A 576,716-nucleotide genomic window follows, 5' to 3' on the forward strand; every position below is an offset into this window, starting at 1 on the left:
GCAATTGCGTTCCTACTCACGCGGGTTTGCTGCAATGCACCGGCACGCATCCGGACCTAATCCGGACACGCCCGTGAGAAGAGGCCTAACACTTCTGGTCCAGCGGAAGAGAAGGAACACTGTGTCACGAGGGTGTCGAGGACCACGCTGACTCCGTTATACCGGGGTCAGGAAGTCGCAGCGGTTGGCTGCACGCTCTATTTAAGATAGGGCTGTTTTCCTTATGGTAGCTTTCTGGGTTTGCTTAGCAAACCCTTTTGGCTCACTCAGGGATCCGTAGCTCCTTCTCCTCAGCTGTTCCTTGTCCAGCACTTCCTGACCTCCTTATATTTCTCTCTCACACTTCTCTGGTTGCCAGAGATAGAGCTTCCTGCCTGGACATCTATTCTGACCTTCTGGAGCTGTGTTGCTGCGTTCGCTGGTAGTTGGTCCAGTACGCTACCCTCCAGATCCCTGTTGGACCTTTTTGGTTTATTGTGGTCGCCCACCTGGGTGTATGTGTTTGTATGTTTTGTCTGTCCTCTCCCTGGTGTTTTCCCTCTTAGTGATAGTGGTGTGGACTAGCGATCCCACCGGCCTGTTCACTATCCAGGGCTCATATTAGGGAAAGCCAGGGTTTAGGCACGCGATCGCCGCACGGGTGAGGAACCCGTCTAGGGACGTCAGGGCAGTCAGGTGCCAGCCGCAAGGTGAGTTAGGGGTCACCACCTTTCCCTCTCCCTTGGGCAGGGCTTTCCCTGTTTTCCCTCCCTGTGCGTGTCGTCGGTCATTACATTATCTCTGCCGTTATTTTGTGTAGGTAAAAAAAAAAAAAAAAAAAATTTTTACCTACTTAGAATCCAGTATGGATCAAATTGCTGCTCTGTCCAAACAATTTCATGGCCTGTCTTTGGAGGTGGTAGGATTGAAGCGTCGATCTCCAGCAACAGCAGCAATTACAACTGACTGCAAGCCCAGCGGTTGCTACTGGTAACCAGGTTGTTGCGGAACCCAAGGTCCCTCTCCCTGACAGATTTTCTGGGGGAATGGACAAGTTTTTGACATTCCGTGAGGCCTGTAAGTTAATTTTAAACTGCGCCCTTACTCCTCTGGTAATGAAGATCAGCGGGGTGGGGGTTGTTATTTCCCTGCTGCAGGGAGACCCGCAGTCCTGGCTTTCTCTTTACCTACTGATTCCCAGGCTCTTCGGTCAGTGGATGAGTTTTTTGGGGCCTTGGGTCTCATATATGATGACCCTGACCCGAGTCGCCCTGGCTGAATCAAGTTACGGAGACTCTTACAAGGAGAGCGGCGGGTAGAGGAGTATTGCTCTGAATTCCGTAGGTGGGCTACGTTACCCAATGGAACGACCCGGCTCTCAGGAGTCAGTTCTGCTCTGGGTTATCCGAAAGGGTTAAGGATGCGCTTGCATTATATGAGACCCCCTTTCCCTTGATGCGGTTATGTCCTTTCTATCCGAATAGATAGACGCCTTAGGGTCAGGTTGAAAAAAACCGGAGCAATTGGTAACCCCTCCCAAGCAGCAGTTAGTCTGTACGGACTTAGACGAGCCTATGCAGCTAGGAGGAACTACTCGTCAGGTCCGTCCTCCTGAGGCTCGCCGTAGGCGTGGGGTTTTTTGTTTTTTTTGTGGGGAGAGGGGTCATTTCATTAATGTCTGTCCTTCTATCCTCAGAAACAAAAGACCGTCGGAAAAACTACTAACCCCAGGCTGTGTGGAGGATGTCAGCCGGGGGTATACGTTTCCTCCATACGTACATCGCAATTTGTGTTGCCAGCGGTTATTATTTTGGTGATAAGACGGAGGACTATTTCTTTCTTTCTAGACAGTGGAGCAGGGGTAAATTTGATAGATGCCCATTTTGCCCGCACTTTGGGTTTGTCTCTCTGTACTTTACAGAGACCCATTCCCATATTCGCTATTGATTCTGCTCCCCTGTCTCAGAGAAACCTCACGCACATGGTTCATAATTTACACCTTCGGGTAGGGGACCACCATAACGAGATGCTTTCAGGTTATGTTCTGGAGGGGCTTCCCACTCCGGTAGTGCTGGGTCTTCCCTGGTTGGTAGCGCACAATCCAGTGGTGGATTGGCAGGCCAGGGAGATATTGGAGTGGAGTGAGCAGTGCAGAGAAAATTGCTTAAATAGCAATTGCTTAGTCGCCTCCATAACTACCCTACCTACATTTATTTCGGACTTTGAGGATGTTTTTTCTGAAAAGGGTTGTCAGAAGATACCACCTCATCGTCCTTATGATGCCCGGTTAACCTTATTCCCGGCGCAAAATTACCCAAGACCAGGTTATATAATCTTTCGGGTCCAGAGAGACAAGCTATGAAAGATTATATCTCCGAGAGCTTGGCTAAGGGACACATCAGACCCTCTTCTTCACCCGTGGCTGCAGGGTTTTTCTTCGTTAAAAAGAAAGATGGGGGCCTGCGTCCTTGCTTAGATTTTCGCGAATATAATCAGATAACCATCCGAGACCCATACCCTCTTCGCTCATTCCTGACCTGTTAATCAGATTGCGGGTGCTAGGTGGTTCTCCAAACTTGATCTTAGGGGTGCCTACAATCTGATTCGTATTAAGGAGGGGGATGAGTGGAAGACAGCGTTTAACACCCCTGAGGGGCATTATGAAAATCTAGTTATGCCTTTCGTCTGACCAATGCTCCTGCAGTCTTTCAACATTTCGTTAATGACATTTTTAGTCATCTAATCGGCAGGTTTGTGGTAATAACCTAGATGATATTTTAATTTATTCGTCCGATCTGAAAATACATGAGGTGCATGTCAGACAAGTACTGCAGGTCCTACGGACGAATGAATTATATGCTAAAATTGAAAAATGTGTCTTCGCCGTTCAGGAGATACAATTCCTGGGTTATTTTTTATCTGCGTCAGGTTTCCGTATGGATCCTAGGAAGGTCCAGGCAATTTTAGATTGGGATCTTCCTGAGACCTCAAAGCACTACAACGGTTCATGGGCTTCGCGAATTTCTATAGGAAATTCATTAAAAATTATTCACTATTGTAAAACCCCTTACTGACATGACTAGGAGGGGACTGATTTTTCTAAATGGTCTGACGCCGCTAAAGTTGCTTTTTCCTCTCTAAAAGAGAGGTTTACCTCAGCACCTGTACTGGTCCAACCTGATGTCTCTCAGCCTTTATTGTTGAAGTCGATGCGTCAGAGGTGGGAGTGGGGGCGGTGCTGTCTCAGGGTCCGTCTCCTGCAAATGGCGTCCTTGTGCTTTCTTTTCTAAAAAACTATCTGCAGCAGAAAAGAACTACGATATTGGCAATAGGGAACTATTAGCTATTAAACTTGCGTTTTGAGGAGTGGCGTCATTTCTTAGAGGGGGCAGTCCACCCGTCACTGTAATTACGGACCACAAAAATCTTCTGCTACCTCGAATCAGCTAAGCGTCTCACCCCTAGACAGGCTAGGTGGTCGCTATTTTACACCAGGTTTAACTTTGTGATTACCTATCGTCCTGGGGCAAAGAACACCAAGGCTGATGCACTATCTCGTTGTTTCCCTGGAGGGGGTAATGTGAGTGATCCGGTACCCATTCTTCAAAGAGGAGTGGTTGTTTCTGCGGTACACTCTGTTTTGGAGGGGAAGGTGTTAGAGGCCCAGGGGGACGCCCCGGTCTCTTGCCCCTCAGAGAAATTGTTTGTACCGTTGAACTTACGTTTCAAATTATTAAAGGAACATCACTCGGCACTTGCTGGGCACCCGGGTAGTAAAGCAACCTTGGAACTATTGTCTCGTCGTTTTTGGTGGCCAAGGTTGCGTCAGGATGTATTGGATTTTGTGTCTTCTTGTTCTACCTGTGCGCGCGCAAAAGTTTCACATACACGTCCTGCAGGGTCTCTATTACCACTCGTCATTCCCAATAGACCGTGGACACATCTGTCAATGGATTTTATCACTGACTTACCTTTGTCTGCGGGTAAAACAGTTATTTTGGTAGTAGTGGACAGGTTTAGCAAAATGGTACACTTCATTGCGTTACCCGCACTACCTAATGCTAAGACTCTTGCTAAGGTATTCGTCAGTGAAATCGTGAAGCTTCACGGGGTCCCCTCCGATGTTGTTTCGGATCGGGGTACCCAGTTTATTTCTAAATTTTGGAAAGCTTTTTGTTCTCGTTTGGGGGTACACTTGTCTTTTCCTCTGCTTTCCATCCTCAGTCGAATGGACAGACTGAGCGTACCAACCAAAACCTTGAGACATATCTAAGATGTTTTGGTGTCTGAAAACCAAGAGTTGTGTCATCATATTTACCGTTAGCTGAGTTTGCCATAAATAATCGTCGTCAGGAATCCACTGGCAAGTCACCATTTCTTGGTGCATATGGTTTTCATCCCCAATTCTGTACTTTCAAAGAGGGGGGGTCTTCTGGGGTTCCCGAAGAGGAACGGTTTTCGTCATCTCTTTCATCGGTATGGCAGAAGTTGCAAGCTAACTTGAAAAATATGGGAGGTAAATACAATGTAATGGCTGATAAGAGACGGTCGGCCAGGTCCGGACCTAGGAGTGAATGGACTAAGTGTGGTTGTCTACTAGGAATATTAAATTGAAGGTTCCCTCTTGGAAACTGGGTCCTAGGTTTATTGGCCCTTACAAAATTGTAGCCATCATCAACCCCGTGGCTTTTCGCCTGGAGTTACTCAGACTTTTAAAATTCATAATGTTTTTTCAGAAGTCGTTACTCAAAAAAATATGTTCCACCTCTAGAACCATCACCGCTGCCACCCCTCCTGTTGTCGTGGATGGTAACCTAGAATTTCAGATATCCAAAATTGTTAATTCTCGTCGGGTCCGCCACTCTCTTCAATATCTGGTGCATTGGAGAGGTTACGGTCCCGAGGAAAGAATGTGGGTTCCTGCGTCTGAGGTAAACGCGACAGGTTAGTTCGGGTTTTTCATGCCTCTCATCCTGGGAGACCTGGTCCTGAGTGTCCGGAGGCCCCTCGTAGAGAGGGGGGTACTGTCACGAGGGTGTCGAGGACCACGCCTGACTCCGTTATACCCGGGGTCAGGAAGTCGCAGCGGTTGGCTGCACGCTCTATTTAAGATAGGGCTGTTTTCCTTATGGTAGCTTTCTGGGTTTGCTTAGCAAACCCTTTTGGCTCACTCAGGGATCCGTAGCTCCTTCTCCTCAGCTGTTCCTTGTCCAGCACTTCCAGACCTCCTTATATTTCTCTCTCACACTTCTCTGTTGCCAGAGATAGAGCTTCCTGCCTGGACATCTATTCTGACCTCTGGAGTTGTGTTGCTGCGTTCGCTGGTAGTTGGTCCAGTACGCTACCCTCCAGATCCCTGTTGGACCTTTTTGGTTTATTGTGGTCGCCCACCTGGGTGTATGTGTTTGTATGTTTTGTCTGTCCTCTCCCTGGTGTTTCCCTCTTAGTGATAGTGGTGTGGACTAGCGATCCCACCGGCCTGTTCACTATCCAGGGCTCATATTAGGGAAAGCCAGGGTTTAGGCACGCGATCGCCGCACGGGTGAGGAACCCGTCTAGGGGACGTCAGGGCAGTCAGGTGCCAGCCGCAAGGTGAGTTAGGGGTCACCACCTTTCCCTCTCCCTTGGGCAGGGCTTTCCCTGTTTTCCTCCCTGTGCGTGTCTCGGTCATTACACACTGGAACTGGAGCACGAGAGATGAGTCTATTTGTTTAACTCCTTGACCCTGTCTGGCAATATCAAAAGGGGGTTCCTGGTCCTCTGAGTACCCCTTTAAGAAACCTTAAAAACTTATTCTGCCATTGCTTTTTGGATTTGTTTTTCACTGTTTCAGTAAAAGTGATGTTACCTTTATGCTTTGGGTTGGAGATATAAAATTTAGGTCATTATTATGTACTATAAAGTTTAAAAAATTAAGGAGCTTTCTTTAAATAATAGCTGTATTTTAACTCTCATAGGGGGTAAAACTGGTGTAAAGGAAACTGCCTTAGTTGCTCATAGCAACCAATCAGATTCCAGCTTTTATTCTTCAGAGCTCCTTTGGAAAATGAAAGGTGCAATCTGATTGGTTGCTATGGGGAAACGAAGCCAGTTTTCTTATACACCACTTTTGATAAATCTCCCCAATAATGTTTTATTTTTCCATCAACAGAGTTGTATGAGGGCTCGTTTTTCTTGTGACCAGAGCTGTAGTTTTTATTGGTACTATTTCAGGGGTACATATGAATTTTCGATAACTTTTTTGTCAATTTCTTGTATGGAGTAAAATTCCAGTTATACAGAATTTCTTTAGTATTTTTTTGCTAAAGGACTGAATTAGACTCTTACAAGACTGGAAGCAGAAGATGGAGGTGATAGAGAAGAGCAGGTCCCTGTAGTGTATTTTACATTATCCATTTATTTTGGACTTTCTGTACAGTATATATTGTATATTAGAGAGAGAACGTACTCCCTGAGCCAGTGATTCCATTCCGTCACACGGAAATTTTGAAGGATTTGCAAGGATTTCCTGAATATACGATTTTTGCTGTGAACTTCGCGAGTAAAGTGTCCTCACATTTACTGTACTGACAGCGCCATAAGCCCCACGCTTAGAGACATTTATAGAGCCGACACAAAAATCCTGAATAATTGGGAGCTGTTGCCTCCAAATTCAGGCTCCCATTCAGATATCTTATAGACTAAGATCAGCACCTGCAGAACTATTTCCTGCCAATGTGAGACTTTACCTAAGGGGCATTAACCAAATACAACTTCTCATGAGGCGCATAAAACAGAGAATTACCAGCGTGAGCCAGGCACAACGTGCCAAAAAATGGTACCGGATTGTGGCAGGAAAGCAAGTAAAACATAAAACATTGACCGATTTATGGACAGTTTACAAAGGCGTAACTTTATCGGGCCACAGCAGATGAATTCAGGAGGGCCTGTGCGGTTGCTGGCCAGGTATATGAGTACCTGATAAAACGGCAGCTCCCTCCCCCCCCCCCATGCCAAATTCTTGACCTAACCCCTTCCTTTGCCAGAGGTGTAACTTGACCAGCATGCACTTTCTATAATACTGGCACTGGTGTAACTATAGGGCTCGCTGCGGTCGCAGTTGTTACCGGGCCCCTAAGCCAGGGGGGCCCAAAGGGTCCCCCTTGCCAGTGGTACTGTACTTTTCCCTTTATAAAGGGAATACTAGCGAGCGCTTCCATAATGGAAGCACTCACTAGTCTGCAGGAGGAGGGTGAGAGAAGCGCTGTGAGCGCTGTACAGTACTTACCCCCCCTCCTGCTCACTCTTCTCAGGGCCCGCGCTGCTGTGTCCTGGCTGCTTGCAGCATCAGGATGTACAGAGCGCACTCTGACCTGATGCTGCAGGAGGTCCGGCGACTGCAGCGCGGGCCCTGAGAAAAGAAGACAGCCAGGAGAAGGAGAGTGGAAGCAGGAGAGGTAAGTTACTTTATTACTTTACAGTCTGATCTGAGGTCTGATATGGAGGTCTAATGGGGGGTCTGGAGAGGTCTAATGGGGGCCTAGAGTGGTCTATGGGGGGTCTGGAGGTCTGACTGGGGGGTCTGGAGGTCTGACTGGGGGTCTGAAGTGGTCTAATGGGGGTCTGGAGGTCTGACTGGGAGGTCTGGAGGTCTGACTGGGGGGTCTGGAGGTCTGACTGGGGGGTCTGGAGAGGTCTGACTGGGGGGTCTGGAGAGGTCTGACTGGGGGTCTGGAGAGGTCTGACTGGGGGGTCTGGAGAGGTCTGACTGGGGGTCTGGAGAGGTCTGACTGGGGGTCTGGAGAGGTCTGACTGGGGTCTAGAGGTCTGATTGGGGTCTGGAGGTCTAATGGGGGTCAGATATGGGGGTCTGGAGGTCTAATTGGGGTCATATAGGGAGGTCTAGTCTGGGTCTTGAGGTCTTATAGGGGTCTAGAGGTCTGATATGGGGGTCTGGAGGTCTGATATGGAGGTATGGAGGTCTAATGGGGGTCTGAAGGTCTAATGGCTGTCTTATATGGGGGTCTGGAAGTCTAATGGGGGTCTTATCTGAGGTCTGATATTGGGTCGGGGTCTTACATGAAGGTCTAATGGGGGTCTGATCTGAGGTCTAAAACTGGGATCCTATATGCGGTCTGACATAGAGGTCTAAAGTGGGTTTAGTCTAAGATGGGGGGATCTCATTTAGAGTGGTACCAGTATTTTCAGGGTGAATGTTTCTGCAGGAAAGTATTGGGGAGCACAGTGGACACAGTATTGGGGGTGGCAGGATGGGGTGTTGAGAAGGTGAGGAGGAGGATGGAAAAGTAGGAAAGTAGGAAGTCTGAAAGAAGTCCATAGCGGTCTGGTCTGACAGGAGAAGAAGAGGAAAGAGAATATCTACATCAGAGAAGAGAAGTCACTGGATGTAAGAGGTACATATGTGGCGCTGTATTACCCTGTATGTTCTGTAGCGCTGTATGTAATGTTTTCCAAGTAAAGGGGTTGTCTGCTTTTTTTTTTTTTTGTATGAGCGCTGCCCTCTCTTCAAATAGCTGATCGTTGGGGTGCCGGAGGACCCCGGCTGATCTGATATTGATGACCTATCCTGAAGATAGGTCATCAGTAGTAAAAAGAGGACAACCCCTTTAGCAGTAGGACTGGAGGGAAGGGGGTGGGGGCATTTCAATATTTGCCTTGGGCAGCAGAAAAGCTAGGTGCACCAGTGCTGAGTAAAGGGGGGGGCCCAAGCTGAACTCTTGCACCAGGGTCCATGAGCCTTTAGCTACGCCCCTGAATACTGGTGTCTTTGCAGCACAAGGGTCTTTGGGCCACATCAGCCTCCTGGGACCGGTAGCGACTACTACCTCTGCACCCTCTATAGCTACACCCCTGTATGAGGCCTAAAAAATGACTGTAACCTATACAAGCTAACCCATCTCCCTCTATAAAATTAGAAAAAAACATTGGAGCCGAAAGGGCATAGCGCTTAGCCAGGGGCTTCTGCCTCTTCACTCCAAGGATGATTATGGGACAAACGCCAGGACCGCCACTGACCGAAACATCTCACGTCCCTATGAAATGTCCCAAAAACTTTTTTTTAAATATTGATCACCCTAGAAAAGTCCCCCTACAAGTCAGTCCCTCTCTGATTCCTCTTTTTACAGCAGTGTAATTATGTATCGTCCGGTGCTACGTGACCACAATAGTTGAAGTCTCCTGGCGACACCATCATTCTGCATTGCTTTACAAACATTAATATCAAGCTGTCCCCAGTGGGGCTGACAATCTAAGTTCCCTATCGGTATGTCTTTGGAGTGCGGGAGGAAACCCACACATACACGGGGAGAACATACAAACTCCATGCAGATGTTGTCCTTGGTTGAATTCAAACCCAGGACCCCAGCGCTGCAAGGTGCTAACCACTGAGCTACCGTGCTGCATCACCAGGGGAAAAAAAATATTGGAATTGTTGGTAAACGTATTGCTATCAGTATGTTGTACATTGCCCCAGCGAATGTTCTCCTCCTTATGACATTTTCTCTATGGGCCAAGTCTCAGACAACCTTGCAGCGTTGTAAACTTGCATCATGTCTATTCAGACTGTGCATACATTTACCCAGAGGGTTTTACTGCTGCTCTAGTATGGGGCTGTATCAGGAATTTGTGTACTCAGAAAAACTGACACGGCTTCTTAATCAGAGCCCTTATCTCTATCTATTCTCACACTCCTCCTGTTCAATGCCACATAGTCATTAAGCACTTGCAGGATTACTAGATTTAATGCATTTTACAGATCAAAGTATTTCCATGCCGTATTTATGAGTATTGTCCAGATTACATATCTGCTGGAATTCTTCTTGAAACAATGTAATTTATGTTGATTACGCACCTCCTGACCGGATAAATCACCTGTGTGCGGTGAGCCATTCTTTACACAAGGAATGCTCTTTCAAGTCATTTGTGTATTGGAGCCCTGTATCTGTGAAGTAGAAGATTCCACCCAAGAAGAAAGCCGATTGTGAAATATTCGGAGATCAAATAGCTAGAGATCCAGCATAATAATTGGAAGTGACTTAGGCTAGGTTCAGACCTGAGCGTATTCGATATGCGCTGTTTACAGTAGTTTTTATCGGGCGTATTTTGGGGCGTTTTTGTATTTTGGAAACGCGCGTCGTACGTTCTTGCTATTGACCACAGAGGCGTACAATGAAAAACAGAGGTGTTACGCGCGACAATACGCCCCAAAGAAGCTCCTGTACTTCTTGGGGCGTAGGGCGTTCTACAGCACGTTCGTACGCGCTGTAATAAGCTCAGGTGAGAACCATGCCCATAGGGAAACATTGGTTTTTGCCTGTTGAGCGTTTTACAGCGCATAGGAACGCGCTGTAAAACGCTCAGGTGTGAACCCAGCCTAAGGCTGAGTTCACATCAGCGTTCAGCCTTTCCGTTCTCCTGCTCCGTTATAGGAGCAGAAAAACAGAAAGGACGGATTCGGCACATAACTGAGCCGAACGGAGCCTACGGACCCCATAGACTATAATGGGGTCCGTTAGGTTTTCGCTCACGACTTTTGTCTCTGCTTCAAAAATCTTCCTCTGAGTGGAAACCTAATGGACCCCATTATAGTCTATGGGGCCCGTAGGCTCCTTTCAGCTCAGTTATGTGCCAAATCCATACTTTCCATTTTCCTGCTCCTATAACGGAGCAGGAGAATGGAAAGGCTGAACGCTGATGTGAACTCAGCCGTGGGGCTCGTTCACACGACCGTATGGCTTTTTCAGTGTTTTGCGGTCCGTTTTTAACGGATCCATAGAAAAAATTGGGCTGGGCATAACATTTTCAATAGATGGTTCGGATACGGAAGACATAGGGAGTACATTCCGTATGTGTTCCTTTTTTTTTTTTTGCGGACCCATTGACTTGAATGGAGCCACGGAACGTGATTTGCAGGCAATAATAGGACATGTTCTATCTTTAAACGAAACGGAAAAACGGAAATACGGAAACGGAATGCATACAGAGTACATTCAGGTTTTTTTGCGGAACCATTGAAATGAATGGTTCCGTATGCGGACCGTATACGATAGACAAAAAACGGCCCGTATCCGGAATGTAAAAAACGTTCGTGTGAACGAGCCCTTAGGGTCCATTCACACATCCGCAAAACACAGAAACCGGCAATGTGCTTTCTGCATTTTGCGGACCGCACATCGCCGGCACTAATAGAATATGCCTATTCTTGTCCTCTATTGTTCTATGTTCTATTTTTTTCGGGATCGGAATTGCAGACCCGGAAGTGCGGGTCCTCAATTTCGGATCCGGGCCGCACATCGTGTGGCCCCATAGAAATGAATGGGTCTGCAATTCCACAAAATGCGGAACAGAATTGCGGATGTGTGAATGGAGCCTGAATGGTGTTGTCCAGGATTTTTTTATATGTTCAACCAGCCAGGGGGACCTGTGGAGAAATTCATTGTCACCTGTTCCCCACCTCTCAGTTGCGACTCAGTGGCTCCCGGGCTGTGTTCCCTGCACTTCTGATCCCCTTCTGTCAGTTTTCTTCATGGACAGATCATATGTGCCACTGCAGCCAATGACTGACCTCAGTAATGATGATACTGCTGGGTCACATGCCGCTTGGGGACATGTCTCCTCTAAGGCCAATCATTGGCTGCAGAAGTGCACATGACCCATCCATGCAGGAAGTTGATAGATAAGAACCAGAACTGCAGTGAAGACAGCCCAGGAGCCATGGAGCTAAAACTGAGTGGTTGGGACCAGGTGAGTATGGATTTCTCCATAGTATATATATATATATATACACTGCTCAAAAAAATAAAGGGAACACTTAAACAACACAATGTAACTCCAAGTCAATCACACTTCTGTGAAATCAAACTGTCCACTTAGGAAGCAACACTAAGTGACAATCAATTTCACATGCTGTTGTGCAAATGGGATAGACAACAGGTGGAAATTATAGGCAATTAGCCAGACACCCCCAATAAAGGAGTGGTTCTGCAGGTGGTGACCTGACCACTTCTCAGTTCCTATGCTTCCTGGCTGATGTTTTGGTCACTTTTGAATGCTGCTGGTGCTTTCACTCTAGTGGTAGCATGAGACGGAGTCTACAACCCACACAAGTGGCTCAGGTAGTGCAGCTTATCCAGGATGGCACATCAATGCGAGCTGTGGCAAGAAGGTTTGCTGTGTCTGTCAGCGTAGTGTCCAGAGCATGGAGGCGCTACCAGGAGACAGGCCAGTACATCAGGAGATGTGAAGGAGGCCGTAGGAGGGCAACAGCCCAGCAGCAGGACCGCTACCTCCGCCTTTGTGCAAGGAGGAACAGGAGGAGCACTGCCAGAGCCCTGCAAAATGACCTCCAGCAGGCCACAAATGTGCATGTGTCTGCTCAAACGGTCAGAAACAGACTCCATGAGGGTGATATGAGGGCCCGACGTCCACAGGTGGGGGTTGTGCTTACAGCCCAACACCGTGCAAGACGTTTGGCATTTGCCAGAAAACACCAAGATTGGCAAATTCGCCACTGGCGCCCTGTGCTCTTCACAGATGAAAGCAGGTTCACACTGAGCACATGTGACAGACGTGACAGAGTCTGGAGACGCCGTGGAGAACGTTCTGCTGCCTGCAACATCCTCCAGCATGACTGGTTTGGCATTGGGTCAGTAATGGTGTGGGGTGGCATTTCTTTGGAGGGCCGCACAGCCCTCCATGTGCTCGCCAGAGGTAGCCTGACTGCCATTAGGTACCGAGATGAGATCCTCAGACCCCTTGTGAGACCAGATGCTGGTGCGGTTGGCCCTGGGTTCCTCCTAATGCAAGGCAATGCTAGACCTCATGTGGCTGGAGTGTGTCAGCAGTTCCTGCAAGACGAAGGCATTGATGCTATGGACTGGCCCGCCCGTTCCCCAGACCTGAATCCAATTGAGCACATCTGGGACATCACGTCTCGCGCTATCCACCAACGTCACGTTGCACCACAGACTGTCCAGGAGTTGGCAGATGCTTTAGTCCAGGTCTGGGAGGAGATCCCTCAGGAGACCGTCCGCCACCTCATCAGGAGCATACACAGGCGTTGTAGGGAGGTCATACAGGCACGTGGAGGCCACACACACTACTGAGCCTCATTTTGACTTGTTTTAAGGACATTACATCAAAGTTGGATCAGCCTGTAGTGTGTTTTTCCACTTTAATTTTGAGGGTGACTCCAAATCCAGACCTCCATGGGTTAAAAAATTTGATTTCCATTTTTTTTTTCTGTGTGAATTTGTTGTCAGCACATTCAACTATGTAAAGAACAAAGTATTTCAGAAGAATATTTCATTTATTCAGATCTAGGATGTGTTATTTTTGTGTTCCCTTTATTTTTTTGAGCAGTGTATATATATATATAAAAAAAAAAAAAAAAGGACAATCCCTTTAAGGCAACCACATAAATGTATTGTCAACCAAACCCGACAAGCATAGTGGATTCAGCTGACAATATAATGTGTGAGGAGCTCCCGATTCTCACCCGACAGATGATGTCAGGGGAGAGAAGGATCGGGCAAGCTGAATTTTTTCACCAATCTTTTTGTCTGGCAGTGGCTTTCTCCTCTGTTTGTTTCCATTGGTAACACATACAGTATAAACTTGGCCAAACCAAACGTTTATATGTATGAGGGAGTCAGGAGAGAAAGCTGATGCCTGGCAGCTATTCAATATGTATGTCCACCTTAACCCCTTAAGGACACAGTCTAGTACCTGTCTCCTCTGATGACATGTATATTTTAGTAACTACTTGCATCTCCCATGTAATAACAATTCTGAAGCCTCTATTCTTATGACTCTGTGATGTGCTGGTTCTTTATTATTCCTGCTAAAAGTTATGAATCAATTTCTAGCAGTTTGCAATGAAGGCCCAGCTGGGTGTCACCAACTGGGTGTGTGTCCCTGCACAGTGTGACACTATCCAGTCAGTGCCTGCCTCTGGCATTGATAGTTTAGTGCTCTCATTGAGAGAAACAAAATAAGAGTCTTGCAGGTATGATACCTTTATTTCTCCTAGCTAACACGGCACTAGACATTTTTCTTCTTCTATTGATAGTTTTCATCTGCACTTAAGTTATGAGCTTATTTTTTTTTCTTTTACAAATTTCTATTATTGTTACACAGACAACTGCTCTAAATTCTGATAACAGTTCTTCAGTTTTATAGTGAAATTATTTAATTTAATCAACTTCCCTTGAGAAAATCCGGCAAACGACCCTCTGCCCACAACATTGTCTTCTAGAAGTCAATCCGATGTCTTCTGACCGAGGTGTTTTATGTACATGTGGCTGCTGGAAAGCAAATTTCTGTCTCAGCCCACGGCAGCAGCTCCGTGTATCCCCCTGTAATCATGCAGGGAAAACAGGATAAGGCTACATGCACACGACCGTGCTGTTTTTTTGCGGTCCGCAAACCGCAGATCCGCAAAAAACGCAAGCCGCCCGTGTGCCTTCCGCAATTTGCGGAACGGAACAGGCGGCCCATTGTAGACATGCCTATTCTTGTCAGCAAAACGGACAAGAATAGGACATGCTATATTTTTTTTGCGGGGCCACGGAACGGAGCAACGGACGCGGACAGCACACGGAGTGCTGTCCGCATCTTTTGCGGCCCCATTGAAGTGAATGGGTCTGCACCCGAGCCGCATAAACGGGGGCTGGGATGCGGACCAGAACTACGGTCGTGTGCATGAGGCCTAAATAATATAGCTTTGATGGATTTATTTTTTCCTGCAGATCAATTCAAACTATACACATACATTTGGATCCATCTGCTTTTGACTTATAAAAAAAAGATACTTTAAAGGGATTCTGTCATCAGAAATTACTTCTATAACCTAAACATATGGCGATGTCCATAGTAATTCAGTGAATCCTAAAGTGACTTTATCAAATGATCCTGTGGCTCTATAATCATAAAAAAGACGTTTATATCACCTGTCAATCACTTCAAAATGTGTCTAAGGGGACGTCTCATGCTGAAAGGTGCCCAGCTGCAGCCATCTCGTTTATGTGCCCAGCGCCGCCTCCTCAAGTGAAATCGCCGCCCTCCCTTTTATTATATCCGCCTACTTCAGTTCGTGGCCGCCTCTGTAACCTCCGCTCGCTTCAGCCAGATCCTGCGCGTACGCACTAGGTATAACCTGATGCGTCTGTGCGGACTACTGGCATCGGCCTCATTTAGCGAAGTGCGCATGCGCCGGCCGGCGCACTTCGCTCGATCCTCCACAGACCGGCTGGGATGGGCTGTAATAGGGCGGTCTGTGGAGGTGCGAGCGAAGTGCGCCGGCCAGCGCATGCGCACTTCGCTAAACGAGGCCAATGCCAGTAGTCCGCACGGGCGCATCAGGTTATACCTAGTGCGTACGCGCGGGATCTGGCTGAAGCGAGCGGAGGTTACAGAGGCAGCCACAAACTGAAGTAGGCGGATATAATAAAAGGGAGGGCGGCGATTTCCCTTGAGGAGGCGGCGCTGGGCACATAAACGAGATGGCTGCAGCTGGGCACCTTTCAGCATGAGACGTCCCCTTGGACACATTTTGAAGTGATTGACAGGTGATATAAACGTCTTTTTTATGATTATAGAGCGACAGGATCATTTGATAAAGTCACTTTAGGATTCACTGAATTACCAGGGACATCGCCATATGTTTAGGTTATAGGAGTAATTTCTGATGACAGAATCCCTTTAATACTTTAACATGGACTTATTTTGTGGTTTTGTGTTGTCTTTTATAAGGTGTAGGAACCTAATCTTTCTGTACTTAAAAAATGAAAAGATATCCTGGCATAAACCTGCCAAATATAAGCCAAAAGGGCACATTTTTAACATATGTTTGCCCTAAATAATCATATGGACGCTGTATGCTATATGTCTGGATAATTACTCACATTATCTGTACACATATACTTATGCTGTGCATATAGTGAGATATATTCATATATTTTACTTAGGCCTATATACCCCATGCAGCGTACCTAGTGTCAGACTGGGGTGCCTAGGTCCCACCAGTAAACTATATTTTGGGGGCCAGTGTACGGACACATTCATATATTACCTGCTCACACAGCAGCAAGACGCTACCAGATGATGGAATATGGGGCCCCTGCAGTGACTCTGAGAAGGTAGGTCCTGGGAGAAGAGGACACCGGTAGCTTTCCTCTATAGCTAGAAGTCATCTCAGCTCTGATCGTGTCTATAATAATACACTGGGGGGTTTCTTCAATAATCTATCACGTTTTTTAAATGAACACAGGCTGGTTGAGGTGCTGTACACTGAATATATAAGTCTACTGTGTTATGTGCCACTTGTGCAGGGGGTGGGAGACTAGGGGCCCACCTTGCTCAGGGGCCCACCGGGGCATTCACCTGTACCCATGTGGGCCAGTCCGAACCTAAGCATACCTATTCGTATGAAAAGATTTTGTTTTATGAGTGTTATCTGTTTAGAATATTAACTCTATAACACAAGTATTAGTTCTTAAATTGGAATCACATTAGTGGTTCTTTTACAATTCATAATTATCTTCTCCCTTTACCATACATAGGGTAGTCATTAAAGGTAAGTGTATATGTAACAATACTGTATCTATGGTATATCTAATTATTGTCTGTATCATGTTGTCTCTCACCTATCTATCTATTTATATATCTTCTATCTATCTATCTATCTATCTATCTATCTATTTATATATCTTCTATCTATCTATCTATCTATCTATCTATCCATCCATCCATCTATCCATCCAATATCTATCTATCTTATATCTATCTACAGTACTTATCTATTATCTATCTCATATCTATCTATCTATCTGTCTATCTGTCTCTGTTTGTGTCTTTCTATCTAAGTAAGATTTTTTTTTTTTCTTTTAGTAAGTATAAATGCCTACTAAATGAATAGCTTTGGAGATCTCAGGACAGTGTGCAGCCATCCAAGAGCAACACAATGATGTGAGGACTGCCCTAAGACTACACTTCTGGGAAACATAAGATGGCGATGACTTACAAGTTGGAACTATAGGACTGTGAAATATTTCACGAGGAGCCGATATCTTGTAATATGTCCAAGGGATAGCTCTGACATCCTGCTGTATGGCGTAAGAAGATAGAAAGCCAACACCAGACTGTGACAACATGCTCTTTCATCAACTTGTCTATTTCCATCCCAGAGATGTGGAAACGGACAGAGATACACCATGAGCTGAGCAGATAGATAGATAGATAGATAGATAGATATGAGATAGATAGATAGGACATAGATAGAGAGATAGATAGATAGATAGATAGATAGATAGATAGATAGATAGGAGATAGATAGATAGATAGATAGATAGATAATTGATAGCTAAATAATAGATAGATAGATAGATAGATAGATAGATAGATAGATAGATAGATAGATAGATAGATAGATAGATAGATAGGTCACCTCTTGAGAAATGTCCCAGTAAGAGGGCTGAAACTTCGCTTTTGGTGAATAAAGAACGCTGATTTACTTTCTTTGGGAGTGCTGTGGACTTTTTCATTTAGATAGATACAGTGCCATGACAAAGTTTTCACACCCCTTGAACTTTTCCACATTTTTTCATGTTACACCAACAAACTTTAATGTATTTTCTTGGTATTTTATGTGTGAGGTAAAAAGGAAATGATAAATAGTGTTCAACATTTTTAGTAAATAAACATTTAGAAAGTGTGGCGTGCATTTGTATTCAGCCCCCCTGAGTCAATACTTTGTAGGACCACCTTTCGCTGCAATTATAGCTACAAGTCTTTTGGGGTATGTCTCTACCAGCTTTACACATTTAGAGGTGGAAATTTTTGCCTGTTCTTCTTTGCAAAAAAAGCTGAAGCTCAGCCAGATTGGACGGAGACTGTTTGTGATCAGCAGTTTTCATGTCTTGTCACAGATTCTCAATGGAATTTAGGTCTGGACTTAGACTGGGCCATTCTAACAAATGAATACACTTTCATCTAAACCATTCCATTGTACCTCTGGCTGTATCAGGGTCGTTGTCCTGCTAGAAGGTGAATCTTCTCCCGTCTCAAGCCTTTTGCATCCTCTAACGGGTTTTCCTCCAGGATTGCCCTGTATTTAGCTCCATCCATGTTCCCATCAGCTCTGACCAGCTTCCCTGTTCCTGCTGAAGAAAACCATCCCCACAGCATGATGTTGCCACCACCATGTTTCACTGTAGGGATGGTGTGCTCAGGGTGATGTGCAGTGTTAGTTTTCATTCACACATAGCGTTTTGCATTTAGGACAAAAAGTTCAACTTTGATCTCATCTGACCAAAGCACCTTCTTCCACATGTTTGCTGTGTCCCATACATGGCTTGTGGCAAACTGACGATCTAATCCTGTTTTAGGCTGGTTTCACACGGGCGTTGCGGGAAAAGGTGCGGGTGCGTTGCGGAAACATGCGCGATTTTTCCGTGCAAGTGCAAAACATTGTAATGCGTTTTGCACTCGCGTGAGAAAAATCGCGCATGTTTGGTACCCAAACCCGAACTTCTTCACAGAAGTTCGGGCTTGGGATCGGTGTTCTATAGATTGTATTATTTTCCCTTATAACATGGTTATAAGGGAAAATAATAGCATTCTGAATACAGAATGCATAGTACAATAGCGCTGGAGGGGTTAAAAAAATAATAATAAATAATTAAACTCACCTTAATCCACTTGTTCGCACAGCTTTGATGACGTCACTGCGTTCATCACATGGTCCATCACATGATCCATCACCATGGTCATGGATCATGTGATGAGCGTAGTGACGTCATCAAAGGTCCTATTGCTCACATTTAAAGACAGAAGAGATGCCGGCTGCGCGAACAAGTGGATTAAGGTGAGTTTAATATATATATATTTTTTAACCCCTCCAGCGCTATTGTACTATGCATTCTGTATTCAGAATGCTATTATTTTCCCTTATAACCATGTTATAGGGGAAAATAATAATGATCGGGTCTCCATCCCGATCGTCTCCTAGCAACCGTGCGTGAAAATCGCACCGCATCCGCACTTGCTTGCGGATGCTTGCGATTTTCATGCAGCTCCATTAATTTCTATGGGGCCTGCGTTGCGTGAAAAACGCAGAATATAGAACATGCTGCGATTTTCACGCAACGCACAAGTGATGCATGAAAATCACCGCTCATGTGAACAGCCCCATAGAAATGAATGGGTCCGGATTCAGTGCGGGTGCAATCTGTTCAACTCACGCATTGCATCCGCGCGGAATACTCGCCCGTGTGAAAGGGGCCTTACACTTCTCCACAACTTTATCCCTGACCTGTCTGGTGTGTTCCTTGGTTTTCATGATGCTGTTTGATCACTAATTTTCTCTAACAAACCTCTGAAGCCTTCACAGAACAGCTGTAGTTATACTGAGAAAACATTACCCACAGTTGGACTCTATGTACTATTTAGGTGTCTTCTGAAGGCATTTGGTCACACTGGATTTTTTTTAGGGATACCAGAGTACAGTGGGCTGAATCCAAAGGCACGCTATACTTTTCAGATTTTGTATTTATCATTTTCTTTTCACCTCACACATACTTACTACTTTGTGTTGCTACTGGGGGTCTCCTAATTAAAGCCCTCAACTATTAGCCAGATTGGGGAGTGGCTACCATATGTGTCTTTCTTTCCAGAGTGCCTATCTTGGCCATTAATTGAATTGGTAGCCCATTGAATTATATGGGTGCTGTCTGATACCCCATAGCTCACAGCTGATCACTGTAGCATTAGATCACCCTGTGATCAGCTTATTATCAAGAAGCCTACTAAAAGAAGGAATTGGCCAATGCAGACCACTCTATTGACTATAATGTTTCCTAGAATTTTTTTTTTAAATAAAAGCAGCAATAATTGAATGTCCAATTCATGAGGTCCGAGACAATGTTGACATTTGATTCTTTACTTGTAGTACCATCATCCTTTGCTCTGTGACTTGTCCCAGTACAGTCTTGAATCTAATGGCGCATTTACAAGTGTCAACTGAGCCAGAAATTATCCGGAAGGAACTGTTCGTTCCCGATAATTGCCTGTTCGTCATTTACATGCAGCAATCAGCTCCATGGCATGGGGACAAGGAATGACTACCGCAATCATTCGTCCTCATAGAGACTCATTGTTTCTGGGCAGCAGATAGCAGTTTATACATCTCAATCTGCTGCCCAGAAATGATGATTTATGTTTTAGCATAAACCATGATTTCACCCAATGAACAAGTGTTTTTGCTCGTTCATAGGGTGATGTGCGCCATCTTTACACAGGCCAAATATCAGTAATGGGTGTTGGTGCAAATATTTGTTCCTAACAATCTGCCTGATAATAGTCCCATGTAAAGGGACATTAATCACCCCTGGCCTCCAACCTGTGGTTCTCTACATGTCACAAAAACTACAACGAAACATTGGATTCTAGTCTTCTGCAGTAGATTTCACCCTTTGAATTGCATGCCACATACAAACCATGCTTCAAATATGTAACTATCTGCAAAATGCCCAAAAATATACAATCTGCGCTGAATTCCTGCAGTGTGTGAATGGGGTTTTCTAAAAACCTACATCATTTGCATTTTTTTTTGTTTTATTTCAGATTTTTAGTGTGGAAAACTTGCAACAATAAGGCTACGGCCACACGGTCAGCTTTCTGCATGAAGTTTTGGAAACCAAAATAAGGACTAATGCACACAAATTTATTTTTTGTCCGTGTCCATTCTGTTTTTGTATTTTCTTTACGACCCGTATGCAGAACCATTCATTTCAATGGGTCTGCAAAAAAAAGTTAGATGACTCAGATGTCCACATGTCCGTTACGCAAAAAAATAGAGCATGTCCTTTTCTTTTCCATTTTGCAGATGGATGTAACACAGACATCACATGGATGTTATCCTTTTTTTTTTTTTTTGGATCCGTGTTTTAATGACCGTAAAAAATACATATGGTCGTGTGCATGAGCCCTGAGCTTCTCCTCTGTTTTGAATTCACTCCTGGTTTTGGCTTTCAAAACTACATCAGGAAGCCAATGAAATTTTATATATATATATATATATATATATATATATAAATTTATTTATTTTTGCTTTTATTTAGATAAATATAAAAATTTTAAGGGTGCCCTCACACGCATCAGATTTTGTTTGTAGGACAATCAGCTCCATTCATTTCAATAGAAGATGGAAGCACGTGGATTTCTGCAGATCCACATTCAGGTGAATGGAACTGATGCGGAAAATTATCCGCAACAAAATCTGCCGCAAGTGAAGGCGTCCTAAGCAGCCAAAAAACATCCCCTGACAGATAATCTGTTGAAAATCTAATCTACTATGTTAGATCCTTCAGTCATTACTCAGGTTTCAGAATGAAATGTATAGACCAGATGGCTGATTCCGGCTTCTTATAATGGCGCACTTTGCTGTACAGCATTAGTAAAACATACATGGCTGCTTTCTTCCATAAATGGGGCTATGTCTGTCCATAGGTTTTGTGTGGAATTACATCAAGGGTCTCCGATTTTTAAAGGGAGACACATGGTGATATATTTTTTTTCACACAGGTTCTATGTGAAGCCATGAGAAACAAAATAAATCTGGTAATGTAATGTATGGGGGGAAATCTTGTTTCAGCTGCATGGCCATAGATGCATTGTTTGTAAGCGGCAGCATATGCCACAATATGTCTTTAAAGGGGCCCCCTGTAGGAGATAGAACATGGGTCTGTCTGTGGCCTACACTGTCCAAGCTAGCTGTTAAATAGGGAATGTGTCCGCATAAAATAACCTACTGTTTCAATCAGGTTTTAAACATATTGTTTTACAAAAATGTTTTTGTTATATTTAATTTTCCACATCACTATCTATAATCACAAATGACCATCCTTTAAAACTTAGCATTTATTAATATAAATGCATTTATTAATATAACTAAGATACCCCTAATAGACCAATAAATACAAACCAAAAAACAAAAGGAAATTACTCTTGTGAAAGATACAATCCTCACAATGGTGGGCAAAATAATGGCAGGGATTCGTATGATGAACGATATTTGGGGGACTGTCCCTAAAGATGACCCTTTCTACGTTCTGCCCTGCCTAGAACGGAATAGCTGCCCCGATAGGGGCGATCCCGTATCAGGAACCTCCTGGATGCCCTAGGATGGCCCTGATCGGGGAGTATAGAACAAGCTACGGTTAGCTAGTCTAGACTTTACCAAATGAAAATAAACGTACCAAAAATAATAAAGAGTGACACAAATAAGTGCATATCGACTCCCATCAGCGAGGAATGAGTCACATGATAGCGGAGAAATACCACAGTTATTGAGTGATGGGGTTCTGGGAAGTGTGAGATTCACACGTCCCTGTCCCAACGCGTTTCGCCCAAACACTTGCGGGACTCATCAGGGGACACTAAAAAAGATTGTAGAGGTATAGTTCATGTTAAAGCAAGTACCAATCAGTGTGGATTAACACACTAATTGCCACGCAAGAACAGCGGCCATATAGAAAAGACACCTGTGCAGAGCTCAGTGTGGGGGCAATTAGCCTAGTTGGCAGCAAGACACAGTGCCATAGGACGCCATCCCCGTCCAAACACACTTTTGGAGCGGTCCTACTGCCTTAATCCAGCTAGGCCCCCTCACTGAGCTCTACACACAAGTAGCAACCCTATCACTATACAGGAGGGGTCTTTTATATGTTCGGCTGACTGGATGACAGTCTGTTTTTTTCAACTCCACGGTTAATGTGTTAATCCACACTGATTGATATTTGCTTTAACATGAACTATACCTCTACAATCTTTTTTAGTGTCCCCTGATGAGTCCCCCAAGTGTTTGGGCGAAACGCGTTGGGACAGGGACGTGTGAATCTCACACTTCCCAGAACCCCATCACTCAATAACTGTGGTATTTCTCCGCTATCATGTGACTCATCCCTCGCTGATGGGAGTTGATATGCACTTATTTGTGTCACTCTTTATTATTTTTGGTACGTTTATTTTCATTTGGTAAAGTCTAGACTAGCTAACCGTAGCTTGTTCTATACTCCCCGATCAGGGCCATCCTAGGGCATCCAGGAGGTTCCTGATACGGGATCACCCCTATCGGGGCGGCTATTCCGTTCTAGGCAGGGCTGAACGTAGAAAGGGTCATCTTTAGGGACAGTCCCCCAAATATCGTTCATCATACGAATCCCTGCCATTATTTCGCCCACCATTGTGAGGATTGCATCTTTCACAAGAGTAATTTTCTTTAGTTTTTTGCTTTGTATTTATTGGTCTATTAGGGGTATCTCATGTGCTTTTTTTTATTTTTAATTATTAATAAAGGCTAAGTTTTAAAGGATGGTCATCTGTGCTTATACTTAACCTCATTAGACCATCACGACTTATATTACCCTCTGACGGGTTACAGTCTGTACTGTGAGTTTTCACATCACTATCCAGATACATTTTATTTATTTATTTTTACGTTTTTGCACTGGCCACTAAGCTTAATAATAGACACCCCGTCTTGTTCTGTCCAAATCACTTTTCAGCAGTCATCTCATTATCATTATAGGCCAGATTACAATGATACATAATGCCTATGTATAGATAAGACGGGATCCTCCATTCACAATAGGTGATTATCAAAGCTTATCTACCCCTTTCCTTGTACAATGACCTCTGCACAGGTCACAGAGCGTGCCTAGAAGTCAATGAGGTCCCCTCCTGTCCACTGTGTCTATGCCCCATGGTGGCTGCTATAAAAGGATGTCTCTAAGCGCTGTTAACAATAGCTCAGGCAAGATGGTCGCCCTCGTAATCATATTCAGAAACTCGAATAAATCAAATCTACAATGAAAAAATAAAAGCAGATTAGGAAAAAAGGGACTGGTTTTATCTGGCAGAAACAAAAATTATAGATGGCACACTCCCTTTAAAAAGTGTTGTTTTGTAAAAGGGACTAAACAGATCTTTTGGGTTATAATTACAAGACTACAATCTGATGAGTCATGAAGCATAATTCACTAGGAGACACATACTGGGCTGGGATCCTCGGGAGATGTGTGTACTGTTCTCCCATAGTAATGATTAATCAGTTTGTTTATGAGACGCGCAGTGACTTTGAAAGGATCTGCATTCTGCACTTAGAAAAAAAACTGGAGAGTTTTTTGTTTTTTTTTATTAGTCAGTGTCCTATTACTATAAATAGAAAAGTGTAACGTAAGAAACTTATCAGAACCGATGTACAGGGAATGTGGAGTAATTGCCCATGACAACCAGTTAGGTTGCTGCTTTAAAGGGCCTCTATCAGCAGATTTGCACCTATAAGGCCTTTTTCACACAGGCGTCGCGGGTGAGGGCCGGATGCGTTCAGGGTGCATTGCGAGAAACCAGCGCGAGTAGACACGCAATGGCAGTCAGTTTTGTCTGCGATTGCGTTCCGATGTTCATTTTTTCCGCACAAGTGCAATGCATTTTGCACGCGCGTGAGAAAAAACGGACTCTGGTACCCAGACCCGAACCCGGACTTCTTCACTGAAGTTCGGGTTTGCGTTCGGTGTTCTGTAGATTTGATTATTTTCCATTATAACATGGTTATATCGGAAAATAATAGCATTCTTTAATACAGAATGCAAAGTATAATGTCAATTAAGGGTTAAAAAATAATGAAACCATAACTCACCTCATCCACTTGATCGGCAGCCGGCATCGTCTTCTTTCTTCTTCTTTCAGGACCTGCAAAAGGACCTTTGATGACGTAATCCCGCTCACCACGTTATAAGGGAAAATAATACAGTAAATTGACTTTTCACCGTGCGTAAAAATTGCACCGCATCTGCACTTGCTTGCGATTTTCACGCAGCCCTATTCATTTCTATGGGGCCTGCGTTGCGTGAAAAATGCAGAATATAGGACATGCTGCGATTTTCACGCAACGCACAAGTGATGCGTGAAAATCACTGCTCATCTGCACAGCCCCATTGAAGTGAATGGGTCCGGATTCAGTGCGGGTGCAATGCGTTCACGTCACGTATTGTACCCGCACAGAACTCTCGCCCGTGTAAAAAGGGCCTTAGTAATGGAAAATAAAGACATTAGCAATGGGCGATGTGGGCAATGTAATAACGGGGGCTGATATAAGGAGCATATGGTTTCCCAGTATAAACCAGCCTGGAGTCACCCAAAGCAGATATACTCCTTCCTTGTCTTCAGTAAATCCAGCCTAAGGATAGCAAAGGCATAGACCAGAGCACCAGATGTAATATACAGTTGCAGGTTGTAAAAAAGCAAAGACATATCTACAAATCTTCTTTATTCCTACAGAAGAAGTAAAATTGTTTATGGAAGGTGACTGACCACTGCCACCTTCTACCCATTAACCATCTGGATGAGTATTCTGGCACCATATTATTAAAGGAAGGCAGATTTTTTATTTTATTTTTTTCAGCCAAGTCCAAAATACACTGAGGAAAAATAGGCAGATTTATCTCTGGATCTGTCTGGCATTGTTAATTTAGTAGGGTATCCAGATGTAAGCCCATCAGACCTGTGACAAAAATATACACTTTTCATACATGTCTGCCAGAAGGAAACCTTTTGGTATGCTACAGTAAATACTTCAGTTCTTTCAGGCAATAATCCTGATATTGTGTGCCCAAATGAGGGTGTGAATAGAGCCTAATATGGCCCAGAAGTTGTGCTAATAGTGCTGTGTCTATGAGAAATGATAGATAGATAGATAGATAGATAGATAGATAGATAGATAGATAGATAGATAGATAGATAGATAGATAGATAGATAGATAGATAGATAATGGATATTAGATAGATAGATAGATCAATAGATAGATAGATAGATAGATAGATAGATAGATAGATATTAGATAGATAGATAGATAGATAGATAGATAGATATTAGATAGATAGATAGATAGATAGATAGATAGATAGATAGATAATAGATATTAGATAGATAGATATTAGATAGATCAATAGATAGATAGATAGATAGATAGATAGATAGATAGATAGATAGATAGATAGATAGATAGATAGATAGATAGATAGATATGAGATAGATAGATAGATAGATAATAGATAGATAGATAGATAGATAGATAGATATGAGATAGATAGATATTAGATAGATATGAGATAGATAGATAGATAGATAGATAGATAATAGATAGATAGATAGATAGATAGATAGGAGATAGATAGATAGATAGATAGATAGATAGATAGATATGAGATAGATAGATAGATAATAGATAGATAGATAGATAGATAGATATGAGATAGATAGATAGATAGATAGATAGATAGATAGATAGGAGATAGATAGATAGATAGATAGATAGATAGATAGATAGATAGGAGATAGATAGATATACAGTTTCAATCATGTTTGCCTCAATTGCAATGTCATAAAAAAAAAACAACCATCTTTGATGTATATATATTCTATAGACCCCTCACTAGTCAGTGTCAGGATGACTCCCATATGATACAGTCTCTTCAGCCTCCAAGAACCCTGGACCTGCCCCAAGTGCACATGATCTGGGGATTCACCATGTGCTTCTTTGCCATATCAGTGTATAATGTCTGTCCATCCATTCATTCACTACAAGGCAACTATCGGGACACATCCTGCCCGATGTGATGGCGCTGTGACCTCTCCTGGAAGGTTTTTAACAACTTCTTATTTTTCGGTAGCAACAATAGCTTGTGAATGGGAGCAGTGGTGTCCTGCAGATTGCCGGAGCCCGGGGTGATACACGTCCTTACCTGGAGCTTCAACCATATTTACACTTAAATATATTATTTTGAGGCATTTTCAGAATTACTATTTTATTGGGATTTTTTTTTATGGATTTAGTGTCTGCTATAAATCTAGTTTTATGTTTTTAATCGATAATTTTGAAAATCTGCATTTAACATACATTTAAAAATTATATTGCATAATTTCTGCAATGACAATTTTTTTTTTAAATATGGAGGAAATGTACAGCCGCTTACACTGCAGTGCTGTTATTGCTCTGTACATACATTTATACAGCAAATATTGGGTTTGTTTTATCAGTTTGAATGTGAATAACTGGCTCCTCAACAACCGACTGCAATTAACTATTATGTTTTTCTTCACACAGTATTAAATACATAATGAAATCTTCAGACTGTAATAAGGAAATGCAAAATAAAACTGACAATAAATACATACATTAAATTATATATGTATTAGTCAATCTTAAAGTGTATTTATGTTGAAAGAACTATAACAAAGAGTACCGAAAATATAGGAGTATGGAGGTACTGGAAATAAATGATCAATTCCTGCATTTAGTGTTCCCTTTTACCGGAACTCTTTGCTTTAGGCATTTATATTGTTACCAATATTTTTTAATTATTATTATTATTATTATTATTATGACATAATATAATTTTCATATCTATCTATCTATCAATCATATATATATATATCTGTCTATCTATTCTGATGCAACTAAAATCGAATTCCAAGTAGAAAAAATGGTCTGAATGTATTTAGTCTTACTTTTCTCTAAAACGACTTTTGATACTAATATTAACACTGCATAAAATGAAACCTACAAAATAATATCAGCAAATAATGCAGAAAAGATTGTTGGCGCCTTCTGTCCCTTAACCAGTATATTATTTCAGTCCCTTATAATTAATACTGGTGTTAATGAACCTGTCCATGGCTCGCAGAATATCACTGGATTTCTGTATGTGTTTCATAAATGAAGTGGCTAATAGAAGAAGTTCCAGAGGGAATAAATAAAACGTGTTCTGCAAAGTAGTGGAAATGAAATCTCCATGTTGGAGGCGTCTAGTATTTCAGTATAATATCTCTCTGTTAATGTCATCAGAGCTTGTATAGAAGGAGGAGGAGGAAGAGGAGGGGGAAGGGGGTGAAGGCTTGATACATTTTGTATCAATCTGTACAAGAATGTGTAACATTTCACTATAAAAGAGCACAAAAGGAAAGGTTTGTATCAAAATGTCTACTACAATCAGTAGCTAACCTCTCCTAGTACTACAGTTCCCAGCATCCAAGTTTAGGCTGAATTCTAATTAGTATACAATTTGATTGGTCCATATAAATGCTGATTTTTTTACTACTTGCTGATTATTAGCTTTATTTTAAGTATTTATTTTGTTCTATTTTAAGTCTATTTCCGTTTATATTCGGTGTATTTATTTTTATTCTATTTCTATTTTTATTCTGCATATTTATTTTATTGTTTTTTTATTTTACTCTATTTCCGTTTTATTCTGCATATTTATTTTATTGTTTTTGTTACAATTCTATTTCTACTTTTATTCTATGTATTTGTTTTTTCCAATTTTTTATTTCATTTCATTTTTATTCTATATATATATATATAGAATAAAAATGAAATGAAATAAAAAATACTCTATTTCAAGTTTAATTCTAGGTATTTATTTTTTTATTCCATTCCCATTTTTATTTTATGTATTTATTTTATTCTGTTTTGTTTCATATTCTAATTCTACATGTATTACATTTATTTATTTACTTTATTCTATTTTTTTTTATCTTGTTCTATTTCCATTTTTAATCTTTAAAAAAATCTTTGTGAGATTTTTTGACTAATTTATTACAATCTGGAACAGATCACTTTTGTTGCCTTGCTCAACTACAAAATCCCAAGACAGTGCTATGACAAAACTGCAAGAAACAACCACTTACCTAAAAAGTTAGGTCCAAAAACCTGCTTCACACCTCACCAGCAGTCATCTCATCATGCAATAAATACAGAATAAAATCTTGAAAAACATTAGACTTTTATTTTTGAAATACACTTTTATGGTATTTTCTCCAGAGCCACAAAAAAAAAAATCTGTCCCATTGTGCATAAAACTTGAAAATATTATTAATAAAAAAAAATATTTACACAGCTCTAAAATGAGCTTTATATCTGTACAAGAAGTGGAGGCTGGTTGGATGCAGAGTTGTAAAGTCCAGTCCATAAAGGCAAGTCTTTGGGTGCAAGCAATGTCTCCTCCCCTATGCTGGGGTACTGGGGTGTAAGGCCAGGGGTGTGGGTAGGTAGGTAGGTGCTTGGGGGGGTTGTCCCACTCTAGTAGTCCTGCCTGGGGCTGTGGGTTAGGCTGTGTCTCCGAAGGTCGCAGTTTCTCCTGAATACTTTCCCGCACTGCTCACAATTGTAGGGCTTGATGTCTGTATGGGTAAGAAGGTGAGTTTTCAGGTTACTTCTTTGATTAAATGTTCTTCCACATGTGGGGCATTTGTGGGGTGATTCCTGTTCAGATTTGAAGCAAGCAAAGGATTAATCCTTCACACCATCTCTCCTTGTCTATTTGATGATGTCAATATCATGTCTATAGTGTATCAGTCAGAGGGTGTCCCTGATTTGAGTACAGTCCATGAAATAAATTTCATGTCCAGTAGGTTAGTGAATTAGTAGGCATGAAAAATCAGTAACAGGGAACAGATTAAGAGGGAAGTTCCTGGACCCCAATGTAAAAATCTGTATCATGGCCCTCAATTTGGAAAGTGAAATTTATAATACTAAGGGTTTTCTTACAGAGGCACCTGTGCACCCTCAGACACCAGGGCCTGGGTGCCAATGCCACCTCTGTACCCCCTATGGCCATGCTAATGAACATAGACAATATTATCCCACCCCATCAATTATCTAGAAACAAAGGGTATGGATGGCACAATAAATCATGATCAGATATATTCCAAAATATGTTTTATTTATGTAGGGGGGGGGGGGGATTTGGATTTTAACTAGAAAAACAAAATCTTGAAATAAATCAATAATGTCTAGGTAAAGTAAACCAGACCTAATGCTATTCTACAGCAGGTGGAGGGGAAGTAGAGGAAATGATCAAATGATTAAAAATATAGTTGAAATTATTTACAAACGATTACTTTTATTCATATCAAAAATAATAATAATAATAATAATAATCTTGAAATAAATCAATAATGTCTATAGGTAAAGTAAACCAGACCTAATGCTATTCTACAGCAAGAGGAGGGGGAAGAAGAGGCAATAATCACATGATTAAAAATATATTTGAAATTATTTACAATTACTTTTTTATTCATCTAGAGAAAAAAAGTAATCTTGAAATAAATCAAAAATGTCTATCATACATATGTATATATGTAAAATAAACCAGACCTAATGCTATACTACAGCAGGTAGTGGGGAAAGGATAGGCAATAATCACAATAAATAAAAAAACATACACATGAAATTATTTACAAATGATTACTTTTATTAGTCTAGAAAATTATGTTTTAATTTATATTAGAGGAAAGTAGATATTATTGATGTTGTTGTTTTTTAAAGTCCTATATTATCCATACAATTTGTTGACTGTAGTAGGGATGAAGGATGGGAAGTAAATGTTTAGACAGTTTCCAAAGGAAAATGCAAATTTTATTTGCAGAATTCACTTTTAGGTAGGAAATATGTTAAAAATATGTAATATAGTTGTCAGTAACATATAGCATTGGTGGAAGAACATGTGTTGCCTATAGGAAATAATGATGTCATATACTAGCATGTAATAGATAATGCTTATATCCAATTGGCTGCTATGGGCTGTAAGGGTCCATTCACACCACTGTGTAAAGAAACATCTGACAAAAGGCAAAACTGTTTTTAACAGACATTTTTTTAAGTGATGAGTTCTAAAAAATGGCCTTTAAAAATTATCCCCTTCAATTATGTGGGGGCTGTTGGTCTAGGACAGGCATCCTCAAACTGCGGCCCTCCAGCTGTTGCAAAACTACAACTCCCAACATGCCCGAACAGCCTACAGGTATCAGCCTACCGCAGGGTATTGTGGGAGTTGTAGTTTTACAACAGCTGGAGGGCCGTAGTTTGAGGATGCCTGGTCTAGGACATGTCCTATTTTCTGATGGCCGTTTTCCATGGGCCGTTAAAAAAAATGGCCGTGTGAATAGAGCCATTGACTTCAATAATACAGAAGACAGACATTTTTCACTGTCGTGCGAATGTAGCCTAACCTGTGTCTTATGTATTTGTACATTATATCATCCTTATACCTGCATGTGCAAGGTTTTGTGCACCGCCAGGGTCCTCGATTGACAGAATCCCTTTCCACACTCCTGACATTTGAAGGGTTTTTCTTTGGAATGGATATATCTGGTGGAGAGAGAGAGAGAGAAAAATTCAATGGTGGAATCTACCTTCCATCTCTATGAACACACACAGCAGCCACCACAGGGGCCTACACAACTCTATCTGCCTGAGATAGTACTGTGTGCCATGCTGATCTGGGTTCACAGAGTGGGTCATTTGAAAACAGATCAGTGATCCTGATCAAAGACTGATTGCTCTGTGCTAAGAGATTATAATGCAGGAGTGTGACAGGCAAACAGTATACATTGTCCTGCTATTATCTGTGGGAGAACAACGACCTTCACACAAGGCCTTATCTTAATAGCTCCTGTAAATACATTCTCAGTGTGAGGTTACTGCAACAATTTCACTTCACCTGGGCAATAAAGCTGCATAAATCAGCTTGTTGCATAGAATATTTATTTAGCCCTGGCTAAAATGAGAGATTTACCACTCCAATAAGTAGCACAATGACGCCCACATCATATGTCATATTTCACTATGGGGGAAGAACTTCCTGGCACAAAAGGAACAAAAACTAATTCATAGTGTTGGAAGAAAGACATGGGATTCAGGTAGAATATAGATTTCAGCCATAATTCATTGTCGCTTGTAGATCATGTATAGAAGAATGATGTCATCATCCTAATCTATACTGATCATAACAAGGAACGTAAAAACGTTGGGTTTCCCATAAATTAACTTTGGTCTATAAATAACTTTAGTAATTGGCTTGAAGTTGAGGTTCAGCATCAGACTGGCCCACCGGAGTACCAGAGGATCCTCAGGTGGACCCAGAAGGTCCAGGAAGATAGAAAAACATTTGGAGTTGCCTTTGGAGCCAATAACTTGCTACTAGGTAGGGTCTATTTCTTTCAAACACAATCTGTTTAGACTTTATAGATGATACAGGGTTTGGGCCCCAAAAATAATTTCCTCTAGTGGGCCAAAGGAACCACAGTCCAACCCTGTTGAGGGTATACCCGAGGGGCATAAGCAGTGTACACTCATGTGGAGGCTCTCAGTAGGTTGTGGTGTTACATATATACTCATAGACTCCAGAAAATATCTTCTTTATCAATAAACACATACAGATATTATGACAGTGGTTCTTTGACAGTACCTGTGGTCTCTCAAATGGTCCTGTCTTCTAAAGGCCTTGTGGCAGATGTCACAGGTGTAGGGTCGTTCATCTGTGTGGGTTCTTTCATGGATAAGTAAATTGTAGGACTTGGTAAAGTGTCTTCCACAAAACTTGCAAATAAATTCTTTTTTCGTTTTAGATGGTAGCCTTCCTCTTGAAGGTTTTCGGTCTGGAGACAATTTGCTGATCTCTGAAATAGGACTACCCAACCCTGGGCTTAGTTTGGAAAGGTCTCCTATCTTAGGTGGGTCCTCTTGGGTTGCAGCAATGGCCAAGTTGGCAAAGTCAAACCTAGGCCTGTCCTTGTGCAAGGCTGGGATCATGTGGGCTATGGTGCCCTGTTTGGGGTGAAAGAGATGAGTGGCAAAGGGTAATGCGGGGAAGGAGAATCTGGCATCCATCAAGCCTTGAGCAGCTGCCATCTCAGTGATGGTGGACCTTGTGATCCCATGTACATTTGGATAACCCAAAGTCCAGTGATTCATATGCATAGTCTGTACAGCACTTAGTCCATAAAGTCCCTGTAGATGGTCCACAGCTGCTGGAAAGGTATTGACTGCTTGTAGGAAGGAGTAGTTGGTGAGTTGTAGGGAAGGGTGCAGGGGAATTGGAGCTGGCAGGGCCTTGCTACCCATCTTTCAAACTCTTCCAAATCACAGAACCCAGCACCTTGTACTGTGGAATGGAACAGCTCCAGAGAAAGGCTGCTCACACCACAGGCTGTTTCTAAGGAAGAAGAGAAAAAAAAAGAGAAAATATAGAATTATTCACAATGTGTATTTCATTTCCTCACATATTATATTTTTTTAAGTGATTCAAGACATGGGAAGAATTCATTTGGCTGTATTAATATGGTGAGCGATGGTCTCCAGAACAATGTTTTCCAAAGGGCTTCACCTCTCCTAATTAGAAACAAAAGGATGAGCCTCTGCTTCTTGGGCTCAGACTGTAATGAAGAGTATGAGGAGTCTGTGCCAGACAACTAAGAGATGATTTGTAGGGGGAAGTCTATAAACCAGCCACTGCACTGTATAGACACAAGGCATAGGCAGGTTGTAGCTGGCCCTCCTTGGACTGTTTTATCCACAGCTGGAGGCTGCCACCTTGCCTATTTGCTGTACTCTACAATCACATAAAGTAATAAGTGAGAATTAAAAATTCTGGTTTGTAAAACTGTAATAAACACAAAACAATAAATAAATAAATAAATACATAGAGACACTTAGATATCCAGATCTTAAACCCTACAGAGACCTTGTGCAGTATGTATATACATAATAGTTTTGTTAGCCATTAAAAGGTATCAAACCTGCAATACTCTTATTTTGTTTCTCTTAATGAGAGCACTCAACTAGTTATACATAATAGTATTAGCACTGGAAGAGCCTGCAGATTCCTATATGGCAGGGGATGATCCTGTGATCACTTGTGGTTGATTATGGGTTAATATAAAGTCCAAAGTGAGGAAAAGGAGGAGTTTACATGAAAGAGAGGAGATGAAGCCCACCTATTTCTCTTCATCCAACAGCAACTCATTCATCAAGGCAATTCAGATAGAGAAAGGACACACTTTCCTCCAGCACTGCAGGTTCTAAATAAATCCACTTTACAGCAGATCCCTTCCAGATGGTCCTTGAATAGAAAGCCACACAGGAGGGAGCCTGTCACTGCTACATCCACCCAGCTATCAATTATCAGGGACGCCTGCACCCCACATGCACCCATCATCATCGGCAATCCATATAGGCAAGCTGTGGTGGATGTCCAGTTACTGTAGTACTACAGCTTCCAGCATGCAAGTATAAGGAAGCTTAGACCTGTAGTTCCACCAGGGGAAACACACCAATAGAATAAGATGATGGATTGAGAGATTAGATAGATCAATAGATATTAGACTAGTATATAAATAGACAGATAAATATTGGAAATAGATAGATTTTAGATAGATATTAGATATATAGATATTAGATAGATAGATAATAAATTAACAATGTTTTACTATTATTGGCTACCATAACCTATGAATAATATTCTACCCTATGTATGGTACATAGAGAAAATAACTTTAAATTCTAAATGTAAAATAAAAAATAAAATTTCAGAAGTAAAACGTGTATTATAGTTATTATTATCAACGGGAAAGAACACAGCGCTGATAAAACATGATCTGTCCCTGTGTGCACATATGCGATACATTATTCTATGACTATATATCTCTATATACACTAGATGAGTATATGGTTACTTAGACTATATGAGCACACATATTAATTCGTGATTTGTGCATTTTTATATTTCTTAATGATTTCCCTCGTTTTTCTACTTTTACTTTTATAGTGTGAGAACCAGTTTTTTTGGGGATCCTAACAACCACACATATATACACATATACATACACATATTATATACACATATACACACACATATTATATACACATATACACACATATTATATACACGTATACACGTATATTCACACATATTATATACACATATACACGTATATGTACACATATTATATACACGTATATGCACACATTATATAGACATATACACACATATTATATACACATATACGCACATATTATATACACATATACACACATATTATATACACATATACACGTATATGCACACATATTATATACACGTATATGCACACATTATATAGACATATACACACATTATATACACATATACGCACATATTATATACACATATACACACATATTATATACACATATACACGTATATGCACACATATTATATACACGTATATGCACACATATTATATACACGTTTATGCACACGTATTATATACACATATACACATATTATATACACGTATATGCACACATATTATATACACGTATAAGCACACATATTATATACACATATTATATACACATATACACACATATTATATACACGTATATGCACACATATTATATACACATATACACATATTATATACACATATACACACATATTATATACACGTATACGCACACATATTATATACACATATACACACATATTATATACACATATACACGTATAGATTAATACATTTTATGGGGCAGGACAATCTACATATTCTGGTCGTTCAGATTTGGTTGTGGTGACAATAATGATCGTCTTTCTAATAATAATTCTGGCCAGATATGTACAGAAAGCTGCAGCAGTCAGGAGCTGTGCTCATCACATAATCCATAGCAGGCACCATGTGTTATTATTAATAAAAGCAACACGAACCCAATCTAGTCCAACCAATCTCCTTTTCCATAGTACATGAAACACACCATACACACTGATATGTCACTTCATTACAGGCTGCCCCCTCATCACACTGCGGAGGTTAGGAGCAACTTTTACAGATATTCTTTCACATAAACATATATACACACATTATATATATATATATATATATATATATATACACATACATTATATACACACACGCATATACATAAATACATATATGCACACGCACACCCAGATCGATACACACATATTTATAATAATCCATATAATCTATAATAGGTCCTGGTGTAAAGCACGATGTCTCCTAGCCAGATATGCCATTTACTATCGTATCACTCATAACCAATACAGATTGTATTACTGAGAAGACCTGGTGACAATGCGTCTACACGGATATATGTACAGTCAGGTAATAGCAGATACAGCACCTGAGCAGCTGGAAGAAACATATGGACCAGCAAGAACAAATAGAATACTTAAAAGTAACATATAACCAGCAATACATTATTACAGTAATTTTCTCAGATTGCTTGTTATAAAATATATTTATATACATATTCAAATATATTCAAAGTGGATCTGAGTATTCGGGGTCTCTGCTGAGAACCCCCGCACACAACATACTGGATATAATATCAGGCGAGTCATGATGTTATCATTTACACAGATGTAGCAGAGCTGATTTTGTAATTTTTCAGAAACTGGTAGCAAAACCACAATTCTATCTTATTCATCGCATCTAACTCTTCTATCTTCTATCTATATATCTGACTGATATCTATGTCTGACTGTCTCATATCTATCGATTTATCGTTCTTTCTTTCTTTTTTTTAATATACATCTAAAAGCTATATTTGTATCAATATTCTATATTGCTGTGCATTTAGGTATCCATCTCATATACACTCAGTATTTATCTAAAATCAATTATCTATCACACGCTCTGATATCTATCTATCCATATAAAATGTCCATTATCTATCTATTTCTATCTAATCTCTCCATCCATCATCCTATTCTATTGATGTGTCCCCTGGTGGAACTACACTTCTAATCTTCCTTATACTTGGGATGTTGTTGGAGCATGCTGGGAGCTGTAGTACTACAGTCACTGGACACCCACCACAGTCTGTGTAGCTGCTGATGGCAGAGCCCCCATATTAGTATTATATGGCAGGTCACATAGCTGTGGCAGTCACTTTCTCTTCAGTCTGCTGCCCCCTCCCTTGGTCTCCTGTCCTCCCCTCTCAGGTGATTAGTAATAAGCAGGTACAGAGCAAATGTCGCACAGCACCTAGCACTTCTGCTCTAAGTGATTAACCATTTCTGTGCCGAAGCTTTTGCCCCCCCGAGCTTTGTGACATGGGTGGTGTGTGGGCAGCCTCCCCAGGTGCTGTGCCCAGCAGTGCCCGCCTTCTGCACTGGATCTCCCTTGTGATCACCATGTCAGGTCCTCCTGACTCCACAGGCAAGTTCCCATAGTTTCATCTGTGTGGGACACTTACCTGTCACGGCTCTGCTCCCGGGGGCCACAATCTCCACGATAGATCCTCCTTAGTCTAGCTGTCTTTGCATTAGATCCACACAGTTGGTCCACCATGTAAAGTTAGCAGAGCCCCTCCACGCCTGCTCCAGCAGCAGGACTCATCGTGTGTAGCTTACAGCAAAGCTTATGCTGTGTGTGCCGGGAGTGCAGTGAGCCAGTCCCCGGTGCTCACTGATCCCCCTCTCTCCTGGTGCTCACTGATCCCCCTCTCTCCTGGTGCTCACTTATCCCCCTCTCTCCTAGTGCTCACTGATCCCCCTCTCTCCTAGCGCTCACTGATCCCCCTCTTTCCCTGCGCTCACTGATCCCCCTCTCTCCCTGCGCTCACTGATCCCCCCGCTTCTCCTGCTTTGACTCTTGTTAAGTTTGGTGCAAGTCTGAGATCAGCTTCTCAGATCCATCACATTTCAGCCCCGAGTCCCTTGGACTTTTGGCTCCGCCCTCCAGCTGCAAACATCTCCTTTCTGGCCACGCCCGCTCGATGAACCTTTAGCAGTAGTAACGTTCTATCCCCGCCCACCGACCCCTCCCATTCATGGAACGCTGGACGTTGTAAAACTCTATACCCGCCCCCGTGCTAACGCTGGCCACGCCCCCTTCGAACTCTTCGGCTTCCCTAATGGCTCGCTGTGTTTACTTCTGTTTGGATAGCAACTAAACTCTTAAAGGGACCGCGCAGAGCACAATGCGAAGTAGCCCATCTGTTAGGAAATTCACCTCCCACCGGTAAAATGAAAAATCTCCCTTCTCTATAGAGTCCATCATTGCCGGCGGCGGTTATGTATTACTGGTCCCGGGGCATGCAGAGGGGGTTTGAAGAGCGGGGTATGTGTTACTTTTAGCTCTTTGGAAGGTTAACATTATGCTTGAGGTGTGGGATTTCTCACTTGTACTAAGATGTATGCTGACCTTATGACCCGTCTGCCCCATTTTGTCACATTGAAGGCTCCATTTGGGTATGGGTGGGCAAACTGCAAGCCCAATAGTCAGCTCATCATAACTGAAGATCAGACTGACCCCGGAGACCGGGAGCAGACCCCATCCAAAAGGGAGGCTGACCCATTCATAGATGGAAATCATATGCAAACCACCAGCACACAATGCTATCTTATACTGGAAGCCTGTGTATGTATATATATATATATATATATATATATATATATATATATATATATATAATGTGTGTGTATATAATGTGTGTGTATATATAATGTGTGTGTATAATGTGTGTGTATATAATGTGTGTGTATATAATGTGTGTGTATATATAATGTGTGTGTATATAATGTGTGTGTATAATGTGTGTGTATATAATGTGTGTGTGTGTATATAATGTGTGTGTGTGTATAATGTGTGTGTATAATGTGTGTGTATATAATGTGTGTGTATAATGTGTGTGTATATAATGTGTGTGTGTGTATATAATGTGTGTGTGTGTATAATGTGTGTGTATAATGTGTGTGTATATAATGTGTGTGTATATAATGTGTGTGTATATAATGTGTGTGTGTGTATAATGTGTGTGTATAATGTGTGTGTATATAATGTGTGTGTATAATGTGTGTGTATATAATGTGTGTGTATAATGTGTGTGTATATAATGTGTGTGTATAATGTGTGTGTATATAATGTGTGTATATAATGTGTGTGTGTATCTGTGTGTGTATATATAATATGTATATATAATGTGTGTATATAATGTGTGTATATAATGTGTATATCTGTGTATGTATATAATGTGTGTATATATATATATATATATAATGTGTGTATATCTGTGTGTGTATATAATGTGTGTATATATAATGTGTGTATATAATGTGTGTATATATGTGTGTATATATAATGTGTGTGTATAATGTGTATATAATGTGTGTGTATATAATATGTGTGTGTGTATATCTATATTGAAGAAAAATCCAACGGGAGCACCATCCAGAGAGCGGGTGCAATGTCCAACAGTGGGTTTCAGCAATACCCAATATTATAAAAAAAAAAAAAGTTGGACTGCACTCCTGAATTGTAGTGAAAACAATAAAACTTTATTCACCCATATTGTGGCAAACTTGCGACGTTTCGGCTCACATTGCCACAATATGGGTGAATAAAGTTTTATTGTTTTCACTACAATTCAGGAGTGCAGTCCAACTTTTTTCTTTTTATATATATATATATATATATATATATATATATATATATAAAATGTGTGTATATATAATGTGTGTATATATGTGTATATAATGTGTGTATATATAATGTGTGTGTGTATATAATATGTGTGTATATACTGTGTGTATATATAATGTGTGTATATATGTGTATATAATGTGTGTATATATAATGTGTGTATATATGTGTATATAATGTGTGTATATATAATGTGTGTGTGTATATAATATGTGTGTATAATGTGTGTGTGTGTGTGTGTGTATGTTTGTATATATATATAATCCACACAGAGCAGCAAAACGTTCACATTTAACAACTGATATCCAAAGACTTTATTTGAAATCCCGGAATACAGAGTCCTCCATTGAGAAGATGTTCAGGCTCAGAAATCATCTGTTACTTTCTATAGAGGAACCTCTCCCTGACATCATGTTCTTGGCCCTTTCCTACACCGTAGAATGCAGTATATTTATTAATAATAATAATAATAATAATAATAATAATATAATCATTATTATTATTTTCAACATCACCATTTAAACGCACTATTTTGCAGTATTTCGCTATGGAGTAAGTTTACTTGTAATTTCGATTGCTAATGATATAATCATCTGTCACTAACCATAACTGTCATGTGTTCAGCAACTAGTAAATGAAATAAATAATAATAATTAGAAGAACAACAAGAACAAGCAGAAGACGATATAAAGTGTAAATCCATTTAACTAGACAAAGAAACACATTTCTTATAAAGGTGTCATAATCGTCATAATGACGGCACTTGGATCACATTTATAAATAATAATAATAATAATAATAATAATAATTATTATTATTATTGTTATTATCATTATTAGGCTCTACAATGGTTATTAAACTTTCTCTCACGCTTGAAGATCACTTGCATTATTCATTAAACGTTTAGGAAACGAAATGTAATAAAACATCGGGGTTTTCATTGAGAAACCGGACGGTTTAAAGAGTGTTAGAAATCTACATGGAGTAGAAGTAACGGATGGTGGGAGACGTCTGGAGATGTAAGGAGATGTATAGATATAATGCAGATATAATGCAGAGATCTGTAGACGACAATAAGTGACAGAATGAAGAGATGGAATTAGTATCTTATTAGATGTACTATGAGGTGATGCTGCAGATGGGACATAATGAGGATAGTAATAATCCTACCCAGTAACATCACTATTCTGCTCCCAGTGATGACATGTGTCTGTACTGCTTCTAGTATCAACAAAAATACAACCAGCGCTAATGGGTAACACACAATACTAATAATCAGTATAGTACTGCCAGAAAGAATATTACACAACAATACTACTGATATTACTATGTATTATTACTGCTATTAATAAGGCATACTATAATATATTAATATTTCTTCTAATGAAGAATACATACTTCTATTACTGCTAATTATAAATACTAGTACTAATTAAGAATGCTTAGCTCTCAATATTAATACAACTAATAAGCAATACATACTACTACTACTGCTACTATACCATACATACTACTAATAAGTATTAATACTACTGCTACTATACATACTACTACTAAGTATTAATAATACTGCTACTAAACGATTCATGCATATTACTACAACTATTAAGTATTAATACTACGGACACTATACCATACATACTACTACTGAGTATTAATAATACTCCTACTGTACCATGCACACTACTACTAAGTATTAATACTACTGCTACTATACTATACATACTGCTACTAAACTATTCATACATATTATCACTACTATTAAATATTAATACTACTGCTACTATACCATACATTCTACTACTGAGTGTTAATACTACTGCTACTGTACCATACATAATACTACTAAGTATCAATACTACTGCTACTGTACCATACATACTACTAAGTATTTATACTTCTGCTACTAAACGATTCATACATATTAGTACGACTATTGAATATTAGCACTACTGCCGCTACTACTAATTAATAATACACACATATTACTACTATGAGGTATTAATACTACTATTACCACTACCGATAAAGAAGTACTAGTACTGCAGCGGAGTATGTGATATGTATGTGGTCAGGTCAGTGGCCCTGTGGACACAGTGGGTTTTCTGCATGTGAGTAGCTGTATGCACCACATGGAATATAACCACCACCATCATCATCATGATATCAGTATAATAAGAGAGGGCACATTACCCCCCCAGGAGAGGCTGGGTCCCTGTACCTCAGTTGTTTTTTTGGGGGGAGTTACAGGGTTAACCCGTTGGATGCCAGCAGTGGGAACTCATCCTCTTTGATCAGAGGGCGCAGAGCAGACGACAAACCTGCAGCAGTCTAGACCGCAGCATGGACAGAGGGGGCAGAGGTCCCCTCCTGTAAATCCTCCTCTCTTATGAGGGGGGTGACACATGAAAGCTGGGATTTGTTCTATAATCTCAGATTTTTATAGACACATCAAAGGCTTAGAGCATGTGTCCAGAAGAGTGTCCTGATGTTGTATGTAACTGGCTGGATTACCAGGGTGATGCACCTTCACCTCCCCCCCTACACTACACATCCTGCCTTCTATAGAGGTGCTTTACATTGGATCCTCTGTGCATTGTCTGTTGCTCTGACAGGACCCTATACATCCCATATAGAGTATAGTGAGGAGACCCATCCAGACCACACAGCAGGTCCCCATCCATAGGGGCAGCCTCCCCCTCATACATCTCATTCATACCTGGTCTCCCTCTAATAGTTTGTGTGTTTTAAGGGAACTTCCAGGTTTATTTGTTCTTATTAATCTGTAGACCCCCCAGGCCAAGAAGCCTCTGCCTACAGCCCACAGACCTTCCTGAGGAGCACCAGTGTCAGATGTAAACTGAAGGAGGGTTTTATGGGGGCACTTACAGATTGTAGGTCAAAGGGAAGATACAGAAAATGTTATATTCTGTACATTGGTAATTATATCAGGCTTGTGTGGACAATGGCAGTGTGAACAGTATGCTAGATGCCAGTAAGTATACTGACACATACAGTAAGTACACATACACTGACACATACAGTAAGTACACACACACTGACATACAGTAGGTACACATACACTGACATATAGTAAGTACGCATACACTGACATATGTAGTAAGTACACATACACTGACACATACAGTAAGTACACATACACTGACACATACAGTAAGTACACACACACTGACATACAGTAGGTACACATACACTGACATATAGTAAGTATGCATACACTGACATATAGTAAGTACACATACACTGACATATGTAGTAAGTACACATACATTGATACATATAGTAGGTATATATACTGACACATACAGTAAGTACACATACACTGACACATACAGTAAGTACACATACACTGATACATATAGTAGGTACACATACACTGACATATACAGTAAGTACACATACTCTGACATATACGGTAAGTACACACACTGACATATATACAGTAAGTGCACATACCCTGAAATATACGGTAAGTACATACACACACACACACACACACACACACTGACACATACAGTAAGTACACATATACTGATACATATAGTAGGTACACATACACTGACATATACAGTAAGTACACATACCCTGAAATATACGGTAAGTACATACACACACACACACACACACTGACACATAACGTAAGTACACATACACTGACACATATTATGATACATACAGTAAGTACACATACACTGACACATATTATGATACATACAGTAAGTACACATACACTGACACATATTATGATACATACAGTAAGTACACATACACTGACACATATTATGACACATACAGTAAGTACACATACACTGACACATATTATGATACATACAGTAAGTACACATACACTGACACATATTATGACACATACAGTAAGTACACATACACTGACACATATTATGATACATACAGTAAGTACACAGACACTGACACATATTATGACACATACAGTAAGTACACATACACTGACACATATTATGACACATACAGTAAGTACACAGACACTGACTAACACAGTATAAACTTGCCCTTGTCCAGAAATCACAGATCCCAGCAGGGACATATTGACAGATGGTGCTGTTATGGGTGAAGGCTGCCAGGGTATACTGGGGGTTGTAGTACCACAACAGTTGGAGAATTACAGGTCACACAGTATGGTATAGTGGGGGTTGTAGTACCACAACAGTTGGAAAGATAAGGTGACACACTAGTGTATAGTGGGGGTTGTAGTACCACAACAGTTGGAAAGATAAGGTGACACACTAGGGTATACTGGGGGTTGTAGTACCACAACAGTTGGGGAGATACAGGTGACACACTAGGGTATAGTGGGGGTTGTAGTACCACAACAGTTGGGAGATACAGGAGACACACTAGTGTATAGTGGGGGTTGTAGTACCACAACAGTTGGAGAGATACAGGAGACACACTAGTGTATAGTGGGGGTTGTAGTACCAGAACAGTTGGAGAGATACAGGTCACACACTAGGGTATAGTGGGGGTTGTAGTACCACAACAGTTGGGCAGATACAGGTGACACACTAGGGTATAGTGGGGGTTGTAGTACCACAACAGTTGGGGAGATACAGGAGACACACTAGTGTATAGTGGGGGTTGTAGTACCACAACAGTTGGGGAGATACAGGTGACACACTAGTGTATACTGGGGGTTGTAGTACCACAACAGTTGGAGAGATACAGGAGACACACTAGGGTATAGTGGGGGTTGTAGTACCACAACAGTTGGGGAGATACAGGTGACACACTAGTGTATAGTGGGGGTTGTAGTACCACAACAGTTGGGGAGATACAGGTGACACACTAGTGTATACTGGGGGTTGTAGTACCACAACAGTTGGAGAGATACAGGTGACACACTAGGGTATACTGGGGGTTGTAGTACCAGAACAGTTGGAGAGATACAGGTCACACACTAGGGTATAGTGGGGGTTGTAGTACCACAACAGTTGGGCAGATACAGGTGACACACTAGTGTATAGTGGGGGTTGTAGTACCACAACAGTTGGGCAGATACAGGTGACACACTAGGGTATAGTGGGGGTTGTAGTACCACAACAGTTGGGGAGATACAGGTGACACACTAGGGTATAGTGGGGGTTGTAGTACCACAACAGTTGGGAGATACAGGTGACACACTAGGGTATAGTGGGGGTTGTAGTACCACAACAGTTGGGGAGATACAGGTGACACACTAGGGTATAGTGGGGGTTGTAGTACCACAACAGTTGGGGAGATACAGGTGACACACTAGGACACATGCCCTGTATGCCCTCTGTATTCTGGCAATGCCTATCTGTGGGGGGTGATCTACCCCCTGGAGGTGGCTGTGATGGGGCTCCTGTAGATTATGGTATAGATCAGACTGCATTTTATAGAGCAACGGTATCAAATCTGCTACAGTTCCCAGGAGGGCATGCTGGAATTTATAGTTCTACAATCCAATTGTGGTATATCATATCCTGGCTGCTAGTGACAGTGGGGAATTCATGACTTTTAAATGAAGGGAAATTCCCTTAGTTGGTCTGGTTATATCTGCACAAAAGGGCACAGCTATTTAGAGGGGGCATGGATGCTCCGAGAGGCTGCCATCTCTGCAGGAGGCTGACATGGAGATGACACTGGAAGTACCTTGGACACAAGCATGGAACATGAAGGGGGAAGGGAACAGCGCTGGACTAGAAGACCTGCAGCGCCACCTGGCGGACAATGGCCATATTTATGCTGCTCACTAATGAGCGATCCCCGGGGTCAGACTCAGCGGTTTTGCTGATCGCACATTATGAAAGAAGATCCGACTTCTACTAATAGGAGGCAGACAGCACCGGAGACCATCATCAGCATGTCAATGTAATGTGAGCTGTGAATGAAGTGGGGGTGCAGTGCTGGGGCATTTACAGGTCTGTCCTAAACCAGGGACTGATCACTGCAATGTCTACAGTATATGTGCTGGTATGGTGCGATAATAAATGCAGTGACGTCAGAAAAGCACACTGTGATGTCACAATAGAGGGATAATAAATAATGTCACAGTGGTGGAATAATACATACAGTGATGTCAAAATACAATAAAAACAGGCACAGTGACGTCCCAATAGTGGGATAATGCACACAGTGACGTCCCAATAGTGGGATAATGCACACAGTGACGTCCCAATAGTGGGATAATGCACACAGTGACGTCCCAATAGTGGGATAATGCACACAGTGATGTCCCAATACTGGAATAATGCACACAGTGACGTCCCAATAGTGGGATAATGCACACAGTGACGTCCCAATAGTGGGATAATGCACACAGTGACGTCCCAATAGTGGGATAATGCACACAGTGATGTCACAATAGTGGGATAATGCACACAGTGACGTCCCAATAGTGGGATAATGCACACAGTGACGTCCCAATAGTGGGATAATGCACACAGTGACGTTACAGCACAGGGGTGCTGCACCCAATGATGAGACAGTACAAAGATAATGTACAAAGTGATGTTACAGCACAGGGGTGATAGAAACAGCCATGTCACAGGACAGGGATGATGCACACACCACGGCACCATAATCATATCCAGGGACGTAGCTATAGGGGGTGCAGAGGTAGCAGTCGCTACTGGGCTCAGGAGCCTGAGGGGGCCCAAAGACCCTTGTGCCACCTAAGAAGACACCAGTATTATAGAAAGTGCATGCTGGTCAAGTTAGGGTACTTTCACACTAGCGTTTTTCTTTTCCAGCATTGAGTTCTGTCCTAGAGGCTCTATACTGGAAAAGAACAGATCAGTTTTATCCCCATGCATTCTGAATGGAGAGTAAGGCTACTTTCACACTTGTGACAGAGAGATCCGGCAAAACGTATGCCAACTGATGGAATTAGTAAGACTGATCAGGATCATGATCAGTCAAAAAAATGCATTGAAATGCCGGATCCGTCTTTCCGGTGTCATCCGGCAAAACGGATCCGGCATTTACTTTTTTTACCTTTTTTTTTCGGTCTGAGCACGCATTACTCTCCATTCAGAATGCATGTGGACATACCTGATCAGTTCTTTTCCGCTATAGAGCCCCTAGGACGGAACTCTATGCCGGAAAAAAAAAAAACGCTGGCCCCCAAAATATAGTTTACTGGTGGGACCTAGGCACCCCAGTCCGACACTGGTCATACACCTAATACTTGGCAATCAGATGGTCTAATCTAATAAAGATCTGTTGCACTGGAAAAAAAAATATCACACTTTTAGTTTGATTTGCCTGTAAGAGTTAATTGTAATAAAATAAGCTTCGTCCTTCTCAGTTTGCAGCGTGTGAATGTTTAAAGGGAACCTGTCACCGGTATTTTGTGTATAGAGCTGAGGACATGGGTTGCTAGATGGCCGCTAGCACATCCGCAATACCCAGTCCCCATAGCTCTGTGTGCTTTTATGGTGTAAAAAAAAAACTATTTTATACATATGCAAATTACCCTGAGATGAGTCCTGTAGGTGAGAGGAGTCAGGGACAGGACTCATCTCAGGTTAATTTGCATATGTATAAAATAGTTTTTTTTTTACACCATAAAAGCACACAGAGCTATGGGGACTGGGTATTGCGGATGTGCTAGCGGCCATCTAGCAACCCATGTCCTCAGCTCTATACACAAAATCCCGGTGACAGGTTCCCTTTAAGCGAAAATCTAGTCTGGATTTGGAAGCTGCTATCAGCACCTCCTATTTAAACCACGGTGCTCGGATTGGTCCACATTTATGGGAGTTAACCTAGATTTTAAAGTAAATTGCACCAAAAAGTAGCACAGTTTGGTGCATATAGGTTTACAGAAAGTTTTTGTGTCTACTTTGAAAATGGGTGTGGATTACTGTAAAAAGGGTGTGGCCTTTTGGGCAAGGGGGGGGGGGGGGGGATAGTCTAAGAGGTGAATTTTGTGCCAAGACCAAAATTCTGTCATAAAATTTAGGCTACTTTCACACTAGCGGCAGGACGGATCCGACAGGCTGTTCACCCTGTCAGATCCGTCCTGCCACTATGCCGCCGGACCGCCGCTCCATCCACATTGACTATAATGGGGACGGGGGCGGAGCTCCGGCGCAGCACGGCAATTTGCAGTGAGAGGCCGCCGGACTAAAAAGTCGGACATGCAGTACTTTTAGTCCGCCGGCCAGGGTGAACAGCATGTCGGATCCGTCCTGCCGCTAGTGTGAAAGTAGCCTAAGTCTCAAACTAAGCCAAGCAATAGATCTTATAAAGTTAGACAGAAGTGTCTCTCCCTGCACCAGTTGTACCATCCAGCCTGAGCCCCCGTCATAAGTGCTCATGCACATAAACGTATTCTCTTTCCGCGTTCATTCCGTTTTTTTGCAGATCGTATGCGGAACCATTCATTTCAATGGGGCCACAAAAAAACGGAAGTTACTCCGTGTGCATTCCGTTTCTGTCATGTCCGTTCCGTGAAAAAATTAGAACATGTCCTATTATTGTTCACATTACGGACAAGGATAGGACTGTGCTATTAGGGGCCAGCTGTTCCTTTCCGCAAAATACAGAATGCACACAGACGTCATCTGTATTTTTTGCGGATCCGTTTTTTTTGGGAACCGCAAAATACATACGGTTGTGTGCTTGAGGCCCAAGGGCTCATGCACACAAACGTATTTTCTTTCCTTGTCCGTTCTGTTTTTTTACGGACCATATACGAAACCATTCATTTCACTGGGTCCGCAAAAAAATACTGAAGTTACTCCGTGTGCATTCTGTTTTCGTATGTCCGTATCTCCGATCCGACTAAAAAATAGAACGTCCTCTTATTGTCCGCATTACAGACAATGATAGGACTGTTCTATTAGGGGCCGGCTGTTCCGCAAAATACGGAATGCACACGGTTGTGTGCATGAGACCTAAGGGTGTATGTGAATTTTTGAACTTTTTTTTTGCGACAAATTTACAAAGTGTTACACGCTATTTGTTAAACTTACTGCATGAAATACATACGGATTTATTATAAATCCTCCGTCAGTTTGTATGCCACCTAGGGGACTGGAGACAAACGTGCAAATTTGTTTTAATTTTTTTGAGACTTTTTGCAAAAAGTCACAATAACACGTCTGACTAGAAATCTAGCTCCGTCCAAAAAACATCTATCAGCCCCTTAGTAAATGTAAACTGCTGAGCATGGGGCAAACCACACTGAAAATGGTGCAAATATGTCATAAATTAGGAACAAATGCCTACTCCACTGACAAAATCACTCCGCTTTTCTGGTGCAGCACATTTGATACGTTACCTCCTAAATTTATGCCATGTATAGGATTAGATTAGTAAATCTGCCCCAATGTCAGACTACACCGATGTGTGCTGATGTCTATATATTTAGGGCTCATTCACACAACCGTGGTTTGGTTCCGCATCCGAGCCGCATTTTTTTCACTTCAATGGGGCCACATCCGTTGCTCGGTTCCGTGGCCCCGCAAAAATCATGAGTCATGTCCTATTCTTGTCCGTTCCGTTCCGCAAATTGGGGAAGGCACACAGACGGCATCCGTGTTTTGTGGATCCGAAATTTGCGGACCGCAAAATACGTCACGTTCGTGTGAACAAGCCCTCAGTCTGTGCATCCTCTTCTTCTTTATGTACCTCTCTGGGCACATCCACTAGGATGCTCGGACAGCCTACAGCAGGGCATGGTGGGAGTTGTAGTTTTACAACAGTTGGCCTGGAGGGCGACAGGTTGGGCACCCCTGGTCTGGGAGACACATCTTTGCATACTATTTTCCCATGGAGAATTGCCACTAAGTCTCCATATACAGCTGGAGAGCCCGTATCTCCCCTAAGCATATGGGACCAATAAAAAGACCACCACTATGCGGACATTTCTCCGTTTATCTCCTGTCTTTTTCTTACTTTCATCCTAGGATGCCTATAGTGGGACACTGCTCCGAACTTGCGAAGGACATATCCATACATCTTTCTGATCCTATAAAACATTGCCAAGTCCTGGCATAGAGTTTGCCAGGAGACTAGCACGGAGGTGGGCATTAACGCATACTATATATACACAATATCCTTCACATTTATCTGGACTCCCACATCCTTCTCCACTGCTTTCTATTTCTTCCTTTATTGTTGCTTTTGTGTTGATTGAAATACACGTCTCTACACTAAGGCCTCTTATACACTACCGCTTTTTTCCCGTTTTGCGGAATGTACTCCGTATGCATTCCGTTTCCGTATTTCCGTTTTTCCATTCCGTTGAAAGATAGAACATGTCCTATTATTGCCCGCAAATCACTTTCCGTGGCTCCATTCAAGTCAATGGGTCCGCAAAAAAAACGGAACACATACGGAAATGCATCCGTATGTCTTCCGTATCCGTTCCGTTTTGTTCTGAACCATCTATTGAAAATGTTATGCCCAGCCCAATTTTTTCTATGTAATTACTGTATACTGTATATGCCATACGGAAAAACGGAACGGAAAAACGGAACGGAAACACAACGGAAACAAAAAAATGGAACAACGGATCCATGAAAAACACTGAAATAGCCATACGGTAGTGTGAAAGAGGCCTAAAGGTGAATATTTGGTGAACAACAAGAAAAGTTATGCTTTGCATGGATCGGCCCACTGTCCTAAAACGTTCTGTTTTGTATTGACATGACACCGTACACAAGTCAGTACTGTACCGTTAGGCCGCGTTCCCATGTCGCAGATTTGCTGCAATGAACTATCATGCAGAAGATCCGCAGCGTTTGTAGAGTCCCGACACAATAGAGGAAGTTTTAAGAAATCTGATCCACACTTTGCGTAAAAAAATCTGCAACGTAAAATGGACTCGTGGTTTGGATTTGATATACCTGCAGCATGCCAGTTTATGCTGCATATGTCCGCCGCGGATTTCACCCTTTACAATGGAGAGGGTGAAATCCACAGACACTTCCATGGCAAACACCTTTTTTTTGCAGTGCTTTTCACTGTAGTGTTTGCAGCAAAATCAGCAGCGGACTTTCTGATCACCTACGGTGGACGTATCGTAAAGGTATGTACATATGGTGGATTTTTCATTTGGAAAAATCTGCCTCGAAATCCAAGGCTGAACCATTTCTACATGCTGCAGTCCTTCATGCTCCGTGCAGTTCTTCATGCTCCACATGTGGCTACCCGGCACATTTTCTGCGTGGTTTCGACACAATTTGACATAAATCTAGTCTTTCTTTTTCTGCTACACAGTTTTTTTTTTTATTCTGCACGTGCGTATTCCGATTGAAAAACAATAGGAGGCCTCATACATGCAGCTTTTCTGTAGATTTCAGGATGAATAAACCCTACTGAGTCCATGTGAACAGGCAGATCTAGGACTTCTGTTCTAGGAAGATGCTGGATGCTATATTTGCCATATTTGTCCCAGATTTTTTGATGTTGCAAACATGAAACTTTCAACACACAGTGTACAATGCAAGTAAGGCCTCTCTCACATGGCAGCGAATTGCATGTGTGTGCTGTCCGTGTAGGTCCCATCTGTTGGATGGGCTTGGATCCCCTGCACACCTTATAGACCAGGCATGTCCAACCTGCGGCTCTCCAGCTGTTGTAAAACTACAACTCCCACCATGCTAGCTGTAGGCTGCTAGCTGTAGGCAGTCTGGGCATGCTGGGAGTTGTAGTTTTGCAACAGCTGGAGAGTCGCAGGTTGGACATCCCTGTTATAGACTATGGGTCAGTGAAAACCATGGACACAACATGATGCCATCCATGTGTGGTCCGTGGTTTTCATGGACCATTGGTAGGGGCTGAGCAGTGTACGTGGAATACGGATGACACATGGAGAGCAAAAACGGACCAAACACATCTTCACGGATGAACCGCTGTCCAGCTTGTCACGGATGTCACCAGGGACATGAACGTGTATAAAAGAGGTCTAAGGCCTCATGCACACAGCCGTTGGGCTGCTGCTGCTGGCATTGCGCACCATGCATCACGGATAAGGACCCATTCACTTGAATGGGTCCGCAATTCCGGAGATGCGGAACGGAGTCACGGAACACCGGAAGCACTACGGAGTGCTTCCGTGGTGTTTCTTTCCGTTGTTCAGCACCGCAAATAAATATGACATGTCATATTTTTTTGCGGTGCGGACAGACCACAGACCCATTCAAGTTGAATAGGTTGAATAGGATGTTGCCCGTGCATTGGGGACCGCAATTGTGGTCCCCAATGCATGGAACGGCCGCACAACGGCCGTGTGCATGAGGCCTAAATGGAATTTTACAAAACTGAATTTAAACACTGCAGAAAAAAATCTTTCTGGATCTTAGGCTACATTCACACGACCGGGGCCGTTTTTTGCGGTCCGCAAACCACGGATGAGCAAAAAACGGAAGCCGCCCGTGTGCCTTCCACAATTTGCAAAACAGAACAGGCGGCCCATTGTAGAAATGCCTATTCTTGGCCGCAAAACGGACAAGAATAGGACATGTTATATTTTTTTTGCGGAGCCACAGAACGGAGCAACGGATGCGGACAACACACGGAGTGCTGTCCGCATCTTTTGAGGCCCCATTGAAGTGAATGGTTACGCACCCGAGCCGCTAAAACAGCGGCTCGGATGCGAACCCGAAAAACGGTCGTGTGCATGAGGCCTTAAGAAGACGTGCTCCAGATTTTCATTTTATTTCCACGGCATTCTCATTTCTTTTCCAGATTTTCGGAACAAGGTGTAACCCGGGCGCAAATCAACATCAAAATCCGCACGTAAAACAGAATTATTATTTTTTTGTCGCATCTGAACATAGCCTTATGTTTTCTCTTTTTGTTTCTGCAATTCCTTTTTTCTTAATAGCTTATTATTTTAAAAATGAAGCTGATTGCAATGTCCTGTGGGGAATAGGGCTTGTCCCTTCCACAAATGTTTTCAGACCGGGCGTTAACCCTATAATTACCAAAGGTGTTTCCCTTCACATGACCAGACCAGAATTCACATTTTCTCATGCTCTCCGATATTTACTTCTGTTTAACCCTTGTCTACATTAGACATTTCAATAGATCTACTGTCTGCTTTTATTTGGACATTGTAGGGTAAAAAGAGTATAAAAAAAGACATTATTTATTTATTTATTTTTTATTAAGTGTTTCCCAGAAAATAAAAAAATAAAGGCATGAAATCATCAGTAAATAAGTGCCCTTGAGTCGTCTTCTTCTGTCAGTTCGCCATAGTTCATACACTCTGCCCTATCGGAGCTCTGTTTTGTACGGAGTTGTAATAGTGCTGCCCCAGAGGCCTGTACCTGTGTGTGCCTCAGGTCAGATTCTGTACAAATCCAACAAAAATGAAATTGTGGCATGCAGTATGCGACCAGGGATAATATCTTTGTACATATGGTGCCCATTGGAACCTTTAGGCCTCATGCACACGACCGTAGTTCTGGTCCGCATCCGAGCCGGTGCGAACCCAATGACTTCAATGGGGCCGCAAAAGATGCGGACAGCACTCCGTGTGCTGTCCGCATCCGTTGCTCCGTTCCGAGGCCCCGCAAAAAAAATATAGCATGTCCTATTCTTGTCCGTTTTGCGGACAAGAATAGGCATATCTACAAATTGCAGAAGGCACACGGGCGGCTTCCGTTTTTTGCGGATACGCGGTTTGCGGACTGCAAAAAATGGCACGGTCGTGTGCATGTAACCTAAAGCAGAGCATAAGCCATGGAGCTGCATAAATGCCATGCACTGCCGTATAGGCGTGGTGCCCATGTACCGGAACCGTCAGGATGAAATTGTAAGATGGTCCACACAGGGGTTATGCCACACAGAGGAATGGCACAGCAACAAAATAAGCAGGAGACTGGACGTGAAATACAGAACACAACTTTACTCCAAGTGGAGGCTCAAATGCCTGGTGGTACAACGCTGGCACATCTGTGTGCTTACAAGAACTTCACTTTTGGTCCTGATGGTGCCGACTGCCTGTCATGTGTCCTCTCACATCTAGGCATTTAGGGGGTCATTTACTATCAGATATAAGTCAGTTTTCTGTCGTATATCTGTCACAGATTGCACTACAATGCGCGACTTTTCCCCGCTCATGCCAGGTCTAAACAAGGACGTGTGGTGTGGGCGGGGAAGGGGACAGGCCGGCAGATCCATCTCATTTATCATTTTCTACGCCTGCTTTAGGTGTAGAAAATGGCCTAAATTTAAGCCAGCTTACTTTTAGACCAGTGGTGGATGCACCGAATTTGTGTAGAGGCTGCAGAGATGATTAAGACCGGTGTCTATGGTTAAGGTTGCATTCACACGTCCGTGGTGTGTTGCGGACCCGCAAATTGCGGGTCCGCAACACACCAGCCCGGCACCCCCATAGAAATGCCTATTCTTGTCCGCAAGCTGCGGACAAGAATAGGACATGCTCTATCTTTTTGCGGAGCTGCGGACCCAAAATCGGGGCCGCGCTCCGCAATTGCGGCTGCAGACAGCACACTGTGTGCTGTCCGCATCCATTCCGTCCCCATAGAGAATGAATGGGTCTGCACCCATTCCGCAAAATTGCGGAAAGGATGCGGACCCATTTTGTGGACGTGTGAATGGAGCCTTAGTTGCGGAAAAGGCACCTTCATCCACCCACTAAGTCTTTCAATGACCTCTCAGCATGATCCACAGCCATGGCAGCAGATCCACAGTCTCTATCAGACTTTTGGTCTCTTCTCCAGTCTGATGTTTCTGAGAACCTTGCTCCAGCAGTCTTGTCTTTGACTCCGTACTGCCTCTTTAATCCGTTTGCGGCATTTAACGTACATGTATATAGTGATGTCAGAAGGGGTGCATGGAGTGGGCTCAGGAGGAGCTGAGCCTGCTCTATACATGATAGGCCCTGGCCTGTGTTATACAGCTGACAACTGCCTGCAATGGCCAAGATTATACTGATCCCTGGTTGTATACCAATAAGATGCTGCGGTCAATAGCAACCATGGCGTCTAAGCAGTTAGATGGAGGATCTCTCTGTCACCCGACTGTCATGGCAGCTGGTGGTATTTTGTTATGGGCAGTGACAGTGTGGACCCACTGTACGAACCAACCAGTTTGACTTTGGGCTAGTCCTAAGGGTGTTATCCTGGCTTTCACCCGTTAACCCATATACAGGGACCATATTCATAGTCATAAGAATAGATGCTCCAGAATTGTTATTATGTGGGGAACGCAGGTAGTTACTAAAACAGACATGTCAGGAAAGGTTATAGGTCCACGTGGCTTGGCTTATGTATGATAGGATCTGATGATTATGGTGTCAGATGGTGCTTGTTCTGTTGATACAGGAAGGGTTGTCATGATACATGGCACCTCCTCATTGACTGTTCAGTACTAGGACTGGCTGGTGTTGATTCCCAATATGCAATGTTTGCTGCAAATCCTAAATGAGGACATTTTCTTGATCATCTCTAGTGAAAATAAATCTCATCTGACCCCCCTATTGTACCCTGATGGCAAAACTACGCATCCTGCACTGTCAAAAAACACATAAAGAATTACTATGGCTGCTGCAAGAAGGCGCAGAAGGTTCTTGTAGAAGAAAACTTTCTCCATTGCTAGTTGAAATAATCGGTAATGTTAACATTTTGGCTCAAAACGTGGGAAATCAATGGCCGTCTCTTATTCATTTCCTTGAACGCATGAATTCATTAAAGGAAAACTTCTGTCCATACCATTGGCACATACCTTAGGTTCCATGCATATGAGTAAGGATTTCAGTGGTGGGAGTGTGGTTGATGAATCAAAAATATGTCACAAACCATAGAAAGACAAAGCTTCTGTGCAGAAATATATGACAACCATGAGTGCTAATTTAACCCCTTAAAGGGTTATCCCAGCTTTAGACAATTTTTTTTTTTCACATTTTGCTAGTACTTGGCATACCTAAATAAAGGAATCCACTTACCTCCTCCCCGCCGCTTGGGTCCAGTGCAGGGGGCTCCTCTCAGCGATTCTTCTGGTTCCAGGGCTGTACACATCCGTACGGGGTCACATGTGCTGCTGCAGCCAATGACTGGCCTCAGTGGTGAAGTGTCCCCAAGCATCACTTGTCCCAGTAATGATGTGCTGCTTGGGGACAACTCAACGATGAGGCCAGTCATTGACTGCAGCGGCACAAGTGATGTGTACAGCCCTGAAAATGGAAGCAACACTGAATGGAGCTGGAATAAACCTTTAAGGACCCAGCCAACTTTCATGCCAATGTTTTTGTCTTCCTGTCTTTCAAGGGCCATTACATATTTTTTTTATTTTTTTTCTGTTGACATAGCTGTATGAAGACCTATTTTTCTGTGACAAGTTTTATTTTTTTATTGGTATCATTTAATGTTTCAAATAATGTGTTGTGAAACTGTAAACAAATATTTGTAGGGTGAAAAAACCTTGGTTTTTGGGTCTTCTTTTTGCGGCATTTACTGTGCTGTAAAAATAACGTTAACTTTATTGTACGGGTCAATATGATTACAGCAGTGCCACATTTAAAGGGGTTGTGCAGTGGGTCAATATGTGATCGGCGGGGGTCTGACTCCTCGCAACGTCGCCGATCAGATGTTTGAAGAGGAGGTGGCGCTGGTGTGAGCGCTGCTTCCTCTTCAAGGTTACACTACACTTCGTCTCGTTTGCAGTGGAGCAGTGTAATTCACTTGAATGGGACCAGCACTATTAATTACACTGGGGTGTCGGGAGTCGGGCCCCCCGCCAATCTGATATTGACGACCTATCCAGAGCAGAGGTCATCAATATTATCTCATTGCACAACCCCGTTAACCAGGCCCCTGGCGACTATGTCAACCTCTCAGAATCATGTGTTTTGTCAGCTGTATTATACAGCCGGTACCCACGACATATGGCATGGGTTCAACTCTTGAGCCCGCTCCATGCAATCCCTACCCGTCTGTAACGTACATGTACTTCACGGAGGGTCAAGGGGTTAAAGGGGTTTCAAGGTTTAGAAAATAAATGATCTGCTTTATTTTCCAGAGACAGCACCTCTCTTGTCCATGGGAGGTGTCTGGTACTGCATCCTGCTCGGGGAAGCTGGATAGTGTGCGTGGCAGGCCTTGGTCCTCCTGAATGATCCAAGGATGGCGCACATAAGTTCCTATGGAGACCCTGTCTGTGGCAGGTCTCCAGAGGAACATAGTGTAATCCTCAGAGACCCGAATGCTAATGCACTGGGGTCTATTAGAGAAGCAATTTGATGATAGCTTGTTAAAGTTCCCTAGAGGAACTATAAAAAAGTATAAAAATAAAATAAAATTTTAAACGCTAAAAACATTTTAAAAAATATTAAAATTCAAATCACCCCCTTTCGCCAAAATAAAAATATAAATATATAAACAATAAAAAATATAAACATCGTGGGCATTGCCACACGTGAAAATGCCAACAATATTAAAACATAAAAATATTTACCCCATACAGCAAATGACGAAATGAAAAAAAAAAGTGAAAATCGCCAATTCGCTGTTTTTTGTTGTCGCTTCACCTCATAACCACAAAATAATTGAATAAGAAGTGATTTAAAAAGTCACTTGAATGGGGCTGAGCTGCTCCTAGACCACGTGACAGATGAACGTGTCGTCACTAGGCCATGAAAAGCAGAGAGAAGGCCACGGTGCTCACAGAAGTGACTTCCAAAACAGCTGATCGGAAGCAGTCCCGGATGTAGGTCAGCAGTATAAGAATCTCGGGAAAGTTGGAGGTTTACTTTGAGAATATTACAGCATTTATTTCAAACATGACTGAAAGTGTAAGTTAAAGAGGACCTTTCACCGATTATTACACTATGAGCTAAGTATACAGACATGGAGAGCGGCGCCCGGGGATCTCACTGCACTTACTATTATCCCCGGGCGCCGCTCCGTTCTCCTGCTATGCCCTCCGGTATCTCCGCTCACTAAGTTATAGTAGGCGGAGATTCCAGTCACTAAGTTATAGTAGGCGGAGATTCCAGTCACTAAGTTATGGTAGGCGGAGTCTGCCCTTGTTCTGCTGTAGCGCTGGCCAATCGCAGCGCAAAGCTCACAGCCTGGGAGGTTATTTTCTCCCAGGCTGTGAGCTCTGCAATGGGATTGGCCAGCGCTACAGAAGAACAAGGGCAGACTCCGCCTACCATAACTTAGTGAGCGGAGATACCGGAGGGCATAGCGGGAGAACGGAGCGGTGCCCAGGGATAATAGTAAGTGCAGTGAGATCCCCGGGCGCCGCTCTACATGACTGTATACTTAGTTCATAGTGTAATAATCGGTGAAAGGTCCTCTTTAAGCTTCAATAGCAATCAGCGAGTTATACCGTAAGTATGTGATTCAGGTGATGCTTCTGAACGTAAAAACAACAATTCTATTTCTTTGGTCAAGGTTTCTGTTGCCTTTGATGGAAAAATAGCGCATCACGCAGCCCTATTCTTGTCATTGATGTCCACGTTCAGACCTTCCTTATGGACGGAAGCCATAGCGCAGAGGTGACTACATCCTAAAACCTACATGTAGGACGACGCAGACAAGGTCTTTGACCCTTTGACATTGAGCACAGTCCCCATAGTCAGTCCTGACCCACCACTACAGAGGCTAGAAATCATAGGTGCCTGTAAATACCTCACAATCTTTTTTGGCAACACTCTGGATGACATTTTGAAGGAATCTTGAATAATTGTCAGCCTGACCTTGTGCCTCTCGGATTGCAGTTTGTGAGGAGAGAAAAATAATAAGAGGCAAAAACGCAAGGAAGAGAAGATAAGATCTCCGCAGACAAGCTCAGGAGATTTACGATGTTAATATTAAATTACAATATGTGAGCCATTTATTTCAGTAATCAGAAAGATACGATCTCTTCAGTTTTTAGCAAGTTCTCCTGTGGGAATTCAGTGTATAAAGATGGGGAAGAACCTGCACAATGGAGAAAATCCAACCCCGCCACTGCAGCCATGATGTCAATTATTGACTGCAGCGATGATGTGCCCAAATACAAGTGACCGCTGCAGAAAATCACTGGCCTCTGCAGTATATACAAGATTACAGAGGCCAGTGGTTGGCTGCAGCTGTGTGGTAATCAGTCTGTCACTGCTGCAGTCTGGACACCAAGCCTAGCGGGGAGGATCGGCGCAGTGGCACTGGAAAGGAAAGGGCTTAGGATGGTAAGTAGGGTAGATTTACTAACCCTACCCCTACCTATGGGCAGCAGGGTGCTCAGTGGTTAGCACTGGGGTCCTGGGTTGAATCCGACCAAGGACAACATCTGCATGGAGTTTGTATGTTCTCCCCGTGTTTGTGTGGGTTTCCTCCGGGTTCTCCGGTTTCCTCCCGCACTCCAAAGACATCCTGATAGGGACCTTAGATTGTGAGCTCCAGACCTTAGATTGTGAGCCCCATTGGGGACAGCGTGATACTAATGTCTGTAAAGCGCCGTGGAATATAGTAGCGCTATATAAGTGAGTAAAATAAATACAAATTACCTATGATTAAGACAGTGTAGGGGAAATTTACAAAACAATATTTATTGGCATTAAAAAGCTGCACATTTTGGTGTGTGCCTTATTTGTGCAAAAACGTGTGACTTTGGCTACATGCACACGAACGTATTTTGTTTCCGTGTCTGTTCCGTTTTTTTTTTTTGCGGATAGGATGCAGACCCATTCATTTCAATGGGTCCACAAAAAATGCGGACAGCACACCGTGTGCTATCCGCATCCGTATGTCCGTTCCGTAGCCCCGCAAAATAAACATAACATGTCCTATTCTTGTCCATTTTAGGCATTGTTACAATGGATCCGCAAAAAAAAAAAACGGATGGCAAATGGAACACTATGGAAGCACTACGGAGTGCTTTCTAGGGTTCCGTTTCTCCGCACCGCAAAAAGATAGAACTTCGATCTTTTTGCGGAACGGACGGATCGCGGACCCATTCAGGTGAATGGGTCTGCGATCCCCATGCGGCTACCCCACGGACGGTGAGACAAAAAAAATGTCCTCCATATGCCCAGGCCCCTCACACTGATTCTACTTACCTGGCTACCCGCTCCGCTCCTGGTCCCCGCACTGCCGCAGCTGCTTCTCTCAGGGGGGAGCAGCCAATGGCAGGCGGTGATGGGGATGAACATCCCTAGTGTCATCAGCGCACGGGGAAAAGCAGCTGTGGAAGTGCGGGGACCAGGAGCGGCGCAGGGAGCGGGGAGCCAGGTAAGTATATTCAGTGTGGGGGGCCCAGGCATATGGGGGACATTTTTTAGTCTCGGATAATCCCTTTAAGTCCAATCATATTAATTACAAAGGTTCAGGCAGGCATGTTTCACAGTGGCATTAATGGTTCCGGCAGGCTATTCCGGCAGCATTTTTTGTCATGCCACCTCTCGGTATATTTCTGCCTGTCCTCATTATAGTGAAAGGGTCTGGACCGACTTTCGGCAGCACATGGCTACACACGGTAGTTATGGATCCGGCAGGTTGTTCCCCTATTGGAACAACCTGCTGGAACCATTAATGCCAATGTGAAACAGGCCCGCCTGACCTTTGTAATAAATATGATTGGACTTTAGACTGAAAAATCTACAGGAATTTCATTTGACAAATTTAACAAATTGCGCGCAACATTTTGTATATTTGCAAAAAAAAAAAAAGCATAAACAATTACTTCAAACCAAGCAGGTACCCAAAAAGCCCAAAAGTTGCATATTGATAAATTACCTGCTATGTATTTTATGTAAGGGCTCATGCACACGACCATATGTTTGGTCTGCACGCGATCTGCAAGCTCTATGCTGTCTATAGCCGCACGTCCTATTCTTGTCCATTTGGGGACAAAGATAGGACATTTTTACAGAAGTTAATAAAACATGGTGGCATGTACTCGACCGGGATCCATGTTTTGTGGATCCGTGATTTGCAGACCGCAAAACACACTTATGGCTGTATGCATGAGCCCTAAAGCTGAAACCAGTTTAAATAATGTAAAAATTTTATGCAGCAGAAGGTTTCGCAGAATTGTTCCGGAGGGTGTGCTGCCGTACATAGCGGTTAGGGATCATGCACACAAACGTATTTTCTTTCCGTGTCCGTTCCGGTTTTTTTGCAGACCATATGCGGAACCATTCATTTTAATGGGTCCGCAAAAAAAAACGGAAGTTACTCCTTGTGCATTGCGTTTCCGTATGTCCGTATTTCCGTTCTGCAAAAAAATAGAACATGTCCTATTACTGTCCGCATTACGGACAAGGATAGGACTGTTCTATTAGGTGCCAGCTGTTCCGTTCCGCAAAATACAGAATGCACACGGAAGTCATCCATATTTTTTGCGGATTGGTTTTTTGCAGACCGCAAAATACATACGGTCGTGTGGATGAGGCCTTATAGATCTAATTTTTTCGTTCGGGTGTTGAGCTGATTTATGTTGTTTTTTGGAGTTGCACCAGAAGAGCATCAGTAACACACAGTACTGGGAGCTAATGTCTGTCTTCTCGTTTCTTTCGGCCTATGGCTTGCTCTTCAGATTGGTAGGTTGTCCTTTGAACTACTTATTAAAGGTCCTAGCACTGATACGTGTCTGTGATTTGGACTAATAGCATGCTTTCAGTTCTCCCTCCAGGGGATAGGAGGACGACAAAGGCGTCTTGCACACAACTTTATGGCTTTTTCAGTATTTTGCGGTCCGCAAAATACGGATCCGCAAAAAATATGGATGACGTCCGTGTGCAATCCATTTTTTTGCGGAAAGGAACAGCTGGCCCCGATAGAACAGTACTATCTTTGTCCGTTATGCGGACAATAATAGGACATGTTCTATCTTTGAACGGAACGGAAAAACGGAAATACGGAAACGGAAGGCAGACGGAGTACCTTTCGTTTTTTTGCGGATCCATTGAAATGAATTTTTGTTTTTTAAAAAACGTTATATGTGTTTTTGAGGTGGCATCTTTGTGGCATGATTTAAAAAAAAGTGGCCCAGGATTACTGATTAACCACCTTGTTCTTCCCCTCTTGTTAGGAGTGGGCTGGTCCTGCTTCCTGTCAGGAGAAGGCGTTACTATCTAGCTAGAGAGAGAAGAGGAGGCACACACTCCTGGAACAACATTTAATTCTGCAGAGAAACAAACACCAAGACAGCAGAGTGAACAGCAAATTCCTGCATTACAGACACTGCTGCAAGGTGAGGGACTATGGCTCAGACACCCATCACCAAAACCACTACTAGGTCTGATAAAGTTGAGGTATGCCTATACCCACATGTGCCAAAATACAGTCATTCAACCTGCCTCCATACCTTCTCAACTGGTGCACTTTGAATTTGCTGTTACTGGATGTGCCACAAGTTATATTTTTGTACTAAGCAAAAATAGACTGTTACTCATCCATTTCTGGCCTCATTCTTCAAACTTCCTTTCCACTGCATCGATCCCGCACGGAGCAACAGCCTGAGTGAGTACACTGTGACATAACATCTCATCAGGACTACTACCACTCCCATCCTATGCACCGGCCTCTCAAGGGCTCGCTGCACACATGACTGTATTATTATGCAAAGACTTCCATGGGGCCCCACTGTACCTCTGGATAGAAATGGCTGCCTTTTAAACTTTAACATGAGGTTAGTATACGTCAGCTCCTGCAGCTTCAACTGCTTTGAAAATGTGTTTTTTAATGCAAATATATACAAAAAGGGTGTTATGATGTCACATAGTCGTTTTTTGCATTTTAAACACATTTTGCCATTTTTGTTGCATTTTCATTGGTGTTTTTTGCGTCATTGTTTTGTTTAAAAATGCAGGTTCCAGCTGTTGCATGGAAGTCTATGGGAAATATTAAACACAGTAGTAGCGGTGTTTTTGTCATTTGAGCTGCGTTTGTTATTACATTATTTTGTGGCATTTTTGTCCCATAAACGACCGCTGTGCTTGGCTATCTCTGGAACTCCCATAGAAATGGATGGAGCGGCCACGTGCATGCCCGACCAGCCACTACATTCATTTCAGGGGGGCTGCAGGGGGTACAGGGCCCATTTTATTGTGATCGGTTTGGGTCCCAGCAGTAGGACCCCAACCGATCTAATAGTTATCCCCTATCCTGTGCATACTTACCAATGTTTCAGTTGGAAAAATCGGGGCATATTAGCCCTGGCCCGGGGTACACTCACTACCCCATCTGAGAATACCTACTGATGGGCGCGGTTGACGATAGCACAGCCCATTTCGGCCCAGGACAGTGAAAATTGCCGGGACTGTTTCTGAAAATCAGTTGGCAACTATGCCTGTGGATAGAGTATAACTTAATGTATTGAGAATACCCCTTTAAGGATAAAGCTGTCTTACTTGCCCATAGCAGCCAATCAGAGCTCATCTTTCATTTTTTCACAGCCCTTAAGGAAATTAAATGTGAGCTCTGAATAGTTGCTATGGGCAACTAAGCTAGTTTTATCGTTAGATATTTTTGATAAATGGGGCCTGGTGTGTTTTTCAGGAAGACATTCACTTATCCTTAAGGGGGGATCTCACCCTGGAACCCCCGCAAATTAGAACGAAAGGATAATAGGTGTTTAAGTGGCCCTGTGGCCCTTTATTGTTTATCCAGGTACACAGGCTCCTCCAAGGAAATGGTGCTGACTGGAAAAAAGGGGGAGATTTATCAAAACTGGTGCAAAGGAAAACTGGCTAAGTTGCCCATATCAGCCAATCATATTGATCCTTCCATTTTCCAAAGGAGCTCTGAAAAATAAAAGGTGGAATCTGATTGGCTGCTTTGGGCAACTAAGTCATTTTCCCTTGACACCAGTTTTGATAAATTTCCTCCTCCATCTTATCTTAAAGGGATTCTTTGGGATTTTTCTATTGATGGCCTATCCTCAGGTCAGGCCATCAGTATCAGGTCTGTGGGGGTCCGACACCCTGCATTCCTGCTGATCTGCTGTTCGGGAGTAGCTTTGGCACTTCAATGGAAGCAGCGCTGCAGTAACAGCTCTGTCCACCACATAATAGGTGATGTCGGACTACGGCATTCCAGTTTTCACACCGCTGTCTTCTGGGAATAAGAACGTGTACGCTTGTTATGAATTGTATATTTTTCATCTCATATGTTTTGTACAAAATGTGTAGATATCTATAAAATAAACAGCTGCTATTAAGGCCGCTCCTGACCACAAGTCAGTTACATAGTACAGCTTGGCCATTGCTTGAAGATAAGTCTGTAACACCTCCTCGGGGTTACTGGAGTTTTCAGCAGGTCGCTTTTATCTATGGAGAGAGGTAACACACGATATATAATTACTACATGATGATATATACAAACTAATGGACTGGAGAAATCACGTTCAGGGCCATCTGCCGGTTCGGCATTCCCAGGGCCGGATTGGCCATAGACACTACAGGGAAATTTCCTGGTGGGCTGATGCCTAGGAGGGCCACCCAAGCACTCATAATGGTCTGATTCTCTCCTAGGCACCTGTTCAGCAGCCCTCCTGAATCCAACTGCATCAACGTCCTCAGGACAGCTATACAGTTCAATACTGTGGCACAGGTGGTAGTATTTTGTGCAGCACTGTGGTGTCTGGTTCAGCTGGGGCGCTATATTGCTCTGCACTATGGTATTGCTGACCCTGCCTACAGTCGTGGCCAAAAGTTTTGAGAATTACATAAATATTGGAAATTGGAAAAGTTGCTGCTTAAGTTTTTATAATAGCAATTTGCATATACTCCAGAATGTTATGAAGAGTGATCAGATGAATTGCATAGTCCTTCTTTGCCATGAAAATTAACTTAATCCCCAAAAAAACTTTCCACTGCATTTCATTGCTGTCATTAAAGGACCTGCTGAGATCATTTCAGTAATCGTCTTGTTATCTCAGGTGAGAATGTTGACGAGCACAAGGCTGGAGATCATTATGTCAGGCTGATTGGGTTAAAATGGCAGACTTGACATGTTAAAAGGAGGGTGATGCTTGAAATCATTGTTCTTCCATTGTTAACCATGGTGACCTGCAAAGAAATGCGTGCAGCCATCATTGCGTTGCATAAAAATGGCTTCACAGGCAAGGATATTGTGGCTATTAAGATTGCACCTCAATCAACAATTTATAGGATCATCAAGAACTTCAAGGAAAGAGGTTCAATTTTTGTTAAGAAGGCTTCAGGGCGTCCAAGAAAGTCCAGCAAGCGCCAGGATCATCTCCCAAAGAGGATTCAGCTGCGGGATCGGAGTGCCACCAGTGCAGAGCTTGCTCAGGAATGGCAGCAGGCAGGTGTGAGAGCATCTGCACGCACAGTGAGGCGAAGACTTTTGGAAGATGGCCCGGTGTCAAGAAGGGCAGCAAAGAAGCCACTTCTCTCCAAAAAAACCCCCATCAGGGACAGATTGATCTTCTGCATAAAGTATGGTGAATGGACTGCTGAGGACCTGGGGCAAAGTCATATTCTCCGATGAAGCCTCTTTCCGATTGTTTGGGGCATCTGGAAAAAGGCTTGTCCGGAGAAGAAAAGGTGAGCGCTACCATCAGTCCTGTGTCATGCCAACAGTAAAGCATCCTGAGACCATTCATGTGTGGGGTTGCTTCTCATCCAAGGGAGTGGGCTCACTCACAATTTTGCCCAAAAACACAGCCATGAATAAAGAATGGTACCAAAACACCCTCCAACAGCAACTTCTTCCAACAATCCAACAACAGTTTGGTGAAGAACAATGCATTTTCCAGCACGATGGAGCACCGTGCCATAAGGCAAAAGTGATAACTAAGTGGCTCGAGGAGCAAAACGTTGACATTTTGGGTCCATGGCCTGGAAACTCCCCAGATCTTAATCCCATTGAGAACTTGTGGTCAATCATCAAGAGGCGGGTGGACAAACAAAAACCCACTAATTCTGACAAACTCCAAGAAGTGATTATGAAAGAATGGGTTGCTATCAGTCAGGAATTGGCCCAGAAGTTGATTGAGAGCATGCCCAGTTGAATTGCAGAGGTCCTGCAAAAGAAGGGCCAACACTGCAAATACTGACTCTTTGCATAAATGTCATGTAATTGTCGATAAAAGCCTTTGAAACGTATGAAGTGCGTGCAATTATATTTCACTACATCACAGAAACAACTGAAACAAAGATCTAAAAGCAGTTTAGCAGCAAACTTTGTGAAAACTAATATTTGTGTCATTCTCAAAACTTTTGGCCACGACTGTACTTCTTTAGTCCTTGCCTAATTATGTTGCCTTCTTTCAATTTGGACCCGCCTGCAACATGGGGCCACTTTTACGTTTTGTTCCAGAGCCACATTTAGTTTCCAGTCCGCCCCTGCACATTCCCTACAGTACCTGATATATGGAATCTGACAGCATCCCGCTACCTGTATGTAACTATTACAGAGGGAGGAAAGCTTCTGCCAGAAACCTATGGAGAACGGTTTATCTAAAGGATTATCAAAAGCTAAAGGATTGGGCCTGCTGAAATCCAACAGGCCCTTTTACCCCCTCTCCCTCTTCTCCCAATACACATTAGATGCAGCCCGAAACAGAATGAGTGAAGATGGGCTTCAACGCCACCTTTAGTTTGCAGCGTCTGGAGAAGAATAACTTACCGCTATTTGCCTCTTATCAATCTCTCTTCTTTTATGATGCAAGTCTGGAGAACTGGTTAAAGAAATCAAAAAGTGGATGGGGGCAGATCTAGCTCAAGTAGATGAAATGCTGCCTATTGTCAGGCCATCAATATAAAACTCCTGGAGTCGAGTCCCTTTAAAAATAAGTCATCAATGTTTTTTTCCCCCTAGAAAATCTATACCTTCGAATCCTTGGAAAAATACATTTCGGCTGGTAGGATACAATAAAACTTCCACTCCAACACCTCATGACTGATTTTAAAAAAAATGATATTACAAATATTTCCATAACGTTCAGACATTTTCTCTGCAATGAACAGAACACTCTATGCAAACAAACAATTATATCAGTTCATAAATGGCTGGATATTATTATAAAGTACATACAGTCCAATTTTCAATGGTCATTATTCATCAAAAATGAATACATATGTGCAATAAAGCTTGTGGTATGTGGTATGTATGAGTACTCGGTGTAACAGCAGAACAATGTTAGGAGGACATGTCTGTTCTATTGTGCAATCCAACATACAATTTTACGGCACTGAACTGATTTATGATTTGCTTCTAGATGCAAAAGACTAGCTTAAGGAAAACAAAGACTTGAGGAGCAGAGGCGTAACGAGAAGTTTTAGGGCCCAGAGGCAAAAATCAGCAAGGGGGCCCCCTGTGTCCATCAGTGGTCACCCCAATGAACTCTTCTTGCTGCTGCCCCAGACAGAATCATTCCAACCAACTCCCGATAACACCAACAGCCCCACTCCCCCCCAGGCCTGGTTTCGATGCTCAGTCACCCCCGTCAATTAGCATTTTTACTTTTTACTTTTCTAAGTACAAGAGTACAGTTACAGCAAACCTACTCTGTGTCTGTCCTGTGCATCCCGCTTGTTATACTTCAGGAAGCCAGGCAGGACCAGTGCGGGTACCGGCAGCAGAAGTCCTTACTCTAGAGTCCCGCCTGCTCAGTTCTGATTCTGTCTGCTATGCTAGGCTAGCCAATCAGCAGCAGGCTATTAGCACTGCTAAATATTGATTGGCTAGTCCTGCACCCAGGAGACAGACAGAGGCAAGACAGCTCTCTTGTATGGACTTCAGGAGCCAGCAGAGGGACAAAAAAGTATGTAAGGTGGAGGGGGCTCTGAGCACGGGAAAGCAGGGTCCCTCCAAGCCACAGATCGCTGGCTCAAGACGGGAGCTGGCACAAACAGTAGCCATTATTGTGATAGCATACCGTGTGGTCTGCCTCTATTGGCAGTACGCCACTGGTGATCAGCGGAATACGGCTTTATAGAGTCTGCTGCAAGGTGAGGGACTACGGCTCAGACACTCATCACCAAGTACTGCGACTAGGTCAGACAAAGCTCAAGTCAGAATCTTACAGTGGACACCTATACCCACGAATACATTAAATTGCTAATCTTTTGCCATCCAACCTGCCACCATACCTCCTCATTTAGTGCCAGAAATTGTACTGCATAATTGCTGCTTCTAGATGTGGCAAAAGTTATATCTTGCACTTAGTAATAAGAGACTGTTATACGTTCACTTCTGGCCTCATTCTTCAAACTACGTTTCCACTGCACCGATCCCGAGGCAGCAACGGCCTGAGGGAGTACACCATGACACAACGTCTCATCAGGGCCACTATGACTCTCATCTCCTGCACCAGTTTCTCAGGGGCTCGCTGCAGCATCATAATGTGCACATTGATATCCATCCACATACTTATAGGGATGTGGCTGTACAGGAATAATACATACAGTGATGTCACAGTGCAGAAATAAAAAATATAGTGATGTCATCACAACACAAGAAAAGTAAGATAGGGACACTCACAGTGCAAGAACGATGCACACAATGATGTCATAGCACAGTGCATCACAATGGTGAGAAAGCAATGTCATAAAAAAAGGAATAACACACTGTGATGTCACAGTACATGCACAATAAATGCTGATGTAACAGGAAAGGGTTGTTGCCACCAATGATGTCATAATATAGGAATAATATGCCCAGTGCTATAACAAAACTGATAATGAACATAGCAATGTGGCAGCTAACGACCACAGTGATGTCACAAAACGGGATAAAATCAAAGTGATGTCACAGCTAAGGAAAACAATCATTTCACAGCACAGATATAATAAAAAAACATCATAATACAAAGATAATTCCCACAGTCATGTCACAGCACAAAAGTAATGAGCACAGTTATAGTACAGGCAAGTACAGCGGTCCCTCAAGTTACAAAATTAATTGGTTCCAGGACGACCATTGTATGTCGAAACCATTGCAAGTTGAGTAATCGGTTCCCAAAGCCCCAAAATGTCTTCCAAAATGAAAATTAGATTTGAGAAAAATAAGCAGATAACTAAGACTGATAAATCAAGTCCTTACATATAACAGTCAGGACTAGCTAATAACTAGCAATAATACAGCTATTTTACCAGAGAAGTGGACAAGATTGGTTGGATCCGAGTCTGAGACATTGTATGTTGAGTCTGGTTTCAACTTAAGATGGGTCAGAAAAGACCATTGTATGTTGAAAATATTGTATCCTGAGGCCATTGTATCTTGAGAGATCACTGTAATGTCACAGCACTGGGGCAATAAACATGGGAGTCAATGTTCTCTTTCCAAATTTATTTTAGTTTATGACTTGCCCCCGTCAGGTTAGTAAGTTCGTGTTTATCACACTCCTTGGCATTCACGCGACCATGTTTTTGTTTAATGTGCTATCAGTTTTTTCATGGATAGCACAATGACCCATTCATTTTTATGGGGCCATGCCATTTTTAATGGATCCTTGTGCCTGATCTGCAGAGGATGGGAGTGGTAGTGGCCCTGATGAGATGTGTCATGGTGTACTCCCTCAGGCCGTTGCTCCCTGGGAATTGATGCAGTGGAAATGTTTAAAGACTCAGCGTAGAAGTAAAATAATAAAGTCTCTCTTTACTTGTAGTACAAAATGCAACTTGTAGTACATACAGCAATAGTTTGTACAAAATGCAATTTCTATCCCCAGATGATGAGGTATGCTGGCTGCCAATGTGGCAGATAATGACACCACTGGTATGCTATCTTGCTGAACTTATGGCCTACAGGTATGTGCTGGTACTTCTGGATATGGATGTCCACGGTGTAATGCAGGCTTTGAGTTTGCCTGGCCTGGATGCGATCTAGGTGTTGGGTGTATGAACTGTAGTGCCTCACCTGCAGCAGGGTCTATAACGTTGTAATTGCAGGTCACTCTGCTGACTATAAATGCTTTAGCATTTCTGATACCTGGTATTGCAGATACTCCCAGGTCTGGGTACTGTTGATCTACAAATCTCATTGCAGGTCCAATTCCTGTCCGTATTTGCGCATGTGAATAGCCCTTCTATTGATTGGAATGAGAATAAAAATCAGAAGGCGGATAGAAGCCATCCATTTTCAAGGATCTGTTTCTGAAGATCAGATCTAGCCTTGTGCATGACACACATGGCGAATAGGCTCCAGATGGCCCAGAAAGACCATAAGTAGAGAGGTTTGTTTGATCTGCCAACAAGCAGCAACCACAGTTTTGTTGTCCACCATCCAGACACAGGTGGCACCTTCATTACACACCCTTTTCTCTGCCTGGACCATATCCGGGAGCTCAGCAGAAGTAAATTTGGTGTCACAGTGTCCATTACATTTATTGAGATTGACAGCCAGCCGCCATTGCCTTTGTTTGCATTGGTGTCATGAATAAGAAACCTGAACTGCTACAGACTGGAACCCTATTGTCTGTAGTGACAAATCCAGGTTCTGTTTGGGATCCCACAACAGTTGGGTTTGAGTATGGAGGCCTCATGGTGATCGCTTCAGTCCTGTCTTTGCAGTGGAGCGGCATACTGCCCCAACTGCTGGTCTGATGATCTGGGGAGCCATCCCATACGACAGTTCAGTGATATGTGCAGGACATCCTGCGACCACATGTGTTCCTTTCATGGCAGGGCTTCCAACTGGCATTTTTTCAGCAGGATAATGCTCATCCTCACACAGCAAGGATTTTCCAGGAATGCCTCCATCAGATTGCGCCACTTCCTTGGCATGCCCGTCGCCAGATTTATCGCCAATCGGACATTTAGGGGACCAGCTGGGATGCCTGCTTCACCAACCTAAGAGTGTGCAGGATATACGGTACAGCTGTAACATCTGTGGGCAAATGTGCCGCAGGATACCATACAGAACCTGTATTCCGCCATGCCCAACTGTATCTCATCTTGCATCCAGGCTAGTGGCCGTATCTCATCTTGTATCCAGGCTAGAGGCGGCCCGACAGGGTCTTAGAGTCTCCTTTTACTTAAACATTTAGGACTCTTTCACACGGGCGTCGCGTGTGAGGGCCGGACAAGATGCGGGTGCGTTACGGGTAAATGCGCAATTTTTCAGCGCAAGTGCAAAGCGTTTTAATGCGTTTTGCAAGCGAATGAGAAAAATCAGCATGTTTGGTACCCAGACCCGAACACAGACTTCTTCACAGAAGTTTGGGTTTGGGATCGGTGTTGTGTAGATCTTATTATTTTCCCTTATAACGTGGTTATAAGGGAAATAATAGGCATTCTTAATACAGAATGCCTTAGCAAAATGTCCATTGAGGGGTTAAAAATAATAAACAAATTTAACTCCGTAGCGGATCTCCTCTTTTTTCTACTTTCTTTCAGGACCTTGCTAAAGGACCTTTTGATGACGTCACTGCTCTCATCACATGGTCAATCACATGGTCCCTATCACATGGTGATGGACCATGTGATGAGCACAGTGACGTCACCGCAGGTCACTTTTCATCAAAAAAGAAAGAAGACATGCCAGGCTGAGCATTTAAGTGGATTAAGGTGAGTTTATTTAATTGGTTTTTTTTTTTTAACCCCTCCATCACTATTTTACTAAGCATTCTGTATTAAGAATGCTATTACTTTCCCTTATAACCATGTTATAAGGGAAAGTAATAAAGATCGGGTCCCCATCCCGATCGTCTCCTAGCAACCGTGCGTGAAAATCACACTGATTCTACGGGGAGCAAGTAAAGTAGAATCAGTGTGAGGGGCCTGGCATATAGGGGAGCATTTGTTAGTGTCGGATAACCCCTTCAACCCCTTCCCAACCGATCCACGTAAATTTATGTTGGCGGTCGGGCAGGGCTCCATAGGAACATAATGTAATCTTAATAGACACCAATGCTAATGCATTGAAGTCTATGAGAAAAGCAATCTAATGATTGCTTGTTATAGTTCCCTAGGGGAACTATTAAAAAGTTGTCACGGAACCATGAACCAGACGTACAACAAGAGATAAATGAAAATAAGAAGGCTTTATTGAAAATAAAGCTGTAAAGCAAAAGTCCAAACGGATGGTGAAACCGAGCAGAGTCTTTGCGAAGCCAGAGGTCAGGAACCAGAAGGGTAGTCAGACGAGCCAGGATCAGGAACCAGCAGGGTAGTCAGACGAAGCCAGGATCAGTAACCAGCAGGGTAGTCAGACGAAGCCAGGATCAGGAACCAGAAGCAGCAGCAGTCTTAGAAGCATGTGAACACAAGAGGACCAAGCAAGGAACTGAAGCCACAGACCTCCTATATATATGAGCTAGGCATCCAGCTCCTCCCAGGGGAAGGAGGAGCCGCAGGGTGGAAGGCTACAAGAAACCAAGATGGCCGCCAGCACATGTCAAACGAAGGAGAGCAGCAAGCAGGTAAGACCATGACAGTACCTCCCCCTCAAGGGCCCCTCCTCCGCGGAGCACAAAACGGTTTCTGAGGGAAGCGTGCGTGGAAGGCTCGGAGCAAGGCAGGAGCATGGACATCTGCGGAGGGAACCCAGGAACGCTCCTCTGGACCATAACCACGCCAATGGACCAAAAACTGCAACCCGACCGCGGACCAGGCGTGAGTCCAGGATATTGCTCACCTCATATTCCTCACGATTGCCCACTTGGACCCGGACGAGGCCGAGGAACCGAGGAAGTGAAACGATTACACACCAGTGGCTTCAACAGGGAGACATGAAACACGTTGGAGATCCGCATGCCAGGAGGAAGCGCAAGGGCATAGGCTACCGGGTTTACCCTGCGAAGCACTCGGAAGGGACCAACAAAGCGAGGCGCCAGCTTGGGAGTGGGCACTCGAAGGTTGAGGTTGCGGGGGGACAACCATACACGGTCTCCGACCTGGTAGGAAGGAGCAGGCGCTCGTCTGCGATCAGCCTGGAGTCTCTGGCGCTGCGCAGAGACCTCAAGGGACTTCTGGATCTGTACCCAAGAAGCACGTAGGACGGAAAGGTGATCCTCCACAGCCGGAATATCCTGGGGAGAGAATACCTCCGGTAACACGGCAGGTTGGAACCCATAATTGGCCATGAAGGGAGACGTCCCAGAGGAAGAGTTCACCGCCGTGTTCCTGGCAAACTCAGCCCAGGCAGGAGGTCAACCCAATTGTCTTGGTGATCGGAGACATAGCAACGAAGGAATTGCTCCAAGGCCTGATTGGATCGTTCTGCGGCCCCATTGGACTGAGGGTGGTAGGCTGAGGAGAAGGAGAGATGAATCCCAACTGGGAGCAAAAGGCGCGCCAGAAACCTGGACACAAACTGACTCCCCCGATCCGACACAATCTCCTTAGGCAAACCGTGCAACCGGAAGACCTCCCTGGCAAAAATCGTGGCCAACTCTTGTGCAGAGGGTAACTTCTTGAGAGGAACACAGTGGCACATTTTGGAAAACCGATCCACAATCATGAGAATGACCGTATGGCCTCGGGATGCAGGGAGGTCCACAATGAAATCCATCCCCAGGTGTGACCATGGCGCTCCCCGGTGGCTATGGGTTGCAGAAGGCCCAACGGAAGGTGCCGAGGGGACTTACTCTGGGCACAAACGGAGCATGCCGCTACATATGCGGCGATGTCGGAACGTAGGGAAGGCCACCAGAACAGACGTGAAACAGCCCAGGACAGCTGATTCTTTCCAGGATGCCCCCGCGGTCTTGGAGTTATGGTAGGTTCGCAACAACCGAGTGCGCAACTCCTCAGGCACAAAACATCTGCCGTTGGGTCTCCCAGAGGGGCACCAGATTGAGCCGCCAAAATCTGCTCACCCAGGGGAGAGGTCAGGCTGGTGCGAATGGCGGCCAGGATCTGATTCGGAGGTATGACCGAAGTCGGAATCGACTCCTCCCTGGACAGCTCGGAGTACTGCCGTGATAAGGCATCCGCCCTGATGTTCTTGGAACCGGGTAGGTAGGAGACCACGTAATTAAAACGTGACAAGAACAGAGCCCATCTGGCCTGACGTGGTGTCAATCTCTTGGCCTCAGAAAGGTAGGTCAGATTCTTGTGGTCCGTCAGGATGAGAACCGGAACCACCGAACCCTCGAGCAAGTGCCTCCATTCTTTAAGGGCCTGCACGATGGCCAATAACTCCCTGTCACCAATCTGATAGTTGCACTCCGCGGAAGACAGTTTCCGGGAGTAAAACCCACAAGGAAGCAGAGGACCCTCTGGTGTTCTACGCTGAGACAGAAGGGCGCCTACTCCCGTCTCAGACGCGTCCACCTCGAGGACAAAGGGCAACCCAGGGTTGGGATGCGACAGAATCGGAGCCGACACAAAGGCGGACTTTAGGGCCTCAAAAGCTCGGATGGCCTCGAGCGGCCAGACCTGGGAATTACTGCCCTTCCTGGTCAGATCCGTGAGAGGCTTGGCCAGCATGGAAAAGTCCCTGATGAACTTCCGATAATAATTGGCGAAGCCCAAAAAGCGCTGCAGGGAACGAAGACCACTGGGCTGGGGCCACTGTAAGACAGCCGAAACCTTCTCAGGATCCATGGAGAACCCCTCAGCGGAAATGATGTAACCTAAGAAGGTTACCTGGGATCGGTGAAATTCGCATTTCTCAAGCTTACCGAACAGCTTGTTCTCTCGTAACCGTTGCAACACTCGTCTGACATCCAGAATGTGGGCCTCCATGGATTCAGAATATACCAAGATGTCATCCAAATAGACTACCACACACTGCTGCAACAGGTCACGGAAAACATCGTTGATGAATTCCTGAAAGACTGCGGGCGCATTGCACAACCCAAAGGGCATAACCAAGGATTCGTAATGACCGGTCCTGGTGTTAAACGCGGTCTTCCACTCATCGCCCGCCTTGATCCTTACCAGGTTATATGCCGCCCTCAGGTCGAGTTTGGTAAAGACCGTGGCCCCTTTAAGGCGATCGAACAGCTCGGAAATCAAGGGTATCGGGTAAGCGTTCTTGATCGTGATGCGATTGAGACCCCTGTAATCGATGCAAGGCCTCAACTCACCGCCCTTCTTTTTCACAAAGAAAAATCCGGCCCCTGCCGGGGACGAAGATTTGCGAATGTGTCCGCGTGAAAGCGCCTCCCTCACGTACTCCTCCATGGCCTCATTCTCCGCTACCGACAGTGGATAGACTTTGCCACGAGGAGGAACGGCACCAGATTGTAACTCTATGGCACAATCGTATGGGCGGTGCGGAGGTAGGGCAACCGCGCGCACCTTATCGAATACATCCCGGTACTCCTCGTATTCAGGAGGCAACAGAGAGTCCGAGGAAGTACACAGCAACTTGACAGACCCATGGATGCAACTAGCCCCACACTGCGGTGACCACGAGAGGATCTCGACCGATCTCCAATCGAAAGTCGGATTATGCTTCTGGAGCCAGGGGTACCCCAGACCACCGAGTAGTGTGGAGACGAAATAACCTGGAGGCAGACCGACTCTCTGTGAACGGCACCAATGGCTATCCCCACTGGAAGGGTCTCATGAGTCACGTGTGGCGGCAGAAGGGGTCTGCCGTCTATCGCCTCAAGAGCCAGTGGGGAACCTCGAGCCTGCAGAGGAATGGAATTGGCGGCAGCGAACACACTATCAATGAACAAACCACCAGCACCAGAGTCCACCAACGCCTGGGTCGTCACCGAGCCCCCGACCCAGGAGAGGACAACAGTGATCAGTGGTTTGTCAACACGGGAAACCGGGGACGAGGAGACTCCACCCAAGATCTGCCCCCGACAGGATCTCAGGGTACGAGCGTTTCCCGGACGGTTCGGACATGCCAACCGAAAATGCCCACCGAGACCACAGTACATGCATCGGCCCTCGCGTCTCCGGAGTGCCCTCTCCCCCTCGGACAGGCGAGCAAAACCCCAGCTGCATGGGTTCACCCCCAGACAAGTCATCCCCAGGAGGCGTGGGAGGAGAGGGAGGCACGGGTGGGACAGCAAACGTAGGCACCAATCTGTTAGAAGACCTCCGCAGGTTCTCCTTAAAGGAAGGTCTCTCCCTGAGTCTGGTGTCAATCAAAATCAGGAAAGAAATAAGAGACTCGAGCTCAACTGGTAGGTCCTTAGCTGCAACCTCATCCTTCAAGGCATCCGAGAGAGACCATGAGAGAAAGCAGCGACCAGAGCCTCATTATTCCAGCCCACCTCTGCTGCCAGGGTACGAAACTCAATGGCGTATTTCAGCTACGGATCGTGAACCCTGTCTGATGGACATAAGGAGCTTCGCAGCAGAGGCAGCACGAGCCGGCACATCGAATACCTTCCGAAGAGAAGCAACAAAACCGGAAAACTCGGCAACCACCGGATTGTTGTTCTCCCATAAAGGGCTGGCCCAGGCCAAGGCCTTGTCCGAGAGCAGCGAGATCAAGAAGCCCACCTTTGATCTCTCAGTAGGAAAGGCATGTGGCAGCAACTCGAAATAAATGCCCACCTGGTTAAGGAAACCTCGGCACTGAGTTGGCTCTCCCCCAAAGCGCTGTGGAAGAGGGGCAGAACCGGTCATACCCCGAAACACCGCAGGCGCAACAACAGGTGTCGGGGTAGACTCTGGCGCAACAACCGGAGCGGCAGTAGGAGCGAGCCCAGGAGCGACACAACCGACCCATCGGCAACGGGAGCGAAATGAGCCGTGCGTTCAAGCAGGGTTTGCAACGCCACAGCGAACCGACCCAACAGGTGATCCTGCTGATCAAGTCTGGCAACCAGCGTGGGTAGCGAGGATGGCCCTGTACCGTCAGAATTCATGGCTTGGTCCTAATGTCACGGAACCATGAACCAGACGTACAACAAGAGATAAAATGAAAATAAGAAGGCTTTATTGAAAATAAAGCTGTAAAGCAAAGTCCAAACGGATGGTGAAAACCGAGCAGAGTCTTTGCGAAGCCAGAGGTCAGGAACCAGAAGGGTAGTCAGAACGAAGCCAGGATCAGGAACCAGCAGGGTAGTCAGACGAAGCCAGGATCAGTAACCAGCAGGGTAGTCAGACGAAGCCAGGATCAGGAACCAGAAGCAGCAGCAGTCTTAGAAGCATGTGAACACAAGAGGACCAAGCAAGGAACTGAAGCCACAGACCTCCTATATATATGAGCTAGGCATCCAGCTCCTCCCAGGGGAAGGAGGAGCCGCAGGGTGGAAGGCTACAAGAAACCAAGATGGCCACCAGCACATGTCAAACGAAGGAGAGCAGCAAGCAGGTAAGACCATGACAAAAGTGTAAAAAAAAAGAAAAGAAAAAAGTTAAATTTTTTTTAAAATCAACCCCTTTTCCTCAAAAATAAAATAAAAAATACATACAGTAATAATTTAAAAAAATGAACATCATGGGCATCGCCGAGTGTGAAAACGCCTGGTACTAATAAAATCTAAAAACATTTATCTCATAAGGCAAACAGCTAAATGAAAAAAAGGCTGATTCACTGCTTTTTGGTAGTTTCACCTCCCACTAAAAATGTAATAAAAATTGATCAAAAAGTCACACCCCTCAATGGTATCAATGAAAAGTAAAGATCGCCCCGCAAAAATGAGCCTTCACACAGCTGCGTACACATAAAAATAAAAAATTCACTGGGGTAAGAATATGACAATGGAGGGGGGGCAGAGCGCGATGGACGCTTGTAGAGAGCTCCTCCATCACAAGGCCTGTGTTACTGCTATATACACTGCTCATCTCACTCCAAGATGGTGAAGAAAGGCAAAGACAAGGCAGCGGGACCGACATGGAAAGATTTCTCAACAAAGCAGCTGCCCCTCCCGGAGCTTGCGTGCGCAAGATGGCGCCGGAGGGGAAGAGAGGACACTTAGTGGACACAGACGCAGACAGCTTGTCTGAATCGAACAGTAGCCAGCGTGATAAGGGACCCCACGCAAGTCTCTCGGCAGTTCTTAAAACAAGCTTTGTCTCAAACCATAATGCCTGTTATAACAGAACTGGCAGAGATAAAAGGTGACCTCAAACAGCTCGGGCATAGAGTGGAAGCCTTAGAGACGAACCAGGCGGCCATCAGATCTTATAACACTGCATTGGGAAAGAGCTGCGCCACACAAATGGACTTTCTTAATACAGCATTTGCCCTAATCGAAGACCAGGAAAACCGCAGCCGCCGAAAAGAACATTTGGATCCGTGGGGTACCTGAAACGACAGCTCATGATCAGCTAAGGGACGCTGCGGCAGCCATTTTTACTGACCTGCTGGGAGAGGAGAGAGCAGCAGCAAGCGTAGTGGAGCGCATTCACAGATCGCTAAAGCCGGTACCGAAACAGAATGAGCCTCCAAGGGATATAGTGTGCGGCCTACTCAGCTACCTAGTCACGGCTGCACTACTGAAGGCTGCTAGAGAGAAAGAAGATCTGCAATTCGATGGTGAGCGCATTCTTCTATTTCAAGACATAGCTCCCTAGACTGCTACGTCCTCTTACAGACCACTTGAAGGCCAACCATGTCGCTTTCAGGTGGCTTTTTCCCTTCGGCCTTACATTCACCAAAAGCGGGAAACGGTGCACTATTATAACACCAACAGATATTCCTGCAGCGCGATCTCTACTACAAATTCCTCCGCTGGACATCTCATCCTGGCTATCTGTAGCCACACAGCAAGATTCGCTACCACCCTTACCGAATCCTGGAACCTGATCGCTAGTTGGGAAAAAGAAGTCACCCAGCCCCAAGAAACCCACCACTTGAACTGATGGTCCAACCATGGTTTATTCAAGCAGCTCAAGGAGTGGTAATGTACACTCACCTAAAGAATTATTAGGAACACCTGTTCTATTTCTCATTAATGCAATTATCTAGTCAACCAATCACATGGCAGTTGTTTCAATGCATTTAGGGGTGCGGTCCTGGTCAAGACAATCTCCTGAACTCTAAACTGAATGTCAGAATGGGAAAGAAAGGTGATTTAAGCAATTTTGAGCGTGGCATGGTTGTTGGTGCCAGACGGGCCGGTCTGAGTATTTCACAATCTGCTCAGTTACTGGGATTTTCACGCACTACCATTTCTAGGGTTTACAAAGAATGGTGTGAAAAGGGAAAAACATCCAGTATGCGGCAGTCCTGTGGGCAAAAATGCCTTGTGGATGCTAGAGGTCAGAGGAGAATGGGCCGACTGATTCAAGCTGATAGAAGAGCAACGTTGACTGAAATAACCACTCTTTACAACCGAGGTATGCAGCAAAGCATTTGTGAAGCCACAACACGCACAACCTTGAGGCGGATGGGCTACAACAGCAGAAGACCCCACCGGGTACCACTCATCTCCACTACAAATAGGAAAAAGAGGCAACAATTTGCACAAGCTCACCAAAATTGGACTGTTGAAGACTGGAAAAATGTTGCCTGGTCTGATGAGTCTCGATTTCTGTTGAGACATTCAAATGGTAAAGTCTGAATTTGGCGTAAACAGAATGAGAACATGTATCCATCCTCTGATGGCTACTTCCAGCAGGATAATGCACCATGTCACAAAGCTTGAATCATTTCAAAATGGTTTCTTGAACATGACAATGAGTTCACTGTACTAAAATGGCCCCCACAGTCACCAGATCTCAACCCAATAGAGCATCTTTGGGATGTGGTGGAACGGGAGCTTCGTGCCCTGGATGTGCATCCCTCAAATCTCCATCAACTGCAAGATGCTATCCTATCAATATGGGCCAACATTTCTAAAGAATGCTATCAGCACCTTGTTGAATCAATGCCACGTAGAATTAAGGCAGTTCTGAAGGTAAAAGGGGGTCCAACATCGTATTAGTATGGTGTTCCTAATAATTTTTTAGGTGAGTGTATACTGCCATTAAAGTGCTTATCTTTTAGTTGCATAAGAGGACGTCTACCAACATGCTATCAGGCACTTTACTCTTTACATGATGGATGGATGCCATAATCTGCCTGTGGACCTTCCTCTTCCAAGATTCTACCAAATGCCTTTTACCAGAATTGCTTAGTCTAAGAAGGCCTCATGCACGCGAACGTTTTTTGTTTCCGTGTCCGCTCCGTATTTTTTTTTTTTTGCGGATAGGATGCAGACCCATTCATTTCAATAGGTTCGCAAAAAATGTGGACAGCACACCGTGTGCTATCCGCATCCGTATGTCCGTTCCGTAGCCCCGCAAAAAGAATAGAACATGTCCTTTTCTTGTCCGTTTTAGGCATTGTTACAATAGATCCACCAAAAAAACGGATGGCAGACGGATGTCATCCAGTTTTTATTGCGGATCCGCAATTTGCGGACCGCAAAGCACATACGGTCGTGTGCATGTAGTCTAATAGTCGTGGTTTTGTGATTTACTATGTTTACCCTTTAGTACTACCTGTTATTTCCATGTCGAGCAACTACCTCAAGTTAGTTCACTTTTAACCCTTTAAACCCCGGGCCAGTTTTCACCTTCCTGCCCAGGCCATTTTTTGCAAATCTGACATGTGTCACTATATGTGGTAATAACTTAAAAATGCTTTTACTTATCCAGGCTATTTTGAGATTGTTTTTTCGACACATATTGTACTTCATGACAGTGGTAAAATTGAGTCATAAAATTTCATTTTTATTTATAAAAAAAATACCCAAATTTCCAAAACCCACTTTTTAAGGACCAGTTCAGGTCTGAAGTCACTTTGTGAGGCTTACATAATAGAAACCACCTATAAATGGCCCTATTTTAGAAACTACACCCCTCAAGCTATTCAAAACTTATTTTACAAACTTTGTTAACCCTTTAGGTGTTCCACAAGAATTAATGGAAAATTGAGATGAGATTTCTGAATTTTACTTTTTTGGCAGAATTTCCATTTTAATCCATTTTTTTCCGCTAACAAAGCAAGGGTTAACAGCCAAACAAAACTCAATATTGATATTTTTATTTTTTATAAATTCTTTATTTTGGAATCTTCTTTTTTTTACAAAGCATATTTTGACATGTTAAAATAGATGGCAGTGGTACATAAAATTTTGAAAAGTAAATCATTGTGTGATGCTTATACATATTTCCAAATACCACCCTTAAGATTTAAACTATCAGGTCATGTCTCAACTAGCCAATGTTGGAAACACATAAACAAACAGAAAAAAACGAACAAACAATGAATAAGGATATCTTGCTCTCTCGGACCCATCTACCCAAGGTACAGCAATACCTCATCATCCTCTGATACTCTTTTGATAAGTAAAGTTTTTAGTCTTACATCCAAATAAACTTACGCACTTGTAGCTTGTGATTTTCATTTCTGCCACACTTTTACAGACCCTTCATGATTTCTGTTGACCCAGCTCGTCATCTCTTCAAATTGGCATGTTTGATTTACTTTAGTTCTCCACTCCGTTATTGTAGGGGGGTTTACATCCAACCAGTGGAGTGGAATGAGAGTTTTGGCTGCAGTAAATAAATGGGTCACTAAGTTTCTTTTGAAAGGAAGAGTACTGACTAGATGCTTTAGATAGAACTATCATCTCCAGGTTAATCTTAAATTCTTTTGAAGTAAGCTTTTTAATTTCTTCCTCAATCCCTCTCCAGAAGGGAGCTATCAATGTGACAATGATCCCACCTCTCTCTCACATCTCCAGCACCGCTGTGTAGGGGACAGTCCTATTTTAAAAAGGAATTCTGGTGTTCTTTACCACCTGGACAGGAGTTTGAAATGATTCTCCTGAAAACAAATACATTGCGAATAACCGTGCGAGGATGCCAGGATTCTTTTTGTTTCCTGCTCAGTCAATACTATCTTCAATTCCCTTTCCCATTCCACCAAATATGGAGGTTTTAAAATCTCCCCCTGGTCTCCTATGAGTGAGTAAAGTGCAGAGACTTTCCTTTGTTTCAGTAATTGCGTGATCACCAGTTTCTCAAAATCTGTCAGGGGTCCCTGAGATATAAACTCTGTCTTTGCTCTCCTGCACACCTAACGTATATGGGCTCCTATCAGAAAGAATGTCGGGGACTGCCGTATGGACTCAGGAATCTCCTCTCTCAAATATTTCTCTGTGTCTGCTAACAGGTCTTTTGTTCTAACTTGTAAGAAGGCTGACCATACTTCGGGCAAACCTGTCTTCATGAGTCCTAGAAGATCTGGTATTAGACACCCTGGTATAAGTGGTGATGGTAGGGGAGCCAAGACTTCACCCATAGTCTTCCAAGTTTCACATAAGCCCTTTAGCATAGGATCTAGTTCTTTTACTTTGTGTAAAGTTTTGTTCGGTAGCCACATAATACTTTGGAACATAGGGCCTGTGCTAAATTCACATATTTTTTTAACATCTGATTGTCTCTTAGGCTCTATTAATGCTAACCACCTATTAAGTTGTATCGCCTTGTAATACTTGGCCACATTAGGTAAATCCAGTCCCCCCTTCTCCCTGTGTCTAGTCATGATTTTATAGGGTAAACAAGCTTGTTTTCTGTTCCACAGGTAACTATAAAACTTTTTTTTTAATGTCTTGAAAAAAGTTGATGGAAGGTGTATGGGTACCATTTGTAGGGTGTACAGAATTTTAGGTAGTACGTATGCTTTTAGGACATTTTTCCTGCCCATCCATGACAGGAATGGCATATTATATTTTTGCAGAAGCTGCTTTATAGTTTCTAACAGGGGTGAGTAGTTGTATTTATATAAGTCATCCAGACCACTTGGGATCTGTATCCCGAGATATTTTATAGGTCCTGAGGACAAGTGAAAAGAAGATAAAGCTTTTAACTCAGCTACCTGTGTCTGAGGCAGAGTGATGTTCAGAATCTCTGATTTAGTTTCTATTTTGATCACCTGGGAACCTTGCATCAGAGGTATCCCGCAGTGTCATTTTTCTGTCATGTGATCGGCGGAGAGTGGCGTCATCAGTAGGCGGCGCTCCGGCACGAGGACGCTAGCCCAGTGATACCACGTGATCGGGCGCGGCCGGTGACGTCAGCGGACGCCGGCCGATGTGCATGGATCATCTATCTCAGGCTCCCTCTCATTGATGGGCCACACCCCTTATGGGCGTGACGGGACGGGGGCGGTACGCTATGCTTAGCATCAGGGGATAGGGGGACTGGCCATACATACCCTGCATCACGGGCACGCCCATTTGAGGCGTGGTCTGGCCATATCTCCATGTCTAACCCTAGCATGGAATAGGAGGGGCGGGACGATCTCCGCCCCTCTCTCCATTTTTCAAGGGCGGGCTATTTAAACCGAGCAGGCTTCCCTGCTTGGAGACCTCACACACAGGACCAGTGAGGCACCATCATCTGTGAGTTCCTTGGTTAACTGGGGGCTGATTCCTCCTACTTACATACGGTTGGTTTCTGGCCCTATCTGGCATTTAATCTTTATTACCAATTGTGTCTCAAACAGTGTATATGCGGGCTATGGCTAGAGTGACAGCGGATATACGATCATCTCCACAGACAGCCTGGGCCATCTGTGACTGCATTTGGGCACGCAAGTAGTATCTTGTTACCTGTTGGCCATGACATCATATTCGGCATCACATATCTGTGACTGTTTATAGGTGTTTGTCACTTTGACCAGTATTTCCGTGTTAATCACTTACGCCTGGATATCTATGTGGACATATATCCACACTGGCGGACGTTTTCCATATGCCCCCTGTTTTTTGTTTTTTGGTCCTTGTGTTTTGATCACGTAAAGCTATGAGGTGATTGAACGTAAGGCGACCAGTGAAAGATCTGGTCAAAAGGTGCTATCATAAGTGAGGACCTTACCACCGGTTTGGTTACCTCTCTCTGATACCAAACAACAGCTTTGTACTTTGATATATGTCCCCTGAGGAACCCGAATATCAATCAGGGTGAAACGCGTTGGGACACTGGCACCTGATTGCATACTGATATATGTAGTGCTTCTGGTGCCGTACGTGTATACATACCTTAGTATACACTGATATGTACAAATGTGAACGGCGACTCACTGGGCTTTGACGTCGCACATCGACTGTGGTGTGTGGGGTCTGCACAGGGATTTCGTCCATTGGATGATGCACAGTTACAGATAGCCATATCCTGGGCTACCTGTGCATCCTTTATGACATATTTATTGATGGCGCCTTCCACCCACACCATTGAGTATCTATGAATGTGGCTGGATCGCTGCTTTCTTTACTGGTTATCTATACTTGTTTTTTTGTTTTGTGTGCCTAGAGCAGACCCCACATTAGGGAACCCTCAGGATCACAGGGTCTACTCAGGTGTTACAAGGAGGTTCCAGAATACGGGATCGTTCTTATCAGGGCGGCTATTCCGTTTGCAGGCAGGGCTATTTAGCCCAGGGCCAGGAATAGGGTCAGACTAGATTCCATCTCTGTCCATACCGTCCAGCTTTGACCCGTATTATTCTGGACGATCGCAAGTATCATCTTCCATGTCATCAAGGATATATCCTCTTTTTGTTCTTTTCTATGTATGTTTTGTGGGAGTTTTTTGTTATTTTATATCTAAATTAGATTAAAGGCTATGTTTTAAACAGGTCGTTCCCTGTGATTACATTTCCTTTGTTTCAGTAATTGCGTGATCACCAGTTTCTCAAAATCTGTCAGGGGTCCCTGAGATATAAACTCTGTCTTTGCTCTCCTGCACACCTAACGTATATGGGCTCCTATCAGAAAGAATGTCGGGGACTGCCGTATGGACTCAGGAATCTCCTCTCTCAAATATTTCTCTGTGTCTGCTAACAGGTCTTTTGTTCTAACTTGTAAGAAGGCTGACCATACTTCGGGCAAACCTGTCTTCATGAGTCCTAGAAGATCTGGTATTAGACACCCTGGTATAAGTGGTGATGGTAGGGGAGCCAAGACTTCACCCATAGTCTTCCAAGTTTCACATAAGCCCTTTAGCATAGGATCTAGTTCTTTTACTTTGTGTAAAGTTTTGTTCGGTAGCCACATAATACTTTGGAACATAGGGCCTGTGCTAAATTCACATATTTTTTTAACATCTGATTGTCTCTTAGGCTCTACTAATTCTAACCACCTATTAAGTTGTATCGCCTTGTAATACTTGGCCACATTAGGTAAATCCAGTCCCCCCTTCTCCCTGTGTCTAGTCATGATTTTATAGGGTAAACAAGCTTGTTTTCTGTTCCACAGGTAACTATAAAACTTTTTTTTTAATGTCTTGAAAAAAGTTGATGGAAGGTGTATGGGTACCATTTGTAGGGTGTACAGAATTTTAGGTAGTACGTATGCTTTTAGGACATTTTTCCTGCCCATCCATGACAGGAATGGCATATTATATTTTTGCAGAAGCTGCTTTATAGTTTCTAACAGGGGTGAGTAGTTGTATTTATATAAGTCATCCAGACCACTTGGGATCTGTATCCCGAGATATTTTTATAGGTCCTGAGGACAAGTGAAAAGAAGATAAAGCTTTTAACTCAGCTACCTGTGTCTGAGGCAGAGTGATGTTCAGAATCTCTGATTTAGTTGAGTTTACTTTAAAATCCGATAGACCACCAAATTCCTCTATCTTTTTCTCCAGAAGTCCCAGTCCCTCCCTCGGATTCGTCACTAAGAATAACAAAACTCAATATTTATTTCCCTGATTCTGTAGTTTACTGGCACATGGCAGGGCGCAGAAGGAAAGGCATGCTATATGGTTTTTGAAAGGCAGATTTCACAGGGATAATTTTAAGCTGCCATGTCACACTTGAAGACCCCTAGAGTAGAAACTCCAAAAAAAGACCCCATTTTGGAAACTACGGGATAAGGTGGCAGTTTTGTTGGTAATATTTTAGGGTACATATGATTTTTGGTTGCTCTATATTACACTTTTTGTGAGGCAAGGTAACAAAAAATAGCTGTTTTGGCACCGTTTTTATTTTTTAGTTATTTACAATGTTCAGGTTAGATCACGTGGTATTTTTATAGAGCAGGTTGTTACGGACGCGACAATACCAAATATGACATAATAAAATTATTTTTTAGTGTCAACATAGTTTTTTTTTAAATTCTGGGCGACTGTCTTATGTAGGGGCTCATTTTCTTCGGTATGAGTTGACGGTTTGATTGTTACTATTTTAGGGTGCATATGACTTTTTGATCGCTTGGTATTACACTTTTTGTGATGTAAGGTGACCAAAGAATTGCTTTTTTGACACACTTTTTTTTTTTACCGTGTTCATCTGAGGGGTTAGGTCATGTGATATTTTTATACAGCAGGTTCTTACGGACGGGGCGATACCTATGTATCCTTTTCTTATTTATTTAAGTTTTACACAATAACAGCATTTTTTAAACAAAAAAATCATGTTTTAGTGTCATCATATTCTGAGAGACATAGTTTTTTTTATTTTTTGAGTGATTGTCCTAGGTAGGGTCTACTTTTTTGCGGGACGAGATGACGGTTTGATTGGTATGATATTGGGGTGCGTATGCCTTTTTGATCGCTTGGTGTTGCACTTTTAGTGATGTAAGCTGACCAAAATTTTTTTTTTGATCACAGTTTCTATTTTACTTTTTTTATGTTGTTTACCTAAGGAGTTAGGTCATGTGATATTTTTATATAGCCGGTCAATACGGACGCGGAGATACCTACTATGTCTACTTTTCTTCACAATTTAAAAAATATATATTTTTACTTTATTTTGGGAAAAGGAAGCTTTTTTCTTTTTTACTTGAAGCTTTACATTTTTTTGTAAAACTTTATTTTTGTAACTTTTTTGTACACTTTATTTTTTGTCCCACTCTGGGACTTCAACTTTTGGGGGTCTGATCCCCTTTACAATGAATTACAATTCTTCTGTATTGTGGTGCATTGGCTGTAAGTGTATTACAGACTGTGAGTTCTTATGTCAGGCCTACATGTTTGTTAGAATTCATATTTACCTGTCACTCCCTCCAGTTAGACGGGTATTTTTGATAGCAAGTGATATGATGTGCCTCATAGTACTTCTCATGCAAATGAAAACTACATTGCACAGGAGGTTCATTATACCACCACACATCTGCCACGGGCGGCCGCACCCCAGGTCCCTCTATATTTTGCGCGACCCAGGTGTAGGAATGCCGAGTGGTATGTTGCGGCCTAAAATGTGTGTCATGGTGCTCCTACCTGGATACCGATGGACCCCAGGCTTTGGCTCCAAAGCAATAAATAGGGGGAATAATTAAGGGATTTGAAGAAATAACCTGAGTCCAGACCTTGAGATGAAGTTCAATGGCAGCTTTACTTGATTAAATGTTTCTCCAAACAGTTTCAGGCTTTGTCTTGGTTCCAGCAGACTTTAGCCTGGTAACGAAGGTAACGAAGGAGGTCAATCTGATTACCTCGGCAAATATTAAGCTAACTTCGGACTCAATCCTGTTATGGCTCCCAAATGATACCTGGCGCCCAGCTAAAAATGAGCCACCCATCTATTACAAGCGGAGAGTCTATTGATTCCACTTAAATGGCTTAGTAAAGAACCCCCCACATTAGAGCAATGGGTTGATTACGTAGATCACATCCATCTGCCATCTTGAAGAATTAGCAGGGTGGGAAAGCAGGAATCACCAGGGATATATGAAACTTTGGGGACCCTTGAAACAATACCGTGCTTTAGGACCTAGGAAGGTGCCATAGATATCACATCCCCATCTGGGCAGCCCTATCAATGCACACACAAACCATCCCTTGTCACTTATGGAACACTGTAGCAGTCAAAGTGAGCCACAATATGGGCCTCCGCCCAGTACTTGCCACAGATTCATATGACTACCTAGTGGAGAATTGCTGTCTGCAAGGTCCCCTCCGCCCACCCCTCTTTCCCTAGCCATCACTCCCCACCCCTTACTTTTTATCTTATTTATTAGTTCTGTGTTTACATATGTTTTTGGCTAATCTTATGTTCTGCATAACTGAATTCAATGATAGCGATCTGACTGTCACTCTCTATGTCAGAGAGAATGATAACATCTCTCATAGCGGGTCGGATGCATTACCTTTATTTGTATTTGCAGTTTTGAGATATTTGTGAATTATAATGTATGTTGTCAATCCAAATGTACAATTTTGCTGATTGATAAAAAGAAATTTGAAAGAGAATATGGCAATGCAAAGAAAAAAATTAGTTTTTTTCCAAAGTTTAAATTTTTCCCCCAGTATTAAAACGGAAGAAAAACGATACATATGCGGTAGATTTGTAATTGTACCGACCCAGAGAATAACTGTAACTGGTCAGTTTTACCGCATAGGAAACGTGTGAAAAAACTCCCCCATAAAACAGTGACGGAATGCTGTTGTTTTAATATTTAAACCCCATTTGGAATTTTCTTACCGCTTCCCCCCACATTGTATTCAACCATAAATGGTGCCATTAGAAAATACATTTTGGCCTGCAAAAAACAAGCCCTCATACGGCTATGTGAATGATTAAAAATTTTTTTTATGACTTTGGGAGGACTGGGAGTAAAAAACTAAGAAAACAAAAAACAAAAACAAAATCACCCAGTCTTGAAAGGGTTAAAGAAAGCCATCCAGGCCCTTCTTGCTCCATGAGTCAACCATCACAACTTCTTGTGTCAGAGAGTTCCATAGTCTCAAGGCTCTTAAAGTAAAGAATTACAATGTATGATAGTAAAACCTTCTTTCCAGTAGCAGTAAAAGATGCCGTCTTGTCATGATTTCAGGCCTATGTATAAAAAAAAATCATTAGAAAGATCTCAGTGTCCTGTCACTTCCCTCAGAACCAACTTCCTTATGTTATGTACTTAGGCAGAGTGCTGAATCTCCTTAAAGGCTATGTACACCTTTGGGGGCAGTTTCTTTTTGTTATTGTATTGTACTCATTTTGATCTAAAAACTATTTTTTAAATTGGTCTTTTTAAAAAAATGTGGCGTCCTTTTTTCTGTACAGAGCTGACATGCTCTAGTAGCACCCTTTGTATTTTCTGTCAGACCAGGAGCTGATGGACTCCTTATCTCTGCTCTCTGACCTTATAAACACTTATTATAGCTCAGTTCTTATCTTACTGATAAGAATGTGGTTTAAATAAGTGTTTATGACCTCTTAGTAGTTTAGAGATAAGATTTATTAGATGACCAGCACAAAGTGAAAGTGAAAGTACCAGTCACACAGATAGAAAAACAATTAACACTTTGTGACAGAACAGCTCAATATTTTTAATAAAGGCCAATAATAAAATGACTTTTAGCCAAAAATGAGTAACTTGCAATCATGAAAAAAAAATGCCTTTGAAGGTGTACATAAACTTTAAAAAGACCAGTATGGGGACTTCTTTTAAGTATGGTATGGAGAGTTATTGGCAATGCTCCATGAGAAAACATATGCGAAGAGGTATCTCCCAAGGATGAAAAGCATCTCGTCAGCGCCACCTCATTAAATTGGCCACCTATGAGTCAAAATCTGACTCTTCAACAAGCCTTGCGATTTGACAAGGGAATATAGCCAAGCCAAATTTCCATCCATAGCCAGCTGTTTCTGTGTGCTTGCCTCTCATCAGTATGGAGTAGGATCCTGGCTGGGTGAGATGCCTTGGACGCAGCTTAGGGAAGGTACTGGCTCTCTTTAAGGAGATCAGCTGTTAATGGAGGATTACTAGCAAAGCTCTATGAGGAAAAAAATCAGCAAATAGGGACATCCCAGAGAAAGAGGACCATCTCGCTAGTACCAACTATTGGAAAGGACTCCATATAAGCCAAACCTTGAAAGCAAAAATGAATGAAGAAGTCACAGAGCTCATTTAGAGATGTAGCTCCTTCCTGGCCTGGGAAATGCAACACAACTCCATTCAATATGTCATCACCTTCTTTGATGGGAATAAACATTTCATGATGACTTCCCTGGTGGTCTAGGGTGGCATTAACGGCACATCTGGTAATGGAGACAATGCCAGGACCCCCATGTTTTTTTTAGAAACCATAGATCACCATAGGGTTTGGTTTAGTAGAAAAGCAATTCTGGGTGTTACAGGAATACAGATGCTAAAATATGGCCGAATTATGATTTTGTAAAACTGGCCAAAAGTTGTGACCTCCTATACCACTTGGGAGTATTATATCCTTGATATCCACTCTATGACAGAGGTTTATTTGCATTATGATCCTGAGAGTTGTGGGAAACCTTAAGACAGGCTTCATTGTATGCAGAAATGCAAGTCATAACCCAATTCCTCTGAAGAACAAACTTTTTTTTGGGGGGGGATATAAAAAAGTCAAGGCCTGATTTAGCTGTAGGCATGAAATTACTCACAGACCTCTATGAGAAAATATTCATGGAGGTTAATAGAGCAAGCACACACATCTTCACTTGCGCTGCTTTCCAAAAATACATGAAAACATATGATAAGCATGGAAGTTTAACTAGAAGAGGTGAAAAACCGTAGACCTCTTGTATTTCAAACAGAGTTTTTGCTTTATTGAGTGCGAGCTGCTATGGTTATTGGATGCTGGAATGGGGCAGAGGGTATGAAGATCATTAAAATCTCAATTCAACTTTACAGTATGAGTTATAAAGCACGTTCTTCTACCATCAGGGGAAAAACATTATATTCAGAGTTCTGGCATCTAGACAAAACTATAGGAAAGACCTTAGCGGCTATGTATGGTGCTGTAAGAGGAAGGATACAGAGATACCATATGGTCAATTTAGAGTATATATACCAAAGTGTTTTCCCAGTAAATTGTTTTTTTTTTTTGTATGTCAGCAAATTCTGGATAATGTGCCCCCCCTCCTTTTATATCATAGAACCTTGTGGCGTATGCTCAGATTGACTGCAAATGTTTCTGAACTTAACTGTTTGATGCAGCTTGGAATAGTCTTGGTTGTGATATAGCAGTCCATATGCAGAGGTGTAGCAAGGCTTTCCAGTATCCGGGGCAAGGATTTAGCATTGCGCCAGCTAAGCCCCAACCCCCCCCCCCCCCACACACACGCACTTGCCACCCAAGTTTACATAAAGAGGGAAAAATTCAATGACGCGCTAAGCCAGTCCTCTAACTCTGCCCAGTGCATAACTATACTCACCCAGTCCTACTTAGCTGATAAAATCTATCATTGGGTACACGGTGGTACCAATACACTGTGGGATAAATGAAAGAACCAACTGGTCCTACCTCATCCAGGGTGTTGCTAGCAAGTTGGCATAATGTCTGCTGGATCCGGAACAAGATCATTATCTCTGTGGTGATAGAGAAAAAAGAATAATGACATAAGGAAGGGATGGTATCTGTCCCTGTGAAATCCACAGCAGGGGGCGCTATGCTGTCCCTCTAAGACCGAGCCATTCCAATGTATAACAGGGCAATCCAGAGCATTTCCCCTTAGTGCTACCACACATTACTAATACCCACATTGTGCCCCCTCACAGTACTAATTCCTACATTGTGCCCCTTCACAATAGTTATACCCACATTGTGCCCCCCCCACAGTACTAATTCCTACATTGTGCCCCTTCACAATAGTTATACCTACATTGTGCCCCCCCCCACAGTACTAATTCCTACATTGTGCCCCTTCACAATAGTTATACCCACATTGTGCCCCCCCACAGTACTAATTCCTACATTGTGCCCCTTCACAATAGTTATACCTACATTGTGCCCCCCCCCCACAGTACTAATTCCTACATTGTGCCCCTTCACAATAGTTATACCCACATTGTGCCCCCCACAGTACTAATTCCTACATTGTGCCCCTTCCCAATAGTTATACCCACATTGTGCCCCGCCACAGTACTAATTCCTACATTGTGCCCCTTCACAATAGTTATACCCACATTGTGCCCCCCACAGTACTAATTCCTACATTGTGCCCCTTCCCAATAGTTATACCCACATTGTGCCCCCCCACAGTACTAATTCCTACATTGTGCCCCTTCACAATAGTTATACCTACATTGTGCCCCCCCCACAGTACTAATTCCTACATTGTGCCCCTTCACAATAGTCATACCCACATTGTGCCCCCCCACAGTACTAATTCCTACATTGTGCCCCTTCACAATAGTTATACCTACATTGTGCCCCCCCCACAGTACTAATTCCTACATTGTGCCCCTTCACAATAGTTATACCCACATTGTGCCCCCCACAGTACTAATTCCTACATTGTGCCCCTTCCCAATAGTTATACCCACATTGTGCCCCCCCCACAGTACTAATTCCTACATTGTGCCCCTTCACAATAGTTATACCCACATTGTGCCACCTCACTTTAAACGCTCCTCCCACACAGCCAGCAGCGTGATGTGCGGCCTGCTGGGGAGCGCCGAAGCTCAGCTGAATGGTGAAGCAAGGAGCGGACAGCTCCCTGCTTCACCATGTAAATCATTGAACTGCCCGGGTGCGCACCCACACCTCTGTGCCCGGAGCGCGTGCCCCGGCTGCCCCTCCCTCGCTACGCCCCTGCCATATGACTACTACTCAGAGGTAAGTGAAAGGGGTTGACCCCTTTCCAGACACCCTTTAGGAGAATATGGATGTCAAACGAACTTGGGATTAGAGGTGTACACAAATCTCATAGGGCTCCACAGGAAAACTTAGTAAGGACCCTGCTGCACCATCAATTTTACCAGTACGTGTGTGTCAAATACTCCCAGGCAACGCAAAATACAAAGCGCAACTACTAGAGGTGACAGGTTCGCTTTAATGACATTGGCTGTATGTTTGGGGTCGTGGTCATTCTGCAGAATAAGTTTTAATTTAAAATATTAACACTACTATGTTTGCAAATGGTGCTCATTCTGAACACCATATTTCTGAACGTATTGAGAGCCACCACTAGAGGGAGCTCATAGGAATATATACAGTTACCGTTGAGTGCAATGGAAGCTGCAATAATGTCTTTGCACCCTAGTGGTGACTGCATGAAAATGCATTGTTTTCATGTCGGGAACAGAAGAAGGAGGTCAATGTGGGACTCCCTTCACCCGGCCCCATAGTAGTTGCGTGGTCTGCCTCCATGGAAGGTATTCCACTGCTTGGGACCTTTCACTTCTTCTGGCGCAACTTAGTCAGATGTGTAACAGTTCATCAGTCTCAATGAGAAAATATGAATACTTACTTTCCAGAGGTATAAAGTCATTTCAAACCTATTATATCTTCCAGCAATCAATGGCTCACAGGCCTTTCTTCATGTGAGAACGCTGAGCTACATCCTATCCCCTACAGCTCAACGTTTCAGGGGTCACATCCACTTATTCATGCGTAATCATGGGATGTGACTATGCCCTTTAAAAACCTTCACATTTTAGAAACATAATACTGTATATCATTTCATAAAACATAGGCTGCTTTCACATCTGCACTTTCCCTTTCCGCTATTGAGATCCGTCATAGGATCTCAATAGCGGAGGAAAACGCTTCTGTTTTGTCCCCATTCATTGTCAATGGGGACAAAACTGAACTGAACGAAACGGAGTGCTCCAGAAAGCATTCCGTTCTATTTGGCTGCGTCCCCATCGCGGACAGAATAGCGCTGCAAACAGCGTTTTCCTGTCCGCGATGTGGTGCGGACTAAGATGGATCCGTCATGACTCACAATGTAAGTCAATTCGGACGGATCCGTTTTCTCGGACACAATAGAAAACTGATCCGTCCCCCATTGACTTTCAATGGCGTTCATGACGGATCCGTCTTGGCTATGTTAAAGATAATACAACCGGATCCGTTCATAACGGATGCAGATTGTTGCATTATCATGACGGAAGTGTTTTTGCTGATCCATGATGGATCCAGCAAAAACGCTGTTGTGAAAGTAGCCTTACGTAGAAACTGACCTATAAGAATACTTTAAAATTACAGATCTCGTTTAATCCCTTAGGTTTTAATGTCTCCATTTTTCTAATCCATCTAGTTTTATGCTGCAGCAACCTTCATTTATTATCTTCCTTTGTTACACCTGGATTAACATATCCGTCTTGGCCATATTAAAGATAATACAAATGGATCCGTTCCGAACGGATGCATGCGGTTGTATTATCTGAACGGATGCGTTTGTGCAGATCCATGACAGATCCGCACCAAACGCGAGTGTGAAAGTAGCCTTAGTTAGCACAACCTGTATAATGAAATGAATGTACAGGTGTGTATTGCCATGGCTGAAAATATAAAAGTAAAAGCAAACTCAATGCAATAGAACTCTGCACATATAGAATATATTAACTAATGCTATGTTCACAAAATAAAGTATGAGATACTTAGCAATTTTTTTAAAAATCAAAATCTTTTGTGCCCGTCCACCACAGCAAGGTGACCTCTTTTGGATGAGAACCTAATCTGTATGATACCTGTCCTTGTGCCAACAGGCCTCAAATGAATTCAGGTAGAACAGGCTCCATACAGTTGTATGGTATTTAGGCTTGAGCTAATCGAGCTTCAGATCTTAGATCCAAAGCCAATTCGTTCAAAACCTTTGTTTCTGTACAGCATTAAAATGTATTGGCTCCGTGTAGACAAATTTCGTTCTGCCCGAAGTCGTGCAAGACTTCAGTGAGTTACTGCTGTATGCATATCTGTGTATTTTAAAACAGTTTAAAATAGAAATCCAAAGTGGGCTTTGGTAATGGCGGATACCTCGGTACCAGAGCCCACTTCGGATTTCTTTTTTAAAATATTAAAAAATACGCAGACATGAATACCGTAGTAATTCACCGAAGTCTCACGCGACTTCAGGCGAGACGAAGCTTGGCTCCACGGAACCAATACATTTTAATGCTGTTCTGAAACAGCATTAAAAACAAAGGTTTTGAACGAATCGACTTCAGATCTATGGTATTCATAATTAATTTTTTGTAATATTTAAATCTTTGGTTACTAATTTCTATCGGTTTTACCAGATGAGCCTCTCTGAAGATCAAGGACCACTGATGCATTTTCTAAGGAAATTACAAACCCCCATGATAAGCCCTTTTCAAGCAGTTTAGTTATGCTGACCATTTTGTTAAGGGCCTTGTTATCAGAATGAACAGTCTCTCCACCACTCCCTCTTGTTCTACTGTCAGCAGCTGTCATTTCTCCAGGACTATAAAAAATCAGCCACTGCGATAATGAACTTAGTCATGGATCATCATTGCCATGAAGAATAGGTAAAAAAAAACAACTCCCAAAACTCCCAAAAACATGGTGATGGATATGTGCATTTCCACTGGGCTGTATATATTTTTTAAAGAAATAGTTGTCTGTACTGCAAAGAGAAAAGTATCTGATGTAGGGTACAGATTCCATATTTCCAAATTTTTGGGAAAAAGTGCAGGGGACCACTCTGAGGGTATGTCACATCTAGAGCTTTCAAACTACGTTGACTTCTTGGCCTCAACCAAGATGGTGACTGGCTCCCACCTTACTTGTGATGTCTCAACCCCAACAGATATGTCACTTCATCTAATGGTATCCATACACAGTAGAAGAATGTTGGCTGATTTCAGTGTGACTGGCCAACTACCTAATGTGCATGGAGGTGCCCCAAATCTACCTTAATAGTACGTAGATGTCACGGAAAGACGGTTTGGGTATGTTAGATTACAACAGACCCAATTCTTTTGCTCTTAAGGGATATAAGCCACTGTCAGGGGTGTCTGGCAACAACCTTTTCTCCTAAAGTACGCTTGGCCGAGCTAAGTGTGAATGCCTATGGGTTGTAGGAATAGCTGTCAGCTGAACCACTGCTATCTGGAATATATGGTCAGCTTTAGGCAAAAGAGAATCAGCAAGTGGGTGGAGAGACTTCATAATCTTTCTTTCTTCTTGTTGAACCTCCATAAAGAATTTAAAAAAAAATCTGTATTCTGGTGATGCTTTGCCAGCCAAAGTCAACACTTGAGTTGGCAAGCCTCCCTGAAATACTTGGAGAATCAGAGCTGCGGGTTATTATTTTATGGGTAACCTTACTTTCCAATCTATGCATTAAAAGTGCAGGTTTATAATAAACCCTTTCAGGAATAAGAAGAGACCCTCATGTGCCTGAAGTATCTAAGTCAGAAGATCTCACAAGGGTCAGTGGTCAGTAAAAGCCATGTTTGCCTAAAGCTTCTTCTGGGCACTTGTACAACGTGACCCAAGGAGAACCAACAGGGTTGCAGAGAAGTGCGGAACATGATGGATACACCTATCCGAACACCAAAGAGTCCTGAAGAAGAAACAAATGTGCTACACAAACTCATGGGGAAGATGGCTATTGAACAGAGCTGCCTGGAATTATAATGGTTCCTTGCTATTATACCTTGACAGAAAGCCCAGGAAAGATAAAAGAGAGCGCATTTGAAGGGGTTGTCCCATATGGGACATTGATGGCATATCGCTAAGATAGGTGCAGGCTCCACCTCTGGGACCCATTCCCATCAAACAAGGTGAACAGAGAGCAGCCGTGCATTGCGCGTCGACCTCATTTACCGCTAAAAAATGGCCGAGCACCAGCAATGAATGGAGAGGTGGCTGCTCTTGTGCGGTGTGCTCTCCATTCACCTCTATGAGACCTCTGGAAACAGCCGAGAACACTCAATTGGCTATTTTCGGAACTTCCATAGTGATGAAAGGAGGGTCACACTCCCTATTTAGACTAGGTGCAGATCATTTCTCTAAACCTAGATGCACCAAATTGTGCCACATTTTGGTTCAATTTATGGCCCAACTTTGTCCTTCTATGAAAAATGCCATTCGTCTGGGGGAGGGGGGGGGGGGGGGGGTAGATAATAGTTCAGTAGCTTCCATATGAATAAGCTTGTCTTTGGTGAAACAACCCCTTTAAAGGTTTCAATACATTCTCTCATTAAAGGGGTTGTGTCACTTCGGATGACTTCATTGATGGGATATCACTAGGGGGTCCCGTTCTAGAGATAGGTGCAGGTCCCAAAGAGGAGACCGACACCTGACATTGGTGGCATATCCTAGCGATTTCTGAGGTAAGACAACCCCTTTAAGCTCCCGCAAAGAGTACTCATTGGATAATATTGGTTCATGTTGATTTCTTCATATCTCAATGAAACCTATGTTCCCGCTGCTTTCTATTCATTGGGTTCCTTTCCCTTTCTTGTGTTACAGCTACCTTTTTACTCTTCTACTTCTGTTCATGCTATATCAACTGTGTCCACTAAATGTTTATGAAATCATTTGTCATAGCTCTTCGCAAGTTTCTTGGCGTAGAAAAGTTGCAAATGCCTTTGTTTTTAATTATGCTATATTAAAGGGGCTGCCTACCCTTTAGCAAATAGCATTTATTATGTAGAGGAAGTTAACGCAAGCCACTTACTAATGTATTCTTATTACCCATATTGCTTCCTTTGCCGGCTGGATTCATTTTTCCATCACATCGTACACTGCTTGTTTCCATGGTTGTGACCACCCTGCAATCCATCAGCGGTGGCCGGGCTCGCACACTATAGGAAAAAGCGCCAGCCTCTCTGGTGACTATGAGAGCACACATAGACTGGTGCTTTTTCCTATAGTGTGCAAACATGACTACCACTTATGGATTGCAGGGTGGTCGTAACCATGGAAACGAGCAGCGTATAATGTGAATCCAGCCAGCAAAGGAAGCGATATGGATAATTACAATACATTAGTAAGTGGCTTGCGTTAACTTCCTCTACATAACAAATATGGCTGAAGTGAGACAACCCCTTTAAACATTGATTAGGCATGTAGTTGGAATATTTTTATTTTATTTTATTTTTTTATTTTAGTTTCACACAAAAATTTCCTTGAAAGTAAAAAAGAGACTGAAACTGTATAGAAGTAATGGAACTGATATGTTGTCTCTTGTTTCTCAGCACAGGCTGAAATCCCTCCTAATATCTTATCAGCATCCTCCCAGCTTCCTCCTCTTCTCAGTTATGCCATGGAATATACCTTGTAAGACGTTATCTCAGTAGTGCAGGCCAACAGTACAACATATTAGCGTTTAATCAAGGCAATAAAATAGTTGACTCCATCACGTCCATACAAACACAGAGAAGAACATGAGTCCCCACCACATTACTGTATAGCCCTGAGAATATAGGCACAGCAGATCCACATCCGTTTTTATTTTGTGCTTCTTTTATGTTATTGTTTTGTTTTTTCGTGTTTTTTTACTGAACCTGTTTAGAAATAAAAGATATGTCATAATTATTGCTGCTTCTACATCAAGGGTATTTATAGATTTATGTCATTTCCATATCATGTCTATTAGGCTACATGCACGGTCCGCAAATTGCGGATACGCAAAAAAAACGGATGACATCCGTATGCCATCAGTTTATTTTTTCGGATCCATTGTAACAATGCCTAAAACGGACAAAAATAGGACATGTTCTATTTTTTTTTGCGGGGCTACGGAACGGACATACGGTGTGCTGTCCGCATTTTTTGCGGAGCCATTTTTCCGCAAAAAAAAAACGCAACGGACACGGAAACAAAATACGTTCGTGTGCATGAGGCCTTAGGCACAGGTCCTGATGAGTTGGATATATTCCTAAAATGGAATAAATCTTTAAAGGGGTTCTCCGGGCATTATGATAAATATGAGAATTCCTCAGACTGGTTGAAGAACGATCGTTTCGTTAATAAACCGTCCCCGCTACACTCGCACAGGCTGCAGGCCAAATGTGTGCGCTTTAAAAAAAATAATAGGTCATGTTCTGATGACACATTCCCTTTAAATTCATATTTGTCTATACATTTGTATGTAATGCTGCATTTACACGCAACAATCAAGTAGGCAATTATCTGGAAGGGACTGTTCCTTCTTGACCTGCCGCTCATCAGAGGACGTAGGAGCAGCACTTACACGCAGAAATCACCTGTGCTGTGTGAGGACAAGGGACCGCTACTGCACTCACTGGTCTTCATACAGATTTATTATACATACTTATATAATGCTACTATATTCCACGGCACTTTACAGACACCAAGCTGTCCCGAATTGGGCTCGCAATCTAAGGGTACTTTCACACTTGCGTTTTTCTTTTCCGGCATAGAGTTCCGTCCTAGGCGCTCAATACCGGAAAATAACTGATCAGTTTTATCCCCATGCATTCTGAATGGAGAGGAATCCGTTCAGGATGCATCAGGATGTCTTCAGTTCAGTCTTTTTGACTGATCAGGATGGAGATAATACCGCAGCATGCTACGGTTTTATCTCCGTCCCAAAAAATGAAGACTTGCCTGAATGCCGGATCCTGCATTTCTTTCCATAGGAATGTATTAGTGACGGATCCGGCATTCAAAATACCGGAATGCCGGATCTGTCCTTCATGTGCCAGGAACAAAAGCACCCCCACCCCCCCAATCATGTGCCAGGAACAAGAGCCCCCCCCATCATGTGCCAGGAACAAGAGCCCCCCCCCCATCATGTGCCAGGAACACAGGGACACGCCTCTTCCTCCCCTGCCCCGCTGCAGCACAGCCATCTGTGAAAAAAATAAGTGCCGGATCCGTTTTGCCGGATGCCTGATCAGTCTTACAAATGCCATCAGTTGACATACGTTTTGCCGGATCACTCTGCCGCAAGTGTAAAAGTAGCCTAACTTTCCTATCAGTATGTCTTTGGAGTGTGGAAGGAAACCCACACAAACCAGGGCCGGATTAACGTAGGGGGCGGATGGAGCTGCAGCTCCAGGCTCCTGCGTGAAAATAGGCCCAGCAGCCCACTAGGCCGCATTGGCCCACTGGCGGATGCGGGGGGGGGGGGGCAACGGGGCAATTTACCCCCCTTGCTGGCGTTGCGGCCCTGGTGAAAAGTAGGGGGCGGCGGCAGGGCACAGAGAGATGAGTGCTTCCATTGTGGAAGCGCTCATCTCCATAGTCATCTGTATCGCACAGATGGCTGTGCTGCGGTGGGGCAGGGGAGGGAGAGGCGTGTCCCTGTGTTCCTGGCACATTATTGGTGGGCACTATAGGGGCATCTACTGAGGCCACAAAGAAGGTGTGCTTTATATGGGGGGCTCTGTACAGTAGCATTTGATACTGGGACACATTATGGTGGGTACTGTGGGGCAGAGGAGAACTATGGGGTCATCTACGGGGGGCACTAAAAAGGGGTATTTTATACTTGCAAATTATGGGGGACACTGAGGGCATCTATTGGGGCACTATATATGGGGCATTTTATACTGGTATATTATGGGGGCACTAGGAGGAAGGGGGAGAGGAGCACTATGGGGGCATTTACTGGGGGCACTATATAGGGGTATTTTATACTGGCACATTATGGTGGCACTATGGGGACATTAGTTCAACTGGGGGCATTACAAGGGGGTATTTTTTGCATTGTCACATTATAAGGAGAATTATTTCTACTGGGGAGGCATTATGGTGGGCTTTATTACTCCCCCATGGTATGACCCCCTAGTAACAGCACCAGCCTCTCCCTGCTCTGCTATCCCTCTGCCCCTTCTCCAAATCCTTATTATGAAATCTTTCTCATTAGGATAAAACACAACATCAGCTCCGCCGAGCCCACGGCCAAAGTGTTGAAGTGGTGTCCGAGATCCCCAAGGGCCAAGCCAAGTAATTGTAAGTTTTCATGTGAAATATGTTTATGTTATACACATATAGCCTACACTGTGCCACACAATATACAGTATACCTCTACACTGTGCCACACAATATACAGTATACCTCTACACTGTGCCACACACTATACAGTATACCTCTACACTGTGCCACACACTATACAGTATACCTCTACACTGTGCCCCACAATATACAGTATACCGCTACACTGTGCCACACAATATACAGTATACCTCTACACTGTGCCACACACTATACAGTATACCACTACACTGTGCCCTACAATATACAGTATACCTCTACACTGTGCCCCACAATATACAGTATACCTCTACACTGTGCCCCACAATATACAGTATACCTCTACACTGTGCCCCACGATATACAGTATACCTCTACACTGTGCCACACACTATACAGTATACCTCTACACTGTGCCCTACAATATACAGTATACCTCTACACTGTGCCCCACAATATACAGTATACCTCTACACTGTGCCCCACGATATACAGTATACCTCTACACTGTGCCACACAATATACAGTATACCTCTACACTGTGCCCCACAATATACAGTATACCGCTACACTGTGCCACACAATATACAGTATACCTCTACACTGTGCCACACACTATACAGTATACCACTACACTGTGCCCTACAATATACAGTATACCGCTACACTGTGCCCCACAATATACAGTATACCGCTACACTGTGCCACACAATATACAGTATACCTCTACACTGTGCCCCACAATATACAGTATACCTCTACACTGTGCCACACAATATACTGTATACCTCTACACTGTGCCACACAATATACAGTATACTGCTACACAATATACAGTATACTGCTACACTGTGCCACACAATATACAGTATACCTCTACACTGTGCCCCACAATATACAGTATACCTCTACACTGTGCCACACAATATACTGTATACCTCTACACTGTGCCACACAATATACAGTATACTGCTACACAATATACAGTATACTGCTACACTGTGCCACACAATATACAGTATACCTCTACACTGTGCCCCACAATATACAGTATACCTCTACACTGTGCCACACAATATACTGTATACCTCTACACTGTGCCACACAATATACAGTATACTGCTACACAATATACAGTATACTGCTACACTGTGCCACACAATATACAGTATACCTCTACACTGTGCCACACAATATACAGTATACCTCTACACTGTGCCACACACTATACAGTATACCTCTACACTGTGCCCCACAATATACAGTATACCGCTACACTGTGCCACACAATATACAGTATACCTCTACACTGTGCCACACACTATACAGTATACCACTACACTGTGCCCTACAATATACAGTATACCTCTACACTGCGCCCCACAATATACAGTATACCTCTACACTGTGCCCCACAATATACAGTATACCTCTACACTGTGCCCCACGATATACAGTATACCGCTACACTGTGCCCCACAATATACAGTATACCTCTACACTGTGCCACACACTATACAGTATACCTCTACACTGTGCCCTACAATATACAGTATACCTCTACACTGTGCCCCACAATATACAGTATACCTCTACACTGTGCCCCACAATATACAGTATACCTCTACACTGTGCCCCACGATATACAGTATACCGCTACACTGTGCCCCACGATATACAGTATACCGCTACACTGTGCCCCACAATATACAGTATACCTCTACACTGTGCCCCACGATATACAGTATACCTCTACACTGTGCCACACAATATACAGTATACCTCTACACTGTGCCACACAATATACAGTATACCTCTACACTGTGCCCCACAATATACAGTATACCTCTACACTGTGCCACACAATATACTGTATACCTCTACACTGTGCCACACAATATACAGTATACTGCTACACAATATACAGTATACTGCTACACTGTGCCACACAATATACAGTATACCTCTACACTGTGCCACACAATATACAGTATACCACTACACTGTGCCACACAATATACAGTATACCGCTACACTGTGCCACACAATATACAGTATACCTCTACACTGTGCCACACAATATACAGTATACCGCTACACTGTGCCACACAATATACAGTATACTGCTACACTGTGCCACACAATATACAGTATACCGCTACACTGTGCCACACAATATACAGTATACCTCTACACTGTGACACACAATATACAGTATACCGCTACACTGTGCCACACAATATACAGTATACTGCTACACTGTGCCACACAATATACAGTATACCTCTACACTGTGCCACACAATGTACAATATACCTCTACACTGTGCCACACAATATACAGTATACCGCTACACTGTGTATTCTGTTCTATAAGCACCATTGTTTTTGCCCTGTGAGTTCATGCCTGCACCTTCTTTGACACACACACATCCCGTATGCACTGTGAATGGGGATTGCGGTGCATGCACAGTCTCAGGTTCCTACAGACTCCACATTTGTGTACCGCAATCCCCATTCACCCATTCATGGCACATGCGCAGGATCTCAACACGTCGCTGTCAAGTGAGCCGTTGGTGTCAACCAAAGGAGAGGGAGTGGCTTCACATGGGAGAGGTGTCACGGTCTGGTGAGCACAGAGGACCCCCTACCACACCTCTTTTGACACTCTGGGCCCCCATAAGTGTTTTTTTTTTAAGCTAATTAAAGGCTAAAGAACAGATTCTATAAAGGTATGCAAGGTATCGATACATTAACATCTATTCAGCTATGCTGGTGATTTCATATGCATAAAACATATGACAGATGCACCTTATTTGTGTTATAAAAAATTGCTCTGCATTGCGTTTTCATTTTCTATAAAATCTTCAGCACCAGGCCCATGATGCTCTAAATCCGGCCCTGACACAAAAAAGGGGAGAACATACAAACTCCATGCAGATGTTGTCCTTGGTCGGATTCAAACCTAGGTCCCCAGCGCTGCAAGGCACCAGTGCTAACCACTGAGCCACCCTGCTTCCCATGTGTTCCTTGTTTCTGGGTAGCAGATCCCTGTTTACACAGCCCAAACCCAATAATTTATGTATCGGAATTAACAGTAATTTCGCCCAATGAATGACAATTTGCTCATTCATCGGGTGATCAATGTCTTCTTACCAAGGGCCAATTATTGGGCCAACAATTGTTTGTACGAAAATTTGTTCCCCATAATCTGCCTTATAATAGTCCTGTGTAAAGGGACCATAAGAATTATAACATAATGTTGTGTTGTTACTGAAAAAAAAAGCCTAAGGCCTCATTCACATCTCCATTAGGAGATCTGGCAGGCTGTTCTGGCATAGAGCAGGCTGCCGGATCTTACATGATCCAGCAGATCCCCATTAACTGCAATGAGGTCTGGCGGTGATCCGTCCGATTTCAGGAATAAATGGCGGGTTTCAGCTGGATCAGGCAGCCGGATCTCCGAAAAGGAGACCATACAAATCCTAGACTCATTCATGGGATACACCACAGGGGTCATTTATTAAGACTGGTGTTTTAGACATAGTCTTAATAAGGCCCTGGCACCAGCCTCTACATAAAGCCAAGGCACTGGCCTCTACATAACTTCGGGGGATCCACCTTCTAAATCTACGCCGGCTCCCTTGCTGGTGTAGATTTAGACCTGTTTGCGTAAAACAGGCATAGAAAATGATGAATGAGATGGGCCTGCCCGCCCATCCCCTTTCCCCGCCACTCCTACTTTTTTAGACCTGGCGTGAGCGAGGAAAAGTCGCAGATTGAGTCGCAAAGAACCTTTGCACTGCAAACTGCACCAGAAATACGCCTAATATAGATGTATTTCTGCAAATAACCCCCCAAGTTTCTTTCTCCATTTTTACCAGGTAGAAGAGTAAGGCTACATGCACACGACCGTGCCGTTTTTTGCGGTCCGCAAACCGCGGATCCGCAAAAAACAGGAGCTGCAATTTGCGGAACGGAACGGGAGGCCCATTGTAGACATGCCTATTCTTGTCCACAAAACGGACAAGAATAGGACATGCTATATATTTTTTTGCGGTGCCACGGAACGGTGCAACGGATACGGACAGCACATGGAGTGCTGTCCGCATCTTTTGCGGCCCCATTGAAGTGAATGGGTCCGCACCCGAGCCGCAAAAACTGCGGCTCGGATGCAGACCACAACAACGGCCGTGTGCATTTGGCCTAAAGCTGACTATGCTGTCCTATTGCCAAAAGCAACGGAAATCCGTAATGAGGACTATTTGTGCCAAACTAATTAGAAGTCAATTAATGGAAACATTTCTCCATGTTTTTTTGATTGCCAAAGACAAATGTTCTTAATCACAGATGGTAAACAAAAATCTTAAAAATGATAGGTCCCTGTGGTGGCAGAAACCCTGGGGCTCATTGTGCCCTTGTTATAATCCTACCATCTAATTGGTCTCTACCATTAGAACATTTCATTATTTTTGGAATTATAAAATGAGTTTAAAGAGAAAGAAAAAAGTCCTCTACATAGAACTAATGTCAGCGACGGATATTAATTATAATGAAACCTTTCCATCTGGAAAATATTTCTGGGAATTATTGTCAAAGATTGAATCATAGACAGTAAATAATGGGCAGCAGTGAAGTGGAAAATGTTAATAACGTGCTGAAGAATTGGGGACTTTCTATTTATACAGTCACTTAAAAGACACTATAAATGTTTGATTGGGTATGGCTTATTAATCTTTCATTTACACTTTCTTTTTAATTTCCCGTTTTGCTGGAGACCTTATCAATATCAATGTGAATACATAGAAATGTTTCATAAAACAGTCAAAGCCACCTAAATACCCTCCATTGTAAAACGGTTTATGTGAAGGTTACAGGCCACCCACCAGGTGGAAGGCCCAGTAAATCGCACCTGTTTTATGAGAAATTCATATTTTACTTTCTCCCACTGTCTGAAGTAAGTTTATTCTTGAGATGGACCAAGAGAAATTAGAAAATTGGAGTACAGACCAAACTACAAAATTCGTTGAGAACTCTGCATTTTGATGCCATTTTGATGACCGTCAACAATATGAAACAGTCTCAGCAGCCCATGAATTATGCCTGGTTTAGCTGTTTGTACACATTCAAATTTTGACTACTCCAATGAAGTCCAGTGAAGAAAACCCCTTCTTGTGTCCTGTATCTGCCGCTGCACTCCTCCTGGAGGGTACAAGAGCCACCTGCTGAGGCCTGCTCTGCCTCCCACTGCCTGTAAGGGATGCACAATACTCTGTCCTCCTTCTCCTTGACCTGTCCTCTGCCTTCGACACTGTTGACCACTCTCTTCTGTTGCAAACTCTCTCATCTCTTGGCATCACCGACCTGGCCCTCTTCTGGATCACATCATACCTCACAGACCGGACGTTTAGCGTCTCCCACTCTCACACCACCTCCTCGTCTCATTCCCTCTCTGTTGGTGTCCCGCAAGGCTCTGTCCTAAGACCCATACTCTTCTCTATCTACACTTTTGGCCTGGGACAGCTCATAGAGTCCCATGGCTTTCAGTATCACTCCTACGCTGACGACACACAAATCTACCTCTCTGGTCCAGACATCACCACCTTACTATCAAGAATCCCACAATGTCTATCTTCTATATCATCCTTCTTCGCCTCTCGCTTTCTAAAACTTAACATGGATAAGACAGAATTCATAATCTTTCCCCCATCTTGTTCAACCCCCCCAACAGACCTATCTATCATGATCAATGGCTGCACACTCTCCCCGATCAACAAAGTCTGCTGCCTTAGAGTGACCTTGGATTCTGCCCTTTCCTTCCGACCGCAAATCCAAGCCCTTTCCACCACCTGCCGCCTCCAACTCAAAAACATCTCCCGCATCAGTGCTTTCCTTAACTTTGAATCTGCGAAAATGCTTGTACATGCCCTCATCATCTCCCGCCTAGACTACTGCAACATTCTCCTCTGTGGCCTTCCATCTAGCATTCTCGCACCCCTCCAATCTATCCTCAACTCTGCTGCCCGACTAATCCATCTCTCACCCTGCATCTCCTCTGCCTATCCCCTCTGCCAATCCCTTCACTGGCTCCCCATTGCCCAGCGAATTCACTTCAAAGTACTAACAAATACATACAAGGCCGTCCATAACCTGTCCCCTCCCTACATCTCTGAGCTACTTTCCCGATACACCCCCACACGCAATCTCCGATCCTCACAAGACCTCCTTCTCTCCTCTCCTCTTATCACCTCTTCCCACAATCGACTCCAAGATTTCTCCCGTCCATCCCCCATACTCTGGAACTCGCTACCCCAACATATCAGACTCTCACCTACATTGGAATCATTCAAAAGAAACCTGAAAACCCACCTCTTCAGACAAGCCTACAACCAGTGACCCTGCTGCCTCTATACCGCCATGACCAACTTAACCCGCACCTACTGTGTCCTTCTCCCATACCATGTAGATTGTAAGCCCTCACGGGCAGGGCCCTCTCTCCTTCTGTACCAGTCTGTAACTCGTCTTGTTCCTGCTTAGTGCACTTGTCTGTATTATGTATGTGCACCCCTTATCATATGTACAGCGCTATGGAATGAATGGCGCTTTAATAATAAATAATAATAATAATAATAATGAGCACTTGTCGGCTCTTAAAGGGCCAGTGTGTATATCTTAATCTTTGTCTGAGGAAGGGGCCAGGAAAGGACCCCGAAACGCGTTTGGTTACTGTAAGACCCGTACATCAGCTGATGAACATTGACGAGACCCCAACATTCTGATAATTGGACTCCAACTCCGTCGAAATTTCGACTTTTCCAGCGTGGAGGGAACACCTCGATAACTTCAAATCAGGTCCAGGCTCTAAAATTGGTGAACATCATCGTGAGACTGTTCATATTGGGGGCTATACGACTACCCGAACTACTCCAAAAAAGCAACTGGAACCAGGTACCGCCGGATCTGACATCGTGAGCCACGTGGGACGCCACGGTCAACTCATGTCAGACGGCAACTGAACTATGCTAAGAGGTGTAATCCACTAACTGACTATATGCTGATTTTGTCCATACGATCGAATTGACCTTGAATGATCGAATTGACTTTATCAATTACGAATTTAATCTACAGTTTCATCTGCTTAAATTATCGAGCATTCCATTGGCGAACTTCCCATTGAATTTATCATCGATTATTTCATCAATTGTTTTTATCAATTTTTTATTCTAGATGATCGATAATATTTATTCCTCCAACTTTCTATAATGCTATTGTTATATATTAGATGTATTGATGTATTTTGTGTTTCCTAATATTATGCATTTTTTAGCATTTATGATTGTTTTATCACTCATTTAGTACCTCTACCTTATTGTTTTAATATAGATTTTAATTGTTTAGATCATAAATAGGTGTAATAAATATTATCATTTCACTTACCATTTGGTTTGTGTCTCTGTCTGGCCCAGGTGGTGAGTGCTCAGCCTCTCTATATTTTCTATATCTTAATCTTCCCCAGCCTATGAACGGCCACCTGAGACTTAAAGGGTTATTCCCATCTCAGACATTGAGGGCATATCACTAGGATATTCCTCCAATGTCTAACGGGTGTGGGTCCCACCTCTGGGACCCACACCTATGCTTATAACAGAGCCCGTAAAGTTCCAGTCCCTCCATTTATTACTATAAGAGCGGAGAAAATAGCCAAGCGCTGGCTCGACTATTTCCGTCAGCCCTGTAGAAGTGAATGGAGTGGTGGCCACGCTTGCTTGATGCGCCTCCCATTCATTTCAATGGGACTTCAGAAAATAGACAAGCGTGCCAGTCATCTATTTTCCGCTCTCTTATAGTAATGAATGGAGGGCAGGCTCCGGGGATAGGTGCGGGACCCAGAGGAGGAGAGCACCTCTCAGACATTGGCGGCATCTCGTAGTGACATACCCCTAATGTCTGAGATTTATTTTATGCACATATATAGAGCTGACATATTCTGCAGCATTTTACAGACATTAGTATCAAGCTGTCCTCAATGGGGCTCACAATCTAAGTTCCCCATGAGCATGTCTATGGAGTGTGGGAGGAAACCAGAGTACCCGGAGGAAACCCACACAGAGAACATACAAACTACATGCATATGTTGTCCTTTGTCGGATTCGAACCTAAGACCCCAGCACTGCAAGGCACCAATGCTAACCACTAAGGTGGGAATAATTCTTTAAGGCACTTTGCCATATAGTAAGGTGCCTGAGCAATAGGTTCTAGTTAGCTAGTTTCTTGCAAGGGTATGCTGTTGCCTTTGTCTGCTTGTGTACGGATTGTGTGCGGATATCACCCTTTGCTCCTGGACATGACCTCTGCCTGTCCCTCCCTTTGATCCTGTGCTGCCCACTCTAAGAATTGGATAACCTGGGTTGTTTCTTAACTACGGTTTTTCCTGATCCTCCAGTGTTTCTTGACTCCCATGGTCAGCTATGGAGAATTTAAGAGGTAGTGACCTGGTGGTTCCCATGCAGCAAAGTCCAGATACATGTATAGGGGTTAAGGGTGTAGACCAGGGGGGCCATTTAGGTAACGTCTTTAGGTTATGTTCAGATGTAGGATTTTGAGTGCGGGTTTCAGCACGGATTTGGTATCGAAAACTGGGCCAAATCGGTGCTGAAAATCGCGTCCCACTGTTTTTTAATCATAGGCCGTGCCGCAGCTCATGTGGCCAAGGGTTTTTGCTCCGTGGTTTTGAAGATTCCGTCAAGGATATACAGGTCCATTCTTGGTGTGATTACTGCACGGACCCATTGGGCACAGCGCAGCGGTTTCTGTTGTGGGGTACATGGCAGATTTTGTCGCAGACAAAATCCTCCATGTGAACCTGCCCTCAGGAGCAGCCTTAAATCAAATCTGTTCAGTGGCACAGCAGATCCACATCTGCTTCCATAACACTTCCCATAAGTCCTACTGGGATATCTAGATATCATAAAAGGTAGTCCTGCGCTCAGGAGCTAACAAAGAGCAACTCTCATTCAGGTTAGGCCTCTTTCACACGGCCGTTTTTTTTTTTCCGTTTTGCGGGCCGTTTTTTGCGGTCCGTATACGGAACCATTCATTTCAATGGTTAGTAACATAGTAACATAGTACATAAGGCCGAAAAAAGACATTTGTCCATCCAGTTCGGCCTGTCATCCTACAAGTTGGTTCCGCAAAAAAAACGGAATGTGTTCCGTATGCATTCCGTTTCCGTATTTCCGTTTTTCCGTTCCGTTTAAAGATAGAACATGTCCTATATTTGGCCGCAAATCACGTTCCGTTGCTCCATTAAAGTCTATGGGTCCGCAAAAAAACGGAATGCATACGGAAATGCATCCGTATGTCTTCCGTATCCGTTCCGTTTTTTGCGGAACCATCTATTGAAAATGTTATGCCCAGCCCAATTTTTTCTATGAAATTACTGTACACTGTATATGCCATACGGAAAAACGAAACGGAAACACAACGGAAACAAAAAACGGAACAACGGATCCGTTTAAAACGGACCGCAAAACACTGAAAAAGACATACTGTCGTGTGAAAGAGGCCTTAATCTGTCCCTATCCACCTATTACAAGGACAGCCCTAATGGACATTTAAGGTTGGCCACAACTTCAGCAGGAAATAATAAATCCTTGAGTCTGGACTTGTGGCAATCAGCTGCAGTGATGGCCAGTTCGCAGTGCTCGCCAGTGAACACGTGCGGGCTGCCATCTTAACTCACAAGTCTGGCGATGCACAGGTAAGTCCTTACCTGTGCCTGTGCGCGAGCCGGTCTGAAACAAATGCGGTCACCGGGAGCAGGCAGTTCCTAGAACAGCCGCCGGGGGCCTTCATCAGGCTGTTCTCGGAACTGCCTGCTCCCGGTGAACGCATTTGTTTCAGACCGGCTCGCGCACAGGCACAGGTAAGGGCTTACCTGTGCATCGCCGGACTTGTGAGTTAAGATGGCAGGGCGAACGCGGCAAACTGGCCATCACTGATCAGCTGATCCCCGAGCTGGTTTCAGTTTAAAAGTGGAATCTCGGCAAGCAGTGTTGTCTTGCACGGGGGATCCTATGTTTGACTCTGACCATGGTCAATACTTGCACAGAGTTTATATGTTGCATGGGGCACCCTGGTTTCCTCCCATTCTCAAAAAACATACCGATAGGCCAACTGGATTCCTGTGAACCATCATGATGGGAGTAAAAACTATAACTATAATGTAGAAAACCTCTGACATGCGTAGAACATAGGGGCAGGAGCCCTTAGCTGAGCATTGTGCCTTATCTGCATCTCCGGGATGGGCTATAGACTTTCTGCTACCCCTGACTTGAAAACAAAAATGGCAGCCTGTAAGGAGCCCAGCACTTCTATCCCATCATTCTAGTACTTGGTCGAGCACCTAGACCACCCAGTAAAAATGTATGTCACTGTGACATGTCAGAACTTTTTAAAACCCACAGTGCCCCTTTTCAAATAATTTAATATTCTTTAATGCAAGGCTAGAACAAGGGGTCGGCACAACAGCAGTGATGGTATGGAGTCTAGGCAGTAGTTTTAGGACATATGTTATATATTAGCTGCTTGCCCCCTAAATATATCTTGTGAGGCTGCACAACCCTTTGACTGCCCCTACCCTGCTACTGCCAGGGCACTGTGTGGTAGAGCCTGATGTGCACCCAAAGAAAAGCACAGGGCAAAGAGGGATGTGTCTGATGGGCATCTCTTCTCTGTTCTCCCCCACTCTGCTCCCTGTACATTACAGATCTATTACAGTATCTCTCTGATCACAGGCCTTAAAGGGGATATCCAACCCCTCTAATGCCCCCCAGGCACCTCATACAGGTTATACTTACCCGCATTGCTCCTGATGCCCGCACAGCCGGGTGACGCTGGGGAGGTTCTCGTCATGGCCTGCTATTGGTTGCCCCCATTGTCAGATGTTTTGATCCACACGATGGTGAGATACAGCGGAGCAACGCGGGTGCCTGGGAGCGAGGTACGTATAACCTGTATGAGGTGCCCGGGCATTTTGGGGATCATTATAGGGGTTTGATAACCCCCTTTAAAGGGGTATTACCATCACAGACAATGGGGGGATATTGCTCTGGGACCTGCACCTACACCAAGAACGGGGCGGGGAAGGTGGTGGAGGGCACACTGCGCATGCACAGCTGCCCTCCATTCATTTCTATGGGGCCGCTGTCCACTTGTATACCTTTCTGTGACTCTTCCAGTCTCTCTGTATCTCTGCTGATGACACTCTAAGCTTGGTGGCCACTACATCCTGCTTGAAGCCTCGCAAAGGCAAGGTACTGTTGATCAATTGTTAGGTGTCATCTTGGTCTCATGATGTCAGAATGTGAACAGCATGATGAGGAGGACTGTTTAACCGCCTCTGGACCGCCTAACGCAGGATTGCGTTCTGGCGGCGGTCGATTTGTTCCTCCTACACACATTGGCACGTCATCTTGCGAGATTACGCGCATAGCCGGCCCACACATGCGCAGTGCGGGCCGGCAAAAGTTACAGGAGGAGTTCGTCACCAGCCTGCCAGCCAATGATCGCTGGCAGGTTAGTGACTTTTAAAAAATCGAATCACAAGCTATTTAACACATTATATTTATAAATATAATGTGTTAAATGGCTTCTGTGCTCCTCTGCTGGTCCTTTTCGTTGGTTGGTCCCAGCAGAGGAGCAGACATCACAGTGAGTAGCCACCAAACAGTACACTTAGCCCCCAGATCACCCCCCATCACCCCTTGATCGCCCCTGTCAATCACCTAGTGAAAGGGAAAAAAGTGATCAGTGTAAACTGTCACTTTTTTTTCCCACTAGTATTGACGGTTAGGTTTTAGGATAGTTTAGGCCCCTTTGTTAGGTAGTTAGCGTCGGTTTAGCGCCCAGCCCACCGCACCGCAGTCACAAAATAGAATGAGCAACCAGTGTCATTGAAAAGCCCCTCTCGGTCCACGACTATAATTTGCTCATGGGAGGGGTGGACTTCAATGACCAGATGTTGGCTCCTTATTTAGTTTCCCGCAGGACCAGACGCTGGTATAAGAAGGTGTCTGTAAATTTAATTAAATTGGCTATGTACAATAGTTTTGTTCTCTACAGTAAGGCTGGGAGAACGGGATCCTTCCTCAAATTTCAGGAAGAGATCATCGAGAACCTCCTGTATCCAGGAGGTTCCGTGGCCCCATCCACCAGTGTAGTGAGCCGTCTACACGAGCGACATTTCCCCAGTGTCGTTTCTGGTACCTCAACCCAACCGTCACCCCGAAAAAGATGTCGTGTCTGTAGCAGGAGTGTAATAAGGCGTGACACCCGCTATTTCTGTCCTGACTGTCCTGACCACCCTGCCCTATGCTTTGGGGAGTGTTTCCGGAAGTACCACACACAGGTACACTTAGCATAGGGATTACATCTCACAGGACAGGCACACAGGGCTATTAGGGCCCTTTCATTCACAGCTGCTGCAAACCTCTCCTTTCACCTGGGACAAAGTGCATAATGTACTTCGCCACATCTCTGGGCGATTTGCGCTTTGCACATTGTCCCATGGGGAAGGAGAGGTTTGACCTATAAGGGTAAAAAAAAAAAAATCACAGGTAAGGCCTCTTTCACACTTGCGTTGTTGGGATCCGGCATGCACTTCCGTTGCCGGAGGTGCCTGCCGGATCCGGAAAAACGCAAGTGTACTGAAAGCATTTGAAGACGGAACCGTCTTCCAAATGCTTTCAGTGTTACTATGGCACCCAGGACGCTATTAAAGTCCTGGTTGCCATAGTAGGAGCGGGGAGCGGGGGAGAGGTATACTTACAGTCCGTGCGGCTCCCGGGGCGCTCCAGAATGACGTCAGAGCGCCCCATGCGCATGGATGACGTGATCACATGGATCACGTGATCCATGCGCTTGGGGCGCCCTGACGTCACTCTGGAGCGCCCGGGGAGCCGCACGGACGGTAAGTACACTGCTCCCCCGCTCCCCACTACACTTACCATGGCTGTCAGGACTTTAGCGTCCCGGCAGCCATGGTAACCACTCTGAAAAAGCTAAATGTCGGCTCCGGCAATGCGCCGAAACGACGTTTAGCTTAAGGCCGGATCCGGATCAATGCCTTCCAATGGGCATTAATTCCGGATCCGGCCTTGCGGCAAGTGTTCCGGATTTTTGGCCGGAGCAAAAAGCGCAGCATGCTGCGGTATTTTCTCCGGCCAACAAACGTTCCGTACCGGAACTGAAGACATCCTGATGCATCCTGAACGGATTACTCTCCATTCAGAATGCATTAGGATAATCCTGATCAGGATTCTTCCGGCATAGAGCCCCGACGACGGAACTCTATGCCGGAAGACAATAACGCAGGTGTGAAAGAGCCCTAAGCAAAAAAGTTAATGTTCCAAAAGTTCAATAAAGTTTATAAAAGTTAATGTTCTGTTTCAAATGTTATATAAAGTTAATGTTAATAAATTGATTGAGTTGCGGCCTGTTTTTTTTTTTGTTTTGTTTTTTTACCTTACCTTTTTTACCAGCTGCAGCACTGATGTGCATTCGGACAGAAGCATTGCGCTGCTGTCAGATTAGACAAAAGTCGGTGTATGCGGCGCTGCAAGACGAGATTTCTCCTCTGCAGTAAAAAAGATACGTTTGCCGAGGCATATGAGCTGAGGAGGCGGCAGTGTTCATATACTTTGGCAAACACTTTGTATATAAAAAATGAATAAAAAAAATTCTGGCAATGATTTATTCATCCACATGGATTGATGTGAATGGAGAAATCTGGTTTGCCAGGGCATACGGGCTAAGTGGGTATGGATGTTGGGCTGAGCTCCTATGTCCTGGCAGACGCCTTTCCCCTCCTTTTTTTTTTTTGGCAGAGATTTTTTCATCCACATTGATCGATGCGAATGAAGAAATCTGTGCCGTTAATTTTTTCTTTCAGCCCAGAGGCTGAACGAAAAAAAAAAAAAATCTCATTTCCCGTATGCTCAATATAAGGAGAATAGCAGAAACTCCTAATGCTGGCCATACATGTAATGATTGCGGAGACCCTCAAATGCCAGGGCAGTACAAACACCCCACAAATGACCCCATTTTGGAAAGAAGACACCCCAAGGTATTCGCTGAGGGGCATATTGAGTCCATGAAAGATTTAACTTTTTGTCCCAAGTTAGCAGAAAGGGAGACTTTGTGAGAAAAAACAACAAAAAATCAATTTCCGCTAACTTGTGCCAAAAAAAAATAATTCTTCCATGAATTCGCCATGCCCCTCACGGAATACCTTGGGGTGTCTTCTTTCCAAAATGGGGTCACATGTGGGGTATTTATACTGCCCTGGTATTTTAGAGGCCCTAAAGCGTGAGAAGAAGTCTGGAATCCAAATGTCTAAAAATGCCCTCCTAAAAGGTACTCATTGGAATTTGGGCCCCTTTGCCCACCTAGGCTGCAAAAAAGTGTCACACATGTGGTATCGCCGTACTCAGGAGAAGTTGGGCAATGTGGTTTGGGGTGTCTCTTTACATATACCCATGCTAGGTGAGAGAAATATCTCTGTAAAATGACAACTTTGTATAAAAAAATGGAAAAAGTTGTCTTTTACAGAGATATTTCTCTCACCCAGTATGGGTATATGTAAAAATACACCCCAAAACACATTGCCCTACTTCTTATGAGTACGGCGATACCACATGTGTGACACTTTTTTGCAGCCTAGGTGCGCAAAGGGGCCCAAATTCTAAAGAGCACCTTTTGGATTTCACAGGGCATTTTTTTACGCATTTGGATTCCAAACTACTTCTCACGCTTTAGGTCCCCTAAAATGCCAGGGCAGTATAACTACCCCACAAGTGACCCCATTTTGGAAAGAAGACACCCCAAGGTATTTCGTGAGGGGCATGGCGAGTTCATGTAAAATTTTATTTTTTGTCACAAGTTAGTGGAATATGAGACTTTGTAAGGAAAAATAAATAAATAAATAAATCATTTTCCGCTAACTTGTGACAAAAAATAAAAACTTCCATGAACTCACTATGCCCATCAGCGAATACCTTAGGGTGTCTACTTTCAGAAATGGGGTCATTTGTGGGGTGTTTGTACTGTCTGGCCATTGTAGAACCTCAGGAAACATGACAGGTGCTCAGAAAGTCAGAGCTGCTTCAAAAAGCGGAAATTCACATTTTTGTACCATAGTTTGTAAACGCTATAACTTTTACCCAAACCAATAAATATACACTTATTGCATTTTTTTTTTTTTTATCAAAGACATGTAGAACAATACATTTAGAGAAAAAGTTATATAGAAAGTGAAAAATGTCATTTTCTTGCAAAAATTTAGCTCAATTTTGATTAATATCAAAAAAGCAAAAATGCCAGCAGCAATGAAATACCACCAAATGAAAGCTCTATTAGTGAGAAGAAAAGGAGGTAAAATTAATTTGGGTGGTAAGTTTCATGACCGAGCAATAAACGGTGAAAGTAGTGTAGGTCAGAAGTGTAAAAAGTGGCCTGGTCATTAAGGGGGTTTAATCTAGGGGAGCTGAGGTGGTTAAAGCCAATTCTAATTGAACCAATCCAAATGTGTTACGGATTTGCTGCACATTTGAGTGCATTGCAAAGGGTTAAATCTGCAGTATGAATTAACTTACATTGTATTTAAAAATCCTCACTGCAGTTCAATTTACGTGATTTTCTTTTTTGTTGCTACCATAATATTCATTCTGTGTGGGAACATTTATTGTAGAGAAGTCTGTAAAAGAAAAGCAGTCCCATTTATCTGCATGGGGTTGTGTCTGCAGCACAGCATGCGATTTTCTACAAGCCCCCCCCCCATGAAAACGTTGGAGAAATTAACCCATGTGTGAATTCATCCTTAGCCCAAGTCTGCGCGGTACTTCCATCTCAGTCCCCGCCCCTTTCGCGCCTTTGACCCGCCCCTTCCCCCAGCATGCTCTGTAGCTTCCTGCTCTCTGTTTGTGCACCAAAGTAACATGCTAGGTAGCGTCGCGCAACGTGACGGGAGTGCTGGCCAATCAGAAGACTGACGCTTACCCCTTCTGACCTATCGGGTCTTGGGCTTCTCGCTAGGGGCGGGATTTTGGTGGCGGCGCCAGGTTGGGTTGCAGAGCAGTGCGGTAGAGGAGGGGGTCGTGTGTGAGGAAGAACATGGAAGTTGTGCGGAGTTAGTAGCGGTTCCGCAGCGGCTCTCTTGTTGTGTAGTTTGGTGCGGACTGTGTGAACGGATATCTACAACATGGAGCATCCGGCGCCCAAGAGGTGAGCCTGGCCGGGATCTGATCCCGTGAGGGGGGTGGACACAGGGCAGGGGAGCATAAGAGATGTAGGTCCAGGCCTGTGTCATCCGGGTCTCCCATCCCATTCTGCCAGTGGTCTCCATACACACTGCAGAGCCCTCCTTCCTGCTCTGCTGGTTAACCCTTTCTTGTGTAGGATGAATTGTAATGTAATGGGCGCTGTCGCCAGTATAATAACCAGTGTCGCCAGTACGTGACCGCTGTCACCAGTATAATAACCAGTGTCGCCAGTACGTGACCGCTGTCACCAGTATAATAACCAGTGTCGCCAGTACGTGACCGCTGTCACCAGTATAATAACCAGTGTCGCCAGTACGTGACCGCTGTCACCAGTATAATAACCAGTGTCGCCAGTACGTGACTGCTGTCACCAGTATAATAACCAGTGTCGCCAGTACGTGACCGCTGTCACCAGTATAATAACCAGTGTCGCCAGTACGTGACCGCTGTCACCAGTATAATAACCAGTGTCGCCAGTACGTGACCGCTGTCACCAGTATAATAACCAGTGTCGCCAGTACGTGACCGCTGTCACCAGTATAATAACCAGTGTCGCCAGTACGTGACCGCTGTCACCAGTATAATAACCAGTGTCGCCAGTACGTGACCGCTGTCACCAGTATAATAACCAGTGTCGCCAGTACGTGACCGCTGTCGCCAGTATAATAACCAGTGTCGCCAGTATATGACTGCTGTCACTGGTATAATTTCCAGTGTCGCCAGTATGTGACTGCTGTCACCAGTATAATTACCAGTGTCGCCAGTATGTGACTGCTGTCGCCAGTATAATAACCAGTGTCGCCAGTACGTGACCGCTGTCACCGGTATAATAAGCAGTGTCGCCGGTGGGCTGGGCGCTGTCGCCAGTATAATAACCAGTGTCGCCAGTACGTGACTGCTGTCACCAGTATAATAACCAGTGTCGCCAGTACGTGACTGCTGTCACCAGTATAATAACCAGTGTCGCCAGTATGTGACTGCTGTCACCAGTATAATTACCAGTGTCGCCAGTACGTGACTGCTGTCACCAGTATAATAACCAGTGTCGCCAGTATGTGACTGCTGTCACCAGTATAATTACCAGTGTCGCCAGTACGTGACTGCTGTCACCAGTATAATAACCAGTGTCGCCAGTACGTGACTGCTGTCACCAGTATAATAACCATTGTCGCCAGTACGTGACCGCTGTCGCCAGTATAATAACCAGTGTCGCCAGTATATGACTGCTGTCACTGGTATAATTTCCAGTGTCGCCAGTATGTGACTGCTGTCACCAGTATAATTACCAGTGTCGCCAGTATGTGACTGCTGTCGCCAGTATAATAACCAGTGTCGCCAGTACGTGACCGCTGTCACCGGTATAATAAGCAGTGTCGCCGGTGGGCTGGGCGCTGTCGCCAGTATAATAACCAGTGTCGCCAGTACGTGACTGCTGTCACCAGTATAATAACCAGTGTCGCCAGTACGTGACTGCTGTCACCAGTATAATAACCAGTGTCGCCAGTATGTGACTGCTGTCACCAGTATAATTACCAGTGTCGCCAGTACGTGACTGCTGTCACCAGTATAATAACCAGTGTCGCCAGTATGTGACTGCTGTCACCAGTATAATTACCAGTGTCGCCAGTACGTGACTGCTGTCACCAGTATAATAACCAGTGTCGCCAGTACGTGACTGCTGTCACCAGTATAATAACCATTGTCGCCAGTACGTGACCGCTGTCGCCAGTATAATAACCAGTGTCGCCAGTACGTGACCGCTGTCGCCAGTATAATAACCAGTGTCGCCAGTATATGACTGCTGTCACCGGTATAATTTCCAGTGTCGCCAGTACGTGACTGCTGTCACCAGTATAATTACCAGTGTCGCCAGTATGTGACTGCTGTCACCAGTATAATTACCAGTGTCGCCAGTACGTGACTGCTGTCACCAGTATAATAACCAGTGTCGCCAGTACGTGACCGCTGTCACCAGTATAATAACCAGTGTCGCCACTAGGTGACCGCTGTCACCAGTGTCATAACCAGCGTCGCCACTAGGGGACCGCTGTCACCAGTGTCATAACCAGCGTCGCCACTAGGTGACCGCTGTCACATACAGGTTATGGACTGTCTGACCCGGACTGATGTGTGCGGTGAATGTGACAGACATGTGGCGTATCGGTTTGATGGTTATATGCGGCCATCTTGCTCCTCCCCATATTAAACCATCAGATAGAGGAAGTTGATGTCGATATTAATCATCTCCATGGTGAACATCAGTCTCTTCTTCTTCAGCAGACGTTTCTGCAGATGTGAAATACATTATTACGTTTCACATGATGGTTATAGTAAAGTCCAAGTAAGGCTACTTTCACCCTGGCGTTTTTGGGTCCGCTTGTCAGATCCGTTTCAAGGCTCTCACAAGCGTCCGAAAACGGATCAGTTAAAGGGAACCTGTCATGTGGATATTTGATTATAATCTAACTAATTATATACAATCATTAACTACTAAAAAGTACCTTAGATGTATTCACTTACTGGTGTGACAGATGGTTACCTCATAATATACACAAAGATGCCGCATGCTAATGAGCTGATTGGAGTCCAGCGTGATGTCATTGAGTCCAGCGTTTTTTTAATTCAGAGCTATAGCCACTCCCCTGCCCACCTGCTGCTGATTCATATGGAAAATAACTGTCAATCAGCAGCAGGTGGGCGGGGAGAGTCAGAAGCTCATGAATATTCAGGACTCATCATTATTAGCTGGAGCTTTTCAATACAAGATGTTGGCAGATTGACTGGGTCAATTAAAGAAAGTGACCCAGCATTTTGCTAAGAGAATCAGTCACTTATTTATGTTGCTCTTAGTTAGGACACCATAAAACTGGTGACAGGTTCCCTTTAAGCCCCAATGCATTCTGAATGGATAAGGATCCGCTCAGAATGCATCACTTTGGCTGTGTTTGGTGTCCGTTTCATTTTTTAGACGGTCTCTAAAACGCAGCTTGCAGCGTTTTGGTGACCGTCTGACTATGCTGAGCCAAACGGATCCGTCTAGACTTACAATGTAAGTCAATGGGGACGGATCCGTTTTTTACTGACACAATATGGTGCAATTGAAAACGGATCTATCCCCCATTGACTTTCAATGTAAGTGAAGACGGATCCGTTTTGACTTAGACTTTTTTTGAATGAATAATGCAGACGGTTCCGTTCTGAACGGATACAAGCGTTTGCATTATCGGTGCGGATCAGTCTGTGCAGATACAAGACGGATCCGCATCAAACGCGAGTGTGAAAGTAGCCTTATGCAACTTTCTGAAACACTGGCTTTTAATTCCTCACAATTTTCAGTGTTACTGCTTGCTTTTAGTGAATCCAGAGGTTGATTGATAATTATTTCTTTTCGCAGCATAGCGTTTGCTACAGTTGTTTCCAGTCTTGATAATCCACCGTGATCTAAGTCGCCTGGACTCCAGACAGATATCCCACTGATAAATGTACCGAACTGTCAGGGCAGCAGAGGTATTGGTGTTTCTTAGAGGATTAGATGGAGTGGGAGGAACTAGGTCTGTCCAGGTATTTATATTCCTTGGCAGGAAGCAGAGATCTTGCAAAAATGAAGAAGAATTAATGTACGTGCACACGAGTGCAGATTTCTGTGCGTCCTAGCCTTAGGGCTCATGCAAATGAGAGTGTGCCCTGTGAGCCCGCTGTTTGCGAATGTGGACCCTTTGACTTGAATGGGTCTGTTATCCACAAGAGACGGTCCGCACCACAAAGAAATAGGACGTTCTATTTTTTTGTGGTGCAGGGGCATGGACCGAAATCCCACAGAAGCGTTCCGTAGTGCTTCCGTGGGCTTCTGATCTGTACCTCTGCTCCACATCATGAGGATTGCGGACCAGTGATCTGTTCTCTGCCAGGACAGCCTGCTGGAAATGTTCACAGGAGATCTGAACGTTGCCTAAGTTCTTCTTTTTATATTTCTGATTCCTTTTGAATCCACTTCTTGCTTTGGCTGGAAACTTTTTTCGGATTTTAAAATGACCATTGCTCAGTCAGGAGAGAAGGTACTGCCTGGCAGCTGCTTGTCTCCTTAATGTCATTGAAATAAACATGGACATTTAGCTGTTCTGTGTCTACACTTTTACGCTGGGTTCAGACCTGAGCGTACTGGATGGATCGCTCTGTATGCGCGATTCTACGGGCGTCTCACATACGCGGCTCCTGTGCAAGCGAACGCCCATTGTCGCGCGTTCCCGGAAGTCTATGTACGGGAACGCGCGACACTACGCCCCAAAGAAGCTCCTGTACTTGGGGCGTAGGGCGTTTTACAGCGCGTTCGTACGCGCTGTAAAACGCTCAGGTGTGAACCCTGCCTTAAGGGGAGGTTGGGGGTGAGCTCGCGTTCAGCTGATACTGCCTGATTTATTTTTATTTTTATTTTTTTGCAGTGCTGCGGCAAATTAATACAGTCTCATCTTGTGAGTACATTGCAATCGCCCTGTGATTGAATATGAACTGACTGTATGATAAATTACTGTGATACAGTCAGTTCGGGCCAGGGGAGCCGTGGTCGGCCATTGAGATGCAACTAATACACGGACCGCGTTTCCCTATGGCCCCTTTTACACAGTCAGTATTTGTAAGCCAAAACCAGGAGTGGAACCTACAGAGAAATCATATAATAGAAATGTGTGTGCCTCTTCTGGGTTTTGGCTTCCAAATACTTATGCCAAATACTGACTGTGTGACAGAGACCTAAGGGCTCTTTCAGACGAACGTGTGCAGTCTTGAAATTATGCTGTGTGTATGAGCGTGATCCTACATTCTGGACACTGCTCGTCTTGTAGGAGCGCACGGCATCATACGGATTTATAATGCTGTGTGTCTCGGCAATAACTTATTGCTACAGAATCATACAGACCTAAAGCTGTCACCACGATTCTGTAGCAATAAGGTCATGCAGAGACACACAGCATTATAAATCTGTATAATGCCGTGCTCTCCTGCAAGACGAGCAGTGTCCAGAACGGAGGATCACATTCACACACACAGCGTGTTTTCCGGATGGTACAAGCTCGTGTGAAACAGCCTTAAGAGTGGGTTCACACAGTGTTTTTGCTGGTGTTTCTCTGCACTTTTTAGTGCCATTTTTTTGCACCTACTTTTTGACATGGTAAAAACTCCAGTTACCGATGTTGAAAATCTATGTGAAATATGAAGCACAGGACGTTTCATGTTCAATTTTTTTTTTTTTTTTTTTTGCTGCTGGTGTTTTTCTTAATTAGATGGCATTTTTTGTCTCTCTGACATCTTTAAAAACACACTGGGGGTCATTTATCAAGGGACTAGCAACTTTTTTTAAGTCATAAAAAAGTTGCAAGTCCTTATTTTGATAGGCTGTGCAACAGTTGGGCAGGACAGGGGCTGTGCTGGGGCCGGGACTCCGACCGGTGCAAATTTACTAATATTTACGGCTTGAAACAAGCTTAAAGGGGTTGTCCAGGTTCAGAGCTGAACCCGGACATACCCATATTTTCACCCAGGCAGCCCCACCAAGATGAGCATTGGAACAGTCCATGCTCCTGAAGCTCTCCCTTGCCCTGCACTAAATCGCGCAGGTCAAAGGTATTTTCAGGAGATCCGGTGACGTACCGGGCTCTCCATGGGGACTGCCAAGCGGACAACCCCTTTAACTGTTGGCAAAGCTCACGGACTGCCGCAATTATGATGAGCTTCTCAGTTCCTCTGTCCTGCATTGATAAGTTGTTGGTGCCGGGGGAAGCCTTGGGCAGTGTCACATAAGGGGACCGCCCTGTCACGTGATCCAGGTGCGACTGCCAAGGGTTGGTCTATTTCACGCACTCAGACTTGCATGCCGCTACACACAGGCCATTAAATCGTACACAGAAGGTAGGCCTCAGTTTATCACCGGCAGCCACATGTCTGATATGCCAGTCTGGAGACTGAGAGCTGGGTGGCTATTAAAGGGGTCGTCCAGAATTAGAAAAACATGGCTGCTGTCTTCCAATAAAAAAACAAACAAAAAAACATCGCACCAATCCTTGTCTGTGCTTGTGTCTAATATTGCAGCTTGACACCATTGAAGTGAATAGGGCTGAGCTGCAATACCAGACGCAACCTGTGGACAGCTCAAGGACTTCCATTTACTGGTGACGTTTTGTATTCGGAGAAATCATGATTTCCATTTGTAACACATTGCAGCTTATCAGTGATGTGTCTGGGACATTTTGTGCGTTCGTTGAATGACGTCTTCTAATGCATCATCAGTATCATGGAGACTAAGTGCAGCCTTCAGTACGGGCTCGGGGATGTGCACCGCATCACTAAGTCTTCTGACTCATACGCTTCCTAGCACCAGGGAGAAGTCTTTCTCTACTAGTAGTGCTGGGAATTTGTCCAGGTGCAGAGGTTCACACACGTCCATGCTCCGGAGAGATCACATAGTACAGCTGTGCTATGTCACATGAAATGAAAATGCACTGACGCGTTTCTTTTCTGCCCATCATGCTTTTGTGGCTAAGAAATTCCAATCAGTGCTGAATGCATGGCACCAATGTCTATCTCCACCTGTCCCTGCAGAGGGGTTAAGGGACCGTTCCTGCAGGACAGAGTAAGGCCAGTTTCACATTTGTCACCTGCTGGAGTTCTCTGGATTCGGCATTGCCAGATGTTACCGGAAGGTCCCATTTATTATAATAAGGTCCGGCAGAGATCTGGTCATAATTGGCAAACTTGCCGGATTTTGGTCGAAAAAAACAAAAACTTTGCACACAATGGTTTTTGCCAGACCGATGCCCAGTATTCTGTGCTGGAACAGACTGACGGAAGCCTATACCATGGCCCCCATGCACACGGCCGTATGTTTATTGCGGGTTCGCATGTAAATGCAGCATCATTAATCATATGTCCATGTCTGTGAAGAATCAGTGTTTGGTCTATGTGTCAGCCATGTTCCACGGAAGCTGCACAGCTGAAACACAGACTAGGGCATGCTTCCTTAATAAAACCATGGACCATGCTAAAACAAGGATTCTGTATTTTAGAAATGTAAAATATTATATAAAACCAATTAAAAATGATTTTTAAATACAGAAATTGTAAAAAGGTTCTATATTTTAGACTCGCGATGTCAAACTCTAATCAGTTAATCAGTTGTCCAGAAGACAGTCGCTGACACTCCTCACAAGGATGGTAAGCCCCAAAAGGTCATTGCTAAAGAAGCTGGCTGTTCAGAGGGCTGCATCCAAGCATATTAATGGAAAGTTGAGTTGAAGGAAAAAGTGTGGTAGAAAAAGGTGCACAAACAGGGATAACTGCAGTCTTGAAAGGATTGTCAAGAAAAGGCCATTCAAGAGATATATAAGGAGTGGACTGTGGCTGGAGTCAGTGCTTCAAGAGCCACCACATACAGACGTATCCAGGACATGGGCTACAACTGTCGCATTCCTTGTGTCAAGCCTCTCATGACCCAGAGACAACATCAGAAGCGTCTTACCTGGGCTAAGGAGAAAAAGGACTGGACTGTTGCTCAGTGCTCCAAAGTCCTGATTTCAGATGAAAGCAAATTATGGATTTCATTTGGAAATCAAAGTCCCAGGGTCTGGAGGAAGAGTGGAGAAGCACACAATCTAAGTTGCTTGAGGTCCCGTGTGAAATTTCCACAGTCAGCGATGGTTGGAGGAGCCATGGTAACTCAAACTCACCCCTCCCTCCCCAGTATTAATCATTGGTGGCAGTGGCCACAGGGTCCCCCCCCCCCCCATCATTGGTGGCAGTGGGCAGTTCCGATTGGAGTCCCAGCAGTGTAATGCTGCGCCTCCGATCGGTTACCATGGCAGCCAGGAGTCACGCTACTGAAGTCCTGGCTGCCATGGTATGTTAGTGAGCAGCATTATACTCACGTGCGCTGTGGCCGCCGGTCGCTCCTTCTTCTCATAGGTCTGTGCGGCGCATTGCTAATGCTATAAGCATTAGCAATGCGCGGCACAGACAGAAGAAGGAGCGACCGGCGGCCACGGCGCACGTGAGTATAATGCTGCTCACTAATATACCATGGCAGCCAGGACTTCGGGACTCCGATCGGAACTGCCCACTGCCACCAATGCAGAGACTGAAGAACATTCCCGGCACCCGACCTCTGACAGGACGCTGTGATCCGCGCGATTAACCCCTCAACTGAGGGGTTAATTGCGGCGGATCGCAGCGTGCAGTCATAGGGGCCGGAATATGGCCGGCACATTCATTGGTGGCGCAGTGGCCACAGTCCCTCCCCTCCTCCTCCTACTCTGTTCTCATTGGTGGTCAGCGGCAGCCGCGCACAGTGGGGGGGGAGGGACTCCCTCCTTCTCCCTCCACTGTGCCGGGCCGGCTCAGGAGAACATGGTGTGCGCCGAGAGCGCGATCATATCGCGATCCGGTGATATGCACAAAATCCATATCGTGGCACAAATTTATATCGCCTATATCGCCCATCCCTACTATCAGCCATAATCATCAACATTAAAAGAAATAAACGGCTGAAATAGATCCCTCTGTGTGTAATGAAGCTATAGAATATATGAGTTTCACTTTTTGAATTGAATGACTGAAATAGGTAAACTTTTTGATATTGTAATTTATTGAGATGCATCTGAAGAACTGATTTCTGCGCCGTGCTCTCAGGGACAGAAATATTCTCCATTTATATTCAGCACAGGGAGCAAAACCCCAGGTCGGCAGCGTGTGCTCTAGGTTTGGCCAGTGTTGTAGTAAGTTTCCCTCGGCAGTAGCAGATCGTCATGTTATGCAACCACGTAGCGCTGTGTCAGGCTTCTCCATTTCCTCACTCAGTTATCTTACATATTAGACATGCTTGAAGTAATTCCCTTTGTCAGCTTTTGTAAAAAAAAAAATATTGAAAAGCACAGCGATCCGTCTTGTAACCCTTCCGTTAATAATGTACGGGGTGCATGCTGCTGCAGAAATATGCCAGCCCTGCTAAACGGACATTAGATATACATTGCATTTAGGTGATGTATCAAACACTGTTCACACGGGTCACATAGGCCTGGTGACTGCGTTAGAACTAGATGACGGTGGCCTGGATTATTATTATTATTATTATTATTTTTTTTTTTTTGCGCGTTTCATGCTGATATCATATGATCGTTGTATGTCTCTGAACTCAACAATGACGCTTTTGTCTTCAGTTTGGATCCAGATGCTACTGACCTTACATTTCCTTTCTATTACTTTCTTGCAGAGGTTTTTTCATGAGGGCACATAGAAGCCAAGCTTGTGATAAGTTCATCACTGCGGTCTGAGCTGAGGACAGTAAATGGGCCCTGTACCCTAAAAGCTCGTCTTCAAGCGCCCACCATGTGTCTCTCTGAATTCTTTCCGTCCCTTACATGTAATCGTACTGACAGTAGGAAGCTGCTTTTAAAGGGGTTGTCCGGCCACCAAGTATGTTTAAAAAAAAAAAAAAAAAGAAAAAAGTCTCAGAATACTTTTAAAACCGTTTTATAACCGAGGACCTCAGGATAGGTCATCAGTATCTGATCGGTGGGGGTCAGACATCCGGGACCCCCACAGATCAGCTGTTTGAGAAGGCAGCGGCGCTCCTGTGAGCGCTGTGCTCTTCTCCGTGCTCACCAAGCACAGTGCCGTACATTGTATAGCGGCTGTGCTTGGTATCAAGTGAATGGTGCTGAGACGTGACCGATAAATGTGATGTCACATGGTCTAGGAGAAGCAGTGAGAAGGTCACGGCGCTAATGCGAGCGCCACTGTCTTCTCAAACAGCTGATCAGCAGGGGTCCCAGATGTCGGACCCCCACTGATCAGATACTGATCAGTTATAATGTTTTGGAAAACCCTGAAAGAAGTAAAATTCATCTTATTGCTATCCCACCGCTCTTTTTCCAGTGCTTCACTGGTCCTCCGCCAGGTTCTGTACTTCCTGGTACCGGCTTGTCGCATTGGTAGTAGTAACTAATTTTATTTATGTTTACAGTTTTTTTTTTTATATTAAATGTCTGGATAACCCCCTTAAGATAGTACTAGTGTACCCCCTCAGCTACTGCACAGCTGCACATATTGCAGAAACAGTATTTCTTCCCTTGCCCCTAGCAGTCGGCTGTTATGAAGCCCCAGGGAGCCATATAGCCCGCTAGTTTGCCTGCAGTGGCCATCATGGCCGACCGTGTAATACATGGATGAGCCTGGTCCTCCCGAATGAGAACTGCTCTTTTGTGGAGGCCTATGGATAATAGATGAAGATTCAAAGCACTAGTTCGGCTTATAGAAAGGGCCAGTCTTTGATAGCTTCTGCGCCTCCGGAGGAAGCAGTGAATTAATGGCGAGGTGCATGCCTCGTCATAAATGTGACGCACCTCCGGCGGTCTGTGCGCCTGGAGTGAAAACGACGCCAGCCTTCGCTCCTCTTTAAAACCTATTTCCAGGCGTAAATGTTAGTAGTTTTGCCAGGGCCCCGGTCTTGCTCCCTTGCCACTTGTAAAAACGCCTGTGTAACAAAATATTATCTCACAGATGTTTAAAAAGTTGCAAAATGTGGTCTTGCAACCTTTTTTTTTACCTCAAAAGCTGGTGCCGAGGCCCCTAATAATCTTTGCAGAGGATAGGTCATCAGTACGTAGTAAGTAGCAAACCCCTTTAGGCCCCATGCACAAATTGCAGATCTGCAAAACACGGATCCCGGCCGTGTGCATGCCGCCATTATTATTATTTTTTTTTAACCCTGTAGAAATGTCCTATTTTTGTCTGCAAAATGGACAAAAATAGGACAAGTTCTATCGTATTTGCGGGCCAGCGAAACGGACAGAGGGATGCGGTCAGAACACGGTGTGCAGTCTGCTTCTATTGCAGCCCCTTTGAAGTGAGTGGGTCCACATCCGATCCCATGGTCCTCTGCATGGGGTCTTAAGGATAGGCCAGAAGTGTCTATGTCCTGGCAAACCCCATAAATTTGTGTATATAAAATTATTAATCTGTAATGTGATACATGTAATGTTCTTATGGAAGATTTAAAGGGGTTATCCAACCCTATAATCTTTCCCCTAATGCCCGGGTTCCTCATACAGGTTCTATTTACCCCACTCCCCGGCATCCCCGTCGCTCCTGATGCCCGCAGGGCCGCTGCTGCATCTCCCTGCATCGCGGGCGACGCTAGGGAGGCTCGTCACTGAAGCGGCCTGCTTTTGGCTGGCGCCCCTTCGCCAAATGTTTTAATCCGCACGACGGGGACATGCAGCGGCGGCTGTGTGGGCATAAGGAGCGACGCGGGAGGCGGGGACTAAGTATAACCTGTATGAGGGGAGGCATTATAGGGTTGGATTACAGATTTATATACACAAATTTATGGGGTTTGCCAGGACATAGACACTTCTGGCCCTTTAATTGCTCCCTTTTATATTTTATCACAGGTTTGCATTGAAGCAAGTAATAAAGATAACTGGAATTAAATATTAGGAAGGGGTGAGCAGGAGTCCTCTACCGTGCACCTGCCGGCTCTCCGGGTTGCATTTTACCTTTTCTTTTGTAGCTCGCTCTCGGTTCATCTTTTGTAAGCTTTCTGCATTTTCAACGTCCTAAAAAATAGGAAGTTAAGATGACCGTCGTCGTTTCAGGTTACAGATCATTTTTGTAGTTAGAAAACAGTGCTAATAATTTAGCAATAGAATAACTGACCTATGTACAGTATTCCAGTTGGTGATTCCTGTTGGTAATTCCCACTTGTAACCTTATCCCCCGGCTCGCTCTTTTCAGCTTCCACAGGAACAATACTGGGGACGGAGGCTGGAGTTCCTGTCGGGAGCTGGTAGACAGGTGCAGTGTGAGAATGTATTATTCTGCTGTATTTAGACCTTTCCGGACCTACCACACAATACAGCAGCTGCGTGCAACCGGCTACCCCTGGACATAAAGCAGAACGTTGCTTCATATTTTATGGGAGGGCGGGTTCACACTTGGAGGTTATGGTACAGTGGGACAAGTTTTCCAATATTTTCCACTAGGCAAATACACACTAAAATCAAGAACGTATTTTCTTCCCGTGTCCGTTCCGTTTGTTTTAATGGGTCCGCAAAAACAGCTGAAGTTACTCCGTGTGCATTCCGTTTCCGTATGTCCGTATATCCGTTCAGCAAAAAAATAGAACATATCCTATTAGGGCCTGTTCACACGAACGCGCCGTTTTTTGCGTTCCACAAATTGCGGATCCGCAAAACACAGATTCCGCTCGTGTGCCTTCCGCAACGGAACAGCCCTTTATAGAAATGCCTATTCTTGTCCGCAAAACAGACAAAAATAGGACATGACTCGTAAATTTTTGGGGCCACGGAACGGAGCAACGGATGCGGACAGCACACGGAGTGCTGTCCGCATCTTCTGCGGCCTCATTGAAGTGCATGGGTCTGCAACCGAGCCGCATTTTTTGATGCGGAACAGAACCACGGTCGTGTGAATGAGCTCTTATTGTCCGCATTACAGACAAGGATAGTACTGTTCTATTAGGGGCCAGCTGTTCCGTTCCGCAAAATATGGAATGCACACGGACGTCATCCATGATTTTTGCAGATCTGTTTTTTGCGGGCCGCAAAATGCATACGGTCGTGTGCATGAGCCATAAATGCGCATTTATTGTCAACAAGGACAAATTCATTTATGTATTTTATTTATCTTATGCACTTATATAGCGCTGACATATTCCGCAGCGCTTTAGCATCCAACTGTCCCTAGTGGAGCTCACAATCTAAGGTCCCTATCGGTATGTCTTTGGAGTGTTGGAGGAAACCCACGCAAACATGGAGAGAACATACAAACCCCATGCAGATGTTGTCCTTGGTCAGATTCAAACCCAGGACCCCAGTGCTAACCACTGAGCCACCCTGCTGCCCATTCAAGCACAGTGGGGCTGGCTCAGCTGAATGTAATGATGCCTTTTTTACTTTTTTTTTTGTGATATGTTGCATTATTGTGGAGAAAAAGTACTTTTAATCCATATGCAAATGAGCAGGTAAGTGCACTTCGGGCCACTGTGTGCACCTTAACCACCTCCGGACCGCCTAACGCAGGATCGCGTTCCGGAGGTGGCAGCGCTGCGCACAGTCACGCATATACGCGTCATCTCGCGAGACGCGAGATTTCCTGTGAACGCGCGCACACAGGCGCGCGCGCTCACAGGAACGGAAGGTAAGAGAGTTGATCTCCAGCCTGCCAGCGGCGATCGTTCGCTGGCAGGCTGGAGATGTGTTTTTTTTAACCCCTAACAGGTATATTAGACGCTGTTTTGATAACAGCGTCTAATATACCTGCTACCTGGTCCTCTGGTGGTCCCCTTTGTTTGGATCGACCACCAGAGGACACAGGTAGCTCAGTAAAGTAGCACCAAGCACCACTACACTACACTACACCCCCCCCCATCACTTATTAACCCCTTATTAGCCCCTGATCACCCCTAATCACCCCTGATCACCCCATATAGACTCCCTGATCACCCCCCTGTCATTGATTACCCCCCTGTCATTGATCAACCCCCTGTAAAGCTCCATTCAGACGTCCGCATGATTTTTACGGATCCACTGATAGATGGATCGGATCCGCAAAACGCATCCGGACGTCTGAATGAAGCCTTACAGGGGCATGATCAATGACTGTGGTGATCACCCCATATAGACTCCCTGATCACCCCCCTGTCATTGATTACCCCCCTGTCATTGATTACCCCCCTGTAAAGCTCCATTCAGATGTCCGCATGATTTTTACGGATGCACTGATACATGGATCGGATCCGCAAAACGCATCCGGTCGTCTGAATGAAGCCTTACAGGGGCATGATCAATGACTGTGGTGATCACCCCCCTGTCATTGATTACCCCCCTGTAAAGCTCCATTCAGATGTCCGCATGATTTTTACGGATGCACTGATAGATGGATCGGATCCGCAAAACGCATCCGGACGTCTGAATGAAGCCTTACAGGGGCATGATCAATGACTGTGGTGATCACCCCATATAGACTCCCTGATCACCCCCCTGTAAAGCTCCATTCAGATGTCCGCATGATTTTTACGGATGCACTGATACATGGATCGGATCCGCAAAACGCATCCGGTCGTCTGAATGAAGCCTTACAGGGGCATGATCAATGACTGTGGTGATCACCCCCCTGTCATTGATTACCCCCCTGTAAAGCTCCATTCAGATGTCCGCATGATTTTTACGGATGCACTGATAGATGGATCCGATCCGCAAAACGCATCCGGACGTCTGAATGAAGCCTTACAGGGGCATGATCAATGACTGTGGTGATCACCCCATATAGACTCCCTGATCACCCCCCTGTCATTGATCACCCCCCTGTCATTGATTACCCCCCTGTAAAGCTCCATTCAGATGTCCGCATGATTTTTACGGATGCACTGATAGATGGATCGGATCCGCAAAACGCATCCGGACGTCTGAATGAAGCCTTACAGGGGCATGATCAATGACTGTGGTGATCACCCCATATAGACTCCCTGATCACCCCCCTGTCATTGATCACCCCCCTGTCATTGATTACCCCCCTGTAAAGCTCCATTCAGATGTCCGCATGATTTTTACGGATGCACTGATAGATGGATCGGATCCGCAAAACGCATCCGGACGTCTGAATGAAGCCTTACACGGGCGTGATCAATGACTGTGGTTATCACCCCATATAGACTCCCTGATCACCCCCCTGTCATTGATCACCCCCCTGTCATTGATCACCCCCCAGTCATTGATCACCCCCCTGTCATTGATCACCCCTCTGTAAGGCTCCATTCAGATATTTTTTTGGCCCAAGTTAGCAGAATTATTTTTTTTTTTCTTACAAAGTCTCATATTCCACTAACTTGTGTCAAAAAATAAAATCTCACATGAACTCACCATACCCCTCACGGAATCCAAATGCGTAAAATTTTTTAGACATTTATATTCCAGACTTCTTCTCACGCTTTAGGGCCCCTAGAATGCCAGGGCAGTATAAATACCCCACATGTGACCCCATTTCGGAAAGAAGACACCCCCAGGTATTCTGTGAGGGGCATATTGAGTCCATGAAAGATTGAAATTTTTGTCCCAAGTTAGCGGAACGGGAGACTTTGTGAGAAAAAAATTAAAAATATCAATTTCCGCTAACTTGTGCCAAAAAAAATAAATTTCTATGAACTCGCCATGCCCCTCATTGAATACCTTGGGGTGTCTTCTTTCCAAAATGGGGTCACATGTGGGGTATTTATACTGCCCTGGCATTCTAGGGGCCCCAAAGCGTGAGAAGAAGTCTGGTATCCAAATGTCTAAAAATGCCCTCCTAAAAGGAATTTGGGCACCTTTGCGCATCTAGGCTGCAAAAAAGTGTCACACATCTGGTATCGCCGTACTCAGGAGAAGTTGGGGAATGTGTTTTGGGGTGTCATTTTACATATACCCATGCTGGGTGAGAGAAATATCTTGGTCAAATGCCAACTTTGTATAAAAAAATGGGAAAAGTTGTCTTTTGCCAAGATATTTCTCTCACCCAGCATGGGTATATGTAAAATGACACCCCAAAACACATTCCCCAACTTCTCCTGAATACGGCGATACCACATGTGTGACACTTTTTTGCAGCCTAGGTGGGCAAAGGGGCCCATATTCCAAAGAGCACCTTTAGGATTTCACAGGTCATTTACCTACTTACCACACATTAGGGCCCCTGGAAAATGCCAGGGCAGTATAACTACCCCACAAGTGACCCCATTTTGGAAAGAAGACACCCCAAGGTATTCCGTGAGGGGCATGGCGAGTTCCTAGAATTTTTTATTTTTTGTCACAAGTTAGTGGAAAATGCTTATTTATTTATTTTTTTTTTTTTTTCATACAAAGTCTCATATTCCACTAACTTGTGACAAAAAATAAAAACTTCCATGAACTCACTTTGCCCATCAGTGAATACCTTGGGGTCTCTTCTTTCCAAAATGGGGTCACTTGTGGGGTAGTTATACTGCCCTGGCATTCTAGGGGCCCAAATGTGTGGTAAGGAGTTTGAAATCAAATTCTGTAAAAAATGACCTGTGAAATCCGAAAGGTGCTCTTTTGAATATGGGCCCCTTTGCCCACCTCGGCTGCAAAAAAGTGTCACACATCTGGTATCTCCGTAATCGGGAGAAGTTGGGGAATGTGTTTTGGGGTGTCATTTTACATATACCCATGCTGGGTGAGAGAAATATCTTGGCAAAAGACAACTTTTCCCATTTTTTTATACAAAGTTGGCATTTGACCAAGATATTTATCTCACCCAGCATGGGTATATGTAAAAAGACACCCCAAAACACATTCCTCAACTTCTCCTGAATACAGAGATACCAGATGTGTGACACTTTTTTGCAGCCTAGGTGGGCAAAGGGGCCCACATTCCAAAGAGCACCTTTCGGATTTCACAGGTCATTTACCTACTTACCACACATTTGGGCCCCTAGAATGCCAGGGCAGTATAACTACCCCACAAGTGACCCCATTTTGGAAAGAAGAGACCCCAAGGTATTCGCTGATGGGCATAGTGAGTTCATGGAAGTTTTTATTTTTTGTCACAAGTTTGTGGAATATGAGACTTTGTATGAAAAAAAAAAAAAAAAAAAAAATCATCATTTTCCACTAACTTGTGACAAAAAATAAAAAATTCTAGGAACTCGCCATGCCCCTCACGGAATACCTTGGGGTGTCTTCTTTCCAAAATGGGGTCACTTGTGGGGTAGTTATACTGCCCTGGTATTCTAGGGGCCCAAATGTGTGGTAAGGAGTTTGAAATCAAATTCAGGAAAAAATGAGGAGTGAAATCCGAAAGGTGCTCTTTGGAATATGGGCCCCTTTGCCCACCTAGGCTGCAAAAAAGTGTCACACATCTGGTATCCCCGTACTCAGGAGAAGTTGAGGAATGTGTTTTGGGGTGTCTTTTTACATATACCCATGCTGGGTGAGATAAATATCTTGGTCAAATGACAACTTTGTATAAAAAAATGGGAAAAGTTGTCTTTTGCCAAGATATTTCTCTCACCCAGCATGGGTATATATAAAATGACACCCCAAAACACATTCCCCACCTTCTCCTGAGTACGGAGATACCAGATGTGTGACACTTTTTTGCAGCCTAGGTGGGCAAAGGGGCCCATATTCCAAAGAGCACCTTTCGGATTTCACAGGTCATTTTTTACAGAATTTGATTTCAAACTCCTTACCACACATTTGGGCCCCTAGAATGCCAGGGCAGTATAACTACCCCACAAGTGACCCCATTTTGGAAAGAAGAGACCCCAAGGTATTCGCTGATGGGCATAGTGAGTTCATAGAAGTTTTTATTTTTTGTCACAAGTTAGTGGAATATGAGACTTTGTAAGGAAAAAAAAAAAAAAAAAAAAAATCATCATTTTCCGCTAACTTGTGACAAAAAATAAAAAGTTCTATGAACTCACTATGCCCATCAGCGAATACCTTAGGGTGTCTACTTTCAGAAATTGGGTCATTTGTGGGGTGTTTGTACTGTCTGGGCATTGTAGAACCTCAGGAAACATGACAGGTGCTCAGAAAGTCAGAGCTGCTTCAAAAAGCGGAAATTCACATTTTTGTACCATAGTTTGTAAACGCTATAACTTTTACCCAAACCATTTTTTTTTTACCCAAACATTTTTTTTTTATCAAAGACATGTAGAACTATAAATTTAGAGCAAAATTTCTATATGGATGTCGTTTTTTTTGCAAAATTTTACAACTGAAAGTGAAAAATGTCATTTTTTTGCAAAAAAATCGTTAAATTTCGATTAATAACAAAAAAAGTAAAAATGTCAGCAGCAATGAAATACCACCAAATGAAAGCTCTATTAGTGAGAAGAAAAGGAGGTAAAATTCATTTGGGTGGTAAGTTGCATGACCGAGCAATAAACGGTGAAAGTAGTGTAGGTCAGAAGTGTAAAAAGTGGCCTGGTCTTTCAGGGTGTTTAAGCACTGGGGGCTGAGGTGGTTAAAGGGCTTCTGTCACCCCACTAAACCTTTTTTTTCTTTCTGCTTACTTATAATCCCCACACTGCGATTTATGCCTACATAATCAAATTAATCATTTTGGTCCTGTAGATTTTGTTTAAAACATGCTTTTAAAATATGCAAATGACCTTGCTACCAGCAAGTAGGGGGGCTACTTGCTGGTAGCAGCTGCATCCTCCGATCCTAATGACGCCCCCTCCGCATTGTGATTGACAGGGCCAGGGAACGGAATCGTTCTCTGCTGGCTTTGCCTGTTAGCATTCAAAATCTGGCGCCTGCGCCGCGGCCGTACCTGTCTTCAATTGGCGCAGGCGCACTGAGAGGCGGCCCTCGCTCGGCCGCTCCATCCTCAATGCGCCTGCGCCGATGACGTCACATCTACACCCGGCGCAGGCGCATTGAGGATGGAGCAGCCGAGCGAGCGGCCGCCTCTCAGTGCGCCTGCGCCGATTGAAGACAGGTACGGCCGCGGCGCAGGCGCCAGATTTTGAATGCTCAGAGGCAGGGCCAGCAGAGAACGATTCCGTTCCCTGGCCCTGTCAATCACAATGCGGAGGGGGCGTCTTTAGGATCGGAGGATGCGGCTGCTACCAGCAAGTAGCCCCCCTACTTGCTGGTAGCAAGGTCATTTGCATATTTTAAACAAAATATACAGGACCAAAATGATTAATTTGTTTATGTAGGCATAAATCGCAGTGTGGGGATTATAAGTAAGCAAAAAAAAAAAAAAAAGGTTTAGTGGGGTGACAGAAGCCCTTTAAGTCTTCCTGCTCCTCTGCCAACCCCTCCCTCAGGACTGAAAATGTTGTAGGCAGATGTGGGAAACATGCTACACAGTAAGGGCTCATGCACACAACCGTATGTATTATGCGGTCAGCAAAACCATGGATCTGCAGAAAATACAGATGTTGTCTGTGTGACATCCATATTGCATCCGTTTTTTTGCGGATGCATTGTAACAATGCCTATCTTTGTCCGCAAAACGGACGTTTTTTGGCGAACCCCTTGAAGTGAATGGTTCTGCAGACGGGCTGTGAAAAAAAAAAAAAAAAAAAAGTTCTTGTGCACGAGCCCTAAGAATGCTTTCAGAAATAGTGTTAATAGTTTTTTTTTTTTTTTTTACTAGCAATGAAAGCGGTTTTCCCATCACATACAATGGGGCATATCGATTGTCTGATAGGTGTGAGTCCCATCTCTGGGACCCGCACCTACAACGAGAACGGAGCGGGGAAATTAATAGAGGGCTCACTGCGCATGCACAGCAACCCTCCATTCATTTCAATGGGGCTGCCGAAAATAGCCAAGCACTGGCTCGGCTATTTCCGTCTGCACCATAGAAATGAGTGGGAGCAGGGGCTGCGCGTGTGCAGTGCGCTCCCATTCACTTGTAGGGGAGCAGCGCTTGGTGGTGGACGGACCCCGGGAAACCCGTGGTCCTCCAGCCACCACTCTCCCCGCTCCGTTCTCCTCCCTGCTCTATCAGACAATGGGGGCATATCCTAGTGATGCCCCCATTGTATGTGATGGGAAATACCCATTTAACAAAATGCAGTGAATGAACAAAGGAGAACTCTAAATCCAGTCAATATTTGGTGTGACCCCCTTTGCCTTTAGAACAGCATCAAATCTTCTACATAGGTACAGTTGCAAACAGTTTTTGAAGGAACTCGGTAGGGAGGTTGTTTCAGACATCTTGGAGTAGTAACCACAGATCTTCTGGGGATGTAGGCTTGATCAAATCCTTCTGTCTCTTCATTTAATCCCAGACAGACTGGATGATGTTGAGATCAGGATTCTGTGGGGGGCATATTATCACTTCCAGGACTCCTTTACACTGAAGATAGTTCTTAAAAGGGTTTTCCGTGATTTTTAGACCGAGGACCTATCCTCTGGATAGGTCATCAGTATCTGATAGATGGAGGTCCGACACTCGGGACCCCCACAAATCAGCTGTTTGAGAAGGCACTGGTGGTCCTGTGAGCGCCGCTGCCTTTTTGAAGCTCACCAAGCACAGCGCCATATATCTTATGGCATCTGTACTTGGTATCGAGCTTAGGGCTGAGCTGCACTTCGACCACATGACACATGAACGTGTCGTCACTTGGCCTAGGAAAAGCAGAGAGAAGGCTGCGGCGATTACAGGAGTTCCGGTGTCTTCTCAAACAGATGATTTTGGGGGGTCCCAGGTGTCGGACCTCCACCGATCAGATACTGATGACCTATCCTGGGTATAGGTCATCGATACTAAAATCTCGGAAAACCCCTTTGATGACAATGGCTGTATGTTTGGGGTATCTTTGGAGTAATTTTTTTTTTCCACACCTGCCTAAAACTATATATATATTTAGAAGTTGAAGGAGTTCTCTGTTTTGGACAATCCCTCCTTGTTAGCAGTGTCACCTGATACTAATATGCTGTTTGTGCACCAGCAAGTACGGCTTGGGCAGCACGGTGGCTCTGAGGTTAGCACTGGTGCCTTGCAGCACTGGGGTCCTAGGTTCAAATGCGACCAAGGACAACATCTGCACAGAGTTTGTAGTTCCTCCCTATGTTTGTGTGGGTTTCCTCTGGGTTCTCCGGTTTCCTCCCACACTCCAAAGACTGATAAGGAACTCATTTTGTAAATTCCAGGGTGGACAGCAAGTGATGATAATGTCTGTGAAACTCTGTAAGTGTTGGGATTCCCTGCAGCGCCACCACAGGAGAGAGAAAGCATTGCACAGTGTCTCTTAACATCGGTGTGCTATGTAATTCTGAACAGGACAGGTGCTCCACAGTGAGAGACGCTCTATGTAGCTGTTCTCCAACCAAGAGATAATGCCTCATTCACACGTCAGTGTTCGGTCAGTGATTTCCATCAGTGATTTTGTTGTTCAATTACTTTTAATAAGGAAGTCATATTGAAAACAGCGGTACAGCTGACATACAATAATTCCATCATATTGAGATCAGAATACATATAAGCCACTGTACGTGACACTGAAAGTGAACAGCATAAATCTATAATAACTTCTTATGGAGCAGATAATGAAATAAAGCATAGCACACAGAACAAAAACACTTAAGACGTTGACAACACCCAAATAGACGGAGGGGGGAAGGGGAATACAAAAGGGAAGGTATCACTGTGTGAAGGTGGGAATCTGTTAGTTACCCGCTACTATCAGCTTGAGCTAACCAACTAAGAAACGCTTGAGTATCCTTGAATAGAATTCAAGGGGTCCACGTTTTAAGATACTTCCTATCTGTACCTTCATCTGCAGCCAATAATTCCTCCATCCTACGTATTTTTTCAAAAGTGTCTAACCATTCTTTAACGTGTGGAACGTCCCGAGACTTCCAGTGTCTAGGCACAACCAAATGTGCGGCCTGTACAAACAATCTCCCATCAGTGATTTTGAGTCAAAACCAGGTGCGGCTCTAAATGCAGAACAGGTGCAGATATTTCCCTTATACCTTAGGGCCGTTTTCAGACGAGCGATTGTCACTCTCCGTGCTTGCAGCATGAGTATGCGGCAGCTCCCGTCCTGACCTCCTAGTGCTGCCGGGGTCGCATAGTATTATGTCAGTGTTATCCATTACATTCCAGACCTCTAAGGGTTACATATAATCATAAATCCGTATAATGCTGTGTGACCCCGTAGGTGCTGGGAGGTCAGGATGGGAGCTGTCTGATACTCGCGCTGCGAGTCCGCAGTATGCAACTCGCTCCTCTGAAAGCAGCCGATGCCTGTGGAGGCTCCAATCCTGGAGACATTAGGCCCATACACAGTATATGAGAAGGTATATGGTGGAAAACCGGCACTCTACATCTATCAATAATACTAAGGAAGCAATATACACAGGTGATAGTAAAAAATATATATTTATTTTTATGAGGATAGGTTTAAGAATGGAGAGTAAGGGGTAGAAGTTCTAAAAATGTAGAAGTTCTGAAAAATGGGGTTCTCAAGAATAAAAATGATGATTTGCAATATGCGGCAGTGGAGGTGCACAGTGAGAAGATGTGCTAGGTGGGGATATGACAATGCGGTGATTGTCTAGTGATGATTTCCCCCTTCAGTAGGTACAATAAGTGGCTGTGTCCATTTGTGTGCAGTCCATAAAAATTGTCTTTATGTACCACCAGTTTTGGTCACATAGAAAAATATAGAAAAATATATAATATATGGATAAAGCGATAAAAAGATAAAAATATATAATTGGTATATCAGTCGGGTGCTGTACTTAGTGTGGCGTCCCACACATTTAGTAAAAGACTGCACCCTGACTGTTTACCTTCTTTGTGGGGTATGGATTTCCTGGCTGTTGGAGCGGCCTTGCTGCGCTCAGTGGTGTCTGTTTTCCCGGTCTTCTCGGCGTGCCGCGTGTGTATGACGTCACTTCTCTGGCGTCTCACGTGTCTTTGCCGGACTTGGTATTGAGATTTTCGCTATGAGAAGACATTTTCTAATACAATACATTTATGTGTTTAAACCTGTGCAGTTTTTCCACCATGGTATTTATTTTCTGAAGCATTTTCTGTAAAATATATATTTTCCATCTTAGGGCTCTTTCACACCTGCGTTCTTTTCTTCCGGCATAGAGTTCCGTCGTCGGGGCTCTATGCCGGAAGAATCCTGATCAGTTTTATCCTAATGCATTCTGAATGGAGAGAAATCCGTTCAGGATGCATCAGGATGTCTTCAGTTCCGGAACGGAACGTTTTTTGGCCGGAGAAAATACCGCAGCATGCTGTGCTTTTTGCTCCGGCCAAAAATCCTGAACACTTGCCGCAAGGCCGGATCTGGAATGAATGCCTATTGAAAGGCATTGATCCGGATCCGGCCTTAAGCTAAACGTCGTTTTGGCGCATTGCCGGATCCGACGTTTAGCTTTTTCTGAATGGTTACCATGGCTGCCGGGACGCTAAAGTCCTGGCAGCCATGGTAAAGTGTAGTGGGGAGTGGGGGAGCAGTATACTTACCGTCCGTGCGTCTCCCCGGGCGCTCCAGAGTGACGTCAGGGCGCCCCAGGCGCATGGATGACGTGATCACATGGCACGTCATCCATGCGCCTGGGGCGCTCTGACGTCATTCTGGAGCACCCCGGGAGCCGCACGGACTGTAAGTATACCGCTCCCCCGCTCCCCACTACTACTATGGCAGCCAGGACTTTAATAGCGTCCTGGCTGCCATAGTAACACTGAACGCATTTTGAAAACGGATGCGTCTTCAAATGCTTTCAGTTCACTTGCGTTTTTCCGGATCCGGCGTGTAATTCCGTCAAGTGGAGTACACGCCGGATCCGGACAACGCAAGTGTGAAAGAGGCCTTAGCTTGGCGAAAGAATGGTTGTTTCTCGTACATGCGGACCTCTTATTCTGGAGCCACGCACTGGTTAGCACTGGGGTCCTGGTTTTGATAATGACAATATCTGCATGGAGTCCGTATGTTCTCCTCGTATTTGCACGGGTTTACTCCAGGTGCGCCCAAAACCTGCTGATAGGCTTCCTATTAATTTGTGGCGTTTTTATTTGTGGGTTTGAGAACGGGAAGTTATTTTGTGTTCCCTCACTGGGGACAGAGACTGATGACAATCTTATTTGGGTTTTAGAAGTCTAGTTTCACATGTGCGGCAGAGTTCTCCAGCAGGCTCTTTCCTGCTGGAGTTCTGCTATTCTGGCATAGCCCCTGGATCCTGTTGACTATAATGGGGTCCGACAGAGATCCACCTGCTAGAACAGCCAGATGCAGGTGTGAAACTAGCCTAAAGCCTGTATTAGACAGGCAGATCAACAAGCGATTGTCGGGAGAGAAGCGTTCCCTCCTGGCAATCGCTTGCTAGCTAGCGGAGAAGACCGCTGCTGTTAAATGCAGTGATCTCCTCCGCAGCATGGGGAGCAGCGATCGCTATGCTATCGCCTGTCCCCATACTGTCTAGTGGTTTGCTGGCTGTAGATCGCTATTAGACCGCACGATCTGCCACCGGCAAGAGCTGATTTTTAGGCATGCATAAAAATCAGAATTGCCCAATGAGCGAGCTTGTTCATTGGGGAATCGATGGCAGTATTACCCTGCAAGGTGATCGTCATAATGAGTGTTCATGTGAATGCTCGTTGCCGATTATCGGCCAGAGTAATACAGCCTTAAAGGGGTTTTCCCATCTCAGACAATGGGGACATATCGCTAGAATATGCCCCCATTGTCTGATAGGTCCCACCTCTGGGACCTGCACCTATCTTTAATACGAAGCCTAACACAAGGCTAGCAAAGTGGTGGCTGGCGGTGCCAGGTACGGCCACCATCAAGTCTTACTATTGGTCCCCCGAAAGTAGCCAAGCAGCGTGCTCGGCTATTTTCGGAATCCCCATAGTAATGAATAGGAGCGCACAGTGCTTGTGCAGCCACCGCTCCCATTCATTTCTACGGGGCTGATGGAAATAGCCGAGCCAATGCTCGGCTATTTTAGTCGGCCCCCGTAGAAATGAATGGAGGGCAGCTGCGCATGCGCCGTGCGCTATCCGGGACTTTGCTGACTCCGTTTACGAGATAGGCGCGGGACACAGATTTTGGGCCCGCACCCATGAGACAATGGGGGCAATGTCTGAGATGACACAACCCCTTTAAGTGATGGGAAATACATAATTATTGGCATGAATTGCTTAAATTTGTATGTGCAGAATTTAGCTCTTCTGATCACCACAGTTGCCCAATGTTGATATACAGGTGAAACTGGAAAAATTAGAATATCGTCCAAAAGTCCATTTATTTCAGTAATGCAAATTAAAAGAAATTGCCTTAATGCAGCTTAAAATTAGAATATCGTGAAAAGGTTCAATATTCTAGGCTCAAAGTGTCACACTGTAGTCAGCTAATTAATCCATACCCCCTGAGCAAAGGGGACCTGAGATTGTGCCTTTGGGGTTTCATAAGCTGTAAGCCGTAATCATCCAAATTTTAAAAAATAAAGGCTTGAAATATCTCGTTTTGCATGTAATGAGTCTGTCTCATATGTTAAATTCACCTTTACGTTGCATTACTGAAATAAATGAACTTTGCACAATATTCAAATTTTTCGAGCTTCACCTGTATTTGTGATCAATGTCCGTGCGAATGTCTAGAAGTCTGAGAACGTATAGCCAACTTTAGCGCCTCAATGGTTTGCGAAAAGCATAGCATTATGAATGGAAAATGGTCCTTTTTGGTCTGCATTTCACCTAGCAGTGGTGGTCCATCCTGTGTGCGAGTGGCTTTTCTCCAAACATGGTCCACCTACCCCGAATGTACCCCCAGAGTATTTAGGATGTGACTGTCCTTGTTCCTCTCGATGTAAGCGAATGTGTTGACCTCATGCCTGTGTCTTTCTTTTCTTTTATTAGCAAACTTAAAAAGCTGAGTGAAGACAGCTTGACTAAACAGCCAGAAGAGGTCTTTGATGTTCTCGAAAAGCTTGGCGAAGGGTGAGTGTAAAATGTAATATTCTTTTTATCACTTGTGCGGGGATTCAGGGATAAAATGGGGTCTGTTAAATTTGCTTTAAAGCGTGACTGTAAAGTGTTTTATTAGGCCTTTTTAGAATGCATACATTGAAATGTTCTGGGAGATCTCCCTTATATTTGCGCACAGGAACACTGGAATATTGGAAAATATTAAAAATGATCAATGCCAGAATCTTTATATAAAAACACTCTGGGTTCTCGTTTCACTTTTGTTGTCCTTACTTGAATACCTACAAGCGATGGTTTCTGTAAAGTTGATATGCTGATTTGGAATTTATTAGACTGGAAAGAAGGGGTTTCCGCTTTGGAGGAATTCATTTCCCCGCTGGTCTGTTTTTCTTTTCATTCTGAATAATGTTTTTGAATGTCCCCGTCCAGCGTTTTGTGTTTTTTTTTTTTGTTTTTTTTGAGTGAGATGCTTTATAGACTTTATTGGAAAGACTCGTTTTATCACTGGAAGTTAGATTTCTTAATATCAAAAAGAAATGTTGGCAGTGGTTGTACCGTTCGTTATGTGCGCATTGTGTTTGCTTGCTTAGTCCGTAAGAAGCGCCTAAAAGATGGACGATGGCCGGGTCTTATAAACAAGCAGTCAGAATATCAATCTTGTGTATTAGATGAAAGGATGAACCTAGTATTTGTAAAAAGGATGAATGAAGAAGGCCTCATGCACACGACCATATCTGTTTGGCGGTCTGCATTTTTTTATGTGTGGACCCTTTGACTTCAGTGGGTCCATGGTCCTCATTTTGCGGATATATTGTATCTTTTTAAGAATGCCGAAATCACACAGATGATCTATCTTTTTGCGGATGCGGTAAGCAAACAGAACAGGTCCTTAATTACTTGGTCGAAAATACTGACCCATTGAAGTCAATGGGTCTGCAAAAAATGTGTATGTAGCACAGCCAGTATGTGCGTTTTGTGGATCCGCAGTTTGTGGACCTCTATTTACATACGATCATGTACATGAGGTCTAAAGGGATTTTGATTGCGTTATGCAGATGACGGATATTTGGTATAACTACAGAAAAAGCTGAATTTTCAGGTGCGTCCAGCCTTACATTTCTCCTGAAGTGGCTGTTCACGTAATGCATGGAACTGAGGACCGCTCTTAGGGCTTATTCAGACGACCGTATGAGTGGGTCCGCATCTGCTCAGCAATTTAGCGGAACGCTGCGGACATATTAATTTTAATAGGGCCGTAGTTCCGATCCGCTGCCTCGCAAAAAAGATAGAGCATGTCCTATTCTTGTCCGTGGACAAGAATAGTCATTTCTATCATAGTGCGGGCCATGTGGGGTTCGCTCTGAAGGAGCCCATACACAGTGGCTCTCTGTTCTGTCTATGACTTCCATATGCTCTACAAGGGCCATATGGCTACTGAGGAAGGGGCCCAGAAATGCATTTAGACCGATATTTTGGAAGCACATTTCTGGCATTGTGATTTGCTGTATATAACCGATCTGTTCAACGCTGCAGTGACTAAAGAAATACATCATTAAAGGATAACTGTCACATTTAGACCCTAATTTCAATTTTCATATACGTAGTTACTAATAACATGATATTCCAGAATCGGTTACTATTAGACTGACTTACCCCATATTTTATAAGATTCAGCCCTTAGCAACCAGTCTGCATAAAACTGCAATCTCACTATTCAGTTAAGATGGCCGCCACTGCCCTCACCCTGAGGCTAATCCCGCCTGCCCTCACTAGCCAGTAACAATAGCCCCCCAAAAGTGTCAGTAACCAGAGCCCTCCCCCCTAAAGGGTTAATCTCCTGCAGCACAAAGGGGTCCTCTTACCACATGTGGCTTTCATTTATACACTGAGCAGATGGCAGATCTCCCTTCCCTGTTGTGCGCTGCTTCAACTCTGCATTCTCCAGATCTGCTGAGTGAGGGAGCGTCTGCCAAGCGCAGGGACAGGGAGAAGTGCACACAGCCCAGGCACTGTTATCAGCTGCTGGGGAGGACCTGGCTTTAATCATTTACTTACAGTCCCTGGCTGTCAGTAATGTGAGCCTGCACGCTGCGTGCTCCGTCTATCTGTTTAGCAACCCTATTTTAAGCAGAGGTAAAAGTAGGCAGTACAGGGAACAAAAATGGGGAATTAAGGGGTAATTGAATACACAGTGAAAAGTTGAAATAGGGCCACCAAGGTGATATTAATCACCACAATCCAATACTCCTAAAAAATATATACGACAGTTATCCTTTAAATAAACCTGTGGAAAACTGCAATACTACAGCCTGCCCAGGACGAGCCTTATCTCTGATGTGCACTGCGAGCACAATACTATAGCAGTGGCACTACAGAATCCAGCAGTTTTCCTGTAAGTAAAGCGCATGCGTGCAGTTGTATTATCAGCTGAGCGCACATCCCTGACTGTCAGCCTCCACAGACGCCGCGCTTGGAGCAGTAAATTAGTAATACAATATTACAATACATTTTTTTTCTTTTTCCCAAGAATCCCCTCACTCCTGTTCGCTGGTTGGTTGTGGTACTGCAGCTCACTCACATTTGCTTTAGTGCCGCTGAGCTCCAGTAGCAGACACAACTCATGGACTGATGTGGAACTGATTCTGGAAGACTCTAATGCTGGACAATCTCTTTAAAGGTGTTCTGAACCTGGACATATTCCCTTCTTCACCCAGGCAGCCCTCTGACATGAGCATTGGAGCATATCCTGCTCCGATGCTCTCCTCTGCCCCGTGCTGAATTTCGCAGGGAAAGGGCTTTTTCTGGAGATCCGGTGACGTACTGGGCTCGCCATGGGTAAGCTAGGCGTAGGCTTCCGCCTAGCAGTTAGCACGGTGATGTCACCGGCACCAATAGGTGGTCTTTAGTGCTGTCCTAGACTGTAAAACAGCTAGGGCAGCGCTAAAGCCCGCCCATCAGAGCCGGTGACATCACCAGGAACACTGCTAGGTGGGAGCCTCTGCCTAACATTTGTATTTTTCGTTTGTATATGTATTTCGCCATAGTGATGTGCACCTACAGGCAGGTTGTGCTGACCCAATTCCCCAAAATCTTTTCTTTGTAGTATATATTGGAGGCGTGGCGATCTCCTTGGAGTCATTGCACACCTGACCAGTCAATCTGTCCTGGAGGCTGGTTTTAAAGTCAGTATAAAACTGAGTCTGCTTGTATAGAACCTACCATTAGCCATTTGGCTCCAGGAGAAGTATATGGTGGGCTCAGCGTGCATGTTGGTACTTGCATCCCTGGATCCGATGAAAGCTGTAATGGCACCGGACGGGGTTAAAACCAGAGTGTGCTTGACCTGCATTCCCTGGATTTTGTGTGGCTGTCATGGCCCATGAACAGGTAGGAACTAGAGTTAGGGACCACTCAAATAGAGGCGACCTTGACGCGGTGAGTGGCTTACTACGCTTTGGCCAAAATGTACACCAATGCCTCATCCAGCATGGAGGCAAATTGCTGGATGTAGAGTGCTATCACATTTGTATTTTTCGTTTAAAAAACATAAACAAGCAGCCCTTCCTCTGCGCAAAATAGTGCAGGGCAAGAGAGAACATCGAAGAATGAAATGCTTCGATGTTCATGTCAGAGGGGCTGAGTGGCGGAAGAAGGGAGGGGAAGGGGAATTAGATCTTTACATTGTACTTTCTATCTTTTTTGAGTTCCTTATACCCCCAACCCCACCTCCCAAGCCCCTGTGGAGAGTCAGTTGACGGGAGATCTATAGTAATCTATTAACATCCCATCTCGTCATGTCTATATATACAAATTAGCGTCATTCCAATCTTAGAGGTTACTTTTCCTTGCTAGGACAATTTATTTCCTATTCTATAAAAATAATGCCCCAATTTCCTTTCCTATTCTCCAAACATATGCCTCTTTGGGGCCACCCAGAATTTCCAGCTGGACTAGACTCCCAGCATTTCCCAAAATGGAAAGAAAAGAACATAGATAAGATACGGGATGTATGGAACGGGCAAAAAGGCCGATTCTACTCCTTTTTTTTTTTTTTTTTTTTAGACTAAGGAAAAATACCAATTTAAACATTCCCAAAATCTATTTGCTTATATACAACTTATTCATTGCTCATAGAATACAATCTCCTGCGGCAGTAATGGTTCCCAACGCCCTAGATCGTATGCTGGGTCAAGGCAAAGAGAAAAAGCCCTTAGAAGATTTCTATAGAGAGTTTAGGGAAGTCAAAGAAAAACCCATATCAGAATCCCTATTTGCGCATTGGAAAAAAGACTTCCCTCCTAAATCTAGATAACACGATATTACCAGGATGGGATAAAATTAGTAAAGTGGTTACGAATGAGGGGTGGAGAGAGACACACTTTAAGGTGCTCCATAAAGCCATATATGGTTTTCAGTACTCTGGGAAGGTTCATGATCAATTAAGACTTACTGCCTGCCCGAAATGTCACCTTAAGGGATCGGATATGCTACACTGGATTTGGTCTTGTCCGGAATCCGTTAAGTTCTGGAAATTGGTGAAATACCATATCAAAACCCATCTGAAAATAATAATACCAATCACGCCACAACTTATCATCTTCCTTTTTAAATTCTTTATTTAAATAAATACAAAAGTCCAATTATGCATTAGTAAAGTCATACAAAACAATCCTTGTATCAGACATATAGGACATCAATGATATCCCATCATACATCAATTCCCATAATAATATCTTATGGCACTTGTGGTATAATGAAAGGAACCTCGTCGGAGCGAGGACCCTTTTCGACTGGCCCATAACCATATCAGGCTAAGAAAAGAAAAACCAAATAAGAACATAATCCTAGCATTAAAACAACTTTACCAGTATGAGTAAAGTGCATAAATGGACACAGACTAGGAAGAGCCGCTTTTAGACAATAACAACAGTAGGAGGATGACAATACACACAGACAATAGACACTAGGGGGGGGGGGGGGCACTGAATATGGGGTAAATCAAAAGTATAGAGTAGAATCCGCAGCTTAGACCAGAAGGTCCTGAGACTCCTGAAAAGAAAACCAGGGGGCCCATGAATCAAGAAAGGCTTTATGCTTGGCTCTCAGCTGAGAACTTATCATCTTCCGTGTCCCACCGGAACATAAACCTATCCCACCGGTGATACGTCTAGCTATCTTAGCAGCTAAGCGGTGCCTTCTGAGGAGATGGCTTCTTCCCCAGGTTCCAACAGCGTCCGAAGTATTTCTTCATATAAAGAAGGGTTTTCGACATGGAGAGAATAGAGGCAGAGCAAACTAAAGGGATGCAGATCAAATTGTTCTTCAAAAAATGGGAGGCGTTCATTCATATCCACGGTATATTCAGATTCGGAACTAAAGATGCTCATGAAGCCATTTTTGAATTCCGAGTGGTATCTAAAAAGGAAATTAGCGGGTACTTTGGGGAGATTAGCTTACAATGGCACCAGGTTGGGGGTGATTTGAGAAGAGATTTGTTGTTAATAATTGTGTAACGTGGTATATGTAACATTTCTGTGTCTTCTTATTTTTTTGGAATGATACTTACCAATAATATGTACACAAAACCTATGTACAACTCTTATGCACGATGTCACATTATTTCATGTGAACACTCAATAAAAATTATATATAAAAAAAAAAGCTCCAATTTTAGAAAAGAAGGGGAGAATTATTTGTACGGATCCATGTCTCCTATAGGGCTGGATATCTATACCAAGGCTAAGCACCTCAGGGGGTCATCATGCACACAAATGTATTTTTTGTCTGCATCTGTTCCGATTTTTTTTGTAGCCTGTATCTGGAAGCATTCATTTTAAAGGGGCCGCAAAAAAAAAAAAAACTGAAATGATTCCGGGTGCATTCTGCGTCCATATGTCCGCAAGTGCTTTCAGCATAAAAATAGTCCTATTTTTGTCCGTATTGTGGACAAGGACAGGCATTGTAACAATGAATCCGCAAAAATAACGGATGTCATGTGGATGTCATCAGTTTTTTTTTATTTATTTTTTTGTGGATCCGTGTTTTGCGGACCGCAAAATACATACGGTTGTGTGCATGAGCCCTAATTCTGGATATAAATTTCACCTCAGTAGGGGGGATATTGGCTAGTCCAATGTCTCGCAATCAATATTCGAGCTTGAAATAGCAAGCATTGAACACTAAGAGTAGTATTATAATCCCGGGTACATGTTCCGAGGATACCCAATATACAGGTCCTGATGGGTTAATGCGGCAGATCGCGGCGCGCAGTAATAGAGACCGGGTATGGGATATGTCTAGCACATGCAGGCTACGTTTGTATTTACGTTTGTAAATCATTGGTGGCAGTGGCCCCAGGGTGGCAGCTTCTGATCGGAGCCCCAGCAGTGTAATGCTGGAGCTCTGATCGGTTACCATGGCAGCCAGGACGCTATTTAAGCCCCTGGCTGCCATAGTCAGCTCCCTGCTGCTGTGTGCACTATGCACAGGGAGAGTGTGAAGTCCTATTCACCATAATAGAGCTCTATTAGGGTGAATAGGACAAGGGTTCTAGCCCCTAAGGAGGCTAATAGTTATTAAATAAAAAGTAAAAAAAAAAGTTTACCAACCCCCCCCCCCCCCCGAAATAAAGAATATATTGCGATATATATCGCACATGCTTAAAATTATATCGCAATATAGATTTTAGGCCATCGCCCACACCTACCTCCAAACAGAACAGCTTCGGTTAGATGGAGTTTCGCCATTATGGAGTCATCTGCGTATATATCCCTTTATAGATGGTATACCGAGATCAGAGAAAATTGATGTTTTAATATATACAAATTAGCTTCTAGGAGCAACAGGGGCGTTGCTGTTACTCCTAAAGGCTCAGCTCTCTCTGCAACGGCTGCAACCTCTGCACTTTGATTGACAGGGCCAGGACAGCTTTATGATGTTTTCACTGCCTGGCCCTGTCAATGTCAGCACACCTGGCCCTGTCAATCAAAGTGCAGAGGCAGCAGCAGTTGCAGAGAGAGCAGAGCCTCTAGGTGTAACGACAACATCTCCATTGCTTCTAGAGGCTCACTTCCATATAGTAAAACATCATTTCTCTCAGCAATGCAGACACATATGAACATGGGACCAACACAGATGCCTTCAGCTGCCAAGTGCACATGTAACAGGTCAGCCAGTGTCATAGGGACAAATCTGCTGCTGACAGATCCCCTCTAAGGCTGGGGCTACACGGCGACACTTGTTGCGGCCAGGATAGAAGAGTAGCGGTGATCCCATAGATATTAATGGGGTCACAAAAAAAATCAAACAGTGTTGGATGTTTTGCGACTCGCACTGCAATTCTATTCATTTCTATGGGATCACCACTATGCTTAGATCCTGGCCGCAACCAGTGTCGCCGTGTAGCCCTAGCTGAAATGTAGAGAGTTGTGGTCTGTGCTCCATGTTCACTGATCCCTCTGAGACTGCATGACATCTCTGTGGCAGGAAATATTGCTTCATTGTGTAGTAAGTCGGCGACTGCCCCGGTTGGCACTTCCTGACGCTTCTTGCTTGATATAGTAACTGTTCTCTCTTTACTATTTATGGCAGCAGAAGTAACCCGCTCCCGCTGCACGGGGCCCCGCTGTGTGTCACTTCCTGTTGCAGAAGAGTAGCAGCCTTTCCCTTTTACCCTATGTGTACATCTTATTTCTGGTTTCTGTATAGCCCTAGATCCTGTTGTGGAGATTTCTCTGTAGGGTTCATCTTCCTCTGAAGTCAGAAGCGCTATCACTTGCTGTACTTATGCCAAAGTTAACACTTGCATTCCCTATAAAATAACCGCTCTTTAGCATTTATATATAAAAAAAAACTTTTTGCTGTGTCGTTTCTCTTTTATTCCTCATGGAAATGTATAAATAAAATGGCAACAGGGTGTGACCTTTTCTTCTTGTCAGTAAGATGTCAGTAAGATGCGTTTCTACGCATTCTGGCACTGTCCAGTCAATGCTTACCAACATTTCCTGGAGGAAGAACGATAAAATGTGATATAAGAAAAGATGCTTCAGATCTATTATTTTATGAGGAAAGCAAGTATTTAGACATCTTGAGGGGTGACGTGGTCTAGTTTAAGTTAAAGGGGTTGTCTCATCATGGACAATGGTGGCATATCGCTAGGATATGTCCCCATTGTCTTTATAGGTGCACCTAAATCGAGAACAGAGCCCCCCAAGTTAAGGAGGGCGCACTGCGCATGTGCAGCCACCCTCCATTCATTTACTATGGGGTCGGCGAAAATAGCAGAGTGCTGGCTCGGCTTTTTCCGTCGGCCCCGTAGAAACGAATGGGAGCGGGGGGGCGCGTATTCACTTTTATGGGGAGTCGGTTTGGTGGTGGCCGGACCGGAGTCCTCCAGCCACCACCTTGCGGGGCTCCGTTCTCTATATAGGTGCGGGACCCGCACCTACAGTGGATATAAAGGTTTCTGTGATGTAAAAAAATGAGACAAAGATAAATCATTTCAGAACTTTTTCCACCTTTTAATGTGACCTATAAACTGTGCAACTCAATTGAAAAACAAACTAAAATCTTTTAGGTGGAGGGAAGAAAACTAAAAAAAACTAAAATAATGTGGTTGCATAAGTGTTCACACACTCTTATAACTGGGGATGTAGCTGTGTTCAGAATTAAGCAATCACATCCAGAATCCTGTTAAATAGGAGTCAGCATACACCTGCCATCATTTTAAAGGGAACCTCTCACCAGGATTTTGTGTATAGAGCTGAGGACATGGGTTGCTAGATGGCCGCTAGCACATCCGCAATACCCAGTCCCCATAGCTCTGTGTGCTTTTGTGTTCAAAAACTGATTTGATCCATATGCAAATGAACCTGATATGAGTCCTGTGTCCGGAGAGGAGTCCAGCGGAAAGGAGCCCAGCACCGCCCTGCGTCCTCCGAATCTCCTCCTTGCTGGCTGACGTCACAGAGCTGGAGCGCCGAAATCTCGCGATGCGCGAGCTAGCGCATGCGTAGTTCGTTCCCTGTACTGATGCCAGCACAGGGAATGAACATGATGCCGACACTGCGCATGCGCTAGCTCGCGCATCGCAAGATTTAGGCGCTCCAGCTCTGTGACGTCAGCCAGCAAGGAGGAGATTCGGAGGACGCAGGGCGGTGCTGGGCTCCTTTCCGCTGGACTCATCTCCGGACACAGCACTCATATCAGGTTCATTTGCATATGGATCAAAATGGGTTTTTAACACAATAAAAGCACAGAGAGCTATGGGGACTGGGTATTGCGGATGAGCTAGTGGCCATCTAGCAAACCATGTCCCCAGCTCTATGCACAAAATCCTGGTGACAGGTTCTCTTTAAAGTGCCTCTGATTAACCCCAAATAAAGTTCAGCTGCTCTAGTTGGTCTTTCCTGAAATTTTCTTAGTCGCATCCCACAGCAAAAGCCATGGTCCACAGAGAGCTTCCAAAGCATCAGAGGGATCTCATTGGTAAAAGGTATCAGTCAGGGGAAGGGTACTAAAGAATTTCCAAGGCATTAGATATACCATGGAACACAGTGAAGACAGTCATCATCAAGTGGAGAAAATATGGCACAACAGTGACATTACCAAGAACTGGACGTCCCTCCAAAATCGATGAAAGGACGAGAAGAAAACTGGTCTGGGAGGCTACCAAGAGGCCTAGAGCAACATTAAAAGAGCTGCAAGTACTGTCTGTGTGGTACATGTGACAACAATCTCCTGTATTCTTCATATATCTGGGCTATGGGGTAGAGTGGCAAGACGAAAGCCTTCTCTTACGAAGAAAAACATACAAGCCAGGCTACATTTTGCAAAAACACATCTAAAGTCTCCCAAAAGCATGTGGGAAAAGGTGTTATAGTCTGATGAAACCAAGGTTGAACTTTTTGGCCATAATTCCAAAAGATATGTTTGGCGCAAAAACAACACTGCACATCACCAAAAGAAGACCGTGCCCACAGTGAAGCATGGTGGTGGCAGCATCATGCCAAGGGGCTGTTTTTCTTCAGCTGGAACTGGGGCCTTAGTTAAGCTAGAGGGAATTATGGCACAAAACCTAGCAATATTGGCACAAAACCTTCAGGCTTCTGCTAGAAAGCTGAACATGAAGAGGAACTTCATCTTTCAGCATGACAACGACCCAAAGCATACATCCAAATCACCAAAGGATTGGCTTCACCAGAAGAAGATTAAAGTTTTGGAATGGCCCAGCCAGAGCCTAGACCTGAATCTGATTGAAAATCTGTGGGGTGATCTGAAGAGGGCTGTGCACAGGAGATGCCCTCGCAATCTGACAGATTTGGAGTGTTTTTGCAAAGAAGAGTGGGCAAATCTTGCCAAGTCAAAATGTGCCATGCTGATAGACTCATACCCCAAATGACTGAGTGCTGTAATAAAATCAAAAGGTGCTTCAACAAAGTATTAGTGTAAGGGTCTGCAGACTTATGCAACCATATTATTTTATTTTTATATTTTTTCTTCCCTCTACCTAAAAGATTTCAGTTTGTTTTTCAATTGAGTGGTACAGTTTATAGGTCACATTAAAGGTGGAAAAAGTTCTGAAATAATTTATCTTTGTATAATTTTTTTACAGCACAGAAACCTGACATATAACAGGGGTGTGTAGACTTTTTATATCCACTGTAGGTGCGGGTCCCACTACTGGGACCCACACCTATATATAGAACGGAGCCCCGCAAGGTGGTGGCTGGAGGACGCTGGATTTCTAAAGAATCTAGGGCGGGCCAGAGGGGTGAAAGGTGAGGGGTTTCATATGAAAAGCGACGTTGCTCCTGCTCCTAGAGCCTCCGTTCTCCCACTTCATGCCACGCCCTGCCATCCTTGATTGACAGGTCCAGGTAGCGTTCGGCTCCTTCTGCCGGCTCTGTGTGCTGGGTAAATCTCGTGCCTGCGCAGTGCCATTTACCCAGCACACAGGACTGGTAGGAGGAGCCGAACGCTACCTGGCCCTGTCAATCAAGGATGGCAGGGCGTGACATGAAGTGGGAGAACGGAGCCACAGAACAGGTGCAGATCTTTCCCTTATACTTTATCTCTGTGGAGACTCCAACCCTGGTTTTGGCTCACAGTCACTCATGGAAATCACTGACCAAACACTGACGTGTGAATAAGGCTTTAGGAGAAGAGATGCTTCAGAATTGCTGTTTCATGTGTTTTCAGGTATGTACTAACAGACATGTCAGGAGAGGTGACAGGTCCCCTTTATTGAGTTGCTTCACAACAACATATAAGGAGACCGCGTTGTAGTTGAACGTCCACCTCCTAGGCACTTCCAGGAGCAGAATAAAAGTCCATATTCCCACTACCCCGATGATAGAAGCTTCAAAACAGGTATATTTGTACTGCTCTCCCCAGCCCATACCTAGTGCTTTCAGCAGTTTAGCACGAGAGAAATATACAGAATGAGAAACAATCTTTTATAATAAAAATGATTTGAAATAATATGTAACTTGCTCTTGATACATTCTCTTATGATTGTTGTTGATTTTATTTTCCTCTCCACCCCTGCAGGTCCTATGGCAGTGTATTTAAAGCCATTCACAAAGAGTCAGGGCAAGTTGTTGCAATCAAACAAGTTCCTGTGGAGTCAGATCTTCAAGAAATCATTAAGGAAATCTCTATCATGCAGCAATGTGACAGGTAAGCAGGTCACTGATGTCGCCTGAGTTGGAAGAAGAACAGGGTCTCTGGTTAATTAGCCCCTTACCCATGTTTTGCCTATTCTCGGCCTATGATGGACTACACAGGCCATGATAAAGCCTGATGTCCCCTGGAACAGAACTATTACTACAGGGATGTGGCAAATCCTGAAAATGGCTAAGAGAAAGCTTTTAGGGCTTAAGGCTGGATTTACGCTCTGCATTTAGCGTCTTTTCAAAGGCAAAAATGCTGCAGTTTTTTACTTTTAGTCTGTAGAACTATATATCTCATATGCTATGGGCAGTTCTGCTGAACTTGCAGTGTTGAAAGGATCTGTCTATCCTGCCTATACAAGCCTCTTAGCTTACTTTACATGTGCCACTCATTTGCCGTCTCAACTGCCCTCTTACTACCCTTTTACTACCCTCCAGACACACTATATGAATCATTGCAGAGGCTGCTGTAATCACAGAACTATAGGAACCAGCAAGTCACCTCTACAAACACACTGAAAGCTTTTAGTTCCCTGTTTGAGTAAGATAATAGATCCTTTTACATAAATATGTAAATTACTTCAGACCAGGCCAGTAGAACATTAAAATAAGCACATGTTTGTTTTGCTGAAACCGAGATTGGAGCAGCCAGAAAAAGGCTTTTGCATTTGCAGCATATCATCACTTCTGTCAAAACTGCCTCCTCTGGGGTGGTTCAATAGATTGTGAAGCATTGCATTAGAATACCAGAGCAGGATAGCGCGCAGACTGTATTACATGAGTTAGGCTACACGACTGTATGAATGAGTCCGTACGGACCCATTTATTTCTATGGGGCCGCAAAAGATGCGGACAGCACACCGTGTGCTGTCCGCATCCAGTGCTCCGTGCAGCGGCCACGCAAAAAAAAAAATAGAACATGTCCTTTTCTTGTCTTCAATTGCGGACAAGAATAGGCATTTTCTATGACAGCTGCGGCATGTGCGGTCTGCAAATTGCAGAACACACATAGGCCGGTGTCCGTGTTTTGCAGATACGCAATTTGCGGATCTGCAAAACACCACGTTCGTGTGAATGTAGCCTTAATGTGAACTTTATTTTTTTTCAGCCATTATGTTGTGAAGTATTATGGCAGCTACTTTAAAAACACAGACTTATGGATAGTAATGGAGTACTGTGGAGCTGGCTCCGTCTCCGACATAATCAGATTACGAAATAAAACCGTAAGTATTTTTATATTTTATAATTTAATTTATTATGGTCTTTTATGTGAATCCTCCTAAACAAATTCACATTAACTGGGGAATGAACTGAACACTTACCTAGTGACTTCTTTTTCATCTTTTTAGCAACAGATCCCCCAGGCTACTCTTCTGTCATCCAAGATGGCCACACCGCTTCTCAGACTACCTGATGCATACAGTGCATTTGGTAGACTAGGAACGTCTTGCTGTCCTCGGATTGGCCAGGATTTCTCACATGAGCTGTGCTGGCAAATCAAAGAGTAAAACTGGACAAGCAGGAAGTGTGCTGGGGGTCTGATTACCGGGGCCCCCTGTGATCATGAGAATGGGGTTCCACAAGTGCCAGTGCACTGCCCCATGAGAATGTGCATCCTGTGCTCCATTCACTTCTGTGGCACTGCTGTGAGTGCTGTACTTGGCAATCCCATAGAAGAGAATGGTGAATTAGGGCACACAGGGAAACTACGGCTCCATTATCATGGGACAGTTCGGCTGTGCTTTCAGACCCCCATTCTCATAATTACTGGGGCTCCCAACAGTCGGACACCCACAGTGATCAAACATTTCCCCTGTCTTGTGGATAGGGGATAAGTGTTATTAGTGGGACAAACCCTTTATTATTTAATTTTTTTTTTCTTTCTTGAATCAGGGGGGTCTCTAATGTAATAAAATGCTTCCTATACTTTTAAATGTATACTTGAAGTACATATCCTAAAGTTAGAATCAAATTTTTTCTGGAAAAGAGGAATTCCTTTTGAGTCAGAAATGTGATTTTACTTTACCCTTTGCTGATGATCTCTGGATCAGCAGCGATCTGCTGATTGCTGCACTGGTTTCCAGTTGCTTCCCTTGAGTGATAGCGGAGGGTTAGAGAAGCTGGATCTGCAGCGGTGTGCTGATTGCTGCACTGGTTTCCAGTTGTTAGATGATTGGTCTGCCATGTAATGCTATGTATGGCCTGAAGTGGCCTCCCCTGAGTGATTGCTGGGGGTTAGAAATGTTGGATCTGCAGCGATCTGCTGATTGCTGTACTGGTTTCCAGTAGCTTCCTCTAAGTGATTGCTGGGGGTTATAGAAGCTGGATCTGCAGCGGTGTGCTGATTGCTGCACTGGTTTCCAGTAGCTTCCTCTAAGTGATTGCTGGGGGTTAGAGAAGCAGAATCTGCAGCGGTGTGCTGATTGCTGCACTGGTTTCCAGTTTTTATCAGATTACCTGCCATGCAATGCTACATTTCTGATGTATGGCCAGAAGTAGATTCCCCTGAGTGATCCTTCGGGGTTATAGAAGCTGGATCAGCAGCGATGTGCTGATTGCTGCACTGGTTTCCAGTAGCTTCCTCTAAGTGATTGCTGGGGGTTATAGAAGCTGGATCTGCAGCGGTGTGCTGATTGCTGCACTGGTTTGCAGTTGTTTTCAGATTACCTGCCATGCAATGCTACATTTCTGATGTATGACTTCCTCTCGGTGATTGTTTGGGAATAGAGAAGCTGGATCTGCAGCGATCTGCTGATTGCTGCACTGGTTTCCAGTTGTTATCAGACTGAAGTCCAGTGACGGTTGCATCTTCCTCATTATCAGTACCATGGACAGTGTCAGGAGAGACGTCTATTATAAGTGACTGCTCTTACGTATCTGACTATACAGTCTGTGTAATATGGACCTAATTGTCATTACTATTCAGTTGATTGCCACCATCCATTGAAACAGGAGAACGCTGAGAAAGCTTTGCAGTGGAAACTTTTCTAATAAGCTCCATAATTGTTTTACATCTCGATTGCATAAAAATAGAAACTACTGGAAAATTACAAATTATGTGTGGTGACCATAAACAAGAGAAAGTAACTGCAATATGAGGAAGGAATGTTAATGGATTCAGGCGAAATACATTTTCTCCCTACCCTTCAATCTTGTGAGCACTGAACCAACCACCTCTACTTCCCAAATGTCTTCCCTCGCTGCACAATGCTCCTTTCTGACCATACCGCCTGCAGCGCTACCAGCCGCGCCGACGTGAACGCTCTGAGTTTGTTTGCCTGTGTGCTTCTGTCTCCTTTAATCTGTAGGTGAAGCAGCCTTTATTTTATTATGGCCGGATTTGCAATCATGTTAAACCTCAGAAACGTCCCTGTTTGCTGATCACAGTAGATAACGCAGATTGTACATTTTCCAGCTGCTCAGGAAAAACATCTGCACTTACCACAGAGCATGATATTGCATTCTGCAAGGGCTGGCCAACCCTAAATGGGACTTTGAAGTGGGAATTGAGAAATGGGAAGAGAGCGTTTAACCTTTCGCAGGCAGAGCAGATATTTGACCAGGTTGTCAGCCCCCTCTAGAGTAAAGTCCTCGGCATAGCTCGGCAGGGTTTTGCTACTGCTACTATACAATACCGTAGTCATGTTGTTGCTCTGTCTTTGAAATGGACATATTTTCAAGGATATATTGACACTTTGTGGACTGTCTTGCTTGTCCCAAGGAACTTGCTCAATGTACAGAGATATAGTGTTTGTTTTAGTGAGTATTCATTTTCTGGAGGTTTTTTTTCTTCTCATTTAATACTATTCTATATAAATTAAAGGGGCATTCCCCATTTATGGCATATTGATGGGATAACATCTGCATGGAGTTTGTAGTTCCTCCCTATGTTTGTGTGGGTTTCCTCCAAGTTCTCCGGTTTCCTCCCAGACTCCAAAGACAGACTGATAGGGAACTTAGGTTTTGGGGACAGCTTGATGCTAATGTTTGTAAAGCGCTGCAGAATATGTCGCCGTGAGTGAGCATAATAAAAATAAAATATGCTATAATTGCCTTATAAGTGCGGGTCCCACATTTGGCACCTGCTCCTGTCTCAAGAACGGTGCTTCAGCATGGACGAAAGGCACGCTGCGCATGCACGGCTTTCCCCATTCACCGCTATGGGACTTCTGAATATAGCTGATCGCTGTAGATTTTCTGTATTTGATTTCCATCTTGTCGTTTTCTCTCTGGTGATCAATTTATTCCTATACTTGAACTAATAAAGATTTCGATTTATATATTTTTATATAATGTGGCCGTATGGATTTCTTTAGTGGTTTGTGATAGCTGATCGCTCGCTCTGCTATTTTCGGAAGTCCTATAGGACAGGTTTGTGTGCGGTATTGCAGCTCTGCCCCATCATTGACTGCAATGGAGCTGACCTGCAATATCAAACACTACCCATGGGACAGGATGCTGTTGTTTTTGGAAGAAAGTCTTCTCTTTTTCTTTTACTGAAATACATGTATGGTTTATCTTTCAGTTAACAGAGGATGAAATTGCCACTATTCTTAAATCCACACTAAAAGGCCTCGAATACTTACACTTCATGAGGAAGATCCACAGAGATATAAAAGCCGGCAACATCCTCCTCAACACGGAAGGTCACGCTAAACTGGCAGATTTCGGAGTTGCAGGCCAGCTGACTGTAAGTGGCCCGTGCGGTGGTCGGCCCTGATACCTTTCTATACTGATCTGTATAAACATCTAGATATTTTTCTTTCTCCATAGGATACAATGGCGAAACGTAACACAGTAATTGGGACCCCGTTCTGGATGGCTCCTGAAGTGATACAAGAAATTGGGTATAACTGTGTAGCGGATATATGGTCTTTGGGAATTACTTCAATAGAAATGGCAGAAGGGAAGCCCCCTTATGCAGATATTCATCCAATGAGGGTAAGTGTTGTTTTTTTTTAATGAAAAACTTATTTTTCACAGTTGTATCATTATAAGCAGATTCTATGTCTGTGACTGTTATGTGCAAGCATATTAAAGGGCAGATTTGTACCTATGACACCGACTGACCTGTTACATGTGCACTTGGCAGCTGAAGGCATCTGTGTTGGTCCCATGTTCATATGTGCCCGCATTGCTGAGAAAAATGATGTTTTAATATATGCAAATGAGTAATTACACCTAGTGGCTCAGCTCTCTCTGCAACTGCTGTGCACTCTGCACTTTGATTGACAGGTCTATATGTGATCACGTTTACACCGCCTGGCCCTGTCAAAGTGCAGAGGGTGCGGCAGTTGCAGAGAGAGCAGAGCTTCTAGGTGTAACGGCAACGCCCCTATTGCTCTTAGAGGCTCATTTGCATATATTAAAACATCATATTTTTCAGCAATGCGGACACACATGAACATGGGACCATTCTGGTAGATTAGTACAGGAGGTACAGTAAAGGCTCCATGCACTAGAATGAGAGCCGTATTACCGCTCTGAAAGACTTTCCACCCATCCACAGTATAGGTGATGAATGTGGGGTACCGGCCACCAGTCATGGGAACGTCCATCTCATAATCAGTGAATGGAGTGGTGGTCATACATAATTACTACTGCTCCATTCACACAGGGGATTTTCAGAAGAACCCAGTTCTCATGACCTTTGAGGGTCCCCAATGTCTTTCCTCTGGATGGTTGGTAAATGTTGGTTATAGGAAAAGTCCATTAGTATGTATGGAGTGCTAGATCATGGGGCCCACTTTCTAAATTCAAGCTTTACCTCCAGTTCTGCAGTACGATGCACCGTGTTAATGCAGGAATGCTCGATTATACCACAGAAGCGTTATATTTCACATATTCCCTTTGTCAGCCCTTGGTTTATGTGACTTTTGTGTTGCATATTTGTGGTTTTGTTCTGGGACAGTACATTGCTATTCAGGAAACCTGTGGTCAAGGTTTATTTTTTAATATAGTACTAGAACTGCAAGTTATTACTGATGCCCTCCCTACTTTTAGTATCTTTACTTCTGGTCTTAAAAATATCTAATTTAGTAAGAAAAGGTAATGCTTAAAAGTTGTCATAGGGGGAAGGCTGTCCATCACGGATAGGACCCCCTCCTGGACTTGAAAGCCCAGAATGAGCAGGAATATAAAGGGACAAATTACAAGTTTTACTGAATCTTTTCCCATAAAACTATAAATCGGTCTGCTCGGCTCCTCCTGCTCTGCAACATGCTGCAGATTATTTCACATTTTCATGGTGACTGGTTCTCTTTAAGGGGCTTCTGTCACTCCACTAAACTCATATATAATTTTTTTTGTCTCCTTAAAATCCTTATGCTGCGATTTCTCAATATATAGGGCTATTACTCAGTTTGGTTCAGTAGTTATATAAAAAAACAGACTTTTATAATATGCAAATTACCTCTCTAGCAGCAGGTAGGGCGGCTACCTGCTGCTAGCAGCCGCATCCTCCATTCATAATGACGCCCCCCTCCTCATGTTGATTGACAGGACCAGCGGACGCGCTCGTTCTCTGACTGGCCCTGTCTGCGTTTTAAATCTCGCGCCGGTCTTCAGTTGGCGCAGGCGCACTGAGTGGAGGACGCTCGCTCGGCCGCTCCATCCTTAGTGCGCCTGCGCCGGGTGTACATGTGACGTCATCGGCGCAGGCGCACTGAGGATGGAGCCTCCCCTCAGTGCGCCTGCGCCGACTCAAGACAGGTACGGCGCTGGCGCCAGATTTTGAATGCAGACAGGGCCAGTCAGAGAACGAACGCGTCCGCTGGCCCTGTCAATCAACATGAGGAGGGGGGCGTCATTATGAATGGAGGATGCGGCTGCTAGCAGCAGGTAGCCGCCCTACCTGCTGCTAGAAAGGTAATTTGCATATTATAAAAGTCAGTTTTTTTATATAACTACTGAACCAAACTGAGTAATAGCCCTATATATTGAGAAATCGCAGCATAAGGATTTTAAGGAGACAAAAAAAAAATGAGTTTAGTGAAGTGACAGAAGCCCTTTAAAGAAACCACTCCATTTTTTTAATTTTATTTATAATGCTTACTCGCCACCAGTATTCTAGCAGTAAAATTTGGTTCATGCCAGTCTGACCCTTCAAGGCTTCAACTCTTTGATTATGAATCACTAGTTATGTGATCTCCAGTGTGTAGACAGCAGCGGTCAATCTCTTTTTCTTGGATTACTTCCTGTGAGTTACCTTGTAACTCTGTCCTGGCAGCTCTCAGGCTCCTTCCCTGCCCACCTGGATCCATCTTCCTTGTTCCTCTGTATGTCTCCCATGCATAGAATAATGCTGAAGATATACAGTATTTATTGGACTATAAGACTCAATTTTGTAGCAGGAAAAAAATCCTTACAGGTGCCTGCATCTTATAGTCTGTAGTCGGGGTGCTCCAGCAGTGCCAGACCTCCCTGACTGCTTAGTTAATGATCCTGCAGAGCGCTCATACAACACTTTGCTCTGTCAATAAGAGCTCTGCATCTGCACACTTCTTTCTCCCTCCCTGACACCGATCTATGTGATCACGACAGGCAGGAGAGGAGGGTGAGCGATCATGGAGGGGACTGTGAGAAACCCTTGGTCCCCAGGCAGCAAGGAAATACATGAAAGCTCTGCATTAATGTAGCTAAAGGATCTTTGATGACGTCATCAGTGGTAGGAGGCAGACCAGTAAGAAGAAGAGGACTACACAGTGGATATTGTATTGTACACTGTAACTTGTGATGTTGATGCTTCTATTATGTGACCACATGCGCCATAGCATATTTCAGTGGATAAATGATGACCCAATAGGATTAACAGAAGCTGTTCAATACTATTAACCTCCTCTGTGCTAGAAAATGAAGCCCCATTCTCACGACCATTTGCGGAGAGGATGGAGAGCCATTCATTTCAATGGAGCTTCAAAAAAATGGGGACAGCACACGTGTGCTATTCGCATCCATATGTCCGTTCTGCAGTCCCACAAATAAGATTGATGTACTATTCTTATCCATTTTGCGGACAAGAATAGGCATCATTACAATGGATCCGCAAAAAAACAAAACTGATACAACGCAGATGTCACACAGAGGTCAGCGTCTTGAGGGCGTATGCTAGACATTGACCCCTCCATGTCGTTAAACTACCAGGGAAGTTTTAATTTGTAGAAAATATTTATTTTCTAATTTCCCGTGGTCTAAACCTGGATGGCGTCTTATAGTCAGGTGTGTCTTATAGTCCGAAAAATGTGGTCTAATGGACCGGTACACAGTGATATATACGGTTGTAGGTGAGTACCTGTAGAGTTGTAAAACTTTTCTGCATCACAGCAGCTCTGTCACTGCTCTGTTAGTTGCAGCACTTAGGTAGAACTTAGCTCAGAACAGTATGATGAGACTTTGCCTCTTCTGCCTCAGAGGCATGATGGGAAATATAGGTTGGGGGGAGGAAAAGAAGGAATCAAGAAGGCAGTCTATAAATGGCACATCAACTAAACAAGTATTCACAAGGCATACACAAGAGCCTCTGTATAACGGCTCATGTACACGAACGTGTGTGCCCCGTGCTGCGGATAGTGGTCTGTGTGTCTTCACTTGAATGGGTCCGCGATCTGCAAAATTCAGTCCACACCACAAAAAAATAGAACATGTTCTGTTTTTTTTTTTGTGGTGTGGAGGAACGGAGCCAAATCCCATGGAAATGCTTCGTAGTGCTTCTGTGGGCTTCCGCCCCATGCTTCAGCTCCGTGCACGCAGTTGGTGCCTGTATATTACGGAACGCAATACGTTTGTGTGCATGAGCCCTAATTCTGTAATAATGGACCATCCTGCAGTATAGAGGAGAAAAATATATATCCTGGAGTGCTTCTTCCTTTTAAGAAATAAGTTTTTCACAATAAAGATTTGTCACCTATCTGCAGGATAAATGTTTGATCGTTGTGGGCCCCTCTGCTGGGATCCGTACCTAGGACTAGAACGGCGGTCCCTCATGAGTAGCAGTTTGAATAGAGTGGCAGATGAGCATGGCCACACCTGCTCCTTTCAAAGTCTATGGAACTGCTGGAGATGGCAGAGTACAGCGCTTGTCTATTTCCGTTCATGCTGGAAATCGGCTGGATCACCACCGGACCTCGTCGCAGTCGGTGTGGATCCGGCAGGCTGCTCTGTGCCGGAACAACCTGCTGGATCTCAAAACGGAGAAAAGAACGAGGCCTTAAAAAGTTGCTGGGGATCATTGTGGATTTACCTCTTTGTGCAATGTTCATAATTGCTACATGAGCATGAAAGCGAGCATTAGATTAGATTAATGTTGTTTTTTTCTCTTTCTTAAAGTGCAACTGTCATATTTTCAATCAGAATTCAATTTTCATATATGTTGTTGCTGCTGTGGTGATATTCCATAATCACTAATTATTGTGTTCACATACCACTTGTTTAATAAGATTCCGTCCATAGCAACCGCTCCTCACAAGACTTCTTTCTGACAATCTCCTAAAGATGGCCACCGATGCCCTTACCTTGAGGCTAAGACCGCCCTCCCTAACTACCCAGAATTACTTAGGCTCGTCTTGGGAACATGCAGCCTCACTCCAACCAATCGGCTTTTCCCACAGTTAAACACACCTTCTTCCTCCTGAGAGCGATTGGTGCTTAATTAGTCCCTAGAGCGGGAATTACATCTCTCTAGAAGCAAGTGACTTCAGCGGTCCGTCGGGAGCCGCACGCAGCGTTCAGGACTGCCCACCAGTGATGGCCAGTTTGCAGTGTTCGCCAGCGAACACATGCGGGCTGCCATCTTTAGTAAGGTAGACTCACCCGTCCGGCGATGCACAGGTAAACCCGTGCCTGTGCCTGTGCCGGGAGCTGGTCTCAAATCCAATGCGGTCACCGGGAACAGGCAGTTCCGAGAACAGCCCGATGAAGGTCCCCGATGGCTGTTCTCGGAACTGCCTGCTCCCGGTGACTGCATTTGATTTCAGACCGGCACAGGTAAGGGCTTACCTGTGCATCGCCGGACGGGGGAGTCTAACCTTACTAAAGATGGCAGCCCGCATGTGTTCGCTGGCGAACTGGCCATCACTGCTGCCCACTGTTAAGTCCTCTGTCTTCTGTATATACAAGATAGGAGACAGAGGACACCTAACAACGCTGTTTTAGCAGCACCACTGAAATGCCTGGGGGAGCAAAGAGAGAGCTGCAATTTCTAGGCAATTCAATATCTATTGAAAAGTATTGACTAGGGAACTAAGGAGTACTTAGTGAGACCAAGCCAATTACATAAAAAGAAAAAAAAGACAGTTACTCTTTAAAGGGGGTTCCCAGCTTCTACTTATACAGCTGATCTGCGGGGTGCCGGACCCCGCCCATCTGATATTGATGACCTATCCTGAGGACCCCCATTCATTTCTATGGTGTTGCAAAAATATGCGGACAGCATGTGGATATCATCCATGTGATGTCTGCATCAGTTTGGCTGTATGACTCGCAAAAAAAAAAAAAAAAAGAATATGTTCTATTCTTGTCTGTTTTACGGTCGATATGGAAGGACATGCAGAATGGAAAAATGTGGGACATACACAGCAGTATCCTTGTTTTGCGGACCCCAAAGCACATACGGTGGTGGGCAGAAGGCCTGTGAGCTTGTTTTACATTTGAACTTGTACACGGCCTTTCCCCTGTAAGGTAATGGGGGGGGGGGGGGGGGGGGGGGGGGGTTCTTCTCCTTGTTTTAGGGTCATTAGTGATCCTTATTTATCCGTTGCCTTTTCATTTTTTGTTCCCACTGTGAGACGAGTTCAGAAGGGGAGGAAGTTTAGTGAAGAGCGGTTCTGAGAATACCCTCATCCAAGAGGCAGGAAATAATAAGCCGGGGATAAAAATAAAACAGAAATAGGCATTTTTAGAGGAGGGGGGAGATCCCTTATTCTCTACAATCAGTGAAATTTAATGCAACTGTATGAAACAGAAAATCTGTTCAGCGAGCAGCCTGTATTGATTACAGATTAATGATTTGATTGCCTCAGCTTGATTTCTGAGTGTAATATTTTCTAGCTTAATGTAATCATCCAGCACGCAGCTGGAATCACTCAGGCCTCTTAATTTCATTTAGCTGCGCCGGGTCCGTAAAGGTAAGCGGCTAATTTTCTAACATGAGTTTTAAGATGTAATGACAAAAATGGAAAAGACTAGATCCCCTTTTAATGCTGATAATCAGATAAGCTGGGGGTAGACTCGTACCTCTCCAATTAAACTACTGCCTATAATGGCCCACCGGAAACCATGCTAAATGGGGGGGATTAAAGAGAGAAAATGATAGCACGGTCTCCGGCATATTGTGAAAGAGTTATATACAAGTTGTGACATGGCTCTCCACTTATTAAAGGGGATGTCCGGAATTAGGGAAAAAGCCCAGCTTTCTGTCTAGAGACAGCGCCACTATTCTCCATGGTCTACGCCGGGTATTGCAGTTCAGCCCTATTTACACCGTGATCTCGCCTGCAACCAGAAAAGTCTCCTTGATTGTCACTTGGGTTTCCTTTCATTCTTTTATCTCCTTGTATTGTAGTAAAGACATCTGGGTGGGGACCACAATCCACTGCTGCCTAAATATCTGCATTATTATCTATAGGAAATTGTGATTAATACAACATATTGCCCATTGGCGGGTTTAGACTGGCCGAGGAGCAGCCGGTTGTCAGGAAGGAAACGTTCCTTCCCGGCAGTCGGCTGCTCGTTCAGTTGAGGTGAAGCACTGCATTTACATGCTGCGATCACCTCCATGGCTATTGCGATCCCTCATCCACATACAGCTGCATTGTTTCTGGGCAGCAGATTGCTGTTTAGACCACACTATCTGCTGCCCAGAAATGATAATGGATGTGCCTGCAAGAACGACGGATCACCCCCGATGAACTGAGTATTTCGCTTATACATCGGGTGATCAGCGGCACATTTACACAGGCAGATTGTCGGGAAAGAGTGTTTGCAGGAACATTTGTTCCCAGTCATCCACCCGACAATCGGGCCGTGTAAATCCACCTTTAGTAGCGAGTGTGCGAAAACTGCAGGATTTTGTTTTTTGTTAAATTATAGATATTAACATGGAGAATTAAATATAACATAATCAAAAAGTCTTAAAAAAAAATATGTTAAACAAAAATATATGATTTAAAGGTACTTTCACATTTGCGGCAGATGATTCCGGCAGGCAGTTCCGTCACCGGCAATCCGGACGCAAACTGATGGCATTTGTCAGACGGATCCGGATGTGGATCCGTCTGACAAATGCATTGAAATAACGGATCAGTCTCTCAGGTGTCATCCGGAAAAAACGGATCCGGTATAATTTTTTTTAGCATTTTTAAAGGTCTGCGCATTCGCAGACCGGAAAGCTGGATCCATTTTGCCGGAACACTTAATGCCGTATCCGTCACTATACACTTCAATGTAAATTAATGCCAGATCCGGCATTCCGGCAAGTGATCAGTATTCGTGGCTGGAGATATTTTCTCCGTCCAAAAAACGTAAGAGGGACTGAACTGATGCATCCTGATGCATCCTCAACGGAATGCTCTCCATTCAGAATGCATTAGGATGAAACTGATCAGTTTTTTTCCGGTTTTGAGCTCCTGTGATGGAACTCAATACCCGAAAACAAAAACGCTAGTGTGAAAGTACCCTTAAACAATAAGCCATTTTCTGACGACACAGGTGCTTTTTTTGGCAACCAGAAGTGCCCACCTAAATGGCGTAATTGATCTTTTGAAAGCCCCTACAATATAGAAGATCTCTTTACTAGATAGTATGGCCCCTTCAACCTCATGTTCATGAGATAAGCTCGCTTGTAGGGACTGTTTTTATAATTTTGTATCTTTTGGTTCCATATTTCTTTGGATAATACTCTTTTGTTTTTAAAATTTTATTTGGTATTTATTTTGACAATCCTCATTTTTAGAAGGTCCTTTGACCATAATCAGATGACAGTGTCACCTTGCTAAAATCCTAGGCAATCTGCTAATTCTCTGTGGAGAAATCCAGTGTTCAGTTTCCCTGCAGTGCCTCCACAGGAGAAATTAAGCATTACACAGAGTCAATTCAAATCAGCAAGTTGTGTAATGCTGGATAGCAAAGGTCCTCCAGAGTGAGACACGTCTCTCCATACTGGTCAGTAGATGATGATCCTGAACAGAGGATCGGGCTCCGTTAAAGAGGTTTTAATATTAATGACCTATCCTCAGATTAGGTCATCATTATTTGATCGGTGGGGTCCGACTCCCAGCACCCCTGCTGATCAGCTGTTTGAGGAGGCGGCCTCTTCCTAGGCCAGTGGCCTAGGTACAGCTTAGTCCCATTCAAGTTAATGGGGCTGAGCTGCGATTCAGTGGACAGCGCTGTGCTTGGAAAGCTGCGAGGAGCTGATTGGCGGAGGTCCCAGGTGGCAGACCCCCCGCTGATCTGATATTGATGACCTATCCTGAGGATAGATAATCAATTGTGTTGAACGAAGCGAGCTTCCAATGCTTCATCCCAAGTCGCTTTGTTCAAAACTTTGGAATAATACCGTATAGGGTTGTTGCGGTTATCGAAATATCGATACCCAATCAATACTTTTGTCCCGGTATCGATACGATACCGGGATTTGACATTTATCGATACTAGGCTGCCCTACTGCGCAGCCTAGCATCAGAGAACATGAGCGCGCTGTTTTCAGCACGCTCATGTTCCCTCATGTTCCCTCAGCAGCACAGGGGAGAAGGAGTCACTCTCTCCCTCCCCCCTGTGCCGCTGAAGAGGCCGCCTCCTCAACCAGCTGATCAGCAGGGGTGCTGGGAGTCGGACCCCACCGATCAAATATTGATGACCCAATGATAGTAGAGGACCTTTCATGGGTCCAAACATTGTAAACCATTGTAAATTGCCGCACCTGAGGGGTTAACTGCCGCTGATCGCAGCTCCCTGTCAGAGGCAGGGTGTCAGCTATGTGATTCTGCTGCCGGCACCTGCCTCCTGTATTAAAGGTTAAAGAGGACCTTTCATAGGTCCAAACATTGTAAACTATCAGGATATGTAGTGCGGCGCCCAGGGATGTCCCTGCACTTACCATTATTCCTGGGCGCCGCTCCGTTCGCCCACTGTGGCCCCTGGTATATTCTCTCGCTCTTTATGCTAATCGCTAGCATCGGACCAATGGGGAGGAGACTGCCCTTTTTCTCAATGGGCTTTCTTTCTCCCTGGCTGTAGCGCTGTCCAATCAAAGCGCAGAGCGTCGCAGTCAGGGAGAAGGTGAGTTTTTTTTTTTCTCCCTGGCTGTGACGCTCTACGCTTTGATTGGACAGCGCTACAGCCAGGGAGAAGGAACGCCCATTGAGAAAAAGGGCAGTCTCCTCCCCATTGGTCCGATGCTAGCGATTAGCATATAGAGCGGGAGAATATACCGGGGGCCACAGCGGGCGAACGGAGCTGTCCCTAGGAATAATAGTAAGTGCAGGGAAATCCCTGGGCGCCGTGCTACATATCCTGATAGTTAGTTACAATGTTTGGACCCATGAAAGGTCCTCTTTAACCTTTAATACAGGAGGCAGGTGTCGGCAGCAGAATCGCATAGCCGGCACTCTGCCTCTGACAGGGAGCTTCGATCAGCAGCAGTTAACCCCTCAGGTGCGGCACCTAAAGGGTTCACTGCCGCTGATCTGCTGTATTAAAGGTCAATTATCATTGGTGGCGCAGTGCGCCGAACCCCCCCCCTCCAAGTATCAAAATCATTGGTGGCAGTGGCCACAGGGTTCCCTCCCCTTCTTATTGGTGGCAGTGGCAGCTTCTGATCGGAGCCCCAGCAGTGTAATCCTGGGGCTCCCATCGGTTACCATGGCAGCCAGGACGCTACTGAAGCCCTGGTTGCCATGGTAATCTCCCTGCTGCTGTGTGTACTATGCACAGGGCAGCAGGGAGCGTGTGAGATCCTATTCACCCTAATAGAGCTATATCGGGGTGAATAGGACAAGGGATTAAAATATCCCAGGTTGTAGCCCCTAAGGGGGGGAAATAGTTATTAAATAAAAAGTAAAAAAAAAACAACACCAAAATATTAAGTATAAATCACCCCCTTTCCCAATTTTACATATAAAACATATAAACAATAATTAAATAAACATATCAAATATCGCCACGTCTAAAAAGTCCAAACTATTAAAATATAAAAAAAAATCTCCTATGCGGTGAACGCTGGAACAGAAAAAAAATTAATAAAAACTGCGCGATTTGCCATTTTTTTAAATGCGGAATGCACGTGGCTGTTTTGGTGTTTAATTTTTTTTCTCATGGTATCGAGTATCGCAATACTTTTTTATGGTAACGAAATAGAATCAAAATGTTGGTATCGCAACAACCCTAATACCGTACAGTATTAGAATGTATGGGCTCTGATAAGCCGAAGTAAGTTATTTATGAAGTCGCGTATGACTTCGTTGAATAACTTCGTTAGTTGATTTTTAAAGTGGAAAACCACTTTAAAACTTGAAACCGAACTCTGCTTTGGTTCTGACTAGTACCTCGGAACCAAAGACGAGTTCGGTTTCAAGTTTTAAAGAGGTTTTCCACTTTAAAAATCAACTACCGAAGTTATTCAACGAAGTCACGCGCGACTTCGCGAATAACTAACTTCGGCTCATAGGAGCCCATACATTCTAATACCGTACAGAGACGAATCTCCATACAGTATTATTCCGAAGTTTTGAACGAAACGACTTCAGATGAAGCATCCGAAGCTCGCTTTGCTCAACACTAGTCATCAATATCAAAATCTCTGAAAACCTGTTTAAACCTGAATAGGCTATAAGTAAAAGGATCTTCTGAACCGGACAGACACTTTAAAGATGGATGCAATATGGCACATCTGGAAGGGGACAAGGACTGGAAATGTTTTGGATGAACCATAGTCTCTGTTCCTTTAAGAAGTAGTTGCGGTATTTACTAAACTAGCTCTGAGCTCCCAGTTGTAAATGAACCTAAAACTATCACTTTTTTTTTCCCTCTCTCTTTCGTTTTCTTTCTGACCTCACGAGCTTCCCAGACATGTGTTGACTTCTTTAGATTGTGGGACTTTGTTTTTCTTCTGACATTCATCCGATAAAGGCGAGCATGCAAGCCAGGGCTTATTGTCTTTGCTTTTCCTGGACGCGGGCCACGCTCTTCAGTATTTATGTAAAGTACAATTTTTGTAACTTGGGAATGCATGTTGAAATGATCCTGCACACTGCGTAGCTGCGGGCCAGTTGGCACTGCCACAAAGTTAATCTATTGCCAACATGCCATTTCCTACTTGGCCAATCTGGAGCTTTAAATAGAAGCCTAACATGGCTTTTTCTGGCAGAGAGGAAACTGTGGATTCCTTGCAAACAAGCATTGCTTCCGTCTGATAAATATGCTGCACACATGCAGGAGGTTACGGCGATCCCAGTGTTACTGGGTTTAATGGCGATTCTGGGAATTCTTCTATCAATCACTTAACCTTGACTGAGCCGCTCTGCTTCCATTAGCCTTGTTGTTCCCATTATACTTAAGATGGTTTTACTGCAGTCACATCTTTTACAACCTCCAGATTGTCTTTTAAGCAGGTGAAGTTATGCAGGTATTAATTTGTACAAAGTCCATGTATTATCCTTTTTTTAAGTCCTATAGGTTCAGAATAATAAGCATTACATAGGGTATGTTACTTAGGCCTCATGCACATGACCGTTGTGTGTTTTGCGGTCTGCAAACCGAGGAGCCGCAAAACACGGATGGCGTCCATGTGCGTTCCGCAATTTGTGGAAGGGCACGGACAGCTTTTAATATAACTGCCTATTCTTGTCTGCAAAGCGCAAACAAGAATAGGACAGGTTATATATATTTTTGCGCACCACTGAACGGAGCTACGGATGCGGACAGCACACTGCACAGTGCTGTCCGCATCTTTTGCGGCCCCATTGAAGTGAATGGGTCCGCATCCGAGCCGCCAAAACTGCTGCTCGGATGCGGACTGAAACAACGTCCGTGTGCATAAGGCCTTTCTTTTTTCATGTCTAAAGGCTTTTTTTGACTCATAGGCCCCTTTCACACGAGCGAGTATTCCGCGCGGGTGCAATGCGTGATGCTAACGCATTGCGCCCGCACGGAATCTGGACCCATTCATTTCAATGGGTCTGTGTACATGAGCGTTGGTTTTTACACATCACTTGTGCGTTGCATGAAAATCGTAGCATGTTCTATATTCAGCAATTTTCAGCAGGCCCCATAGAAGTGAATGTAGCTGCGTGAAAATCGCATCGTATCCGCAAGCAAGTGCGGATGTGATGCGTTTTTCACTGATAGTTGCTAAGAGATGTTGTTTGTAAACATTCAGGTTTTTTTTATCACGCGCGTGCAAAACGCATTAAATCGCCTTGCACCCGCACGATAAAAACTGAACGCAATCGCAGACAAAACTGAATGAACTTGCTTGCGAAATCGCGCATTTTTCACTGAACGCATCCGGACCTATTCCGCTCTGCTCGTCTGCAAGGGGCCATAGAGAGCTACTTCTAAAAGTTGGTGGTAGCAAGATGGTTCTCTTTTTTTCTCTAGAGAGACCTCTTTACATTAGGGTATGTTCACACATTGGAAATACACATATTGGTAAAAATCTGGCATGTACTGTATTTTCCGGTCCGTTCACTTTGACACTGAAGGGGATGACTTCCATTGCCATCCAATTTCCATTAAAGCCCCTTTCAGACGAGCAAGAGTCTCGCTGCGGACTAGCAGCGAGACACCTGGCCTGAACTCCCTGCACTGCTGGGGTCGCATAGCATTATATTGATTTCTGGAATATATTAGATGACACTGACACAATGCTGTCAGTGTTATCCTATACATTCCAGAACTGTAAGGGTTACATAGCATCATAAATCAATATAATGCTGTGTGACCCCGGCAGTGCTGGAAGTTCAGGCCGGGAGCTGCTCTGCGAGTCCGAGTCCGCAGCGAGACACTCGCTCGTCTGAAAGGCGCTTAAAGGGGTGTGTCTGGTATTCCGGCTCTTTCCTATTCAAATGAATGGCCATGGGTTGTAATACCAGACACAGCGATGAGCAGAAATAGCAATAGCTTTATGGTAAAAAAACAAAAACCCACAAGTTTATTTTTCAATTCTGTACAACTCATGTCTAGAGCTATTAATTTAAGGGGTTTTTCTACCAGTATATTTTGGGGGGTTCATATATTGAGACCGGTGTTTTAGACACTGGTCTTAATAAGGCCCTGCGCTGGTGGTGGATCTGCCAAAGTTATGCAGAGTCGCCGGCCTTTACATAACTTAGGCGGATCCTCCTCCAGTTCTCAATCTACACCAGCTCCCTAGCTGTCTTACATTTAGACCATTTATTTCCGTCTAAAAGAGGTGTAGAAAATGATGAATGAGATGGGGCTGCCGGGCCGCCCCCTTCCCCGCCCAAGCCAGATCTAAAAAAGTGGGCGAAAAGTCACAGATTGCAGCGCAAAGAACCTTTGCGCCAGAAATACACCTAATATATTTCTGTAAATAACCCCCTTTATCTTTATAGTACAGATTATTATGAAGAATGTCTATTTGCCCATTGCATTACAAATATCATTTGAAGAGTTGTGACATTTACATTCATAGTCTGGCGCCTCCTGGAGTTCAAAGTGTATATCGTTTTGCACGTCCATCTCCCACGCATACTCGCTCTCCCCACTGTTCTCACTTTTGTTGTCTGAGAGGTCCTCTCTTCACAGAAGAGCAGCCTATACCAAATTCTTCCACCCTACTAGTCAGGGAAACACCACAGCCAGCTATATGCAGCTAAGGTTACTTTCACATTAGCGGTTTTCTTTTCCGGCATAGAGTCCGTCACAGGGGCTCTATACCGGAAAAGAACTGATCAGGCAAAACTGAAGACTTGCCTGAATGCCGGATCCGGCATTTTTTTTCCATAGGAATGTATTAGTGCCGTATCAGGCATTCAAAATACCGGAATGCCGGATCCGTCCTTCCGGTCTGCGCATGTGCAGACCTCTAAAAACTAGAATAAAATAAATACCTGATCCGTTTTGCCTGATGACCGGAAAAACGGATCCGGTATTGCAATGCATTTTTCTGCCTGATCAGGCATTTTTCAGACTGATCAGGATCCTGATCAGTCAGAAAAAATGACATGCGTTTGCATACAGCTTGCCTGATCAGGCAGGCAGTTCAGGCAACGGAACTGCCTGCCGGATTCAAACAACGCAAGTGTGAAAGTACCCTAAGGCTACTTTCACACCTGCGGCAGGACGGATCCGACAGGCTGTTCACCATGTCGGATCCGTCCTTCCGCTATTTCGCCGTGCCGCCGGACCGCCGCTCCGTCTCCATTGACTATAATGGGGACGGGTGCGGAGCTCTGGCGCAGCACGGCGGTGCACGGCGAAAGCCGCCGGACTAAAAAGTCCTTAGCAGAGACGATGGCTTCTGAAGATGGACTTGCAGGGATGTCATTTTAGACAATATATTTTGAAAGTGAAATAAATTTGAGATTTCATGTGTGGAGCTAGGAGTGAACCAGTATTTAGTCACTGCTCCAAACTCCATGATAAAATTATCATTTAAAGGGGTTGTGTGGTTGTTTAATATTGATGACCTGTCCTCAGGATAACTTATCAATAGCTGATGGGTGGGGGTCTGGCTTCCAGGGCCCCGCCGATCATCTGTTTGAAGAGGCGTCACATTCATTGGTCACATGGCCACCAATATCAGATAGGAGCTCCCAAAGTGAACATTAGCGCACCATGCATGCAAGGCCGACCCCCATTCATTTATACGGGAGTGCCGAAAATAGCGGAGCTTGTTCAGCGATTTCTGGCAGTTCCATAGAAATGAATGGAGCTGTGGCACCTCTCTCACTTTGGGTGCTCTGTTCTAGACATGGGTGCAGGTCCCACCTATCTGACTTTGGTGGCATACCTTAGCAATATAGGGTGGGACCCGCACCTATCTCTAGAACGGAGCTCCCAAATTGACGTGTGAGTGCCGAAAATAGCCAAGCGCTATGCCACCAGTGTTGGAGGTGCGATGACGCCTTTAACAGAAGTGCATGGTGCCCTCAGCTAAAGACTCTGCCTCGCATGTGTTCGTATATCTTATTTTGGGGACAAGGGAATCTGATCTCGTTTTTCATCCTGCAAATTTGTCTTGTAAATCAGAGGCATAAGAAGTACTGTATTCCTCAAATCGTCCCACAGAAAGCAAGCCCTCCTATCTCTACATCAGCAAGAAAATAGTTATGGCCAGAAAAAAAAATAATGGTTCTACACATTAGAGCTCTCGCACACAAATGTATGTTCTTTCCATGTCTGTTCCGTTTTTTTTTTCCGGACCATATGCAGAACCATTTATTTTAATGGGTCCGCAAAAAAAAAAATAAAGTTACTCCTTGTGCATTCCCCTTCCGTATGTCCGTATTTCCGTTCCGCAAAAAAATAGAACATGTCCTATTATTGTCCGCTTTATGGACAAGGATAGGACTGTTCTATTAGGGGCCAGCTGTTCCGTTCCGCAAAATACGGAATGCACATGGACGTCATCCGTATTTTCTGCGGGATCCATTTTTTGTCGACCTCAAAATACATCCGGTCGTGTACATGAGGCCTTAGATGTATGTCTGCTGTAGCCATGATCATCAGCTGAACAAGCGTTGGGCCAGACTACAGGGTCCTTTACACAGGCCGAGAATCGGCCAGATAATTGCCAAGAAGAGTTCATACGATTATCTGGCGGTGTAAAGGTGCTGCGGATTACTGGGTTTTGCTCGTTCATCGGTTATCATGATCGTTTGTGCGGACACCTAAATCGTTGTTTGCCGGCAGCAGTTCATGGTGTCTAAACAGCCTCTACTGCCGGCAAATAATGGTTCTGTATGGGGACGATCGATGGCATTTTACGATCGCTCCTCCCCATGCTTTACAAACAAGCTCCATAGTAGAACTTGTAGAGGAAACTAGTGATTTGCTTTGTCATTTGCACAATGATTTGAATTATGTACGGAAGAACGCCCTGCAGGACCTGGGTATATGTCGGGCTGTTTGCCATTTGCTTATCAGTACTGTAGTGTGGAGTTTCAGGCTCGGCATTCAGTACCAGGGACATGTGAATTGCACGCGTTTCATAACCGGACGCAGTGAGTATGTAATGGGTACCGTGTTGGCATTGTGAATGAGTGTTATGTTTTTACATTTAGCAATAGGTTAGCCTATGGTAGCACTGGCGTTATATTCCAGTTTGTCAGGCCGCCATTGCTTTGTGTGACAGACTCCTTATAAAAGAACACTAAACCAGCTACAGAATCACAAAGCAAAGCTATAGTATTGAGATAAACTTAGAATATATTATAAAAACCACCCAATCATAAAGGACAATATAACTGATGATAATAATAATAAAACTACTCATCATAGCAGTGATCTAAACGGATTATGATAATTAAAAAAAACTAATTAAAAAGGCAAACCGTACATTTTAAAAGAACAGTTATAGAAAGGTGCGTAACCCAAAGCGTTCATTAAGTCTGTGGGAGCCAGTGTTCCTATTTATCCCTGCGCTCTCCAACAGTTAAAGCCTGTATTACACCTGCCGATTTTTTGGCAGCTGATCACTAATGAGAGTTCGTATGAAGGCTTGTTAGCGATCATCTGGCAGTGTAATACTGCCGATGAATGAGCAAACACTCATTCATCGAGCAATTCTAATATTTTGACAGGTTAAAAAATTGTTTGCCGGCAGCAGATTATGCTGTGTAATCACGATCGGCTACATGCAAATAACTAGACAGCTTGGGGACGAGCGATGGCGTTACGGTCGCTCCTCCCCATGCTGTGGAGGAGATCGCTGCATGCAATAACAGCAGGCTCTACCGCTAGCGAGCAGACGATTGCTGGGAAGGAACGCTTCCCTCCTGAAATCTCCTGTTAAATCGGGCTGTGTAATACAGTCATTAGCCACATTATATCCTTGGGATCCCAGGTACCACCCTGCAATCCAGGTTGTGCACAATATAGGAAAAAGTGCCTGCCTATGCGCACTCCAAAAGTACCAGCCACTAGAGAGGCTAGCGCCTTTTCCTACAGTGTGCAAGTACGTCCACTGCTGATGGATTGCAGGGTGGTCCTAACCATGGAACCGAGCAGTGTATAATGTGATGGATTAGGGTCCATTCACACGTCCGCACTTTGGTTCCGGATCTGTTCCGCCATTATGCAGAACGGGTGCGGACCCATTCATTTTCAATGGGGATGGAAAAGATGCTGACCGCACACAGTGTGCTGTCTGCATCTGCATTTCCGGTCCGCGGCTCCGCAAAAAAAAAATAGAACATGTCCTATTCTTGTCCGCAGCTGCAGAGAAGAATAGGCATTTCTATTGGGCCGTCGGCCCCGTGAATGGACCCTAAATGAATAAAGCCAGCAAAGGAAGCAATATGGACAATCACCACATGTCCCCTATGCTACGCCAGTAGTGTGACTAGTCTGGGACTCTGGCATTACACTAATCAGTGCTCTGCTCCTCTGTTTGCATCTTTATCAGGCCCATCAAGAGAAAAATAGAGCTACTCTTAGTCATTCCAATCCTCTACCTACTAATCCATTGAGGATTACCTTGTAGGCATATAAAATAAATTTTAATGGAAATGTCTAACATTTTTATACTTATAGAAGTCTTTGATCTCTGCATTCCCAGGAATATCAGCTGTCACACACGCAGCATTTTGTGCCATAGCCCGTACTACATGGGGTCATTGTGCCCAACTTCACTTTTGAACCTAGGGGATGAGTGGCTGAATAAGCAATCAGCTTTAATTCCTAGGGAAAATCTTTTATTTTTTTATTTATTATTTTTTATCTAAACTTTTGAAACCATTGGATTAAAGTCACGATTGTTTAAAAAGTCCTGGACGACCATTAGAAGTAATGAAGGCTTGTGTTGAATTAAGGGTAAACCAAATCTATTTCTTGCCCAATCTAATTATCCTTCCAAAATGCAAATATTTGTGTTACAGCCCGCATTTATGGAGTGTGAAACCTGTCAAGTGGTCGTGTCGTGCCGCAGATTGAATTTACATATTTGTATAGGTTCCTCTGACCCGTACCTGAATTGTGCCATTTAAATCGTAATCATTAGCCAAAGCTTAGGAAATGCCGTTATATGAACAGATTGTAAATACATCTTTCAGGCCGGGCTAGCCGCTAGTGAGGGAAAACATTCCAGATGTTATTCCTATTTAACGTCAAATGCACCTGCCAAGATACACAGGAACGTGTAATGTACCTTTGAGGATTATATACGGGTTGTAGTCTTCATATGCAACACGGTTAATTTGCTGGCAGTGGACACCGGTGTTCCCAGTGCAACGTGATTAGATAAGAGGTGATCTCCGATCGACTGGTTTATTGTTACGTATTTAAGTGCACAATCTATAGTTTCCAGAGGTCGTGGCCTGCCCCCACTTGCTTAAAGATTTGCAAATGTGGTTTTCTCATCATTACACTGCAATTCTAAGGCCCCTTTCACACGGGCGAGTATTCCGCGCGGATGCGATGCGTGAGTTGAACGCATTGCACCCGCACTGAATCCGGACCCATTCATTTCTATGGGGCTGTGCATCACTTGTGCGTTGCGTGAAAATCGCAGCATGCTCCATATTGTGCGTTTTTCACGTAACGCAGGCCCCATAGAAATGAATGGGGTTGCGTGAAAATCGCAAGCATCCGCAAGCAAGTGCGCATGCGGTGCGATTTTCACGCACGGTTGCTAGGTGACGATTGGGATGGGGACCTGATCATTATTCTTTTCCCTTTTTACATGGTTATAAGGGAAAATAATAGCATTCTGAATACAGAATGCATAGTAAAATAGGGCTGGAGGGGTTAAAAAATAAATAAATAATAATTTAACTCGCCTTAATCCACTTTCTCGCGCAGCCGGCATCTCTTCTGTCTTCTTTTTTGCTGTGTGCAGGAACAGGACCTGTGGTGACGTCACTCTGGTCATCACATGGTCCGTCACATGATCTTTTACCATGGTGATGGATCGTGTGATGGACCATGTGATGACCGGAGTGACGTCACCACAGATCCTTTTCCTGCACACAGCAAAAAAGAAGACAGAAGAGATGCCGGGCTGCCCGAGCAAGTGGATTAAGGTGAGTTAAATTATTATTATTATTTTTTTTAACCCCTGCAGCCCTATTGTACTAAGCATTCTGTATTCAGAATGCTATTATTTTCCCTTATAACCATGTTATAAGGGAAAATAATACAATCTACAGAACACCGATCCCGAGCCCGAACTTCTGTGAAGAAGTTTGGGTTTGGGTACCAAACATGCGCGATTTTTCTCACGCGAGTGCAAAACGCATTACAATGTTTTGCACTCGCACGGAAAAATCGTGCATGTTCACGCAACGCACTCGCACCTTTTCCCGCAACGCCCGCGTGAAAGGGGCCTAAGAGGTTGACCTGAATAGTCCTTGGCGATTCTTCCGTTCCTCTGTGTATACTCAAACCTCTATGAACAAGCCTGAGATTCGATAAAGGTTGTGCACTAGGTGTGCTCTGTAACTGGTAAGTGGGCGTCACCTGCTTTCTTAAAATCCAAGGAGATTACAGGTGTCAGATTCCTGCCTCCCAATTTGGTGACCTTGCTATGAAGATATTACCTTTACAAAGCTCTCTTGGGGGAGATATATCATCTCCATGCGCCACTGTTGTGGTGTAAACACTGCACTTGGGAGTTTTTAAACGCAGTTTGCACAAATTTTGTCATAAGTGTCATTTTTGCTTTGCCCGGGAATGGGAAGGGTCAGTGGGTTCTAACACATTTATCTTCATTAGTTTCAAGCCGTCTTAAATTTCCTTCTGGCACATGGGTTGCCGGACGATGCACTTAAAAGATGAAGAGCCCTGAGCGTCGTCCAGCAGTGCAGGAAATTTCAAAGATCGGCCTTTTGAAGATCAGCCATGTTAGAAATGCCTATTCTTGTCTGCAAAACGGAAAAGAATAGGATTTTTTTTTTTTTTGGGTGGCACGACATACGGATGTGGACAGCACATGGTGTGTTGTCCACATCTTTTGCAGCCCCTTTGAAATGAATGGGTCGCATTTGATCTGCAAAAAATGCGATTTAAATTCAGACCGAAACTACAGTCGTGTGAATGCCCGCTTAACATAAGGGGAAAATCAAACCGCCCAGCTCACCCACAGTCACTTGGAGGGCGGAGGCGGTTCCCGACACACGGATCCGGCCTGGGCACTTAATGTAATTTCAAAAATATGTTAATATTTTAATCTTTACTGGAATGCTGGATCATCATGTTTTTAAAATCTCCCCCTTAGGGCTGTGTGCAATTTGCGGAACGGACCAGGAGGCACATTCTAGAAATGTCTATTCTTGTCCGCAAAATGGACAAGAATAGGACATGCCTTTATAATTTTAGTGGTGCCACGGAACGGAGCAACGGATGCGGACAGCACTCCGAGTGCTGTCCGCATCTTTTGCGGTCCCATTTAAGTGAATGGGTCCGCACACGAGCCGCAAAAAATGCGTCTCTGATGCGGACCAAAACCATGGTTGTGTGAACAAGCCCTTAGGGCTCATGCACACGACCATATGCCCTCCGAGACATACGGTCCGTGAGCAGCCCATATGTCAAGGAGCGGCATACATTGTGTGCATGGGAGCGCACAGCATCATAGGTTACTTTGATGCTGTGAGCATCGGGCCGCCCGCGGGGCTATTGTCCTGCACTCATAGGATCATAAGAGTGCAGGAAAATAGTCCCGCGGACATACACCAGCCCCGTGGATTTACTATGGAGGCAGCCTGGGACCAGATAAAGGTCTCCAGGGCCGTCTCTTATAAAAGCATGTTAGGGCTCACCAGAGGTATGGCCTAACGGGTGTCTTTCATATCCACAGGCACAGAAATAAAAAATATTGTTAAAAAATGACAAAATACACTTTATTTTTTAGTCTTTATGTCAATAACAAACAATGAGAAAAAAAAACATAGCATGTCCCCTCAAAATGCAATTACTTTAAAAATTAAAAGCTAGTCCGCTTTGCTGTGTTGATGAAAAAAAAATATATATATATGATTGGTTACGGAGTGACGATATGGAAAATCTAAAGGTTTTTCTGTTGCCCTAAAGTAAAAAAATAACCTAGTCCTGGTAGTGTCTTGCAGTCCGCAAACTGCGAATACCAGTCGTTTGCATGCCACCATTTCACTTTCACTTCCTGTAGAAATGCCCTATGCTTTTCTGCAAAACGGAAAAGAATAAGACATATTCTATCTATTTTTAAGGGGCCGTGAAATGGACGTATGGATGCGGAGAGCACGCGGTGTGCTGTCTTCATTTTTGCATTCTTATTGAAACGAATAGGTCCACGTCCAACTTTGTGTGCATAGGGCCTTAATATAATTTCAAAGGCGAGCACAATGCAACATTGTGTGAGGTGTGTCCACCCTTTTGTATATATGGGGGTGTGGACGCCCTTTTGTATATATGGGGGTGTGGACGCCCTTTTGTATATATGGGGGTGTGGACGCCCTTTTGTATACATGGGGGTGTGGACGCCCTTTTGTATACATGGGGGTGTGGACGCCCTTTTGTATATATGGGGGTGTGGACGCCCTTTTGTATATATGGGGGTGTGGACGCCCTTTTGTATATATGGGGGTGTGGACGCCCTTTTGTATATATGGGGGTGTGGACGCCCTTTTGTATATATGGGGGTGTGGACGCCCTTTTGTATATATGGGGGTGTGGACGCCCTTTTGTATATATGGGGGTGTGGACGCCCTTTTGTATATATGGGGGTGTGGACGCCCTTTTGTATATATGGGGGTGTGGACGCCCTTTTGTATATATGGGGGTGTGGACGCCCTTTTGTATATATGGGGGTGTGACCAATCAGAAGTATCTGGCATTGTCTACGGTCTATACACGTTCAGTAGTAGCTGTCTTGTAAAACGTGCAGATTTGAGTTGGTGTTCTGAATGGTAGTTTGCTGTAACAATACGTTGCAGCTTTCTAGTACTAGGTGTTTATTTGGGTAATGCTCACCCATTTACAAGCAACCATAAGAACAAGTCATCCTAAAGACTGGTATTTGACACAGTGAAGATGGGGCGGTGGTGCAGGAGGCACAAGGTAACCACCAGGGAACACCTGCGCGTAGTCTGTGATACATTATAAAATAACTGTCCGTCCTGGGACGTCTTCCTGTAGGCGGCTGCTTAGTTATTGGCGATGCAGCTAGCGCATCATATAGACAATGCATTGCCTTATGTATAGGAAGTAGAATTGTATAAATTACTATTTGTCCGTCATGGGGTTTTATGGAGAAGATTAGGTTTGGAATGTGTAATCAAGTAGCAAGACCAGAGCAAAGCAAGAAAGGAGCAAGTCAGACGGCAATTGAAGACGTAATTGGTATTAAATAGAAGACATGTCTTTTTGGGCTTTGCAAATGTTGCTTTGATTAAACGGAATAAGTTCATTCTTTCTTTTTGTTCCTCCTTTATATACATCTTTATACAGACATATAAAAGTAGGAAATCTGAAACATGCCCCATTTGATGGTTGGCTTTCCTTTGACTTTGATTAATCACTTTGAGAGTAAGCAGTGAATCAGTTCTGTAATTTCCAAATTACACACACGCTGGTTAAGCTGAAACCCAATCCACGATAAGTGAAGGATAACTGGATGCTGGTTGTGTTTATGAGGCTCTGTATATTTTTCTAGCATAACTCACATTCTTACAAGTGCTAATCTTCTGTACGACTGGACCGCCGTCCCATGAGATATTTAGATGATGGCTTCATTTACCAATGTTTAACCTGTGGTATTGCTTTCAAAGTTGGTGCACGCCATAATGCATACATTATAAAGGGCTTGTTTACTTTTCTTTTTTGATTTATGTAAATCTGAATTTTTAAAGGGCTCAACCCAAGATCACTTGGGTGTCATGTCCATAAGTGTGCAGTTGTTGGGACCAACACGAGACCTGAGAACGGCCTGGCGCCCGCCCTGGCTGTTGATTGACGGAGTACCTGCAGGTGTTTGGGCACTTTTCATTTATAGGGTTGTCTTGAAAACTGCCACTTTTTATATTCCGGCTTAGAACATATAAACCTCCTAGAGCAGGGATGCTAAACCTGCAGCCCTCCAACTGTTGCAAAACTACAACTCCCAGCATGCCCTAATAGCTGTAGGTTGTCCAGGCATGCTGGGAGTTGTAGTTTTGCAACAGCTGGAGGGCCGCAGGTTGGGCATCCCTGTCCTAGAGGCAGGTCCTCCATTCGGACCTCAGTTCAATAAGCCAGAACGAAGAGCCAGGCACAAAGAGTGTGTATGTTTATAATATTTAATAAAAACGCCTATTGAAGGGATATTGCCGTCTTTGACACGAGTGCTAATTTCACATGGGCAATGTTTCCATCTGGAGTTTAGAACAAACAGCCCCCGGCTTGAACACGGACGTTGAATTAAATGGGTACGCTCACACGGGCGATTTTCTGCACGGATCATAAGTCCGTGCTGAGAATTTCATAACATGCTCTATATTTGTACATTTTCTTTTTCCCTAAGACTCACAAGTGTGCGGTCCACTTTAAAACTCATCTGTGTTCATCCAGAATATGGACGAGTCTCCCTATCACCCCTCTAAAACAGCCTAAGGCTACTTTCACACTAGCGTTTTAGTTTTCCGGTATTGAGTTCCGTCATAGGGGCTCAATACCAGAAAAAAAGACTCTTCAGTTTTGTCCCCGTTCATTGTCAATAGGAACAAAACTGAACAGAACGGAGTGCTCCAGAATGCACTCCGTTCTGTTTAGTAGCGTTCCCAGACCGGAGAACAAACCGCAACATGTTATATTTTTCTTTCTGTCCTGGGGATGCGGAGCAAAACGGGTCCGGCATGACCCCCAATGCAAGTCAATGGGGACGGATCAGTTTTCTCTGGCACAATCTGCCACAATAGAAAACGGATACGTCTCCCATTGACTTTCAATTGAGTTGATGACAGATCCGTTTTGGCAATGTTAAATATATGTTAAAGATAATACAACCGGATCCATTCGTAACGGATGCAGACGGTTTTATCCACCAAAAAAAAAACAGATGACATACGTATCCCGTTTGCCATACGTTTTTTTTTTTTTTTGCGGATCCATTGTAACAATACCTAAAACGGACAAGAATAGGACGTTCTATTTTTTTGCAGGGCTACGGAACGTACATACTGATGCGGACAGTGTGTACTGCGGAAAATCTCATCTACACAATGTGGAAATCTGACCGGCGGTGTCAGGATGTCCCAGTGCAGATTTCACTCTTTGCAATGCCAAGACTGAGATCTGGGGCAAATCTGTGACAAAATCCGCATAAGGTGCATGTACAGCGCCCTTTGTGTGGTTTTCCATAAAGAGATGGATTTTTACTTTTTAACTTGAATTTTCTTTAATTTTCTTTCCGTTGCTCCACGTGCTCCATTTATTACTGCCACCTCCTTGCCTTTGTCTGTAAAAAGGAGCGAGCAAAAAAATCCACCCCGTGGCAGCGAACACTTAATAAAAATGTTTAATGTTTTCTAATGTGGACAAAATGTATTCAAAGGGGGGCAGCGTCCAATCAATCCAAATTTCTTTGGTTAAAATGTGATGGTCCACAGGCAATTTATAATCCTTTTCCTGTTAAAACATTTAACAAATTTTGATGCCGCTGCGAGAGGAAAGTTTCTGGAAATGTAACTTCAGGTGGTTTCGAGCACGGCCGAATCTTTAATTCTACATTGTGATCGCACCTGTTTCCAGTTAGTTTCCCTGGCAACAACAGCGCTATCAAAATGGTTCCTAGACCACCCTGAACTATGAAAGGAGCGGGACGGAGTGAAATCATTGTTTCCGCCCTTTTTCATATACTTCTTTTAAGACAGATGTTGTTCTGATGTTTTGCGTTTTTAAAGCGAGTGTTTTAGATCTTTTTCGAAGTTAAACAAATCTAGGTGTAACCATCAGAGCTGCTAAGACGCATGGGAACACGTTTTCTTGCAACCCATTTCAAGCTGTTGAGGTTTTTTTCCCCCCAGTGTTTATAGGAATTACAGTGGTTCTTATGGAAAGCCATGATGTATAAGACTGCACCACCACCTAATGCACATATGGTTCTCTGCATGGCGCCCAGCATTCAAATATCTGGAGGCACACCGAGCGCTGGTCTAGTGAAAACTCTCGTTTTGAATGTCAATTCTTACCTGTGCCAACCACAAATCCTTATAGACCGAGGTATTCTTCAGCCATTGAATCTTCTCCTTGCTGCTTCTGGTTTCCTGTAGGCTTCTGCCAATCCATCTTTTTTGCCCCTCTCTGCGGAGGGTGGGAGTTCGAGCAGTGCATATACACAGTTGAGTCACATTATTATGACCACTTACTACTTTCGACGTGGTCAGCGTGTGGCTCATGAAGGAAGTCTCACGTGGTGAGGAGGCTTGCTGAGTATTGAAGGTGTGCGATAGGCTGTCTGCACACACATCCCTTATTCCTGTCATGGGTAAAAGGGGCAATTTATCAGGGTTGCAAAAACGACTATTGGCTTTCAGGCCAAGGGTGCGTAGTTTGTGAACGGTTCACGCACTGCTGTGGTGAAAGTGTATCGTCTGTGGACAAACGGCACCATTGCCAATAAGCGACGTGGAAACTGCAAAGCACCACGTGCCACTGATGTGAGAAGTGAATCTCGGCTACGATGGTGCGCAAGGGTGGTTTGACGCACTACAGTGGAGAACTCGCCACCAAAATGAGCTAGAGGGCTGCCAGATGTGTGTCATGCAAACGGCAGTAGTTTTGGTCCGCATCAGATTCTTGTTTTTTGCGGATCGGATGCGGACCCATTCATCTGAGTGGGGCTGCAAAAGATGTGGACAGTACACTCGTGTGCTGTCCACATCCGTAAGTCCGTTCCGCGGCCCCGCAAAAAAAAGAACATTTCCTATTCTTGTCCGTTTTTTGTGGACTTGGGATAGGACATTTCTGCAGGAGTAAAAAAAAAATAATCTGCGGTATGCACTCAGCTGGGATCCACGATTTGCGAACCACAAAACACAGCCGTGTGCATGTGCCCTAAAACAACTGTTTAGTGAAGGATGGTCACTGTACCTTTGCCAGCAAAGTTTCATCAACCGAAAAGGATTTAATTTTTGTGGCTGTATCGGAATAGGACCTCTTCTAATTGGCAATGAGTTGCCTTCTCCGATGAGTCACGTTTTCTGCTTCATCGAACGGATGGACATTGGCATGTCAGGAGAGAAACATCAGAGAACAACCTGCAACCATTGCTGGAAGAACACAAGCTGGTGGTGGCCACGTTATGGTCTGGGGGATATTTTTGTAGCCTTCTCTGGGCCACTCATCCATGTGGCAGACACTCTTAACCAATTTGGGTATGAATCCATCCTTGCAGAACACGTACACTCATACATGCTGACAGTCTTCCCTGGGGGAGATGGGATCTAGAAATGTCTGACATTGGTTGGAAGAGCATGACCCAAGCTTGAGGTCTACCCTGGCCCCCTAATTCCCCAGACTTGAACCCAATTGAGCTTCTCTGGGACCACCTCGATGGTCATGTTCACTCTATGGATCCTCACCCATGCCCCCTCCAGCTCCAGATACCTGTGACAACCTACCTGGACCTTATGGAGTCTAGCTGCTGCACACGACGGTTAGTTGGTTGTCATAATAATGTGACTCGACTGTGTAGCATGAATGCCGCTTCTCCCGTGCCTTAAAGTGAACCTTACCTAACCTTACTCGTGCCTTGTAAAGTGATTTCTGCTGCTGTATCTGAGAGCAGGATATGATGGAGGGAGAGGAGCTGAGCTCTGTGATAAACAGTAGAGTAAATGCTGCCCTGACTCCTAGGAGAGACTGATTGACAACCTTATGTGTACACACGCTGATACAGGGAAAGTTGTCAGTCTTCCTGTATTGGCAGGGGAAACTGGACACTCACCGCCTCTCCTAGGACCCCTGTCAGGATTTAGGGTCCATTCACACGTCCGTTGTTTCTTTCCTGATCTGTTCCGTTTTTTGCGGAACAGATCTGGACCAGATCTGTACCCATTCATTTTCAATGGGTCCTGAAAAAAAACGGACAGCTCAATGTCTGATTTTTTTTCAGGACCCATTGAAAATGAATAGGTACAGATCTGGTCCAGATCTGTTCCGCAAAAAACGGAACAGATCAGGAAAGAAACAACAGATGTGTGAATGGACCCTTACTCTGCTTTTCACTTAGTAATCCTGCACCGTGTCCTATAAAGCTGCGTATGGCAGATGGCGCCCAGAATCACGCCAGGTTCTCTTTAAAGGGGTTTTCTTTGGATAGATCCTCAATATCAGATCGGTGGGAGTCCTACACCCTGCACCCACTGATCAGCTGTTTCAGCTAGGTGCCCGAAACTGTATAGTGGACAGAAGGCTACATCCACGGTGGCATGGTGTGCTGCAGCTCAGTTCTAACTCACTTGAATGGGTGCAGAGCCGCAGCAGCCTGTCACAACCACTACACAGCGGCTGAAAACTTGTGCTTCGGGTTCTGTCCTCTGTATAGTTTCCAGTTTCATCGACTGCCCGAAACAGTTGATTAGTTGGGGTGCCAGTGTTGGACCCCACTGATCTGATATTGATGACCTATCTTGAGGATAGGCCCTCAGTATCTAAGCCAGGGATCATCCACCTTCGGGAATCCAGCTGTGGTGAAACTACGGCTCCCAGCATGCACACTTGCATAGCTGTTATCAAAACTCCCATAGAAGTGAGCAGAGCATTCTGGTAGTTGTAGAGTTTTGCACCACATCTGGCGTTCTGAAGGTCGCTGACCTTTAAGGTGACCATACACTGATCATACAATGTCCACCTATGCCCAATTTGGCTGTTGGGTATGATTTCACCTTTCTGTTGGAGTATCACGTAAATTACTTATTTTTGTAAATAATAACTAAAAATCTGATGGACCACAAAAATACATAGCACACCTCTGTGTTGAAACACAGTTTGAACGGATACTGTACCTTTTAAGCAGATTGGGTTGTATTACCGTAATTGCAGAATTCTGCCATTTATTTTTATGGGGGACTTTATTTTTAAGGGTAAATGTATTAAAAATGACGAATATAGCACACCTCTCATCGCTGAGAGCTTCAAAATGCAGTTTGAACGGAGTCTGTACATTAAGCAGTTTGGGCTTTATAAAATATAAGAATATATAAATATAAAATACACTACGTGCAGAATTATTAGGCAAATGAGTATTTTGACCACATCATCCTCTTTATGCATGTTGTCTTACTCCAAGCTGTATAGGCTCGAAAGCCTACTACCAATTAAGCATATTAGGTGATGTGCATCTCTGTAATGAGAAGGGGTGTGGTCTAATGACATCAACACCCTATATCAGGTGTGCATAATTATTAGGCAACTTCCTTTCCTTTGGCAAAATGGGTCAAAAGAAGGACTTGACAGGCTCAGAAAAGTCAAAAATAGTGAGATATCTTGCAGAGGGATGCAGCACTCTTAAAATTGCAAAGCTTCTGAAGCGTGATCATCGAACAATCAAGCGTTTCATTCAAAATGGTCAACAGGGTCGCAAGAAGCGTGTGGAAAAACCAAGGCGCAAAATAACTGCCCATGAACTGAGAAAAGTCAAGCGTGCAGCTGCCAAGATGCCACTTGCCACCAGTTTGGCCATATTTCAGAGCTGCAACATCACTGGAGTGCCCAAAAGCACAAGGTGTGCAATACTCAGAGACATGGCCAAGGTAAGAAAGGCTGAAAGACGACCACCACTGAACAAGACACACAAGCTGAAACGTCGAGACTGGGCCAAGAAATATCTCAAGACTGATTTTTCTAAGGTTTTATGGACTGATGAAATGAGAGTGAGTCTTGATGGGCCAGATGGATGGGCCCGTGGCTGGATTGGTAAAGGGCAGAAAGCTCCAGTCCGACTCAGACGCCAGCAAGGTGGAGGTGGAGTACTGGTTTGGGCTGGTATCATCAAAGATGAGCTTGTGGGGCCTTTTCGGGTTGAGGATGGAGTCAAGCTCAACTCCCAGTCCTACTGCCAGTTTCTGGAAGACACCTTCTTCAAGCAGTGGTACAGGAAGAAGTCTGCATCCTTCAAGAAAAACATGATTTTCATGCAGGACAATGCTCCATCACACACGTCCAAGTACTCCACAGCGTGGCTGGCAAGAAAGGGTATAAAAGAAGAAAATCTAATGACATGGCCTCCTTGTTCACCTGATCTGAACCCCATTGAGAACCTGTGGTCCATCATCAAATGTGAGATTTACAAGGAGGGAAAACAGTACACCTCTCTGAACAGTGTCTGGGAGGCTGTGGTTGCTGCTGCACGCAATGTTGATGGTGAACAGATCAAAACACTGACAGAATCCATGGATGGCAGGCTTTTGAGTGTCCTTGCAAAGAAAGGTGGCTATATTGGTCACTGATTTGTTTTTGTTTTGTTTTTGAATGTCAGAAATGTATATTTGTGAATGTTGAGATGTTATATTGGTTTCACTGGTAAAAATAAATAATTGAAATGGGTATATATTTGTTTTTTGTTAAGTTGCCTAATAATTATGCACAGTAATAGTCACCTGCACACACAGATATCCCCCTAAAATAGCTAAAACTAAAAACAAACTAAAAACTACTTCCAAAAATATTCAGCTTTGATATTAATGAGTTTTTTGGGTTTATTGAGAACATGGTTGTTGTTCAATAATAAAATTAATCCTCAAAAATACAACTTGCCTAATAATTCTGCACTCCCTGTATAAGAAGTTGAGCAATAACGATATATTGCCCTTTCAAGCACTATCCTTAGGTGGTCTGTCGTCTTCCATAATGAATACTCTCAGACTCGGCAGAGTTCGCCAAGTGACATCCAATTAGTTTGTGGTGGGCGCCTAAAGACAGACCAGTGAGATGTCTCGGGCACTTTATACTGCTCTAGCGGCATCACCCTAGATACTACCGAAGGGCTGGTAGTATGTAGCGCCCTAGCAGCTCTGGTACGTGTCTTGTGGTCCCCGGTGCTTAAGCAGGAAAGTAGGGGATCAGTAGTACCCACGTGTTGCTGATGGCCTGGAAGTTCTGCTCCTAGGAGGCCAGCGGCGGTTGCGTTAGGTGGTGGATTACCTTATGAAGATACCAATCGGATGAGGATTTCCGATGAGAAGACGACTTCTTTATTTGGTTTTTCCAGTTTCGGCAGCGCTGATTTATATTTCACTGAAATAGAGCGATCACGTAATAGCCTGTGCACCAAGCCATTTAGTGAAGGGCAGCCAGGTTGATTGCTGAGGGTTGTTCTGCAATACAGAAGGGAAATCTATCCGTGCGCTGCGACGAGGGAATTGGGGCCTCTCAGCATCATTATACATTACATGATCATTTCTTGGTTATACAAGTGGATTTCAGGAAACCGCCTGTGATAAAGAATCAGCACGACTGTACTAACTAGTAGCAAAAAAATGTCGAGTAAAAGGTCCCCGGAGAGATTTCCATATTTATCCCTGCTTCCTAGCAAAACCTAATTATTCCCATATTGCGAGATAGTAAGTTCCATTTTTACAGTTCATGAAGCTCTGATGGAAGCGTGCCTGAAATCAGTGACAAATATCATTACAAGATGTTTGCTGGGGAACTCTACCGCGTCTCAGGATGACAGATTTATGTTCTACATTATATACTGACAGCAGCAGATTTAGTGCATTTGACAGTGTGAGACTTCTGAATAGGAAATCTACTTACAGATAGGGAAATAAGATAGTCTAGCGCAGAAAGACCCTGTTCTTTGTACCGCGTGTGCTGTCCCAGCTTAGTTTAAGGGCTTTTGGTCTTCATGAATGGAGTATGTGCTTACGACCGCAATGTCAGCCCTTTTCCTATCCCACCGCTACACATTGCATGCAGGCAGTCAACATGAATAGCACCTGTACTCTGATGGATATGCCGCAGGGCATTTGTGCTTCTCTACCGCCCGGATTGTTCCCCCTCATTAAGAGAGACATTTAGATAAGGGTGCATTCACATCTCCGTTTAGCTTATTGTACTTCTGATCCTTTAGAAGAAGAGACGGAGGGAAAAAAATGGATCCAGTTGCATCATCTGTCATCAGTTTGAGCCATTTCCGTCTGAGATCCTGTTTTTATTTTTTTTATACAGAAAAAAAGTTCTGCGTGCAGTACTTTTTTTTTTTCTTTTTTCCCGGTCTAAAAAAAATCGCAGACGGAAATGGCTCAAACGGATGACAACTGATGCAACTGGAAACTGTAAAAAAAACATATCCTATGCAATTCTGTGCATTACAAATGCAAGAGGATCGTTTTTTTTTTTTTTTTTATATGCAGGATCCTGTTTTGTTTTTTCTCTATCTCTTCTTCTCACGGATCAGTAATCGGATCGGAAAGCTAAATAGTGATGCGAATGCACCCTAATAGAAGTTTATTTGCTTTTTTTTTTATAACTGCATAGACATTCCCTTTCCTTATCTAGGATAATAACTAGCGGTAGTGCAGGATGCCAGCTTAGGCTAGGTTCACATCCGCTTTACCATTTCCATTTTTCTGTTCCATCCTTAGAACAGAAAAATAAAAGTCATAGCAATGCCAAACTGAAGTGACAGACACCAATGGTTTCCGACGGACAAGAGCCACCATGTTGGCCTCTGTCATTACCAAAATGGCTTTAAAGGGACCCTGTTGCCGCAATCTTAGACTGCTCTCTGCAGTTCTACTTGAATAGTTAAGGAGTCCAGATCACTATTATTTATTTTCCTACTGAACTCCATGTCCCTACAGTCAGCGCTTAAAGTTGCACTGAAAAAAATCTTTAGGACTCTTGTGCGCATGAACGGGAATCCTCTCCATTAAGTCGGCTCAGCAGCCTGGACTGTGTATTTCTGCGCAGTTTTGAGTAGGGCTGCAGTAAACGATTATTTTAGCAATTGAGTATTCTACAGATTATTTTTATGATTAATCGAGTACTCTAATAAGAAAAAATGAATTAATAGACTGTTTTCCTTTTATAAAAACTCATCAGACCCCGTGCCATCAGTTCTCAACACCCTTCATTCCCCCCTGTACGATCAGCTCAAGTGCATCAGTTCCCCTCAGTGCCATCAGCTCCACTATCCCCCAGTGTCATCAGCTTGTTCCCCAATGCCAGTACTTACCATTCCTGTAGGGGCGCCTACAGCTCCTCCGTCTTCTTCTCCGCGCGCTGCACTGCCGTCCTGACGTCACACAGCGTCGGGTCATAATGCACGCATACGTGCGCTATGTCCTGATGATGTGTCAGGGCTGAAAGTGCAGCGCGGTAAGTAATATCCGTGGTCACATGACACAAATGAATCCTTGATGCAGATTTTTTTTGTGTCGAATTACTCGATTTAGTCGAGTAATTGATTCAGCCCTAGTTTTGAGCACTGATAGCAGGGGAATGGGGGTCAGTAGCAAAATTAAAAAAAATAGCAATCTGGAATTCTTATCTGTAGTAGTATTCATATAGGATTGCAGATAATAATCCAAAAACGCTGATTTAAGCCTGTCCTAACTTGACTAGAAACGGGAAGTATGCCACTGTCATGCTTATGTTTCTTGCTTTTATTTTCATAGTGCCCACGATGGAAGCAAGGTGCTGTGTGTATGTATGATCCCTTCATCTTTCGTTTACACACACACACATCCCCCCTAAGCCTCTCTGCAGGGGTGTAACCTTAGGAGACTCGTATGTTAAAGTCGCACCTGGGTCCTGGTGTCTTGAGGGGGCACAGTTGCCCTTTTTAGTATACCCCCCTCCTTTCTAGAGAATAGTCATTGGTAAACTCTTCAGTACCAGTATGCTGAATATACTGCACAACATTTCCAGTTATCCGCTCTCTCGGGGGCACAGAAATTACCGTCCCACCTCTACCCTAGTGCCTGAGGGGTGCAATTGAGGAACATTTGTGTGTTATATAAAGGTTTTTATTATCTTCAGTATACTGTAGCTTTCTATTACTGATGGTGGTGTACACTTTCCTTTAGTCACCTTTCATTTGATAAAGTGACTCAGACTGCCACCTACTGGTGAACAGCTGCTCGCGGCCAGTGCCCTAGTTAATACCTGTTCTGCACCATGCTTCCTTATGTTGTGCAGCTCTTTTTCTGGGCGCCCGTTCTCACAAACTTTCCCAAGACGTCAACGGTTTTTGTTTTCACTGTTGTTGGAGGATTATTGTACTCGTTTTATCTTTTGCATTCTTGCAGTGCTTTAGTTCTTGCTGTTTCTGGTAAATTTACCTAGATGTTATATGCAGGGTCATACGTATTGGCTGTAAAACTAGTAATAGCGATTTAGCCTCACATTTGCTTGCAGGTTTCTGAAATACTTTATTATTTTTCCCATAACTGATATAATTTTATACCTATTGGACCATTCCGTTGTATGTACCGGACAGTTCTCTTAGAATTTCACTCTACTGCTGTACATTGAAGCCTTTCACACGTCTGTAGTTCCGGGGTCCACATCCGTTCCACAATTTAGCTGAAGGGGTGCCGACCCATTAATTTCAATGGGGCTGCAAAAGATGCGGACAGTACACCATCCGTAGTTCCGTTCCGCAGCCCTGCAAAAAAGATAGAGCATGTCCTATTCTTGCCTGCAATCGAGGACCAGAATAGGAATTTCTATCACAGGGCCGGCCATGCGCGGCCGGTATCCGTGTTTTGCGGATTCGTAATTTGCGGACTGCATTTTGAAGGCGTTTTCCCACTCATCTAAACATGGCTTATTAAAATAATCAATCCAAAAATTATAGTACGCTGTCATTTTATTCTATTAAAAGGATTATTCCACAAATGTAAAACTTATTTTTAAAATGACTTACTGTTTCTGGAGGACCTTCTTCCCTTTCTGTGGGTGGGCAGCAGCTCATCCAGCACCTTCATCTCCCAGAATGCATTGCCATTAGCTCTTGTTAACACCGTTCTATCTTCCCTCCTCACATATAGTCTTGGAGATACCCAAGGTGTGAATTGCCCCCACAATTTTCCTTCTCCACTGTCTAGAGAGAGACCACCAGTGAGATGGCTGGTCAGGAGTGCACCTGTCTCTTGTCGCTTCTCCTTCTCAGCCCAGGAAAGCAGTATCGGCACTAACCTCCTGTGTCCTGTACTTGGCTATGCCAGACCCTGTCTGTGTAGCGCTGTGTGGATCTACTGACGTGTTTGTGTCCATGCACATTGGGCGAGTCACCCACTGCCGGGCCACCGTTTCGGATGAAAAATCAGGAAGTGTAAATGTGGTATCAAATATAATTCTGGGATGTTTGTTGGAAAACCCCTTAAAGGCGTTTTCTCATCTTGTGGTTACTAAGGCGAGATTAGACACAGTTCCGACCACCTCGCGGTCGGGAAACAGCAGAGCGCTCTGGCACTCACTGATTCAGCAGCTCTCATTGCCGTGCATGAGAGCTACAGAAACAGCGTAGCACAACTATGCTGGCTACTTTCACACTGGCGTTTTGGCTTTCCGTTTGTGAGATCCCTTCAGGGCTCTCACAGGCGGTCCAAAACAGATCAAGTTTTGCCCTAATGCATTGTGAATGGTAAAGGATCCGCTCAGAATGCATCAGTTTGCCTCCGATCAGTCTCCATTCCGCTATGGAGGCGGACACCAAAACGTTGCCTGCAGCGTTTTTCTGTCCGCCATGTGGTGCGGAGCAAAACGGATCCGTCCTGGCACAGAATGCAAGTCAATGGGGACCGATCCGTTTTCTCTTACCCAATTGGAAACGGATCCGTCATGGCTATAGAAGACATAATGCAACCGTATCCGTTCATGACAGATGCATGCGGTTGCATTATGGTAACAGAAGCGTTTTTGCAGATCCATGACAGGTCCGCCAAAAAACGCTAATGTGAAAGTAGCCTTACTAATAGCATAGCTTTCTGTGCTCCGCTGTTTCTGTAGCACTCAGTGCTGGGAGGTCAGGACAGGTGCTCTCGCTGACGCACGCTGCAAGTCCAATGCGTGGAACTCGCTTGTGTGAAAATGGCCTAACACTGCTGTCAGTGCTTCCAGTGCCGTTTTGAGGAGGATTAATAGAGGAACAGCACAGCAGTGGTGAGAAAATATTTATCCAGAATAGTTTTCATGGGATACACTAATATTTCCTAAAACAGACATGTCGGGAGTGCTGACGGGACGTGCTTTGATTGAAAAGATGGAAATCCAAAATGAAACTTGTAGTATTCCAGCATGTCCCTTGTAGGTGACAGTAAGAAGCCATCCCTACACACGAGATGTCATTGGGATAGCGCTGTATGTGAATCTAACCCATAGCTGCATTACTGTCAGGTTTACTACCATTGTGCCATGTACCCATGCCGTTTTTAGACGGCCTCTGCCTACTATTGCCAGGGGAATGATTTATGACGCCTGAATTGCTGAAATCTTCTGGACAATAAAGAGAGCGGTCGGAGCTTTGAACCAGGACTTGTCTATAGCATATAAAACCCCTGGAGGCATTTTGTAGTCCATATCTGTGCATTCTTCAGAGCGATAATAACCCTGTTAATCAGAGCTCGGGGCTAATTTTATATTTTTATGATCTTACTAGTTCGAGGTACTTTTATCGGGCGTTTAAGTGTCTCATGTAATCTGTAAAATCTCTTCTGCCTCGGATTAGTAACAGCCATTAGAAATTGTAACCAGCACTTTAGATTTGCTTATATTTTATGTTAGCGGATTGTAATCCTTAAGAGTTGTGCACTTTTGGGGTGACCTGTGAAGGGAATCCTACTTACTTGCTTTCTGTCGCTGGCTCCCCTCTCCCTCTCTCCCCTGCCTTGGCTGCTCTCCCAGGATGTTAGTTAACATTTTGGCGCCGCTTCAGCCAATCGCTGGATGCAGCGGTGACCTCGTGTCAAATGGTCATGTTGGGGGGCGATCACCACGGCAGCCAGCAATTGACTGCAACAGCGTTAAAACTGACGTTTACAACCGAGCAGCCAAGGTTGGGGTGAGAAGGAGCTCTCAGGTAAGTATGCTTCCCTTCGCAGGTCTGCCCACACACCCAGATAGGTCATCAGTATCTGGTGGGGGTCCGACACCTGGGACCCCCACTGATCAGCTCTTAGAGAAGGCATCGGCACTTGCTGTAGCACCACGGCCTTCTCTCAGCTTTCTCTAGGCCAGTGACGACACGTTTATCAGTCACGTGGCCTAGGAGCAGCTCAGCCCCAAAAAGTGAATAGAGCTGAGCGCTATACAATGTACGGCACTGTGCTTGGGGAACTCCGAGAAGCTGATTGGTGGGCTTCCCAAGTGTTAGGCTCCATTCACACGTCCGCAAATGGGTCCGCATCCGTTACGCAATTTTGCGGAACGGGTGCGGACCCATTCATTCTCTATGGGGACGGAATGGATGCGGACAGCACACAGTGTGCTGTCAGCATCCGCATTTGCGGAGCGCGGCCCTGATCTTCAGGTCTGCAGCTCCGCAAAAGATTGAACTTGTTCTATTCTTGTCCGCAGCTTGCGGACAAGAATAGGCATTTCTATAGGGGTGCCGGGCGGGTGTGTTGCGGATCCTTAACACACCACGAACGTGTGAATGGAGCCTTAGACCCCCACCAATCAGATACTGATGACGTAACCTGAGGATAGGTCGTCAGTGTTAAAATCTTGGAAAACCCTTTTAAATACCGGACCATTTTTTTTTTTTTTTGCACTTATATTGCGAGACCCCTCCATCCATCCATGTAGTGCATATGTCATACATGTGCATAATCTTAGGTTAATGTGTTTAAGGCGGTCTCCAGGAATGTAATTTTTTCCTGCGGATGGAGGCTAATATAATCGGAATACGCTTTTGATTTAAATTTCATTTCTTGCCCGGCTAGGAGATTGATTAAATGATTTGCTAAAATAACGCACATGACTTTGGGGCTGTATACTTCTTATAACATTTAGGAGTATGTTATATTATTTATGAGCCACTGATTGTGGCGGTATTTTAACAACCTCACATGGGGTGGGGGTGGGGGGGGCTCACGGTGATCTATGACTTGCCGTTATAATTTCTGCATATCCTTATTTTTTCCCCCCTCCCCTCTATAAACTCTTATTATAATTACAGCTTAATAAGTTTTACATGCCAGAGGCAGAGCTTTTTCTAAATGTGACTGACAGCTGTGGAGATTTAGGTTTCGTCACTGAATGCCTTGCCTTGAGGCTTGCGTTCCCATAACTTTTTTCAGGTGCAGAAGAAATCATTGGCTAATTTGTTATGAAAGTGAAAGAAAAGTTGTTTGATAATTCGAAGGGAAATGTGCCACGGACATCTGTTTGTAATGAGCGCGCGTCCTTTCAAAACCGTACTATGTTACCGGCGTGATTGCTGCATTGAGGTTAGCATCCCAGAGAGGGAATCTGCGGATGACTCCCACTTCCTCTCGCAGGTCATTTTATTCATGACGAAGGTGTTATTAACTCCACACGGCACAAGCTACTCGGTCACCGGGCACTAAACCAGAGCAGATCTTTCCCCTGACGGATGGATTAATTAGAGAGCAGGCTAAGTCTTTTTATTCTTCTCTGACTTTATAGTGGTCAGTTCAGTGGAGAATAATGTGACTCCTTTATTTTTTTATATTATATACTGCTCATGGGGATCCCTGCCTAATTAGGGAAACATGTACCTCTGAAGCTGTTCATGTTCCCTTAGGGCTCTTTAACACGAGCGGATGCTGTGCGGGTAATCCGCTGCGTGAAAGAGAGCCAAGCCCCGTTCCAGACAGCAGAGACACGGAGCACTAACATGACTGATAATGCTCTTTGCCTCTCTGTGACCTTTTTACTACAAAATCACAGTGAGATAAAGTTGTCACCGTGATTTTGTAGTAAAAGATCACCGAGAGGCACGGAGCATTATCAATCATGTCTCTGCTTTATGTCTCTGCTGTCCGGAACGGGGCTTGGCTCTCTTTCACGCAGCGGATTACCTGCACGGCATCCGCTCGTGTGAAAGAGCCCTTAAAGGGAACCTGTCATGTGGATATTTGATTATAATCTAACTAATTATATACAATCATTAACTACTAAAAAGTGCCTTAGATGTATTCACTTACTGGTGTGACAGATGGTTACCTCATAATATACACACAAAGATGCCGCATGCTAATGAGCTGATTTGAGTCCAGCGTGATGTCATCGAGTCCAGCGTATATTTAATTCAGAGCTATAGCCACTCCCCTGCCCACCTGCTGCTGATTCATATGGAAAAAAACTGTCATTCAGCAGCAGGTGGGCGGGGAGAGTCAGGAGCTCATGAATATTCATGACTCATCATTATGAGCTGGAGCTTTTCAATACAAGATGTTGGCAGATTGACTGGGTCAATTAAAGAAAGTGACCCAGCATTTTGCTAAGAGAATCAGTCACTTATTTATGTTGCCCTTAGTTAGGACACCATAAAACTGGTGACAGGTTCCCTTTAAATAGGTTGTGCAGAATTGCTCTAGTCTTGAAACAGCCCTTTTTACTTGAATGGAGATGAGCTGTGATACTGGACACAGCCTGTAGACAAGAGCAGTGCTGTTTTCCCCCCTCGCCTATGACAGCACCCATGGATAGCATCCGCCCCCTTCCTCAGGACAGGAAACAGGAAGCACAGCTTCTTCAAAAGGGAGGTACAACCCCCAACATGCCAGTTCTGTTTCCTGTCCTAAGGGACAGGGTGGATGCACAGCATTAAGAGACGGAGCTGCGGGAGCCCCTTGGTTTTGTTACCCGTGGGAGGAGGGCCTACCCGAGCGGCGTAAGCCTTCCTTGGAAGCCGCTGCTGAAGCCTGGACCTCTGGACTCCCCCTCGTTCCGGTCACTCCCCCGTCGGGGCCGCCCTGTGTGTCCCCAGCGCGGCGAACCGCTGCGGCCGTGCTGTATGTTCGGCTGCGGTTGGCGTTCGCGTGGAGCGCGACGCCATCACTTCCGGGTAGGTCAGGCCGGCGCTGACGTCATTAGTTGGCGCCGGATCCTGGCCTCCGGATTCTGCAGTGGGAGGAGGCGTGGCCTTGGGCCGGAAGAGGAGGGTGCCGGTTCGCGCCCGGCAAGTTCAAATCCAGCCAGCTCTCACTACAGGCTGGTGTTTTGGCCTGCAGTGACCTCCATAGATGAAAGCCAGTGGCAGAAAATGGAGCCCACACAGCGCGCAGAACCCACTGAAACCACCAACGATTCCTTGGTACCGGTGGGGGTAAGAGGGGTGAATGCCCTGTTTTCTTTCATTCATTTCAGATCTTGATGGGAGTCTTTTGTTTATTTTATATGTTTAGACTTCCAAAGAGAAAAGGGGGTCAAGGTCCAAGGAACGGGGCTGTGCTATTTGCAAAGGAAAGCTACCGTCCGGTTGGGGTAAACCTGCCTGCCAGGCCTGCGTAAGCAAATTGCTGGAGGATGAGGCCCCTTCTCTCTTGTCAAGCCTGAAAAAGATTATCAAGGATGAGGTTAAAGAATCAGTGAGGAAGTCCTTGAGTAATCTACTTGAAGATCGCCCTTGCACTTCCACTGCTGTCTCTAATCCCGCTTCAAGTGATCAGGAGTTGTTATCGGGATTAGAGGAGGAAGGAGAACTTCCGTCCTCGGATCACTCCCAGGATGAGCAACTGGCAGGGAGACCTCTGTTCCTTCCAGAGAACATTAATTCCCTAGTTGGGATTGTCAGGGCAACTATGGGGCTTGACGATCAGGCAGAACCCCAGTCCATGAGAGATTCCATGTTTGAGGGCTTAGGGCCTAGGAGGCTGAAGTGTTTTGATCTACATGAAAACATAACTTCAGTAATTAAGAGTGAATGGAGTAGGCCAGATAGAAAAATTTTTGTGCCGTCTGCCTTAAAAAGAAAGTATCCCTTCGAAGACAAAGCCTCAGCTGACTGGGATAGAGCCCCGAAGCTAGATGCTCCGGTAGCAAAAATCTCTAAGAAAGCAGCACTCCCGTTTGAAGACTCGGGTACTCTGAAGGATCCAATGGACAGAAGAGCCGAGGTTTATTTAAAAAAAAACAAACTGGGAGGCAACAGCTGGCTCATTCAGGCCCGCTATAGCCGCCACTTCTGTTGCTAGGTCTTTGAAGGTGTGGATGAAAGAGATGGAAGAGCAAATAAAGATGGGAGCGCCCGTGGAACAATTGCTCTCGTCATTTCCAACTCTGTATAGCGCCATGGACTTTTTAGCAGATGCCTCAGTGGACTCCCTGAAGCTGTCAGCGAGAGCCGCAGCTCTTTCAAATTCCGCCCGCAGGGCGATTTGGTTAAAGGATTGGAAGGGAGATGCAGGTTCAAAGGCGAAATTGTGTGCTATTCCCTGTCAGGGAGAATTCCTCTTCGGGCCCACGTTGGACGATCTGCTGGAAAAGGCTTCTGACAGAAAGAAGGGTTTCCCTTCTATGTATCAGCAGCCTCCTAAGAAGCCCTTTCGTTCTCAGGCATCCAGATTTAACTTCAAGAGAAGAGAAACCCCTAGACAATCTGGTAACGCGGCTAGAAGAAACAAGGGGTTTCTTTTTTCAGGAGGAGAGGCCTCTAAAAAACCTCCACAATGACGCCAGACCCCCGGTTGGAGGTCGCCTCTCCCTCTTCACAGAGCAGTGGCGGAAGATCTCGAACAGCCCTTGGATTCTTTCAATCATTTCAGAGGGCTATTGCCTGAACTTCCTAAGAACTCCTCCAGAGAGATTCGTTTTGACGGACTATCGCTCCAGCCCAGAGAAGCTAGAAGCATTGAGTCTGGAGATTTCGGATTTACTGAAGAAAAGGGTCCTGCAGGAGGTCCCAGCTCAAGAGAGGGAGACGGGATACTATTCAACGCTTTTCCTTGTAAAAAAGCCAAATGGCACCTTCCGTGCTATAATAAATCTGAGGCTGCTCAACAAATACCTGGTGTACGAGAGGTTTCGTATGGAGACTATCAGTTCCATAATCCCAAATTTATTTCCAGGCTGCTACATGGCGACCCTGGATCTCAGGGACGCTTATTACCATGTTCCAATCCATCCCAGTCACCAGAAGTATCTAAGAGTAGCAGTTCAGTTCCCGGACAGACTCCTTCATGTACAGTTTCGGGCCCTGCCGTTTGGGTAGATCGTAGCAGAGATGATGGCTCATCTGAGGGAGAAGGACCTGATTGTCATTCCCTATCTAGACGATTTCCTCCTTCTCTCTCGAGAACCAGATCAATTAATCAATCAGATTTCCTGGTTCAGGGAGGTGCTGGTGAAGTTGGGTTGGGAGTTAAATCTCCAGAAATCCAATCTTGTGCCAAACCAGATATGCACCTTTCTGGGGCTACTCCTCGACTCCCAGAAGCAAACATGTTTTCTTCCAGCGCGGAAGATTTCTCTGCTAGTCTCCAGGGTTCAGGACATGGTAGCCCGCCACTCCATCTCTTTAAGAGAGGCTATGTCAGTTCTAGGCCTAATGACGGCCGCAATCCCGGGGGTGGAATGGGCCCACTTCCATTCGAGGTCACTTCAATTGCAGATCCTGGGGGTTTGGGACAAAGATCCCCAATCCTTGGATTCTCTCTTTTTCCTTTCAACCCAAACGTTAAACGATCTAGAATGGTGGACGGTACCTTCCAACCTTCAAAAAGGAGTCCCTTGGTCAAGGAAGGATTCCCTTACTCTGACTACAGATGCAAGCCCTTGGGGTTGGGGAGCTCACACAGATTCTCTACTTCTGCAGGGGCAGTGGAATCAGGAGATAGTTCCCAAATCTCACAATTTCAAGGAGCTTCTAGCGATCCTCATGGCCTTGAAGAGGAGCCTCCACCTCTTAAAAGGCAGAAATATTTTGGTCTACTCAGACAACATGACGGCAGTAGCTCATATCAATCGTCAGGGGGGGACCAGATCTCCAGACCTAATGTCCCTCTCCAAAGAGATTTTCGGGTTAGCAGAGATTTTCCTTCCATCAATCAGAGCAGTACACTTAAAGGGAAAGGAGAATGTGACGGCGGATTTTTTGAGCAGGCATTGTGTTCGACAGGGGGAATGGTCCCTGAATCAACAGGTCTTCAGCGACATTGTGGCTCTTTGGGGTCTCCCGGTGGTAGATCTCTTTGCCACAAGGGGGAACAGAAAAGTGAAAAGTTTCTTCTCTCTGTCCCCATCAGAGCGGCCCACGGCAGTGGACGCATTGGCCCAATCATGGAGAGTAGGCCTCCTGTACGCCTTCCCTCCTATAAAACTACTCCCAAGGGTCCTGAGGAAGATTCGGGAGGAGAAGGCCCTAGTAATTACTATAGCCCCCTTTTGGCCCAGGAGGGTCTGGTTTTCCTGGCTAAGGAGGATGTCAGTAGCGGATCCCTGGGTACTTCCTGTCTTCCCGGGGCTACTAGTGCAGGGGCCGATACTTCATCCAGAATTAGAGAGCCTGCACTTGACAGCCTGGCTGTTGAGAGGCGGATCCTAGAGATGAAGGGTCTCTCTGGGGAAGTGATAAACACCCTCTTGTCCAGTAGGAAAGCTGTCACTTCTAAAATCTATTTGAGGGTTTGGAGGGCCTTCCTTAGATTTGCAGATAGGCCAGTTAATGTCTTGGAACCCCCTGAATTACCTCTAGTCCTTAACTTCCTCCAGGAGGGCTGGAATAAAAAACTAAGGCCTAGTACTTTGAAGGTTCATATCTCTGCCTTAAGTGCTCTCTTTGAGTATAAGTTAGCAGACCACCCCTGGATTAAAAGATTTGTAATTGCAATTTCTAAACTTGCTCCCGTCCAGAAGTCTAGAGTTCCCCCCTGGGATCTAAATTTAGTCTTGTCTGCCTTAACCAGGGATCCCTTTGAGCCTATTGAGGATATCTCAATGAAGATCCTAACCTATAAATTAGTTTTTTTGCTAGCCATTACTTCAGCTAGAAGAGTGAGTGAGATATCGGCCTTCTCAATCGAGAGACCATATCTTAATATTTTAGAAGATAGGGTTATTTTATCTCCTGACCCTGCCTTCCTTCCAAAGGTTTCATCATCCTTTCACCGGTCTCAAGATATAGTTTTACCTTCCTTCTGTTCCTCACCCAGGAATCAGAAGGAAAGGGAATTCCACTGCCTTGATGTTAGAAGGTGTCTAATTCAATACCTTTCTGCCACTCAGGACTGGAGGTCGTCCTCTAAACTGGTGGTTTCCTTTCAGGGACAGAAGAAGGGCTCCCCTGCTTCCTCTCAGTCCATTGCCAGATATATAAAGCAAGCCATTTATCTTGCATATTCCTCTAAAGGGGTTCCTCCTCCTGCCGGGTTTGGAGCACACTCAACAAGAGCGGTGTCTACAACCTGGGCAGAAAGAGCTTCCGCTTCTATTGAGCAGATTTGTAGAGCTGCTACGTGGAGCTCTTCTCATACCTTCTTTAAGCACTATAGACTGCAGCTTCCTTCACAGGAAGGTTTAGGGTTTGGGCGTAAAGTCCTCCAAGCAGTTGTCCCACCCTAGATAATCTCGCCTAGATATCCATGGGTGCTGTCATAGGCGAGGGGGGAAATATAGGATTACACTTACCGGTAATCATTTTTCCTTGAGCCTATGACAGCACCCGCCTAATTCCCTCCCAAATAAAAAATAAAAATAAAAAAAAATAAAATAAAAAAAATATATATATATATATTTATATATGTACGTGTGTGTTTACATATACTTCTATATGCACACGGATATAAGCATTTGTTCTGTTGTAGATTTGTTGCGGTGTAGTCTGGTTTTTTGTCTCCTTAGTTCTTGGAATAGGACTGGCATGTTGGGGGTTGTACCTCCCTTTTGAAGAAGCTGTGCTTCCTGTTTCCTGTCCTGAGGAAGGGGGCGGATGCTATCCATGGGTGCTGTCATAGGCTCAAGGAAAAATGATTACCGGTAAGTGTAATCCTATATTTTGAGGGGGGGGGGGGGGGGGGGACTGAATTATTATTATTATTTATTTTTTTTAAAGCTAGGGCCATACGCTGACATATAGAATACAACAACACTGCAACGTGTCGCGCGACATTCATGGTACAGTGATGTTGTGCAATATGTTTTATAATGCTAGTCTCTGGTGTCGCATCTGGCACGACAGTCGCGCAAAACTCGATCATGTTTTTTTGCGACTGTCATGTTGCAGTCGCAGTGCGACACCAGAGACTAGCATTATAAAATATGTTGCGCTTCAAATGTCAGCGTGTAACCTTAGCCTTAATCAGAAAACCTTGCACATGTTGCGAAAAAAGCACTTTTACGCACGTGTTCAGAAAAACCACAGCGTAGTATAGTATCAGCAAAGTCTACACTTTGCGGATCTTTTCTGCACAGAAGTTGAGCTGCCATGCAGATTTCCAAATCCACAACATGTCAATTATGTTTGCAGTTTCAGCTGCGGATTTCACCCTTTTCAAATGAAGGGTGAGATCTGCTGCAAAATTGCATCAAATCTGCACCAAAAAAAACGCAAGGGTTTGGGTGCAGAAACGTACAGAAATTTGTGTGGCTCTTCTGCCCGTTCACCCACACCCGTGTGCAGGTCCCCACCCAGCAGAACCTGTGAATGGACGTATACTTACCTGCTTCTTGCCATTTGGTTCCATCTCCATGGGTCTTGGGTGGCCTTTGCTGAACTTCTGGTACTTGCATGTAAACTAGCTGCATGGACGGGCTGACATGCTTTGCTGCAGCCAACGAAGCCTCAAGCTTAAAGGGGTTATCCAATATCATAAACAGCCCCCCATATTCCCCTCACGGGGAATATACTCACCTGGCTTCACTGCCAGGAAGCCAGGTCATGTGCCCCTTAGAGGCATATCACCGCTGAGACCAGTCATTGGCTGAAGCGGCGCACTTGTCCCCCGTCCATGGTGGAAGTTTACAAGCTGGGACTGGAGCAGTGCAAACAGAAGGAGTCTGAACTGAGTGTCAGGGAGCAGGGATGTATGCTTCCCCTCCAAAGGTTCGGCGGGGTCCCCCCTTCCACTACATGTATTGCAATATTCAATGGTGCCATTAGAAAGAACAATTTGTCCTGCAAAAATTAAAATAAAAGACCTAATACAGGTATGTGAACAAAATTCCAGCAAGGTCATGAGTAGGGATGAGCGAATCGACTTCGGATGAAACACCCAAAGTCGATTCGCATAAAACTTTGTTCTAATACTATACGGAGCAGGAGCTCCGTACAGTATTAGAATGTATTGGCTCCGATGAGCCAAAGTTATTGCTTTGGGAAGTCTTCATAAATTAATTTGTACTGAAATAAAAACAATTCCCGAACTCTGGTTCAGTTCTAAGTGGTACATCCGAAGTCGATTCGCTCATTCCTAGTCATGAGTAAAAAAAATAAAAATAAAAAATGGAAACACAAAAACGGAAAATCACCAGGTCCTGAAGAGGTTAATCTACCCCACGGATTCTGTTCCCTGTGTTCTGCCTGAGTACCGGAAGTTAGAACAGCGATGTGAACCTAGCCTAAAGTATTAATGTCCCTTTAAAGCGAACCTTTCACCTCATTTTCACCTTATAAACCAGCAACAGTACCTTATAGATTATCTTGAGTGTGTTGTTATGCATGTTAGTGCCGCTTTCCTGGGCTCTTTATACTTCAAAAAATCGTCTTATAATCTTCACATTCTGTGCTCCAACAGTCATGCAAACAGTCTAGGGGGTAGCCCTTCCATCTCCTCTGGCCGTGCCGCCCCTGCCCTAACCCCTCCTCTATGCTACTAACTGACAGCCGGCTCAGTCGCCGGGACGGCGCTTCTGAAACCTGCGCATGCGCCGTCCTCCTGATTCGCCGCGCAATCCCGTCTTTCTTGCTGACAAAAGCGCGATCATGTAAGAGAATCGCGCATGCGCCTTACGCGATGCCGGCCTGTCTGCTCTCCTGTCTGCTCTCCCTCCCGTGCGCGCGCTCCACTATTGTCAGCAAGAAAGACGGGATCGCGCGGCGAATCAGGAGGACGGCGCATGCGCAGGTTTCAGAACCGCGGTCCCGGCGACTGAGCCGGCTGTCAGTTAGGAGCATAGAGGAGGGGTTAGGGCAGGGGCGGTACGGCCAGAGGAGATGGAAGGGCTACCCCCTTGACTGTTTGCATGACTGTTGGAGCACAGAATGTGAAGATTATAAGACGATTTTTTGAAGTATAAAGAGCCCAGGAAAGCGGCACTAACATGGATAACAACACACTCAAGATAATCTATAAGGTACTGTTGCTGGTTTATAAGGTGAAAATGAGGTGAAAGGTTCGCTTTAAGTACTAGATGTAGCTCTTTTCTATTTTGAGATGTTAATCTAGAACTGTAGCAAACTTTAAATTATCACAGACTAAGACCCATTGACCCCTGCGGTTAAGGCATACTGCGTTATCTAATGAGGACATTACCCAAAATTAGTTCTGCAATTTTACCTAATTAGCCTGAGCATTAACAATTTGTATTGCGTTAATAGGTCATGTCCAATCAATTGTCCTTTCATCTTCGTAGCGCAGAATCCCTCGAATCTCCTGGTTGCGGCCCACGATTGAAATTCATCGTATTTTGGAGAATTGTTTACCGAAAGCAACTTCCTTTGCCGATCAGTTCGCATTTTGTCTCCGTTCAGTTTCTGTTTAGTGGTAATTAAGTCTCTTAGCCAGCGGCAGGTTTAAAGTTTATTAATGCCTTTCACTTTCTTCTATGCTTTAGCAAGATTATAGCATCGTAGGTTCCGGTCCCTTGGAGCAAGTAGCTTGTGTAAATGTTTAGAAGATGGGACGAAATGACTACAGTCCAGATTGTATTGGCTGGTCTAGCCAGAGATGATCGTTGGCCACTGTGTGACCTAGCCAAAGGCAAGCTTCGTTTTCCTCCTCATTTTTTTTTTATATCCTTCTATATAGCTAATTGGCCAGTGTTTACTTTAGCCCATGTCATATGGACGTCGTAAAAACCAAGTGACCTGCATTGAATTAGCGTAATTGTTAAACAAACAGAACACGACATAGTTTTGGTCTCCTACAGGAAAGGAGAAAGTTGGAAAGATTTTTGAGTTTGATAAATAGAAACTAAAGATATGAACATGCAGCATGCGTCATACCTTCATTTTCCTTTTATCTTTTTATTTTTTTACTTTTATGCAGTTTTTGTTATCTAAACTGTGAAGTTATTTCCTTTACAAGAAGCTTTTAACTTGGAAAAATAGATTTGTTTTCTCTTTTGATGCTAAAGATGAGACCATTTTTTTTCATTTTGTATTAATATATTTTCTCTTTGCCAGAACAGTTCTAGATTGGTAGGATGAAAACATACTTTTAAACTTCTAGCAGGAATAATACAAGAATGGCACAACCTAAAGTCATAAGAATAGATGCTCTAGAATTTGTTATTACATGGTGAATGCAGGTAGTTAACCTCTTACGGACACAGGGCGTACCTGTACGCCCTGTGTAGTTCTGATCACAGTCAATTCAGACCTGTGGTTTGCTGTGTTTCCAGGTTATTCGGGTCTCTGGTGACCCGATAACCCGGAATAGGACGGTGATTGGTGGTGTGATAATACACCACCAATCACCGTCCTTAGCTTCTAATTGGCTGGCTAGGCAGGTGGGTGGGCGGAGCGGCAGATTTGAATTGCCGGAGCTCCTCTCTCCGCTCATACACGTCTGTGGAGCGGGGAGAGAGAGGAGCCTCCGGCTGCAGAGCCTGCAGAGTAAGTTTTTTGTGCCATCAGGCACAAAACAGCATATTAGGGACAGTGAGGGAGAGGTAGATTAGGCAGGGATAGTGAGGGAGAGTTAGGGGGAAAAAAAAAAAGTTTTTTTTTTATTGTGGTGTAGCACCCGGATCGGGTGTCTGGGGTTCACAGCACTAAGCTGTGTGACCCTAGACCCCCCAGGGGTGCTGTACTTTTAGCGTCCGGCCACTGTTAGCACACCGCCCACCCCACCGCAGATCAGCTTCATACCGTTAGAATTTTTTTATTTTATTTTTTACACTTTTTGGGGCTTTCAATTTTTTATTTTATTTTTCTGTTTGGTGTAGGGCAAAGTTCCCCATACACACGCACACTGAATAAAGTTTAACACGCACACACACACTCCCCTATGGCCCACCGGATGTTCTCGGCCGAGGAGGCATACGCCCTGCTTGCTTCCGAATCAGAGAGCCCCAGTGAGGACGAGGATGACCCCACTTTCCTCTTGTCATCTGCATCCTCATCATCTAGCGATGATGATGAGCCCCCAAGGCGGCGGAGCAAGTTGACCGCCATGCCAGGTACCATGTGGCCCACACTAGTACGAGCAGCTCTGGGGCTCGTGCTAGTTTTCCGGCCCACCTGAGCCCCCTACCGGTGAACTTGCATGGTGTACCCCTGAGGATTTTGAGCCTGTGATTCCTGATTTTGTTGGCCAAGCAGGAATCCAGATTCCCACAGTGGGCGTTACTGAATATGACTATTTTAGTCTTTTTTTCAGTGACCACTTTTTGAATCTGATGGTGGAGCAAACGAACTTGTACGCCCAACAGTTCGTTGCAAAACACCTGGGCTCCTTTTTGGCAAGGTCCGGTGGCTGGACTCTGGTCAGTGCAGCCGCGATGAGGATGTTTTGGGGCCTTGTGCTGCACATGGGCCTAGTCGAAAAACCTAGTGTCAGGCATAACTAAGAGGGGGGGGGAACACGTCCTCTACCAGACCCCACTGACCCCATTTTACAGTACGGCCATGACACGTACCCGGTTTGAGGCCATTCGGAAATGCTTACATTATGCAGATAATGCAGCATGTCCCCCCCCCACCCTCCCGAGGTGATCCTGCCTATGACCGCCTGTACAAAATCAGGCCAGTCATCGATCACTTCGGGGCCAAATTTTTGGAGGCTTATGTACCTGGAAGGGAGTTTGCGGTTGATGAGTCTCTCATTGCTTTCAAGGGGAGACTCATTTCCCCCCAGTATGTTCCCTCTAAGCAGGCGAGGTATGGCGTGAAGCTGTACAAACTTTGTGAGAGTACACCATAAAAGCACACAGAGCTATGGGGACTGGGTATTGCGGATGTGCTAGCTGCCATCTAGCAACCCATGTCCTCAGCTCTATACACAAAATCCCGGTGACAGGTTCCCTTTAATCTATTTCATTTAATGTTTGTGTGTGTCGTTAAAAGATATCAACACTATCCACTATAACAGTGACATCTACAGCACCCGCCCCCAAAACAGTGGCCTCCACAGCCCCCCCCCCACAGTGCCCCGTCCCTTTAAAATTGGACCTCCACAGCAGCCCACCCCCTTAACTTTGACCTTTTACAGCAGCCTTCCCTTTTAACAGTGACTTTCACAGCATACCACCCCCTTGACAGTGACCTCCACAGGGGCCCTCCCCCTTAACAGTGGCCTTTACTGGATCAGGGGTGTGTCCTTTTGAACAGCTCACTCTAAGACAGCAGCACTGTACTGTCTGAGTGTGAGCTGCAGGGAGAAAGTCACCCTCCCTCCCACCCCTGCAGCTGACAGAAGTTGATTTTTACCTTCATATTTTCAATCCCTGTCGGCTCAGGAGTTGGAGGGGGCGTGGCCTAACATGATCAGGGGTGTTGCTTAGTGGGACATGGGGGCGGAGTTTTGAGTATTTTGAGGGTGGACACATTGTTGCAGGGGGCGTGTCTGTGCTCCTTCCTGCAAGAGTGACGCCCCTCTGGGCACCTTACTGGCTCATTTGCATACTAGATAAATTGGATTTTCAGAGGACAAAAAAATCTATTGCTGAAACAAAGGCACATCTGGAAATAAGGTACTAAGTGCTATTAGGCCGTGGCTTTACTTCAATAGCGATTATCCTGGTGACAGATTTCCTTTAAAGCTCTCCTACAGCAGTGAAGAAAAATGGCTGTGTTATGGAAACCTGAAGTAAAACTGTATGTGGAGGCTAACGGCCTTCGAGCTTCTATTGGCTGATAAGGGTCATGTGACCAAGGTTCTATTGGCTAATGCATTTTTTGGGAATATCTCAGGAACGGTACATCCTAAAGAGCTAAGACCTGGTCTAAAACCTTCCCGGACACCTGATGTACCTGTGTGCCAAATTTCTTGATTGTAAATGCGACGGTGCGGATTCCTTTTAGCGGACACACACATACACTCACCTATATATATTAGATAGATTATATAAAAGGAAAATGTATGGCAGCACCAATTCACAGCATAAATAACGGGTGCTATGTCCAAGAGTGTCACTGCTTACCCACAAAATATAGGTGGAAATGGACAGCACTTCCAGTAGAAAAAGTTGTGGTTTATTAGGCCACAGTGACACAGTGAAGCGACGTTTCGGCTCAAAACACAGAGCTTTGAGAAAGGCTTTGTGTTTTGAGCCGAAACGTCGCTCTACTGTGCCACTGTGGCCTAATAAACCACAACTTTTTCTACTGGAACACACACTCACACTCACACACACACACACTCACATATAGAACTACCACTAACTGCAGGTCTTTTTTCACACACACAAAAAAATAAAAAAATAAAAATAAATGAGCACACTACTGATTGGTGCTCTGCAGCACGCACACACACAAATTGTGCGTGCAAAAACTGTAGTATAAAAATTCACTACAGTGTTAAAAAAGCGAATGAAAAATTAACTCTAAACTAAACTAAAAACTCTATTTATATAAAGCCCTATTTCTTCTTTTTGAACCAAAAAATGGAAAAATGTGAAAAAATAAATAAAAATCAAAAAATAATCCCCAGGTGCTGATCAGGCAGGTCAGCACATGGCTGTCACAGCTCGCACGCAGAAAAAGTGGTGCGAAGCTGGAAAATTGTAAAAAATAAAAAGACCAAAAAAAGCCCACGGACCAAATGGTGTCCGTAAAAAAAGGAAGGAGGGGTGGGAAGGGACAGGGAGGAGGGTGGTTTATGGATCTAGGACAGCTGCAAATGAAAAAAAAAATCAGTGCAGCAATACCAGATGTTTTACTTTTTCTTCTTTTTTTTTTTTCCTTCTTTTCAGCAGGAAAGGGTTGAAAGCGCAGTGGTGGTGCACCACAAGTCCCAGCAAGCCAACAGCAGGACAGAAAAGCACAGAACCTCTCAGCATGCAGTCACCAGCTAGAATGGCTGCATGCAGGGAGGTTCAGCCCTTTTCTGTGCAGCTATAGCGCTTCCATTGGCTGAAGTGTTGTTCCAGCCAATCACAGCGCTGGCAGGGGACGCCTAACACCGGTGTCCCCTGCCTCACCTCGCAGTCCCCTGACCAGTTCAGCACCGGTCACCTCCCCCTGACCACTACCGACCCTCCGCGCAGCTGTATACAGCTTCCGGCGCTGCGATGTGCCGGTCTTCATTGACCGGCCAATTGCAGCGCTTGGAGCTGCAGGGGGGCGGTGCAGCACCATGATGCCCTTATCCGGCATGGCTGCCTGCCGGTAAGAGCAGCCATGGTCCCCCGATTTCCCCGCGATCATTCCCCAGCGCCCGGTGGACCTTGCAGTACATGTACGGCACTGGTTCTTAAGTCAAGTCCAGTTGCACCGTACATGTATGCCACGGGTTCTTAAGGGGTTAAATAGTAATCAATCCTCCCTGATACGTTGGGCCGTGTTTCCATAACATGAGAGTGTTGTCTTGATTGTGTGTCTGAGGAGATGACTTTACTGCCTTAATTGCGTCATTTGTCACATAAAAAAATAAATAAATAAAACCTTTGTACTTTTTTAATAAAAAAAAAAAAGACAGATTTACAGTATGCAGTTAATGGTTGTTAAACTACCGGTTGCCGCTGTAAAACTGAGCTACTAGTGTAAGGTTAAGTGTGTTGCAATGTGGTGCTTTTATGGCTTGATACAAAGAGCTGCTTGTCATGTCTATACACCAATAAATAGCGTTGGCTTAGGCTACATTCACAGGGCCGTATCCGTTTTGTGGTCCAATAGACCGTGGATCGGCAAAATGCGGTTGCCGGCCGTGTACGTCCCGCATATTTTCGACAACCCCATTGTAAAAATGCCATTTCTTGTTTGCAAAACTTGTATGTTTTATAATTTTCTTTTCTGTACGCATTCATTGCGGCCCATAGAAATGAATGGGTCCACGTGCCGTCCCCAAAAAATTCTAATTGGACATGGACCGAAAATACAGTAGTTTGAATTAGACCTTTGTTCAAAATTGAAGAAAAAGTCATGCTACATGTGAACCGGTCCCCTGCGCACAGTAACCTCGTTCTCCTAGCAGAAATGTGTCACCAGGTTATCAAAGTAACTAGTTCAAGACCGGGACATTTATCCCCTTCCTGACCAGGCAAATTTTTTTTTGTACATGTCTTTGAAAGCCAAAATTTTTCCCCATTCAGTTATATAAATAGTTTTTGCACCATTTTTTGGTGATACATGGAATGTATGGGTTGTGGTTGGTAGGAGCAGGGCTAGAAGTTGTGATGTGATGTTTGGTGCATTTTTATGTTAATTTTTCTTTTAGTTATTATTATTATTTATTTATTTATTTTTACTTTTTGTTCCCACCCATAAGGTCATTTCAGACCTTAACATTTAACATTACATTTTTTTAATAGCTTATTTCTCCTGTAACTGAGGCTGACATATTATCTTATAGATTGTAAGCTCTTGTGGGCAGGGTCCTCTATCCCTCTGTACCAGTCTGATAGTTTTTGGAATTAATGGTGCTTTAAAATAATAATAATAATAATAATAAAATTAGCCCCTGTTACATCGGGAATACAGGCCCTCAAGAGTTTATACATTGCTGCACAGCCTCCGCACAGAACCGCGGAGCTGATCTGGGTCTGCTAAGTTAGCTCCCCAGCGTGTTTGACCTAATGAAAGAATGATACTCGCCTACTCCCCGCCTCTCAGTCTTGAGCCGCGGCTGTGTTCAGCGATCTTCCATTCACAGGCTTGTTTAATTCTGGCTGGACTATGGACAGGGTCGCATGTGCCACTGCAGCCAATGACTGGCCTCAGCAGTGACATATGCCAAAGTGGCACATTACTGCTGGGTCATGTGTGGGTGGCTGGCAGATATGATTCTTTCGTTAGGTCAAACCTGCTTGGGTGGAGTGGCCTTGAGATAATGAAAAACTTGGATTCACAGGTCAGTCCTCCAGACTTGGATGTGCTACTGCCGGACCGTGAGTTGAACTAACCCAAACTTACAACATCTTTGACATTAAATGGGTTGTGAGAATTAGTACAACATTGACTTTTTTTCTTGTAAAAAGCGGTTCCTCGCCTGTACGTCTTGGACAATAAGAAGGAGGCACGGGAAGAAAGAAAATTGGCATGCAGATTATGCAGCCATATCAAGTATTTAAAGGGAAAAACACAATGGGGGATCGAAGGAAGACTCGGGGAGCTTTAGGGAAGTAGAGTGTAGGACATGGGAGCATGCTGTCGGCGATACCCGTCCACTTGAGTAATCCAAGAGTTGGTTTAGCTATTTGAAATTGCACCATCTTCTTTGCTTGGTACAAACTGCAAAATCCAAAGGTGGGATTTCCCTTGGTACCATGACGTGCCGTCCTCGCTGATAACATTTATAGCTCACAGAGATTGATGGCAGTGATTGACAATTTTAGAAGCCGGTAAAAAGTGTATGTAATAAAGACACTGTTCAGTAGTAAACGTATAGATCGTTATCGTTATCTTAATTGCACACAGTTTTCCTGATACTTCTCAACGTCATTCTCCATTGGCATACCCCCGTACAGGGAGTCTTAAGCGAATCGACCTTCGGATCATGGATCTGAATTCGATTTGTTCAAATACCCCGTACAGCATTAAAATGTATTGGCTCCGTGGAGACAAAGTTCGTCTTGCGAGGCTTTCGGTGAATTCCTACTGTATTCATATCTGTGTCTTTAAAACAATTTAGTCGGCTTTGGTACTGCCTGGTGCCTCTGTACCAATGCCCAGTTCGAATTGCTATTTTAAAATGTCTTTGATAGGCAGATATGAACACTGTAGTAATTCACCGAAGTCTCACGCGAGTTCAAGCAAGACTAACTTTGGCTCCATGGAGCCAAAACATTAACGATGGCCCCTTACGGCATTATAAAGTTGAAGTATTTGAACAAATTCGAATTCGGAACGATGATACGAAGGTCGATTTGCTCAAGCCTAGTAACTTTAGCGAAAGTTGGAAACCCGAGGCACATTAGACAAGCCAGTTTCATAGGTACAAATCTGCTGACAGATGCCCTTTAAAGGGGTTCTTTGCATTTTCTATATTGATAGGTAGGTCATAAATATCAGATTGGTGGGGGTTCGACACACAGTAACCCATAGTGTTTGGGCAAATGCTGTGGCCTCTGGCTGCCCGAATGAGAGATGAGTTACGGTAAGACTTCTGCTTCCGACTTTGTCTGTTACATAGTTTCCATCTCCGACGGCTGTCCGAAACAGCATATCCATGCGCTTGCCAAGTGTTGGACCACCACCGATCTGATATCGTTGACCTATCTGGAGGATAGATCATTATCCTCAAAAATCTGGAATACCCGTTTAAAGTATCTGAAGGGTCTCTCTGAATGCAGATACTCATTAACTCCTTAAGGACACGGCCATATTTCACCTTAAGGACCAGGCCATTTTTTGCAAATCTGACCAGTGTCACTTTGTGGTGATAACTTTTAAAACGCTTTGACTTATGCAGGCCATTCTGAGATAGTTTTTTCGTCACATATTGTACTTCATGACACTGGTAAAATGGAGTAAAAAAAAAAATCATTTTTATTTATAAAAAAATACCAAATTTGCCAAAAATTTTGAAAAATTTGCAAATTTCCAAGTTTCAATTTCTCTATTTCTATAATACATAGTAATACCTACAAAAATAGTTATTACTTTACAGTCCCCATATGTCTACTTCATGTTTGGATCATTTTGGAATTAAATTTTATTTTTTGGGGATGTTACAAGGCTTAGAAGTTTAGAAGCAAATCTTGAATTTTTCCGAAATTTTCAAAAACCCACTTTTCAAGGACCAGTTCAGATCTGAAGTCACTTTGTGAGGCTTATATAATAAAAACTACCAAAATATGCCCCCATTCTAGAAACTACACCCCTCAAGGTATTCAAAGCTGATTTTACAAACTTTGTTAACCCTTTAGGTGTTCCACAAGAATTAATGGAAAATAGAGATACAATTTCAAAATTTCACTTTTTTGGCAGATTTTCCGTTTTAATTTTTTTCCAGTTACAAAGCAAGGGTTAACAGCCAAACCAAACTCAATATTTATGGCTCTCAATCTGTAGTAAACTGCTGTACGGGCACATGGCAGGGCGCCGAAGGAAAGGAATGCCATACGGTTTTTGGAAGGCAGATTTTGCTGGACTGTTTTTTTTGACACCATGTCCCATTTGAAGCCCCCCTGATGCACCCCTAGAGTAGAAACTCCAAAAAAGTGACCCCATTTTAGAAACTACGGGATAGGGTGGCAGTTTTGTTGGTACTATTTTAGGATACATATGATTTTTGGTTGCTCTATATTACACTTTTTGTGAGGCAAGGTAACAAGAAATAGCTATTTTGGCACTATTTTTATTTATTTTTTATTTACAACATTCATCTGACAGGTTAGATCATGTGGTATTTTTATTGACCAGGTTGTCACGGACGCGGCGATACCTAATATGTATACTTTTTATTTATTTATGTAAGTTTTACACAATGATTTGATTTTTTAAACAAAAAAAAACAACATGTTTTAGTGTTTCCATAGTCTGACAGCCATAGTTTTTTCATTTTTCGGGCGATTACCTTGGGTAGGGTATGATTTTTGCAGGATGAGATGACGGTTTGATTGGCACTATTTTGGGGTGCATATGACTTTTTCATTGCTTGCTATTACACATTTTGTGATGTAAGACGACAAAAAATTGTTTATTTACCATAGTTTATTTTTTTATTTTTTTTACGGTGTTCATCTGAGGGGTAAGGTCATGTGATATTTTTATAGAGTCGGTCGATACGGAAGCGGCGATACCTAATATGTATACTTTTTTTTAAAATTTATGTGAGTTTTACACAATACGGCCTCTTTCACACGGGCGTGTCCGGATGCGTCACGGCAAACCCGCGCAAGTAGGAACGCAATTGCAGTCAGTTTTGACTGCGATTGCGTTCCGATGTTCAGATTTTATCGCGCGGGTGCAATGTGTTTTGCACGCTCGTGATAAAAAACCGACTGTGTACCCAGACCCGAACTTCTTCACAGAAGTTCAGGTTTGGGTTAGTTGTAGTGTAGATTGTATTATTTCCCCTTATAACATGGTTATAAGGGAAAATAATAGCATTCTGAATACAGAATGCTTAGTACAATAGGGCTGGAGGGGTTAAAAAAAAAAAAAAATTTAACTCACCTTAATCCACTTGTTCGCGCAGCCGGCTTCTCTTCTGTCTTCATCTGTGAGCATTAGGACCTTTGATGACGTCACTGCGTCCATCACATGATCCATCACCATGGTGATGGATCATGTGATGAGCGTAGTGACGTCATCAAAGGTCCTATTGCTCACAGATGAAGACAGAAGAGATGCCGGCTGCGCGAACAAGTGGATTAAGGTGAGTTAATTTTTATTTTTTTTTCTTAACCCCTCCAGCCCTATTTTACTATGCATTCTGTATTCAGAATGCTATTATTTTCCCTTATAACCATGTAATAAGGGAAAATAATAATGATCGGATCCCCATCCCGATCGTCACCTAGCAACCGTGCGTGAAAATCGCACCGCATCAGCACTTGCTTGCGGATGCTTGCGATTTTCACGCAACCCCATTCATTTCTATGGGGCCTGCGTTACGTGAAAAACGCACAAAGAGGAGCATGCTGCGATTTTCACGCAACGCACAAGTGATGCGTGAAAATCACCGCTCGTGTGCACAGCCCCATAGAAATGAATGGGTCAGGATTCAGTGCGGGTGCAAAGCATTCAACTCACGCATCGCATCTGCGCGGAATACTCGTCCGTGTGAAAGGGGCCTAACAGCTTTTTTAAAGCAAAAAAAATTATGTTTTAGTGTCTCCCTATTCTGAGCCATAGTTTTTTTTATTTTTTGGGCGATTGTCTCAGGTAGGGGCTCATTTTTTGCGGGATGAGGTGACGGTTAGATTGGTACTATTTTGGTGGGTGTACGCCTTTTTGATCGCTTGCTGTTGTACTTTTTGTGATGTAAGGTGACAAAAAAATTGTTTGTTTAGCACATTTTTTTTTTTTTTACGCTGTTCATCTGAGGGGTTAGGTCATGTGATATCTTTATAGAGCCGGTCGATACGGACGCGGCGATACCTAATATGTCTACTTTCTCCCCCCCCTATTTTTTTTACAATTTTTTTTTTTTAACTTTATTTGGGGAAAATTACATTTTTGTTAATTTTTACTTGAAACTTTAAATTTTTTGGGGGAAAACTTTTTATTTTTTTCAACTTTTTTTTTTCCACTTTACTTTTTGTCCCACTTTGGGACTTCAATTTTTGGGGGTCTAATCCTTTACAATGCATTCCAATACTTCTGTATTGGAATGCATTGGCTGTATGAGTAATACTGTGTGTATTAGGCTACTTTCACACTAGCGTTGTTTTAATCCGGCGTTCAATTCCGACACCTGCCGGATCCAGAAGAATGTGTGAAAACGGATTACATTTTATCCTGATCAGGATGTTGATCACAATGAAAAAATGCATTGGAAAAAACGGATCCGCCATTTATGGACTTTAACTTTTTTTCCGGACGATCCGGAAAAAAACCGTTGATGTTGGCTTCAGGATTTCCGGATCAGTCTCTTTTCGCGCCAGCCAAGTCCTTCCGGATCCGTCGTTGCGTCGTAACAACTAAAGATGTTAGGACGGATCCAGAATAATACATTTCAATGCGCTATTATTCCGGATCCGTCGATGCGGCAAGTGTTCAGGATTTTTGACCGGAGCAAAAAGGTATTTTCTCCGTTCAAAAAACTTTCCGGTCCTTAACTGAAGACACCCTGATGCATCCTGAACGGATTTCTCTCCATTCAGAATGCATGGGGATAATCCTGATCAGGATTTTTCTGGCATAGAGCCCCGACGACGGAACTCTATGCCGGAAAACAAAAGCGCAAGTGTGAAAGAGCCCTTAGTATGTTGTATTTTTACCTCCGGCCAAAAATCCTGAACACTTTGACTGAACGCCGGATCCGGCCTTTTTCCCATTGACTTGCATTAACGCCGGATCCGGCGCCGTGTGTTCCGTCAAACCGAATCCGGCTTTTGCATGTTAAACCCGAAAAATGTGAAAAAAAAAGTTTAAGTCCATAAATGGCGGTCCCGTTTTTCTAATGCATTTTTTCATTGTGATCAAAATCCTGATCAGGATTCTAATGTAATCCGTTTTCACACGTTTTTCCGGAACCGGCGGGCAGTTCCGGTGACTGAATTGAACGCCGGATTCAAACAACGCTAATGTGAAAATAGCCTAAAGTGGTTATCCAAACTATAAAACAGGGCCCCTCATATAGATTATACTTATCCAGCTCCCTCGCACCTGCGTCGCTCCTGATCCCCGCGCCTGTTACGGCCTGCTATTGGCTGCTCCCTACTGCGATTTGTCGGGGAGATGCAGCGGCAGCCGTGCAGAGATCAGGAGCTACAGGGGTGCCGGGGAGCAGGGCAAGTATAATGTATATGAGGGGTCCGGGCATTAGGGGGCATGTTTGATAGTTTAAATAACCCCTTTAAGTGACATAAGAAGGTTATCTGTTGTGTTGTTTTTCAGGCCAGTAAAACTTTTGTTGCGAAAATATTATCATTTCCGTCTACTATAGCGGAGTAGACGAGAGGGTTTTCTGGATTCCTAGTAAAGACGTAAGATTGAACGCGCCGTCACATCGGAGGTTGTTTTCACTTTATGTCTCATAACTGAAAGGCAAACTTTTCATTGGAACGAAGCGAGTTGTCTTTTAGCGAGGTCAAGAGATTGTAGATGTCGGGCAGTTCTTTTTTTTTTTTTTTCCTCCTTTAGAAAATGAGAAATGAGCCTGTCTCTGTCAACATTACTCTGCTTCTCTCCCTGCTCTTCCCCAGATAAGATAATGGTTAATGCTGTTAGTGGGACTTTATCCTGTAATTCTTCCTTGTGTCTAAGCTTCTGTTTCTTCTCTTTATCCAAACAAACTGCTGACTAGAGAAATATTTGCAGTAGTTATTTTTTATGAAGTAAGATGAGATAAGGCGATAAACCTCTCTATGGGGCTTTTTGAGTTCATCGGGCCCAATGTTTACTGCCGCCAAAGGTCTATATAGGAAGGGGCCACCAGTCCTTGTTCTCGGTAAGTGCATGGTATCGGGGGACAGTTAGGGGGTCAGTAATTAAGTAATTACACGTCATTCTCTTCTCTACCCAATGTATGTTATAAAGACGTGGAGGACAGATGAAAAGGAGTTTGACCGCAGGGTAAGTTTGACCGCAGACACATTGATCTGTCGATTTATAAGGGTAATTCCATGAGTAAAGGGGCTGTGTCTCACTTCAGCAAATGGCATTTATCATGTAAAGTTAATACGAGGCACCTCCTAATGTATTACTATCCGAATTGCTTCCTTTGCTGGCTGGCCTCATTTTTCCACCACTTTATACATATCTCGCTTCCATGGTTATGACCACCCTGCAATCCAGGATTGGTGGCCGTGCTTGCACGCTATAGGATAAAAGCAACGGCCTATGTACGTTCCTATGGTCCAGCCACCAGAGAAGCCAGTGCTTTTTTCTTTAGTTTGCAAGCACGGCCACCGGTGCTGGATTGCAGGGTGGTCGTAACCATGGAAACGAGACAGGTATAATGTGACGGAAAAATGAGTCTAGCCAGCTAAGGAAGTAATATGGACAATAACAATATATTAGTAAATGCTTTGTATGAACTTTCTGTACACGATGAATGTCACTTGCTGAAGTGAGACAACCCCTTTAAGGTAAAAAAGGGAAAATCAGACATCATAAAGTACGTAGCCATACCTTTCTAACAAAGCTAGAACCAGCCCTGTACCTCACATGGGTCCAGAGATCTCCCCATTCATTGCACCAATTGCTCTGCTAGATTTATGTCAAGCTGTCAGCTCTTGGGATGTGTCCTTTCTTATGGGATGTGTCCTTTCTGCTGCAATTCTTTCCCTGTAAGGTTATAAGGCCACATGTCGTGCGAAAGTAAGATGTTAAAATATTTGCGTCTGTCAGCAACATGCTGTCGCGCGACTGGTTTAGAACCGTGATTTTACTGCGAAAACATAGCCAAGCCGCAGGTGAATCGCCTGTTGTGAACGACTTACATTAAAGTCAACGGAGTAAAAGTCGTGTGCGACCTGTGGCACAGAATCCAGCATGTCTGGATTTTTTGTGACTGTTGCAGCGTTGCGACACCATTAAAAAGCATTAGATGTAATGTTGTGCAAAACATGTAGCCGTACCCAAACTATTTATCCTATCCTACTAGCTTCTAACAGCGGATATTGCTGGTGGCAGTTGAAGGATAGAACTGAGCATGTGCGTCCACCTCAGCGCCCTGGACAGAGAGATGAGGAAAACAACAAACAGCAGGTGGCGCCATACATATAAACTATATTGTATAACATAGTGGCTAATAAGTATTTTAGACCCTTTTGCACTTTTTCCCCCCCAATTTTCCAGAAAAGGGGCTTTGCTTAGGAGGAAGGGGGCATGACCTACCTGAATGGGGGCACGGTCAAAATGTTTACACATGATTCTGGCAACTGATAGGCGGTGTATAGTTAGACTAGACCAGGGATGGCCAACCTGCTGCTCTCCAGCTGTTGTAAAACGACAACTCCCACCATGCCCTGCTGTAGGCTGATAGCAGTGGGCATGCTGGGAGTTGTAGTTTTGCAAAACATCTGGAGAGTCTCAGGTTGGCCATCCCTGCACTAGACAGTCTAAAGGTGTGCACCAGATTTGTAATCCGGGCGGTCATTCATTAATCTGGCACATTTGTAGACTGTCTAACTTTACATTTAGACAAAGATTAGTAAATCTGCCCCAGAAAGCACCACCTGTGCACCCGCTATAGTTGGTTATACCCCTGGGGGCTTTCATGCATTAGTATATGAACTCCTAAAGCCCCAGTGAAGTGTTTGAGCAGACACAAGAATGGTTAGCGTGACATGACGTGCATTTCCAGCAGCTGTCGTCAGTAAAGTGTCCTTCCATCTCTAATCGTTAATACAGCTATTGATTTTGATAAGCTTCAGTGCTGCTGTATATTGATTTGGAGGGGAAGGTGGCGGACCCTCCCGTACCGGAGGTGTGCAGAGTAGACAACCTGAATAATTTACGGCCTCTCATAATTCTGCTTGTGAAGAGCGAGATGTTGGGGACGGCAGATAACAGCTGTGACAGCAGGTTAAAGTTTTGGGTTTTGATTGCTACTGAATAACCATTAATTTTATTTCAGATCATCAAGAGATTAAGATATGGTGGAGGTACTAAAGGTCATTGGGAGATTGTTTCCTTCAAGGACAGCAGTGCAGGCAGCGTGCGAGAATCTCTAGTAGTCAGCTGCCAGGCCATAAAAAAACATCTTTCTGCTGTTATTGCACATTAACCACATGTTCACTGCTTTTTCCTGCATTTTCTGCCATGTAAGGAAGGGCTTTGATGTCTACATTTATTTGCTTTTGCTACGTGTCCTTTATGTGATTATTATACTCGGATGCTTTTTTTTTGTTACGCCGTTTCATTTATCACAGAATTCAGGGAGAAAATTAGTTTAGGAATGGGGGAAGCAGCTGAGAACTGGAAAACAGAACATTTTACTCTGATATATTACAAAGTTTCTTGTAGTCACGTGCACTGTTGATTTATGTAAAGTTCTGTGAAAGTACAGTGACCATTTAATCATATAAATTATATGTTGTGTCCTATAAAGAGAGGTCCTCTAATTACCAAAAAACTGTGATAACTAAGATGTTTAATATCACCTCTTCTCCTTTGATTTAAGGACCTTTTACACCGCACGGTTTTGGGCCAAGTATTTTGAGTGCTCGTTCCCAAAATTCTTCTCGTATAACCGATCAGCCGATAAACGAGAGTTGATGGAGGGTTCAGTCCATAAGCAGTCTCCAGTCATGTACACCGGGTCAGACTGCGCGAGTTCCCATGTCTGTCCCCAGTGTAAATTAATGGAGGTCGCTGATGAACAGAACCCTCCATCTGGGTTACCAGCCCATGTGCAGCTAGTAATCCACGCTGCACATGTTTAGTAGCAAAGTTTCCATTGATTGAATGCCTAGTGTGTTGCACATTTACAATTTAGAATGTTTTTTTTGTTTTTTTTGTTCAGAAATTGTATTCCAATAAATATATTTTATGTAGGATTTAGAGTTGGAAGTTTGGCCCACAAAATCCACAGCCCTTCTAATAATGGTACGCCTCAGTGGCATATCAGATGCTTCCCTTTAAGGGTCTACTCCTGTAATAACAAATCCACTGAATAGGTGTTAAATGCTAAATCGGTGGGCGGTTGACTGATGGGACCAACCAGTTGCCAGAACTGCTGTCCCATGCCCCTTGTTTGAGCGGCGCAGTGTTCAAGCATGCACACTACCACTCCATCAAGGGTACGGCTACACGGGTCGCTGCAGCCAGGATCGCAGTCAAGGAGGAGTCCCAAATGAATGGGCGCAAGCACTCGTGCTATCACTGCTACTCTGCAATCTTGGCCGAAACCAGTGTTGCCATGTAGCCGTACCCTTAAAATCTATGGGGACTGATGGACATAGCTGATCACTCTACTTGACTATCTCCTTCAGTCCCATAGACTTTAAATGGAGCGGAAACGCACGTGTTGCCGATTGAAACGGGGAACTCGGGGACCCTAGTTAAACCATAGGTGGAATTTATTATTCCTGGCATATCTATTTAAATCTTGTGGCTGTGATGTTTTTATTAGCATGGGATTTAACCACATTTTATCTTATTTTAGGCTATCTTCATGATTCCCACAAATCCTCCACCTACCTTCAGAAAACCTGAGCTGTGGTCAGATGAATTTACTGATTTTGTGAAGAAATGTCTGGTGAAAAACCCGGAGCAAAGAGCGACTGCTACACAGCTTCTGCAGGTACCGACACCTGTCCGTGTTACTACAGTTTTGTTACACACGCCTGATACAGGAGTCTTCTTCTCCGTCTCACATATATAATATTCATAACACATTTATTTGTATGTGTTAAGTGGCATAAAAAAATCCATGGTGGAATTGCTTTATTTATTTTTGCATTGCACCCTATGCTTCCTCAAGGACAAAATTGCTGGTGTCCTTAAAGGGTTAAAAAGAAATTCACCCCTCTATGAGGCAGAGTAGAGAGCTGCTAGTAAACAGCACTACTCACTGTGGGCGACGCGAGGCATTTTATATGCGATGTATAATATATTACATGGTCATCCATTCTGCTGAAGATCAGCCATCCAAGGGTCCGTTCACACGTCCGTATGTGTTTTGAGGAACATCCAGGTGCTCTTGTGCAAACTGTAAACGTGCAGCAATGTTTATTTCCCCTGCAGAAGCCTCTGTAAGGGAAATTTTTGCATATGGTTTTGAGATCCGGCAGAGCACTTACTTTTTCAGTGTTTATTCCTAATTTCTCTGCTTTCGGTCTTGTGCACATGACCACGTCCGTATAGCGGTCCACAAACCACGGATCCACAATGTACGGATCCTTCCACGTGCACTCAGCGTTTTTCTTACTCCCATTACTAAAAATGACTATTCTCGTCCGCAATATGGACAAGAAGAGGACATGTAATTTGCAGAACAGACATACGGATGTGTTTTTTTTTCCCCTAGAGCTATAAAAATGAACAAGTTCTTGTGTGATCCGCAAATAATGCGAATTGGACGCTGATGCAAAATACGGTTATGGTCTTGAGCCCTTCAAATGTGTCTCAATGATCCCTTGTCCACTTTTTTTTTTGGGGACCATTCTAATTTTTTTCTTACCCTGATGTACAACATGAGATCATTTTCTCACGAGATGTCCTCCATAAGTAACTTACATGTACTTTCTTGAACTTTAGCCTACGTTCCCGTTTTTTTTTTTTTTACACGGACGCATTGTACCAATGTCTACTCTTATTTGCAAAACAGACAAGAATAGGACATGTTCTATCTTTTTTTTTGCGGGACTGCGGAAAGGACATACGGATGTGGACATCACACGGCGCGTTGTGTGCAATTTTAGCGGCCCAATTGAAATGAATGGGTAGGCATCCAATCCACAAAGAATGTGGATCAGATGCGGAGCAAAAATTCGGTAGTGTGAATGGGGCCTTAAATGGGATGTGACCACAGTGGAGTTTCTCTTTCTAGTCTCTGACTAGCTCCTCGATAGAATACCTTTACAACACCCATTATTATGTTGTTATGAAACGCGTTGCTTGCCACCAACACATCGCTGCTTGTTTGTACTATTTTACAACCTGTTCTCTACATTGGATTGTAATTCCAATGTTGATTTCCCAGTGATGTGGACTTTAAAAGTGTTTTTGTGCGTTTTATGGAGTAATAAAGTAAATCACTACTATATACTATATGGTTATGGCTTGCTGAGAATATGCATTCCAGTTTACTGAATTGTGTAGTTATGCACTTTACTGGGCCAATTATTATATTATTTTTTAAACGGGGCAAAAAAAAAAAAATCCGCTTTTAGTTCCTTATTGCTAACTGAATCTCAATATCCGTGAATATTTTCCCAGGAGAGAGACCCCGCTTACATGTCATCAGTAGTGGCCTCTGTCTCATCTGCAAACCGACTCGACAAGAGGCCCTATCGAAGACCATTTTAATGAGACAATTTATTAGGCTCTGGTCACGCGATGGATTTGGCAAAAGCAAAATGCGCTGCATATTCTATGGCACCTTAATTTTTTTTTTCAAACATCCCCTCTCTCTTTCTTACTTTCTTTCTCTGTCTGCATCGGATATTTCTAAAATTCTATTAATTTACAATTGATTCGCTCATCTTTAAATTTTATTTTATAGCTGCCATGTAATACTACATTGCCCCTAGAGCAGCCAACTGTCAGGGGTTTCATATTAGAGGGGTTGTCATGATGGACTACCGCTTTAAGTAGGTGTTATGCTGTCTTTATGTCACTGCTTAACGGTATAATCCAACATTCGGAAACGTTTTCTTTTTCAATAGACTGGAACCAGTGCTACTAGCAGTGGAAAATAGTGTTTCTGTGTCACATGAAAACAGTCTTCAGTTTAATATTAAATCGGTTATCCAAGACCTATAATGCCTCCCCATATGCCCGGGCCCCTCAAACAGATTGCACTTCTCATCCCCACACGGCCTCCCCTGCATCTCCCCTCACACGGATGAAAACATCCAGCGATGGGTGTTAGGTTGGTTAGCCAATAGCAGGCCGCAACGAGATGAGCCTCCCTAGAATCAACCACGATGCTAGGGAGGCTCATTCCTGTCGCAGCCTGCTATTGGTTTCCTACCCATCGCCGGATGTTTTCATCCGCGCGATGGAAAGATCAATCGGCGGCTCTGTCAGCATCAGAAGTGACGCGGGTGCCGAGGAGCGAGGTAAGTACAATCTGTATGAGGGGCCTGGGCATTTGGGGGGGCATTTTAGGTCTTGGATAACCCCTTTAAAGAGGACCTTTCACCGATTATTACACTATGAACTAACTATACAGACATGTAGAGCGGCGCCCGGGGATCTCACTGCACTTACTATTATCCCCGGGCGCCGCTCCGTTCTCCTGCTATGCCCTCCGGTATCTCTGTTCACTAAGTTATGGTAGGCGGAGTCTGCCCTTGTTCTGCTGTAGCGCTGGCCAATCGCATTGCAGAGCTCACAGCCTGGGAGAAAATAACCTCCCAGGCTGTGAGCTCTGCGCTGCGATTGGCCAGCGCTACAGCAGAACAAGGGCAGACTCCGCCTACCATAACTTAGTGACTGGAATCTCCGCCTACTATAACTTAGTGACTGGAATCTCCGCCTACTATAACTTAGTGAGCGGAGATACCGGAGGGCATAGCGGGAGAACGGAGCGGCGCCCGGGGATAATAGTAAGTGCAGTGAGATCCCCGGGCGCCGCTCTACATGTCTGTATACTTAGCTCATAGTGTAATAATCGGTGAAAGGTCCTCTTTAAGTTCTCTTATGTATCCATGTATCGTTCACTAGATGTATCGATGCCGCGGGCCACAATGGGCATCACAGTGCTCATGCCCGGGCCGGCGGTGAACTGCGCACGCGCGGGATGACGCAACGGACTTACGGGGCGGAACAAGCAAGAGTCTGGGGGAGGAGTAATGTGAAAAAAAAGGCAAAGTGGCCTGGGCACCTACACCAAGAATCCCACTCCCGGGCACTTGCGAGCCCTCATTTGCATATGGATTAAACATAATTTCTCGCTCGTCTCATTGGGGGACACAGGACCGTGGGTATAGCTGCTGCTGCCACTAGGAGGCGACACTAGACTGAAAAGTGTTAGGTCCTCCTCTACCGGCTATACTCCAGCCAGGAGAGAGCATATCAGTTTTTAGCTTAGTGTCATAGGAGGCAGACCTCCCTGCTTGCTTCCTTTTGATATTTTTTCTTTTTTGTTTTGTCTTTTCCCTTTTTAGGTAGGGGAAACAGTCGCCTAGCCTCTCTGTCTATCCCGGGAGCAAGGCCGGTGTCAGGTTCCCTCACCGATCGACATCACCCAAGAAGCAAAGGTGGACCAGGGCAGCCTAGCTCCCCTGCTTCCGGCCAGCCAAAGGGTCACCTGGATCCGGCAAGACTCCCCTGCCATTCCAGTCTCCTTCCTCTTCGGGCGCCAGCTGCTGAAGAGGTGACCCTGCTGGTCCTCTAAGGGGGGGATGAAGAGAAGAGGATGGAGATGGGTTGAGTAATCAGGATTGGGTGAGTATTCTCCTGCACCCCCCGGCCCCCACATTTGGGACACGTACTTCTCCACTTCAGGTCACCTTAGTTCCTGACTAGGGCCACAGGGATGCCACACTTTTACAGTTCCCCCCGTTACCTTCCGGCCAGCCACTCTTTACTTTAGGCCCTGGCTTCATTTCGGGCCTACCCAGATTTCGGGTTCCGTCCCACTCTGGATTCTTCCTGGGCCGCAGGCTGGGCACCCGTGGCGGGTATGCTCAAGCCTCCCGCACTCCGCTCCGGGTCCCGCCGTTCTCCGGCCGTCCGGAAGTGCTTCGCGGTTGGCCGCGCGCCGCTGTCTCCGGTGGGGTCAACCGGAGTTGGACCTGATGGCGTCCTGGCTTGACCACAAACTCACCGCCTTCTTCTCTCGAACAAGAGATCCTAGGGCATGCGCTGTAGACGTGCTGGTGGCCCCATGGGATGGGTTCTCCCTGGTGTACGTGTTACCGCCTCTTCCTCTCCTGCCTCGAGTCTTACGCAGAATCAGGATGGAGGGCATCCAGACGATCCTCATCGCTCCGTATTGGCCCTGTCGCACGTGGTACACAGACATCTTTCTCAGGGTCCTGTTTTCCACCAGCGTTTAGAGTCGCTACGTTTGACGGTGTGGCTGTTGAAACCACCATTCTGAAGCAGCGAGGTTTCCCGGACAGGGTCATCCACACCATGATTAAAGCCAGGAAGCCAGCGTCGTCCAGGATTTATTACTGAACTTGCAGGTCTTTTTGCGTTTCTGTGCGGAACGTAACCTCCCCCCGCTACGCTTCTACCTTCCCACCATCCTTTCATTTCTGCAATCGGGTCTGGATTTGGCTCTTGCCCTTAGTTCCTTGAAGGGGCAGGTGTCAGCACTGTCAATTTTTTTTTCCAGCGTCCTCTGTCACTACATGCTCCGGTTAAGACCTTCTTACAAGGGGTGGCAAACACCGTCCCTCCTTATCGTCCCCCCTTGCCTTCTTGGAACTTGAACCTGGTTCTGGGTTCCCTCCAATCAACTCCATTTGGGCCTTTAAACACAGTTCCCCTCTGTATTCTCTCCTGGAAGGTTGCATTCCTGGTGGCTATCACTTCCATCAGGGGCGTTTCGGAGTTGGCAGCGCTTTCCTGTAAGGAACCCTTCCTTATTCTGCACCAAAATAAGGCGGTGCTCCGACCCATACCTTCTTTTCAGCTAAAGGTAGTATCTGCCTTTCATGTCAACAAAGACATTGTTCCTCCTTCTTTCTGCCCCTCTCCTTCGCATCCTAGGGAGCGGGCTCTCCATCAACTGGATGTGGTTAGGGCTCTCAGGATTTACTTATCTGTCTCGAGCACTTTCCGCCATACGGACTCTCTGTTCGTTGTTCTGGAAGGTCCTCGCAAAGGTTTGGCAGCCTCCAAGGTGACAATTGACAATTTGGCGGCCTCCAAGGTGACATTTTTCAATTGCTGAGGCATACTGCTCCCGGGGCAAGGCGCCGCCCCTTGATATCACAGCCCACTCGACCAGGGCGGTGGGCTCGTCTTGGGCTCTCTTCTACAGGCTTCAGCTTCACAGCTGTGCAAGGCAGTGACTTGGTCGTTCTTGCACACGTTCACCAAGTTTTACCAGGTGCATACTTTTGCATCAGCTGACGCTAGGTCTTGCAGGTTGCAGTGTCTTGAGCTTCCTTACGCGAGGCAGTTTTCCATGGGGATGTGTTCTTCCCTCCCCGGAATGTCCCACGGTCCTGTGTCCCCAATGATGCGAGCGAGAAAGAGATTTTTGTGGACTTATCTGTAAAATCTTTCTCACTTAGTTCATTGGGGGACACAGCTCCCACCCATTATTTTCCATTATTACTGCAGGTGCTAGCGGTTTGTTTGCCGGTGGGGTCCTCAGTCTGGTTCGGCCCTTCCGGCATTAGTTATGTTCTGGTTTATTTCATGTATGGTTTTTTTTTCTCCTACTGCTTGGGCACAAACTGATATGCTCTCTCCTGGCTGGAGGGGGTATAGCCAGCAGAGTAGGAGCTAGCACTTTTCAGTCTAGTGTCTCCTCCTAGTGGCAGCAGCTATACCCATGGTCCTGTGTCCCCGAATGATATGAGCGAGAAATGATGTTTAATCCATATGCAAATGAGGGCTCGCAAGTGCCCAGGGGTGGGATTCGTGGTGTAGGTGCCCAGGTCACTTTGCCTTTTTTTTCACATTACTCCTCCCCCAGCCTCTTGCTTGTTCCGCCCTTTAAGTCCGTTGCATCATCCCGCGCTGGTGAAAGTCACAACAAAAGAACTAAGGTACCATTGGAATCATGGGTAGTTGTGCTAGAGCGCCATACAAGCAGTGTGTAACATCCAATTTTGGTGACAGACTCCCTTTAACCATGCTAATCTGCTGAGAACACTAGTTTGGGGATAAAGAGAGTCGTACAAACAGACCCTTGGTAGAGTAGTTTTTATCAGGAGTATTGTGAATATGAACATTTATTCTGCTAGGTTCTGCTCCTGGATGTGGAGCGTCAGTATTAAAGGATAACTGTCGTATTTTTTTTTCTTCGGAGTATTGGATTGTGGTGATTAATATCTCCTTGGTGGTCCTATTTTAACTTTTCACTGTGTATTCAATTACCCCTTAATTCCACATTTTTGTTCCCTGTACTGCCTATTGTTACCTGTGCTTAAAATAGGGTTGCTAGGCATGTTCCGTCTATCTGTTGAAGGACGGAGGACACAGCGTGCAAGGTCACATTACTGACAGCCAGGGACTGTAAGTAAATGATTAAAGCCAGGTCCTCCCCAGCAGCTGATAACAGTGCCTGGGCTGTGTGCACTTCTCCCTGTCCCTGCGCTTGGCAGACGCTCCCTCACTCAGCAGAGCTGGAGAAAGCAGAGTGGAAGCAGCACACAACAGGGAAGGGAGATCTGCCGTCTGCTCAGTGTATAAATGAAAGCAACATGTGGTAAGAGGACCCCTTTGTGCGGCAGGAGATTAACCCTTTAGGGGGGAGGGCTCTGGTTACTGACACTTTTGGGGGGGCTACTGTTACTGGCTAGTGAGGGCAGGCGGGATTAGCCTCAGGGTGAGGGCAGTGGCGGCCATCTTAACTGAATAGTGAAATTGCAGTTTTATGCAGACTGGTTGCTAAGGGCTGAATCTTATTAAATATGGGGTAAGTCAGTCTAATAGTAACTGATTCTGGAATATCATGTTATTAGTAACTACATATATGAAAATTGAAATTAGGGTCTAAGTGTGACAGTTATCCTTTAAAGGGCTTCTGTCACTCCACTAAACTCATTTATTTTTTTTGTGTACTTATAATCCCTATCCTGCGATATATCTATACATTATGTTATTAATCATTTTCGTTCAGTAGATATGTAAAAAAACATACTTTTATAATATGCTAATTACCTGTCTACCAGCAAGTAGGGCGTCTACTTGCTGGTAGCAGCCCCAAAAAACGCCCCCTCCTCCTGTTGATTGACAGGGCCAGCCGCGATCTCCTCCTCCGACTGGCCCTGTCAGCACTTCAAAAATCGCGCGCCTGTGTTGATTCGGCGCAGGCGCTCTGAGATAAGGAGGCTCACCTCCTCAGCACTCCGTCAGTGCGCCTGCGCTGATGACGTCTTCTCTTTCGGTGAGTACACAAAAAAAAAAAAAATGAGTTTAGTGGGGTGACTGAAGCCCTTTAAGTGTTTTCTGCATTAATCTGCTTCTCTCTGTTCTGGGTGACAGCTGTAGTATCCAACCAGGAGACAGCTGTCGCTCCGAGCAAAGGAAAGGGGTTGTGAATCAGTTCAATGCAGAAAGCTCTTCAGAGTGAATAAAAGTTCATATTCACACTACTCCTGATAGGAAAAGCTCCACAAAAAGTATGGGGCACATTTATTAAGAGCAGCGTTTTAGACGCCGGTCTTAATAAACCAGTGTTTCCGCCGAAGTTATAATGAGGCGCCGGCCTCTTCATAACTTCGGCGGATCCTCTGCCAGTTCTAAATGTAAGGCAGCTTCTGAGCCGTCTTGCATTTAGACCTCTTTCTACACTTTTTAGACCTGGCGATAAGTCGCAGATTGCGGTGCAACAAAACGTTGCACTGCCATCTACGCCTGAAATACGCCTAATATAGGCATATTTCTGCATCATAAATGTTTATACTGCCCTCCCTTATCTAGTGCTGTCAGCAGTTTAGCATGGTCAAAAATGCTGACCTTTTTTTTAAATTTTTTCCCTAAAACAAAAAAAAAAGAAAAAACGTTGAGCAATTTCTCAAGAACTTGAGACCCGATATAGTTTCAAAGTTAAAATGTAGGAAACATCTTCAGTGGCTTGACCCTGGCTTAAAAAAATGTCACCAAAAAAAACAGTAGCGCGTTTCGAGCCGTCACATAAGATTTACCCAGATCTGGCTGAAAAGTTCACTAGCAGCTCAGAAACCTTTGTAAACCCCTTTGCACGTTGAAGCACTGAAATGCTGCTGTTTCTGCTCTTTCATGACTCTGTAAATTACCGCATATCACAACCCTCATCTTTCTGGAGATAACACCTCTTATTTTGGTATTGAATAACTTTTATGAGCTAGTTACTCAGATATCTGATTTAACATGGAAGCTTTCCAAATGAAATAAATATCAGTTCTCTAAGTGCTGGTATTCACTGATTGCCCAAATGATTAACAGATCCTGGAGCTTGGCCCCTTGTGACTTATTCTAGGTCAGTGACATTGAGCGCATGGAATGCAGTGCACTCCGTGGCGAAGGGCAACATCTAAGATCATTGCAAAACTTCTTTTTTTCCTATGTAGAAATTCCCAGTGGAAAGTAAGGATCTCTGGACACTTGGAGGCAGGCAGAGGTGTGGGATATTTAACTCTTTCATAAAGGCTACATGCACACGGACACGCACTTTGCGGAACGGCACGGGCAGCCTTTAATATAACTGCCTATTCTTGTCCGCAAAGCGCGGACAAGAATAGGACAGCTTCTATTTTTTTGCGGACCACGGAACGGAGCAACGGATGCGGACAGTACGCGGAGTGCTGTCCGCATCTTTTGCGGCCCCAGTGAAGTGAATGGGTCCGCATCCGAGCCGCCAAAACTGCGGCTTGGATGTGGACCAAAACTCCTTTTAAGATGCTGAACCTAACCACTCCCCAACACTTTGCAGCATTAACACTGAGATGCTGCTCTGCCCAAATGATGTGGTATTAATGTAGCTTCCCTGAGCTTCTCCATCAACCCTAGAATTCATTCAGCATCCACACTACATTACATCTTGGATCTTGTTCCAAAACTCAATTTTTTATGTATTTCACCATTTTTAATTGCTACTACCAGATGTTCAGCAGGTTCAGTTTTTTTTAAAACACTCTTTTCCTCCATCAGTGGGAAATAGGTAATGATGGACATCATTTGCAGCCCTCCAAAATATTTTATAAACTGTGTAATCTTTCTGACGAAGCGCACACGTTTATTTTATTACTAGATTAATCGGGAAGTGTTCTAACCTTCCCCGGCTCCGCAAAATGCATCGTCCCTTTGGCAAACTGAGAGGTCCTTTGAAGTGGTCAAACAGTAATAGCAGCGGGAGCAGCAGCTTTACAGTTAGTGTACATTTCTGCCTGCTGTACGTATACGGTGTAGGGTTACACATCTGCATGACTACATGGCATCGAAAACGGGCTAATTTTATTTTAATTTGGTTTAAAGATATTTTGGAAATTACGCAAATTGAGCCCTTTCCTTGTTTACTGAGGATATTATCATTTTTTTCCCTGCTGTAGGGCTCAGGTTCCAGATCCTCCGAACTTACAGTCATGGAACACAAATTTGGGGAAATAAACATTAGGAATAAAACTACCTTCATGCTGCCCCTTATTTGCATTTCTCAGTTTGTAAAGAAATACTTGTGTGTAATATAACAGGGGTGCTGGGTGTGTATGTATATATGTATGCATGTATATACAGTGTGTGTGTGTGTGTGTGTATATATATACATGTAGTGTGTATTTATATTATTATTATTTACCCACTCACACATGTATAAGATTATTCTAAGATTTCTTAGGGCTGAAGCACACGACTAAGGCTAGTGTTACACGCGGCAGAGAACAGCCTGCCAGAGATCTCTGCATCGGACATTGCCGTATGTTACTCGCCTCCCCTGTTGACTCTAATGGGGTCTGGTGGATATCTGGCTGTCACCTGGCAAATCTACCGGGCTTTGGCCAGACGAAAACTATGCTGGGATTCAGCCACAGCAGTGAGGATCAGCAGGGGATGCTTTGAGCCAGACATGGTGTTCAGCTTTTTGTGCTATGAACCATATCTGTGGGGATCATCTGGGGGTGCTGTGAGCCAGACCTGCGGGGATCATCTGGGGGTGCTGTGAGCCAGACCTGCGGGGATCAGCTGGGGGTGCTGTGAGCCAGACCTGCGGGGATCATCTGGGGGTGCTGTGAGCCAGACCTGCGGGGATCAGCTTGGGGTGCGGTGAGCCAGACATGCAGAGATCATCTAGGGGTGCTGTGAGCCAGACCTGCGGGGATCAGCTGGGGGTGCTGTGAGCCAGACCTGCGGGGATCATCTGGGGGTGCTGTGAGCCAGACCTGCGGGGATCAGCTTGGGGTGCGGTGAGCCAGACCTGCGGAGATCATCTAGGGGTGCTGTGAGCCAGACCTGCGGGGATCAGCTGGGGGTGCTGTGAGCCTAACCTGCGGGGATCAGCTGGGGGTGCTGTGAGCCAGACCTGCGGGGGTCAGCTGGGGGTGCTGTGAGCCTAACCTGCGGGGATCAGCTTGGGGTGCTGTGAGCCAGACCTGCGGAGATTATCTAGGGGTGCTGTGAGCCTAACCTGTGGGGATCAGCTGGGGTGCTGTGAGCCTAACCTGCGGGGATCAGCTTGGGGTGCTGTGAGCCAGACCTGCGGGGATTATCTAGGGGTGCTGTGAGCCAGACCTGCGGAGATCATCTAGGGGTGCTGTGAGCCAGACCTGCGGGGATCAGCTGGGGGTGCTGTGAGCCTAACCTGCGGGGATCAGCTTGGGGTGCTGTGAGCCAGACCTGCGGAGATCATCTAGGGGTGCTGTGAGCCAGACCTGCGGGGGTCAGCTGGGGGTGCTGTGAGCCTAACCTGCGGGGATCAGCTTGGGGTGCTGTGAGCCAGACCTGCGGGGATTATCTAGGGGTGCTGTGAGCCTAACCTGTGGGGGATCAGCTGGGGGTGATGTGAGCCTAACCTGCGGGGATCAGCTTGGGGTGCTGTGAGCCAGACCTGCGGGGATCAGCTTGGGGTGCTGTGAGCCAGACCTGCGGGGATCAGTTGGGGGTGCTGTGAGCCAGACCTGCGGGGATCAGTTGGGGGTGCTGTGAGCCAGACCTGCGGGGATCAGTTGGGGGTGCTGTGAGCCAGACCTGCGGAGATCAGCTGGGGGTGCTGTGAGCCAGACCTGTGGGAACCCCTTTTAAGATGCTGTATATAAAAAAAACACCTGTACTGAGTATTGTGCTGGTTATTATTATTTTTTTGTCTAGCTGTCAGATGAATGCTGTGCAACTTTTTAACAGTACTGCTGAACTATTTGATTCCTGTCACAAACGAGCTATATGTAGGGGGTAGAAACATGGAAGGGGGCCCAGATCATTACATTATAGATTTTCTTTGTGGTTTCTGATGTAAATACTGACCAGCCTACACCAGTGCATATGAGGCCTTCACTTCCATTTTATAATTTATCATGCCGTTAACCATATGGTTTTGCATTCTGTTGTTTTTTGCAGGTGTTTTAGTCCAACAATGATAAATTAAGAGCATTTATTTTGTTCTGTAATAGTAATTGTCCGTATCTCCTCTGCAGCACACGTTTATCAAGAATGCGAAAGCAGTGTCCATTCTCCGAGACCTCATCACAGAAGCTATGGACATCAAAGCAAAAAGACATGAGGAACAGCAGAGAGAACTGGAAGAGGAGGACGAAAACTCAGTATGTTTTTTTTTTTCCCTCTGTAATGTGGGCAGAATACTTTGTGATACTAATTGTGTTAATTATGTCTCCTGTTAAGGGCTCATTCACATGACTATAGGCTGTCCTTGGCAGTATTGTGGACCTCAAATGGCGGTTCAGCAATATACGGGCCCCCCCGCCCGGCTGTGCGAATCACGGATGCAGACCCATTGACTTGATATGAGGCGGTGTGGAGTGCTTCCATGGGCTTTTTGGTCCGTGCCTCTGCACTGCAAAAGATTGAACATATCCTATATTTTGCCGTACATTGCGTATCACATACCCATTCAAGTCAATGGGTACACGCCGCAATACGGTATTCACACAGCCAGTGCCCGTTTTTTGCGGACCGCAATTTGCCTTTCACAGCCTGGGCGCGAACGGCTTACTTTCGTGTGAATGTACCCTACTAGTGATCGTCCTTTTAAAGACTTTACCAGTTTGTATATTGATGTGGTACAGATGGAGCTTTTCTCAGCTTTAGGGCTCATATACACGACCGTGGTTTTGGTCCGCATCTGATCAGCATATTTTGAAGATCGGATGCAGACCCTTTTATTTCAATGAGGCGGCAAAAGATCTGGACAGCTCACCGTGTGTTGTCCACATCCATATGTCCGTTCTGCGACCCCACAAATTTTGTTTATAATAGAACATGTCTTATTCTTGTCCGTTTTGCGGTGGCCAGGACGCACCTTTCCACAAAATGCGGAACACGCACGGCCGGTATCGGTGCATTAGGAATCCGCATTTTGCACACCACAAAAACGTCTACGGCCGTGTGAATGAGCCCTTAGTGTGATATCACATCCATTAAAAATAAAGTCAGTCAAGTTTGTGATGTACACTCATTAAGTATCAAGATGAGGATTGCTACATCTGTGTATGCATCCAGTTATTAATACCTATGTATGATTTACTATCTGTTTAGCTTTGTTTATGGCATATCCTCAAGATGTCATATAAAATGTGTGATAGATGTGGATCCCAAATCTTGCTCCTGCACCTAGCCTAAAACAGGGCACCTGACCCCCTTCTGCCTGAATGCCATGGCCAAAAGTAGTCAGGCAGTTTACTTATTCACAAATCACTTGTGTGGGAGATACGGAGACCGTGTAGCACAAGTAGCTCTGCTGATTCCATAGTCCCGACCACCACTAGCCGCTGCATTCATGCAAGGTGAGCTTGGGGGCCTGTTCGAAGTATAAAATTGGGACCAGCATCCCAGTGTATGTTTGTTTTTATGGTGTATTCTTCAGATATGCCATAGAAGTCTCAGACCAAGCACATTACATGTATGGTAAGCCCCATGCTGCTTCCTCTAATGGGCCCGGCAATCATGTGATCGCTGGGTGTATCAAGGGCAGATCGGAGCTACAGGGTCTTAGCAGACCCTGGTCAACTATACCTATGAACAATATCCTCAGAGGTGGTTGTTTTCCCCTGAAACTGGGGCTCCTTTGGTTACCCAAGTTATGGTGGAAAAGTGCAAAATAAAAAAAATAAAGGCGTACGTGTCCACCCGAGGCCTTTTATTGCACTCTTGGAGAACATCCTATGTGCCAAAACTAAATTAAAAATATAATAAACTATAAAATTATAAAGTTAATATACATACATACATACATACATACATACATACATACATACTGCAGTAAATTATTATTTGAGAAATCGAATATTTAAAAGAAGAAAAACTGCTACAAGAGGACATAGTTTTAAATTAGAGGGGCAAAGGTTTAAAAGTAATATCAGGAAGTATTACTTTACTGAGAGAGTAGTGGATGCATGGAATAGTCTTCCTGCAGAAGTGGTAGCTGCAAATACAGTGAAGAGGTTTAAGCATGCATGGGATAGGCATAAGGCCATCCTTCATATAAGATAGGGCCAGGGGCTATCCATAGTACTCAGTATATTGGGCAGACTAGATGGGCCAAATGGTTCTTATCTGCCGACACATTCTATGTTTCTATGAGTATTCTGCCGATTTATTTTTTACGATTAATCGAGTACTCCGAATAAGAAAAAAATTATTAATAGACAGTTTTCCTTTTATAAAAACTCATCAGGCCCCCTGCCACCTGTCCCCAACACCCTTCGTTCCCCCCAGTGCCTTCAGCTCCACTATCCACCAATGCCATCAGCTCTCCCCCCATGTCATCAGCTCCATTCCCCCAGTGCCTTTAGCTCCACTCCCCCAGTGTCATCAGCTCTTGTATGTCATCCATTGCCATGTCGCCCACTACCCCAGTGCCTCCATGCCATCCATTGCCATATGATGGCCCCCAGTGTCATCAGATTAGCCTCTCCAAGCCATGTCCCCTACTCCCCCAGTGCCATCTGCCCCTCCATTGCCATGTCTCCCTCCCCCAGTGCCTCCATACCATCCACCATGTCCCCCACTCCCCCCAGTGCCATCAGCCCCTCCATGCCATGTCCCCCAGCGGCATCAGCCCATATATATATATATATATATATATATATATATATATATATATATATATATATATAGAAAAGGAAAATAGTGGCGGCACCGGAAAAAACACAAAGAGGGTGCTAAGTCCAGGGATGTAGCAGCTTACCCCGTCAATAAGAGATGAAAAACGGACAGCACTCCAGATAAAAGATAGTGGTGTTTATTCACCCATGTGGATGGCAACGTTTCAGCTCATACAAGAGCCTTTTTCAAGCAATGAACACAGTGTAAAAGTGGGGTATATATGGTCCAACCCCTATTACATCACAATATAATCAATTAGTGAACATGTGTACATAAAGTGCAGATAGTGCATATATAGAAAAAACAGCATATATAAATAGCAGTGACATATACAACAGTGTCAAAATACAACACTGGTGTATGCAAAATACATAATAAAGTGAATATAATATCACATAGAGATATAATGATCAATTAATAAAAATCAGGTGCACATAAAGTGGGAGGGACTAGAAGAAATGATGCCAGAAGGTGGGGGAAGCGACGACATACCCGGTTCCATTATCCATACCGTACATGTCATGTACCGCCACGTCCGGCGTTCGGCTGGAGACAGTGCGCAGGCGCCAAGTCGCCTGAAGATCACGATGTGACTACCTCAAATGACGTAACCGGAGCATGCGCACAAGTGTGGAAAGGCTTCGTCGGCCATCTTGGAAAAGGTACAGATGCCCACATGTAGAGGAGAACACAAATACCAACCCGCATCAGCGGTATAATGTAATGTATTGTCCTCACATATGGTGACGAGAGTACAAGCAAGACAAAAAACACTTAGTCAGCCATAATAAGACTAAACAAAACAAAATGCCTCATCGATGTGTGTGCGCATAACCTAGTGTTAGACAGGATAGCGCAACACGGAGACAGTGCCGTGTACCTAAATGTGTACCCATGGGGGACAGTGGAAAAGTTGCAGCTAAGAAAAGCTGCACCTAACCTCACAGATGGATGAAATGAGATAATGCACGCCGCAGAAACCGCAGCGGACATACCGCATAGAGGCCACTATTCCCCAATGGGGACACATATAGTATAGGACACACAATAGGAGGCAAAATGTAACAGGCATAACTAAAAAAATATATAAATAAAATAAAAACCATCACAGAATAAGGGCATATTAACAAATACGGTAACCACCGGGTACGTCTCACTTCTCCAACCCGCAGCATCATTCTTGTCTGTGAAAATAAAAACAGAAAGTAAAGAAATGGCTTAATAGTGTTCATAATACACTATGTATCAACAGAAGAAAGACAAATATCGCATAAATGACAATGTGGGGCAAACTACTCCTCTAAGCATATATCCCCGGATTGTAATCCACATTGAGCCCATTAGGTCTCAAACTATTGAGAGTGTAGATCCAAAAAAGCTCTCTTTTTCTAAGGATCAACACCCTGTTGCCCCCACGTCTTGGCATGGGTACATGGTCAATAGCCCAACATTTAAGGTCTTTTTCGGAGTGTTGAAACTCCGTAAAGTGTTTGGCAACAGGGAGGTCCTTTCTTTTTTTGCGTATAGACAATCTATGATTGTTCAACCGCGTTTTGAGATCCGTCGACGTTTCACCCACATATAATAATTTGCATGGACAAATTAAAACATAGATAACGTAATTGGAATTGCAAGTAAGGTGAAATCGAATCGGATATGTAATTCCAGTAATAGGATGGACAAAAGTGCTGCCCTTACCCATATATTTACAGTCAATACAGCAAAGACAGGGAAAACTACCCTTACCATGTACAGTTAGAGAGGTTTGAACAGACTTGGACCTAGGTCCAATATCTGCTCGGACAAGTTGATCACGCAAATTTCTGGACCTGCAGTACGAAAAAAGGGGAGGGGATCTAAATTCTAAGATCTCACTGTGACAGCCACCCAAAATCCCCCAATGTCGTTTAATAATACGGTTGATTTCCTCACTCTGTTCAGTGTACTTGGAGATAAAGGGAATCCGAGAAGTAGATCTATCGGACGTCCCCCTCTCCAAAGTACTGGTCCTATCTAAGCCACGAACCTTGTGTATATGGGAATCAAGAAGTTGGGTGGGATACCCTCGTTTTTGAAATTTCCTGGCCATGTTATCCAAAGCCAGATCTACCTGTTCAGGTTCAGAAACTATGCGTTTGACCCTAAGGAATTGGGAAAAGGGCAAATACTTCAGCATGCTACGTGGATGACCACTGTTGTAACAAAGGAGAGTGTTTTTATCCGTGGGCTTAGTGTATAACTGTGTATGCAACTTGCCCTGATTGTAGATAACTGTAGTATCTAAAAACTGTAACACAGTGTCAGAATGGACCAAGGTGAACTGAAGGTCCCTATTGACACTGTTAAGGAACAGATGGAACTCATCGAGTTGGGCAACACTACCCGTCCATATGAGGAAGATGTCGTCGATGTATCTCCACCACCGCAGCAAATGGCTGCGGTGGTGTGACACATGGACGACATCCTCCTCAAAGCACCTCATAAAGATGTTTGCGTAGGTGGGTGCTACGTTCGAACCCATCGCCACGCCCCTTTTTTGTTGAAAAAACGTTTCCTGAAACAGGAAATAATTCTGTCTTAGAATGATCTGTAGTAAATCAATAATGAACTGTCTAGCAGCTGTGGAGTGAGTTGAGGAACCCAGCATACGTTCAATGGCACCTATACCTAGATCGTGATCAATCGAGGTATATAAAGAGGTGACATCAAAGGATGCCAGGTGGACCTCATGGACACCAGCAAAATCAATCTTATCCAACTTGCACAGGAAATCAGTCGTATCTTGTATATACGACTCAGCCCCTGTAGCAAAGTCATGCAAAACCTTGTCAAGGAAGATGGCGATGCGACTAAAGATGGAGTCCGACCCGGACACAATAGGGCGTCCGGGCAGATCCTCAAGTGACTTGTGCACTTTAGGAAGTATATATAAAACCGGCGTAACCGGATGATCTACAGTAAGAAACGTGCACAAGTCATCATCAATAGTGCCTGCCAACATGGCATCCGCCAAACATTCCCTGATGAGTTTGGCTATCCCAAATTTGGGGTCATTATGAAGGACAGAGTAAACATCTCCGTCGTCCAACTGACGTTGAATCTCACTCACGTATCTGCTGGTGTCCATGACGACCACCGCGCCGCCCTTATCCGCTGGTTTGATCGTCAAAGAAGGGTCCTGTCTTAATTGGTCAAGTGCCTCAATTTCCAACTTAGAGAGATTAGGATGTTTAAAAACATAGTTACTACATCTCATCTTATATGCAGATATATCAGATTTAACAGCAGTGATAAATGCATCAACAGAAGCCTCGTTCACAATGGGAGAGAAATGGCTCTTCATGGACAGATCGAGGCGTCTCAGGGAGAACTCGCTAGCCTGAGGCGCCGCGATCTGTGCCCTAGTGTTGAACCATACTTTCAATTTGATTCTACGAAAAAATGCAGACAAATCTGTATCTAAATCAAACCAGTTAGAGGAAGACATGGGACAAAAAGAAAGTCCTCTATTGAGAACACTCACTTGAGCTGGAGTGAGCATCTTACTGGATAAATTGATGACGGTCACTTCCTCTTGTTCATCTGTAATTTGTTTGTCTGAGCTCTGGTCTTGTTGTTCCTGAGTACGGTTGGTTCTGTGGTGTCTACGACCCCCTCTCCTGGTCCGCCCTCGTCTTTTCTTTGAGGGTCCACATTGTTCCCTAAAAAAAGGGAAGATGGAGTAGAAGTAGCTGGGGTGTTTCTTTTCCTTTTCTTTGGATCCTTGTAGTTGGAATAGGTAGTGTCCGACTGCCAGGTGTATACCGCATCCTTCTTATAGTCATCGGAATCACGATTCCATTTGGACCTTTTGCCTTCCTCCAATTCAGTTTTGGCCCGTGCCACATGAGCCAACACATTGTCGCTGAACACTGAATATTCCTCTGTGGACATGGATGTCCGTAATGTGAGGTCAATCTCAGCCGTGTCGTTAGCAATAGTGGATAATTCCTGTTGCAGGTATTGGATATTTAACAGAATAAAATCCAGTGAATACCTGTTAGATAACATTTCAAATAAGGCTCTTGTATGAGCTGAAACGTTGCCATCCACATGGGTGAATAAACACCACTATCTTTTATCTGGAGTGCTGTCCGTTTTTCATCTCCTATATATATATATATATATATATATATACACACACACACATACTATAGTCACCCAGTTCACATGTAACTATACATATTATATATTAAAACAAACGACCAACACAAAATAGGGAGCCCTTTATAATAATTTTGGTGTCAATTTACCAATTTATTTCCAATAGTTTGCCAGCGAGATGAATTTTCTTTAATTGTTTGCACAGCTTTCCCAAAATAAGTCTAAACAAAAGGGGGAAAAATTTCAAAACGCATCCTAATAAAAATCCCTAGATGTCACATGAAAAGGGTTTCAAGAATTATTTTCACAGTCCATCAAATTAAGTTAGGACCGTTAAACCTCTTCGCTAAATCATGGAAAAATATCAGGCCTGGCCATTAATAGGGTGAAAATGTCCACTTTTGTAACTTCTTTGTAGTCCACAAGCATCCACATATGCCGATTTCTGTAGGCGCAGAATTTGAATGCTTGTATCCTCATTGTATCTCCCAAAGACCCGTCTGCACAGCTTGTACCAGTCATCACACACTAGGGCTCTGCTACTGACGAGACGGCACACGGGGAATGGTTCCTGGCACCGTGTCAGTGGGATTAATCAGTGGGATGATCTGCATCATCATCAGCAGCAACCATGTCCTCTAATCCAGATAACTGGACGCTTCAAGAGGATATAGTTTCATTGTTAGGAAATGTAGTCATTATGTTTGTGTTGGTAAGGCTGCGCGCTGTGGAGGCGGTCAGGAAAGGCCTGACATAGCCACTTGTGCCGAAAGTAAAGTCAAAAATGCTGGACAGGTTTGAACCTATGTGATGGGGAATCACGGAGCTCGTTCCTAGCTGAATGTGTCCATGGCCTTTAATGCTTTCCCTCTGTTCGGAGACGACACGGTGTACTTTGTGTCTTTTTGTAAGGACATCGTATTTCTGAGTGCATCTTGGAGCAGATTCCACACCTATGTAAATACTCGTGAAATACGCCCACAAGCGCTGTTTTTGATTTCAAATAGAAATACATGAAATCTGCATGAAAAAAAGTCAACTATGCATCAAAAATTTAAAACCGTACAGAAAATACACCAGTAAGGCCTCATGCACATGACCTTGCTATCCACAAAATACAGATGTGTTCTGTGCGCCAAACATATATATTTTTTGGCAGATCCATTAACCATCAGGTTCGCGGTCCGCATTTTGCGGACATATTTTATCTTTTTGCAGGACAGACATGCAGATGGATGATCAGTGTGCTGTACGCATTCTTTGTCCATTCCACAAAAAGATAGAACATGTCCTGTGCCCAGCCCCAAAATGCAGACCGCGGACCCGTTGAAGACAATGAGCCTGCAAAAAATGCGGAAGAAACACTGACAGTATCTGTATTTTGCGGGTCCGCAATTTGTTCTCTTGAAATCGGAAAAGTATTTTCAGCCTGTAAAAATTCCTCTTATGGTAAGTCTACTTTCGCGTTTTGGCTTTCCGTTTGTGAGATCCGCTCAGGGCTCTCACAAGTGGTCCAAAACGGATCAGTTTGCCTAATGCATTCTGAATGGAAACGGATCCGCTCAGAATGCATCAGTTTGCCTCCGTTCAGTCTCCATTCCGCTTTGGAGGCGGATACCAAAACGCTGATTGCAGGGTTTTGGTGTCCCTCTGATGAAACTGAGCCAAACGGATCCGTTCTGACACACAATGTAAGTCAATGGGGACGGATCCGTTTTCTATGACACAATCTGTCACAATAGAAGACGGATCCGTCCTCCATTGACTTTCAGTGGTGTGAAAGACGGATCCGTTAAAGATAATGCAAACGGATCAGTTCAGGACGGATGCAGACGGTTGTATTATCTGACCGGATCCGTCCATGACGGATCCGCACAAGACGGGAGTGTAAAAGTAGTCTAAAACGGCTTTGCAGGTAGTGTTATGTTAAGGTACATACTAGCTGGAAACTTTTGAGAGTGGTTTTCAGGTAGACATTACCTGCATGGAATTTTTGCATCAAAACACCCAAGGGAAAGTGTGGCACCTTAAAGGGGTTGTACCATGAAAAATATTCTACATTTTTCAAACTAGTACCTGGATCTGAATACTTTTGTAATTGCCTGTCATTAGAGATTTAGTATAGCCACGGAGTTATTCACTGAAATCACTCTGTACAGCGCCACCTGCTGTTTGCTCTTTTTCTAATCTCTCTGTCCTGCTCACTTAGATGGAAGCACACGCTCAGTTCCATCCTTCAGCTGCAGTAGAAAGGACACGCCCCTGAAAAAGTGCACGCCCCCTGAGCTGCCAGCTTCAAATAAATCTAGCAGAGCAATCGGAGCAATGATTGAGGAGATCTTTGGCTCACGCACACAAACGTATTTTTTGTCCGCATTTTTTTGCGGTTTGGATTTAGACCCTTTCATTTCAATGGGGCTGCAAAAGATGCGGACAGCACCGTTTGTCTGTTCCATCCACAAAAATGTAGAACACGTCGTATTATTGTCCGCATTACGGACAAGGAAAGGACTGTTCTATTATGGGCCGGACGGAATGCAAAATGCACACGGCCGTTATGCATGTTTTGCGCAGTTTACAGACCGCAAAACAAGCAGCGGTCGTGTCCATGAGCCCTTTATTTTGTTTTTAAAAAGATAGTCATGTACTATATCATATCTTTTTTACATTTATCATGGGATAGCCCCTTTAATTCGAGAGAGAGAGAGAGCTCTCCCGCTAACCGGTCCTGTCTAGAGAGTTCCCACCTTGAGTTAGTTCTTCAGTCAGGTAACACCTCGTGGTTCTCACCCACATGGCGGCCGCGTCTTGTGCACCCTGTCTGGTCCTACCCTTAGACATTATCACCAGGTAAGTGTTTAGTTTGTCAGACAGCTCATTGACCCATCTGCTGAAGAGACCCCCAGGATACTGCTTGCAGACCCCACTCAACAAAGGAAGGTTGGCAAGTGTGGGGTATATTACAGCTAAAGGGTCACCGAGATTTCGTAAAACTTTTGGTAGGTCATGGAGATATATCAAAAGTTTGGATGGGTGGGAGACCCCCCACTGATCCCTAAAACAAGGAGAGGAGCATCCGCATAGCACACTCTCTCTCCTCACTGCAAGGGATGGAATCCAGATGGGTCCATAGACATTTTGTTTAATCTGTGTCACTTCTTAGGGTCCATTCACACAACCGTAAGTCTTTTGCGGTCTGCAAAACATGGGAACCGGCCGTGTGCGCTCCTCACTTTTCCGCCAGGCCTATGATAGAAATGCCTATTATTGTCCTCAAAATTGCGTAACTGACGGAGGCCCAGAAATACGGTTGTGTGCTAGGACAGTAATATGCTGTTGCGGAAACTGGCCTCCGTTATAATAGACATCATAGCCATTACTATCACTACAGCGGCCACAAGGAGTGTCCCCCAGCTCCGACAGATGCCTTACTAGCTCTGCAGGAATCGTCACCTTATTCTATAGTATTACACATGTTCTCAAAACCTCAAAAAGTGATTCCCGTCTTCCCGCCATCCCCACGAGACGCGTACCTGCCGTTTCACACGGCTCTTGTCTTACTCCGCTGTGTAAGCTGCGGTTCCTGCTTGTTCGGTTTTGCCTGCTTTCCTACTCAGGGCTAAACTAGTCCTCAATATGCAGCGAGAAGACAGAAAAAACAAAGCCGAGTGACCCTGCTCTTTAAGGTAATAAATATTTGGCCGTATTCCCTGCAATCTGTCATGAACTGAGGTCTGATTGTGATACATTCCACCGCACAGCTGCTTGACCTCCTGAATCACAATCCTATCCAAAAAATTAAAATTCTCTCGAAGAGGCCAGTCATAGTCAGTATGCTTAAACTAACATTTAAGCGTTCAGATCTCCTTTACCCCCCGTCGAAGACTTTGCTTGCCGTTTTCTGCTAATTAAAAAAATCTGTTTACTTACCTCAGCACCTATCAAAACATGTCAGCCGTCATAAGATGTTTCCATCATCCCGCTCACGCCGGTAGGATGTACTCGGCGCAGCAGCAGCGCTGTGTAACTGGCTCGTACCGTCACCTTAAAGAGCCTGGCTCTCTCAGAAGATATTGTTTCTTTTTTACTTGTATATTAATTTATATTTTTTTATTTATTTAATTGAATTGTATCAACCCAGTTCTATAAACACTCCAGGAATTCAATGGGTGCCTGATGAACAATATTTCTCACTTATACAAAGGATAGATCAAAGATTTAAAGTCGATCTAATCCTTTGGGGAAGCCATGATCGTGCAGCAGAGCTTCTCAGAGTGCTCTGCACTGTCGGATTTCATCTGATCAGCTCAACTTTTCCATCATGCGGAGTACTGATCCCATATACTTTATGTGGATCCGTACTCCGCGTGCTGGAAACCCGACAATGCAAAATGCTCTGAGAAGAAGAGCTGGTTTAGGTTCCCATTTAATACCTGTTTTGTGGATAGTTGATAAATGTTGCTCAAGGGCCCCAGAGTAGAGCTGGGAGCTGAAAAACCATGGTGCACGTGTGTCCAGAAGGTGGATGCATCGGTGCACGTGTGTCCAGAAGGTGGATGCATCGGTGCATGTGTGTCCAGAAGGTGGATGCATCGGTGCATGTGTGTCCAGAAGGTGGCTGCATCGGTGCATGTGTGTCCAGGTGGATGCATCGGTGCATGTGTGTACAGAAGATGGATGCATCGGTGCACGTGTGTCCAGAAGGTGGATGCATCGGTGCATGTGTGTCCAGGTGGATGCATCGGTGCATGTGTGTCCAGAAGGTGGATGCATCGGTGCATGTGTGTCCAGGTGGATGCATCGGTGCATGTGTGTACAGAAGATGGATGCATCGGTGCACGTGTGTCCAGAAGGTGGATGCATCGGTGCATGTGTGTCCAGGTGGATGCATCGGTGCATGTGTGTCCAGGTGGATGCATCGGTGCATGTGTGTACAGAAGATGGATGCATCGGTGCATGTGTGTACAGAAGGTGGATGCATCGGTGCATGTGTGTACAGAAGGTGGATGCATCGGTGCATGTGTGTACAGAAGGTGGATGCATCGGTGCATGTGTGTCCAGAAGGTGGATGCATCGGTGCATGTGTGTCCAGGTGGATGCATCGGTGCATGTGTGTCCAGAAGGTGGATGCATCGGTGCATGTGTGTCCAGAAGGTGGATGCATCGGTGCAGGTGTGTCCAGAAGGTGGATGCATCGGTGCAGGTGTGTCCAGAAGGTGGATGCATCGGTGCATGTGTGTCCAGAAGGTGGATGCATCGGTGCATGTGTGTCCAGAAGGTGGATGCATCGGTGCATGTGTGTCCAGAAGGTGGATGCATCGGTGCATGTGTGTCCAGAAGGTGGATGCATCGGTGCATGTGTGTCCAGAAGGTGGATGCATCGGTGCATGTGTGTCCAGAAGGTGGATGCATCGGTGCATGTGTGTCCAGAAGGTGGATGCATCGGTGCATGTGTGTCCAGAAGGTGGATGCATCGGTGCATGTGTGTCCAGGTGGATGCATCGGTGCAGTGTGTCCAGGTGGATGCATCGGTGCAGGTGTGTCCAGAAGGTGGATGCATCGGTGCAGGTGTGTCCAGAAGGTGGATGCATCGGTGCATGTGTGTCCAGAAGGTGGATGCATCGGTGCATGTGTGTCCAGGTGGATGCATCGGTGCATGTGTGTCCAGAAGGTGGATGCATCGGTGCATGTGTGTCCAGAAGGTGGATGCATCGGTGCATGTGTGTCCAGGTGGATGCATCGGTGCATGTGTGTCCAGAAGGTGGATGCATCGGTGCAGTGTGTCCAGGTGGATGCATCGGTGCAGGTGTGTCCAGAAGGTGGATGCATCGGTGCAGGTGTGTCCAGGTGGATGCATCGGTGCAGGTGTGTCCAGGTGGATGCATCGGTGCAGGTGTGTCCAGAAGGTGGATGCATCGGTGCAGTGTGTCCAGAAGGTGGATGCATCGGTGCAGTGTGTCCAGGTGGATGCATCGGTGCAGTGTGTCCAGGTGGATGCATCGGTGCAGGTGTGTCCAGGTGGATGCATCGGTGCAGGTGTGTCCAGAAGGTGGATGCATCGGTGCAGTGTCCGGATGCGTCCCGGTGCATTGTGGCAAACCCGCGCGAGTAGGAACGCAATTGCAGTCAGTTTTGACTGCGATTGCATTCCGATGTTCAGTTTTTATCGGGCGGGTGCAATGTGTTTTGCACGCGCGTGATAAAAAAACTGACTGTGGTACCCAGACCCGAACTTCTTTACAGAAGTTCAGGTTTGGGTTAGGTGTTCTGTAGATGTTATTATTTCCCCTTATAACATGGTTATAAGGGAAAATAATAGCATTCTGCTGGAGGGGTTAAAAAAATAATAATAATAATAATTTAACTCACTTTAATCCACTTGTTCGCGCAGCCGGCATCTCTTCTGTCTTGTTGTGTGAGGAATAGGACCTTTGATGACGTCACTACGCTCATCACATGGTCCGTCACATGATCCATCACCACCTTTGATGACGTCACTACGCTCATCACATGGTCCGTCACATGATCCATCACCATGGTGATGGATCATGTGACGGACCATGTGATGAACGTAGTGACGTCATCAAAGGTCCTATTCCTCACACAACAAGACAGAAGAGATGCCGGCTGCGCGAACAAGTGGATTAAAGTGAGTTAAATTATTATTATTTTCATTTTTTTTAACCCCTCCAGCCCTATTCAGTATTCAGAATGCTATTATTTTCCCTTATAACCATGTTATAAGGGAAAATAATAATGATCGGGTCCCCATCCTGCGTTACGTGAAAAATGCACAAATAGGAGCATGCTGCGATTTTCACGCAACGCACAAGTGATGCGTGAAAATCACCGCTCATGTGCACAGCCCCATAGAAATGAATGGGTCCGGATTCAGTGCGGGTGCAATGCGTTCACCTCACGCATTGCACCCGCGCGGAAATCTCGCCCTTGTGAAAGGGACCTAAAGGAAAAACAGTCCCTTCTCTTTTTGGATCTAGTCCTGATGTGAGCGAGACCCATTGCATATTGTAGCCCTGAAAGTTGAAAAGAGCTTTGATGGGCCATAGAAAAAGAAATAGCCTCTAGAATGGATCGTGAAGGAAAAGCTGTTCCATTAGGCTGATCTTAGTTTGACTTTTGGCAGATACATCATGGCTGCAATTTTAATTAATAGAAAATGATTTCAGGTCATTTAAATGAAATGATTATCAATAGATATGACTGAAGTTCATTGGGTCTTGGCATGTGAGCCCTTTGCTTGCACCTTGTGTAGATTAGCCTCTATCGGCATGTTACTTCTGCCAATCTGTAAATTCATGGTTTTATAGTCTTTGATTTTGTTGTCTCTGGCGGCCCCTTGTGTTACGTTGGTGAACTGCACATCTTTAACGTTTATCCTTTATGAGCTGTGAATGTAATGCATAAAGTGAAGCTGGCAATGACTTTTATAAGCCTGGTCCATACTATAGATAGGATCTAAAGATCTGAGCCTTTGTGAGAAGGTCCTCATTTACCTGTGTATTTCTTTCTTTTCCATAAATCTTGTATCAAAATGCAAATGCAAGGATGTGACACTGGTTGGATCTTTGGGATCCCTGTGGAATATCTACAGTGGATTGGGATGAAAAACACCCCCCCCCCCCCCCCCCAAAAAAAAAGGGGTGAAGAGGGCTGTATTTTGCTGTGGCTTCACTGGCAGTAATGCAGTAGGTGCTCCACTGTTTGCATCTCTTGCATTGCAAAGGTTGAGAGCTGCAGGTAATGTTAGCAGCATAAATTTAGATGCTGTGGACTGAAAACACGCTGCGCATGTCAGTTTACACTGCGGCGTGGGGAGGAGAGTGCTAACATCTCACCCACTTTGCTGGTGCTTCACAATGATCAGGTCTGCAGCATTCAGGCCACGTGTGAACCCCCCTCTCCCCTTAACTTTTGGATTGCAGATTGAAGTTAATAAAATTCAACTTGTCTGTCCCCTTGCTTAAATGGCCCCCTTCAGACACGCGAGTTCCACACATTGGACTCGCAGCGTGAGTATGCAGCAGCTCCCGTCCTGACCTCCCAGCAGTGATGGGGTCGCATAGCATTATTTTGATATATTATGCTATGTAACCCTTACAGTTCTGGAATGTATTGGATAACACTGACAGCATTGTGCCAGTGTTATGCAATACATTCAGACCTCTAAGGGTTACATAGCATCATAAATCAACATGCTATGCGACCCCATCACTGCTGGGAGGTCAGGACGGGAGCTGTTGCATACTCACACTGCGAGTCCGATGCGTGAAACTTGCTCGTCTGGAAGGGGCCTATCTCTAGAGAAGTTACCTCGTAGTGCACCATTCCAGTTGTCACCCAGATACTCCAGAAACATATAAAGCTATAAAATGGATGCATAGTATTTTTAGCAACACCTAACTTATGGCAAGACTGCATTACACAAGAAAATACGTGACAGAAATCGGAGGCTGACGCTTGGATTTCTTTCGCTGATGTGCCACGCAATCTAGACCATGCTGCATATTCCACGTGATTTTTTTTTTTTTTTCCTGCCACATGTGAATAAGGTATGAAAATATCCCATTTACTAGCATAGAGCTTGGATGGTTGGTACATTCAATGAGTATTTTGTCTGAAAACCCATGCCAAAACCTTCAACAAATCTTAAATGTGTGAACACACCCTACCTGGCTATTTAAACAGGGTTATGCAAACCTGAGAACACAGCGGCCCATCACAAGCATCTCGACAAGTCCTACAGATCCCTAAATACATATAATCTCATTCCACTAAGCCCCGGCTAATTTATTAACATTTACACCCGGAAACAGGTGTAAAAGTGGAGCGGGCTGGAGCAGTCAGGGGCTGGAGCAGTTTTTTTACTTTTGGCGCATGGGCTGCCAGAGGCCTTCGCCTCGTCATAGGGGCTATCAAAGGCTGGCGTAAAAAGCCGGTCTTTGATAAATGACCCCCATTGTCCTCCCTACCAGTCTGACTTCACACCGGTGAAAATGTTGGAGAAGGAGGGGAATATGCCCAAGGACAGGCAGAAACAAACTGCAGAAGTAATTAGGAGATCAGACTCGGTAATCTAAGTCGGTTAATTCGGACCATCTGACACATAATAGCACGCTGCCAGTTTGGCCGCATCGTGTTTTGTGAAAGAGTGCAGATAAGGGTTGGGGGGTCCTGACGAGCTTCACTGTTCCGTCCATTGTTAATTGCTGGCTGTCGTTTCAGATCACCATTATTGGAATCTATACGGCCGTGCAGCAAATCACAGATTACATGTTGTACTCATTAACCCCATCCAAGGCTTGTCCGCTCCAGCTACCCTCGGGTAGTGCCGGTGATTGGTGGGGCCTGTTCTGCATCACTAATTACACATTGGGTGTTACTAGATTCCTATAATCACCACAAACTAAAGAATCAATCATTTCCGGCTCCATTCTCAGATTTGCAAGTTTTACACAGTGGAGTAATGAAGAATTTGAGGTGAACCATATCATGTGCAGAAGGGACCAAAGCAAATTTTACTTCATACTCCTTAAAGGGGGGATTTAGGGAATACAAAACTGTTAGGATACGGCATGAATATCAGATCAGCGGGGGCCTCATGGCACTGATAGAAGGGGCAGCGGTGCTCGTCAGAGTGAATCTGAGCTGCTCAGAACTGATGAGCCTCATTCACACGTCAGTGCTCCACTTGCGTGTGCGGTACATGTTCTCCATGGACAGCGCATGCCCCCATTCATTTTAATGTATGTATTCACACATCCGTTTTCTACCACGGATTCGTGTTTTTAGCATGGAAACATGCTCTATTTTGTCCGTCACGCCCATTGTAGTCTAGGGGTCCGTGAAAACCACGGATGCAACACAGATGCCATCAGTGTTTCATTAGGAAGAGATGCTTTGATTATTTTTCAGCTGTGCAGTGTCCGTGAAACACAGATGACACATGGACAGCAAAAAACGGACAAAACGCGGATCCTTCACAGACAACCTTTTCACAGATTTGAGCATGAACATGGACGTGTGAATGAGGCTTAACACCAGGCACAGCTAGTTCTAAAAGTATGGAGTGCCAGCAAACCCTTGATCGTCGGGCCCCACTGATCTCCTATCATATTGATGTCCTATCCTAAGGAACCCCTGTAACGTACCCTAGGTGCCATGATCTTTATGGAGGACCTGTCTCCTTTCCTGACAAGTCTGTTTTAATACATAATTATATTCCATATGAAATAAGAATTCTGTAGCATTAATTCTTATGACACGATATTGTGCCATTCCTCTAGTACTCCTACTAGAAGTTTATAAATAAAGGTACAGCTGGGCTGGGGTGGTTGCATGACTGACACTATCCTATTGGTGCTGCCAACTTTGCTGACACCCCCCAACTGTTAACACCCAGTTGTACCTTTATTCATGAATTTCTGGCAGGAATATTAGAGGAACTGCAAATGCTCCAGAATTGTTATTACTTGGGGATACAAGTAGTTACTAATACAGACATGTCAGGAGAGGAACTAAATAATGAATGTCCCATGATAATGCTTAAACGGGTCCAGCTTTCAAACACTTTTAGGCAGCCTCTCTGTCCCTCCGGACCTGTGCAGGGAGGAATACTTACTTGCTCCCTCACTCTCTGTTCCGGCTCCTTCTGGCCATCGTGCTCCGGTCTCCATGTTTCAGCTTCCGAAATGGACGGAGGTCACATCTACAGCCAATGACTTAATGATGTGCCACTTATGGGACATGTCACCACTGTGGCCAGTCATTGGCTGCAGCAGCACACGTGACCCCTGTCGATTACGGAAATTAACAAGTGGGGACCAGAGGACAGTGGGCCAAAGGAGCCGTGACAAAGTGGCAGGGAGCAGGTAAGTGCACTTTCACACTAGTGTTTTTCTTTTCCGGCATAGAGTTCTGTCCTAGGGGCTCTATACCGGAAAATAACTGATCAGTTTAATCCCCATGCATTCTGACTGATCAGGCATTTTTAAGACTGATCAGGATCCTGATCAGTCTTACAAATGCCATCAGTTGGTATACGTTTTGCCGGACAGAACTGCTTGCCGGATCAATCTGCCGCAAGTGTGAAAGTAGCCTAAGTATGCTTTCCTCTGCTGGAATGGGTGGGTTACCTACTGCATGAAGGTGTTTCAAAGCTGGACTACCCCTTTAAAGCCTGATGCCTCCCAAAAAAACTGAACTCTGATGTAAATGCAGTGAACCAGAGATCTCCAGACCCCCCACAATGTCCTAGTTGGCTGAGCTGCTGCTATATAGTTATTTGGGGAAAGAAACCCCCCAGTCACTACAGTGCCCCATAGCCTTCATTCTGTTAGGACTGCAGGAAAGCATTGGGAGATGGGGGATAAGCCAAGACACGCTTTACTTTTGAGGTTTTGGACTTTATAGTCAATTTCCGGTGTTTTGCAAATGAAGTACAGCACTGTGTAAAAGTTTTAGGCAGATATGGGCAATAAGCTGCAATGTAAGAATTATTTCAGAAATAGAAGTGTTAATAGTTTATTTTTTATCAATTGACTAAATGCAAAGGGATTGAACAAAAGAGAGATTGGCTATATGTTTGGGGTGGTTGTTCAAATGCAGAATAAATTTGGAACCAATCGGACGCCTCCCCCGTGGTATTGCATGATAGATAATTACCTGCAAAGAGCTGTGCACCTCTGGTATCCATGGTTAGATGCTGCACAATTACACCAAGCACACATTATCTGCTTTGTAATTCTACATGTTTTTGCAGGCATATTTACCCGTGTGTTTAAATAAGAATGCCTGATTACTTAAAGGGAACCTGTCGCCTCCCAAAATCCATCCCAAGCCGCCAGCAGTACCTGCGTGTAGCCAGCAGCCTGTTTCTGATGATGCCTTTCTTCCTGAAGTCAGATTCAGCAAAAGTACTGAAAACGTTCTTTTATCCCCTGCCCGGCGCGCTTCTCTAGTCAGGCTTGAAGTCACGGGGGCAGCCGCCTCCTTGCTTCACGTCACGGTAACCGCGCCCCCTTCCCTGTGACTGACAGCCGGCATAAGCGCACAGGGAATGGTGCGATTTAGGGAAGTAAAACTATGCAAAAATGAAAATTTATTTAACAATGTACATTAGACATAGTTTGATTAGGAATGACATATTAAAAATGTTTATAAAGTTTTAGTTACTCTTTAACTGAAATAGAACAAATCTGCAAAATGCATTTAGTGCTGCTTTATGGCTGTAGATACCATGGGTCTAATGTACAGCAGCATAGGGTTATAGGACCTGTCTCCACAAAACGCAGTGCAATCTGAACACATCATGGAGCAGAGCAGGAGAAGATTCAGTAAAACCTGTAATTTATACATTCTCCTGTGAACAGCTATTGGTACAGGGAGGAGGACATTGCGTGTAGAAGAGTACATTCACAGACAGCTGTCAGTCACTGATAACTCCTCCTCCCTGTACCAATAGCTTTCAGTCACTGATAACTCCTCCTCCCTGTACCAATAGCTGTCAGTCACTGATAACTCCTCCTCCCTGTACTAATAGCTGTCAGTCACTGATAACTCCTCCTCCCTGTACCAATAGCTGTCAGTCACTGATAACTCCTCCTCCCTGTACAAATAGCTGTCAGTCACTGATAACTCCTCCTCCCTGTACTAATAGCTGTCAGTCACTGATAACTCCTCCTCCCTGTACCAATAGCTGTCAGTCACTGATAACTCCTCCTCCCTGTACAAATAGCTGTCAGTCACTGATAACTCCTCCTCCCTGTACCAATAGCTGTCAGTCACTGATAACTCCTCCTCCCTGTACCAATAGCCGTCCACAGGAGGTGCAAAAAGCAGAGATAGAATTGTATAAATTACAGGTTTTACTAAATCTTTTCCCACAAAAATGTACATCAATCAGCTCAGCTCCTCCTGCTCTATAACATGGTGCTTTCAGATCGCATTGCATTTTCTGCTGATGGGTCCACTTTAAGCTTGCCTGAAACTGGCCGGACTGTAATGGAGATCAGCTCACTGCCTGAAAGTGTGTGTAGGCCTTACACAGCGGGCAGTGCTGCAGTGTAAAGGATGGGGGAGACAGAGTAGGGGGGGGGGGGGGACACAGTCTGTTGTGACTAGACCCATCTTTCTTTCCACCAGCGCAGCTGCGTTGCAGTCACTGTTCATAGCTGCAGCGCTATAGAACAGGTAGGCGCTACCGGGTAATGGCCACGCCTTGTGCAAGTGTCAGTGCAATGAAACCGCGTGGGAGAAGCCCTGTCCTTCCTTTGTTTGTTTTCAAATATTTGTGCTCCATATGGGGCGTCCGATTCATCCGCTGGATAATCATCAGTTTGGCTTTGCATTCCAGGAACATTTCTGCCCCTGATTGGAAATGCTGTTGTATCCAATTCTGGAATCCGCTCCTTTGAACCATCCCCCGGCATCTTCTGAGCAGATCTCTCCGTTACTAAAAATGTCTTGCTTGTATTTTCTCGGAATGAGAGAGTAGTAAAATATGGCAGCCTCCATAAATTGACCTCACACTTGATGTTTGCAGAATCGGGGGGGCCCTGGCCCGCCAATCCTATTGTCTCTGCTCCACTTTAATTGTAAATTATGACCCCCGAGAAGTAGTCAACCCAATAAACCGAGCTGTTAAAGGTTGCCGTTTTCCAGCATGAAACTTCCAGCGTTTATAGGAAGGTTTGAGGTTTTTGTGATGTGGTTGAGCAGAATAACTTTATGGGAACGAATCTCGAATCTCCGGCGATGCATCTCTACGAAGGATGGTACCACTCGTTAACCCTTTGTGTGCATGCCCTTTGTGTCTTGCAGGAGGAAGATGAGCTGGACTCCCACACGATGGTCAAGACCAGCTCGGAGAGCGCCGGGACCATGAGGGCGGCCAGCACCATGAGCGAAAGTGCTCAGACCATGATCGAGCATAGTAGTACCATGTTGGAATCTGATCTGGGCACCATGGTGATAAACAGCGACGAGGAAGAGGAGGAGGAAGAAGATGGCACCATGAAAAGTAGGTTTATAGAAATGTCCTCCTCGCATGGTTTGCAAACCATGGCCACAGGTGATAAGGAGGTGAAGATTTTGTGAGAAACATCTGGCAATCAGACAAGGTCTATTTTAGTGCCAAATTGTGTGCCCCATGAAATAACCATTCTGGAACATCTTTTCTTAGGAGTACATTGTGCCGTTCCTCTGTTATTCCTCCTGGACATTTATAACTACATTGACAACTAGAGGTTTCCATTCCAATTAGTATAAACCTATGTAGAGACCCCACATGTTGACGAGAAGAGTGGTAAACCCAGTTCTCATGTTCTTAAAGGGTCACTGAGTTTTCATAAAACTTTTGATACTGTATGCCATAGAGACATACCAAAGTTTTTGATTGTTGGCGCTCTAACTGCCGAGACCCCCGCAGATCCCTAGTGTGAGGAGAGAGAAGTACTCGCATATCGCGCTCTGTCTTTGTTGCAGGAGACGGAATTGAGACGGGTCAATGGACTTTCTGTTAAGTCCGTGTCACTTTCTCCCCTCCAGTGAGAAGAGAGAGCGCTTCTCTAGGGATCGTTGGGGGTCTCAGTACTCAGACCCCCACTGATCAAAACCTTTGATGCGTCTCTATGGCCTATCAAAAGTTTTATGTAAACTCAGTGGCCCTTTAAATGAAAATGATTTATCACCCCCTCTGAATGGAGCGATAATGGGCATTCTGTGGTCTGGTACTGTCGGACTGCTGTCTGTATCAGCCCCGATGGACAGTCCCATTCAGAGAGGGCTCGGATTGCGGTTGATCCAGGGATCTGACTCCCTGCTGTGGATAGTTGATAAATAATGTTTGCTGGGTAACCCTTTAGTTAAAGGGTTTGTTCAGGATTAAAAAAACATGGCTGCTTTCTTCCCAAAACAGCACCACCCCATCCGTGGGTTGTATGTGGTATTGCAGCTCATTTCCATTGGAGTCAGGGGGCAGAGCTGCCATACCACACACAGGCTGTGGACAGGCATGATGCTGAGGAATAGCAGAGTAACGGCCCAATGCAGAGTCCTACAGACGGATGCATTGTGGGGAATACATGCATTGACTATAACAGACGTGTCAGTGGAGCTGACCGCTTAGATTTCTAGCGTTCATGGCCACGCAGTAAGGTTATTGGTCTGCATAGCAGCATATTCAGCATTGAAGTAGTCTCTCAGATTGGGCCCTGTGACCCGGCCAGATGTCCTCTGGAGCCAGTCCGAAAAACTTTTTAAGTTCTTCCTATACCGGCCGACAGTGATCGAAACAATCCAACTCGTCAGAGCTAGCTTCTGCACTGGTATCTGGCACTGTTTGGCCTCTACCCTAGACCTTTGTGGCAGAGGTGCCCACACTTTGATACCATCCATACTCAGGAATGGTCAGCTTTACACTGGAGGGGTAGGTTTGTTCATCTCTACATAGTGTAAACCTTATTTAGCTGTGTACTGATCACCTCCGTCTCCTAGCTCTTCTTAGTTACTTGGTCTCCTTTGGAAATGCATCTGTGCCAAACCTCAATCCACCAAGAAGATAAATGTAATAATCAGCGCTCCCGGCGTCTCTTGGAATAACATGTAACAGCACTTGGATCACTTACAGGAGATAAAAGTCTCACGGAGGGGAAAAGTCTACCTGGGAAATAACTGGAAAATAGATGTAGTAATTACTTTTGGAACAATCCACCACTTTCCTATTACTGCAGATGTGTTCCTTGGTCATACCTGAAATGAACATGAAAACCAGCTTTCAGTTTTGGCTTGCTTCTTATAATGTGAGCTATAAAAAAGGAAATTTTACTTTATACAACATTTTTCTTTACCTTTCACATGGAAACTAAACTTTTTTCATTTTTTTGAGGGGCTTGCATTGTATTATGTTTGAAGCCCCTGGATGGTACATGTAACACCTTTGTCCACTAGATGGCGACAAAGAGCAACTGGTTTGGCGTTAGGCTTCCAAACCAGCTACTCGGCACCAAGCGAGATGCCATCGCTGTCTTAGGCCTCTTTCACACTTGCGTTGTCCGGATCCGGCGTGTACTCCACTTGCCGGAATTACACGCCGGATCCGGAAAAACGCAAGTGTACTGAAAGCATTTGAAGACGGAACCGTCTTCCAAATGCGTTCAGTGTTACTATGGCACCCAGGACGCTATTAAAGTCCTGGCTGCCATAGTAGGAGCGGGGAGCGGGGGAGCGGTATACTTACAGTCCGTGCGGCTCCCCGGGCGCTCCAGAATGACGTCAGAGCGCCCCATGCGCATGGATGACGTGATCCATGTGATCACATGATCCATGCGCTTGGGGCGCCCTGACGTCACTCTGAAGCGCCCGGGGAGCCGCACGGACGGTAAGTACACTGCTCCCCCGCTCCCCACTACACTTACCATGGCTGTCAGGACTTTAGCGTCCCGGCAGCCATGGTAACCACTCTGAAAAAGCTAAATGTCGGCTCCGGCAATGCGCCGAAACGACGTTTAGCTTAAGGCCGGATCCGGATCAATGCCTTTCAATGGGCATTAATTCCGGATCCGGCCTTGCGGCAAGTGTTCCGGATTTTTGGCCGGAGCAAAAAGCGCAGCATGCTGCGGTATTTTCTCCGGCCAAAAAACGTTCCGTTCCGGAACTGAAGACATCCTGATGCATCCTGAACGGATTTCTCTCCATTCAGAATGCATTAGGATAATCCTGATCAGGATTCTTCCGGCATAGAGCCCCGACGACGGAACTCTATGCCGGAAGACAAGAACGCAAGTGTGAAAGAGCCCTTAGGCATTTCCTTTTCTTTTTATCCGTCTGCTTTGTGACAATCTTTCATGCAAATTAGTAGAGGCTTGCTTTTTAATATTTATTACATAATAATTTTTTTTTACCTGGTCTAGTTGGATAAGAATTGATTGACTAGTTTAAACTTGGGTTTACCAGTACTTCAATATCCTTAGCTGCAGTAACCTGCTATGGCCACTGCACAGTATACGGCGCTATCTGCTTTCAGCACTGTACACTGTATTAGTTCAGGTGGCCGCAGCTCCTTTTAGCACCTAGATTGGCGGGGTTTCTGGGCATCTGAGACGCTTTAACTATTCCTGGGGAAGCTTTGCCTTTTCCTTGTGACGAGGCAAGCTTTCAAAGACATCAGTGTATGACTTCTTAAAGGGGTTTTGCAGGTGGTATACACTGATCACCTATCCTCCGGATCGGTCATCAATACTTAATCGGCAGGGATCCGACACCCAGCACTCTCGCTGATCGGCGGTTTGAAGTGGAGGCTGCGCTCCTTGCGCGCGCTACTTCCTCTTCATTACACTGCCGGTCGTCTCGGAAGTGCAGTGTAATTACAAATACTCGCTCCATTCACTTGAATGGCAAGAGAGTACTTGTAATTACACTACACCGCCGCTGCAAGGGAGCTGACACGCAGTGTAATGAAAAAGTAGCGATCGCATGGAGCGCAGCCTCCTCTTCAAGCAGCTGATCGGCGTGGTTGCTGTGTGTCGGACCCCTGCTAAACACATATCAATGACCTATCCTAAGGATGGGTCATCAATATGTGCCGCCTGCACAACCCCTTTAAAAAAATAAAAATAACAGGGGTCAGTAGCTTTTTTTTTTTTCCTAGATGTAGGTTCACATTCAGTAGTTCATTGGGAATATGATTTATGGCACAATCTCTGATATGCTGGGATTAAAGGGGTTTCCCTTAGTGAACATTTATTGACGCTCATGGGCACACAATGCTCTACTTGACTTTCTATGTCAGTCCCATAGACTTTGAATGGAGCAGATCCACTCATGCTTGACCACTGATCCATTCAAACTCCTCCTCACCATGGGCACGAAACAGATGGTTTCGGACCAATGTGCTAGTGATAAGTGGGGATCGATGCCTTGGGACCCCCAGCTATCGCCTATTTATCGACCACAATTTCCCTCGTCCCATACCCATCCGCAATTCCTCTGGATGACGTCACATTTGGGGGTCTGACTCCAGTCTCCCTGTTATTGAGTGTGCATTATATCATCATCAGTGTTGCACACCTGCCCAGTGGCCTCCACATCTGGGATTGGGGCTGTGAGTGTCTCAGACCTGTGATAAGAAATTTCTCCATGATCCGGCCAGTTTAAACACAGACAAGTTTTTAATGGGACCACACAGGAATATCATCCATGTGCTGTCCATTTTTTCTTGAAGACCCATTTGTTTGATTTGCATGCTACAATTTTCCTTGTACAAGACTGGTGGTCCGTGAAAACAAACAAACCGTACTTGAGAATGGGCCCCGTTGACTTTAAAGAGGGTTGTCCACCTTTTAGATGTTGATGACCTGTCCTTAGGGTAGATCATCAATAGACATGAGCGAAGTTTGCAAAAATTGGATTCGGCTGCTTCGGCGAAGTTAACTAAGAGAAATTCAATTTGTGACGAATTATTTAGTCATGACTTGCATTCCATTGTATATAGCGGACACAATGACGGGGAATGGCGATTGTGCCACCCCTCAGATACCGCGTTCAACCCAGATCATGGCATCAGGGGTTAAAAAATAAATAAATTCATATCTCATCCATTTGCTCGTGGCGAGACTGTCGCGGCCATCTTGATTTATGACCTCACCTCGCCCGGCCAGCATGATGACGTCTCACAGCAGCACGCGTGAGATTTGGTACGTTTTCTTCAGTGAAGATGGCCGCGATGGCCTCTCCGCAAGCAAGGAAAAATTGATTTGTTACCACGAAACGCCAGGAAATTCGGCTTCATGGCTAATCAAATTTTCCCTGAAATTCAGATCAAAGTTAATTTGTTTTACTTCGATTCGCTCAACACTAATCATCCGTATCAGATCGATGGGGGACCAACGACCTGCACCCCTGACCAGTCAGCTGTTCATGGCAGATGCTGCTGAAACTGGAAGGTAAGGATGTAATCTCACAGCATGGAGAAGCTGCAGATTCTTGTAAGCAATGCATTTTATATTCAAATAGCCATCTTCATGTTCCCAGATGTTTATAAGGCGACATTGTTTGTTTTAAAAAATATATATATATTTTAATTTTTTTAACCCCTTGAGTTTTCCTTTTGGAAAATGGTTAGCTGTTTGAGGAAAATTTTATAAAAGCAAAGAATCCTTTATTCCTTGTAGATACTGAAAATCCATGTGTGGTTACAAGAAGCAACTAAAGGGCATCTGTCAGCAGGTTTGTCCCTATGACACTGGCTGACCTGTTACATGTGCTCAGTAGCTGAAGACATCTGTGTTGGTCCCATGTTCATATGTGTCCGCATTGCTGAGAAAAATGATGTTTTATTATATGCAAATGAGTCTCTAGGAGCAACAGGGGCGTTGCCATTACACCTAGAAGCTCTGCTCTCTCTGCAACTGCTGCTCCCTCTGCACTTTGATTGACAGGGCCAGGCAGTGAAAACGTCATCACACCTGGCCCTGACTTCTCCTAAAGTGCAGAGGGCGCGGCAGTTGCAGAGAGAGCAGAGCCTCTAGGTGTAATGGTAACGCCCCCGTTGCTCCTAGAGGCTCACTTGCATATATTAAAACAACATTTTTCTCAGCAATGCGGGCACATATGAACATGGGACCAACACAGATGTCTTCAGCTGCCAAGTGCACATGTAACAGGTCAGCCAGTGTTAGGCTACTTTCACACTTGCGTTAGGAGCGGATCCGTCTGGTGTCTGCACAGACGGATCCGCTCCTATAATGCAAACGCTTGCATCCGTTCAGAACGGATCCGTTTGCATAACCATGAACAAAAAAAAAAAAATATATATATTTTTTTTTTTCATGATAATGCAAACGGATCCGTTCAGACTTTACATTTGAAGTCAATGGGGGACGGATCCGTTTGAAAATTGAGCCATACTGTGTCATCTTCAAACGGATCCGTCCCCATTGACTTCCATTATAAGTCTGGACGGATCCGCTCGCCTCCGCACGGCCAGGCGGACACCCGAACGCTGCAAGCAGCGTTCAGGTGTCCGCTCACGGAGCGGAGGCTGAGCGCTGGCAGGCGGATGCATTCTCAGTGGATCCGCCTCCATTGAGAATGCATCAGGGCTGGACGGCTGCGTACGGGACCGCTCGTGAGCTCCTTCAAACGGAGCCCACGAGCGGACACCTGAACACAGGTGTGAAAGTAGCCTTAGAGGTACAAAACTGCTGACAGCTGCCCTTTAATAGCACGTTGCGGTGGTTGCATCTTGTACGATTAATATTGATTGTTGGATGGTGTTGAATCAGATCTACATTCACACCTTCCAATCCCAGTTTCTATGTTCTCATGGTAAATTAATATTTCTGTGTAAAAGCACATTATTGATCCATTAGCTGTACATTCAGGTTTCGAACAAAGAAAAAAAAAAAAGCCACAAAACCCAAATTTCTGAGTTTCTTTCTGTGTAAAGTAACAAATCCTCAGTTGTTAGAGGTAATTTGTTGATAATAATTTGATGATAATTTGCAGGTAATTACAGACATTGAATGACTTGTTCCGTCCCTCTGTACCGCTTTCTGGGTTAATAGCATCAACCTGTAATTACGGGCAGGTCTCCTCGCGCCGCACACGGGGACGGACTGTGTTGTACTCTCTGTCTGGCCAACGTGACTTTTTCCATCACACACCAGAAATCCTGGTAGCATGTCTCCCGGTAGCTTCTGTTCTCAGAGACGCACAGCACAGGTTATGGTGGATATCTGCTTTGTAGTATCCGTCAGACTTATTCCAGTGCAGGTTTTCCGTAGGGTTGTCTTGCATGACGTGTCAGAGGAGAGTGAAATATACCCTAGAATGAAACAGCAGGTATTAAATACTAGAATCAGTTTGCATTGCAAACAGAAAAAAAAAAAAAAATCTCAGACATTGCTACCTTAGTATTCTGACTGTCAAGACTCAAAATCCGTAAAGAACCCTTCTCTCTGTGTCTCAAGAGGTTAGCTATTCGCCCCTTCTGTGTGGTGACTGGTGGGGGTGTTATCTGAAAGTCTATGGGAAATATGATGTTTTTTTTTATTTTATTTTTGCTACAGGTGTTTTTGTTTTTTCTAATTGGTGGTGATTTTCTTTTGTCTGGCATAAAAAAAAAGTAAAAAAAAAAAAGTAGCATGTTGAAGCAATGACGTTTATTTTCAGGTAGTTTACCATCTCGTCAAAAAGGGTGTATTCACACGGTCGTGTTTATTTTGACTTCCATGGGTCCGCGATCCACAAGGTGTCCTGTCTTTTGCGTCACAGCCGCATGGACCCGGAAACACGTGGTGTGGTTCGGCCCTGCAGTCATGTAAATACAGCCATAGGGACAAAACACCTAAGACTACAGGCACACGACATGTGATGGACTTTTTTAAGATGGTAGTTTATGAGGTTATTCACACGGCAGTTTTTTTTTTTGACAGCCGGTGAATAACGTACCTAAAAAAATAGAACATGATGGCTAACCTCTGGCACCCCAGCCGTGGTAAATAGTACGACTCCCAAGATGCACACTTGCTTGGCTGTTCTCAGAACTCTATAGAAATGAATGGAGCATGCTGGGAGTCGTAGTTTCACCGCAGCTGGAGTAGCGGAGGTTAGCCATCATTGTTATATCTTGTCCGTTTTTCACTGACCGACTGCCCCCATCCAATCAAATGTGTCCATTTCTCAGGAAGGCATCAGTGAAAAAAACGTCTGTTAAAGGGCTTCTGTCACCCCACTAAACAGTTTTTTGTTACTTATAATCCCTATACTGCGATTTATGCATACATACTGTAATTAATCATTTCGGTTCAGTAGATTCTGTTAAAAACGTACTTTTAAAATATGCAAATTACCTGTCTACCAGCAAGTAGGGCGGCTACTTGCTGGTAGCAGCCGCATCCTCCTATCCTAAAGACGCCCCCTCCGCATGTTGATTGACAGGGCCAGCGGACGGGATCTTTCTCTGCTGGCCCTGTTTGCATTCAAAATCTGGCGCCTGCGCCGTACCGGTCTTCAGTCGGCGCAGGCGCACTGAGAGGAGGACGCTCGCTCGGCCGCTCCTTCCTCAATGCGCCTGCGCCGGGTGTAGATGTGACGTCATCGGCGCAGGCGCATTGAGGATGGAGCGGCCGAGCGAGCGTCCTCCTCTCAGTGCGCCTGCGACTACTGAAGACCGGTACGGCGCAGGCGCCAGATTTTGAATGCAAACAGGGCCAGCAGAGAAAGATCCCGTCCGCTGGCCCTGTCAATCAACATGCGGAGGGGGCGTCTTTAGGATAGGAGGATGCGGCTGCTACCAGCAAGTAGCCGCCCTACTTGCTGGTAGACAGGTAATTTGCATATTTTAAAAGTACGTTTTTAACAGAATCTACTGAACCGAAATGATTAATTACAGTATGTATGCATAAATCGCAGTATAGGGATTATAAGTAACAAAAAACTGTTTAGTGGGGTGACAGAAGCCCTTTAACAATGGACAGTTTATCCGTTTTTAACGGATGCTTTTTTTTTTTTTTACTGTCGTGTGCATGTAGCCTAAACAACAAAGTTGTTTTGAAAAACAACAAACAAAACAACAGACGCATAAAAAATGTAAATGTTTTTTATGGTGTTTTTTTTTGTTAACTCTATAAAGACCCTAGACCAACTTCATGTGTGTAGGAGCCTTAAAGCTTAGTTAATTTGGAGTTTGAATAGTTTTAGTGTACTTTGTACTCGGTCACTATATCATGGAGGACAAACTTTCTTGGAGGTGGAAAGGCATAATATGTAGAATTGTAAGTGCATTAATAAAGCCTCCATTTAAACTATAGCAAAACTTTTCTATTTTTCTAAGTTCCGCTTGGTTTAGTGTGATTAATGAGTCGTGAGAGTGAGGGGACACTGGGGACCGTCTCCAGTACATGTGCTAGTATGTCAGGGGGGAGATTTTATGACACTTGGCATCGTGTACCTCCAGGACGTTCTGTTATTCAGAAGTATGTCACATGTAAAGAATGAAGAGTGTGTGGCCTCGCGTGCATATGTGCTGCAGGGAGCCGCAGAATGCTTCATACCCCTTCTGTGTAGTATGTACAGCTGCAGCCGCCGCTGTGTGGGGCCACAGACAGTAACTAAATTAGGTTTTACACTCCATGTTTTCTATATTGCTAAAAAGCAAAAAAAAAAAAATTGTTGTAATATGTTTAATTTTTTAGATAAGTCCTTGGAAGACCATGTTCACAAAACATGCCTACCAAGTCCGCCATGGATTTGGTAGACGATCTGCTGCCGAATCTCGGATTTCTGCCACAGATTGGCTAGCAGTTCCCTGTGTGCAGGGCCGTTTCTAGGGACGGGCGGCCGCCCGGGGGGCACCGGCAGGGGCGCCCTCTTGTCGTTTCTCGGCCGTGCGCCCTGGCTCCCTCCCTCTGACATCTCGCCCTGGCTGGCTCCCTCCCTCTGACCTGCGCCCGAGTGCCGAGTCCTATTACTCTTCAGACAGTGCGGGCGGCACTTACTGACGTCACGCGCCTGCTCCTCCCACTAGGCGGCGCAGGCGCGTGACATACAGTGAGTGAGTGAGCGCCGCACTGCCTGCCTGTTACCGCCCGCCCTGAGCCCCTGAGCAGTGCTGATGCCTGCTGTGAGGCGAGTGATGGTCTGGGGGGGCATTAATTACAATGGGGGGAATTAATTACAATGGGGGGGGGGGGGGGGCATTAATTACAATGGGGGGGCCACTGTGGGAGACATGAAAATGGGGGCCACTGTCACTGTGGGGGACATTAAGTTTAATAAGGATCACTATGGACATTATTTAGAATGGAGGCTGCTGGTGTCATTACTCATTATAACTATATAATGTCTGATAGGCCTAGTCCTGAGCTGAGTTATATTACCCTGCCCTGTATAATAATGTACCCATCCCTGATACCCCTTAGTTATATTACCCCGCTGGAGTAATATAACTAAGGGGTATCAGGGTACATTATTATACAGGGCAGGGTAATATAACTCAGGACTAGGCCTATCAGACATTATACAGTTATAATGACACCCACAGCAGCCTCCATTCTAAATAATGTCCATAGTGATCCTTATTAAAAATAATGTCCCCCACAGGCAGGCAGTGCGGGTGTTTTTTTGACACTCGTCCTGAGAGAAATTTTACCTAGAAACTGCACTGCCTGTGTGGATAAGCGCAATCCTGAGTGCGGAAATTATTTTAAGATCAGCATCGCGTTTGTTATTCTGTACAAGTATATGACTGCTGTAACCCAAATAACCCATTCAAATACATCGGCAGCAGAATGGAATGAGATCCTGTGAGGATGATTCAGGTGCAAGTGTGTGGTTTATGGCAGTGTTCCTCAAACTGTGTGTTTGGGCAGTTGGTTGGTTCCTCCCGTTTTTGTTCTTCAATTTTATACAGAGTTCAGGAGACAAATTTCAGCATGGGCTTCACCCAGTGGTGAGGCCCGGGCACTACCATATTCTAGTTGGGAAGTTCCAATAGAATAATATGGCAGTGGTGATCAGCAGAACCAACCCCATTGAGAAACAGGATTAGACATGTTCGATCAGTATGTCTGATTTTATAATTTGCCCTCAAAAACGGAGTATCAGAGAAATTCAGTGACCACAGGGAGGCTCCGCTGCTGGATTGCAGGGTGGTCATAACCAACGAGCAGTGTATGATGTGATGGAAAAATGAATCCAGCCGGCAAAGGAGGCAATATGGACAATCACAATACATTAGTAAGTGCCTTGTATTAACTTTCTCTACATGATAAATGCCATTTGCTGAAGTGACACAACCCCTTTAATGTCCGCATAAAAATTCAGCCACCGATCGCTCATCCGATTATCAGCCCATGTAAATAGGCCTTAAAAAAAATGGTGAAAATATGACCTGTTGGGGGTGCTTTGGACCGAAGTTTAAAAGCTCTAATCTAGGAGGTGTGCGTGTATGTGAGTAATTATTTGTCTACTCTTGTGAATATGTTTGTCATAGGATATGTGCATTGAGGTTTACGTACTTTGTCCTCTGCATCCACTCATGATGGTCCCTCATGTTCTAAATTTCCATCCATTTGTTTATGGGGATAATAGGAGGGTTGTGTTTCCTTATTTACTACACTACATAGATCTCATTTAAAGCAGTTGTCCACGATTGAAAAAAATGTGACTGATTTCTTCTAAAAACAGCTCCACACCTGTCTACTGTTTGTGCTTTGGAGCAGAACTGCAGCACTAGACACAACCCATTGCCAGAAGTGGAGCTGTTACTGGAAGAAAGAAGCAGTGTTTTTCTAATCTTGGAAAACATTAAAAGGATTGTCAAGGTTCTAGATATTGATGACCTGTCTTTAGGATAGGTAAAAAATATCAGATCATTGGGGGCCCCACACCCCCACCAATCTGGCTGCTAAGAACAGCTGGTGGTGTAGGTTGTTGGACCCCCACTGATCTGATATTGATGACCTAACCTGAGCTCAGGTCATTAATATCTACAACTGGTTAATGCCTTTAAAGAGGTTATCGAGGAATGGATAATTATTATTATTATTATTATTATTATTATTATTATTATAATAGAGCTGTACATATGATAAGGTGTGCACCTACATAATACAGAGAATTGCAATAAGCATGAACAAGAAGAGTTAAAACTGGTACAGCCCTGCCCGCAAGGGCTTACAATCTACTCCTCAGGATAAGTCATCATTATCACATTGGCAGGGGTTTGAGTCCCGGCACCCCCACTGATTAGCTGTTACAGGGAGCCCCCTCCCGGCAGCTTTCTGAGCGCAGCGCCGTGCATCGTATAGTGGCAGTGCTTGGTATTGCAGCTCAGCCCCATTCACTTCAGAGTTGCAACTAGGCAATGTGACCGATATACAGTGATGTCACATGGACTAGGAAGAGGGCACGGCGCTCACGGAGCTGATTAACGACTGTCCTGCTTGTCAAACCCCGCCAATCTTGTATTGATCACCGATTAAGGGCTCATGCACACGAACGTATTTTCTTTCCGTGTCCATTCCGGTTTTTTTTGCGCCCCGTATGCGTAACCATTCACTTCAATGGGTCTGCAAAAAAAACGGAAGTTACTCCGTGTGCATTCCGTTTCCGTATTTCTATTCCGCAAAAAAATAGAACATGTCCTATTATTGTCCGCATTACGGACAAGGATTGGACTGTTCTATTAGGGGCCAGCTGTTCCGTTCCACAAAATACGGAATGCACATGGATGTCATCCGTATTTTTTGCGGATCCGTTTTTTGCGGACCGCAAAATACATACGGTCGTGTGCATGAGCCCCAACTCCTTTAAGTTGGGGCATACCTGCTGCTCTATATGACAGCACAGGTTTATTAGCGGCATGCCACCTTTTTATCCATCATCTTGCATTGTTTGTAGTTTACGCCGCTATCAAGTCTTTAAACGCCCATAATAGTGTCATAAGTGCTCATAACATAGCTGTTACGGAACAGATCCTCGCTGGCTGACCATCTGCTCTGAATAAACACTAGACACTCGTTCTGCTGCAGTACGTCAGCATTTATCCATCGTAGAAAGCTCAGCATGACTTCCCTCTTGCCACCCACGTACAGTGAATCCTGCTGCTTGAGCGTTTCCCATCAGCACTTCCTCCCGGCAAAAGCATGACAATCATAGCTGATTCCTAATTGAGTCTGTGCACATGGCACATACACGGTAGTATATATTATTGCTGCAGGCGGGTGCCGATACTTACACACCTGAGGTATCCACAGTCACCCTGGTGGCTAAAAGTGAACTAATAGCATGCATCACGTTAGCGCCCTTCTCAGGGCTGCATTATGTTTTGCATCACACCTCGAGTATAATGTTATATTCACGAGGCTGATTAATTCATTCTGCTTTAGCTGCTCTTTTCCTCCAGCTCTTGTGTCGAAGTAAATAATTCATGTGCTGTATTAATATTAATAGTGGTCACGTTCCCTTGGGGGATCTAGCTTTAAATTCTTTGTTTGCTCCAGGAATATGTTAGTCCGCATCTGTGTTGTTTTACTATACAGTGTTAATTCCCTCCCACCTACGTGCTAAAAAGATTTTGGAAAGGAGTCGTACGCGTGTTCCAGTAACCGATCACTCAGAAGTATTGAATCGTGGAAAACAACCCTAAACTGTTTTCTCACATGGGAGGCATCGGGAAATAGGATTAACACTTCTACTCAAGTGAAGAATAAATGAGTCCAAGTAATCAGTGCCGCTTTTCTCCGCTTATGCTTGGTGGTTTGATGGCGTTGTCATTTTACTCTCAGTCTAGAGTACATAGATTCCTTAGTATTCAGCAAAAGCGTGCCGAGCACATGTGCCTGCTGTTAACCAGTTCAAGTCCAAGCCGTTTTCCCCGTTGACACAGCCAAGACCAGGCCACTTTCCTATTTTGTAAGGCCAAGACCAGGCAATTTCCCCTCTGACAAGGCCAAGAACAGACCATTTTCTCCTTTTAAAAAGGCCAAAACCAGAATATTTTCCCCTTTCTTAAGGCCAAGCCCAGGCCATTTTCCCATTTGGTAAGGCCAAGTCCAGGCAATTTCCCCTTTGACAAAGCCAAGACCAGACCATTTTTTTCATTTGACAAGGCCAAAACCAGGACATTTTCCTCTTTGGTAAGGTCAAGGCCAGGTTATTTGTCCATTTGGTAAGGCCAAGTCCTGGCAATTTTCCCTTTGACAAGGCCAAGACCAGACCATTTTTTCTTTTGACACAGCCAAGACCAGGCCATTTTCCCCTTTGGTAAGGCCAAGACCAGGCCATTTTACCGTTTGGTAAGGCCAAGTGCAGGCAATTTCCCCTTTGACAAAGCCAAGACCAGACCATTTTATCCTTTGACAAGGCCAAAACCAGGACATTTTCCCCTTTGGTAAGGCCAAGACCAGGCCATTTGTCCATTTGTTAAGGCCAAGTCCAGGCAATTTCTCCTTTGACAAAGCCAAGACCAGACCATTTTATCCTTTTGACAAGGCCAAAACCAGGACATTTTCCCCTTTGGTAAGGCCAAGACCAAGCCATTTGTCCATTTGGTAAGGCCAAGTCCAGGCAATTTCCCCTTCGACAAAGCCAAGACCAGACCATTTTTTCCTTTTGACAAGGCCAAGACCAGTTCATTTTTCCCACATAAGTGTAAAAGCTATAATGGTTTCTCTTTTAGTATTCAGATAATGTTTGTATACATTTTTAATGTCTTAATTTTTTTATATCGGGAAAATCTAAAGAAAAGCAAGTAAGGCCTTTTTCACACGAACGATATGGATTGTCCCAGGAAGCGTTCAGTGAAACTCGCACCATTTTGCAAGCAAGTTCCGTCTGTTTTGTCTGTGATTGCAGTGCAATCTGTTTTGATGCGTTTTTCACGTGCATAAAAAAACCCTGAAGGTTTACAAAAAAATTAAATTTTATCAACCATCAGTGAAAAATGGACTGCACTCGGACCACATTCGGATGCAATGAGCTTTTCCCTGAAGCCCCATTCACTTCTATAGGGCCAGGGCTGCGGGAAAAACACAGAATATAGGTCCCTTTTACACGAGCGAGTTTTCCATGCGGGTGTGATGTGTGAAGTGACCGCATAGCACCCGCACTGAATCCTGACACATTCATTTCTATGGGTCTGTGCACATGACGCATCAGTTCTGCGTTAGCTTGAGAATCACAGCGTGCTCTATATTCTGAGTTTTTCACGCAGCCCTGGCCCCGTAGAAGTGAATGGGGCTTCAATAAAAAACGCATTGCGTCCAGATTCAACTGGGCTGTATACGTGATGCTTACTGCGTATACACTGGCCCAGTTTTACTAATGTGTCTGCATCTTGACACTGTCTAAAACGGGAACAAATTGGCGCAGCTAAGGTTTTTATAGGTTGTTTGAAAAGGGGGATGTAGTTTAGCAGGAAGGGCGGTGCTTAATGAGGAAGGGGATGTGGTCTAATATGCACAATTTTGTGACCGTTTTAGCATAAATTTCTCTCTAAATGTAAGCCAACTAATAGTTGGTATAGAGTTAGTCAACAGTGTCTATCCTGCAACACATTTAGCTTCCAGCCTGAGCCCCTGTGATATATCCGGTGAAACTTTATGCCATGTATAGGATTAGTAAATCTGGGGCTGCGTGTACAGCATTTAGGAAGGCAGGGAAGGTAATAATGTATCTCTGAAGCTGCAGAGACGTCTCTGAGTTATATGTGGAGCGTTTCACATGGCAGTCATGGTAAAATACCTGCTGGAGGAAGGTCTGACCAAGAGGCCCATGCAGCTAGATGCTGGAGTAGACTTCAGTTATATTTTTCACCAGTTTTCTGGTTTATAGTAAATGTGTTAGGCCGATATGGTCCCTTTCCCTTCCGCTTAGCTCCCCTCGGCTTCTGTAAGGTTCACTAACCCAAGAGTGGACACAGGTTAATAGGCACACAATATATGTTAAAGAATAACCCCACCTTAATCATTGACGGCATAGCCACAGGATACATTGGACCTCTCTCTTGGATCTTCACATCTGTGCAGTGCTCGCATCTCCCCATAACTGGTGTAGACTTTAATAGGGGAAGACACAAGTGTGAAGAAGTGGTGTCTGACTCTGTCCAGTCAGTGCTGCTGGTGTTGGACTGTGCAGGGACATCCCCCCCCCCCCAACTGGTAACACCCATCTGTAACTTTACTACAAGCTGCTTGCAGTAGAAATAGAACTTCTAGTAGAAATAACAGATGAATGGTACAATGTAGAGCCATAAGAATAGATGCTTCAGAACTGTTATTACATGGGGAACACAAGTAGATATTAAAACAGACATGTCCAGAGAGGTGACCGTTCCTCTTCGTCTTAATTCAGCCTCGACTATTTCCAGAACTCCCATAAGAATTTATAGCACAGTTGCATGCATACCCGACCGGCTCGGTTCAGTTCTTGTGATCGGTGGCGGTTCCAGCGTTAGGACCCCCACCGATCTAATAGTTACCCTCTATCCTGTGGTTAGAGGCATAACTTCATATAACCGGAATACTCCTTTAAGTTGGAAAAAGTTTAGATTTTCATTTTAGGCCATATTGCCCTGCCATACCCTGGAGCGTCTATGTTTTTGATGACGGTATAGGAAATGGTATCTGTAATCACTGATTAGGGGATCCTTCTGGCTTCTCATTTAAGCTTTTTCTGTTTATTATACAGTATGGCGAGTATTTATTCTCATGTGTGCTATCTGCTGTGGACTCCTTACAAGTATTTACCTATGTTATATAGCGGTGTAATATGTACAGTCCATATTAATTTTTTTTTGTTCTTCCTGAGTTTGTAATATTGATGACCTATCCTCAGGATAGGTCTGTGATGGCTAAACTCCAGTACTCCATCTGTGGTAGAACTACGACTCCCAAGATGCACACTTGCTTGGCTGTTCTCAGAACTCCATAGAAATGAATGGAGCATGCTGGGAGTCGTAGTTTCACCGCAGCTGGAGTGCCGGAGGTCAGCGATCCCTTCGACAGGTCATCAATATCAGGGTCCGACACCCGGAAATCCCTCCGATCAGCTGGTTGAAGAGAAGGCAGCACTCCATGCCAGTGCAGCCTTCCCTTCATTGTTTACCTGCTCGCCGTCGACATCACAGCGGTGAGCCGGTGTAATTACAAGAGGCTATCCCATTTACTTCTATGGGGCGGTTCTGTATTATACACTTGAATAGGAACGAGCCATCCCATAGAAGTGAATGGTGACGACTTCTTGTAATTGCACCTGCTCACCGCTGCGATGTTGACGGCAAGCAGGTAAAAAATAGAGGGAAGGCTGCGCTCGCACAGAAGCTTCTCTTTAACCAGCTGATCGGCAGGGGTGCCGGGCGTTGGACCCCCACCTGTCTGATATTGATGACCTATCCTGAGGATTGGTCATCAATATTAAAATCCCGGAAAACCCCTTTAAGCACCAAGCCCAAAGTCAATGATATCTCCCAAATAGTACATTTCTGTCGCTGCCTAAGCTGGCAGCTTTCTCCGCAGCACTGTCTTTGCTTTTCTTTGACATGTCTTCACATGTCTGTCTTCCTCCAGAGACTGGAGTTAACTTTGGAAGGAAATGTTGAATTTGGGTTTGTAAGGTTTTTTGAGGGCAGTCATTTACATTAGCCAAACCTGTAAGATCTGTAATTCTCATGAGAATACTGGGGATTAACCCTGACTGGCAGAGACCGTGCTCTAGCTTTTTTAGGCAGGTTACAATGGTGGGTGGGGGGGGGCGGGCGGGAGCGTTCCTCCAAAGAGTCCTATTTTTGGCAATGCTTGAATAGAGCCATATTACAGAGGCGTTAATAAGCCCTTAATTGGTATTTCCACCTTGAGGACAATTTATATATAGAATTAAAAGCCCTCTCCTGGCAAGACTTAGGCTACTTTCACACTCGTGTTTTGTGCGGATCCGTCATGGACGGATCCGTTCAGATAATATAACAGTCTGCATCCGTTCTGAATGTATCTGTTTGTATTATCTAGACCAGGGATCAGCAACCTTCGGCACTCCAGCTGTTGTGAAACTACAATTCCCAGCATGCTTCATTCATTTCTATGAGAGTTCTTAGAAGAGCAGAACAAGTATGCATGCTGGGAGTTGTAGTTTCACAACAGCTGGAGTGCCGGAGGTTGCCTACCCCTGATCTATAACATAGCCAAGACGGATCCGTCTTGAACACCATTGAAAGTCAATGGAGGATCTGTCCCCATTGACTTACATTGTGTGTCAGGACGGATCCATTTGATCAGTTTGACACCAAAACGCTGCTTGTGTCTGATGAGTCTCCAGAGCGGAATGGAGACGGAACGGAGGCAAACTGATGCATTCTGAGCGGATCCTTTTCCATTCAGAATGCATTAGAATGTAAACTGATCCATTTTGGACCCCTTGTGAGAGCCCTGAACGGATCTGACAAACGGGAAGCCAAAACGCGAGTGTGAAAGTAGCCTAAGACTGTTTTATGCAGAGTATGTAGGTCTTGATAGGACACAGAGATGTCTTGTCCCCCCACCCTAAACTCTGTACAAGACAGAGCACAGTCTATCAGTTGCGTCTGTAGGGTTGCTTTAATCTAAAGAAAAGTGAGTCGTTTTGGAAATAAATTGCATCACATATCTTGTACTAGTAGTGTAAGAGCCTGCTTTATATTCCAGAGCTGTAATCACAATAGTGCTGATGGGTAAAGATAACATCATACTGTCTAGTGGGACAGGTAAAGGGGTGTGCACTCCTGAGACATTGGTGGTGTTGTAGAAATATTTGTAGTTGTAATCCGCTCGCATCAAACTTTGTGTAAGGAAAGGTAAATCCCTATTTCCTCAACCGCAGTCGGGGTCAGACACAGGTGTTACCATCTTGAATTCTTCTGAGCAACTCCTCCTTCCCCCTGCCCAGTCTGTTTCTTTTATTTACTCACAAAAGGTGTAAAAGGGGCTGGCCCACAACAAGGATACAGGAAGTGATGACATACAGGAAGTGATGACATACAGGAAGTGAGACTTGTCAAAGGACAGGAGAGGGCATCAACGTGGCTGGACACTGCAATGCACACACCCCATCCCTGTATAATGAAGGATGAGTCATGTCCATTGTCTGATCAGCCAGGTGGCTGCCCATCCCCCACCACTGTCAGCATGGATCCCATTCAATACTGCTCAAAGCGACCAGTATCTAGTGAAGATCATTCTACTGGTTCTTATAGGTTTGAGACTATCTGCGAGACATTGCTACGGCTATTGTCAGTATACGGTACGAGTATACCGACAAGGCAGATATGCATGTCTTAAAAGCAGATATGTATCCAGAAAGGGATAGCGAAGCCGCATGTATAGACATTTGAAGGGAAGAAGCCCAGTGCAGATGAACGGTAGTAGTTATTGGCCTAATTGGATCATGACTAATGTGTCTCCTATTTTACAAGGTTTATTAACGTCTGTTTGTGATTCAAGAATATTTTTTTTTTCTAATTTATCTAGGAAATGCAACATCTCCCCAAGCACCGCGGCCTTCCTTCATGGATTACTTTGATAAGCAAGACTCTAAAAACAAACCTCACGAGAACCACAACCAGAATGTCCATGATCAGTACCACATATCCAAGAATGTATTCCCCGACAACTGGAAGGTTCCTCCTGATGGCGATTTCGACTTTGTGAGTAACTACAGTCTATTACTTTTGGTTTAAGAATCTCATTCACAGGTTAATTCAGCTGTGGGTAGTTCAATAGTGAAATGCTGGATCAAAAAGGGCAATTTCATATGAGTGTATTTAGTCGGTTAAATACGTTGTGTGTGACAGCAGTATTTTCCGGACTGAATGCTGCTCCTGTAACAGAAATTTGGGGTATTATAAACGATTCATAATTCTGTGTGTTCCTGTCCGGCCTTGGCTGTACTGAATTGTACTGACAGCATTATTTTCATACAGTTCAGTACAGCTGAGGTCCGGGCTGGAATACACGGTATTATAAATCATTGTAATGCTGTGAGTTTGTGGCTTGGAGGCAGCATTTAGTCCGGGAAATACTGCTGTCACACGGAGCATATTTCAGACTGAATGCGCTTATGTGAAATTTGTTTGGTAGATTACTGAGTGCAGTCTGGACCATTCAGCGTTAAAGGGAACCAGTCATCAACTTTATACTAACCTCATTGAGGGCAGCATAAAGTAGTGACAGAAATGCTGATGTCAGCGGTGTGTCCCTCATGAGCTAAAAGTAAGTGGTTGCTGAGAACCAGCATCATAATCATTACAGCCCAGGCTTTGAGAAGAGTCAAATCTACCTGAGAAGAGTCCTGGTTATTATAATCTCCTGCTCTCTCACCATCTGCTGATGATTGGCAGTTCTCTCCTAGAGGGAAAGGGAGAAAACTAGGTATTAGACTGTCAGTCATCAGCAGGAGAGCAGGAATTCATGAATAACCAGGACTCTTCTCAGGTGGCCGGGACTCTTTTCCAGGATCAGTCTGCAAGGATTGCGATGTTGGTTATCTGCAACCACTTACTTTTAACTTTTAAATGACAGACCGCTGAAATCAACTCACCTGTCCCTACTTTATTCCGGCCTTAGTATGGGCAGCATAAAGTTGATGACAGGTTCCCTTTAAAGGGTCTTTGCCATCAGAAGCTTTAACTTAAGATAAGTGCAAGTCCGCTGAGCTGGTTTGTGCAGTAGCATGCAATGCACTGTGCGTCATGTCCTTGCTTAGACCCAGTTGTTTTCTTAAAACCCTTGTTGAGCAGCTCCAGCCGACGTCCAGCTCTGGAGTCCACGCAATGCAGTTGGTAAGCTCTAGAGTCAAACGTTTCATGAGCTCCGGCTCTGCTCGCCCCCACTTCCGCTGAATGTCAGCTTTCTTTCTATCTCATTATAGGAATACCGCTGTCACAGTCTGTGTCACCAGTTAGGGCAGCTAATACTTGTGACAGGCTCCTGCCCCCTAGCCTCTCATGAGTGACAGCGGTAACTTTCCGTTATTGGTGAGGCAGAGGTCTCATGAGATTAGATTCATAATCTGCCTGCTGTATTGTGTAATTATGCTGGATTGGCCTGTGAATGTAGTGCGTCTTGGGGGGCAGCTGATAGTGTCCCGGGAGAAGGGTTTTCTGCAGCACAAAATCTTCATGGTTTCTGGTGGAAATCCACCGCTGGAAAAACCGCCCCAAATAGTGAGTTTTATTGCTGTTTTCATTGCAGAAATGCTTCTTCACTTCTGCATTGCAAAGTGTGAAATATGCAATGAAAATCCGCAGCATTAATTGGCATCCTGCAAATTTCTAATCTGAACCTCAGGTCAATTTCTCCTGTGGATTTTTCTCTGCAATTGAGTGCTGCTACAGAAAATGTCCAGGGTATCTCCTACATGTGAACATAGCCCATATGTCAAAGTCATTTCACAATGCAAGATTTTTAAAGGGCATCTGTCAGCAGATTTGTCCCTATGACACTGGCTGACCTGTTACATGTGCACTTGGCAGCTGAAGACATCTGTGTTGGTCCCATGTTCATATGTGCTCGCATTGCTGAGAAAAATTATGTTTTAATATATGCAAATTAGCCCCTAGGAGCAACAGGGCCGTTGCTGTTACACCTAGAAGCTCTGCTCTCTCTGCAACTACCATGCCCTCTGCACTTTAATTGACAGGGCCAGACAGTGAAAACGTGATCACCCCTGGCCCTGACTTTTCCTAAAGTCAATCAAAGTGCAGAGGGAGCTGAGCCTCTAGGTGTAACGGTAACGCCCCTGTTGCTCCTAAAGGCTCATTTGCATATAATAAGACATCATTTTTCTCAGCAATGCGGGCACATATGAACATGGGACCAACACAGATGCCTTCAGCTGCCAAGTGCACATGTAACAGGTCAGACAGTGTCATAGGTATAAACCTGTTGACAGATTCCCTTTAATATTCTTGATAATTGGAGAGTTCAGTCATATTTATTTTATTTTTATCCCCGCTATACTCTCACTTCATATAAAATGTGTCTAGTGATTATTCCTGACTCCTAATGTGTCAATGTAGGATCTCCAGCATGGTCACCTCCTATATTGACAGTCCATGTACCCATAAAAGAGTCCCTGTCTCCCTGCCGGGGGTCGTCTGCATTGGTGCTTCAGCCACATGTTCGTATTACATGTTTATCCCTGAAGTCTTCTGCCCTCTGTCTTGTGTTCCTCGCAGCGTCTTATAGTCCCTGGTTATGTGCTGTAATGTTTTAGTGAGTATAGACTTCTGGCAGTATGAGAGGCAACATCTGTAAGTGAAAATAGTTTTTTCCATGAGAGGGGCACTTTGCACATATTAAATTGTCCATAAATATTTCAAACCGCTGCCATACTGCCTATGAAACATTTATGAGAACTTTACATAATGCAGAGATTATTAATTTACATTAACCTTTCTTGTATGAAGTGCATGGTGTACAGAAGATCTGAAAAATAACTAGAGGAGAAGATAGACATGTAACCGGGCACCGCCTTTGACTGCTTAGATTCTCATTTTGCACCCAAAGCTGTCATCGCACAGATTCTACACGTGGCAGGAAAAAGATTTTTTGTGTCCCCTGATCTGCTGTTTAAAGGGAACCTGTCACCATGAAAATGCTGTGTAATCTGCCAGCAGCATGCTATAGAGCAGGAGGAGACTGATATACAGTTGTATGGGAAATTATTCTTCAAAGCTTATAATTTTATACATTTATATTCCTGCTCATTCTGAGCTTTGAAGTCCAAGCGGCGATCCTATCAGTGATTGACCACTATCTCTGTATACACAGTCATAGAGGGAGGGCTGTCAATCACTGATAGGACCGTCTCCTCATAGAGGAAGGCTGTCAATCACTGATGGGACCGTCTCCTCATAGAGGAAGGCTGTCAATCACTGATAGGACCGTCTCCTCATAGGGGGAAGGCTGTCAATCACTGATGGGACCGTCTCCTCATAGAGGAAGGCTGTCAATCACTGATAGGACCGTCTCCTCATAGGGGGAAGGCTGTCAATCACTGATGGGACCGTCTCCTCATAGAGGAAGGCTGTCAATCACTGATAGGACCGTCTCCTCATAGGGGGAAGGCTGTCAATCACTGATAGGACCACCTCCTCATAGAGGGAGGGCTGTCAATCACTGATGGGACCGTCTCCTCATAGAGGAAGGCTGTCAATCACTGATGGGACCGTCTCCTCATAGAGGAAGGCTGTCAATCACTGATAGGACCGTCTCCTCATAGGGGGAAGGCTGTCAATCACTGATAGGACCACCTCCTCATAGAGGGAGGGCTGTCAATCACTGATGGGACCGTCTCCTCATAGAGGAAGGCTGTCAATCACTGATGGGACCGTCTCCTCATAGAGGAAGGCTGTCAATCACTGATAGGACCGTCTCCTCATAGGGGGAAGGCTGTCAATCACTGATAGGACCACCTCCTCATAGAGGGAGGGCTGTCAATCACTGATGGGACCGTCTCCTCATAGAGGAAGGCTGTCAATCACTGATGGGACCGTCTCCTCATAGAGGAAGGCTGTCAATCACTGATAGGACCGTCTCCTCATAGGGGGAAGGCTGTCAATCACTGATAGGACCACCTCCTCATAGAGGGAGGGCTGTCAATCACTGATGGGACCGTCTCCTCATAGAGGAAGGCTGTCAATCACTGATGGGACCGTCTCCTCATAGAGGAAGGCTGTCAATCACTGATAGGACCGTCTCCTCATAGAGGGAAGGCTGTCAATCCCTGATGGGACCGTCTCCTCATAGAGGAAGGCTGTCAATCACTGATGGGATCGTCTCCTCATAGAGGGAAGGCTGTCAATCACTGATGGGATCGTCTCCTCATAGAGGGAAGGCTGTCAATCACTGATGGGATCGTCTCCTCATAGAGTGAAGGCTGTCAATCACTGATAGGACCATCTCATCATAGAGGGAGGGCTGTCAATCACAGATAGGACCATCTCATCATAGGGGGAGGGCTGTCAATCACTGATAGGACCGTCTCCTCATAGAGGGAAGGCTGTCAATCACTGATAGGACCGCCTCCTCATAGAGGGAGGGCTGTCAATCACTGATAGGACCGTCTCCTCATAGAGGGAAGGCTGTCAATCACTGATAGGACCGCCTCCTCATAGAGGGAAGGCTGTCAATCACTGATAGGACCGTCTCCTCATAGAGGGAAGGCTGTCAATCACTGATAGGACCGCCTCCTCATAGAGGGAGGGCTGTCAATCACTGATAGGACCGTCTCCTCATAGAGGAAGGCTGTCAATCACTGATAGGACCGCTCCTCATAGAGGGAAGGCTGTCAATCACTGATAGGACCGTCTCCTCATAGAGGGAAGGCTGTCAATCACTGATAGGACCGCTCCTCATAGAGGGAGGGCTGTCAATCACTGATAGGACCGTCTCCTCATAGAGGGAAGGCTGTCAATCACTGATAGGACCGCCTCCTCATAGAGGGAGGGCTGTCAATCACTGATAGGACCGTCTCCTCATAGAGGGAAGGCTGTCAATCACTGATAGGACCGTCTCCTCATAGAGGAAGGCTGTCAATCACTGATAGGACCGTCTCCTCATAGAGGGAAGGCTGTCAATCACTGATAGGACCGTCTCCTCATAGAGGGAAGGCTGTCAATCACTGATAGGACCGTCTCCTCATAGAGGGAAGGCTGTCAATCACTGATAGGACCGCCTCCTCATAGAGGGAGGGCTGTCAATCACTGATAGGACCGTCTCCTCATAGAGGGAAGGCTGTCAATCACTGATAGGACCGTCTCCTCATAGAGGAAGGCTGTCAATCACTGATAGGACCGTCTCCTCATAGAGGGAAGGTTGTCAATCACTGATAGGACCGCTCCTCATAGAGGGAAGGCTGTCACTTACTGATAGGACCGTCTCCTCATAGAGGGAAGGCTGTCAATCACTGATAGGACCGCTCCTCATAGAGGGAAGGCTGTCAATGAGGACTAAACAGACTCGTTTTTCCGGCATTGAGATCCTCTGCCTGATCTCAATACCGGAAAGCACAACGCAAGTGTAAAAGTAGCCTTAGAGCTTCTCTTTGATGGCTGTTCCTCACAGTGCTTCTTCCATGTGTTCTTTTCAGTTGGATACAGGCCCACCATTAATCCTGACCCCAAGGTCTTGGATAAAATTTAGTATTTATGTCTTTAGGCCTCATGCACATGACCGTGCTGTGTTTTTATGGTCTGCAAAACACGGATGCCACCCGTGTGCGTTCTGCAATTTACGGAACGTGCACCCATAATAGAAATGCCTATTCTTGTTTGCAAAACGGACAAGAATAGGACATGTTGTATTTTTTTTTGTGGGGCCACAGAACGGAGCAACGGATGCGGACAGCACATAGAGTGCTGTCCGCATCTTTTGCGGCCCTATTATTATTATTATTAATCTTTTATTTATATAGCTCCAACATATTCCGCAGCGCCTTATTGAAGTGAATGGGTCTGCATCCAACCAAAACAAGGTTCGTGTGCACGAGGCCTTATCCAGTATTCCCAGGTTATGGAGGCGATTAAAGACATGATCAGATATTTGTTTTTTAGGTTCTTTGCATATAATTTTTACCTTGTAGAAATCTTCCCTGGACGACAAGTCGTCTGTTTCATCTCCTATATTGCAGGCAATAACCTCGCAATAATGTGCTGTTAAAATGTAAAGTTGCTTGTGAGCCCGAGGGATTTCCGTATCTGGAACGATTGAATCAATTCGTTTTAGCTGCAGCAAATGGGAAAAAAAAGCTAAAATAAAAAAATTAAATAAAATGACACTGTGTTATATCAGTTCCTTCAGCACAAGAGGCGCCCCATGTGGAATGAAAATCTGTTTATTGCAGAAACACCAGTGTAATGATTTCTGTCACTTTGATGGAACTATTTCCAGGCGGCCATGGTTTCCAGATTGTTTGGCAGAAGACATCTTTGCCATTTTTCTTCTTCTTCAGTAAAGCTTCCTGTTTTAAGTCCACAAATTTCGAAGTCCTCTCTAAACATTCTGGAAAAGTAACAAAACTTGAAAGCGCCATCTGCGAAGCGAGAGAGAACATTTCAGCGGTTTAATGAGCAGAGGAAATAAATTGGAAACACGGGCGACTGTGAAACACAGGAGTTGTGACCTTAAGCTGAGGTTGCCACACAGGGATGCGATCTTCCCATGGAATGTGCACCATGGCGGCTACTGGTAACATAGCATGTGGAGATGTTACTGCGCTGCGTAATTAATAGCATGGCCGCTTCTTGGCCTGGATACAGCGCAAATCTGCCTTCTGTCTTGAGTTTACTCAAGTTTAATTGCTTGCCATCATTTTTTCCACTTCGTTGATTTTTTTGTTTCCATGTAGCTTTGTTCAGATCATTAATATAAATATTCTGAAAGACTACGCACCCGTGTGCAATTAGTCAGCAATCATATTTACCGCGGTAGGATTTGTGCCCTGCGCTTACGCTTTTGCGTTCACTGTATGGGCCTCATACGTTTTGTTACGCAGATAAGGATTGCGCACATCAACCTTGGAGACTCCGCTCAGGGAGTCCGACGCAGATTCTGTCAAAAAGAGACGCCGGAAAAGTTCTGCATGGAGGAAGTTCTGTCCACTAAAAAAAAAGCGTCTCCCCGAATGGAAACCGAATGGACACGTTATAGTCAGTGGTATCCACTTGGTTGAGCTGTAATATCTGCCAAATGTGGCACTTCCCTCTAAAGCAGCAGAACCACAGAAATTGGTAGCGCTGATTTGAAACAAGCTTATCTGGTATGTTTTTATGACACAGTGCCTTGAAAAAGTATTCATACCCCTTGAACTTTTACGTATTTTTTACGTTACACCCGCAACCTTAAATTTATGCAAGAATAACTATACATATAAGTTATCGCCGGATTCATACTGACCTGTGGAATGAAAGTAACTGGTCAGTTTTATTGCACATCGAACGCTGTAAATAAAATAAAAAACTGAAAAAAAGCAATTCTGCCATAGTTTTACATTTCCATCCCATTTGGAATTTTTATTTCTGCTTCCCACGACATGATATGCAAAATTAAATGGTGGCACTGGAAAGTACAACTTGTCCTGCAAAAAACAAGCCCCCGTGCGGCTGTGTGAACGAGAAAATAAAAAAACTTATGGCTCTGGGAAGGCAGGGAGGGCAAAACGAAAAATCAAGCACCTCCGGGGTAGACAGTGTTAAACAAAAAAAAAAAAAAAGGATAAAATCCTGCAGTTTTTGCACTGGCCACTATGTCTAATAATAGGTGCCACTTTTTGGTCTGTGCAGGTCACTTTACTGCAGTTACCTGCTTATCTGTCATTCTAATCCTGCCTGTAATGATATCACCTCTGTGTACAGATAAGACAGGATCCACCATTCACAATAGGTGATTGTCAGAGCTTATCTATTCTTTCCTTGTACAATGACCCCTGCACAGGTCACACAGCAAGCATGCCCAGAAAACTCTCCCATAGAACTCAATAGGGTCCCCTCCTTATCATAGTGTCTATGGACCACGCGGCTGCCGTAAAGCCATGTTCTTAATCCTTTCTAAATGCGAAGAACAGCTCAGGCAAAATTTCTTTCAATTTCTTTAAATGTAGATACTGACATGGAAAAAAAAACGCTCAACAATAATTTTCATACGACCTTCCCTTTTAAAATGTGGTTGGGTTAAAAAAAAAATTAAATAATGATATTGTCTGTCCTTTATTGTCTTCTGTATAAGGACAATAGATGAGCCTAGTGAGCCTGAAACAGAGCAACATTTTATTCCTAAATTAGACTTTACGGCTCGACTTGTACCAAATGTATGTTACAGTAATTATGTCATTTTAAGGAAATATGGAGAATATGCAGCAGCTGCTCCAAACCAGCAGCAGATCAAACCTCTGGGTAATAAATGGTCCGGAAGCCTGCAGCTTCGCAGAATATTCCATTGTCTGCTTTGGCCGGAACCGACAAGCCTATATAGTCTGCTGACCCGATCTGTCTGTATGGCTATTATACAGAGTTGGCAGCCACATTGGGTCATAATTTATACGCGCTGCAAGAACTTAATCCTTGTCAGAAGGGTCTTCTGGCTCTCGTATTAAACTACTGGTTTATGTAGACTTTTGAGAACATTGAAGTGGTGCTGATTAAGAGGAACACACGGCTCAATGTGCTGCTATATTAAAGGGGTTGTCTCACTAAAGCATTTATGTAGAGAAAGTTAATACACTTGCTAATGTATTCTGATTGTCCCTATTGCTTCCTTTGCTGGATTGATTCATTTTTCCATCACAGTATACACTGCTCGTATCCATGGTTACGACCACCCTGAAATCCAGCAGCGGTGGCCGTGCTTGTACACTATAGGAAAATGCACCAGCCTGTGTGCGCTTCCCAGCTGGCACTCCTAGAGCGTGCACGCACAGCCACCGCTGATGGATTGCAGAGTGGTCGTAACCATGGATACGAGCAGTGTATAATGTGATGGAGAAATGAATCCAGCCAGCAGAGAAAGCAATATGGACAATCACAATACATTAGTAAGTGTCTTGTATTAACTTTGTCTACATGGTAAATGCAATTTGCTGAAATGACACTACCCCTTTAAGTAAAGCTGGATTTGACATGTTTTATTCTTGAGCCCACGGTAGATATTAACCTTGGAATGGACAGGTATGTAGGACATTCGGGATGAATCTTCTATAGAACTACCAGGCAATTCATTTTTACAGTAAAAGTATTAGTGACACTGAAATCCTTTAATTCCAAGCACCAGATTTTTAGCGATCTGTTATTACCATTACGTGATAATATATGAAATAATGGCTCCGATTTACTAACAACCTGTCTTATAAAGTGGTGCAAATTGGTGCATCTAAGATTTCTACACTTTTTCCCGAGATGCTCAACAGGCGGTGGGGTATAGAAGAAAGGGCGCGCTGAGATGCACCATTTTGTGCCACAATTCTGGCATTAAAGGGAACTTGTCATCAGGATTTTGTGTATAGAGCTGAGAACATGGGTTGCTAGATGGCTGCTGGCACATCCGCAATACCCAGTGCCCATAGCTCTGTGTGCTTTTATTGTGGAAAAAAAACTATTTGATCCATATGCAAATTACCCTGAGATGAGTCCTGTACGTTAGAGGAGTCCAGCATGAAGGAGCCCAGCACCGCCCCACGTCCTCCGAATCTCCTTCTTGCTCCCCAACGTCAGAAAGCCAGAGCACTGTAATCTCGCGATGCGCGAGCTAGCGCTTGTGCAGTGTCATCATAATGTTCCTTCCCTGTGCTGGCATCAGCCTCAGAGAAGGAAAGTAGCCTAAGGCCTCATGCACACGACCGTTGTTGTGTTCCGTGTCCGTTCCATTTTCCGTGATTTTCTGCGGACCCATTGACTTTCAATGGGTCCGTTGAAAACTCTGATAGTGCACCGTTTGTCATCCGTGTTTGTGATCCGTGTTTCCAGTCCGTCCAAAAAAATAGGACCTGTCCTATTTTTTTCACGGACAACGGTTCGCGGACCCATTCAAGTCAATGGGTCCGTGAAAAAACACGGAGGCACACAAGATTGTCATCCGCGTCCGTTTTTTCCCTATCATTTGCAAGGCAAACTTGACTTAGATTTTTTTTCACTTTCCTTCATGTCTGGTGATCCTCCAAAAATCAAGGAAGACAAAAACGGAAACAGATCACTGAACAACGGAACCCCGTTTTGCGGAGCGTGAAAAAAATACTGTCGTGTGCACGAGGCCTAAGCCGACCAATAGTTGGTATAGATTCTGAGAAAAGTGTCTGTCCCTGCACCAAATCTGTCATCCAGCCTGAGTCCCTGGTGCAGGTCTAGACAGCCGCGGCAAAACATACACCATCTATAGGATTAATAAATCTGGGCCAATGTGTCTCCATTTGTAGATTGTAAGACCAAGTCACCAAGGAGCTCTGTGTCCTGTTAAACAGGTAACAAATTTAACTTTGGTGACTCCTAATCCTAGAACCTCGTCTTGAAGAGTAAAGGATGCATTTACACCGGGTGAGAAGAAGCGAATTTCGGGAAGGAAGCATTCCTTTCTGACAGTCGGCTGCTTGTTAAGTGGAGGTGAAGCTCTGTATTTACATGCAGCGATCGCCTCCACAATATGAGGATAAGTGATCACTGCTGCTATCGCTCGTCCCCATACACAATTGTTGCTCATAGCAGCAGATCGCTGTTTAGACTGCATGATCTGCTGCCCGGAAACGATGATTAATGTGTCTGCACCAGGGTGGATTTGATTTAAATCAAAATGATTTAAATCACTAGTCAGTAAGGCTTGATTTAAATCCTAGTTTTCTACATAAAGACTAATTCTTGCTGGTATAACTTATAATATGCAAGTAGATGAAGATTTAAACAACTTTTCATATTAGTTTGATTAGGTTGATTCTGTATTCATAGGTTTGTGGAAGTTAGGATTAAGGTATTTTTCTCAACTCTGTTCATGTTTTAACATTTTTGCTGTGAAGAAGAGGCATGTGATCTCTGCTGAGTCAAATTCAGTTTTGAGAACTGCAAAAGTAAACCAAGCATCTGTGATAATATCTTGTAGGCAGAGAAACTGCCCAATAATCTTACAAAAACCTCTGGAAGAGAAGGACATTGTGAATGGATTAATGGAATTTATTTACCAAAAAAATGCCACATATAGAAACATAGAATGTGTCAGCAGATAAGAACCATTTGGCCCATCTAGTCTGCCCAATATATCTGAATACTATGGATAGCCCCTGGCCCTATCTTATATGAAGGATGGCCTTATGCCTATCCCATGCATGCTTAAACCCCTTCACTGTATTTGCAGCTACCACTTCTGCAGGAAGGCTATTCCATGCATCCACTACTCTCTCAGTAAAGTAATACTTCCTGATATTACTTTTAAACCTTTGCCAGTCTAATTTAAAACTGTGTCCTCTTGTAGCAGTTTTTCTTCTTTTAAATATTCTCTCCTCTTTTACCTTGTTGATTCCCTTTATGTATTTAGCAGTTTCTATCATATCCCCTCTGTCTCGTCTTTCTTCCAAGCTATACATGTTAAGGTCCTTTAATTTTTCCTGGTAAGTTTTATCCTGCAATCCATGTACTAGTTTATTAGCTCTTCTCTGAACTCTCTCCAAAGTATCAATATCCTTCTGGAGATATGGTCTCCAGTACTGCGCACAATACTCCAAATGAGGTCTCACTAGTGCTCTGTAGAGCGGCATGAGCACCTCCCTCTTTCTACTGGTAATGCCTCTCCCTATACACCCAAGCATTCTGCTAGCATTTCCTGCTGCTCTATGACAAGGAAGACACACGGAAACAAAAACGGAAACGAATCACGGAACAATGGAAAGGTAGACAGACAATGGTCTGTCTACCTTTAAAGGGCTTCTACCACCAGATTTGGTCCTATTTAGCTGACTGACACTAGCGATGTGCATAACAGTGTTCTTACTTATCATCTGTCTGCTGCCGTTCACCTTAAAAACGTACTTTTATAGATATGCTAATGAGCCTCTAGGTGCTATGTGGACGTCTATTCAGCACCTAGAGGCTCCGTCCACTAACCATTTCAGCCGCCCATTTCGTCCCTCCAGCCCGCCCTGCTCCTGTTGATTGACGTGAAACTTCTCAGTATCTCGTACCAATTCCCGCGCCTGCACCGTGCACTTCTGTATTCGGCGCAGGCGCAGTGAGTGAATGGTGCCAGCTTCCTCACTGTAACGTAGTTCGCGCAGGCACAGTGAGGAAGCCGGCGGTGGGAGAATGCTTAGTGGACGGAGCCTCTAGGTGCTGAATAGACGCCCACATAGCACCTAGAGGCTCATTGGCATATCTATAAAAGTATGTTTTTAAGGTGAACGGCAGCAGACAGATCATAAGTAAGAACACTGTTATGCACATCGCTAGTGTCAGTCAGCTAAATAGGACAAAATCAGGTGGTAGAAGCCCTTTAAGTCTTCTGAAATAATGACCCCTAAATCCCTTTCCTCAGATACTGAGGTTAGGACTGTATCACTGATTTTACATTCTGCTCTTGGGTTTTTACGCCCCAGGTGTATTATCTTGCACTTATCAACATTACATTTTAGTTGCCAGATTTTTGACCATTCCTCTAGTTTTCCTAAATCCTTTTCCATTTGGTGTATCCCTCCAGGACCATCAACCCTGTTACAAATCTTTGTGTCATCAGAAAAAAGACACACCTTACCATCAAGGCCCTCTGCAATATATATTAAACAATATGGGTCCCAGAACAGATCCCTGAGGTACCCCACTGGTAACAAGACCTTGGTCTGAATATACTCCATTGACTACCACCCTCTGTTGTCTGTCCCTCAGCCACTGCCTAATCCATTCAACAATATGGGAGTCTACGTACAGCCTTATTCTACATAATTAAAAAACTAATCTTTATTTCATGATGGAATAACCTTTGGATGGTAATATATTTTCTTCAAAAAGCATTTTATATAAATAAATCCGGCTTAAGGAGAATTTCATGTCTACAGTTCATATGAAATCCTAATTTTCATCAAGCAAACCAACAACGCTTGATCCGTGAATTCAGAAAGTGTTGTTGAGGTTGTGATGCACATTTGCATTAGGTTGATCATCCCTGTGGACAGTGGGGAAACTCCTTCCGTATTGACCAGCGATGGTTCTTTCTGTGCACCAGGCAGCTATGACTATTGTAAGCCACTAGAAGTGACCATTGCCAATCCTGTTGCTTATAGCAATGTTTTTTTTATCCATATAGATAATATTAATTTTATCATGTATCGTTCATCTGCTTCATACATGCTGACCAGTGATTATTAGAAAGGAAGCAACTTGTAATGATGATTTTCCCGATTCTTTTCAAAAAGATGATGCGTGCATTATAATGTTCTGCAGCAGCTGGGACCCAAATGCGACGAGACAGGGAGCAGTGCATGTCGACTGGTCAGTGGTTGGCACTGCTTCTACAGCAAGGGATCACATGGAGGGACATGTATCAAACCCTGTATGCCAGAAAACTGTTAAGTTGCAAAATTTGTTGCATGCCCAATTTTGCAACTTTTGGGGTGTTTTGCAGCACCCCGTTTGCCACTTTTCCATAAGGAGGGTTTGGTGCGGAGTGGGCTGTGTGGGGCCAGGCATGGCTGCCATTTATTATCATCTACTCTAGTAAAGTGTGTTTTAGTATTGGTGCACTGATCTGTACAGAAGCGCTACAATTATTAGGAGTCATGACGCATCTGACGCCAGCAGAGGAAGACCGGCATGTACCACCAATCATTTCTGTATTGTCAGGTTGTGACAGCTGATTATGACACGTCAGTGGAAGGCACTTTATCAAATGTCACATGTTGTTTGTTAAATTTGTCTTATCCTTAAACCTAACACTTTTGTCTAGAAAAGCGACTCCTGTGTTCCTCCTTCACTCTCCTATAGAGATTGCTACTTTTTGTAGAAGTCTCATCGAAAAAATCTGGAGTAAAACTCGCTAACATAGCTAAGACTGCTTTCACACAGGAGTCACTCGTTGCGGCACGGGAACGGCCTGCCGGATCAGTAACTACAGTGTACATCCGTGAGCTGCCGGAAGTCGTTTTTTGTCCGGCTGCCTCTTGGCATATTTGCCGTTCTGCGGCCGGATCTATGCCGCTCCCCATTATAGTGAACGGGGCCAGGAGGACTTCCGGCAGCTCACCACTGTACTTACGAATCCGGCAGGCTATTCCCCTGCCGGAACGAGTAACGCCTGTGTGAAACAGGCCTAACCACATCCACTTTCTCTCCCGTATTTCAAAACTGGAACGAGTGGTGTAAAAATGCAAAAAGTGGTAAAAAATTTGCGCAAGTGAGACAGAAAAAGTCGCAAATGCCCCCCCATTTCCGGTCACATTTATAGTATTTTTATTGCATTTTTATTTATTTTGTAAAAGCATTTTTTCTGGTGCTTTTCTAGTCCTATAGAGGAAGCCTGGGGGGGGGGGGGGGGGTCAGAGAAACAGCCTGATCATACTGCATTTTGAAAAAAAAAGGACACAAACCCCTAAATTGCAGCAAACAAGACTCTGTAAGTACAAGTAACATCTGGCTGCATTGATTTATAAAGGACCTTTCATAGATTTTATTAATGGAGATACACTCACCTAAAGAATTATTAGGAGCACCATACTAATACGGTGTTGGACCCCCTTTTGCCTTTAGAACTGCCTTAATTCTACGTGGCATTGATTCAACAAGGTGCTGATAGCATTCTTTAGAAATGTTGGCCCATATTGATAGGATAGCATCTTGCAGTTGATGGAGATTTGAGGGATGCACATCCAGGGCACGAAGCTCCCGTTCCACCACATCCCAAAGATGCTCTATTGGGTTGAGATCTGGTGACTGTGGGGGCCATTTTAGTACAGTGAACTCATTGTCATGTTCAAGAAACCAATTTGAAATGATTCAAGCTTTGTGACATGGTGCATTATCCTGCTGGAAGTAGCCATCAGAGGATGGGTACATGGTGGTCATGAAGGGATGGACATGGTCAGAAACAATGCTCAGGTAGCCCGTGGCATTTAAACAATGCCCAATTGGCACTAAGGGGCCTAAAGTGTGCCCTGAAAACATCCCCCACACCATTACACCACCACGACCAGCCTGCCCAGTGGTAACAAGGCATGATGGATACATGTTCTCATTCTGTTTACGCCAAATTCGGACTCTACCATTTGAATGTCTCAACAGAAATCGAGACTCATCAGACCAGGCAAAATTTTTCCAGTCTTCAACAGTCCAATTTTGGTGAGCTCGTGCAAATTGTAGCCTCTTTTTCCTATTTGTAGTGGAGATGAATGGTACCCGGTGGGGTCTTCTGCTGTTGTAGCTCATCCGCCTCAAGGTTGTGCGTGTTGTGGCTTCACAAATGCTTTGCTGCATACCTCGGTTGTAACGAGTGGTTATTTCAGTCAACGTTGCTCTTCTATCAGCTTGAATCAGTCCGCCCATTCTCCTCTGACCTCTAGCATCCACAAGGCATTTTTGCCCACAGGACTGCCGCATACTGGATGTTTTTCCCTTTTCACACCATTCTTTGTAAACCCTAGAAATGGTTGTGCGTGAAAATCCCAGTAACTGAGCAGATTGTGAAATACTCCGACCGGCCCTTCTGGCACCAACAACCATGCCACGCTCAAAATTGCTTAAATCACCTTTCTTTCCCATTCTGACATTCAGTTTGGAGTTCAGGAGATTGTCTTGATCAGGACCACATCCCTAAATGCATTGAAGCAACTGCCATGTGATTGGTTGACTAGATAATTGCATTAATGAGAAATAGAACAGGTGTTCCTAATAATTCTTTAGGTGAGTGTATATACCTGTACTTGCGGGGTACCCCCCAGCTGATGCTGCAAACCCTGCTTGATTTTTTAAAAATATGCCTGCTATGCCCCGCCGGATTTCTCTCGCTCATTATGCTAATAAAAAAACAAACAACTCCCTGACTGTGACGCTCTGTGCTGCGATTGGACAGCGCTACAGCCAAGGGAGAAGGAGACAGCCACGTAAGGCTACTTTCACACTGCCGTTTCTGGGTCAGTTTCAAGGCTCTCACAAGCGGCACAAAACGGATCAGTTCAGCCCCAATGCATTCTGAATGGATAAGGATCCGCTCAGAATGCATCAGTTTGCCTCCGTTCAGTCTCCATTCCCGCTCTGGAGGCGGACACCAAAACGCTGCTTGCAGCGTTTTGGTGTCCGTCTGACGAAACTGAGCCAAACGGATCCGTCCTGACACACAATGTAAGTCAATAGGGACGGATCCGTTTTTACTGACACAATATGGTGCAATTGAAAACGGATCCGCCTCCCATTGACTTTCAATGTAAGTCAAAACGGATCCGTTTGCATTGTCATGAACAAAATAATAAAATCGCATGAAAGGTCCTCTTTTTAAACAAACAAACAAACCAAAAAAAAAAAAAAGCCATTAAAAATGCCAACGAAATCTAAGGGAAAAACACTTCAAAATGCTGTGTGAAAATCCGGCCTGTTGGGGAATTCCTCCATTACAATTACTGAAGCGGCTGAAAGAGAGAACATTACAGGGAAAAAGCCGACAAACCTTTCCATCGATGGGACTGTTTGGTAGATCCCGGTTTTTATGGCAGCGATTACTGCGTTTTTTTTTTAAGATGACTAATGAAAATCCTTTTCTTAGTCTATAACTGCGGTCTGAAGCAGGACTGGAATCCTCTGGTTACCATTTCTCACAATAAATCACGGCTCTGTGACTAAAGCGCTCAGTGTCTGATTCTCATTCTGCATCTGTTTCCTCCTAGAGATGTGAAGCTGCTTTTGTGTCGCTTTTTAGTCTTCCTTTGTTTCTACCCAACTCTCTGTTCTTTTATGCATCGTGATTTATAATACATCTTATACAACTGTTTATCGTCTTGCCTAGGATTATTAAATAGAGGATTAAACATTGGTTACGGCCTCGAAGAGCTTGAAGAGTGACTGTTCCCTTAGCAAGCATCACACGGGGAGACATGCCGCATAAGTAGCTTGGAGCAAACCTGGAAATCGGCGTCATTTTGTTTTCGCCCAGGTTATACTATAGTAAAGAGACAATATTGTATTAAAGGGAGTCTGTCATCAAAGTTTCACCTTTTTAACCCTTCCCATAGCTTTCTAGCAGCCTTACAGTTAATAAAAACTTTACCTTTATGAGCAATCCTGGACTTATAAAACCGGCAAAAAACAACTTAGTAGCATATGCAAGTGCCCAGGGGCGGCGTTACCCTCGTAGGTGCCCTGCTAGCTCAGCCTTATCATCGCTTCCCCCGCCCATTCTTTCCCTCTGACCGCCCATCTACTTACTTCTTGTTTCGCCGAGATCCCGCGCCTGCGCACTCAGTCCGTTAGCCGGCGCATGCGCATTAATTACTGTGATGCCGTACAAGGAATGGGCATCGCAGTGCGCATGCGTCGGCCGACGGACTGAGTGTGCAGGATCTTGACGAAACAAGAAGTAAGTAGATGGGCGGTCATAGGGAAAGAATGGGCGGGGGGAAGCGACGATAAGGCTGAGCTAGCTGGGCACCTACGAGGGTAACGCCGCCCCTGGGCACTTGCGAGCCCTCATTTGCATATGCTACTAAGTTGTTTTTTGCCGGTTTTATAAGTCCAGGATTGCTCATAAAGGTAAAGTTTTTATTAACTGAAAGGCTGCTAGAAAGCTATGGGAAGGGTTAAAAAGGTGAAACTTTGATGACAGACTCCCTTTAAAGGGATACGTCCTAGACTTTTGTTATCGTATTAACAATCTACATGTGAATATTCTGTATTTTATTTTTATTTTTTTATAGTTTTCTGTATAAAATTTTTCAACTCACTCCATGTATTCTACTTCCTGTCCTGGTTCTTTAAAGGGGTTGTGCAGGCCATATATAGATGACCTATCGTCAAGATAGGTAATCAATAGCAGATCGTCGGGGATCCGACACCCAGCTATTTGAAGAGGAGGCGGCGCTCCATGCAAGCACTGCTTCCTGTTCATTACACTGCCTGCTGTCTCAGAGGTCTCAGCGGTGCAGGGCAGCGACAAGTACTTTCTCTATTCACTTTAATGGAGCGAGTACTTGCAACTACGCTACGCTACTGCTCCAAAGGAGACGATGCATAGTGTCCGTGAGGCCACCACTGCGGCCAGAGAAAGCTCGTGCCCCCCTCCGTAATTAGAGAATTGCATATCACACTAATCAATGCGTTCTCTTCTGTGGACATCTTTACCTAGTCCTGTCAAAAGAACAATAGAGTTGTCTTGGGCCCCTTTCACACGAGCGTGACGGATTGGCTCCGGGTGCGTTCAGTGAAACTCTCTCACCATTTTGCAAGCAAGTTCAGTCAGTTTTGTCTGCGATTGCGTTCAGTTGTTCAGTTTTTTCCGCATGGGTGCAATGCGTTTTGATGCGTTTTTCACGCGCGTGATAAAAAAATGGAAGGTTTACAAACAACATCTCTTAGCAACCATCAGTGAAAAACGCATCGCACCCGCACTTGCTCGCGGATGCAATGCGTGTTTCACTCAGCCCCATTCACTTCTATGTGGCCAGGGCTGCGTGAAAAACGCTGAATATAGAACATGCTGCGATTTTCACACAAAGCAGAACTGATGCATAAAAAACAACGCTCAAGTACACAGACCCATTGTAATGAATGGGTCAGGATTCAGTGCGGGTGCTATGCATTCACGTCACGCATTGCACCCGCGCGGAAAACTCGCTCGTGTGAAAGGGGCCTTACTGTTATCCCAATTCTATGCCTACTATAATCACAAGGATTACTATTCGAATTACATTTTCTCCTCACATCAGCAGTAAACTGACAATACCTATCTATATAGGTGGTCTTGTCCTTTATGTTGACTGCTACACAGGGACAATATTTTATATTTAATTTTCAGCATTGAAAAAAATTGTTTTGAGTTATAAATTCTCATGCAAGTGTCCCTTTTAAAGTGACACCTCTCTCAGTTTATTAAGCCTCATGCACACGTACGTGGAACACGGTCCGTGTGATACCGGCCTGGATTTCTTCTGAGTGCAGGAGCGCACGGCGTCATTAGTTGCTATGACACCGTGCGCTTCCTTTTGCCGCCGCAGTACGGTAATACACTGGTATGATCTATACTAGTGTATCACTGTATTGCGGCGGCAGCAGGAAGCGCACGGTGTCATAGCAACCAATGATGCCGTGCGCTCCTGCACTCAGAAGAAATCCAGGCCGGTATCACACGGGCCGTGTGCATGAGGCTTTAGAGTAACTCTTCTACAACTCCTAATTGAAGGGCCATAAGTTAAAGGGGTTGTCTCACTAAGTTATTAGACTAATGGATATCCTGGGACTCCTCCTGTCAGTTTACTTGGCAGCTCCCTCTCTGGCCGGCCTAGTTTGCCCATATATTACATGGACGTCCATTTATTTTTATTTTTTATGGATGAGTGCCGTGTATTACTACATTTCCCCCAGCAATTACTGCTTAGAACTGTGACTGCCGCTTTAATTGACACCTGACCAGTTTACGCGGCCTAAAATTTTTAGACTGGTTTATTATTTCTAAAGCTAGAGAATGGCACAAGTTTTTCTTTTTTGTGTAGGATGATCCAAATTGTAGCAAATGTATGAAAGAAAAGTCTTGGTAAATCTGACCTAAAACTGTGGATACCTTTCAATGTATTAACTAGGAGATTGCAGCCGATTGCTGTTCCCCCCACTAGCTTAGGGCACATTCAGGCGAGCGATGTCCATGTCCATGTGCTGACAGCGCAAGTACTGGATGCTGCGCTGTTCTAGTCAGTGGGACAATTCACATATCCAGTTTTCTGCATGGACCATCAGTCACTGCAGTGAAAATCGCAGCACATACTACTTTGCTTTAATTTTCTTGCTAGATGTACCCATTCAAGTCAACAGCTCAATAATACATTTAAAAAAGCATTATTTATTTATAGAAGCCTTTTAAATGAGGGGTTAACAACGTCTGGCACTCCAGCTGTTGTGAAACTACACCTTGGGAGTTCGGAGAACGGCTTATGTTGGGAGCTGGAGAGCCAGAGATTGCAGTCCCTGCTGTAGAGTGTGAATGGAGTGGACAAAGAGGTTGTTGAGTAGCTATATACAGTATAGGTTAGTTAGGAAAATAAGAAAAAATTTATTTTTCATCAGACCTCAGATCTGACCCCCCAATCTTCATCAAACCTCAGATCAGACCCGCTCCCCCTCAATCTTCATCAGACCTCAGATCAGGCCCCTAGTATTTATCAGAACTCAGATCAGACTCCAAATCAGACCCACATTCTTCATGAGACCTGCGATCAGACCCCCAATAGTTACCACACCTCAGATCAGACTCCCCCAGTCATCACACCTCAGATCAGACCCCCCATTCTTTATCAGACCTCAGATCGGACCCCCCATTCTTTATCAGACATCAGATCGGACCCCCCCCCCCCCCCCAATCTTTATCAGACCTCACACAGGTCAGACCCTAGATAAGACCCCCAATATTAATAAGCCCCCAAATAAGACACAAAATAAATAAAATAACCTTGTAGTACCTCTCCTGCTCCGGATGGCACCACCACCCGGATGATCCAGCTCGCTCTTCTTGCAGCCCTGCACTGTGACCGGACGTTGCACAGCATCAAGTCATAGTTTGTGTTTGCACGCACTATGTCCTGACACTGTATACTGTCAGCACACAGCGCGGTGCTCAGAGAAGACCAGGGAGCAATGAGTACAGCTGGCATCCAGTATATTTACCGCTCCCTGGTCCTACTGTACTAACTTTCATAAGGGAAGTGCTTATTAGTACTTGCATTAGAAGACGCACTACCATTTCCTTATTACTTTTGGCGGGGGAAAAATGCATCTTATCCACTTCCCGTCCGCCCATAGGATATAAACGTCCTATGGGTGGACCTCTATTTCTGAAAGCACGTTTTAAAACGTCCTTTCAGAAATCGCAGCTGCACGCTAATCGTGCAGCTGCTGATCGGGTTGCCCGCTGTCAGTGACAGCCGGGCAACCCAGAGAGGAGGCAGGGACAGTGCCCAGGTGTCCCTGCCGGCCCGACGGTCATGTGACCGCCGGGACCGGAGAATGCAGGGGCTGTGTGAGGTCTCTCAGAGACCTCGATCAGCCCTGCTGTGAGGCTGTACAGCGCTGGATTGCTGCTGTACAGCCTCTCTAGGGGTGCATTTCTTCTGTAACTGGGGCTACTATGTCAGCCCCAGTTACAGGAGAAATCAACAGTGAAAAAAAAAAATAAAGTTAAGTAAATGTCCCCCAGAGGTCTTGTATGACCTTATGGGGGACGAAAAGTGTAAAATAAAATAATAAAAAATAAAGGGTTGAAAAAATAAAATAAAATAAAAAGTTTCACATGTAAAAAAAAAGAGTCCCCAAGTAAGGAATAAAAAAAAAAATGTAAAAAATAAAATAGACATATTTGGTATTGCCGCGTCTGTAAAAACCAGCTCTATAAAAATATCACATGACCTAACCCCTCGGGTGAACACCGTATAAAAAAAAAAAAAAAAAAGCTGTGTCAAAACAAGCAATTTTTGTCACCTTGCATCACAAAAGGTGCAACACCAAGTGATCAAAAACGCGTATGTCCCACAAAATAGTACCAATAAAGCCGTCACCTCATCCCGCAAAAAATGAGCCCCTACATAAGAAAATCTCTCAAAAAATAAAAAAACTATAGCTGAGTGCTGTGTATTACTACATTTCCCCCAGCAATTACTGCTTAGAACTGTGACTGCCCCTTTAATTGACACCTGACCAGTTTACGCGGCCTAAAATTTTTAGACTGGTTTATTATTTCTAAAGCTAGAGAATGGCACAAGTTTTTCTTTTTTGTGTAGGATGATCCAAATTGTAGCAAATGTATGAAAGAAAAGTCTTGGTAAATCTGACCTAAAACTGTGGATACCTTTCAATGTATTAACTCAGAGACCTCGATCAGCCCTGCTGTGAGGCTGTACAGCGCTGGATTGCTGCTGTACAGCCTCTCTAGGGGTGCATTTCTTCTGTAACTGGGGCTACTATGTCAGCCCCAGTTACAGGAGAAATCAACAGTGAAAAAAAAAAAAAAAGTTAAGTAAATGTCCCCCAGAGGTCTTGTATGACCTTATGGGGGACGAAAAGTGTAAAATAAAATAATAAAAAATAAAGGGTTGAAAAAATAAAATAAAATAAAAAGTTTCACATGTAAAAAAAAAAGTCCCCAAGTAAGGAATAAAAAAAAAAATGTAAAAAATAAAATAGACATATTTGGTATTGCCGCGTCTGTAAAAACCAGCTCTATAAAAATATCACATGACCTAACCCCTCGGGTGAACACCGTAAAAAAAAAAAAAAAACTGTGTCAAAACAAGCAATTTTTGTCACCTTGCATCACAAAAGGTGCAACACCAAGTGATCAAAAACGCGTATGTCCCACAAAATAGTACCAATAAAGCCGTCACCTCATCCCGCAAAAAATGAGCCCCTACATAAGAAAATCTCTCAAAAAATAAAAAAACTATAGCTCTCAGAACATGGACACATTAAAACATAATTTTTTTTGTTTCAAAAATGCTATTATTGTGTAAAACTTTAATAAATGAGAAAAAGTATACATATTAGGTATCGCCACGTCCGTAACAATCTGCTCTATAAAAATGTCACTTGACTGAACCCCTCAGGTGAACGCTGTAAAAATAAATAAATATAAACTGTGCTAAAACAACCAATTTTTTGGTCACCTTGCCCCATAAAGTGTTATAATGAATGATCAAAAAATCATATGTACCCAAAAATAGTACTAATAAAACTGGCACCTTATCCCCTAGTTTCCAAAATGAGGTCTTCTTGGGAGTTTCTACTGTAAGGGTGCATCAGGGGGCTTCAACTGGGACATGGCATCTAAAAACCATGTGGAGTTCCTTTTCTTCTGCGCCCTGCCGTGTGCCCATACAGCAGTTTATGACCACATGTGGGGTGTTTCTGTAAACCGCAGAATCTGGGTAATAAATATTGAGTTTTGTTTGGCTGTTAACCATCGATGTGTTAAAGAAAAAATTGGATTAAAATGGAAAATCTGCCAAAAAAGTGAAATTTAAAAATTTGATCTCCATTTTCCTTTAATTCTTGTGGAACGCCTAAAGGGTTAACAAAGTTTGTAAAATCGGTTTTGAATACCTTGAGGGGTGTAGTTTCTACAATGGGGTCATTTATGGGGGTATCCACTATGTAGGCCCCACAAAGTGACTTCAGACCTGAACTGGTCCTTAAAAAGTGGGTTTTGGCAATTTTCTTAAAAATTTGAAGAATTGCTTCTAAACTTCTAAGCCTTCTAACGTCCTAAAAAAATAAAATGACATTTCCAAAATGATGCCAACATAAAGTAGACATATGGGGAATGTTAAATAATAAATATTTTATGAGGTATCACTTTCTGTTTTAAAAGCAGAGAAATTGAAATTTAGAAAATTGCTAATTTTTCAAATTTTTGGGTAAATTTGGGATTTTTTCATAAATAAAGGTGAAATATTTTGACTCAAATTTATGACTATCATGAAGTACAATGTGTCACGAGAAAACAATCTCTGAATGACTTGGATAAATAAAGGCGTTCCAAAGTTATTACCACATAAAGTGAGATATGTCAGATTTGCAAAATTAGGCCTGGTCAGGAAGGGGGCAAATGGCCCAGATGGCAAGTGGTTAAAGTGAGAGTAATCCTTATCTATCTTCTCAGCTCCTTCTGCACTATAGCAGACTGCCCACAAATAGGGTGTAATATGGGACAAGTTTGCAATAAAAAAAAATTGTGGCCCAAATAGCATGTTTAGAAATATTCAGGTTATAAGTTATTCATTTTCCACTACAGTGTTTTTTTGTTTTTTACATTTTCACCATCTTTCTTGTTTTTCTGGAAGAATTTTGGAACTTGAATCACAGTTTGAATTATGGAGAGAATTATATTGTTTGGCTTTAAGAAGAGGCAAAAAAATTACTTTCTGAAGTTGGTTTGATGGCTGAGTCTTACATAAATGTAAGAAAATGCTCCCTTTAGCGATGCAGAAATGTAAGTGTATTGGATAGTGCTTGAAGACAAAAGCACACGATGACTCCATGTCTCCATTATTTATGGGAGTGTGCATCTTCTAATGCTGCAGAAGGATGAAACATTCCTTTCTCTCGATTTTCCACTTGAACAAGACATCTGTTTTACTTTAGTGCTTAACTTGATTTGGAAAAATGTTTCTGTATGAAGATGCATACAGTCCAGTGTGCTCTACTACATCTCAAGAGGTCTTCACCATTAAAGGGCCAATGTATTTACTTTTGGATGATTTTGTGTGTGTTTTTACCTCTATACTGACAACCAGGTGCTTTGTAGAGCTAAATGAAGGAGCCCCTTATTATATACTCAGGCACAGAGCAGTAGATATGGCTGTGGGTGTGCCTGGTACTACAGCTCAGTCCCATTTACATGCTGGAGCACCCCATTATTAGATGTAGAGTAGATCCAGGAAGTCAGACCCCCATTGATCATTTATTGATCACCCCATCTGAAAAGTTCATATATCCTGTGGAGGACAGAGGAACATGGCAGGGCAGCTCCCCAAATATGCACCTGTTTATTGGACGCAGCAGCTACTGATATACTCCCTAATGCTAACGAGGTGGGGCTAAAGTGCAGTCCGATGGTCTGATGAAGGTTGTAAGGCCAAAAATGTTCTAGACATTAACTTTATGGTTGGAGAATGCAGAGTTATTTTTACTACAAATGCCATATGCATACTAGTCATCTTCATGAGACAACCCCTTTAAAAGTGAGGATATGCCATATTTATTTTATTTATGTGCATCCCACCCATGAGTCCTACATGTTAAGAATAGTGGGTCTCCCGACCATCACCCTGTGAATGGAGAGGTTTGTGCATGTCTCTCTGCATTCATTTTCTGTACGAATTCTGAAAGCGACCAATGTCTCCAGGGGATTCTCTCCTTGTGGAGACCACCAGGCAGTGCTGCCTGGGAAAATGCACCTAGCCAAACTAGTACCCTGCTGTTTACTGATGAGTGTCAGCTACCCCCCTCTTTAAGGGTACAGATACATGGCGACATTGGTTGCAGCCGGAATCGCAGAGGCATTGCAGTGTAGCGGTGATCCCAAATAAATGAATGGGGTCACATGTGTGCCACGACTGCGACCTCTGAAACGCAAAAAAATCCTACTCTGACAGATTTTTTTGTAATTTACGGGTCACAGTCGCGTCACGCATGTTACTCGCACTGCAACCCCATTAATTTCTATGGGATCACCATTACACTGCGATACTCCTGTGATCCTGACCTCGACAGATGTCGCGTGACCACTGTCGCCGTGTAGCCGTAGCCTAAATGGCCAGACACTGAATTGTAGGGTAGTCATGCAATAGGTGGCACTAGAGAACCAGTCCTTGTCCTCCTGAATACTGTAGGAGCGTGCAGGGGAGCACCCAGGAATTATGTCTAGGAGGGGGGGGGGGGTCTGAAAAGGAAAAAAAAAAAAAGCGTTGTGCGTAGCGCGCTTTACAAAAAGTTTGGCCCCACTCATTGGTATAAGCCCCTTCTACATATAATAGGTGTAAGGAAAAAATTTAAGCAAGAGTGTTAATCACTCCAGAGGGGTCGAGAAGTAACTGCAGGGCGCCAACGGGCGGACGGATTAGATTGAGGAGATAGGGAAAGGCTGGCAGTGGTGATTATGTATGCGCGGAAAACCACTACATGGATAATGGTAATATGAGAAGGGAGGAGAAAAAATAACCACAGGGGTGGCGCCAATCCACTGGTATTAAATATCGATAGTTAGAGTTACTAAACACAGAGGATAAAGATGATTAGCAATGAAACGTATGAAGCTTAGCTGATAGGCAACAGCTACTTTTAACCACCTATAAATCTCTAAGTGGCATGATTAAAATAGTGTAATGCGATATAGTCATAAAATCATTACAGAAGAGGATAAAATATCATATGAAATATGACCCAAGAGAAGACTCACTTCACCAGGGAGGTGTTTTGTGGGATAAAGCTCAAGACACCCACAAAACTGACCTCCCTCGCCTGGATCGCTCGTAGAATCTTATGAAGAAACGGTAGTTCCACACTGGGTACTTATTGTTAGTTCCTTTAATGGTAAGACAGGTATGGCCCAACGCGTTTCAGGGTTATAAAACAATAATGATACATGAATGACAAACATATGGTGTGTATATATATATATATATATATATATATATATTAATTTATTTATATAGATGTAAAGTAACCACCAAATAGTTGGCATTCAGCGTCATTTCTGGTTCCGGGAGCACAAGAAGTGGAACACACCTGTTTCTTAGTGTATTAGGACAAATAGAATTTATTGGTAACCAATATAATGTAATAAAAGGCGATCGCTAACGCCCAAATAGGGGGGAGGAAAAGATAAAGGGCCTGGTGTAGGGAAGGTTTTGGGGCTAAAGGAGAGTTCCCCGGAGTCAGCGGAGCCGGAAGTAATGCGACTTCTAGTCCGGACTCGGTGGAACACACCGTAACCATTGCGCAAGCGCTCCTATCGGCCCTGGTTTCTAAGGAAGTGGGTTAACCCTTTGATGTGGCGTTCTTCTCATTATATGAATCTTCGTGTAGAGTCTTCTTCTATACTCCATATGTACCATGAAGAGGGGAGATAGGTGAGAGATAAAGTTGTTTTATATATATATATATATATATATATATATACACACACACACACACAGGTAAAACTCGAAAAATTTGAATATCGTGCAAAAGTCCATTTATTTCAGTAATGCAAATTAAAAGGAATTGCATTAATGCAGCTTAAAATTAGAATTTTGTGAAGAGGTTCAATATTCTAGGCTCAAAGTGTCACACTCTAGTCAGCTGATTCATCCATACCCCCTGAGCAAAGGGGACCTCAAATTGTGACTTTGTGGTTTTCATAAGCTGTAAGCCATAATCATCCAAATTATAACAAATAAAGGCTTGAAATATCTCGCTTTGCATGTAATGAGTCCATCTTGTATATTAGTTTCACCCTTAAAGTTGCATTACTGAAATAAATGAACTTTGCGCGATATTCTAATTTTTCGAGTTTCACCTGTATATTAGCATCTCTAATTAATATCACTATAGATATAAGGAAACAGATGAACACATATGTGAATATATCAGATGTATATAAAACATTATTATCAATAAATATATTAAAATTTAAGTAGAAGAGTATGAAAATACTTAAGAGTATATCAAAACAAGTGTAAGCCAAATATAATAAAAATAAAGATAAAAATGACAATAAAAATATAGAAAATATAAAAATATAAAACCTATGAACAAATATATATATTACAAAAAACTAGAAATTCATAATATTACTCAGTACTGATGAGTATTCGTCAATTAGGAAGTTGGTGTAATGCATACTAGGCATAAAAAGGCATTAAAATGACACTTGTCGTATCAAGGTTTAGCAGTGTTTTCGTCATACTAGGTTCATATTGTTCATAGTAGATGATTGGGTGTCGATCGGGATCAATCGGAGTAGGTAAAACTTGATTGATGGCCTGACGACATGTTGTGATGAGGTTTTTTATATATAGTGTTAGGCATTGTTTTTCTAACGTGCTGAGATATTATATGTCTATATTGGTAGGAAACTGAGGCTAATAGTTGACGTATTCTAGCGCTTCATTTAGTCCGAAGGGGGATAGAGTATTCAGTCGATATATCCAGTACATCTCTTTCCTGGCTAGTTGTTGGTAGGAGTGTGGAACCCATTCTAAGGCTGGGTTCACACGAGCGTGTCCGGATTAGGTCCGGATGCGTCCCGGTGTGTTGCGGCAAACCCGCACGAGTAGGAGTGCAATTGCAGTCAGTTTTGACTGCGATTGCGTTCCGATGTTCAGTTTTTATCGTGCGGGTGCAATGTGTTCTGCACGCACGTGATAAAAAACCGACTGTGGTACCCAGACCCGAACTTCTTCACAGAAGTTCAGGTTTGGGTTAGTTGTAGTGTAGATTGTATTATTTTCCCTTATAACATGGTTATAAGGGAAAATAATAGCATTCTGAATACAGAATGCTTAGTAAAATAGCGCTGGAGGGGTTAAAAAAAATAAAAAAATTAACTCACCTTCTCCTCTTGTTCGCGAAGTTCCCGGTATGATGAGTTGTGGGCTAAAGGACCTTTGGTGACGTCAGATCACATGCTCCAATCGCATGGTACATCACCACGGTGATGGACCATGTGATTGGAGCATGTGATCTGACGTCACCAAAGGTCCTTTAGCCCACAACTCATCATTAAAGAAGTAAAGAAGAGACCGGGAACTTCGCGAACAAGAGGAGAAGGTGAGTTAATTTGTTTATTTTTTTTAACCCCTCCAGCGCTATTTTACTAAGCATTCTGTATTCAGAATGCTATTATTTTCCCTTATAACCATGTTATAAGGGAAAATAATACAGTGAATAGACTGTCACCTAGCAACCATGCGTGAAAATCGCACCGCATCCGCATTTGCTTGCGGATGCTTGCGATTTTCACGCAACCCCATTCACTTCTATGGGGCCTGCGTTGCTTGAAAAACGCAGAATATAGAGCATGCTGCGATTTTCACGCAACGCACAAGTGATGCGTGAAAATCACCGCTCATCTGAACAGCCCCATTGAAATGAATGGGTCCGGATTCAGTGCGGGTGCAATGCGTTCACCTACCGCATTGCACCCGCGCAGGAATCTCGCCCATGTGAACGCAGCCTAAGGGAGTTACGGTAAGCAGAGAGGGGTTACTTTTGTGATATTCTAAAAAGTGTTTCGGAATGCTATGCGTTAGTGTTTTGCGGTTGATATTTGAACGGTGTTCATTCATCCTCTCTCTGAGGGTTTGGGTAGTCCTACCTACATATTGCAGCTTGCATGGGCACTGTAGTAGGTAGATTACATTTGTTGTTCCACAGTTCATTGCATCAACCACTCATTCAGAGATTTATTTTAGCCTTACCACCAAACCTGTCAGACAGTCCTTTTATAGGAAAACTGTCACCCAGCACAGCTCCAACCAGAAAAATCCTGTCCAGCATCCAGCTTCTCAGTCGCTTCTTTACCCCGACAGGATCACCGCCCGAGAAAACAGAATCTGAAAATCACACACTTTTTCACTTGCCTATTGTCCTCACGAAAAAGGCAAAAAAACTATTTAGAGGATGTAGAGGGGGGAGATCTAGTCGTGACCAAAAAGAAAAAACAAAAACCCCTAAAAAAAATAGAAACCATTATAGAAGAGTCTTCCGCCTTAATCAGCACTAAACCAAATCACGCTAACAATAAAAATTATAAAATCTCCTTAATAGATTCCACTGAGAAAGAAAGAGAAAAAGGTATATTTAATCTCTCCAAATACACGTTTGGCTTACATGCGTTTTGATATACTCTTAAGTATTTACATATTCTCATGCTCAGAGTATTTACATACTCTTATATTCATATACTTTAAGTTTAATATATTTATTGATAATAATGTTTTGTATGTCTGAGATATTCACATATGTGTTTATCTGCTTCCTTATATCTATAGTGATATTAATTATAGATGCTAATATATATATATATATATATATATATATATATATATTTTTTTTTTTATCTCTCGCCTATCCCCCCCCCCCTCATGACACATATGGGGTATAGAAGAAGACTCTACACAAAGATTCAACTCTCAAACATATAATGAGAAGAACGCCACATCAAAGGGTTAACCCACTTCCTTAGAAACCAGGGCCGATAGGAGGGCATTTGCGTTCCAGCTATGCGCTTCAGAACTTCTGCGCTCCGTGCTTGCGCAATGGTTACGGTGCGTTCCACCGGGTCTGGACCCGAATTCGCATTACCTCTGGCTCCGCCGACTCCGGGGAACTCTCCTTTAGCCCCAAAACCTTCCCTACACCAGGCCCTTTTTCTTTGGGCGTTAGAGGTCGCCTTTTATTACATTATATTGCTTTCCAATAAATTCTATTTGTCCTAATACACTAAGAAATGGGTGCGTTCCACAGTGGAACGCACCACTTCCTGTGCTCCTGGAACCAGAAATGGCGCTGAATGCCAACTATTTGGTGGTTACTTTACATCTCCATATATATCATATGTTTGTCATTCATGTATCATTATTGTTTTATGACTGCTCCTGATGAAGGGGGATTAAAGTAACCTTGAAACGCGTTGGGCCATACCTGTCTCACCATTAAAGGAACTAACAATAAGTACCCAGTGTGGAACTGCCGTTTCTTCCTAAGATTCTACGAGCGATCCAGGCGAGGGAGGTCAGTTTTGTGGGTGTCTTGAGCTTTATCCCACAAAACACCTCCCTGGTGAAGTGAGTCTTCTCTTGGGTCATATTTCATATGATATTTTATCCTCTTCTGTAATGATTTTATGACTATATCGCATTACACTATTTTAATCATGCCACTTAGAGATTTATAGGTGGTTAAAAGTAGCTGTTGCCTATCAGCTAAGCTTCATACGTTTCATTGCTAATCATCTTTATCCTCTGTGTTTAGTATCTCTAACTATCGATATTTACAGTGGATTGGCGCCACCCCTTGGGTTATTTTTTCTCCTCCCTTCTCATATTACTACATATAATAGGCCACTCCCAACAAACACTGTACAGCTGAAATTATATTGTTGAGGATGACCCTCACCCTCATCCTCCGTAGACGCACTGTACTCAATACTCAGGGCCCCGACATAATGCTCCTGTACTCACACTCACACTGCCCCCCACGTAGCTCCGTGGCAGGAGCTGTTGCAGTTTCACTTCCTCCCACCTAGTCCTGAAGGCGCCAAAAGAGGAGTGAAGGAGGAGCTGCGCTAAGGTGAGTAGGTCCGGGTGGAGGCCCTGCTCTACACATCATACAGATAGGGGAGGCCTGCCCTGGTTGCACTGTCTGCTTTACATTATACAATAGACAACAGCAGGCTAAAGCCAGGAAGCTCCTTTGCTCTCTTCCCTCCCCTGATCCTGCTCAAGGCCTGTGGTTCCCCCCACCATCTGCCACTCGCCCGTGGCCTGCTACCCCCCTTGGCTGTCCTCACCCAGCTCTGAATCCTCCTTCTGCAAATCGCAGGGGGAGGAGCCGGAGCATCTCCTCTCCTACATAGCGCCACATACCTCTTACGTCCAGTGATGTCACCTCTGATGTAGATGTTCTCTTTCCTCATCTTCTCCATTCAGACCAGACCGCCATGATGATTTTTCTGCCATCTCCCGTCTCTGCAGAGATTGACAAACAGACATTAGTTTCCCACTTTTCCATCATCTTCACATCTTCTGAACACCCCATCCTGCCACCCCCAATATTGTGCCCGCTGTGCCCCCAATACTATACTGCAGAAACGGTTCTCTGAAAAATATATGTACCACACAGATGGTGCCCCTTCAACAATTATTGGCACAGTGGTCTAAAAAAAATAATTGCGCCCAGTAAATAGTATCCCGGACACCAATAGTATAAACATAATGTCCCCAAAAATAATTGTGCTAAGCTGATACTGTGCCAGGGTGCCCACCAAAGTAACAGTGCTCCCCAAATTCCCACCAATAGAAATAATTCTCTGGCAGAGCACACTTAGTAGTAATAATGCCCCCATAGTGCCCATACTAGTAATCATGTTCCACATAGCCCCCCAGTAGTAGTAAAGCTCACCATAATACCCCTAGTAGTAATAATTTACCTTTATAATATGACAGTACAAGAAATTCCCCCGCTTATTCCCCCCAGTTGAGCTAATGTCCCCATAATGTATGCCAGTATAAAATACACCTATATAGTGCCCCAGTAAATGCCTCCATTGTGCTCTTCTCCCCCTTCCCATAATATGCCGGTAAAAAAAGCCCCTCCTTGGTGCCCCCCAGTAGATGCCCCATAGTGCTTCTCTCCACATAATGTGCCAGTAAAAAATCCACCTTCTTAGTGCTACCAGATGAACCCATAATGTGCCAGTAAAAAAAATCTCCCTTCTTAGTGCCACAAGCTGAACCCATAATATGCCAGTAAAAAATACCCCTTGTTAGTGCCAACAGATGCCCCCATAGGTCTCTCTTCCCCATAGTGCCCCCATAATGTGCCAGTTAAAAATGCCCCTTCTTAGTGTCACTAGATGCCCCCATAGTGCTCCTCTCCCCCATAGTCCCCCATAATGTGTCAGTAAAAAATGCCCCTTCTTAGTGCCCCCATAATGTGCCAGTAAAAATACCCCTACAGTGCCACCAGATGCCCCATAGTGCTGCTCTCCCCTATAGTGCCTCCCGTGTGCCAGATGCCATAGTGCCCCCTGTAATGTGCCAGTAAAAAAATGCCCCTTTAGAGCCACCAGATACCCCATAGTGCCACTCTCCCCTATAGTGCCTCCTATAATGGCCAATACAAAATGCCCCCTCAGTGCCACCAGATGCCATAGTGCACCCATAATATGGCAATAAAAAAAGGCCCCTTTAGATCCCCCAGATGCCCCCATATTGCTCCACTCCCCCAAAGTGACCCCAAATAATGCCCCTATAGTGTCACCCGATGCCCCACAGTGCCCCCCCCCCCCAAATGGGCCAGAAATAATGCCCCCATAGTGCCCCCAAAATGGGCCAGTGAGAAATGCCCCCATAGTGCTTGCCCCCCAAACAAAAATAAAAATGGGTCAGTAAATGCCCTAGTGTCACCAGGTGCCCCCTATAATGTGCAATCTATAAAAAAAAAAAAAAAAAAAAAAAAAAAAAAATAAGTCATGTCCATAAATATTGAGACAGACACAATTCTAACATTTTTGGCTCTATACACCACCACAATGGATTTGAAATGAAACGAACAACATGTTCTTTAACTGCAGACTGTCAGCTTTAATTTGAGGGTATTTACATCCAAATCAGGTGAAAGGTGTAGGAATTACAACAGTTTGCATATGTGCCTCCCACTTCGTAACGGGCCAAAAGTAATGGGACAGAACAATAATCATAAAACAAACTTTCACTTTTTAATACTTGGTTACAAATCCTTTGTAGTCAATTACAGCCTGAAGTCTGGAACGCATAGACATCACCAGACGCTGGGTTTCATCCCTGGTGATGCTCTGCCAGGCCTCTACTGCAACTGTCTTCAGTTCCTGCTTGTTCTTGGGGCATTTTCCCTTCAGCAAGTGAAATGCATGCTCAATCGGATTCAGTTAACATTTCACTTCTTTCCCTTAAAAAACTCTTTGGTTGCTTTTGCAGTATGCTTTGGGTCATTGTCCATCTGCACTGTGAAGCGCCGTCCAATGAGTTCTGAAGCATTTGGCTGAATATGAGCAGATAATATTGCCCGAAACACTTCAGAATTCATCCTGCTGCTTTTGTCAGCAGTCACATCATCAATAAATACAAGAGAACCAGTTCCATTGGCAGCCATACATGCCCACGCCATGACACTACCACCACCATGCTTCACTGATGAGGTGGTATGCTTAGGATCATGAGCAGTTCCTTTCCTTCTCCATACTCTTCTCCTTCCAATCACTCTGGTACAAGTTGATCTTAGTCTCATCTGTCCATAGGATGTTTTTCCTATGATCCTAAGCATACCACCTCATCAGTGAAGCATGTTGGTGGTAGTGTCATGGTGTGGGCATGTATGGCTGCCAATGGAACTGGTTCCATTTGGCCTAATAATGAGGGATGACTATAGCGATCCCTCGTCCCCATACACTTTTTCTGGGCAGCAGATCAAGGTTTAGACTGCACGATCTGCTGCCCAGATTGATGTGCCTGCACAAACGACAGGATCACCCGATGAACAAGTGTTTCCCTCGTTCATCTTCGGCACATTTCGATGGTCAGATTGTCAGGAATGAGCGTTCTGCTATAGAATATCTCTGTCTAAATCCACCATAAGAGTAGGTGTCCGATTCCCTTTAAGTCAATAACAATTACTCCTTGGACTTCCTAAGATAATCTTCCCTGAAAGCAAAGTGTTTTCAAGGAGCCGTATATTTGTGATCTGATGTGCATGTGTCTTTGTCTTGTTGGCTGGAATGCAGCGCAGTGTGTGAACGTATTAGCTTCTGCATTATGCACTCTCTGTCTTCCCCTTGAAGATATGCACTGCAGACAAGCTCACAAATTCATGCAGTCTGTCATGTTGTTCCTTGGGGATGTTTCTGTGGCGTTCTCGAGTGTTTATAAGACAGCGGAGAATAGTGATAAATATTAATGCTCCGAGCTTTTTTAAGGGTGACAACGTCATAGACAGTTCTTCATTCTTCTGTATCTGTCAGCCCGATCTGGTTTATATACTTCATAGTCCTTGCTTTCTTTTCTGTCGTTTACATACTTAAAGGGGCTGTTTGGGAATAAATAATTTTCCCCCGATGCCCACAGCCTGCCTCCGCTAGGGAAAGGGTCATACTGACCTGCTCGCCCTCTTCAGTCCTGCATGCCGGCTCCTGTGTGTCCATCCTCCACCACTGGCTTCAGCACTGACGTGTCCACTAGAGACACATCACCACTGAAGCCAGTCATTGGCTGCAGCAGAGCAGGTGACCATGCCTATGTCGGAATGGAAGTAAACAAGCCGAAGAGGGGAAGATGAGCATGTGGGAGCCGGCACACAGGACCGGAGCAGGTTGGGGCATCTTGAAAAAATGATTTATTCCCAGACAACCCCTTTAAAGTGTAATCTCTCTAAGGGTACTTTCACACTAGCGTTGTTCGTATCGGGCAGGCAGTTCCAGCAACAGAGCTGCCTGCCGGATCCGGCAAACCGCATGCAAACGGAAATATGTTTTTTCCGGATCCGTTCATCTGGTATCATCCGGAATAACGGATCCGGTATTTAAAGATCAAAAGCAAAAATAGCTACTCCTATATCCCGGCGCATGCGCAGACCAAAAAAACTGATCCGGCGATGCAGCATTTTCCAGAACACTTGGTACTGGATCCGGCATTAATACATCTCTATCGAAATTAATGCCGTATCCAGCAAGTGTGGTATTGTTCCGGCATTTGGGCCGGAAAAAAATCCTGCAGCATGCTGCGGTATTTTGTCCGGTCAAATACCGGACGGAACGGAAGACATCCTGATGCATACTGAACAGACTGCTTTTCATTCAGAATGTATTAGGACAAAACTGATGCGTTTTTTTCCGTTATTCAGACCCTTTACCGGATTTCAATACCGGAAAATAATAACGCTAGTGTGAAAGCACCCTAACAAAAATGAATAGCATTACACGAAAAGTAAATTAAAGGGGTTATCCAGCCCCTATAATGACCCCCCTCCCCCTCCCCCCAATGCCTGGAACCCCTCAGGTTATACTTACCCTGCTCCCCGGCCCTCGCGTTGCTTCTGCTTCACACACGTCTGCCACTGCATCATACCTTCGTGCGAATTAAAACATCCAGTGTTTGGGGGGGTCTATTGGTCAGGCTTGGTGTCAGCAAATAACAGCCCGCGACGGGGACGAGCCTCCCTAGCGTCACCCGCGATGGTAGTGATCCCCCATCCCTGTCACGGTCTGCTATTGGCTGAGCTAAACGTTAAGGCCCCTTGTAGATGAGCGTGTGCAGATTAGGTTCGGGCGCACTGTGAATGCGTTCAGTGAAAAAGTCATTCAGTTTTGTCTGCGATCACGTTCAGTTCAGTTTTTATCGTGCGGGTGCAGTGTGATTTAATGCGTTTTGCACATGCGTGATAAAAAACTGAATGTATACAAACAACATCTCTTAGCAACCATCCGTGAAAAATGCATCGCATCCGCACATGCTTGCGGATGCGATTTTCACACGGCTCTATTCACTTCTATGGGGCCAGCGTTGCGTGAAAATCGCAGAATATAGAACATGCTACGATTTTCACGCAACGCACAAGTGATGCGTGAAAACCAACGCACATGTACACAGCCCCATTGAAATGAATGGGTCCAAATTCCGTGCGGGCGCATTGCTTTGGCATCACGCATTGCACCTGCGTGGAATACTCGCTCGTGTGAAAGGGGCCTAAGAGAAGAGGGAGCAGAAAAAATATATATAAGAGCAGTGCTTTGACCAATTTACTGTATATTGATTTCAGCAGCACCAGCAGTTAGGTGAAGGATTTACGTTTACTATACAGAAACAGAATGACTGGAAATTTTTAAAGAAGGCTATTTACAAAGTTCCTTAATTCTACAAAGGTGCAAGAGTGCAAAGGCATCCATAGCCAAGCTGGTCTTTTGTAAAGACTCCAGGATGCAGTATTAGCTCCCCCTTCCTGCACCATTGCCCTTGAACTTCATAATTGGCTGTATGGGGAAATTCATTGTGCAAAGTTCCATAAATCAGAAAGTATAGTATTTGGTTCTAGGATCACAATATAAAAAAAAACATCTAAGCAAATTTTTCCCTATATATGAAGCATCTAAATGAAAATCTGTGTGATAACAGTTTTTTTATGTACTACATATAAAAATGTTTTGCAAACCCCATGGATAGTGCTGCTGGTTTCCCTTTGCCTGAACTACATCTTCTTCTGCAATTCTCTGGAACAAATTGTGTAAACAGCAATTATTCTACTTGCTCCAAAGTTGGACAGAAGCTTTTGTTGGCTTATTACTACTTTCCTATATGTTTGCATAAACCTGTAATGCTGACCATTTAGGCTACTGCATGGAACCAGACCAGGAGACGGGCACAGTTCAAGCTCCTTGGAGGACAGTTATACGTTTAGTGAGTAGGCACAAAATACATAAAAGAGCCATAAGTGTAAAGACTGGTAACCTTTAAAAAATAATAGCTATCTAACTCCTGTATCTTCCTCTCTATAAGACGCATCTGATCAGGTTTTAGAGCAGGAAAATAAGAAAAAATATATTTTTCATTGGACCTCATATCAGACCCTCAAACCTTATCAGCCCTCAGATCAACTTGGCAGCCTTTCCCAATAAAGGATATTTTCTGAAAACTTGAACATGGAATTTTTTTTTATATTCTTCTTAATATATTGGGAACCATTATGTCTTTTTTACTAGAACAATACCCTTGGTGGGTCCTTCTCATCTCTACTTAGTGGGGAAACCAGAGCAAATGAAAAGAAGTGCCGTTGCGCTGCAGTCACGTCCAGCACCCTTACAGTATATCTGCCAGATATTTTCCTTGCATGTGTAGGATTCAAAGCCTGGCAATCTTCACCAGTTTCTGTTCCACAATACAATTTGCATTGAGAATTATTGTGATAATAATCAGTGCCACCCCGCTGAGAGCCTTTCTGCTAACATGCTGAAAACAAGGTCTGCTAAGTATTAGGAACAGTCGGGGCCTGCGGTATACATGTTTCAGGCCCAGCAATGCTAGCATTTTTTTCAGAGCTGTATAATACTGATGGATGATTAGCGTCATATCACTAGTTCTTTGACTAAGCCTTATAATTCCTGATATTTTAGGAGTCTGGCAGTAAAGGTTGGTTACTGTATGTTTCTCTTAAAATTTTGTGAAAATGTGTTCAGTTTGCAGCTTTTTATTATTCACCAGTGTGTGATGTAACTTTGCAAAGCGTGGTGCCGGACATTTCTCACCTGTTACCCCAGACCTACATTGTATCTCCAAAGTTACCTGTTCATTTATAAAGTACCACCATAGAGTCCATAGGACTTGCATTACTTTGTTCTGTTAATGGCGTAGGGCTGGGCAATTAATCGAAATCAGAATGCAGCCAGATTAGTCTATATAATCTTGCCATGTCAATTGTTTCAGTTATTCTGGTTACAGCCAGCGCCGCTCTACTCCTCCCCCTTACTCCAACTGCGGCCACCTCCCCCAACTGGTCCAACTGCATCCTCCTTACCCCACTGCACCAACTGCAGCCACCTCCCCCAACTGCATCCTCCTTACCCCACTGCACCAACTGCGGCCACCTCCCCCAACTGCATCCTCCTTACCCCACTGCACCAACTGTGGCCACCTCCCCCAACTGCATCCTCCTTACCCCACTGCACCAACTGTGGCCAGTTCCCCCCACTGCACCAACGGCATCCGCCTCCCCCCACTGCACCAACGGCGTCCGCCTCCCCCCACTGCACCAACGGCGTCCGCCTCCCCCCACTGCACCAACGGCGTCCGCCTCCCCCCACTGCACCAACGGCATCCGCCTCCCCCCACTGCACCAACGGCATCCGCCTCCCCCCACTGGTCCAACTGCATCCTCCTTACCTTGCTGCACCAACTGTGGCCAGTTCCCCCCACTGCACCAACGGCGTCCGCCTCCCCCCACTGCACCAACGGCGTCCGCCTCCCCCCACTGCACCAACGGCATCCGCCTCCCCCCACTGCACCAACGGCGTCCGCCTCCCCCCACTGCACCAACGGCGTCCGCCTCCCCCCACTGCACCAACGGCGTCCGCCTCCCCCCACTGCACCAACGGCGTCCGCCTCCCCCCACTGCACCAACGGCATCCGCCTCCCTCCACTGGTCCAACTGCATCCGCCTCCCTCCAATGGTCCAACTGCATCCGCCTCCCTCCACTGGTGCAACTGCATCCTCCCCCCCCCCCACTGGTCCAACTGCATTTGCCTTCCCCTCACTGGACCAACTGTGGCCGCTTCCCCCACTGGTCTGACTGCATCTTATTTTGTTTAATTCATGGATATCCCTAATGAGATGATTCCAGGCAATTAAAAACAGAAAGTTGCTTCGTTGTAAATTGATGCTCATTAACGGTGGCTCGTAAAACCAGGCCAAGCAGCTTATCAGATGCTCAAATTAGTAGGTTTCGCCTAAACATTATGTGGAATCTGCCATAAGAAACACTTGACGCTCTTGTAAATGAGTGGAGTTGCAGAATTTCATGCATGGAGATCCTGCTGAATGTGATTCCGCTCAATGTTTTCCACTTTGTAGTCTTGATGTACAACGCCATGGAATTACTGGCGCTTTCAAATAAATAAACCTCAGGATAGCTGATAAATGTGCGATCATTGGGTTCACACAGAAGAAGGAGGGTCCATGAGCACCTTTGTAAAAACTTGTAATTTATACATTTAAAGGGGTTGTCCAGTTATTTTATATTGATGGCCTATACTCAAGATAGGTCATCAATATCAGATGGGCGGGGGTCCAATACTTGACATCCCCCCCCCCCCCCCCATGATCAGCTGTGTGAAGAGGCCACTGCACTTGTCGGAGCTTCAGTGAACGCTGCGGTCTCTTCACAACTCGCCAAGCACAGTGCCCTACATTGCACGGCAGCTGTTCATAGTATTGCAGCTAGGCCCATTGACATGAATGGGATTGAGCTGCACCAAGGCCACGTGACCGATGTATTGTGATGTTGTTGGCCTAAGAAGAGGCCTAAGGCCTCTTTCACCCGTCGCGGGTGTGGGCCGGATGCGTTCAGGGATGCATTGCGGCAAACCCGCGCGAGTGCGCACGCAATTTCAGTCAGTTTTGTCTGCGATTGCATTGTTCAGTTTTTTCCGCGCTAGTGCAAAGCGTTTTAATGTGTTTTGCACGCGCGTGATAGAAAACTGAATGTGGTACCCGAACCCGGACTTCTTCACTGAAGTTCGGGTTTGGGTTTCGTTGTTATTATTATAACATGGTTATAATGGAAAATAATAGCATTCTTTAATACAGAATTTTAAGTAAAATGTCCCTTGAGGGTTAAAAATAAATAAAAAAATTACTCACCTCATCCACTTGAACGCGCAGCCGTTATCGTCTTCTTTCTTTTTCTTGCAGGACCTGCAAAAGGACCTGCGCTGACGTCATCGCGCTCACCACGTGGAGAGCGCGATGGCGTCAGCGCAGGTCCTTTTGCAGGTCCTGCTCATGTGCACAGCCCCATAGAAATGAATGGGTCAGGATTCAGTGCGGGTGCAATGCGTTCACGTCACGCATTGCACCCGCGCAGGAAACTCGCACGTGTGAAAGGGGCCTAAATGTTCATAGAGTGCTTGTCTGATATTGATGACCTATCCTGAGGATAGGCCATCATTATCAGATTCCTGGTCAACCACTTTAAAGAGGACCCGTCACCTCTCCTGACATGTCTGGTTTAGTAATTCCTTGCGTTCCCCATGTAATAATAATTCTGGAGCATCTGTTCTTATGGCTCTATGTTGGGCCATTCCTTTGTAATTTCTACTAGAAGTTTATGAATGAATTGCCAGCAGCTTGCAGTAAAGGTACAGATGGGTGTTACCAGTTGGGGTGTGTCCCTGAACAGTCTGACACCAGCACCATTGATTGGATAGAGTCAGACACACCTGCAACTGGTAACACCCAGCAGTACCTTTACTGCAGACTGCTGGCTATTTATTTGTAAACTTCTAGCAGGAATAATACAGGAACTGCACAACCTAGATGGCATAAGAATAGATGCTGCAGAATTGTTATTACATGAGGGATGCAAATAGTTACTAAAACAGGAATGTCAGGAGAAGTGACAGCTCCTCAGTTTTTTTTTCTATAGCTAAAGGGGTTATCCAATAGTATAAACACCCCCCACAATGCCCAGGCCCCTCCTATGGAAGATTCTTACCCAGTCCCCGGCACCCGAGTCCCTCGGGATCCATGCATGGCCGCCGCTGCTTCTACCCATCGCATGAATCAAAACATCTGGCGAGGGGGGGTTATAGGTGGTGCAGCCAGTAGAGGGCCATGACCTGCTTCCTAACATCATGGGTGACGTCACCGTCGTAGCCTGCTATTGGCTGTTGCCGGATATTTTGATCCGCTCAACGGGGAGATACAGTGGTGGCTGTGCAGGGATCCGGAGAGATGTCGGGGACTGGGTAAATATCTTCCATAGGAAGGGCGCGGGCATTCTGGGGGTTGTTTATACTCTTGGATAACCCCTTTAAGACCTCCCTGTGAACATCTATCAGTGACTGACAGCTATCTATGTAATACACAGAATGCTATAAATCACTGATAACACCTCCCCCGTGTACAACTGAAGTCAGAAAGAGCAGAGATATAAATGTATGCATTACAAGTTATACTGAATCTTTCCCCACCAAATTATATATCAATCTGCTCAGCTCCTCCTGCTGTAGAACTTGGTGTCTGACGTTTGGACTGCATATTTTGGTGACAGGTCCTCTTTAAAGTGGAGCAGTGATTGTACATGTGCACTACTGTTCCATTCACACAGGGTACTCGGAGCCCTTGTTCTCGAGATCGGTGGCAGTCTCGGATGTTGCGCCCCTGGCGATCATACACTTACCACGTATCCTGTGGATAGATAAGTGTTCTTTTTTTGTTTGGCAACCCCTTTAAAAATCTTCAACCAAGGGTGCTTTAGGTAAAAAAGAAACGATAAATGGCATTATAACCCCATGCTGTTGGCCCGCCGATTGGGTGGTTGTCAATTGTGCGGCTTCTTTCATGTGACTGGTGTGAATCAAATGACTGACCATGTAACGCATGAATGGTTCGGGTCCTCTAAAGTGAAAGACTCTCTTTGTGAGTGGCTCTCTGTTTTGATTTTAAGATGGGGGTCCATGGTGCCCACATGTTATAATAGGGTTTGTTTTATCAGGCAAACTTTTACATAGTAATTAAAATGGGAAACTCCATTTTATCAATTTTTTACTTATTCGAGGCAAACATTGAAAAGTAAACTACAAAGGAAAATTAAATGAAGAGTAATTCGCTGGCTATTTCTGTTTTCTTTGCCCAGGACGTACTGACTAGCTCGAAGTATTGACTGTTTTGTTGAGTGTTTTAAGTATCCTCTGTCTGGATAATTTTTTTTCACTGTATTTTCCATGCAAAATAATTGAATGGAACGAGCTACCCCTAAGAAGATAATAGGAAACCGTTTGGATCTGGTTCTGTCTCTTGGCAGTCCAAAGATCTTACTGATTTGATTAATTGTTTTGTTTTTCTTACAATCAAGCCCGCGTTTCCACCCTGAATGTTCATCCTGAACATTTTGTTTTGAGCACTTAAGATTTAACGTTTGCTCATGTGAACCACTGAAATGACTGGTTTTCATAAAACTAATAGACACCGAAACGCACATATTTGTATTTGCCACAGATGAATTGAATTGTCCTAAAGCAAATGACTAATTTTCAGTCCGTTCCAAGAGGCAAATACAATCCTGAACGCAAAGCACGGCAATGTAGTCACAAATCCTAGGTTCATCTTTTTTTTAAAGGGGTTATCCCATGAAGAGCATAGATCACTGGTCCACAGGATAGGTAATAAATGTATGATTGCCAGGGATGTGACCCATGGGACCCCCAGCAATCCAGAGAACTCGGCCCCTCTAGTCCCCTGTTTTAATGCAGTGGTAGTATCCGTGTTGATCCACCGCTACATTCACTTCTATGGGACTAGTGTAGCCAGTGCTTTGTCAGTCCCATAGAAGTGAATGGATCAGCGGACCAACAAGCTCACTGCCGCTTTAGTGCAGCAGGACTTGGAGATCCCAGTGGCCGGTCCCCCAATAATCATATATTTATTACTTATCCTGTGAATCCTGTCCATGGGATAACCCCAGTAAATATACATTAAAGGGTTTTCTAACCATGGACATATCCCTTGACCGTGGCTCATTAGAATATGCATACCATTTTCTAATGCAATTGACCAGGAGTAAAGTCATAATTAGCATGCAACCCTTATATATTATTTTGCCATATTTTTCATACTATAAAATGTACTGGACTATAAGATGCACCCAGGATTTGAAGGTGAAAAATAAGAAAAAAAAAAAGATTTTTTTTTCATCAGATCCGACCTCCATTCCTCATCAGACCTCAAAGTCAGTTCCCTAAGCACTCTCAGACCTCAGATCAGACCCCCCCAGCCTACATCAGCCTCAGATCAGAGCCCCATCAGACCTCAGATCAGATGCCCCCCCCCCCCCCAAACAAAAAAAGAAAACAAACCAAACCCCAAAAAATAGATGTCTTGTCTGTCTTGCTCTGGACAGCGCTGCCATCCACTGTTTTCTCCTCTCACGTTCTTCAGTTCTTAGTATCTTCATGTTATATAAGGCTCCCTTTACAGTCACCGTATCTGCCAGGTTTTAGCCGGACAAGTAACGCTGCATGCAGCATTTTTTTGTCCGGCCAACAACTGGCATTTATGAGGGAATAGCCTTCCCAAATGTGGATGCAACTTTGAACTCAGCCTAACACGGCCTCACCATGTCTGTGACGCTTTAGGAATATGGCCAGTCATTGGAGGTTTGTATCTGTTCTCAATAAGCCTGTTTGTGGTATATAAGATAACAATATGGCGTGGATGCAAATAAATAAAATAACAGTCTACAGTAGCTTTACGCGTAAAAGGCTGATCCAGACTGGTCGCCACATGGCACTAGGAAAAAACTTTTTAGGTAATATATATTTTTTTTGCCTTGCTCTGAGTATATAGGGGCAAAATAAAGATCTCATCCTTTCTTCCTTTTATCCACTCCTCTCCCCTTCCTTGGTTGAACACAGAGCTCAGTTTTGGATGCCTTTTGGCTCTTAAATCTATAATCAAAGAGGTATCTCCCAGGGAAAGAGAACAGACTCACTAGCGCCACCTTTTACAAGTGGCTCTTTGAGTCAAAGTCCAACTTTTAACACGCCTTGGGACATGACCTGTTCTCTTTCCCTGGGAGATACAGTCATGGCCGTAAATGTTGGCCACCCTGAAATTTTTCAAGAAAATTAAGTATTTCTCACAGAAAAGTATTGCAGTAACACATGTTTATTCCCTTTGTGTGTATTGGAACAAAACCAAAAAAGGGAGTAAAAAAAAAAGCTATTTGGACATAATGTCACACCAAACTCCAAAAATGGGCTGGAAAAATTATTGGCACCCATAACTTAATATTTGGTTGCACACCCTTTGGAAAAAATAACTGAAATCATTTGCTTCCTATAACCATCAATAAGCTTCTGACACCTCTCATCCAGAATTTTGGACCAGTCTTCCTTAGCAAACTGCTCCAGGTCTCTCTTATTGGAAGGGTGCCTTTTCCCAATAGCAATTTTAAGATCTCTCCACAGGTGTTCAATTGGATTTAGATCTGGACTCATTGCTGGCCATTTCAGAACTCTCCAGTGCTTTGTTGCCATCCATTTCTGGGTGCTTTTTGACATATGTTTGGGGTCATCGTCCTGCTGGGAGCAGGGCCGTCTTTAATATTGATTGGACCCTGGGCAAGAATTTACTTGGGCCCCCTGGATCCCGCCTTCCCACACCTTAAAAAAAAAGCGAAAATCTTATACTCACCTGTTTCCTTTCACTGGCGCTCACTAGCTGCTGGTACGGCGACAGATGGTGCAACGCAGACGCGCACACCTCACCACGTCCTGGCACAGGCGGGCGTGATGACATCATCACGCCTGCCTGCGCTGGGATTTCACTACCAAATAGACCTCAGGCCTGTAGTCTATGACAAGTCTGTATTGCATCAGTGACATGAACACTCTCCACATATAATGTTATATTACATCAGTGACATCACCGCTCTCCACATATAATGTTATATTACATCAGTGACATCACCGCTCTCCACATATAATGTTATATTACATCAGTGACATCACCGCTCTCCACATATAATGTTATATTTTACATCAGTGACATTACCGCTGTCCACATATAGGCGATATATTACATCAGTGACATCACCGCTCTCCACATATATGTGATGAGCGGTGATGTCACTGATGTAATATATTACTTACCGGTATATGTGGACAGCAGTGATGTCACTGATGTAATATATTACTTATGTGTGGAGAGTGGTGATGTCACTGATGTAATATATCACTTATAAGTAATATATTACATCAGTGACATCACCGCTGTCCATATATAGGTGATATATTACATCTGTGACATCACCGCTCTCCACATATAAGAGGCATATTACATCAGTGACGTCATCCCTTGACGCTGGGGTGTACAGCCAGGGCCGGCCTTAGGTGTTCAGGCGCCCTGTGCGAGCTAACCTTGTGGTAGTGTTACCTGCAGTCCTATGTAAAACCACAGATAACACTAGTGCTAAATAATGTAGTAGTGTTACCTGCAGTCCTATGTAAAACCACAGATAACACTAGTGCAGATCATGTGGTAGTGTTACCTGCAGTCCTATGTAAAACCACAGATAACACTAGTGTAGATCATGTGGAAGTGTTACCTTCGTCCTTAGTGTGCCTCCCTGTGTCTATCGCACGGACTCCATGCTGTCGCTGCCTCCTCTTCCATCTTCTTCCTCTTGTCCCGCACAGAACGTTCTGAAGCAGCTGCGTCAAGACATAGGAACACTGTGGGCATGGTGATACACACAGGGAGAGACACACACACACACAGGGACGGACACACACACAGGGACAGACACACACAGGGACGGAGACACACACACAGGGACGGACACACACACAAAGGGACAGACACACACACACACACACACAGGGACGGACACACACACAGGGACGGACACACACACATGGCCGGACACACACACATGGCCGGACACACACACACGGACGGACACACACACACACAGGGACGGACACACACACACACAGGGACGGACACACACACAGGGACGGACACACACGCTGGCACACTCAACATCAGCAGCAAGGAGTTAAAGTCCAACCCTTAATGCCCCCAAGATCCCGGGTTGATGTAGTAGCAGGAAAGCACACACTGTCCCCCTGTCCTATATGAGCCCCCCCCCTGTCCTATATGAGCCCCCCTGTCCTATATGAGCCCCCCCTGTCCTATATGAGCCCCCCCTGTCCTATATGAGCCCCCCCTGTCCTATATGAGCCCCCCCCCCTGTCCTATATGAGCCCCCCCCTGTCCTATATGAGCCCCCCCCCTGTCCTATATGAGCCCCCCCCCCCTGTCCTATATGAGCCCCCCCTGTCCTATATGAGCCGCCCCCCCTGTCCTATATGAGCCCCCCCCCCTGTCCTATATGAGCCCCCCCCTGTCCTATATGAGCCCCCCCCCTGTCCTATATGAGCCCCCCCCCCCCTGTCCTATATGAGCCCCCCCCCTGTCCTATATGACCCCTCCTCCCCCCCCCCCCCCCCCATGGCTACCACATACCTGTAAGTTCTGTTAGTTGCTTGGCTGGCTCAGGCTGTGTCTGTTGTGGCTGCCGGCTGGGGCTCCGCCTCCTTCTTCTCTCTGCCTGTGCGGCAGCTGCATCACGCTCCAGCAGCCACTGGTCTGCTCTGTTAAAGAGACAGGCAGGCCAGGCAGCAGAGCGGAGCGCAGAGCGGCCCCGGGCCCCGCCCCCTCCTCACTCTCTCTTTCTATAGTCCGGACCATGACTTTGTTATGTTACAGGGCCGGCGGGCGGCGGCGGCAACAAAATATAGGGGGCAAGAAGTAAAATCCAAGTAAAATGCTGCTTGGGCCCCCCAGGAGCAACTGGGCCCAGGGCAGCTGCCCCTTTTGCCCTGCGGTAAAGACGGCCCTGGCTGGGAGACCAAGGATCTCGGACGCAAACCCAGCTTTCTGACACTGGGCTCTACAGTGCGACCCAAAATCCGTTGGTAATCCTCAGATTTCATGATGCCTTGCACACATTCAAGGCACCTAGTGCCAGAGGCCGCAAAACAACCCCAAAACATCTAAGAACCTCCACCATATTTCACTGTAGGTACTGTACTGTATTCTTTTCTTTGTAGGCCTCATTCCGTTTTCGGTAAACAGTAGAATGATGTGCTTTACCAAAAAACCCTATCTTGATCTCATCTGTCCAAAAGACGTTTTCCCAGAAGGATTTTGGCTTACTCAAGTTCATTTTTGCAACATGTAGTCTTGCTTTTTTATGTCTCTGTGTCAGCAGTGGGGTCCTCCTGGGTCTCCTGTCATAGCGTTTCATTTAAATGTCAACGTATATCTCGCGCTGACACTGATGCTCCCTGAGCCTGCAGCACAGCTTGAATATCTTTGGAACTTGTTTGGGGCTGCTTATCCACCATCTGGACTATCCTGCGTTGACACCTTTCATCAATTTTTCTCTTCCGTCCACGCCCAGGGACATTAGCTACAGTGCCATGGGTTGCAAACTTCTTGATAATGTTGCACACTGTGGACAAAGGCAAATCTAGATCTCTGGAGATGGACTTGTAACCTTGAGATTGTTGATATTTTTCCACAATTTGGGTTCTCAAGTCCTCAGACAGTTCTCTTCCCCTCTTTCTGTTGTCCATGCTTAGTGTGGCGCGCACAGACGCACAATGCAAAGACTAAGTGAACCTCTCTCCTTTTTATCTGCGTTCATGTGTGATTTTTATATTGCCCACACCTGTTACTTGCCCCAGGTGAGTTTAAAGGAGCATGACATGCTTGAAGCAATCTTATTTATCCACAATTTTGTCCAGCTCATTTTTGGAGTTTGGAGTGACATTATGTCCAATTAGCTTTTTTTCCTCCCTTTTTTGATTTTGTTCCAATACACACAAAGGGAATAAACATGTATAGCAAAACGTCTTATTGCAATACTTTTCTGTGAGAAATACTTCATTTTCTTGAAAAATTTCAGGGGTGCCAACGTTTACGGACATGACGACTGTATCTCTTTGCATATTATTTTCCATTGGAGCATTACATTAAATTACAGTTCGGCTCCTTAAAAGGGTTTTCCCATGAGTAATGAAAAAAAATCAGGTATCGTATAGTACATAACGATCTCTTTTGAACCAGCTCTGTACTTCCAGAGATCTCCTCATTCATTGCTCCAATTGTTCTGCTAGATGTATTTCCAGCTGGCAGTTGGGGGGGGGGGGGGTGTATTGTCCTTTCTCATGGGGTCTGGTCCTTTCTCATGGGGTCTGGTCCTTTCTCATGGGGGTATTGTCCTTTTCTCATGGGGGTATTGTCCTTTTCTCATGGGGGTATTGTCCTTTTCTCATGGGGGTATTGTCCTTTTCTCATGGGGGTATTGTCCTTTTCTCATGGGGGTATTGTCCTTTTCTCATGGGGGTATTGTCCTTTTCTCATGGGGGTATTGTCCTTTTCTCATGGGGGTATTGTCCTTTTCTCATGGGGTATTGTCCTTTCTCCTGCAGCTGTTTGTAGTTGAAGCATGAATTTGAGCATGTATGTCGCCCTCAGCGAGCTGGACAGAGGTAGTGCTATAGGGATAGATGTCAGTGAATAGCTTAGCGGCTATACAAAATTTTTAATTACGTGCAACTACAAAAGTATTCAGATCCAGGTGCTGGTTTGAAAAATGTTGAATATTTTTGTGGGACAACCCCTGTAAGTTGAGCCAGGTGTTTAGATCCCATCAATTGGGGCTGCTTCGGCCGTCTTCATTTTTACTCAAGTTGCTCCTTTAATAAACGATGTGACATGGGTTATCCTATATTTAATTTAGTTTTCTAATCTGAGCTGTCCCAAGATGGTTACCTTTGATATCTATATAAATTATTAAATCAAGAAAAGAAGGTCCTGATCTTTCTCGCTCTGGTTTCATATCCTTTACATCTATTCTTCTCGTCTTTGGGCATACAATATTTCATAGATTTCTCTGCCAGCCGCACAATGCCTTTGCTACCCCTGGCTGTTTTTTTTTTTTTTCTTTTTTATTCGTCTGCTTGGCAAGTTCCCATTGTGTTTCAGCTTATTCTGTTTTTCTTTTAATAGCCCTCTTTGGTTGCTATGGCAACAATACAAATCTCATTGTGTTAACATCTAGGTTAGATAGTTAAAGCAACGCTATATGCGGCACTATGCAGAACCGACACCCCTGCAGAATAACCCCAGTTTCAAACCACCTCCCAGTTTACCAAGTACCGTACATTGTATAGTGGCTTTAGGGATATGGCCAGTCATTGGAGGTTTGTATCTGTTCTCAATAAGCCAGTTTTTGGTTTATAAGATAACAATAGGTGTAACGGCAACACCCCCGTTGCTCCGAGAAGCTCATTTGCATATATTAAAACACCATTTTTCTCAGCAATGTGGGCACATATGGACATGGGACCAACACAGACGCCTTCAGCTGCCAAGTGCACATGTAACAGGTCAGCCAGTGTCATAGGTACAAAACTGCTGACAGATGCCCTTTAAAATTATGATAAAAGTCAAAGGGGCCAGCACGGACAGTGCAGCTGGTGCCTCTGTTTTCATTGCCGGCAGAGATTCATGCCGTTCTGGCAATGTACGTTTGCTCTGACTTTATGGCGTGTAGCGATAATAACTATTTTCAGTTTAGGACGACGATGCCCTCTTTGACATAAAGCCGGAAATGTTTGTGTAGAAATGGCTGCGCTCTTTGTGTTGCGGCCAGCCGTCGCTGTGTACCGTGATTTAGTGTACGAAGCTCTGGAAATTGCTGTGGTAACCGCCACTGACGATAAAAGCCTTGTTCGTGGTGGCAGTTTCGGAAAGTAGCAAGGCTTTTCTATCACATTTGCGTGAAGACATCAAAATGTCCTTCAACCGACACTATAATTACAGCCTCACAAATCCGTTCCAGTGGAAATGACGGTTATCTTGCTGTGTAGAAATGATCGCTATGCGTTATGATGATTCTTTACATTTTAGTTATGCATTCAGGAGATGATGTTTTCTCCAGTAACTACGTCTCCAGAAGAGCTGATATTTCTTTCATGTTTTTCTTGAGATGTGTATTGTTAGGCCATATAAATGGTTAAAAGGGTTTTCTGAGAATTTAATACTGATGATGACTTGTCCTCTGGATAGGTCATCAGTATCTGATCGTTGGGGGTCCGTACATTGTATAGTGGCTGTGCTTTGTTATCGCGCTCATCCCCATTCATTTCTATGAAGCTGAGCTGCGCTTAGTCCACGTGACTGACGAACGTGTCCTCACTGGCCTAGACTATGGTGTGAGAAGGCCGCGGCGCTATTGCAAACTCTGCTGCCTCCTCAAACAGCTGATCGGTATAGAAGTCTCGAAAAACTTAACGTGTACCTAAACCATGGAATATACTTTATTAAACTAATCTGAAACTGCCCTAAAATGAATTTTTGTAATGTACTTTATTTTTTCAACTGCATGGCTTTGGGCTGGATTTTATACATCTGTGGCATTGGAACTGAAAGTACTTAATCTGCAGCATGCTCATTATCTTACAGATTGTTTACATGTTTGATACAAATTTCTTCCATATTCTTCAAAAAGTTTAAAGCTGCAAGTTCACACTGGCGTTTTGGCTTTCCATTTGTGAGATCCGTTCAGGGCTCTCACAGGCGGTCCAAAAATGATCAGTTTTGCCCTAATGCATTCTGAATGGAAAAGGATCCGCTCAGAATGCATCAGTTTGCCTCCGATCAGTCTCCATTCCGCTTTAGAGGGGTACACCCAAACGCTGCCTGCAGCGTTTTGGTGTCCGTCTGACGAAATAAAAATGAAATATTTTAATTCAACTTTACCAGTGTCATGAAGCACAATATGTGACGAGAAAACACTCTCAGAATGGCTTGGATAAGTAAAAGCGTTTTAAAGTTATCACCACATAAAGTGACACATGTCATTTCCAAAAATCTGTCTGGTCCTTAAGGTGAAAAATGGCCAGGTCCTTAAGGGGTTAAAGAGGTGTTTTTACAATTTTTATTACTGTCTGGATAGGTCATCAGTATCTGATCAGTGGGGGTCCGACACCTGTTTGAGAAGGCAGAGGTGCGGTGAGCGCCGCGGCCTTCTCTCTGCTTTTCCTAGGCCAGTGACCTAGGAGCAGCTCAGCCCCATTGAAGTGAATGTGACTGAGCGCAATACCAGGCAGAGCCGCTATACAATGTGCTGTGCTTGGTGAGCTGGAGAAGGCTGTGGTGCCCACAGGAGTGCCAGTGCCTTCACAAACTGATCTGATTGGTGCGGGTCCCGGGTGTCGGACCCGCACCAATCCGATACCGATGACCTAGGAACAACAAGGCGCATCATCACCTGAAAACCTGTGAGGTGTCTGAGACTTGTTTCCCAGCATGGCATTTGTACGGTTGTTTAACTCTTTGAACGTTAATATTGTCCAAAGAAGCTAGCGACTTGACTTTCACATAACGGGGACAATTACCTAGATCCCAGCATGAACAAACAAACTTGAACTAAGGTGAATGTACACAATCTGACTATTAGGGATACATTGTTACAGATATATATAGTTTTATTTTATTTTAATATCATATTTACCTAACCAGTAAGATGGAACTGTAAAAGTGTGGGCCCCACGTATGGTTCTACAGAGGGCCTAAGACTGTATTTTTAGGTTTAACTTTATTCCATTTATGTATAATTGAAATATATTTAGTTTTATCTATTAAATACTATTTTAGCGACAATCACTAGAACTGGTGTTATGTTGGTTACAGATTTAGGAATAAATGTGCCCTGAAATTGGTTAAAAAAAAAGTTCTTTATGGTTTATATGTTTTTTTCTTCCTGGTCAGAACAAGAAAATTTTAATCAGGACCGCTGTTGTCCTCTGTCATTCAGGTGTAAAGGTTAGATGTTGGTGATGCACAACTGAGATTTCTTCAAGAAAAAAAATCATGTGTTTTTGACTGCCTTCTTTTCCTTTTTCTCCTTATGATTGGAAATATTTGCCAATAGTAGTTAAAGTGAGATCGGTAAGAAGATATGAAAAAGGAAAATCCAGCATCCCATGGAATAAACCGCTTCAGGCTTTATTAGAAATCCTCATAAAATCCATAAGTGACAAAAAGGGTCTATGGCTTACGCATTTCAGGCATTTTCATGCCCATAGTTATAGCATAGAAGCATGAAAATGTCTGAAACGCGTAAGCATTAGTCTTTTTGTCACTTATGGATTTTATGAGGATTTCTAATAAAGGCTGAAACAGTTTATTCCATGGGATGCTGGATTTGACCTTTTCCGCTGTGGGTAGAGCCATACCCATCTGTGCATCCTGACCAGACGTTGGCGTGCTGTCCGTACAGTTCTATTCAGTTGGAAGATATGTGAGTAGATCACAAAAACATTTTTGAGTGTTTTTTCTTCTGAGACCACGCTTCTGTTCACCCAGCCTGTCTATAAACCCTACCCTTAGGGCTCATGCACACAAACTTATTTTCTTTCCGTGCCCGTTTCATTTTTTTTGTGAACCATTAATGTCAATGGGTAGCAAGAAAAACGGAAGTTGCTCCATGTACGTTCCGTTTCCGTATGTCCGTTCTGCAAAAAAAATAAAAAACATGTCCTATTATTGTCCGCATTACAGACAAGTATAGGACTGTTCTATGAGGGGCTAGCTGTTCCATTCTGCAAAATACCAAATGCACACGGACGTTGTTCGTATTTTTTTGCGGATTCGTTTTTTGCGCACCGCAAAATGCATACGGTCGTGTGCATGAGCCCTGTGCATGTATTATATTGCTCATCGGCCTTACCACACACCAAATTCTGAAACCCTATCTCGCAGACCTTTAAAGGGAGCTTCTTGTAACAGGGAAGTTGTAAATGTTATTACTGTGGTATAAATCAATACCTCGGCTTTTCAAGGCTTTCCGACAAAGTGACACGCAACCGTTCATCATACAGGTTAATGCGCCTCCCGGTGATAGCTTTAAAGGCTTTGAGACAGCTCAAGCATCTCTTGCTAGTAGAAGTCATATTAATTACACAAAGTAATATCTCTCTGATGTGTATTGATCACACCGTTGTTATCCAAGGTCATATTTTCTGCAGATAGACTGTGTGTGATTATTAGGAGATGGACAGTATTGTCTCCACACCTCCCTGCACGCCCAGAGAAACGGAGGCTGCGGCATCAATACCTAAAAACTGGAGCACACCTTTAGGGCCTCATGCAATACAGCATTTGTATGGCGGTGTGATAGGACTCCCATATGTGCCTCTAATTTCAGAGGCGTTTCAGTCCGATTCCATACAGATCAGCAGAAAACGCTACATACAGTGGGGGAAATAATTATTTGACCCCTCACTGATTTTGTAAGTTTGTCCAATGACAAAGAAATGAAAAGTCTCAGAACAGTATCATTTCAATGGTAGGTTTATTGTAACAGTGGCAGATAGCACATCAAAAGGAAAATCGAAAAAATAACTTTAAATAAAAGATAGCAACTGATTTGCATTTCATTGAGTGAAATAAGTATTTGAACCCCTACCAACCATTAAGAGTTCTGGCTCCCACAGAGTGGTTAGACACTTCTACTCAATTAGTCACCCTCATTAAGGACACCTGTCTTAACTAGTCACCTGTATAAAAGACACCTGTCCACAGAATCAATCAATCAAGCAGACTCCAAACTCTCCAACATGGGAAAGACCAAAGAGCTGTCCAAGGATGTCAGAGACAAAATTGTAGACCTGCACAAGGCTGGAATGGGCTACAAAACCATTAGCAAGAAGCTGGGAGAGAAGGTGACAACTGTTGGTGCGATTGTTCGAAAATGGAAGGAGCACAAAATGACCATCAATCGACCTCGCTCTGGGGCTCCACGCAAGATCTCACCTCGTGGGGTGTCAATGGTTCTGAGAAAGGTGAAAAAGCATCCTAGAACTACACGGGAGGAGTTAGTTAATGACCTCAAATTAGCAGGGACCACAGTCACCAAGAAAACCATTGGAAACACATTACACCGCAATGGATTAAAATCCTGCAGGGCTCGCAAGGTCCCCCTGCTCAGGAAGGCACATGTGCAGGCCCGTCTGAAGTTTGCCAATGAACACCTGAATGATTCAGAGAGTGACTGGGAGAAGGTGCTGTGGTCTGATGAGACCAAAATAGAGCTCTTTGGCATTAACTCAACTCGCTGTGTTTGGAGGAAGAAAAATGCTGCCTATGACCCCCAAAACACCGTCCCCACCGTCAAGCATGGGGGTGGAAACATTTTGCTTTGGGGGTGTTTTTCTGCTAAGGGCACAGGACAACTTATTCGCATAAACGGGAAAATGGACGGAGCCATGTATCGTGAAATCCTGAGCGACAACCTCCTTCCCTCTGCCAGGAAACTGAAAATGGGTCGTGGATGGGTGTTCCAGCACGACAATGACCCAAAACATACAGCAAAGGCAACAAAGGAGTGGCTCAAGAAGAAGCACATTAAGGTCATGGAGTGGCCTAGTCAGTCTCCGGACCTTAATCCAATCGAAAACCTATGGAGGGAGCTCAAGCTCAGAGTTGCACAGAGACAGCCTCGAAACCTTAGGGATTTAGAGATGATCTGCAAAGAGGAGTGGACCAACATTCCTCCTAAAATGTGCGCAAACTTGGTCATCAATTACATGAAACGTTTGACCTCTGTGCTTGCAAACAAGGGTTTTTCCACCAAGTATTAAGTCTTTTTTTGTTAGAGGGTTCAAATACTTATTTCACTCAATGAAATGCAAATCAGTTGCTATCTTTTATTTAAAGTTATTTTTTCGATTTTCCTTTTGATGTGCTATCTGCCACTGTTACAATAAACCTACCATTGAAATGATACTGTTCTGAGACTTTTCATTTCTTTGTCATTGGACAAACTTACAAAATCAGTGAGGGGTCAAATAATTATTTCCCCCACTGTATACAGAAATATTCTCGTAGGCGAGAATGGCTCCATACATGCAGCATCTGATAGAGCTTGTGTGTCAGCACATAGCAGCTATATATCGCCGTACTAGATAGGGTTGGGCGATATCAAAAATATTCCCACGATAACGATATTAAGAAATTTATTGCGATAACGATATATATCACGATAAATGCCCATTTAGAATAAAAAAAAAACACTTAAAACGTGTACTGGTGTTTCCTTGTTGCCTTCATACAGTATAATGTCGTCTTGATGCCCCCATACAGTAATATGCGTTAGTTGCCCCACCAAGAACAGGGTCACTGTTCTCACCCACCCAATCTGATGGAGTGGCCGGTTGGCCGTGCCCCCTGCTGCTCCATTCATTCTCTATGGGAGTGCTGGAGATAACAGCGATCAGCTATCTCTGACACTTCCATAGACAATGGGACATGCTAGCGGAAAACCCTGATAAGTGGGTTGTTCAGAGTGCACCCATCATAGATGCACGTTGTCAGAAAGGGGCACACTGGCATCATAAACGTGTCTTTCAGCCAAATAATACATTGGGGGTCATTTACTAAAGACCAGTGCTTTCCATATGGGTCTTAGTCCCTACACACTACAGCCATATTACCGCAACCCCAGAGCGCAGCGACTGTTATGCAGTGCCGGTCTCCTGGCTCCAGGGGTTTATAGCCACTAGATGCCATTTCTTTGTCACCTAATAGATTTGAGATGATGTTATGCCCCCGTAACTAGGGTTTTCAGAATATCAAAACGTTGATTCAATTTCGGTCCCATAAAAAAAGTATTGCAATACTCAATACAACCCAAAAAAATAATAAAACGCCAAAAAAGCTGCGTGCATTCTGCATTTCATGGAACGTCCGGCCCATAATAGAACAGTCCTGTCCTATTTTTGAGGGGACAAGGTGACAAAAAAAAAAAAATGGCGAACTGTGTTTTTTACATTTTTTTTCTGTTCCCCGCATAGTAGATATTTTTCAATACTTTAATAGTTTTTACTTTTTCAGACGTGGCGATACGTAATATGTTTTTATTTTATTTTTATTGTTTATATATTTTTATATGTAAAATTGGGAAAGGGGATGATTTTAAATTTTAACCCCTTAAGGACTCAGCCCTATTTCACCTTAAGGACTTGGCCATTTTTTGCAAATCTGACCAGTGTCACTTTAAGTGCTGATAACTTTAAAACGCTTTGACTTATCCAGGCCGTTCTGAGATTGTTTTTTCGTCACATATTGTACTTCATGACACTGCTAAAATTGGGTCAAAAAAGTTAATTTTTTTGCATAAGAAAATACCATATTTACCAAAAATTTAGAAAAATTTGCAAATTTCAAAGTTTCTGTTTCTCTACTTCTGTAATACATAGTAATACCCCCAAAAATTGTGATGACTTTACATTCCCCATATGTCTACTTCATGTTTGAAGCATTTTGGGATTGATATTTTATTTTTTGGGGATGTTACAAGGCTTAGAAGTTTAGAAGCAAATCTTGAAATTTTTCAGAAATTTACAAAAACCAAATTTTTAGAGACCACTACAGGTCTGAAGTCACTTTGCGAGGCTTACATAATAGAAACCGCCCAAAAATGACCCCATTCTATAAACTACACCCCTCAAGGTATTCAAAACTGATTTTACAAACTTCGTTAACCCTTTAGGTATTGCACAAGAGTTATTTGCAAATGGGGATGAAATTTGAGAATTTTATTTTTTTGCCTAATTTTCCATTTTAACCCATTTTTTCCACTAACAAAGCAAGGGTTAACAGCTAAACAAGACTGTATCTTTATTGCCCTGACTCTGCCGTTTACAGAAACACCCCATATGTGGCCGTAAACTACTGTACGGCCACACAGCGGGGCGTAGAGTGAAAGGTGCGCCGTATGGTTTTTGGAGGGCTGATTTTGCTGGACTGTTTTTTTGACACCATGTCCCATTTGAAGCCCCCCTGATGCACCCCTAGAGTAGAAACTCCATAAAAGTGACCCCATCTAAGAAACTACACCCCTCAAGGTATTCAAAACTGATTTTACAAACTTTGTTAACCCTTTAGGTGTTGCACAAGATTTAATGGAAAATAGAGATACAATTTCAAAATTTCACTTTTTTGGCAGATTTTCCATTTTAATATTTTTTTCCAGTTACAAAGCAAGGGTTAACAGCCAAACAAAACTCATTATTTCTGGCCCTGATTCTGTAGTTTACAGAAACACCCCATATGTGGTCGTAAACTGCTGTACGGGCACACGGCAGGGCGCAGAAGGAAAGGAATGCCATACAGTTTTTGGAAGGCAGTTTTTTTTTTACACGATGTCCCATTTGAAGCCCCCCTGATGCACCCCTAGAGTAGAAACTCCATAAAAGTGACCCCATCTAAGAAACTACACCCCTCAAGGTATTCAAAACTGATTTTACAAACTTTGTTAACCCTTTAGGTGTTGCACAAGATTTAGTGGAAAATAGAGATACAATTTCAAAATTTCACTTTTTTGGCAGATTTTCCATTTTAATATTTTTTTTCCAGTTACAAAGCAAGGGTTAACAGCCAAACAAAACTCATTATTTATGGCCCTGATTCTGTAGTTTACAGAAACACCCCATATGTGTTCGTAAACCGCTGTACGGGCACACAGCAGGGCGCAGAAGGAAAGGAATGCCATACGGTTTTTGGAAGGCAGATTTTGCTGGACAGTTTTTTTTGACACCATGTCCCATTTGAAGCCCCCCTGATGCACCCCTAGAGTAGAAACTCCAAAAAAGTGACCCCATTTTAGAAAGTACGGAATAGGGTGGCAGTTTTGTTGGTACTAGTTTAGGGTACATATGATTTTTGGTTGCTCTATATTACACTTTTTGTGCGGCAAGGTAACAAGAAATAGCTTTTTTGGCACGTTTTTATTTTTTTGTTATTTACAACATTTATCTGACAGGTTAGATCATGTGGTAATGTTATAGAGCAGGTTGTCGCGGACGCGGCGATACCTAATATGTATACAATTATTTTTATTTATGTAAGTTTTATACAATAACTTCATTTTTAAAACCAAAAAAAGTTTGTGTCTCCATAGTCTAAGAGCCATAGTTTTTTCAGTTTTTGGGCAATTATCTTGAGTAGGGTCTCATTTTTTGCGGGATCAGATGACGGTTTGATTGGCACTATTTTGGGGTGCATATGACTTTTTGATCGCTTGCTATTACACTTTTTGTGACGTAAGATGACAAAAAATGGCTTTTTTTACACCGTTTTTTTAAAAAAAAAATTACGGTGGTCACCTGAGGGGTTAGATCATGTGATATTTTTATAGAGCCGGTCGATACGGACGCGGCGATACCTAATATGTATACTTTATTTTTATTTATGTAAGTTTTACACAATGATTTCATTTTTGAAACAAAAAAAATCATGTTTTAGTGTTTCTTTAGTCTGAGAGCCATAGTTTTTTCAGTTTTTGGGCGATTATCTTGGGTAGGGTATGATTTTTGCGGGATGAGATGACGGTTTGATTGGTACTATTTTGGCGTACATGTGACTTTTTTGATCACTTTTATTACCTTTTTTGGGAAGTAAGGTGGGCAAAATTTCAATTTTCTCATAGTTTTTTTTTTTTTTAATGGTGTTCACCGTGCGGGGAAAGTAACATGACCGTTTTATAGATCAGGTCGTTACGGACGCGGCGATACCTAATATGTGTAGTCTATTTTATTTTTTTAATTTTTATTCAGTGATGAATGTTTTTTTTTTTATCTTAACTTTTTTCACTTTTTTTTTTACTTTTTTTTTTGACCCAGACCCACTTGGTTCTTGAAGATCCAGTGGGTCTGATGTCTGTATAATACAGTACAGTACAATATATATTTCACTGTACTGTATTTTACTTACACTGAACAGATCTCTGCTTTTAGCACAGATCTACTCAGCACCATGGACAGCAGGACGCCTGAGCAGGCGTCCTGTTGCCATGGGAACCTTCCCCGTCTGTCACAACTTCGCAGACGGGGAAGGGTAAGCACAGGGCTAAGGGGGGCTGTCGGGGGGCTCTCTCCCTCTCCATCGGGGGGCTGCAAAGGCACAGCAGCCCCCCGATGGTGAGGGAGGGAAATCCCTGACCGATGACAGTTAACTTTTTCCATACAGCGGTCCGTACGGACCGCGGTATGGAAAGGGTTAAACGGCTGACATCTGCACAGATGTCAGCCGTTTATACCAGGGTGCCAGCAATGTGCTGGCACCCTGGTATACCCACTAGAAGCCAACGATCATTCATGGGGAGGCGGGCGGGGGATCGCGATCCCGCCTGCCGCACCGCCCGCCTCCCGCAACGCCCCCACCGCATGCGACACCCCCTTCTTCCCCCCGCACCACCCGCCGGCATCAAATCGTGCAGGGGTGCAGGGGGGGGGGGGGTGAAAAATATTGATTTTAGGCACTCAAAAGTTTCTGATCCCCGCGGTCAGGGACCGCGGGGATCAGAAACTGCAAAAAGCGCAGCAAACCGCAGGTCTGAATTGACCTGCGGTTTGCTGCGATCGCCGACACGGGGGGGTCACATGACCCCCCCTGGCGTTGTCACAGGATGCCGGCTGAATGATTTCAGCCGAAATCCCGTTCTGATTAACCCCTGGGGCGCCGGAATACTGATTTCAAGTTAGGACGTACCGGTACGCCCTGAGTCCTTAAGGACTCGGGAAATAGGGCGTACCGATACGCCCTGCGTCCTTAAGGGGTTAATATTTTGGCTTTTCTTTTTTTTTTTTTTTCTTACTTTTTATTTAATCACTATTAGCCCCCTTATGAACTAGAACTCTTGTCCTAGTCACCCTAATAGAGCTCTATTAATGTGAATAGGACCTCACACTGTCCCTGCTGCCCTGTACATAGTACACACAGCAGCAGGGAGCTTACCATGGCAGCTATGGAAGGCTTCAGTAGCGTCCTTGCTGCCATGCTAACTGATCGGAGCCCTGCAATTTCACTGCTGGGGCTCCGATCAGAAGCTACCACTGCACCACCAATGAGGGGAGGGGACCCCTGTGACCACTGGTCCACCATTAAATATAACAATGGGGGGGTGGGGGGGCACCAATGGTTCTAGTACTAGGGGGTTGGCGGGCCGCACTGCACCACCAATGATTATAATTAATAATAGGGGGGGGGGGGGGGGGCGCACTGCGCCACCAATGAATTGAATTAGCCTCTTAATACAAATATAGACTGCGGGTGCTGGCCTTATCACACAGCCGGCAGCCGGCCTCAATGACAGGGATCCTGCCGAACCGTGCCAATTAACCCCTCTGGTGCGGCTCGCGGGATCGCTGCTTCCTGTTATTGAGACCGGGTGCCAGGTATGTGATGTGGCCGGCAACCGCAGTCTATTTTTGTATTAAGTAGGTAAGTCTAATTGGTGGCGCAGTGGCCACAGCCCCTCCCCTACTCCTCTCTTCACTGCTCATTGGTGGCGCAGCCGCATCGCAGTAGGGACGGAGGGACTCTCTGCTTCTCCACTGTGCCGGCTGTAATGTGCCCCGAACATTTTAGAGGCAGTCAGCACTCAGTCGCCATATCGCCATTTCTTAATACCGCGGTATATCGTTAATACCAGTATATTGCCCAACCCTAGTACTAGGCAGCCATAGTGACATGCAGACCCGGCGTTAACATGCTCTTTGCTTTAAGCTGATGCATTCATTACTGATGCATTTTCACCTGATATTACCTATGTCGGGTATTTTTGAAGAAGGCCGCTGGATGTCTAATGTGATCTTACAGCAGCTTATGAATCACATGGCGACAGCTATCTATATTATTCTGCATCTCGGGAGTGCAGGGAACATAGAGCCTTATATTAATGTGATTTGGTGGCACGTATTGTCTTCCTCTGCTGTGTAAAATCTTAAGAAGAGTTTTGTAAATTCTTAGGGTTCGTTTTTCTCTTTTCAAACTTCCCCGCATGGAAGCTTTAGCCCTTGGAGATGGATTGAAGATGAAATGTGGACTTTTTCTAGTTGTAGAGCAGCTGTAAAAAGCGGATGTGTAGTGTGTCAAGATCCTGAGCCGCGCGTTCATCGTGTTTCGCATATATTAAGACTTTCTTTAAAGCTCCTGAGGCTTCTCGTCTTGACATTATTTTTTACTGCACTTTGTCATCCGACTTCCAAAAGCTTTTCATGTTCTCAAGTTCAAGATAGGATTGAAAAGCTGAAGCCAGTGGCCGACAGCAGACGATTGCTTCGGGTACATGGTGACGTCTCTCACACCTCGATTAAAACCCCTTAAAGGGGTTTTCCAGGTTTTGTTGCACATTTTGAAATTTAAACCAAGCCTCTTGAAAAGAATGGATACTCACCTGCTTACTGCTGCTCCATTCCTGCTCTCTTCTGCAGTCTTCTCTTCAAAAAATCCTCCGCTAGAATGTACCCTAATAAGATTTACTGTATTTTTCGCCCTATAAGATGCACCTGCCCATAAGACACACCTAGGTTTTAGAGGAGGACAACAAGAAAAAAAATATTTTTCATTAGACCCCAGGTCTTAGATCAGACCCTCAGGCCTCAGATTAGACCTCCATGCCTCAGAGCAAATAAACTAAAAAAAAAATGTCAACTTACCTCTCCTGCTCGGGGCACCCCTGCTCTTAGAATCCAGCTCCCTTCTTCTTCCTACCGTGCGCTTTGCTTTGACTCGATTCGCACGAGCGCAGTCACAGCACAACAAGCCGCTGAAGACCAGAAAGTTGTGAGTACAGAGGCTGTGGAGCAGTACATTCACTGCTTCCCGGTCCTCCGGTACTAATGAGCACTTCCATAATGAATGCGCTCATTAGTATTCGCCCGATAAGACTCACTGACCTTTTTCCCCCACTTTGGGAGAAAAAAGGTGCGTCTTATAGGGCGAAAAATACGGTGGGTCTCCAGAGAAGACTTTTTCCTGTAATCAGATGCGTAGTAACAGTGATAACTCCAGAAAGGACACATAGGGGGTTTATACAGGATTAGAGAAACATGGCTGCCCACCAGTTATCTGTTTTGGGCAGATGTGGTACCGGAAAGCAACAATGTCTAGAGCAGAAGCAGAAGGCTCCTTACAGAACTGACGAACTGAAGCTCAACTCCCATTCACTTGAATAGAAGCTGAGCTGCATTACCCCAGCACGTCCACTACACAGTGTATGGCGTTGTCTGCCTCCCACTCTGTACACTGTGTGCTGTCTGGCAGCTCAGCAGCCCGAAACAGCTGATTGAATAGGTCATCGATATCTGTAGCCTGGAAAAAACCCTTTAATACACCAGAGTATCCATGTGTTAGTGGAGATCATACAGTAGTCAGGTTGTGTAGCCATTGCTGCATTTCAGGATGTAGACACGGGTCTGTTCAGTTGCCTGATAACTGCGTATATACATTTTGCTAGTGACGTTTGTTCTCTCTTCGTTGTTCCTCTTGACAAGTGTTTTTCCAGTCTAATATACCTATAAGCATTGTATTATTTCGAGTTCCGTCGTGGGTGTCACTTTGATCCTTGTTCTCCATCCTGTGTGTGCTGGAGTATCAGAGAGACAGTTGAGCCCTGCGCTGAGTGGGTACATGCAGTTCCTAGTGCCGCTTAAGTGGAAGAATAACAATGCAGTAGAAATTTGTGTTGATACAGAGTACGAGCGTCCTGGTATTTATCCGCAATACATCTGCGGAAATATCATTACAAATTTATACTTCGCATCAAGAATGCGCTCAGGTCAGTGATTTAAATGCATGTCTGGGCGCCATTATGGCGAATTACCCAGCCTGCCGGAGAAGTGTGTTGTTTATATGCAATAAATGTATAAGGCCCCTTTCACACGGGCGAGTATTCCACGCAGGTGCAATGCGTGATGCGAACGCATTGCGCCCGCACGGAATCTGGACCCATTCATTTCAATAGGGCTGTGTACACAAGCGTTGGTTTTTCACGCATCACTTGTGCTTTGCGTGAAAATCGCAGCATGTTCTGTATTCTGCAATTTTCACGCAACGCTGGCCCCATAGAAGTGAATGGCGTGCGTGAAAATCGCATTGCATCCGCAAGCAAGTGCTGAGAGATGTTTGTATACCTTCAGTTTTTTATCACGCGCGTGCAAAACACACTAAATCGCATTCCACCATGCTCGATCGCATAGAAAACTGAATGCCCTTGCTTGCAAAATCTCGCATTTTTCACTAAACTCATTTGCAACGCATCCGGACCTAATCCGCTCACGCTCGTCTGCAAGGGGCCTAAGGAGCGCTTTATTCCCTGACGACAGGAGCCTGTGGAATTGGTACTCATACCAGCCTTATAGAGCATAAAACTTTTATCGAGTGGAATATTATTATTACTTTCTTTTATAATTACACCCACCATAGGTTTGCATTACCGAACTCCGTTTTTTCAGGATATTCTATCACTTTCATAATCACTTACCATATATTGCAGGTAGTCCGTGTATTTGAATTGTCCCATAATGTGAATACAGTCTTGTAATATCAAAAGTTTCCACTAGGGAGCAGCAGACCTACTTATAGTGTTGTCTATAGACCTTAGCCCTGTCTCAGGTCTTAAATGGAAGTAGCCTGGCATCATTTCCAGTTTGAAGAAGAATCTGAATTGGCTACCGAACGTTGTCCTTTTCACTGTCGTGCCGCATTTTAGTGGAGAATTCTGCCGAGCTGTTTTGCTATTACTTAAAGCAGAAGAAATTTGCATAAGAAATTAAAATAATGAAATATTCAAGGAATGCTAAATGTCAAGTGGCTCTCCTTAATTCATGTAGCTCCCCTTCCTTCCAATGTTTGACACAATACCCAGACATCTAGGATGTCTTCTCTTATGGTGACTGAATATAGCAGCCCGTTGACAAAAATAATGGGGCCCAGAGTGTCCCCGACGTCTGTCCTGCTTAGATGTGAATGACCTCCTGGACATCAGAATTTCATCTCCATAGTTCATCCGTCTCAACATGAGATGGAGCAGACCAAGCCTCCATAGCCTTCACGTTCATGGCCGCAATGTCCTTGTTGTACTGGGAAATGCTGGAGTACATTTTCATTTTTAAAAAATATTTTTTGCTGAGGTTTTGTAGCTGCCGCGAAAAGCAGTGCAGTGTAAGGACCCATACACACGGCGGAATTTGGCATCAGAATTTTGGCATGAACATTGCACCAAAATTCCTGCGCGGGCGGACACATGGTGTCTGCTTTCCATAAGAGGCTGCGCTGCCGTTCACGGACTGGTGGTTTAAAGCTTTAATCATGCCAAAAAAGACATATCCCTTCTTGGCATCATGTGCGGACGGCCTCCGCGGGTCTCTGTGTGCAGTTTAGCTCCATTCAGTGCTATTTTGCAGAACTGATGCAGACCCATTCATTTCAACGGGGCCGCAAAAGATGCGTGCTGTCCGCATCCGTACTTCTGTTCCGTGGGCCAGCAAAAAAGATATAAGATGTCCTATTCTTGTCCGCAATTGCAGACAAGAATAGGCATTTCTATCATAGGGCTGGCCGTTCTGTTCCGCAAAATGCGTAAAGCACAGGGCCAAGTGTTACGGACCGTAAAAACGGATACAGTTGTCTGAATGAGCTCTAACTCTGTGTTGTACCGTTCCTCGGTTATTCCTCCAGGAAGTGTATGAATAAATTGACACCTGGGTGGTACCGTTCTCCTTGTCAGAGGGGTTTGTCCCACATTGATTGGACAGTATATCACAGTGAGCAAGGTCCCCCCCCCCCCACTACCGTTAACTAGTTGCTAACTGCCCAGCTGTCAAGTTATTCATTCATTTCTAATACTTATACCAGAGGATTAGCCCTGTGTAGAATTATAAAAAAAAGCATGTGCCAGAAGAGTGAAATTATGAAAAAGACATATCCAGAGAGCTGATATGTCCTTCTCAGTAACCTCGGTGGGATCTGTGGAGACAACCATGTTTGTTGTTAAAGGGGTTGTCCAAGTAATTATTTTGTTCTTTGTATGTTTCTAACTAATCAAATGTAAGGGGTTTACAATTCACTTACTTAATCTGTAGTGGCTCCTTTCTCAGATTTCACTGAGGGTCACATGATCGCAGCTTCTCTCCCTGCTCTGATGATGATTTGTGCAAAAGCCTGAGGAGCAGATATGTGTCTTTGCATTAGACAACACTGTGCTGGCCACGCCCCCTGCACTGCCTGATCTGCTGGCTGAGCTGTCTGCCCTGTGTCTCCCCTCCCACTAGATTCTTTAGCAAAATTTAATCTCTTCTACCATCAGCAGCACAGACTCGGGGCTGGAGGCTCTGTGTCAGCTACTGAGCAGCTGCAGGGCTTCCTCTTCTCCAGGCAGTGAAGAGACAAATGCTGGGCACAGGATCTTTCCTCCTTACCCTGCAAACACAGAGCTAACAGACTGGAGGAGTTCTGCAGGGCATTGCGCAAGAACAGGTAGGGGGAAGATCCTGTGTGTATCAGGAGTGTCATTGTACAGCTGATACTTTTAGTCCTACACATACAACATGAGTATCCCAGCATTCAGACATTTCACTCAGGGCGGCAATTTTATTCACTACATTTGCAGAGCAGGGGAAGGGAAAGGCAGTCTTTTTTGACACCCACAAAATATTCATGACGAAAACCTCAGATGCCCCCACAGCAATACAACTGCATGTCAACAGAAGAGAGGGCCAGAAGAGGACTAGGGAAATTTGTATTTATTTATTTTTTGGCCTAAAACTTGCTCAGCTTATGTACGGTATTTATTGCTGACCATCAGATTTAAAGTGCTGTGTGTGTATGTATATATATATATATATATATATATATATATATATATATATATATATATAAAACTCTAACCCCTTTAACTAGCCTTTCCCCGACTTCTGTATGCCTAAGCATGATGCATTCCCCCACTTCTGTACAGTTGCGTAGCTAGGCTGTATTGCTGTTCCAGGTTGTAGGATTGCTGATGGTGTAATGGGGGCCATATTAGTTGAAGCCTAACTTTTATTTTATTCTTATTTTCAATTTTATTTTTTACGTTTTTTTATGATTTTCTAAAATTTTAAGAAATGACGTATATGAATATATGTCCTTCCTGGTGTAGTGTGAACTAATAGTTTTACATAGTCACTGGTGGTCTAGATAGAAGTGAATCCTATTATTATTCATATAGAGGACAGGTGGCCCCTGTGTATAGCATCCTCTAGTGGAGCATGCCCTCACAGGAGGCCTAGATCAACCTGAAGATCCCCTCAAGTGCTTAAACAGTCAGTCCATTGCCTCTGTATCATGGCTGTGCAGGCGAGTTAGGACTAAGTGAATGTAATTGTGGGAGTGCAGCCTGACTTGGGTAATGTCTCCTGATCCACTGTGAATGGAGATCAAATATATTATGTTAGACGCTAGGTCCCTGCAATAAAAAACAGTGAGAGTGTCATTGTGTGTGCCATAGGGTGCGACTCTGACCTCTCGCAAAGATGAAATGCTGCGCTAGTTGCACAGATTTGTTGACCATATTTGGTCAATTGAGTAATTTTTTATGAGACTGTAAAACTCCATGGACTGTGACAGGGCTGTGCAAGGACTGTAAATGCGGCTCAGCTGGGTCCTGACTGATTCCTCATGTCAGGATTGTGTCTTCTAAAAGAATCCTGAGCCTTATAGGCAATAGTTGTGCAGCATTAAAATAATAGATGAGGCTGTTACACTGTGTATCGTTGTGATGAATGGCATAGTGTCTGTGCCACCTGCTGGCGCTGGGGCACTGCTGTATTTTAGTATTTTTCCTTTTAATTTGTGCTATGGCTCAATATATATTTTCTAGTAAGTGCAATATGAGCGTCTGCCATAATGTTTGGTTTGAGCTACTAAAAGAGAAGTGTACTATTAAAGGGGTTATCCTACAAATTACAATATATATATATATATATAACTTTTTTTTTTTTTTTTTTTTATATATATATAGTTAAAATAATACACACCATTATTTTAACTATATCGATGCAAAAAATGCTGCTTTCCTGTGCAATTTTTACCCTTTTTTTTTTCTTCTTTTCTCACCCCTCCCTAGCTCTGGTCTCTTCACTTTCTGTGGGTGGGTTGCAGCTCATCACATGTGACCATCAAGCACCAGCATCTCCCAGGAGTGCACTGCTGTCAGTTCTTGTTATCCCCTTCCTTCTGTCTTACTCCCCTCACACACAGCCCCAGCGATTCTACTAATAAATAGCCTTATGGCATGCACTGCTCCCTCCAATTCCTTCTCTACTGTCTAGAGAGAAATATAGCCATTTATTTCAATGAATTTAGAGGTAGAGAAGAAGAAATGAAAGGTGTCTGGGCTTCTCGTGCTTCAATATCTGATTACTACACCGGCACTGAGAAGGGCATCTGCTAAGCACATCAGTCCACCACTGAATGCAGGAGGAGTTGGACAAGCATTTAGGCCACAGGAGAAACAGCAGGGGGCGCTACCAGAGCAGAAAATGTAATCTATAAAAAAGTACAGAATTGTTATCACTTATATAATGCAATAATACTTCATTTGAATCGCTCCATTAATTGCATAGTAATACTTTTTGTGAGATAACTCATTTTAATACCTGGGATATAGCTTGCTAGAAAAAAAAAAGGATTGGCATTTAGATGCCTACTTAGCGGTGGGTGACTTATGGTGCAGATCTCATATGAGAGAGGTGTTGTTTTTTTTTTTTTTGTTATTTTAACTAAGATGCATAAGAGTTAAAGAAGCCAGAGAATAGTTGAGAAGACTTAATAGTATTGTCTCATGACTATCATTAATATACTAGGATATGCAATCAGAGTCCACATGGCAGAAGTTCAACCGTCTTAGCCTGGTATAGAGTGAATTCTGGTGGGCCCATCAGGTTTTGACATCATGAGGCTGTCCACCCTCAAAAACTACTCAGTAAGGCTGCGTTCACACTTCAGTTATTTCGATCAGTTATTGTGAGCCAAAACCAGTAGTCAAGCCTTCACAGAGATCAGGTGTAATAATTTGATCTGCATCTGTTCTGTGTTTTTGACCCACACCTGGTTTTGGCTCACAATAACTGATGGAAATAACTGATCACATAACTGAAGTGTGAACGCAGCCTAAGGCCCCTTTCAGACCAGTGAGTCCCACACTCCGGACTCGCAGTGTGAGTATGCAGCAGCTCCTGTCCTGACCTCCCAGCACTGACTGTCGCATAGCATTATATTGATTTATGATGCTGTGTAACCCTTAGAGGTCTGGAATGTATTGGATAGCACTGACAGCATTGTGTCAGTATTATCCAATACATCCCAGACCTCTAAGGGTTACATAGCATCATAAATCATTATAATGCTATGCGACCCCCGTCAGTGCTGGGAGGTCAGAACGGGTGCTCTCGCTGACACGCTGCGAGTCTGATGCTTGTGACTCGCTTTTGTGAAAGGGGCCTAACCCAGCATTTAGGGCCTGTGTGTCCCTGGTGACCTGTTAACTTGCCTATGGTAAGTGTAGGGTGCTATGTACTTCTGTAGGGCTGTAGGGAGTAAGAAGAGTCCTCCATATACCAGTATAGGGCTGTACATTGACTTCTGTTGCCCCATATTTTACTATAAGATTCTATATATACTGTAGTTATATGGTGCCTGTCTCACTATATGACTATATCTGTAATGACTGGGCTCCACATATATAGGGCTGTATATAAAATGATGGTACTCCATATTTGCTCCATAGAGGTGTATCTAAGAGCCGGGAAGCTCTTTCCCATTGTCTTAATGGAGTATTCCTCATCTACCACCAGTGTGGTTACCGCTGAAAGTTTGCTGATATGCCCACTTGTGTTGGCTAGGTCAGAGCTAGGATTTAGGGATTTGTTAGAAGGTGACCTGCTCCCTTTATTCCTGTTTCCAGGCCTAGTGGCATATCCCGCCAACCTCCATTGTACGGTGTGGAGTTTCCCCCCACTCCCCACCGTGACAGTGTGTCCAACAAGGTGGCCCTCAAACTGGACAGATGGTAAGGTCCAGGGTTGCATCACAACTCCAGCTCCACAAGAAGCTGAAGTCCCACTGACCTCAGGCTCCAAGCCCAAGTACTATAGGAGCCCACACCCAGCTCTACCTTGCTCACACTTTAACCCCTTGCCCACCAGAATGGGAAGGGACAACAACCTTAAAGAGGAAGTGTGTAAACATGCTAAAAACTACACGTTGCCACCGGCAACAAGCATGCACGGCTAAAGTGTCACGTTCCACTACCACCAGACCATGACACAGCCGTGACACACAACCCGTGGTAGTAGCGGTGGCTTGTAAATAATCCTCTCTGTTACATAAAGAAGCGTTCACCTGCATTCATTCATCATCGCAGGCGCTTTTTCTTTTTGATGGGCCAGACAGCAGCTTTATGAAGCAATTATTTATGTCCAGAAGCTTTGTGCTGGAATATTATCTGCACGCTCGGATCGATATAATATAGCGTCTTCAGGCAGCTTTCTTTAAAATAAATAGCACCCTGCAGGATACCGGAAATCTCCTCGCTGCATGACAGTGATGTCCGGAGTGGCCTTTCAATAATTGAATAACTCCTTAGAGATGTCAGGTCTGAATAGCATGAAAACAGGCAGCGAAGGAGGAGACGGTGTACTTGAAAGGGAGCGGGATGATTATTACCCTATTAGGCGCGTTAATTGGCCCACCGCTTCAATCATATGTGGTTCCATTCATAAAGACCTCTTTTACATGGAGCGATGAGGCAGAGATCCTCAGGTGGTTCGTTATCAGACGCTTAGAGAGATTTTTTTGTTAGGATTGAATCAGGAAATGTTCCCATCCTATTCCTTTGATAAAGCCTGGCTTCCTCCATTTGCAGCTGTAATAATGATCAGGCTGCGAAAATGACCCCTGATTCAGACCATTAACACGGCTATCATTACCACAGTCCGACAGCCGTCAAATTGTGGCAATTAATGCAGAGTGTAAGTCCTGCCTTAGAAAATCTTCTCATGTCATGGGTTATATGGTGTGAGGTCATACATTCTTATCTCGTTAGAAAAGCAATGGGTGCTGGGTGATGAATCCTGCCAGTCTTCCCAGCATCCTGTGCAACACCAGAGGAACCTTGGGTGACTTTCCAGAAAGCAGAAGGACTAATGAGGGCTTCTTCTGATTGCACATTACAGGGATCCTGTACTTTAATTATACTAATGTTGGACAAGCAGAACATGTGCCGTATACTGCTCTGCTCTGCTTTTCTTGTACCGTATGTGTTACATAGGAAGGGCCTGGAGACCGCAGCTTGCAGAGTGTTGGTATACACAAGGATGTTTATCCGGCAGAGGGCATGACATTCACATATTTCGCCCAGACATAGATGCATGGCACAAGGCCTGCGAAAATCGTGCCTACTTGTGAAAAAGCCATAGGACAGGAGGAGAGCTCTCACTATTTTGACTTTGAATGGAAATAATTTTGAGCTGTCTTTTATACTATTGAGTACCATTGAACAGTGGAAGTGAAAGACTTGTGGCTACTTCCAGTCATTTACCAGCTCAGAGGGTGCCAGGAATAGTTCACCCATCATACATAGAACTTTAAAATAAATGCTAGCTTAAAGGGGTTTTCCAGTCTTTAAATATTGCGCGCAGTCACTTAGTAATCTACTCTCTGCAGCTAAGATATCTCTGTCTCGCATGCAGTCAAATGTCCATGATCCTGATGTTTATCTCTACTTATGCAACCTCCCAAATTCTGAGCATGTGTCACTTCTCGCCCTCCTTGATCTAAAGGATGTCTCAGATCCCATACTTTTTATCTGCACAGCTTTTTAGCTTTCTATTTCCCTCCAGTTCTATTGAGGGATTGTGTTTCTCATGCTGGCCAGCAGATCGTGCAGTCCAGAGAGCAGCAGCACGGCTTCTCAGTAACAGATGTGTGTGTAATTACAGCACTAGAGGGGCATGCATGTAGTATCTTCAAGAGAGAAGAGAAATCATGGAAACTGTAGTCCTTTGCAAGGTAATCCTGACTACAATAAGCCCAAACAGCATCAAAACAGAGGTGGTATACAGATCTGGGCAAAATAATGGACATTAAAGGGAATTTATCACAACATACCTGTAACTAAAACCATCTGCCTCTAGCATTGTGTTAGCACATTCTAATACTATTTGTTACATCTCGATATGGAGAAATAAGCCTTTTATGTTATGCAAATTAGCCAGTTGGTGCATCAAGGGCATTGCCTTTGCACCCTAGGATTCGCTTATATTCTTTGCCAGCTGTGCCCCCACTGCTGTAACTGACAGGGCCAGTCAATGTAGACGTACTCAAACTTGGCCCTGAAGTCTCGTGGCTGATGTGGGGCATGCACAGTGCATGGCTGCCCATCTCTGTACAAATGTGATCTGCAGCCAAGTAATGCATGTGCCATTGCGCTGTTGCGAGAATTCAGGGCCAGCCGTGAGTACATCTGCACTGCCTGGCTCTGCCAGTCAGTAAGGTGGGGGCGTGGCTGGCAGAGAATGGGATATCGGGTTCATTGCACCAAAGAGCTAATTTGCATAACATAAAAAATGCTTATTTGCAGGACGTCCCCCATGACAGCACATGGGAGGATGTCTATCCCCACCTTTGTAGGGACAGAAAGTAAGACAAGTTTAAAAGGCCCCCCCCCCCCCCACCCCCATTCACCAGTGTCTTCCTGCCCCTACAGGGATAGGGAGTGAGCACCCATTGCGGGGGACCGAAACAAGAAAGAAAACTTATATGGGCTCGAGCTGGTCGGGGGATGTCCAGTCTCCCCTCACAGCTCGGGAACAGGGAGCTCAGCTCGGCGGACGCCTTCTACTCCTTCAACCAGGCAACGGCACACGTGACGACGGCGTCTGACATTACTTCCTGCGTCGGCACGCGTACTGGAAGTAACGAAAACAAGATGGCAGCGCCCAGCTAGTATGCTGCAGACCCGGCAACTGCGGTCTCGCGTACGGGGTCGAATCCCCCCTGGGGGGGGTTTGAGTCCCCTGAAGACTGAGGAGGAGCGTCGCAGCTGCAAAGGATGGACAAGGAAGGCAAGCCCCATAAAAAGGGGGGAAACCGCTCCTAGATAGGTCTACAAACCCTACCATAGAGGCCCTTATGTCTTCTAAGGCTGAGCCAGTCTCTAACACCTTTGCAGAGGGGCATGTAAGTTCTTCCTTCCCTTCTCTTAAAACGGTAGACAGGTGTTCCTTTTTAACAAAAAAAAAAAGTGCTTCTTCGGTTGTTTCCTAGGTGGAAAAAGAGGCGGGACTTAAATCCCTGCCAGAACCTAGGAAAAGTCTCCCCTCCTGCACCCGTAAGGAAGAGGATTCAAATAGAGTTTAATTCAGATGAGCATTTGGAAGGGCCGTATTTATCTGAAGGCGAGGTAGATTATGAATGTCCGCCTCCAGTTGCTATGGACAACTCAAAATTATATATTTTTTTTTTTAGAGGACTTAGACTCCTTGCTATCAGCAGTAAGAGAGACTATGGAGGTGAAAGCAGGAAACTAAATCAATGCAAGATGAAATGTTCGGGGGCTTGAGGGCTAAGAGGAGGAAATTATTCCCTGGAAGAGTGGAAAGATACAGAAAGAAAATTATCTATCCCAAGAGAATTCAAAAATCGTCTTGTATTCAATCCAGATGATACTAAGCTATGGGACAACATCGCAAAAATAGATGTTCAGGTGGGCAAAGTTGCAAAAAAATCTATTCGCTTTGAGGACTCCTCGCATTTGAAGGATCCTATGGGTAGGGAAACCGAAGGTCTTCTTAAGAGCTTGGGAATGTTCTTCAGCTCTGATCAACACTAATATTGCGTCTCCATCTGTAGCCAGAGCGATGGGGCTGTGGTTAAATCAGTTGGAAAACCATATTAGACTAAGGCTACTTTCACACTAGCGTTGTCTTAATCCGACGTTCAATTCCGACACCGGAACTGCCCGCCGGATCCGGAAAAACGTGTGAAAACTGATTACATTTGAATCCTGATCAGGATTTTGATCACAATGAAAAAATGCATTGGAAAAAACGGATCCGCCATTTATGGACTTTAACTTTTTTTTTCAAATTTTTCGGGTTTAACATGCAAAAGCCGGATCCGGTTTGACTGAACACACAGCGCCAGATCCGGCGTTAATGCAAGTCAATGGGAAAAAGACCGGATCCGGCGTTCAGTCAAAGTGTTCAGGATTTTTGGCCGGAGGTAAAAATACAGCATGCTACGTTTTTCTGAAAAGCCTGATCAGTCAAAAAGACTGAACTGAAGACATCCTGATGCATCCTGAAGAATGGACTCTCCATTCAGAATGCATGGGGATAAAACTGATCAGTTCTTTTCCGGATTTGAGCCCCTAGGACGGAACTCAGCGCCGGAAAAGAAAAACGCTAGTGTGAAAGTACCCTAAAAACTGCCAGGGAAGAGATTCTTGACTGTCCCGCTCTTAAAGATTGCTACAGCTTTCTTAGCGGATACCTCATCTGAGTCTGTTCGGTTCGCGGCCAAGAATAGTACATTAGCAAATACTTCCAGGAGGGCTCTATGGCTAAAACTGGTCTGGTGACATTGCTTCAAGAAACAAGTTATGTTCCATTCCATTTTTGAGTTCCTATGTGTCCGGGCCAGTATTAGACACGATTCTAGAAAAGGCGGCCGACAGGAAAAAAGGTGTCCCAGATAAAAAAACCTAGGAAGACCCAGTCCTTTCGGAAAATGCCAAGATAAGCGCAAAATTTTTCTGGACGAGGAAAGGGTAAGACCATAAGATGTAGCTACCCTAAAGGTGTGAAAGGCAAGAGGGTTCCTACTCAATCCGAATACCTCCAATAACACAGGGAAGCAATGAGTTACTACAGGTTCAAGATAGAATCAATCCAGACAGCAACCCCTCTCATCACACCAGGGGCGTTAATGTGCACAATAGACCTTATGGATGCTTACTACCACATTCCCATACATCCAGATTATCATCAATATCTCAGGTTTGCAGCATAGATAGACAACATAGTATATCACTACCAATTTCAGTGTCTACCCTTCGGGATTTCATCGTCCATTACAAATGTTAACAAAATAGTAGTGGAAATAATGGCCTATTTGAGACAACTGAGCATAATCATCGTCCCTTATCTAGACGATTTTCTTTTGGCAGAACATCTTCAGACAACTCTAAATCTATTTTACAACCTGGGGTGGCTAATCAATCTAAAAAAATCAGATTTCCAGATGGATTACAGATTTTTTTTTTTCTGTGGACGCTTCTGGATTCTGTAAAACAAGCTTACTTCCAACACCCAAACGAGAGGCGTTCATAACAGTTCCATCAGGGAAGCGATGCATGTGTTAGAAATAGTGACGTCCTGTATTCCCATGGTGCCTTGGGCGCAGTTTCGTTCCAGACCTCCTACAAAATCTGATCCTCTCCAGATGGGGCAGAAACCCAATGTCCTTAGACAGGAGGATTTTAATACCAACGAAAATAAAAAATACTCTAAACTGGTGGATAGATCCAGTTAATCTTCAAAAAGGGGTACTCTGGAACAAAAATCCCTTCATGGTAGTGACTACCGATGCCAGCCTGAGAGGCTGGGAAGCCCAAGTAGAAGACCAGTTTTTTCAAGGAGAACGGTCCTTGATAGAAAAACAAAGATCCTCGAATGCAAGAGAACTCACAGCAGTTCTGAAAACATTAAAAGTAGCAAGCCAGAGTCTGAGGGGGTTACATCTAAAAATCTTGTCAGACAATATGGCCACAGTATGTTACCTCTGACACCAAGGAGGAACACAAAACGCTCAGCTTCAAAGGATTGTGAATCGGATTATTATCTGGGCTCAGAACAATGTACTATCACTCTCGGCCTTACACCTGAGAGTGATAGTACAGACTTCTTTTCTCTAAACCACAAGGAAAGACAGTTAGGGGTGGATGCAATGTCTCAAAAATGGAACATAAAGCTAGCATATGCCTTTCCACCAATTCCTCTCCTAGCGGTTCTGCGAAAGCTCAACGAGAGCCCAGGGAAAATCATATTTATAGGACCAGCATGGCCAAAGAGAAGTTGGTATCCGCTCCTAAAAAAGATGGCCTTAGAGGAGCCAGTATCACTACCGTTGATTCCGAACCTTCTTTCCCAGGGACCTCTATTTCATCCAGATCTGAAGAAATTGAATCTAAAAGCATGGATCCTGAAAGGCTAATGCTAAAAAGGCAGGGTTATTTGACGCTGTTATTTCAGCACTACAAAAGAGCCGTAATCCGGTAACATCGGCAATATACAATAAGATTTGGAAAAAATTTGGTTATCAGTAGTCCACCCAGGCTGTTCATCCCCTTCAGTAGCACAAATCTTAGATTTTTTACAGAAGGGATTAGATTTAGGGCTGAAGCCTAGCACTCTGAAAGTACAGATTTCACCCTTATCCGCCTTTTTCGACTATCCTTTAGCCGAACATCGGTGGATTAAGAGATTCATAAAAGCTATAAGCAGATTGAGGGCCACCTTAAGACAGACTATTCCACCTTGGGATCTTTCGCTAGTACTAAATGCCCTATGTGAAGCTCCCTTTTAACCGATAGATTATATATCCCTAAAACACTTATCATGGAAAGCTGCGTTTTTGGTAGCAATCATTTCGGCCCGTAGAATAGGGGAGATTCAGGCACTATCTATAAGAGAACCTTACTTGAGAATTTTGGATGATAGATTAATTTTAAAACTATATCCAGCCTTTATACCTAAAGTGGTAACATCTTTTCATAGGGAACAAAAAATAATACTGCCCTCTTTCTGTGCCTCCCCTAGAAATCCCCGAAAGACGCGGTTTCACTGCCTAGACGTACAGAGAACTGTTCTTAAATATCTACAGGAAACAGATACTGAAAGAAAGGACTCTAACCTTTTTGTCCAGTTTGGAGAAGGCAGTAGAGGGAAAAAAGTCACCAAAAGTACATTAACCAGATGGATCAAGCAGACTATTCAAGAGGCCTATCGTCTTCAGAACAAATCCTGTCTGGTCTCTATTAGGGCTCATTCTACCAGGGCGATATCTACCTCCGGGGCAGAAAGGGCATGTGTTACAGTAGACCAAATTTGCCAAGCAGCAACTTGGTCTAGCTATGGCACTTTTTGTAGACACTACAGATTGGACTTACTGACCAGTCATAAATTGACCTTTGGTTGGAAGGTCCTTTTAAGCTGTGGTCCCTCCCTAATAGGTTAATTTGGTAAATCTCCCATGTGCTGTCATGGGGGACATCCTGGAAATCAGTAATTAAGGACTTACAAGTAATTGTTTTTCCAGGAGTCCAACATGACAGCACTCCTATTACCCTCCCATGTTATTTGATTTTGCAGTGTGAAGTTAACATTGTAAGATGTGACAAAGAAAAAATAAATCTTAGTGGCATCTATCCGTGTAGTAATTTAGAAAACACAGGTGAATATGGGGGGGGTTTAAACTTGCCTCACTTTCTCACAGAGATGGGGATGGACATCCTCCCATGTGCTCTTATGTTGGACTCCTGGAAAAACAATTACCGGTAATTCTAATTACTGATTTGTCTGAATTAGGTGAATTTATTGCGATTGAACAAATGGCATTAGAATCTGCAGACGAGCACACATCTTCAGAAGCAGATGGTTTTTTGTTGCAGGTATGTGGTGATGGATTCCTTCTGAGCTATGGAGACATCACCTGGTGAGCATTCAGTCACATGTAGCTACTTTGCTGTGTTTTTCAAAAACTTGGAGAACCCTTTTAATGTTTTATGTGATTGGCTAAAAAGTTGAAACTGGAGAATAAGAGAGGACTCTTCCCTACCTGATATGCATTGCTAAGACGACTTTTGCTGTATTTGTCATTGATGTGTTTTCAGAGGCTAACAGATATTCTCCAATTTTGCCAACAGCTGAAGAATTTAAGCTTTGAGGAGCTGCAGATGAGGCTAAAAGCTCTGGACCCCATGATGGAGCGCGAAATAGAAGAATTGCGGCAGAGGTACACGGCAAAGAGGCAGCCCATTCTTGATGCAATGGACGCCAAGAAGCGGAGGCAACAGAACTTCTGATAAGGGTCTCATCTCTTAGTCACATATGGACATAAGCAATTCGTAGGAACTCCAGAAGTAAAACCTGTGGTCACATCACACAAATGCTTTCCTCAGCGAAGCAATGGTTGAGTAAACTTGTGTGTATATTTCTCCATCTTTGCAGAGAACTTTGAATGTTTTCCCTCCTCTTTCTCGATAACTGTGTGCGAAGGGTCTAAGAATTATGTCTTTAGGTCCTACAGACGACTTCTTTCCCCATCTTCCCTTGGCTTTCGCTCCATTGCTTTGGCCACGGACTTGTTTTTCCTGATTCTTTTAACTAACGTTATACGCCCTAGGCTTTGCATGTCGTATTGTAGAGGAGGGGGAAGACATTTCCATGAACTCACCTGGAGAAGCAGCCAGCATAGTTTTTTAATATTCTTTCATATCAGAGTTTTCAGGGACTTGTGTTCGCACCTTGGTAAATATTAATTTGCTTTAAAGTTACAACATATCTATTTATTTCTGTGTTTTACATTTGAGTGTGACGGAAATTAGTGACCAAATGTGTTCTGTACTTTTTTGTTTCCGTTTTTTTTTTCTTTTCTTTTTTATCATCGTGATTTGAAAATCCGGGCATAACGTATGTTAGTCTGCTCACTCAGTCTTGTTGCTAAAGCTTCGCAGTCTGGACACTTTGATGGAGGGGGTATTGTATTAGTGTTACCTTTCTGGAGAAATGTAAGAAGCCTTCCACAGGCAATATCATAGTATCAAATCATAGTTTTTAACAGAAATGACATTTTTCTGTGTAATTATTTGCTGGAGCCATAAATCCAAATTGCTTTCCTCCCCCAACACATACACACACCTTTTCCATGTACTCAGAGGCAGCAGGGAACCTGAATGGAGCAGGGGTTGTAACCATGCTGAATTACGGTTCTGCAAGAGATCCTTGAGTTGTTTTTTTTTTTTGTTTTTCTTTTCTTTGTTTTCAAACAAGTCTATACCTGATCTTTTTTGTCTCTAAATCGGAATAGACAGCATTTTCTTTGTAAGGTTTCGGCTTAATTTTGAAAACTTAAAGGAACAATAAACATAGAAAATTTGCAAAATTGCCAGCAGTTTGCGGCCGCTCCTTTAGGCTCTATGGTACTACTGGAAAGAAGCCAAGTACAGCACTCTATCTGTGGCAGTACCATAGAGTTGAATGGAGACCGCAGTGTGCATGCATGTCCGTTGGTCCATGGTTCGATGGTTTGGCGGTCTGACCTCCACTAATAACATATTTATCCCTATCCTTTGGTTATGGTGTCACTGTTGTGTCTACAGTGGGAGACAATAAATGTTAAGCTCCTCATTTTTCCATATCCCTGCTGCTTCATATAAAAATGGAAGATTATAAAAGCCCCTTTACATAGGCCAACTGAACAGGCATTCCCGATAGTTGCCTGCTCGTCAGCAGTCATCTCCACTGTATGAGGATGAGCAGTCACTACTACTGATCGCTCGTCCTCATACAGACACATTGGGCGTCCCCTTCTCGCCCACACTATGCCTACTTTTTTAGACCTGGTGTGAGCGGGGAAAAGTTGCAGATTGCGGCGCAAATGACCTCTACGCTGCAATCTGCGCCAGAAATACGATTAATATAGGTATATTTCTGGATAGGAAATGGCACCCATTCTTTCTGGACAGCAGATCCCCGTTTACACCGTAGGATCTGCTGCCCAGAACCCATGATTTTGGCGTTCACATCAATGATGTTTTCATCGATGAACGATGTATGGTCTGTCCGCCGACATGATGTATTTGGGAAGCGAGCGAATGTTTTAGCTTTTCGTTTTTTTTTTACTTGTCCAAGATGACACAATTTCTACGTCTTTATAATCAGCGTTTCTCCCCATTGCTCTGATGTGACTTTTCCGGATCAGATTACTTGTCAGGGCGATTCTCGCCTCTTCCACTGACACAGAATAAGGCATTAAATACGATAGATACAGCCGGATTCTTGTAATTGCTACAGTCCGTGACATCGGTGCTGTAAAGCAGGTAATGATTTCCCAAGACCTTTGATATTATTAAATGTTAGCTTCGTGAGCTGCAGTTCTAAGCAGCGCACATTCATATACTGCAGAGCGTAACATGGATGTTCGATGTCCACCGCACCGGTCTGCACTGACATTTCACGCCGGGCTTGCAGCTTGGAGGGATGTCATCTACAACGTGTGGATTTACCAGTGTAAAAAAATTGGCTATATTAGCATTTTATAGCATGTTTGATGGATGGACCCCCTCCTCTTACATGTAGCAATTGCTGTGTGTTTCTTTCCTCTTCCTACATCTGCTGCTTCTTATTTATTCTCACTCTGTACATGTGCCCACCTACGACTGTCTGGGATTGGGGGAAAAAAAAGTGTTCTGTTATTTTGCCCAAAAACAGCACCACTTTTGTCCACGGGATGTGTCCGGCTTAGGCTACTTTCACACCTGCGTTAGGTGTGGAACCGCACCTATAATGCAAATGCTTGTATCTGTTCAGAACGGATCCGTTTGCATTACCATGATTCATGATAATGCAAACAGATCCGTTTTGACTTACACTGAAAGTCAATGGGAGGCGAATCCGTTTTCAATTGCACCATATTGTGTCAGTGAAAACAGATCCGTCCCCATTGACTTACATTATAAGTCAGGACGGATCCATTTGTCTCCGCATCGTCAGGCGGACATCAAAACGCTGCAAGCAGCGTTTTGGTGTCCACCTCAAGAGTGGAATGGAGGCTGAACAGAGGCAAACTGATGCATTCTGAGCGGATCCTTTTCAGCGGATCCATTCAGAATGCATTGGGGCTGAACTGATCCGTTTTGGACTGCTTGTGAGAGCCCTGAAACGGATCTCACAAACGGACCCAGAAACGCCAGTGTGAAAGTAGCCTTAGAGACAGGTGCTGATTTTGCTCAACCTGGACAGCCGCTTTAAGGAGGGACCACCTTGCAGGTATGCACAGTTGTGTTTGCAGAAGAAAACCACTAGGTCACATCAGCGTTAACTACTGTTACATGACGGGTAATGACCCCTTTAATCTTAATATAAATGTCTTCCTGATTTTATTGATTTTTGTACAGTAGTTTTAGGTTGTCTTAATGCTTAAAGGATTTTTCTGTATCCTCAATGCATAATAAATGTGGTATACCCACATCAGGAAAAAGGGGGTCCACTTTTTTTTGCGTGGGAGAAGAAGAAAATTACTTAAAGGGGTTGCCCCATTGCAGCCTTTCATGGCGGAGATAGAAATAACCACAAAAGGACCGGCTCAGGGTGGCTGGAATTATGGAAATGTCCGAGCAGCCACATTATGCAGATATTATCCACTAGAAGCAATGCTTGTATAATATGGTGTAAAAAGGATCCTACCATAAGGCATCGGACAGAATTACTCCATATGAAAACAGAGACTTATGGAGTTACAGTAGTGTAGTGTATGGGTGTTGCGTTATGGCTCCTTTTGACTCCGACTTTGCTTAGTGCCATAATATGAGCCATAAGTATTAGCCTGTGATGTCCCGCACAATGTTCACCAGAACACTTTGTATTCCTTGGCCAGCAAGCTCAATAATATCTAAGTTTAAGGCTCATGCACACGACTGTATTTTCTTTTCCGTTCTAATTTAATTTTAATTTTTTACAGGTCCATATGCGGAACCATTCACTTCAATGGGTCTGCAAAAAAAATTAAAAAAAATGACTCCATGTACATTCCTTTTTGTATGTCCACATGTCCGATTCTTGTCCGTTTTGCAGAAAAAGACCAGGCATTGTTACAATGGATCCGCAAAAAAAACAAAAAAACGGACGCAACACAGATGTCGTGTGCATGAGCCCTTAACCTGAATCAGAAAAAAAATCCATGCTGCCGAATCCAGCTTTTTGCCGGCAGTCAGGCTCGGGAACAATCATCTCTGTGCCCATTTCACCAGTCAATTGGCTAATCTGATCGCAACCTGGTGTCTACAGCCATCCTCATGCAGACGGCTTTAAAGTCCTGAGTCTCGCTATCTTGTTTTTAGGACTCTGCCTACAGGAAAGAGCAGTGAATTTTATTGTACATTTTATTCCATAAACTGGTGCTTTTTCCGGCCGACAGAACATATTGTAAAGCTTACATTTAGGGACCATTACCTGTACATAACCAAAGAAATAATATCACTGCAATCCGAACACCGTGCCCTATAAGTGTTATCAGGGCCTTCCTTTTTATCCTGGAATTTATACAGCGGGCACAATGTCACATCGCTGCCGTTGTGATGGAAAGCTCTTTGTTTGTAGCACCCTTTACACTGTGGGCATATTCTCGGAGTCAGCCTACTTAGCTGTCTGGCATTGTTTGAGCTGTTTACAGTGCTGCCAGCTCGGCGTGTGATCTACTGAACTATTGTTTCTTCTACTGCCTTATAGGACCCAAATGTCAACTTGTGCCTTCAGTGTGTGAGGACACCCGGCTGGCTTATTCCTAACTTGGTGACCAGAGATTTTAGAGGACCTGTCATTTTTCCTGAAATGTCTGTTTTACCAAACGCTTGCATTCCCCCTCCCCTAAAATAGCACTCAGTATATGATTAAGGGATCCTGCACACGACTGTTCCCATTTTTGCAGTCCGCAAAACACGGATACCGGAGAGCCTCCTGCAGAAATGTCTTCAAAACGGACAAGAATAGGACATATTCTATTTTTTTGGCAGACCGTGGAACGGACTTATGGATGTGGACAGCACATGGGTGTGCGACCCTATTGAAATTGATGGTTCCACAAAAAAAAAAAAAAAACACACAGATACGGCTGTGTGCATGAGCCCTGAAAGGAATTTGTCACTAGGCTTCTGCTGCTGAGGGCGGCATAAAGTAGTGACATGACCCTGATTATAGCGGTATTTCTCATAATATCACTGTTCATGAGCTGATCACAAGTTGGGCCAGGAGTCCTGTCAATGATGTGTACGTTCTACAGTCTTCAATATTCATCTGGTCCTACTCGCCCCTGCCCAATTGCTAACTGCTACTGATGAACACCTTTTTCCTCAAGCACAGTCATAAGGAGAAAGCTGTCAATCAGCGCTGGGTGGAGCCGGCAACTCATGACAGTGAGGACTGTGCTCAGTTCCTACTGCACATAATAAAGTAGTGCAAGAAAATAAGTGAGTGACACACTGCTGTAACCAGCGTGTCTGTCTACTTTACGCTGCCCTCTGATATTTCCTTTAAAGTGTAGCTGTCGTTTCGGTTTATTTTTTTAACATAGCGTAGGGTCAGGGATGTTAAACATTTTTGTAATATACTTCAGTGGAGAAAGATGTTTCTTTGTTCTAGAAAAACATTACAAAGGCTACTTTCACACTAGTGGCAGCCTGTTCCGGCGGGTGAACAGCCTGCCGGATCCGTTCTGCCGCTAGTGCACGTGTGCAGCCGGGTTTGCTCTGGCCCCATTGACTATAATGTGGGCGGGCTGGAGTTTCGGCGGAAGCACGGCAAACATGCTAAGAGGCAGCCGGAATAAAACTACGACATGTTGTACAGCCTGCCGGAGAACGTTGCCGCTATTGTGAAAGTAGCCTAAGGAGAGTCTGTCTTCAGTCTTCAGCATGTTACTGAGCGCTGAAGGTGCATGTGTGTAACATACAGAAGTTCCAGCCCGCCTGTTGTCACTACCCCGGCTCCTGACTATGTACATGTGTCCCTAACTATTACTGTCCATCTTAGTAAAAGACTAAAGACAGACTCTCCTTAGCTACGTCCAGTTAGAGTTCTCCCAAGACTCTTTAAACTGAAATGACAATTACATTTTAAGTTGTCATCTAGGTGTTACAATTTCCCTTTTCAGTAGGTTGCGCCCTACTCAGCAGTGATTGGACAGTGTGTTTATTGTATATGGATACGGGAAAGGTAACACCTGCTTGTCAATGTAATCATTTTTCCAGGAAGAATAACAGAGGAACAGCACAATGTAAAGTTGTAACAACATGTGCTCTAGTAACGTAATTATAGCGGAAATTCAAAAATTCATGAAGACAGATATGACAAGAGAAAGGTACCAGTAACCTTTCAGGTGGCCCCAGCTGCCCACTGATCCTTTGGGTGGCCAAGTCCCTTTGATTTATGTACATTCACTTTATTAAATAGATGGGTGTTGGGAAACCTACAGATGTTTTCTTAATTCTCATGCATTTCAGTGTTTTAAGGGTTTATCCCATGAAAAATGTTAAAAAACGAAAGTCATTCATAATCTAATACATGACAACCTTTTTCTAACAAAGCTAGATCCAGCCCTGTACCTCACATGGATCCAGAGATCTCCGCATTCATGGCTTCAACTGTTCTGCTATATTTATTTCAAGCTGGCAGCTTAGGGGACATGTCCTTTCTCATGGGAGTGTCCTTTCTGCTGCAGCTGGTGGCAATTAAAGGATGGAACTGAGCGTGTGCTTCTGTCTCAGTGAGCAGGACAAAGAAATGAAAAAAAGGGCAAACAGCAGGTGGCGCTATACAGATAGTTTCCCTTTAAAAATGTATTATTCAATGAAATCTATCATGTAGAAAATGGTCTTTGAGCTGCAGGCAGCATGTTATAGAGCAGCATTTGCTGGGCAGATATATGGTTTTGTGTAATTTATTCATTAAAATTTCTTCCCATTCTGGGCTTTGAAGTCCAGGAGGCGGCCAAATCAGTGATTGGCAGCCTTCCCTCTATACCTGTGTATACAGAGAGAGCTGTCAATCACTGATAGGACCGCCTCCTGGACTTTAAAGCCCAGAATGAGAAGGTTTTTAAATAAATAAATTACAAATTTTACTGAATCTTTTCCCACAACGCATCAATCTGCTCAGCTCCTCCTGCTCTATAACATGCTTCCTGCAGCTGAAACACCATGTTCAATCTGACAGATTCCTTTTAATGGCACACAATTAAAAAAGTATTCAGATCCAGGTGCTGGTTTGAAAACTGTAGAATCATTTTTGTGGGACATTCCCTTTAAGAAGACAATCCACGTGCAGGTTACTGAAACCACTATGACTGCAACGCACTCGTTGGCTGAATCAATGGTGTTACTACCTGTGGGACCCCCAACTCATCTGACTCTCATAACAGTAATGATTGACCAGTCACAAAAGTATTTCTTGGAAAATCCCAAACTTAAAATGGAGAGAAATTAATCTGATTGTGTGCTTTTGTGGGGGTTTTCTCCTCTTGTCAGATGTTGATTTTTGGTTAAGCGCAGATTCATGTGTAATGCTCCATTTGCAGATTTGCGTGTGACTTTGTACACATTCAATATCCATTGTTTAACTTTCCTTATGTTTAAAACCACTCATTTTAATATATCTTACATGCTGAACGTATTAAGAAAAATTAAAAACAACAAAAATCACCATGTGTTTGTCTTATTTTAAAGATTATTCAAGTTCGAATGTATCTAAGATAGAAGTTTTTTTTTTGTTTTTTTTTTTGTTTTTTTTTTAATAACATTGGTTATTCCACTGTCCTCCAGAGTAAGTCAAAATATGTGGGAGCATCAAATGGGGTTCTGTAATTTGAAGAAAATTAAAATCTGGCAAAAATTCTAGGAAGAATCCCCGATCCAGTAACAGAATTTTATTTATGTTGCATTTTATTACAATGAATTATATTGTGTTGAATTTAAAAACTAGGAATTTTAAAAATAAATTTCAAACTTTGCAAAAATAAAGTGTTTGTGTTTCATACGTTTGTGGTGGGATCTCTTTCCCACGGTGTCTCATTGAATGACCTTGTAAAACAGTGGTTGAGATCGCTCAGAATTTGTCTTTATTCGGACTCTCATACCGGTAAGCCTTTTTAATACTATAGGTCTGAACAAAACTGTAGCCAGCAATCAAATACCCCTAGAAACAAGGCTCAGCAACCTCTGGCACTCCAGCTGTTCAGAAACTACAACTCCCAGAATACTTTATTGACTTCTATGGTAGTTAGAAGAGCAACTACAACTCCCAGAATACTTCAATTCACTTCTATGGGAGTTAGAAGAGCAGCCAAGCATGTTTGCATGCTGGGAGTTGTAGTTTCACAGCAGCTGTAGTGCCGAAGGTTGCTGATCCCTGTCCTAGAAAGTTGCATCTGCGCCTGACTTTAGATTTAGATTTTTCTCTATGTATGCCTGAGTTGTCATTGCCTCTCTACTAAAAATGATTTCCATATGGCTCCTGAATTTAAGTTTTTAATTTGTATTTTTCCACATTTTAGATTCCAAGGCCATGTCCATATTTCCGTCTGCAAAATATGTCTACTTTCTATGTGCATTCTGTATTATTCTCACTCCCATCGATAGAAAGGACTATTTTCATCCGACATACGGACAGGAATCGGACATGTGCTATAATTTGTGGAGCTGAAAAGGGATCTGCAAATAATACGGTCCCATAGAAATGAATGAGCATAAAAAATAAAAATAAGGCCTCTTTTACACTTGCGTTGTCCGGATCCGGCGTGTACTCCATTTGCCGGAATTACACGCCGGATCCGGAAAAACGCAAGTGAACTGAAAGCATTTGAAGACGGATCCGTCTTCAAAATGCGTTCAGTGTTACTATGGCAGCCAGGACGCTGTTAAAGTCCTGGCTGCCATAGTAGTAGTGGGGAGCGAATGAGCAGTATACTTACAGTCCGTGCGGCTCCCGGGGCTCTCCAGAATGACGTCAGAGCGCCCCATGCGCATGGATGACGTGATCCATGCGATCACGTCATCCATGCGCGTGGGGCGCCCTGACGTCACTCTGGAGCGCCCCGGGAGCCGCACGGACGGTAAGTATACTGCTCCCCCGCTCCCCACTACACTTTACCATGGCTAACAGGACATTAGCGTCCTGGGAGCCATGGTAACCATTCAGAAAAAGCTAAACGTCGGATCCGGCAATGCGCCGAAACGACGTTTAGCTTAAGGCCGGATCCGGATCAATGCCTTTCAATGGGCATTAATTCCGGATCCGGCCTTGCGGCAAGTGTTCAGGATTTTTGGCCGGAGCAAAAAGCGCAGCATGCTGCGGTATTTTCTCCGGTCCGGAATTGAAGACATCCTGATGCATCCTGAACGGATTTCTCTCCATTCAGAATGCATTAGGATAAAACTGATCAGGATTCTTCCGGCATAGAGCCCCGACGACGGAACTCTATGCCGGAAGAAAAGAACGCAAGTGTGAAAGAGCCCTAACACATAGATAAAAAATATGATCTTGTGCATGAGGCCTGATACTAAAGAAATATGGCTGTCAATGTGGTACAAAAGTAGTTAGCAATTTTTTTTCAAACCCAATTGACTTTAGGGCCCTTTAAATGCAGACATAATGTACAGTTGTATGAACAGCAATTTTGGGGTCATTTATTATACAGAAATACGCCTAAATTAGTAAAGTATATGAGAACCACTAAAGTAAGATATCACATGGACAAAATATTCTGCACAGTGAGATTTATCAAAAAGTAATAGGAAGCAAATAGGGCAGCACCTCCTTGGTTCATGTATATCCGCTTTAATAGATCACCCCCCCCCCCCCCCCTCCCCAGTCTGCTGAAATGTCCTTGTCAAGTGAATAAACATGGATGGCGTTTCTCTCTCCTGAAAGTTCATACTTGTTTTTCATATTGTACAACGTGTTTCCTGAGGAATCACATTTGTAAGGTAAGTCTCTAGTCAGCACAGAAGTAAAAAAAAAAAAGATAGAATGAAGTCACAAATGTTAATTTTGTCCTTGAGTCACATTTATGCAAAAAAAAAAAATTTTTCAGGCACCAATTCCATTTGTCTAGTAGGAGGTCAAATACATTCCGGGAGACATATTTAAAAGCTTTGGCAAGACACAGCAATAATGTAGCAAGAAAAAACTGATTGAAATTCAATTTCCCAGACAACATAATTCACACTGTAAAAATTGATTCCATCAGAATTCATAAAAGATCTGACAAACAAGGAATGTTATAAAGAGAGTAAATGTCAGCTATAAAGTGTGTCATCCTATGCCACATACATCTGCTCTCTAGACTTTCCAATAGTACTGTTATCCAGCTATGTCCAACTGTAACATACTTTTTCTTCAACTATTTGTAAAGGTTTTTTTTGCTTTTGTAATTCTGTGTGTTATTTCTTTTTAGTATGACTGGATCAGAATTAGCTGAAATCTTGAAAACATGCCTGAGTTTTCAAAAGAAGTTTGCATAATGGCTGTTCTTCATTGTAGAATCATAACTACAGGGTGGGCCATTTATATGGATACACCTTAATAAAATGGGAATAGTTGGTGATTTTAACTTCCTGTTTGTGGCACATTAGTATATGTGAGGGGGGAAACTTTTCAAGATGGGTGGTGACCATGGCGGCCATTTTTGAAGTCGGCCATTTTGAATCCAACTTTTGTTTTTTCAATAGGAAGAGGGTCATGTGACACATCAAACTTATTGGGAATTTCACACGAAAAACAATGGTGTGCTTGGTTTTAACGTAACTTTATTCTTTCATGAGTTATTTACAAGTTTCTCTTTGTTTACAGCTATTGACATGTCGCAGAGGTTAACACGTGAGGAGCGGATAGAAATTGTGTTGATGTCTGGTGAACGCAGTAACCGGGTCATTGCAGCAAATTTCAATGCAATACACCCTACGAGACCACCCATCTCCCATGCTACAGTTAGCAAACTGCTTGCTAAGTTTCGTGAAACTGGTTCAGTGTTGGATTTGCCAAAATGTGGACGCATGAAATCTGTCTCTAATGAAGAAACATCAGTGGCTGTCCTAGCTTCATTCAGCAAGCCTCGCAAAGTGACTTCAGAGCTGTAGTGGTCCCTAAAAATTGGGTTTTTGTAAATTTCTGAAAAATTTCAAGATTTGCTTCTAAACTTCTAAGCCTTGTAACATCCCCAAAAAATAAAATATCATTCCCAAAATAATTCAAACATGAAGTAGACATATGGGGAATGTAAAGTCATCACAATTTTTAGGGGTATTACTATGTATTACTGAAGTAGAGAAACTGAAACTTTGAAATTTGCAAATTTTTCCAAATTTTTGTTAAATTAGGTATTTTTTGGTGCAAAAAAAATAATTTTTTTGACTTCATTTTACCAGTGTCATGAAGTACAATATGTGACGAAAAAACAATCTCAGAATGGCCTGGATAAGTTAAAGCGTTTTAAAGTTATCAGCACTTAAATTGACACTGGTCAGATTTGCAAAAAATGGCCTGGTCCTAAGGTGTAATAAGGCTGTGTCCTTAAGGGGTGGGGGACTGTGGAGTTCACTGTTAATGGGGCAGGGTGCTGTAGAGGTCACTGTTATGGGGATACTGAATGAAACATTAGATGAAATATACCCGTGCGAAGCTGGGTTCTTCTGCTGGTCAGTTACTAAAACAGACATGTCCAGAGAGTTTACAAGATTGAAGTGAGATTTTGCGATACTCTATAGGTTAGGTCCACAGATATGGATTGTTATTATGACAGTGTAAGGTGAAGGATATATTGAATGGCAATTGTTGGGGAGATATTTTGTTATAAAGGAATCAAAAGATAATTAGTCTCATTCTCAGAACGGTTCCAAATGTATCAGCGTGCTGCTTTAAAAAAAAAATAAAAGCTTACAGACCCTCAAAACGCATCAAAATTGGAGAAGCAACACATTAACAGCATTTCTTGTTGTGCATTTTATATTTCACTGTTGGCTGTAGGCTAGCTTCTGGGAGCAGCATTGTCTATGCTCTTGGTATGTTCCCAAAGGATGCCCTCATTTACAGTACAAATTGCAATGCAGTTAAATGCTGTAATATGGAATTATGATTTTAATTGAGACCCAAGGGAAGGCTGTGCAAAGCTTCCTCAAGTCCCAAGGATAGAGGAACCTTTGGTTTCAGATCCCTGGGTATTCTAACATGGATCATGATCTCCAACCTGTAGTTCCCAATTTCCCTGCAGACCATTGTGCAATACTCAGCCACCAGTGACAGACCTCACATTATGCAACACAAGTCTCAAGCTTAGTACTCTGCGTTTTCTGACCTTTATAAGCAGCGCTATATGAAGGAAACGAAATGTATAACAGTATTGTGTTTACTTTTATTTTCCTTCCACAGGTCGACATGGGCTAGATTTGAACATAGCCTGAGAGGTATCAACGATCAGGCTGCTACATAATGAAGTAGTACTGTTCATTCTCAATACTGCGATATCATGGGGGGCATTATGCTTGTTGTATGATGCAGTGTTTATTATGTCTGTGTTGTGGTCCTTGGCTATGACATTCTTATGTCATAGCTAAGGACCAATGTGCACATCACTCTCATACTGTAATGCTATGTACAATAAGCTTTTCCTATGACGTCACAGTTTATTATCCCTGTCCTGTGACATCACTATTTATTATTCCTGTGTCTGTTATCCTTGTGGCCTGAAACTGCTGCGCCCTCCCCACTTTGATTGAAAGGGTGAGGTGTAATAATGTTTACACCGCCTGGCCCTGTCAATCAAAATTGATAGGGCGTTGTAGTTGCAGATGGATCAGAGTCTTTAGGAGTAACTGCAACGCCCCCGTTGTTCCTAGAGGTTCACTTGCATATATTAAAACATCATTTCTCTCAGCAATGCAGGCACATATGAACATGGGACCAACACAGATGCCTTCAGCTGCCAAGTGCACATGTAACAGGTCAGCCAGTGTCATAGGGACAAATCTGCTGCTGACAGATGCCCTTTAAATATAAATTATTGTTCTCATTGACAGTGAAAAATCCAAGAACTTGATATGGTTCTTGTGAAAACCCAATAGCTGTCCAAAAGCTTATCACACAGCACTCTCCCCAACAATCCACCAGATGCTCTGCGTTATGAAATGTGTTAGGCCTCTTTCACACGGGCATCGCGTGTGAGGGCCGGATAGGATGCGGGTGCATCGCGGGAAAATGCGCGATTTTTGAGCGTGACAAAAATCGGCATGTTTGGTACCCAGACTCGAACCCGGACTTCTTCACAGAAGTTCGAGTTTGGGATCGGTGTTGTGTAAATTCTAAATATTTTCCCTTATAACATGGTTAGGCTCCATTCATACGTCCGCAATTTCGTTCCGCATTTTGCGGAACAGAATTGCGGACCCATTCATTCCTATGGGGCAGCACGATGTGCGTCCCGGACACGGAATTGCGGTCCGCACATTGCCGCTTTCCATATTTTGCTGCTCCGTGGATCCACAAAACGGGTTGCGGATGTGTGAATTGAGCCTTATAAGGGAAAATAATAGCATTCTTAATACAGAATGCTAAGTAAATTAGGGACGGAGGGGTTAAAAAAATAAAATTTTTAAATTAAACTCAACTCATCCACTTGTTCGCGCAGCCCGGCTTGTCTTCTTTCTTCTTTGAGGACCTGGGAGAAAAGGACCTTTTGGTGATGTCACTGCGCTCATCACATGGTCCATCACCATGCGTGAAAATCACCGCTCATGTGCACAGCCCCATAGAAATTAATGGGTCCGGATTCAGTGCGTGTGCGATGCGTTCACCTCCCGCATTGCACCCGCGCGGAAAATTCGCCCGTGTGAAAGGGGCCTTAGCTTTGTCCCTTATAATAGTAGGAATCAGCTGGCTGCTTTGAAAGTGGAGTTGAGCCCCATTGCCTACTGTGACCCCTGCAGCTGCGAAGATTGCACATACTGTATCTCATATTTTGAGTTCACCGTCTTGGGCATCAAGAAAGCTTGTGCCCTCCCTGCAGCTGAGCCTGAGCAGAACAGTAAAATAAATGCACTGTATAAAAATTTTGGGGAACATATTTTACAGCCAGACATTTGTAGGATCAATGAACAACAGGCAATACCCCTTTTAGTCTACTTTCACACTCGCAAAATGCAGACCACGGACCCGTTGAAGACAATGAGCCTGCAAAAAATGCGGAAGAAACACTGACGGTATCTGTATTCTGCGGGTCCGCAATTTGTTCTTTTGAAATCAGCAAAGTATTTTCAGCCTGTAAAAATAACCCTTATGGTTCGCGGCAAACTTTGTGCTTTCGTGATTCGTCGAACATATGGAGATATTCGCGTCCACCATATTCTTTTACATTGTGAAGAACTTTGACCCATGACACATCCATCAGGTGGTACAGGACAGCCAATTGAGACGTTTCAGGACATGGACATACCCCCTACCTTATAAATAGACCCGATCTGGCCGCCATTTTACATCCAGTCTTTTGTCAGTGTAGGAAGAGGTTGCTGTGTGGAGCAGGGACAGACTGTTAGGGACAAAAACGCTATCAAATAGGTCCACAAAAGTCCTTTTAAGGACTGGTATAGGTGTACTATTGATAGGTGTGCAGTACAGAGGGGTGTAATACACTTATACTTTCTAACATAGAAAGCATATTATAGTGGATTTGTATTGTGCAGCAGTGGTGGTGACTGGTGAGCGGTTCTGCAGCGATACTGCAGAGTGACAATAGAGACTTTTGTCACATGGTAATTTAAAAAATGACAGGCAGAGGAAGAGGCAGGCCCTTCCGCAGGGGTGGTAGGGGTCGGGCAGGAGCACCAGGCCAGAGCCTAAGTGGGAAGTTGCAGAAGGTGCATGCAATTACGTCAAAGGACGCACCAGACTTGGTTGAGTGGCTCACTCAGCCTTCTGCTTCTGCACTCTCATCCTCTCTATCTGCACCCTCTTTACTCTCTGCTGTGTCCACCCCCAAAGACATCAACACCACCACCATATCCCCTCCGTTTGAGTCACAGGAATTATTTTCCGATCCATTACAAGACATTTCCGATGCGCAGCCATTCTTGGCATCGGATCAGGAAGAGGAGGTAGCAACGGCCGCCGCTCAGCAGTCTGACGACAGTACCCAGATCAGCACAAGGAGGGTGATCCCCGCTGTTGCTGCCTACTCCGAGATCTCTAATGTTAGTGGTGGGGAAGGTGACGTTGATGATGATGTGTCGATGGAGGTCACGTGGGTGCCCACAAGAGAGGAAGAGGAGGAGAGTTCAGAGGGAGAGACGGAGCAGCAGATAGGGAGGAGAAGCAGGCAGAACTTACATTGCACAGGAGGCAAAAAGCAGACTGCTAATGTATCTGGAGCGAGCCATCTACCATGCACGGTCACATCTGGCGCTCCCAGGACGCCGGCACATGGCTCCACAGTGTGGGCTTTTTTTTTTTTAAGTGTCAGCTGCTGACAATAGTGTTGCCATCTGCAGCCTTTGCTGTCAACACATAAGTTGCGGTAAGCCAAACACTCACCTAGGGACGACTGCCTTAAGAAGGCAACTGGCCTCCCACCACCGAGCCCAGTGGGCACAACACCGTCAGAACCCACAAAGCCACACTCCTGGGGCTCCACGTCCTGCCTCTTCTCCTCTCCCCTCCCCTCCCAATTGTCCTCCACTCCACCTTCTACTGTGCCATCCTCACGTTTATCTGGCAAAAGGCAGGCTTCCGTGGCCCAAATGTTTGAGCGTGAAAAGATGATGACGCCGGATAACCCTCTTGCCCAACGGTTGACCGCTGGCTTGTCGGAACTGCTAGCCCGCCAACTACTGCCATATAAATTGGTGGACTCAAAGGCCTTTAGAAAATTTGTGGCCATTGGAACACTGCAATGGAAGGTCCCAGGAAGGAAATATTTCTCCCAGAAGGGCATCCCAGGGCTATATGGCCACGTTCAGCGGCACGTGGTCTAGCAAACACGGGCAGGGAAGGTACATAACTCTTACTGCCCACCGGGTGAACCTTCTGACGGTCGTGAAGCATGCAACCTGTAGCACCCGTGTAGATTTGGTGTTACCGCCACGGATTGCATGCAGGCCTGCCTCTTCTTCTCCTCCTCCTACTCCATCCTCCGTCTCCTCCTCGGCTGACTCCTCCTTTTCCGCTGCTACCGTCTCTTCCACTGCACCCCCAAGATCCCCAGAACCTATTCGACGTGCCAGGTGAGACGTTGCCATGCTGTGCTGTGTCTGTTGTGCCTGGAATCCAAGAGCCACATCGGTCCTGCAGTCCTTTCAGCTTTGCGGTCACAGGCAGATCAGTGGCTAACCCCACTCAATTCGACAGATGGTAAAGTGGTGTGCGACAACAGTGCCAATGTGCTCAGTGCGTTGAAACAGGGCAAAATGACACGTGCCGTGCATGGCACACGTCCTGAACGTAGTTGTGCAGCGATTTGTTGCCAAATACCCCGGGGTCCAGGACGTTTTGCGGCAAGCCAGGAAAATCTCTGGCCATTTGAGAAGATCTTACACTGCCATGGCTCGCCTTGCTGACATTCAGCGGCGACACAATCTGCCCGTCAGACGTCTGATTTGTGACTGCCCGACGCGATGGAATTCCACCTTGTATATGCTTGATAGGCTGCTCCAGCAGAAACGTGCAGTTAATGACTACCTGTACGAACTCTGCAGCAGGACAGGTTCTGAGAAGCTTGTTTTTTTTTCACCGCGCCAGTGGCTGCTCATGCGCAATGCATGCAGACTTCTGCGGCCATTTGATGAGATCACCAAACTGGTCAGTCGCAGCCAGGGCGCCATCAGTGACATCGTACCTTACGCCTTCTTTCTGGAGCGTGCATTGCGTCGTGTCATTGATCAAGCCGTCGAGGAGCAGGAGCTGGAAGATGAGGAAGTCGCAATGCTGGATGAATTCCCAGGGGAAGCTACTCCATCTGAGACAAGTCAACAACAGGAGGATGGTGCCGGGGCAGAGGAAGAGCAAGAAGAGCATGCTTTAAATGTTTCTGGGATCCCTGGTGTTGTCCGTGGATGGGGGGGGGGGGGAGAACGAGGACGACATTATAGAAACATAGAATGTGTTGGCAGATAAGAACCATTTAGCCCATCTAGTCTGCCCAATATACTGAATACTATGCATAGCCCTTGGCCATATCTTATATGAAGGATGGCCTTATGCCTATCCCATGCATGCTTTAATACATGCACTATATTTGCAGCTAACACTTCTGCAGGAAGGCTATTCCATGCATCCACTACTCTCTCAGTAAAGTAATACTTCCTGATATTACTTTTAAACCTTTGCCCCTCTCATTTAAAACTATGTCCTCTTGTAGCAGTTTTTCTTCTTTTAAATATTCTCTCCTCTTTTACCTTGTTGATTCCCTTTATGTATTTAAAAGTTTCTATCATATCCCCTCTGTCTCGTCTTTCTTCCAAGCTATACATGTTAAGGTCCTTTAATCTTTCCTGGTAAGTTTTATCCTGCAATCCATGTACTAGTTTAGTAGCTCTTCTCTGAACTCTCTCCAAAGTATCAATATCCTCCTGGAGATATGGTCTCCAGTACTGCGCACAATACTCCAAATTAGGTCTCACTAGTGATCTGTAGAGCGGCATGAGCACCTCCCTCTGTCTACTGGTAATGCTTCTCCCTATACACCCAAGCATTCTGCTAGCATTTCCTGCTGCTCTATGACATTGTCTGCCTACCTTTAAGTCTTCTGAAATAATGACCCCTAAATCCCTTTCCTCAGATACTGAGGTTAGGACTGTATCACTGATTTTATATTCTGCTCTTGGGTTTTTACGCCCCAGGTGCATTATCTTGCACTTATCAACATTAAATTTTATACGGGGGTTCCTGGATGATGAGCAGGAGCCAGGCTACTCCACCGCTTCCAGTTTAGTGCAAATGGGGCCTTCATGCTCCAGTGTTTGAAGAGGGATCCACGTATAAAAAGCATAAAGGGCAAGGACCAGTACTGGGTGGCAACGTACTTAGACCCCCGATACAAACACAAAATGGCGGAAATGTTACCACCATCACAGAGGGCTGTCAGAATGCAGCACTTCCATGCCCTGCTTCGAGAAATGCTGCATTCTGCTTTTGCGGGCGCTGGCAGAGGAATTTCCACTCACAGAGAAACAGTTGCGGGTACCAATCCAACAGCGCATGGAAGAAGAGGGTGGTTTGAAGATGTGTTGGTCACTTCGGATATGAGATCATTCTTGCAGTCAACCCATCGACAGCCGTCCTCCGGATCCAGCCTCAGGGAACGCCTAGACCGACAGGTGTCCGACTACATCGGGTTAACTGCCAATGTGGACGCTCTGAGAAGCGATGAACCCCTGGACTACTGGGTGTGCAGGCTTGGCCTGTGGCCAGAGCTGGCACAATTTACCATGGAACTGTTGGCTTGCCCCTCGTCCAGTGTCCTGTCCGAAAGGACGTTCAGCGCAGCAGGGGGGATCATGACCGATAAGCGCACTCGCTTAGCTCACGACAGTGTGGACCTCCTCACATTTCTAAAAATGAATGAGGCATGGATCTCAGAAGAATTCAACACATGTGACGAGTCGACCATGTTTGATTAAAAATTCCTCATGACAGCCCACAAATATCCGCCACCACCCAGAACAAATCATGGTCCCTGTCTTAGGTAAATACAGCAGCATAAAAGGCTTTTTATGTCCGTTGAATGCCTAATTTTGGGGGCCTGTAATGGCCGACAGTTACATTTTTATCCTGTGACCGCCTAATGCACCTCCAGCCACAGAATCCAAAGTTCTTTGCTGTCAGGTGAACGCCTATTGGCTAATTTTTGAGGCCTGTACTGGAGTGGCAAGTTCTCACAACAATACTTAGTGCACCAATCACTAATATCTCATGAGACCTTATAAAATGTAAAGTTGTGTGTACAGCGAAAAAATAAATCGCATCATTAGGGATTTTCGCAATGGCGCTTTTTTTAAACACTTGATCTGCATATACAGCGATTGTTATAACATGCATGTAAAATCTAATCAAATTCACTGCTTTAATGTCAAATTACTTACAGTGATCAGAAATTCTTCCTCAACGTCGCAAAAATTGTTGCCAACTATCTATTCTGATCGCATCCAACTCCGGTCTGGTGGAAACCCAGTTGCTGTAGTAGGCCGCACATATTTTGCGCATGCGCATAGGCGAAAATTACATTGCCGATATTTCGCATTGAAAAAAATAATGAATGGAGATCGCAAATTCGAATAATACATCTGGTATGTCACTGTCCATGTTGTGGGACTATTTGTGCACTTCTAGTAAGTATTTGGTGGCTGCAAATATGACCTGAAGGTATTCCAGGTTCGCCTGCCTTTAAAGTTATTGGGACCCACTGCGAACTTGCAGTTTGCGAACATTTGATCGCGTTTGCGAACCGTCCCGGCCGATGTTTGTCCATCACTAGCCATAATCATCCAAATTATAAATAAAGGCGTGAAATATGTCGCGTTGCATGTAATGAGTCTATCTCCTATATTAGTTTCACCTTTTACGTTGCATTAGGGTCCATTCACACGTCCGTTGTTTCTTTCCTGATCTGTTCCGTTTTTTGCGGAACAGATCTGGACCAGATCTGGACCCATTCATTTTCAATGGGTCCTGAAAAAAAATCAGACATTGAGCTGTCCGTTTCTTTTCAGGACCCATTGAAAATGAATGGGTCCAGATCTGGTCCAGATCTGTTCCGCAAAAAACGGAACAGATCAGGAAAGAAACAACGGACGTGTGAATGGACCCTTACTGAAATAAATGAACTTTGCACGATATTCTAATTTCTCAAGTTTCACCTTATATCTTCAGTAGCTTCAAGGAGATGAAGAAAGATTTTTAGTAAATGCTCTACCCTGATTTTATCTAGTAATTAGATTCCTCAATAATACAATCTCCTTCCTTTTTGCCAGTAGCTGGGATGAGTCACACATCCCATGAATCTGCACGACTTCAAGAACAAATGATAATTTAGCAGCGTAGATTGTATTTGTTGTTTAGGAACAGTTTGCAGAGGACCTTCAGGTGAGATTCTGTGCAAGGTGAATAAACATTATATTTCCTCATATTATTATATTTCCTCAAATCACACAGATCTCTCCACCTCTGATGTCATCCTTCTCTTACTGAGAGCATGATCTTTACTGCTTACTTAAAGAAACAATGGCCCTACAAAATCAATGATATTGTCTCATTATTTGTCAATGTGCAGGATTTTGTTGGCAAATTTCCGAAAGAGTCTTGTGGAAATCCTGCAGAGGACACAAGTGTTAATGTTCTTCTCGTCTCTGTGCGAGGAACAAGTGAGGAGACAGGGTTTAGTCAAGAGGGTATGGCTTTGCAATATTTGGGACCTACTGCAGACAGGGCAGGGGAGGCTTATATTTCAGGTAGAAGGGGAAAGGGAGGCTTTGTGTGACTTGAATGCTTTCCCATAGCCAACTTTGCTGAATGGTTCTGGAGTAGGAATTTCCTTCAGTGATCTCCTGAAGCAGCGCGGTCCAACCAAAAACGCAACTCTTATATTTCAGCCAGTTGTCTTCCAGCCAGACAAAGGACAGTGGGGAGGAAGTGAAGGGACCTGGTTGATCTCCTGGGGCACTTACAGAAGTCTTCATACATTTTGTAGCTTTAACTGTAAGAGACAAAATAGGACCAATGGTGGCATATCTTCATTGGAGGGAGACCACGCTATAGGGCAAGGGGGAGGAGGAGCCCAGTGCTGAGTTTCCTCTCTTCCTGACATGAAAAGCACTTAAAATAGAAATCCGAAGTGGGCTTTGGTACAGAGGTACCATCCAGTACCAAAGCCCACTTCGGATTCCTATTTTAAAATATTTTTAAATATGTAGATAGGAATACCGTAATAATTCACCGAAGTCTCACTCAACTTCGGGCGATACGAAGTTTGGCTACACGGAGTAAATACTTTTTAATGCTGTACGGAAACAGCATTAACAACGAAGTTCTTGAACAAATCGACTTTGGATCTATGATCCGAAGCTCGATTTGCTCAAGCCTAATAGCCACCCATTCATTGAAATCAGAGGAAATGTACGACCACTGGCTGCTTCCCATAGCAGGAACAAGTGAGAGCAGGAACAGAGCTTAGGTGATTAGCTGACTTTCAAGTGAGTAGTAAATAGTAAAAAATAAATGGTTTGAAGAAAAGACATCTTGGGAATGGGTCCTAAAGCTGTAGCATGTACTGTGATCCTACAGTGCCAGCATCTGTATGGAAAACGGGAGCCTAGGAGCCAGAGGACATATGCACAGTCCACACCATGGACCACAGTCAGCAGAAGCTCGAATAAAATTAAGAAAAACAATTATTTTGCTAAGTCCGGCACTATAATGCAAACTGAAGACATGTACCATTGTCCATATGATCTGTCGAGATGTAAGTCAATGATGAACGACTGCAAATTTCTTGCAATTAGTTTGTTTCCCCTCTCTTCTGGAACTTTTTCCCTCATTCCATCTGACTCTCAACTGCTGTTCCAACATCCTTATGTTGTCTAGAACTACTTTTCCAGCTCTCTTGTATCTATTCACCATTGTTGTTAAGCGCATATGGACAGGGTTTTTAACCATTTCCAGACCTCTGCAGCACATGTATGGTGGGAGTCCAGTCTTTAGAAAATTGACCCCGCAGCAGACACCTGGGGCTAGTGTCTGCTGTCGGCGATAACGCTGATCGCAGACATATTACTATTCAGATGTTGTGATCAATTGTGACCATGGCATCTGAGAGCAAAAAATCCCCTTGAGCCCTGCACTCCTGGGGCTTGACTAACTACCCCGTGTGGCGATCATGGAGCTGTTGGTTTGCTGGGAAAGCTGTTGTCTTTCTCAAAGCCAGAAGAAACCAGGGCTTTAAGAGCTGTAGTTCCTATGGAACCCTGCAGGTGCCAGAGCTCCATAAGAACATAGGAAATATACAATGAATTGCGTTAGCAATGCAATGCATTGTATAAGCAATCTATTCATTACTTATTATAGTCATCTAGGGTGACAAAAAAGTAGTAACGTTTTTAAAAAATATAAAAATTCAAATAACTCCCTTTCCCCATATTTAAAATAAAAATAGTATAAACATAAACATTGCCACTTCCCAAAATTCTGGTAATATTGAAATATAAAAATGTTTATCCGATCCTATACGGCAAACAATGCCGTATGGGCAAACAACTCCCAGAAAATTGAATAAAAAGTGAACAAAAAGTCACACACACTGAAAAATGATATCCATAAAAAAACAATATGTTGTAATTGTACTGATCCAGAGAATGAAGCGCACAGGTCAGTTTTACCACATAGGGAATGCCGTAAAATGAATACCCATAAAACTGGCTGAATTGCGTTTTTTTGCAAATTCCACCTCATTTGGATTTTTTTTCCAGCTTCCCACTACGTTGTATGCAACAAGAAACAGGTGCCATTAGAAAGTACTACTTGTCCTGAAAAATACAAGCCCTCATATGGCTTATGTGAACGGAAAAATAAAAAAGTTATGGTTACAGGAAGACAGGGAGTGAAAAATGAAAATGCAAAAACAGAAAATCGCAGAGTGTGGAGGGGATTAATAAACACAGTTTGTCAGAAGATGAATAATAATACTATCAAGCCCTTTTTTTTTTTTTTTTTTACACTGCTGCTTCACTGTAAGAGCCCTAATGTAATCTGAGAGCAGCCTTGCTTCCGTTTGCAAGGTTTATATTTCCATTCATTTGTAGGCTTTTCACTTTTTTGGCTTATTCTTCTCTCAATACGGAAGTTTTGGCAGTTGAATTATCCACAGATTTTTTTTTTTGTTAAGTTTTTTTCCTTCTTTTCTATTAACTTATTTTGTGGCTTGTGTGTTCTTATATCCCAACTGCTGAAACCGTTGTGCTCCATAATGCTTTGAAAGGGCTTTTCATGTAAAAAGAGGGTTGACAAAGCAATGCTATTTACATCTTGGCTTTAGTCCCATGCAGACCATGAACAACATTTAGAAAAGAATGGCGTACTGTAGTGACAACAGAATTCTTTCCACCGCTCCTAATTTCCTCTGGTCCCATTTCTCACAAAGCCAGTCAGAAAGCAGTGTTTCCTCATTTGTAGGAACAGTATACAGAGAATTACCACAGAACCTGGAAATGCCTTTTTGTGATCAGGTTCTGTGACAGCCAGGCATAGGTAAAGTACACTGAAATCTTATACCCAACACCGTATAACATTGATGCCCCAGTCATAAAAATATAAATCATTGAGACTGTCCTCCTAAGTTCTCACCTAGAATAATAAAGTATATAAAGAATGTATAATGTATATAAACATTGCAAAATACATATACCACAACCTTCAGTAGTTTTCAAAATCTAAATTCTTGTGAAGTGGGTTATGGGTTCATGGCTCAGTCTCTATAGACATGACTTAAACACTACTTAATGGAGCTCAGTTCAATAGAGTACAATGTGTAATGATGCTGTTCATGTTTTTAGGAGGGCTTCTTCAATGCAAATCAATGCACTCTTAAGGCAAGTTCACACAGTTTTTGGAGGCGGTTTCGAGTCAGATTTTTCTGTAAGTTTTTCAGGCAGGCCTTACTTTATATTTTGGATTCCGTCTGATTCTATTTCTGGCTTTGGCTGAAAAACTTGCATAGAAATCTGCCTCAAAAACTCTATCATAAGAGTTTGCTTCTTTGGAGAGCTTAATATTTCTTTTTTTCGTTAAATATTTTTTATTAGAATATTCGAGGAAAGCAAGAGTACATAAAGCATTAAAAGGCTTACATATACTTCTCGAGTATCCTTTATTTTAATTTTTATCTCAATTCAAAACCTAACCTCCGTCCCCCCCCCCCCCCCCCCCCCCCACCTTAACTCAACTCAAAACCAAAAAACCTTGCTCCATGCTGGTTATCTAAAACAAAAACTAATCTCTTCTCATCAGGGAAGTTTACTTTTATTTAGACTCCTAGTTTTCCAAGTATCCCTCCTATTTGGGTCTCCAAATACCATTTGGTTTTTGTTTGAAAGGGGAAATTAGCTCTCGAATCTCCACGTCAGATAAAGTAAATTCAATTAACTTCCTCCATTTGTTAATGAATTTACTTATTGCCTTTTCTTTACTCTTTTCCACATCTAATCTTTCCAAGTATAACACCTGTTTTATGGACCCTAGCACTTCTTCCCATGTTTGAACCGTTGCTATCAGACAATGTCTTAGTATACACAAACCGCCATGAGCAACACATGTATCCCTCCTTCTGCAACCGCCATCTCAGGGGCCCCTTCTTGGTGTCTAGGTATATATTGAAATAATAATATACACTGTTGTGGATTGGGAGAAACCTTCACCTCCCGCACTAACTGTATATAATGTATGGCTTGTTCCCAGAGCGATTTCAGGGTTGGACAGCTCCACAATCCATGAAAAAGGTCTGCCTTTGATAGTGCATGTTTAGGACACTGTCTAAGGTAATGCGCCGGGGCATCTCTATAAGAAATATCAAATGCATATGTGGCTTTGTGCATGATCCGTAACTGTGTTTCTCGCCATTGCTGTATAAATCCGTATAAATCCGAAAGAGAAGTCATAGACTTATCTGTCCCCAGTAAAGCATCAAACCACGTCACTCTATCAGCCTCCCCCAGTGACTCAGATTGCTTTTTACAATAGGGTTTGATCTGTTGAAAAGGCAAGTAATGTGAAGTAGCCAGTTGGTATCTGGATCTAAAATCTTCCCAGCACATCAGTCCCTGCATATCTTGTAATCTATTGATGCCCTTCCCATTCCATTCTTTATACATTTTGTTATGACGCCCCTGAGGGTAAGCTGGTAATGACCATTGCGGCATCTTCGATGACAAGTATATTGGGAGTCTATATACCTTTCTTATTGCTTTCCAGGCCATAATCGTGTCCCTAAGGAGTAAAGACCTTTTGATTTAGACTGCAATATCTCTTAACCTTGTGTGCAGTAAGGCTGCTAAATCCCAGGAATATGCTAATTCTCGTTCTAGCTGTCTTGCTGAAAAATTTGAGGTTTCCCAAATCTAATCTTTCACATGTCTAAATAAAGCAGCTAAGTTATAGTGTCTTATATTTGGCAATTGCAGTCCTCCCTCCCATTTTAACATACATAGTTTCTTGTATGCTATACGGGGTCTCTTTTTTTTTCCAAAGGAAAGATGTACAATAAATGCTGTTTGTAGCCTCATTATGTCTACATGCTTCAATAGCAAAGGGATTGTTTGTAGGGGATATAATAACCTGGAAAAACTAATAATTTTGGGCCCTCCCACTCAGAGATAATGGTAGCTCTCTCCACTTATCTCGTTCCTTCTCTATCTTCCGAATCAGGGGGTTATAGTTTAACCCCTTAGGGACACATGACGTACCGGTATGGCATGTTTCCCGAGTCCTTAAGGACACATGACGTACCGGTACGTCATGTGTTGTTCCGATCACCGCCGCTCGGCGGGCGGTGATCGGAACAAGGTGCCTGCTCAAATCATTGAGCAGGCACCTCGGCTAAATGCGCGGGGGGGGTCCCGTGACCTGCAATTCAGACCTGCGGTTTGCGGCTTGCGGCTTTTACCTGGTGCGGCGGCGGTGCCATCGGGTCCCCATGGGGCTGTGGGGGGGACCCGATGGCATGTAAGGCAGCACAATGCCTTCCTGAGGCATCTGCGCTGCCTTCCAGTGAAGAGCCTGTGAGATCCATCCCCCTGGATCTCACAGGCCCCGGAAGCTGTATGAGTAATACACACAGTATTACTCATACAGCCAATGCATTCCAATACAGAAGTATTGGAATGCATTGTAAAGGAATATACCCTCAAAAGTTCAAGTCCCAAAGTGGGACAAAAAATAAAGTGAAAAAATAAAGTGAAAAAAATAAAGTTTTCCCCCAAAAAAATTAAAAGTTTCAAGTAAAAATAAACAAAAACGTCATTTTCCCCAAATAAAGTAAAAAAAAAAGTATACATATTAGGTATCGCCGCGTCCGTATCGACCGGCTCTATAAACATATCACATGACCTAACCCCTCAGATGAACACCGTAAAAAATTCCAAAATCACAAAAAGTGTAATAGCAAGCGATCAAAAAGTCACACGCACCCCAAAATAGTGCCATTAAAACAGTCATCTGATCCCGCATAAATCATGCCCTACCCAAGGTAATCGCCCAAAAACTGAAAAAATTATGTCTCTCAGACTATGGAAACACTAAAACATGATTTTTTTTTTGGCTTCAAAAATGAAATCATTGTGTAAAACTTACATAAATAAAAAAAAGTATACATATGAGGTATCGCCGCGTCCGTATCGACCGGCTCTATAAAAATATCACATGACCTAACCCCTCAGATGAACACCGTAAAAAATTTAAAATAAAAACTGTGCTAAATAAACCATTTTTTGTCACCTTACATCACAAAAAGTGTAATAGCAAGCGATCAAAAAGTCACACGCACCCCAAAATAGTGCCAATAAAACCGTCATCTCATCCCGCAAAAATCATACCCTACCCAAGGTAATCGCCCAAAAACTGAAAAAATTATGCCTCTCAGACTATGGAAACACTAAAACATGATTTTTTTTGCTTCAAAAATGAAATCATTGTGTAAAACTTACATAACACATACATACATATTAGGTATCGCCGCATCCGTGACAACCTGGTCTATAAAAATATCCCATGATCTAACCTGTCAGATGAATGTTGTAAATAACAAAAAATAAAAACTGTGCCAAAACAGCTATTTCTTGTTATCTTGCCTCACAAAAAGTGTAATATAGAGCAACCAAAAATCATATGTACCCTAAACTAGTACCAACAATACCTCCACCCTATCCCGTAGTTTCTAAAACGGGGCCACTTTTTTGGAGTTTCTACTCTAGGGGTGCATCAGGGAGGCTTCAAATGGGACACTGTGTCAAAAAAACAGTCCAGCAAAATCTGCCTTCCAAAAACCGTATGGCATTCCTTTCCTTCTGCGTCCTGCCGTGTGCCCGTACAGCTGTTTACGACCACATATGTGGTGTTTCTGTAAACTACAGAATCAGGGTCATAAATATTGACTTTTGTTTGGCTGTTAACCCTTGCTTTGTTACTGGGAAAAATGGATTAAAATGGAAAATTTGCACAAAAATTGAAATTCTGAAATTTCATCTCCATTTGCAAATAACTCTTGTGGAACACCTAAAGGGTTAACGACATTTGTAAAAATCTGTTTTGAATACCTTGAGGGGTGTAGTTTCTTAGATTGGGTCACTTTTATGGAGTTTCTACTCTAGGGTTGCATCAGGGGGGCTTCAAATGGGACGTGGTGTCAAAAAAAACAGTCCAGCAAAACCTGCCTTCCAAAAACCGTATGGCATTCCTTTCCTTCTGCGCCCTGCCGTGTGCCCGTACAGCAGTTTATGACCGCATATGGGGTGTTTCTGTAAACTACAGAATCAGGGCCATAAATATTGAGTTTGGTTTGGCTGTTAACCCTTGCTTTGTAACTGGAAAAAAAATATTAAAATGGAAAATCTGCCAAAAAAGTGACATTTTGAAATTGTATCTCTATTTTCCATTAATTCTTGTGGAACACCTAAAGGGTTAACAAAGTTTGTAAAATCAGTTTTGAATACCTTGAGGGGTGTAGTTTATAGAATGGGGTTATTTTTGGGTGGTTTCTATTATGTAAGCCTCGCAAAGTGACTTCAGACCTGAACTGGTCCCTAAAAATTGGTATTTCTGAAAAATTTCAAGATTTGCTTCTAAACTTCTAAGCCTTGTAACATCCCCAAAAAATAAAATATCATTTCCAAAATGATCCAAACATGAAGTAGACATATGGGGAATGTAAAGTAATAACTCTTTTTGGAGGTATTACTATGTATTATTGAAGTAGAGAAATTGAAACTTGGAAATTTGCAATTTTTTACAAATTTTTGGTAAATTTGGTATTTTTTTATAAATAAAAATGAATTTTTTTGACTTCATTTTACCAGTGTCGTGAAGTACAATATGTGATGAAAAAACAATCTCAGAATGGCCTGGATAAGTCAAAGCGTTTTAAAGTGATCAGCACTTAAAGTGACACTGGTCAGATTTGCAAAAAATGACCTGCTCCTTAAGGTGAAATAGGGCTGAGTCCTTAAGGGGGTAAGGCATATAGTGAGGCTGGGGTTCTGGCTATTTTAATCCCTAAATACATAATGTAATCCTTCCTTACTTCCACATCCAAATAAGAAGCAGGCATGTTACCCTGAGTCCGTAGAAACAACAGCTGACTTTTCATCACATTTACATTGTATCCTGTAACTGGGTCATAATATTGAAAAATGTATTTTTCAAATGTAGCCCCGGTGCCTTCATATAGACCAATAGGTCATCTGCGAAACATGCTAGCTTTATTTCCCTCCTGCCCACTTTAACCCCTTCATATAGATCAGATTGTATAAATAACTGCACAAGAGGCTCAAGGGCTACATTAAAAGGCAGAGGGGACAGTGGGCACCCTTGTCTAGTTCCTTTTTTAAGTTTTTTTAATACCCAAAAAAATCCAGGCACATACCCTAGCTTGTGGATCTTCATATATTGCTTTTAAATAGTTGCAAAAAGATCCCTTTAGTCCAGGCATGCTTAACCTGCGGCCCTCCAGCTGTTGCAAATCTACAACTCCCATCATGCCCTGCTCTAGACTGATAGCTGTAAGCTGTCCGGGCATGCTGGGAGTTGTAGTTTTGCAACAGCTGGAGGGCCACAGGTTGGGCATCCCTGCTTTAGTCCAACCGTGTCCAAGACCTCTCCAAGCCACTCCCAACTAACATTGTCGAAAGCCTCTTCCGCGTCTATTGCTAGAAGCGCCGGATTATCATTTTGCCCTATCTTTCACTGCCCATCCTTAGCTGCTAAGACTCTCCTAATGTTAGTGACCGCATAACGTCCTTTTATAAAACCTACTTGATGGTCTCCTATCAGGTCTGGCAAGAAAATGGCAAGTCTATTTGCCAGTATTTTTGACAACAGTTTTATATCTTGGTTAATGAGAGAAATTGGTCTGAACGACTCTGGACGAGTCAAATCTTTCTCTTGTTTAGGGAGTACCTTTATATAGGCCATGTTACCCGAAGATGTCAACCTCCCCCCTTTTAAAATAGAGTTGAAAAGCGAAGTAAGTATATGTGTGACCTCTTCCTCTAATGACTTATAAAACTCTGCAGGATAATCCATCAGGGCCTTATGCTTTCCCATTTGAGAGAGTTTTCATCGTGGATTTTAACTCATCTTCAGTAATCTCAGCATTTAGGGAATCTTCTAACAATCGTGGGAGATTGACTTTACACAAGAGATCTTTTGCACGGGATCCGTCGTAAGAGTCCTGGGCATATAAGGATGTAAAGTACCTTCCCAATATATCTACCACCTTTTTTGGGTGAGTATGCAAAGTTCCTGTTTCATCTTTCAGAGGATACATATGTACTTGTCTAGAATAGGGTCGCGATACGTTTGCTAGCAGCTTCCCCGCCTTATTGCCATATTTAAACAGATTGCATTTTTACGGTCTGCAAACAATTTAGCTTTGCCCTCCATATAATAATCAAAATGATGTTTAGCCGTTACCCATCGTATTTTGTGTTTCTCTGTTGGATCATTTAGATAGGTTGTATAAGCTTTGCGTACTGTTTTTACGGCGGTATCGTACTGTTTACTTATTTATTTTTTTTTTTTCTTGTTGTATACGCTATAATATGTCCTCTCAGGACTACTTTTGCTGTTTCCCAGAATAATTCGGGGTTTTGTTTGTGGGCTTCATTATCTTGGGAGTATTCCCACCACCATCCTCTGAGCTTATCTCTGAAATCCTCATCTGTTGTTAAATGACCCGGCAGCCGCCATATATAATCTGTGCCCTTCGGAACATTCTCCGTAATTTCCACCCACACAGGGGCATGATCTGAAATGACCAAGTCCGCTATGTCTGTCTTCTAGGCTCTCAAAACCAAGTCAGGGGATATTAACAGGTAATGTAGCCTAGACCAGGATTGTTGAGCATGAGCATAATGTGTGTATTCCCTCTCTATTGGGTGTTGGTATCTCCACACATCCACTAAACCTGTTGACGATAGTAGAGGGAAAAGAGTGTGGGTACCTTTTTTTTTTTTTGGGGGGGGGGTCTTATTATATGTTGACGCCTATCTTTTTATTCATTATGCACTCTATTAAAATCTCCCGCCACTAAAACTTGAGATTTTCCATCCTGTAGTATAGTGGTCTCTAACTTTTGATAAAAATCCTTTTTGGGACGAATTGGTTGAATATACGTTATATATAGTGATCGATCCCACCGCTGACTCCATATTTCAAACATTTATGTAATAGAATAACAACTCTGCCTTCCTCCCTTTTAAGGAGGAGCCCATCACCTGTCCCACCCACAATTTCAGGTCTCCAGAAGTTTTGTTCCTCTAGATGCGCCTCCTGCAGCAGCGCCACATCAGCTTTCAACTTCTAAAGATGTCTTAATACCATCATACGTTTGTGTTGTGAGTGCAAGCCTTTTACATTCCAGGTGATAAACTTTCTGCAGGAGACACACCCCGACGAGAGAGACCCCCTCCCTGGATCCCCTCCTGATTTGCGACCTTACCAGCATGGAGCATAAACATAACCCAAACCCTTCCCCCCCACTTCCCCCTCCCCTCCCCTTCCTGAACCTGAAACCCCAAACATTTCCCAACAACGATGTCATAAACTGTTGTGACTTCTCTTTTTTTCTCACAATCCTGGATGTAGTCGTTGTCACTAGCCATCCCAGAATAACCTATTTTCTTTCCTTCTTGATATCCCTACTCCGCTACTACCACGGCCCTACATAAGACCTTATCTATCATTCCTCCCAGAGAACATCATTTACCTCTCACAATTTTATCCTCTAGACACCCTGAACTACTCCTCCGCCTAAATACATATGTCACATTTAAGGCATTGAAGAGTTGTGAGTAGGCACAAAAAAAATAATAAAATAATATATATATATAAAAACTTTTTTTTGAAAAACTATTACAGTCTCCTCTGTATCTTATATGTCCCGTTGGGTATTAAGCTTTTTTTCCCACATATGTCCCGTCCAGTGTTATTCTATCTTCACTCCCATACAGAACCGTGTTCTTGTGAGTTTCCCGGAGCATCAATGTTGATTGGCGATCTCAGGGAGCCATGTCTCACCGCCACTCTCTCACATCTCCCTCTGCCTGAGAAACCACCTCTTTGCGATATGCTAGCTTGGTAAGGTGGCAGATCATTTTCTATGTCCAAAGCCTCCATAGCATCTTTTGGGGAGTGAAAAGTCTCTGTACAGCCATCGGGACGAAATACTCTGTGTCGCTGGGTATAACTAGGCGAATTTGATTTATTTTTTTTTACCAACGTGAAGCAGACCTGTGAAAAGGACCTCAGGCGCTTTGCAACCTCAGCCGAATAATCACTGAAAAGCAATACTTTGTGGTCTCGCACCATCAGCGGCTGCAAGCTGCGTCTGTACTTTTTAAGTATTGCCTCCTTTGCTGCATAATTAAAATATTTCACAATGGTGGGTCTTGGGCTGGGTTTTCCCATCTCTGGATCTGAGATCCTAGTTGGCCCAAGCCTGAGCGCCCTCTCTACTGTGAAAGTTCCTTGTAATCCCAAGGCTTGTGGTATTTCCACCGCACATATTTGTACCAGTTGGCTTGATGGTATTAACTCCGGCAATCCCGCTATCCTCAGATTGCTCCGTCTGGAGCAATTCTCCACTTTGTCTTTAAGGACCTGGTTGTTGCCGAGGACCTCACATATTTGGGTTTGGGCCTTTTCTAATTCCTCCTCCACCAGGCCTACTCTCTGTTCCAGTTCTGTAATCTGGATGGAGTATTGGGATACCTCTCTCTGTATTTGTTGGAGAGCCGAGGAGACTGTGGCCTCTAGAGTGGATTTTATATCTGGCGCTAGTAATTTAGCTACTTCAATAGCCATAGTCCGGCATGAGATTGTAAGGTCTCGGTCAGATGTTGGAATAACCTCTTCCTCCTCAGCTCCGGTGCTCGCTGTCTCTACTTGCCGCTGAGGGGGTTGCGAGGCAGATCTCGTGAGTCTATGGCAGCGGTTCTCAACCTAGGGGTCGCGACCCCTTTGGGGGTCGATCGGCCCTTTCCGGGGGGTCGCCTGAGGCTTCCTATTGTGGGTCGCCCGCACAACGGCAGCGGCCCCTTATCCTCGCGCACAGAAAGTGATGTCCTATCACTGCCTGTGCTTGAAGGAGCCTGACGTCTGGACGGGTAAGTCGGGCCGCCTGTCTGCTGAGGTCCGAGTTTTTTCGTTAATGACACCGCCGCTGAGCACCACTGCCACCAATGATTTAATTGAGCCTGGCTAAGCCTGGCTAATTTTATTTTAATTATTTGGCTGAGCAAGGCTTAATTTATTTGGGGGGACATGAAGCACCGCTGATTTATTTATTTGGGGGACCCTGAGCACCATTGATTTATTTATTTGGGGGGGGACCTGAAGCACCGCTGATTTATTTATTTGGGGACCCTGAGCACTTCAGATTTATTTATTTGGGGGACCCTGAGCACCATTGATTTATTTATTTGGGGGAAACCTGATGCACCACTGATTTATTTATTTGGGGGTACTCTGAGCACCGCTGATTTATTTATTTGGGGGAGACCTGAAGCCCCGCTGATTTATTTATTTGGGGGACCCTGAGCACTTCTGATTTATTTATTTGGGGGGGACATGAAGCACCACTGATTTATTTATTTGGGGGACCCTGAGCACTTCTGATTTATTTATTTGGGGGACCCTGAGCACCATTGATTTATTTATTTGGGGGGGGGGGGACCTGAAGCACCGCTGATTTATTTATTTGGGGGACCCTGAGCACTTCTGATTTATTTATTTGGGGGACCCTGAGCACTTCTGATTTATTTATTTGGGGGGGGGGACTTGAAGCACCACTGATTTATTTATTTGAGGGGTACCCTGAGCACCACTGATTTATTTATTTATTTATTTTTTGGGGGGGGGGGTACTGTGAGCACCACTGAGTTATTTATTTGAGGGGTACTGTGCGCACCACTGATTTATTTTTTAGGTTTACAAATATTTTGTATTTATGCTAAAGTTCTGTGGTTATGAATGAATACTTGTGTATTTGAATTAACATTTGGTGTATTGGTGTCTGTGCGTGTTTTTGGTGGGTCATCATAACAGTAGCAAAATTAGTTATGACGTAGCAAGGAAAAAAATGTGATGGTTGGGGGTCACCACAACATGAGGAACTGTATTAAGGGGTCACGGCTTTAGAAAGGTTGAGAACCACTAGTCTATGGGATTTTTCTGTCACGTCCGCCATCTTGCCTCGCGGCTGTCGTTCTTCTCTCTGCGGGAGTGACAGATGTGGGTTTGGGGAGCTGCCTTTTAACAGGAATCTCTCCATAAAGTACCCCTTTGTCATATTGGGTGTAGTTAAACAGGGTATTCAGCCCTTGAGAACGGCTTTGTATAGTTGTTCTGGCCGTGAGTCCCAGAGCTCCATCTTCCTTCTCCTTTACATGTGCGCGCCGGAACCGGAAGTCGGAGAGCTTAATATTGCATGAAAAGTACACTGAACAAAAATATAAACGCAACACTTTTGGTTTTGCTCCCATTTTGCATGAGCTGAACTCAAAGATCTGAAACATTTTCTACATACACAAAAGACCCATTACTCTCAAATATTGTTTACAAATCTGTCTTAAATCTGTGTTAGTGAGCACTTCTCCTTTGCCGAGATAATCCATCCCACCTCATAGGTGTGGCATATCCAGGTGCTGATTAGACAGCATGAATATTGCACAGGTGTGCCTTAGACTGCCCACAATAAAAGGCCACTCTGAAATGTGCACAGTTTTGCCTTACTGGGGGGAGGGTCAGAAAACCAGTCAGTATCTGGTGTGGCCACCATTTGCCTCACGCAGTGCAACACATCTCCGTCGCACAGAGTTGATCAGGTTGTTGATTGTGGCCTGTGGAATGTTGGCCCACTCCTCTTCTGTGCGAAGTTGCAGAATATTGGCAGGAACTGGAACACGCTGTTGTATACTCTGATCCAGAGCATCCCAAACATGCTCAATGGGTGACATGTCCGGTGAGTATGCTGGCCATGCAAGAACTGGGATGTGTTCAGCTTCCAGGAATTGTGTACAGATCCTTGCAATATGGTCCGTGCATTATTATGCTGCAACATGAGGTGATGGTCGTGGATGAATGGCACAACAATGAGCCTCAGGATCTTGTCACGGTATCTCTGCGCATTCAAAATGCCATCAATAAAATGCACCTGTGTTCGTTGTTCATAACATACGCCTGCCTATACCATAACCCCACCGCCACCATGGGCCGCTCGATCTATAACGTTGACGTCGGCAAACCGCTCACCCACACACGCTGTCTGCCATCTGCCCTGAACAGTAAAAACCAGGACTCATCTGTGAACTGAACGCCTCTCCAACATGCCAGACACCATCGAACGTGAGCATTTGCCCACTCAAGTCGGTTACGACGACGAACTGCAGTCAGGTCCAGACCCCGATGAGGACGACGAGCATGCAGATGAGCTTCCCTGAGACGGTTTCTGACAGTTTGTGCAGAAATTCTTTGGTTATGCAAACCTATTGTTGCTGCAGCTCTCCAGGTGGCTGGTCTCAGACAATCGTGGAGGTGAACATGCTGGATGTGGAGGTCCTGGGCTGGTGTGGTTACACGTGGTCTGTGGTTGTGAGGCCGGTTGGATGTACTGCCAAATTCTCTGAAACGCCTTTGGAGATGGCTTATGGTAGAGAAATGAACATTCATTGCACGGGCAACAGCTCTGGCTGACCCATTGGGGTCAAGAAACACTGATGCAGAACACCAAGGGATCAGCCAAAACTGTAGTCAGGCCCAGGTCAGGGGATGCAGGGTTTGTGAGAGCCGATAGACTGTCCAAGGTGAGGGTGGTGAGCTCAGGGTCAGAAAGGAGATCAGGTAGATGGTCAGGTCAGGCAGAGAAAGCTCAATATCTAGGAAATAAGCAGAAGTCGGTACACAGGCAAACAAATGTATAATAGCACACCTTAACAGTAATCTAACAAAGTGGAACATATTGCTCAGACACCTTCCCACAGGGGTAGGTTTCTATAGTACCCTTGAGTGACCTGCCATTGGATGGAGAAGATAAGGGTCACATGTGCATTGGCCCTTTAAGATGTGGAGGGAGCATGTATGCTCTATGGGCAGGGAGAAGCAGGAAGCTATTGTACTTCGGTGGCCAGGCAATCCAGGAAGGAGGAGGGGAAGACCGGCGGGTTCAAGCTGCCAGAACACAGGTGCAGGGGCGCAAGTTAGCAAATTTGCAGCCATCCCCATTAGAGACAGAGGAGCACTGGCAGCACAGACAGCCACCGTAACAGTCTTCTACTGCTTTGTGGCATCAAAATATTAAGGTTATTTTTTTCTTCTTCTTCTTCAAGTATTGCATGGACTGACAGGCCTAAAGATTTGAATAAGACAATATGAAAAAATTACCACAGTGATGTATCGATGTTGTGATCAGATGTTTAAATCATAACATAAAAACACCATTATTCATTAATACTACTTCTCCCCACACAGAATGAGGCCCCCTTAAATATCCCCTACAGAAAGTGATGCTCTCTAAGTGCCCTAAACAGTATAATGTTCCCTTCCATCACTGAGTGATGCCCCTTTGAGTAACCCCCCCCCCCCTAGACAGAATGATTCCCCCTTTAGTAACCCCCAGAGTGATGTCCTCTTGAGTGGCTCCCACACACTTATGTCCTCTTAAGTGCCCACTCAAAGTGATGCAGCTGCATACTGACTGAGGGAACAACAGCAGTGACTACTGACCAGGACCTGCTTTGATTCTGCTGCACTGAAAGACCTATGATGGACCTATGATGATATCACCGTTATGTGAACAGTGCATGATGGGCGGAACTCAGCAGTGGAGAGGAAAGAAGTGAGGAAGTGATGACATCACCATTGTCATCAGGGCAGAAGGGGGCAGAGCTAAACAGTGGAGAGGGGAAGGACCTGTGATGATGTCACCATCATGTGATCAGTTCAGGAAGAGGGCGGCGCTCAGCAGTGGAGAGGAAAAGAGGTGGGGAATGATAGTGAAGTGAGGATGTTATGTGACATGAGGGGCAGCTTTGTATAAAGGAGAAGAAAAAGTTATGGGTTCAGTGTTTTATCTCCTTCTGCAAAACCAAAGATATACTAGTAGTAGTAGTTCTCTCCTCTCATAGCCTACAGTATCAGTCTGTGCATGCTGGGAGTAGTAGTTTTCTTCTCTGATAGCCTACAATAACAGCTTGGATATGCTGGTAGTTTTAGTTCTCTACGATAATTATCTGTACATGTTGGGAGCTGTAATTCTTTCCTCTGATAGCCTACAATAAAGGCTTCAATATGATGGTAGTAGTAGTTCTTTGATATTCTAAAATAATAGGACCGAGAACCAGAAAGCCAAACTGTCCAGCCGCAAGTTATAGGTTTTCCAGAAGTCCAGGGTCTTGTAACCAGTACTGTATGGGGGGGTCCCATGTCCAGTAATATATGGGGGTCCCATAGCCAGTAATGTATGAGGTTCCCATACCCAGTTATGTGTGGGAGTCCTGTAACTAGCACTGTATGTAATTCAAGTAAAACATTAATTTATCCTATAGCTTTCTAGATTAATTTATGACACTGTTATATACATTATGGTTACTAGTCTGTGTGTTGTAGTGTCATGCCCCACTGTCCCTGGTATGATGTCCTCCTACTGGCAGCGTAATGTCCTCCTCTTTGGGGTTATGAAAGTGTCCACCCTACATGAACCTCAGTTCCTCTAGTTTTGCATATGTATGACTATTGATTCAGGTCAACTAACAGTCAATCTTTGTATACAGAGGCTGATGAATGGTTTCTGGAAAATGCTGACTGATCTATGAATAGACTGGAGTACATTCAGACAGGAAATATTTTATAATAATGAGGAACATATCCATAGATGCCTACCATGAAGATCACGTTTCAGGAGGCCTGACCTTCCAGAGCACACAGATGCCTGCTTCCTGTTGGGAGCAGAACAGAAGCCAAAACACATGGCTAATTATTATTTTAATCCATATGTGCACAATGTATTTATAGATGTCATTTCTGGCCTCCACAATGTTGATGGAAGCCTCAGAAATCATATGCAGAAGGTCCATCTTGGATTGTATACATAAAGGACTTCAAGCTTCTTTGGAGAGCATCCGGGCCTAGCAGTGTTTGTTTATCATCAATCTCACATTGCTGTGTTTGACATCCAGTAGGCATTACATAATGCAGAGGTTTTGGCACTAAACTAGGAGATCTTTTGATATTTTATCGTACTAGCCAGGCTCAGAACATCTTCAAATTTGAGCTATTTTTTGCTCTAGACTGGATGGGAACAGAAGAACTAAGTAGAGCTTTGTGTTTTAAAGGGCATCTGTCAGCAGATTTGTACCTATGAGACCGGCTGACCTGTTACATGTGCACTTGGCAGCTGAAGGCGTCTGTGTTGGTCCCATGTTCATATGTGTCTGCATTGCTGGGAAAAATTATGTTTTACTATATGGAAGTGAGCCTCTAGGAGCAACAGGGGCATTGCCATTACACCTAGAGGCTCTACTCACTCTGCAACTGCTGCGCCCTATGCAGTTTGATCTATAGAGCCAGGCAGTGAAAATGTCATCACATCTGGTCCTGTAAATCAAAGTGCAGAGGATGCAGCAGTTGCAGAGTGAGCAGAGCCTCTAGGTGTAACGGCAACGCCCCCGTTGCTCCTAGAGGCTCATTTGCATATAATAAAACATACTTTTTCTCAGCAATGCAGGCACATATGAACATAGAACCAACACAGATGCCTTCAGCTGCCAAGCGCACATGTAACAGGTCAGCCAGATGCCCTTTAAGGACACATCTCCTGGAAATATTTAAACAAGTAAAATTATCTGTAATGAAATGTCATATTTAAAGGTTAAGTGTATTTTATTTGAATTAACATCCTTCACTAAATAAATGGTAGAAAGTTGTGCTCTAATTCATGGAACTATACCTGTTGCTAAATAATAGGAAAATAGACTTATAAGAGGGTAATTTTTTTGGGTATGGCCTTTGACCCTGACTTGGCATCCTACTTGAGGATGTTGTAATAGAGAGTGATACAGTGGAGTTCAAAGTAACAGAACACTGCTCCTAATGGGGTGGTTACAGTCACAAATGGGTCCACAGCTTGGTGGTTACAAGGATGGATATACAGTCAGTTACGGTGTTTACCGAGCCCACAACTTGGTGGTTACAGTCTCTACTAGGCAAAAAGTGGCGCATGGCATGGCAGTCACAGTCTTTAATAGGCATAAATTAGCAGCACCATCTCTGTTACACTCACAGGACAAATCATGGTACAAGACCATGCATAGTCTCCATGGCCTGACACTGCCTCAGTCTCTGGTTATACTTTCAAGCTGTGGTATGGCTGCCACCTTTACCGTTACAGGAGAATGCTAGATACAAAAGTCCTTGCAGTTTTCAAAAAAGTCAATTTTATCTGCCACGGAGCCAAAGATCGCTATAAGAATGGCACAGTTGGGATCAGGTGAGCTAAGTCTATCAGGTAAGCTTGGTGGCACAGTGATGTCACTGATGACCGACTCCCTATAATGGAGAAACTTCTGGTGCTTGATATAGGATATCAAATCCAAAATCATCAGTTGAAAACTCAGAGCCACCTAGTGGCCATTCAGCAAATGACTAATTATTACATGATTTGCATTAACACATACAGAACTCCATGTGTTGCACACATTGCAGCTGTGGGTAAAATCTCTCCCTGAGGAAGCTCCAGTATTTCAAAAGACAATTTCTGGTCCTTATTAGAAGCACAAACAGTTATTCTTGAAAGTTGAAAAGTGAATTATTTTAATTACATTTTTAAGTGAAATTTTCTTTTTAAACCTTGGTGGTACTATTGGCGATCTCACAGATGGGACTTCTACATATTACATAGCCTATTCATGTGCCATAAACATCTAAGGTCGGAATATCTGTCAGCTCCCCTGACATGGCTGCTTTAGTAAATAATTGAATTCCTCGTGAAATAACAATTCTGTAACATATTTTCTTAGATCTCTACGTGGGGCCTTTCCTCTGTAATTTCTCCTAGAAATTCATGATTAAATTGACAGCTGGGTGTTACCAGTTGGGAGTTTGTCCCTACGCAGTCGGACATTATCCAGTGTGTGCTGACACTGCCAGACTGTGTAGGGACGTGGGAATGGCAACACCCAGTTGTCAATGTATTTATAAATATTCAGGAGGAATAACTGAGGAATGGCACAACACAGTTATAGGATACGATGCTCCAGAATTGTTGTTTTACAGGGAGTACAAGTATTTACTAAAAGACACATGTCCTGAATGCTGACAGGTCCCCTTTAATGGGCTTGTACCAGTTTTCAAGTTATCCCCTATCCACAGGATAGGGGAAAACTAACTGATCGGTGGAGGTCCGACTGCTGGGATTTCCACCAATCCTGAGAACAGGGGTTCAGTCCACAGATTCTGAGGAAGTGGCAGGACAAACATGTACCCTGCCTCTACATTCATTCTCTATGGTATTGGCGGAAATAGTGAAGTGCTGTACTCAATAAATAGAGCGGCAGGCCATGGGACTCCCGTTATCAGGATTGCTGGGGGTCCTAGCCATCAAACCTCCTGCAATCAGTAACCTGAAAACCGGGCACAACCCCTTTAAGCTATGCCCTTCATGTGAACAGGATTGTGAACAATTACTGTGGATCAAGACTAAAATAGTGCTTGAAAAAGTAGCCGTTTTTCTTAATGTAGAAAATGTAGCACAATGTACCATGACAAAAGAGTTTCTACTGACTGCACATCTGGGCTTCATCCATTCTGACCACCCATGAACATGACACTATAAAAGTACCTGACATGGAAAAACCATTAGGAGCCCTAGGCAGTATACTGGTCATTTCAACCCCACAAAACCATTATCATAGTAATAACAAACAAGCCAACAAACAAGCAGAACCTGTACATCACAAAGGGACGTGCATAAATCACCTAACTACAGAAACACGTAGCCGGCCAAGTTCATGAAATCATCAGAAGTAAACTGACTTCTCATGACTGCCCAGGAGCACTTCATACTAAATGACCCGAGAAGATGTAATGAGATTTTGATGACTACCAAGTCCATGCAATGAATCACAAACATAGCAAAGGATAAACTCTGGCTTTATGAAGGATGGCCCACTAAGACATCCAAACACCACGGCATGACCAGAATCCCATATCACGCTGCTTAGAAAGCCATCCCTCCACAATAAGTACAAGAGCTTTAATTGGGTACAGGATATGTAAGAATATTTCTAACCAAATGTGGATAAAAGACACTATAAATGAATTAGTAGTTAGTCATTTTGGCATGGAATTTCCTGCAGAGGTATTCCATAAATATTTTTTTTTGTCAAAAGAAAAATGATACAATTTTCCAATATACTTTTCATACTAAGACTACTTTCACACTAGCGTTTTTGCAGGATATGGCAGGGTTCAGCAAAACCGCTTCCGTTACTGATAATACAGCCGTCTGCATCCGTTATAAACGGATCCGGTTTTATTATCTTTACCATACCCAAGACGGATCCGTCATGAACTCCATTGAAAGTCAATGGGGGACGGATCCGTTTTCTATTGTGGCAGAGAAAACCGTCCCTATTGACTTACATTGTGGGTCATTACGGATCTGTCTTGCTCTGCATCCCAGGACAGAAAGCAAACCACAGCATGCTGCGGTTTGCTCTCCGGTATGAGAACGGAACGGAATGCATTTTGGAGCACTCCGTTCTGTTCAGTTACGTTTTGTCCCCATTGACAATGAGTGGGGACAAAACAGAAGTGTTTTTTTCCGGTATTGAGCCCTTATGACGGAACTCAATACTGGAAAACTTAAACGCTAGTGTGAAAGTAGCCTAATTTCTCACCGTTTAATTCTCACCATATATTCCTTCATCCTTTACTTCCATTGGGTATACTAGGAGCACTGAAGAGCAATGCTTCTTCCAAGACAGAGTTGTACATGGTAACGGGTGGCATGGTGTGACAACGGGTGGCATGCTGTATGGGGGACCTGTTTATTCATCCTCTGCAAAATGTCAGCTCAGCTCTGGAGTCCTTCTCAAACAAATGTAGAGGTGAACATACAAAGTATACACTAGGAATGTAATCAAAACAATCCATCATTTTTTTAATACGTTTTGTGCAAAAGTTACATTTTTGTATATCGTAAAAAGTCACTGTACTTTAACACGATTTCATTTCACTGAATAAAGAATGGTGTAACTAATACATTTCTAAATTACTTCATAAAAAAAAATATATGCCTGCATCCTCCTGAAAAAAAGCTGTAAAGTCATGACCACTATGGGTCTCACTTCCACCTAACTTGCCTTCCACTGCCTATTGTCAGGCAAGATCCCTCTCTGGACACAGAAGACAGTTCATGGGAAATGGGTGTGTGTCAGAACTAGCGAAGATCCTGAGCCTGATAAAATAACTGCTTTTACTCTGCTTTAGAAGATTATAGGAGCGTCCTGTGTTTCTGGAAGTGTGATTTCCCTCTCGTCTGTTCTGTGAGCTCCAGAGCTGAAAACAAACATTTTGGGAAGTAAGAGAAAGGACTTCCCAGCAGGGGCGTTGCTAGGTTAAAACATTCGGGGCCTGGGCCCCTGATGTTTTGCCCCAGGCCCGAATGTCCTGCCTGCCAGCTAGATACAACTGTATTGCCATCCTCAGGATGGCAATGCTATTGAATCTAATGCACTGGAAGAGCTGAAGGACCTGTGATGACATCACAGGTCATGTGATCAATAAAACAGGCAGTGGTTGAGAAGGACCTGCGATGATGTCACCGTCATGTGACCAGTGCAGGAGAGGACGGCAGTGAAGAGGAGAAGTCCTGTGGGAAGAAGCTGTGGTGATGTCTGCTACATGAGGAGAGGTAAGTGAAGGGAGAGGCAGAGCAATGCTGGGAGTTATGGTTATTTAGCTTGGAATGTATGTTAGGGCTGAAGGGAGGGAAGTTATTTACATGGAACTGTGTGTTGGAGGTGGCTGGGGAGGGGGTCATGTTATTTACATGGGACTGTGTGTTGAAGTTGGCTGTAGGAGGGAGTGATGTTATTTACATGGGATTGTATGTTGGAGGGGCTAAAGGGAAGGGAGTGATGTTATTTACATAGGACTGTATTTTGGAGGGGGCAAAAGAGATGGTGTAATTTTTTTTTACATGGGACTGTATAATGGAGGGAGAAATATAACTGAAGTGGCATTATAAATAATGGGGGCACTTCAGGGTGAGCATTATAACGTTAGGTGGCAGTATAAATACTGGGGGCACTGTAGGGGTATTATAAATCTAGGGGACACTATAGGCATTCTTATTACTACAGGGGGCTCTATAGGAGGGACTTATAGATCCACCTTATTTCTACTACGAGCACTATGGGGGCCTTATCACTACTGAGGGGTCTGTAGATAAATTTATTATCAATGGGGGAACAATAGGGAACCTTATTTCTACTGGGGGCTCTGTGAGGGTAATATTAATACTGGCGGGCTCTTCTACTAATGGGGGCATTCTTGGGGAGCATTATCACAGTTGGGGGCACTGTAGGGGGCAGTATTACTAATGGGGCATTCTTGGGGATCATTATCTGTTGGGGCACTGTAGGAGGCAGTATTACTAATGAGGGCATACTAGAAGGGAATTACTATTGGTTGGACTATGAGGAGCACTATTACTATGGGGGCACTAATTTGTCTTCAGGATAGTATTTAGGGGTGTTGGGGGGGCACAGCCAGCAGCAGGATAACACTGTGGGGACTCGAGGTTGGGGGATGATGATATAAATGTGAGTATGCTAAGATGTCTGTGCGTCACACTCTGCAGATACGAGGCGCAGCTGAAAGAAGTTGTACGGACCAAATGGAGAAGATCTACATAAGAGGAGACATCACCTGGGAGGCCCGGGATGTGAGAGGTATGTGCTGCTGTATATCAAGTACAGCAAAATGCGGTGTGTGGGGGGAGAGGGGGTTGACTTGTTAGAGAACTGGGCCATATTCACGGAGCATCTGGCCCCTAATAGAACAGTACTATCCTTGTCCATTATGCAGACAATAATAGGACATGTTCTATCTTTGAATGGAACGGAGATACGGAAACGGAAGGCATACGGAGTACCTTTTGGTTTTTTTTGTGGATCCATTTAAATGAATGGTGCCGTATATGATCCATATATGGAACGCAAAAAACGGAACGGAAACGAAAAAAAAAAGTTTGTGTGCAAGAGGTCTAAGGGGCGGACAGATGTACTGTGGGCAAGGCTACATTTTTGGCCAGATTTATTAATGTGATTTTTGTAAAATGTTGAAAAAAAAAACGACCTCTAAGAACACTCCCGCCCCCTGGTGGTGCAGAAATGGAACCTTTGGAATAAGTATGATTAGACTTAGAATTAAAAATCTATAGGCATTTCATAGGACAAATTTAACAAATGACGTGTGACATTTTGTAAATTTGTCAAAAAAAACAAACAAACAAGCTCATACCAAGACAGACACTCAAAAAAAGAGATTTTTTTATGTAATCTACACAATTTCCTCCATTTTGTATTTACTAAGGGGTGGACATATCCTTTGTGTGGCCAGAGTTTCATTTTTAGCTAACTTGTAATGTTTTGAAAAGTCACTCAAAAAGTTGCAAGTCTGCACCACTTCCCTAGTGGAGTAGAAACTGACAGAGCCATTATAATAAATATCTGTCCTTACTCCTTGCCTTTCAAGAACCTTTTTTATTCTTTATTTATTTATTATATTTAATTTTACATAGCCGTATAAGGGCTTGTTTTTTGCAGGAAAAGTTCAATTTAATATCCATATAATGTAATGGGAAGCTGGAAACAAATTCTAAATAAGGTGGAATTATAAGAAAAAAAAAAACTGCCACAATTCAAACATTATTTTATGGGTTTCGTTTTTATGATGTTCACTACGTGGTATGACATGTTACCTTTTTTTTGTGGGTAAATATGACTACAGTGTTACCAAATGTATATAGCTCATCTTAAGTTTTGATACTTTAAGAAAACTTTAAACTTTAAAAAACCTTTAAAACTTTTTTAATTCTCTTTGCATCACCATATTCTGACACCCCTAACTTTTTATATTTCTGTATATGGAGCTGTGTTAGGGCGCATTTCTTGTGGTAGTTTTAATTGATATCATTTTGGAGAATGTGTAACCCTTTGATCAATTTTTATAAAACTTTTTGGGGAGGCAAAGTGAGCAAAACGTAGATTTTTAAAAGACCCCTTTACTGGTAATGTATTATGATGGTAATATTTGAAGTCACTTTTTTGGAGTGTCTGCTGTTTTAAAAGTTTTTTTTGCAACAAATTTACCAAATGTTACACAAGTTGCCTAGTGATTTTTTAGTTTATTTTTAAAATGTCAAGTGGTAAATCTGGCTAAAAATATAGCCCCACCCAAAAAACATCTAGCCGCCAATTAGTAAATACAAAATGTCTTAAACACTTTTTAAAATTGGTCAAAATGCCTACTCCACTGACAAATCGTGGGTCCACAAATCACGGATTCTGCCCGAGGGCATGCCACCATTTATTTTTGGCTCTTGCAGAGCAAAGCAAACAATAATAGGACATGTTCTATTTTTTGGTGAAATGGCCTATACGGACATAGAATGCACGCAGAGTCATTTAAATTTTTTTTGCAGCCACATTGAAATGAATACGGTCTGCAAAAAAACCTAAAAACTAATGGACACGGACAAAAAATACGTTCCTGTGCATGAGCCCTAACTCTGAGGGCCCTGCAGGTATCTGTTACATTTCCTGGACTATGTGTAAGCAGTACGTATGATGAAATGTTTTTAACAAGATATATCGTAGTGTTTCAGTATATAGATATTTTATGCTTCTATTTTTTTATGCTTCTATTTTTCTTTAAGGGGTTTTCTGGTATGCATCAACATCCTTTAGTATAATCCTTTCTGAAGATAGCTGTAATTTTGTAATGTTATTCTTGTACCTGTATTGGTCCTATGTTCCATTCTGGGCTGTGGTCACATGACCTTGTCCATGCAGCTCTTTCTTATTTCCTATGATGTGATGTGTCCATGGGCGTGTCAAAGCAGCAACAGGGGCAGCGATAGGATAGTGTCTATGTAACTAGCTGGTGGGAGGAGCTATAAACTAGCTGAGTGATAGGGGTGTGTCTATGTAACTAGATGGTGGGAGAAGCTATAAACTAGCTGGGTGTTGGGGCAGTGACAGGTGAGTGTCTATGTAACTAGCTGGTGGGAGGAGCTATAAACTAGCTGGGTGTTGTTAGGGGCGGTGCTGGAGCTGTGGTAGAGGAAGGAGAAGTGCATCATGGGTTTGGTTGGAAACAGCAAAAGGAAGTGCTACATACAGGATGGAAACAAACCAGAGGGATTTGTTTACTGGGTGAAAATGAATCAGGAGAATCAAAACTGAAAAAGAAAAGCATGAGGAAGATGTACATGAGGTAAGAAACGACATAAGCATATCTAAAAAACTATAATAGTGGCTCACCCTCTCAGATACAAAAATTTGGGTGCCCTGTCTGCGGCGCACCCTCCACAGGGTATATTCAAAAAGTACCAATAATAATAATAATCATAGAGGTGACAGCCACTAAATATCTCAAGGCTGCATAGATGTGTCATTAAGGTGTATATATATACACATACGTAGTTTATTCTACATAAAAACTGATTAAAATAAAGGGTAAATCATATTGAATAAAATATTGAACATAATTAATAACATAAAATATCTCTCTAATATATCCATAGATGATAACTTTAGGCCCTAGCTAATCCACACATATATGACAACAATTGGTACAGTTGTGTTCCAAAATAATAGACATCACTAACCTGATCACTGTTTTTGGTAGAAATGATATTTCTACATGGCAAATAATTTACTAGCAGGTGTAGTAGAGTAATAGAAACCCAACAGACCCAACAGTCATGACATGCATGCTGCTGATTCTGTGTAATTAAATCACTTATTGAAAGGGGCATGTTCAAAATAATAGCAGTGTGGAGTTTAATGAGTGAGGTCATTCATTCTTTAAAAAACAGGTGGCCATTATTGCCCTTATTTAAGGAAGGAAGGCAGAAAATGTTGTACATGCTGGTTCCAGACATTGTTCAGAAGTACAGTGTACTGTATTTCTGTACTTGTCGGGAGAAGCGAACACAGCACAGCTAGAGACTGCAGCACAGGACTCAAACGCTGGAAGTAGGAGAAATACAAACAAGGGACGATACATTTAAACTCCTGATCAACTCCTTTAGGCCTCATGCACACGACAGTTGTGTGCATCTGTGGTAGTTGTGCCGTTTTCAGGTTTTTTTTTGCGGACCCATTGACTTTCAATGGGTCCGTGGAAAAATCGGAAAATGCACCGTTTTGCAGCCGCATCCGTGATCCGTGTTTCCTGCCCGTCAAAAAAATATGACCTGTCCTATTTTTTGGACGGACAACGGTTCACAGACCCATTCAAGTCAATGGGTCCATGAAAAAACACGGATGCACACAAGATTGGCATCCGCGTCCGTGGTCCGTGGCCATAGGCTACTTTCACACAGACGGATCCGCAGATCCGTCTGCATAAAAGCTTTTTCAGAGCTGAGTTTTCACTTCGTGAAAACTCAGATCCGACAGTATATTCTAACACAGAGGCGTTCCCATAGTGATGGGGACGCTTCTAGTTAGAATATACTTTGAACTGTGTACATGACTGCCCCGTGCTGCCTGGCAGCACCCGATCTCTTACAGGGGGCTGTGATCCGCACAATTAACCCCTCAGGTGCTGCACCTGAGGGGTTAATTGTGCGTATCATAGCCCCCTGTAAGAGATCATGTGCTGCCAGGCAGGAGGGGGCAGACCCCCTCCTACCCCAGTTTTAAATTCATTGGTGGCCAGTGGGCCCCCCCTCCCTCCTCTGTAGTTAACACATTGGTGGCCAGTGCGGCCGGCCCCCCCTCCCTCCCCTGTAGTTAACACATTGGTGGCCAGTGCGGCCGGCCCCCCCTCCCTCCCCTGTAGTTAACACATTGGTGGCCAGTGCGGCCGGCCCCCCCTCCCTCCCCTGTAGTACTGTAGATTCATTGGTGGCCAGTGGGCCCCCCTCCCTCCCCCTCCTAATTAAAATCTCCCCCCCTATCATTGGTGGCAACTACAGGGGAGGGAGGGGAGGGAGGGGGGGGGGGCGGCCGCACTGGCCACCAATGTGTTAACTACAGGGGAGGGGGGGGCGGCCGCACTGGCCACCAATGAGTTAAATACAGGGGGGGGTCTGCCCCCTGCTGCCTGGCAGCACCTGCCAGGCAGCAGGAGGCAGTCATGTACACAGTTCTTTTAGTATATTCTAACCTGAAGCGTCCCCATCACCATGGGAACGCCTCTGTGTTAGAATATACTGTCGGATCTGAGTTTCACGATCTAACTCAAATCCGATGGTATATTCTAACATAGAGGCGTTCCCATGGTGATGGGGACGCTTCAAGTTAAAATATACCATCGGATTGGAGAAAACTCCGATCCGATGGTATAAAAGGGACTCCTGACTTTACATTGAAAGTCAATGGGGGACGGATCCATTTGCAATTGCACCATATTGTGTCAACGTCAAACGGATCCGTCCCTATTGACTTGCATTGTAAGTCAGGACGGATCCGTTTGGCTCCGCACGGCCAGGCGGACACCAAAACGACTTTTTTTCAAAAATCAAGGAAGACCCACGGACGTAAAAACGGTCACGGATCACGGACCTACGGACCCCGTTTTTGCGGACCTTAAAAAAAAAACGGTCGTGTGCATGAGGCCTTAGGCCAGGGATCAGCAACCTTCGGCACTCCAGCTGTGGTGAAACTACAACTCCCAGCATGCAAACTTGCTTGTCTGCTCTTGGAACTCCCATAGAAGTCAATGGAGCATGCTGGGAGTTGTAGTTTCACCACAGCTGGAGTGCCGGAGGTTGCTGATCTCTGCCTTAGGCGGTAAAGTAACAACATGTTACATTGTATCACTCTATACTTGTCAATTAAGTGTTAAATGAGAGACTTGCCTTCTTTTCCCTAACACCAAATATATGAGCGTCATACGAGCATTAGGGGATATCTGAATATCCATACAACTATTATACCAATTGAACAAGACGTCTCTGCACACTTTATATATATATATTTTTATGCTATTTTTTATATCTTTGTGTTTTTCAATGCGTATTACAATAATATGGATGGAATATAATAGCTGTGTTTAAAAAAATGAATAAAGCTCAAAATCCTTCTAATACTGTAGCTTTTATTTCCATACACACAAATACATTGGGAACACTACAGATTCTATTCCAAATCAAACCACGAAGAAAAATATATCAAAATTGTGTTGTTCCTCCAATAAAATTGAAGAAAAGTAAATATTAGACTGTTCAAAAAAATAGCAGTGTTTATATTCTTCTTTACAAACTCTTCTTTACATAACGTCAATCTTGTTGGTCTGGAACCAAGATGTTGCACGTTTACTGGTGTGTTTGGAACACCCATTTCAAGGGCATTTCCTCTTCAGCACAAGGCAGCATGACCTCTTCAAGTATTCTGATGTATTCAAACTGATCCCTGATCCCTGGTATGCGATAAATAGGCCCAACACCTAAGGCTACTTTCACACTTGCGTTTTTCTTTTCCGGCATAGAGTTCTGTCACAGGGGCTCTGCACCGGAAAATAACTGATCAGTTTTATCCCCATGCATTCTGAATGGAGAGTAATCCGTTCAGTTTGCATCAGGATGTCTTCAGTTCAGTCGTTTTGACTGATCAGGCAAAAGAGAAAACCGCAGCATGCTACGGTTTTCTCTCCGGCGAAAAAAACTGAAGACTTGCCTGAACGCCGGATCCGGCATTTTTTCCCATAGGAATGAATTAGCTCCGGATCCGGCATTCAGAATACCGGAATGCCGGATCTGTCGTTCCGGCATGCGCATGCGCAGATCGGTAAAAATGTGAAAAAATGTACAAGACGGATCCGCATGACAAGCGGAGAGACGGATCCGTCCTTGCAATGCATTTGTGAGACGGATCCGCACCCGGATCCGTCTCACAAATGCTTTCAGTCAGCGGCAGATCGGCGGATCCGGCGGGCAGTTCCGACGACGGAACTGCCCGCCGGATCACACTGCCGCAAGTGTGAAAGTAGCCTTAGTATGAGAAACATCTCCATATCATCATGCTTGCGCCACCATGCTTCACTGTCTTCACAGTGTACAGTGTACTGTGGCTTGAATTCAGTGTTTGGGGGTCGTCTGACAAACGGTCTCCGGCCACTAGACCCAAAAAGAACAATCTTACTTTCATCAGTCCACAACATGTCTCTTTAGGCCGTCAATGTGCTCTTAAGCAAATTGTAACCTCTTCAGCACATGTCTTTTTTTCATCAGTGGGACTTTGCGGGGGCTTCTTGCAGATAGCTTGGCTTCACATAGGCCTCTTCAAACTGTAACAGTCCTCACAGGTAACTTTAGACCTTCTTTGATCTTCCTGGAGCTGATTGTTGGCTGAGTCCTTGCCATTTTGGCTATTCTTCTATCCATTTGAATGGTAGTTTTTTGCTTTCTTCCACATCTTTCAGGTTTTGGTTACCATTTTAAAGCATTTGCGATCATTTTAGCTGAGCAGCCTATCATTTTCTGCACTTCCTTATATGTTTTCCCCTCTCCAATCAACTTTTTAATCAAGGTACGCTGTTCTTCTGAACAATGTCTGGAACGCCCCATCTTCCTTAGAATTTCAGAGAGAAATGCACTGTAACCAGCATGTACAACGTTTAGATGTATAAGGAAAATCTACACCTGGTGATAACGCTTAAAGAGCAATGTAGACAGATTGATGTATAAAAATATGCATTTATTAATTATCAATATTGATAATATAGGAAAGGGTTGGGTTTAGAGGGTAATATTCAGCAATGGTTGGTAATAATAACCACTTTCGTAAAAATTTAATGAAAAAATAGGAAATAATAAAAAATAATAATAATAAAATGTACAATGCAAGAGTGGGAGTGCAAATTGAGCAATGCGGTGGTCATATAGCGGTAATTTCCACCTTCAATAGTTCATTGGCACTCTGGTGGGTAGATACCCCTTGTGACCAGTTCGTAGATGGGTGGAGACGCAGTAAAAAAAAATTAAAATATATAAAATATAGGTAAGGCAAAATATATATGCAGTACTTCCCTGTTAGGGATTGCTGGACGGTCACTGTTGGTGGTAGTGATAAAAATGAAAAATAAAAAGTAAAAAAGAAGATGGGGGTGGTGTACCAGTCGGGTGCTGCGCCTAGTGTGGCGTCCCACACGGTGAGAAGGGCTGCACCCTGACTGTGGTTTACCATCTTTGTAAGGTACGAGTGTCCTGGCTGTGTCCCGGATTCGACAGACTGTTCACCCGACGGAACAGCCTGCTCGAGGTCCGTGCCCCTAGTGTGAAAGTAGCCTTAGCTAGAGCCTAAAGTTATCATCTATAGATATTTTAGCGAGATATTTTATGTTATTAATCATGTTCAATATTTTATTCTATATGAATTACCTTCTATTTTAACCAGTTTTTATGTAGAATAAACTACGTATGTGTACATATATACATCTGAGTGACATATCTATGCAGCCCTGGGATATTTAGTGCCTGTCACCTCTACGATTATTATTATGAGCATATCTGTTAAATATCATAGTATTCTCGGAAAACACCCTTTAAGAGCTCATTGCCATTTTTGAGTGTATTTATTTCTATTATTATTTTGATTATTAATATACAAATCAATTTTTTTTGTATTTGGTGTCTGTAGTAAACATGCAAATGTGCGTTTTAAGATTGGATTTGACCTTTCTGGTTAAACCAGTGATCAGCCGTTTCTAGAAGATGCTTCATTCCAAGGTTTCTGAATTCAGAGACTGACGGTGTGTGAATTAGATGTCAAGGCTATGAGCACGGCTGCGTTGTCTTCATGAACCAGCTGTGATGTAAATAACCTAAATTACACAAGGACTCTCACTAGATACACATTTAGGAAATACATTAAAAAAAATATTCTCAGAAAAACATAGATTTCAGGTGTCAGATTGTATGTCCTGCTGACTCCTTATGTTTTCACAAAAGATGCAGTTTCACACTGAGACAGAATTAGAAATAATACTTATACTGTAACTAGCTGAATGATTGCCAGTAGCAGACATAGCATTCCAGCAGGCAGGCAACAGACAGAGACAGCTTCAGTCTACCGCCTCAAGACCTCCAGGTGAGGTTGTATCTTACAGCTCTCAATGCCGCAGAAGGGTTGCTTTACTTTATTAACCTTTTCCTGACATTTGACATATATTAACATCAGGGGTGGATTAAGTGCATCATATGTCGGGGCTGTCTACCCAACTCGGGTCCCCTACTCCATTTTCCCCTGACATCCCCCTTTACATGTTCCGCCCAATAATTATTTTTACTGTATGAAGAGGCTATGGTGCTCCATGGCTTTCTCAATTAGAATGTCTTGTACAAGAAATCTTCAGGCAAATACTGGAATTAAAACAGCTCAGAGGAGCCCTTAAAACGTGTGGGTATCCAGACTGGCCCTTTGTTAAAATGGAGAAAAGAAGAGAAAAGAATGTCAAGACTGTCACTGAAGGTGCGAAGCAGGGCAGATGGAAGAACCTGGTTCTTCTGTACATAGCTCAGGTATCTGAAAAACTCAGAAGAATTTTTAATAAACATCGCATCTCTGTCTGCTTGAAACCTGGCACACTGAGGTGTCAACTTGGTCACCAAAAAGACCCAACAGCAAAACACAAGAAGTGCAAAATTTGGTGGTGCAAAAAAGGCTAATACCTGTGGTCAGGACTCAACTGTATAGCTTCATCTTAAAGACAAAGGATGCTCTTCTAATGAGGGTGGGGTTCACATATACACAAAGGAGGACTGATTCGAAAACAGGTGTAAAAGAAGCTATTTATGTCAAATTGAAGAAACCAAGGTTGAATGGAGGTGGAGGGGTGCAAAATCTATTGTCTGCCACTTACAATGCTCTTCTAACACCTCTCCCGAGAGAGTTTAATAACATGTAGCACCAAAAGGTGGAACCAGCTCACCAGTGAACTACCAGCCTCGGTGCACAGACCGTACCTCCAGCCAAGCAGCACAGGATCCAATCCAAGAACGTCCAGCTCCACAGGCAAGAAAAATATCTAGTACTTTATTAAATCACATAAGGTTTAAAACAATCCAACAGCAAGAGAAGAGAACCAACACTTTTTTTCGATCGTTTTACGATCTTAGTCATAGCAGTTTAATCACACCTAATAACTTCAATCATGTAAATTACAATCAACATCTTACCACCATGAGGTCCTCAGGATCTCGTATTGATTTTGATAAACAGATTATGCTGACTTAAGCATAAGTCACCAGTATTTAATTGCAAAGATTTCTTGTACATGTCATTCTAATTGAAAAAGCCAATCAGTTGACCAGCGAAACGTCTATATGAGAAAATACAAGTCCAGTTGCTCAGACTTATTACTACTAATATATCATGACCTGGATGAATGAGAACCATGGCAGAAATTTCTATTCACTGTTTCTTTTGAGCATATTTCTTTAAATCTTTGAGATTTTCTTGGATTTCATGTATAACTAATTTGGACATTGCCTATCATTATAGTGTCTCATAAACAGTATTGCTGTCCTGTGTTTCCTATTATTTGAACTTATTTTGGGGATGGATATATCTTTTAATGGATTCCCTGATGAAGAGCAGCACACTGCTCGAAACGCGTTGAATGGTTGTTTGGTGCTCACAGCAGGCCATAGCTCAAAGTGGTGACATCACCGGCTCCCTTTGTGAGCGTAAGGACAAGCGGAGTTTCGCTACCGGCCGGGGCGAACTCCTAAATACCAGCCTTACATCTGCAAGACCCCCTGCGTAGAAGAATCTGTATATATCGTTACTTTGGACAAAGCGGTACCACGACTCCATATATCGGAAACAAGGTAATCTTGATGACAAGGCTGATGTGGAACGGTACAACACGGTCCTAGTAAGTTGGCAGTAAGGGTCACCAGTGATGGGCTGAGCGCGGTGTCAATTCATTTATATACAAGTGATTTGTAAAATCTTTTAATGGATGCTAAATTTGTTTTTCTATGTGCTTCTAGTTTTATTAAAGATACACAACTTTGTCCATATGTATATATGCCTTCTTGTCGTTTAGATTTTTGCATGATTGTTGTATTAGACATGTATTTGAACACCACATTTTTCTGCTGTATGAGCTGTGCCTATTCATATGTATATATCTACAGACCATTAGAGCTACAAGGGACTGGACCACCACAGTACTAGAAGGTCTTTCAGTGGGCCTAGGCTGTGACACAATAATGGGCCCACAAAAGTCCAACAAAAGGCAACTGCAGTGATCCCCTGAGGAGCTGGTCAGAGGATATGAGTGGTAGGGGTCCTGATGAAGTGTTGTGTCACGGTGCACTCCCTCAGTCCATTGCTCCCTCTAGATCGGTGAAGTGGAATTCTAGTACTGAGGAAGGAGGCTAGAGTTAAGCATAACAAAGTCTTTTTTTACCAACTGCATTATAAAACTTGAAATACATACAGTAGCAGTAGGCTTTAGGTGCAATTCTTCTCTGGCACCAGCAAGGAATCTGGAGGCAGGTTGGATAGCTGCAATTTCACACTTAGGTGCCGGGTGATGGGTGGCTGGGCTGTAGTCCCTCACATTAATGCAGTGTCTGTAGATGCTGATGTAGTATTTCACTCTGCTGTCTGGATTCCCAAGGCTTCACTTGAGGACAATTGAAGCACTGTAGTTTCCCCTGGAGAATTTGGTAACAGGAGCGGGTGCTTTGCAGGTTGCTTCCTCTCCTCTCTGTCTGTTCAGCCCACTCCCACCAAGAGGGGGAGGGGGACAGGGTGGTCAACCCTGTTCCTACCAACCTTTGCCAACTATTCCTTACATAACAATACATAACAATAAACAATTCGTAGTACCTTCAGGTCTGGGGTATTACACAGCCTCATTTGGAGCTAATCACGTAACACCAGGGTTTTCTTATGGGTTGATTTACAAATATTCTATTAAATATTGCTTGTAGTATGTCTAGTATGTGATATCTAAACACATAAATTATCATGTAATGTAAAGTGGATGTGCATACATTCACTATAGATGGAGGCTGGGCGAACAGCCATATCTTCTATCTTCAGACCATGTGATACAATGTTTACTATGTCCATTATTATTCTGGGTAATGAGGGAGATTGTGTTGTTTTGTGATTACTTAGTTTCATGAATGTGTTCTTAAAATGATACATGTTAACTAAAGCTAGGGCTAATGTTTGACAGAAACTGCTTACAATAATAGGATTAGTGTATCAAAACGGATTACTCAAATTTACATCTTTAGCCCCCAGTAGAGGTTCAAATTCTAACCGCGAGCTCTGGTAAAAATATCATACAGCTGCCGATGAACGTGTAACACATAAATGTACTAGCGAGAGTGGCATGACAATAAACCCAAGTGCAGATGAACAGCGGGTTTCCTTATAAAAACTATAACTTCCATTCTGTTGTGATTTCTCAAGTGAAAGACAACCAAACATCTGCATGGTTCTTATGGATATCATACATATTCCCCAGAGGGTAACCCATCCTGTTTTTAGGGTTAGTGGTTGGTGACATCGGTTCCCTGTAGTCAGTAACAACATTTCGGTGGAATTTATCAAGGCCTGCAACCTTTTGTGCTTATTTGTGCAATTTTTAGAATTTTTACATAACTCACTCCAATTTTGAAAAGTGGGTGCGAAAGTGGGCATGATTTACTATGTTAATTAGTTTCACTCCAGATTTATCAATGTGTTTTTTTTTTGTAAGTTCGCTATAATGTCATAATCTCTTTCCGATAGGTAGTGGTTTAAAATATCTGGGGGACATTTTTCAAGACTTGCATTCCCATACACCAGTTTTAGAAAAGGTTGAGTAACTTAAAAAGTCTCAAATTAGTGCGCACATATGGCCTCCACCATAATTTGCGGCTTCTTTATTGTGGTGTAAAGACATTAGTAAATGCTCCTCAATGTTTGATGAATGTGGTGCAAAGTACACCAACGCAGCAACTAGAAAGACTTACTTCAAGTATTAGGCTACTTTACACTTGCGGTAGCCTTTTCCGGCAGGCTGTTTCGGCGGGGGAACAGCCTACCAGATCCGTGCTGGCGGAAGTCCGCCCGGCCCCATTCAATATAATGTCGGGAGGCGGCCGGAATAAAACGACAGCATGCTTTGGTTTTTTTCCGGCTGCCTCTCGGCATGTTTGCCGTGCTGCGGCCAGACTTTCGGCTCACCCCCATTATAGTGAATGGAGCCAGAGGGGACTTCCGCCAGCACAGTTGCCAGAACAGCCTGCTGGAAAAGGCTACCGCCAGTGTGAAAGTAGCCTTAATCTTATGATAAATTACCCCATAATTTCAAGCTTCAATTATCTATTTATCCATGTTGGCTTGTTTTTTTTCCATTTGATAATTCATAGATACCGGAATATGGGATAAAAGAGTCTGCATTGCCATAATTTGCTCCTAATGTATCAAATATCGCAAATATGGTATACCATTAAATATAATCCTTTTGTCCAGAGATGTTACTCCAGTTTTTTACATCTCTCTACTGGAATAAGTTTGTGCCATTTTTTAAACTAACAATAAATCTGAAGTGAAACAAATTAACATAGCTACCTATGCCCACTGTTCGACCCAATTTTTTAAAGTAGGGAAGAATAGTGTAAAAGCACAAAAGCTTGTAAGCTTTAACATGAAACAGTTGTGCACCACTGAATTACCATATTTTTTGGACTATAAGATGCACCGGACTATAAGACACACCTAGGATATAGAGGAGGAAAATTAGAAAAAAAATATTTTTTATCAGACCTCCAAACCAGATCCTAATTCCTCATCAGACCTCAGATCAGACCCCCCAATCAGACCCTGCATTTCTTATCAGACCCCCCAAGTTCTATCAGTCTCAGATCAGAACCTTCAGATCAGACATTAAAAAAATAAACTTACCTCTCCTGCTCTGTACAGTGCTGCCACTCTGCAGATCAGACACTCACTGATGTCTGCTCTTCTTCTGGCCTGCACTGCACTGTGACCTGAGGTTGCACAGCGTCAGGTCATAGTGTGTGCCTTCATACACTATGTCCTGACTCTGTACGTAGTCAGGACACACGCAATGCGGCGCCCAGTGCTAGCAGTGCTACACTCACCGCTCGCCACACCTCCTGCATACTAATGGCAGCTTCCATAATGGAAATGCGTCTTATAGTCCGAAAAATATGGTGTATGTGTATATTTGTGGTCAAGGCTAAATACGAAACTTGGGCAGCGTGCCTGCCTGGAACCTAACCGGCTGAGGTGTGCCTGGAGCCGGGTATGAGAGTAGCCTAAAAGGGGGCTACCCTAAGGAGGACCCTTGAAATGAAGGGAATGGGTGGGTGGGACCAAGAACCGGAACGCCCACTGTGATGAGGTAAGTGGGGGTTTAAATAGGCTAAAGCCCCTCCCACAAATGCAGGCTGAACCTCAGCCTTACCAACTTGTGGTCAAGACTAAATACGAAACTTGGGCAGCGTGCCTGCCTGGAACCTAACCGGCTGAGGTGTGCCTGGAGCCGGGTATGAGAGTAGCCTAAAAGGGGGCAAAATGACAACAAAATAGTTAAGGTGTAAGACTTTATTACCTTATAACACCAAAGACCGAAATGCCTGCGAAATCTCCACCTGCGGGTTAGGTATGTATCTGGTGAAGCAAGACGAACGCCATCTCCCCATCTTTCGGATGACGTGGGCGGGGACCCCCTGCCGGGAAGCCGCGGAGGCTGTCCCAATGCGGAAGGAATGACCGGATATTGCTCCTGAGTCCAACCCTAAGCCAGCAGCCACCGTGCGGATGTGGCTGATGAATTGCGCCGTGGTGAGAGCTCCCTTCAGATGGGGTAGCAGAGGGCTGTGAGGTGGCGCATCCCGGAGGGCGAGGATGAGCTGGTCAAATACCTGTAACGGGCACCATTCATTCCTAGTGGGAAAAAACTGGACCTCCACCGGGGGGCCTGTTTGACTGGTTTTGGAGATAATTATCTTCAGCGCGTAATGGTCAACCACCCTCACCAGCTGCTCTCGGTGCAGGCTGCACCGTCCCGCCGTGCTGCACGTGAACTCGCCTGGCCTAAGGAAGCCGTAAAAAGCTAAGTACATGGCAGCTTTGATGATTAAGCTGGAAAAGGGCCCAAAAGGAGCACCATCCAGGGCTGAAGATAATTTCCGGAACATCTCTCCCGTGACGCCCTGCCTGCGGGACGAGGGATTGGACCCACTCTTCTGGACCCCTCGTAAGGTGGCCTTGACTGCATGCGCAGAAAAAATGGATCCGCCCCCTGGGTTGCGGAGCATGGTGTGGTGTTGGACGCCTGCTAGGTACAACTTAATGGTGTTGTAGGAGAGGTGTAACTGGTGGTGGCAATGGGCGATGAAGGCCATGATGTAAGGAATGTCCGCCAGGCCCGCCTGCGGGTGCAGACGTGAAAACTCCTGGAAGGTTTTCAGGCCTGAAAGGTAGTTCCTGGCCGTGTTTGGGGCAAGGGACTGCTGCGCCAGGTCCCTTGCTGACGAGACGAGCAAGCCTAGTCCATTGACAGGGAACTGAAAGGCGGGGTGGGATATCTGCGTGGCTCGGCCTCCGGCATGACCTGGAAGAAGAGTTCAAAATTAAACCTAGACAGTGCGTCGGCTGCTACATTCCTCTCCCCCGGGATGTGGCTACAATGCACATGGAAGTTATGTGACAGGGCCAGCCAAACCAGCTGGCGCAACAGCGCCATGATCTTGGGGGACTTGGCCCTGCCCTTGGCCAAGATGTCGACCAAGGCCTGGTTATCTGTCACAAACATCACCGGCAAGTTAGCCCAGAGGTGGCCCCATGCCTGAGCAGCTGCCACGATGGGGTATAATTCCAACAGAGAGGAGGTGCGGATGGATTCAGCCTCCTCTAAGATGGTACTGGGCCAACGATCCGCTAGCCACTGGGAACCCCAAATGGCAGCGTAGCCGCAAGATGCAGCTGCGTCTGAAAAAATGGTCGGGCAGGAGGAAGACCAAGGTGACACGAAAAAGGAGACGCCGTTCCATCGGGACAGGAACAACTCCCACATGGCCAGGTCTGCCATGGCCTGGCCGTCCAAACGGATGATGCTGTCCTGTTCGGGTGCTGAGGGAAGAAGCTGGAGCAGCCTTGACACAAAGGTTCTTCCCTGGGGCATAATCCTAGAGGCAAAGTTGAGCCGCCCCAGAAGAGACTGCAACTCGACTCTAGTGAGGCATCCCGTGGCTGCCGCATGGGAAATGACCTCCCGACACTGAGTGAGTTTCTCCTCCGGTAGGCTGGCTTGCAACAGAACCGAATCCAGGACGATGCCCAAGAATGAGACCCTCGTGGCAGGACCCTCAGTCTTTGACTCCGCGATCGGAACAGCCAGACTGGCGAACAATCCGAGGAGGATGGTGAGTATGCTGGACCCGCCCTGCGGATCCTCGACAACCAGAAAATCGTCGAGGTAGTGGATGACCGACCGGAGGCCCCCGTGATGGATCAGGATCCAACGCAGCGCCTTGGCCAGCTGGTCGAATAACCACGGGCTACTCTTGGATCCAAACGTGAGCCTGTTGGCGAAAAAATACTGGCCGGCCCACTCAATGCCGTAGAATTGCCATAACTGCGGCAGGATGGGCAGGAGTTTAAATGCATCCGCAATGTCAACCTTTGCCAGCCAAGCGCCCCTACCATGTGACAGGATGGCCTGGATGGCGTCGTCCACCGAGGAATAACGCATGGAAAATTCCTCCGAGGGAATCAGAGAATTAAGGCTTGGAATACCGGACACATGAGGGGCGGACAGATCATAAATTAATCTTTTTTTATTAGTGTTCTTTTTTGCCACTAAGCCGATGGGGTTAATGCGCCATGAGGAAAACGGGATGCGTGGGAACGGGCCTATGAGGAACCCCTTGGAAACTTCCGACTGGAGCAACTCGCTAGTTGCTGGAGGGTCCAGGGTGGCGGACAGCAGATTCCTGCCCTGCCAGAGCACCTGCGGCAGGGTGATGAGCCCTGTGTGGAACCCCTGGTGAAAGCCTGCCAACAGGAACGCCACGAAGTCTTGATCGTGGTGATCGTGAAGGAGTGCCGCCAAGAGGTCCACGTTGATGTCCGCTAGTCAGGAACCTTTGGAAGATTTCTTTGGGCAGGCGGACCGTGGGTGAGCCCTGAAGCACAGGGAGCAGACGTGGAGTGACCTGCAGCTGGCATATGAGCACCCCCCTGAATTAAAGTTATTACAGACCTGGCTCTTCCCCAGGTAGACAATAGGTCTGCCGAGCTTGTCTGTGGAGGGGTTGGATGGAAATGACCCGGAGGTCCCCGGGATGGCCCTGTCCTGAGGCGGGTGCGCGGTATTGGGGCACCACTCTGAGGAGTGGAAAATCGACTGACACGTCGCACAGTTGGGAGCCCTGAGGCCAGCGAAGTGACGGCAGAAGAGCTCGGTGTCAATCAAGGACCAGCTGGTGACATACTGGAACTGGGCCAGAGCTGCCGCCGCCTTAGCTGCAAAGGAACGGTGGTAGTCATAGAAGGCCGACCCACCATACTTGTGCCCTAGGTCAGTGACCAGGTACAAATAGCTGTCAAGCTCCTCTCTTCTCTCCGGCTGTGCGGTGCAGACGATGTCCCTGAAGAGGCTGAAGGCCAGGACAAATTCCGGAATGGACAACTTGCGGTTGAGCCGCGAATCCTTGGCCCGAAGGACCACCGACACATCGCCACAGTTGATGACCCGGTTCTCGGGAACATCTTGAGCGGCAATGAGGATTGATGCCAGATTGACATCTTTCCCTGCCAGGATGTCTCTCTTAAGGTTATCAGGAATGAAGTGAGAGGGGGACACATGTGGAATGGGTCTTGGCGTACCTGTAGCCAGCCAGCCTGATGTAGAGGGAGTCATCAGCGGAACGGGAGTTGGGGGTACAACGGATGGCCGGGATTCGAGCTCCGAAACCCTTGCCCGCACATCCGCCACCGAGTCCACCAAGGAATTCAGGGTCGCCTGTAGCTGCACCAGGGACAAATGGATGGCCGACGCCTCTGGCTGCACTGTTGTGGTGCTGGGGCTGGTCATGAGCAGTTTGTATAGCTCTGCCTTTCTTGCGGTGGCCGGATGTGGAATGCCTCTTCGGTTCAACTCGGCCAACAGTTTTGGGATGGTCCAACTCCGAAGGGATGAGGGACCCGCTTGGCTTGACACGATTGAGCCGGAGATGGAAAGGCCGTCCTCCATGTCCGAGGCTCGAGACATGGCAGAGCAGCTAAACAAAAATACAAGGCATAACAAAATAAAAGAAAAAAAAAAAAAAAAAAAACGAGGGTGACGATGTACTGGAATTTGGACTGGTGCACGACAGAGAGACACGTACCGGTAACGGAATTCACGAGACGGCTCAGTCGAACCTGGCCTAACCGAACAGACGAAGACAATTAACGCGTGGTTATGACTTGACTGGGACCGAGGTGGTGCCAGTGCGAACTTACCTGAACAGGACCGAAAGGAACGGAGAACTGGGAACAAACTTCTGTAAATAAAGCACAGGCAAAAACATTTGAAAGTGCAGAGGACACGGGTGCCCACCAACCTGCGGAACCAGGCGAACTGGCCAGGCTGGGGCTCACCCTAAGGCCAAGTGACCATCCGAGCGCATCGGATCGAACACCTGACCGAAAAGAGAGCCGCCTGAGCGTACCAGGCGGTTTGACAGGAGAGAAGGCGCGTAGCCATGAAATAGAGGCTGCGCGTAGCAGCGGCCCGCGAAGGGCAGTGGTAAGCCATAACCTAGGAGTTACGGAAAGCAAGAATGACCCAGGGAGAAGCCGAGGACGGCCCCTTTGGAAGACTTGAAAGCCGAAGGACAGGTGCGTGAACCCGTGTGATAGACAAGAAAAACATGAAGACCTGGGCGTACCAGGAGTGAACCGAGCCCCGGGCGTACCAGGGAAGAAGGAGGTGCCACCAACCGCGACCGGACACCTGACTGTGACCGGCCGACAATGACTTGGCAACAAGACAAAACCCGGTGGCCTGGGCGAAACCAGGAAGACCAGACACCCTGGCCGTAACCAGGTGCCCGAGGTGGGGCCAGATCTCGGTCCAACCAAGAAAATTAAATAATTCTTTTTTTTTTTTTTTTTTTATTAAAAGGAGGTTAGTCGGTGTCGACTATATGGCGGGTTTGTGCCGCAAATACATATATATTTATATTATATATTTTTTTTCATTTTTTTTTTTTTTTTTTTTTTTTCGGGTTGATGACCCGACTATATGGCGGGTTTGTGCTGTAAATACTCACATATACCTTTTTTTTTTTTTTTTTTTTATTATTTATTACAATTTTTTTTTTTTTTTTTTTTGCGGACTATATGGCGGGTTTACCAACGTACTTATCCCCTTTTTTTTATTTTTTATTTTTTATATAGACCCTGTGGCGGGTTTACTGCACACACTGATACCAATTGCTTATTTCATTTATGTGAATTATTCCTTTACTATCCCCTCCTTTCTTCCCCCCCTCCCCGTCTGGCCTGGCTGCCCGTGAGCCCGCGCCCAGCGTGGAACGCAAGCTGACATTGCAGCCAGGGAGACCGGCAGGGGGCGGGTGACGTCACAGAAGCGCCGGAAGAGGAGTGCGTTCCAGGCTAGAACGCACGCCTATGTGCACCGGCTTCCATGCCGCACCCGGGGTGCAGCCTTGCCCAGGAACCCAACCCCCCCCCCCCCCGATGAACGGGTATCCGCCGGCAGGCGCTGATTTGTCCCTGCTGCCGCCAGAAAGCAAGTGGAGCGGGCGGGGACCGGAACCAGGAAGTGCGTGCGTTCCACCCTGGAACGCACGCCTTCCTGCGCAGTGCCGGGAACAAGGTGAGCCGGCCAGACCAGGGAAAAGCACCCCCCCCGTCTCCAGCATGACGAGCCGACCGGCTGCCGGGTGCGCTACCTGACGCCATACCGCCAGGAACACAGGGAGACGAGTGGAGGAGGAGGGGAGCCGGAAGCCCGTGCGCTCCACGCTGGAACGCACCGGCAGCATGAGGCGGAGGGAGGGTGCCAGACCGCCGCAGTCCTTGCCCTGCGAAAGAGCCCCCCCCTCCCCTACTTACCACCAGGAGACACGAACTCTGCAAGAGGCGACCGTAGGTACCAGGAAACACACGAACACTAGCCAGTGAATAACCAAGAACCGGAACGCCCACTGTGATGAGGTAAGTGGGGGTTTAAATAGGCTCAAGCCCCTCCCACAAATGCAGGCTGAACCTCAGCCTTACCAACATATATATATATATATATATATATATATATATATTTATACTGTAGATGCACAGGGTTACAATATGTGCTTAAAAGGAATGTGTCATCAGAGAATGACCTATTGTTTGAATGTTAAATATATTTTTAAAGAGCTCTTTTGATGTTATTTTTAATTTTCCATGTCACTATCTATATTTAAAAAAAATAATCCTGCAGTTTTCATACGGGCCACTAAGTCTAGTAATAGGTGCCACTTCTTGGTTTGTACAGATCATATTTCAGCTGTCATCTCATAATCATCACAAGCAGTGATTACAATGACAAGTAACACTTCTATGTACAGTGATTCCTCAAGATACAATATTTTCAAAATGCAATGGTCTTTTCTGAGCCATCGTAAATTAAAACTAGACTCAACATATGAGGCCTCGACTCAGATACAACTAATCAATATGGCTATTTCACTGGTAATTGATTGTCTAGTAGCTCCTCTGTGGTACTAAACATTTTGTGGTGACTCCATTTCATTTTTCTAGCACATCTATGTACAATGCAAGACCCTGAAGAAGCCCCTGCTCTCACCATAGAAAGTCATTTACAGCTTCCAGCATCTATTCCTGTCTGTTTTACGTTAAGTCTTACTTATCTGCTTTTTTTCTTTAAACTTTACTTTTTCTTATTCTGGGATGACATTTTTGGGATTTGGACCCAATTACTAGTTTTCCATAAAGTTATGGACTCAAGTTACAATGATTTCAACTTACAATAGTCATCCCGGAACCAAATAATATTGCAGCATGAGGGACTACTATATAGATAACACAGGATCCACCATTCACAATAGGTGATATCACAGCTTATCTGCTCCCTCCTGACCTCTGCACAGGTCACAGAACATGCCTAGAAAACCCTCCCATTGAAGTCAGTGAGCATCTCCAGATTATGTGGCTGCTGTAAAGGATATCCCTATATGCTCAGATAAAATGGCCGCTGCCATAATCATGTTCAGGCAATAGAATAAAAGAATCTGCAATCAGTAATCAAAAGCAGATTCGAAAAAAAGGATATGTGTCGCTATCTGGTTTTAAATGGTAGAAAAAAATGATAGGTGACACATTCCCTTTAAAGAGAGGCTTATATCTTCCCATTATTTATTGTATATCACAAAAGTTCTAATATAACACAAATCTCCTGGGCCCAACCTACCACATGCCATGTCCTTTTATGTGGCACGGGGGTCTTTGTGGGACCCCTGACGCCAGAGCTTGGGTTTGCTTATTACCACTACATCTCCTATAGCCACAACCGTAATTCCAACCAATTACTTTACCACACACTATTTCTGAAACAAGACTAAAATCTAAAAAAATGACTAAAGGGTCATTTATCAAACTGGTTTAAAGTAGAACTGGCTTAGTTGCCCATAGCAACCAATCAGGTTCCACCTTTCATTTTGGACAGCTCCTTTGGAAAAATGAAAGGTGGAATCTGATTGGTTGCTATGGGCAACTAAGCCAGTTCTACTTTACACCAGTTTGATAAAATTACCCCCTAAACATCTAAAATAAGACTTCCAAAAACAGCCAACTCTTCTCATTCCCCTTCTTCTCAATATCTAGCACTACCTCTGCCAATGCGCTCTGCCACTCCTCTTCACCAGTAGACTGGATTTCTGTGTAAATCTTCCTTTAATATTAACGTCTTTTTAGATTGCTATTTAGCTTTTATTACAAGTCTGATATGCACTCTACCAGCCTACTTTTCCATCCACTTTTCAAAAGAAGTGAAAGAGGCATGAAGATCATAGAAGCTCACAAATTATTTGTACAAGAAGGGTGTGCACCAAAATTGGCCTACAGGGCTTGATAAATTGATCCTATAGTAATTTTAGACTTTGCAAAGGCATTTGACACTGTGCCTCATAGACACTTAAATCAGGGACGTATTGGCCCACCAGAGTACCAGAGGATGCTCCTATGGGTCCAAGCTCTGATGATAATGCACCCCTAACAAAACAGGGCCCTTAAGGTTCTATATACACAGAATGATTTCCGCTGGTGGACCCAAGGGACTTCAGTCCGACACTGCACTTAATGGGTAAAATAAAGAATTTGTCACATCTGGACATTTATGGCATATGAATAGGATATGCCATAAATGTTCTATAGTTTCAAGTTCCACATCTGGGATTAGCTTCTGTCTTAAGAATGGGGCCCCAATGTTAATGGAGAGGTGGCTACGCATGCTCAGCTGTCTCCATTCACTGCTATGGGGCATCCAAAAATAGCAGAGCATTCATTCACGTCGTCCAATTCTTAGGACAGGAACTACACCTGTTGGACATTTATAGCATAGTTTATCGATGTGCCTTAAAGGGGCTGTCTCACTTCAGCAAATGGCATTTATTATGTAAAGAAAGTTAATACAATGTATTGTGATTGTCCATCTTGCCTCCTTTGCTGGCTGGATTCATTTATCCATCACATTATACACTGCTCATTTCCATGGTTACGACCACCCTGCAATCCATCCGTGGTGGCCATGCTTGCACACTATAGAAAAAAGCACTATCCTTTTCCTGGCCGGGACTATGGGAGTGAGCATAGACCAACACTTTTTTCTACAGTGTGCAAGCAAGTCCACTGCTGATGGATTGCAGGATGGTCATAACCAAAGAAACGAGCAGTGTATAATATGATGGAAAAATGAATCCAGACAGCAAAGGAGGCAATATGGTCAATAACAACACATTAGTAAGTGCCTTGTATTAACTTTCTCTGCATGATACATGCCATTTGTTGAAGTGAGACAACCCCTTTAAGTGTCCAGATGGGACAACCCCTTTAAGATCGATTTGTTTATAAAGTATAGATTGTAATTGGATTGAAAACTGGCTGAAGGACCGTGTTCAGAGAGTTGTGGTCAATGATTCCTATTCAGAATGGTCCCGGGTTATAAGCGGTGTACCCCAAGGTTCAGTGCTGGGCCCTCTATTATTTAATCTATTTATTAATGATATCGAGGACGGGATTAATAGCACCATATCTATTTTTGCAGATGACACTAAGCTGTGTAGTACTGTTCAGTCTATGGAAGATGTCCATATACTACAAGCTGAGTTGAACACTCTGAGTGATTGGGCATCAATTTGGTAAATGAGGTTCAATGTGGACAAATGTAAAGTTCTGCATCTTGGTAGTAATAATCTCTGTGCATCATATGTCCTAGGTGATGTAACACTGGGAGAGTCACTTATAGGGAAGGATCTAGGTGTACTTGTAGTTCATAGACTTAGACCCGTTTGACACTTGCGTTGTGGCTTTCCTGTTTTGAGATTCGTCAGAGGATCTCAAAACTGGGCCAGAACGGATCAGTTTTGACCTCATTTATTGTCAATGGGGACAAAACTGATCAGGATGCATTCCGTTCCATTACGTTCTGCTTGTAGATTCGGCATAAAAATGAATGTAAGTCAGGGGTGCCAGATTCGTTTTTTGTTAGCAAAAATAAAAAAGCATCCAGCGCCTATTGACTTACAATGATTCTCATACTGGATCCGGTTTGTTCAGTTTAGATTTAATACCACCGGATCCAGAATGGATGTATCCAGATATATTAAAAGGCACGGATCCGTTTATTTCCGGTTTTGAGATCCTCTGCCAGATCTCAAAACCAGAAAGTGTGAAACAGGCCTAAACTGCAGCTGCTTCTAAGGCCAGCAGAATACTGTCATGTATGCTCCATATCTTCAGCCTGCACTGTTGAAAGGGAACCTGCCGCAAGGACATGTGTCTTCATATTAATTACATTTTAGGTTATATGGAAATACTGAGATGGTCACTGTGGATTTAAAAAAAGAGTTATTATGGTGACTATAGATCTTTGGTAGGGAAAGGTGTTCTTCCATGATTAATGTAAAAAATAATCACCAGACATCAGTGGCATGCCTAGGGTGTTTGGCACCCGGGGTGGATCCTTTCTCTGGAACACCCATCCCCCCCACTACTTTAAAAACAAATTGTACCCCCTCACAGTAGTATTGCCCTCATTGTACAGGGTGGGCCATTTATATGGATACACCTTAATAAAATGGGAATGATTGGTGATATTAACTTCCTGTTTGTGGCACATTAGTATATGTGAGGGGGGAAACTTTTCAAGATGGGTGGTGACCATGGCGGCCATTTTGAATCCAACTTTAGTTTTTTCGATAGGAAGAGGGTCATGTGACACATCAAACTGGGAATTTCACACGAAAAACAATGGTGTGCTTGGTTTTAACGTAACTTTATTCTTTCATGAGTTATTTACAAGTTTCTCTTTGTTTACAGCCATTGATATGTCGCCAAGGTTAACACGTGAGGAGTGGATAGAAATTGTGTTGATGTCTGGTGAACGCAGTAACCGGGTCATTGCAGCAGATTTCAAGACACCCTACGAGACCACCCATCTCCCATGCTACAGTTAGCAAACTGCTTGCTAAGTTTCGTGAAAATGGTTCAGTGTTGGATTTGCCAAAATGTGGACGCATGAAATCTGTCTCTAATGAAGAAACATCAGTGGCTCTCCTAGCTTCATTCAGCAAGAGCCCACAGCGTAGCACTCTCCGCATGTCACTGGAGAGTGGCATTAGTCGAACATCCCTTCGGCGGATATTAGCTACTCACAAATGGCACCCTTACAAACTCCAGCTACTGAAGCATCTCAACGAGGATGACCCAGATCGGCGCACTGAATTTGCAGAATGGGCAAAACAAAAATTGGAACAGGACCCTCAGTTTACGCAGAAGATTTTGTTCAGTGATGAGGCAAACTTTTATGTGAATGGTGAAGTTAACAAACAAAACCACCGCTATTGGTCTGACACTAACCCACATTGGATAGATCCCTCCAAGACTGTTGGAACAAAAAAATTGATGGTGTGGTATATGGGGTACAAAGATAGTGGGGCCATTCTTCATCAATGCAAACCTCAAGGCCACTGGATATACAAAATTGCTACATGATGATGTGTTTCCCTCTTTATGCACTGAAGCTGGCACGTTCCCTGGGTTTTTCCAGCAAGATGGTGCACCACCACATTATGGGTGTCAGGTCCAAGCATTCCTAGATGAACAGTTTCCTGGAAAGTGGATTGGTCGTCGTGGGCCAGTTGAATGGCCCCCAAGGTCTCCCGATCTGACCCCCTTAGACTTTTATCTTTGGGGTCATCTGAAGGCAATTGTCTATGCTGTGAAGATACGAGATGTGCAGCACCTGAAACTACGGATACTGGAAGCCTGTGCTAGCATTTCTCCTGCGGTGTTGCTATCAGTGTGTGAAGAGTGGGAGAAGAGGGTTGCATTGACAATCCAACACAATGGGCAGCACATTGAACACATTTTATAAGTGGTCAGAAACTTGTAAATAACTCATGATAGAATAAAGTTACACCATTGTTTTTCTTGTGAAATTCCCAATAAGTTTGATGTGTCACATGACCCTCTTCCTATTGAAAAAACAAAAGTTGGATTCAAAATGGCCGACTTCAAAATGGCCACCATGGTCACCACCCATCTTGAAAAGTTTCCCCCCTCACATATACTAATGTGCCACAAACAGGAAGTTAATATCACCAACCATTCCCATTTTATTAAGGTGTATCCATATAAATGGTCCACCCTGTACAACCTTCACTGTAGTTTTGTCCAGATATGTGCCCCCTCACGGTAGTTATGCATGCACTGTGCCCACTCACAGTATTTATGCCCTCTGTGCCCCCTTCACAGTTGTAATGCCCTCTTTTTGCCTCCCTCACAGTAGTTATGCCCTCTCTGTGCCCCTTCAGAGTAGTTATGCCATATGTGTGCCCCCTTCACAGTTGTAATGCCCTCTCTGTGCCCCTTCAGAGTAGTTATGCCATTACTGTACCCTCATAACAGTAATAATGCCCTGTGTGCCCCCTTCACAGTACTAATACCCACTCAGTGCCCCATAACAGTTATGCCCACCCCCTTCTCAGCAGTTATGCTCTCTCTGCCAAATTCACAGTAGTAATGGCCTCTGTGCCCCCTTCATAGTAGTAATGCCCATTGTGCCCCCTTCATAGTAGTAATGCTCTCTGTGCCCCCTTCATAGTAGTAATGCCCATTGTGCCCCTCTTCGTAGTAGTAATGCTCTCTGTGCCCCCTTCATAGTAGTAATGCCCTCTGTGTCCCATCATAATAGTAATGTCCATTGTGCTCCCTTCGTATTAGTAAAGCCCATTGTGCCCCTTCACAGTAGTAATACCCATTGCGCCCCCTTTACAGTAGTAATGCGCATTGTGCCCCCTTCATAGTAAAAATGCCCATTGTATCCCATTTATAGTAGTAATGCCCATTGTGCCCCCTTCATAGTAGTAATGCCCATTGTGCCTCCTTAGTAGTTATGCCCTCTGTGCCCCTCTGTAGAAATATTGCCATCTGTGCCCCCTTTGTAGAAGTATTGCCCTCTGTGCCCCATTTGTAGAAGTATTGCCCTCTGTGCCCTCTTTGTAGTAGTATTGCCCTCTGTGCCCCCTTTGTAGTAGTATTGCCCTATGGACCCCCTCCGTAGTAGAAATGCCCATTGTGCCCCCTTCACAGTAGTAAAGCTCTCTGTGCTCCCTTTGTAGTAGTAATGCTCTCTGTGCCGCTCCATGGTAGAAATGCCCTTTGTGCCCCCTCTGTTAAAAAAAAAAACACACTGCGTACTCACCTTGTCTTGTTCCTGAAGCTCACAGTCCTCTCTCCCCTGGAGACACAGATCTCTCTGCAGCACTGTGTGGGTGGAGCCTAGGCACATTCCGGGGCTGTAGGCTCCTCCCACACAGGCCGGCAGTGTGATATGCGTCTTCAGGCTGAATAGTGGAGCAGGGAGAAGTCTTCCTGCTTCATCATTCAGTGCGGGAGAGACAGAGCGCAGGGAGGTGAGTGACAGGACCACAGCTCCCTGCGTTCCAGCAATGAGCGCTTCCATCTGTATTGATGGAAGCGCTCATTGCTTCTGGCACTCCGTGAGAGTGGACCCCTGGTGCGAGTCGCCCGCCCCCTCCCTCCCCTTAGCACGCCATTGCCAGACATCCTATAGTACATGACAGTCTCTTTCTAACAAAGCTAGAACCAGCCCTGTACCTCACATGGGCACTGAGATCTCCCCATTCATTGCAGCAATTGCTCTGCCAGATATATTTCAAGCTGTCAGCTCATAGGTGTCTTCTTTCTCAGGAGGAGTGTCCTCTCTACTGCAGCTGAAGGATGGAACTGAGCATGTAATAACACCTCAGGAGGTGGACAGAGAAATTAGAAAAATAGCAAACAGCAGGTGGCGCTATGCAGATACATTTTATTGAATAACTCAGAGGCCATACTAAATTTGCAATCACATGCAATTACAAAAGTATTCAGATCCAGATGCTGGTTTGAAAACGGTAGGATATTTTTAGTGCCACAACCCCTTTAAGGCGCTATTGAAGTGAAACTAGAGTGCCACTTTATATCCCTTTTTAACGTGTATAATAGCTTTACATATACAAATAAAAAAAATGCATATATTTACCTAAATAACAAATCCTACCTAAGCAATGAACCGCATGTCCTGACATTAATATTCTCCCCAGGCAGATCAAGTCCCTAGCTTGCACCCCCTGGCTCCACAGACGGGGCTGCTGTACTGAGGTTTAATATTGGGCAGCAGTGTAATGTCTGTAGAGAGTTTTAGACTTCTACTCCTTATTGCTCATGGGGGGGAAGAAATAGTCTTACTTTATAGTGACATCCATCAACTTGACATGTGCTATAATTGTGGCAGTGGATTTTTTAGCACTATCGTTATTTCAATAGAAATAAAATGTCAGCACCAAGTACAGGTATGCAGTGCCTGACATCTTCTGAAAAATGATCTCCTGAATGGAGCATGTCATCGAACATATGGCAAGGACTAAAATATGGTATTTTGATGCTTTAAAAGACAAATCTAAAGGATTGTCCTAAAAAGGCTCCATTTGGCTCTATTTTATGTAGAATTGGACATATTTAGTAAACTAATTCACCATATTTTACTGCATATCCATGTATAAAACCAGAAAATGATATTTACTTTGTATCTTTATTTCTGTGGTGTTCCTGAAGCTAGGAGATCTGACCTACAGCTTTATGTTAGTTAATACGCAGAACAGAGGGCAATGTGGCCTTTTGATATAACCTCCTGCGTAATGCAAGCTGTTTACTGACATATCTCATTGCGTTAATAACTCGCAGTAATTTCATTCTCGTTCAGTCTCTTTAACATTTACATCATTCAGGTTTCTACTTCTGCAAAAGAAATGACAACCATGCGGCAGAAATCTTTTTTTCCCCTTAGTTTAAAGCATCTCTTATAAGAACAGTGACTGGTCAGTCAATAGGGTATAAGACATTTCCAGCATCTTCATAGATCTCAACGATATGTCATTGCTCACATATTGAAGATCCAGGATCCCCCCAAAATTGTGTGCAGTAGCTTGACACAATGGTATAGGATCTATAGGTTTCTATAGGATGAGAAGCTCTCCACCCAGATGTGACATGACACTTGTCAAAAAGTCCACTGTCCCTTTAATACCCTGTCCTTCTATGGTAGAGGGTCTTGGGTTGCCTGCCCTACATGACTTTTGTGTGAAGACCACGTCTGCACCCCATCTATAGATCCTACAGGCAGAACTATAAGTCCCAGCCTTCTCTACTGTAGTCTCCAAGAGGTATGAAACCCACTTGATGTCATTTTGAAATAACACTGCTTTATGCAATGTTTGGTTCATTGATGATGTATTTGATTTACCTGCAGAGTTCACCAGCCTCTGAGGGTCATCTTTGTCGGGTAATAGACTGAATTGGATGGACGGATGTCTTTTTTCAGCCTTGCAAACTATTTGACTCTTTTAGGTGCCTTGATATATGAAGCAGCCAGGGCACGCCAGCAATCTGTGCATGCAATGCAGAGATGTGTCATTGTAGGAAGCTCCGGCATCACGCCGCAGCCCAGATAATGCATGCTGTGTGTGTGAGAGAGGATTCACTATGCTGCCACTAATCTCATTTCATACCCATGGCTGCACTCAGCTCTCCAGGCTCTTCGCCATATCTTGCGTGGAGGGTGAACTTTGCTTTCCAGACAGGCAGCTCATCATTTACCTCCTCCCTTATTTCATGATGCAGAGGAAAATCCATTCTCCAGCAGGCATCACTCACTGGGAGCACCTGGGCAACCAGGCGGAGTTTAAAGGGCTGCAAGAAAAACAAACCTGCTCATCTGGGGAATTGTCAGCAAGCACGAGGATAGGGGAGACAATGACACATGAACTGGAGGCAAAGACGGATCTGTAATCAGCCAGGGAATCGACTTGAGATGGGATCAGCACTGGGAGCTGTCCCTTCAGCACCATCCAACAGGTCCTGACACTACAGCACAACTTGAGCAGCCTCCACATGTGTCTCTGGAGGAACATCACCTCCTAAACGTCCAGACCCAGCAGATCCATGGTTAATTTACAAGCGACAAAGTCTAACGGAGACAAGCACGGCTTCCTAGAGGAATGAGAGACATGGAAAGAGCTTCTGGAAATCCATCCCTTGCAACCCATGCAGTTGGTTGGAAAGTTAAGATAATTAAAGGTATGATGTCATCTAAGACTATTAGAACACACAAGATCATAATGAGGAGCCAATGTAGTCAACACCAAGTATAGACATTAGACTAGCATTATTGTGTTCTAGTGGCATTGATTGGGTGTTCACGTCTATTATTCACTGCCTCATTCCATCTAATTCAGATTGGTTTCCTTAGTGAAGAAGAAGGGATGCATTGTTTGCTCTACTACTTGCATGTAGTTATCATTGTGTAGTTTGTGTCAGATTGTGTTGTGTAGCGTTGCTCCTCATGCCTTTGCTTCTATTCCAGGTCTGCTCCTGTAGAGGCTTGAATGCTCAATATGACAGGCACACAATTGAGGGATTTGTACGACAGTGGTATTGAAGATACAGAGATTAGTATAAATGTCGGAGGCTACAAGAAGAGGTTAAGGTATGACACACTTCTAAGATTCCCAGAGACAAGACTGTGCAAGTTGTTGACCTGTCAATCAAAGGAATCCATCCTGGAACTGTGTGATGATTATGATGACACCAAGAATGAATTTTACTTTGATAGGAACCCAGACCTGTTCCCTTATGTGTTACATTTCTACAACACTGGGAAGCTCCATGTTATGGGCGAACTCTGTGTTTTCTCCTTCTGCCAAGAGATTGAATACTGGGGGATTAATGAATTCTTCATAGACTCCTGTTGCAGTTACAGCTACCATGGACGGAAGGTGGAACCAGACCAGGATCAATGGGATGATAAAAGTGAGCAGGAAAGCACCACATCCTCTTTTGATGAAATCTTAGCATTTTATCATGATGCTTCCAAGTTTGATAGACAACCCCTTGGAAGCTTCAGGAGAAGACTTTGGCTTGCACTGGATAATCCAGGATACTCCATCTTGAGCAGGATATTCAGCATACTGTCCATTTTGATAGTCATTGGATCTATTGTCACTATGTGCCTCAACAGTTTGCAGGATTTTCAGATTGTCAATGCTAATGGCAGCACTGAAGAAGACCCCCGCTTTGAGATTGTGGAACACTTTGGCATAGCTTGGTTCACACTTGAACTGGTGGTGCGTTTTGCCGTTTCTCCAGATATGACTTTGTTCTTCAAGCATCCATTGAACATCATAGATTTTATTTCCATTGCTCCATTTTATATCACCTTGATAGTCAACCTAGTGGTGGAGAGCTCTCCAACTCTAGCAAACCTAGGTAGAGTGGCCCAGGTACTGAGACTTATGAGAATATTCCGTATCCTGAAACTGGCCAGACATTCAACGGGTCTGAGGTCTTTGGGGGCAACCCTAAAATACAGCTACAGAGAGGTGGGATTGCTGTTGCTTTATCTTTCTGTAGGGATCTCTATATTCTCTGTTGTGGCTTACACTATAGAAAAAGAGGAGAACGATGGGTTGGCCACCATCCCTGCCTGTTGGTGGTGGGCTACTGTTAGCATGACCACAGTTGGGTATGGAGATGTGGTCCCAGGCTCCATAGCTGGAAAATTGACTGCTTCTGCCTGCATCTTAGCTGGAATATTGGTCGTTGTGCTTCCCATCACTCTCATCTTTAACAAATTTTCACATTTTTACAGACGACAGAGGCAGTTAGAGAATGCTATGAGGAGCTGTGATTTTGGAGATGGGGTAAAAGACATTGCATCCGTTAATCTTAGGGATTACTATGCCCAGAGAGTCAAATCCTTAATGGCAAGCATCACAAATATAAGTAAAAACACCTCCAGTGAGCAGAGTCTAAATGATTCCTTAAGCTAGACCACCTCAACAATGAATAAATAGGCGTTTGATAGTTACACCTTCATTCACACCATTCATCACCATGGATGTATTACTACATCTCAATGCGTGGGAGCCGTTCTCCTATCAGGATCCCATCACTGTACACCATAGATAAGTGCCAGCCTTGTGTACATGCTTGGCACAGCTTCTACTGCCTGGCTTCCACATGCCATATGTAACAGATTGTGCCCTGCACCGATGCAGTAGTCCGGCCTGTGTGATCACTGTTCAACCCGAGTATCAGCAATATTAAATGTATCCAGGTGTCCCTGTCAGCAACTGACCCGCAAATGTGTGTATAAAGTGGAACGTGTCCTGTGAGTCCTGTGTATGGGAATGCGCTGTCCCCTCTAATGTTAATTGGGAGCATTGGCTTAATTAACATCCAGTATTGTAATTGTCGGGCAGTGCCCTTAGCTCACTGTGACTGTCACACACTGTATGTCCATTGCTGAAGAAGATGTACCATCCATGCCACCCGTTCTCGAGACTATGTGTCAGTGAAATAAAATGTATGTTTTTTACTGGTCCGCTTATAGCAGTAGTTTGATGTTTTCACTACAGGTAAGTTTGAATTAGTTGTGATCCGACCTTTATTTGAAACGCAATACTTTAGGGATCAGCAACCTCGGGTGCACCGGCCGTGGGCAAACTATGACTCCCAGCAGGCACAGCTGCTTGGCGGTTCTCAAAATTCCCATAGAAGTGAATGGAACATGCTGGGAGTTGTAGTTTCACAACAGCTGGAGGTTGCTGACCCCTGCAATACTTAATACTTTATCTTATGTTATGCAGTTGGCTTCAGCAAGTCTTCCAAAACTAGAACCTCCAGATTTGGGTAAAGTAGAATAGGGGCTGAAGCAGAAGGCAGAGAGGGCAATGTGTGCAGAGCCTCCAGCTGCATGACAGGGATGCACAACCTGCGGCCCCGCAGCGATTGCAAAACTACAACTCCCAGCATGCCCGGGCAGCCTACACCTATCAGCCTAAAGCATGACATGGTGGGAGTTGTAGTTTTACAACAGCTGGAGGGCGGCAGGTTGAGCATCCCTGCTCTATGGAGTGCAGTCTGCAGAGCATATTCTGTCCCTAGAATCAATGCTACCTCCATGGACACCATGTGCTTTGTTCTCCTAGTGGTGTTGTGCATAGACTGCTCTGAGCGGAGATGCTGCGGGTACTATATAAGCTGCACTACACCGAGCCGATTAATGGAGTTGTAACTAGGGCTGTGATTATTGCAAATATGATATCTACAAAAGGTGCCCCAATACCCCCCGTCTATGACCCGCATTACATGGCAGCTCCCTGTGAATGTGACATTTATCGAATCCTTACCACTAGGAACCTGGGATATAATATAAGGTTGCTATGGGTGCCACGTTGTGCTGCTATCTTCTTTCTTTGGAAAGGTGGGTGGAGATCTGTGAGAAAGGCATTTCAGTTTGCAAAATTGAAGAAAAATATCATGGTCCCAAATTTCATGTTGATTAGATAGAGACTTAGGGGCATGTTTTAAAACCTGTGCATTGCCAATACCTTGGTGGCTCATTTCCCACTGCAGGCATTACGTACAATACAGTACTTGTATGCCGCTCCTATTCTCTTCAGAGGTCTGTGTGTCTGTGAGGGTAGAAGCACGCTCTTATTAAAGGGGTTATCCCATAATTAAGGTGAAAAATCAGACATCATATAGTGCATACCAGCTAGAACCAGACCTGTACCTCACATGGAGCCAGAGATCTCCACATATTAATTGCTCCAATTATTCTGCTCGATTTTTATCAAGCTGGCAGCTCAGGGGACGTGTCCAGACTGAATTGGATGGGCGGATGTCTTTTTTCTGCCTTACAAACTATGTTACTATGTCCTTTATACTGCAGTTTAGGGGGCATTTTCTTTCTGCGGCAGCTTAGGAGTCATGTCCTTTCAGCTGCAGCTCAGGGGGTGGCCTTTTTGCTGCAGCTCAGGGGGCATGTCCTTTCTGCTGCAGTTCAGTGGATGTGTTCTTTCTGTTGCAGTTCAGGAGCCACGTCCTTTCTGCTGCAGCTTAGGAGGTGTGTCCTTTCTGCTGCATCTCTCTCACTATCACAGCTCTGGAGGCAGCTGAAGAATGGAACTGAGCATGTGCGTCCACCAATGTGCATGTGAACAGTGTGGACCGAGAAATCAGAAAAAACAAAAACAAACAGCAGGTGGCTCTATACAGATACATTTTACTGAATAGCTCAGTGGCTGTACTAAATTAAATAAAATTTTAATTAAATGCAATTACAAAGGTATTCAGATTCAGATGCTGGTTTTAAAATTGCTAACTATTTTTTGTGGGACATAAACATACTAATAAAATGCTCGACATCAGTTATGCAAGTGTCTCGCTTTTTTTACAGAACAATATGGATGGTATAAAGCAGGGATCAGCAACCTCCAGCAGGAAACTACAACTCCCACAATCCTCCTTTCACTTCTATGGAGTTACAAGAACAACCGAGTAAGTGTGCATGCTTGGGGTTGTAGTCTCAAAGTGGAGTGCCGGAGGTTGCTGATCCATGGTATAATGGATTCAGATAAAAAGCAACAATTGCCTTCAGCTATGATCTGTTTTCCCATTGATCTGAATGAAAAAAAAAAAGAATGATATGTCATGTTTCCATCTTTCTTTTTACCAGTCACATCAGCTCCCTACACTCTTCTACCCACCAAAAGGTAGTAACCTGATGGAACGCCTACTTATAGCATTTGACAGTAGAAAAAAAACTTAGTAGAAATGCCAAATCCATAATATTTTACATCTTTGCTTTAAAAAAGGATGTATTTATTTTTATTGTCTTGGGGGAGAGGCATTTAAATGTTGCATTTTTTTTTTATTTTGCTGATTTCTGCTATTATTCGGACTGTCATATTGGTCCCGGCTACAGGGGGAAAACAGCCCATAGAGAGGTTGTACTAATCACAGCTGGTCTGCAAAGACTCAGCAGCTCATGCAGATTCCTGGCCTCCCAGTGAACACATGGTCGCTAGCACCGAAGTAGGAAGCGGCACTGGTGTTTCTTGATCTGTGTGCACAGCGCTCATTGAGCAGTGTGTATATCGTGTTGAGATCTGCCTTCTCTATGGGGAGCCTGGCTGCCACTGACAATGTGCTCGCTGCTCTTGCATCTGCATGATTGGTGTTCAGCTACTAATTCTGCAAGGACATTCAGAAACGTCCTTGCAGAGTTTTATGCTGACTGCCCGGACTTATGAAGTCTATGGGTGGTTGGCAAATGGTTAAAAATAAGATATTGTCCCGCATAGAAAGATAAATCTCATGTTTACCGCTGCTATGAAGGTAAGATGTTATCTGAAGGCTAATCCTCATGATAATAGTTGATATAAAATTGGCATGACAGTATGACAGCTCTATTGATCTTCTGATAGTCCTAGGTGAAGATGCCCACAGAAGAGCGCTGCACTTATCAGTGTAATGTGTGACGCTCTAATTGAGTCACTCATCCCTCTTCCCTCTCTGGTCACAGTGATGGTCTGACTGAGAAGGTTAAGTGAGCCTGCTTACCGTGCTAAAAGTCTAAACCATGGAGGATGTATAAAAATTAGGACAGGAAGTAGAATACATGGAGTGACCAAAAAATTTTAGCCAGAAAACCATCCACCTGATTTTTGTTAACATTATTTACATAGAATATTTACAAACAATTTGCTAATAGATGTGATAAAAATAAATTGATGGTAGTGTCCCTTTACGAGGGTGATTTCCTTTGTTGGTTACACAGATGATCAGTCCTCCAAAGTAGGCAGTTCAGAAAAAATCATACAGAATACAAAAGGAGTAAGGACCATATCTCTTATGTGAAATACATCAAACTTGCGACATTGCCATGGCGTTTAAGTCCTACAGGGCCTTGGTCTCACAGTCCCTGCGGGTAAAAACGGACAAGGTAAGTAAATGTTATGCTAATTAAGGTAAGTGCTAGATGAAGTGTAATACAATGAACTGTATCAATATAGGTTAGTTCCTGCTATGTAACAAAGTTACACTGTTAAAACATTCACTGAAAATAGTAAGAAGCACAAATGACATAGAACCAAGGGAAACACAAGCCAACTTGTCATCATCACATCAGCAGATCTGAGAAATTTCTATCTTCTGCAACTAAACCTTGAAGATCCAATGAATGACAGCAAGCAGAGGTCTTTATACAGAGAGTATAATGGACATTGCATAAACATTAAAAGGGCTTTCCGACTGTTGAGAATAGGTTCTCAATATCAGATGGTGGGGGTCCGACGCCCAGGACTCCTGCCGATCGGCTGTTTGAGAAGGCCATGGCACTCCAGTGAGCACCGCAGCCTCCTCACACCTTACCAAACTTACCAAGCACGTCGATCTGCGCCTAGGTCATGTGAGCGATGAACATGATGTCATTGGCCTAGGGTAAGCTGCGAGAAGGTTGTGGCGCTCACTGGAGCTCTGCAGCCTTTTCAAACAGCTTGTTGGAAGGGGTCCCAGGTGTCAGACCCCCACTGTTCAGATACTGATGACTTATTCTGAGGATAGGTCATTAAGTATAAAACAGTCAAACAGCCCCTTTAAATATACAAAGTATAATTGATTATGAATTTTACATTTATTGCTTGAAACCAGAATACCTCTTTAGTATTGCTAGTATGTATTGCTTAAAGGGGTTCTCTGGGCTTTTAATAGTGATTACTTAGGCTACATGCACACGACCATATGTATTTTTTTTTTTTTTAAATATACTCTTTATTGGAGTTTATACATTTAGGTTTGTACAAAATAGCGATCTAGTACAATGATTTCACGTACAATTCAGTACACGTTATTTAGTACATTTGTTAAGGACTATAAAGAGATTAACAATCAAACAGGTTATCCCCTTGAACAGAAAAACTGTCCTGTCTGCTCGTTCTTTAACGTCTATTAGTCAACCCGTAGCCTTCGTAGCTGGTTTGCGATCTTTCTCTTTAGGTACCATTCTGAGTGTATAAATGGCGTCATCACTTCCCTCATTTCATTGTCTGCAAAAACAATTCTAATAAAATCGTCCCACCTGTGAAAGAATGCATTGATGTGTTTTACTTTTAATCGCTCTGCTTCTATTTTTTCCATTTCAAAACATATTTTAACATGAGTGAATACATCGGTTGGTGAAGGGACTCTAGAATGTAGCCATTCTCTGAAGAGGCACCTCTTGGCTGCCAGAATCAGTAGATGTATTAGAGGAGAAACTCTGGACCCCTCTGGAGCCACATGAAACAAAAGTAATTCAGGGTTCGATGCTACTGACACCTTAGGATGGTGTTTAATTTGGTGCCTGATCATCCTCCAATATTTCTCCGCTTCCGGACAAGACCATATGCCGTGATATAAATCAGACCCCTTTAGGTGACACTTAGGACACTCGTTAAATCGGCCTTCTGATGGTGTGTGTGTGTAGTGAATTGGAACCCATAAATAGCTTTGTGTATCATCCTAAAATAAGTGTCCCTCCACGTCTCGTTAGGAGTTACTTGTCTTATTTTATTCCACCCTTGTAGAATCGTTTGCCTAATATCTATGAATGGGAAATCTTTCCTCCATTGGGAAAATAACTGTTCTGCGGAATGCGCATGTTTTTTGTCTCTAATTCCCCGATAGAGCTCTGACAGAGATTTTTTCCTCCCATTGTGGCCTATTAGGGAATTAAAGTCATTGTTATTCATCTCTTTGGAAAGGTTTGACACCCTCTGTTTAAGAAACCCCTGTACCTGAAGATATGCCAGTAAATGTTGAGCCGTCCCCATATGGTATTTTTCCGTGATTTCTGTGAAGGAGTAATATCTTTTGTCCTGTGTGTTCCACATATCCCTCACAGTTTTATACTTCATGTTTTTCCAATGTGTAAAGTGCTTAGTGTCTATACCTTATGGGAATTTCGGGTGCCCCGAATATCCACATACTTTGAAAGTGTGAAAGGAAGATCAAAGATTTTATGCGTCGCCTTCCAAGTGGCGACAGTGTCTTTAACCAGTAGACTATGCCTTACAGGAAGGGGAATTGCACTATATTTGGTGTGTAGCAAAGCAGATAAACTCCATGGGTGTACCAAGTGTGCCTCCAAGGTGCTATTTGAATAGTATTCCATGCAAAATATCCAATCAGAGCAATGCCTCATAAGGCTGGCCAAATTATAGCATCTCAAGTCTTGAAAGTTTAGCCCCCCCAAATTCTTTGGTAATTGAAGCTTGGCCAGCGATGTCCTGACTTTTTTTCCTCCCCACAGAAAGGACCTAAATGCTGTCTCTAAAGCAGCTATGTCAGAATGTTTGAGGAGGACAGGGATAGAGAAGCTTTGATACACTCATCATTTTTAGCAATTGGCTAAAACCCCCTAATGATAGCGGAAATTTCATCCACCTCTCTATATCCATCAAAAAAAAATTAAACAAAGGAAGGTAGTTTAGCATATATAAGGATTCAGGATTTCTTCCTATGTGGATGCCTAAGTATTTTATGGATTTCGAAGCAATTTGGATGGGTATTTCCAGAACTCACCCGGGTGACCTTGAAACCTGATTCATTGCCAAACTCAGTCAGGAGTTGGAACAGGTGTTTTACATCCCTATGTAGGCGTTTTAAAAAGACCAATGAGTCATCCGCAAAAAGTGTGTGTTTGACTTTCCGAATACCTATGGTTATACCTTCAAGATCATTGTCTTGTTCAATCTTTCAGGATAGAGGTTCTATGGCCAAGTTAAAGATGAGTGGAGAAAGCGGACATTCCTGCCTTGTGCCTTTGGTCATGGTGATGGGGCGCTTGAGGGTTAGAATAAATTGCGTATTGTCGGAATGGGCCTATAAACCCCATTGCATCCAACACGGTGTCCATCCATCCCCAGTCTATATTATCAAAGGCCTTTTCAGCATCAATGGTGACAATAGCTGGGGATGGATGTGAATTAGGCCTCAACTTGACCTCATCGAGCACCGCCAGGACTTTCCGTATATTAGTGACTGCTGCCCTCCCCTGAACAAAACCCACTTGAGCAGGTGATATTAACCACAGTAAAAATATTAGCTAATCTATCAGCTAGTATTTTGGATGCTATTTTAATATCGGTGTTGATTAGTGAAATTGGGCGGTAAGAGGCTGCCAATGTTGGATCTTTATCGGGTTTCGATAAAACTTTAATATACGCTGTATTAGTGGTATATATTCTTTCCATACAGGTACCATATAGGTTCCAAAAGGTTGTTCAATATACTGGATATGAGATTTTTTTTTAGCATATTCTCCATACACAGATGTAATTCTTCAGTTTCCATTGACTTCGACAAGGAAAATCAGGGATCCACATAGCATCCAATGGAGCACATCTCAAACAGTGGTCCACAGAGATATGGAGTAGGAGACCATTACCCCCATATTACAGGTCTGAACAACTTACAGTTGCAAGAAAAAGTATGTGAACCCTTTGGAATGATATGGATTTCTGCACAAATTTGTCATAAAATGTGATCTGATCTTCATCTAAGTCACAACAATAGACAATCACAGTCTGCTTATACTAATAACACACAAAGAATTAAATGTTACCACGTTTTTATTGAACACACCGTGTAAATATTCACAGTGCAGGTGGAAAAAGTATGTGAACCCCTAGACTAATGACATCTCCAAGAGCTAATTGGAGTGATGTGTCAACCAACTGGAGTCCAATCAATGAGATGAGATTGGAGGTGTTGGTTACAGCTGCCCTGCCCTATAAAAAACACACACCAGTTCTGGGTTTGCTTTTCACAAGAAGCATTGCCTGATGTGAATGATGCCTCGCACAAAAGAGCTCTCAGAAGACCTACGATTAATAATTGTTGACTTGCATAAAGCTGGAAAGGGTTATAAATGTATCTCCAAAAGCCTTGCAGTTCATCAGTCCACGGTAAGACAAATTGTCTATAAATGGAGAAAGTTCAGCACTGCTGCTACTCTCCCTAGGAGTGGCCGTCCTGTAAAGATGACTGCAAGAGCACAGCGCAGACTGCTCAATTAGGTGAAGAAGAATCCTAGAGTGTCAGCTAAAGACTTACAAAAGTCTCTGACATATGCTAACATCCCTATTAGCGAATCTACGATACGTAAAACACTAAACAAGAATGGATTTCATGGGAGGATACCACAGAGGAAGCCACTGCTGTCAAAAAAAACCCATTGCTGCACGTTTACAGTTTGCACAAGAGCACCTGGATGTTCCACAGCAGTACTGGCAAAATATATTCTGTGGACAGATGAAACCAAAGTTTAGTTGTTTGGAAGAAACACACAACACTATGTGTGGAGAAAAAGAGGCACAGCACACGAACATCAAAACCTCATCCCAACTGTGAAGTATGGTGGTGGGGGCATCATGGTTTGGGGCTGCTTTGCTGCGTCAGGGCCTGGACGGATTGCTATCATCGAAGGAAAAATGAATTCTCAAGTTTATCAAGACATTTTGCAGGAGAACTTAAGGCCATCTGTCCACCAGCTGAAGCTCAACAGAAGATGGGTGTTGCAACAGGACAACGACCCAAAGCATAGAAGTAAATCAACAACAGAATGGCTTAAACAGAAGAAAATACTCCTTCTGGATTGGCCCAGTCAGAGTCCTGACCTCAACCCGATTGAGATGCTGTGGCATGACCTCAAGAAAACTGAAACAGTTCTGTAAAGAGCAATGGTCAAGAATTACTCCTGACTGTTGTGCACGTCTGATCTGCAACTACAGGAAACGTTTGGTTGAAGTTATTGCTGCCAAAGGAGCTTCAACCAGTTATTAAATCCAAGGGTTCACATACTTTTTCCACCTGCACTGTGAATGTTTAAATGGTGTGTTCAATAAAAACATGGTAACATTTAATTCTTTGTGTGTTATTAGTTTAAGCAGACTGTGATTGTCTATTGTTGTGACTTAGATGAAGATCAGATCACATTTTATGACCAATTTGTGCAGAAATCCATAATCATTCCAAAGGGTTCACATACTTTTTCTTACAACTGTATATGCATAAGGCCTTAAAGGGTTTTTCCAGTTTGTATTAATATCATTTAAATATTCATGTATGAAGGTAGCTGTAATTTTTTTCAAACTTTTTTTCAAACTTTTATTTAAAAGCAGTATTAATTCCACAGCTGTAGTAAATCACATAGTACAAATCAAGTCACTCAAAATCCACATAGGGATCTTAGAGGGACTCAAAGGTATATCAGTAATAATATACTTTAAGGCAAATAGAAATAAAATAAAGAACAAAACATTCAACATGTAAGAACAAAAGGCAATTAGCTTTTAGTGGCATGGCTACTTGAACAGAGAGCAAGAGTATGACTATCAACATAGATGGTAATCATGGTTTGGGAAATTTGACCCATAGATCCCATTTAGGCATCAGTTTGGCCCAACTGTGTTTTCGAAGGGCATAGATTTTCTCCATCTCATAATTCAATTGTACAGTGGAAATCAGTTCCCGTATGGTCAATGGGGAACTCGACTTCCAGGATTTTGCAATCATTGCCCTGGCCACTAAAATGATCTGACCACAGACTGTTCTAATTTGCAAGGGTAGATCTGCCAGACCCACAAAACATAAGGCCAGAGACAGGGACATGGGGAAAGTCCATCCCACAACTTTCTGAAGGAGAAGGAACACGGCTTCCCAGAATGTGGATACAACAGGAGAATCCCACCAGACATGTTTGTAAGTACCGGTAAGGCCTCCACAATTTCTCCAGCAGCAGGGGGAATATGATTGGTTGAGTCTGTGGATGTGTGCTGGCGTGAGGTACCAACGAAGTAGTATTTTAAATGCTGTCTCCCAATGTGTGGCACCCTTGGATACTTGGTTCACAATGGAGAAAGCTGAATACCAATCCTCCGCAGTGTGTTACCCCCAACTCTTCTTCCCATATAAGAACAAAGGGAGGTTTCACTGTTATTTTAGGGGATATAAAGATGCTGTACAAAAGGGAGATGCCTTTAGTGGAAGTCCTGGTAGATGAGAGGAATTCCTGAATTTGGGCGGGGAACTCAAATGAGGAGTTGTCATGGTTAGCGAAAGCATGTTTGATCCTAAAATATTTATAAAAATCTCTTTGCGTAATAGCAAAACAGTGAGTTATACTTTGGAAGGGGTGCAAGGATGTACCATTGAATAGTTAGTTAATTCTAAGTATACCAGCTGCCACTCAGTTGTCAAGATGTAGGAATGTCAAGATGTAGGAAGTCAGGAATCCAGACATTTAAATACAACAATGGGAGGTTCCTTTTTGTGGTTTTGGGTAGAGACGACATATGTGGGAGGAGATTTTTCCAGGCTGTAGCCGATGCCTTGACACTAAGGAATGAGGCTTGAGCCCTTGATATTTTGGGTTGTAAATCAAACTGTGAGATGAGGGGGGTGCTAGATGTAGACCTTTCCAAGGCCACCCACCTCTTGTCACTATCGTGTAACCACCAGTCCTTCATTTGCATGAGGACATGCCCAATAGTACTTCCTAACATCCGGAATACTCATCCTCCTTTGTCCCACGGTCTGGTCATCATAGAGAACCGGATTCTGGGATTTCTGCCAGCCTAGACAAAGTTGGCGAGCAGTTTTTGTAGGGACTGAAAAAAGGTGGAAGGCACAGGGACCACCACGGTGCGGAAAATATACAATATGACCGGGAGCATCATCATTTTAACAACAGCCACTCTACACGCCCAAGACGTGGGAGAATTTTCCAATCATATTAGATATTTTTGATAATAGAGGTTGGTACTTTGCTGAGTAGAGGTCCTTGCTAGAATTGGTGAGAGGGATTCCCAAATAAGTGAAACCCTTATCCTGCCCGCTGAAGGGGTATTGGGAGGCCAGATTCGCCCTTAATGTTGGATCCACTCCTACTGTGAAGGCTTGGGTCTTTGACCAGTTAAGAGACATTTTGAAACATATTTATGACCTCCTGTACACCTGGGAGAGATGTTTCCGGCTGGGTTAGTGACAATATGACGTTGTCATCATAGAGTCCTAGAGTATGAGAATTAGCCTTAACCAAGATACCTGAGATGTCAGGGGACTGTCTGACAGTTTCTGCAAATGGCTCCATGACTAAGGCAAAAACAATGGGGGACAATGGGCAACCTTGTCTGATTCCATTGGATATGTTAAAACGATCTGACAAGAAGCCAGAGGAGTATACTCAGGCTGACGGGGAGGAATACAGAGCTAATATAGCAGATTTAATAAGTCCCTGGAATCCAAACCTGTCCACAGTGCCTGATAACTAGCCCCACTATACGCAGTCAAACACCTTCTCTGCATCCAATGCCAGAAACAGAGAAGGCGTCCGGGTGCTCTCGACCATCTGGATCAAGTTAATGAATCTTCTTGTTCCATCGAGTGCCTGTCTACCAGCAACAAATCCAACCTGATCTGGGTGGACCAAACGTGGGATATAGTTCAATATAGTTCAGGCGTGTTGCCAGTATTTTTGCATAGAGTTTCACGTCTGATTTTAAGAGGGAGATGGAGCGAAAATTCGCAGGAGTTGTTGGGTCTTTGGCTGGTTTGGGAAGGGTAACTACATGGGCCATAAGCATCTCAGCGGGAAAACTCCCTTCCTCAGCAGCCTTGTTAAAAACCTTAGAGCGGTGCCAACATAGAGGAAAAATGTTATAAATAGGCGTTCGTAAACCAGTCTGGGCCTGGGGCTTTGTTTAGTGGTAGTGAATTGATCGCCAGAGTGATTTTTTCAGTAGTGATGATAGGCATCGACAGGGTATGTACCTGGTCTGGCGATAATTTGGACAGGTGGATAGCGTCAAGGAAGGAATTAATTGCCTCCTCGGTGGGGCATGGTGTTTGGGTATAAAACTGTTTAAATGGGTCTGCTATGAGTCTAGGGTCTATGATCTTATTTCCTCGTTTGTCTAGAAAATTGCCAATTTCGGGATGGTGCAGTGGTTTGTTTAAGCCCTTTGGCTAAAAAAGACCCTGCTTTATTGTTGTGTACGTATCATTGCATCCTGAACCTTTTAAGAAAGAATTCATGTTGGGATGCCAATATTGCTTGACGATGCCTTCTGAGATCCCTCAGAGTTATGGAATGAGAGGCGGAGATGGAGGCTTTATTTAAGGTCTCCAAGCGATGGATAGAGGAGATTAGGTCTGTGATTTCCTTATTGCTTTTCTTTTTTATCTGTGCACAGCACTGAATGAGAGTGCCTCTCATGTCAGCCTTGTGTGCATTCCATCAGGAGTAGTGTTAAAATCAAAGTATGTAGATAGGGCTGATTTCAACTTATTGCTACAATCCGGATGGGTCAAGATTGAATCATTCAATCGCCATTGAGATGTTAGTGGGGCTGAGAATTGTTCCATTAGAGTGAGGGTAATCGGGGCATTGTCGGACCACGTGATAGTTTTAATACTAGAGGAGACTGCTTGAAGAAGTGAGATCTTGTTAACTAAAAAAAAATCAATATGGGAGTAAGATTGATGCTGCCAACACCACACATCATAAAATCCCTCTACTGCAAGTGGAGGAAGATATCTCCCAGGAGCAGTGGTGTCCATTTGAGCGTCCAAAATGGTATTAAAGTCCCCTCCCACCACTAGAATTCCCTTGCTCACCTACTTTATCTAAGGCAGGAGAGACGCCCAGAACCGAGGTTGGTGCCTGTTGGGAAAATACACAAATAAAGAGGGTATATGTAACATTATTAATATCACAAATTATCCCTAGATATCGACCATGATGGTTTTATGTAGTGAAAAAGCTACAGAGTTTTTGATCGCTATGGCTACTCCTTTACGTTTAGCAAGACAGGATGACATAAAGATGTGAGGGAACATCTTATTGGTAAATTTGGGTGATTTGAGCTTGTGAAAGTGGGTTTAGTTGCATAAACAGTATCTCACAGTGGAGGTTTTTGGCTTCCCTCCAAACCATTCTACGTTTGTAGGGACTATTAAGTCCCTTAAAATTCAAAGAGGCCATAGTTAATACCATAATAGAAGTGCAAAGTGTACCATGTGTTCACTCTGTGAAAGAGTAGCCACGCCTTCCATTGCCATCAGTATGATATAAGGTGCATAGTATGGGCTGCCTAAAACTAGTAGAAGCATAAAAAAAAAAAAAAAAGCAAGAGATAGGAACCGTAAGTGAATGCCAGCTTGTATGGCAAATCAGTCTCTGGTACAAACTGAAACCGTACCGTAGCAAACGGGAGGGAGAAATGTCAATCCCACATTGATGCTCAATACTAGGTTATCTAGAAACCTAAAATTAAACCTGCAAGTATAACACAAACCAAAACAGGTGAACATCTTTGATACCAGTCCTCATCCCGTCGGTTGATTGGCCATCCTGGAGGTTCCAATTCTCCAAAATCTTCATGCCCTCTGCCACTGAAGAGATGATTGTAGAGACTCCATTGCGCAAGATCATGAGCTTGATTGGAAATCCCCATCAGTACTTGATGTCGTTTTCCCTCAGTACTTTAGTGATTGGAAGAAAGTCTCTGTGAGCCTGTAGCGTAGCGGCTGATAGATCAAGGTGTAAGGAAAGTGCGATGTATGGCGGTGGGAATGAGCCATATTTGCGGGCCTCAAACATTATAAGTTCTTTAATATGGTAGAAATTTACCCTAACCAAGGTGTCCCTCGGAACTTTATCCGGAGCTGCTTTGGATTTGGGGATTATGTGGGCTCGGTCCAGAGTAAGATCCATAGGGGTTAAGGTGGGCACCAGCGTCTGAAAGAGGCATTTAAGGTAATCCATGAGTTCAGGTGTAGAAACTTCCTCTGGTATGCCTCTGACTTTGATATTATTACGTCAGGACCTGTCTTCGGCGTCTGTGGCTTCAGTCTTAAGCCATTTGACATCTTCTTCCAAGGCATTATGCACATCCACCAACTCATTGTGGACGCTAGAGAATTCCGCCACTTTACGCTCCATGTGGTCTGTACGTTCTCCTATGGTGGAGACATTGGATTGGAGTTTTCGAATGAGGGACGAAACTGATTTGTTAATTCCATTTTACAGTAAGATAAGCATATCTTTTAGAGTTTCCACTGTAACTGGAGCAGAGGAAGCTCAAAATTGTGAAATGTCACATCGAGGCAATACTGTGGTAACATCTCCATCACTATCCTGAACATTACTCTTCTTTTGAGCTGGGGCCTTTGCTATTAGGAGAGGCTGAGGGTGATACCACTGACTTCATTTTCTCGGGGTCCTCATTGTCCTCTGGCGGGAAGGGGGCTGAATTGGGTACGAAGAGGGTGGGATTCCCTTCATCTAGGGAGCCCCCAGATTGTGATGACTGGCTCAGAGGTCGAGGCGAGGAAGGTGCCGTCTTGGTCTGGGCAGGCACGGAGGGGTCTGTGGCCCCAGAAAAGTCAGTCAGTTTCCTTGGTGCGGAAGGCTTCACCCTTCTTTTGGTCATGGTGGGCCAGCGGTGAGGTGCCGCGACCCCTCTATCTGAGCAGGTGTGGCTCAGCGATTTGTATAGGCCCAGGATTGCACCAGCATCTGTACATGTGGCAAAGATAGCCGCCGAAGCAGGGGAATTACCCCAGGCCCGCCTCCGTAGAGCCGTTCGGGATGTGGCTGTCGGTGCTGGGAAGCGGAAGGGTTGTGCGGAGGAGACCGCTGCAGGGTGATCTCCACAACCACCTCACCTCTGACTCTGACTAGAGTCCCGCAATGCGAGAAGGTAACTGGAGTTGGGCGGTGGTGTATGATCGTCTGTGCGGGTGCTGTTAAATACCGTCCCAATAGGTGGCCGCCAGTGTTGTGGTGTAGAGGGTTACCACACTGCAGGTTTTAAGAGCTAAAAATCAAGCAGCCATCTTTTTCAGCGGCCAAGCTCTGCCCCAAAGGTAGCTGTAATTTTGTAATGTATTCCCTTTACTTTTATTGCTTCTATCTTCTGCTCTGGGCTGTCGTCACATGACCATGTCCATGCATCTTTCTTATTTCCTGTGATGTTATGTCCATGGGCGGGGCAGTGATAGGGAAGTGTCTATGTAACTACCTGGGTAGGAGGAGCTATAAACTAGCTGGGTGTTGTTAGGGGCGGTGGTGGAGCTGTGGCAGAGGAAGCAGAAGTGCATCATGGGTTTGGTTTGATCCGGCAACAGGAAGCGCTACATGCAGGAAGGAAACAAACGAGAGGGATCTGTACATGGTGAAAAGAGGTCAGGAGAGTCCAAATGAAAAAAAACAAAAAAAACATGGAGATGATGTAGATCAGGTAAGGAACTACATAACAATGTGTTAAAAAGCATAGTAATCCTGGAAACCCCCTTTAAGGGATTCGTTCTTGGTTAGAATTTGAAATAAAAGTACTTAAGTATTGCATTTAGTATTTTTTATGTTTATATCATCTCGGGTTCATTCATGATAAGTGATATAATTTGGTGCACTTGGTTTCCACACCAAATAAATGCATTTTTTTCTGCCTCTTTATTTCTAGTCCATTAGAAGTAGAATTATTGTGATACCTTCTAACAATGAAGGCTATAGCTTGTGACCTGAATGTACAGTCAGACGTGAACACATTGTAATTTTCTCTTTCAGTGCAAGAACAACAAAAAGCTTTTATAGCCTCATCAGGACTTTAACCCTTTATAGTAATACATATGGAAACTATTAAGGTGGACTTGTCAAAAATAGTCTTTTTCTTCCAAAAAAACCCCCCAAAAACCAGCATGTCTTAACCCCTTATGGACTGGTCTCATTTTCACCTTAAGGACCAGGCCATTTTTTGCAAATCTGACCAGTGTCACTTTATGTGGTGATAACTTTAAAACACTTTGACTTATCCAAGCCATTCTGAGATTGTTTTTTCGTCACATATTGTACTTCATAACACTGGTAAAACGGATTCAAGAAAATTCATTTTTATTTATAAAAAGAATACAAAATGTACCAATTTTTTTTTTAAATTAGCAAATTTCCAAGTTTAAATTTCTCTACTTGTACAATACATAGTAATACCTCCAAAATAGTTATTACTTTACATTCCCCAATATGTCTACTTCATGTTTGGATCATTTTGGAAATTACATTTTATTTTTGGGGACATTACAAGGCTTAGAAGTTTAAAAGAAAATCTTGAAATTTGTCAGAAATCTTTAAAAACCCACCTTTTTAAGGACCAGTTCAGGTCTGAAGTCACTTTGTGAGGCTTACATAATAGAAACCACCCCAAAATGACCCCTTTCTAGAAACTACACCCCTCAAGGTATTCAAAACTGATTTTACAAATGTCGTTAACCCTTTAGGTGTTGCACAAGAATTATTGGCAAATGGAGATAAAATTTCTGAATTTCTATTTTTTGGCAAATTTTCAATTTTTGTCAATTTTTTTTCCGGTAACAAAGCAAGGGTTAACAGCCAAACAAAACTCAATATTTATTGCCCTGATTCTGTAGTTTGCAGAAACAACCCATATGTGGTTGTAAACTACTGTACGGGCACACGGTAGGGCGTAGAAGGAAAGGGGCGCCGTGTGGTTTTTGGAAGGCAGATTTTGCTGGGCTGGTTTATTTACACCATGTCCCATTTGAAGCCCCCCTGATGCACCCCTAGAGTAGAAACTCCATATAAGTGACCCCATCTAAGAAACTACACCCCTCAAGGTATTCAAAACTGATTTTACAAACTTTATTAACCTTTTAGGTGTTCCACAAGAGTTATTGGCAAATGGAGATTAAATTTAAGAATTTTCATTTTTTGGCAAATTTTCCATTTTAATCGATTTGTTCCAGTAACAAAGCAAGGGTTAACAGCCAAACAAAACTCAATATTTATTGCCCTGATTCTGTTGTTTGCAGAAACACCCCATATGTGGTTGTAAACTACTGTACGGGCACACGGTATGGCGTAAAGGGAAAGGAGCGCCGTGTGGTTTTTGGAAGGCAGATTTTGCTGGGCTGGTTTATTTGCACCACGTCCCATTTGAAGCCCCCCTGATGCACCCCTAGAGTAGAATCTCCATTAAAGTGACCCCACCTAAGAAACTACACCCCTCAAGGTATTCAAAACTGATTTTACAAACTTTGTTAACCCTTTAGGTGTTCCACAAGAGTTATTGGTAAATGGAGATGAAATTTAAGAATTTACATTTTTGGGCAAATTTTCAATTTTAATCAATTTTTTCCAGTAAACAAAGCAAGGGTTAACAGCAAAACAAAACTCAATATTTATTGCCCTGATTCTGTAGTTTGCAGAAACACCCCATATGTGGTTGTAAACTACTATACGGGCACACGGTAGAGTGTAGAGGGAAAGGAGCACCGTGTGGTTTTTGGAAGGCAGATTTTGCTGTCCCATTTGAAGCCCCCCTGATGCACCCCATGAGTAGAAATTCCTTAAAAGTGACCCCATTTTGGAAACTACGGAATAAGGTGGCAGTTTTGTTGGGACTATTTTTAGGGTACATATGATTATTTATTTTTTTGGTTGCTCTATATTACATTTTTGTGAGGCAAGGTTACCAAAAATATAAATTCTGAAATTCCATCTCCATTTGCCATAAACTATTGAGGAACACCTAAAGGGTTAAAAAAGTTTATAAAATCAGTTTTTAATACCTTGAGGGGTGTAGTTTCTTAGATGGGGCTTACTTTTATGGAGTTTCTACTCTAGGGGTACATCAGGGGTTCTTCAAATGGGACATGGTGCCAAAAAAAAAGGCCATCAAAATCTGCCTTCCAGAAACCATACGGCGTTCCTTTCCTTCTGCGCCCTGCCGTTTGTTTATACAGCAGTTTACAACCACATATGGGGTGTTTCTGTAAACTGCAGAATCAGGGTAATAAATATTACGTTTTGTTTGGCTGTTAACCCTTGCTTTGTTACTGGAAAAAACTGATTAAAATGGAAAATTTTCAAAAAAAATAGCTGTTTTGGCACCGTCTTTATTTATTTTTTTGACCGTGTTCATCTGGGGGGTTAGGTCATGGGGTATTTTTATAGAGCAGATGCTTACGGATGTGGCGATACCTAATATATCTACTTTTTAAAATTTATTTAGGTTTTACACTATATTATCCTTTTTTAAACAAAAAAAAAAACTAACATTTTAGTATCTCCATAATCTAAGAGTCAGTTTTTTTTCTGTTTTTAGCCGATCTAGGTAGGGGTTCATTTTTTGCAGGATAAGAGGACGGTTTTATTGGCACTATTTTGGGGGGCATATGACTTTTTGATCGCTTGCTATTACACTTTTTGTGATGTAAGGTTCATCTGAGGGGTTAGGTCATGGGGCATTTTTATAGATCACATTCTTACTTTTGTTTTAGTGTGTCAAGTCTGAGAACCATAGTTTTTTTTTCAATTGTCAGTGGCTAAATGGAATTAAAATTGGGGAAGGGGATTATAAATTTAGTACTCCATGGAAGTGTGGTACTCCCTGAAGCAACCGTCAATGCAGAGGCCCGGATGATTGGGGCACGTGTCACACTGATTGGTGGTGTCCTTCCGTATCCCCCTCCTTTGACACAGTCTGCACTTCTTATAGAACTGGAGGAATTTCCCTGTGTTGCCAGCACTCCGGGACAGCACAAAAGAGTTGTACAAGGCAACCTGTACCAAGTAGACCGCAACTTTTTTGTACCATGCCCGGGTTTTGTGCATGGCGTTATATGGCTTGAGGACTTTTTCAGAGAGATCAACTCCTCCCATATACCAATTGTAGTCGACGATACAATCAGGCTTGAGGACCGTTGCCACGGTACCTCGCACAGGGACAGGGGTGATGCCGTTACCGTGAATTGTGGACAGTACAAGGTCATCCCTCTTGTCCTTATATCTGACCAGCAACAGGTTTCCACTGGTAAGGGCACGGGTCTCACCCCTGGGGATAGGTACCTGGAGGGGGAGGGTACGGAGGCCGCATTGATTTTTCCGCACGGTCCCACAAGCGGACGTGGATCTGGTGGCGAGAGACTGGAACAAGAGGATACTAGTGTAAAAGTTATCCACGTACAGGTTGTAACCTTTATCTAGCAGTGGGTGCATAAGGTCCCGCTAACACCCAGAGTGGGGGGGACATTCTGGGGGTTCAATATGGGAATCTCGCCCCTCGTACACACAAAACTTGTAAGTGTATCCTGAGGTACTCTCACAAAGTTCGTACAGCTTCACGCCATACCGCGCCCGCTTAGAGGGAACATACTGGCGGAAAATGAGTCTCCCCTTGAAAGCAACGAGAGACTCATTAACCACGACCTCCCTTCCAGGTACATAGGCCTCCAAAAATTTGGTCCCGAAGTGATCGATGACCGGCCTGATTTTGTACTGGCGGTCATAGGCAGGATCACCTCGGGGTGGGGGGACATGCTGCATTATCTGCATAATGCAGGCATTTCCGAATGGCCTCAAACCGGGTACGTGTCATGGCAGTACTGTAAAGTGGGGTCTGGTAGAGGACGTCCTCACTCCAGTAATGCCTGACACTGGGTTTTTTGACTAGGCCCATGTGCAGCACGAGGCCCCAAAACGTCTCCGCTGCCTTGGGGACTCATCATCATCATCTCTAGATGATGAGGAGGACGCAGATGACAAGAGGAAAGTGGCGTCATCCTCGTCCTTACTGGGACTCTCGGATTCGGAGGCAAGCCTCCTCGGCTGAGAATGTCCGGCGGGCCATAGGGGAGTGTGTGTGTGTGCGTGCGTGGAAAACTTTATTCAGTGTGCCTGTGTGTGGGGGATGGATGTTCGCGTACTTTGCCCTACACCTAACAGAAAAAAAAAGTAACAAATTTTTTTTTTTTATCACAAAAAGTGTAAAAAAAAAAGATGCGTACGAAGCTGATCAGCGGTGGGTGGGCGATGCGCTAACAGTAGCCGGACGCTCAGAGTGCCGGCCAAAGTCAGCGCATGCAAAAAAAAAACACTTGTGCCCCATAAAATGTGGGGGGGCGGGGGGGGGGGGGCAAGGTGCAGCACCCCTGGAGGGTCTAGGGTCACACAGCTGAGTGTTGTGGACCCCATAAACCCGATCCGGTGCTACAACACAATAGAAGAACTTTTTTTTTTCCCTAACTCTCCCTCACTATCCCTGCCTAATCTACCTCTCCCTACCTCACCCAAATACGCGGATTTGTGCCATCAAAAAATGTACACAGTAGCAGAGCTCGGGCAATTCAAATTTGCCGCTGCGCCCGCCCACCTGCCCAGCCAGCCAAATTAGAAGCGATCTTCTCAGGATCGCAGGACGGTGATTGGTGGTGTATTATCACACCACCGATCACCGTCCTATTCCGGGTTATCGGGTCACCAGAGACTCCGTAGGTCTGAATTGACCTGCGGTTTTCTGCGATCGCCGACACGGGAGGGTCACAGGACCCCCCTTGCCATTGTACCACGGTGCCTGCTCAATGATTTGAGCAGGCACCTGGTTCCGATCACCGCCCGCCGCACGGCGGTGACCGGAACTACACAGGGCGTACCTGTACGACCTGTGTCCTTAAGTACCAGGACATCAGGGCGTACAGGTACGCCCTGATGTCCTGGTACTTAAGGACACAGGGCGTACAGGTACGCGGCGGGCGGTGATCGGAACAAGGTGCCTGCTCAAATCATTGAGCAGGCACCTCGGCTAAATGCGTGGGGGGGGGTCCCGTGACTTGCGGGCGGCAGCGGTGCCATCGGGTCCTCATGGGGCTGTAGGGGGACCCGATGGCATGGAAGGCAGCTCGATGCCTTCCTGAGGCATCGCCAATGCCTTCCTATGACGTGCCTGTGAGATCCAGCCCCCTGCATCTCACAGGCAGGAAACTGTATGAGTAATACACACTGTATTATTCATACAGCCAATGCATTCCAATACAGAAGTTTTGGAAGGCATTGTAAAGGATTAGACCCCCAAAAGTTGAAGTCCCAAAGTAGGACAAAAAATAAAGTGAAAAAAAAAGTTAAAAAAATAAAGTTTTTCCCCCAAAAAATTTAAAGTTTCAAGTAAAAATAAACAAAAACGTCATCGCCGCGTGCGTATCGACCAGGTATATAAACATATCACATGACCTAACCCCTACTTACACCGTAAAAATTAAAAAATAAAAACTGTGCTAAATAAACCATTTTTTTGTCACCTTACATCACAAAAAGTACAACAGCAAGCGATAAAAAAGGCGTACACCCACCAAAATAGTACCAATCTAACCGTCACCTCATCCCACAAAAAATGAGCCCCTACCTGAGACAATCACCTAAAAAATAATAAAAATATTGCTCAGAATATGGAGACACTAAAACATCATTTTTTTGGTTTTAAAAAAGCTGTTATTGTGTAAAACTTAGATAAATAAAAAAAAGTATACATATTAGATATCGCCGCGTCCGTATCGACCGTATCGATAAAAATATCACATGACCTAACCCCTCAGATGAACACCGTAAAAATTAAAAAATAAAAACTGTGCTAAATAAACCATTTTTTTGTCACCTTACATCACAAAAAGTACAACAGCAAGCGATCAAAAAGTCGTATGACCACCAAAATAGTACCAATCTAACCGTCACCTCATCCCGCAAAAAATGAGCCCCTACCTGAGACAATCGCCCAAAAAATAATAAAACTATGGCTCAGAATATGGAGACACTAAAACATCATTTTTTTTGTTTTAAAAAAGCTGTTATTGTGTAAAACTTAGATAAATAATAAAAAAGTATACATATTAGATATCGCCGCATCCATATCGACCGGATCTATAAAAATATCACATGACCTAACCCCTCAGATGAACACTGTAAAAAAAAAAACTGTGCTAAATAAACCATTTTTTTGTCACCTTACATCACAAAAAGTACAACAGCAAGCGATAAAAAAGGCGTACACCCACCAAAATAGTACCAAGCTGTTATTGTGTAAAACTTAGATAAATAAAAAAAAGTATACATATTAGATATCGCCGCGTCCGTATCGACCGGATCGATAAAAATATCACATGACCTAACCCCTCAGATGAACACCGTAAAAAATAAAAAATAAAAACTGTGCTAAATAAACATTTTTTTGTCACCTTACATCACAAAAAGTGTAATAGCAAGCGATCAAAAAGTCATATGCACTCCAAAATAGTGCCAATCAAACCGTCATCTCATCCCGCAGAAAATGAAACCCTACCTAAGATAATCGCCCAAAAACTGAAAAAACTATGGCTCTCAGAATATGGAGACACTAAAACATGATTTTTTTTTTGTTTCAAAAATGATATTATTGTGTAAAACTTACATAAATAAAAAAAAAGTATACATGTTAGGTATCGCCGCGTCCGTATCGACCGGCTCTATTAAAATATCAAATGACCTAACCCCTCAGATGAACACCGTAAAAAATAAAAAATAAAAACTGTGCTAAATAAACCCTTTTTTGTCACCTTACATCACAAAAAGTGTAATAGCAAGCGATCAAAAAGTTATATGCACCCCAAATAGTGCCAATCAAACCATCATCTCATCCCACAAAAATCATACCCTACCCAAAATAATCGCCCAAAAACTGAAAAAACTATGGATCTCAGACTATGGAAACACTAAAACATTATTATTTTTTGTTTCAAAAATGAAATCATTGTGTAAAGCTTACATAAATAAAGAAAAATTGTATACATATTAGGTATCGCCGCGTCCGTGACAACCTGCTCTATAAAAATACCACATGATCTAACCTGTCAGATAAATGTTGTAAATAACAAAAAAAAAACGGTGCCAAAACAGCTATTTCCTGTTACCTTGCCTCACAAAAAGTGTAATATAGAGCAACCAAAAATCATATGTACCCTAAACTAGTACCAGCAAAACTTCCACCCTATCCCGTAGTTTCTAAAATGGGGTCACTTTTTTGGAGTTTCTACTCTAGGGGTGCATCAGGGGGGCTTCAAATGGGACAGCCAGAAAAAACAATGAAAATCCTCCAGTTTTTGATCTGACCACTAGGCCTTATATATTGAGACTTCCTGTTCTGTACAGATCACTTTTTAGTAGTCATCTCATCATCACAGTCAGGATTACACTGACAGATAGCACCACTGTATACATAACACAGGATCCACCATCAACAATAGGCGATGATCAAACATTATCCACTTCCCCTCCCTGCACGATGACCTCTGTCAAAGTCAATGGGTCCCCTCTAGTCTATTGTATCCATGAACTAAGTGGCTACTGTAAAGCATATTTCTAAATTCTAAAGAACAGGAAACCCTGACATATTATTAGGATTAGTAGCCAATGTGAAAACTGCATGATTTTTTATTTTTTTTATATAGATAGTGAAATTGAAAATCTGAAAAACAAAAGCACCTAAATTCAAAAAAAAAAATATATCTTTTAAGGGTTAGTCTCATCTGAGACATTGGAGGTGCACCACCAATTGCCATATTTTTCATTAAAAAAAAAGAATCATTGCATCTATTAAAGCGAATACTAGTAAACAGCTTCCATTGTAGAAGAGCTCACTAATAGGCAGGATGCGCAGGCAGTGAAGCTCAGCTAGCACTGTACTCCCCCTCCCTGGTCTTCTCCAGGTCTCAGGTCCGTGCTGCACTTTCCTGACTGCAAACAACATGAGGACATAGTGCGTAGTGCGCACACTATGACCTGATATTGTAAGCAGTCAGATCACAGTGTAGTGCGGGCCCAGAGGAGACCAGGGAGTGTGACTGCAGGAGAGAACACTGCACCTGGACAGCAGCAGTGGAGCAGGAGAAGTAAGTTCATTTATTTTGAGTCTGGTCTGAGGTCTGATGGGGGCTGACATGGTGGTCTAAAGGGGCTGTCATCTGATATCTGATAGGGATGTAACATAGAAGTTTAACGGGGCTCTGATCTGAGGTCTGAAATGGGGGTCTGACATAGAGGTCTAAAGAGGGTCTGATCTGAGGTTCGGTATGGGGGTCTGACATGGAGGTCTAAAGGAGTTCTGATTTGAGGTCTGATATGAGGGTCTGATCTGTAGATTTGATTTTGGGGTCTGATCTGAAAGTCTCATATGGGGGTCTGATTTGAGATCTGATATGTGGGTTTGATCTGAGGTGTAAGGGAAGTAAGGGGGTACTGGTTTTGTACTGCCGCACATTATGAGTGGGTATATTTTGTATTGGCACACATTATAAGGGAGTATTTTTGTATTGGCACTTATTGGGGGCATTTTGCTACAGGCACACATTGTAAGGAGATTTATTACCGCTTGGGGACTATGGGGAACATGATTTCTAGTATAGGCACAATGGCAGATAATTATTTCTATTGCTGGGAATCCCACTATTTTTGGGGGACATCATGTTTACACTATTAGTGTCAGGAACATTTGCTCGGCACAGTTATTTTTAGGGCACTGTGTGCCAATAATTATTGAAGGGGGCACTAGCTGCATGATATTAGTATTTTTGGGGGGCTGTTTCTGCAGCATAGTATTGGGGAGTATATTCGGCATAGTATTAGGGGTGGCAGGATGGGGTGTTGAGAAGGTGGGGAGGATGATGGGAAAAGTAGAAAACTAAGATGTCTGTTTGTCAAACTCTGCAGAGACGAGAGAGGGCTAAAGGAAATCATCATGGCGGCCTGGACTGAATGGAGAAGATGAGGAAAGAGAACATCTACATCAAAGGAGACATCACTGGATGTAAGAGGTATGTGGTGCTGTATGTTTTGTAGCACTATATGTAATGTTTTCCAAGTGTGTCTTTAACAGTAGGGCTGGAGGGAAGGGGTTAGATTGAGAATTTGCCATGAGGGGGGGGGGGGGGGGGTGCCGTTTCAATTTTTGCCTCAGGCAGCAGAAAGGCTAAGTGCACCCCTGCCCCTGGCCACAAAACACTGGGGGAAAGGGGGGCCCAAGCTGAACTCCTGCACTAGGGCCCATGAGCCTTTGGCTATGCCTCTGACCATAAGCAAGTAATATGCTCAAGACACATTGGGGGATATTTATCATCCCCTTTACGCCTGAAAATTGGCGTTAAAAAGTCGAAGGTACACAAAGGGTGCGGCAAGGGCGGGGAAGGGGGTGTGGACCGCAGCAGCATCAAATTTATCTTCATTTATGCCAGTTTTCAGGCATAAATGAAGACAGAAATCTATGGCAGCTCTGAGCAAGAGGATGCAACTAATTTATGGCACCGTGTGCCTCGTTGTAAATTAGACGCATCCTCCGTCAGCGCAGGGGATATCAAGACAGACACAGAAAGTACCAGTCTTGATAAATCTCCCCCACTGTTCTCTTGTGGGAGAACAGTTTATGTATAAATCCCCATAACAATATAAACCAAATACAGTATGGGATCTGCTGCCACTTCCCCCAAGAAATTGTATTTGTCATTATGTCATTAGAATATGTGTTGATGTACCTTTGGAGCTTTTCTGTTATATAATATATTGACCTATTTATTTGATTTATTTTAGCTCTTCCCAGTTGTGCATTAACAGCTCTGGCAAAGCTGGGCAGATATGAGGCAAATTGGAAACTGTTCCCTGGACAGGAAAGCAAAACTCTGTCCTGTCTGAAGATAGACATTCACAGCAAGCTTAATTATGACAATAAATATACCCAAATTATAGGAGAAAGCAAAAGGAAAAAAAAGTGTATATATATATATATATATATATATATACACACTGTATATATATATATATATATATATATATATATATATATATATATATATATATATACAAAGTGGATATAAAAAGTCTACACACCCCTGTTAAAATGTCAGGTTTCTGTGCTGTAAAAAAATGAGACAAAGATAAATCATTTCAGAACTTTTTCCACCTAATGTGACCTATAAACTGTACCACTCAATTGAAAAACAAACTGAAATATTTTAGGTGGAGGGAAGAAAACAAAAAAAAACTAAAATAATGTGGTTTCATACGTGTGCACACCTTCTTATAACTGGGGATGTAGCTGTGTTCAGAATTAAGCAATCACATTCAAAATCATGTTAAATAGGAGTCAGCATACACCTGCCATCATTTAAAGTGCCTGTGATTAACCCCAAATAAAGTCCAGTTGCTCTAGTTGGTCTTTCCTGAAATTTTCTTAGTCGCACCCCACAGCAAAAGCCATGGTCCACAGAGAGCTTCCAAAGCATCAGAGGGATCTCATTGTTAAAAGGTATCAGTCAGGAGAAGGGTACAAAAGAATTTCCAAGGCTTTAGATATACCATGGAACACAGTGAAGACAGTTATCATCAAGTGGAGAAGATATGGCACAACAGTGACATTACCAAGAACTGGACGTCCCTCCAAAATTGATGAAAAGACGAGAAGAAAACTGGTCTGGGAGGCTACCAAGAGGCCTACAGCAACATTAAAGGAGCTGCAGGAATATCTGGCAAGTACTGGCTGTGTGGTACATGTGACAACAATCTCCCGTATTCTTCATATGTCTGGGCTATGGGGTAGAGTGGCAAGACAAAAGCCTTTTCTTACGAAGAAAAACATCCAAGCCAGGCTACATTTTGCAAAAACACATCTAAGGCTACTTTCACACTAGCGTTGTTTGAATCCGGCGTTCAATTCCGTCACCAGAACTGCCCGCCGATTCCGGAAAAACGTGTGAAAACGGATTACATTTGAATCCTGATCAGGATTTTGATGACAATGAAAAAATGCATTGGAAAAAACGGATCCGCCATTTATGAACTTTAACTTTTTTTTCACATTTTTCGGGTTTAACATGCAAAAGTCGGATCCGGTTTGACGGAACACATGGCGCCGAATCCGGCGTTAATGCAAGTCAATTTGAAAAAGACCGGATCCGGCGTTCAGTCAAAGTGTTTCGGATTTTTGGCCGGAGGTAAAAATACAACATGCTACGGTTTTCTGAAAAGCCTGATCAGTCAAAAAGACTGAACTGAAGACATCCTGATGCATCCTGAACGGATTTCTCTCCATTCAGAATGCATGGGGATAGAACTGATCAGTTCATTTCCGGATTTGAGCCCCTAGGATGGAACTCAGCGCCGGAAAAGAAAAACGCTAGTGTGGAAGTACCCTAAAGTCTTCCAAAAGCATGTGGGAAAAGGTGTTATGGTCTGATGAAACCAAGATTGAACTTTTTGGCCATAATTCCAAAAGATATGTTTGGCGCAAAAACAACACTGCACATCACCAAAAGAACACCATACCCACAGTTAAGCATGGTGGTGGCAACATCATGCCAAGGGGCTGTTTTTCTTCAGCTGGAACTGGGGCCTTAGTTAAGCTAGAGGGAATTATGAACAGTTCCAAATACCAGAGGAACTTCATCTTTCAGCATGACAACGACCCAAAGCACACATCCAAATCAACAAAGGAATGGCTTCACCAGAAGAAGATTAAAGTTTTGGAATGGCCCAGCCAGAGCCCAGACCTGAATCCGATTGAAAATCTGTGGGGTGATCTGAAGAGGGCTGTGCACAGGAGATGCCCTCGCAATCTGACAGATTTGGAGTGTTTTTGCAAAGAAGAGTGGGCAAATCTTGCCAAGTCAAAATTTGCCATGCTGATAGACTCATACCCAAAAAGACTGAGTGCTGTAATAAAATCAAAAGGTGCTTCAACAAAGTATTAGTTTAAGGGTGTGCACACTTATGCAACATTATTATTTTATTTTTATATTTTTTCTTCCCTCTACCTAAAAGATTTCAGTTTGTTTTTCAATTGAGTTGTACAGTTTATAGGTCACATTAAAGGTGGAAAAAGTTCTGAAATGATTTATCTTTGTCTCATTTTTTTTACATCACAGAAACCTGACATTTTAACAGGGGTGTGTAGACTATATATATATATAATATAAAATTAGGTCACTTATAAATTGGTCCATTGATGCCATCTGAAGTTCGGAAACTGCTTTAATTTGGGAATTAAGTTTCTAGATATATTAAAAGATACTATGAAAATGGAAACTGGACATACAGTATGTAGGAACAGAATTAGTAGAGGAGATTCAAGATTTTTTATAGCGCTTCATACTCTAAATCATTTCTTTTTTTATTTTTATTTAACATCTTTATTACTATACAAAACAAGTACACAAAAAAAATTCAACCTTATTATTACCATTTTCCCCCCTAACCCATTTCCCCCCGACCCTGCGATGCGTCCACCCCCCCCCCCCCCCAATTTCCCTCTCGAGAGGGAATAGGGAGAGGGGAAGAGGGAAGAGAAAATAAAGAATAAAAAATAATCTATTAATTAAATAAATTCCACGTATAATCATATCAGAACTTCCAGCCGTCTCATATCTTAATCCATTTCTCTAATCCACCTCTCTGCTTATAAAGAATCCATTCATAGTTTTTAACCTTATTAACCAGATTTATCCAATTGTTTACCTCTGGAGCATGGCATGCGAACCAGCCATGACTAATCAGGAGTCTGGCCAATAGTAGTATTCTACCTAATAAGATCTTTTGAGATTTATGGCTACTTAATGTCGAAAGATCGTTCAGTAGAAACAATTGTGGCTCAAGAGGGATCCGTATTTTTTATTTGTGGGAGAGGAGATTATCAATACTATTCCAGTATGCTCCAAGTTCTGGGCATGCCCAGATCATGTGTAGATAATCCGCACCGACAGTATCACATCGAGGACACTTGTTTAACCAGATGGGGGTGACATATAGTCTATGATAAATATTAAACTGTATTAGAATGTGGTTAAAATTGTGAGAAAGTACATCTGGGTTAGTAAAAATACTCCCCCACCCTACCATTTGTATGTTTGGGCAATCCATCTCCCAGGCCCTTTGTCCTGGTGATCGTGTCTCAGAAAATCGTGACTTAATTAGTAATTTATATATATTTGAAATCTTTATTCTTAATGATATCTTCTCAAACCTCTCATTTAGCGGAGAAGAATTATCTATTTCTAACAGTGATTTATCATCCAAACTAAAAAGTGCCGACCGAAGCTGAAAATACCTAAACCAAGAAAGGTTCTCTATGCTGTGTGATAATTCCACGAACGACTTAAAGAGGACCTTTCACTAGTGTACAAACTAAAAACTAACTATATCAGTGGGCAGAGCGGCGCCCAGGGGTCCCCCTGCACTTACTAGTATGTCTGGGCGCCGCTCCGTTCGCCCGGTATAGGCTCCGGTGTCTGCGCTCCCTCTGTTGTACTGGACTGATTTTTTGTATGAGGCGTGTCCCTTGCTGCAGCGCTGGCCAATCGCAGCGCACAGCTCATAGCTCATAGGGTCTATTGGCATCAAAATTGTCTTTGACCAGTTTATATCTAGGCCTGATACCTCACCAAATAGTTTAACCATACGGATAATTCTTGGGACAGTTATTTCTGTATTATCTGCGAAAAAAAGGACATCGTCCGCGTATAGAGAAATACGATCTTCCACTCCTAATATTCCAAATCCTTTAATTTGAACATCCTGCCTAATAGCCAAACCCAGGGGCTCAATATAAATATCAAATAGGAGTGGGGATAGTGGACAGCCCTGGCGAGTACCTCTATTTAAATCAAAACTAGCAGTAAGGCTCCCGTTGAGACTCAGCTTAGCCGTAGGGGATCTATACAGTGTTTTAATCATATTTATAAATCTCTCCCCGAAGCCCATCCTTGCCAGACCCCTCCATAGGAATCGCCACTCCACCCTGTCAAAGGCCTTAGAGGCATCTAAAGACAGGATGGAGCGAGTAGACCCCGCAGGAGCCTGTATGTTGGCAAAGAGCCGGTGAAGATTATGATGAGTACCCTTGTTTGGAATGAAACCGTTCTGGTCCGGATGGACAATGGAGGAGATGACCCCAGAGAGTCTTGTGGCCAAAATCCTTGCCAGGAGCTTTACATCCGCGTTCAGCAGTGAGATCGGTCTATAGGATCCCAAATCTATGGGGTCCTTACCTTTTTTTGGAATTAGTATTATTACAGCTTCCATCATTGAACCCGGCAGGTTCCCCTCCTCCACCGATTCAGCAAGGACTTCCAACAATCTAGGAAAAACAACCTCCTTATATTTAGCATAAAATTCATTTGGGAGTGCGTCTGAACCGGGGGTGGAGTTGCCCGAGCATAATTTAATTGCCTCTTCAAGCTCCTGGATAGAGAGGTCGGCCTCAAGTACCTTCTTTTGAGCCGGAGTGATAGTAGGAAAGACAATACCATCAAGATAGCAGTCCATAATTTCATCCATGATCCTGCAATCGGCTCTATAAAGGTCTGAGAAGTAATCAAGGAAGGCCTTCTCTATGTAGTTTTGTCCCCTAAACATCCTCCCATTAGCCAATTGTATATTATCTATATTTTTTTTAGATTCTTGGCTCGAGATCACTCTAGATAGGAGTTTCCCCGGTCGCCCCGATTCAGTAAAATATTTTTGACCCTTAAAGAATAAACTCTGTTGTGCCTTCTCCAGCAAAAAGTCTGAGTATGCTTGTGTAGTCTTCTGCATAGTTTCCCTATTTTCCTCTGTCCTATTTATATAGAAAAATTGTGTGGCTGAGGAGGCTTGTTCTTTTAAGCTTTTCTCATTTTTCCCATACTCCTTTCTCAGGTTTGCAATGTTGCTAACCATTATTCCCCTCATATAGGCCTTAAAAGTATCCCATACTATTTGGATTTTAGTTGACCTATAATTAGTATCCCAGAATTGGTTAATTTCCTTTTGTATTATTTCATGGTTCTTTATTAGTGATAGCCAATAAGGATTCAATCTAAATAGAGGCCTCACTATTAGTTTATCCTGGGTCAGGCAAAGTTTGAGGAGTAATGGTAGATGGTTCGAGAATGACCTAGTCTCGTACTTCATTCGTTTTAAAATGGAGGTGGAATATAAACAAAGGCCAGAATGCACATCTTCCCCGCCAGCTTACAGTATAGGAAGACGAATCTCCCCTCGTGGTCGACAGAGGATGCCTCGCACAAAAACTCAATCGTTCTATGAATGAAAACAGTCACTTCCCTAGAATGGCTAGGGTGGTACGAGTGGTACGTGTGCGCAGCCCATCCCCTGGTGACCATCCTAGAGGTCTCCCCGGTAAGATGTGTTTCTATCAAACATACAATTGCTGGGAGGTGTATACGCATCAAATCAAAAACCGCTTGTCTCTTTCTTCTATCCCCCAAGCCCCTAACATTCCAGGTAAGAATTCTGATAGACATTATGAACAGCAATAAAAATAAAAATAAATAGTATGTAGGAACAGAATTAGTAGAGGAGATTCAAGATTTTTCATAGCGCTTCATACTCTAAACCATTTCTAGTCTTTTTTTTTTTTTGCCATCCAGACAATAGGGTTTATTATGCGCAGACAATGATGGGGTGGAGGGACAAAGGGTATACAGTAGGTAGGTGCTTTTATATTCTGTATGATTGATTTAGTTAAAGAAAGGGGGGGGGGGGTGTCCCACAAAAATATTCTACATTTATCAAACCAGCACCTGGATCTGAATTCTTTTGTAATACTTTTTGTGACAATTCCAGGGAGAGAGCTGCAGCAGAATGGAAACACCCTCCAAGAAAAGACCCCCCTCCCCCCTCCCCCCCGAGTTTCCAGCTAAAAATAATTTTGCAGAATAATTGGAGCAATGAATGGTGGGATCTCTGGATCCATGTGAGGTACAGGGCTGGTTCTAGCTTTGTTAGATAGAGATAGCCATGTACTATATGATGTCTGATTTTCATTCTTTACATTGATCATGGAATAACTTCTTTAATCCCCCTCCCCCCCAGATCATGACAATTTTCTTTTTTTATTTGTTTTTTCCTCCCCACCTTCCAAGAGCCATAACTTTCTACTTTTCCATTCACGTCATATGACGGTGTGTTTTTGTGGGACCAGTTGTTTCCATTAATAGCATCATTCAATCTATCATATCTTATATTTAAAAAATTCAGGAAGAAAATTATTTGAGGGTAAAATTGAAAAAAAAAAATTGTTCACTTTGCGCTAAAAATGACATGACAACCTTATTCTACGGTTTAAAGGGTTTCTATCACTTCATATGACATAATTAGCTGGCAGACACTAGCGATCTGCTAGTGTCTGCTCTGGCCAACCATCCTACTATAATCACTTGTGGGGCAGCGGTTTAGCTAAAAAACTAACTTTTATAAATATGCTAATGAGCCTCTAGGTGCTATGTGGGCGTCATTAGCACCTAGAGGCTCCGTCTACCTTCATACACAGCGGCCGCCCACCACGTCCCTCCAGCCCGCCCATGTCCTCCTCCGTGTGACGCAGCGGCCGAATTCTCGCGCATGCGCCGTGCGCGGCTGTATTCGGCGCATGCGCATTGAATGTCTGACCGCTCCGAGCTCAGACATCTCTAATGCGCCGAATACAGCCGCGGACGGCGCATGCGCGAGAATTCGGCCGCTGTGTCACACGGAGGAGGACATGGGCGGGCTGGAGGGACGTGCTGGGCGGCCGCTGTGTATGAAGGTAGACGGAGCCTCTAGGTGCTAATGACGCCCACATAGCACCTAGAGGCTCATTAGCATATTTATAAAAGTTAGTTTTTTAGCAAAACCGCTGCCCCACAAGTGATTATAGTAGGATGGTTGGCCAGAGCAGACACTAGCAGATCGCTAGTGTCTGCCAGCTAATTATGTCATATGAAGTGATAGAAACCCTTTAATATGATTACAATGGTACCAAACATATAGGGAGTCATTTATCAAACTGGTGTAAAGTAGAACTGGCTTAGTTATCCATAACAACCAATCAGATTCCACCTTTCATTTTGCAAAGGAGCTGTGAAAAATTAAAGGTGGAATCTAATTGGTTACTATGGGCCCAGTTCTACTTTATACCAGTTTGATAAATTACCTCAATTTTTTTTAAATAAGTTTTTACCGCTTTAAAAAAAATATAAACCTTTGAAAAAAATTTGCACATTCATATTCTGTTATCTATAATGTTTTATATTTCTGTCTACAGAGCTGTGTGAAGGCTTATTTGTTTTGCAGGGCAGCTGTAGTTTTATTGACATTTTAGGATACATACGGTAACTGTTTTTGATCACTTTTTATTCAATTTTTTTCAGGGGACAAGGTGACCTTAAAAACAGCATTTCTTTTTCGTTACGGCATTCACTGTACAACATAAAAACTTTTTAATAGTTCAGACATTTTCTTATGCTATTGACTGCAGCATCTGAGGGATTAAATAAATGAATTTGGAGTTATGATGTCTAATCCCAGTAATAGCTGCACTCATCAGCTGTATTACATAGCCACCACTCAGCATGTATTGAACGGGCTTACAAAGAAGAACTTTCTAAGGCTAGTTGCCCACTAGCAGCAGCGATCTGGCAGGCTGTTTCTTGCCGGAGGGTTGTAAGGCTCTGTCCAGCTCTGTCCAACTACTGAGCACAGCTGTTTTCTTCAGGCCAATTCTTGACATATTTGCTGGAATGTGGACTGATCTTCACCCAGTCCCCATTATAGAGAATGGGGCCAGACGGAGCTTGTCGCCGGGTTGACCCGGGTTGTCGCCGCTAGTGTGCAACTAGATTGTACAGCTAGTCAAAGTAAATTTTTACAACCTACTTGTTCCCCAACCTCTGTCTTCTTAACCACCTCAGCTCCCCTAGCTTAAACCCTCTTAATGACCAGACCACTTTTTACACTTCTGCACTACACTACTTTCATCGTTTATTGCTCGGTCATGCAACTTACCACCCAAATGAATTTTACCTCCTTTTCTTCTCACTAATAGAGCTTTCATTTGGTGGTATTTCATTGCTGCTGACATTTTTACTTTTTTTGTTATTAATCGAAATTTACAGATTTTTTTGCAAAAAAATGACATTTTTTACTTTCAGTTGTAAAATTTTTCTAAAAAAAACGACATCCATATATAAATTTTTATCTAAATTTATTGTTCTACATGTCTTTGATAAAAAAATGTTTGGGTAAAAAAAAAATGGTTTGGGTAAAAGCTATAGCGTTTACAAACTATGGTACAAAAATGTGAATTTCCGCTTTCTGAAGCAGCTCTGACTTTCTGAGCACCTGTCATGTTTCCTGAGGTTCTACAATGCCCAGACAGTAGAAAAACCCCACAAATGACCCCACTTGGGAAAGTAGACACCCTAAGGTATTCGCTGATGGGCATAGTGAGTTCATAGAACTTTCTATTTTTTGTCACAAGTTAGCGGAAAATTATGATTTTTTTTTTTCCTTACAAAGTCTCATATTCCACTAACTTGTGACAAAAAATAAAAACTTCCATGAACTCACTATGCCCATCACGAAATACCTTGGGGTGTCTTCTTTCCAAAATGGGGTCACTTGTGGGGTAGTTATACTGCCCTGGCAATTTAGGGGCCCTAATGTGTGGGAAGTACTGTAGTTTGAAATCAAAATGTGTAAAAAATGACCTGTGAAATCCTAAAGGTGCTCTTTGGAATGTGGGCCCCTTTGCCCACCTAGGCTGCAAAAAAGTGTCACACATCTGGTATCTCCGTACTCAGGAGAAGTTGGGCAATGTGTTTTGGGGTGTCATTTTACATATACCCATGCTGGGTGAGAGAAATATCTCGGTCAAATGCGAACTTTTCCCATTTCTTTATACAAAGTTGGCATTTGACCAAGATATTTATCTCACCCAGCATGGGTATATGTAAAATGACACCCCAAAACACATTTCCCAACTTCTCCTGAGTACGGAGATACCACATGTGTGACACTTTTTTGCAGCCTAGATGCGCAAAGGGGCCCAAATTCCTTTTATGAGGGCATTTTTAGACATTTGGATCCCAGACTTCTTCTCACGCTTTAGGGCCCCTAAAATGCCAAGGCAGTATAAATACCCTACATGTGACCCCATTTTGGAAAGAAGACACCCCAAGGTATTCAATGAGGGGCATGGCGAGTTCATTGAAGATTTTTTTTTTTTGGCACAAGTTAGCGGAAATTGATTTTTTTTTGTTTTTTCTCACAAAGTCTCCCTTTCCGCTAACTTGGGACAAAAATTTCAATCTTTCATGGACTCAATATGCCCTTCGCGGAATACCTCGGGGTGTCTTCTTTCCGAAATGGGGTCACATGTGGGGTATTTATACTGCCCTGGCATTTTAGGGGCCCTAAAGCGTGAGAAGAAGTCGGGAATATAAATATCTAAAAAAATTTACGCATTTGGATTCCGTGAGGGGTATGGTGAGTTCATGTGAGATTTTATTTTTTGACACAAGTTAGTGGAATATGAGACTTTGTAAGAAAAAAAAATAAAAAAATAAAACAATTTCCGCTAACTTGGGCCAAAAAAATGTCTGAATGGAGCCTTACAGGGGGGTGATTAATGACAGGGGGGTGATCAGGGAGTGTATATGGGGTGATCACCCCCCTGTCATTGATCACCCCCCTGTAAGGCTCCATTCAGACGTCCGTATGTGTTTTGCGGATCCGATCCATGTATCCGTGGATCCGTAAAAAACCTATGGACGTCTGAATGGAGCCTTACAGGGGGGTGATCAATGACAGGGGGGTGATCAATGACAGGGGGGTGATCAGGGAGTCTATATGGGGTGATCACCCCCTGTCATTGATCACCCCCCTGTAAGGCTCCATTCAGATGTCCGTATGTGTTTTGCGGATCCGATCCATGTATCCGTGGATCCGTAAAAAACATACGGACGTCTGAATGGAGCCTTACAGGGGGGTGATCAATGACAGGGGGGTGATCAATGACAGGGGGGTGATCAGGGAGTCTATATGGGGTGATCACCCCCCTGTCCCTGATCACCCCCCTGTAAGGCTCCATTCAGACGTCTGTATGTGTTTTGCGGATCCGATCCATGTATCCGTGGATCCGTAAAAAACATACGGACGTCTGAATGGAGCCTTACAGGGGGGTGATCGATGACAGGGGGGTGATCAGGGAGTCTATATGGGGTGATCACCCCCCTGTAAGGCTCCATTCAGCCGTCCGTATGTGTTTTGCGGATCCGATCCATGTATCCGTGGATCCGTAAAAAACATACGGACGTCTGAATGGAGCCTTACAGGGGGGTGATCAATGACAGGGGGGTGATCAATGACAAGGGGGTGATCAGGGAGTCTATATGGGGTGATCAGGGGTTAATAAGGGGTTAATAAGTGACAGGGGGGGTGTAGTGTAGTGGTGTTGGTGCTACTTATTACTGAGCTGCCTGTGTCCTCTGGTGGTCGATCCAAGCAAAAGGGACCACCAGAGGACCAGGTAGCAGATATATTAGACGCTGTTATCAAAACAGCGTCTAATATACCTGTTAGGGGTTAAAAAATTGCATCTACAGCCTGCCAGCGAACGATCGCCGCTGGCAGGCTGTAGATCCACTCGCTCACCTTCCGATCCTGTGAACGCGCGTGCCTGTGTGCGCGCGTTCACAGGAAATCTCGCGTCTCGCGAGATGACGCATAGATGCGTGACTCTGCTTGCAGCTGCCGCCTCCGGAACGCGATCCTGCGTTAGGCGGTCCGGAGGCGGTTAAAGGGGTTGTCTCATCATAGACAGTGGGGGCATATCACTGGGCTATGCCCCCATTGTCTTATAGGTGTGGGTCCCACCGCTGGAACCCGCACCTATATCGAAAACGGAGGCCCACAAGGTGGAGGCTGGAGGACTCCGGTCCGGCCACCACCAAGCAGGCTCCCCACAGAAGTAAATGGAAGCGTACTGCGCATGCACAGCCCCCGCTCCCATTCATTTCTATGTGGCCGATGGAAATAGCTGAGCCGGTGGTCGGCTATTTTCGGCGGGCCCATAGAAAATGAATGGAGGGCAGCTGCGCATGCCCAGTGCGCCCCCTCCTTCACTTGCGGGGCTCTGTTCTCGATATAGGTGCGGGTCCCAGTGGTGGGACCCGCACCTATAAGACAATGGGGGCATATCTTAGCGATATGCCCCCATTGTCCATGATGAGACAACCCCTTTAAGGTTCCTGGCTAGCTTGAACAAATGTCATTCTACTCAAGTCCTTGGAGCACACTTTGGATCAGCAACTGCAACAGATCAATTTTTATTGTAGGGGATAGTAGACAAAAGCACAATCAAGATAATTTTTCAATACTCTTCCAACCAAGGGCATACATAACAAAGAGTCAATCCTCAGCTATGTGGACCAAAAAAGAATTAGATCACTTGTCCTTGCCCTCCATAGATAGTGTGAACCTGCACAGGGTCTCCCCCACAGGGACTTCCACATCACCGAAGAAGGAATGGGAAAGAAATCTGCACCAAAACCCCACAAAAAGTGCACATAAATCTCACTATTTATAGCGGTTTTGGTGCATTTTTTGCTTAAAATCACATGGTAAAAATGTGCGTAATCCTCACCATGTGCAGGCACCTTTATAGTAATTCAAGAACTGCACTAAATATTCCTATGAGTTCTTTAACATTTTCAGCACACTGAATAAAATGGTAAGTGTTTTGCTCCAATTGGATGTTGAAGAGCAGGGGAGTCACAAACGGTTCCGCACAGGAGCCCTCTGCTCTCTGTGTTCATCTCTGGGGTAACCAGGAAAGGGGGTATGATTTCTCCTTGTAGAGAGCACCTAGTAGGCATAAGGCGTCTTATAGGAGTCTTATAATGCCATGCAATCCTCCTCTGGGAAAATAATTATGCAAATTAGCTCTCTTACCAAAACAGAAAAGAAAGTTGGGCCTCTGGTGCCACCACTTACAAGGTTGCTATCCTATAAATTGATGTTATACATTTTAAACAGGCCTTGAGACATATTCTAGGGTTATATCCAAGCCAGTACCTCATTGATCACCCCCCTGTAAGGCTCCATTCAGCCGTCCGTATGTGTTTTGCGGATCCGATCCATGTATCCGTGGATCCGTAAAAAACATACGGACGTCTGAATGGAGCCTTACAGGGGGGTGATCAATGACAGGGGGGTGATCAATGACAAGGGGGTGATCAGGGAGTCTATATGGGGTGATCAGGGGTTAATAAGGGGTTAATAAGTGACAGGGGGGGTGTAGTGTAGTGGTGTTGGTGCTACTTATTACTGAGCTGCCTGTGTCCTCTGGTGGTCGATCCAAGCAAAAGGGACCACCAGAGGACCAGGTAGCAGGTATATTAGACGCTGTTATCAAAACAGCGTCTAATATACCTGTTAGGGGTTAAAAAAATTGCATCTACAGCCTGCCAGCGAACGATCGCCGCTGGCAGGCTGTAGATCCACTCGCTCACCTTCCGATCCTGTGAACGCGCGTGCCTGTGTGCGCGCGTTCACAGGAAATCTCGCGTCTCGCGAGATGACGCATAGATGCGTGACTCTGCTTGCAGCTGCCGCCTCCGGAACGCGATCCTGCGTTAGGCGGTCCGGAGGCGGTTAAAGGGGTTGTCTCATCATAGACAGTGGGGGCATATCACTGGGCTATGCCCCCATTGTCTTATAGGTGCGGGTCCCACCGCTGGAACCCGCACCTATATCGAAAACGGAGGCCCACAAGGTGGAGGCTGGAGGACTCCGGTCCGGCCACCACCAAGCAGGCTCCCCACAGAAGTAAATGGAAGCGTACTGCGCATGCACAGCCCCCGCTCCCATTCATTTCTATGTGGCCGATGGAAATAGCTGAGCCGGTGGTCGGCTATTTTCGGCGGGCCCATAGAAAATGAATGGAGGGCAGCTGCGCATGCCCAGTGCGCCCCCTCCTTCACTTGCGGGGCTCTGTTCTCGATATAGGTGCGGGTCCCAGTGGTGGGACCCGCACCTATAAGACAATGGGGGCATATCTTAGCGATATGCCCCCATTGTCCATGATGAGACAACCCCTTTAAGGTTCCTGGCTAGCTTGAACAAATGTCATTCTACTCAAGTCCTTGGAGCACACTTTGGATCAGCAACTGCAACAGATCAATTTTTATTGTAGGGGATAGTAGACAAAAGCACAATCAAGATAATTTTACAATACTCTTCCAACCAAGGGCATACATAACAAAGAGTCAGTCCTCAGCTATGTGGACCAAAAAAGAATTAGATCACTTGTCCTTGCCCTCCATAGATAGTGTGAACCTGCACAGGGTCTCCCCCACAGGGACTTCCACATCACCGAAGAAGGAATGGGAAAGAAATCTGCACCAAAACCCCACAAAAAGTGCACATAAATCTCACTATTTATAGCGGTTTTGGTGCATTTTTTGCTTAAAATCACATGGTAAAAATGTGCGTAATCCTCCCCATGTGCAGGCACCTTTATAGTAATTCAAGAACTGCACTAAATATTCCTATGAGTTCTTTAACATTTTCAGCACACTGAATAAAATGGTAAGTGTTTTGCTCCAATTGGATGTTGAAGAGCAGGGGAGTCACAAACGGTTCCGCACAGGAGCCCTCTGCTCTCTGTGTTCATCTCTGGGGTAACCAGGAAAGGGGGTATGATTTCTCCTTGTAGAGAGCACCTAGTAGGCATAAGGCGTCTTATAGGAGTCTTATAATGCCATGCAATCCTCCTCTGGGAAAATAATTATGCAAATTAGCTCTCTTACCAAAACAGAAAAGAAAGTTGGGCCTCTGGTAACACCACTTACAAGGTTGCTATCCTATAAATTGATGTTATACATTTTAAACAGGCCTTGAGACATATTCTAGGGTTATATCCAAGCCAGTACCTCATGTGCAGACAGCTGTTTGTAGGTGTTTCTGGGTGATTGACCCTCATCAGTACAGAGCACAGAGAACTGGCTTAGCTGAGAGGCCTTTTTCATGGATCCAGGGGGTACTATTTCTCCTTGTGGAGAGCACCCAATATGTGAAAGGAGTCTTACAGGCCATGTAATGCTCCTCTGGGGTTTAACATAATGACATGAACCAACTTCAGGAGGGGGAAGCTTTTTACCATGTCTATTTCTGCTCCCTTTTATTGTCTTTTATGGTAAGAATGGGACATTGATCTGGATTCCCATCATTGTCTACTATTGCAATGCTGCCCAACATAATCTGAGGAAAAGAGCAATGCCAATTTGGAAACATCAAGAGTGGATATGTTAGGGGAGGGAGCAGCTACAGTGATTACATAATTATTTTTGTACATTTGGGGAACAAAGAAGCTTTTATATCTCTTTTGCGAGTTCTCCTTTAAAGTAACTTTATTCTCTGTAAGCCATCAAAGTGCCACTAAGCAGTCGGAGCATGGGCCTGTGCTAAACAGATCTCTGGATTGTTTTTCATACTAATTTAAACAAGCAGATGGATTTCTCTTTGAAAAAAAATGACATTGCTTTTGTGTAATTTGTGGCTTCTATAGAAAAACAAATAAAAGGTCCATAGTAAATCCAGAGCTATAGTTAGGCTGTTTTTCATGTCAGGAGAAGTATTTCCATTGTTCATTTTTGGCTAACAGCACGAGGGCTCTAAAAATATTCATCTCCGAATCCTGAAAACCACAGCACAAAAACGCAGTTACCACTGGTATTCTCTTTCTTGTTAAATAAAAGCACACTAGTGCTAAGAAAATATGCCGTGAGATTGTCGGTGACTTACCAGGCAGGAAACCTCACATAAAACCTATAAAAGGGAAACTAATCCTTAAAGCTCATCGGTAAAAGGAAGCACAACTTTTACATTTTGCTACTTTTTTAACTTTTGAATTGAAGGTTTTGTTAATTGTTTCATTGTTTAATTTACAATATGAAGCTCCTTCATTGATGAACACTGAACATATAATTGGCAGATGTAAAACATAAGGGGCGACATTTACGCGATGCCAGGGAGGCTCATTCCCATTGCAGCCTGCTATTGGCTGCCCCCCCCCCAACGGTTTTGATCCGCACAACTGGGAGTTGCAGCGGCGGCCATGCGGGCATCAGAATCGACGTGGGTGTCGGAGAGCAGGGTAAATACAATCTGTGTGAGGGGCCTGGGCATTTGGGGAGGCATTATAGGGGTTGGATAACCCCTTTAAGTCTGTTGCACGGCCTTCAGGAGGAAGCAGCAAACTTATGTAGAGCCCTGCACATCAACATAACTTTGGTGCTTCCTCTAGCAGCGCAGAGGGACTTAAGACTTGTGTGAAAAGATATCTTCATTAACTTCTGATTTCACTTATTTGTCAGCTCGTGTTTGCGCCTTTCTTAAAATATTTGCTTATTTGTCCGACTATTCTCTTTTTCAACTAATCACATGCAAAATGTACTTATCATAGGTATTCATTCTGTGGGATAGTCTCAAATCATGACCGGCAGGTGGGCCCTGGTGTTCAGATACGCCGATTGAAACAATATATCATTTTCTGATGACATATTCCCTTTAAATGATCTATAAATGGGGAATTGAGGCTGGCTGGACTTTTTCTATCTGGACACCAGATCTCAGTATTAACAATGATAAATATTCTAAAACCAAGCCAGGGACATAGCTACAGAGCAGCCAGCATGTAAGCCATGGGGGATTATATGATCCATTGTTTTTATTATCAACACAGCATAATCTATGTAAATTGCTGTTAGCAGAGTGTGTACTTGTATGCATAGTGAGACACATTTATTAATCCTTCTGCTGATAATTATTTGTCACAGACATTCCCGGGACAGGTGGCAGGAGATCGGTGAGACTGGCAACGCGTGGTTTGATCTGACATGTTTTCCATTTGGATCAAATGACGTCTGTGTTGTTTCTGGTTCTTGCCACACCTTCTTTCCCCAGGTGTGGCTATGCTTTAACCTTCTCTATTTATAGTTGCTTCTCCCACAATGCTGTGTGGTTTATAGCTTCTGTTTGGACCTTTAGATAGATTGTGGTTGGATCTCGGCCGAGTTCCTGGTGCTTCCATTGCTCCTTTGAAGTTAAGTCTTTCCTTTACCTTTTGTATTTTGTTTGGGTTTTGTTTGTTGCATTTCCCTATTGTTTGTATTAGATCTGAAGGAGACTCCTGTTCGTCCTTCCTTTTAGAGGAACTGTCATGGTCTTACCTTCTTGCTGTTCTCCTTCGTTTGACATGTGCTGGCGGCCATCTTGGTTTCTGGGTTTCTTGTAGCCTCCCACCCTGCGGCTCCTCCTTCCCACTGGGAGGAGCTGGATGCCCAGCTCATATATATAGGAGGTCTGTGGCTTCAGTTCCTTGCTTGGTCCTCCTGTGTTCACATGCTTCTAGACTGCTGCTGCTTCTGGTTCCTGATCCTGGTTTCGTCCGACTACCCTGCTGGTTCCTGATCCTGGTTTCGTCCGACTACCCTGCTGGTTCCTGATCCTGGCTTCGTCTGACTACCCTGCTGGTTCCTGATCCTGGCTTCGTCTGACTACCCTTCTGGTTCCTGACCTCTGGCTTCGCAAAGACTCTGCTTCGGTTTCGCCATCCGTTTGGACTTTTGCTTTACAGCTTTATTTTCAATAAAGCCTTCTTATTTTCACTTATCCCTTGTTGTACGTCTGGTTCATGGTTCCGTGACATTAGGACCAAGCCATGAATTCTGACGGTACAGGGCCATCCTCGCTACCCACGCTGGTTGCCAGACTTGATCAGCAGGATCACCTGTTGGGTCGGTTCGCTGTGGCGTTGCAAACCCTGCTTGAACGCACGGCTCATTTCGCTCCCGTTGCCGATGGGTCGGTTGTCGCTCCTGGGCCCGCTCCTACTGCCGCTCCGGTTGTTGCGCCAGAGTCTACCCCGACACCTGTTGTTGCACCTGCGGTGTTTCGGGGTATGACCGGTTCTGCCCCTCTTCCACAGCGCTTTGGGGGAGAGCCAACTCAGTGCCGAGGTTTCCTTTACCAGGTGGGCATTTATTTCGAGTTGCTGCCACATGCCTTTCCCACTGAGAGATCAAAGGTGGGCTTCTTGATCTCGCTGCTCTCGGACAAGGCCTTGGCCTGGGCCAGCCCTTTATGGGAGAACAACAATCCGGTGGTTGCCGAGTTTTCCGGTTTTGTTGCTTCTCTTCGGAAGGTATTCGATGTGCCGGCTCGTGCTGCCTCTGCTGCGAAACTCCTTATGTCCATCAGACAGGGTTCACGATCCGTAGCTGAATACGCCATTGAGTTTCGTACCCTGGCAGCAGAGGTGGGCTGGAATAATGAAGCTCTGGTCGCTGCTTTCTCTCATGGTCTCTCGGATGCCTTGAAGGATGAGGTTGCAGCTAAGGACCTACCAGTGGAGCTCGAGTCTCTTATTTCTTTCCTGATTTTGTTTGACACCAGACTCAGGGAGAGACCTTCCTTTAAGGAGAGCCTGCGGAGGTTTTCTAACAGATTGGCGCCTACGTTTGCTGTCCCACCCGTGCCTCCCTCTCCTCCCACGCCTCCTGGGGATGACTTGTCTGGGGGTGAACCCATGCAGCTGGGGTTTGCTCGCCTGTCCGAGGGGGAGAGGGTACTCCGGAGACGCGAGGGCCGATGCATGTACTGTGGTCTCGGTGGGCATTTTCGGTTGGCATGTCCGAACCGTCCGGGAAACGCTCGCACCTGAGATCCTGTCGGGGGCAGATCTTGGGTGGAGTCTCCTCGTCCCCGGTTTCCCGTGTTGACAAACCACTGATCACTGTTGTCCTCTCCTGGGTCGGGGGCTCGGTGACGACCCAGGCGTTGGTGGACTCTGGTGCTGGTGGTTTGTTCATTGATAATGTGTTCGCTGCCGCCAATTCCATTCCTCTGCAGGCTCGAGGTTCCCCACTGGCTCTTGAGGCGATAGACGGCAGACCCCTTCTGCCGCCACACGTGACTCATGAGACCCTTCCAGTGGGGATAGCCATTGGTGCCGTTCACAGAGAGTCGGTCTGCCTCCAGGGTATTTCGTCTCCACACTACTCGGTGGTCTTGGGGTACCCCTGGCTCCGGAAGCATAATCCGACTTTCGATTGGAGATCGGCCGAGATCCTCTCGTGGTCACCGCAGTGTGGGGCTAGTTGCATCCATGGGTCTGTCAAGTTGCTGTGTACTTCCTCGGACTCTCTGTTGCCTCCTGAATACGAGGAGTACCGGGATGTATTCGATAAGGTGCGCGCGGTTGCCCTACCTCCGCACCGCCCATACGATTGTGCCATAGAGTTACAATCTGGTGCCGTTCCTCCTCGTGGCAAAGTCTATCCACTGTCGGTAGCGGAGAATGAGGCCATGGAGGAGTACGTGAGGGAGGCGCTTTCACGCGGACACATTCGCAAATGCTCGTCCCCGGCAGGGGCTGGATTTTTCTTTGTGAAAAAGAAGGGCGGTGAGTTGAGGCCTTGCATCGATTACAGGGGTCTCAATCGCATCACGATCAAGAACGCTTACCCGATACCCTTGATTTCCGAGCTGTTCGATCGCCTTAAAGGGGCCACGGTCTTTACCAAACTCGACCTGAGGGCGGCATATAACCTGGTAAGGATCAAGGCGGGCGATGAGTGGAAGACCGCGTTTAACACCAGGACCGGTCATTATGAATCCTTGGTTATGCCCTTTGGGTTGTGCAATGCGCCCGCAGTCTTTCAGGAATTCATCAACGATGTTTTCCGTGACCTGTTGCAGCAGTGTGTGGTGGTCTATTTGGATGACATCTTGGTATATTCTGAATCCATGGAGGCCCACATTCTGGATGTCAGACGAGTGTTGCAACGGTTACGAGAGAACAAGCTGTTCGGTAAGCTTGAGAAATGCGAATTTCACCGATCCCAGGTAACCTTCTTAGGTTACATCATTTCCGCTGAGGGGTTCTCCATGGATCCTGAGAAGGTTTCGGCTGTCTTACAGTGGCCCCAGCCCAGTGGTCTTCGTTCCCTGCAGCGCTTTTTGGGCTTCGCCAATTATTATCGGAAGTTCATCAGGGACTTTTCCATGCTAGCCAAGCCTCTCACGGATCTGACCAGGAAGGGCAGTAATTCCCAGGTCTGGCCGCTCGAGGCCATCCGAGCTTTTGAGGCTCTAAAGTCCGCCTTTGTGTCGGCTCCGATTCTGTCGCATCCCAACCCTGGGTTGCCCTTTGTCCTCGAGGTGGACGCGTCTGAGACGGGAGTAGGCGCCCTTCTGTCTCAGCGTAGAACACCAGAGGGTCCTCTGCTTCCTTGTGGGTTTTACTCCCGGAAACTGTCTTCCGCGGAGTGCAACTATCAGATTGGTGACAGGGAGTTATTGGCCATCGTGCAGGCCCTTAAAGAATGGAGGCACTTGCTCGAGGGTTCGGTGGTTCCGGTCCTCATCCTGACGGACCACAAGAATCTGACCTACCTTTCTGAGGCCAAGAGATTGACACCACGTCAGGCCAGATGGGCTCTGTTCTTGTCACGTTTTAATTACGTGATCTCCTACCTACCCGGTTCCAAGAACATCAGGGCGGATGCCTTATCACGGCAGTACTCCGAGCTGTCCAGGGAGGAGTCGATTCCGACTTCGGTCATACCTCCGAATCAGATCTTGGCCGCCATTCGCACCAGCCTGACCTCTCCCCTGGGTGAGCAGATTTTGGCGGCTCAATCTGGTGCTCCCTCTGGGAGACCCAACGGCAGATGTTTTGTGCCTGAGGAGTTGCGCACTCTGTTGTTGCGAACCTACCATAACTCCAAGACCGCGGGGCATCCTGGAAAGAATCAGCTGTCCTGGGCTGTTTCACGTCTGTTCTGGTGGCCTTCCCTACGTTCCGACATCGCCGCATATGTAGCGGCATGCTCCGTTTGTGCCCAGAGTAAGTCCCCTCGGCACCTTCCGTTGGGCCTTCTGCAACCCATAGCCACCGGGGAGCGCCCATGGTCACACCTGGGGATGGATTCCATTGTGGACCTCCCTGCATCCCGAGGCCATACGGTCATTCTCATGATTGTCGATCGGTTTTCCAAAATGTGCCACTGTGTTCCTCTCAAGAAGTTACCCTCTGCACAAGAGTTGGCCAAGATTTTTGCCAGGGAGGTCTTCCGGTTGCACGGTTTGCCCAAGGAGATTGTGTCGGATCGGGGGAGTCAGTTTGTGTCCAGGTTCTAGCGCGCCTTTTGCTCCCAGTTGGGGATTCATCTCTCCTTCTCCTCGGCCTACCACCCTCAGTCCAATGGGGCCGCAGAACGATCCAATCAGGCCTTGGAGCAATTCCTTCGTTGCTATGTCTCCGACCACCAAGACAATTGGGTTGACCTCCTGCCTTGGGCTGAGTTTGCCAGGAACACGGCGGTGAACTCTTCCTCTGGGACGTCTCCCTTCATGGCCAATTATGGGTTCCAACCTGCCGTGTTACCGGAGGTATTCTCTCCCCAGGATATTCCGGCTGTGGAGGATCACCTTTCCGTCCTACGTGCTTCTTGGGTACTGATCCAGAGGTCCCTTGAGGTCTCTGCGCAGCGCCAGAGACTCCAGGCTGATCGCAGACGAGCGCCTGCTCCTTCCTACCAGGTCGGAGACCGTGTATGGTTGTCCACCCGCAACCTCAACCTTCGAGTGCCCACTCCCAAGCTGGCGCCTCGCTTTGTTGGTCCCTTCCGAGTGCTTCGCAGGGTAAACCCGGTAGCCTATGCCCTTGCGCTTCCTCCTGGCATGCGGATCTCCAACGTGTTTCATGTCTCCCTGTTGAAGCCACTGGTGTGTAATCGTTTCACTTCCTCGGTTCCTCGGCCTCGTCCGGTCCAAGTGGGTAATCGTGAGGAGTATGAGGTGAGCAATATCCTGGACTCACGCCTGGTCCGCGGTCGGGTGCAGTTTTTGGTCCATTGACGTGGTTATGGTCCAGAGGAGCGTTCCTGGGTTCCCTCCGCAGATGTCCATGCTCCTGCCTTGCTCCGAGCCTTCCACGCACGCTTCCCTCAGAAACCGTTCTTTACTCCGCGGAGGAGGGGCCCTTGAGGGGGAGGTACTGTCATGGTCTTACCTTCTTGCTGTTCTCCTTCGTTTGACATGTGCTGGCGGCCATCTTGGTTTCTGGGTTTCTTGTAGCCTCCCACCCTGCGGCTCCTCCTTCCCACTGGGAGGAGCTGGATGCCCAGCTCATATATATAGGAGGTCTGTGGCTTCAGTTCCTTGCTTGGTCCTCCTGTGTTCACATGCTTCTAGACTGCTGCTGCTTCTGGTTCCTGATCCTGGTTTCGTCCGACTACCCTGCTGGTTCCTGATCCTGGTTTCGTCCGACTACCCTGCTGGTTCCTGATCCTGGCTTCGTCTGACTACCCTGCTGGTTCCTGATCCTGGCTTCGTCTGACTACCCTTCTGGTTCCTGACCTCTGGCTTCGCAAAGACTCTGCTTCGGTTTCGCCATCCGTTTGGACTTTTGCTTTACAGCTTTATTTTCAATAAAGCCTTCTTATTTTCACTTATCCCTTGTTGTACGTCTGGTTCATGGTTCCGTGACAGGAACAGGTAGTCTCATCCCTGCCATTAGTACCAGAGTCCTATAGGGCTTGAAAGTACTTTAGATATCCCTGTGTATGAACTCACCTACCTTTTGGGTCTGTTTATACTGGTAGTCAGTCAGGATTTTGGTTAGAGTTTTCACTAGCAGGTGTTCATTTTCCTTCGCTAGTTCTCAGGCCTGATTCCCTGTTCCCTCCTTCCCTCCTATGCTCGGTGTGGTGTTTCCCTCCCACACCGAAGCGTAACATTATTTATACAAATCATTTACTGCAAAATGAGAACGCACATGAGAACGCACAGTAAATGGAAGTCACAACTTAAAGACCTAAAAAGAAGTGTAATAAAAATCCTGCAGTCAAATAATGACAATAAAAACATGGGAAAATAATAGTGCTCCTTCCACAAGTTGCTGCAACCACATGTACAGTATCTCACATTTTTGTAAATATTTTATCTTTTCATGGGACAACACTGAAGATAGGACACTTTGTTACAATGTACAGTAGTCAGTGTACAGCTTGTATAACAGTTTAAATGTGGCGTGCCCTAAAATAACTCAACACACAGTCATTAATGTCTAAACTGCTGGCAACAAAAGTTAGTACACCCCTAAATGAAAATGGCCAAATTGTGCCCAAAGTGTCAATATTTTGTGTGTCCACCATTATTTTCCAGCACTGCTTTAACTCATTTGGACAAGGAGTTCAGTAGAGCTTCACAGGTGCCACTGGAATCCTCTTCCACTCCTTCATGATGACATCACAGAGCTGGTGGATGTTTGACCTTGCGCTCCTTCGCATTCCGTTTGAGGATGCTCCACAGATGCTGAACAGGATTTAGGCCTGGAGACATGCTTGGCCAGTCCAGCACCTTTACCCTTAGTTTCTTAAGCAAGGCAGTGGTCGTCTTGGAGGTGTGTTTGGGGTCATTATCATGTTGGAATACTGCCCTGCGGCCCAGTTTCTAAAGGGAGGGGATCATGCTCTGCTTCAGTATGTCACAGTACAGGTTGGCATCCATAGTTCCCTCAATGAACTTTAGCTCCCCACAGCCAGCAGCACTTATGCAGCCCCAAACCATGACACTCCCACCACCATGCCTGACTGTAGGCAAGACACACTTGTCTTTGTACTCCTTACCTGGTTGCCATCACATATGCTTGACACCATCTGAACCAAATAAGTTTCTCTTGCAAAAATATGATGTGTCGCTTTCTGTAAAAAAAAAATCCATTGAAAGTGATAAGAATATCCATTTACATTTACAACATGTTGCATACAATAGTATTTGTTTTTCCATCCTAATAACATATCTATAAAAAAAGCCTTGCACATTGTCCAAAAAAGTTCAAAAAATCAACCAATCAAAGGTCACAGAATGCAAACTCCAGCTTTTTTCTAAAGTTGCCTCCAGTGGCATACCTTCAACGGAAGCAGACCATACGATATGGAAACACTGCATTTGCTTGCAGACACCACTAGTGGGAGCTCAGTACAAAGAGATTATTGCAACTTAAATTGGTTTCAGTGGAAATTGTGTAAGTTCCTATGCTCTGAGCTCCCTCTAGTGGTGGCTGCTGGCAGCATTTTTAGTAATATATTATCTGAAGTGAAGCAGTGATTTAGGGCTGTGTGGGGAGATTTATCAATGTATTTATGTCAATTATCTGGTGTAAATGCATTGAGAAATATACAGAATGAGCATCATATTTTATGAAGCACTTGTTCCACTATTTCTGACATAGAAGTCAGATAAAGTAGTTGTGGCCAAGGGGCACATTTTTATTATTACAATTCTTTTACCAAAATTTTTTCCACTTAATTTAAAAAAAATCTCAAATTCATCAGAAATCTGGGTAGTTTGCAATTTGCGTTCTGGGAGTGACTAACACCTTTGTACTGAGAAACTGGGTGGGACAGGAGAGCCCATACTAAGCTTTGCTATGGGCCCTTTTGAGATCTGTGTACTCCCCTGATTGTAAAAATGAAAAAAAAAAAAAAAGATCTGTCGTAAAAATAAAAATACAAATTTGACACCAGTTTACATTTTGGGAAAGGATCCACTTATTGTCAAAAAATAATTTTATGCTGTAAAAAAATAAAAAAATCTGGTGTAAAAGCATCCTTACTGATATCAATCACTTCTACCCTTAATATCCGCCCTATTTCTACATAGATTGTGAGCTCTTGAGAGCAGGGCCTTCACTCCTATTCTTTGAACAAAGATGACTAATAATTATTATTCTTAGTAATAATAATAATAATAATAATAATCAATTTGGAGTTTATTCCATGAAGAGGTGTCAAATGAAGCTTCTGGAATCCATTACAAAGATACTAACACGGAACCCCAAGTGTAAATAGTCATTCATAGTACTGGTCTTTTTGGGCCCCTCAGGCTCCCTATTCCTGATAACATAGCTGCTTCTTAATAACATAGTAACAATTTTCTATGGGTTATCCACTCTACTGTCTCTCCACCTCTGTAACACTCCCCTTTCCACTGAAAATATTGGAGCAGATATACAGATCTTTTCTAAAATGTAGACAGACGGTCTAAAGATGTGCCAAATTTATCACATGTGGTGCTTTGTGAAAAATATTTGGTGCAAATTGTCACATCTTAGGCCACATGAAAACGCAGTGCAGAAAGAAGGATGTATTTCTCAACGGCGCTGTGTTTGGAGAACTCAACACATTGGAGTATGATAGTAGGTTTCATCTATTTCACTTAATGTTTGTGTGTGTCATTAAAAGATATCGACACTATCCCCCATAACAGTGACCTCTACAGCACCCCGCCCCTTTAACAGTGAACTCCCCAGCCCCTCACCCTTTAACACTGACTCTCCCCACAGTACCCTATCCCTTTAGCAATGCTCACCCCTTAGAAATGACCTCCACAGTGAATGCCCCTTTAACAGTAACCTCCACAGTTTAACAGTAACCTCCACAGTGCCCGCTCCTTTAACAATGACCACCACAGTGCCCACCCCTTTAACAGTGACCTCCACAGTGCTTGCCCCTTTAACAGTGACCTCCACAGTGCCCGCCCCTTTAACAGTGACCTCCACAGTGCCTGCCCCTTTAACAGTGACCTCCACAGTGCCCACCCCTTTAACAGTGACCTCCACAGTGCCCACCCCTTTAACAGTGACCTCTACAGTGCATGCCCCCTTAACAGTGACCTCTACAGTGCCCGCCCCTATAACAGTGACCTCAACAGTGCATGCCCCCTTAACAGTGACCTCTACAGTGCCCGCCCCTATAACAGTGACCCCAACAGTGCCTGCCCCTTTAACAGTGACCTCCACAGCGGCTTGCCCCTTTAACAGTAACTTCCACAGTGAACGCCCCTTTAACAGTGACCTCCACAGTGCTCGCCCCTTTAACAGTGACCTCCAAAGTGCCCACCCCTTTAACAGTGACCTCCACAGTGCTTGCCCCTTTAACAGTGACCTTCACAGTGCCCGCCCCTTTAACAGTAACCTCCACAGTGAACGCCCCTTTAACAGTGACCTCCACAGTGCTCGCCCCTTTAACAGTGACCTCCACAGTGTTCTTCCCTTTAACAGTGACCTCCACAGTGCCCACCCCTTTAACAGTGACCTCCACAGTGCCTGCCCCTTTAACAGTGACCTTCACAGTGCCCGCCCCTTTAACAGTGACCTCCACAGTGCCCGCGCCTTTAATAGTGACCTCCACAGCGGCTGCCCCTTCAATAGTGACCCCTGCCCCCTTAACAGTGAACTCCACAGTGCCCGCCCCTTTAACAGTGACCTCCACAGCGGCCTTTCCCTTTCATAGTGGCCCCTGCCTAATTAACAGTGACCTCCACAGCAGCTGCCCCTTTAAATGTGGCCCCTGCCAACTTAACAGTGACCTCCACAGCGCCCTGCCCCTTTAAGGCTAGGGTTACATAACAACATGTATCACACGACATTTTGTCGTACCAATGTTGCGCAAAATTTTTATAATGATAGGCTATGGCAGTGATGGCGAACCTTTTAGAGACCGAGTGCCCAAACTGCAACCCAAAACCTAATTATTTATCACAAAGTGCCAACACAGCAATTTACCCTGAATATTACAGTCCAGTATAGTCTATCTTCCATGTACTTTATAATTTAGCTATAATAGCCTGCCCACATTCAGTGCGCTGCCTGTGCTGTTCATAGTGCGTCCTGCGCTGAATGAAATGCAGGAAAAGTCTAAGGCATATTGGTACACCATAGACTTTTTCCAGGGTGCGGGTGCCCACAGAGAGGGCTCTGAGTGCCGCCTCTGGCACCCGTGCCATAGGTTCGCCATCACTGGGCTATGGTGTTGCACTGCAATGGATGCATGTAGCAGTGTAGTTGTGCCCTATGCGTCATGCGACTTATTGTCGTCCTGTAGCCCTAGCCTAAGGCTACATTTACACGACCGTATGTGTTTTGCGGTCCGCAAATTGCGGATCAGCAAAACACGGATTCCGGCCGTGTGAATGTAGCCAGCCGATCCGGATGCGGACAGCACATTGTGTGCTGTCCGCATCTTTTGCAGCCCCATTGAAATGAATGATGCAGAGCCAAAAATACGGCCGTGTGAATGCACCCTAAAGCTGACCAACAGCAGTGAAGAAAAATGGCTGGGTTGTTATGGAAACCTGGAGACTAAGGGCCTGCGAGCTTCTATTGGCTGATAAGGGACATGTGACCGTGTGTATGGCAGTTGGCATATGAAGAGAAAGACTTGCAGGCTTGTAATGGCTAATGGAGGTCATTTTTTGGGAATATCTCAGGAACGGTACGGCCTAGAGAGCTGTGACCCCCACAAGATTTATTTCCAGGTAGCAAGGGATGTGTATACCAAGTTTCGTTGAAATCGATGGTTGCGTTTTTGAGTGATTATGGAACATACACACATACAGTACAGACCAAAAGTTTGGACACACCTTCTCATTCAAAGAGTTTTCTTTATTTTCATGACTATGAAGGCATCAAAACTATGAATTAACACATGTGGAATTATATACATAACAAACAAGTGTGAAACAACTGAAAATATGTCATATTCTAGGTTCTTCAAAGTAGCCACCTTTTGCTTTGATTACTGCTTTGCACACTCTTGGCATTCTCTTGATGAGCTTCAAGAGGTAGTCCCCTGAAATGGTCTTCCAACAGTCTTGAAGGAGTTCCCAGAGATGCTTAGCACTTGTTGGCCCTTTTGCCTTCACTCTGCGGTCCAGCTCACCCCAAACCATCTCGATTGGGTTCAGGTCCGGTGACTGTGGAGGCCAGGTCATCTGGCGCAGCACCCCATCACTCTCCTTCATGGTCAAATAGCCCTTACTTTCAAAGTTTTCCCAATTTTTCGGCTGACTGACTGACCTTCATTTCTTAAAGTAATGATGGCTACTAGTTTTTCTTTACTTAGCTGCTTTTTTCTTGCCATAATACCAATTCTAACAGTCTATTCATTAGGACTATCAGCTGTGTATCTACCTGACTTCTCCTCAACGCAAGTGATGGTCCCAACCCCATTTATAAGGCAAGAAATCCCACTTATTAAACCTGACAGGGCACACCTGTGAAGTGAAAACTATTTCAGGGGACTACCTCTTAAAGCTTATCAAGAGAATGCCAAGAGTGTGCAAAGCAGTAATCAAAGCAAAAGGTGGCTACTTTGAAGAACCTAGAATATGACATATTTTCAGTTGTTTCACACTTGTTTGTTATGTATATAATTCCACATGTGTTAATTCATAGTTTTGATGCCTTCAGTGTGAATCTACAATTTTCATAGTCATGAAAATAAAGAAAACTCTTTGAATGAGAAGGTGTGTCCAAACTTTTGGTCTGTACTGTACATACATATAGACGTCCTTCTTTATATATATAGATAACGTGTTTCGGAGATGGGTTGTCTCCATTGTCAGGTAGTTAATACCATATACAGTGCCCGACAAAGGAGACAATCTGTCTCCGAAACGAATTGCTTTTAGGCCTCATGCACACGACCGTTCAGTTTTTTGCAGTCCGCAAACCGCGAATCCGCAAAAAACGGAAGCCGTCCGTGAGCCTTTCGCAATTTGCGGAACGGAACAGGCGGCCCATTGTAGAAATGCCTATTCTTGTCCGCAAAACGGACAAGAATAGGACATGTTCTATTTTTTTGGCGGGGCTACGGAACGGAGCAACGGATGAGGACTGTCAGAAATGCAGCAAAGGCCGGAAATGTATTATCTTGCCCAAAATGGGTGTTTTTTTAAACCCAGAATATAATTCCAGTATTTCAAGTTTGTATTTCACTGTGACAAATGCAGCAAAGGCCCCAGATGTAGGGTATTGCAAAAAATAGGTGTCACGAGGGTGTCAAGAGCCACGCCTGACTCCGTTATACCCGGGGTCAGGAAGTCGCAGCGGGGGGCTGCGCGCTCTATGTCTAAAGACAGTACTGTTTATTAATGGTAGCTTTCTGGGTTTGCCTTGCAATCCTTTTTGGCTCACTCAGGGATCCGTAGCTTCTCCTCCTCAGCTGTTTCTTGTCCAGAAATCCCAACCTCCTTATATTCCCATCTCTCACTTCTCTGGTTGCCAGATATAGAGCTTCCTGCCTGGACTTCTATACTGACCCACTGGAGCTGTGTAGCTGTGTTCCCTGGTTGTTGTTCCAGAACGTTACACTCCGGATCCCTGTTGGGCCTTGGTGGTCTGCTGTTGTCGCCCACCTGGGATTATATGTTTGTCTGTATTGTCTGTCCTCTCCTTGGTGTTTTCCTTTTAGTGTCAGTGGTGCGGACTAGTGATCCCACCGCCCCGTTCACTATATAGGGCTCATCTTAGGGAAAGCCAGGGTTTAGGCACGTGATCGGCGTACGGGTGAGGAACCCGTCTAGGGACGTCAGGGCAGTCAGGTGCCAGCCGCAAGGTGAGTCCTCTCCCTTGGACAGGGTCTTCCCATTTCCCTCCCTTTGCGTGACGCCGGTCATTACAATAGGTGTTTAAAAAAAAAAACAACTGAATATAACAGCAGTATCTAATGCTAGTATTTGACTGTAACAAATGCAGCAAAGGCCCCAGATGTAGGGTCTTGCAAAAAATGGGTGTTTTTTTTTAAACCCAGAATATAATTGCAGTATTTCAAGCTTGTATTTCACTATGACAAATGCAGAAAAGGCACCAGATGTAGGGTATTGAAAAAAATGGGTGTTTCTTTAAACCAAGAACATAACTGCAGTATTTAAACTTTGTATTTGACTGTCACAAATGCAACAAAGGCCACAAATGTATTATCTTGCACAAAATGGGTGTTTTTTAATACCAGAATATAACAGCAGTATCTAACGCTTGTATTGGACTGTCAGAAATGCAGCAAAGGCCACAAATTTATTATCTTGCCCAAAATGGGTGTTTTTTTAATACCAGAATATAACAACACTATCTAACGCTTGTATTTGACTGTGACAAATGCTGCAAAAGCCCCAGATGTAGGGTATTGCAAAAAATGGGTGTTTTTTTAAAACCCAGAATATAATTGCAGTATTTTAAGCTTGTATTTCATTGTGACAAATGCAGCAAAAGGACCCAGATGTAGGGTCTTGCAAAAAATTGGTGTTTTTTTAAACCCAGAATATAATTACAGTATGTCAATCTTAGATTTCACTGTGACAAATGCAGCAAAGGCCCCAGATGTAGGGTCTTGCAAAAAATTGAAAAATGGGTGTTTTTTTAAAACCCAGAATATAATTGCAGTATTTCAAGCTTATATTTAACTGTGACAAATGCAGAAAAGGCCCCAGATGTAGGGTCTTGCCCAAAATGGGTGTTTTTTTTAAACCAGAATATAACAGCAGTATCTAACACTAGTATTTGACTTTGACAAATGCAGCAAAGGCCCCAGATGTAGGGTCTTGCAAAAAATGGGTGTTTTTTAAAACCAAAAATATAATTGCAGTATTTCAAGCTTGTATTTCAATGTGACAAATGCAGCAAAGGCGCCAGATGTAGGGTCTTGCAAAAAATTGGTGTTTTTTTTTAAACCGAGAATATAATTGCAGTATTTCAAGCTTGTATTTCACTGTGACAAATGCAGCAAAGGCCCCAGATGTAGGTTCCTGCAAAAAATGGGTGTTTTTTTAAAACCCAGAATATAATTGCAGTATTTCAAGCATGTATTTCACTGTGACAAATGCAGCAAAGGCCCCAGATGTAAGGTATTGCAAAAAATGGGTGTTTTTTTAAACCCAGAATATAATTGCAGTATCTAACGCTAGTATTTGACTGTGACAAATGCAGCAAAGGCCCCAGATGTAGGGTCTTGCAAAAAATGGGTGTTTTTTTTTTAAACCAAGAATATAACTGCAGTATTTAAACTTTGTATTTGACTGTCACAAATGCAACAAAGGCCACAAATTATTATCTTTCCCAAAATGGGTGTTTTTTTTAATTTCAGAATATAACAGCACTATCTAACGCTTGTATTTGACTGTGACAAATGCAGCAAAGGCCCCAGATTTAGGGTTTTGCAAAAAATGGGTGTTTTTTTAACCCCTTAAGGACTTAGGACGTATCGGTACGGCATGGGTCCCGAGTCCTTAAGGACCCATGACGTACCGGTACGTCATGAGTTTAAAATGAGATTGCGGTGCTGCTGGGGTTAATCCGCACAGGATGCCGGCTGAAATCATTCAGCCGGCATCCTGTCACAACGCCGGGGGGGGGGGTCATATGACCCCTCCGTATCGGCGATCGCAGCAAACCGCAGGTCAATTCAGACCTGCGGTTTGCTGCGCTTTTGGCTGATTCTGATCCCCGCGGTCCCTGACCGCGGGGATCAAACTTCAAAATGCCGCATATAAATTTTTTTCCACCCCCCCCTGCACCCTTGAATGGTTTTATGGCGGTGGGTGGTGCAGGGGGGGTGTTGCGGGCGGTGCGGTGAATAATCGTTGGTGTACAGTGGTATACCAGGATGCCAGCACATTGCTGACACCCTGGTATAAACGGCTGACATCGGTGATGCGATGTCAGCCGTTTAACCCTTTCCATACAGCGGTCCGTACGGACCGCTGTATGGAAAAAGTTAACAGTAAGAGGGAGCTCCCTCCCTCTCCCATCGGGGGACTGCTGTGCCTTTGCAGCCCCCCGATGGAGAGGGAGAGAGCCCCCAGACAGCCCCCAGAGAGCCCCGTCCTTACCCTTCCCCGTCTGCGAAGTTCTGACAACTACTGAGCAGACGGGGAAGGTTCCCATGGCAACAGGACGCCGTCTCAGGCATCCTGCTGTCCATGGTGCTGAACAGATCTGTGCTAAAGGCAGAGATCTGTTCAGACAAAGTGTAAGTAAAATACAGTACAGTACAATATATATTGTACTGTACTGTATTATACAGACATCAGACCCACTGGATCTTCAAGAACCAAGTGGGTCTGGGTAAAAAAAAAGTGAAAAAAAGTAAAAAAAATGTAAAAATCAAAAAACACATTTATCACTGATTAAAAAAGAAAAAAAGAAAATTCCCTACACATGTTTGGTATCGCCGCGTCCGTAACGACCTGATCTATAAAACTGTCATGTTACTTTACCCGAACGGTGAACGCCATAAAAATAAAAAAATAAAAAACTATGATGAAATTTAAATTTTGCCCACCTTACTTCCCAAAAAAGGTAATAAAAGTAATCAAAAAAGTTGCATGTACGCCAAAATTGTAACAATCAAACCGTCATCTCATCCTGCAAAAATAATACCCTACCCAAGATAATCGCCAAAACACTGAAAAAACTATGGCTCTCAGACTATGGAGACACTAAAACATGATTTTTTTTGTTTCAAAAATGAAATCATTGTGTAAAACTTACATAAACAAAAAAAAAAGTATACATATTAGGTATCGCCGCGTCCGTATCGACCGGCTCTATTAAAATATCACATGAGTTAACCCCTCAGGTGACCACCGTAAAAAAAATTAAAATAAAAACGGTGAAAAAAAAGCCATTTTTTGTCATCTTACGTCACAAAAAGTGTAATAATAAGCGATCAAAAAGTCATATGCACCCCAAAATAATGCCAATAAAACTCATCTCATCCCGCAAAAAATGAGACCCTACTTAAGATAATCGCCCAACAACTGAATAAACTATGGCTCTTAGACTATGGAGACACTAAAACTTTTTTTGTTTTAAAAATGAAATCATTGTGCAAAACTTACATAAATAAAAAAAATTGTATACATATTAGGTATCGCCACGTCCGTGACAACCTGCTCTATAAAATTACCACATGATCTAACCTTTCAGATGAATGTTGTAAATAACAAAAAAAAAAACGGTGCCAAAAAAGCTATTTCTTGTTACCTTGCCGCACAAAAAGTGTAATATAAAGCAACCAAAAATCATATGTACCCTAAACTAGTACCAACAAAACTTCCACCCTATCCCGTAGTTTCTAAAATGGGGTCACTTTTTTGGAGTTTCTACTCTAGAGGTGCATCAGGGGGGCTTCAAATGGGACATGGTGTCAAAAAAAACAGTCCAGCAAAATCTGCCTTCCAAAAACCAAACGGCGCACCTTTCACTCTGCGCCCCGCTGTGTGGCCGTACAGTAATTTGCGGCCACATATGGGGTGTTTCTGTAAACGGCAGAGTCAGGGCAATAAAGATACAGTCTTGTTTGGCTGTTAACCCTTGCTTTGTTAGTGGAAAAAATTGGTTAAAATGGAAAAGTAGGCAAAAAAATGAAATTCTCAAATTTCATCCCTATTTGCCAATAACTCTTGTGCAACACCTAAAGGGTTAACGAAGTTTATAAAATCAGTTTTGAATACCTTGAGGGGTTTAGTTTATAGAATGGGGTCATTTTTGGGTGGTTTCTATTATGTAAGCCTTGCAAAGTGACTTCAGAGCTGTAGTGGTCCCTAAAAATTGGGTTTTTGTAAATTTCTGAAAAATTTCAAGATTTGTTTCTAAACTTCTAAGCCTTGTAACATCCCCAAAAAATAAAATATCATTCCCAAAATAATTCAAACATGAAGTAGACATATGGGGAATGTAAAGTCATCACAATTTTTGGGGGTATTACTATGTATTACAGAAGTAGAGAAACTGAAACTTTGAAATTTGCAAATTCTTCCAAATATTTGGTAAATTAGGTATTTTTTTATGCAAAAAAAATAATTTTTTTGACTTCATTTTACCAGTGACATGAAGTACAATATGTGACGAAAAAAACAGTCTCAGAATGGCCTGGAATAGTCAAAGCGTTTTAAAGTTATCACCACTTAAAGTGACACTGGTCAGATTTGTAAAAAATGGACAAGTCCTTAAAGAGGACCTTTCACCAGAAGAAAGTATGTAAACTGACCATACAGACGTGTAGAGCGGCGCCCAGGGATCCCCCTGCACTTACTGTTATCCCCGGGTGCCGCTCCGTTCTCCGGTTATAGCCTCCGGTATGTTCGTAGTTAGGCTCCACCCAGTTGAGCCTGCCGCGGTCTCCTTCTCCTATGCTGTAGCGCTGGCCAATCGCAGCGCTCAGCTCATAGCCAAGCTCTATCTTTTTGCTGTGCGGAAGCACGGAACGGAACCTCAGAAAGCACTCCATAGTGCTTCCATAAGGTTCCGTTCCGTGCTTCCATTCCGCATCTCCGGATTTGCGGACCCATTGAAATGAATGGGTCCGCATCCGTGATGAGGAATGCACACGGAACGGTGCCTGTGTATTGCGGATCCGCAATACGGGCACGGGCTTCACACGGTCGTGTGAATGCTCCCTTAGGGTGCTAGATCCACAGAGTATATGTATAGCAGAGTGATGGATGAGATCTGCACACCGTACCGCCACGGGCTTCACACGGTCGTGTGAATGCTCCCTAAGCCAATGTCTAGCAACACTTTCTCCTACGATACGGAAACGGCAGGCAATATCATTGTTTAAGTCCACCTTGTGAATGATTTTCTCCAGATTCCTTCTCAGGAATTGAGAACACGAGCCTATATACGTGATCTCCGACATTTGAACTCATTAAAATTACATTGCAGTACCCTCACGGAGTATCATAAGAGTAATCGTATACCTAGGGGGCTGCCCTACCTTGTTCAAGAAAGACGCAGACTTCTGTTCCATTTCGAAAGTATATTGAACAAATATTCATTTGATTTGATGCTTCTGACTATAGAGAAGGCCCATCAAACCATCAATAATCTTACCAAACAAATAGAGACCCCCGAGAACCAAGTTTATCAGAGATGCTGAGCATTGTAGACTCAACCGGGTCTATAGATGGAGCGATCCTAATTTCCAACCCTCATGGGACAACTGCTTCCACCCACCCTCATCTGGTTTAAGCTCTTCTGGCTCAGATAGGGATAAATTTCATGGTTATTACCAACCACAACATTTTTTAGGAAGAGGACAAACATGCCCCAGATACGATCGAAACGGCCGAGGAGGAGCAAGAGGAATTGCATCCAAATTCGCTCACAGGCAATACAGGCAATTTAGTTATTAACTAAATTAATTTCTCTGTTAATTTGTCTCCTGCCCAAATCACTGTACTCCAAAAGGGTCTCTCGTTTTGCCATACAACCTCTCTTGACACATTCCAAGTGAAACAAGTACTGCAACGATTTTTTCGTTCTATAAGACTAAAGGCCCACTTTGGTCGGCCTGAAAATCAAATACCCACGAGAGACCAGATACCTTATAAAGCCCTTTCATTACAATCACTAGGCTTGAGAAACAAAAGTTCATTCATGCCACCTAGAACTTACCACCCAGTTGAAACCTACATCTCCTTAACCCAACAATCTATACATAAAATTTTGGAAACACATAGGAAAGGGCGATTACAGACATTCACAAAACCATACAGTGGAGAAACATAGAGCCATCTCTGAGTTACATACACAGAAAGACATCATAATCAAACCAGCAGACAAAGGGGGAGCACTGGTAGTTATGGATAAATCTGTGTATATCCGTGAACATTAATCAACTCACAGACACTTCAACTTATGAACCCCTCACGACGGACCCCACCATCTGCATAGCCAATAAAATTAGATCTACATTGGAACATTACAGAGGATTGAACATAATTGATGACAACACTACTACATATCTAACTAAACAATATCCGGTCACATTAGTATTTTACATCCTCCCAAAGATCCACAAGAACCTCCACAATCCACCTGGTAGACCAATTGTAGCCTCAACTGAGTCCATATTATCCCCTCTCTTTATATACTTGGATCGAATACTTACTCCTCTTATTAGGACATCACAATCTTTTCTTTTGGACACCAATGACTTAATTTCCAAACTCAAACAATGTAGACCTGAACCAGACTCATTACTCATTACGATGGAAGTCAATAGTATTTACATGTCTATTGAACACAATAAAGGCATAGAAGCGACCGCCCAACTTCTCTCTTGACATTCCAGTTTGGACACTTTACAACAGGAATTCTGCTTAGCGCTTTTTCACTAGTCTTACATGAGAATTTCTTTCTATTTGGGGACCAATACTATGCCCAAAAATGAGAGACCGTGATGGGGGCCAAAGTGGCCCCACCTTTGTCACGGCCTTTGCTGTGTGCGCCGTGACACTTTTGCCACGCTTGCAGTTGCCCTGGGCAACTTGTTGCTGTTATAGCATGTGGTGGCAGTGTCTCGGCTTTTACTGTGTGCTCCGTGACATGGTTGCCACGCATGCTGTTGCCGGTGGCAATGTGTTGCTGTTATGGCATGTCATGGCAGTGTCTCTGCTTTTGCTGTGTGTGCCGTGATACTGGTGCCATGCTTGCGGTTGCCGGTGGCAACGTGTTGCTGTTGTGGCATGTGGTGGCAGTGTCTCGGCTTTTGCTGTGTGCGCCGTGACATGTTTTTTTTTTTTTTATTGACAAATTTTCTCTTTATTCATCTCAAGAGACACTTACAAAAATAGGAAAGACAAAATGCATACATTCCCACCCACCCATCCACCTCCCTCCCCCCACAATGCCGCCACCCGCTGGGGAAAAAAAAGAAAAGAAAAAAAAGAAAAAAAAGAAAGAAAGTTGTTTGAAATACAAAAAAAAGTCACCTTAAGATCTTTTCCAATTATTCCTTCACCCATTCCATACTGCCCAAACCCTAAACCATTTATCGTACGAGCCTCTCTGCCTATACAAGATGGCCTCATAATCTTTCATTTTATTGACTAGTTTCAGCCACTGGTTGAAGTGAGGAGGGGTAACTGCAAACCAAGACCTGGAGATCCGGAGACGGGCCAAAAACAACACCCTAATCAAAAAGCACCGTTTTGGCTTCTGACAGTTTAAAGCCGACAGATCCCCAAGAAACCACAGCTCAGGTTGGCGAGGGAGCTCCATCTGTAATCGTTGAGCAAGAAATTCTTGTATTGCTCCCCAATATCCATCTAGAAGGGGGCAATCCCAAAACAGATGAAGATAGTCTGCATTCGGGCTCCCACAACGTGTGAAGTTGGAGTTATCTCGTAATCCTCGCCTCTGAAGCCACACCGGCGTTACATATATCTTGTGCATAATATTAACCACCTCAGCTCCCCTAGCTTAAACACCCTTAATGACCAGACCACTTTTTACAATTCTGCACTACACTACTTTCACGGTTTATTGCTCGGTCATGCAACTTACCACCCAAATGAATTTTACCTCCTTTTCTTCTCACTAATAGAGCTTTCATTTGGTGGTATTTCATTGCTGCTGCCATTTTTACTTTTTTTTTATATTAATCGAAATTTACCGGAATTTTTGCAAAAAAATGACATTTTTCACTTTCAGTTGTAATTTTTTTTTTAAAACTACATTTCTATATAAATTTTTCTCTAAATTTATTGTTCTACATGTCTTTGATAAAAAAAAAATGTTTGGGTAAAAAAAAAATGGTTTGGGTAAAAGTTATAGCGTTTACAATCTATGGTACAAAAATGTGAATTTCCGCTTTTTGAGGCCTCATGCACACGACAATATTTTTTCACGGTCCGCAAAACGGGGTTCCGTTGGTCCGTGATCCGTGACCATTTTTTCGTCCGTGGGTCTTCCTTGATTTTTGGAGGATCCACGGACATGAAAAAAAAGTCGTTTTGGTGTCCGCCTGGCCGTGCGGAGCCAAACGGATCCGTCCTGACTTACAATGCAAGTCAATGTGGACGGATCCGTTTGACGTTGACACAATATGGTGCAATTGCAAACGGATCCTTCCCCCATTGACTTTCAATGTAAAGTCAGGAGTTAATATACCATAGGATCTGAGTTTTCTCCAATCCGATGGTATATTTTAACTTGAAGCGTCCCCATCACCATGAGAACGCCTCTATGTTAGAATATACCATCGGATTTGAGTTAGATCGTGAAACTCATATCCGACAGTATATTCTAACACAGAGGCATTCCCATAGTGATGGGGACGCTTCAAGTTAGAATATCCTACGAACTGTGTACATGACTGCCCCCTGCTGCCTGGCAGCACTCGATCTTTTACAGGGGGCTGTGATCCGCACAATTAACCCCTCAGGTGCCGCACCTAAAGGGTTAATTGTGCATATCATAGCCCCCTGTAAGAGATCAGGTGCTGCCAGGCAGGAGGGGACAGACCCCCTCCCTCCCCAATATTATATTCATTGGTGGCCAGTGCGGCCTCCCCTCTCCCCCCCCCCAGTTAAAATCACGTTCCGAATCCTCCATCATTGGTGGCCAGTGCGGCCTCACATCTCACCCCCCCTAGTTAAAATCACGTTCCGAATCCCCCATCATTGGCACATTGCCTATAGCACAGACCTGTCACTTACCAGTAGGAGGAGCGCCCGGCCGGTCACAGACATCGCAGCTCGCAGGTAAGTATAATGCTTCTAAAAATTGCTAAGTAACCATGGCAACCAGGACTGCAGTAGCGTCCTGGTTGCCATGGTTACCGATTGGAGCCCCAGCGATTAAACTGGGACTCCGATCGGAACTCTCCACTGCCACCAATGATGGGGGAACGTTATTTTAACTAGGGGGGGAGGGAGAGGTGAGGCCGCACTGGCCACCAATGATGTGGGATTTGGAACTTGATTTTAACTGGGGGGGGGGGGGGGGAGATGTGAGGCCGCACTGGCCACCAATGATGGGGCATTCGGAACGTGATTTTAACTAGGGGGGGGGAGATGTGAGGCCGCACTGGCCACCAATGATGGGGGTTTCGGAATGTGATTTTAACTAGGGGGGGGGGGGAGATGTGAGGCTGCACTGGCCACCAATGATGGGGGATTCGAAACGTGATTTTAACTGGGGGGGGGGGGAGAGAGGAGGCCGCACTGGCCACCAATGAATATAATATTGGGGAGGGAGGGGGTCTGCCCCCTCCTGCCTGGCAGCACCTGATCTCTTACAGGGGGCTATGATACGCACAATTAACCCTTTAGGTGCGGCACCTGAGGGGTTAATTGTGCGGATCACAGCCCCCTGTAAAAGATCGGGTGCTGCCAGGCAGCAGGGGGCAGTCATGTACACAATTCTCAGTATATTCTAACTTGAAGCGTCCCCATCACTATGGGAACGCCTCTGTGTTAGAATATACTGTCGGATATGAGTTTTCACGAAGTGAAAACTCATATCTGAAAAAGCTTTTATGCAGACGGATCTGCAATCCGTCTGTGTGAAAGTTGCCAACGGCCACGGACGCGGATGCCAATCTTGTGTGCATCCGTGTTTTTTCACTGACCCATTGACTTGAATGGGTCCGTAAACCGTTGTCCGTAAAAAAAATAGGACAGGTCATATTTTTTTGACGGACAGGAAACACGGATCACGGCCGTGGATGAACAACGGTGCATTTTCCGAGTTTTCAACGGTCGTGTGCATGAGGCCTGAAGCAAAATTCTAGGAAATCGCCATGCTTCTCACGGAATACCTTGGGGTGTCTTCTTTCCAAAATGGGGTCACTTGTGGGGTAGTTATACTGCCCTGGCATTTTAGGGGCCCTAATGCGTGAGAAGTAGTTTGAAATCAAAATGTGTAAAAAATGCCCTGTGAAATCCTAAAGGTGCTCTTTGGAATGTGGGCCCCTTTGACCACCTAGGCTGCAAAAAAATGTCACACATGTGGTATCGCCGTACTCAGGAGAAGTTGGGCAATGTGTTTTGGGGTGTCTTTCTACATATACCCATGCTGGGTGAGAGAAATATCTCTCTAAAAGACAACTTTTCCCATTTTCTTATACAAAGTTTGCATTTGACCGATATATTTATCTCAACAAGCATGGCTATATGTAAAATGACACCCCAAAACACATTGCCCAACTTCTCCTGAGTACGGCGATACCACATGTGTGACACTTTTTTGCAGCCTAGGTGCGCAAAGGGGCCCAAATTCCTTTTAGGAGGGCATTTTTAGACATTTGGATTCCAGACTTCTTCTCACGCTTTAGGGCCCCTAAAATGCCAGGGCAGTATAAATACTCCACAAGTGACCCCATTTTGGAAAGAAGACACCCCAAGGTATTCCAAAAGGGGCATGGCGAGTTCATATAAGTTTTTTTTTGTTGGCACAAGTTAGCGGAAATTGATTTTTTTTTGTTTTTTCTCACAAAGTCTCCCTTTCCGCTAACTTGTGACAAAAAGTTCAATCTTACATGGCCACAATATGCCCCTCAGCGAATACCTTGGGGTGTCTTCTTTCCAAAATGGGGTCACTTGTGGGGTATTTATACTGCCCTGGCATTTTAGGGGCCCTAAAGCGTGAGAAGAAGTCTGGAATATAAATATCTAAAAAATTTTACGCATTTGGATTCTGTGAGGGGTATGGTGAGTTCATGTGAGATTTTATTTTTTGTCACTGCGTTTTTTGTAGAGCCTATAGAACATGTCCTATTCTTGTCCGCAATTGCGGACCCGCGGACCCGCGGATACACAAAACACATACGGACGTCTGAATGGAGCCTTACAGGGGGGTGATCAATGACAGGGGGTGATCAGGGAGTCTATATGGGGTGATCACCCCCCTGTAACTCTCCATTCAGACGCTCCATCCGTGGGTCCGCGGATCCGCAAAACACATACGGACGTCTGAATGGAGCCTTACAGGGGGGTGATCAGGGAGTCTATATGGGGTGATCACCCCCCTGTAAAGCTCCATTCAGACGTCCGTATGTGTTTTGCGGATCCGCGGATCCGCAAAACACATACGGACGTCTGAATGGAGCCTTACAGGGGGGTGATCAATGACAGGGGGGTGATCAGGGAGTCTAATATGGGGTGATCACCCCCCTGTCATTGATCACCCCCCTGTAAAGCTCCATTCAGACGTCCGTATGTGTTTTGCGGATCCGCGGATCCGCAAAACACATACGGACGTCTGAATGGAGCCTTACAGGGGGGTGATCAATGACAGGGGGGTGATCAGGGAGTCTATATGGGGTGATCAGGGGTTAATAACGGGTTAATAAGTGACACGGGGGGGTGTAGTGTAGTGGTGTTTGGTGCTACTTTACAGAGCTGCCTGTGTCCTCTGGTGGTCGATCCAAGCAAAAGGGACCACCAGAGGACCAGGTAGCAGGTGTATTAGAAGCTGTTATCAAAACAGCGTCTAATATACCTTTAAGGGGTTAAAAAAAAAATCGGATCTACAGCCTGCCAGCGAATGATCGCCGCTGGCAGGCTGCAGATCCACTCGATTACCATGCAGTTCCTGTGAACGCGCGCGCCTGTGTGCGCGCGTTCACAGGAAATCTTGCGTCTCGCGAGATGACGCGCCGGCGCGTCCACTCGGAATAACAGGGCCGCCGCAAAGACGCAATCCTGCGTACGGCGGTCCTGTAGTGGTTAAACTGAACAACTATGTGGCTAAAACTAAAAGAGACTAAACCCATATTCTTCAATACACTTTCCCAAGCCTCAGAAGATAAGTTAGGGTAAGTGAGTCTCCAGGACTTTTGTCCAGGCGTGCGCCGTGACATGGTTGCCACGCATGCTGTTGCCGGTGGCAACGTGTTGGCTGGTGTGTGCACTTCCCCTTTAAGTTGTAGCCTCCCCCTCTCTGGTCCTGGAAGGGTTAACTCCATGACTGGGTGTGGCCACTAGGGTTTTAGCTCGGCTCCAGTCCAGGGTGTTCTATCTGCCCAGTCCTTGAGGGTCACCTTGTAGGACATCGATGTCATCTGCGATGTCATCCCTCTGTCTTCTCCTTGTCCTTTCCCTAACTTATCTGTTGTCTGTTTGGTGAGGGTTTGATTTGGGGATTTGTTGTTATGTCTAGTTTGTTGATACATGTCTGGTGTGTTGTTTGTGTTGTTCAGCATGTATGCTAGACATTCCCTTGTCTACCTCCGTGAGGGGGCTGGTTTCCCAGGGGGGTGAACCATAAGCCTGTATGCTGCGCTGCCTGGGGCTTGCCGTGCACCTTGCGGCATGGGGTCCAGGCAGTATCTGGTGGGCTAGATACCTTTGTGTGTGTGTGTGTTGTCTGTACGGTGTCCTATTTGGTGTGTGGGCACCTGTACGTATGCACGGGTTCCAGTCGTGGTGGCTGCGGCAGGCAAGTGTGTTTCTGTGTGCTTACCTGCCATTCTAGTTACTGTATACAGTCTCCCTCTTTTCCCTGCAGCTAGGCCCTTTGAGACTCCTGTTCCTCCGTGTCTGTGAAGAACAGGTCGTCTCTCCCCTACTCCTATATGAGGGATTCTCAGGGTGACTCAGGGCCAAAGGTATCCAGGGTATGAGCAGTCCTACCATCCAGGTCCGCTCATACGGTTAAGGTGAGGATTAGGGACGCAATAGGAGGTGACCTGCTTCCTGATCCTGGCGTCCTGCCCTAGATGCTTCACCTTTATACCTGACATTGTACGGTGGGGGGTTTCCCCCACTCCCCACCGTGACAACCTTACGCTAATGCATACATGATTTTTTTTTTAGGAAAAATATGTATATTCTCACCCACTCTTTAAGCAACACGCCACTATGTGGCTTCGTTTTATTGATTAAATATTTTGGAAAAAAGCAGTAGTGGAGGGGCACCCAAATATCAGGGAGCCCTGGACAGCAGATTAGTGTAAAATTCAGCATTTAATATACACCTCCACTAAGGAAGAGGAGGTACCCCGAAACGCGTATGGTCTGGTCCGAGTAGCAAGCAATATATGTACAGTACAGACCAAAAGTTTGGACACACCTTCTCATTCAAAGAGTTTTCTTTATTTTCATGACTATGAAAATTGTAGATTCACACTGAAGGCATCAAAACTATGAATTAACACATGTGGAATTATATACATAACAAACAAGTGTGAAACAACTGAAAATATGTCATATTCTAGGTTCTTCAAAGTAGCCACCTTTTGCTTTGATTAATGCTTTGCACACTCTTGGCATTCTCTTGATGAGCTTCAAGAGGTAGTCCCCTGAAATGTTTTTCACTTCACAAGTGTGCCCTGTCAGGTTTAATAAGTGGGATTTCTTGCCTTATAAATGGGGTGGGACCATCAGTTGCGTTGAGGAGAAGTCAGGTGGATACACAGCTGATATTCCTACTGAATGGACTGTTAGAATTTGTATTATGGCAAGAAAAAAGCAGCTAAGTAAAGAAAAACGAGTGGCCATCATTATTTTAAGAAATAAAGGTCAGTCAGTCAGCCGAAAAATTGGGAAAACTTTGAAAGTAAGGGCTATTTGACCATGAAGGAGAGTGATGGGGTGCTGCGCCAGATGACCTGGCCTCCACAGTCACCGGATCTGAACCCAATCGAGATGGTTTGGGGTGAGCTGGACCGCAGAGTGAAGGCAAAAGGGCCAACAAGTGCTAAGCATCTCTGGGAACTCCTTCAAGACTGTTGGAAGACCATTTCAGGGGACTACCTCTTGAAGCTCATCAAGAGAATGCCAAGAGTGTGCAAAGCAGTAATCAAAGCAAAAGCTGGCTACTTTGAAGAACCTAGAATATGACATATTTTCAGTTGTTTCCCACTTGTTTGTTATGTATATAATTCCACATGTGTTAATTCATAGTTTTGATGCCTTCATAGTCATGAAAATAAAGAAAACTCTTTGAATGAGAAGGTGTGTCCAAACTTTTGGTCTGTACTGTATATGGACTCAACCCTATATGGTCTACCACAAGCCTAACAATATTCATTCATTTATTGGTGACCCAGGAGCAAAGTTTTTTTCTGCTATACACAGATTACACCTGGAGACGTGGAATATAACATCTGATCCCTCCCAGCGTATGATCCGCCGATCACGTGGACACATTCATATCACGTGAATCACCGCCAGGTCACGTGGGACGCTGCACTAAGACCATGAGACCACACGGGACGCCGTAGTGAGTCAAGGCGGTGGGGAAAGAAGGTACCCGGCATCCGGCGGTAATGTATAACGCTCATCATACTACCATTGCTTGGTGATTATATATGGTTGAGACACTCAAGATACGGACATATCTGTTACAACAGTTGACAAGTAGCACGCTCCTACTACTTAGTGGATATTATTCACCACTGATCCATTCGTATATGGGACATTAGTTCTTAGCGTCCCCTGACCAGGTGGTACGTTTTATAATCTGCTCCATTGGGACAATCAGCCATCCATTTCAACGAGAGTGCTCTTATATGGCGGTATAATGGAGTTCTAACATTGGTGCAACCCTGCGCAATATTGGCTATATAGCTACATTCATTTTATGTTTATGTTTATGTATACTATATTTTATCGATGTATATTGAATGCTGAATTTTACACTAATCTGCTGTCCAGGGCTCCCTGATATTTGAGTGCCACTCCACTACTGCTTTTTTCCTATATTACTTCTTGGATTTGGGTGATCCTAGAGGAGTGCACCGTATCCATAGGTGGTTCATAGGTGAGCCGCCATTTTGTTTTACTATTGATTAAATATTTTGCCTTTGGAAAGGTCCTAAGTCCAGTGTACTTATTTTCCACCAATACCTTGATAATGTGTACTCCGAGTTAGGTTTCACGGTACAGATTGACACTAGTGAAATCAACTTTTTGGACACTTTGATGCTGAATGATGAACAAGGTCACATGGAAATCGACCTGTACAGTAAACCTACAGATAGGATCAGCCTTCTGCATTATACAAGCAGTCATGCAAGGGCCACTTAGATGTCCCTACCACACTCACAATTAACACGAGTAGAGAGGATTGTAACAAACCTCTCCACATGTCGAAGGAGAACAAAAGAGATCACACTCAAATTTGCTCAGAGAGGCTACCCATTGAAGACACAGCCATCTCAACTGGCCACCTCACATTTAGACACAACACAGAATTCTTCATCTGATGTGACCAAACGAATACCATGTTTCATGATGTACCATCCCCTCATACCTAAAATTCAACATACAATCTGACAACAATGGCGCTTATTGTCTCAGGCATACCCCAACATACAGGAATTCCAAGCTCCACCGCTAACATGTTACAAACATTCAAGAAACATTAGAGATAAGCTGGTTCGGGCAGACATTGGACCCATTTCTAAGATTTCCCATCAACGTTTCCTTAAGAAACCTAAATCAGGTACTTTTCCCTGTCTCCTTTGCGCCCAGTGTTCAAGTGTTATAAAAGGCAATATACACTGAACAAAAATATAAACTCAACACTTTCGGTTTTGCTCCCGTTTTGCATGAGCTGAACTCAAAGATCTGAAACATTTTCTACATACACAAAAGACCCATTACTCTCAAATATTGTTCACAAATCTGTCTTAAATCTGTGTTAGTGATCACTTCTCCTTTGCCCAGATAATCCATCCCACCTCACAGGTGTGGCATATCCAGGTGCTGATTAGACAGCATGAATATTGCACAGGTGTGCCTTAGACTGCTCACAAAAAAAGACCACTCTGAAATGTGCACAGTTTTGCCTTACTGGGGGAGGGGGGTTAGAAAACCAGTCAGTATCTGGTGTGGCCACCATTTGCCTCACGCAGTGCAACACATCTCTGTCGCATAGAGTTGATCAGGTTGTTGATTGTGGCCTGTGGAATGTTGGTCCACTCCTCTTCAATAGCTGTGCGAAGTTGCAGAATATTGGCAGGAACTAGAACACGCTGTCATATACGCCGATCCAGAGCATCCCAAACATGTTCAATGGGTGACATGTCCGGTGAGTATGAAGAACTGGGATGTTTTCAGCTTCCAGGAATTGTGTACAGATCTTTTCAATATGGGGCCGTGCATTATCATGCTGCAACATGAGGTGATGGTCGTGGATGAATGGCACAACAATGGGCCTCAGGATCTCGTCACGGTATCTCTGTGCATTCAAAGTGCCATCAATAAAATGCACCTGTGTTCGTTGTCCATAACATACGCCTGCTCATACCATAACCCCAACGCCACCATGGGCTACTCGATCCACAACGTTGACGTTAGCAAACCGCTCACTCACACAACGCCAAACACGCTGTCTGCCCTGAACAGTGAAAACCGGGACTCATCCGTGAACAGAACGCCTCTCTAACGTGCCAGACACCATCGAGTGTGAGCATTTGCCGACTCAATTCAGTTACGACGACGAATTGCAGTCAGGTCCAGACCCCGATGAGGACGAGGAGCATGCAGATGAGCTTCCCTGAGACGGTTTCTGACAGTTTGTGCAGAAATTATTTGGTTATGCAAACCGATTGTTGCTGCAGCTGTCCGGGTGGCTGGTCTCAGACGATCATGGAGGTGAACATGCTGGATGTGGAGGTCCTGGGCTGGTGTGGTTACACGTGGTCTGCGTTTGTGAGGGCGGTTGGATGTACTGCCAAATTTTCTGAAACGCCTTTGGAGATGACTTATGGTAGAGAAATGAATATTCATTGCATGGGCAACAGCTCTGGTAGACATTCCTGCAGTCAGCATTCCAATTACACGCTCCCTCAAATGTTGCAACATCTGTGGTATTGTGCTGTGTTGTCACGGGGTAGCGTCACAGGTATAAAGATAGAGCGGAGGTGCACCCTCTGAGCTGCCACCCGGTCCCCTGTCCCTGCCTACTTGCACCACCCGCCCTAGGTGACGGGGCACAACTGGGCGACAGTCCCTGACCTGAGTAAGTGCAAGCAGAGAGATAGAGACAGCAGGGAAGCGGACAGCCAATAAGAGGTAGAACTAGAGGTGGAACTAGCAAGGTACCACCAAAAAACGGAAGGGCGAGGCGGGTCAACTAGCCGGGGTCAGTCCAGGAGGTCACGTCAGTACGAGGGAGGAGACAGAGACAGATCCGAGAGCGGGCCGAGGTCAAAATCCGGGAGGTCACGTCAGTACAAGAGAAGAGGCAAAGACAAAATCCAAAAGCAAGCCGAGATCAAAATCCGAGAGGTAGCGTCAAGGTTCAGGGAGCAGGCAGAGGAGGTGTCAGGAAGGAGATCAAGGGTCAAATCCAAAGGTAAGCTAAATAACAATAATAATACACAGCCTAAGTGACCAAAATCATAGGCAACCTGTAGCCAGCAGGTTGCCTGTATTTATAGTGGGGAGTGAGAGTCATGTGGCGTGGACAGCGTCACATGACCGACAGACAGGCAAGTCGAGCACCGAGTAATCAGCTCGGCGCTCAATCAAGGCAGACCTAGGAGCAGGGAGCCTCCCAGCTAGCAAAGACGCCCTGGGAACGAGGCCGAACACAGATCCTCGCTCCCGAAGCTAAGCAGCTGGTCTGCGGTTGATGGGAGACCGAGTGCGCTTTCGGAGCCCCGTTACAGTACCCCCCCTTTTACGAGGGGCCACCAGACCCAAGCCCTTGGGTACAAATCTCCCAGGATGCTCATCATGAAACTTCTTGATGATCCTCGGGGTGTGGATCTCAGTAGCTGGGACCCAAGACCTCTCCTCTGGTCCATAGCCCTTCCAGTGGACCAGGTATTGAAAGGAGTTCCTAACCTTTCTAACATCAATAATTCTAGAGATGATGAATTCCTCCTGACATTCAACCTCCACAGGTGGAGGAGGTTTTTTAACCGGAACCACTGGTGACACATATCTCTTAAGCAACGACTTATGAAATACATAATGTATACGAAAGGAGTCAGGTAGCTTAAGTCTAAAGGACACTGGGTTAACAACCTCAATAATATTGTATGGTCCAATGAAACGCGGAGAGAATTTCCTAGAACACTGTTTCAAAGCAAGATTCTTAGTCGACAACCACACCTTATTGCCGAGTACAAAATTTACCCCCTTGGAACGTCTCTTATTGGCATGTTTACACTGGGTTTCCTGGGCCTTTTCCAGGTTCGTTTGAACCTGTGCCCAGACTGTGCACAGTCTAGAGGTAAAAGAATCTGCCTGCGGGTTAAGTGAGGATACAGAGGGACTAGAACAAAAGCGACGATGCAAACCACTGTTACAAAAAAAAGGAGACACCCCCGTGGAAGAATTAACTCGATTGTTTATAGCGAATTCTGCCAACGGAAGGTATCTCACCCATAAGAGTTGATTATGTGATACATAGCACCTTAGAAAAAGCTCCACTGCCTGATTTAACCGTTCCGTCTGCCCATTGGTCTGTGGATGGAAAGCAGACGAAAAGGATAAAGAGATGTCGCATCTTCGACAAAAAGCCCTCCAGAAACCAGAAACAAACTGAACGCCTCTATCAGAGACAATATTCTCAGGGACACCATGCAGATGTACCACATGTTCAATGAACAAGGATGCTAAGGTATTCACATCAGGGAGCTTACTTAAAGGAACAAAGTGCACCATCTTGCTAAAACGGTCAACCACTACCCACACCACTGATTTCCCCTCAGAAGGGGGCAGATCAGAAATAAAATCCATGGAAATGTGAGACCATGGCTTGCAGGGAATGGGTAGTGGTTGTAGTTCACCAGCGGGAAGTGTTCTCGGGGTCCTAGACCTGGCGCAAACATCGCAAGCCAAAACATAAAACCGTACATCCTTGGACAAAGTGGGCCACCAGAAAGACCTCAGCAGCAATTCCTTAGTGGCAGCAATACCTGGATGACCAGAGAGCACGAACAAATAACGTATCTGCCGGTGTTTGTGGAGGAGCAAGTTGCTGAGCTAGTTGAATCTCAGAGGAAAGATCCGCAGAAACTGCTGCCACAAAGATGCTTGCCGGCAAGATGGGTTTCGGGGGGGTGTCAGGAGGTTGGACGGCATTAAAACTCTGGGACAAGGCATCTGCCTTAATATTTTTACTTCCTGGTCTGAAAGTAACAGAAAAATTAAAACGAGTAAAAAACAGGGCCCATCTGGCTTGTCTAGGATTAAGGCGTTTGGCCGCCTCAAGAAACACTAAGTTCTTATGATCGGTGAGGACAGTAATACGGTGTCTAGCCCCTTCTAAAAAATGCCTCCATTCCTTTAAATGCCCATTTTATGGGCAGTAATTCCCGGTTTCCAATATCGTAATTTCTCTCCGAAGGAGAGAACTTACGAAAGAAGAAGGCGCATGGCCTTAAATTAGTGAGGTTAGAAGACCCCTGAGAAAGGATGGCCCCCACACCATCCTCTCAGGCATCAACCTCCACCACAAAAGGTTCCTCTGTATCGGGCTGAACCAAGACTGGAGCCATCTGAAAACAATTTTTAAGGGTATCAAAGGCCCGACAGGCCCGACGACCAGTTAACCAGATCAGAACCTTTTTTAGTTACGTCAGTAAGGGGCTTGGCAATAACAGAAAAATTCTTCATGAATTTACGGTAAAAATTGGCGAATCCTAAAAAGCGTTGGAGTGCCTTTAAGGTGGATGGTCTTACCCAGTCTTGGATAGCCTGAACCTTACTGGGATCCATTTTAAATGAATGAGGAGTAAGAATATAGCCGAGATAAGGAATCTCTTGAACTCCAAACACACATTTCTCTAATTTAACGGACAGATGATTCTCCCTGAGGATTTTAAGAACCAATCTGATGTGAGACACTTGAGAATTCCAGTCAGGTGAAAAGACAAGAATATCATCGAGATAAACAATCATAACTTTGCCAATGAGTTCTCTAAAAATGTCATTCATGAAATTCTGAAACACAGCTGGGGCACTGCAAAGACCGAATGGCATAACAAGATACTCAAAGTGTCCCTCTGGAGTATTAAAAGCAGTTTTCCACTCATCTCCCTCCTTAATACGAACTAGGTTATACGCTCCTCTCAAATCAAATTTAGAAAACCACGAAGCACCCAAAATCTGGTTAAACAAATCAGGAATTAACGGGATGGAATACTGATTCCTAATAGTGATTTTATTAAAATTTCTATAGTCAATGCAGGGCCTGAGATCACCGTCCTTCTTTTTAACGAAAAAGAATCCTGCTCCCAGGGGAGAGGTGGAGGGCCTAATATCTCCCTTCTTGAGACTCTCCTGGATATAGTCTCTCTTTTTTTTTTTTATTCTTTTTTTATTCTTTATTTAAATGTATACGAATAACATAAAGTGCACTGGGAAAGTAGCCCGAGTACTTAGCATACTTCAAAAACATAACACTACAATGAGAGGTCAAGATAATACATTGAACTTACAGAATAGAGGGGTAATTGCAGTACGCGGTGATATACGTCCTTGAAATACAAGATATTTGTCTACGCATGTACACTGCAAGAAAACACTGATAAAAAGGCAGTCCTGGTGCCATTAACGAAAATGACCAAGAACATATCTTCCAAACCCGTACCCATATGGAAAAATGCTAGCATCAGGTACCTATGGAAACTGAAATAGATTGCGCATGACAATTGAAAACAAACAAACACATAAAACAGAGCTCAACTGCTACACTTACACACAGACAAAACACTGACGAACAAGTACCACAGGTGGGAGGGGTGAGAGAAGCATAAAAGAGTACAGAGTGAGTCTTCTAATTTCTCACGCCAATAGGCTCTGAAAATCCTGAGAGTCCTGGAAAACAAACCAGGGGGCCCAAGCATCCAGAAAAGCTTTATGTTTAGATCGCAGCTGCGAAGTAAGTTCCTCCATTCTCCGGATCTCCTCTACCTTTTGAATCCAGCAGCCAGTTGTCGGAGACGAAGAGGATTTCCACCTCGCAGGGATGCACGACCTAGCCGCAATCACCAAAGAGCACAGACAAGACTTATGAAGCACGCTCATTGGTAGATCCGATAGAAATAATAGGAAAAAAACAGGCGTGTTCGGGATTGAAAACTGAAAAATTGAGGACAGCGCTTTATGGATCGACTGCCAGAAGAGACTGAGTCCGGGGCAATCCCAAAAAATATGTAACATCGAACCCAGGGCTGAGTCACAGCGCCAGCAAACTGGGGACGCGAATGGAAACATTTTCTGTAATCTGACCGGGACATAATACCATCTGGAAAAAACATCTGAATAATCAGAAATAAAATGAGGAATAATATCTGATGAAACCCCAGCTTGAACTACGGTTAAGCAAGAACTACAGTTAGGCCCCCATCTCTCTAATGGGTCAACTAGCCGGGGTCAGTCCAGGAGGTCACGTCAGTACGAGGGAGGAGACAGAGACAGATCCGAGAGCAGGCCGAGGTCAAAATCCGGGAGGTCACGTCAGTACAAGAGAAGAGGCAAAGACAAAATCCAAAAGCAAGCCGAGGTCAAAATCCGAGAGGTAGCGTCAAGGTTCAGGGAGCAGGCAGAAGAGGTGTCAGGAAGCAGATCAAGGGTCAAATCCAAAGGTAAGCTAAATAACAATAATAATACACAGCCTAAGGGACCAAAATCATAGGCAACCTGTAGCCAGCAGGCCAGCGTCACATGACCGACAGACAGGCAAGTCGAGAACCGAGTGATCAGCTCTGCGCTCAAGGCAGACCTAGGAGCAGGGAGCCTCCCAGCTAGCAAAGCCACCCTGGGAACGAGGCCGAACACAGATCCTCGCTCCCGAAGCTAAGCAGCAGGTCTGCGGCTGATGGGAGACCGAGTGCGCCTTCGGCGCCCCGTTACATGTGTGATCAAACTGCACATTTCAGAGTGGTCTTTAATTTTGGGCAGTCTAAGGCACACCTGTGCAATATTCATGCTGTCTAATCAGCACCTTGATATGCCACACCTGTGAGGTGGGATGGATTATCTGGGCAAAGGAGAAATGCTCACTAACGCAGATTTAGACAGATTTGAGAGTAATGGGTCTTTTGTGTATGTAGAAAATGTTTCAGATCTTTGAGTTCAGCTCATGCAAAATGGGAGCAAAACCAAAAGTGTTGCGTTTATATTTTTGTTCAGTTTAGTTACACACCCATATTTGGGCAGAAAATACCCGATTGAGAGATTTTTTACCTGTGAGAGATTTTTTTTATCTTATCAAATGCCCCTGCGGCCTAATTTACGAGGGTGAAACCACACAACATATACAGTGGGGGAAATAATTATTTGACCCCTCACTGATTTTGTAAGTTTGTCCAATGACAAAGAAATGAAAAGTCTCAGAACAGTATCATTTCAATGGTAGGTTTATTGTAACAGTGGCAGATAGCACATCAAAAGGAAAATCGAAAAAAAAACTTTAAATAAAAGATAGCAACTGATTTGCATTTCATTGAGTGAAATAAGTATTTGAACCCCTACCAACCATTAAGAGTTCTGGCTCCCACAGAGTGGTTAGACACTTCTACTCAATTAGTCACCCTCATTAAGGACACCTGTCTTAACTAGTCACCTGTATAAAAGACACCTGTCCACAGAATCAATCAATCAAGCAGACTCCAAACTCTCCAACATGGGAAAGACCAAAGAGCTGTCCAAGGATGTCAGAGACAAAATTGTAGACCTGCACAAGGCTGGAATGGGCTACAAAACCATTAGCAAGAAGCTGGGAGAGAAGGTGACAACTGTTGGTGCGATTGTTCGAAAATGGAAGGAGCACAAAATGACCATCAATCGACCTCGCTCTGGGGCTCCACGCAAGATCTCACCTCGTGGGGTGTCAATGGTTCTGAGAAAGGTGAAAAAGCATCCTAGAACTACACGGGAGGAGTTAGTTAATGACCTCAAATTAGCAGGGACCACAGTCACCAAGAAAACCATTGGAAACACATTACACCGCAATGGATTAAAATCCTGCAGGGCTCGCAAGGTCCCCCTGCTCAGGAAGGCACATGTGCAGGCCCGTCTGAAGTTTGCCAATGAACACCTGAATGATTCAGAGAGTGACTGGGAGAAGGTGCTGTGGTCTGATGAGACCAAAATAGAGCTCTTTGGCATTAACTCAACTCGCTGTGTTTGGAGGAAGAAAAATGCTGCCTATGACCCCCAAAACACCGTCCCCACCGTCAAGCATGGGGGTGGAAACATTTTGCTTTGGGGGTGTTTTTCTGCTAAGGGCACAGGACAACTTATTCGCATAAACGGGAAAATGGACGGAGCCATGTATAGTGAAATCCTGAGCGACAACCTCCTTCCCTCTGCCAGGAAACTGAAAATGGGTCGTGGATGGGTGTTCCAGCACGACAATGACCCAAAACATACAGCAAAGGCAACAAAGGAGTGGCTCAAGAAGAAGCACATTAAGGTCATGGAGTGGCCTAGTCAGTCTCCGGACCTTAATCCAATCGAAAACCTATGGAGGGAGCTCAAGCTCAGAGTTGCACAGAGACAGCCTCGAAACCTTAGGGATTTAGAGATGATCTGCAAAGAGGAGTGGACCAACATTCCTCCTAAAATGTGCGCAAACTTGGTCATCAATTACAAGAAACGTTTGACCTCTGTGCTTGCAAACAAGGGTTTTTCCACCAAGTATTAAGTCTTTTTTTGTTAGAGGGTTCAAATACTTATTTCACTCAATGAAATGCAAATCAGTTGCTATCTTTTATTTAAAGTTAGTTTTTCGATTTTCCTTTTGATGTGCTATCTGCCACTGTTACAATAAACCTACCATTGAAATGATACTGTTCTGAGACTTTTCATTTCTTTGTCATTGGACAAACTTACAAAATCAGTGAGGGGTCAAATAATTATTTCCCCCACTGTAAGAGACTGAATCTCCAAGCACAAGTCTACCATTAGAACTCAACAGTGGTTATTACCAATCCCGGCCAATTTTAAGGAGTACAATCATCACATTTCATCACTGCGTTTTCAAAACGTGAATCTTTGTGGATCCATCGCTTGGACACTATTCCCAAAAGGACTGAATAGGGAATGTGACTTTTTCTGTAATCTGTAATAATATTATTGTATCTGATTTTTTTCTTCTCCATTACTTTTCAGATTCAGTAGTCTGGGACATCATCCCTAATTAGCAGACAACATGGGTGAGACTCCCCCTCCCTTCCTTCCCCTTCCCACTCTCCCCCCCCCCCCTTTTCCTTTCCTTTCCAATCCCTCCCACCTTAACTAACCCCCTCACTACCATGTATGCCTTACTAATTTTTGCTGTGTTTATTATTTTTATTCTTCATTTTTTTATTTATGATTTAATATCTTCCGTTATACACTCTACCGTCTCTCTTTCCTGACCTTATACCTTATTCGTGCTTATTCATGTCTATATCTCTTCCTTTCTCCTCCTTTCTCTGGCTTCCTTTCTCTGGCTTCCTTCCTCCTTATCCTTTCACTTTTTTTCCTTCTTCTTTTTCCCTCTTTTTGCTTTTTTCCTCTTTATCTTTTCTCATTTTTTCTTGCCTTTTCTTCTTTTTCCCTTTACCCTTTTCCTTCTTTTTCCCCCTTCATTCTCTTTCTCCCCCCTTCTTTCTCTTCCTTTTTTGCACCCTTCTTCCACCCCCTACTTTTTCCACCTTTCTTTCTAATCTTTCCTTTTCCTTTCCTCTTCCTCTTTTCTCTCCTTTTTTTCTCCATTTTTTTCTTTCTCTATAATTGTCCTTTCATCCTTTATTCTATATGCCTAGTTCCTATCCTTACTTAACATATCAATATTCCATTATACCTATTTACTCCACACAAAGGATCCCCTTCCTTTTTTACACTTTTTTAACACTTGATCATTTTTCCTTTATTTATTTAGAATTATCCTGTTTGGTTCCTGTCCTACATCACGATCGCTCTGTAGTCACTGCTACAAGAGCGATTCCCTTGCCAGTACTACTTCACATAGTGCTATGCGTGCGCACCCTGACGTGGCGACATCATCGGCAGCGCACGCTCACTCCTAGGATGCCATACACTTTATCTACAACACGCTGGGACGCCAAGCAGTTCCCCCCTTCCATTCTCAGATGTTCAAACAAGTATGTTCACAAATGTATTTCACAAGTATGTTCACAAATGTATTTTATCTAGGTGTCAAGATTTCCGTAAATTTTTTTAACTGTTTTCCCTTATCTGTGTTTTTGTATTCCAGCCTACCCAGAGTGCCTGCTATATCTTCTTTGAGGTACCAAGTTGAATCCCTGAAAGGAAACATCAATTTGCTTATTTCCGTCTCACTCGAAATTCGCTAATAAACCTTCTCCATTTTCTGAAAAAGGGTGATGACTGAGTTTCTTGCTTTTTTTCTACTTCCACTATCTCTAATAACATGCAGTGTTTAACATGGTCCACCACTTCTAATATGTTTGGGCAAAGCAGGTCAAGCCATTTACCCAAGAGACGTCTCTTGGCGGCCAAAATGAATAAGTGAATTATTTCTGGTAAATGACACTCTCTATCCATTGCCTGAAAGAGTATCATCTCTGGTGTCACTGGAAGCTCATTTCCCAGTTTTTGTTTGAGGAAAGTACCGTATTTATCGGCGTATAACACGCACTGGCGTATAACACGCACCTTTCATTTTAAGGGAAATTTCAGGAAAAAAAATTAAATTTCAAATTGTACTGCTATGGGGTGGGGGGATCTGTGGATGGAACTGTTATGGGGGGGATCTGTGGATGACACTGCTATATGTCATCCACAGATCCCCCTCATAACAGTGTCCATTTCAAATTGTACTGCTATGGGGTGGGGGGATCTGTGGATGGAACTGTTATGGGGGGGATCTGTGGATGACACTGCTATATGTCATCCACAGATCCCCCTCATAACAGTGTCCCCCAATACACCGGGCCTCTGCTCACCGAAGTACCGTATTTATAAACGTGAATCCTTATCCTGTTATTAAGCTGCCCTCTCCCATGTTCCCCTGTATCCCCACAGCACTTACGATTCACACGCTTCCATAGCAGGCAGAGCGGATGGCACCAGTAACGTCACTCACTGACGTCGCGCGTCTGCTCCGCCTGCTTCATTCATAAAGGGGGCGGAGCAGGCGCTCGACGTCAGTGAGTGACGTTACTGCTGCCGTCCGCTCTGCCTGCTATTGAAGCTTAAGTAAGTGCTATGGGGATACAGGGGGGACATGGGAACATGGGAGAGGGCAGCTTAATAACAGGATAAGGATTCACGTTTATAAATACTTTGGTGAGCGGCGGGGCCCGGTGTAAGAGTACAGTGACTGCACCGGGCCCCGCCCCTAGTTACGGACTCCAGCCCCTCCTCTCTCCCGGCTCATACAGCGCAATGAATATCGGCGTATAACACGCATACATGATTTGCCCCCTATTTTCAGGGGGAAAAAGTGCGTGTTATACGCCGATAAATACGGTATTAAGTTGGGTCCAGAAACTTCTGGAAGCCTGACATGCCGATAATCCGTGGTGTAAGTCAGTATCTACTAAGCTACATTTGGGACATGTTGTTAACCTATTTTGGTATGCCTTCCTACTTTTTCGGAAACCATAAATTGCCCTATGTATGATCCTGAATTGAGTTTCCCTCCATATTTCACTTATGGTCACCTTTCTAATTTTTGTCCATCCCCTCAGGATTATATCTTTAGTATTTTCGTTTGGGAAATCAATTTTTCATCCTTTAAATACCTTGAAGTCAGCTGACTTCATAATTCGTTCTATAATATTGGCATATATGCCTGATAAGCTTGGATTACCTTGGAGAGGTGACAACAACAAATGTGTCAAATTCATTTGTCTTCAATTCAATGGAGTAGTCTTTTAACCTTTTCTGTAGGGAACTCATTATTTGGTGGTATGCTAAAAATGAGGAGTTATCTAAATGATATTTGTTTTTGCACTCGTTAAAAGTGTAATATCTTTTGAAAGGGGAATTTATATGAAACGGAAATGTCTTACTAAATTCGTTACGATATGGCAGGATTGGCTAGATACCCCTGTCATGGCGTCTGCAGCGCTACTGAGAGATTGCCTGAGGGACCGGTTGACGTCCCTATTTTAGAACTGGGAGAGGAGTAGGACTAGTGACTTTACAATAAAGTGCCCTAACAGTTCACGCAATATCTGTTCTCATATATGAAGAGATTTAGGTGGTATAGAGTTGGAGTATATGAAGTGTCACCCCTAAGGGATGCAGTTGGGATAAGGGTGGGAGGGTTTATTTGCTATGTTAGGAGGTGTCTGAGGAGCGGATTTCAATTCATTGATGGTTGTCATAAGATGTTGGATATATCTACAATCTGTTTATGATCTGACTTTACTACTGATGCAATTTATGTCAAATATTGTATGATGTATGGGAACTTGAGGGGAAAAAGGAGACACCTCTTACTTGTTGTATCTTTTACAAAATATATTACAATAAAAATTATGTTTGATTAAAAAAAAAAGTGTAATATCTTCCTTCTTCTGAGTGCCAGACATCAGCTATGGTTTTTAATTGAAGATGGCCGTGTGGCGTTTTTAATCTGGCTTATGTTCCTCCCTCTGCTACTATAACCTTTAATGGGTCAAGATATTTGGAAATTTGGTATGGTAAACCATAACTTTTTTTGTGCTATCTTCCATGTCATAATGGTGTCCCTAAGCAGGAGATGTTTCTTAATTTTACGTGGTAACATGGTGAAGGAGGTATGTAATAAGGTATTTAAATCCCATCGCTGTGCTAGAGCTGATTGTAGCTCATAGTTTGAATAATTGCTGGATTTTTTAATCCAAAACACAGAGCAAAATAACGCCCGGTATAGCGCTGTCCGTCGAAGCATCAATGATATACCCAAAACAACTAAAGATCAGGACAGCGATTGTATGACACGAAATTATAAATTTTATTAAACTTTTGTTTAATTGGAGGATAGTTCAAGGTATATATGGTCTCAGGCGACCTGCCAATATGAATACCTAGGTATTTTATAGACGTCTTATTTATATGTAACTGATATTTCATCCCTTTCCATATATTATGCGGCAATGTAGGAGATAAATCTAATAGCTCGCATTTGTTTTGATATACTTTAAATTCTGCCAATTTCCCGAAATGTGAGAGCAGAGCAAAGACGTGTGTTAGGTCTTTCTAAGGGTGTGCCAGGAAGAACAAGATATCATCCGCGAATAACGCTTGTTTGACTTCCTCCTTTCCTATCTGCATACCTCAAATTTTCCTGACAGTGGGATGCTCCTAGATAATGGTTCCAAGGCGCAATTAAATAATAATGGTGATAGTGGCCACCCTTGTCTAGTGCATTTTTGCAAAGAAAAAGGCGTGGAAAGAAAACCTGGCGTATATATCCTGGCATATGGATTATCATATAATGTATTTAGATATGTTCGAAATGCTCCCTTGAAATCAATTATATCTAGAACCTCATATAACCAGCTCCACTTAACTTTGTCGAAAGTCTTTTCTGCATCAATTGTTAATATAGCCGTATGGTTATAAAATTTTGGGTGGTTCACGACATTATCAAGGACCATCATGACTTTTCGTATATATTATATACTGCTGCTCTCCCCTGTACAAAACCCACCTGGTGACTTGAGAGTAGTCTTGGCAATATCATGGCCAATCTATCTGCTAATATTTTAGATTGGATCTTAGTATCTAGATTAATAAGAGATATTGGTCTGTATGATGATGGCTGTGTAAGGTCCTTTCCTGGCTTAGGGAGGACCTTTATATATGCTGTGTTTGAGTGTTTAGACATCCCTAGTCCCTCCATGTAGGTGGTACAACTGTTTTAGTAAAGGCAATATTTGTTCATTAAGTATTTTTAAAAATTTGCCTGTGTATCTGTCTGGGCCAGGTGCCTTGCCTAATGCCAAGTACTTTATGGCTGTTTGAACTTCTTCAGTAGTTATGGGTGCATTTAAGGCTTGTCGTTCATCTTCAGACAATCTGGGCAGAGGTAGAGTGTCTAGCCATGTCCTGACATCCTTTATTGGCTCTGTATCGTCAGAATATAACTGTTTATAATATTCCAATAGTATATAATTTATTTTCCTTAGGTCGTGGCGTGCTATCCCGTCCTTTGATTTGAGGCTCAATATTGGTGTGGAAGTGTAAGAACCATGTGCTAATCTACAGGGTGGGCCATTTATATGGATACACCTTAATAAAATGGGAATGGTTGGTGATATTAACTTCCTGTTTGTGGCACATTAGTATATGTGAGGGGGGGAAACTTTTCAAGATGGGTGGTGACCATGGCGGCCATTTTGAAGTCGGCCATTTTGAATCCAACTTTTGTTTTTTCAATAGGAAGAGGGTCATGTGATACATCACACTTATTGGAAATTCCACAAGAAAAACAATGGTGTGCTTGGTTTTAACGTAACTTTATTCTTTCATGAGTTATTTACAAGTTTCTGACCACTTATAAAATGTGTTCAATGTGCTGCCCATTGTGTTGGATTGTCAATGCAACCCTCTTCTCCCACTCTTCACACACCGCAGGAGAAATGCTAGCACAGGCTTCCAGTATCTGTAGTTTCAGGTGCTGCACATCTCGTATCATCTGAAGGCAATCGTCTATGCTGTGAAGATACGAGATGTGCAGCACCTGAAACTACGGATACTGGAAGCCTGTGCTAGCATTTCTCCTGCGGTGTTGCTATCAGTGTGTGAAGAGTGGGAGAAGAGGGTTGCATTGACAATCCAACACAATGGGCAGCACATTGAACACATTTTATAAGTGGTCAGAAACTTGTAAATAACTAATGAAAGAATAAAGTTACGTGAAAACCAAGCACACCATTGTTTTTCTTGTGAAAGTTTGTGAAAGTTTGATGTGTCACATGACCCTCTTCCTATTGAAAAAACAAAAGTTGGATTCAAAATGTCCGACTTCTAAATGGCTGCCATGGTCACCACCCATCTTGAAAAGTTTCCCCCCTCACATATACTAATGTGCCAAAAAAACAGGAAGTTAATATCACCAACCATTCCCATTTTATTAAGGTGTATCCATATAAATGGCCCACCCTGTAGATAACAGTTTACCAGCTTTGTTACCATATCTGTATAATTAGAATTGAAATATTTAGGTTACAACATTGCTGTAAAAATTCGCAAACTCAGTGTAAAGCAACCTATAATAACCCCTCAAAAAAATGCCAACTCACTGGAAACAGGTAAACCTACAGCGAAACAAAAGAGTACTTAAACGGCAATATTTGCAATTTTCTTTATTTTTTATTGAATATATAAATATAAAAACATAGAGATGACAAGACACACACGAAATATGTGATATCTCCTACCGGACAGAGTATACATAAGCCAATGGATGAAGAGTGAGCACATATAAAGAAAACCTTATCTGTATAACTGGGCCTCTCTCTGAGAACGATAAAGAGTCTCTTTTTTCTGTAACCAGATTTCATATTGGGATTTGGCCTCTTGCCATGTCTTTTTATTTGAGGGTGTTGGAGTGGAGTTAAAATCCATATAGGATTGTCTCAGTTCTTGACTGAATTTGGCGAGTTGTTTGGATGTCTGTTTTTTCCTATGTGCCATATAGGAGAGTATTTTTCCTCTAATTACGGCCTTCCCCGATTCCCACAGTAGCTGAGGGTCTGTGGTTTCAGCATGGTTTTCTAAGAATTCCCACCACCAGTCTTTAAGTTTTGAGCAGAATGCATCGTCATCTAATAGTTGGGATGGGATCCTCCATATATCATCTGCTCCCCTTGGTATATGATCCTCTACGCTTAATGTCACGGGGGCGTGATCTGATATTACCAATTCTTCAATTTTGGTTGATATAATTCCAGCTGTCAACAGAGGGGATACCAGTATGTAATCTATCCTAGACAAGGATGAGTGTGCGTGTCAGAAATGCGTATATTCTCTTCCCTCAGGGTAAAAAGATCTCCAAAAATCTATGACTTGTAAATCATTTAGCATTTTGTTAAGTGCTTGTTCTTGTCTCCTTTGACCCCCACCCCTGTCTCTATTTTGTGTCCTATCATCCAGTGACAGCACCACCAGATTCATGTTGCCTACAATTATTTTGTTTTGTATTAAGTCTGATGAGATCTGCTGCGTCAGTCTCTGGAAGAAAGGACCACTTGAGTCATTTGGCCAATAAATGCTATAGATGCTGAGTTCATCTGTGGGAGAGCTAATGATTAGATGATGTACTCTGCCCTCATCATCTGATTTTAATATATTTGGCAAGTTGTTACGGATTAAGGTTATGACTCCTGCTTTTGAGACTAATGCTGGTGAACCGTAAACCTCTCCTACCCACAACCTTCTCATTCTACATAGGTCTTGCTGTGTCACATGCGTCTCCTGGAGCAATGCAACGTCTGCCTTCAGCTTCTGTGCACTTATCTGCTCAAAGTTCATCTGTTGGTCCTCTCTCTCATGCGTTTTTGTTTAGGAGGCTCTAGGTTCTGTGTTGGGCCTATTGGCTGCCCCGATGTTTCTGGACCCTCGGGCATCGGTGGGCTTTGTGGTGTCTTCTTGAATTTCTCTGTCTGCGGTTCTCCGCTATCCAAGTGCTGTGTTGCTTCCTCAGGAGAGTGGTAGATAGATGACGAGCCGTCTGGTTTCAGTATTGCAGGGTAAAGCAGGGAGAACTTCACTCTTCTGTTATATAGATTCTCCTCATCACCTCCGCTAAAAAGTCATTAAAGACTAATATGCATCCCCTGATCTTAACTCATTCTTTAGTAGTCTTATAGGCCCGTAGAATGCTTGCCTTTTCTGAAAAGTCTAAATATTTGACTATGATTTGTCTTGGCCGTTGGTGAGCCCGGGAGTCTTGACTATGGAGGTGCAGGGTGTTTTTCCCTTCCCTGAGCTCTGTGCCTATGCGATGCACTCGTTCCACCTTGAAGAGACCCTGCAGGCCTAGTGCTTCCGGCAGTTCTGTTTTGCATATGGATCTCAGTTCATGGAAAGGTATTGCCTCTGATATCCCCACAATGCGTAGATTACTGCGCCCGGACCTATTCTCAAGGTCATCTACCTTGCTCCATAACTTCTTTACCTCACCTTCTTACCTTGTTGTAATTTCTTGCACATGTGAGTTAAGGCCACTTCCATCTGACTGGTTGTAGATTCCACCGTGTCGAGTCTGTGTAATGTCACGCAAAGGGAGGGAAATGGGAAGGCCCTGTCCAAGGGAGAGGGAAAGGTGGTGACCCCTGACTCACCTTGCGACTGGCACCTGACTGCCCTGACGTCCCTAGACGGGTTCCTCACCAGTACGCCGATCACGTGCCTAAACCCTGGCTTTACCTAAGATGAGCCCTATGTAGTGAACGGGGCGGTGGGATCACTAGTCCGCACCACTGACACTAAAAGGAAAACACCAAGGAGAGGACAGACAATACAGACAAACATATAATCCCAGGTGGGCGACAACAGCAGACCACAAAGGCCCAACAGGGATCCGGAGGGTAACGTTCTGGAACAACAACCAGGGAACACAGCTACACAGCTCCAGTGGGTCAGTATAGAAGTCCAGGCAGGAAGCTCTATATCTGGCAACCAGAGAAGTGAGAGAGGGGAATATAAGGAGGTTAGGAGTGCTAGACAAGAAACAGCTGAGGAGAAGAAGCTACGGATCCCTGAGTGAGCCAAAAAGGGTTGCAAGGCAAACCCAGAAAGCTACCATTAAGAAACAGCACCATCTCCATACATAGAACGCGCAGCCACCCGCTGCGACTTCCTGACCCCGGGCATAACGGAGTCACACGTGGCTCTTGACACCCTCGTGACAGTCTGTGGGAATGCTGCGACACCTCTCCTTGCAATTGTAGAAAAGACTGCGCTACGGTGGAGGTCATTGACTGTTGTAGGTCTGGCAAAATTCTCATCGCTACCTCCTTTGCCAGGCGTATATAGTCGACCTGTGCGCATTCTTGTTCCTCTCCATCAGAAGCCTTCGGTGTGTCCGGGCGCGGAGGACTTGGTGGGGTCGGGTTGTCCGCCAATACGGGTGCTTTCGCTTTACTCTTGGTCCCGATGGTGGTCAAATATTTTTCCATATGTAGTGGAGAGTGTGCTGACTATATCGTGGTGGGGACTGGTGTCCCTTTCTGGTGGGGATAGTACTTTCTCGGGTAGTAGAAGCAAGAGCTCTCACCACGTGCTGCCGGTCATGATGGCGCCAGAACTGGAAGTCCTGGTTTTTCTTATTATTGGCATATATTATGTAACCTTGCTTGACATCAGTTTTTTCTTATTTATACTTCATTGTATATATTGTATATATTGAATACAATGTTCATATTTTTGACAGATCCCTTGATAAAGGTCCTTTGTGGGACCGAAAAGTTGGGACACTACATGGCCTTGTAAAAAAAAACAACTCTGTATACAAGCGGAAATTCTGGACATGAATTGATTGTACTAAGTAATCTAAACATTTATACGATGGATTAAAAGCAATATAAAACTTTAATGGGCGGTAAGAGAAGGCCGTGGTCACCTGCAAGCCCAAGTGGAATGTAGGTGGAGGTGATAGGCCCAGGATCATAACCTCCAGCTGGGGCTGCGGCTTTTCCTGGAAGCGGAGGACTCCCTCTGCCGTCTCCTGCAGACAGTGTACCCAGGACGGTGCTGCTGGATCCTCTGGCCAGATCTCGGGTGCCGGCGGTGGAACCAGGGGCTTCTCGAGCAGGGTCACCCCGGCAGCAAAGCAGCCCATAGCAGAGTCCGTGGGGGTATATTCCACCCGGTCCCCCACAAAAAAGGCTGTGTCTGAGATCCTCTTTAGTTTCATAATCAGTGAGGAAGCCACTTCCACGCTCCACGGAGAACCCTTCTGTTCCTCCAGGTGCCCTTTTCTCCAGGGCAGCCTGGATTTCGGCAATAGGCTTTTTTTTATTTAGGGCTTATCGCCCCACATCATTTCGCCCCAGTTGGGCTGCAGCTGATGCACCATCTTGCTGGTCTCAGTCTGGCTGGAACTGAATGGTAAAGAGGGAGAATCATGGTGGGCAGTGTCTCTGCTTCCCGTGCTTGGACTGGGTGGATCCTTCTTCTCCCGCAATGGCTGGGTGAAAGAACATATGACATACATGGTCAAGATGGCGGATCAACCCCTCTTTTGCTGGTGCGCACTCTCTGGTGCAGTTTTGCAGCGGCTAGCAGCAATAAAGTCATTTTTCTGAGGTCTTGCAATTACTGTAGGCATTAAGTAGGGACAAGGCACAAAAGTAGATCCTGTCCGTGACGCCAAATGCAATGTGCCGCCCCCCCCCCAGGGTTGATCGTGTCTCAGGTTTATAGGAATGCAGAATGGTGTGGTGCGGCCCCAATAGTTTTCTGTGTTTGTCACGGTGCTCCTACCTGGATACCGTCGCTCCCCAGGGTTAGTCTCCGGAGCAATAAAGGGAGATTAATGGTGGAGGTGGAGAAATAGTCGAGTTCAGACTTTAATAAAGTTCAACAGCTTTACGTGAATCAACTTGCATCCATACAAGAAGTGATCTTTCCCTTGGTTCCAGCAGGTTTTGGCATAAACTGGCAGGCAAAACTAAATATTCTGCTTTATCACTCTGCTGTGCTAAACTCGGCTTTAGTATGGTTGCTGGACTTAAGGGCTGTTTTGGTACCTTTGGAGTGGGGTGCCTTTGGCTGTTGAATCCCTCGCAACACTCTATCGGTTAATCCATAAGGAGTCATGGTGCTCTATAAGCTGTTTTCCTCTGAAGAGACTCCTGCTGCAGCAGGGGGGCCTCCCTTAGCTGTTACATCTTGACACGTCTGCTTCCACTAAGACTGACTGAAAACTTCCTGCAGCCCCTTCCTTGGTAGGAAACGGGACTGGTCTACTTCTGCCCAAAAGGGGGAGAATGGAATGGTAAGTGCCAATCTATCTGAAGATCTCTCTACCATATATGCTGCCATAACATGTAATTCAACAAACAACAGTTACATAGCATAACAATTAATGCACAGTGTAAGAGGACCTGGAATAAATACACAGATGGCATTATGGTTATCCCATTAGAGACAGTAGCAGGGTGTAGGAATGGTAATACCAATCTGGGGTATTACACATTTACTGTGGCAGATATTTTTTTTACTTACTTACTTTTCCTCTTGGCTTAACATATCTTGAGATAAAAAAAAAAAAGATTTAATGATATTGTGTCATGAGATGTCTGTATCCTATAAGTGTTTATATGTGGCCACCTAGTGATTGTGATGTGAAGTGCAGACTTCAAGGTGTTTGCCAGCATGTCCTGAAATTTGATGAGGAATTTGAGTCTGAAACCTAATTCATGAAAAGGTAAGGGTGGATGAATTTGCATATTTGCCAACAGATACCAGTATAGACAGCTCACTCCAGTTAGTTTCCAGAGATGCATTTCTGTGCTAACTAATCACCCAGTGCCTATGGCACAAGAAAGAGAAAAAATGGAAGAAGTAAGATGCCAACAGTCCCCAATTTGCAGGGACTGTTCCTGATTTTCAGAGATAGTCATGGTAAATTTAAGTTGTCCAAAGTAGAAAATGGATGGGGACTTTATAAGCTCCATCCATACATGGATGATCCAGATGTGTTTGGGGGTGTTTCCAGAGATGGGGCTTACATGGACCAAATTTGCTAACTTCAATGTTGGGAAGTATGAATCTGTATGTAAATATTCCATATTGTTGTTAAAGCTCAGAGTATTTTGTGATTATGTGCGAGACAACTACTAATAAAAGAATATTAGATTTCCCCTTTAGATTATAGTTTAGGTTCACATGGGGGGGATTGTGTTTTTGGTATCCATTATCATCCTGAAGAATGCAGTTTTATGAAATTCAGTTTGAGGCCTTATTCACAAAGTCAGTGTTTGATCAGTGATTTCCATCAGTGATTGTGAGCCTCAGGTGCTTTTTGCTCATATATCTATAAGACCTCACTTAACTACAACTCATTTTATCTTATCTTCTGCCTCATCTCATCTGGATGTGGACTCTGTCTCTGTGATCAAGAGGATTCTGAAGATCTTTGTTTCTTGATTGCGTACCTTCATTTAACTTCATTATTAAAAGCTGTGCTAGCTCACCTTGAAATGGTTGCAGCTAGAGAGGATAAGCCCTAAATGGAAAACAAAACAACAAAAAAAAAAAACGCTGGGGTATTTCCTGATGATCCTATATTAAAGGGATATATGGCAGGAGTGAGTTCCCGGCCAGCCAGGTAACATTATGTGGGAGCTAGATTACAGCAGTGTGTTATAGATCCTGCAGTCTCAGCTCAACAGGGAAACTACCCTAAGGTAGTAGTCCCGGGGCAAGTCTGGCTAGGAAGACTTTTTTTTTCCTGCAGTCGGTTATTCCCTGTCAAGGAACTTCTAGTAAGAAAGATTGGTTCCCTGCTGAAACATAGTAATTTCTTGTCTATGGAAGTGTGCAAAGCGTCTTCGGCTTCAGTTTTCTAGGGACATAGGGATAGCTTCCCCATGAAGTCTTGCTTAGTCACTAAGATTGGGGGTCCATTTACAGAACCATATCCGATTTTGAGGACCACAAATTGCAGATCCATAGTGTAACGGTCATGTCCACACACACACAGGGGGAAGGGTAGTGACCACTGCGCTCCACCCTCACCCCTGGCCCTGCCTACTTGCCTCACGAGTCCTGATGACAGGGGACAACTGGACGGCAGTCCCTAACTTAGGATATGTGCAGGGAAGACAGACAAGACAAAATACGGAACATGAACGGACCGGGTCAGAACCAAGAGAGCTACGCAGTACAACGGATTAAGCAAAGAATGGTCAGGAGAAGCCGGGGTCAAATACCAGGAGAGTAGCGAAGTACAAGAGGAGTCCTAAGAGAGTAGTCAGGTGGGAGCCGAGGTCACAATACCAGGATGGATGCGCAGTACAGGAGGAGCAAGCAGAGGATCGTCAGGGAACAGGATCAGGTAAGTATTCAGTAGTCCAACAAATAGCCAGGAACCTAGAAATTAACAGGCAACCTGTGTTCAGCAGGCTGCCTCTATTTATAGTGGGGAGTGAGGGTCATGTGACGTGGCCAGCGTCACATGACCGACAGGCCAACCAGTCGAGCACCGAGTGATCAGCTCGGCGCTCAAGGCAGACTAGGAGCAGGGAGCCACCCAGCCAGCAAAGCCGCCCTGGGAATGAGGTCAAGCACAAATCCTTATTCCCAAAGCTAAGCAACAGGTCTGCGGGCAATGGGGGACCGAGTGCACCTTCGGAACCCCGTGACAGTACCCCCCCTTTTACGAGGGGCCACCGGACCCAAGACTTCAGGCGATGGCTTTTCAGGGTTTTCTAAATGAAATTTACGAACAAGTCTAGGAGCATGAACCTCCCTAGCAGGTACCCAAGATCTCTCTTCAGGTCCATACCCCTTCCAGTGAATCAGGTACTGCAAGACATTACGCACCTTCCTGACATCCACTATTTTAGACACCACATACTCGACAGCATCATTAACAAGAACCGGCGGAGGCGAGGCTTTTGATGGTACTACCGGTTCAAAATATTTTTTAAGCAGAGATTTATGGAACACATTATGAATGTGGAATGACTCGGGCAGCTCCAACCTAAAAGATACCGGGTTAATCACCTCCGTGATCTTATATGGTCCAATAAAACGAGGAGCAAATTTTTTAGAAGTTACCTTGAGAGATAGATTCTTGGAGGACAACCATACTTTATCCCCAACCTGAAAGTTCACCCCCCTTGAACGTCTCCTATCGGCCTTGAGTTTTTGAGAACTTTGAGCCTTTTCTAGGTTCGATTGAACCCGGGCCCAAACTGTGCACAGTTCGGAGGAGAGTTTATCCGCTTCAGGGATAGAGGAGGAGACGGACGACCCAGAATGAAAACGGGGTGAAAACCATGGTTACAAAAGAAAGGGGAGACCCCAGCAGAAGAATTGACACGGTTATTCAAAGCAAATTCAGCCAACGGAAGGAATTTGACCCATAATTGCTGGTCATCAGCAACATACAACCTCAAGAATTGTTCCACAGACTGATTAAGGCGTTCAGTCTGCCCATTACTCTCAGGATGGTAGGCGGAAGAAAAAGACAATGATATTTTACATCTTTGACAGAAGGCCCTCCAGAATTTGGACACAAACTGCACACCCCTGTCAGAAACAATGTTTTCCGGGATGCCATGTAAACGAACAATCTCTCTCACAAAAATAGACGCCAGGGTTTTAGCATTCGGAAATTTAGACAGGGGAATGAAATGAACCATCTTGCTAAACCTATCGACCACTACCCAAACCACAGTCTTACCCTCCGCCAGCGGTAGGTCAGTTATAAAGTCCATCGAGATATGGGACCAGGGTCTACTGGGAATGGGTAGGGGTCGTAGGTTACCAGCAGGGCGAGTCCTAGGTGTCTTAGACCTGGCACAAACCTCACAGGCTGACACGTAGGACTTGACATCCCTGGTCAGAGTGGGCCACCAATAGGATCTAGAAACCAGATCCTTAGTGCCCTCAACACCCGGATGTCCACAAAAGGCAGAATCGTGACACTCACCCAACAGCTGGAGACGAAATTGTACGGGAACAAACAACTTATCTGTTGGGGTGGATGCCGGTGCCAGATGTTGTTCAGCCTTAATGCGAGCCGAGATATCCTGGGTTAGAGCTGCTAAGAAGATGTTTGCTGGTAGGATGGATTCAGGTGGCGTCTCAGTGGGTTGAAAGGCATTGAAGCTCCGGGATAATGCGTCTGCTTTCACATTTTTACTTCCCGGCCTGAACGTAATGGAGAAATCAAAACGGGTAAAAAACAGAGCCCATCGGGCTTGTCGGGGATTCAACCTCTTATCCGACTCGAGAAACATTAGGTTTTTATGATCAGTGACAACAGTTACTCGATGCCTTGCCCCCTCCAAAAAATGCCTCCACTCCTCAAATGCCCATTTAATAGCCAGCAGCTCCCTATTCCCAATGTCGTAGTTTCTCTCCGTGGGAGAGAATTTCCTGGAGAAGAAGGCACACGGTCTCAGGTTAGTGAGGCTAGCAGGACCCTGTGAAAGAACTGCTCCTGCGCCGTCCTCGGACGCATCTACCTCCACAATAAAGGGTCTCTCCTGATCAGGCTGGATCAGAATGGGAGCGCTACTAAATGCCTTTTTTAATGTTTCAAATGAAGAAATGGCTGTCACGGCCAGGCCCATGTCCATGACTTCTTACCGCATGCAGTTGCCGGCGGTTTTGCATGGGTCTTCAACCACGGGTGAGGGCCGCTTGTCTGTGGCCTCACTTGTGGTTGCCGCGGGCAACCAGTGTTGGAGTTTAGCAGCAGAGCAGCCTGAGCGTTGCTAGGCAGCTTGCTGCCCTGGCATGCGGTCACACCTAGCAACCTTTTTGTTAGGTGTGTGTGTTGTGTGCACTGTGTTGTATGTTATTGTGTGCACTTTCCCTTATGTATGTGTGTTTCCCTTCTGTGGCATTGGAAGGGTTAACTTCCTTCCCAGTGTGTGTGTGATGTCACTGGGTGTGTCTTACCTTTGGGTGTGGCCACTTTGGCCTATATATACCCTCTCTCTAGCAGGGCTCAGGAGGTTGCTTCAGTCTTGCTAGCTGGGGCAGCCTCCTGTGCTTTCCATTCCTCTGTGAGAGCCACCACTGTGGTCATAGGTTTTAGTTCAGGTTTTATGTCTTGTTAAGTTTATGCTCACCTGTATGTGTGATGTCTGGGTGATGGTCTGTTGGGATTATCATATGTTGGTTTGTGCAGCTAATGGTTCTGGATTCTCTGTGTCAGGGATCCAGTCAGCAAGGCTGTGGCAGGTTGGTTGAGCTACTGAGTTCACCTGCCATTTCCGTTAGTCTGTTTATGTTTCCCCTTTTTCCCAACAGCTTGGCCGTTGAGACTCCTGCTCCTCCGTGTCTAGGAGGAGTAGGTCGTCTTACCCTGACTCCTAGCGCAGGGACCGGACGGAGGGTGAGTTAGGGATCCGAGGTTCCTGCGCATGGGTCCTCCTACCTTTAAGGTCGGCCCATGCAGTTAGGAGTTAGGGTCAGGGTAGGGACGCTGTTAGGAGGTGACCTGCTCCCTATCCTGTTCTCCTGGCCGAGTAGGCCATAACATCACCTGGCTCTACACGGCTGAGGATTTCCCCCATCCTCAGCCGTGACAATGGCCTTGGTAGACCAATTCTCCAAATCCGCCCCTTTCTTAGTAAGGTCGGTAAATGGCTTAGCAATTACAGAAAAATTCATGATAAATTTACGATAGTAATTAGCGAAACCCAAAAACCGTTGTAAAGCCTTTAAGGATGAAGGCCTTACCCATTCCTTAATTGCTAAAACCTTACCAGGATCCATCTTAAAGGCGTGAGGAGTCAAGACATGCCCTAGAAACAGTATCTCCTGTACACCAAAGACACATTTCTCTTGCTTAGCGGATAGCTGGTTCTCCCTCAACACCTCTAATACTTGTTTGACATGAGACACATGAGAATATCAAAATATCGTCAAGATAGACAATAATAAATTTACCTAAAAACTCTCTAAGAATATCGTTCATTAAGTTTTGGAACACAGCTGGGGCATTGCTGAGTCCAAAAGTCATCACCTGATATTCAAAGAGTCCTATCGGAGTATTGAACGCTGTCTTCCATTCGTCTCCCTCCTTGATTCGTATTAGATTGTATGCCCCTTTCAGGTCAATCTTGGAAAACCAGGTTGCCCCCAGAACCTGGTTAAATAAATCTGGAATCAATGGGAGAGAGTATCTATTTTGGACAGTGATCTTATTTAGTCTCCGGTAATCAATACAAGGCCTAAGACCACCATCCCTCTTTTTAACAAAGAAAAACCCTGCTCCCATAGGAGAGACTGAAGGTCTAATATGCCCATTAGCAAGGCTCTCCTTAATATAATCTTCCATAGCCTTGCGTTCGGGCCCTGAAAGATTATAAATTCGCCCTTTAGGAAATTCGGCACCCTCTATTAGCTCTATGGCGCAATCATACGGTCTATGGGGCGGTAGAACATCTGGAATAGGGGATGAGAATACATCAGAATATTCTTTAATAACTGAAGGTAATGTATTAGACCTTACTGAAACCCCAGCCTGGACCACGGACAAGCATGAGTCACACTTAGGTCCCCATTTCACCAACTCTCCTTTGAACCAATCAATTGTGGGGTTATGTAAACGGAGCCAAGGCAACCCTAGTACCACCTCAACCGGTAGGTTCTCCAAGACAAAAAGAGAACATCTTTCAGAGTGGCACACACCCACGGTCAGAGAAATTTCAGAGGTACATGACCTCACCGTACCACCAATCAGGGGAGTAGCATCAATAGCCATGACATGGATAGGTGTAGGTAAAGCAAACATTGGAATACCCAATTTACTAGCAAATTCTAAATCAATAAAGCTGGCCGCTGAACCGGAATCAATAAAGGCCTTACCCGGCCACTTATTAACCCCCAGAGAAATTGTTATGGGTACCAAAAGCTTATATTTAGAAAAATCAGGGTATACCTGGTCTTTAGGTTGTCTTGCCTTAGGAGACTTGTCAGAGAGGACCCTCTTAGGACACTTGTTGATCCAATGGCCAGGATCTCCACAGTAGAAGCACTCTCCGCGTCTGCGACGAAGATTACCCCGGGTCATGCCAACCTGCATGGGATCCTCGGTGGAGACCTCAGTGTTGTCCCTGGAAGAGGCCTCTGGCTGGACCACCATCTGAGAACAGAACTGTCGTTCCTGTCGTCTCTCTCTAACTCGTCGGTCAAGTCGGACAACTAGGGTCATCATCTCCTCTAAGGTCTCTGGAACTTGATAACTGACTAATAGATCTTTTAAAATATCAGACAGACCAGACCTAAACTGACTCTTCAGGGCTGGTTCATTCCATCCAGAGGGGACACACCACCGTCTGAATTGGGTGCAATACTCCTCCGCAGGGAGATGGCCCTGAACCAGTGCCCTAAGAGCCGTCTCGGCTACCAGGGCCCTGTCTGGTTCATCATAGAGGGTACCCAGGGCCTGAAAAAAAAACCTCCACGGAAGTCAGACAACTGGCCCCAGGAGGTAACGAGAATGCCCAGTCCTGGGGATCACCCTGTAGTAGAGAAATAATAATCCCCACGTGTTGGCTCTCGGGACCGGAGGACACAGGTTTGCAACTCTCCTTAAAGGAGAGAAACCTCCTCCGGTCTCCAGAAAAGGGTTCTGGGAGCTTGATCTGGGGTTCAACATGTGGACTGGGGGGCAGAGGAGTGGAAGAACCTTGCCCTAACTCAAAAGAACGGAGTTTCCCTCCTAGCTCCTGCACCATCTGTGTCAAGTTAGAGACATGGTCAGTCAGGGTAATAAGAGGATTCATGATACAGTGGTTGTTGGGCCTGTTAATCTGTAACGGTCACGTCCACACACACACAGGGGGAAGGGTAGTGACCACTGCGCTCCACCCTCACCCCTGGCCCTGCCTACTTACCTCACGAGTCCTGATGACAGGGGACAACTGGACGGCAGTCCCTAACTTAGGATATGTGCAGGGAAGACAGACAAGACAAAATACGGAACATGAACGGACCGGGTCAGAACCAAGAGAGCTACGCAGTACAACGGATTAAGCAAAGAATGGTCAGGAGAAGCCGGGGTCAAATACCAGGAGAGTAGCGAAGTACAAGAGGAGTCCTAAGAGAGTAGTCAGATGGGAGCCGAGGTCACAATACCAGGATGGATGCGCAGTACAGGAGGAGCAAGCAGAGGATCGTCAGGGAACAGGATCAGGTAAGTATTCAGTAGTCCAACAAATAGCCAGGAACCTAGAAATTAACAGGCAACCTGTGGCCAGCAGGCTGCCTGTATTTATAGTGGGGAGTGAGGGTCATGTGACGTGGCCAGCGTCACATGACCGACAGGCCAACCAGTCGAGCACCGAGTGATCAGCTCGGCGCTCAAGGCAGACTAGGAGCAGGGAGCCACCCAGCCAGCAAAGCCACCCTGGGAATGAGGTCAAGCACAAATCCTCATTCCCAAAGCTAAGCAACAGGTCTGCGGGCAATGGGGGACCGAGTGTACCTTCGGAACCCCGTGACACATAGGACACCGATGCTGCAATGTTCATTCGGCATTTGCGGTTCAGAACATCCTGCCCTATGATGGCAATGCCTATTCTTGTCTGCAGTACAATCACCAAAAAATGAAACTGACTTTCGTATATATGAAAATCCAAAAGACTTTATTATAAATATATATGAACAATACATACATGCATGATAAAAGAAGGCAGCACAAGGCAGGACACACAGATGAGGAGCAGGACCCAAGGAGAGGCCAGGAGGTCCTGCTCCTCATCTGTGTGTCCTGCCTTGTGCTGCCTTCTTTTATCATGCATGTATGTATTGTTCATATATATTTATAATAAAGTCTTTTGGATTTTCATATATACGAAAGTCAGTTTCATTTTTTGGTGATTATTATGACTCCTTGGGGGTCAGTTTTTTCGATTTATTCGATATTTATTCTGTCCGGTTAATATTGTTTGACCATTGTCTGCAGTACAGACAAGGGTCAGACATTTTCAATGGATGTGCAGATGCGGACGGCACACTGTGTGCTGTCCATATCTCTCCATCCCATTGAGATGAAAGGGTCCGCATGAGATCTGCAAATTGCGGGACGTGTCGAAAAGAAAAATACAGTTGCGTAAATGGGCTCTGAATCTGCCTCTGAGTTCATGTGATCCCCATAGGCACTCTGTGCAGAGGGATATTCTGTTAGCACATTTTTCTTCCTTTAGAATCATTTGTTATTACAGAGGGGATTCCTTTCCACAATATACCTCTAGGTCTAGATTCATTCTTGTCATTTTCATTCCAAAGATCACCTAAGAGGGGTTCAGAAGGGACAGATAGAGAAGAGAAGGTACTAAGTGTCCAAGCTCTCCAAGCACTAGAAAGTAGAAATGTGGAACAGGAAAACATCAAATTTAGGATCAGTCAGTGGTGGAGCAAACAGATAATATCTCCACCATGTGCTACATCAACATTTGGCACAGGACTCGATCTGATCCACGGAACAGTCAATACAGTCAAATTATTACTTGGCCAGTGGAATGTCAAACTGTAGACGGCAAGACAAATCTCATGCTAAAATAACCAAAAACTGCATTCTACTACTACTGAAATTGCATTGTATTTTATTGCCTATATGTTGCGATCTACATAGAATAATATGTGCATATATGAGAAGATGCCGCTCCCGGTGCTTTCCATGCTGGAACGCAAACCGGAAGTGACGTTTTCCAGCGCTTTTTGGCGCTTTTTTCCACAAACAGTTTGTGTATTTATACCCCCCAAAAGATGTATGATGTCATATGCTCCTGATGAAGGGGTCCTGTATACCCCGAAACGCGTAGAGCAAGATACCTTCACCCTACCCTGTGGTTTGAATAAAAGTTGATTGACAAGAAGCTCGACTGGACTGCTGTCATTCCGTGGGATCTTATAGGCGACCCAGGCGCAGGAGGTGAGCCGGTGGGTGTTTTGTGATTATCCCATCCGGTACCTCCTGGGTGAAGTGAGTGAAAATTGCAAATTGTTTTTAATATATACAGCATTTTTAATATATATAGTATATCTAATATATATTTTACATGACATCATAACCACTACCTGAACCGATGAGAATATACAGTGGCGGAAATAATTATTTGACCCCTCACTGATTTTGTAAGTTTGTCCAATGACAAAGAAATGAAAAGTCTCAGAACAGTATCATTTCAATGGTAGGTTTATTGTAACAGTGGCAGATAGCACATCAAAAGGAAAATCGAAAAAATAACTTTAAATAAAAGATAGCAACTGATTTGCATTTCATTGAGTGAAATAAGTATTTGAACCCCTACCAACCATTAAGAGTTCTGGCTCCCACAGAGTGGTTAGACACTTCTACTCAATTAGTCACCCTCATTAAGGACACCTGTCTTAACTAGTCACCTGTATAAAAGACACCTGTCCACAGAATCAATCAATCAAGCAGACTCCAAACTCTCCAACATGGGAAAGACCAAAGAGCTGTCCAAGGATGTCAGAGACAAAATTGTAGACCTGCACAATGCTGGAATGGGCTACAAAACCATTAGCAAGAAGCTGGGAGAGAAGGTGACAACTGTTGGTGCGATTGTTCGAAAATGGAAGGAGCACAAAATGACCATCAATCGACCTCGCTCTGGGGCTCCACGCAAGATCTCACCTCGTGGGGTGTCAATGGTTCTGAGAAAGGTGAAAAAGCATCCTAGAACTACACGGGAGGAGTTAGTTAATGACCTCAAATTAGCAGGGACCACAGTCACCAAGAAAACCATTGGAAACACATTACACCGCAATGGATTAAAATCCTGCAGGGCTCGCAAGGTCCCCCTGCTCAGGAAGGCACATGTGCAGGCCCGTCTGAAGTTTGCCAATGAACACCTGAATGATTCAGAGAGTGACTGGGAGAAGGTGCTGTGGTCTGATGAGACCAAAATAGAGCTCTTTGGCATTAACTCAACTCGCTGTGTTTGGAGGAAGAAAAATGCTGCCTATGACCCCCAAAACACCGTCCCCACCGTCAAGCATGGGGGTGGAAACATTTTGCTTTGGGGGTGTTTTTCTGCTAAGGGCACAGGACAACTTATTCGCATAAACGGGAAAATGGACGGAGCCATGTATCGTGAAATCCTGAGCGACAACCTCCTTCCCTCTGCCAGGAAACTGAAAATGGGTCGTGGATGGGTGTTCCAGCACGACAATGACCCAAAACATACAGCAAAGGCAACAAAGGAGTGGCTCAAGAAGAAGCACATTAAGGTCATGGAGTGGCCTAGTCAGTCTCCGGACCTTAATCCAATCGAAAACCTATGGAGGGAGCTCAAGCTCAGAGTTGCACAGAGACAGCCTCGAAACCTTAGGGATTTAGAGATGATCTGCAAAGAGGAGTGGACCAACATTCCTCCTAAAATGTGCGCAAACTTGGTCATCAATTACAAGAAACGTTTGACCTCTGTGCTTGCAAACAAGGGTTTTTCCACCAAGTATTAAGTCTTTTTTTGTTAGAGGGTTCAAATACTTATTTCACTCAATGAAATGCAAATCAGTTGCTATCTTTTATTTAAAGTTATTTTTTCGATTTTCCTTTTGATGTGCTATCTGCCACTGTTACAATAAACCTACCATTGAAATGATACTGTTCTGAGACTTTTCATTTCTTTGTCATTGGACAAACTTACAAAATCAGTGAGGGGTCAAATAATTATTTCCGCCACTGTATATGCCAGTAACTTGTAATTTGAATTTTAAACACACAAAAAAAACTCTGAATTTATCTGAAAAAACAAATTACTTTTATCTTCTGTATACATTGCTGATCCAAGGGATGGTGGCGCCGTGCATAGGGGTAAAAAACGTTTTGCTCTACCTTCTGAAACTGTAGACAGCCATCCACATTTAAGGTACTCTGAATGTTCAGGCGGATTTGTTAAGTAGATCACAATTGAAGTCTCAACGACTGTATTTTTAACAGATTGTGTGCAGATGGGGTACACCCATTTAGATGCAATGGTGACAGCCTCCAATGCAAAGCTCAAGAAGTCCTGCTCCCTGAATCCAGCGGATCCCCCAGAAAGAATGGATGGCCTGTCTTTCAGTTCATCCGAATTTTCCTCCATTTCCCCTCATATCCTGAGTGCTCAGGAAAATGAGACGAGAGTCTCAGCCATAGCCATAGTGCTCATCTGGCCAGGAGGGCATGATTCCTTCATTGGCTACAACTGTCCAGAGGAAATTATTGGAGATAAAGTCCAGCCGAACCTTCTGATTCAAGCAACCCTACAGCATCCAAGCTGGAGATGTTTCAGCTTACAGCCTGCAATCTGACGGTTCAGGACTGAGGAAAGGCCTGTAAGATGTGGTGGTGGAAACTTTGCAGAATCCTGATCTTTTGGAGGTCTTAAATTTTTTTACAGGAAGGTTTCCAGTGTAAGAGTGCATTTCACGGTTGCCACTGCTCACATAGATGGAGCCTTGATGCATTCATGCATTTTTTTACGTTCTTTATTCAATTTAAATTAAATCGGTTAGGCCTCCTATTCCAGCCTGGGATCGGGCTGTTCTCCTCAAGACCCTGGTCGAATCTCTATTTGAGCCTCTTACAGAAGCACCACTAAGATTTGCATCTTGGAAGGTTTTATTTCTGTTGGCAATTGCATCAGCCAAGAAGGTGTCAGGCTTTGCAAGCTCTATCATAGGCCATATCTGAAAGTACATCAAGAAGTCTTCATTTTAAGGTTGATGCCCTATATGCCCTATAAGGTCTCATCTGAAAAGTTAAGAAATCCATCTATCAGAATCCTCAATCAGCTGAACAAGACAAGCTTCATCCACTGGCTATTGGAGAACCAGGTTTCTTCAGGTCGACTGACCAGCTGTTTATAGAGAAGTACAAAAGCCAGCAAGCCTACACAGCTTGGATCAAGAATACTATAAAGCCTGATTCTAAATTTCAAGTATTCAGTTACCAGGTGGAGTTACAGCACACTCAACTCGGTCCACTTAGTCGCTTGGGCAAGGGGAAAAAAAAGGCATTGGATCAAATATGCAGGGCCGGTACATGGTTTTCGCTATGCATCTTTACAAAACAATATCAGTTGGATGTATCCGGTGCTTGTTTTTCACATCCCTTTGAGTGTGCTGCCTGACGGACTATAAGGAAAGTCTAAATTTGCTTACCGAAATGTATCTTTCCTTGAGTCCAAAAGCAGCACATACAGTGTCTTGCAAAAGTATCCACCCCCTTGACTTTTTTTGTATTTTGTTGCCTCACAACCTGGAATTAACATGGATTGTTTGAGGATTTGCATCATTTAATTTACAGAACATGTTCACAACTTTGAAGATGTTTGTGGTTTTTTTTTATTGTGAAGCAAACAACAAATAGGACAAAATAACAGAAAAATTAAGTGTGCATAACTATTCACCCCCTAAAGTCAATACTTTGTAGAGCCACCTCTTGCGGCAATCACAGCTCCAAATCGCTTTGGATAAGTCTCTATGAGCTTGCCACATCTTACCACTGGGATTTTTGCCCATTCCTCCTTGCAAAACTGCTCCAGCTCCTTCAAGTTGGATGGTTTGCGCTTGTGAACAGCAATCTTTAAGTCTGACCACAGATTTTCTATTTGATTGAGATCTGGGCTTTGACTAGGCCATTCCAATCCATTTACATGTTTCCCCTTAAACCAATCAAGTGTTGCTTTAGCAGTGTGTTTGTGGTCATTGTCCTGCTGGAAGGTTCTAGCCTCAAATCAGGCACAGAGTGATACAGGTTTTGCTCAAGAATATCCCTGTATTTAGCACTATCCTTCTTTGCCTCAACTCTGACCAGTTTCCCAGTCCCGGCTGCTGAAAAACATCCCCACAGTATGATGCTGCCACCACCATGTTTCAGTGGATTGTGTTCTTTGGGTGATGTGATGTGTTGGGTTTGCGCCAGACATAGCGTTTTCTTTGATGGCCGAAAAGTTCAGTTTTAGTCTCATCAGACCAGAGCACCTTCCTCCATACATTTTGGGAGTCTCCCACGTGCCTTTTCGCAAACTCACAACGTGCCTTTTTGTTTTTAGCTGAAAGTAATGGCTTTCTTCTGGCCACTCTGCCATAAAGCCCAACTCTATGGAGCGTACGGCTTATTGTCGTCCTATGTACAGATACTCTAGTCTCTGCTGTGGAACTCTGCAGCTCCTCCAGGTCTCTGTGCTGCCTCTCTGATTAATGCCCTTCTTGCCCGATACGTGGGTTTTGGTGGGTTGCCGTCTCTTGGCAGGTTTGCTGTTGTGCCATGTTCTTTCCCTTTGGTTATGATAGGTTTGATGGTGCTCCTGGGGATCATCAAAGATTTGGATATTTTTTTATAACCTTACCCTGACTTGTACTTCTCAACAACATTGTCCCTTACTTGTTTGGAGAGTTCCTTGGTCTTCATGGCAGTGTTTGGTTAGTGATGCCTCTTGCTTACGTGTTGCAGCCTCCGGGGCCTTTCATGTGACACTTAGATTGCACACAGGTGGACATGATTTCACTAATTATGTGACTTCTGACGGTAATTGGTTGCACCAGAGCCTTTTAAGGGCTTTCTAACAAAGGGGGTGAATACATATGCACATGCCAATTTTCTGCTTTCTATTTCTAAACAATAGTTTTATTTACATATTTTTTTCATTTCACTTCACCAACTTAGACTATTGTGTTCTGATCCATCACATAAAATTCAGATTACCAAAACATTGAACTTAAGGCTGTAATGTAACAAAAATAAAGTCAAGGGGGGGTGAATACTTTTGCAAGGCACTGTATACCCCTCCCTGAAAAAGCCATTGCTTGGAAAAAAACATGTCTGCCTAGTGGGTGTGCACTCCTTTATAGGGGGGTTAATTAGTCTGATTTACTAATTATTTGTCTTCTGTCCTAGATGGGAGGAGCAAGACATTAACCCTTTGTGTGTGCTGCCTTTGGACTCAAGGAAAGATACATTTCAGTAAGGAAATTTAGACTATTTGTGTTAGGCTGCTTTTACACAGTCAGTGTTTGGTCAGTGATTTCCATCAGTAATCGTGAGCCAAAACCAGGATTGCGGCCTCCTCTACTTCCTTGGGCAGGCACAAGTTTAGTCCTGAGGTTAGAGATGCCCAGGAGAACATGAGTTTGCGTCCTCATGTGAAAAATAATAAATATTTATTTATATAGAGCCACCAAATTCTGCAGCGCTTTGCAAATTCATATGAATGTTAATCAAAAGAATAGAATAGCAGTGTAATTTCCAATTTTTACACTATTGTCATTATTATTTGTTCACATTCACATATTACATTTATGTAATAATTGTTTGGTGTTTTTTCCCCATTATATTCATGTTTTTGGTAATTTTTCTTGATAGAACATTTTTTTTAAATAATATGACACTTATATTAGTATCTTTATGTATCTTTTATATCTATTTCTCTTTTATTATGATTTATTTATTATTTTTTAATTTTCAATTCCGGGGCATTTCTATAAATTCGTAACGGTGTCAGGATTCGTTGGCCTGAGGAAGGAGGCGGACCTCCGAAACACGTCTCTCTCTGCTTGTCTGTTTTTATTGTTTTAATGGTTTTTACCGATTTATGTCCAATAAATTACAGTTTTAGTGTCCAGTGCCCCAGAAGACCATTTTTTCTGTTTTTGTTTTCACCCCACAGGCATAAGGTATAAGGGAAAGAGCTGCACCTGTTCTGTGTTTCTGACCCTGGTTATGGTTCAAAATCACTGATCAATCACTGACTATGTGAATAAGGCCTCATATAGGGACAGTACTGTAACATCACTTCTTTCGCCCCTGTCCTCATAAATGAGTGAGGACTGACGGCAAACCAAACATAACAGCCAGTACATACTGTATGTGACTAGGCGCTGCACCTGATAATCTTTATAACCATTAACGAGTACAGATAGATGTCCAGAGAGGAAGAAGGATCCCTTCATGTATTACAGAGTGCTGACAGTCTGTTATCATATTACCTTCCTGCGCATTCATTGTGAAGCCTAATTAAAATGATAATCCCAAATACTATTCATAGAAACCAGAAATATCACAAGATGGATAATTAACACCCCGCATCAATAGGTAATGACATATTCATGTGTAATTGTCACACGCTGACACACAGTGTGTAGATCGGGTTCACAACATTGTCGCTGTTGGCAGCCTAGATAAATGAATAACTGGCATATCAATGTGACATTTTGTGACACCTATCTGATGATTCTCTGGGTTCTGTAGTGACAGGTGATTATTAGTTGGCATCGCCTCAATTTACCTAGAAGATGTGATCTTGTGTCCCAAACTTACTTCTAAAATATGTTTCCTGAATGCATGGTAGTTGTCAAGTAGATGATCTCCTGCCTGATGGCGGTTGAGGTGCCCTTCCGTTGTCGTGACGCCAGCACCTTGCGGTGCCATTGTAGTGTGGTATAATGATGAGACTGGTGTTGGTATAACAAATCCACAGCACTTTACTGAAGCCGGTCAGCCGGTGATCTATACAAGCATTATTCACATGAAATGCAGTCTTTACAGTCGATTTAAGTAGTTCCCAAAGGTTGTATATGGAGGCTAGACTCTCTCTCTCTCTCAATCAGACTGGTCAATCTCTCCTTTTCCCAGCCTAAAGAAATGCACTTTCTCTATCATCAGATATATATAGGTATATGATATCCCCAGTATGCTTAGGGGAATATTTTCTCTGAACAGGGGGCCCTCCGGTCCTTTGGTTATGGTGGGCTGCTTGTAGCTTACAGTGTTTCCACCACATGCAGAGGAGGCTGTAGCCAGATTAGTGGCGATTATTTTCGTTGCCAAAGTCAGCAATCCTTTTCTGTCGGTTAATTCTTCTATAGATCTTTTCCCTTCTGAGGACTGGCACATAAGTTGGTTGTAGGCAGTAGGGGAATGCAATTTGTCCTATTCTCTTAAAGGGGTACTTTGATTTGCCCCTACCTACCATCAATGTGGCTACTGCTGCTGGTTTGCTGAGCCGGCCTACTTGTGTTCGTCCTTCCTGTTTCCAGTTTAGACTCACCTAGACCACCTTAAGATATGTTAAAATAATGTACTGTATATTACAAACTTAGAGGATCGTCAGTGTTCATTTAACTGAAGCTCCTCAAATCTAAATGCAAAATCTAACAATGTTCTCACCTACCATGTGGTCTTCCTAATTCTGGTGTCTTGTAGCAGAGGGGTACTACCATTGTGTAGTATCCCAGATCTGAGGGTACTACAATTAGTTTGTAGTGCAATGCTTTTGTAATATTCATGTTATGTCAAACTGCTATACACCTTGTTCACCAGCAGATGTGGTACATTTGGCAGTGTTTGGCAACAATAATGGGACTTACGATCTCATTCCTCCTCTCTTGGCTGGAGTGCGCTGATCTGACTTACTGCAGAGGGATGTGCAGAGTGTGTTAGAGTCAGTTAGAATGTAGAAAGTGAGAGTGAAGGAGCATGAGATCCACCTCCTGCTCCTTCAAGCCATGTGGACCACAGGACATCATTGCCCTAGAGAGCCTGGATGGTCCTACACGCAGAATATTTGTAAGCTACGTTGTATTCATATCAGTAGAGTAATCAAGCAAACAAGCTATCAAGACTTTGCTGCAGAGTGGTAGGTAACACATTCAGACACCATCACAGCAGTTCAGGACAGGCATAACTAGAAGCCTGCAGCATTCAGTCAACACCTACAGCCATAGCTGTACAGCCATAGAGTATAGCCGTAAGGAAGGGAATCCAGAGAGAGACAGCGTCAGCTAGCACATTTCTTATTGTCATCTTTGACCACATTATTTCTCTCCATACCCAATCATCTGGGAGGAGAGAAGTTGTACCTTGTACAAACTGCTGCTGAATGTGCTCCTATCCATTTTTGCAGTAGTAAAAGAAGACATTATTTGTTCAACCATCTCTGCCTGGTTCTTTTTATCATCACCTTATTCACTGCACCGAACCCTGTGCAGCGACAGCCTGAGGTAGGACACCGTGACACTACAACATCTCATCAGGGCCACTACCACTCTCATCCTCTGCACTGGCTCCTCTGGGTCTCACTGAACATGTGTTAGATTCTAGTGTCTTGATAGAAAAACCAGAGTCCTACTTAGAAGCCATTATCAGTACAGCAGGTCTATGATGAACAAGTTTCACACGGTCAGGTGATAACTATGGTACACGTGGTATGCGCTAATTATGCCATTACAAGTTTGTTTCTACGCTACTAGAACAGTTAGTTTAATTTGTAATCTTATTATACATTTGGGAATAGATCTACTTGTTGTGAATTAATTTTCTGTGACAGCAGTAATGAGCAAATATTTAAACGCTGCTTTACGCTGCTCTAAGCATTTGTCTTTCATGACTAAGAATAAACTAGCAATATAAGGAGCCTGGCCCATTATCTTTAAATGATTTTTTGTCAGACAGAATAAGCTTCCATTTAACAATTACTTTTACTGATACTTTTTATAATGTCACGTGTAATTCTCTTCTTGCATCTCTGCTGAATAAAACCAAATCTGCGCTAGAAAAGGCACGGTGTCCTCTGCATGATGTCTCACCCCATCACCTGATCTTGAAAACATTGTCAGGGTCTACGCTCTAGCTGGAACCTCTGCTGATAACTAAAAAAACATCATTTTTCAAAAATGTCTGAACCCCTCGAGCTCTCGTCTGAGATTTCCATACCTGCATGATTCAGCAAAGCTTATGTCAATTCAATTAAAGAATAGCCTTGTGTCAGAAGCTTTCTATACACGTCAGATTTGTGCTTGTGATGGAAAGCTAGCAGTAACATCTAGAACCTGGTGTCTGGGGGAAGAAGAGCACAAAGACCCCTCTGTCACATAAGAAGACACCATTATTATAAAGGGCACATGGTAGGTGAAGGCTCTGTTGTTAGATTTTGCATTAGGGACCAAGAGCCTCTGGACTTGTGTCACCAGAATCAGAGGCTGACAATTAAATGTTGTCCCAGTGTGTGAGAGAGGCATTGAGACTGTCCAGTAGCTATACTAGAGCTGTTGATCCTGAGATACTGTTGGCTGGTGATACATCGCGGTCATCTTGACCAGCACCAGCTGTGGCCTTGATTGGGACTGCTGTGCCTGAGGAGAAACCTTAAGAGGAGTTGTCCCTGGAAGCATTGCAAGGGGTTCTGGATTGTTTGTACTGTGGGCTGAGGAAGGAGTAGGGGATACTGCTGTTCTGACCAGAGACTGTGAGGGTGCCAACTAATGGTGCCCTGCCACGTTCTATGTCTGAGTTGCTCTTGGAGCCTATTCAACTGTAATCAACACACTGTGTGCTGTCTAATAGAGACTGTAACCATTATGCCATGTGCCCTCAATGAGAGACTGTAACCAATACACTATGCGCCCTGTAAGAGAATGTAACCAAAATGTTGTGTGCCTGCTAAGAGAGACTGTAACCAATATTCTGTGTGCCCAGTAAGAGAAACTGTAAATAAAAGCTGTGTGTCCACTAAGAAACACTGTAACTAATATGCTGTGTGCCCTCACTGACTGACAGCTCTGTGCCTTTTAAAGAACTTGTAACCACCAAGCTCTATGACTTGCAATAGACTTGGTAACCACCAAGCCATGTACCACAATAATGTCTTTGTAACCAACATGCATTAAGTCCCTGTTGAAGTAAAGTTACTTAAGTTCACTACCACGTGTCCACCACTTAATCACCATCACAAGTGAGGTCCTGAAACAAGATCAATGGCTGCACACAGAACTGACCTTCTTACATGCTGCACAATACCTTGATGAACTTCATCTGTAATCAACTGAAATGTTTCACTGATGGGCCTAATTCTGCATTAGAAAGTAATTGATAACTAAATATTTTTCTACTGTTGCGTACACTGATCTCACAGGGACCCATAGAAAATCTTAGTATGAGCCACTCCTGCCCCACCAAGTTTCCCAGTACGCGTGCATTATTCACTACCAGGCAACGTGGAATGCAAAGTGTGACCGCCCAGATTTCTGAAGAATTTACGTTATTTTTGGAAAATGCTGCAGAATTGGGTAACAAACTTTCTAGGGAGAGGCGAACCTTGGCTGTTCTTCAAGTCACCAGTTATATGAGTATACACTGTTCATCTGTGGAACCCCGGATGGTACCCCTGTCCTGATTCAGTGATCTTTTCCAGCCAAGAATCAATGGAAAGATGACACTGATTGTTTGTGGTTCTCTCTTTAGAGTGACTTAGCCATCTCCCCTAGACTTCATTGCTGAGGGCATGTGCCTGTGCGGTTACATCTCCATTAAACGTCAGCAAAAGGTAGATTTAAAAAGTCAGTGTTGAGCTTTAGTGGTCCATTATGATATATAATAAATGCCACAATCCAGCAGACATATGAACAACATATTACCTTGACTTTATAAGTTAAACAGTACATCAAGGAATGAGTTCCTGGAGTCTTAGCTTGTCAGCACAACATTTTATTTTTTTACCTGTAGATTTTATGGGAATACTAAATCATTGTGCTGCAGTCTTAGGCATTGACTCCTTTTTCTAGTGTACCTCAGAAAAGCATATCATAACTGTATTAATATATATACGGGCAATTATTGCATCTACAATATATTTTGGCTTCACATTTTCTGCTTTTCAGATGAACATTTTTGTGTCTTTTGCACGGCTACTTGAATTTGCGGATGAAAACCTCTCAGAGTCTCCGAGCAATCTAGTGTGAAATTTCTAGATGAAATTTGTGTGGATTTTACCCAGAAACCAGCTTCGGGCACCTCTCAAGTTACCACTCGCCCTTTCTCTGGGAACCAGCTGGATAATCTATATTTTCTTTATAATTGCCTGTCAGGTTACTAATACATGTTTCACCTTTGATTGCCATGACACCCACAGCAAGTACAGGTGAAGTACTGCAATTAGCAATAATCCGCATGTGGCTCAATCGAAAAGTGTAAGAGCAGCCGTACTCCTATCTCTTGATACAAGCAGAACATGTTTAGATTTTCCAAACCCTGATGGCTTTTTAGATGTTTGGTAATTGCTTACCTTGGCTTTAATATCTGAATTATTTTAGAATATTCTTATCTATGAAGAAAGAATTGCACAGTAACCGATTCTGGCAGATATAATACTTTGAAGGTCCTGGATTTTTGAGTTCAGACAAGAATATCCTCTGCTCTCCAGGGTGACAGTTTGTATATGAGATAGACCTCATTTGTAGAGATGTCCCGAACTATTCGCCGGCGAACATCGATTGTTCGCGTTCGCCGCGGCGGGCGAACATATGCGATGTTTGGTCCGCCCCTTATACGTCATCATTGAGCAAACTTTGACCCTGTACCTCACAGTCAGCAGACACATTCCAGCCAATCAGCATACCCTCCCTCCCAGACCCTCCTACCTCCTATCAAAAAGCAAGGACAGCATCCATCTTAGATTCATTCTGAAGCTGCAGTGTTAGTGAGAGCAGGGACAGTGTAGCTGCTGTTGCTGAATTAATAGGGAAATCGTTAGCTAGGCCAGTGTTCTGTGTCCACTCCAGTCCTCAAATACTCATCTGATCTGCTGTAAGGACAGCATCCTGACAGCACCCCAAAAAGCCCTTTTTAGGGCTAGTACATCAGTCTGCTTTTTTTTTCTCTGTAATATAATTGCAGTTGCCTGCCAGTGTGTGTGTCAGGCCCACAGTGTGTACTGTGCCCACTGCCAGTGCCCACCACTCATATCTGGTGGCACAGTAGCTTGCAGTTAAAACAGTAAAACAATTTTTTCTCTGTAATATAATTGCAGTTGCCTGCCAGTGTGTGTCAGTCCCACAGAGTCTACTGTGCCCACTGCCAGTGCCCACCACTCATATCTGGTGGCACAGTAGCTTGCATTTAAAACAGTTAAATAATTTTTTCTCTGTAATATAATTGCAGTTGCCTGCCAGTGTGTGTCAGGCCCACAGAGTGTACTGTGCCCACTACCCACCACTCATATCGGGTGGCACAGTACCTTGCATGCATAGTACCACTAATCAAAAAAAAAATGACAGGCAGAGGCAGGCCACCCCGCAGGGGCCGTCGCGGTCGTGGTGCTGTGATTTCCTTTGGCCCTAGAATAATGCCCAGTGTTCAGAGGCCACGTACCCTGAACTCGAAAAGTTCTGAGGACATAGTTGACTGGCTAACACAGGACACCCAATCTTCTACAGCTTCCGCTCGGAACCTTGACGCACCATGCTCCTCCAGCTCAGCTTCGGGCACCTCTCAAGTTATCACTCGACCGCCTGCCGCCACCACCACCAACACTAGCACCACAGCCGCTTCACTTGATCTGTCAGAGGAGTTATTTACTCATCAGTTTGAAGAAATGAGTGATGCGCAACCATTATTGCCAAAGGATGTAGATAACAGGGATATGTCTCAGTCAGGCAGCATTACACACATGGACGTACGGTGTGATGATGATGATGTTGTACCCGCTGCTGCTTCCTTTGCTGAGTTGTCAGATACAAGTGAAGCGGTTGATGATGACGATGTGTCCGTGGATGTCATTTGGGTGCCCGCTCGAAGAGAAGAAGAACAGGGGTAAAGTTCTGATGGGGAGACAGAGAGGAGGAGGCGACGAGTTGGAAGCAGGGGGAGGTCGTCGCAAGGAGCTAGTGGCACAGTCAGACAGCATGTATCGGCACTCGGGGTCAGCCAGACAGCATGCCAATCAACGCATGCTGTTGCCACCACCAGAATGCCGTCATTCCAAAGCTCAGCAGTGCGGCATTTTTTGTGTGTGTCTGCCTCTGATAACAGCGATGCCATTTGCAACCTGTGCCAAAAGAAACTGAGTCGTGGGAAGTCCAACACCCACCTAGGTACAAGTGCTTTGCGAAGGCACATGATCTCACATCACAAACGCCTATTGGATCAACACATGAGTACAAGCAGCACACAAACTCAAAGCCACCATCCTCCTCCTGGTCCAGCATCTTCAGCCACTTCTACCACTGCTGTCCTCCTTGCCTCCTCTCAACCACCCGCCACTCCGCCTCTCACCTTCAGCAGTTCCTGCTCATCTGCCCACAGTCAGGTGTCTGTCAAGGAAATATTTGAGCGTAAGAAGCCAATGTCACAGAGTCACCCTGCAGCGTACTCAAGTTGTGTGTAATAGAGTTTCTGGGTGTAGTAGTGCAATGACACTAACCTGAGACGGCTGACTCTCTGCATAGGCAGGTGATGGTAAGAAAATGTTCGTGACGCCAGTGCCAATTAAACGGTGGCACGCCGTTTGCGGATAGCAGGAATAAATGAGGAACACCGTGATGTTAAAACAGAACTCCAACTTTAGTTTTAAATATAGAGACATTCACGGAAGCGCAGTTCCTTTGCATACAGTCGATTTTTCAATACGGTTGATGCAGGCAATACAGATTGAGCAAGGTGACTACAGAGTGTTAAACACACAGGACTTGCAGTACAGGAGCTTGCACTCTCTGACTGATCCTGGAACATAGCAAATCTTCTCCAAGGCCCAATACCTTAACTCTGGCGTATATCCTTGGTTTTAGCTTTATAAAGTACCTCCTCTGTTATCTTGAGTACCTCTTGCTTCTCTGGATTTTGCCTCTGTCTCTCTCCCTCTTTCCTCAGACTCTAGAAGCTTCTGAACGGTGGTCTTCCTGCTTCTGCATATATATATTCAGGAGGGGAACCTTCTACTTGGATTCGGAACCCGGTTACAGGGACTGCAATACCCTCTCCTGGTCCGCAGGCTTCAGGCCTGGACTTGTCTCTGACATAGTCTAAGCTCCAGCTTCAGACTGCAGGCTGCAGCTTTAGACAGACACTTAGACTAGACTCCCTCTCACTTCCTTGACTGGGCCTTATATAAACTAGGGCTCTCTAGCTCCCTCTAGTGACTAGAAGCTGGAATGACACCCCTAGCAGGACTGTACATGCAAGGATAATAGTAACAGGGAAATACATAGCATTACATTACATGACAATTTATAAAGATGACATATACCAACTTCCCCATAATTAAGGGGAGACGACAGCACACCAAGTGACACTTTTGTAGTGACGGGCATTACAGTCCCCGTACACTACATACCCCACTGCTTTAAGCTGAGTACGACCTCGTACTCCATCAGGGCTCGCCCAACTGGGATCTCTACCTGAAACAGAAAAAAGAGACATGCAGGCATACATACATGTAATTCATCTGCATTTACATTCATATCAGGTCCAATTGGCAAAGATGAAGGGTGGTGACAAGGGGCGTCGTTCTCTTCTCCTCAGGATAGTGAATGGAACTGGGGCGCTGACCTGGCACAGCGTAACATTATAACCAGGATAGTCCATGACAATGAATAAGTCCATAATAGAACAGCACGATAGATAAAACAGTATAAAAGTTCTTGGAGGCTCAAAGAACAAACATGAGTCCGTACCCAGGTTATTTTCTTAACAAATCACAGAGGCTCTCGTGCGGTGGAGTCCATCTCTGGGCACATTTCCTTTTAAAAGAGCAAAAATCTCAGAGGCTCAGGTTCTTTTGAGTCTGTCTCCGGGCACGGTTCCTTAGTATCAAGTTGCACAATAAAATGACAGCAAAGACAAGTGCTGTAATACCCCTGATCAACCTGAAAAGGGGGTGAAGGGTAAAAGGTGCAACTAAGGAACAGGCACAACTTGGCGTGGGGTAGCAAAAGCAGGCAGGAGGTCCTGGAAACAAACTTGGCTTTGTTGGCTTTATTACTTCAGTGGTCAACACCTACCACTGAGCCATGGATGAACTGGCAGTCGCAACAAAGGACCAGGAAAACGTAGGACTCCTGTCCTGAAAGGGTTAACACCATACTTCTTCGGTGAAATAAATCAAAGGCCTAGCAGGCTGATTCACAGTGGCATATCATAACCACTTGGCTCTGCTGGCAAGTACGGCCTGTAGTAGTCCTCTACAGGAGGATGGGCCCACATAACGGTGTTAGGGGGCAGCTGCAGAGTAAAGGGGCCCCTAATAGGTATTGGCCCCATGGGCCTAGGGGTAAACCCTTGGGTGGACCGTACCGGTCCCGGCATGATAATGGTGGGATGGATTGGAGCGGTTACCGCCGCCTCAAGCGGTCCGGTGGGCTCTGTGCAGCAATTCACAGCAACAGGGGGTCTTCTTTGGGGCACTGGCGGAGCGGCGGCAGCAGAAGGTAGTCTACGGGTGGTGACAGGCACCCTTACCTCGTCCTTCTTCGGCGGCGTCTGGATCCTGGCGGTCGCGATCTTGCGCAGCTCCCGCAACTTCTCCTCCAGCCGGACAATCTGCTCACCGATGCTCTCCGTGTCAGAGTCGCGGTCATCTGCTGGCGTCGCCGGCGCAGGTACAGTCACCGATGGCGCGGACTCGACCTCTGCAGCTTCTGGTGATGCATCGGGTCTCCGACCCTTCCGGATGTTCTCCAAGGTAGCATGAAGTCCTTGCAAGTTTTCCATATCTTGCATGGTCTTCTCCCGACGAGGCAGCTCGGGGGAAGGATAGGGGCTCACCCATTTCTCCAACACGGTTGGCTGCCAGAAGACGTTAGGCCCAATGAAGGAGCTCCGCTCCTGGAAGGCGTGATGGGCCGGCTCTGGAGAGCGTTCCGGTTCTCGCTCACAGCCAGAGTAGTCTTCTTCTTCTGCCTCCCAGTCCTCAGGTGCTCGCTTGGGACGGGTCACGGCAGTTGCATAAGGGCCTCTCAGGCTCTCGGCAGGGGTGAACTCCACTTCCTCTCCCTCGCGGAGGCTGTGTTGATAGGAAGGGAGGTAGTCTCTCTTGACAGACCTTCTATTCACATATAGGTCTCTGCCAGTCAGATAGTCTTGGATGAACCCGTAGCCACGGGTTTTGTCAAAGGACACCACCACTCCCTTTCTCCTTTCCAGGCGGGGTTGGGTGTTGGTGTGTCTTTCATGGATAGTCTTAGTCAACTCTTCGTAGTAGATCTTGGTCTTGGTATTCCGCTTTATAGCGGCCTCCCGGATCTCCGCCATTAGTGAGGACCATTTGAAAGAGGGCTGAAAAAAGTCTCTCCACGAGCCATAGCAGGGCTCTGGTTCTTTCTCCCTTGGGCGGCAGGCGGGTTTCTCCGGTCCCGGAGAGTAGGCCGGTGGAGCCTCCTCTGGCTCTACACCAATATCAGACATCTTTGCAATCTCAGGTGCGGACGTTGCAGCAGCGCTCTGTTCACTTTCCAACATGCTCGATCCTTCTCGGGAGAGCGATAGGGTCGCGTCAATTAAATCAGCCAGCTCCTCCCCTTGCACTGGGAGGCCGCCCCCCAGGTATTCCAGTATATGGAAGGCGGTGTCCATGCTGGCAGACATGCAAATGTCCAGATAAGCAGTGGCGCCTGACCTTGAACTCCTTCCCGCTATTTCCTCAGAAAGGCGCAAATTTTTCCCGCTTTTTCGGGATGAAGATGACGCAGCAGTTATTTCAGTAGCCTCAGCGGCCATCTTTAGCAAAACGCTGTCCATTCACTGACAGCAAGCAGGATTGTAAAAAGTCCACAAAACTACACTCCAATGTGGCGATTTTCTTTCTCTTGGTAGCGCAACACTGCACAGTGCTTTTTGAAAGTTTTAGGAACACTTTTGGTATGATTTTCAGTCCACAAAGTCCACTTTAAATAAACAGACAATTTGTCACTTTGGTCACAGGGCAACTGTATAAGGCACAAAGTTCACGCTTCTTGCACTAGAAAGCGTGCGTATCCTGTTCGTGACGCCAAAAGAGAGGTGCAGCGTACTCAAGTTGTGTGTAATAGAGTTTCTGGGTGTAGTAGTGCAATGACACTAACCTGAGACGGCTGACTCTCTGCATAGGCAGGTGATGGTAAGAAAATGTTCGTGACGCCAGTGCCAATTAAACGGTGGCACGCCGTTTGCGGATAGCAGGAATAAATGAGGAACACCGTGATGTTAAAACAGAACTCCAACTTTAGTAGTTTTAAATATAGAGACATTCACGGAAGCGCAGTTCCTTTGCATACAGTCGATTTTTCAATACGGTTGATGCAGGCAATACAGATTGAGCAAGGTGACTACAGAGTGTTAAACACACAGGACTTGCAGTACAGGAGCTTGCACTCTCTCTGACTGATCCTGGAACATAGCAAATCTTCTCCAAGGCCCAATACCTTAACTCTGGCGTATATCCTTGGTTTTAGCTTTATAAAGTACCTCCTCTGTTATCTTGAGTACCTCTTGCTTCTCTGGATTTTGCCTCTGTCTCTCTCCCTCTTTCCTCAGACTCTAGAAGCTTCTGAACGGTGGTCTTCCTGCTTCTGCATATATATATATTCAGGAGGGGAACCTTCTACTTGGATTCGGAACCCGGTTACAGGGACTGCAATACCCTCTCCTGATCCGCAGGCTTCAGGCCTGGACTTGTCTCTGACATAGTCTAAGCTCCAGCTTCAGACTGCAGGCTGCAGCTTTAGACAGACACTTAGACTAGACTCCCTCTCACTTCCTTGACTGGGCCTTATATAAACTAGGGCTCTCTAGCTCCCTCTAGTGACTAGAAGCTGGAATGACACCCCTAGCAGGCCTGTACATGCAAGGATAATAGTAACAGGGAAATACATAGCATTACATTACATGACAATTTATAAAGATGACATATACCAACTTCCCCATAATTAAGGGGAGACGACAGCACACCAAGTGACACTTTTGTAGTGACGGGCATTACAGTCCCCGTACACTACAACCCCCTTGCCCGGCGTCTGACAGCTGGCTTGTTGGAACTCTTAGCCCGCCAGCTTTTACCATACAAGCTGGTGGAGTCTGATGCCTTCAAAAAATTTCTAGCTATTGGGACACCGCAGTGGAAGGTACCCAGCCGAAATTTTTTTTCACAAAAGGCAATCCCCAACCAGTACTCTATTGTGGAAAAGGAAGTCATGGCATGTCTGGCACACAGTGTTGGGGCAAGGGTCCATCTGACCACTGATACCTGGTCTGCAAAGCACGGTCAGGGCAGGTATATCACGTACACTGCGCATTGGGTAAACCTGCTGACGGCTGCCAAGCATGGAATGCGTGGCTCTGCAGAGGAGTTGGTGACACCGCCACGACTTGCAGGCAGGCCTGCTGCCACCTCCTCTACTCCTCCTACTCCATCCTCTTCGCTAACCTCCTCGGCTGAGTCCTCTTCTGCTGCTGCGTCTTGCTCCACATCAACTGCACCCCCCAGCTCCCCAGGGGCTATTCCACATCCCGGATACGACAGTCTCACGCAGTCTTGGGGTTGACTTGCCTGCAAGCAGAGAGTCACACCGGACCAGCACTCCTGTCCGCCCTGAACGCACAGGTGGATCAGTGGCAGACCCTGCACCAACTGGAGATCGTCAAAGTGGTGTGTGACAACGGAAGCAATTTGTTGGCGGCATTGAATTTGGGCAAGTTAACACATGTGCCGTGCATGGCACATGTGTTGAATCTGATCGTACAACGCTTTTTGCATAAGTACCCAGGCTTACAGGACGTCCTCAAGCAGGCCAGGAAGGTGTGTGGCCATTTCAGGCATTCCTACACGGCCATGGCGCACTTTTCAGATATTCAGCGGCGAAACAACATGCCAGTAAGGCGCTTGATTTGCGACAGCCCGACACATTGGAATTCAACACTCCTAATGTTCGACCGCCTGCTCCAACAAGAAAAAGCTGTCAACGAGTATTTGTATGACCGAGGTGCTAGGACAGCCTCTGCGGAGCTGGGTATTTTTTTGCCACGTTACTGGATGCTCATGCGCAATGCCTGTAGGCTCATGCATCCCTTTGAGTAGGTGACAAACCTAGTCAGTCGCACCGAAGGCACCATCAGCGACATCATCCCATTTGTTTTTTTCCTGGAGCGTGCCCTGCGAAGAGTGCTGGATCTGGCCGTAGATGAGCATGAAGAGGAAGAGTTGTGGTCACCATCACCACCAGAAACAGCCTTATCAGCATCGCTTGCTGGACCTGCGGAAGAGGAGTCAGAGGAGGAATGTGGCTTTGAGGAGGAGGAAGACCAACTACAGCAGGCATCCCAGGGTGCTCGTTGTCACCTATCTGGTACCCGTGGTGTTGTACGTGGCTGGGGGGAAGAACAGACCTTCAATTAGATCAGTGAGGACGAGGAACGGGACATGAGTAGCTCGGCATCCAACCTTGTGCAAATGGGGTCTTTCATGCTGTCATGCCTGTTGAGGGACCCTCGTATAAAAAGGCTGAAGGAGAACGACCTGTACTGGGTGGACACACTACTAGACCCCCGGTATAAGCAGAAAGTGGCTGAAATGTTACCGAATTACCGGAAGTCAGAAAGGATGCAGCAGTTCGAAAACAAGTTAAAAAGTATGCTTTACACAGCATATAAGGGTGATGTCACAGCACAACGGGAATATAACAGGGGAAGAGGTGAAAGTAATCCTCCTCCTACCACGACCACGCCAGCAAGGACAGGACGCTTTACAGACGTGTTGTTGATGGAGGACATGCAGAGCTTTTTAAGTCCTACGCATCGCCACAGCCCTTCGGGGTCCACCCTCAGAGAATGACTCGACCGACAGGTAGCAGACTACCTCGCCTTAACTGCAGATATCGACACTCTGAGGAGCGATGAACCCCTTGACTACTGGGTGTGCAGGTTTTTTTTTTTTTTAATTCTTTATTTTAATTTTCAATTTTCAATAGAACAAAGCATGATAAGCATTGAGACTGATGTTGTATACATCTCAGTATCATAGCATTAATAAAATAAATGACCTCAAATCATGACAAATAACGAGACAGATGTTGAAAAAAATCTCAGAATCACAGCAAAGGTAAAATAAACGCCAATCGATGGGTCGTAGAATTCTATATCCCTAGTCGGGAGAAACCACAAACGACTGTGGAACAATATTATGTAAATGAAATACAAACAAATTGTAGACACGAACATAGGGAAACAGGGGAGGAAAGAGGGGGAAAGGGGAGGGAGGTTAAAGGAAAGGGGGACAGCATTCGCAAACCCTACTTTCATTCAGGTAACAATAGCGACTTACATTCAGCCGATTCATAGAAGATCAACCAGTGACTCCAAGTTTTAGAGAATCTTTTCTCTGTGTGTCTCAAAGAAGAAGTGAGATCCTCCATTCTCATAATCTCCTGGACTCTACTGATCCACATCGCTATGGAGGGAGCGGAAGATTGCCTCCATAGGCACGGGATGCAAGCTCTCGCCGCGTTCACCAAATGTCTTACCACAGATTTGTTGTAGGATGACAGAGGAATCTCGCACTGATGGAGCAGGAAAAAGGCCGGCTCCTTCGGGAGGGTGTATGTAGTAAATTTCGATGTAATCGCCCACACAGAATCCCAGAATGCCGAGAGAAGGGGACAAGACCAAAATACATGTAATAATGTACCCCTCTCAGAGCTACAACGCCAGCACATGGGCGAGGTAGATGGAAAGATGGAGTTGAGCCTAGTTGGGACCCTGTACCAACGTGACATAAGTTTGAAACCCGCCTCCTGGACATTACTGGCCATAGAAGATTTGTGAATACATGTATATAACCTCAACCGTTGTTCTGCAGAAAGAGTTATTGCTAAATCAGTTTCCCATTGGGAGATAAAATTAGGGGGAGGTTGGTCCGGGGGGGACGTTAGCAAACTATATGTGCGGGAAAGGGTACGTCTAGTCACTCCAGACTGCTCACAGAGGGCCTCAAAGTCTGTCTTAGCACGAATGTATGTAGACGCAGGAGGAAGTGTAGACAGAAAGTGTGTGAGTTGTCTAGATTGCCAGGGGTTGAGGGTAGGCAGACCCACAGACTCTGAGATCTGTTGTGGTGTGAGCCATTGATCCGAGGTAATCAAATGGTGGGCTCTAAATTTGTTGCAGTTCATTAACTCTTTGAAAGGACCTCGCTCCAACCCTGGGGGAAATTGAGGGTTCCCGAAAATAGGGAACATGGGAGAGGGGGATGGAGAAATACCTGGGCGATTCTGGATGCTGGCTAAGGCTTTCAAGGAAGGGCCAATTGTTGGGTGTAGGCGAGCCTCCAATGGGACCTGAGTGGACAACCAAGGAATGGCTGACAGTGGAGCAGACAGGAAGGACTGCTCAACTGAGACCCATTGTTTATATGCCTGGTGTCGGCACCAATCAACTATCCTAAGAAGATGCGATGCCCTATGATAGGAAAGGAAATCAGGGAGCCCAAGACCACCCTCTAGCTTAGGACGAAAAAGTATTGACCTGGCTATTCTGGATGGTTTGCCTGCCCATATAAAATGGGTCAGCATTTTCAGGAGTGAGTGGAAGAAGAGTCTGGGGATGTGAATCGGTAGGGCTTGGAAGAAGAATAGAATTTTTGGCAGAATATTCATTTTAAAAATAGAGATCCTTCCAAACCAAGAGAACGTACCGATATGCCACCTGTCCAAGTCTGCTTTTATGGTTCGAAGAAGTGGTGGATAGTTGACCTGGTAGAGCTCCGCGAGTGTGGGGGTCAGTAGAATCCCTAGGTATTTCAAGGATGAACGAGCCCACTTGAATCGAAAGTTCTCTGAAATAGATTGAACTAAGGAGGGGGGAAGGGTTATGTTTAGGGCCTCCGATTTTTGATAATTAATTTTAAAGTTCGAGAAGTGAGCATATATTTTAAGCTCCTTAAGAAGGTTTGGAAGGGTAACTCTGGGGTTGGTAAGAAAGAACAGAAGATCATCAGCATAAGCTGCGACCTTGTGCGAAGTCTCATGAATCCGTAGCCCTGAAATATCTGGGTTCCCCCTTATGTGACATAGAAGCGGCTCTAGACAAATCACGAATATTAAAGGGGATAGGGGGCAGCCCTGTCTCGTACCATTACGGATGGACAGGGGCATGGAAAACTGACCATTCACCTTGACCACCGCCGAGGGGTTGGAGTAGAGGTTAGTAATTCGAGCCATCATTTTGTCCCCCATACCCACACAGCGTAGGGTCTCGAACATAAATTCCCAATTGACCGTATCGAACGCCTTCTCGGCGTCGGTAGATAGGAATAAAGTTGGAGTCTTGGAAGTAACGGCACGGTAGATCATGTTAATTGCTCTCGTGGTACTGTCGCGGGCTTCTCTTAGAGGTAAAAAACCCGTTTGGTCTAAGTGGATCAATTTCTGTAAATGAGGTAGCAGGCGAGTGGCCAGAATTTTGGAAAACAATTTTAGATCCACATTGATCAGGGAAATGGGACGGTAGCTCTGACAACTTAAGAGGTCCTTCCCTTCCTTGGGGACTACTGTGATATTTGCCCTATGGGTGTCATTTGGAAGCGTGCGGGCCCCATCCAATGAGTTAAAGGCAGCTATGAAATGGACAGGCAAAATGTCCTTAAACTGTTTATAGTAGGAAAGCGTAAGTCCATCTGGACCCGGGGCCTTCCCTGTCTGGGAGTCCTTAATAGCTGCCTGTAACTCAGACAGTGATATGGGTGTCTCCAAGTCAGAAATCGCTTCTGGGGGCATAGATGGCAAGCCCGCAGATTCAAGATACGTTCTCACTGAAGGTCTGGATTCCGGGCTTACGGATTGATGAGAGTCGTCAAGATTGTACAGGGTATGGTAGTAGGATCTAAATGCTTCTGCTATTTCCTTCGGGAGAGAGGTCTTTCTACCGGAGGGGAGAGATACCTGGGGGACAAAGGATCGCAGCCTTGTTTTTTGTAATGCACGTGCTAGGGTTCTGCCTGGTTTGTTACCGTGTTCATAGAAATGTCTACGGCACTTAATCAAGGTCGCTTTGGCTTTTGAAAGGCACAAAGAGCGAATCTGGTCCCTCAGCTGGGTAAGCTCCGCTCCCAGCTGCAAGTCCAGTGTCTCCTTGTGCTGCTGTTCAATCGCGTATATGCGTGCTAGGAGAGAAGATATCTTTGCTGCCCTTTCCTTCTTCAAACGAGACCCTAGTTTAATAAAGGTGCCTCTGATATAACATTTATGGGCCTCCCATATGGTAAGAGGGTCGCTCTCGGGAGTTATATTAGTCGTGAAATACTCAGTCAGGTCTCTCTGGACTTCCGAGGTGACTTGGAGATCCTGGAGAAGCGACTCATTTAACTGCCAATGCCAGGCTCTGGATTGGTGTGCTGGGAGGGAAAGGGAAATGGAGATCAGGGCGTGGTCAGAGAATGTAATAGGGTCAATCTCTGCTTTAGAGAGGAGGTCTAGTCTAGCATGGTTCAGGAAGAAATAGTCCAGTCTGGAGTAGGAATTGTGGGGATGTGAAAAGAATGTGTAGTCCCGGGATGTTGAATGCAGGATACGCCAGGTATCAGCAAGTTGTTGGGAAAATAAGATTTCCTTAATTCTGGAGATGGCGGAGAGAGGGAAGGAAACCTGGCCCTTGGAGGAGTCCAAGCGAGGATTCAGGACAATGTTAAAATCACCACCGAGAATTAGTAGACCCTCCGTGAAATCCTCCAAGGCCCTGAGGGTTCTAGACAAAAATCTCACCTGACCATTGTTGGGGGCATAAACAGATGCTAATGTAACCTTAGAACCCGCTAAATTACCCTTTACGAAAAGGTACCTGCCTGCTCCATCAGTGCGAGAGTCGATCGGATCCCATGAGATATCATTGGAGATGAGAATGGAAACACCTTTCGTCTTGGTATCAGGATCAGTACTATGGTAGACATGTGGAAAGCGCCTGTCCGAGAGCTTCGGAGTGGAAGACAAACGAAAATGAGTTTCCTGGATGAACGCCACATGTGCGCGTTTCTTCCAGAGGAGACGCAGAAGGGACGATCTCTTCTCAGGCAAGTTCAACCCCTGTACATTAAGGGAGATCAACAAAACATCAGACATGGTGCAGTACTGCGAGACAGAGACTAGCGACAATCAGAGTTTCTTAGTAAAAGTAAGGAATGCTGACAGAAGGGTTAAGGGAGAGGAGAGGGAGGGGGGTAGGAACACCGGGACGGAAAGAAGAAGGAAATCTAACCCTCAGCCGAGGGGCAAAAACCTAACAAGGTAGAAATAACTGTGAGTAACCTGTCTGTTAGAATTCACAGAGGCAAGAACTCACAGTGCCCTAATGGGGGGAGAGAAACAGCTGGCGTCTTCAAAGGAGAAGACCACATATCACACGGAGAGCTATCCGTGACCAGAGAAGAGAACCAGGACAGAATAGCGAACAAAGACTCCTTCCCCTGAGGGTAAGGTACTTTAGCTGGGTGGAGTAGAGAAAGTTAGTGATAAGAGCAGAGGCCCATAAGAAAAAGGGACAGGAGTCATCCTAAGGATAGGACGAAAACACAGAGGAGAAGGTGCAAAGATTATCACAAGACCACATGAGTCCATGAAGACTGAAGTGACGCCAAGAAGAGCTCCACTGGGCCACTCTCAATATTGCAGACAGATAGTCACATAAGTTGAGGGTACCCCGGCGGATCAGCGAAAAGGTGGAGGAAGGCGCCGTGGAGGCTGATATTGTGGTCCGGAGAGGCGGCCGCGGAGGGAGTTGGAACGGCCAGGAGATGACCGTCTCGGGGATGTGGAGGGTGCTCTTTGCTGAAAGTCCAGTTCCTGATGCAGACCTTGCAGGGACGGAGGTAGTGTCCAGTCAGGAACCGTGAAGGGGCGGACATCAAGGAACCTGAACAGTTCCGGGAGGTCAGCCAGAGAACGGACCTTTATGGATTGGCCGTTAGGGTATCTGACAATAATGTGGAATGGGTGTCCCCAACGATAGGATGCTCCTGCATCCTTGATTGCTTCCAACAGGGGCCTGACCATTCTTCTCATCGATAAGGTCAGACGGGATACATCAGGCAGAATGGAGATTAGTATATCCTCAAAGTAAATCTCCTTTTCCCAGGCCTTGCGAAGGATACTTTCTTTGACTGTATAAAAATGGACCCGGCATATGACATCACGCGGTCTGTCTACATCACGGTTTCTGGGTCCTGCAGTCCTATGGACTCTGTCCAGTTCAATTTTGGTCTGAGGAGAATTGTCCAGGACTGAATTAAAGATGCTGACCACGACGGAATGTAATTGGTCATTAGGAACAGACTCCGGGATGTTGCGTAGCTTAAGATTATTCCGGCGGCCTCTATTTTCCACGTCGTCGAGGTGTAAAGAGAAATCTTGCATTTGAAGAGTATGCGCAGATAATGTCTCTGAGTGGGAATGAACCACGGAAGCAGTAACTGCATAGCGGTGCTCTAGCGATGATAAACGGTCATCCAGATGATGGACGTCATCCCGGACAGCTTGCAGGGCTTGAGCCTGTTTGTTTTCAATACGGGCCAACTGTGCCTCCAGGTCTGATTTAGTGGGTAGGGCCCTAATCATTTCCCAGAGTTCTGCCAGCGTGCGGTCAATGGAGGGTGGGGGTAAAGGGGACCCCAGTGGCTCCTCTGGTTGCTTTAACTGTGTGGAGAAGATGGCCGGCACGTTTTGGCTAAGGGACTGGGTAGCTGGGACCGGGCTCATGCGGCCTGGAGTAGGAATAGCTGCCAACAAGGGCGGCGTCTTATTTACCGCAGGGTTCTCCTTGGAAGTAGTGACAGGGGACACCAAGTGGGCAGGGGCCCTGTCTACAGGCTGCCTAGATTCGGCAGGGTGTCGGTTTGCCTCATAGGGAGAAGCGGCAGCGGGAGGCAGGCCCTCCGATTCAATAGGCCCAGAACTGGCCTGGTTGGCGGTAATTGCAGGGTCCGGCTGGGAGGATGCAGAGCGGCGCCCTGAAGAACTCGGGCAGGCGATCTGGCTACTCACTGCAGAGGCAGCATGGTAAGTGCTCTCAACCCCCAGGTGTCGATCTTGCGGCCGGGCGGTCTCCGATGCTGGCGCTGGTGAGAACGGCGGTGCTGCTGGGCACAGTGACGGAGGAGCGGCGGCCATTGTGGGTGAGTCACAACCTCCCTGCTGGTTGGAACGGAGGAAGCGGCCGATGGATTGCTCAAGGGGGACCGCAGGCTGATTCCTCGATCGTCTCCCTTTAGTCATGGCCAGGAAAGGCGAGTAGGGGAGCAGTCTTTGCGTGATCTCCTGAATCTGGTCACGGAGCTCTCTTCACACACGTCCTCACGCCGCCATGCTGAAGCCACGCCGGGTGTGCAGGCTTGACCTGTGGCCTGAGCTATCCCAATTTACGATAGAATTTCTGGCAGAAAGGACCTTCAGCGCAGCAGGAGGTATTGTCACTGAGAAGAGAAGTCGCCTAGTTCAAAAAAGTCTAGATTACCTCACCTTTATTAAGATGAATGAGGCATGGATCCCGAAGGGACTGACAGTGGGGGATGTATTTGACTAAAAAAGGCCTGATGAGATGCCTTGGGCTAAAAATGGTCCACACGCTGCTGTATTTAATCTCTGCATGCCGGATGACTTGCGTGACTTCTCCGCCACCAACTAGGGTTCAAGCCGCAATGTTTTAGTGCACTTTCTGCCTGGAAAACATACATTTTTCCGGCAACAATACCTAATTTTTCAGGCATGTGTACATGCCTAATTTTTCTGGCCTCTGGTGCTGCACTGTGGCTGCAAAAACAAAACAAAAAAAAAGGCACATACATGTCTTAATTCCCCTTCGTGATCATTACCTTGTTGTGGTGAAGGGGCTTGCGTATCACAATGAAGCGATCACCTCTATGAGTGTGTTGGCGATGGCAATGTTGGCACTCCCCAGATGATAAGGTCGTTGCTTCATTGTGAACAGACCAAAAGCGATCGGCTGGATAATTTTGCATAGAAAAAACATTAATTTTCTTTGTGATCATCTAAGGTGATCATTAAAGCCTACTAGGCCAACAATAGGCCCACACTGCAGAATCATTGTTTTCTGGGTCACTTAACTGTCACTGAACTACCTCAGCACGACCATAGGTTTTGAAAAACCGCTATCGCCTGCAATCTCCCAAACGTGCGCACGAGCACAGTCATCACTACACCGAGATTGACGCATAGAGGAATTAAGGGATTAAACTGATAGGAATAGTACTACTTAACATACCACTCATATAGGGTGGCACAGTACATTGCACGGCGCACGCGCAGTGCCCCAAATTGGAAGTAAGAGGACCAACCAAGTATCTTTTTCCATCTCCCGGATCCTAAAATCTATTCCATACACCGGCCCCTGATAGGGGACATAACAGGGATTAAACTGATATGTTAAGTAGTACTATTCCTACCACTCATATAGGGTGGCACAGTACATTGCACGGCGCACGCGCAGTGCCCCAAATTGGAAGTAAGAGGACCGACCAATCATCTTTTTCCATCTCCCGGTTCTTAAAATCTATTCCATACACCGGCCCCTGATAGGGGACGTAACAGGGATTAAACTGATAGGAATAGTACTACTTAACATACCACTCATATAGGGTAGCACAGTACATTGCAGGGCGCACACGCAGTGCCCCAAATTGGAAGTAAGAGGACCGACCAAGCATCTTTTTCCATCTCCCGGTTCTTAAAATCTATTCCATACATCGGCCCCTGATAGGGGACAAAACAGAGATTAAACTAGTAAGAACAGATTCTTTTAATAAAAAAAAAAAAGAGGACAGCCTCTGCGGAGCTGGGTATTTTTTGGCGGCGTTACTGAACGCTCATGCACAATGGCTGTAGGCTTATGCGTCCTTTTGTGGAGGAGACAAACCTGGTCAGTCAAACCCAAGGCAACATCATCGACCTCATCCCATATGTGTTTTTTCTGGAGCGTGCCCTGCGAAGAGTGCTGGATCAGGCCGTAGATGAGCATGAAGAGGAAGAGTTGTGGTCACCATCACCACCAGAAGCAGCTTTGTCGTCGTCGATTTCTGGACCTGCGGCAACGCAGAGAGAGGAGTCTGAAGAAGAGGAGTCAGAGGAGGAAGGTGGCTTTGAGGAGGTGGAAGATCAACCACAGCAGGCGTCCCAGGGGGCTTGTTGTCACCTTTCGGGGACCCTTGGTGTTGTACGTGGCTGGGTGGAGGAAGAGACCTTCAATGACGTCAGTGAGGACAAGGAACGGGACATGGCTAGCTTGGTATCCAACCTTGTGCAAATGGGGAGATTGCGGTTGTGCAAATGGACTGTTTACGGTTGTTTGCGGTGCGTTAAACGGGGAGTTTGGTCTGTCAGAGTTTGGTCTGTCACTGTGAAGCGGGCGTAACCCTTACACTACCTGATCGATACAACATCATACCTGATCGTATACACACACTGGATGTTTTAAAGCACGTTATTCCAAACAATTTAGGAATGTTAGGTGATTTATGCCCTTTATGGATTAAAACCCGACTCTGCGTCAACTACATAATTTTCCATGGGAGTTTTGCCACGGATCCGCCTTCGGCATGCCACAGTCCAGGTGTTAGTCCGATTGAAACAACTTTTCCATCACTATAATGGCCAGAAAGAGTCCCTGTGGGTTTTAAAATTTGCCTGCCTATTGAAGTCTATTGCGGTTCGCCCGTTCGCGAAAAGTTTTATGTTCGCGACATCTCTTCTCATTTGCACTTCAGTATTGGATTAGTATTCTTCTGTTATATATTTTATGTGCTTAGGATGGACCTAGTTTTCCATTAAAGGGGTTGTCAGAGTTATGAAAAAAAATATAGCACTATAAATCTGATCGGCAGCAATATATAACTAAGCTAAGCAAGTTTTAGGCAAAAAAATATATATTTCCTTATTTCCATGGTTCTCTACTGGCCCTTTGTTTACCTGCAACAACAACAACAATCTCTGCCCTCCCCCTGCTCTGCAAAGGGAGTGAATACCCTACCCTGAGTGACATGTCTGACTACTGGGATACTCAGCAGCATGTTCTATGTGTAGGACTACAAGTCCCAGCTGTACCTGTTCTTGTGCAATGCTCTGCAGAACTCCTCTGTCAGCTCCTGTGCCCAGCATTTGTCTCCTCACTGCCTGCAGCTATTCAGTAAAGCCTTCAGCCCTGAGTCTGTGCAGCTGAAAGGGTTAATGTTTTTCCTCAAGAATCCAGGGAGAGAGAGCAGCAGGCAGTGCAGGGGGCGTGGCCAGCACAGTGACGTCTTGTGTACAGACACATATCTGCTCTCTCAGGCTTGTGCATGAAACATCAGAGCAGGGAGAGAAGCTGACATCACAGGTCATGTGACCCTCAGTGAAATCTGAGAAAGCAGCAACTGGAGATAAAGTAAGTGAAATGTAAAGTCCTTACATTTGCCTAGTTAGAAACATACAAAGAACAAAAAAATAACTCAGACAACCCTTTTAACCCATTCCTGATATTTGCTGCCTCTACAAGGCAAAAGGGAGTGTATGGAGCAGGCTTAGCCGCTGTATTATACAGCTGACACCCACCTGCAACATCTGAGATTGGAGATAACTCTGATCCCGGCTAGTATCCCCTCATATGCTGTGGTCAATAGTAATTGCAACACCTGAGCTGTGCAACAGAGGGAGGGGGCTCTCTCTGTTGCTTAATTGCTCCCCTCACCCATGGCATGATTGTGGGATGCTGAGCAGTTGTTATGGCAGCAGGGGGCCTAGGGAAGGCCCAAAGACCTGCCATCTTAATATTTTTATTACAACCTGAAGAAGACAGATAGAGCTATAATCACAATACACTGCAATACAGAAGTACTGTAGTGTATTGCAGAAGCAACCAAGCAATCTTATGTTCAAGTTCCTTAGGGAGGCTAAAAAAAAGTTCAAAAAAAGTTTAATAAAGTCTTAAAGCATTTAAACAATGTTTAAAAAATTATTTGCCTATTCAAGCATTATTGTAATTGCAGTTTCCATAAGACTTCATGCACATGACCAGGTTATTGTCTATTCATTTCGGGGGTATAACACTTACCTGAGACGCCCCCCCCCGACCTCCCCCCTTCCTACCTTACCATCTTAGTAGTAATAACGACACAGAGACCGATCTTGGATTTATTGGCCACAGCAGCCGTTTATTCCCAAATCTAAATACATAACCATAAATAACGCATAAGTTTTCCATAGCATTAAATAATATTAAATAACATTAAATACCGTGTTATCTTCCCCACTGACGAGGGAGGTCCTCGAAGCCCCAACTTATTAAACCGCACTTGCCTAGACTGGCACCACTGTCCTGCCTCCAGCCGTAAAACGCCAGCTCGGAGACCAATTCACGGACGTCTTCTCCACGAGCCAACTACACCAACCATGGGAGTCCAGCCCCCACCATTGAGGCCCTCCCCTCCTCCATAAGCATCAGTGTCACCAACTTCGAGGACCTCCCCCCGCCTGACTGCCGCGACATATAACACACTACCTGATGTCCAACCCTAACTATGAAGCAAACCCTACAGAGCGTCAAAATACCCACCAATAGCACCCCATCTAACCCCCCCGTACTAATCACCCAGTTCACACATAATCAACTAATTCCTAATTATGTAGCAACACCAGGTAACAGCTAAACAATGATATCCTCCAATAATTTAAAATGTTTTTTTTTTTTTTTTTAATCTAGTGTCCCTCACGCCGCATACATCTAAATAGGGCGGGTGGGCGGGAGTTCACTGGAAATTGCAGGTACTAACCTGCCCCTGACCTGACCTTATATAAACTTTTCTCCCGCCTATACCTAACTCCTCCCAACTCCTTCCTTCACTGCCCTAACTTTAAAACTGTTAACCCTCAATGCACCACCTACCCTTCTGCACCCAAAACCCTGTCATGTCGGCCTTCCCTTAATTGGTGGCCCAGTACGGCCTCCCTTGACCAGGTTATTGTCTATTCATTTCGGGGGTATAACACTTACCTGAGACGCTCCCCCTTCCTACCTTACCATCTTAGTAGTAATAACGACACAGAGACCGATCTTGGATTTAATGGCCACAGCAGCCGTTTATTCCCAAATCTAAATACATAACCATAAATAACGCATAAGTTTTCCATAGCATTAAATAACAATAAATAACATTAAATAACATTAAATACCGTGTTATCTTTCCCACTGACAAGGGAGGTCCTCGAAGCCCCAACTTATTAGACCGCACTTGCCCAGACTGGCACCACCGTCCTTCCTCCAGCCGTAAAACGCCAGCTCGGAGACCAATTCACGGATGTCTTCTCCACGAGCCAACTACACCAACCATGGGAGTCCAGCCCCCACCATTGAGGCCCTCCTCCATAAGCATCAGTGTCACCAACTTTGAGGACCTCCCCCGCCAACGACACGCAACCTGACCCCAACCTTAGGCTTGCGCGTTCCTCCACATTCTCAGTGCTCGCTCAACACCATCTTGTAACCCTAAAGACCAAAGATCAATTCCGACGGCATTCAGATGAATGCCGTCGGCCCTCCAAAAAGCTCCTTCACCCCGTTCCAAATCGATATGCCGAACAGCCACAGCCCCATTTCTGGCCACAAATTTTCCTATCAGCCTGTTGACCTTGATCCTCGCCTTGTTAAGGCGCTCAACCGACCGCGCACCACGCCACACCTTCCGCGGTACAATATCCGACCACACCGTGATAGTGCCAGGGAATAAGGATCATAGCCTAAGCAAATCGAATTTGATATCCCGTATCAACTCCCGGACTGGTCTTGCACCTAAATCATTTCCCCCCACATGCAGAACCAATTCATCCGGGGGCCTAGTCAATCTAACATACCGGTGAACCTCTCTCATCACGCCACCCCACAACATGCCTCTTACCCCAAGCCACCGGACTTAAGCTACGTCCCTATGGAGACCCAGTTGCCGACCATCCGGGCGCACATCCGCCCGAAGGGCACCCCAAAATACGAAAGAGTGGCCAAGCAACCGCACTAACGCTGGATTGTAGCCTGCAAAACACAACCAGAAAACAACATCAGTCAATACATACAATATTAAATGCAACCTAAACGCACATAGGAGCGAAAACGCACTGATTCCCAGCGACCTATTCTCTTAATTACTTCATCACTCAGGCCCGCCCTTGCTGCCTCAGTCGCCGCCCCAATGCGAAACGAGTGACCCGTAAAGTCATCAGCTGCCATACCCAACTTGAGTATGCAGCGTTTGAACACTGCCACAAACTGATAACGTGATAAATATGATCCATCCTCATGAGTCAACAGTGGGCCAACCGGGGACTTCCCCCCAACACCATACTCCCTCAAACACCGGACCGGGCACATGGAACAACCTGGTACTTCAAACAACCGACCGTAACTACCCCTCCCTTCCCTATCAGTTTTTGATTTGCGAATACAAATGACTACCCGGTCATGGGACAGGACGACATCCTCCTTCAATATTCCCCCGCCAATGACCTGCACACTTCTGCAAACAAGTTCCACCAGCCGAAATGCCCCAAAAAAGGCGAGAGAAAAGGCAACCCGAAATAGCATTACTTCCCAAGGTGAATGACAAACCAGCGCCAGCTGCCCCCCAATCCGCAACAAGAGTTGAAAAGAAACCGGCCGCCGTCTATCAGCCGACCGCGCCCCGCGCCTCCAACCTTTCAACACCTGTCGTACCAAAAACGCCTTGGTCACATCCGGCCATTGACGTAGCTTGAAACCAAATGCAACACCCGCCAACCATTTATTAAGACGCGCGACCGACCAGCCCGCCTCCTTAACATGCTCCAGAAACAGTAACAGCGGGATCTCCCCCTCATTCGCAGCGATACCCAAATCCGAGCACCACGACAACCACTCCTGCCACGCTTTTCCGTACGCTACCCACGTTCCGACACTCATAGAATCCTGCAGTAACCGACCTATGGCTCCTCCAACAGTCCCCACATGGATTCCAGACACCGCAGACCCTCGAGCTCCGCGTCCGGCGCCAGCTGCCGAAACCGGTCCCACTGCGAACGAGAAAGGACATCCGCAATACAGTTAGTAACCCCGGGCACATGCACAGCAACAATCCAAGTATTCAATCTTAGGCAAAGTAACACTAAGTGCTGCAACAAACGAATCACAGGCTGCGAGGATGCCGTCATGCCATTGATGATGTCCACAACCCCCAAGTTGTCGCAGTGAAAACGCTGTTTTCTGTCCCTAAAAAGGTCCCCCCACAACACCACCGCCAGTACAATTGGGAATAGTTCCAAAAGCATTAAGTTCTTAACCCAACCCCGGTCCACCCAATACTCCGGCCATGTACCTGCGCACCACTGCCCATGACAATAGACCCCAAAACCGGATCCACCCGCTGCGTCTGAAAAATTGTCAAAATCAAAGTCTTCCACCACGTCACCCAGAACCAAAGACCTCCCATTAAAATGCTGTAAAAAATCAGCCCATACCGCCAAATCCCCTTTAAGCTCCCTGCCTAAACGAAATGAAATGATGCGGGGCCGTTACACCAGCCGTAGCCCCCGCCGACCGACGACAAAATATTCTTCCCATGGGTATGATTCTGCATGCAAAATTGAGTTTTCCCAGTAGCGACTGCAAATCCTTTAACCTAATTTTAAGGGACCGCCTAGCCATGTCTACCGCCAACCTCAAATCCACTAACTTATTCTCTGGCAGGCGACATTCTAACCTGTCGGTGTTGATCACTATACCCAGAAAACTCAATTCCGTGGTGGGGCCCACCGTTTTTTCCTCTGCTAGTGGCACCCCAAAGGAATGAAAAACCGCCCTCAACGTATTTAGTAACAGAGAACAAATCCTGGAGCCCGCTGGGCCCAGACAAAGGAAGTCATCCAAATAATGTATAATGGATGAACAACCTGACACGTCGACTACTACCCACTCCAAAAAAGAGCTAAAAGACTCAAAATATGCACAGGAAACCGAACAACCCATCGGTAGGCACCTATCCACAAAATAACCTTCCCCCCAAAAACACCCCAACAAATGTAAACTATCTGGGTGAACGGGCAAGAGGCGAAATGCCGCCTCAATGTCCGTCTTTGCCAATAACGCCCCCGCCCCTAACCGCTGGACCCAGGCAACAGCCGCGTCAAATGAAGTGTACACCACCGAACATAAGTCCGGATCAATACCATCATTGACCGACGCCCCCTTTGGGTAGGATAGATGATGAATGAGTCGAAACGAGTTCGGCTCTTTCTTGGGAACTAGACCTAACGGTGATACCCTCAAATCAGGAAAAGGGGGTCCCACAAAAGGTCCATCCATGCGACCCAACGCCACCTCCCTTTCCAATTTAAGAGTAACCACTTCGGGTTGTTGTAAAGCTGACCGTAAATTTTTCCGCCCAGAAACAGCCGGCAACAGCGCCGACGGAATATGAAAACCATCTGTAAACCCCACCCGTAAAAACTCTGCCACACCTTGTTCCGGGTATCTACTTAGAAAAGGGGCCATCTTTGCTACCTGCACTGGTGTCCGGCCCTTTTCCACTGGCATCTCCACCCCTCTGCCTATTGGCCTTAAAACAACGGCTAAATCCATGGTTTCCGCCGCAGGATGAGCATTCATGGTTAAAAGGACATTTTGCCCCAAATTTGCAGTTCCCTTCGTTAAAAAGGAAACATGATCCCTTTGCGGAAGCAACTGTAAATGCTGACTGTCCTGACCCTCCTGCCTCCCCCCGAAAGGACTGGGCCGGGCGCACAGGTGCCATTACCCGCATCCACAGCCCAATATCCTTATGATCCCACCTTATATTACTCCGCACCGCCATCCTCTGTCTGAACTGCTCATCGTAGCGCAGCCATCCAGTTCCGCTGTACACCCGACACGCTTCCCCAATAGCGTCCATGTAACAAAATAAAGCCGAACAACATTCCGGCTTTTTCTCTCCTATCACGCTGGCCAGGATCGCGAACGCCTGAAGCCAGTTTGAAAAAGTGCGTGGGATTAAACGGAACCTACGTTTTTCCTCTTCCTCTTTTTTGCCATCATTCGTCTTCCCCCTTTCCAAATTAAAACGCTCTAGGGGAAGTAGGGAAGAAATCTCCACATACTCCCCCTTCCAGATACGTTCACGCACGTCTTGTTTCAAATGAGCCCATAAAGGCCCTTCAAAACAGACATATACTTCGCCACGTGCGGAATCATCAACCTTAAGCCTATCGTCCTCACCTCCTGCCTGTACCGAGACTGAAACTCCCTCGCCAGACCTCCCAACCTCCGTGCTTGAACCAGCGCCAAGTCCCCCAGCCTCACTATTACCCCCAACCGCCGCACCGGCACCCACAAATACCATCCCAGGCAGTTCACCGCTCCCCACAGTATCCCCACCATGCAACATACCCCCAGACACCCTACCGCCAACAGTTCCTGCCCCCCATGCTGTGACTGGTGAGACCCCAGACGCCCTAAAACCGGACACCCAACCCGCCAGGCTGTAAAAAAGCTGTCCTAAATCCCTACCTAAATCCCCTTGCGGGCCCCCCACTGCCCTGGGGCCTAATCTAAAAAGGTCATGCACGCTCCCAGTGGCCTCACCTAGCTGCCGGGGGGCTATGGACCCCGCAGCTGAAGTTCCTGGATCCAGAATGGCGCTCCTGACTTCTGGCCTCTCTTCTCCCCTTCCATCCTGCGGCGAGGATCCGGACTGTAGCAGCATCCCAGCATGGTCCATGCTGGATGCGCACGTGGCGTTGTTTCCTGCGGCCTGTGCGCGTCCCCAGATTCCATGCGCACAGGCGCGGCAGATCGGGTCCCACTTTGGCGCCGAGCAGCCTCCCCAGGGGTGAGAGGAGCCGCCGTTCCTGGTCCTGGATCCCTGATAGCCGGAGACAGGGGAGGATTCCGCCTGCTCAATGGTAGGCCCCGCTGTGCACCAGGATTCCTCCCGCGCCGGGAGGACCTGGTATTGGGCACTGCTTCAGCCCCCCGGCGCGGAGGGTCCCCGGAGGGGCTCCGCACTCTGCATCTGGACCTGGGGGCCATGTCGGGGCTCAGGCGCGCCGGCAGCCGTACCCGCCGCGGCCGTCTAGCTTGTGGCGGTGAGCTGGTGTTACTGTTCTTGAAGCCATCCAGGTCCACGTTCCTCGGCAGCCTCTCGCAGGCGCTGGATCAACTCCTCCACAGGCTCCATGGTGTGCTCGGCAGTTCACTGGAAATTGCAGGTACTAACCTGCCCCTGACCTGACCTTATATAAACTTTTCTCCCGCCTATACCTAACTCCTCCCAACTCCTTCCTTCATTGCCCTAACTTTAAAACTGTTAACCCTCAACGCACCACCTACCCTTCTGCAGCCAAAACCCTGTCTTGTCGGCCTCCGCTTAATTGGTGGCCCAGTACGGCCTCCCTCGACCGTTGTTGTGTTCCGTGTCCGTTGTTCCGTTTTCCGTGATTTTCTGCGGACCCATTCACAACTCGGATAATGCAAGGTTTGTCATCCGCGTCTGTGATCCGTGTTTCCAGTCCGTCAAAAAAATATGACCTGTCCTAATTTTTTCACGGACAACGGTTCGCGGACCCATTCAAGTCAATGGGTCCATGAAAAAACACGGAGGCACACAAGATTGTCATCCGCGTCCGCGTCCGTTTTTTTCCTATCATTTGCAAGGCAAACTTGACTTAGATTTTTTTTTTCACTTTTCATGTCTGGTGATCATCCAAAAATCAAGGAGGCCACATGGAAACAAAAAAACGGAAACGGATCACGGAACAGCTTTTTGCAGACCGCAAAAAAATACTGTCGTGTGCATGAGGCCTTCATGTCTGAACTAATGAAATATAATGGTTCTTATCCTGCACAGCGAATGGCATAAGGGTACTTTCACACTTGCGTTGTGAAGATCCGGCAGTCAGTTCCGTCCCCGGAACTGCCTGCCAGATCCGGAAATCTGTGTGCAAACGGATAGCATTTGTAGACGGATCCGGATGCGTATCCATCTAACAAATGCATTGAAACACCAGATTCATCTCTCAGGTGTCATCCGGAAAAACGGATCCAGTATTTATTTTTTGCATTTTTAAAGGTCTGCGCATGCACAGACCGAAAAACCGGATCCGTTTTGCCAGAACACTTGGTGCTGGATCTGGCATTAATGCATTTCAATGGAAAATAATGCCGTATCCGGCATTCCGGCAAGTGTTCTGGAATTTTGGACGTAGAAAAAAATACCGCAGCATGCTGCAGTATTTTCTCCGGCAAAAAATACCGTAAGAGTGACTGAACTGAAGACATCCTGATGCATACTGAACGGATTGCTCTCCATTCAGAATGCATTAGGATAAAACTGATCAGTTTTTTTCCGGTATTGAGCCCCTGTGACGGAACTCAATACCAGAAAACTTTAACGCTAGTGTGAAAGTAATAAATATAAAGTAATGTCGCACTCGAATGAGGTGGAGTAGTGTGAAAGTACCCTAAGAATTGATTTTTTTTGTCACCTTGCCCCGCCACCCAAAAAGAAATAAGTTATCAAAAAGTCATATGCATCTCAAAATGGTGCCAACAAAAACTACAGCTCATCCACGAAAGAACAAGCCTCCCATAGCTTTGTTCGCGGAAAAGGTTGATCCACTTTTCAGAGTAAAATAATTAAAATTGTAGTTGTTCAAAGATTGATAAAAAGGTAAACAACCCAACCCTGACACTTTATTTATGTGTCTTTGAAGAAATACACTTTAGATTCTAAAGAACACACTAAAAAAATACACTTTAGATTCTTTTACTCTGCGTTCTGGATCTAGCTTTTTCCTTAAAACATTTTGGCCTGGGAGCCAGCCTTGTGGGAGGACAGGGTAGATTCACACTGAGATTGTAGAAGGAGAAGCACTAGTCCAGTCCTTCCTTTATATTTCTGTCTCTGGCTGAAAAACCTGCGGGAAAATCTGCCACAAAACCTCCTCAAAAAATCTCTTTGTCACCTACCCTAAGTCCTCTGCTCCCAAGCAGGATGGTTATACAGTTGCATAGTGCGGTATCACACAGGAGTGATGTCTCCCTGCTCCACCATTTCCTCTGATAGACTTCAGGCCTAGTGCCTATAGCCTATCAGAGTCTGGTGCAGGTGGCGCGATGACGTCATCATCAGTATGCCGCCTGAGCCAGGCTGAATACAGCTCAGGGCACAGATCGTAAAGAGGTCTTGCGTTCTGCACTGTAACTTGACAGCCAAATGGACATAAATATTTGAGTGTATTAGTTTTTCTTTGCAGCATGCTGTTGGGCCACTATGGGGAGAGGGTCATTATTTATAACTGGGTGGAGCACTATGGGGACATTGGGGCACTAATAAGGGGCACTTTTGTACTGGCACACATTTTAAGGGGACATTTCTGTACTGGCACACATTGTAAAGGGGTAATTTTTGTACTGGCACACATAAGGTGGTATTTTTTCTACTGGCACACAATATAAGTGGGCATTTTTTTACTGGCACACAGTTTTTTTTTGTACTGGCACACATTATAAGGGGACTTTTTCGTTCTTAATGGGGTATTTTTGCACTTGCATACATTAAGTGGCATTTTTTTCTACTGGCATATAAGAGGAATTAGTACTACTGGTGGACATTATGGTGGGCTTTATTACCACTGGGGAACAAGATTACTAGTATAGGAGACATTATTACTATTGCAGGCACTGTTATCACTAAGTGCACTCTGGCAGAGAATTATTTCGATTAGCGGGACATTTGGGAGCAGTATTATTGTGGGGGGCACCCTGCCACACTTTGTACAATTATTTTTGGATGACATTTGTTTACGCTATTAGTGTTAGGGGCACTATTTGCAGGGCACAGTTATTTTTTAGGGCACTGTGTGCCAATAGTTATTGAAGGAGGTATTATCAGTGTGGTACTAGTATTTTCAGGGGGATTATCTGTTTCTGCAGTATAGTATTGGGGAACACAGTGAGCACAGTATTTGGGGTAGCAGGGTGGGGTGGTCAGAAGATGGGGAGGATAATGGGGAGGATAAAAGTAGGAAACTAAGATGTCTATGTCAAAGCCAGAGACAAGAGATGGCTGAAAGAAATCATTATAGTGGTCTGCTCCGAATGGACAAGATGAGGAAAGAGAACATCTATATAAGAGGTGACATCACTTGATGTAAGAGGTATGTGGCGCTGTATTAGGGCTTATGCACACGGCCGTTTGAGGTCCCCAATGCACAGCAATATCTGTGCGCATTCCGCAGACAGATCCAGACCCATTCAACTTGAATGGGTCCATGGTTCATCTGCACGGCAAAAAAATAGTGCATGCACTACTTTTTGCAGTGCGGAGGCACGGACAGAAAGCCCACGGAAGCACTCTGCCTCCTGTCCGTGCCTCCATTCCGCACCAGACCTTCCGGATTGCAGATGCATTGCCGTGAGCCCTTACCCTGCATATTTTGTAGCGCTGTATGTAATGCTTACCAAGTATGTATTTAAAGCCTGATGCACACGTCCATGGAACACGGACCGTGAGATACCGGCCTGGATTCCTGCTGAGTGCAGGAGCGCACGGCGTCATTGGTTGCTATGACGCCATGCGCCCACTGCTGTACAGTAATACACTCGTATTATCTATACAAGTGTATTACTGTACAGCAGAGGCGGCAAGAAGCACACGGCGTCATAGCAACCAATGACGCTGTGCGCTCCTGCACTCAGCAGGAATCCAGGCCGGTATCTCACAGTCCGTGTTCCACGGACGTGTGCATGAGGCTTAACAGTAGGGCTGGAGGGAAGGGGTTAGGTTGAGAATTTGGCATGGCAGGGGTGAGGGGGGGTGTCATTTCAATTTTCGCCTCAGGCAGCAGTAAGGCTAAATGCACCCCTGCAGTTCCACCCCAAACTCCAGTACATTTTGCTGCAGATTTCCCCTGTGCATTTCCATGCTAATTTTTCCATTTCATATAGCCTAATAGTTGGCTCTCCTCCTCCTTCAAAAAAAAAAAAAAAAAAAAAAATAACCTTGATTCAGTCCTGACTGTGTTATTTATTCTGTACTTTTTTTTTGTATTTATCCTGTCTTTGCACCTATTTCCCATTTCCTAATTTTGCTGGTTGGAGTTTATCAAACAATTCTATTTTCTCTTCTCTTTCAAAAGAACTTTGATCTTGAAGCCACATGTTTTGTGCCCTGTTTTCTGTGCACAGCTACATAGCTATTGCCTGAAGATAAAGCACTACTAAAATGCTATAATATGACATAGTAATGAAATATTTATTTGAGTTTGTATGATGTGGTACCCGGACAATTTCAAGGATACTTTTAGGATATGACCTTTTGCAGATACTTATAGCAAAGTTTACCGAAAAAAAGTCAGCTAGTTAATTTGTAAAGCCAGCATCGACTTAATTGCCATTATCAATTTAGTATAAGGCAGGTGTAAGAAGCAAATGGGTATATACTATGCGGATTCGCTCTGGTAGTTGGGATAAGCGGGTGTAGTACAGAGGCAAAGTACAAGTTCGTAATTCCAATGTCCGTGTTTATTCACACTTAAAGAGGACCTTTCACTTGTAAAAACATTGTGAACTAAGTATGCTGACATATAGAGCGGCGCCCGGGGATCTCACTGCACTTACTATTATCCCTGGGCGCCGCTCCGTTCTCCCGTTATCCCCTCCGGTATCTTTACTCACTAAGTTATAGTAGGCGGTGTCTTCCCTTGTCCTGTGGGCGTCTCCTTCTCCTAGGCTGTAGCGCTGGCCAATCACAGCGCACAGCTCACAGCCTGGGAGAAAAAAACCTCCCAGGCTGTGAGCTGTGCGCTGCGATTGGCCAGCGCTGCAGCCTAGGAGAAGGAGACGCCCACAGGACAAGGGCAGACACCGCCTACTATAACTTACAGAGCAAAGGTACCGGAGGGCATAACGGGAGAACGGAGCGGCGCCGGGGGATAATAGTAAGTGCAGTGAGATCCCCGGGCGCCGCTCTATATGTCAGCATACTTAGTTCACAATGTTTTTACAAGTGAAAGTGTAATGACCGACGTCACGCACAGGGAGGAAAACAGGGAAAGCCCTGCCCAAGGGAGAGGGAAAGGTGGTGACCCCTAACTCACCTTGCGGCTGGCACCTGACTGCCCTGACGTCCCTAGACGGGTTCCTCACCCGTGCGGCGATCACGTGCCTAAACCCTGGCTTTCCCTAATATGAGCCCTGGATAGTGAACAGGCCGGTGGGATCGCTAGTCCACACCACTATCACTAAGAGGGAAACACCAGGGAGAGGACAGACAAAACAGACAAACACATACACCCAGGTGGGCGACCACAATAAACCAAAAAGGTCCAACAGGGATCCGGAGGGTAGCGTTCTGGACCAACTCCCAGCGAACGCAGCAACACAGCTCCAGAAGGTCAGAATAGATGTCCAGGCAGGAAGCTCTATCTCTGGCAACCAGAGAAGTGTGAGAGAGGAATATAAGGAGGTCTGGGAATGCTGGACAAGGAACAGCTGAGGAGAAGGAGCTACGGATCCCTGAGTGAGCCAAAAGGGTTTGCTAAGCAAACCCAGAAAGCTACCATAAGGAAAACAGCCCTATCTTAAATAGAGCGTGCAGCCAACCGCTGCGACTTCCTGACCCCGGGTATAACGGAGTCAGGCGTGGTTCTCGATACCCTCGTGACAGTACCCCCCTCTCTACGAGGGGCCTCCGGACACTCAGGACCAGGTCTCTCAGGATGAGAGGCATGAAAAACCCGAACTAACCTGTCGGCGTTTACCTCAGACGCAGGAACCCACATTCTTTCCTCGGGACCGTAACCTCTCCAATGCACCAGATATTGAAGAGAGCGGCGGACCCGACGAGAATTAACAATTTTGGATATCTGAAATTCTAGGTTACCATCCACGACAACAGGAGGGGGTGGCAGCGGTGATGGTTCTAGAGGTGGAACATATTTTTTGAGTAACGACTTATGAAAAACATTATGAATTTTAAAAGTCTGAGGTAACTCCAGGCGAAAAGCCACGGGGTTGATGATGGCTACAATTTTGTAAGGGCCAATAAACCTAGGACCCAGTTTCCAAGAGGGAACCTTCAATTTAATATTCCTAGTAGACAACCACACATAGTCATTCACTCCTAGGTCCGGACCTGGCGACCGTCTCTTATCAGCCATGCATTTGTATTTACCTCCCATATTTTTCAAGTTAGCTTGCACCTTCTGCCATACCGATGAAAGAGATGACGAAAACCGTTCCTCTTCGGGAACCCCAGAAGACCCCCCCTCTTTGAAAGTACAGAATTGGGGATGAAAACCATATGCACCAAGAAATGGTGACTTGCCAGTGGATTCCTGACGACGATTATTTATGGCAAACTCAGCTAACGGTAAATATGATGACCACAACTCTTGGTTTTCAGACACAAAACATCTTAGATATGTCTCAAGGTTTTGGTTGGTACGCTCAGTCTGTCCATTCGACTGAGGATGGAAAGCTGAGGAAAAGGACAAGTGTACCCCCAAACGGGAACAAAAAGCTTTCCAAAATTTAGAAATAAACTGGGTACCCCGATCCGAAACAACATCGGAGGGGACCCCGTGAAGCTTCACGATTTCACTGACGAATACCTGAGCAAGAGTCTTAGCATTAGGTAGTGCGGGTAACGCAATGAAGTGTACCATTTTGCTAAACCTGTCCACTACTACCAAAATAACTGTTTTACCCGCAGACAAAGGTAAGTCAGTGATAAAATCCATTGACAGATGTGTCCACGGTCTATTGGGAATGACGAGTGGTAATAGAGACCCTACAGGACGTGTATGTGAAACTTTTGCGCGCGCACAGGTAGAACAAGAAGACACAAAATCCAATACATCCTGACGCAACCTTGGCCACCAAAAACGGCGAGACAATAGTTCCAAGGTTGCTTTACTACCCGGGTGCCCAGCAAGTGCCGAATTATGATGTTCCTTTAATAATTCGAAATGTAAGTTCAACGGTACAAACAATTTCTCTGAGGGGCAAGAGACCGGGGCGTCCCCCTGGGCCTCTAACACCTTCCCCTCCAAAACAGAGTGTACCGCAGAAACAACCACTCCTCTTTGAAGAATGGGTACCGGATCACTCACATTACCCCCTCCAGGGAAACAACGAGATAGTGCATCAGCCTTGGTGTTCTTTGCCCCAGGACGATAGGTAATCACAAAGTTAAACCTGGTAAAAAAATAGCGACCACCTAGCCTGTCTAGGGGTGAGACGCTTAGCTGATTCGAGGTACAGAAGATATTTGTGGTCCGTAATCACAGTGACGGGGTGGACTGCCCCCTCTAAGAAATGACGCCACTCCTCAAACGCAAGTTTAATAGCTAATAGTTCCCTATTGCCAATATCGTAGTTCTTTTCTGCTGCAGATAGTTTTTTAGAAAAGAAAGCACAAGGACGCCATTTGCCAGGAGACGGACCCTGAGACAGCACCGCCCCCACTCCCACCTCTGACGCATCGACTTCAACAATAAAAGGCTGAGAGACATCAGGTTGGACTAGTACAGGTGCTGAGGTAAACCTCTCTTTTAGAGAGGAAAAAGCAACTTTAGCGGCGTCAGACCATTTAGAAAAATCAGTCCCCTTCCTAGTCATGTCAGTAAGCGGTTTTACAATAAGTGAATAATTTTTAATGAATTTCCTATAGAAATTCGCGAAGCCCAAGAACCGTTGTAGTGCTTTGAGGTTCTCAGGAAGATCCCAATCTAAAATTGCCTGGACCTTCCTAGGATCCATACGGAAACCTGACGCAGATAAAAAATAACCCAGGAATTGTATCTCCTGAACGGCGAAGACACATTTTTCAATTTTAGCATATAATTCATTCGTCCGTAGGACCTGCAGTACTTGTCTGACATGCACCTCATGTGTTTTCAGATCAGACGAATAAATTAAAATATCATCTAGGTATATTACCACAAACCTGCCGATTAGATGACTAAAAATGTCATTAACGAAATGTTGAAAGACGGCAGGAGCATTGGTCAGACCGAAAGGCATAACTAGATTTTCATAATGCCCCTCAGGGGTGTTAAACGCTGTCTTCCACTCATCCCCCTCCTTAATACGAATCAGATTGTAGGCACCCCTAAGATCAAGTTTGGAGAACCACCTAGCACCCGCAATCTGATTAAACAGGTCAGGAATGAGAGGAAGAGGGTATGGGTCTCGGATGGTTATCTGATTTAATTCGCGAAAATCTAAGCAAGGACGCAGGCCCCCATCTTTCTTTTTAACGAAGAAAAACCCTGCAGCCACGGGTGAAGAAGAGGGTCTGATGTGTCCCTTAGCCAAGCTCTCGGAGATATAATCTTTCATGACTTGTCTCTCTGGACCCGAAAGATTATATAACCTGGTCTTGGGTAATTTTGCGCCGGGAATAAGGTTAACCGGGCAATCATAAGGACGATGAGGTGGTAACTTCTGACAACCCTTTTCAGAAAAAACATCCTCAAAGTCCGAAATAAATGTAGGTAGGGTAGTTATGGAGGCGACTAAGCAATTGCTATTTAAGCAATTTTCTCTGCACTGCTCACTCCACTCCAATATCTCCCTGGCCTGCCAATCCACCACTGGATTGTGCGCTACCAACCAGGGAAGACCCAGCACTACCGGAGTGGGAAGCCCCTCCAGAACATAACCTGAAAGCATCTCGTTATGGTGGTCCCCTACCCGAAGGTGTAAATTATGAACAATGTGCGTGAGGTTTCTCTGAGACAGGGGAGCAGAATCAATAGCGAATATGGGAATGGGTCTCTGTAAAGTACAGAGAGACAAACCCAAAGTGCGGGCAAAATGGGCATCTATCAAATTTACCCCTGCTCCACTGTCTAGAAAGAAAGAAATAGTCTCCGTCTTATCACCAAAAATAATAACCGCTGGCAACACAAATTACGATGTACGTATGGAGGAAACGTATACCCCCCGGCTGACATCCTCCACACAGCCTGGGGTTAGTAGTTTTTCCGACGGTCTTTTGTTTCTGAGGAAAGAAGGACAGACATTAATGAAATGACCCCTCTCCCCACAAAAAAAACAAACCCCACGCCTACGGCGAGCCTCAGGATAGACCGACCTGACGAGTAGTTCCTCCTAGCTGCATAGGCTCGTCTAAGTCCGTACAGACTAACTGCTGCTTGGGAGGGGTTACCAATTGCTCCGGTTTTTTCAACCTGTCCCTAAGGCGTCTATCTATTCGGATAGAAAGGGACATAACCGCATCAAGGGAAAAGGGGGTCTCATATAATGCAAGCGCATCCTTAACCCTTTCGGATAACCCAGAGCAGAACTGACTCCTGAGAGCCGGGTCGTTCCATTGGGTATCCGTAGCCCACCTACGGAATTCAGAGCAATACTCCTCTACCGGCCGCTCTCCTTGTAAGAGTCTCCGTAATCTTGATTCAGCCAGGGCGACTCGGTCAGGGTCATCATATATGAGACCCAAGGCCCCGAAAAACTCATCCACTGACCGAAAAGCCTGGGAATCAGTAGGTAAAGAGAACGCCCAGGACTGCGGATCCCCCTGCAGCAGGGAAATAACAACCCCCACCCGCTGATCTTCATTACCAGAGGAGTAAGGGCGCAGTTTAAAATATAACTTACAGGCCTCACGGAATGTCAAAAACTTGTCCCTTCCCCCAGAAAATCTGTCAGGGAGAGGGACCTTGGGTTCCGCAACAACCTGGTTACCAGTAGCAACCGCTGGGCTTGCAGTCAGTTGTAATTGCTGCTGTTGCTGGAGGACCGACGCCTTCAATCCTACCACCTCCAAAGACAGGCCATGAAATTGTTTGGACAGAGCAGCAATTTGATCCATACTGGATTCTAAGTAGGTAAAAAAAATTTTTTTTTTTTTTTTTTTTTACCTACACAAAATAAGGGCCAGAGATAATGTAATGACCGACGTCACGCACAGGGAGGAAAACAGGGAAAGCCCTGCCCAAGGGAGAGGGAAAGGTGGTGACCCCTAACTCACCTTGCGGCTGGCACCTGACTGCCCTGACGTCCCTAGACAGGTTCCTCACCCGTGCGGCGATCACGTGCCTAAACCCTGGCTTTCCCTAATATGAGCCCTGGATAGTGAACAGGCCGGTGGGATCGCTAGTCCACACCACTATCACTAAGAGGGAAACACCAGGGAGAGGACAGACAAAACAGACAAACACATACACCCAGGTGGGCGACCACAATAAACCAAAAAGGTCCAACAGGGATCCGGAGGGTAGCGTTCTGGACCAACTCCCAGCGAACGCAGCAACACAGCTCCAGAAGGTCAGAATAGATGTCCAGGCAGGAAGCTCTATCTCTGGCAACCAGAGAAGTGTGAGAGAGGAATATAAGGAGGTCTGGGAATGCTGGACAAGGAACAGCTGAGGAGAAGGAGCTACGGATCCCTGAGTGAGCCAAAAGGGTTTGCTAAGCAAACCCAGAAAGCTACCATAAGGAAAACAGCCCTATCTTAAATAGAGCGTGCAGCCAACCGCTGCGACTTCCTGACCCCGGGTATAACGGAGTCAGGCGTGGTTCTCGATACCCTCGTGACAGAAAGGTCCTCTTTAAGGTCAAACAAAAAACACTCTTTGCAGGGTTGGTGTTTTATTACACCAAGTAGAAAGTTTGTGCGTAACAAAAAAGTCACCTTGTCTGCAGTTCTGCCTCCAGCAGCCAAATTCAGACCTTAGGTGGCCTGCTCTCCCAACATACAGGTCTCAGCTTTTCAGCCCAGCACAGAGCTCAGTTCCCACACCAGCAATTGCCAGAGCTCCTTTGTCAGAGAGAGGTAATCACTCCCAGCTGACACTGCCAGCTGGGTTTTTTATAGGCCAGTCAAGACCCGGCCTGGAACGTGGGGAGTTGTCACCCACCAAGCACTTTGACTATTCATAAAAATGAAAAGGACTGTTGAGATGGAATACAAATTTTAATGGAATTTATCCTTCAGAGAGATTGGGAGGAATACTTGGACTGTTGCTATCTTTTTCATATGCCTGCTCTGAGGGCTACTTAAATCAACCTTGAAAAAAAAGTAATAGTTTAAGCACTTATTGAAGCCAATACAGACTTTTTATCTCTGTAAGCACAGACTTTATAGCTAAGACTTTTTTGCCCATCAAGTTTGTAACACCTTATAATTTTCACCCTTGAATAACATTTAGTTTGTCCTTGTTGTCTACCCAGGTGGTGACTGTAGGCAGCCAGCACGTTAAAGCACTGTTTGTCAGGGCATTTGGAGATCTGTTTGTGAAAAACTTTACTCCAAACACTATCAAATTATATTGCATAATTAACCAGCAGAGAATTTTAAACCTAAAACAACATGATCGCAAAAGATGGACATTATTATTATTTTTTATTATTTAATAGCCATTCATTCCATAGCGCTGTAAATATGAAAAGGGGTATACATACATAATACAGACAATTGCACTAAACATAAACAAGACGAGTTACAGACTGGTACAGAAGGAGAGAGGGCCCTGCCCGTGAGGGCTTACAATCTACAAAATATTGAGGAAGGACACAGTAGGTGAGGGTAAAGCTGGTCATGGGTATATAGAGGCAGCAGGGTCACTGGTTGTAGGCTTGTCTGAAGAGATGGATTTTCAGGTTTCTTTTGAGGTTTTGCACTGTAGGTGAGAGTCTGATGTGTTGGAGTAGAGAATTCCAGAGTATGGGGGAAGCACAGGAGAAATCGAGGCGATTGTGGGAAGCGGTGATAAGAGGAGAGAAGGAGGTCTTGTGAGGATCGGAGATTGCGCGTGGGGATGTATCGGGAAAGTAGCTCAGAGATGTAGAGAGGGGACAGGTTGTGGACAGCCTTGTATGCATTTGTTAGTATTTTTAACTGAATTCGCTGGGCAATGGGGAGCCAGTGAAGGGATTGACAGAGGGAAGAGGCAGAGGAGTAACAGGGTAAGAGGTGGATTAGTCGGGCAGCAGAGTTGAGGATAGATTGGAGGGGTGTGAGAGTGCTAGATGGAAGGCCACAGAGGAGAATATTGCAGTAGTCTAGGCGGGAGATGATGAGGGCATATACAAACATTTTCACAGACCCAAAGTTGAGGACAGCGCGGATGCGGGAGATGTTTTTGAGTTGGAGGCGGCAGGTGGCGGAAAGGGCTTGGATGGGTGGGCGGACGGAGAGGGCAGAGTCCAAGGTCATTCCAAGGCAGCAGACTTTGTTGACCGGAGAGAGTGTGCAGCCATTGATTGTGATAGATAGGTCTGTTGGGGGTTAGCAAGATGGGGGAAAGATGATGAATTCTGTTTTATCCATGTTAAGTTTTAGAAAGCGAGAGGAGAAGGAGGATATGGAAGATAGGCATTGTGGGATTCTGGATAGTAACCTGGTGATGTCTGGACCAGAGAGGTAGATTCACTATAATGAATTTTAAAATGTTTGCCTATTTAGCATATAAGTACAGATATTTTACATAAGTGCACCGTGGAATCAGTTAATTTATATTTTGATCTCAAGAGATGTTCTTCCTTAGGGCTTCCTATGGGCACAGGCCTCATGTACCTATAAGTAAATTTGGGGGGGAAAAACCAAAGATAAAAGATAAAAAACAAAGATAAAACATCCTGCACAATATGATAAAATATGCGGATGTCCATGGAAACATTTATCAAAAATAATGCACTAAAACAACAGATGCAAGCATCATATATGGACTAATGTGGGCACAGATGTGTTTTTTATTTTATAAATAAATTTTGTCCTAAATGGACTTGAAGATCACAACCCAACGATAGGGATAGATCAAAGGGGAAGCATTTTTCTGCATTTTCCTCATTTGAGTGCTTACACAGGCGTGCCTTCAGCCTTTTAGGCTCCATTTGGCATTTCCCCACCTTTAAGCATATGGATAACCTCCAGTAGTAATTGAATCAAATTCTTCTGGTGAGTTACACTCTACCTACAGCAAATGCTGTGCTTTCTTTACATTATCACTACATCAACATAATGCTATCTCGTTAACATCAGTGATTTGTAAAATTTTTGGATTTATTCATTTGTTTTGAAATATTTGGCAAGAATGCTGAATTTAATAAATATAGGGAGGTAGATAAATTACCAAGTGGTTCTCGGTAATTTTCTGAACAAGGAAAATGTGTGTGGTTTCGCGTAAACAGCATGTTTGGCAGAGCAGTCAATAGGTCCTTTGTTTGAAAATCAGGGAACAATCTTTCTAGTTAATGAAAAACTAGAGAGAATCTGTAAAATGGCAGCAGAAAACCCATGTGGAAATGGTAATGAGTTAATACTTGCGCTAATATAGGGTTTTAAACATGGAGCAGCTGTGAAAACAGAGTCATACATATGAACGAATCACAACTATTGCTACTGTGGGCCAAGGAGATTGCAAAAGACTACAAAACACTACAACTGGACCCACCAGATTTTCTGTTTTGAAAAGTGCTAATTGTATGTATTTCGCTGATAAATGAGTGTGGAATGAAATTGTCCCAAGCAGGTCTCTTCTCTCGTTAGTAGGAAAGGTTCCATTCCCCCTCTATGAAGTTTATATGCCCAAAAAGAACATATATACCGAAAAACAAAATAAGATTTGTCTATAGAAAATCAAACAAAAAAAAAGTTTATAAAACAAAAGATAACACATTAAAGGGTTTCTACCACAACATTTTCACCTATTTAGCTGTCAGACACTGTCTGCTCTACCTAACCATGCTATTGTAATCCCTTTCTGTGCAGCGGTTCCCCTAAAAAATGTAGTTTTATTGCTATGCTAATGAGCCTCTAGGTGCTATGGGGGCGTCTTTTCAGCACCTAGAGGCTCTGTCCACTCACCATTTCTGCCGCCCAGCGCGCTCCAGCCCGCCCCTCTCCTGTAGATTGACAGCCCACTCGCGCCTGCTCCATGTGCTTCTGTATTCGGCGCAGGCCCAGTGACTGTTGGACTGCTCCCTGCGCCGTAATCGGTGAAGGCGCAGTGAAGATGCCGGCGCAGGGAGACAGTCACTGCGCCTGCGTCGAATACAGAAGCACACGGCGCAGGCGCGAGAATTCGGCCGAGATGCAGAGAAGTAGGCTGTCAATCTACAGGAGAGGGGCGGGCTGGAGCGCGCTGGGCGGCAGAAATGGTGAGTGGACGGAGCCTCTAGGTGCTGAAAAGACGCCCCCATAGCACCTAGAGGCTCATTAGCATAGCAATAAAACTACATTTTTTAGGGGAACCGCTGCACAGAAAGGGATTACAATAGCATGGTTAGGTAGAGCAGACACTAACAGATCGCTAGTGTCTGACAGCTAAATAGGTGAAAATGTGGTGGTAGAAACCCTTTAATGGTATGTGCACACAATGAATTTTGAAAATTCATCTACAAAATTCAGCTCAGAATTCACACGTACATAGTTTTTACAGTAGATTTTTGTGCAGTTTTGATGCTTTTTTTTGGGGTGTTTTTACTTCAACACAAAACTGCATTTTCAGCTGGAGGTTTTTGACACGGATCCGCACCAAAAACCATGCAGAAAACACGCAAAAAACAAATAGACACGCACTAAATCTCCCATTCATTTCCATGGGAGATTCAGCACGGATACCACCCCAAGATAGGGCATGCTGCTTCTTTTTTCCACATGGAAAAAAATCAAATGCTGTTTCCTATTGAAATTATTGGGAGGCTGTTTTGAAGCATTTTTTGGAGCGGATTTTGAGTCGGAAACGCTCCAAAATCAGCACCAAAAAACTGTGTGAAGTGGCCCTAAGATCACTTTCACACAGTCAGTGTTTGGTCAGTATTTTACACCAGTCTGTTAGCCAAGACCAGAAGAGGGTCCACACACCTGCATCGTAATAGTTGTATTGTCTAGAAGATTTCTAGTCAAAAGGGTACGGACAATACTGTTCCGCACCGTTATTGTTCATATTGCACTGCAAACAAACAGCGCCAGTACATTCTATAGGGCGACTAGCAGTCACTAGGGTGGCACAGCTGATACGTGTCACGGCTGTATGTGAGCAACAATAGAAATACACAGTACAGAGCAACTGACTGGACCCAGAACTAGGGAGGATAAAGGGTGACCCCTGTCCGACCCTCAACGCTCTCCCTATTCTGCTAAAGCACATGCCCGGATCCCAATGGCGGAACGAGGCATGCCCACGTGCCTAAGACTAATGACCACTGTAACCCCTACAATAGTGGAAGGGGCACGGCCACCAGTGCCCTACTCAGTATATGGAGGGAACCGTGGCCACCTCAGATCCAGTCAGAAAACAAACAGGAACACAACAATGTCTGCAGACTTAGCTGAAGGTGTTGCAGCCACAGAGAAGACGGATCCAAGGACAGGCTGGCAATATCCGGAGTGCTAGCTGCAGCAGAACACAGGTCCAGTGAACTGATAGCTACCATGCGAAAACCAGAAGCAGAGAGGAGAAAACCCAGAAATTGAATCTCCGATACCATAAAAAGACATTTCTCCAGCTTGGCGTACAATTTATTTTCCCGCAGAATCTGCAGAACCTGAAAAAGATGATCCTGATGGGTCTGAACATCAGGGGAAAAAATCTAAATATCATCAAGATACACCAATACAAATTTCCCCATTAAATGGTAGAAAATACTATTAACAAAATGCTGAAAGACGGCCGGAGCATTCATCAGGCCGAAAGGCATAACGAGATTCTCGAAATGCCCATCAGGGGTATTAAAGGCCGTTTTCCATTCATCCCCCTCTCTGACCCTGACCAGGTTGTACGCGCCTCTCAAATCCAATTTGGAAAACACCTTGGCCCCAACAATTTGATTGAAGAGGTCCGGGATCAGAGGAAGGGGATAGGGATCGCGAATCGTGATACGGTTCAGCTCCCTAAAATCTAGGCAAGGTCTCAGAGAGCCATCTTTCTTTTTAACAAAAAAAAAACCCGCGGCCACAGGTGACTTTGAGGGACGAATATGCCCCTTTTCGAGACTCTCGGAGATGTAAGTTCGCATAGCGATTCTTTCCGGTTGTGAGAGATTGTAGAGGCGTGCTTTTGGCAGCTTGGCGCCGGGAATGAGGTTAATGGGACAGTCAAACTCCCGGTGAGGAGGTAGCTCCTGAACACCGCTCTCGGAAAACACGTCCGAGAAATCAGAGAGAAATGATGGCACCGTTTTAGTAGACACCTCTGCAAAAGTCGCTGTGAGACAATTCTCTCTACAAAAATCACTCCACTCATTTATTTGCCTTCCTTGCCAATCAATAGTGGGGTTATGTCTAGTGAGCCAGGGTAACCCCAAAACTAGAGGAGACGGCAATCCATTAAGGACAAAACAAGATATATCCTCCACATGAGTGTCACCTACAGCTAGCCGGATATTGTGAACAATGCCCTTCAGAGATCTCTGTGAGAGTGGAGCAGAGTCAATAGCAAAAACAGGTATATCTTTATCTAATGTGCAAACCTGAAAACCATGCATGGCTACAAATTGAGTGTCAATAAGATTGACGGCCGCTCCACTATCGACAAAAATCTCACAAGAAATGACTTTGCTCTCTAGCGCCACCCTGGCAGACAGGAGAAAATGGGAACTGCAGGTCAGAGGAAAAGCATCAAATCCTACATCAACTTTGCCCAAAGTAGCAGATGAAGCAGAACCTGATGATTTACCTTTTGAGATTTTTCTCTTATTATCGCTCTTAGTACGGTTCAAAAATCTCCTAGACGGACAAACATTTGCCAAATGACCTATGCCCCCACAACAAAAACAGACCATACTCTGAGGACTAAATCCTCTTTTATCAGGGGCAAGTCGAGCTAGCTGCATGGGCTCCTCCTCAGAGGGGAGCGAGACAGGATGAGGCCCCTGCACACTGAATGAGTCCGCACCACTGCCCCTAGACTGACAATGGTTGGACAGAGAGGTCTCGTTTCTTTCTTAGACGCCTGTCAAGGCGTTCCGCCAATGACATGGCAGACTCTAAGGACGTTGGTCTCTCATGGAAAGCAAACGCATCTTTTAATCTCTCCGAGAGACCATGACAGAACTGACTCCGGAGTGCAGCATCATTCCAACCCGAATCAGCTGCCCATCTCCGAAATTCAGAACAATAAAGCTCCGCAGACCGTTTGTTCTGGCATAAAACACGTAGGTTAGACTCGGCCAGAGCAACACGATCCGGGTCATCATAAATCTGCCCCAGGGCCACAAAAAATCCCTCCACGGATCGAAGGGAGGGATCCCCTGATGGCAGCGAAAAAGCCCAAGTCTGAGCATTACCCCTGAGCAGGGAAATGACAATCCTCACCCTCTGCTCCTGATTACCAGAAGAGTGAGAACACAAGCAAAAATGGAGTTTGCATGCCTCTCTGAAACGAACAAAATTCTCACTGCCCCCGGAGAACGTCTCCGGAAGTGAGACCTTTGGCTCACAACAGACTCCATGAGCCGGAGCAGGGCCCAATGCTTGAAGCTGGGTCATAGATTGACGGAGATCCGCTACTTCCAAAGAAAGACCCTGCATGCGGTCAACCAGGTCAGAAAGCGTATCTATGTCAAAAAAAGGACGGTTTTGGTGGATTATAATGTCACGGCTGTATGTGAGCAACAATAGAAATACACAGTACAGAGCAACTGACTGGACCCAGAACTAGGGAGGATAAAGGGTGACCCCTGTCCGACCCTCAACGCTCTCCCTATTCTGCTAAAGCACATGCCCGGACCCCAATGGCGGAACGAGGCATGCCCACGTGCCTAAGACTAATGACCACTGTAACCCCTACAATAGTGGAAGGGGCACGGCCACCAGTGCCCTACTCAGTATATGGAGGGAACCGTGGCCACCTCAGATCCAGTCAGAAAACAAACAGGAACACAACAATGTCTGCAGACTTAGCTGAAGGTGTTGCAGCCACAGAGAGGATGGATCCAAGGACAGGCTGGCAATATCCGGAGTGCTAGCTGCAGCAGAACACAGGTCCAGTGAACTGATAGCTACAAGTGAAGAAACTAAAGCAAGAGCTACAACTGAAGTGAGAACTATAATCCACATCCTATCATAGGAGGAGGGTTGATATAAAGAGAGGGAAATCAAACACATGAAGAACAGCTGTGGTGAAAGAAACCAAAAGTAAACAGAGTAGTGAGAACTCCTCCCAGCTCTAGTAGTGACATCATCACAGGGGTGGAGAAACAGAGCTGTGAGAACGTCCCAAAGCTCTGGTAGTGACAATACGTTTTAGGATGAGAAATTAGTAGCACATGTAACTAAGAGACAATTACTGGTTCTTCGGACCATTTGTAAATAATCACACCACAGATGAGACACAAATCTTTTCATTATACCTGTTCTCTATAGGTTCCTCTGGCCGTAGCTTACTAGTACTGAAGCAATATACTGACCAAATAGTGACTGTGTGAAAGTGGCATGAAAAAGTATATCCCAAAAAAATGTCAAAGTCAAGTTTTCACATCCCACTCTTTTGTTAAAAACTCAATAAACACCTCCCATCCGTGAATGATTATAAAGTGATTATATATCTTTTTTTAGCACACCCTGGCAACCATTACCATCTACTAAAGCATCATGCCAATAACCAAA

General features: G+C 44.4%; 3 protein-coding genes across 4 annotated transcripts; 2 read left to right on the plus strand and 1 right to left on the minus strand.

The window, feature by feature from the left end:
* Window positions 1-28,815: 28,815 nt before the first annotated feature.
* OSR2 (odd-skipped related transciption factor 2) lies at window positions 28,816-37,476 on the minus strand. 2 transcript variants are annotated; one of them, XM_040432422.1, is made up of 4 exons: window positions 37,077-37,476; window positions 32,287-33,033; window positions 31,088-31,187; window positions 28,816-29,300 (listed from the first exon to the last, which is right to left on the minus strand). In XM_040432422.1, exons 2-4 carry the CDS (start codon window positions 32,940-32,942, stop codon window positions 29,118-29,120), a joined length of 939 nt encoding a protein of 312 aa, XP_040288356.1. In that variant the 5' UTR covers window positions 32,943-33,033; window positions 37,077-37,476; the 3' UTR covers window positions 28,816-29,117. The 2 variants fall into 2 exon arrangements, with proteins under 2 accessions (XP_040288356.1, XP_040288357.1); XM_040432423.1 differs by having other exon boundaries at window positions 28,816-29,218; window positions 37,077-37,475.
* A 78,306-nt stretch (window positions 37,477-115,782) lies between these two features.
* STK3 (serine/threonine kinase 3) lies at window positions 115,783-350,323 on the plus strand. Its single transcript, XM_040432421.1, has 11 exons — window positions 115,783-115,954; window positions 141,403-141,483; window positions 153,022-153,150; window positions 154,252-154,366; window positions 157,669-157,833; window positions 157,917-158,084; window positions 221,234-221,371; window positions 233,028-233,153; window positions 253,657-253,855; window positions 272,838-273,013; window positions 349,404-350,323. The coding sequence occupies exons 1-11, from the start codon at window positions 115,932-115,934 to the stop codon at window positions 349,560-349,562; spliced, it is 1,479 nt and encodes a 492-aa protein (XP_040288355.1). The 5' UTR covers window positions 115,783-115,931; the 3' UTR covers window positions 349,563-350,323.
* A 71,682-nt stretch (window positions 350,324-422,005) lies between these two features.
* KCNS2 (potassium voltage-gated channel modifier subfamily S member 2) lies at window positions 422,006-423,439 on the plus strand. Its single transcript, XM_040432424.1, has one exon. It carries the CDS (start codon window positions 422,006-422,008, stop codon window positions 423,437-423,439), a length of 1,434 nt encoding a protein of 477 aa, XP_040288358.1.
* The last annotated feature ends 153,277 nt before the right edge of the window (window positions 423,440-576,716 follow it).

This window comes from Bufo bufo, chromosome 5 (genome assembly GCF_905171765.1).
Source record: "Bufo bufo chromosome 5, aBufBuf1.1, whole genome shotgun sequence".
NCBI classification, from domain to species: Eukaryota; Metazoa; Chordata; class Amphibia; order Anura; family Bufonidae; genus Bufo; species Bufo bufo.

What these genes read in the sequence shown, in the direction of transcription:
- OSR2 (XM_040432422.1), bottom strand. Translation starts at nt 32,942, where the DNA reads ATGGGTAGCAAGGCCCTGCCAGCTCCAATTCCCCTGCACCCTTCCCTA. An exon ending in GACCATTTGAGAGACCACAG is followed by an intron (nt 31,188 to 32,286) that starts GTACTGTCAAAG and finishes TCTCTCCACCAG; the next exon opens with ATATATCCATTCCAAAGAAA. An exon ending in ACAAAACCTTGCACATGCAG is followed by an intron (nt 29,301 to 31,087) that starts GTATAAGGATGA and finishes AAATCTGAACAG; the next exon opens with GAATCACCCCACAAATGCCC.
- STK3 (XM_040432421.1), top strand. Translation starts at nt 115,932, where the DNA reads ATGGAGCATCCGGCGCCCAAGAG. An exon ending in GAGTTGCAGGCCAGCTGACT is followed by an intron (nt 157,834 to 157,916) that starts GTAAGTGGCCCG and finishes CTTTCTCCATAG; the next exon opens with GATACAATGGCGAAACGTAA. An exon ending in CTGCTACACAGCTTCTGCAG is followed by an intron (nt 221,372 to 233,027) that starts GTACCGACACCT and finishes TCTCCTCTGCAG; the next exon opens with CACACGTTTATCAAGAATGC.
- KCNS2 (XM_040432424.1), top strand. Translation starts at nt 422,006, where the DNA reads ATGACAGGCACACAATTGAGGGATTTGTACGACAGTGGTATTGAAGAT.